This window comes from Geotrypetes seraphini, chromosome 2 (genome assembly GCF_902459505.1).
Source record: "Geotrypetes seraphini chromosome 2, aGeoSer1.1, whole genome shotgun sequence".
In the NCBI taxonomy this organism is placed as follows: Eukaryota; Metazoa; Chordata; class Amphibia; order Gymnophiona; family Dermophiidae; genus Geotrypetes; species Geotrypetes seraphini.
The window spans coordinates 165,885,738-166,462,453 of NC_047085.1; the positions used below are offsets into that span (position 1 = coordinate 165,885,738).

General features: G+C 41.6%; 2 protein-coding genes and 1 pseudogene across 2 annotated transcripts; all 3 read left to right on the plus strand.

Annotated features, from left to right (window-relative positions):
* Positions 1 to 39,684: 39,684 nt before the first annotated feature.
* LOC117355665 (coiled-coil domain-containing protein 102B-like) lies at positions 39,685 to 290,731 on the plus strand. The gene is made up of 6 exons (XM_033934569.1): positions 39,685 to 39,730; positions 134,890 to 135,512; positions 141,490 to 141,710; positions 144,732 to 144,840; positions 229,414 to 229,623; positions 290,618 to 290,731. Exons 2-6 carry the CDS (start codon positions 134,919 to 134,921, stop codon positions 290,633 to 290,635), a joined length of 1,152 nt encoding a protein of 383 aa, XP_033790460.1. The 5' UTR covers positions 39,685 to 39,730; positions 134,890 to 134,918; the 3' UTR covers positions 290,636 to 290,731.
* Positions 290,732 to 340,594: 49,863 nt separating this feature from the next.
* Positions 340,595 to 500,135, plus strand: LOC117353544 (coiled-coil domain-containing protein 102A-like). The gene is made up of 4 exons (XM_033929586.1): positions 340,595 to 340,619; positions 342,086 to 342,256; positions 366,988 to 367,091; positions 499,752 to 500,135. Exons 2-4 carry the CDS (start codon positions 342,143 to 342,145, stop codon positions 499,870 to 499,872), a joined length of 339 nt encoding a protein of 112 aa, XP_033785477.1. The 5' UTR covers positions 340,595 to 340,619; positions 342,086 to 342,142; the 3' UTR covers positions 499,873 to 500,135.
* Positions 500,136 to 556,717: 56,582 nt separating this feature from the next.
* On the plus strand, positions 556,718 to 556,867 carry LOC117356101 (annotated as a pseudogene).
* Positions 556,868 to 576,716: the final 19,849 nt, after the last annotated feature.

The window sequence follows — 576,716 nt, forward strand, 5'->3', positions numbered from 1 at the left end:
TCCACATATTTGTTCCCAGCATCTTTTAGCCTAGCAATTCCATTTTTTATCTTCCTCCTTTCACTAATATATCTGAAAAAAATTTTATCTCCCTTTTTTACATTTTTAGCCATTTGTTCTTCCGCCTGTGCCTTCGCCAAACGTATCTCTCTCTTGGCTTCTTTCAGTTTCACCCTGTAGTCCTTTCTGCTCTCCTCTTCTTGGGTTTTTTTATATTTCATGAACGCCAACTCTTTCGCCTTTATTTTCTCAGCCACTAGGTTGGAGAACCATATCGGCTTCCTTTTTCTCTTGTTTTTATTGATTTTCTTCACATAAAGGTCCGTAGCCATTTTTATTGCTCCTTTCAGCTTAGACCACTGTCTTTCCACTTCTCTTATGTCTTCCCATCCTAACAGCTCTTTCTTCAGGTACTTTCCCATTGCATTAAAGTCCGTACGTTTGAAATCTAGGACTTTAAGTATCGTGCGGCCGCTCTCCACTTTAGCCGTTATATCAAACCAAACCGTTTGATGATCGCTACTACCCAGGTGAGCACCCACTCGAACATTAGAGATACTCTCTCCATTTGTGAGGACCAGATCCAATATCGCTTTTTCCCTTGTGGGTTCCGTCACCATTTGTCTGAGCAGAGCCTCTTGAAAGGCATCCACAATCTCCCTACTTCTTTCCGATTCCGCAGAAAGACCAGTCATTCTAAAAAAAAAAAAAAGTGCATGTAAATGAGGTTCATGGAGGGTTGCTGAATATGCATGTGCTGTTTGCTGGCGATAGCAATCTACACAAACAGAATAAACTCTCTCTCTCAAAAAAAGACCCCCCCCCCAAGTCAAAGATCAGCAGGAGGGATACATGGTCACGCCCTCCCACCACTGACATCAATACCCACTGCCAGATGCCCACAATACCTACCCCAGATGCCCACTCCCACTGCCATGCAACAACCTTCGACATCCCCTCAGCAATGGGAGGGATGCCCACTCCCACCGCCAAACACCACACACACACCCCAACATCCTCCTCCCGGCAGCAGGAGAGATGCCCACTTCTGCTGTCGTGACACAGCAATCCCCCACCCCACCCCCCTTACCTTGTTTACAAAGGGTGAAAATACAACAGTACTCAAAGGTGCAACTGCAAAGGTCAAAAATATACATCAGGCATGGATGTTATTTAAAACTTCCATCCTGGAAGCCCAGACTAGATATATTCCATGTATTAAAAAAAGGAAGGAAGACCAAAAGGCAGCTAGAGTGGTTAACGAGTGAGATGAAGGAAGCTATTAGAGCTAAAAAGAGAATCCTTCAGAAAGTGGATGAAGGATCCAACTGAAAATAATTGTAAACAACACAAGGAATGTAAAGTCAAATGCAAGGCGATAATAAGGAAGGTGTAGAGAGATCTTGAAGATTGTGCTGGAAGCAAAAACACACTAAAAACTTTAGGTATATTAAAAGCAAGAAGCTGAGAAGATAATTGGTTGGACTGCTAGACGACTGAGGATTAAAAAGGACTCTCATAGAAGACAAGGACATAGTGGAGAGATTAAATGAATTCTGCCTCGGTCTTCACCTTGGAAGATATGGGGGAGATACCAATGCCAGAAATTGTATTCAATTCTGATGAATCAGAGAAACTCATACAAATCTTTGTAACACTGGATGACATAATGGGTCAATTTGACAAATTGAACAGTAGCATATCGCCTGGACCAGATGGTATACACCCCAGAGTGTTGATAGAATTGAAAAATGAACTTGCAGAGTTATTGTTAGTAATTTATAATTTTTCTTTAAAAAAACAGGATAGTACCAGAAGACTGGAGGGTGGTTAACATGACACCAATTTTTAAAAAGGGTTCCAGAGGTGATCTGAGAAATTATAGACCAGTGAGTCTGACACTGGTGCCAGGCAAAATGGTAGAGACTATTATAAAGAACAAATGACAGAACATATATGTACTAATCAATGGCTCAAATATTCCCTTAGAGTTTACACAGCACCTTTTCAAATAATTCTTATTCAACCTCCTTCATCTCTCATATGTCACAATCATTACAAGTAAATGAATGAATGAGTGAGTCGGATGACAGCGGTAATGAGTGGATCCCTGACGAAGCTAAGGCGAAGCATGTCGGTTCCAACCGCTAAAATCACCAAAGGGTGACTATTATCAAGATAAGTGAAAACTTAAAAGCTAAAATAACTAATATAGATAAAATTGAAAATGAAGTTAAACATTGAGGACGTATAAAAAATTGATAAAGCTGAGAGCCTTGACCAGTGAGGATCTACACAGCATTCTACCCAGAAAATAGTACCTTAAGGGTCGGAGGAGTGATGTTGTTTTCTCAGGTCTTTGGCAAGACAGCTGATATGATTGTGACATATGAGAGATGAAGGAGGTTGAATAAGAAAGCAATATCTTAGAGTATTATTTGAAAAAGAACATATATGTAAGCATGGAAATCTTGTCTCAATAATCTACTGCATTTCTTTGAAGGGGTGAATAAGCATGGATAAAGGTGAACCAATTGATATTGTGTATTTGGATTTTCAAAAGGTATGTGACAAAGTACCTCATGAAAGTTGTTAAATCGCAAGAGGAGTGTGAAAAATGCAAGAAGAGGACCTTGTGAGATTGTAAGACTGGGCGTCAAAATGGCAGATTACATTTTGTAGCCAGCACTGGAGCCCTAGGCCAGGACTCAGCAGTGCCCTCAGAGGCCACCAACAAAAAGCGCACCAGCATGTGACCCAGACTGGAGTCACCCTGCAGAATTTTTTAAGAAACTCAAATAAAACACCAACACAATTGGTTGAATGACAATAAAGAAAATTTACTTTACAAAATAAAGTCAGAATGGCTCAAAGAATCAAAATAGCTCACAGTTCAATGTAGTGAATAAATGTTCAAACAAGAAAAAAAAAAGCAGAGGGAAAAACCCTGACAGCATTCAGGATTTCTCTCTTAATGAACCAGTCCTGCCTGTGATATATTCTTTCACAGGGCTGCTTATATCCCAAACTTATTTTTCCCAAGTCTGTTCCACAGCAGAGCTCAGGTAAATGCAGTCCACAGTATTCAAAACAGTGTCTGTAGAATATGCTTTTTCACTCCATGATTCGTAGTGCAAAAATCAAAACATAAAGCCTCCAGCCTAAAATATATCAGCGCTGGGTAAAGAGGAGTGCTATAAGTTTGCCTTTCCAAAAGCATAAAAACAACTTTCAAAAACTCCCTCTCGGATGTAAGCAAACTTCTCCCCCACTCACTCTTAGCTCTGCTCACAACTGCACAGATCAGATAGTCCTTGCAAAATGACTGGGAGCAGGAAAAAGAAGGACTAAAACAGAAGTCAATCCTTGCTGGTTTATAATACCGCTCTCAGAACCCTGTGCTGTCCTCACCATACTGTGTTTGGAACCATATTCACAGGTACAAGATATCTTTCATTGAGTCGGTATATTTTATGCAGAAACCACAACCACGCAAGCTCATATAAAGTGCTGAGTGCAATAAATAAATGACTTTAAAATAGATATCAAAACACTTCTTGCACTTATCTTATCAAGAGCTGGCTTGTAGTTCTTAGTTGTTCACTATATGGCTGAACGCCCTACGGGACCCGTTTCACCACACATAAAGGGCTTCTTCAGGGGTCTTATGTTATTTAGAAACTACAATAGAACAACAAAACAAAAAGCAAAAACATAAATTACATATAACTATAATAGTGCAAGAACTTCATCTAACTCAATCAGACGGATGTACTTACTGTGTACAGTATTAGTGTTAACACAAAAATGGCGCTGGCGAACCACAGACGCCGCGCCTGCGTCTTATATTCCCTTAAAAAATGACCTACGCATGCGCATTGCTTATGCAAGTCTCACTAAACGAATTCAAAACTCAATATATAAAGCTGTCAAAAATAACAAACAAAATATCACACAGTGTTAGAAAAAGGAATACCAGTCAATGCCAGAATTTAACCCATATGGTTTTATCGTATTCAGTCTAAATATCCAACGGGACTCCCGCTGATGCAACCTAATAGGCAACGACAGCTTTATATATTGAGTCCTGCTTCTCTCTTGCTCCCCTGGTGGACAATAGGTAAACTACAGGGACCACAGCAGGCACGGAGCCTGACTGGTCACAATTTAATGTGAGCAAGTGCAAAGTGATGCATGTGGGAAAGAGGAACCCAAACTATAGCTATGTAATGCTGGGTTCTGTGTTAGGAGTCACTGCCCAGGAAAAGGATCTAGGTGTCATTGCTGAGGATACATTGAAACCTTCAGCTCAGTGTGCAGTGGCTGATAAGAAAGCAAATGGAATGTTAAGAATTATCAGGAAATGAATGGGAAACAAAAATGAAGATGTTATAATGCCTTTAGGACTCCTTTTATTAAGCCACGCTAGCAGAGTTAACACGCACGACTTTTCATCAAGCGCTAATCCCCGCGTTGGCCGAAAAACTACTGCCTGCTCAAGAGGAGGCGGTAGTGGCTAGCACGGCTGGTGGTTTAGCGCGCGCTTTTACGTGAGTTAAACCGCTAGCGTAGCTTTGCAAAAGGAGCCCTTAGTATGTTACAATGTGCTCTATGGTACAGCCGCACCTCAAATACTGTTTACAGTTCTGGTTGCCATATCTCAAAAAAAGATATAGCAGAATTTGAAAAGGTACAGAGGAGAGTGACAAAAATGATAAAGAGATGGGATGACTTCCCTATGAGGAAAGGCTAAAGTGGCTAGGGCTCTTTATCTTGGAGAAGAGACGGCTCGGGTGATATGATAGAGGTCTATAAAGTAATGAGTGGAGTGGAAAGGGTAGATGCGAATAGCTTGTTCACTGTTTCCAAAATACTAGGACTAGAGGACATGTGATGAAGCTACTAAATAGTAGCTTTAGAACAAACCGGAGAAAATATTTCTTCACACAACGTGTAATTAAACTCTGGAATTCATTGCTGGAGAATGTGGTGAAATCAGTTAGCTTAGTGGGGTTTAAAAAAGGCTGGAATAATTTCCTAAAAGAGAAGTCCATGCGCCATTATTGGGATGGCTTGGGGAAATCCACTGCTTATTCCTAGGACAGGGATGTCAAACTCAAATACACTGTGGGCCAAAATTAAAAACTTGGACAAAGTTGCGAGCCAACCTTGATATTTATTGGAAAAAAATGTCTACAATTGAGGAAGTTTTTCCTTCTCATCAGATATAACGATGAATAGGGCACAGGTGATGAATGCAGGCCACTCTCAATTTGGTGAGAGGGGAAAAGAGGTAGGGGACAAAAAAGGAAATTGTGCATACCAACGTGTGTGAGAAACACACGTTGAGAACCTGGGCATCAACAATGTGCAACAAATCTTGACAGATAAAAAATAGCATTGAAAAGTTCAGCCAGCGAAGCCGCCAGAACTTCTCTAAATTCCTTCAGTACCCTCGGATGTACACTATCCAGACTCATTGCATTGTCCACCGTCAGTTTAGGTATCTCCTCACGAACACAATCCTCTGAAAATTGATCAGGGTCTACCTCAGTTCTATCACTATTTGTGTTTGTCTTCTGCAGTCCTGCTTCTGGCACTTCAGCTGTGAACAAAGAATAGAAATATTTGTTAAACAATTCAGCCTTCTCTTTATCAGCTTCTGCATATTTCTCCTCTTCACCTTTGAGTCTCACAATGCTACTTTTGCACTTCTTCCCATCACTATTATACCTAAAAAATGTTTCAGCCCCCTCCCCCTGTTTTACCATGTTGGTTATTTGTTTCTTCCATTTGTGTCTTTGCTTTCCTGATTTCTCAACCAGTTTCTCTTAATTTTTCAAAATATTTTTGCCTGTCTTCTTTCCGTGATCTTTTGTAGTACATGAAAGCTAACTTCTTTTTCCTTACTTTTCAGCTACTTTTGAGAATTAAAGCAGCCTTCTTTTCCTCTTTTACTTTCATAAGAACATAAGAATTGCCGCTGTTGGGTGAGGCCAGTGGTCCATCGTGCCAAGCAATCCGCTCACACGGCAGCCCTCTGGTCAAAGACCAGCGCCCTAACTGAGAGTAGTCCGTTTAAACGTATTTTCATGGCCCTAGTGGTGCGTCCGATGTAAAGTTTAGGACAGGGGCATGTAATCATGTAGATAACATGAGATGAGCTACAGTCAGTTTGGTGTTTGGCTTGATAAATCTGGCCAGTTTGAGGATGTTCCCAACTCTCCCATGTGATAGCAAATTCACACAACTGGCAATGGCCACAAGTGGAATGACCCCGAGAGAAATTTTGAAACTTTTCTCTGTAAGGAGTTATCAATTGTCCCAAATTTTTTGATCTTTTGTACGCGAAAGTGGGGGGGTCAATTTCAGGTCCTAGAATTAATTTGACTATGTACCAGTGTTGAAGATGTACAAGAGATCACAGAGGAGAGTTGGGAACATCCTCAAACTGGCCAGATTTATCAAGCCAAACACCAAACTGACTGTAGCTCATCTCATGTTATCTACATGATTACATGCCCCTGTCCTAAACTTTACATCGGACGCACCACTAGGGCCATGAAAATACGTTTAAACGAACATAAGTCCAGAGTCCATACAGGTGCAGAAACTGCTCCATTGGTCCGCCACTGGGCCTTATTCAAGCACAAGCTCACTGATATGAGGTGGCGGATCATTGACAAAGTTAATGGGTGGGAGGGAGGCAACATAGAACACAGGTTTACTATTAAAGAATTACGGTGGATGTTCACGTTGAACACCATAAGCCCTCATGGACTCAATCTCACAAGCGACTGGCTGACTTCAGCTATTTAATGCTCTTTTTCTGATTATTTATTTATTTATTTTTTAGCAGGCTCTCTAGGGTTTGTTTACTTTTGCCAATTGGGCTAGCTGGTCCTTTGGCTGATTGTAGGTGGATGTCATAGGTCACATGATAGGGGAGGTTTTTTAATAGCTGCACTTTGAACGCCGTGGCCATTTTGTAGCCCTGGATTTTCTTTCACGGATTAGCGTTATGCTGTTCGCCGGATAAGTCTGGTAAATACAATATAGTTATTTTTTGTGCTTATTTTCTCCGGTTTGCTGATTTTATGGTTTTTTCATTTTCCCAGTTGTTCATGTCCCCGACACTGAGGAAATACCTGAAACGCATCAGTGGGGAATGAAGCAGACCCGGTGCAAAAGATAAGTCACTTTAAATGCACAGTATATGTTTATAAATTATCAACAGTTCATTATAATAAGTTTATACTATCTAGATTATAATGTCACACTAAAAAATGTTCCAGTGAGGATATGTTACCACACTATACATCGGTGTGGCAATCTGAGGAACGTAGGTGACTTGACATTGAGACTGGTGGAGGTATTCACAGTTTTGTAAGTCATTTAAGAGCATGCACTGAAAATCTCATGTCTCAGTGAAAGAAAAAGGGAGTGGCTAATCCACTCCCACAACAAACCCTACATTTTCCTATATGCATCCTCCAGTACAATTGTTAGAGGTAATTATATTTCAATCTGAACCCTTGAATATGAAAGTTCCTACGTTATTAGTTCACTAAATTTAATTCATCATTTTATATATCCAATTAGCATTTCTAACTTTACCTTGCAAAAAAAGGAGAGGGAAACCCCCTCCCCTGGAATGTAATCTCTGTAGTAAGAAGAAAAGTCCATCTCTATAGCAACCAGGTCAAAAGCCAAACCTTATCTGTTCTGCAGGTCTCTGGACACTGGACACACATTGAAACAATGGGACTTCATAAAACTAAGCTACAGCCTGTGTGTATCTTCTCTGGTCTTCAACAGAGCTTATATATTAATTCTAGTGACATGATAGAAGGCCTACTCCTGTTTCCAGTGACCTCAGCACAAAAACACATATTTAGGTCAATATAGTATCCCCTGTTTGTTTTATCTGGTTTGTGTTCTGGATTCTCCAATTGTAATCTTATCTAGCCATCTAAACCCTCCTCCTTTGCCCTTGGATAGGTCCTTATCTTATAACCAAAACCCTGACTAGTAAAATCCAGAGCAATGGAAGGAAAATAATGGCTATTTTATTTTTCAAGCTTGCCCATTCCACCACATAGCTGTCCATTTTTAATAGGCTGCCACTCCCAGGTTCAAAAGAGCCTCATCCCCCCCCCTCCCACACACACATCTCCCTTACTATGCCACTGGCTCCCAGTATATCTGCCATAAGGTTACCAGATTTCTTCTTGAAAAAAGGAGGACATGTGGCTCCACTCCATTCTGTCCCAAACCCCACCCTGTTCCCAGCTCCACCCTGCCCCATTCAACCTCCAGCCCTGCCCTCACACAAATCTTGTGCATGATTAGAGGCCCTCCAAATCCCCAACAAACTGCCGGGTTTTGAAAGTCCATCCAGACACTCGGACAGTCCTTTAAAAAGAGGACATGTCTAGGTTTCCCCAGATATCTGGTAACCCTTCTCTGACAGGAAACACTGTCTCTGCCAAAAAGCACAAAATGAGGTACTTTTCTAATATAGAAGCTCCTTCAAAGCAACATAGATCTTCAGTCACTTATGCCTCTTCTTAGCCCAGTCCCTCCTTTCCCTGATTCTGAATTTGCCCTCTTACAGCTCCTCAGAAAAAATGTACAAGAGATCACTTTTATTTTAAATGCTCAAAAAGCTTAATCAGTATTACCTCAGAGCTCCTCACAAACAGAGATGATACAGGTTCAGGATAGTCTCCTCCTGTTCTCCCCCTTCGCCATAGCCTTTCTGGTCTCAAAATTCTCCCGCTTTCAGTCCAAAGTTATTCACTGCAAAGTTCCTCCTGTTCACATCCCAATGAATACATCCCCATCTAGCCTGCATCCAACATCTCCTCCAGAAAAGTGAGATGAATGCTTCACTGTGGAATTTGCCTACTCAAAATTTGAACAAAAGATCTCAAAGTATTTTTCCTCATTACAAACTAACACATGAGTAATAGAAAGTATTTTAAATCTATGCGGCCGGTGATAAAAAGCCCTAACATAGCTTGATAAATTGGGACCTATATTTGGATTGTTAATTTGTAATTTTATAAAAATATTCGTATTAATACCAGTTAAATGAATCCAAGCTTATCAAATGATCATATTCAAATTTCTTTTTCAAAAAGTTCTAGGTTCTCCTAACTGTATTACTGAGTGCATGGGTGCTTGAAACCCCAAAATCTGCCAGTTTAACATATACATAAAGAATATCATGCTATTAATTTTTAATTCAGTTACTAAACTTACACATTTCATGTTGGCATCATTCCTTAATCAAGAGGGACATCTTGTGGTGGAAAGGTATATGAATGTACAGAATATCATCACTTTTTCTACTATTTTACCAAAGTTCTGTTGTTTCCTGTTTTTTTCTTCTGTGTTTTCTGATGTTTTAGAACTTAATTACATAGAGATTTTCTTCAATTATAGGGGCAATTCTATTAAGAGCACTAAAAGTTAGGCACCCAACATCCATGTGCTAAGGTGATATTCTCTAACAGCATCTGGCCATTCTGTTATAGAATAGAGCTTAAGTTGGCATTTATGTACCAATATTTAGACACCAACACTTACACCACGTAAGGATATGCACAACTTCACATCTTATTTAAATTAAAACCGATGCTCCTGCCTGTGGATTTTCGCGCAGTCGTTCAAGTCTTATTATTATCTCGAATTGATTACTGCAATCTTTTGCATCTCAGATTGTCAAAGAAAACATGCAAACCAGTCCAACTTTTTAATGAATTCAGCAGCTAGATTGATAATGGGCATTCCGAGGGTTAGAAACATAGAAACATAGAAAGATGACGGCAGAAAAGGGCTATAGCCCATCAAGTCTGCCCACTCCACTGTCCCACCCCATTAAGTCAGAGTGCTGCTCGACCCACGTAGAAATCCCACGTGGATGTCCCATTTAGTCTTAAAGTCGAGCACGCTAGTGGCCTTGATCACCTGCACCGGTAGTTTGTTCCAGTGATCCACCACCCTTTCTGTAAAGAAATACTTCCTGGTGTCACCACCAAATCTCCCTCCTCTGAGTTTGAGCGGGTGCCCCCTTGTGACTGAAGGTCCCTTAGGAAAGAATATGTCGTTTTCCACCTCGACACGACCTGTGACGTACTTAAATGTCTCAATCATGTCACCCCTCTCCCTGCGCTCCTCTAGAGAGTAGAGCTGCAACTTGCCCAGTCTTTCCTCGTATGAGAGACCCTTGAGTCCGGAGACCATCCTAGTGGCCATTCGCTGGACCGACTCAGCTCGAAGTACATCTTTACGGTAATGTGGCCTCCAGAATTGCACACAGTACTCCAGATGAGGTCTCACCATGGTTCTGTACAGTGGCATTATGACTTCAGGTTTACGGCTGACGAAGCTTCTATTGATACATCCCATCATCCGCCTTGCCTTGGATGAGGCCTTCTCTACTTGTTTGGCAGCCTTCATGTCTGCACTGATGATTACTCCCAAGTCCCGTAGCTACGACTTCTGTCGTAGCTAGTGTTTCTCCATTCAAGGTGTATGTTCTGCATGGATTTCTGCTGCCGAGATGCATCACCTTACACTTCTTTGCGTTGAAGCCCAGCTGCCATGTCGAGGACCAGTTTTCCAACTTGATCAGATCCTGCGCCATACCATCCGTGAGATCGCTTTCACCTACTATATTGCACAGTTTGGCGTCGTCGGCAAACAGCGCTACTTTTCCCTGAAGCCCTCGGGTCAAGTCCCTTATGAATATGTTAAAAAGGGATGGTCCCAGGACTGAGCCCTGCGGCACTCCGCTAGTCACCTCCGATGTCTTAGAGAGGGTGCCATTGACCACTACCCTCTGAAGTCTTCCACTCAGCCAATCATTGACCCATGCCGTTAGTTTCTCACCTAACCCCATCGATTTCATCTTGTTTAATAGTCTACGGTGTGGGACACTGTCAAACGCTTTACTGAAATCCAAGTACACTATGTCCAGAGACTCTCCCGAGTCTCTGGACATTACTCCAATCTTAAAAGCTCTCCACTGGTTACCTGTTCAAATATTGTACTCCTCTTCTCCTACTTGTTTTCAAAGCTTGTAGGAAATCTATCAACCTGCAAGATGTTTGAGATCTGAGGGAGGGATGTTGCTCATCAGTTTAAAAGAAAATGGGATTTGTTATGTTAAATCTAGAATATTGATTTTATCACTTGCCGGTAAGAATCTTTGCATAATCTCATTAAACCTGGAATTGAATTCCAAAGATTGTGTGTCTTAAGAAAATGTAAAAATAACACAATTATTTGTTTACGCCTTTCTTCAACTCTGTGGTTATTATTTGTTTTAGATTTAAATAATTCTGTATTGAGGAAATTTGTGGGGAAGACTTATTTGTTTACTGTATTTTACAATGTTTGTGCTTGAAATTTTGGATGTAAATGTTTTGTGCATCGCTTAGATTTAAGTGATTCATAGATTTTTTTTAAATAAAATAGATGTTGGAATTTATAAAGTACAATAAGTTGTGTGCCAAAGTTTTGGCACCTAACTCGGTAACCTGCTCATGCCCCGCTCATGGCTTGCCCATTTGTGATTGACCAACAGAAGGAACACAAGAAGGGAATAGGATTGGGGAGCAAAAATTAACACAGCTGGAATTGCGCTGGATTATTAAATTGTAGAGTTTGCAGCCCACAGGATTAAGTACAGTTATGGAATAGAAGATTTTCCTTTAACAGCAAATATATATTTCTTCCTAAGATCAGTATGGAAAGATTAGGTTCTTACCTCAGTGATCTTTTTTCAAGTACAGAAACTCTATTCCTAAACTTGTGGGTAGTCAATCCTTTTGCACAAGAATTCTTGTTGAGAGCCTCATTAGCATTCTTTTGCTCTGCCTCCCATCCCTCTGGGCTGTCCTCCATTCCTCTGGGAAGGGAACCAGCATCCCTGAACTGAAGACCCCTCGCGATGTGCTCCCCGGCCATATAAATTGGTGTCCATCATCAGGATCACCCATGCAAAGATGTGAAGGGAGACTCCTCTGGTGAGAGGCTGGGGCTCCTACCACCAGGCTAGAATGTGATGAGCTTCCACTGTCCAAGGCAGCTGCTTCTGGAGCATATCCCTCTGTGGGCTCTATCAGGAGAGAAGCACATCCTGGAACGAACACAAATGTGCGCTTGCCCAGGGGACTATGTCCATGGTCACAACCATTGATCTCAGCACCTGTAAATAACGCCAGGCTGTCGTAGCAGTCTTGCTCCAAAACTCCCATATCTGATTCAGAAGCTTCTTTCTGTGGGCTTCCAGGAAGAACACTTTGTTTTCCCTTGTCTTGAACCAGACTCCCAGATACTTCAAGATCTGCATTGAATCCAGGTGGCTTTCTCGAAAGTTGACCGCCCAGCCCAGCCTCTGCAGCAGTTGAATCACTCTTTGAACTGCTAGTCTGCCTTTGGATTCGAATTGGGTTCTTTATTAGCCAATTGTCCAGATACAGATGTACATGTATGTCCACCCTTACAGGTGTGCTGCAACAACCACCATTACTTTGGTGAAGGTCCGTGTTACTGTGGCCAGCCCAAACATCAAGGCTGTGAACCAGGCAAATTACCTTATCCATCTAATATCAATTAGAAAAACACTGGAACCAACTACGATCTTGTGACCATTATCTGAAGTTCAGAAAAGTTTTAAAATCATTTCTGTACCAAGACAGGGAGCCAACCTGGAAGTAATTGAAATGGTAATTGTAAAAGCCTGTTTCTAAACTGTCCAATGTAACTTCTAGGACATAGCAATAAGCCAAAAATGACCTACTTAAACTTGTAACTATGTCAACTCTATTCAATGTCCTAGGCAACTGACCCAACCTCTTGTAATCCGACCTTGAACTGAATAGGTAAAGATGGAATAGAAAACCTGATTAGCATATCACACACACAATGTGTGATGTGCGTGGTGTGTGGTTGATATGTGTATGTGTGTGTTACACACATCCCCCCACATCCACACCCACACATGTAAACTGCTTTGGTAGTATCACAGAAAGGTGGTATATCAAACCATGACCTTTTTACATAAGTGTACAGTGTACTGTACAATATACACAATACTGTACAGTATACTCAATTATGCAATTTTTTTTTATAAAGGAAAGTAGGCACCTACTTTCCTTAACCTTGGCACGCACACAAACAAATTTAGAAATCAAAGCACATTACACCAACTTGGCAAACATTGGCTGCAGTTTTATTTTGAAACCATAAAGTACTGAAATTAGCAATAATTCTTTAAACAATAACTTCTTCATCCAGAGCAGCCTTATCCCAATCTTTATTTCCCCATTTATCTCTAAGGCTAGTTGGTTAAGACCTACTACATTCCAAATCCCCCCCCCTTTTTTTCTATAATCACAATGAATATATTTTCAGCAAGGGATGGGGTGACACCAAACCTTGCCACTTGCCCAAGGCAGTAACACACATAGGCTTTAAATTCCCAATTGGTACTCCACTGCACCTTGTTCCAAATTCCACCCTACCAAATTGGCCACCTGGAATACAATTCTCTCATTCTTTCAGCTGTGATTCTCAATCCCTCCCAAAATAACCCCTCACCACCACCTCAACAAGAATACAAAATGGAACACAATAGACAAAAACCTTAAGAAACTAAAGAAAAAAAAAATTTGCCTGCAATCCAAAACCTATAAAACCACACTCAACAACTAGGTGGCAGGGAGGAAAACAAAGTTCCCCCACATTCCCATACACCCAATTCTACCCACTCCCACCACAAAATAAACCACCCAAACCACAAACCATTTGTTCACCCAGCCTTCCAACCCTGACTCACTAATCCCACTCTTACTAACTCAACTATTCTCCTGCACTGCCTAGCAACTAATTCTCACTCCCTTTACCTGCCCACTACTCCAATTCAGTACCCATTTCCCAACCCCACCATCTCACCGTCCCTCCAATTCTTGCTCACATCACCCAACTAAGTAAAAAAACCAAAACAAAATAATTAGCCACATGCCTGGTCCTGTGGCTCACCAAGGTGAATCAACTTGCTGCTAAATTCAGTGGATTCCCTTTATCAAATAAGCTTTTTGGAGCCTTTCAGGTGCCTATGAGGCTCATTTTCAAAAAAGAAAGACACCCAAAAAGTGGCATAAAGGGGCAGGTAGACTTTTTTTTTCCATCAAATCCATCCAATTATCTATTTTCAAAACCCATTTTCTAGATGGATTTCTATGCTGTTTATCCATAGTTTATCTAAATCTCAAGGGGATGTGTTAGAGATGTGGTTTGGGTGGGATTAGGGCAGGCTTATGACTTGGATGTTTTTCTGCCATAATCAAACATTTTTGAATACATTCAGGCACAATATGGCTGTTTGGGGCTAGACCTGTTTTAACAATGAACAAGTGCCGAAGTTGACCAGAAGATCACTGAAGGGATATGAGCATGAACCTCCACACTCCACCAGTAGTCACTGACCCTTTCTCACCACCCAAAAGATGTAAATTAAACAGTACATACCTGCCTGTACTCTATGCCAGCTGCAGATGTTATGGCCTGTTCTAGCAGAGTAGCAACAGGTCTCTAAAGTAGCCTGGTGGTCAGTACAGAGAAGGGGCTTACCATACAATATAATGGGGTTATGGTGAGGTGTGTACCTGGGACCTTTTAATGTGTAGTTCACTGCAGTGTTCCCTGAGGTTCTCTACTGCTCTGCTGGAATGTCTGTGAGGCCAGGCTACTAAAAATGCCGGCCCCCCTCCTACATCCCAATATCTTGTTTGGTGTGCTTTTCTTTGAAATGTGTGTTTTGTTTTTTTAAATGGTTCAAAAAGATAAACACACATCTGAAAAATTGTCATTTTCAAGAAAAAAAAAAAAAAAGATAGATTTGCAGTTTTGAAAATGGGCATGTTTGGTACTGGATTTTTTCGTCTTCTGCAAAACATCCAACATCAGATTTGGACATCATATCGAAAATGCCCATCCACATATATAGGTACGCTGTTATAGACTTGCCCTCAGGGCAGATAATTTTGTAAAGCACACATAAAGCCTTTTTCATGCAGAAAGGGCTTCTGTAAAACTGAGTGGCTGTTTATATTTATATATAGTCTGCATTCTTTTGAGTTGACATACAATTCTAGACTTATTTTAAAGCTTTACTTGCTGCTCACATAAGCTCTGTGAAATTAGTCATGGCAGATTTCTTGCTATGTTCTTTTTGGCACATATTAAGCTAGATATGCTTGATCCCTAAATCTTCCATACTGTAGAGTCACCGGTGCACACCTATTTCAGAATGCAAGGTACATTTTAAAGCTGGAGTTAAGCAACAGTTGTAGTTGCCTGTTGATGTCTCTGCAGAGCATCTCAAGATTCTTTGGGGATGACAGTCTGTTTTAGATTTGACAGATAAGAAGGCTTGTGTAACTTAATTTTTTGAAAAGTGCTGTCATTCTGCGTGTCTAAATTGTGTTTGTTGGGTGTCCCAGTGGGACTTACTTTATTTTTCAAACATCCATCTTTCCTCTTTGAGGCTTGCATGGAAAACATCCTCATTACCAGATGTTCTGCTGGCATAAAGAAGAGCTGCTGTGCCTTTTAGGCACTAGGGAAGCAGCTTTGATTGCAAATAGTTCTATTTTAACTATCTAGTATCCTAAATGGGATATAGAATAAAAAAAACACAGCATTCTTCTTTAGGCTCTGAAATTATAAAATGGTAATATTTTCTTGGCCTTAATACTAGAATAGGATTTCATTATATTAGGATAGAATTTCATTATATGAGTAGTTGAAATGGTAAATAGTAGTAGAAGTAACACCCTAACCCCTATGGGCTGGATTCTGTAATGGGCACCTAAAAAAGATAGGTGCTTAAAGTTAGTCACCTATTGCATATCAGTCGCACTTAAGTGCCCATTTCAGAATCATGCTTACCGGCACCTAATTTAAAACTTAGGTGCCTGTAATATAGGCCAGGGTTTTAAAGGCACTTACCTTTAACTGCCTCTTATAAAATTGCCCTCTATATGTCATAGTAACATAGTAGATGACGGCAGATAAAGACCCGAATGGTCCATTCAGTCTGCCCAACCAGATTTAATTTAAATTTTTTCTTCTTAGCTATTTCTGGGCAAGAATCCAAAGCTCTACCCAGTACTGTGCTTGGGTTCCTACTGCTGAAATCTCCTTTAAAACCTACTCCAGCCCATCTACACCCTCCCAGCCATTGAAGCCCTCCCCAGCCCATCCTCCATCAAATGGCCATATACAGACAAAGACCGTGCAAGTCTGCCCAGTACTGGCCTTAGTTCAATTTTTAGTATTATTTTCTGATTCTAGATCCTCTGTGTTCATCCCACTCTTCTTTGAACTCAGTCACAGTTTTACTCTCCACCACCTCTCTCGGGAGCGCATTCCAGGCATCCACCACCCTCTCCGTAAAGTAGAATTTCCTAACATTGCCTTTGAATCTACCACCCCTCAACCTCAAATTATGTCCTCTGGTTTTACCATTTTCCTTTCTCTGGAAAATATTTTGTTCTACGTTAATACCCTTCAAGTATTTGAACGTCTGAATCATATCTCCTCTGTCCCTCCTTTCCTCTAGGGTATACATATTCAGTGCTTCCAATCTCTCCTCATACGTCTTCTGGCACAAGCCTCCTGTCATTTTCGTCGCCCTCCTCTGGACTGCTTCAAGTCTTCTTACGTCCTTCGCCAGATACGGTCTCCAAAACTGAACACAATACTCCAAGTGGGGCCTTACCAATGACCTGTACAGGGGCATCAACACCTTCTTCCTTCTACTGGCTACGCCTCTCTTTATACAGCCCAGCATCCTTCTGGCAGCAGCCACTGCCTTTACACACTGTTTTTTCACCTTTAGATCTTTGGACATTATCAGCCCAAGGTCCCTCTCCCCGTCCATGCATATTATCTTCTCTCCTCCCAGCATATACGGTTCCTTCTGATTATTAATCCCCAAATGCATCACTCTGCATTTCTTTGCATTGAAGTTTGGTTGCCAGGCATTAGACCATGTCCTGTCTGTCCAAATTAGATTGTAAGCTCTTCTGAACAGGGACCCTCTATTGCCTGTTAAATGTACAGTGCTGTGTATGCCTTTCAGCACTATAGAAGTGATAAGTAGTAGTAGTAGTAGTTTTACAGAAAATACAAATTGAAGTTGCATTTAGCTAACGTTGATTACTCAAAAGCATCCTAGACAGTGGACAGAATCATCTGAACACCAAAATATTTGACTAGAAGTACTGGGGTTGCACTTTTTCATCAAAGCTAACTTGTCATAATCTATCTTTGTTTGCCCTTCCATTTATCTCATTCCTATGTCTCTATTGTGCATTTCACTTCGGTTTTATTATCCTAAAACAAGAATATTAACATGGAATCACTGGTTCAAATTCTGTATGTGAGTGGGGTGTGGGTGTAGGGGGGAAGGGGTTATTCAGCAAAACAATAACCAGATAACCAGAAAACTTAGCTTTAACCTGGTATTCAAAGAAGATAATTGGTTAAGGTGAACCACTGAAAATTGGAATCTAAATTAACCATAGAAGTTACTCATATTGAATTAACATTATTGGTAAAATATAAACAGATAAAACTTAATATTGATATTATTAGGTTAAAAGTAAACCACACCTCATATAGATTGCAGATAGCAAGTCATTCAGTTAAAATGTAAAAGATAGCCAGGATTGGAAATTTCAACTTAAGAGTTATCTATGAATTAACTGCTAAAGTTAATCAGATAAATCCTTTGAAAGAATGACCTAACTGACCAATTCAACAGACCCTATGCATAATTAAAGTTCGTATGAAAAATAATGATCTTAAATGCCTGTATTCTTCATTTGTTCAGGTTTTTGGAAACACTATTTGTAGCAATACTATTTATTTTGAAACATTTTGCAGGGAATGATGTGAGTGGACCCCAGGCTGTTCCAAAACATACTGTGACCCATGATAGATCTCTTGGCATGTGTCATTTTCCTGGAAAAAACAGAATCTGAACATGGGTTTTATTTTTCTGAAAAAGATTTGTTGGAATAACTAACTTATTCCTTAACCTGACATTTAAATAAAAAAGGTTCTTTACTTATAGCAGTTCTTCCTAGATCTGTTTGTGTCTGCCTTAATTGCTAGTTGTAGGTTATCCCATTAATTATCCTTTTCTACGTGAGTTTCCTCATCAATGTGCAGATAGATACCTGCATGCTTGATTAACAATAGAACAGCATGATCAGCATTTTGGGATTTTGTGTTGTGCATGCACATAAGGAAATTAGGATGAAATCACAAGGTACAATGTCAGACACTAAAAGGACAATTGAAGGTAGTTCCAAAATCATATAGGTACATACATTTTTTCCCAAAAAATGAGTTCATAGTAGAAACATGTTGCCTTTATAGATATATAATATATACCCCCCTCCCCCTGAGAAATAATTGAGGTAGATCTCAGGAGTTCATGATTCTATAGTGGGGTGGTTATATATTATATATACATTTTTGGACTACATGGTCAGACTGATATATATATTTATTGCCTTTATAGATAGCCATAAGGGACTGAATTCTATACATGATGTCAAAAAATTGGTGCTAAGTAAAAAAAACACACTAAGGCACAGAATCTGTATTGTGTGGCCCAAGTTGTGTGCACAACTTAATTGTTTAACAAGATAATCAGTGCCAATAATTGCAATTAACACTTAATAATTGATGCTAGTTGGCATTAATTAAAAGTGTCAACGTACATTCTATAAATGTGCATTAAATCTAGTGTGTGAATCTCAAAACGAAGCAAGGCCAGGAGAGGAGCAAAGGCAGATCATAGGCATTCCTAAATGTTAGGCACATTCTTATAAAATAAGCTTGATCTGTGCACAACTTAGGTGCCGGTGTTTTTGACCTGGTTTTCATTGGTCTAAATGGGTACACGTAAATATTAGTCATGCGTATATGCGCTGTCATTCGATATATGAGAGGCTGCTGAAAAGTTCTCAGGATACGTTATGGGAGGGGCCTTAGACGCCTGGGCCAATCAGTGCCTTAGGTCCCTCCCTGTAACATCCCAGAATGCACCAGGAAGGAGGCCCACAATTTTGAAGAGGAGGGCCTGCCAGCCAGAGGGGGTAGGCATCCCTCTGGCCAGCCATCATCTGAAATTGGGGGGGGGGGAGGTGTCTGGGGAAACAGGGGACCTTATGGTGTGAGGGCGTTGGCATCCTTCTTGCTGGGAGTGTTGGAGTTGTTGGGGCCCTGGGGCAGCGGTGGCGTCAGCAACAGTAGGGAGTAGGCATCCTTCCTGCCAGGAATTCCGGGGGAGCTGTTGGGCCTGGTGACTGTGACAGCAGCAGAAGGGAGTGGATATCCCTCCTGCTGGGAGTGTTGGGGGGGGGGCTGTTGGGGTATGGTGGTTTCAGCAGGAGGGAGTGGGCATCTCTCATGCAGATCTTTGGTCAGTGTGTTGGGGGGGATATGGGCAGCAGCAGGCAAGGTGGGGTCTCTTCTTTCTGCTGCTCTCCCTGCAGATTAATCAGTTGAGCTGGCAGGACTTGGGGAGACCTGTGGCTTAGTTGATTGGGGCAGGGAGAGCAGCATTGACAGGAGGGAGGAGCTGTGCTTAGTGATTGCTCTTCTGAGCAATCGCTAGGCACAGTTCCTCCCACTCTTTACCAGTGATTCTCTGCACAAATAGTGTGCATATAATTTGCATGCTATTATGCTGAGAATCGCCCATAAAATAAGTCACTCACACTACGGGCACTACATCGACTGGATTTTACCAGCAAGTTTTGAGAATCTGCCTCTGACACTTATAATAGCTCTATGGGCATGCCAATATTGTGGAGCAGACTGAAGGGACCATGCAAGTTTATATCTGCTGTCATTTATTAAGTTACTATGTTACTGTATGGATTATGTTAATATTATGTAATGGAACCTCAGCATACCTATATAGAATCAGTCTCAGTGCCCTCATTTAATGAGGGAAAAATGGCATATCGCAAAATGCCTTGTCCCTTTTCTGTGTGCTAATCAAGTAGTATTTTATTTTATTTCTTTGAGGGGGGGAGTGAAGTAGGGTTACCACATCTAAAAAAATAAAACACCTGAAACATGACCCCAGTTCCACCTTTAGTCTCGCCCTCTTCCTCCCTCCAGTCCAGACCACAGAAAACCTCCTCTCTTTGTGACAAGCTCCTGCCACATCTGGAGTGCCTGGAGCATGCGCAAATGTGTGTGACATCATCTGCACATGCTCAGAGGCCCTCCAGATGCAGCCGGAGCTTGTAGGGGCTTTCCAAAACCTGGAGAAATGCCGGGTTTTGGAAAGTCCATCCGGGAGCCTGGACAGTCCTCTAAAAAGAGGAAATGTATGGGTTTTCCCAGACGTTTGGTAACCTTAGTGTGAAGGAAACAAGAGAATGGGTGCGAAACAGAGAATGACACGGGGAGAAATTTTTCCCCGCCCCTGCGGGAACTCATTTCCCCATCCTGTTCCCGCAGTTTCTTTCCCTGTCCCTGCCCAATTCCTGCAAGCTCCATCCTCATCTGCACAAGCCTCAAAACACTTTAAAATCATAAGGGTTTGAGGCTTATGAGGTTAATGCATGGCTTACAGGAATGGGGCAGGGTCTGTGAGAAAACTCACGAGGACGGGATGGGGAAATTGAGTTCATTCTCTAGTGTGGAACAGTGATTCAGGCTAGAGAATGGCATGGTGACAAAATTCATCACCGTTCCCGTCCCCGCGGATAACCGCGGGAAATCATCTTCATGTCATTCTTTAAGGAGAGAGGGAAGAATCAGAGTATAATTGGGCACAACCACTGACCCTCAAGCTTTGCTTTGAAGAATGCTGGTGTAGAAGGACTGAGGCTGAAATAGACACTACAGAATGACAGTCTCTGATATCCAGAGCAGATATTGTGATGTCATAATGTCTCATTCCACCAGTGCCTAAGAGCCAATCACATCAGTGATGTCACAATGACTTCATTATCCTTGGCTCACATAAGAATCAGAGTATAAATGGCCACAACCACTGACCCGCAAGCTTTGCTCTGAAGAATGCTGGTGTAGAAGGACCGAAGTTGAAATAGACACTAGAAAATGACATGGGATTATTTCCCGCGGTTATCTGCGGGGACGGGAACGGTGATGAATTTTGTCACCGTATCATTCTCTGATTCAGGCAGTGTGCTCTGTGTGTGTGCTGGCTGAATAATTCAGGTTTAGCCTAGGAGCTTTTGCACCTACTAAATAGGATGCTGTAAGTGCTCCTGCCTTAAATATTTCCAGTTGCAGCGCTCTAATGAGAACATTAGTGCACAACCTGTAAATAAAAAAAACATAACAAATGCCTTATTTCATGGATGCACTAGAAACAGGCTTAGCATTCAGGAAAGTCCCATGTTAGGACACGCTAAGTCATTTCATTGTGCATTTTAATAAAAGTGCCCCAGTACTATTTTAGTCAATGAACAGGACTCTCATCACTTAAGTCCTAAGAACTGGTTCCCAAGAACCAGCCAGTTAGATTTACAGTATATCCATAATGAATATGCATGAAATAAATTTGCATGCACTTCCTCCATTGTATGCAGATCTCTCTTATGCTATTCATTGTGGGTATCCTGAAACCTGACTGGATGGATGTGTCCCGAGGACTAGAGCAGCATTTTTAAATTTAAAAAAAGTGATTCCAGGGGGGCAAACTGTGTCCGTTTTAAAATTCAGCAGCAAAATTTTGGTGTTTTTAGTATACTTTTCATTGATGTCATCACCACTAAAAACACATTAAAATGCAGCGATAAAAAAAAGAGGGCGACATTTTAAAACTCACTGTTTTAATATGTTTTTAAGCCGTTTTAAGTGTTTTTGGAGCTAATGACATTTTTGGTGGGCAAACATGTTTTTTAAGGTTTTCAAGTTGTCTCCTATTAGTTATCATTGTGGAACCTTGTTACATGCCCAAAACATAGGGCTCCTTTTACTAAGCCATTTTAGCGTTTTTAGTGCAAGCTACATTTTAGCGCAAGCTAAACCCGCGCTACGCTATGCTGGAATTAAGGTCTAGCACGGGCTTAGTAAAAGGAGCTTGTAAGAAAGAAAAAGGATCAAGGAGGTTTCTAAGGTGATGGGGTAGAGCAGTCATGGGATTGGTTGGATGTTGTGGCAGGCTGGAGTGAGTACTGTGAAGAAAGAGGAAGAGTAGAGTAGTCTCTTCAGGAAAAAATATCCCTCCCTCTCATGTGTGCTGGTGTTATGTTTTGTGTCAGTATTGGAGGGGGGGGGGGGTTACTGGTTATATGTGGTCTTGAGTGGGTTTAGTTGAGCTTATGGGATTGGCAGGAGGTGGTTGCAGCTTTGGGCGGGGTAGAAAATGGGAGATGAGCAGTTAATAAATAAATAAATGTAAAACTCATAGGTGACTCATTTTGCGAGGTGAAGCATGGGGCCTTGCGTCATCGTGGGTCATGTTTGGGTGGAGGGGAAGCATGGTCTGGCATCACCGTGGATCATGTTTGGGGGAATGTTATAAGTTTAAAGACTTAATGGGAGCTAGTTTTGACACCAAATAGCTCCCTGGGGGGTGTGTGAAATATGCAATGGGGGTTTGTTGGTTTTGGACACGGATTGTATTGTAAGTGGAGATAATATTCAGATAGATAATAAAGCTCCAGCTAAATATTCCGATAAAATTGAGCTGTGTGATTATTGATTGATGTGATTTCAGTTGCAGGTGACAGGAATACTAATGTTAAAGTTTATTTTTAAAAAAAGACCCAACACAGAAGTGCCTGCCCAAGGAGTCAACAATTTACTGGAAACTGGTATAGCTACATACAGCATTCATACAGATTAACTGCAGAAACAAAATAGTGAGTTTATTTAGTGAAAAGGGGATCACAAACAGATCGGAGAAGGTTATCATGCCGCTGTACTGGGCCATGGTGCGCCCTCACCTGGAGTACTGTGTCCAGCACTGGTCGCCGTACATGAAGAAGGACACGGTACTACTCGAAAGGGTCCAGAGGAGAGCGACTAAAATGGTTAAGGGGCTAGAGGAGTTGCCGTACAGTGAGAGATTGGAGAAACTGGGCCTCTTCTCCATAGAAAAGAGGAGACTGAAAGGGGACATGATCAAAACATTCAAAATACTGAAGGGAATAGACTTAGTAGATAAAGACAGACTGTTCACACTCTCCAAGGTAGGGAGAACGAGAGGGCACTCTCTAAAGTGAAAAGAGGATAGATTCCGTACAAACGTAAGGAAGTTCTTCTTCACCCAGAGAGTGGTAGAAAACTGGAACGCTCTTCTAGAGTCTGTTATAGAGGAAAACACCCTCCAGGGACTCAAGACAAAGTTGGATAAGTTCCTGCTAAACCGAAACGTACACAGGTGAGGCTGGACTCATTTAGAGCACTGGTCTTTGACCAAAGGACTGCAGCGTGAGTTGACTGCTGGGCACGATGAACCACTGGTCTGACCCAAGAGTAGCAATTCCTATGGACTTAAAATGTAACAGGTCATCAGGGAAACAGTGCATAAAAAAAATCAGAACTGAAAAATTAGTGCTGAGTGCTATTTTATAAATGGTGCTCAAAATTAGGTGCCACATACAGTATAGAATAAAGCTTAGAGCAGGATACCACTGCTTAACTTTAGGTGCAGCCATTTACACCAACAGCAATGTGGTATAAATCCTCATATCCAAATTAGGTGTGGATCTCCCCTTATTCTATAATTGTGTGGGTAAACTGAAGGGGTTGCCACACTTCTGATTATTTCACTCATCTGTATATGGAAAGCTATTTTATGCAATTCATTGATTTTTTAATGTGTATTTCACATGTCATCATGGATGGATTTAAATGGGCCCGGGCAGGAATTATAGGGGTTTGCTTCTGCCCAACTATTCCTAGACCAAGGATACACAATTTCAGTCTTTGAGAGCCTCAGGCAGGTCAGGTTTTTTTCAGGATATCAACAATGAATTTGCATCAGATAGATCTGCATATACTGCCTCCTTCGTATGCAACTCGGTCCCTACATATTCATTGTAGATCTTCTGAAAATGTGATCTACCTGGGACTCTTGAGGACAGGAATTGCCTACCCCTGCCTTAAACTACTAGGATTGTGAAGGGAAGCTACTGAGGCATGGGAGATTCCAGGAGGGGGCTAAGCTTATGGTTGAAATGTATGAGGTTAGGCAGGGTAGGCAATTACGGTCCTCGAGAGCTGGAGCCAGGTCAGGTTTTCAGTATATCCACAATAAATATGCATGAGATAGAGTTGCATCTCAAGGAGGCATATTCATTGTGGATATCCTGAAAACCTGACCTGGCTCCGGCTCTCGAGGACCGGAATTGCCTATCCCTGGGTTAGGAGATCATTTTTATTGGGGTTGGTCAGAAGGGAGATGAGAATCAAGCTGAGAGTGGGGGAAATGACTTAGCCCTATATATGGATCCCAGATGACATTCATATATGCTCCTTTAATTTCTTTTTAGAGTCTTGCCAAACTTTATTTGCCCACATAATAAATCTCCTAATTAGACCTTTTATGAAAATTTATATTTGTGAACAAGGCTGCCTTGTGAACTTCTAAAAGCTAAGTTGCTCAGCATTTCATATTCTGCTCTTTTCACTGTTTTTCAGCATTATATCTGCTTAATTTCTCTTCTCCTCCCTGTTTCTTACTTAAAAAAATTAAAAAACACAAAAAAATAAACCCTTCTCTTTCCTTTGTTAAATCTTATTTTCGCTTCCTTTTCATAGGAATAAGGGTAAGACTTATATTAACTCTAATTAAATCCTGGTGCCTATGTCACAGGGTGACTAAAGTAGGGAAAATCCTGTTTTAAAGCCAGTGTTTAGGTAGCCACTGATTTGGTATAGAGCCTGCATTTTTGTTTAAAATCCTGTGTTTTAGGGTAGCCACTGATTTGGTATAGAACCTACATTTCTGTTTAAAATCCTGTGTTTTAGGGTAGCCACTGATTTGGTATAGAGCCTGCATTTCTATTGAAAATCCTGTATTTTAGGGTAGTTACTGATCTGGTACAGAGCATGTATTTCTGACTTACTAGTTTTCAGCCATTGTTTTCTGCTGATTAGGTGTAGAAGGAAGGGGCTCAGATTTATTACTAAGGTTAACTGCATTATCTTTGGGACAGTGCTGTGAACAAGGCTGCCCTGTGAACTTCTAAAAGCTAAGTTGCTCAGCATTTCATATTCTGCTCTTTTCACTGTTTTTCAGCATTATATCTGCTTAATTTTAAAAAACCACAAAAAATAAACCCTTCTCTTTCTATTGTTAAATCTTGCACGGTCTGTGTCTGTGCATGGCCGTTTGGTGGGGGATGGGCTGGGGAGGACTTCAGTGGCTGGGAGGGTGTAGATGGGCTGGAGTAGGTTTTAAAGATTTCAGCAGTTGGAACCCAAGCACAGTACCGGGTAGAGCTTTGGATTCTTGCCCAGAAATAGCTAAGAAAAAAATTAAAAAATTTAAATTGAATCAGGTTTGGCAGACTGGATGGACCATTCGGGTCTTTATATGCTGTCATCTACTATGTTACTATATTGATGTACTCTCTCTGCAGGACACAAATCACTGAGATAAAGCCATCTCAAATTCTGAAGCTTATTCAAACCATTTAAATTTGTTTCCCAATAAATATTTTCTTCTATTTTTTATGTGTGGGTTTTATTATTATTATTTTTATCTCTTGCTTGTGGAGGTAGATATTTTTGTTTCTGTTGCATGTGGAGCAGGCCAACAAAGTACTTCAGGGGATGTTTAAATGTGAGCGAGTGTCAAATGAATTATGGCTGAATTTTTATACCTTCTTGTCCTTAGTTTTTGGCAATTTTATGCTGAGAACATAGTTTGTGTGCTTTCTCTGTCCTTTTTCAAACATTGCTGATGTCAGCAGCTCAGTTCTGCAGGTTGAAAAGGGATAATGAATCTCATGCAAATTATAATGGCATTGATAATGTATTATCCACTAGAGAGCAGGAGTGGCCTAAAACTTAGCAGAGTCTGCTAACGACCTTTGGCCACAGCTTCAAGATGTAAGGAAGCCAAAACTTTGTCAGTTGTATCAAATTATTTATGAACGTATTGCAAAACCAGCCTCTGTGTTTGAAGAGGCAGACTAGCAAGGCTGCTAAATACAGACTTGTCTCTTGAGACAAACTTTATGTAAACATGTAAGCTATATTTCACAGTATTTTACCAGGCTATGTTTAGGCAGACTTTATTTAAAAGATGACATGATTACCAGAAAATAGTTTGATTAGTTTGAGACTAGATTTAGGTTTCCTATACTTTAGGGCTGATGCAAGGGTATTCAGTGCCTCGGATTAACCTTCAGCCTTATGCCCCTCCCCCCCACCACAATGTTCAATAAAATGTCAGGCCCCTAATAAGCCGTCCATCCCACAAGACATTATGCTGGTTGCTTTAGAAGCTCTAGTCATGTTTTGGACATCTGAAAGCTAGCATTTAGATGTTCATATTGCATGAAAATTCAAAACATATTTTTGAGAGGCAGGATATGGATATCTAACTCTGCAGTACATCCACATGGCAAGGGGGTGTGTTCTGGGCAAGTTTTGATTGAGACTAGGGAGGACCGAAAATATGGGCATTCAACTCTGATCACAGAAGGGGAAGGGATGTCCATTAGAGAATGACTTGTTCCCGTGTCAAATTTGTTCCCATAGGGAACAAATTTTCCTGTCCCATCCCCATTTCTGCAAACTCTGTCCTCATCTGCATAACCCTCAAACACTTTAAAATCATAAGTGTTCAAGGCTTGTGAAGTTGAGGCAGAGAGCTTACAGGAATGGGGTAGGGACAACGACAAAGCTCGCGGGGACAGAGAAATTGAGTTCCTGTGGGAATGGGGAAAAAATTGTCCCCATGTCATTCTCTAATGTCCATATCTAAAAAAGATAGAAGTTGTTATTTAGACCTGACACTTATCATGCCCAGGCTACAGAAAATTGCTCTGATTGAGCAGCTGTCCACTGAGGGGATTATGGCACAGCACCTCCTTAATCCCCCAGAGGTTGCCATCCCCTTCCTTCTCCCCTGAATGTGAAACCCACAATGGATTTCAGGTTTTACCACAGCTTCATGTGCTATTGACATTAAAAGAGCAAAATGCAGATCTGATGAGTAGTGGTTAGTGCAATGAACGGTAATCCAAATCCCACTTCAGCATTTTTAAAAATTGTTATCTCTCCAGGGAAAGAAAATACCTAGTGTACCTGAATATATGTAAAAGACTCCTACAAGCTTGTAAGCTACTGAAGTGGTATACACTAAGGCAGTGGTTCCCAACCCTGTCCTGGAGGAACACCAGGCCAATTGGGTTTTCAGGCTAGCCCTAATGAATATGCATGAAGCAAATTTGCATGCCTATCACTTCCATCATATGCAAATCTCTCTCATGCATATTCATTAGGGCTAGCCTGAAAACCCGATTGGCCTGGTGTTCCTCCAGGACAGGGTTGGGAATCACTGCACTAAGGTACAGTTGGTATTTTTTTGTCCCTGGAGGGATCACAAAAAGAATCACAAACAGCTGAAGTAAGTTGTTGCATGCCTGGAGATCTGTTATAATCTTGGGGAGTTCTTTTGGTTTGTTTTTTATTATTATTATACCCCCATGCCTCCTGCTTTAAGTAGAAGAGGGGACACATTTAATAATAATAGCTTTATTTATATCCCGTCATACCTTTTCAGTTCAAGACGGTATACATTATTGAGACAAACAGAGTGATTCCATGGTACTGGTCCAGTTACAGTTGCCGGTTTGTAGAGAGTGCAGGTGTATCGGGGCAATGCAACATAGCTATGGGGTGGGAATAGATGGAGAGAAGCAAGGTAAAAAAAAAAAAAAAGTGGGGGCTAAAAAAACATGTAGATAATAACATACTTAAGCACCTCAACATAAATTAAGGGCTCCTTTTACGAAGCCGCGTTAGCGGCTTTATCGCATGCAACTTTTTAGCGCGTGCTAACCCCGCGCTAGCCAAAATCTACCGCCTGCTCAAGAGGAGGAGGTAGCGGCTAGCGCGGCCGGCAAATTAGCGCACACTATTACGTGCGTTAAACCGCTAACGCGGCTTTGTAAAAGGAGCCTTAAGTGGCGACAGGATAAAACTAGTGTTAAGCTTGTGTAGGTTGTCCATGGCTGTTTATAAAAGCATTGTGAGCACAGCTAACAATGGGGTCCTTTAACTAAGGTATGCTAGCCGTTTTAGCGCACGCTAAATGCTAACGCATCCAAATATCATAATGGATGCGTTAGCATTTAACACACGCTAGTATTTAATGCATACTAAGAACATAATATAAGAACAAAAGCAATGTCTCTGCTAGGTCAGACCTGAGGTCCATCATGCCCAGCAGTCTGCTCACGCGGCGGCCCAACAGGTCCAGGAAGTTACTTTGGGACCCATCCCAAGGGCACTCAGTTTATTTATTAGATGTCTGTGTGTAAAGGAGGGTGGGTGGGTGGGGGGTGGAATATTTATTTGGAAGAGTAAAATTAATTTTTTAATTATTATATTGATAGTATTATATATAACATTATTGTTTATAATTAAGATGAGAAGGGGATAAAAAATTGTTCAATGTAATAATGTGATGGTAACAATGCATTTTCATATAGTTTTTTTTCTGATTCTTCAATTGTATACATTATAAAGTTTGAAATGTGAATAAATATTTACAAAAAAAAAAAAGATGTCTGTGTGGAACACTGTCAGGTTTTGCTAAAATCTAAATACACCACATCTAGCGCACATCCTCTATCCAATTCTCTGGTCACCCAGTCAAAGAAATTGATCAGATTTGTCTGACAAGACCTACCTCTAGTGAATCCATGTTGCCTCCATTCCTGTAATCCACATGATTCCAGAAACTTGACCATTCTCTGTTTTAAAAACATTTCCATTAATTTGTTTGCCATAGAAGTCAGACTTACAGGCCTGTAATTCCTACTTTTTCCTTACTTACACTTTTGTGGAGAGGGACCACATCCACCCTTCTCCAGTCCTCCGGGAGGGGCCTTAGGCACCTGGGCCAATCAGGTCCTAGGCTCCTGTGGGTTAGGCAGGGGAAGGGCAGGCTGGTAAGTCCAAGGGGTCCAGGGAGGGGGGTTTGGGGCATTTTGTTGAGGGGGTTCATGGGGGGGGGTTCAGCAGGAGAAGTTGGGCACCCTCCTGCCACAATCACTGGGGCAATGTGGCCTACCGGCAGGGTGGGTTGAGCACCTTCCTGCTGGCGATCATCGGTGATGGGTGGGGGGTCTTTCAGCAGGAAGGATTGGGCATTCCTCCTGCCTCGTTCATTTAGATAGTGGGGGGGTGGGGGGATACTGGCGGCCGTAGCTGCAGCCACTATACTAATCGTGGCAGAGAGATCCCTTGCTGCGATCCCTGGCCTATGTTGTAAGCATCTCCCATTCTACTAGGGAGATGCGTAGGGCCGCCTAGGTTTGCCTAAAGGTTACCGCCTAGCATTAGGCAAGCTTAGGCGGGCTTGCAGGCCTCCCTAGGCTCCCGGAGGCACCTTCAATATAGGCGGCCTGTCTGGTGAGCATTTTTTATAGAAAACATGCCTCCTGATTGGTTGATTAGACAGCTGTGGGACACCTACAGCTGCCTACAATCGGGACACAGTTTACAGAATCCGGGCCAAAATTAAAAATGTGCCTTTTGCACATAAATGAAAACAATCTGACTGCAAGATTTTTCATTCAATGCTTTATTTTAAATAAAGGAGGGGCATAATCAAACGTCTAAGTCCGTTTTCGTCTAAGTCACAAGTCGTCCAAAGTAAAAAACAGCCTAGAACACATTTTTGAAAAATACGTCCAAAATTTTTTTTGTTTCAAAAATCGGTCCAAGACACTAAATCGTCCATCCTTATACCACATTTTCGTCCAACTTTTCGTCCAAGTCAAAAATGCCTAGAACAAGCCCTGTTGGACATGGGAGGAGTCTGCAAAGTGATGGACTGAACACCCAGATATGACATCTAAATAGTGGGGTACCTTACAGGGCACTGCTGTGAACTTCACAAAAAAGGTGCCATGTCTTCATCTCATTACAGCTCCATTATAGGTCATGGTGAGCCCCCCAAACCACCTCCAGAATCTCCTAGACCCACTTATCTACCACCCTAATAGCCCTTATGGCTGTAGGAGCCACTTATATGCCAGTAAACAAGGGTTTTGGGGTGTTTAGGGGAGTGCACATGTTTAAGTATCAATGCAGTGATTACAGGGGCTTATGGGCATGGGTCCTCCTCTCCATGAGTCCCTAACTCACCCTCAAGATGGTTTAAGCCGCCTCTGTGCTGGATGACTAGGCTTTCCTATGCCAGGCTGCCAGGTGATGATGGTCTGGAGGCTGAATTTTAAAGGTGTGATTAATATTTTTATGGGGGAGGGGGGGTCAGTGATCACTGGGGTAGTGTGTGGGAGTCTGTTTTATGTGTTTGCAGAGCTGATCTGGTGATTTTAAGTGGGTTTTTGGACATTTTTTTCTTTCGATTATGAGCCCCATAGCTCACATCATGTCTGCAGTCCACATTTTCCCTAAATAAAACTAAAATCTGAAGTTTATCAAAATATTGACTTTTTGTTATGTAGATCCACTGTCATGCAAAAACCTCAAAAAGACCTGCATTCATTGAAGGCAAATATTATAATTTTTCCTCTTTCAAGAACTCTGGAAAATTATTTATTTGATTTATTGTATCAAGTTCTTGTTTGTATATATGTTATTTATATTTTATTCATCCTTTGATCTTTGTTGTTGGGATATCATCTTGTTTTCATTTTTATATTAACATATTATCTCAAGAGTCAAGGAACAGTGCATGCACAGACATCTGTATCATATTAAGCAAGTGCTAATCCTAGACTTTGTCTGGTAGATTTTTCCTGTACTGTATAAAGGCAGAATTGTGTATAAAAGAAAAGTAGTAGTTTGAAGTAAACCACAGTATTATCTCTTATTGAGGGCCATTTTCAAAACTTTTTTATTTATTTATTTTTTTTACTTGGATTAGTGGGGTTTATCCATGTGAAAGGAGCCTTTGAAAATTGCCTCCTATTACTGTGGGACAAATTTATCTTGCTGGCATGAAATTAAAAAAAAAAAATGCTTGCTTTCATATAAATGCTTTGATTCTGCTTCTAAACAGCCCAGGTGTGTAATTAGAGTATCCACTGATCCAGATTTTCAAAGGGAAACTCCACAGTAAAGATACTGGTTGGTCTAAGTTAACAACTAGCATTTTTAGCATCGGCCATGGCGGTAACAGCTCGGGCACTCATAGGAATTCTATGAGCTGTTACCACCATGGCCAGCGCCAAAAATGCTAGTGCAGCTTTGTAAAGGAGGGGGTTTACTTTCTATGACCTGGAGTATGAGTGCTCAAACAACAATTTATCAGAATTATTTATCAATTTCCTGTATTTCCGTGTCTCAGTGAGATCTATGGGAGTGTCTATTAAACCAGAAATACTATCCCTAATCACCACCAACCTTTTGCATTTCCTCTTGATTTTGTACATTTGATAATGCTGTACTGTATAGTTCAATAATGTTTTACACATAGGGCTCCTTTTACTAAGGTGCGCTAGCGTTTTTAGCGCAAGCACAAAATTAGCACGCGCAAAACCATGCGCTAAGCTTCTAAAATAACGTCAGCTCAATGCTGGCGTTAAGGTCTAGTGTGCATGGCAATTTATCACCCACTATTCCGCGCGTTAAGGCCCTAACGCGGCTTAGCAAAAGCAGCCCATAATGTACAGTAAGGGGTCCTTTTACTAAGGCGCGCTAGCTGTTTTAGCGTGCGCTAAACACTAACACGTCCATAGACTATAATGGACGTGTTAGCGTTTAGCGCACTAAAACGGCTGGCGTGACTTAGTAAAAGGGCCCCTCAGTCGAGAAAAGTGAGAGTAAATAGCATTTTTATGAACCTTTTTATTATAACTATCAAGAAACTATAAAATGGCCTGAATCTCTTTATATTAAAGACAAGTACTGAATCTTGAGCCAGTTTGTTGAAATATTTTCTTTTCTTTTTTAAAATCTTACCCCCTCTTATGAAAATGTGATAGCAGTTTCTAGCGCGGGGAGCCGCACTGAATGGCCCGCGCTGCTCCCGACGCTCATAGGTACTCATTGAGCATCGGGAGCAGCACAGGCCATTCAGCGCGTCTCCCTGTATTAGAAACTGCTATCGCAGTTTTGTAAAAAGAGGCCCTAGTCTGATTTGAATCAAATGAAGCTATGTTCTATTTTCCTAGAACTCAAGACTAGAATAAAGATTCAGTGTGGTGACATAGTGCATGTAATCTCAGATGACACAAGTTTTTTGGTGGCCCTATGGACCCTAGTCCCTTGATCCCAACATCTACCATCTTTTTTATACCTTCACCACCCCTCATAACTCTCCAAATGCTCATAACTTCACACTTGTCCCTGGTAGCTCATGGACTCTGAACCCTTGACCCTTTGCCTACTGCCCCAAATATTTCTTCTGACAAGTGGACTCTTTCACCTCCTCCTTCCTCTTCTCCTTCTCTTTTCTTTACCACAAAAAAATAGCTGAGATTCAAGTGGCACCAACTCAACACCCCTTAAAACTCTCCCATACCTCCAATGATGGGCAACAGGAGTGATACTCATTCCTCTTGCCTTCATCTCCATTTTGTCTTTCTGATGCTTCATCCTGTCTACCAGATAAGGATAAGGAGTTGGGGATCTAGGAACCATGAATCATAAGGAACATTTGTAGGGTCAGGGGAGATGTTGAGAGGGTTTTTGATTTTGTTTTTTGAGGGGGGTGTCTCAGGAGAATCCGAAGGATTAAGCAGCTGGAATGCAATGGGAAGTACTGGGTACCTGGGGTGGAGGTCTAAGGTGCATGGGGATAACAAGAGTTTTTTTGTATTCTTTTTGTTTTGGGGGTTTTTTTGTGGTTGGGGCAGAGGATTTGGAGTCTAGCCTGTTTTTTTACATGTCTCCTTTCCTGTCAGTGTGTGAGGCAATCCCTGCTCATGCACTGACAAGAGGGAGACATTTTACTTATGCATCAAATGGCTGAAATTACTGTGATGACGTGTGATTTTTTTCTCATAGTGCACACTTGCATGTCATTGGTTTATTGTATTGGGTGGAAAACATTTTTTAGCATATGCATTAGAATGTTGCACACTGAAGCTTAGTGCAACATTCCAATGCAGCACTTACTACATAGAGGCCTTGGTCTGTAAGGATATGCAGTTAAAATGTGAAGATATTCAAAGCAAAATAAATAGATAGATAAAATTATTTGAGACAGTGGGTGGGTGACTTCATATACAGTATAACACTACAGCTTTTCCTGATTTACTCAGCTAGACTTCAGTATCTAGGGAATGATTCTGCATTTATAACTCAGTGCACTGTTTTAAAATCATTAATCATCTTGTTACAGCTTTTAAATAGTGCACTCAGGTTACAGATAGACTTCTCATCATGCTGTAAGAATGTTTTGGAGAAGGCACTTATACTGCAAAAAGGAAAAAATAAAACTCAAACCAAACCTCTTGTATCATACTATGTTCATCTTGTATATTACTAAAAATTATAACTAGTTCAGCATGCCTTCCTTTTAAATGAAATGCAATCAAATAAAGGAAACTAAGCTGGACTGAAGGAAATGGTAAAACCTTGAAAAAGTGTAGAGTGAAGAACTAATCTTCAACACCATGCACCAGGAAAAATACTTCATACTCCACATTTGCATGCAGTGAAGAGAAGAGAAACTACAATCCTAAATTATAGGATCTATGTGTGACCTGTCAAGCGAAAAGGTACCAAAAGGGGGTTACAAAGAAAAGAAATAAAGATTATAAAAGGTTTTTTTCTTTTGGGGGGGAGGGAAGTGGTAACTTTCATTTTTGAAAGTTTTGTGTACTATAGGGTTAGTAGAATTGGACTATACAATTTTTATACAACATTAATGTTTTTCATATTCTACAGCCTAAAAAATGCAGGTACCTAAATAAGGAATGCAATTTCTGGGGTTAATTACTTTATTAACCTCCCGTTACCATGCTGTATTAGCTCCGGTATTAGGTATGAGTGTCGGAGCTAATACCACAGCGGTCGGCGATAAAAAAGCCAAATGTGGCTTTGTATAAGGATCCCTAATTAATTATGGGGTTCTTTTACTAAGGTGAGCTAACCGATTTAGTGCGCGCTAAAGATTAGCACACGATAAATCGGTTAGCATACCTTGGTAAAAGGACCCCTATGTTTTTAAATAATACTACTTCTAATCAATTCTATAGCACAGCTAGACTTATTCAGTGCTGTTCATTAAGGGCCAAATTCTATAAAAGGCACCCAGATTGTAGGCACTGGTAGGTGTCCTACCACTGTCTAACCAGCCAATCGGGATGTGAGCCTAGGGAGATGTGTATGGTTTTACCCGGAAGCGGACTTATGTGAGCATCTCCCTAGGGCCTCGATAAACACCTGAAATGTAGGCAAAATGCTGGCATATATTGCAAATAGATGTGGCTGCTGTGGTCAGCTTAGTGGCCGCAGCAGGGAAATCTCCCCCCCCCCCCTCCCTTCGCAAAATCCTCCTTCCATGGACTGTGTTGGGAGGGTTTGCCATTGGGGCAAGAGGAATTGGGCACTCCTCCTGTTACAAACATTCATGAGGGGGCTTCAGGGGCCAACCTCTGGGGGGTTCATGGGTTCCCCGATGCTGCCGCACAGCTGATTGTGGCAGGGAGATTCCATTGCCACAATCAGCTCAGCGGCAATGCGATTCTCTAAACAGTGCCTGTGACATGGATGCCGGTTAGAGAATCGGGGTGATTGGCAGGGTTAGGCGCCTGTACATTAGGACAGATGTAATTCTATATAGGATGCCCTTGTGCAATTCTTAAAAGTCGCTTAGGTGGTTGACGAGATTGGACATCCTATACAGAATCAGGTCCCTAGTCCAGTGATTTTCTACTTTTTTCATTCCATTGGAAAAATACAGAACAAAAAAAGTGGAAATTTGCTGGATTATGTGTATAGCCTTTAACGGAGACTACCCAAACTTTGTTGATCGGGCTGAGAACTTTTCAGTAGCCCCTCATAATGTTTAAAAATCAAATAAACAATAAATAAATAAATAAAATCCCCTAGCAGAAACAAACTTTCCAAATCAATTGGCATGAGTTAAGAATATATCAAATAACGGAGAGCAATCAGATTGAAAAAAAGGGTATAAGATACATTCATTTCTTTTTTATAGAGGGGTTAGCAATTCCAGATTCCTCGCCTAGTAGGCCCCAAATGTCATAAATATGTATGGATTGTTTAAAATTACTTGTTTTTCTTTATTTATTACAAAACTGCCACAACTGAAGTTTCTTTGTAAAACACAACAGATTAATTTAAATGAAAAAAGCAACACATAAAACACAATTTATAATTAGCTTTAAAGTAAAATCATATTGCCAAACTACTTAAATATTACATTACATTACATTACATTAGTGATTTTTATTCCGCTTGTGCCTTGCGGTTCAAAGCGGATTACATAAGAAGAGAGCTGGACATTTCCAGGAGGGTACATGACATTGGAGAATACAGATTGACGGTATAGACTAATGACAGAGAGAGTGTGTAGACATAATAACAATGGAAGATAAATCAGATATAATTCATGTAACTGAAGTTTTATAGAACATAAGGAATTGAGAACATAAGAATTTCCCTACTTGATCAGACAAAGAACCATCAAGCCCAGAATTCTATTTCTAGCAGTGGCCAATTTATGTCACAAGTAGCTGGAGGGGTGGGGGTGGGGGGAAGCAAGATTCCATGTACTAACCCAGGAATGAACAGTGGCTTTCCCCATGTCTACCATGTTTTATGGACTTTTTCTTCAGGAACGTTTCTAAACCTTTATTAAATCCAGCTAAGCTAACTGCTTTTTCCACATTTTTCAACAACAAATTCCTGAGGTTAATTTTGTATTGTTTTAAATGTTTTTCTCTTGTTTAAAATGTTCTACATAGTAACTTCATGCTATGGCCCTAGTCTTTCTACTTGTTGAAAGAGTAAACAACCCTCATAAGAAATTTGTTCCATACCTTTTATCATTTTTTGTTCTTCTTCCCTATACCAAACACATAATAAACATAGGAGCCCTTTAACAGACACACTAAAAAGTGGTCTGTGCTATTTTTAATGCAAGGGTTACCCACTCATTGAAGCCACTTTTTAACATGGCTTTAAAATATCCACAATTTGACTTTCCCTATTAATGGTCAGGCTTAGTAAAAGGGTCCTTTAATAAATAAAATCTAAACATAATTGAAATCATACAAATTTTTTCTTCTTTTTTTTTCTTTATATCACTTTTAAATTAACATCCAAACAACTTTGAATAAAACAGAAATAAGACAAATATAATAACATAAGAATAGCCTACTGATCAATGGTCTATCAAGCCTAGTAGCTCAGTCTCACAGTGGCCAATTCAGGTCCCTAGTACCTGGCCAAAACTCAAGGAGTAGCGACATTCCATGCTACCGATCCAGAGCAAGCAGTGACTTCCCCCATGTCTTTCTCAATAATAGACTGGACTTTTCCTCCAGGAAATTGTCCAAACCTTTCTTAAAACCAGCTACGCTATCCGCTCTTACCATAACCTCTGGCAATGCGTTCCAGAGCTTAACTATTCTCTGAGTGAAAAAATATTTCCTCATATTGGTTTTAAAAGTATTTCCCTTTAACTTCATTGAGTGTCCACTTTTCCAAGCTGAAGAGCCCTAACTTTTTTAGTCTTTCCTCATACGAGAGGAGTTCCATCCCCTTTATCATCTTGGTCATTCTTCTTTGAACCCTTTCTAGTGCTGCTATTTTTTTCTTAAGATAAGGAGGCCAAAATTGAATACAATACTGCAGGTGAGGTCTCACAATGGAGTGATAAAGGGGCATTATAGCATTTTTAGTCTTGTTAACCATCCCTTTTTTAATAATTCCTAGCATCGTGTTTGCTTTTTTGGCCGCCGCCACACATTGGGCAGAAGGTTTCATCATATTGTCTACGATGACACCCAGATCCTTTTCTTGGGTGCTAACCCCTAAGATGGGCCCTAGCATCTGGTAACTGTGATTTGGGTTATTCTTTCCAATGTGCATCACTTTGCCTTTGTCCACCTTAAATTTCATCTGCAATTTGGATGCCCATTCTTCCAATTTCCTAAGGTCTGCCTGCAATTTTTCACAATCCACATTCACTTTAACAACTTTGAACAGTTTAGTGTCATCTGCAAATTTAATCACCTCACTCGGTCCAATTTCCAGATCATTTATAAATAAGTTAAATAGCACCGGCCTCAGTACAGATAATTGTGGCACTCCACTATGTACTCTCCTCCATTGAGAAAAATGACCATTTAAACCTACCCTCTGTTTTCTGTCCGATAACCAATTCCTTATTCATAACTGAACTTTGCCACCTATCCCATGACTCTTTAATTTTCTCAGGAGCCTCTCATGAGGAACTATGTCAAAAATCTAGATATACTACATCAATTGAGTCACCTTTATCCACATGTTTTTCACACCTTCAAAGAAGTCAAGCAAATTGGTAAGGTAAGATCTCCCTAGGCCGAACCCATGCTGACTTTGTCTCATTAAATCATATTTGTTTACTTGTTCAACAATTTTATTTTTTATAATTGTTTCCACCATTTTACCCAGTCTTTAATTTCCCGGATCTCCCCTGGAACCCTTTTCAAAAATCAGCGTAACATTGACCATCCTCCAATCTGCAGCTACTACAGATGATTTTAGCAACAGGTTACAGATCACGAAGCGTACGGTAAACATCAATATATACAATGATATATGAATAAACTTTCACCCACCATATTTTGGGAACCAAGGAAGAAAATATAATTTAAGGAAATCAAAAAGAATCTTCAGAGTTTTGACAACAGCTGGTTAAGGATACTCATGGGATTTAACCAATCTCAGCTGATAATTCACTAACAATGATTCTATTAGCTCTTTAGGATCACAGAAAGATAATTAACCATGCTTTATGTTACAAAACATCTGTATGAAAGATATTTTAGCAAAGATATTTTCCCCAGCATGAGAACTCCTAATTTTAAAGACCAAGAAGTCCCTGGCAAGGGTCAGTCTAAACATATCAGGAAAGAACTCTTATGTGATCCCAAAAACTGCTTAACCACATGTCTGAAATGTTATTTTGAAGCTGCTTTATGGATCAAACCAAGTGCAAAAATGGCGAGAATATTAGTTCTTCCTGTAATAGACTCCATAGAAGATTTGAAAATTCATTTAAATTCAATAAGCCCCTCATATTTCTTGCAAACCTGCTGTCTCAAATCCCAGCCAAAGACACAGTAAAATCTTACAGTTCACATAATTGTATCTCCAAACATTCATTTCTTGCAACTTGTTCACTCTGCACATGAAAGTGGCCAAACAGCACAGAAATATGTAGCTTAAATGAAACATAAACACATTTTGGGGCTCATAATTAAAAATAAAAAAATAAAAACCGGCCTAAGTTGGTACTTGGGCAATCAAAAAGACAGGTCATCCAAGTACTGATAATATGAATTGGGCATCCCTCCTGCCGGGGAACATTGTGGGAGGGTTTGGGGGATTACGTCAGGAGAGATTGGGCATCTCTCCTGCCGGTGATCATTCGTGGGAGGGGGGGGGTCATGGTGGCTTTGGCCAAGAGGGACTGGTCATCCCTCTTGTCGTGATCGTTATGGGGACAGGGGGATGATCTGGAACTTATACCTGTTTTGTCTTGGTCTAAGTCAAAATGTATACGTTCCGTCAAGGCAACCTGTTATACCTTTCGATTATGGCTGTCGGACGACTAAGTGTAGGTCAGCCCACATCGTGCCTACCTCCCGCCTTACCCACTCCTCTAAAAATGCCCCTTTTTGTTCTGGATTCATAGAGGCAGAGAAATGGCCTAAGCTGGTTTTAGATACATCTAAAACCCTGTTCAATTATCGGTACTTGGACAACCTGTCTTTTTGATTGGCCAAATGCCGATTTAGGCAGGTTTTTAGATTTTATTTTTTTTAATGGTTATGAGCCCCTATTGTTATAAGATATAATACACCACTTCATAATATTACCTATTTCAGAGTCACTTCTTTAAAGAGATTATACTTGATATCTACAATAGTTAATACTGTAATTCCCTTTAGAAGTTCATTGCTCCTTCAATTCTACCCCCTTCCCTTTTATGTTGAACTTTATGGGGGGGAAAAAAAAACAAAGAGGCATCAATGATGAATCTGTAGACAAAAAAAAAAAAAAAGATTTATTTGGACTTTGAAGACTTCAACTGGAAAAAAGAGAAGCCATGGCATAGTACTTTTGTCAAAGCATGACAACCAATGGAAAAGCTTTTCTGTATTAGTATGGAATGGTCTTATGCTGGAAATTATCCCGTTGGCCAAGACCCCAGAGCTACACAGATGAGAAAAGGATGTAGGAAATTCAGTTGTTTACACATGTGTCTAGCAGAGAGAAGCAAAAAGGAGCTGAGCAAGACCAGAGGGTAAGAATCTTTAATAACTTTGTGGTTTCTGATATATAGATATATATTTCACTGTGATATAGAACTGTTTGCTCTTTATAACATCTTTGGAACATATAAAATTTATTGAAAATGTGTTGAGAAAATCTGCCAGAGTCTAAGAAGTGTTTGGATTAAGCTACCACATTTTGTTTCACTTATTAATGCAACATTTCTCTTTCTTTCCTTTATGTCTCACGGGGGGTAATTTTTATCTACATGGTATATGTTGTCTTAGCTTATCTTTTGTATTAAGAAAAGAAAATCCTGGTTTATAAACATATCTCCAAATGAGCTGAGCAGTTTTGCATTTACAGCTGATATTTTTTGGGGACAAATATTTGTTGTGGTGTTAAATCATTTTTTAAACATTTCTATAAGTTATAGTTCAGAGCCCAAATTTTCTTCAGTGGCCTTGCTTTGGGTTGCAGGAGGACAATATTGCAGAGATTGTGTGGTATTGGAGGACAACTGCATAATTTTGCCTGATAAACATATGCCTGCTGAAATGGGATTATTTAAAATAAATCATACTAAATCCCTGCCATTACTAACAGGAAGTTGTGAGGTCAAAAGATATGGCTTAGATATTAAAGCTGGCTGTAATTTTGGAAAATAGTTTTGTGCTAAAAATATAGGGTTGAGTAGAGAGAAGGCAAAAGGGAGAAACAGATAAAATGTAAAGATTAGAAAGTCATAGGACACACTGAAAACAAAAAAGTGATATTTAAATTTAGAATAACCAGGACCTAATGAGGTATGTCTGACCACTGGATTATGTTAATGACTTAGGGCTCCTTTTACAAAGTTTGTTAGGTTTTTTTTAAATCACTTTATGCGACAGCGTTGGAACTGATACTGCCATAGCCAGCGATAAAAAAGCCTAATATGGCTTTGTAAAAGGTAATTTTATAACAAGGCACCTGACTTGTGTGGCAGGTGTACGTTACTCCACTTTTCTAGGGAAAGTATGTGCCATCCTTTCTTTTGAAAATTACCTCATGGAAAGTGACTACACATTCTTATTTACTACATACCTACTGTATTTCCCAGCTTGCTTTACATATAGATTTTATAAAGTACTCGTAAGTACAAAATTTCACTGCCTGCAATGCCTCTGTTCAGATCAGGTAAACTTATATGGTTCTTTTTCTGGTTCCAAGGATTTGATATATTGCCATTCTGTTGTACACCCAAATGTCATGCATATATTATACCCCCCCCCCCCCCCCCTTTTTTAACTTTTTTACTAAGCCACAGTAGAGGTTTCTACCGCAGCCCAGAGCGCTAAATACTCTGATGCTCATAGAATTCCAATGAGCATCGGAGCAATGTCAGAGCATTTAGCACTCCGGGCCACCGTAGAAATCTCTACTGTGGCTTAGTAAAAGAGGGCCTACAGTATATAAGTACTTTCTCTGTCTCTTGTGGACTCACAGTCTAAGTTTCTGTACTTGGGGTTATAAGTAGGATTAAGTGACTTCCCAAGGGTCACAAGAAGGCATAGTGGGAATCAAAATAGGTTTCCTGGGTTCTCAGTTCACTGCATTGTTAGACCACTTTTCCATATGCATTTAACTGAATGTGCATAATTATATGCATGTATATGACAATTCTATAAAACACACTTACAAATGTGCACCTATTACGGGCATATTTCATTAAAACAGTGGCATATACAGGTTTATGGTGATGAGACTAAAGGGCGCGAGACAATCGCGTGCAGATAAATGAGCTGAGATAAATGCGCACAGAACGTCAGCGTGCCATATTAAAAGTTAAATTTAAAGTGCTCTGAGAGGGTAGGGGGAACACCCCCCCACACACACTTTACTTAGAAGTGTTGGTGCTGCCATTGGGGGAAGACCCCCCCCCCCACTTACAGAGGAAACTGTATTTTTCCCTATAACAGGGAAAAATTACACTTTCCTCTGTAATGGGGGGGGTTCCCCCCTGAACCTCCCAATGGCAGCACAAACACTTTTAAGTAAACTAGGGGGGTTCCCCCCAACTCCCCCTCGGAGCACTTTAAATTTAACTTTTAATTCGGCACGATGACATCCTGCGCGCATTTGTCTCATCTCATTTATCCGCGTGCTTTCATCTATGAACCCAGGTGTATATGTGCAGATAAACACTGCGTACCAAAATTCCCCCTAAGTGCTATTCTGTAACTATGCATACATCTTACATAGAAGGAAATTTATTTATTTTATTTTAAAAATTTCTATTCTGTTTTAAATCAAAACAGATTACAATAAACCTTCAAAAAAGAAACAAAAACCTTACTCTTCAAAAATTACATAAAACCAATATAATACAACCAGACATGTCCCAAGCTTCACCTGCAATATTATCTACCCCTTAGCAAATTAGAAAATGTTCAGACTATTTCTTATGTACTTCTTAATATCATAACAATTCTTATGTAATCCGCCTTGAACCGCAAGGTAATAAGAACATAAGCAGTGCCTCTGCTGGGTCAGACCAGAGGTCCATCACGCCCAGCAGTCCGCTCACGCGGTGGCCCATCAGGACCAGGACCTGCGTAGTAATCATCTATCTGAACCCTTCAATCCCTTTCTCCTTCATGAAATCATCCAATCCTCTATCTATACCCTTCAATCCCCTTTTCCTTCAGGAAATCATCCAATCCCTTCTTGAAACCCAGTAGCGTACTCTGTCGTATCACATCCTCTGGAAGCGCATTCCAGGTGTCCACCACCCTTTGGGTGAAGAAGAACTTCCTAGCATTGGTTCTGAATTTGTCCCCTCTTAATTTTTCTGAATGCCCTCTCGATCTTGTAGTTTTCGAAAGTTTAAAAAACCTGTCCCTCTCCACTTTCTCCATGCCCTTCATGATCTTGTAAGTCTCTATCATGTCCCCTCTAAGCCTTCGCTTCTCCAGGGAAAAGAGACCCAGTTTTTCTAATCTTTCGGCATATGAAAGGTTTTCCATACCCTTTATCAGTCGTGTCGCTCTCCTCTGAACCCTCTCGAGTATCGCCATATCCTTCTTAAGGTACGGCGACCAATATTGGACGCAGTACTCCAGATGTGGGTGCACCATCGCCCGATATAACGGCAGGATAACTTCTTTCGTTCTGGTTGTAATACCTAGCATTCTATTCGCTTTCTTAGAGGCCGCTGCACTCTGTGCCGACGGCTTAATTGTTTTGTCCACCAGTACCCCTAAGTCCTTCTCTAGGCTACTTTCACTCATTACCAGCCCTCCCATAGCATAGCTGTACCTCGGGTTTCTGTTTCCTACATGTAAGATTTTACATTTCTCTACATTAAACTTCATCTGCCATTTATTTGCTCACTCTCCCAGTTTGTTCAGGTCCCTTTGTAAATCTTCACAGTCCTCTTTTTTCCTAACCCCACTAAAAAGTTTTGTGTCATCTGCGAATTTTATAACTTTGCACTTCAGCCATGTTTCTAGGTCATTTATGAATATATTAAATAGCAGCAGCCCGAGCACCGAGCCCTGCGGGACACCACTCGTGACCCTCCTCCAGTCCAAGTAGTGGCCCTTTACTCCTACCCTCTGTTTCCTGCCCGCCAACCAGTTTCTGATCCATCTATTTAAGTCTCCTTCCACCCCATGGTTCTTCAGTTTCCTAAGCAGGCATTCATGGGATACCTTGTCGAAGGCTTTCTGGAAATCCAAGTAAACGATGTCTATGGGGGCTCCTTCGTCCATTTGCTTGTTTATTCCTTTGAAGAAATGCAATAAGTTCGTTAGGCACGATCTTCCCTTGTAGAAACCATGTTGGCTTGTTTTCATCAGTTTATTCCTTTCTAGATGTTCATCGATGCTGTCTTTTATCAGCGCTTCCACCATCTTCCTCAGAACCGAAGTCAGACTTACCGGTCTGTAATTCCCAGGGTCACCTCTTGATCCTTTTTTAAAGATCGGTATAACATTTGCTATCTTCCAATTCTCCAGGATCACTCCTGTTTCAAGGGATAGATTACAAACCTGCTGTAGTAAATCCGCTATTTCCTCTTTTAGCTCTTTCAATACCCTTGGGTGAATTCCATCGGGGCCCGGAGATTTGTCAGTTTTTAATCTATCTATCGGCTTGAGCATGTCTTCGAGGCTTACCTCCATGGATGTTAATTTTTTGCTTGATCTCCTTTAAAGATTTTTTCAGGTTCCGGAATGCTGGATGCGTCCTCTCTTGTAAAAACTGACAAAAAGAACATGTTTAGTCTATCCACCACTTCCATATCCTCCTTCACCACTCCCTTCCTATCTCCTTCATCCAGCGGTCCCACCTCCTCCCTTGCCAGCTGCTTCCCCTTAACATATCTGAAGAATGGTTTGAAATTACGCGCTTCCCTGGCTAGCCTCTCTTCATATTCTCTTTTTGCTCTTCTAACTACGCGGTGACATTCTTTTTGATGCTTCTTGTGCTCTTTCCAGTTTCCTCCGGTTTTGTCCTTTTTCCACATCCGAAATGATTTTTTCTTATCTCCTATCACTTTCTTCACTTCTTTAGTTATCCACGCCGGGTCTTTTGTTCGGTCCTTTTTGCATCCTTTTCTAAATCTGGGGATATACAGATTTTGCGCTGCGCTCACCGTGTCTTTAAATAAAGACCAGGCTTGCTCCACAGTCTGTGATTTCTTTGAGCTGTTCCTTAGTTTCTTTCTTACCATTGCCCTCATCGCTTCGTGGTTTCCTTTCTTGAAGTTAAAAGATGTTGCTGTGGTTCTCTTCTCCTTCGATATCCCTATTTCGACTTTCAAGTTTCAAGTTTAATTACATTTGATGGATCGCTTATTACAATATCTAAGCGATGTACAAATTAAAAACCAACAGATTTTGGTAATACATTTAATATGGTGGGACAAGACACTAGACAGAGGATTTGGACATACATGAATGAGTAGGTAAGAGGGGAAAAAGTTACAATTATAATATTTGTTGAAATTACATAAAACGGGAAGCACATTAGGTAAAAATGGAATGGATATAGAAAATATTTAGTTGATTATTATAAGAATGCAAGAAATTGGAATATGTTTATCATAAATCAAATGCATCTTGAAATAAATATGTTTTAAAAAATTTTTTAAAAGAAGTGATATCTTTTTCAAGTTTAATAAAATTTGGAAGGGCGTTCCACAAGGAAGGTGCCACCACTGAGAACATATCATTTCGTCTTGTGCCGATAACCCTCAAAGACGGGATTGAAAGCAGGTTCAATGAAGACGATCGTAGAGAGCGAGAAGAATTATATGGGACAATCATTTTTGATATGAATTGAGGCTCATTAAAGATTAATGTTTTATAAACCAAAAATATAACTTTAAAGGTGATTCGATGAGAGATAGGGAGCCAGTGTGATTTAATAAAAAATGGAGTTACATGATCATATTTTTTTGCTTTATGAATTAGTTTGATTGCGGTGTTTTGGATTATTTGAAGCCGTCTCTTTTCTTTTTGGGTTATGTTGATTAAAAGAGAATTACAATAGTCTAATTTTGAGATAATTAGTGAATGAACTAGAATGTTAATTGATTTGGAGTCTAAAAAGGAGGAAATAGAACGAAGAAGCCGCAATCTATAAAAGCAAGATTTAACTATTTCACTTATATGACTGTGAAATGAAAGATCTGTATCAATTAATATTCCTAGAATTTCAATTGGGATACTGATTCAAGTAGAGTATTATCTATTATGAATGGTATTTTTTGAATTATGTCTCCTTTCCAAGTGAAAAGCATTGTTTTTGATTTTTGAGTATTTAGAGCCAGTTTATTATTATTTAACCAGTTTTTTATTAGTTCAAGTTTGTCATTGATAATTTTTATTTCCTCTGCGTTTTCCGGGTTGAGAGGGTGAATTAGTTGGATGTCATCAGCATAAGAAAAGGCTGTAAAGCCCAATGACTGAGAGATAGTAATAAGATGGGATAAAAAAATATTAAATAGTAAGGGAGATAGAATTGAGCCTTGAGGTACTCCATATGAGGAGGTGAAATTAGCAGAATAGACATCATTAAATTTGACTCTAGAAGTACGGCCAGATAGGTAAGAAGTTAACCAATCGAGAACTTGGCCTTCTACGCCTAAAGACTGTAATCGATTAAGTAGGAGTCGATGATCGATTGTATCAAATGCCGCAGATAGATCTAAAGAAAAGAGAGCTACAGATTTATGATGATCAAGGTAATAGTGGATATTTGTAATGAGGCCGATCATAGAATGTTCAGTGCTATGATGCTTGCGAAAGCCAGTTTGGTTAGGATGTAGAGCGTTGGAAGATTCTATGAATTCTGAGAGTTGTTCAAATACGAGTTTTTCAGAGAGTTTCATTAAGAATGGTATGTTGGAAATGGGACGGTAATTAGATATTTCGTCTTGACTGATTTTAGTGTTTTTTATAATAGGAGTAACAATTGAAGTTTTCCACAAGGTGGGGATGGTTACAGAAGAAAAACTATTTTGGATAAGGGAAAGAATAAAAGGACCAAAGTAATGAAAAAATTTTTTTAAATAGAACGGTAGAAATAAGTCTAAGGGGGAACCTTTTAGATTGATCGATTTTAAATGTCCTTCAAGTTCCTTTAGAGATGGTATTCTGAGATTAATACATTTAGCAGTTGGAATGAAAGTTTTTGTGTTTGGATTATCCGATGCTGGTGAGATTGATGTGTTATTTATGAAGTTTTGTCTAATCTTTATGATCTTTTGACAGAAGTAATCGGCTAGTTGTTGCGCTGTTAGAGTAGGTTTTTGAGAGGATAGATCCTTTTTTTTATCTGGATTGAAAGATTTTAAAATGTTAAATAAAACCGAAGTGTTATTTGCTTTGAACTGGATCATATTGTGATCACTTTCCTAATGGTCTCACTACTTCCACTTCCTTTGCAGGTCCTCTTAGCTCATTGAGGATCAGGTCCAGAGTGGCATACCCTCTCGTCGGTTCTCTGACAAGCTGCTCCATGAAGCAGTCCTGTATTGCCTCCAGGAATCTGGTTTCCCTAGCGCATTTTGAGTTTCCAAGACTCCAGTCTATCCCGGGATAGTTGAAGTCTCCCATAACAATGGTGTTACCGTTTTTGCATTCCCGCCTCATTTCAGCTTCCATTTCTTCATCGTTTTCTTCGGTTTGCCCAGGAGGATGATAGTACAGGCCCATCTTTATCTCGGGCCCATTCCTTCTTGGTATTTTAACCCATAGCGATTCCAGTTTGTTGGTCATCGCCACTGTGTCTACTCTGGTCGAGTGTATGTTATCCTTTATGTATAGGGCAGGGGTGTCAAAGTCCCTCCTCGAGGGCCGGAATCCAGTCGGGTTTTCTGGATTTCCCCAATGAATATGCATTGAAAGCAGTGCATGCAAATAGATCTCATGCAGATTCATTGGGGAAATCCTGAAAACCCGACTGGATTCTGGCCCTCGAGGACCGACTTTGACACCTGTGGTATAGGGCTATTCCTCCTCCTTTCTGGTCCGACCTATCTGTGGGATAGAGTTTATACCCCAGCAGTACTATGTCCCATTTATTTTCTTCATTCCACCATGTTTCAGAGACCCCAATGATGTCTAGGTTCTCTTTTATGGCCATGACTTCTAATTCTCCCATTTTGTTCCTTAGGCTCCTCTCATTAGTATACATGCAATTTAAGTCCTGGTATTTTCTTGTCTTCTTTTCCTTATCCTGTGCTACGTTCTTCTTAACATCCTTTTCCTGTTGTGTCAACTCTTATTTTTTGCCCATTTTGTCTTCCCCCTGTGCTACATTCTTCTTATCGTCCTCTTGATCCGTCAAATCTTGTTTGCCCGTTGTATCTTCCCAGCATTTTCCCCACTCAGTATCTTCTTGGGATACCTTCTTCGAATCATCAACACCTGGTCGACTGTCAGCTTTCCCCTTCTTCTTAGTTTAAAGCCTTCTCTATGCCTCTCCTGTCGTTGTTTGCTAGAAGTCTAGTTCCCGCCGTGCTCAGGCATAGTCCATCTCTCCTGAAGAGCTTGTTCTTGCCCCAAAACGTTTTCCAGTTTCTCACGAAGTAGAATCCCTCTTCCTCACACCATCTCCTCATCCAGGCATTTATTGATTCTAGTTCCATCTGCCTCTTCATGTCTGCCCTCGGTACTGGTAGGATCTCTGAAAACGCTATCTTCTGAGTCTTCATCTTCAACTTCCTTCTCAGAATCTTGAACTGTTTGATCAGTGCGTTCCTGCTGTAGTCTCTTCTGCTGACATCATTTGTCCCAATGTGGATCATCATTGCAGTCTCTTCTGTCTCTGCTCCTTCTAGGATCCTTTCAATTCTGTCGACAACGTCTTTTGTTCTTGCTCCTGGGAGGCAAGTCACTAGCCGATCCTCTCTCCCTCCTGCTATGTGGCTATCTATTTGCCTTAGGATTGAGTCTCCCGCTAGGATTGCAGACTTTCCCTTTTCAGTTTTTGCTCCGGTCGCAGGTCTGTGTCCTTGGTGTGCTTTACTGCTTCCTCCTCTAGGCACCGGAAAGACCTTGCCTCCCCTTTCTGCTGAATTCTTCTATGGGCTTCTTCTTCCTTGGAGTCAGATTGCTCTTGTCCTCTATTTCATTTGGGTGTATCTTCATCCTTCCTACGATGTTCATGTTCTTGTTCTTCCACCCTCCTGTAGGCCTCTTCGATGAACTCCTTGAGCTCCCTGACTTGTTCCTCAATGTGCCTCTCTCTTTCTGGGTCTTCAGCTGTCCTGAGCGGATCTTCTGTCCTGAACGGGTCTTCTGCAATGTAAAGTTCCTCTAGTTCTTTAATTCTGTACTTCAGTCAACTAACTTCCTTCTTCAAGCTTTTCAGCTCCTGACACTGACCGCATACATATGACTGCCTCCCTGAAGGGAGGTAATTGTACATATGGCAGTCCATGCAGTACACTGGGAAACTCATCCTCTGGATTCCCTCTTCTTCCATTGCTGTCCACCTATTTGGAGTACTCTCTATTAATGTACCGTTGTCTTTTTGGTTGTGTGTGTGTATGTGTTATCTTCTGTGCCTGCTTCTTCCTTGTGTGTATATGTTCCTTCTGTGCCTGCCTCCTCCTTACCTTCTGTGCCTGCTGCTTCCTTACCTTGCAGCCTTTTGCTTGTGTGTGCTGTCTTTACTTTATCTTACCTTAGCTTGTGTGTGTGTGTGTGTGTTCCTTCTGTGCCTGCCGCTTCCTTACCTTGCTGTCCTTCCCTGGTGTCCTTGGGTATAGTGACATGGCCCTTCTTGAGGCCCTTCACAAAGGCGCTCTCACTAAGGCGAGCACCAAACGGCTGCGTGCGGTTGGCTCCTCCCCTTTTAAGGGGGAGTTAGGTTGCTGCTTCTGCCGATGCGGTGGGGGTGGGCGGAGCTTACTTTTGCCACTGCCCCAAGCTTCCTGTTCCTCTCTGCCTTCTTCAGATCTTTGTTGGTTTAGTTTTTGCCCTTGTAGCTTGTTCTCCCTTCCTCCTTCTCCTTCTCCATGCTACTCCCTCTCCTCTCCTCTCCCGCTTCCTGACGGAATAGAAATCACTAATGTAATGTAATAAAACATACAAATTTAAATGTAACACACAAGAAACACAAATCACAGAAAGCATCTAAGCATCAATTAAACAGACTTTACATTATTAATATCCTTTTCTATAAAACTTCATCAAATTTCAAAAAATGTATTCTAATTAATAAAAGGCCTGAACAAAAAGGGGTGTCTTTTAACATCTTCTTAAAATTCATCTTATCACCACACAATCATAAAACTCCAGGCAGTAAATTCCACATCCGTGGTCTTGCTGTTGAAATTGCAGATGTCCAGGTTTTCATATAATGCACTTCACTCGCTGCCACTGTTTCCAATTTCATCACTTGTAAAACATGGGCCTGTAAAACATGATCTGGTATATATCTCTATAATATCTGAACCAGATGCAATAGTGCGTCCTCACAAATCACATGATGAATAATCATCAAAATTTTGTAATCTATACGGTATGAAATTGGAAGCCAATGCAGTTGTTTAACATTTTGTTTTATTTCTATCTTTTAAATTCTCCAGAATTCTTTTTTCAACAGTTCCTCCTCTATATCTCTTCTCTTCTATCTTTCAAAGTACACAGTTCAGTTAGATTGTTAATTTTCTCATCTTTTCTCTTTTCTTACTTTGCACTCCCTTACAGATCTCTTGGTACTTTAGTTAGATTGTGAGCCTTCGGGACAGTTAGGGAACTTCTAAGTACCTCTCATACTTATAATTTTAATGTATATTTTCTAAAAACCGCTTAGAACCTAACGGATGTAGCGGTATATAAGAAATAAATTACATTACATTACAGAGGAGATGTGTTCATATCGTGATACTCCTGTTATTAACCTTGCTGCAGTATTCTGAATAACCTGCAGGGCCCGTATCCTTGTCTTAGTTACTCCTAACAATAAAGAGTTACAAAAATCAAGCTAAGGAAATACTATTTTACAGAAAGGGTGGTAGATGCATGGAACAGTCTCCCAGTAGAGGTGGTGGAGACAGAGACTGTGTCTGATTTCAAGAAAGCCTGGCATAGTCACATGGGATCTCTTAGAGAGAGGAAGAGATAATGGTTATTTCGCATGGGCAAGACTGGATGGGCCATTTGACCTTTATCTGCCATCATATTTCTGTTTCTAAACTTTGTACAACCGTTCGAAAATCCTAGCTGTATAACATTGGTTTTATCTACGTTAATAACTGTAGCTAAAAGAAGGTACTTTTAATTTAGGGGTCCATTATATTCTATGGATGTGGTAGCGTTTAGCGTGCACTAATATTTAGCACGTGCTAAAATGGCTAGCGTGCCTTAGTAAATTCTATACACATTGCAAAAATTTAGGTGCTGAAAAGACTGGTGCCCAGCCAGTATTCTATAAAGGGCGCCTAACCCTTTATAGCATACCAGCAAATCTGCGTAGATCATGTCTTATGCCTGATCGAAATAGGTGTAAGCCAAATTCTATAATTTGGTGCCTAAATTTTGGTATTGCCCATGCTCTGTAGATAAGAAAAGTTAGGCACCAAGTTATAGAACAGCACGCAGGGGAGATCTGTGTGCAATTTCAGTTAGGCACCAATTAACACTAATTAAGTGGCCAATTGGTGCCTATTACCTTGTTAAGTTGTATACAGATCTCAGATTTGTGCACAAATTGTGGCATGTAAGGAAAACTTGTATTGTAAAATATTGCACTGCAACTATGGCAAATCTAACCTGTAAACTATCTGTGTGTCAAATTAGGATAAAACCTGTACTGAAAACCCTACACTATATGGATAACTATGACAAATTGTAACTGGTAAACTGTATATTATATATATTAATATTAGACCCCTAGTATGTGTCGAGTTAGGATAAAAACTTGTATCATAAACTTGTACTAAAATTATTTATGTTTAACCTGTAACTCGTTCTGAGCTTTTTGGAGACAATGGGATAGAAAACAAATTAAATAAATAAATAATGTTCAGTGCTCTATATAGAATATACAATATAGTTTATATTTTATAGTTTACATATAAGTGGAGTCTGGGCAGAGCATAGGCAGGTCTCACATGTATGAGTATGACTTTATTTTTTTTATATATTTTTATTTTAGGGGTCCTTTTATTAAACTGTGCTAAAAAGTGGCCTGCGCTGTTTTTAGTGCGTGGGTTTACCATATGCTGAGGCCTCTGTTTAGCGTTGCTCTAAGATGGCCAACAGTGCTGTTTTCATATTAATGGCCATGCTCAAATTGAAAAATTATTGCATGGACATTAGTGTATGAGCCCTCAATGCCATCCATTTGGTCGATGTTAAGGGCTCCCGCGCTAATCCTACACTAATCAGACCCCCCCCCCCTACACTAATCAGACACTGATGCCCCCCCCCCACCCCGTTAACCAATTAGTGCAGGACATGCCTATTTGTGCCTCCAAACACATACCCCATGCTAAAAAGTTCAATGTATTTTTTAAAGTGTGGGAAGCGCACACCAAACCTGCTGTTAGTGCATGGCTCTTTAAAAAAAAAAAATCTTTATTGATTTTCCAAACTTCAATAGTGCATTACATAAATATATCATATATAATAAGTCAATATAAGCACATTAACTTTCAAATATACATAACCAACCATTTTCTCCCACCCACCCACCCACCTAATGATAAGGATAATTTAATAAAACACAGGAGCATAGATTTCCCCAATAACCTTACCCTATTCAATTAATCATATCCTTCCATCCTCCCACCCATCCCAAATGTAAATATTTAAAGATCAAATTATGACAAACACCTCCCCCCTTCCCTGGATGTGTACAAAAATAAACAAAAACTGACTCACAATCGAAGACCTATTATAGTGAGGTAATATTAGATGTCAACGGGCCCCATACCAATTTAAATATATTACCATGCCCCAAACTATCAGCGTTCATCCTTTCAAATCTATAGCTGGAGCAAAGATTTGTCCACCAGAAAGGAAAATTTAAATGATCGCAGTTCTTCCAATTACAGGTAAACATCTGCATGGCTATCCCGGTCATGATAAAGAAAAGACGGCCTTAATATTGATCCATAGGGGGCTTAAAATGTAATAATGTTCCACAAATGACCGCCTGATACGTTAGTAGAATTGATGATTCCAAAATGTTATTAATCCTACCTCGTATTGATCTCCAAAAGTTAAGTATCAAAGTTCAATGTACTTTTTTAAAGTGTGGGAAGCGCACACCAAACCTGCTGTTAGTGCGTGGCTCTTGAGTGGGTGCCACTAGTGCTGTTTTTAGGTGTGTTTATTTCCACTTAGTCAAAGGGCCCCTTAATTTGCTGTATACTTATAGAAGACTGTAAGTTACATGTGCATCACCAGCACTTAGGCAAATACGTGCACACACCTGCTTTATGGCTAGCATAAGCGTTCGTACCTAGCATATGTATAGGTGTGTTTTTTTGCCATTATACTTGCGTCCTATAAAGAAAAGTATATTTTCTAGCTGGCAGACACCAACTGCATGCCACTCTCTGCTATAATAACATGCCATTGCTTGTTTCTTCTTTGTGGCATGCTCAGTTCCTTATCTGTATAATATTATGGGCATTTGTGAAGCAGAAAGTTGTATCCACAGATTGAAACAGGGGATCTTTTACTAAGGCGTGCTAGCTGATTCCGCGCATTATCATTTAGCACACACTAATATTTAGCGTGTGCTACATTGGCTAGCGCACCTTAGTAAAAGACCCACCTACTTTGGGTAACACCGCCCCCCATCCCCATTTTCATTTATAACAAAACTTAAGGATTTAACCCACTGTTTTCACATTCACCAACATAAGTGTTTTCTTGGTAGGTTTCTCTTGATATTTGTTTTGGCCATAGCTCCCGTCATATATGTATTTGTAGGCTCATGTAATATGGTTGGTATTCATTGAGAACTACATTCAGTAAATCACAATGAAAAGCTTCTAAAAACAATTTTCTAAGTGGAGAGGTTACATAATTATTCCTGCAGAGCCAAAAAAAACTCTCAATTACCTTTTAACTGTTATTTTGTTCTATAAATCTTTGTTTTCTTTTTTCTGTCTCTCTCTTTTTTTTTTTTTAAATTTACTTTGCAAACTTTTGAAAATACATGGTAGCAAGTTAAGGAAGCGCTCTTTGAAATCTCTTCCTTCACTTTAGTTGACAAGAAGTGTTTGTGTGATGAAGCCGTCTTGCTACTGCCTGCGAAATGGAAGCATGCAGGGAGCACGCATCGGAGCAATTTAAACAATGTGCTGTGATATATGATATCAGACTGTTGAAAGATTCCCTCCACTTGTAATTCACCAGCACATGCAGGTTGTTTATGGTGAGGACTGTTGATGTGAGTACTGTGCACCCAAAAATGTAAAAGACTAAGGATCAGGAACGGCTGAATAGTGTGTTCAAAAATGAACTAGATGATCTGTGACAACAGCGGATGAGAAAGGTTGACAAACTCATAAAAGACAATGCATGCAGTAGCGAAAAAGGAGTTAAGTGGCACTAGTTTTGCACCTCAGATCATTGGTAGAGATGTATTGTAGCACCATCAGTTGCTTGGAGATCCCAAGGAGAGGGGTATAGGAAGAGTATAGGCATAAAAATGTAATTAGTGCATTCCTAGGAGTTGATTTGCAACTGTCCCAAATTCAAATTGGTATGGTGTGAAAATAATATAATATAAACTAAACTAAACTAAACCTTAAGTTTATATACCGCATCATCTCCACAGATGTTATGGAGCTCGGCACGGTTTACAAGAACTATGTATATATAGTGTGAAAATATAATTTTTTGTATCATGACTATAACAAGTAAAGCAAGTTCTTTTATCAGCAAATGGGTTATAAAAATATATGGCTCCTTTTACTAAACCGCAGAAGAACTTCTTACCACGGGCCAGCAAGGTAAATGCTCCTATGCTCATTCAATTCCTATGAGCATTGGAGCATTTGCCTCACCGGCCCTGGTATGAAGCTCTTCCATGGTTTAGTAAAACGCAGAGATAGCTATTAGCAGCAAGCACCTGACAATTATTTTCCTAGTAAAGCAATATGGTTCCTAATGATTGTAATAGCTGCTATTCTTTAAATAGTGACTAAACATGATTGACATGCGACCAACACCTTTTTTGTAGATGGATGGTGATTTAAGCACCGTTTACAGAATCTGGCTCTGAGTATATGAGGGCTGCTGGCTTTTGGTACTATTAAATTATATCCACTTGAAGAATAAGAATATCTCTGTGCTGGACATAAGACATGCAGAGGTTATATGAAAATGGAATGGGTCTATGGTATATCTGTGGTTATCCACATTTGCTTTGTGGGATAAATGTAATTTTCATGAATAGCTAGTTTGAGTGTACTGACAATCCCATGTTTCTAGTTCCTCTGAGCAATCTGGCTGTTTTGTGACCTCGTAATAATTAAAACTTTGTTTTGGGATGTGGATGTGATTTTGAAAGAGTCCTTTTAAACATTGAAGAATTGCTGAATTTAAATATTTTGCAACACTTGTGGTTAAACCTTATTTGATATTTTTCTGACTGAATTACAGACATTAATAAGTTTTGTAGACTTCCGAATGAAACATCCTTGCACATGCGTTAGAAATATAAATTTTATCCAATTGCTAAGAAGATGGAGATGGACACAGTAAGGAACATCAGTACATCAGAACATTGGTTATAGAGCCTCATAACTTTACAAAGCAGTGCTGAAAAATGGCCTTGTGTGGGTCTTTCCTGCATTCTAAGGTTAGTTTTCAGATATTTGTATTAATGGTGTGAGGCCTTTAAAATAGATTAGTCCAGTGGTTCCCAACCCTGTCCTGGAGGTCCACCAGGCCAATCGGGTTTTCAGGCTAGCCCTAATGAATATGCATGGAGCAGATTTGCATGCCTCTCACTTCCATTATATGCAAATCTCTCTCATGCATATTCATTAGAGCTAGCCTGAAAACCCGATTGGCCTGGTGGTCCTCCAGGACAGGGTTGGGAACTACTGGATTGGTGCATGATTCCTTACTGCCACCTATTCTGTAGGCAGTAAGGGCCATATTCTATAAATGGAGCCGCTCAGCACGGTTGTCAACTGCTAGGCACCATTTATAGAATCATACTTAGTGGCGTCTAAGTGGACTTATATATTGCTAGACAAATTAAAAGTAGACACCATTACATTAGGCCAGGGGTAGGCAATTCTGGTCTTCGAGAGCCGGAGCAAGGTCAGGTTTTCAGGATATCCACAATAAATATGCATGAGATAGATTTGCATCTCAAGGAGGCAGTGCATGCAAATCCATCTCATACATATTCATTGTGGATATCCTGAAAACCTGACCTGGCTCCGGCTCTCGAGGACTGGAATTGCCTACCCCTGCATTAGGCCACGTTTTCACTGGCCTAATTTAAATTGCACCTCTGTCATATGCCTAGTGGACACCTAACTCATCCATGCCTGCTCTCCCCCCTAACCACAGCTACTTTTCATTGTTAGGCATTGCTAGGTGCTGTGTGGAATTCTGTGCCTAACTTTTAATAAAAAAAAAAAAATTAAAAAAAAAATTATTCAATTAATTTCAATGGTGCAGTCAATTACCACACCATTTAAGCTAATTGAAGTACTTTAGGTTAGCTGTGGAGTTTAGCTAGGTGTCGCTAGGCAGCCTCAATTAGGGTGCCTAGTCGAGCCTAAATAGGGCGCTGTTTACAGAATTTGGTCCTAAATGCTCATGTACTAATCAGTTAGTATGCGATAACGTAGCTGCGCTAATTGATTACCGCTTAAACTCACACTCTCTGTCCCCAGAAATTCCCCCTACATTGTAAAAAAAAAAAATTTACTGTGTGGTGTGCACACACTAACCCAGAATTTACCCCCCTATTTTACGAACGCATAGCATGAGTTTTAGCACTTGCAGCGGTGGTAACTGTTCCGACACTCATAGGAATTCTATGAGCGTCGGAGCAGTTACTGCTGCTGCCAGCACAAAATCCTGTGCTATATCTCATAAAAGAGGGTGTTAATGTTAGATGCCTAAGCATGCCCTGGTGGAAGGACCCCTTTATAATTTTATATAAAGTATAAAGAGGTAACTTCAATAAATGGCACCCAAAGTTAGGTGTGAGGAATAAGCTAGCATTCTATAGAGTGCTCTGAGTGGAACAACCTTTATAGAATGCTAGTTTAGTGTGTGTTCCTAATTTTGGGTGTGAGTATTTACGCCTGACAGAGGCTGTTGTAAATGTTTGTGCCCAACCAATGGCAGTCAGGCCTAGAAATGTAGGGATTTTTAAATAACAGCGTGCCTAAATTCTGGAAATTCCCCAGATCTGCCTATGCCTTTCCTGTGGCCATGCCCCCTGTGGAGCTGCACCCTATGAAATGTAAGCATTCGTGTTGTAGAATAGGGTGAAGGGTAGATCCATGCAGAACGCCTAATTACTGCCAATAACTGATTATTAGCACCTAATTGGCCAACTTGTTTAATGACCCAAAATTGTGCACTCACTGGTATTAACTTTGCTTAAGATATGAAAATGTATTGCTGTCATCCTACATGAGAAAACCCTCCCAAAGTCTTCAGATGTTAAAGGTTTAATAGCCTGCAGGCTTTATAGCAGCTTAAATTTTAAGGATATTGCTAAAAGCCACATCTTTCTATCACAGTATATTAATATGAGAATTTCAGCAAGATTTGCATCAAAATGGAAATAAAAGTTAGAATTTTACATATTTCCCATTAAACTATGGTCTTGAAACTTTGCAAAGTTAAAGCTCATCAAGAAGAATAAGAACTCATTTTTGATAAATTGACCCCAAACTTTGTTATCAGATGATTTTCTAGGTTATAAAATTCACAATTTTAACTAGGTTTTCTCATGCAAGGAGGACAGATTGAGACATCTGGGTTTTACTTCTTTTGAAAGCAATGGAAGTAAAACCTGGATGTCTCAGTCCATCCTCCTTTTTCTGGAACCAGATGGTAACCATAATTGCAGGATCAAGATTTATCATTTGTTACCTATTTGGCCTTTACTGTGCTGGGACAAAACAAGTTTCAGAATCCATTTACCTAATTAAAGCCCCCTTTTATAAAGCCGGGGTAGACCATGGACCGGCAAGGTAAATGCTTCTCTGTCACTGCTCCCCAAATGTGGACCCTACTACCAGCTCAGATAAAAGAAGAAAAGAACCTCGAAAAATTTATATCAAAACTAAAAGTTTCTTGTATAGAGACACCTTTAATTAATTTGCCTTTAACTGAGTTACTATTTCCATTTGGAGTAGGCAAGTACTGATCTAATATAATATAATTCCTAATGTTTTATCCTTATTTGTTCTCTTTCCTATATTAAATTGTAGTTTTTCCCCAATTTCCCTATGAAATGTACGTCGGTCTATCCCTATATTGTATGTCTCCCTCTTTTATCAGATTTTTTTGTTTATTGTTCATCGCTTCGTAATCTTTGAAAAAAGCAATTTTATCAAATTCAAAATAAACTTGAAACTTGCTCTGACCCTCAAAGAACTCCTATGCGTGTCAGAGCATTTACCTCGCCAGCCCACGGTAGTAGAAATCTCTACTGCGGCTTTGTAAAAGGAGCCTATAAATTGTCATCCCTTTCCCTGGGTAAAAGTATATGTGGAGTTCAACAAAATGCATACTTTTACCGGGTAGAGCTTTGGATTCTTGCCCAGAAATAGCTAAGAAGAAAAAATAAAAAAATTTAAATTGAATCAGGTTGGGCAGACTGGATGGACCATCCGGGTCTTTATCTGCTGTCATCTACTATGTTACTATGTTACTGTGATTTATGTAAGTGAACATAATAGATGAGGGGGAGCATAAAGTGACAGGTAATCTGGAATACTATCATAAAGGGCTTTAAAAGTAAAGACTAATATCTTAAATCAGATCCTGAATTTAATAGGAAGCCAATGTATATGGATAAAAAAATAAAAAGGGAATAATGTGATTTTTTTTTTTTTGGCTTTGCAAAGAAAATGTGCAGCTGTATTCTGTAAAGATTGCAATCTTTTCAAGTTTAAGATATACCAGTATAGAGCTCATTGCAATAATCTAGATGTGAGCTAACATATGTGTGATAGAGAGTTGTGCAATGTTCAGCATTTATATAATAGTGAACTGAATGTAATTGACATAATTTAAGAAAAACTGATTTTAAAACTGAAGAGATTTGTTGAGAAAAAGTTAAGTGGGAGTTGAGAATGACAGGCAGTCCCTGAGTTACAGATGCCCAATTTATGTACGACTCATACTTAAGAACGTGGTTGCAGCTTCATTTGATTTCACTAAGCAGTATTTCCAGTGGCATAGACTCCTATCCTTCTCCTATAGCAGATTCAGGAATGATGCATGGCCACATTAACAACAGTGTGTGGTTGTGCATGCTGTACCTTAGAGGGAACACTATGGCCCTTTTGTCAGCTGGGAGCAGAGTTAAGCAGAAAGAATCTTAAAATCTACAAGTTCTGAGTTTCATATCAATCTGACTTAAGAGCTTTAAAAACATAACTCGTTCGTAACCCGGGGACTGCCTGTACCAAAATCACACTGGTTTTTACAAAGCTGAGGTAGAGGTTTTTATCATGGGCCAGAGAGGTAAATGCTCCGATGCTCATAGAATTCCTATGAGCATCAGAGCATTTACCTCGCCGGGCCATGGTACAAACCTCTACTGTGGCTTTTTTAAAGGAGATATTGGTTTTCCAAAAAAGAAAGTCAGCATTAAAGATGCTATATTACTGTGCATTTCATAATCTTCCAACATGCTGTGGTTTTCTCTGCATTGAGAATTAATTATCTTTTAACCAGTTTGCTACTCTTTCAAGGATATAGATCAATAGGGGCACATGCATACCATTATTATTATTTTTTTATATGAAAATTTAAATGAAATGTACAAGCAAGTGGCATCAAATTCAGAAAATCACAAAACCCCATTGTACAAGGATAAGTACAATAAATAACTACTCACACAAAGTCCTTCACTTGAAAGGGGGGAGGGGGTGAGCAATAGCAGAGAGAAATCAACAATAAAAGAGAAAACGGCACAATATCCAGCAAAATGTAATTGCAGCTTATCCTAAGTCAGCAAATCTAAGACAGTGAACCATTATTGACACCTTATCTGCCACGAATAAAGATAACTGAGAGGCCTTAAAAAATAAATGTAGAATTTCTATATTTCAGTATACATTTATATGGATACTTCAAATAAAACAAAGGTTGCTCCAGTTCGCAGTACTTTGAGGCACAAAATCAATAATTGGTATCTTTGAATCTTTGGAAACTGAACATGATCAAATATTGAGAACTTTTTTTCTTTATAAAGGTAAAGAAATGAGGTAGATGGAGTTGTCTGGAGTTCAACTGGTGTCTCTAGGAAAGTTAAGCCCATGCATTTTAACATCTATAGCAGGCTCCATATGTCTTCATTCTAATCATTTGCATGCATATTTAGTGCTTAAATGCTAGCACTCGCTTCACAGAATTACCCCAGAGCCTCTTGGTTGCAAGCTTTGCACTCGTTATTGCTTCATCTTGCTCATTACTTCTCTCTGTGATTGTGTGAGAAAGTTCAGAAGGATGAAGCAAGTTTCATAGCTAAAAGGAAGATGCCTACCAAAGTTTTATTGCTTTAAATTTACTGCTTAATGTTTATTCAGTCACCCCTAGCCACAGCAGCATCTTCCCAGAGGTACTACAAATTACAATATGTTACATATTTCCTATAAGCACATGTCTTTTACTTCTCTCATCTGCTTTATTATTCAAGTCATATCTATCTATTCATACACATGTCCATATATGTCTTAACTATATAAAAAAAAAAACTTGTGCATAATTTTGATTTTGTTCACTATGGTCTTCAGCAATGCAGCATAGCTTGATAGAAAAAAAAATTAACCACAGAAAACTATTTTTAATGTTGACCATTTGGGGAATAGTGTTACTAATAACACACATAGATATTGGGTTATACCGCATGAGAATACTTTGATTTTGGAGTTGTGTATAGCTATTCATATGGTTGTGTATAATAATTTATGCACGTTACTAATCTAATACAGTATAGAATTATTTGTGTATGTCTAGTACAAATGAGGATTCGGTCAATTTTGGGACACTTTCAATTTGATAAATAAAATTTCTCTTAGTTGAAGCTTAACCTTTGTCCTAGGAAGAACATATTCATTGAGCAAGTGAGCTGAGACAATAGGATGTAGGTTTCTTTGAGGTATTTTGCTGCTAGCCTGCTACAATAACTAGTCAATTCTATAAATTGTGTGCTGTTTATGTGCATATATCATTAGAATACTGGCACATATATGAACATAAGAATAGTCTTACTGGGTCATTGCAATGGTCCATCTAGCCCAGCAACCCATCCTCACGGTGGCCGATCCAGGTTCCTAGTACCTGGCAAAAACCCAAGCAGCAACATTCCATGATACCGATCCAGGGCAAGCAGTGACTTCCCCCATGTCAGTCTCAATAATTGTCCAAACCTTTCTTAAAACCAGCTACATTATCCGCTTTTACCATAACCTCTGGCAATGCAGTCCAGAGCTTAACTATTCTCTTAGTGAAAAAAGGAGAAGGAGCGAAAAGCAGAAGGAGAGGAGGAGAAGAGAACAGGAGAGAGGAAGAAGGAGCAAGAGAAGGCAGGAGAGAGCAAGGGGCATTGGTGAGAGGTAGCTCCTCCTACCCCGACATCATCTACCAGAGCTCCTTCTTAAAAGGATAGGGGCCAACGGAGCTCAGTTAAACAGGCTTGGGCAGGCAAGCAGGAGGTGTCCACACCACAATACTTTTACTATGTGTTATCACTTTGGATGATGAAACTGCACCCTTTATGTGAAGAATTTTGAATAAAGTTTCGTGTCAAGATAATCAATTCCATAGCTTCTGTCCTTTGTGCCGAGAACTTGGGGGATTCATTAATAGAAATTTGTAAAACTGAGATGCCACATGTGGGACATGCAATCCCTTGCTTAAAATAGGCACAATATCTGGAGTATTGGCTTGGAATGTGAGCTGAGATGTGCTCATTTTGGAGTGAATGCAAGTTCTAAGTTGTAAATATTGATAGAAATGTTCAGCCAGTAACCCATATTTTGTTTTCAGAAACTCAACAGAGTGTATCTGGAGGTGGGTAGAATCTAAAACATCCCCTATAGTAAATATCCCCTTAAGAACATAAGAACTGCCATCACCGGATCAGACCCAAGGTCCATTGAGTCCGTCGATCTGCACACGCAGAGGCCCAGTCAGGTGCACACCTGATGTAGTTTTAATCACCCGTATCCCTCTATGCCTCTCGTAAGGAGATGTGCATCTAATTTGCTTTTGAATCCTAGAACGGTGGATTCAATAATAACCTCCTCTGGGAGAGCATTCCAGGCGTCCACCACTCGCTGCGTGAAGCAGAACTTCCTGACATTTGTCCTGGTCTTGTCCCCCCCTCAGCTTCAGTCCATGTCCTCTTGTCCATGTCACACTTGACAAGGTAAATAATTTATTTTCCTGCTCTATTTTGTTGATGCCTTTCAGTATTTTGAAAGTCTCAATCATGTCCCCTCACAGTCTCCTCTTCTCAAGAGTCCATTGTTTCCAGAAAATTGATTGTCTACGAATAGTAAAAATAGGAATTACACCACAAAGGTAAGGCACTAGTAACTGCAACTGGCTTGTCTACTGTATGTAACACCTTGCTGGTATCAACTAGAATAGGGCTGCAAACCAAATAAGGGTGCTTAGGGGATCCTAACAGATCATGTAATGGGAATGGCTTGACAATAGCCCTTTCTAATTGCAACCAGACTGGGGTCAACATGGGAATAGGATCTTGGAGCCACCTACAAGCACTTTTTAAAAGGGAAGTTTGAACATATTTATAGAAATCTGGAAACCCCTCTCCTCCTTCTGTATGAGTTTTTTTAAGGGTTTTAAGAGAAATCATGAGAACTTTGTTCTTCCACAAAAATGTATTAATAATTAGAATCAAGTTTCTTAAAAAGAAGGGGAAACATCTAAAGAGTAAACAAAATGTGTGAGGTTACAATCATCGATATAGTCTCTAAGCCTCTCCCCCCCCCCTACACACACATATACACCATGTAAGCCATAAGGGGGACCAATTAGTAAAATAGATCTCCTACATGGGATAAGTTGCATGTTAAGAGCTAGGGTGTCTTCCCTTTGAATACTGAAGGGAAGTAGGATGGTTGTAGATAACAGAGTATTTTGTCATGTACAACATATGACCAGCAAGGCTAAAATTCTTGTATGTGTTATGGCTTTGGATGCTGAGAAAGCTTTCAACTTTGTAAAGTGGAAATTTCTATTTGAGACTATACAATGGTTAGCATGTAAAGCCTCTATTAATATGGTAAAGATTCTTTAATATCATTCTTTAAGAAGAATTTATATAGATACCTGAAAAGAGGAGGTGGTAAACCTTTCACAGGGCAGACGCCAGGGATGCCCTTTATATCCATTGCTTTTTAATCTGGCACTTGAACTAGAGGTCTGCACGGGAACAGGGATCACGGGAATCCCGCGGGTCCCGCGGGAATCCCCCCCTAACCCACAGGACTCCCATGGGGATGGAAGGCTTTGGAAGCAGGGTTCATCTATATAATATAATGGACACGTCAGCCTTAGTAAAAGAGGGGGGTTACAAGTTAATTACCTGAACAGAAAACAAAAAAAGGGTTCCACCAAAGAGATTCCACAAGGAAAACAGCAGCGGAAACACAAAAGAAACTGTGGAATTGATGATCCTGTCAGAAGTAATTGCTGCTTTTTAAGGGGACGGGCGGGGATGGAGGTAATTCCTTGTGGGGATGGGTGTGGACAGAGAGGATCCTGGCGGGGACGGGTGGGGACGGAGAGGATCCTGGTGGGGACAGGCGGGGATGCATGGGATTTCTGTCCCCGCACAACTCTCTAACTTGAATCTCTCTTACTTAATATAAAGTTTTCCTCCCCATAATTTTGGTATCCTGGTGTAATTCCACAATATTAAATTTTTGGCCTTTGCCGACGATGTACTGCTCTATATAAGTCATCCCACTCAAACAATACCCACAATCCTATCTATACTCAGAGAATATGGGTCTTCATCTGGTTATTCTATAAATTGGGATATAACAGAAGTTATGCCTTTAAACATATATGTTTTCTGATTCTGGAGAGTTCACAATTGCAAAATAAAACCTGTGTTTAAAGTCCACTGCACTAACTACTAAGCCACCCCTCTGCTTTGCAGGGAGATCTGTGCAGCCAATCTAATGCTGTCTCTGCTTTTTTAAAATGCTGTTCATACTGTATATTGGACATACCAGTTTGTACAATGGTTGTTTATGCTGGATGTCCATCTCACATACCTTCAGAGGGGAAACCCTGAGATATTTCCTATTGAGATGGATGTCTGTTTTGGATGTTATGAGCTGGACATTTCTATTCTGAGATGGATGTCCTTTTTAAATTGCCCTCATTGTCTCTGTTCTTATCATAATCCTCTCTCCCCATTTGAATCTTAGATTAATTAAAATAGGTACTTGTGTCTTGCTACACTAACTGTATGAGGGGCCGCTGAAAAGTTCTCAGCCCAACAAATTTGGGGCAGTCTACACTGAGGGCTATACACTTGGTCCAGTAATTTTCTACATTTTTCATTCCATATTTTCTGACAGAACAAAAAATGTGGAGAATCACTGGACTAAGGGGGAAGTTCTGTATAGAAACATAGAAAAATGACGGCAGAAAAGGGCCAAAGCCCATCAAGTCTGCCCACTCTATTGACCCTTCTCCTTGATTTTGCTCACCACCCCCTGCCCTTACCTCATTAGAGATCCCACATGAATATCCCATTTATTTTTGAAATCTGACTCGCTGTTGGTCTCAATCACCTGCCGTGAGAGTTCATTCCAATGATCGACCACCCTCTCAGTGAAGAAATACTTTCTGGAGTTACCATGAAATTTCCCTCCCCTGATTTTCAGCGGATGCCCTCTGGTGGAAGAAGGTCCTATAAGACGGAAGATATCCTCTTCCACCTCGATACGACCCGTGATATATTTAAATGTCTCAATCATGTCCCCTCTCTCTCTTCGTTCTTCAAGTGAGTACAGCTGCAATTTATTCAGCCTTACTTCATACGGAAGATCTTTGAGCCCCGAGACCATCCTGGTGGCCATCCGCTGAACTGACTCCATTCTCAGCACATCTTTCCGGTAATGTGGTCTCCAGAATTGAACACAATATTCCAAATGAGGTCTCACCATGGATCTGTACAGTGGCATTATGACCTCTGGCATCCTGCTGATAAAACCTCTACGGATACAACCCATCATTTGCCTTGCCTTAGAGGAAGCCTTTTCCACTTGATTGGCAGTTTTCATGTCATCACTAATGATTACTCCTAAATCCCGTTCTTCCGTGGTCTTAACTAAGGTCTCACCATTTAACGTGTAAGTCCTGCACAGATTTCTTTTACCCAGGTGCATCACTTTGCATTTTTTAGCATTGAAGTTAAGCTGCCAAGTCGATGACCATTGTTCTAATAGTAGTAGGTCCTGTGTCATATTGTCAGGCATAGTGCTTTTACCTACTATGTTGCACAGTTTGGCGTCGTCGGCTAACAATGATATTTTTCCTCTGATCCCTTGGGTCATATCACTTATGAATATGTTGAATAGGATTGGACCCAAGACCGAGCCCTGTGGTACTCCACTGGTCACATTCAATGTTTTGGATGGGGTACCATTTACCATCACTCTCTGAAGTCTACCGCTCAGCCAATCCTTAACCCATGCAGCTAGTGTTTCCCCTAATCCCAGCGATTTCAACTTGTTCAATAACCTACGGTGTGGGACGCTGTCAAAAGCTTTGCTGAAGTCCAAATACACTACGTCCAGGGACTCCCCGGCATCCAGTTGTCTTGTTACCCAGTCGAAGAAGCTAATCAGATTTGATTGGCAGGACCTGCCTTTGGTAAAACCATGTTGATGGGGATCACGTAGATTTTCTTCATCCAGGATTGTATCAAGTTTCTGTTTGATCAGTGTTTCCATGAGTTTGCATACTATGGATGTGAGACTTACCGGTCTGTAATTCGCCGTCTCTGTCCTGCAGCCCTTTTTGTGGAGTGGAATAACGTTAGCTGTTTTCCAGTCCAAGGGGACTCTTCCCGTGCTTAGGGAGAGATTGAAGAGCACAGATAATGGTTCCGCCAGGACTTCCCTCAGCTCTCTGAGCACCCTGGGGTGTAGGTTGTCTGGTCCCATGGCTTTGTTTACTTTGAGTCTTGAAAGTTCGCAGTAGACGCTACTGGGCGTAAACTTGAAGTCTTGAAACGGGTCTTTCTGGCTTTCTCTTGTCCGTAAAAGTGGACCGGATCCCGGCTCTTCACAGGTGAAAAACGAGCAGAAGTATTCATTTAGTAGTTCGGCCTTAGTGGAATCCGATTCTGCATAATTCCTGTCCGATTTCCTGAGTCGTTCTATCCCATCTTTGTTTCTTTTCCTGTCACTAATATACCTAAAGATGGATTTATCCCCTTTCTTAATGTTCCGCGCTAGATTCTCCTCTATTCAGAGCTTGGCCTCTCTGACTGCCTTCTTGACAGCTTTAGACCTGTCCTGATAGACTTCTTTTGCCTCCTGCTTTCCTAAATGTTTGTAGGCAATAAATGCTTTTTTCTTCTCCTTAATGAGGTCCGAAATTTCAGTACTGAACCACTGGGGTCTTTTGTTTCTCCGACTTTTGCTGACCGTTTTTGCGTAGCGATTTGTTGCTTCATGCAGGGTGGATTTCAGAGTTGACCACATATTCTCCACGTTGTCAGTTTGTGCTTGGTTTTGCAGCTTCCGATGGACAAAATCTCCCATGTGTTCGAAGTCTGTGCCTCTGAAGTTGAGGACTCTCGTCACTGTATTTGATCTAGAGAAACCCCACTTGAGGTTAAGCCATATCATGTTATGGTCGCTAGAGGCCAGCGTATCGCCTACCGATACTTCTGTGACACTGTCTCCATTGGTGAGTACCAGGTCCAGTATTGCCTGGTTTCTAGTGGGCTCCAGTACCATTTGTTTGAGTCGTGTACCCTTTATGGAGGTTAATATTCTTCTGCTGCCACAGGTAGTCGCAGAGAGTGTGTTCCAATCTGCATCGGGCATGTTGAAGTTCCCAAGCAGAACTGTGTCTCCACGCAAAGTGATGTTCTCTATATCCTTGATCAGTTCTATATCCTTGTCTTCCTGTTGTCTTGGATGTCAGTTTCTGCAGCCACCTAAGAAGCGGCTGAGAATTGCACACTGGCGTCCTATACAGAATTGTGTTTGCTGTAAAGGAGAGATGCTTAACCCTGCCTAACCAACCCAATTCTCTAATCTGCACTTATGTCACAGGTGCCAGTTAGAAAATTGCATTGCAGCTGAGTAGATCGTGGCAAGGGAATCTCCCTGATGTGATCAATTGAGTGGCAGACCCCCCCCCCCCCCCGCCACAGACACTGTCTGTGGCAGGAGGGATACCCAATTTCCTGATTGAATCCTTTCAGGATCGAATTACGTGTGACATCACACGTTCTGCAGTTTAAAGTAGTGGAGGCGTTCCGCCCAGTCCAGCGCTATTTTCAACTTTGCTTACTCCTCGGCGGGTACTAGAGAATTGCTCGTTTCAGCACAGCCGGTTCCTGAGGAAGGGGGTTTCGACCCTCGAAACAGAGCCCCGTTGGAAGAGTTTCATTCTGCTGGCTAAGTTCTCATCGTTATGGAGAGATAAGTACCTCCAATAGACTGAACTTTACTTGTGCCTGCTTAGCTGTTTTTGGTCGCTCCTGCACCTTCGGAGGAGAGACAGTTCTTACCATATTTATATATTTTGTTGTTTATTCACTGGTCACTATTAGCATACTGTTTGTGCACTAGTTATATTTATTAACACACACGGGCCATCCCGGGGATGTTTCACAGATAGCACCCCTTTAGGTGTATATTAGTGACAGCTGGTGCATTAGGGGTTTTTTCCCTGTGTGACTGAGGGCTTCCCATTCACCAATTATAGTTATTTTTTGGTTCGAGCTTTCTCTTCCCCTCACCCCATTTTTCGAGGGTCTTTGGAGATTTTTCTCCTTTTGCTGTATTCATTTTCTCCTGGGTTTTGGTTTTTTTTCTTGTTCATTTGCTCCTGGCAGCAGGCCCATCAAACAAATGACCCTCCCAATCTATGAGCCCCTAGACTTGAATGTCCCATCCTGGCACCCCCTAATACCTAACCCCTTCCCCATGCACCCCAAACACCCCTATTACCTCCCCCAAATCTTTTATAGTATGGTGGGCTGGAGGGATGCCTAGTTCCTCTGGCTGCCATGCCTGCCTCTTCACAATGGTGGGCCTTCCCCTAACCGGTGCATCCTGGGATGCACCAGGGAGGAGCATAAAGCCCTGATTGGCCCAGGTGCCTAAGGACCTCCCATAGACCTAAAGCTCTATGCCCATGGCCTTTGGTATCTGGCCAATCAGAGCCTTAGGCCCCTCCCTGGTGCATCCCAGGATGCATCCCAGGAGGTGGGTCTGGTGGCCAGAGAGAGTAGGCAACCCTCCAGCCTGTTGTACTACAAAATATCCAGGCACAATTTGGACGTTTTGGGCTACACCTATTGGATACCAAAATGACCAGATGACCACTGGAGGAATGAAAACATGACCCCTACACACTCCCCAGTGGTCACTGACCCCCTCACACCTCACAAATATCTGCATGAAATAGTATCTATCTGTCTTTATGACAGCTGCAGATACTATAGCCAGTCCTAGTAGAGCTGCAAACAGGTCTCTGGAGTAGCTACTATTACTACTACCACTTATCATTTTTATAGCGCTACTAGACATATGCAATGCAGTACATCAAAATATATTTTTAACTATATCCCATAATAAATGGAATTCCTTAATTCTCTTATTTGTCTTGTTTTATCTTTTTTAAATAATATAGACTATAAGCTGTGCTTAGCAGGAACTGCCTCATATGTATCAGTACCAAACTGTATGTCTAGCAGCATTACAGAAGTGATGATTAATAGTAGTAGCTTAAAAATATCAGCTAAACTGAGCACAACAATCCAAGTAGTCTAGAAATGTCTAAGATCTGGCTCAGAAAGCTGAGTAGAAATACAAGCTATAGCTTAATCAGATAGTTTATTCTCTCCCCCACATGATGTATTCTATAGATTGTGAATTGGCCAAGCAAGTCTTACGGGACGAGTCCAGTCATTGTTGAGCCGTATGTTAGCAGCAGACCAAATGATGATTATTTTAGCTCCTGCCCTTTCATTTCTCAGTCTCTGTGCCAGATAAAGAAAATTAGAGAAATGCTATTCAGATTCTGAGACAGAACGCCATCAGGACATGAGCTGAGGCTTGTTTATGTCCTGCTCAAAGGAGTCTGATGTTGGGAACAAGATACAGCTCAATCAGTAAAACATGGCAAAAGAAAAAGTGTTTGAAAAACTAAAAGTTGCATCCATTTTGATGATGATTATAAATTCAGACCTCAAATCATAATTTACTAATCTTTAGGAAAGTTTAAACAAGTAGGACCCAAGGGTTTCTGACTGAATCCGATTTGTCAATCCTTATTTTACTTACCTGTTTATAGAGCATGGTTACAAATACTGCTTGTAGCCATGGAAACACTTGAAATGGTGCCTGATGCAAGGTTAGGGGAGAATTTTATTTATATATATATATTTTTTTTCTTTTGATGAATCCATGAAGAAGTCTTCAGTGACTATCCCTGAGGATACAAAACTATAAGCCTGTCATCTTCTCAATACATGGTATATTTTGATTGTATACAATAACTTCAAAACTATTCATTCATTGCAAGGCAAGGAAAAAAAAAACATCTGTAATTAATTTAATATACTAGACAAAACATCTGTATTTCTACTTCAGATCTCCCTGAAAATAATGCAATTATGTCTATTTCCCCACATCTGAAAATACCATGAAAAAAACAAACCTGACAAATGACTGAAGAATCCAAGGTAATGTGAACCTTCCTTCAAAATAATGATGTAGCCTATTGCAGTGGAATTTATTCAGTATTGAAGCTTGCCTTCCTATTTTAAATGACTTTTCAGTGTATATTTTAATGTAATTGAATGGGGAGGATAAATTCATAAAATACCTACAAGCTAATAAGTCACAAGCTTGTGTACAAAGACACCCTAAACCTCTTATATTTTCACTAGAGAGATTTCTGGAGTCTCTGCTCCTGTTTGTGTGCCTAAGGCAGGGATTTTCAGCAGAGTCCTCCTCAGGACACACCTAACACAAATTTGGGGGCTGAAGATCCCTACAACTGGTACACCATTATCCACTTTGCATATCTTTTCTATAATATTTTTCATCTTGAACCACAATCTTTCCACTTTCCTTATATCCTCCCATCCCACCAGTTCTTTCTTCAGGTATGTTCTCATTTTAATGAAATCTATATGCTTGAAATCCAGGATTTTGAGTTTTGTGTGCCCATTGTCCACTTTAGCTCTTACATCGAACCATTCCCTATGATGATCTCTGCTACCAAGGTGGGCACCCACCCGGATATTAGACACACTTTCTCCATTCATGAGCAACAGATCCAGCATTGTCCCTTCCCTCTTGAGTTCCATTACCATTTGTCTGAGCAGAGCATTTTGAAGGGCATCCATAATCTTTTTGCTTCTTTCTGATTCTGCAGTTGGGACACTCCTGTCCACATCAGGAAGACTGAAATCTCCTAGTAACATCATTTCCTCTTTTAGACTCAGTTTCTGGATGTCTGCAACCATCTCTTTATCTAGCTTCTCCATTTGTGTCAGAGGCCTTTAGATGACCCCTCCAGGTACAGAGGTTCCATCTTCTCTCTCTAAGCTGATCCCTAATCCTTCAATCCCTAGGATTGCTGTATTGCAGCTGCTTTCATATTGTTTTTCACATATACTGTAGTGCAGGGCTGCCCAAGTCCAGTCCTCGAGATCTACTGGCAGGCCAGGTTTTCAGGATATCCACAATGAATATGCATGAGAAATATTTGCCTGCACTGCCTTCTTGCTATAAAAATCTCTCTCATTCTTTTCATTGTGGATATCCTGAAAACCTGGCCTGCCAGTAGGTCTCGAGGACCGGACTTGGGCAGCCCTGCTACAGTGCTATTTCTCTAGCCTTTTGGACATCTCTATCCTTTCTAAAATGGTTATATTCCAGTATGGTTACATCCCACTCATGGGAATAATTGAACCATGTCTCTAAGATAGCACCAATATCAAAGAGAGCTTCTATCATCAGGGCTTGCAGATCCTGAAATTTATTAGCTAAACTATGAGAATTCATGCTCGTACTTTCAAGCAACATTTTACTGTTAGCTTCTGTTTCTTCTTTGTTGATGATGGTGTTAGCATTACCTTCTCCAGTGCTGTTACATTTTTGCATTTTTGGGGGGTAACTTTTTGATTCCATCTGCTTCCCTTTTTTACTCCCACACTCTAGGTTAAACACCTAGTAACGTGGAGGGGCATAATAACAAAAAAAAAACGTCTAAGTCCCCTTTTGGCCTAAGGCCTTAAACGTTGAAAGTAGAAGCATGGAAAATGTTCATTATAAAAAAAAACGTCCAAAAGGAGTTTTTTTTTATAATGGCCTGCCTCTACATTCAGCTATTTAAACGCCCAGACCACCACTACATCTAAACTTATACCATATAATCAACCTAAAAAAAGCCTAAGCCCCAAACGTCCAAAACAAGGGCATTTAGGCGAAGGAGGAGCCAGTCCTTCACCTAAAAGCTGGATTCTGTAACTGATGTCTGTCAAAAACAACACCGGTTACAGAATTCCCCCTCCCCCCCCAACGACATCGGGGCAAGAGGGAGCCCAAACCCTCTTGCCCTGTGATCCCCAAACCCCCCCCTCCCCGATGACATGGGGACAAGAGGGAGTCCAAGCCCTCTTGCCCTGCAGCACCCCTGACCTCTCCGACACTATCGGGGCAGAAGGGAACCCAAGCCCTCCTGCCCCGCGGCACCCCCGACCTCCCCGACACTATTGGGGCAGAAGGGAGCCCAAGCCCTCCTGTCTCGCGGCGCCCCCGAACCCCTGATGAAGATCGGGGCAAGAGAGAGGCCAAGCCCTCCTGCCATGAGGCACCCCCGAACCCCTGATAAAGATTGGGGCAAGAGGGAGCCCAAGCATTCCTGCCCTGCGATTTCCAACCCCCCCTCCTCCCCCACAATCTGGCCAGGAGGGAGCTCAAGCCCTCCTTGCCCGGCGAAACCCCCTAACTCCCACTCCCCCACTAAAATATGTGCAGGAGAGATCCAAGGCCCTCCTGCCCTCGATGCAACCCCCCACGACTGGCCCCCCCAAACCCCTGATCACCCCCCCACCGACCCATGACCCCCCACCGACCATGACCCCATACCCCCAATCCCACCCCCATACCTTGAAATCATTGGGCGGCCGGAGAGGTGCCAAGCCCGCCTGTCTGGCAGGCCAGCCAGCTCAGGAATGGGATAGATTGGCCAAGGCAGCTCAAACCCTGCCCACAGGTGGGGCCTGAGTCACCTGGGCCAACCAGAATAGGCCCAGGTGCCTCAGTCCCCACCTGTGGGCGTGGTTTGAGCTGCCTGGGCCAATCCAGCCCCATTCCTGAGCTGGCTGGCCTGCCAGACGGGCGAGCTTGGCAACCGTCCATCCAGCCAATGATTTCAAGGTATGAGGGGTGGTATTGGGGGGATGGCAGGTTGCAGGGGGGGCAATCGGGGGTTCGGGGAAGCCAGTCTTGGGGGGGTTACGTCGAGGGCAGGAGGGCCTGGGATCCCTCCTGCCTGTATTTTAGAGGGGGGTGGGGGTTAAGGGGTGTTGCTGGGCCAGGAGGGCTTGGGCTCCCTCTTGTCCCGATCTTCATCGGAGGTTCGGGGGTGCTGCGGGGGAAGAGGGTTTGGTCTCCCTCCTGCTCCGATAGTGCCGGGGAGGTCGGGGGTGCCGCGGGGCAGGAGGGCTTGGGCTCCCTCCTGCCCTGATGGTGTCGGGGAGGTCGGGGAGGGCTTGGGCTCCCTCCTGCCCTGATCATTGTTGGGGGGGAAGGGTGGATCACGGCAGGGGAGATGAGCCATCTCTCCTGCCGTGATCATTGCTGTAGGAGGTAGGCAGGTTGCTGGGGCCGCTGAGCTGAATGCAGCAGCCATGATCAGCTCAGCGGCCCCTTTTCGGTACTTATACCTGTTTTGACTTGGTCTAAGTCAAAACATATAAGTGCCAACTAAGCAACCTGCCTAAAGTTTTGGTTATACCTGCTGCACGCCTAGGTCTGGGTCTAGGTCTGCCCACTGCCCGCCCTTTCCCTCCTCTACAAAAGCCTCTTTTCTCTCTGTGCGTTTAGAGGCAGGGGAAAGGCCTAAGCTGGTTTTAGATACGTCTAAAACCAGCTTTGATTATGGGTACTTGGTACTATCAGGCTTTTTGATCATCCAAGTAGCCATTTAGGCCACTTTTTAGACTTTTTTTTTTTTTTTATTATGAGCCCCATACTGTCTGACTTTCTCAGCAAGTAACCACCTTCCCACCATAAAAAGACATAGGTTGTCCCTACAATGTAACCTTTGTTTTTCTATGTATTACCCCAGCCTCCTATGTATCTAAAACCTTGTTGACACCAGGATTTGAGACACTTATTGAACTTATCTATCATATGAAGCCTTTCCTTTCCCTAACCACAGGTTGATGGTACCTCAGAAAAGGCTACAGTTTCAATCAAAGACTTTAGACCTTCCCCTCGTTCCTGGAATGCTGTCTGTCTTTCAAACACACAACTGTTGGCCAGATCATCTGTTGTCAAGTGGATTAAATTGTCATTTTTAGAATCCTTACTTTCTTCTTTGATCACAGTCAGAATGTGGTTGGTATCTCTGCTAACAGAGGAAAAGAAAATTGCAAATAGCTACAGTGGAATTTGAACCAGCAACCTCTTCCTTCATCCTTGTTTTCACCAGGGAAGGGGTAAAACGCGGACCTGACGGACCTTGCGGAGCTAAACCCGTAAGGCCTTAAAAATCTGAGGTTCGTGTCGGTCCGTGTCCCTGCCGCTTGTAGTTTCTGTCGCTGACAGACCTTGATTGAAATTTGAGTGCTGACGGATCCGTCTCAGCATAGGGAGGGAAAAGTGTTAAGATCCGTCAGCGCTAAAAATCTCTTCGAGGTCTGTCAGAGGCAAAGACTAGTGCTGGAGTGCAGAGCAGAAGCCAAGAAAGCAGGGACATAGGTTTTGGACGTGCGTTATGGAAAAGAAGTCTCCAAACTCCAGCACTAGTCTCTGGCTCTGACAGACCTCGAAGAGATTTTTAGCGCTGACGGATCCTAACACTTTTCCCTCCCTATGCTGAGACGAATCCGTCAGCGCTGAAATCTCATCAAGGTCTGTCAGCGACAGAAACTACAAGCGGCACAGACATGGACCGACACGGACCTCAGATTTTTAAGGCCGTACGGGTTTAGATCCGCGAGGTCCGTCAGGTCCGTGTTTTACCCCTTCCCTTTTCACCAAGCTTCTCTAACCATTAGGCTAGTTTTCTACATAAATGTCTACACAACCATTTATAATATGGCCATTCCTCTGTCGTCACAAAGCCATCCATGTCTCTTGTATTTTCCCATTCATAGTTTGGGCATTTCAGTTTGTAAAAATGGATGTTCATGCTGGACATACCCAGCACTTGGATATCCATTTCTCATGTATTTTAGAAGAGATTGTATTTGGCAGACACTGTTGTAAAATACAATGTATTCTGAGTTGGACAACCTTTTTAAAATATCCTTCAATGAAATTAATTTTTGAAGACATGTTGAATGTTTACTCTAACCAATTTATTATGAATGCTGAATTTGCATAGGGCAGACTTGGGACATCCAAGTTCGCTGGTTATTTTTCAATAGACTTGCCGAAACTGATACTTTAAAATTTCTTAATTGTATTTTTTGAGCTTTAAAAACATTTCAGAGAGATCTTGCTCATATTCGATGCAGATGTTATTTCTTTAAATTGTTACAACTTTCCCAATTATAAGATCAGACGGAACGAGGAAGATGAAACCTTAGATGATCTAGTTCCAAGTGCTAATTTTGATCTGGCTGAGTACTTAGAATCCTCTCAGGATAACATTAAAACTCAGACTACACTCCTGGTGATGACATTCATGCCTGATCAATATAAGTTCTTAATACCAAAAACCTATTTTAAGAGAAAGGAGATGCAATTTTGTGGAAATGTGTCCAAATGTTTCCAGATGTGTCTGTATTAATGTAAGATGTTCATTCTGTTGAAATCTAGGTTATTAGCCATAGGTGCTACATTCTATTTTTAATATCCATTTAAAGGTATGGCCAAATAATAGACAGTTGATTTTATATTTTTTGATCTTGTCCATTCTGTCTATTTTGATTGACAGAGTTAAATTTTGATTGTTGCTGTTCCATATGGATATATAGAATGGTGATCTTTGAATTACACCAGGTCTATTTGCTGGTAGGCAATATGCAAAGGAATTAGTTTATTTCTATTTCTTTGGGAGTTTTTTTAAAAAAAAAAATCTTTATATTTTAGCTTTATTCCTCCTCTCCAATTATGTGGACTTAAACAGGGATTTCTTATTTTAATTCTATCTATTTAACTTAGGGCTCCTTTTACTAAGGTGTGCTAGGGCTTTAACGTGTAGAATAGCAAGCACTACATTGTCGCGCGGGCTAGACCTTAACGCCTGCATTGAACTGGCATTAGTTCTAGAAGCGTAGTGCGTGGTGTAGCGTGCAGTAAATTCCTGCGTGCGCTAAAAACACTAACACACCTTAGTAAAAGGAGCCCTTAGTGAATCTAATTATGTGCAGTTTTTAAGACTAATGATAAAATGTGACTAAGAGGCGCATCTTTTGTAAAATGTAAATGAGAACATGGGGAAATATACATGCAACTGGTGAGACTTCTAGCAGTCACAGCCATTTTAATACAGTATCACACAGTAACACAGTAAGTGACAGCAAAGAAACCTAGAAACATGATGGCAGATAAAAGCCAAATGGCCCATCTAGTCTGCCCATCCACAGTAACCATTATCTCTTTCTCTCTCTGGGAGATCCCACGTGCCTATCCCAGGTCCTCTTGAATTCAGTCTCTGTTTTCACTACCTCTTCCGGGAAACTGTTCCACGCATCTACCACCCTTTCCGTAAAAAACCATATCCTCAGATTACTCCTGAGCCTATCACCTCTTAACTTCATCCTATGCCCTCTCATTGCAGAGTTTCCTTTCAAATGAAAAAGACTCGACTCATGCGCATATATGTTACGTAGGTATTTAAATGACTCTATCATATCTCCCTTCTCCCACCTTTCCTCCAAAGTATACAGATTAAGATCTTTAAGTCTGACCCCATATGCCTTATCACAAAGACCGCACACCATTTTAGTAGCCTTCCTCTGGACCGACACCACCCTCACAGTCCATCCAGTCTGCCCAACAAGATGACCAGCGCCTTGCCCACTAGTCTATGTAGTCCCAGGTTACCCATGTTTTAATGGTGATGATTTCACAACTAGCATTTAAACTAGCCATGATGCCTTCCCCTCCCTCCAAACTGCACAGTTCTTCCACTCACAGCATGTGACAATAAAATGATCAACACACTGGAGTTGTCAAAACTTACAAACATGTTCAAACAGAATGCATAACCTGGGGTTTTGAATTTTACAGAACTGGACATCTGTGAAGCATTGATATCGAAGATGAGTGACCCTCCCCCCCCCACCCTTTAAAAATAAAATAATTTAAAATAGATGTAAACATGCACCTGTGCAAACCCAAGTCCAAAGGAGCACTTAGCTAACTTCAGATCAGGTGTAATTGCTAGCATCTCATTTTTAAAAAGTATCTCTGTTTTGCCATTGTATAACTGGAAATTGAAATCCCCACATACCTTTCTGCCCACAATATACCACCTGCTGTTGATCTATATGGCTTTCTAAAAAAACTATTTATAGTATGCCTGTTGCACTTAGAATAATGGTGTTCACATGGCTAAGTCTCAGTCAAACCGTCTAGAATGATCTCCACAGCAAATTATCTCTAGACAATTTTTCAGTCACCTTTATCTTGCTAGGGTCTCAGCTCAAAATTTAACCTCTTGCTGGCAACATTTTCCCAGTTGGAGCTGGGTCAGCTATTTTTGCAGCTAGGTTTGCCTGGCTGATTCATTGAGGGGATTTCTGTTGAGGAGGCTGCTATAACCATTTGGGCTGTGAGAAGGAAATTGTGTAGAACTTCATACCCAAAGGATATCTTTCTAGGTTCACAGATGATGCCCAAAACTATTAAGGTGTAATCCATTGGTATATGCTTTGAGGTAATAGAATAATTGCTCTTATTTTTCCCTCAGAACCCTTATTTTCGGAAATAAGAACATAAGAAGATAAAACATAAGAATAGCCTTACTGGGTCAGACCGATTGTCCATCAAGCCCAGTAGCCCGTTCTCACGGTGGCCAATCCAGGTCCTTAGTACCTTGATTGCTACACTGCTTTACCTTTCCCCACTTGTACTTTTTTTCAAATTTTGCTGTCTAAAATATACAATTCAAAGTACATTAGGGAGCCATTCTACTAACATGCATTAGGTTTTGGGTCTACCATGTTATAAGGCAGGATTATGATGTGTGGCAAGCTGAAAACTGTCACACCAGGAAGAAAACCTGGTTCATTTGAAATAGTAGTCGTGATGAGTGGAAGATACTGCAGCCAAGAGTCAGAATGCATTTACTTGCTCAGTGTCAGAGACCATGCTGTTAGTGCTAATGAGTTGACTTTGGATTAGAGAATGACGTGGGGGAAAAATTTGTCCCTTATTCACTCAAAAACAAGCCCCACACGGACAAACGATACACACCCACCCAGCAATATTTACAACCCACAACTTTCACATTCCCAAAAGGGAAAGGGAAAAAGGAAAAAAGAAAAGAAGTGGAGAAAAAGGCCTCAGTTCAGCTTCATCTGGCCAAAAAAACTCCGCTCCTACAAAAGCTGTTTATGTGTAAATGTTGAAAAATAGTCCAAGAAAACAAGGCAACTAAAGTAGCCTGCCAGGTGGTCTCAAACAGCACGCCTACGCCTAATACAGATGAAAGTCAGTGGGTGAATGTAACAAAAGGCAGTATAGTCCAGCTCATAACATCTATAGCAAAAGCAAGAAAAAAATAACTTAGCTGCTAATGGCCTCCAAATCCAGGCCAGGCAGTCCTTACACCCTATTTTTCAGCATTTACACATAAACAGCTTTTGTAGGAGTGGAGTTTTTTTTGGCCAGATGAAGCTGAATTGAGGCCTTTTTCTCCACTTCTTTTCTTTTTTCCTTTTTCCCTTTCTCTTTGGGGAGTGTGAATGTTGTGGGTTGTAAGTAAGGCCTTGTAGTGTTGCTGGGTGTGTGTATTGTTTGTCCGTGTGGGGCTTGTTTTTGAGTGAATAAGGGATATATTTGAGCCCTAATCCTTGAGTATTTATTTCTAGTGGAAAAAATTTGTCCCCCATCCCCGCGAGCACAGCCCCATTCCCACTAGCTCAGTCCCTGTCCCCGCCCTGTCCACACATGCTCGGTCCCCATCCCCGCCCCATCCCCACAAGCCATCTGATCCCATCCGCACAAGCCTCAGACAGTTATGATTTTATACTGAACTTATTTTATTAAAGTATAAAAAGAAACAATATTCTGTATAATTGTCATTTTATAAACAGAAATAATACAGAGCAAGGATCAACAAAACCTCAGTCTCACCTCACCTTCACAAATATCCCCTCCACCATTGAGAAAACTGAATAAGCCAAATTATTACAGAATGCTACACAGAAAAATCATGCTAACAGAATACCACAGCCACACATGACAGGAATAGGGTTAGGGGATTGTAACTAGGGCAACTGCCCCCTGGTCAGAGACAGCCCTAAGTCAGCTGGAAGCTAAAGAAGTACGGCCTGGGCTTTGCAGTCCCAGTTATGTCTAACACTAGCTCTAGCAGGATACATATTTCAAATCTGATATATTCTAGCCACAAAATAGAGAATCAAATAATTTTTTTCTACGTTTTGTTGTCTCGTCATTGTATTCTTTAAATCATGTTGGTCTCAGGCACTGGTCTCTGTTTTCTTTTGTCTTCTCTTAACTCACTTGCCAGGGTCTCTTCTTTCTCCATGCTCACCAGCCATCTTCTATCTTTGTGTATGTATTGTTCCTCATGTTCAGCATCTCCCTTCTCTATGTCTCCTATATGTCCCTTTCTAGTATTTCCCCTGTGCCCATTCTGGCAAGCTCTCATCTGAATGGTTGGAGATATCTAAGTCAAACTCCTTGAAGTACTCTCCGCTAGGCGAGTCAGGAGGTGTACTGTACATTGAGAGGAGGGTCGACTGTGCATCAAGGTGCATTGAGATAAAAGTCAAGGGTCTGAGGCAGGCGATAACTCCTCTACCCATGATGATGCATGCATTGAGTGGGTCTGTGCTGACTCCTTTGCTCGACTTCAAGCAGCACTGCATGACCTTGTCCTTGTTCAATGCTTCAATGTATTCTTGAGCTGAGCTGAGGCAGGCATAGAAGCCTATAAAGCCTGTGAAGACTTCAACTGCAGTAGCCCTGAAAGCTTTTGTCTGAGTATAGCCTGGATCTCCTACTGGATAGATGGTGCTGGTACCAAAAGAGGCAGCAGTCTGCTGTACCAGTTGTTGTGGTGTGGGAAACCTCAATGTTGAGGTATGCTTACGAGGAAACATCTGGATGGATGGCGAATGATCCTTGGTACATCGATGCACCGCGCGTTAAACCACCTGCCGCACTAGTTGCTAACGCTCACATTGAACAGGCGTTAGTTTTATAGCCGGCCGGGGGGGGTTAGCGCATGATGAAATGTCCGACACGCTAACCCCGCTAGCGCAGCTTAATAAAAGGAGGCCTTTGGAGTTTCTTCAGTTAAACCTCCCAAGGTTACTCTGAGTGCTCTGTGGGACCTTGTTGATAATCTTGGAAAATCCTTGCCTTCACAAGTTAATGATTTAGGAGAAAAATTAAAAATACAAAGAGAGGAAATTTCCTTTTTGAAACAAGATGTATCTAATGTTAAAAAAGAATAGCAAAAAATATCAACAGAAGTAATATCAATTAAGAAAATCCAGGAGTCGTTGATTATTGATAACACCTCTTTAAGAAGAAAGTTAGAGATGCTGGAGAATCAAAATAGAGCTAATAATCTACACCTGCTGAACTTTCCAAGAATTCCTATGATAACACCTATTGATATGCTGAAAAGATATTTTATAGAGGTATTAAGGGGCTCATAATCAAAACAAAAATATGTTCAAAAAGTGGCCTAAATGGGTACTTGGATGATCAAAAAGCCTGATCATCCAAGTACCCATAACCAAAGCTGCTTTTAGACTTATCTAAACCAGCTTAAGCCTTTCCCCTGCCTCTAAACGCATAGAGCGAAAAGAGACATTTTTAGAAAAGGGAAAGGGCGGGAGGTGGGCTGACCTAGACATAGGCATACAGCAGGTATAACCAAAAGTGTAGGCAGGTTGCCTAGTCGGCACTTATATGTTTTGACTTAGACCAAGTCAAAACAAGTATAAGTGCCGAAGGGGCCGCTGAGCTTATCACGGCTGCCACGATGAGCTCAGTGGCCCTGGCAACCTGCCCACTCCCTACCGCAACCATCATGGCAGGAGAGATGGCTCATCTTTCCTACTGCGATGGTGATCGCCCACCCTCCGAACTGCGGCACTTTGGGGTGAGGATCGTGGCAGGTCATCTCCCCTACAGCGATCTTCACCCCAAAGTACCGCGGTTCGGGGGTGGGTGATCGCTATCGTGGCAGGAGAGATAAGCCGTGATCCACCCCTCCTCCCCGATCAGATCAGGTAGGTGGGAGCCCAAGCCCTCTTGCCCTAGCAACCCCCGCAATCGGATTGGGCAGGAGGGAGCCCAAGCCCTCCTTCCCTGCCAAAACCCCACCCACCAGACACGATCGGGGCAGAAGGGAGCCCACACCCTCCTGCCCCGCCGAAACCCCCTACCCCCCAATAAAATACGGCCAGGGGCGATCCCAGGCCCTCTTGCCCTCGAAGCACCCCCCATGAATGCCCCTCCCGAACCCCTGATCGGCCCGCCAAAACCCCCACATGCCGACCCCACGACACTCCCGCTGACCCCGCGACTACACCCCTACCCCCACACACCCCCTTTACCTTAAAAAAGTTGGCCAGAAGGATGGGTCCCAAGCCCGTCCATCCAGCGGGCCTGCCATCCTCAGAATGGTGGGCCTTAGGGCCTGATTGGCCCAGGCGCCTCAAGCTCCGCACACAGGTGGGACCTTAGGCACTTGGGCCAACCGGAATTGGCCCAGTTGCCTTATACCCCTCCTGTGGGCGCAGCCTTAGGCACATGGGCCCAACCCAGCTCATGTGCCTAAGGCCCCATCCACAGGAGGGGCCTAAGGCAACTGGGCCAATTCTGGGTGTGGTTTCGGCAGGGCAGGAGGGCTTGGGCTCCCTCTTTCCTGATCCAATCGCAGGGGTTGCTGGGTCAAGAGGGCTTGGGCTCCCTCCTGCCCCGATTGTGTCAGGTGGGTGGGGTTTCAGTGGGGCAGGAGGGCTTGGGCTCCCTCCTGCCCCAATCATATCGGGTGGGTGGGGTTTTGGTGGGGCAGGAGGGCTTGGGCTCCCTCCTGCCCGATCCGATCATGGGAGTCGCTGGGGCAAGATGGGTTAGGCTCCCTCCTGCCTGATCCATTAAGGGGGGGGGGGTGGATCGTGGCAGGAGAGATTGGTTATCTCTCCTCTGCGATAGCAATTCCAAGTGCTGCATTTGGTGGCACATGGTGGTATCGCTATCGGGGCAGGGGAGATGAGCCATCTCTCCTGCTACGATCGTTGCTGGGGGGGATGGATTCTGTAACTGGTGTTGTTTTTGACAGACATCGGTTACTGAATCCAACTTTTAGGCGAAGGACTGGCTCCTCCTTCGCCTAAAAGGCCTGGCCTTGGGCGTTTGGGATTTAGGGGGGTTTTTTTGGTTTATTATATGTCTTAAGTGTAGACATAGTGGTGGTCTGGTCGTTTAAACAGCTGAACTTAGAGGCAGGCCATTTTCAAAAAAAAACTTGTGGATGGTTTTTTTTGAGAATGGACGTTTTCCCTGCTTCTACTTTCAACATTTAGGGCCTAGGCCAAAAGGGACTTAGACGTTTTTTTTTATTATGCCCCTCTAAATGTACCTGAACAATCTATTGCTCCATTTGGCAAAACATATTATGTTCCAACTAAACAGTACAATGGTTAGAAAATAAAAGTTATCAACAACAAACCCCACTAGATGTGACAACTATATTAGAAGCCTCTGATACAGCTTTTGCTAGTCCGGCAACACTCCTCTTAATGGTAGCTTTGTTACCGGATAAAGAATGGATTTTGAGATTGTTTTTTCAAAATAGGTCCCAAAAATTTTTAGGACACAAAATACAGATGTTCCAGGAATACAGGATGTTTCAAAGGAAACACAATAAAGGAGGCAGCAGTTTTTGATTTTGAGACCTGCAGTAACCGAGATAGGAGGTGTATTTCACCTTAGATTTCCTTCCAAGTATACAATATGATATCAGTCTGTAAAATATATTTTTCAAGAACCTTCTCACTTATTCAGTTTTGTGTTCTTCTGTTTGAGAACTTGAGATAGATTAAGAATTGTTTAATTTCTAGTCTAAGCTTTATTCCTTTCCTTTGAATTGTTTGATTTCTTGTATGAGCTATGTTGTTGATAATTTGAAATTATAATTGCCTTAATCTATATTCCTGTACAAGATAATAAAGCTTGGTATAATTTGATGAAAAAAAAATAATTAAGAAAAAAAAAATTAAAATGACAGTGCACTTGGTAGTGTCTGTACCGGGTTCCGTGGATGTGAGGATGTAATGCTTGCTTGTCCCCTGAGAAAGTTTGTTATACTATTAAGTTGGGCAAACATCTTGGATTGGCATCCATATTTAGGCCACACACAAATTATAGAGGATAACAATGACTAATGTCCCAAACTATACATACAAAATTATTATATTTGTGTCAATGGAAGTGTGTGTATCGCTGTCCAATGCATTTTGACCCTTTAGTAGTTGTTTGTTTCACTGGGCTACACAACATACTCTATAATTTCACATATCGATTCTGAATACATATCCCATTTTCACATCCTTTTCTTACCAACCCCTCATAGATGTCACCTCCTGCTGCACACAGCCTGGCCATATCTCCATGCAAATCCAATTTTTCTGTCATGGACACTTCCATCCCCCTATAAACCACATCTCTTCCCCCCCCTGCCCTCCCCCCACATACACACTCCTTAAATTAAACCCATCATTGATTGATTGTATGGATGCATCTGAGTATGTCAATAGAGGAAGAGGAAATTACATGACATTGTGTAATTTTGTGTCATGCTGCAAATATATTCTTTTCAACAGTGTTGAAAATGGGTTTCCCTCTTTCCTTCCTTACAAACTATCCAAAAATAATCAATGTGTTCCCAACAGCTTTGAATACAGTGATCAGTACAGCATAGCAACCATTTAACTTTTCCAAAGATGAGCTGGAAACTTTCCATTATTAGCATTAGATTGATTGAAATAAAAAATTGTATTGAAATCAATCTGTATAAGGCTACTTATTTCAAAATTAGTATTACCACAGTAATGCTGGGATCAGAGGTCAATTTCTCTAAGATAAAAATGCCAGCTGTATTGTTGTCTAATTGTTGTACTATAAAGCACAGTATTCTGTTCATAAAGTCTCTGTATATGTCCACGTGATGAAACATCTGGATCCATTTACTATCATTAACAAGCCAAGACTGAGCAAAGGCTTTGCTTCCAGACTGACAACATGGTGCCGACTTCTTGATAAATATGACCGTGGCTATCAGATGCATCTTGACTTTACATTTTATGGTGCATATAAACACGAGAAAATGTGTGATTTAGCATAGAAGAGCTTGTGTATTTATAGGCTATGTGAAATGTCTCCAGAATAATTTCTGGTAAGATCATGAGGCTAATTGCTGCAGTGCATATTAGAATAGGGCAGGGGTTCTCAACCAAGTCCTCCGCACACATGAAACAAGTCTGTTGTTTAAGATATCTACAATGAATATGCATGAAATACATTTGCTTGCACTGCCTCCATTATATGCAAATGTATCTCATGCATAATCATTTGTAGGAGACCCTGATTGAAGTTGGGATAATTTAGGTGGAAAATCATGAAAAGAGAATAGATATTCTGTGGGTAATAACCCTGCTCCCCCCCTTTTTTATTTTTAGGAAGTACACAAAAAGGAAAAGACACCTAGTAGATTTTTGAAAAGATATGACTCAAAGATGGCAAGCATTAACATTTTAGAAAGGACAATAATTTAAAAAAGGATAGGGACTGGAAAGTGTATCTAGTGTAGCAAACTCCTCAGAAAACCATTTTCTATACTCTAGTCCAGTGGTTCCCAAACCTGTGCTGGGGGACCCCCAGCCAGTCAGGTTTTCAAGATATCCCTAATGAATATGCATGAGAGAGATTTGTATACCTGTCACTTCCATTATATGCAAATCTCTCTCATGCATATTCATTAGGGATATCTTGAAAACCTGACTGGCTGGGGGTCCCCCAGGACAGGTTTGGGAACCACTGCTCTAGTCTTTCTGTTGAATCCTGCAGGGTAGAGGGATATGTGTGTGCGTGTGTGTGTGGTGAGGGCAGTAGATGGGAAAGCCCTTCCTTTAAGAACATCTTTGCTCATGTAAAGTGTCTCATTCAGTGTTCACTTATTCCTTTTTACCCAAAATAGTCCATGTTCAGGCTGTACTCTATATATAAAAATATAGGGCCCGGTATTTAAAGAATTTATACACTTCTTTCAGGATGCTCATAAATTGGCCTTTTAGGAAATCTACTAGGACTAAGTGCCAAAATTTCACTAAACTCCCACATTTAGTAGCATAAAAAGTAGATGCTAGCAGGGTGGATTTAGGGCAGGGATCTCAAAGTCCCTCCTTGAGGGCCGCAATCCAGTCGGGTTTTCAGGATTTCCCCAATGAATATGCATTGAAAGCAGTGCACACATAGATCTCATTGGGGAAATCCTGACTGGATTGCGGCCCTCAAGGAGGGACTTTGAGACCCCTGATTTAGGGTAATGAAAAAAGTTAACAGCTATTTATCACTAGGCTCCAATTAGGTTCACAAATAAATGCATTTCAAGCCTAAATTTATAAGCATAACTTTAAAGACGTAACTGGAGTCCAGATGGGCTTTGAGGACCTGGATTAAGCACTAGCAAGGCAGAGGAAGAACCCAGGAAAAGTTCTACGCCTGAAGGGTGGCAAAGCCAGGATAAGATCTGATTGGAACAGGATGCATGGCAACATATTGAAAAAAAAAAAAGATAGTGCAAATATGAACAATGATTTAAAGACTGCAGCTTGGATTGTGAGGAAGGCAGCACCAAGGCAGCAGACAAAGCCATGGGGAAACACGGCTATAATAAGGCTGGGCAGGCCTGGAATTGTGAGGACAAGCTTTAACAGACCTCTATATGTCAAGTCCAGTGGGGAAAGGACTGCACTGACAATTGCAAAATTCAATTATCTTCCATCAACATCTAACAACTCTTCAGGCACGCAGCTTACAGGACCAGTAATTGAACATACTGTATTGTTCATTTTCTGCCCCCAAATTCCTGGGAGCAGGCTGCTTGTATTGAAGTATAGTATGTATATGACTGCTTAAGTCCCTCTTCTTATCTCTCCACGACCTCTTCCCCTCCTTCTTTTCCCCTTCTTCTTTGATCTGTCCTTGAGCCTGTATAGGTATGTGTGACTCACAAATGGAAGATTAGATTAGAAGTATGTAAATAGTGTCTGTACCTTTAAGTAAGGCTCCCTGTGTCCATTGCTTTATACATGTTGGTCTAACACTCCCCTCCCCCCCTCCCCGGCACTTGATGTTTCTCTCCTGTTCTGTTCTGAGCTCAGACAGCCAAATGGCTATAGAAAAGTATTGTTCTCTATCTGGTTTACACCTTTGTTGCTGCTAGTATCTAAGTTTAGCTTAGTGTTGCTAATTTCTGAAGGACAACAATATCCTCCACAAGTGTATTAAATACACTCCCAGGTTCCCCAACCTCTGGGACATGCTGGTTGAGTGTGGACTTTTGCAGATGGCAAAATTCCTTTATAGCAACTAAATTGTAAGTTTATTTTCTTTGTTTTGAGTTCTGTATTCAAGAAAGATTTGTTTACAGAATTCAGAGTCAAATCTGATAATTTCTCCCAGGTCTACTTTAAGAACAGTTTCTAAGGATCAAAATCTTTTTAGAAATAAGCTACGTTAACTGCTTTTACCACTTGCTCTGGCAATGAGTTCCAGAACATAACTACAATATATGTTGAGTGAAAAAAACTATTTTTTTTTCTTATTTGCATAAAACAGGCTACTAGGTAACTTTATGGGAGTATCCCTCAGTCTTTGCACGTTTTGATAAATAATTGATTTGCATTTACCCATTCCACTTCATTCAGGATTTTAAAGAAATTTATCATATCCCCCAACTGGTGAGGGGTTGATGACCTCACTGTCCTCGTATAATTCAGGCTAAAACCTAGCAGTTTTGATGATAAGTCCTTATAACAATTTTGGCACAGTATAAGCTTCAACTCCCAGGATAAGTATTTTAATATTTCACAGATGGCTCTTTAATCCAGCTTGTAGGTGAAGCATTCATTTTGGATATCCTAAAATCTTGACTGGCTTGGGATCCCCTAGGAAAGGCTTGGGAACCACTGCTCTGTATAATGCTTCATTCTCTCATGGTTTTGGTTACCATTCTGAATGCCAACAGCACAAGGCTTTGTAAAATGCAGTTTTTGTAAAACTATCCCTATTTACTATATAGATTAGAATCAGTGTGCATAATGCTTTAATTCTTTGCAAAGGAGTAGAAATACTTTTAAATATCTGAAGTTTATATCTGAAGTTCCTTTCATAAAGTGGGAAAAAATCCAGGAACAAACATCTGTATCTGTCACATGTTTGGATAAAAACTGTAGCCAGAGTAGCCTTTGAAAATCCCCAGAAGCATATAATCATAAATTACAGAAAAGTGAACAAAGAAGCCTTTAAATAAAATATTTACTTCACTGACTTGAACGTACACAAAGATAGTGCCAACTTTTTGTTGATTAAGGTTTCTATGAAAACTGTAGGAAATCAAACTGGGAGAGTGAAATAAGCCCGAATCCCAAAATTTTAATATGAGGGGCTGCTGAAACATTCTCAGCCGAACCAACAAAACTGGGGCAGTCTTGGTCCAGAGATTTTCCACTTTATTCATTCCATATTTTTCTGACAGAATGAAAAAGGTGGAGAATCACTGGACTATGTATAGGCCTTAATGGAGACTGCCCTAACTTTGTTGGTTGGGCTGAGAACTTTTCCATGACCCCTTGTATCCAACAATGGCCACTTGAGGTCACAAGTAGTAAGATTCCATGCTACCAGTTCCAAGGACAGCAGTGTCTTTCCCCATTTCTATCTCAATAGCAGACTATTCCCAAACATTTTTTAAACCCATGTACACTAACCAAAGTTTTAAAACTGACTTGTCAAAGGGTAACAGAGGTGCCTCCTGTGTAATAAACCCTTTTATTTTGGTCGCTGGATGCAATAAGAAGTAGAGACAAGTCTCCACACTAAGGCTTGATGCAGGAGCGGTGAGTGGCCTTAAAACAAAAAAAATAGAACTAGGACCACAAACAACAGGCTGGTCTGTTAGGGTGAGGCTCTGATAGAATTTAAAACTGGGGCAGCTCAAGGAGGAGTAAAACCTTAACTGTTGAGCCAGCCTAATGAAGCACAAAACTTTGGGAAGCTGGGGGAAAAAAAAGACTTCAGCCAACAGCCCTGAGAACCAAGAGCTCAATGAAAATGCATTGCTGGCTTCACATTCATCTGCTCCAGAACGTTTGCTACAAATCCCTGTCCTGTTTGTGTCTATTTAGTGTATCAAAGAATTCAGGCATTCTTGCTCAATCTCTCCTGCTTTCTTTGGGAGTCTTGAGTTCTGAGGGACATCTTGCTAAACAAACCAGCAAAAATATTGAGGCTGGTATTGATTGATGGTGCCCCATGCCCACTCTAACCTAGTAAGTGATCCTAGAATGGGAATCTGGCACAATACAATAAATACCAAAAAGAAAACACTTTTCTTACTACACATAGAGCGGTAAACCAGCATAGTACCAGAAGACTGGAGGGTAGCGAGGCACCAATTTTTAAAAAGGGTTGGTCCTTTGATACTTAGCTTCTGGAGGTCAATATGGGGTAGAATAAATAACATTTTGGAATCATCAATTCCTCTAACGTATGAGGCAGTCATTTGTGGTACAATATTACATGTTAAGCCCCTTATAGAGCAATATAAAGGTTGTCTTTTCCTTATAATGACTGGGATAGCCATCCAGATGATCACTCAAAACTGGAAGAACTGTGATCGTTTAAATTTTTCGTTCTGGTGGGCAAGTCTTTGCTCTAGTTATAGATATGAAAGAATAAATGCTGAGAATTTGAGGCAAGGTAATATATCTAAATTAATAAGGAGCCCATTGGCACTTCATTATAATTTTTTGTTGACTGTGAGTCAGTTTTTTGTTTAGTTTGGTACATATCAAGGGAAGGGTGGGAGGAGGTTATTTATGTTTTAAATTGATTTTTGAATATTCACACTTGGGATGGGTGGGAAGATATCAATATTCAGAATAGGGTTAGGTTTTTATGGCAATTTATGTTTTTGTGTTTATTGAATGATTATTGGATGGGTAGGTGGGGGAAAACGGTTGATTATGAATGTGTGAAAGTTGAATGTGTTTTTGTTGTATCATTATATGTTGCATTTGTTGTATTGCATTGTTGAAGTTTTGAAAATTAATAAAGAATTATTAAAAAAAAGGGTTCTTACCCAGATGCAGCGAGGTCTGGATAACTACAACAATGATGACACCATCCACAGAAGCCTAAGAGAACGCACAGTAGAAAAGTTAGACACTCAATAGAGAATGACACAGGGACAAATTTGTCCCTGACCCCAGAGGAACTCAATTTACCCATCCCGACCCCGATAGTTTTGTTGCTGTCCCTGCCCCATTCCTGTAAGCTCTGTCTTAACCACACAAGCCTCGAACACTTATGATTTTAAAGTGTTTGAGGTGTGGGCAAATGAGGACAGAGCTTGCAGGAATGGGGCAAGGACAGGAAAATAATTTGCCAGTATGGGATGGTAAAATGAGTTTCTGTGGGGACGGGGAAAAATTTGTCCCTGTGCCATACTCTAGTGCTCAAGTTTACAGAATAAACATTCTTGTTAGATGTGTGACTGTCAATTAATGCTTCTTAATACCAGTTACTGGTACGTGTCTCCAATTAGGTGTCAGTTAGCCAATGTTATGTGTGTAAGTGACTTTATTCTATAACTGGACACACAATTGTGCGTCTCACTTTTAAGTGCATTTGCAGAATTTGAGTGTGAGGACTGCATTTGTAATTTGAAGATTTTTGTATGGTACAGTGTTTTCTCTCCGAGGTTGACAAAGATAGGTTGCTTGAGCACAAAGGAAACAGATGCTTCATTATGGAATGTTTTTCTTTTTGGATGTTTTTCTTTTTTTGTAAATGAGCCCCATAGTCAGCCCCAGCATAGCTGTGATAGATTCACCCATGAACTGCTCTTACACAGAGACATTCTTATCAACCGGTGATACTTTTTTTGGTCCTTACGCCTGCTGGTGTCACCTATATGTAAGTACAGTGGGAAATGAGTGGATTTTGGAAAGATTCCACTATTTGGTAGGTATAGTAGTTAGAGTGAAAAATGGGTCTGAGTTCCCATCGCTACTGTTGACTACATCACCCACTAGACCACTCCAGAGATCTGCTTGCTGCTCTACTAAAGCTATCATAAAGACAGATATGTCATTCACATCTTTGAGGGTGGGGGTGGGAGGGAGTCAGTGATCACTGGGGGAGATCTAGTGGTCTTCTAGTCAGTTTGGGCACATTTTTGGCACTTACTTGTTATTAACAGGTCTATCCACAAATATCCAAATTGTGCTCTGGACATATTCTTAAATGATTGATTATGGCAGAAAAATGTCCAAATCATAAGCCCACCCTAGTCCTTCCCAGACTGTCTCTAACATACCTCCTTGTGATTAAAACAAACTATTGATCAACTGCATTTATGCCCTATCCTCCCAACTTGTAAACCACCCATATCTGTTGCCTTTCTCTCGTTACTCCCCTACCTCTAGTCCTTTATATTTCCTCACCTAAGTAACATATATAATAAGCCTTTGTTATCTGTCCTTCTTAATTAGATTGTAAGCTCTTTCATAAGAACATAAGAGTTGTCATGCTGGGACAGATTGAAGGTCCATCATGCCCCATATCCTGTTTCCAACAGTAGCCAACCTAGGTCCCAAGTACCTAGGTAGACCCCAAGTAGTAAACAAATTTTATGCTGCTTAACCTAGGAATAAGCAGTGGATTTCCCCAAGCTATCTCAATAATGGCCTATGGACTTCTCTTTTAGGAAATTAGCCAAACCTTTTTTAAACCCTGCTAAGCTAAATGATTTTCACCACGTTCCCTGACAACAAATTCCAGAGTTTAATTACACATTGTGAAGAAATATTTTCTCTGGTATTAAATCTACTACTACGCAGCTTCATTGCATGCCCCCTAGTTCTAGTATTTTGGAAAGAGTGAACAAGTGATTCACATCTACCCTTTCCATTCCACTCATTATTTTATAGGCCTCTATCATATCATCCCTGAGCTGTCTCTTCTCCAAGCTGAAGAGTCCTAGACACTTTAGCCTTTCCTCATAGGGAAGTCATCCCATCCCTTTTATCTTTTTTGTTGCCCTTCTCTGTACCTTTCCTAATTCTGCTACATCTTTTTTGAGATCCTGCAACCAGAACTGCACACAGTGTTTGAGGTGCAGCTGTACCATAGAGCGATACAAAGGCATTATACCTCCTATCCCATGACTTTCTAATTTCCTCAGAAGTCTTTCATGAGGTACTTTATTAAATGCCTTTTGAAAATCCAAATATATAACAATATCAATTGGCTCACCTTTATCCTTTTTGAAATTTTGTGGTGTATAAAAAATAGTATGGTATACTTCTAGTTAAATTATACTCCACCAGCTTAGAAGCAGGTACAAATATATGCAGCAAAAGAATGTGAGGTATCTTCAATTAAAACATCTTACCTACCATGTCCGAGCCCACCTTGGTTTGGTGGTTGGGTAGCTAGATGACTCTTAGGACCACCACATGCACTTTCACTTGCCAAGGGGACAGTTTTTGAATGACCTTCATCATGGTTAAAATTCCACAATTAATGGATTTGCAAAAATAAGTATAATTGATCATTTTAACATTTCAATCACAGTCTGGGAAGATACTTAAACCCCGTAATGAATCACTTAGAGAAAGTTATCAACATGGGCTACTGTTGAGACAGGTTATGTTACCACAAGACATACTATTTTAGCACAGGGTATCATTGGATAAAATGGGACCCTGTGCTAAACTAGCATGATTTATGGTAAAAAAAAAAATAAAAAAAAATATGTCTTAATGGTGGCCCATGTTGATAACTTTCCCTTAATGGACATAAAAAATGAGATGTGTGCAGGATCTAGATATTTAATATGAGTTAAACAGTTACAAGATAATAAATTTTGAAAGTGAAAAATGGACTGTGAGAATAATCTGAAAGTGTTTGCCCTGAAGGCAGTAAAGGGAGACAACCTGAAAGATTCATTGAAAATGAATGTTCTCATTCCAGGAGACATTTGGAACTAGAGGGAATTGTGGTGGAGACCTCACTCAGCCTGATATAAGAAACTCACTCCTAAACTCTCCCCTCATACGTTGATCTTTCCCTTCCTATTTTAACTAAAAAAAACAAAACAACAAAGGAGGGAGAAAAGCCAACAAGCCTGGCTACCTGCTCACTTTTGTAGCTGTGCACTTTCATTTCAAGTGCATCCATACAAATATATATTGTAAGAAAACCTGTGCAAGTAATACTATGGAATTTTCATCTGGAAGTATTAACCTGAGCACTTGGAGGCAAAAATCCTAGGGCATTTTTGACCAAACATTTTGCTTTCATTTTGTCTTCTGAGTGTTACAGAAAGTAAAATACTTGGAAAAATGACTTTAATTTCAATAAGTGTTCTTTTAGTGCTGCTAAAAAATGAGGGCATTTTTAATTTAATATAATTAGAGGCATAGTAAGGGGGGTAGTCCGCCCCAGGCGCCGTCTTAGTGAGGCACCTGTCCTCCTCTCTGTGTCCCCCCCCCCGCTCCTTTCTTTCCCCCTTACTGCCGCACTTGCTTGCCATTTCCCTTCCCCCATACCTCTGTAACATTCCTGGTATGAGCTTCGATTCCCAACCTGCTCTCGCACCAGCTTTGGCTCTTCCTCTGATGTCACTTCCTAGATCAGCGCCGAGGGAGTAACATCAGAGAAAGAGCCAACACTGGAGCGACAGCAGCTTGTATTTTTAGCTTGCCAGTTGCCTGCACATATTTCAAAAATACCACAGGTTGCCTCAGTGCACACCAGTGATACATCATTTTACGGAGAGCTTGCCTAGACTCATCAAGTCTGATGACTATTATCCAATGCTACTCATCCACGTTGGCACTAATGATACTGCTAGATACCCCTACAAACATATCAAAAGTGACTTTGTGGCTCTGGGAGAGAAGGTGAAGCAGTAAGGTATGCAGATGGTATTCTCGTCCATCCTCCCTGTCGAGGGTAAAAGCCAGGGCAGAGAAGCTCACATCCTGGAAATAAATGCATGGTTATGTGGATGGTGTTGTTGATAGCATTTTGGCTTCCTGGACAATGAGATGATATTCCAAGGGCTGCTGAGCAGGGATGGTATATATCTAAAAAAGCAGGCTGGCTAATCTACTGAAGAGGGCTTTAAACTGGAAGGGGCAGGGTGATCAAAACCCCTATGTGAGCATAAACCCTCAGGAAAGTAAATCAGTGAATACATGATAGGAAAAGAGTGCGATGTCTGGAAAGTAGTGTATACTAATGTTTGAAGTATGGGAAACAAGATTCTGGATCTAGAAGCTGTGATAGAAGATATCTTGGATATAGTGGCAGTCACGGAAACATGGTTCACAGAGACCCATGACTGTTCAGGAAACACAGGGTAGGAAGAAAAAGAGGGGGAGCAGCGTTATATGTTAAAGATCATATTAAAGCCATATGATTGCTGGATCTGCAGGGCAAGGAAGAGGCACTGTGGATCAATTTGTTAAGAGGGAATAGTAAATATATTTACATTGGTGTGATACACAGGCCTCATTCTCAGATGGAAGAACTGGACATAGATTAAATAGTAGACATTCAGGGGAAGTTTTACTAATAGGTGATTTTAACATGCCGGGTGTTGATTGGGGTTTCCTTATTGCAGGGTCTTCTAGAAGTAGGGAGATCCTGGATTCTCTACAAGGAGAACTGTTCCAGTAGTTGGTAATAGGACCTACGTGGGATGGGGGTCATACTGGACTTAGTGCTTACAAAGGGGGGAAAGTGTTTCTAATGTTATAGTGGATGTTCATCTGGCATCCAGTAATCACTGCATGATATGGTTTAATATTAAGATAGGTATAGAGAAGGCTCATTCAAAAGTAAAGATTCTTGACTTTAAAACAACTAACTGTTCAGCAAAGAATTGTTGTCTGGATGGGAACATCTGAAAGGAGCAGAAATGCATTGGGCAAAACTGAAAGCAGTTATTGTAAAGGCGACAAACCTTTTTGTGAGGCGAGTAAGTAAAAGTAAGAGGAAAAGAAGACCGCTTTGGTTCTCAAAAGTAGTAGTTGAGAAGCAGTGGTGTACCAAGGGTGGTCGGGGGGGGGGGGGGACAGTCCTCCCTGGGTGCACATCTTATGGGGGGTGCACAGCCGGCCAGGTCCGGGTCATCCGGTACCAGTCCGCACAGGGCCGGCAAAGATCGCATTGGGGTCATCAGCAGCGTCTGGGCTGCAATGGCAATGAGTGATATCGGCGGCCCCCCCCCAACACAATTCATGATCGGCAACGTGCCCCCCCCCCCCGCGAAGACACTTAAGATTGGCAACTGGCCTCCTTCTACCCCCAGCATCAACAGGAACTTCAGATCGGCAACGCGGTGCTCAGTCAAAAGCTTCCCTCTGACTGAACTGCCTAGGCGGAAACAGGAAGCTGAGTCAGAGGGAAGCTTTGGACTGAGCACCGCATTGCCAATCTGAAGTTCTGTTGATGCCGGGAGTAGGAGGCCTATTGCTGATCTTAAGTGTCATCGCGTAGGGTGGGGGGGGGCATTGCCGATCTTGTTGCCAAAATCAGAAAGGTGAGAGGAAGGGGGAGAGATGGACCTGTGGTGGATGGAGAGATTGAGGGAAGGGGGCAGATGATGGAAGTGGAGAGAAGGGGGAAAGAGAAGAGGGCAGATGATGGAAGTGGAGAGGTGAGAGAGAAGAGAGCAGATGATGGAAGTGGGGAGAAGAAGGAGAGAGAAGAGGAAAGATGATGGAAGTGGAGAGAAGGGGAGAGAGAAGAGGGCAGATGATGGAAGTGGGGAGAAGGGGCATATGATGGAAGTGGAGAGAGAGAAGAGGGCAGATGATGGAAGTGGGGAGAAGGGATAGATGATGGAAGTGTGGAGAGAGAAGAGGGCAGATGATGGAAGTGGGGAGAAGGGAGAGCAAATGCTGAATGGAAGTGGAGAAAGAGAACACATACTGGATGGAAGGAGGGATAAAGAAAAAGGACATATGCTGGATGGGGGAAGAAGATAGAATTAGTGAGATAGTGGTGGGGTGAAGGAAAGGGGTGGCATGCTATGGGTAGACACAGTGAAAAGAGAGAAACTGAGGACTGCATAGTAAGAAAGAATTTAAGTTAGACAGAGGCAGAAAATAAAGAAGGAAGACCAGAGAAGGAAAGGGAAGAGAGAGAGAAGAGAGAGATGTGAGAGAACGGGGAAGGAGACAGAGATATCAGATCTGAGTGGAGGAAATGAGAAGAGAGAGATGCTAAAAACCACAGGGGGAGGGAAAGAGAGATGAAAGGAGAAAGATACCAGACCATGAGGGAACAGAGGGAAGAAAATGGATGCCAGACCAAAGGGGGGGGGGGGTTTAGAGGAGAGCTGGCAGGGGGAGACAGACAGTTTCTGGAAGGGGCAGACAGTGGATGGAATGGGCAGATGCTGGATTGAAGAGACAGGGTAGACGCTGGAAGGAAAAGAGTGAAAAGAAGATAAAAGCAGAAACCAGAGACAACAAAAGGTAGAAAAAAATCATTTTATTTCTATTTTGTCATTAGAATATATCAGATTTGAAATTTATATCCTGCTAGAGAAATAACTGGGGACTGCAAAGCCCAGGCAGTGTTTCTTTAGCTAGATGGAAGAGGTAGAGAAAGAGGACACATGATGGAAGGAGGTGATAAATAAAAGGAGGACACATGATGGGGGAAAAGGATTGAGTTAGGAAAATACTGGAGAGGGTGAGGGAAAGAGGTAATGAGCTGTAGGTAGACCGTAAAAAAGGAAATTGATGAGAGGGTAGTAAGAACGTAATCTATATGGATGCAGAAAACAAATTGAAAAGGAAAATGAGGGAAGAAAGGAATTGCAGAAGAGAGGTGTGTTAGAGGGAAGGAGAGGAGAGAGATGCAAGACCAATGGAAGTGAAAGGAGAGATGGAAGGGGGAGGCATACAGTTTCTGGAAGGAGAGAAGATGCCATATAGGGGCAGAGAGATGGCAGACAGTGGATGGAAGGAAGAGAGTAACAAGAAGATGAGGAAAGCAGAAACCAGAGAAGACAAAGTTAGAACAAAAATTTTCTATTTATTTATTGCTTTAGGAGACATGTGTCACTGTTTCTGTGGTGTTGCATTGTATGCAGAGTCCAGCTTCTTGCTTGTTCAATTTAATCTTTGTCTAAGTATTTCTATTTTATCCTCCCTTTTATAAAACTGTGGAGCATTTTTTAGCACCAGCTGTGGTGGTAGCAGCTCTGATGCTCAGAATTCTATGAGCGTCAGAGCTGTTATCACCATGGCTAAAATCCACACTACAGTTTTGTAAAAGGGGGAGGGGTTAGTTTGTGATGACATATTCCATACTAGGTGAAGGTGTTTTCTGTGTTTTTGTGTTCGAAAGACATGATTTTCTGTTAGGATTGACAGTGTAGGATTGATCTGTACTAATCTGGCTTGTTTAGTTTTACAATGGGTGTATTGATGTTGTACTGCTCACTGCAGTATGTAAGATGCTGCCTTTTCCTAGGTACTCATGTATGACTTGTGGCTTGTAACTAAAAATCATGTTTTTCATACAGATGGGGGGGGGGTGGTAAAAAATGATGGGCGGGGTGTCACATATGCTAGGTACGCCACTGCTGAGAAGATAAGGAATAAGAGGTTAGCTTTCATAAACTTCAAAAGACCAAAGAAAGAGGAAGACAGGCAAAAATATTTGGAAAAGTTAAGAGAGATTGATTGACTAGTGAAGAAAACAAAGATGTAAATGGAAGAAAAAAATAGCTGACATGGTAAAACGAGGAGACAAGACGGTTTTTAGATATATCAGTGATAGGAAGAAGTTCAAAAGTGGCATTGTGAGACTCAAAGGTGAAGGGAAAAAATATGTAGAAGCCAATAAAGAAATGGCTGAATTGCTTAACAAATATTTCTGTTCGATGTTCATGGCTGAAGCGCTGGGAGCGGGACCACAGAAGACAAACGCGAAAAGGAATGAAGAAGTAATAGACCCTGATCGAATTTCAGAGGGTTGGGTTCATGAAGAGCTAGCTAAAATAAAGGTAGACAAAGCGATGGGGCGGAATGGTACATATCCAAGGGTACTGAAGGAACTTAGGGATGTTCTGGTGACTCTGCTGACTGACCTTTTCAATGAGTCTCTAGAGTCAGAAGTTGTACTAGAGGACTGGAGAAGGGTGGATGTGATCCCTCTCCACAAAAGTGGAAGTAAGGAATAAGGGAATTACAGGCCAGTAAGTCTGACTTCTGTGGTAAGCAAATTAATGGAAACACTTTTAAAATAGAGAATGGTGAAGCTTCTGGAATTCAGTGGATTACAGGACTGGAGGCAACATAGATTCACAAGAGGTAGGTCTTGTCAGATAAATCTGATCAATTTATTTGACTGGATGACCAGAGAACTGGATAGAGTGGGTGTGCTAGATGTGGTGTATTTAGATTTTAGCAAAAGCCTTTGACAGTGTTCCACACAGGTATCTAATAAATAAACTGGGTGCCCTTGGGATGGGCCCCAAAGTGACAGGCTGAGTCAGGAACTGGTTGAGTGGAAGGTGATAGAGTGTAGTGGTCAACGGAGATCGCTCTGAGGAAATGGATTTTACCAGTAGTATGCCTCAAGATTATGTTCTTGGGCCTGTTCTTTTCATAAAAATTTATAAGCGATATTGCTGAAGGGCTGGCAGATAAGATTTGCCTCTTTGTAGCAATAGAGTAGACACCTCAGATGGTGTGAATAACATGAAGAAAGACCTGGCAAAGCTTGAAGAATGGTCTGAAATTTGGCAGCTAAAATGTAATGCTAAGAAATGCAAGGTCATACATTTGGGCTGCAAAAACCCAAAGGAACAGTTCAGTTTAGGTTGTGAAGAACTTATGTGCATGACAGAAGAGCGGGACTTGGGTTTGATTGTATGTGATGATCTTAAGGTGACCAAACAGGTTGAAAAATAATGGTGAAAGCTCGAAGGATGCTAGGATGCATAGGGAGAGGTATGGCCAGTAGGGAAAAGGAGGTATTGATGCCTCTGTTTAAGACTCTGGAGAGACCTCATTTAGAATATTGTGTGTAATTCTGGAGACTGCACCTTCAAAAAGATAAAAAGAAAGGAGTCAGTCCAGAGGAAGGCTACTAAAATGGTATGTGGTCTTTGTTATAAGACGTATGAAGGCAAACTTAAAGATCTCAATCTGTATACTTTGGAGGAAAGGCGAGAGAGGGAAGATATGATAGAGACTTTTAAATACCTACGTGGCTTAAATGCACAAGAGTTGAGTCTCTTTCATTTGAAGGGAAGATCTGAAATGAGAGGGCATAGGATGAAGTTTAGAGGTGATAGGCTCAGGAGTAATCTAAGGAAATACTTTACAGAAAGGGTGGTAGATGCGTGAAACAGTCTCTCAGAAGAGGTGTTGAAGACAGAGACTGTGTCTGAATTCAAGAAAGCCTGTGATGCACCTGGGATCTCTTAGAGAGAGGAAGATATAAGGGTTACTGTGGAGGGGCAGACTGGATGTGCCATTTGGCCTTTATCTGCCATCATGTTTCTATGTTTGTATCTATTTTAAGAAATGTTAAAGAAACATTTGTTTTGCATTATGAAATATGGTACTAAGTGATAATTTAAGTAATTGTTAGAAATATATTAGCTCTGTAACATGAAATGTACTATCTGGTAATGTGTTGGGCTGCATAGCACAGCAAATTTTGATTAGTTTGTGGAGGTTGAATGAATTTCAATTGTTTTTATTGTTTATGTACACTTTTGTAATCCACTTTAGATAAAGGCAGACTAGAAATAAACCAAACTAAAACTAAACTAAACTAAGCTGTGGTAAGTACAGCAAGTACTTACTACAGTTTGGTTAAAGGATCCCTATAATTTGTGTAAAGCATTGACAGAATTCTTTATCTATTAACACAATGTTTGAAAAACTCCTTATGTGTTTGTTTAATGTTGACAATGACATTCATTCATATAGGTTGCATTAATTTCAAGCTACAAGTTATTTCACACTTTTCTTGATACTTTTCATTTCAGTGCTATGAAATGAAATGAAAAGTGTCAAGAAAAGTATGGTATAACTTGTAAGTTTCACAGCTCCACATCATTCTCTTCTTGGTTGGGCTGAGAGCTTTTCAGCGGCCCCTCGTAGGTCATAGATTTCACACATAAACATATTGACTTCAGGCCTTTTTTGTCATCCCATTGTCTTTATCTGTTGCCATAACACATCTGTTGCAACACTTTAATCTCTGGCTTTTCCTTCATTTCCTTTCAATGATCACATGTGCTTGAATCTTATTTTCTTCAATTTTGTTACAGTCTCTACTTTCATCACCATTCCCAATGGGAGGCTATTTCATGCACTCACCACCCTTTCTGGGAAGAAGTATTTCCTTATGTTACTTGAACATACAAACTATCACTGAATTAATGGAGAATCTAACTAGAGAGGAGTTGAGAGATTCCTGTTTAAAACTTTGTTCATTCTGTGCCAAGCTTTCTGGAAATTGCTGTAGGTGGCTTGGTGTGATAATGCTTTAGAAATTTGTAACTGCTCCAATGACTTGGAATTCTCTTCCTTTATATATAAGACTCAAACAAGATTTGCAGAAATTTAAGAGTAGCTTAAAGTGCCTTCTTTTTAAAGAAGCCTTTAACTGAAAATATAAAGTCCATTCAAGAGGTAATACTTTACGATTTCTGCCATCTCCAAAACAAGATTTCTAATAGCTCTCTTATTCGACCCCACTTCTGCCAGCAATCCTCTTCTTCCTATCCTCCTTATGTACTTCCCTTTTATGTACTTTTTCTTTAAAAATTGTATTTCCTCCCCTCTTTCCTATTGTTTCCCGTGGTTTTAAAAAGCAAGTACCCATGTAGGTCTGGTTAATGTATTATGTATATGTGATTTCTCTAAAATCATATTTTTATCTTTTGTACAACGCTTTGTAATTTGGAAAAGCGTTCAATCAAATAATATGAATAAACTTGAATAAACTTGAAGTACTGGAGAGGTCACACCAAATGATTTAGCTCTCAAACAGTCGCTTTCTGTTTCCTTGATTCATCTGGAATGCCACCTTCATTGAGGGGTAAACCTGTTAACTGCTTATATCCAGATGCTCCAGAAGAGAACTTTAATATGACAGGACTTTGTTGTGAATTTAGTATACAGATTTTTCTGGTGCTATCTTGTTCTTTCCCTTTTTGTTTCTTCTTTTATCCTCTTTTTACTAGGTTTTGATTTCAACATTTAGAAGGTTTGTTACAATATTGAACAGAATAATCATTTTTATTTTCTTTTATAAGATTTCCTTGTCTTTGTATATTTATATGTATTCCCCAATGATGTCAACTAAAATATAGGGAATGTCAACTTCTGCAGGTGCACAAATCAGTCCAAAAAAAGCAGAGCAGTCCAGGTCTTCAAACCAAAGGGAATTTAATGACACTCATATACATAAAATAATGTTATGACTCGACTCGACTCGACATGGGCTGTGTTTCGGCTAAAAAGCCTGCCTCAGGAGTCCTAGAATTTCATAACTGAATCAACTGTGTCTGAATTCAAGAAGGCGTGGGATTGGCACGTGGGATCTCTCAAAGAGAGCAAGAGATAATGGTTACTCTGGATGGGCAGACTGGATTGGCCATTTGGCCTTTATCTGCCATCATGTTTCTATGTTTCTAACTTGAATGTAGAAATAAAACATGCAAACTTGCATATTCAAAAAATTTATGTTTCAGTCTTTATCTATTGAATATGCAAGTTTGCTCATGTTTTATTTCTACATGTGAGTTGATTCAGTTATGAGACTCTAGGACTCCTGAGGCAGGCTTTTTAGCCGAAACACGGCCTATGTCAAGTCGATTATTTTATGTATATGACTGTCATTAAATTCCCTTTGGCATGAAGACCTGGACTGCTCTGCTTTGTGTTCCAAAAGCATTATTACTTTGTTTTCAGTTAAGGGCAATTTTTTGGGGGGAATACTACAATTATATGGTAAATGATGGCAGATAAACACCAAAATAGCCCATCCAATCTGCCTAGCAATGGTCCTTAAGTACCAAGAAATGTACACTTGGAAAGGTTGTCTGTGTGAGATCTTATGAACTCCAGAGGGAAGTTTTCCTTTTATTTACTTCATTAATTTATATTCTACCTAAAAAAAACTAGGTAGATTACAGTAAAATATTCAAAATAATTTACAAGCATACATAAAACAAACCATATCAAGACAAAATTAGATTGTGCTGAAAAGCTAACATTACTGTACCTCAGACAAGAGGATATGGTAGAAAAAAAAATCAAATGTGTTTTTAGAAGTTTCTGTTGTGCAATGCAAGTATGACGGCAAGTGTTATCAGTAAATTTGAGAGATTGACATCATGTTCCATGTACCCTGGCTAACAGCAGATGTTAATAACTGTCCCAGTAGACGTACAACTGTCTCATTTGGAAATGTTGGCCTAGAGCAGGATTTCTCAACCTGCGGTACGCGTACCCTAGGGGGTACTCGGGCTGATCCGATTCCTCCTCCTCCAGTCCACCACCGCCCCCCGCCCCTGCATTTAATTATCCTCTGCTACAACTCCGGGAAGGGAAGGGCCAGTCACATGCAGCAATTGCACGTCGCTGGCCCACAAGCCTTCCCCTCGATGTCAATTCTGATGTCAGAGAGAAGGTCCGGGGTTCGAGGTCCGAGAGGAAGAAACATTGGACTCATGGAGGGACAGAGAGAGATGTTTGTTGGGGAATGGAATAAGGTCTGGAAGAGAGGAAGAAGAAAGAAAGAAAGAAAGATATATATATATATATATATATATATATATATATATATATATATATATATATATATATATATATATATATATATATATATTGAATGCACAGTCAGAAGGAAGTACAATTAGAGACTCATGAAATCACCAGACAACAAAGGTAGGAAAAATGATTCTATTTTCAATTTAGTGATCAAAATGTGTCAGTTTTGAGAATTTATATCTGCTGTCTATATTTTGCACTATATTTGTCTAATTTTCAATAGTTGTTACTGAGGTGACATTGCATATTTTAAAGTCATCTGCCTTGACATCTTTGAAAACCCTCCAAATATAAATGATAACTAACATTTTCCCTGTGTACAGTGTGCTTTGTGTTTTTTAATTTTGTGGTTACCATTATGGTTTTTTGTTGTTTTTTTTTGTAAACTTATAACAGCACTTATCTTCAACAAATACTAAACAAAGTACTTTACACCCCCCCCCCCCTCTTTGGATGTGTGTAGAAATCATCTGGAAATTAAAGGTTAATCAGTTAATCAGTCTTTTGTATAACAAATGCCTCTAATGGACCCCATATTTCTTTAAACTGTTTACTATTACTCGATTGTTCTGCATTCATTCTCTCATATCTGTAATATAAACAGAGCTATTCTCACCAAAAGAAAAAATTTAAGCTGTCCCAGTTCTTCCAATTTCTTGTTATAATTTGCATGGCCACCCCTGTCATAATCAGAAAAAGTCTGTTTTTATAAATGTCTATTGGACTTTTAGCTTTCAACAATGTTTCAAATAGAACAACATCATAGGACAATGGTAGAGAGACACAGAGTATCATATTAATTTTTCCCCATATTGATTTCCAAAAATTGAGTATCACGGGACAATAAAATAATAAGTGATCCAGTGTCCCTACATCAAGATGACAGTGCCAGCATCTATTAGACTTTGAACTATCCAACTTTTGTAAACGAACTGGGTGGTCCAAAAAATTCTATATAACAAAAAGAACCAAGTTTGTCTCATAGATGCTGACGCTGTACATCTCATCCTCCAAGTCCAAATCTGTGGCCATTGTGCAGCAGAAATACGCTGCTTTGTTTCAATACTCCAAGTGTCTTTTAAGCTTGTTTTAGGTTTGTTTTTTTTGGCCAAATATTCAGATACTAATTTATACCACTTAGTGGCCTGATACCCTTGAAAATATGTCTGGAAATATAGGCCCTGCAAGCTATACTGATTTTTTAAGTTGCACCAATCAGGGAACCCTTTCTGAATGGCCTGTTTCAACTGCAACCATTTATAACTTTGAGACCTTGATATGCCAAATGATTGTTGCAATTGTAGTAAATGTACCATTTTCCCATTTGTAATCACATCATCTAAAATACGTATACCTGCCTGCAACCAATGCTTCCAGGTTACCATTATGTATTAATAAGATTATATTGTGTGTAGATGAAAAATGGATGGAAGAAATTGCAATACAATTAGTATTATTATTATGGGTGTGGAGTCAGGGGCAGAGTTTGGGCGGGTCTGGGGTGGGGGTACTCGGTTATTTGTTAGGCTTAGGGGGTACTTGGCTTTAAAAAGTTGAGAAATACTGGCCTAGAGAACCCAACATCCAGAAGGCTATCTGTGTCCCTCACCTAACTTATTAAATTAGTTTCATTGCCTTTTAGGGTTGTAAGTTCTGCTCTGTACATGTTATCATGAAGCCATAGGATTCAGGTCTGCATTACTTTCAAAAACCTAATAATTTCACACTCCATGACTAATCAAATTTAGATCAGTTAAGATCAGAAAGAAAGAATATATTTTTTTTAATGCTAGAGACAACATTTAGCTAGAACATATTCAGCACTACTAACCAGATAGACAGTGACTCCGAATATATGTAGACTGTGCTGCCACCAGTAGCTATCTCCCAAATTCTATAAGTGATGCTCAAAATTGCATGTACAAATTTGGGCTCATGCCCAATTTGAGTGTGCAGTTTAGTTGAATAATGGGCCAAATAGAGCCAATAATTGAGTGCTAATAAGCAATTATTTGTGTTAATTTGCAATAATTTTAATCTACTCATTTCATCTTGCTATGTCATGTAGCATCTCTTCTCCATGCTTCTCTCTTCCCTTACAATACAACATTTCATGCCTGTCTGTGTCCCTCTTTATCTTTCCCCCTATTCATGGAGTACCTTCTCTGTGTTTCTCATTCCTCCCCAGCCATTCAGTATATCTCGTCAGGTCTCTCTCTCTTCTTTCATCCATGCAGCATATCATCTGTGTTTTTCTTCCTTCTCTCAGGTCAGGCAGCATCTCCTCTCTCTTACTCCCCTGATCTAGAATCTCCTGGCTCTTTTTTCGCTTTCCATGTAGCATCTCCTCTCTTTGTCTCCCTATCCTGCCATTTAGGAGAGGAATAATATAAGTAATATAAACAGATGTTAACTTTGGGAATGCACTACTTCTATGTAATATGTAAGAACAGATACTTAAAGCATTTAAAGAAGAACTAGAATTTTATTTTTACAGAACAAATTTATTTATAAGATTAGGCAGGTAATTCAGTAATTTTTAGTTACAATTTAGGGATTTTTAAACAATGGAAATGTGCCACAAGATAAAATATTGTTAGATAAACAGAAGGATTAATTTAAGATGGATTAAAAGCAACTTACTATGATGAAGGCCCTTACTGGAAGAAGAGTTCTTCATTTGTAGAATAGCTGGGAGCACATGGAGCCAGTAAGGTGTATTTTAGAATGTCCAGTGGTGATCTAAAGAGAAAGAGCTTAAGTGAATCCCCTTTTTATGGACCCTAGAGGCTTGAAGTCAGATCTAACCCCCAAGTCAGAAATAATTCAAAAATAGGGCTAGATTCACTAAGCAAACCGATTGTGTACCGATTAGTTTGCAACCTCTTTGCAACCCGATTTTACTCTGGCCTGATTCACTTACCTCTCCTCCGATCCATGCATGCAAATGAGGGGAACAGCATGCAAAGTAGGCAGAGATGCAATTCACTACAGAAATCTTGCAACCGACTAGGCTGGCCGATCAACACAAGAAGCGATTGCTGAAAACCAGTCGCTGAGGTCCTTTCTGACTGCCTTCTGCCGCCCTGCTCTCTGCCCTGCCTCTCTGCCCCAATCTCCCGCCCTGTCTCAGCCCCGATCTCCTGCCTGCCCCGATCTCATTCTCTGCCCCAAATCTTTCCTGCCTGCTGACCCAACTCGATGCCCTGCTTTTGCCCCAAATCTCTCCTGCCTACCGCCCCAACTCAACGCCCTGCATTTGCCCCGAATCTTTCCTGCCTACTGCCCCGACTCTCCTGCCCTTCTCCGCACTGCGAGCCTGTGGTTTTAACCTGTGGATTTAAAGCGGGCTAAAATCACAGGCTCGCTGGGTTAGTAAAAGGTTAAAAAAAATTTGTGGCTCTCTAGACGGCTCTTAAACACATGCACAGACCATCTACAGATGGTCTGCGCATGTGTCGGGATTGCACACTAGCGATCCGTGTGGTTGGAAGGAGACATTCCTCCGATCGCCCTCATTTGAACTTTTTTGTTTTCTGAATTTGTCAGGCCGGTATGGATCGGCTACAGATCGGGGAAGCAAATGAGGTTTAGTGAATCTAGCCCTTAGTTTCTGTTCTGGGTGGGTGATGACATCTGATTTGGCTCCCTAGCTGGGCAGCTTTGATTGGATTTCAATAGTGTCAGTTTGGAAATGTCCAGTAGCTTTTGTTTTATCCCAACCTCTGATTGCGAAGTTTTGATAAGGTTTAAAAGAGAGTCATTGTCTTGGAGTTTCAGGTCCCAACCTCTGATTACTAAGTATTGTTCATGTAGACTGGAGTAGTTAATACTTTTGCTTCATTGATTGTGGTGAGGAGATACTGCTGCAACACCCAGCCATCCTTTGTTAACTACTGAATGGGTACTTAACTTCTCTTGGCTTCATGCTAGCTAGAGTTAATAGATCCAGCAAAAAAAATCAATCATATCATGCTACATCTTCACCTTCCCCACCCTCTTCCTCTCACCCCATAATATAACTTCCTGTATTGGGGATGAAGAGGAAGGAGACTGCCAATGCAGGCAGGGTGACTATAGCCCAAAATTAATTAAACTAAACTAAATCAATTACCATATGGGTGATGTTTTTTTGTGCTACATACAGAAATGCATTGGTAATATTGGGATAAAAAATTGTTGATTTTTAGAACTTGTCGCTCATATGGAAAAAAAATTAGCATGAACCAGACCTCTCCTTAGAAGAAGCATTGCTAGGGAGGTTTAGCAATAGCAATTGTGACTTAACCTATAGGGTGCCCTTTATCACTGGTGCCCTGGACCAGAGCATCACCTGGTCCATAGGTTAAGCTTATCCTGGCTGGAGGGCCTGTCTTTAAGGCTCAGGTGATTATTCTTTCCTGTTACCTCAGAGGTGGATTCTATGGTTCACAGATCAAGCTTGTTCTGATGCTTCCTGTTGGGTCTGGAACTGCTTTTTGGTTTTTGGTCACCCCCTTTATTTCATATTTCTGAGTTTCTTTATATGAGGGAATATAGACACCCTTACAGCATACAGTATTGAATATTTAGTCTTTTAATTTTGTCCATGTGTGCCTTTGATATCAATCATTAACAGAATTTAGATAGCGCTGACAATATAGTGATGTTTTTAAGAATTTGTAAAACTGCATATGGAAAATATATCTTCCTTCTAATGTTGCCTTACTGTTTAATTCATTTTCACCAAAATGCTCTGAAAAACACATGAAAAATGTTCATTATATTAATGTCTTTTGGAATAGAAAAGCTAATTCCCTTTTGCATAGCCTGAAGCCTAGTGATTTTAACATACTTTTTCCAGCTAAATGTTCCACTTTTGGATATACTATACATCTATGACAATACTCAGCCATTAATATTGAGTTTTAAATAAGTACATGGGCTCTACTGTATTTGCAAGATACATGCCTTTGATTTTTCCAAAGTTATACTAGCATTCTTGTTTACTCTGTATGCATGTCAACAGGGATTATGGAAAGGTGACATTAAGACTTGAGGAAAATGTTTTTTATAATATTTCAAAGCTACTAGTTTAACATATACTCTTATTGCAACTAGTTGTCTACTTTTATGAACTCTACTATCTGCTGGATGCTGATCTGTGATTGCCTCTCTCATTAAGACAAAAAATTTGTGTGCACTTAAATTTGTTGCTTCAATAATTGCATAATACATTTAACCACAATGCCACAGGTGAAAACCCACATGTCTATATTTTTAAAAAAGGGGTAGTACCTAAAAGATAAATATAAAAGGTCACCATACTATGTTTTGTTATTTTATGTATCACCATATTTTGTTAACTATGTTTGCCATCTCTATCAGACAATGGTTGCCTTGCTATTTTATACCATAAGATGTCTGAGAGTGTAGTGCAGAGATTATAACTACAGCCTCAGCACCCTGTGATTGTGGGTTCAGGCCTCCATTGCCCCTGTAACTCTGAGCATGCCCCATTGCCCAAGTACATAACATTAGCATTCGCATTCCCGTCACCTGCAAGTGAAAGCTAATCACCATCAATCAATAATCACACAACTCAGGTTTATTGGAATAAATATTTGGCTGCAGCTTTATTATCTAGCTCCACTTATAATACAATCTGTGTCCAAAAACCAACAAACCCCCAATGCATATTTCACACATCCCCAGGGAGCTATTCGGTGTCGAAACTAGCTTCCGTTAAGTCTTTAAATTTATAACATTCCCCCAAATATGACCCATGATGACGCAAGGCCATGCTTCCCCTCCCCTCCCCCCAAACATGACCCATGGTGACGCAAGGCTATGGTTCCCCTCGCAGCGGTATTGCATACGAGTGTTACATTTATTTATTTATTAACTGCTCATCTCCCAGATCCAACTGGGCCAAACCCCATTTTACGCCCCACCCAAAGCTGCGACCACCTCCCCCCAACCCCATAAGCTCCACCAAACCCACCCAAGTCGACATATAACATGTACACCCCCCACCCTACCCCACAGCACTGACACAAAACATAACACCAGCACAAATGGGAGGGAGGGAGGGAGGGATAATCTTTTCCTGAAGAGACTACTCTACTGTTCCCCTTTCCTCACATAATTCACTCCAGCTGCCACAACATCCAACCAATCACTGATTGCTCCACCCCATCACCTTAGCAACCTCCCTAATCATTTTTCTTTCTTACAAGCTCTGTCTATTAACCCTTTCTTACCTCCTCTTATAAACTTGTCAATCCTTATTCTACAAACCCTTGATAACACCTCATTTATTCCCCTTACCCTCTATCTCCCCTCCCCCCATCATTCAATAAATATTACCAGCCGGTGACATCAGCTCAGCTAATGTTATATCACACCAGATGAATCTGGTGTTCTTCTGTAGATAGCTTGTGAGCCTATTGGGACAGATAGGGAAAAATGCTTGAGTGCCTGAATAAATTTGTGTAACTGTTCTGTGCTCATCTGAGAGAATGCTATGGAATATAATATTGAATAAATAAATATTAGAGAGGTTTTTTTAATTTGTAGAAGTATTTATTGAAACTCAGGAACAGTGTTCCCTGATAATATAAATATCAGCAAAATAGACAACAATAGTGAGTAGCCACCATGAGGCACTCCCAAGTTATTTGGTAACCTAACAGTGACAAATTAAAACGTTTTGTTGTGTAACACCACACCCGGGGTGGGGGGGGGGGGGTGACCAAGTAAACAAACTTTTACCACAATATTATATTTCCCAAATACGTAGATCACAATTCACGTCCATATCAAGCTCTAATAAGAAATTGCAAAATGAAAGTAATCATTCAAGATCTTAAAGAGAACTCAAAAGACTTCAAATACAATTAAACTGCAATATGTTCCCTACAACCATTTCAGGATCCTGATACAAAATTTTCCAACTACAAAGGATCCAAAAAAAAAAATTAATATATATATATATAAAGAAACATAGAAAGATGACAGCAGAAGTCTGCCCACTCTACTGACCCACCCCATTAAGTCTGAGTAGTAATGACCTAGTTCCTTAACTCGACCCTCGTAGGGATCCCACTAGGGCATCCCATTTATTCTTAAAGTCAAGCACGCTGGTGGCCTTGATCACCTGCTCTGGAAGCTTGTTCCAGTGATCTACAACCCTTTCTGTGAAGAAATACTTCCTTACGTCACTATCGAATTTCCCTCCTCTGAGTTTGAGCGGATGCCCCCTTGTGACCGAGGGTCCTTTGAGAAAGAAGATGTCTTCTTCCACCTCGACACGTCCCGTGATGTATTTAAATGTCTCAATCATGTCCCCCCTCTCCCTGCGTTCCTCTAGAGTGTAGAGCTGCAATATATATATAGCTTGCCTTGAAATGTAACCAAACTAGTACAAGGTACCATGTTATAGAACATGAAGCTCTTTGGTCACAATTCATTGCTATGTCCTCATATACCGGTAGGTGTCCTTTTACTAAGGCACGCTAACTGATTTAGCACACGCTAAATGCTAAAGTGCCCATTATATTCTATGGGTGCCTTAGCATTTAGAGCACACTAATCTTTAGTGTGCCTTAATAAAAGGACCTCATAAAGAGAAGTCCAAAATATTCTAAACATACCTTACCAGAAGCAAAGGGTTACAGATACACCAACCAGGAGAGGTGAAAAAGTAATGGAGTGGCATAGATAAAGCTGAACTTACTAGAGAGAAGTTGTAACAATGATACTTTTATATTGCATCTTACTTACAGATCATATTGTAAGTGGGTTATTGATGCAGGTGTTTCACCAGTATCTGCATCCAGAATATCTTGTTTAAAGGAACAGAGGTCATGATCCTGTCTCCTTAATATGAGTTCACCTTCCCTGCATAAGCCAGGGTAGAATGTGAGATGCCAGAGGTATGTTGGATGTGTGAATTACACCTCAAACAGACCACACTGAAATTCAAGGAAGTCCACTACATATTATTGAACAAAGAAAGGAATGTGTTATAGGCCTTATCAGTGTTTCAGGGAACATGACAAACCCAGTCAAGAGCCTACTAAGGTACACCCATGCAACATATGGCTTCACATCATGCATGTCAAGTGATCAGTATTGAGGCAGATTTAAGGAGTGGTTTAGCACCACTGCAAGCCATAGTATGCAGTTCTGAAATTTTTGGGGGAAAGAACTTTAAATCCATGCATGCAATAGGGCAATATTATTTATTTACAGCTTTTTGAAAAATCACTCAAAATAGTGTACAGCAAGAGTCACCTGTACAAAGGGAAAACTCAAATTCAGCAGTAAAAAGAACCTGCGAATAAAATTACATTCTTTAGCAGCGGTCTCAAACTCAAACCCTTTGCGGGGCCACATTTTGGATTTGTAGGTACTTGGAAGGCCGCAGATAAAATAGTTAATGTCTTATTAAAGAAATGACAACTTTGCATGAGGTAAAACTCATTATACTTTACAAATCTTTCCTTAATTGCTTCTGATAATTTCAGCTATACACAGCTGAAAGCAGTGCAACATACAGAAAGTAAAGTTTAGATAGTTTTTCACTTTCTGCATGTTGCAGTGCTTTCAGCTGTGTATAGCTGAAATTATCAGAAGCAATTAAGGAAAGATTTATAAACTACTAGTGTTTAAGCCCGTTACATTAACGGGTGCTAGAATATATGCCTGTCTGTCTTTCTTTATTTATGTCTTTCTCCCTGCTCCTGTCTCTTTCTTCCTTTCTTTCTGACTCTCTCCCTCCTGCTATTTTTCTCTCTCCCTCCCTGGCACCCTTTGTCTGTCTGTCTGTCTTTCTTTCTGTCTGTCTCTCTGGTCCCTTGTGTGTCTTTATTTCTGTCTGTCTCTCTCCCTGGCCTCCTTTGTCTGTCTGTATTTCTTTCTGTCTCTCTTCCCCCCCCCCCCCCCCACTTTCCTTTGCAGAAGCAGCAGTGATATTTCCCTTCCCCTCCAGATCCCTGTGAAGTAGTAGCAGCATTTTCCCCCACCCCCATTCCCTTCTCTCTCCCCCCCCCCCCACACTTTCCTTTGCAGAAGCAGCACTGGTATTTCTCTTCCCCTCCAGGTCCCTGCTGAAGCAGTAGCAGCATTTTCCTCCACCCCCATTCCCTTCTCTTACCGTGAGCTGTCCTGCTCTGTTCGGCCCCTCCCCCTTCCCTTCCCGCAGGCTGGCCTGCAAGTTTTCAAAGTACCGGCGACTCTTCTCACGATCCCCGTGGTGGCTGATCCTTCTGTAAAGAGCAGCCTGCGATCCCGTGCGTCAGAGGGAACGTGCTACCGAGGGTGGAGAGCAGCCTGCGAGGTTCGCTAAAGCCGGACACCATCGCAGGCTGCTCTTTACAGGAGGATCAGCAGCAGCAGCGGCGGCGGCAGCGGCTAGTTAGGGCGGGAGGTGTGTTCCCTGCTAAGGACGCGCAGGGAGAGAGCTTGCCTGGCTTCCATGGCGAGTGAGGGCGGGAGGAGGGGAGTGGCCAAAATATTCCCTGCCGCTGGATTGGCTGCCACGGATCAGAAATCACAGCGGCAGGGATCATGAAATTTCAAGAGTGCATGCACGCTCTAGGGTTTTATTATATATGATAAAGAGTTTCACCTCATGCAAAATTATGATTTAGATTCTAATCTAAAGTATCAACTGCAAGCGACAAGATTTTGGTGTACTCCTCTAAGCTTTTTGTAGAGGGGAAAATCAATATCCGACTTGTGCCTGGAAAACTTTGTCTTAAGTGTCCGGTGGTCGCGTCCACAACCGCCTTCAGCTCACACCTCCTCCAGCACTGGACACAACTGCTATCTTACATCAAGAAGTCATTGCCAGGAGAGGTGACAAATTTTGCAAGAGTTCACGAGATTACATACACACGCACAAGCTGTACTGTCTCTAATGGATACCTTACAATCTGGAACGTTGCCTGCCTCACTGCTGTAACCTCATGCAAGCGCTTTCCTGTGTCTGTACGCGATTGTCCTCTCCACTCCACCTCACAATCACGTACTGGTGCAGGAAAGCGCTTGTGTGAGGTTACAGGAGTGAGGCGGGCAACGTTCCAGAACAATAGTAACAATAGTACCTGGTGGGCTGTATGTGGCCTCTGGGCCATGAGTTTGAGACCACTGCTCTATAGCATAGTATGCTATTTCCAAAGTCAATACACCACACATTACAACATCTTAATAGACAGCACAGGGGTGAAGCAGAGGTGGAACATATGGATAAGAGAGTAGGTGGAACATGTAGATACAGACTAACAGGACTTTAATAAGCATGCCTAAGGCGAAAGTGTACAACAAGTAAAGGAATGAATGAGTGAGTCGGATGACAGGGGTAATGAGTGGATCCCTGATGAAGCTAAGGCGAAACATGTCGGGTCCAACCACTAAAATCACCAAAGTGTGAAGAAGGGTGACTATTATCAAGATCAGTAAAAAACTTAAAAGCTAAAATAACTAATAAAGATAAAATTGAAAATGAAGTAACACATTGAGGACTTATACTAAAAAAATTAAAAAATTGATAAAGCTGAGAGCCTTGACCAGTGAGAATCAACAGAGCATTCTCCCCGGAAAATAGTACCTTAAGGGACGGAGGAGTGGTGGTGTTTTCTGAGGTCTTTGGCAAGACAGCTGATATGATTGTGACATATAAGAGATGAAGGAGGTTGAATAAGAAAATAATATCTTAGAGTATTATTTGAAAAGGTGCTGTGTAAACTCTAAGGGAATATTTGAGCCATTGATTTTTATTATTGATAATGGGAGAGTGTGACACAGTGGTTAAAGCTAAAGCCTCAGCACTCTGTAGTTGTGGGTTCAAACCCATGCTGCTCCTTGTGACTCTGGGCAAGTCACTTAATCCCCCCATTGCCCCAGAGCCCACCAGGACAAATAGGGAAAAATGCCTGAGTACCTGAATAAATTCATGTAAACCATTCTGAGCTCCTCTGAGAGAACAGTATAGAAAATTGAATAAGTAATTTAAAAGACAAAATTGCACATTAGAACCAGATCACCTTTTTCAGTTGATATAGAGCAAGGTGGCAACTATTTAAGGCCCCCCTTTTAATGAAACTTCATTAGGCTTTTTTTTTTTATCACCAGCCACTGTGCTATTAGCTCTAACGCTTATAGGAATTCTATGAGCATCGATCCAAGATGGCGTTTTGAACAGATGCTAGGTGGTGAGCTTTGTGCTAGCACTGTTCCACAAGCCCTCCTTCCCTTTACCTGTTTAACGACCTGTGCGGCTTGTCCGTGTGATTCTTGAATATTGCTGGCAGCTGCTTATCTCTGCCGGTGTTCAAATTTTTTCTGCGGGCATCGTACAGTGCTGCGGGACCAAGCATGGAATAGCCCCGAATGGGGAAGAGAAAGGGAACTACATAATAATAATAATAATAATAATATTTTATTTTGTATACCGCCATACCCAGGGAGTTCAAGGCGGTTCACAACAGGTAGATGAATTACATACAGTGCGATTCGAAAAAAAGAAGAACATAACAAGGCAATCGTGGGGACAAACTCGTTTACATAAACGATTTAGGAGGGGGAAGGGCTAAATACGGGATACATACAGTGTGCTGCAGTAGGATACAATAGAGTTTAAGAGAGGAAATTAGATAAGAGCATATTAGATGGAAAAAGGGGGGGGGCAACCAACCATGGTCTATTCCTCCAGTTGCTGGAAGTTCCAAGACCTTGGTGCAAACAACGCTGGATGGTGGATTCTCTCGCCAGCCCAAGGAGATGCCCCCGACTCTGACAGGTATGACAGGCTCGCCGAACCTTAGTGACGATCGGATTTCCTAAGGTAAACTGGGTAGATCCCTCCTCTTCAAAATCACCGGCCTCTGGAACGACCTCACTGTCCCGCTGCGGAACCTGGACTCCCTCCAACTATTCCGAAAACAACTGAAAACCTGGCTTTTCTCTAGCATATAATAATCTCTTCTCCTGATTACGTCCCCTCTTTTTATGCTTTGTAAACTCTTTCTCTTCTCATATTTTTTAAACTCTGTAAACTGTGTCGAGCTCCACTTCAGTGGAGAAGATGCGGTATATAAACCTAAGGCTTAGTATAGTTTAGTTTAGTTTAAGCCCGATTCAGGAGCAAAGTCCTGTCCAACCAGGAAGCAGCCCCACAGAGAGAATGGCTGAACAGCTCACCCTGGAAGGTGGATTGATGTCTAGCCCCAGAGAAGCAGTGGGAGGAGAAGTAATGGAGGAAGAAGTCCCTACTGGTGCCCAGACATCAGAACTCAAAGCAGAGGCAGGAAACTCTATTGTGATTAACAACATTCAATTAGGACAATTGACTAAGCCAGCAGTAGTGAATTTAGAGGAAATGTGGAGGGCTATAGAAATCATGGACTCTAATCTCCAGAAAGCGATGATTAAGGTACAGGCGGACTGTGTTTCTGTCAGCTCTCAGGTTGGGGCCCATAAAGAAAAGTTAAGAGAACAAGCAGATGAAATAAAAAAATACATGAAGAACAGATTACTCAAATAAAAAAGGTAGAAATGGAGATTAAGAGAGATCTTTTATTTTAAAAAAACTAGAATATATGGAAAATAAGCAGAGAAGAAACAATTTAAGACTTTTAAATTTTCCCAAATCTCCAGTATTTTCTCCCTTGAGATGGTGCGTAAATATTTGAAAGAAATTTTAATGATTCCACAAGATAATTTGCCGCCTATTACTGCAGCTCAATATATATCTACAGGGAAGAAACAGGATAATTCTACTCCTGTTGAAAGGGGAAAAACGGAGAAGGGAGGAATGAATTTAACAGATTTTTGGGATAATTCTTTGGAAGTAGTCACGGAAAGGATAACTCTCTTGGTAACGTCTGCCTTGGTGCATGACAGAGACTTTATATTTAAACTTTACTTCAGACATATGAATGATAAGTTCTTTGGCTCTGGCAATCCAGATTTTTCCTGATATTGCTCAAGCGACACAGAAGAGATGGAAATAATTTCTTCTTTATAAGCTCAGAGCCTTGGCTCTAGGTGCATCCTTCATTTTGAAATTTCCAGCAAAATGCTGTGTTTCACTACAAGGAAAACATTTGTTATTTTTTGAACCAAAGCAATTGTTGGAATTTATATCAGCCAAGGGAGGGGTGGGGGGGGGAGTGGTGATTGGTCCAATAGCTCTACCAGCAGTTTAAGTCCAGGCTATTAGGGGTTCCCATCATTGTCTCCTGAGCTATTTTTGTAATTAATAAGTATATTTCCTTTATTATTATACTAATATTGGACCCCATATTTTTAAGTTTGTGGACTAAATAATCTATACTATTTCTTTTCCTTACATTACTGTTGTAAGTGATGTTAGGTGTATTAATTTTCTTTTGATTAATGGTGTAAATCTGTACTCAAGTATTGAAGTGCTTGTTTAATAATTTGAAAAATTGAATAAATAATTTTTTTAATAAAAGGAATTCTATGAGCGTCAGAGCTTTTACCACAACAGCTGGTGATAAAAAGAGCCTAACATGGCTTTCTAAGAAGCTACAATCCATCTTGGATAACAATACCACCTTATCACAGGCTTTGGGTGATAGTCCTATCCTGGTGTACTGATAGTCCCATTTCCTTCAATGGACAAACAGAAACAGATAAAATGACATAAGAAAAAGAGCATAAAATCTGTCCAACCTGCCATCTATACCAATGATTAATCTCTAGGAGTCACCACCCAAGAAAACAACCCAGGTGCCATCATGAACAGTATGTTGAAGTCTTCTGTTCAGTGTGCAACAGCCCCAAAAAAACCAAACAGAATGCTTGGCATTGTTAGCCAATGGATAGAAAATAAGACAAATAATATAATGCCTATGTGTCACTCCATAGTGCTCTGAACTCTCACCTTAAATATTGGATTCAATTCTAGTCACCATCTCTCTCTTTTTTTATCTTTATTTAGTTTTCAAAGCCAACAAAAAGTGCAATACAATATACATACAAATAATAATAATCAAATAAGCACTTATAATCAATCAGTATCAATACACAAATAAAACTCCCTCTCCTATCCAACATTTTCCATCAGGGAATAATACCAAACAAAAAATATACCTCCCCCCTCCCCTGGATGTGTGGGTGCTAAAACAATGGGAAATAAAGATAAAGGAGAACTGTACAACAGACGTCAATGGATCCCAGATTAATTTGAATATCTTAGTATGCCCTTGCATGTCAGCATTCATTTTCTCATACTTATAACTTAAGCATAAATTTGCCCACCAAAAAGTAAAACTAATGCGATCTCAATTTTTCCAGTTGCGTGTAATCATTTGCATGGCTATCCTGGTCATAATAAGGAAAAGCCGACATTTATATCTATCCAATGAGGGTTTAAGATGCAATATCATCCCACATATGACTACCTCATACGTCAATGGAATCGATGATTCCAGTATGGTATTAATTTGTTCCCATATTGACTTCCAAAAGTTGAGTATCAAAGGACAATAGAACAGCAGATGATCCAGTGTCCCTATGATGTGAGCTTTGCAGTTTGGCTTTATACAATGGGTTCTCAGACCAGATGGTTTGAGGTGTAGTTTCCTAAGTCAGGCAAGGAGATTTTGGCAGCAAAGTCCATTGATTACAAATGTGAATTTTGGTGAGAAATTCATTGGTCAAAATTATATATTAGGGTATGAAATGCGGCTGGAATTTGTTGGAACAGTTCTGATGCTGGAGTTGCCTCTTGGTCATCATCAATCTTCTTTCTCCATGATTTTTATGACCTCAAATCTAATCATATGACTAGCTGCCTTTGCATGGAGGGCTATAGCTGATTTTTACATGTAATAGAGCTTATGGTGTCTCATAAGATTCTGGTCTCTTAAGCCTTTTCTTCTATGAGAAAAGTTCCAGCCCCTTAATCATTTTGGTTACCCTTCTATGAGCTTTTTATAATTTAAATTTATCGTTTTTGAGATGTATGCACCAAATGGGGTTCGTCGCTCAAAGACATTCTTCAAATAACACCAGACTGGCTTTTCTTATGTTAAATTTGATGAAAGCCATGGATGATCCAGCCTTCTCTGTGTCCTTGGATGCAGAAAAGGCCTTTGATAGAGTGGAATGGACCTTCATGTATCAAGCAATGGATTGGTTTGGTATTGGTTCTAGAATTATACAAATGATTCAAACCTTCTGCCAGATTATATATAAATAATACTTTTTCAGAAGGTTTTCATCTGGAGAGGGGAGTTAGATAAGGGTGTCCATTTCATATTGTTCTGGAACCCTTGCTATTGGCTATTCAACAGGCAGAAGAGATACAGGATATTCCTTATGCAGGTCGGGAATATAAGGTCTCTGCTTATGCAGATGATATTTTGCTTCATTTGAGGAATCCTGAATCTACCATTCCGCATTTACTAGATTTGATTAACCAATTTGGAAAATTTTCTGGATATAAAATAAATTGTAGTAAATCGGAGGTTCTTCCGCTAAACGTACAAAGGGGCATAATAAAAAAAAACGTCTAAGTCCGCTTTTGGCTTAAGGCCTTAAACGTTGAAAGTAGAAGCAGGGAAAATGTCCATAATCAAAAAAACGTCCAAATGGAGATATTTTTGGTTATGGCCTGCCTCTACATTCAGCTGTTTAAACGCCCAGACCACCACTACGTCTACACTTATACCTCCACAACGTCTACACTTATACCTCATAATGAACCAAAAAAACGCCTAAGCCCCAAATGTCCAACACAAGGGGTTTTAGGCGAAGGAAGAGCCAGTCCTTCGCCTAAAAGCTGGATTCTGTAACTGATGTCTGTCAAAAACAACACCGGTTACAGAATCCACCCCCACACGACATCGGAGCAAGAGGGAGCCCAAGCCCTCTTGCCCCGTGGCACCCCGACCTTCCCCACGATATCGGGGCAAGAGGGAGCCCAAGCCCTCTTGCCCCGCGGCACCGACGACCCCCCCAATGATATTGGAGCGGAAGGAAGCCCAAGCCCTCTTGCCCCATGGCACCGACGCCCCCCACCCCCGACGATATCGGGACAGGAGGGAGCCTAACTCCTCCTACCTAGGCGGACCCCCTACCCCCCACCCCCCACTACAATATGGGCAGGAGGGATCCCAGGCCCTCCTACCCTCGACACAATTCCCCCCCCAACAACCGCCCCCCTGAGCCCCCAATCAGCCCCCCCTGCTGACCCATGACCCCCCGCCGACCCCACGACCCCCCCACCCCCAATCCCACCCCCCATACCTTTGAAATGTTGGCCGGACGGATGGGTGCCAAGCCCGCCCATCCAGCAGGCCAGCCGGCTCCAGAATGGGGCCGGATTGGCCCAGGCAGCTGAAACCCCGCCTACAGGTGGGTCGCAGCAGTTCGGGTAGAGGAGTGATGGCATCGCGGTAGGGGAGATGAGGCATCTCTCCTGCTGCGATCATTGCTGTAGGGGGTAGGCAGGTTGCTGGGGCCGCTGAGCTGATCGCAGCAGCCACAATCAGCTCAGCGGCCCCTTTTTCGGCACTTAGACCTGTTTTGACTTCGTCTAAGTCAAAAACGTATAAGTGCCGACTAGGCAATCCGCCTAAGGTTTTGGTTATACCTGCTGCACGCCTAGGTCTAGGTCGGCCCACCTCCCGCCCACCGCCCACCCTTTCCCCTCCTCTAAAAACGCCTCTTTTCTCTGTGCGTCTAGAAGCAGGGGAAAGGCCTAAGCTGGTTTTAGATACGTCTAAAACCAGCTTTGATTATGGGTACTTGGACGATCAGACTTTTTGATCGTCCAAGTAGCCATTTAGGACACTTTTTAGATGTTTTTTTTTTTAAATTATGAACCCCACACTGTCCAAAAGGATTATTTGATTCATTCCCTTTTCTTTGGAAGGATGAGGGTATAAAATATTTAGATATTTGGATTCAAAAATGTTGGAAGAGACAATCAAAGTAAATGAAAAATCCATATTGATAAAGGTCTCAGAAATGTGTGAGAAATGGAACCCACTACATCTGTCTTGGTGGGGGAGAGTCCAAACAGTTAAGATGATGATTTTGCTTGTGATTTGCTACCAAATGGGTATGTTTCCAGTTTATTATCAGGGATCCTTTTACAAGAAGTTGAATAGCATTCTTACCAAATTTATTTGGCTAGATAAAACTACTAGAATTGCTTTAGTATCTTTACAAAAACCAATTGCGGCGGGTGGGGTAAATTTCCCAAACTTTTATAGGTACCATCAAGCCTATATACTGCGTCAGGGTATGTATTGGATCCTTCCTGAGCTCATGGAACATCATCCTGAATGGTTGTACTTAGAGTGGCAATTATGTCCCCATTACGGTTGTCTCATGTGTTGAGTATCAAGTTACCTAGTTATGTTAAGGACAATAATATTTTATTTCACACCTGGAAAACCTTGAAATTTATTGACAATTTAACAGAAATTCCAGTAGAGATTCAAATTGGCGAGTCTAAGATCGCCTGGAAGCACTGGATACAGGCAGGCATACGTACATTAGATGATGTTATATCAAATGGGAAAATGCTTGATTTTTCACGACTGCAACAATCTTTTGGTATTTCAAAGTCTCAAAATTATAAGTGGTTGCAGTTGAAGCAAGCCATTCAGAAAGGGTTCCCTGATTGGCGAAATTAAAAAAATCATTATAGCCTGCAGGTCCAGTGCTTCCAGATAGATTTCCTAGGACATCAGGCTGCCAAGTGGTCTAAATTAATATCTGAATTCTTGAATAAAAAACCAAAAACTAGTCTTAGAGACATTTGAAGTAGAGAATGACACGGTGACAAAATTCATCACCGTTCCCGTCCCCGCGGATAACCGCGGTAAACCATCTTCATGTCATTCTTTAAGGAGAGAAGGAAGAATCAGAGTATGAATGGCCACAACCACTGACCCGCAAGCTTTGCTTTGAAGAATGCTGGTGTAGAAGGACTGAGGTTGAAATAGACACTAGAAAATGACATGGGATTATTTCTCGCGGTTATCCGCGGGGACGGGAATGGTGATGAATTTTGTCACCGTGTCATTCTCTAATTTGAAGCATTGCGATAAAGCAGCAGATTTCTGCGTCTCAATGGCCATAAATTTGGACTTGGAGAATGAGATGTACAGCGTCAGCATCTATGAGACAAACATGTTTTTTTTGTTACATAGAAGTTTCTGGACCCCTGTTTGTTTGCAGAAATTAGATAGTTCTAAATCTAATAGATGATGGCACTGTCATCTTGATTTATGGTTGAAACATCAGTTCCACTTACTCACATGCAGCAAGATCTGGGCAACTGCAACAATCATAAAGCCTTAAGAGATTAAGACTCATGTATTATCCTGTTTTGTCTTTGAGTGCATCTTTCAACTGTGCATCCTGGGAGCTTTAGTTTCCGCACTACTGGGCTAGAGAGTTGCGCGGGGACAGAAATCCCACCCGTCCCCGCCAAAGTCCCACCCGTCCCCACCCGTCCCCGTGAGGAATCCCACCCGTCCCCGTGAAGATTCCCTCCGTCCCCACCCATCCCCGCGAGGAATCCCCTCCGTCCCCACCCGTCCCCGCGAGGAATCCCCTCCGTCCCCGCCCGTCCCTATAAACTTCAGAAATAGTTATTTCATTTAATTATGCTACTGAATTAAAGGCTCTGGTAGAAACCCATTTACAAATAAGCAAAAAGACTTTATTAATTTGAAAATATTAATTTGCAAATGGGTTTCTACCAGAGCCTCTAATGTTTATAAATTTTTATCAACACAACTAATATACTACTTTATCCTGAAGCAAAATAAAAAAAAAGAAATATAATTATTTTCCTACCTTTGTTGCCTGGTTTCTGCTTTCCTCATGTTCTCATTCAATTCCTTCCATCCACTGTCTCTCTTCCTTCTGCATCTTCCATTTGCTCTGTTACTGTGCCTCTCCCTTTCTTCCCCCTTCCAAATTGGTCTGGCACCCATCTTCTTCTCTCCGCTCCCCCCATAGTCTGGCATCTGTCTTCTTCCCTGCCAGCGTCTTCTCCCTACTCTCTCTTCCCCATTTCCTTTCAGCGTCCTTCTCCCCCCATCTTCCCCATGTCCTGTCAGCGTCCTTCTCCCCCCTCTGTCTTCCCCATGGCCTTTCAGCGTTCTTCTCCACCCCCCCCCCCCCGTCTTCCCCATGTCCTTTCAGCGTCCTTCTCCACCCCTTTGTCTTCCCCATGTGCTTTCAGCATCCTTCTCCCCCCTCTGTCTTCCACAAGTGCTTTCAGAGTCCTCCCCCCCCCGCCCTTCCCATGGCCTTTCAGCGTCCTTCTCCACCCCTTTGTATTCCCCATGTGCTTTCAGCGTCCTTCTCCCTCCTCTGTCTTCAAGTGCTTTCAGAGTCCTTCCCCCCCCTCCCGTCTTCCCCATGGCCTTTCAGCGTCCTTCTCCCCACTCCTTCTCTACCGCCCCGGGTGCAGCACAGCCGGCCAGGTCCCCTTACTTTTGTGGCACTTCCCCGACCGACTGACAACAGCCCCGGTCCGACAAACCTCCCTGCCCTTAACTGCGAATCTAAATTACCTTATTACAGCTGCTGTAAGAAGATAATTTAGATTCGCGGCTACAGGGCAGGGAGGATTGTCGGACCGGGGCTGTTGTCGGTCGGTCGGGGAAGTGCCACAAAAGTAAGGGGACCTGGCCGGCTGTGCTGCAACCGGGGCGGGGTGTGGCGGGGCGGACCGCCCCCTCCCTTGGTAGCCACTCGAACCGCGAGGCTACTCTCCTCCTTACCTGCACTGCCTGCAGCACAGAGCCAAACGGAAGTCTTCCCGACGTCAGCGCTGACGTCGGAAGGAGGGAGGGCTTTGTTTAAGCCCTCCCTCCCCTTCGACGTCAGCGCTGACGTCGGGAAGACTTCCGTTCGGCTCTGTGCTGCAAGCAGAGAAGGTAGGGAGAAGAGCCGCTCGACTGAGTACATCCAGCCCCGCAGGAACCCCGCGACCCTCGGAGGCATCCCCACGGGATCCCCGCGACCCTAGGGGGTGTCCCCACGGGATCCCCGCAACCCTAGGGGCGTCCCCACGGGATCCCCGTGACCCAAAGGGGGAACCCGCGGGATGCCCGCGGGTCCCGCGGGATTCCCGTCGTCCCCGTTCCCGTGCAGCTCTCTATACTGGGCCATCGCCCTCTGCTGCCCAGTGATAGAATAACATCAATACTGAGGGAGAATCCCTGACTTTTTTACATATACATATTGAGATCTTTAAATCTGGCCCCATAAGCTTTATGACAAAGATCACCAACCATTGTGGCCACACCATGGCAACTCCATCCTGTTTATCTGTTTGAAAGTACAGTTTCCAGATCTTGTGTATACACAGTACTTTAAATGAGGTCTCACGTAGCAGCATTTTCTCCTCCTTTTTCTTGCAAGCCATTCCTTTTCATATGCACCCAAGATTTATTCTGGCCTTTGCCATTGCCTTTTATTCCTTTTGGACTACCTCAAGATTACTTACAAGTCTCACTCTTCTTTTGTGTACCCCCATACTGTACCACTTCCTTAGTTTTCTACAGCCCAAATGCATGACCCTACATTTTTTTATTATTCCATTCTTCAAGCTTTGTTAGATCCCTCAGTGTTATCCAGGGTATCTAATCTAGTTCAGATTTTGGTATCATCTTCAAAAAGGAAAACCTTAGCACATAGGGTTGCCATATGGCTCTAGAAAAAGGAGCAAGGATTGAGACATCCAGGTTTTACTTCCATTGAAAGCAATGGAAGTAAGGAGGACTGATAGAAATATCTGGGTTTTACTTCCAATGAAATCAATGGAAGTAAAACTCGGATGCCTTAATCCATCCTCTTTTTTTTCTGGAGCCATATGGCAACCCTTCTAGTCCCTGCACAATATCACTTACAAATATGTTAAAAAAAAAAAAACAGGCCAAGTTCCTGGAAGAAAAGTCCATAGTCCGTAGTCTTTTATTGAGAAAGACATGGGGGAAGCCACTGCTTGCCCCAGATCGGTAGCATAGAATATTGCTACACCTTGGGTTTTGGACAGGTACTAGTGACCTGGATTGGCCACTGTGAGAACGGGCTACTGGGCTTGATGGACCATTGGTCTGACCCAGTAAGGCTATTCTTATGTTCTTATGATTCATATAGCACATCACTAACACCCTTTTCTTCTAAATGAACTTCATGTACCGCTTCCCTTTGTTGGCTTCTGCTCAACCAATTACTAAATCAGTCAGGGCTTACACTGAGGGTACTTGATTTGTGTCATTTGTGTTAAAGGCTTTGCTAAAATCTAACCCCCTCTTCTACAAAACTGCATTAGCAGTTTCTAGCGTGGGGAGCTGCGCTGAATGCCCGTGCTGCTCCCGACGCTCATAGGAACTCAATGAGTGTCAGAAGCAGTGCAGGCCATTCAACGTGGCTCTCTGTGATTTCTCTGCGCTAAAAACCACTAGCGTTTGTTTCGTAGAAGAGGGGGTAAGTAGACCATATTTAACGCTCTCCATCAATCAAACTCTATGGTCATCCTGTCAAAGAAATTTATCAGATTCATCTGAGAAGACCTGCCTCCAGTAAAACCATGCTGACTTGGGACGTGTAACACAGTGGATTCTAAAAACCTCTTTTCCAAGGAGTAATTTATATTATAAAACCTTCAATTTAAATTACTGTTCATTTACTGACTGTTAATAAATATTTAGAAACCATCCATATCAATCTCATAAATATATTGTACTGTATAAGTAGAGGCAATGGTGAAATGGAGTTTACTCTAGATCTTTACCTGTGTTTCGGCAATTTTTTTTAAATGGTTAATATTGCATTCAAAAGAGAGGGTGGTCTGAAAGAGGAAGATGATTTAATTGTAGGTATAGATAAAAATAGACTGTTGGCCTGAATAACTAAGGCTTTATTCCCATTTAGTGTTTTGGGAATAAAACTTAGTAAATCAAACTCTGCATGGGAGAAGAGCCAAAGAACAAGAGAAAATATCCTGAAAAGATTAGTTAACATAAAATATATAGGAAAAATCTTAAATACTTGGATTCTGCCTTAATCCCTATCGTATATCTGCATTATTCTTAAAGTGTAGCTAACTCTCTGCATGCTTTTAGGTCATCAAGCTATAGTTAAGATACGTTCAGTTGATTGTCATTCAAAGTAATCAGCGCTAGCTCAATTTATGGACCAGGTGAGGTCCTGACCCAGGGTGCCAATGATAAAGAGTGCCAAAATCCCAGTTTAACATCTGCCCTCCCTCCCCTTCTGCAGGTAGGAGGGAGAGATGCCTGATTGAGATTCAGAATGTTGGCATCCTTTATCACCAGCATTGGTGGGAGGAGACTTGAGATAGAGGGGAAGCTACTAGATTATAAATGGGGTGGGGGGTACTGATGCAAAAGTTGCCTTAGGGTGCCATAATCCCTAGAGCTGGCCCTGTAAGACATGGCACCAATTGAAATAACAACATTTCAATCAATAGGACAGTTTACCAGTTGCTTCATGCTACCAGCCCTGAGAAAGGTCCACTCAGCTGCTGACACAGTGCCAGCCAAACTAAAAACCTACTTATTCGAAGCTGCATTTAAACACTGACACAACCAACACATCTCTCTGTCATTCCTTTAATAGTCCCCTACCACTTTTTAGCCCTGTCATAATTAGATTGTAAGTTCTTCAGAGCAGGGATCATCTCTTGCATGTATAGGGTTACCAGATTTTCGTTAGGAAAATCCAGACTCCTTAGACCTTCCCCCAGGCCTACCTAGTTCTACCCATCCCTGCCCCATCACAACCCAGTCCTGGCCCCAATCCCTCCCTATCCCCGCCCCAGCTCCGCCTTCAGCTGCCTGCTCTGGTCAGGCAGGAGGACATCTGCAGTTATCCACTTTTCAAACACAGTTAAATTAATTCATTTAAAAAATATATATATATATATATATATATATATATATATTTATATTTATTTTTTTTTTTTTTTTTAATTAATCAATGTGTTTGAAAAGCTTACACTGAATACCAGCTTTAGTTATTTTTGGTAGCAAAAGCAGTTTTTTACTTCAGTTAGGTAAGCCATCATTAATTAAACTATATCACATCATTCTCTTCTTGGGGTGGAGGGGGTGCTGAAAACTTCTCAATTCAATCAAAACGAGAATAATCATAATATGGTTCAATCAATGATCTCTGAAACTGTCAAAACATAGAATTTCATTTCTGCAAATTGGCCCTTAATGAAATAAGATAACAATCTTTTCAGCTAAAGTGGTATAATAACGCTCAGAATTTAGGATGTTGGTTTGTTGGGTTGAGAACTTTTCAGAAATGTTCCCTGGAGCATGCCCAATGTGTTTCGCCTGTGCAGCTTTTTCAGGGGCATATAACTAAGGGGTTCTTTTATTAAGGTGTGCTAACTGATTTAGCATACGCTAAAGATTAGCGCATACCTAAGGCACCCATAGAATATAATGGGTGCCTTAGCATTTAGCGCATGCTAAATCGGTTAGCATGCCTTAATAAAAGGGCCCCTAAATGATAAAGCATGTAAGCAAAAATACAACATAATCCAGTGACTTAAAATAGACTAAAAGATAAAACCAAAAACTCTGGGAGCATTTTCAATAAACTTATTCATCCTCATTTGGTCTACTTGGATTGTGTTCCATGTTGGATTCCCTAGTGGACTGTCTGCCTTGTTGTATCCTCACACTTTAAAAGGGATGGGGAAAATGTTTCTAAAATATTAATGGGACAAAGATGCAACTGGATAATCATCATATCCTCTAACATTAATATAAGCAACAAACTTTCATCAAAATATGGGTGACCTGAGTTTGACATTGTTACAATTCGCTTTTATAAGAACATAAGAATAGCCATATTGGGTCAGATCAATTGTCCACCTAGCCCAGTAGTCTGTTTCCACAGTGGACAATTCAGTTCACAAGTACCTGAGAAAAATCCAGATAGTTGCTTTATAAACAAATTTGGCAAACTGACTCAAAATCCTTTGGATCCGTAGGATTTGTCCGTTATCGTGATCTCTCAGGGTGCACCACCTGGAGTCAGACAAGCATTTCAACAACTGAAAAGAGATATTCAGGCAGAGGATTAGAAGCTAAGCCATCTGATAGAAGCATTAGTCAGGACAATGCAAAATTAATCCTCCTCTGGAATTACATAGTTCATCGGAAGAGTAATCTTATATTATACTATAATATATAGGCCAATCTGGCAGCCAGATTTAATAACATAACTTAATAGAAAAGAAAGCATTTAATCCTTCTACTTATGCAAGAAAATGGAATATTTTCTGAGGAATGAGGGGGCCGCTGAAAAGTTCTCAGTCCAGTCAAGAAGAAAATGGTGTGGAGCCATATTCCACATTTTTCTTCTTGACACTTTTTGTTTTATTTCATATCATTGAAACAAAAAGTGTCAAGAAAAGTGTGGAATAATTTAAGTTTCATGGCTCCACATCATTCTCTTCTTGAACTTTTAGCGGCCTCTCATATACAGTTAGTTAGGGTATTTTAAGTCACAACTGGACAGTAATAATGCATAAAGATTAACCTCTCCTTTCTTTTCTGACAAGGACTCCTGTCAGATCAATATGGCTGCAATCCATGACATAGTGAAATATAGGGTATTTGGCTATATATAGTGCCCTAATATAAGCAAATATATTTATGTAAGAAACTGGATGTAATAAGAATACATATGACCAAAAAAATTGGTTTGTGCTAATTTAAAATGAAATGTTTCCAATTTTTGGTGCATTTTTTATGTTCCTACACCCTATCCTACAAGGTCCATCTTTTACTTCACCCCAAACACCAACCCCTCCTATAATCTATTTTAAAAAATTGATGACCAGCTCAGCTAATGTTATCTTCCACCAGATAAGAACATAAGAATTGATGCTGCTGGGTCAGACCCGAGGTCTATCGTGCTCAGCAGTCCGCTCACACGGTGGCCCTTAGGTCAAAGACCAGTACCCTGATTGAGTCTAGCCTTACCTGTGTACATTCTGGTTCAGCAGGAACTTGTTTAACCTTGTCTTGAATCCCTGGAGGGTGCTTTCCCCTATAACAGACTCGGGAAGAGCATTCCAGATTTCTTCCACTCTCTGGGTGAAGAAGAACTTCCTTACGTTTGTACAGAATCTATCCCCTTTTAACTTTAGAGAATGCCATCTTGTTCTCTCTACCTTGGAGAGGGTGAACAATCAGTCTTTATCTACTAAGTCTATTCCCTTCATTATCTTGAATGTTTCAATCATGTTCCCTCTCAGTCTTCTCTTTTCAAGGAAGAAAAGGCCTAGTTCTCTAATCTCTCACTGTATGGCAACTCCTCCAGCCCCTTAAACATTTTAGTCGCTCATCTCTGGATCCTTTCGAGTAGTATATCCTTCTTCATGTATGGCGACCAGTGCTGGACGCAGTATTCCAGGTAGGGACGTACCATGGCCCGGTACAGCGGCATGATAACCTTCTCTGATCTGTTTGTAATCCCCTTCTTAATCATTCATAGCATTCTGTTTGCCCTTTTCACCACCGCCGCGCATTGCGCGGACGGCTTCAGTGACTTGTCTACCAGTACTCCCAAGTCTCTTTCCTGTGGGGTCTCTCCAAATATTGCACCCGACATCCTGTATTCGTGTATAAGATTTTTGTTACCGACATGCATCAACTTGCAATTATCCAAGTTAAACCTCATTTGCCATGTCGCAACCCATTCCTCGAGTGTGTTTATGTCACGTTGCAGGTCTTCGCAATCCTTCTGTGTCTTCACTATTCTGAATAACTTTGTATCATCCGCAGATGTAATCACCTCTCTCATTGTACCAATATCCAGGTCGTTTATAAATATGTTGAAGAGCACCGAACCCTGCAGCACACCTCTCGTCTGAGTATTGACCATTTACCTCCACTCTCTGTTTCCTATCCGCTAACCAGTTTTTAATTCACATGACTATTTCACCCTCGATTCCATGGCTTGCAATTTTTCGAAGCAGTCGTTCATGCGGGACCTTATCTAACGCCTTTTGAAAATCCAGATATACAATGTTGACTGGGTCACCCTAGTTTATCTGCCTGTTTACTCCCTCGAAAAAGTGCAGTAGGTTTGTCAAGCAAGATCTTCCTTTGCTAAAGTCGTGCTGGCTGGTCCTCATCAGATTGTGTCCATCAAGGTGATCAATGATGCGGTCCTTTATCAGCGCCTCTATCATCTTTGCCATTACTGAGGTCAGACTCAAAGATCTGTAGTTTCCTGGATCTCCCCTTGAACCTTTCTTGAAGATCGGTGTAACATTCGTCACTTTCCAGTCTTCCAGAATCCTTCTTGATTTGATCGACAGATTAGCTATTAGTTGAAGCAGTTCAACTATAACCCCTTTCTTGATTACCCTTGATGCCGTCCGGTCCCAGGGATTTATCATTTTTAAGCCTATCAATCTGCCTGCATACCTCTTCTATACTGACCGTCAACCCTGTCAGTTTCCTGTCTTTATTTCCTGCGTATAGCCTGTCGGCTTCTGGTATATTGTATATATCCTCTTCGGTAAATACAGACACAAAAAAGGTGTTCAGTTTGTCGGTGATTGCTTTGTCCTCCTTTAGCACTCCCCTTATTCTATGGTCATCCAACGGCCCCACTGCTTCCTTCACGGGTCGTTTCCCCTTAATATATCGAAAGAACGGCTTGAAGTTTTTTGCCTCCTTGGCTATTTTTTCTTTGTAGTCTCTTTTGATGTTGTTTGTGCTTTTTCCAGTTTTCATCCATTTTTGACCTTTTCCATTCCTTAAATGAAGTCTTTTTGTGTCTGATCGCTTCCTTCAGCTCTACAGTGAGCCACGCCGTTTCCTTGTTCTTTTTCCTCTTGGACCCCTTGTTGATATGCGGTATATATAGATTTTGCGCCTCGGAGACTGTGTCCTTAAAACGGACCATGCTTGCTCTAGCGTTTTTACAGTGCTTATCCTCTTCTTAATCTTCCTCCCCACCATGATTCTCATCCCTTCGTAATTCCCTTTTCGGAAGTTCAGTGCCGAGGCCATCGTTCTAGATCAATGTTTTGCCCCTGTGTCCAGGTTGAAGTGGATCATATTGTGATCACTGTTTCCCAGCATCCCTTCTACTTCTACACCTTATGCCGGTCCTTGTAGTCCATTTAGAATTAAGTCCAGAATTGCATTTCCTCTCATATTTTCCTTGACAAGTTGTTCCAGGAAGCAATCGCCTACAGCACAGGTGTCAAAGTCCTTCTTGAGGGCCATAATCCAGTCAGGTTTTCAGGATTTCCCCAATGAAGATGCATGAGATCTATTTCCATGCACTGCTTTCATTGTATGCTAATAGATCTCATGCATCTTCATTGGGGAAATCCTAAAAACCTGACTGGATTGTGGCCTTCGAAGAAGGACTTTGACACCCCTGGCCTACAGCATCCAGGAACTTGATATCCCTACTGCAGCCAGCAGTGCCTAGGTTCCAATCTATCCCCGGATAATTGAAGTCGCCCATGATAACTGTGTTGCCTCCCTTGAAATTGTATTTAATCTCGTCCGTCATTTCTCCATCAGTTTCTTTGGACTGCCCTGGTGATCAGTAGTAGATTCCAATCTTCGTTTCCATTCCATTTGTTCCTGGTATTTTGGCCCATAGAGACACTACCTTATTTTTTGTTTCTGGCATGTTCTCTCTGGTAGACTCGATTCCCTCTTTGATGTATAGGGCATTACCCCTACCTTTTTGCCCTACTCTGTCTCTGCGGTATAGCTTGTATCCCGGTAGCACAGTGTCCCAGACGTTTTCCTCATTCCACCATGTTTCCGTGATGCCGATGATGTCAAGGTTATCTTTTCATGCCATAGCTTCCAATTTCTCCATCTTATTCCTTAGGCTCCTTGTATTCATGTACATACACTTGAGTTTGCGGCCTGTTATTTTCTTGCATTTCCTTCCCTCTTGTGTCCCTTTCGATCCGTCAGGATTTCTATCTTGCCTATGATCCGGTGAGTCTTCCATGCAATCTTCCTGCATGTTATCCTCTGGGTATACAGTTTCCCATACCATCGGCTCTTGGTCAACTGTCGGCTTTCCCCCTCTTCCTAGTTTAAAAACTTTTCAATTTCTCACTTGATGTTGCTTGTAATAGCCTTGTTCTGTCTCTGCTGAGGTAGAGTCCATCCTTCCTGTATAGCTTCCCCCAGAATGTCGTCCAGTTGCGCACAAAGTGGAATCCTTCTTCCTCGCATCAGCGCCTCATCCACGTGTTGATTGCTTGCAGCTCTGTCTGCCTCTTCCCGTTGGCCCTGAGTACCGGCAAGATCTCTGAGAATGCTACCCTCAGCGTTCTGGTCTTCAGTTTCCTTCCTAGCATCCAGAACTGGTCCTTCAGTGTTTCTTTGCTGTAGTTCCTGTTGCTCACATTGTTTGTCCCCACATAGATCATCACTGCTGTATCTCCCCCTTCCACGCTGTCGATGCAGCTCACTATATCTTCTACCTTGGCTCCCGGTTGGCAGGTCACCAGCAGATCCTTTCTTCCTCCCGCTATGTGGCTGTTGACTTGGCTGATGATGGAGACTCCCATGATGATTGTTGTCCTCTCTATCTTCTCTTGTCTCTCTAGCCTTAGGTCCATGTCCCCAGTGTATGTCCATCTCTCCAGCCGTAGGTCTGTATCCTCTGTGCACTTCCATCTTCCCTCATCCTGGTGCTGGCTTGCACCAGACTCGTCTTCCTGTGGGTTCCCTCCGCTGTTTCCAGGTCTCGCTGCTGTGTAACTTATTCCTTCCTTGTGCTTGTCCTCAAGGTGGTTCTCAATCACTGTAGATGTATCTTGGCAGTTCCACCGTTGTTGGTGATTTTCCACGGTCTTCCTGTATGCCTCCTCGATGAATTCTCTAACTCCCTAACTTCTTTCTCTGTCATGAAGTTTTCTACCTCTCTGTCCTCCTCCTCCACTGCTCAAAGTGCTTCTAATTCCAGTATTCTGTTCTCTAGGAGTCTGACTTGCTTCTTGAGGCCCTCCAGTTCCTTGTATCGAGTGCATATATAAGTCCGCCTCCAAGAAGAGAGGTAGTCATACATATGGCAAACGGTGCAGAAAACTGGATAGATCAACATCCTGCTTATGTCTGCTGCTTCCATTGCTGTCTGCTTGCCGGTCTGCCTTCTGAAGTGGCTTCTCCTTGTGTAGGAATCTGTATAGTGTCCTTGGTGTTACTGTGAAGTCTTTCTCCTGATTTTAAACCTGCTACCCTTGTTGCTTGTGTGTGGCCTCTGTGTCTGCTGTGATTGCCCTGTGCTACTACTGTGTTTATCTACTACTTGTCTGACCTGTTGCCCTTATGGTACTTGCCTGTGTAGGTGTCCTTCCCTAGTGTTTCCTCTTTGCAGTGACTCGTCCCTTCTTAAGGCCCTTCACAAAGGCGCTCTCGTTAAGGCAAACCCCTTTAACGCTTGCCTTCAAAGCGCGCCGAATGGCTGAGCGCTGTTCTCCCCTCCCCTTTTAAGGGGGAGCTACGGATCTTTGCTGGGATGATGTTGGAGAGGTGGGTGGAGCTACCTCTCGCCATTGCCCCTCACTTTCGCCTACCTTGTTCTTTCCCCTCTTACTCATCTCTGCTCCCAATTCTACTCCTTCTCCTTCTTGCCTGCCTCCCAACTTTCTCCTGCCTGCCCTGCTCTCTGGGATCAGCTGTTAACTTGCTGTTGGCCCCTCACCTTTTAGGGGGGAGCTCCGGATCTGTGCTGAGCTGACATCGGAGGGGTGGGCGGAGCTACCTCTTGCTGCTGCTCCTCACTCTCGCCTGCCTTGCTCTTTCCCCTTTTACTCCTCACTCTCTCTGCTCCTGATTCTGCTCCTTCTCCTGCTCGCCTGCCTCCTGACTTTCTCCTGCCTGCCCTGCTCTCTGGGCTCTCTGGGCTATCTGGGCTCATTGTCCTCCTTATACCTTCAGGTGTCACCTATATGTAGGTACAGTGTGTTTTCGAGGGTTCACATGTTATACCACAAGTATGTACTGTATACTAGATAGAGTGGGGTATGGGCCTGAGTCCTCATCTCTATATTTCACTGTACTGACCACTAGGCTAATCGGGGAATCTGCTTGCTGTTCTAATAGGACAGGCCATAATATCTGAAGCTCATACAGGCTGGTAAGTACTGTTTCATTCACATACGAGTATGTGAGGATGGGAGAGTGAATACTTGAAGAGTAAGGTGAGGTTATACCTTAATCCCATCAGTGGTCAACAGGTCAGTTTTAGAAACATAGCAACATGATGTCAGATAAAGGTCAAATGGTCCATCTAGTCTGCCCATCTGCAGTAACCATTAACTCTTCCTCATTTTATAAGATCCCACGTGCCTATCCCATGCCTTCTTGAATTCAGACACATTCTATGTCTCCACCACTTCTTTGGGAGACTATTCCACACATCTACCATCCTTTCCATAAAAAAGTATTTCCTTAGATTACTCCTGAGCCTATCACCTCTTAACTTCATCCTATGCCCTCTAATTACAGAGCTTCCTTTCAAATGAAAGAGACTTGACTCATGCACATTTACATATGTATTTAAATGTCTCTATCATATCTCTCTTTTCCTGCCTTTTCTCTAAAGTATACATACTGAGATCTTGAAATCTGTCCCTATACGCCTTATGACAAAGTAGCTTTCCTCTGGACTGACTCCATCATTTTTATATCTTTTTGAAGGTGCAGTCTCCAGAATTGTACGCAATATTCTAAATGAGGTCTCATCAGAGTCTTGTACAGAGGCATCAATACCTCCTTTTTCCTACTGGCCATGCCATTCTAGCATCCCTCTAGCTTTCATCTTCACCTTTTCAACCCGTTTGACCACCTTAAGATCATCACATAAAATCACACCCAAGTCCTGCTCTTCTGTCATGGACATAAGTTATTTATCCCCTAAACTGTACTGTTCCTTCAGGTTTTTGCAACCCAAATGCATGACCTTGCATTTCTTAGCATTAAATTTTAGCTGCCATATTTCAGACCATTCTTCAAGATTCACTAGATCTTTCTTCATGTTATTCACACCATCTGGGGTATCTACTCTGTTATATATTTTAGTATCATCCACAAAGAAGCAAATCATACCTGATAGCCCTTCAGCAATATTGCTTATAAAAATGTTAAAAAGAATAGGCCCAAGAGCATAACATTGAGGCGCACCACTGGTAATATCGCTTTCCTCTGAGCAATCCCCATTGAGCACTACCCTCTGTTGTCTTTCTTTCAACCAGTTCCTGATCCAGCCCATCACTTTGTGGCCCATCCCCATGGCACTCAGTTTATTTATGTGACGTCTGTGTGGAACACAGTCAAAGGCTTTGCTAAAATTTAAATATACCAGATTTAGTGCACTCCCACTATCCATTTCTCTGGTCATCCAGTCAAAGAAATTGATCATATTTGTCTGACAATACCTACTTCTAGTGAATCCATGTTGCCTCTGGTCCTATAATCCACCAGATGCCAGAAACTTCACCATTCTCTGTTTTAAAAACATTTCCATTAGTTTGCTTACCACAGAAGTCAGACTTACTGGCCTATAATTCCCTACTCAATTCTAGAGAAGAATTGAAAATGTAAGTCAGCGGAGCCACCAGAAGATCCCTAAGTTCCTTCAGCACCCTCGGATATAACCTATCCAGCCCTATTGCTTTGTCTACCTTTAATTTAGGCAGCTCTTCACGAACACAACCCTCTGAAAATCGATCAGGATCTACCATCATCCATCCCTATTAATGTTTGTCTTCTGCGGTACCGCTCTCGGCACTTCAGCCATGAACACAGAACATAAATATTTGTTAAGCAATTCAGCCTTTTCCTTATCAGTTTCTACATATTCCTCCCATTTACTTTTGAGTCTCAGACTGCCACTTTTGCACTTCTTCCTCTCCCTGATATATCTAAAAAAATGTCTTGTCTCCCCATTCTACCATGTCTGCTAATTTTTCTTCCATTTGTATCTATGCTTTACTGACTACTTGACCAGCCTCTCTTAATTTTTCCAGATTTTTTTTTCATGTCTTCCTCTTTCTGTGATCTTTTGTAGTTTATGGAAGCTGACCTCTTATTCCTTGTCTTCTCAGCTACTACTTTTGAGAACCAAAGTGGCCTTTTCTTCTTACTTTTACTTACTTGCCTCTCAAAAAGGTTTGTCATCCTTTCAGTTTTGCCTACAGCATTTCTACTCCTTCCAGACATTTCCATTCAGACAATTCCTTGACGCAATCCACCATCCAAACAGAGTTAGTTTTTTTAAAGTCTAGAACCTTTATTTTTGAATGATCCCTCTCTTTACCTGTCTTAATATTAAATCATACCATGCAGTGATCACTGGATGCCAGATGATCACCCACTGTAACATCAGAAGCACTTTCCCTGTTTGTAAGCACTAAGTCAGTCGGCAGGAGGGATGCCCACTCCTTCCTGCCGCCACCACTGAACCCTCCTGAGAATGTCCACAGCAGGAAAAATGCTTACTCCCTCCTGTTGCTACCCTCAAATTCCCCAACAAATCCCCGGTAGAAGGGATGCCCACTCCCTCCTGCCGCTACTCCCCAGAACTTCCCCTCACCTGGAGCACCCCCCTCCAGAGCCCCCCACATGCAGACCCCCCTCAAACACCCCTATCTGGTAGCCTCCCTGGCACCTACATTCCCCCCACTCACCCCAGTACATTTTAAGATGAAGATCCGGCCAGAGGGATGCATGCACCCTCCAGCAGGTAGACCCGCCACTCTGAAATGGTGGGTCTTCCCCTTACCGGTGCATTCTGCAATGTAGCAGGGAAGGGCCTAAGGCTCTGATAGACCCAGATGCCAAAAGAAACTGTTTTCTTGGGTCCTAAAATCCATTGGATTCCAGAAACTTCACTGTTTTCTGTTTTAAAAGTGTTTCATTAATTACCACAGAATTGAGACTTATTGACCTGTAGTTTCCACCTCTTCCTTACGTCTGCACAGTACTTCACTTAAGATTCCACCACTCTCTGCAGTATTTAGCAAACACTTTAAACTATTTGCCTTTTTTTGCCTGGGAAGGGATGCTATGTACACTGAAACGTGGGAATAACTGGGCAGCAGTTTAACAACCAGAGGGGTCAGAGTTAAAATTTCAGTTATTTAAATCAGTTTTGTCAGTCATGTTTTTAGGACATCCATAATGAATATGCATAAACTTGATTTGCATATACTGCCTCCATTATATGCAAATCTCTTTCATGCTCATTCATTGTGGATATCCTGAAGACCTGACTGGCAAGGGGGTACTCCAGGACTGGATTGAGAAACACTGGTTTAAATTAACTCATGCCTTTCAGGATTAATTCTACTATCTTTCTTGTGATCTTTCAGTAAATCACTTTACCTTTCAATGTCTCTGGTATAGAGTAAGGAGCTTTTTAACCATAGAAGAAGCTATGCTATGAGGTGACTGACAAAATAGCAGGTATAATTTGAAATATGTACTGTAATTTAGATGTTTCAAGCTACATATGACTATTCAGCCAAGCCATCATTGAATTTCTAATTTGAAACTGTCTTAACTCGTAAGCTAGGTGGTTTCAAATTACATTGCACTTTATCTAGTTGATTATCATTGTCCATCTCTTACATCCTACCTGCTTTAATAATAACCATTTCAAACTTATTTTCAGGTATGAAAATGTATTAAACTAGTGGAAATATGAATCTAGAATCTGTCTCTGACTTAAGAGAAGGAACACATGATTCCAGGACACAGGAATCTTCATCAAGACAACATTTTGAAGTAGTAGGAGCATGTCTACAACCAGAAGATATATGTGTTTTGAATTTACCAGCTCACAGGCTCCACTCATACTCACTCCAGCATCCTTGTGTGTACCTGGGTGACAGCAGTGTATGGGAAACGAGTGAAGTACTGCGAGCACGAGAACTTGAGGAAATCAAAGCCAGAGCTACCCAGATGGAGAAGACTATGCGATGGTGGTCTGACTGTACAGCTAACTGGCGGGAGAAATGGAGCAAAGTTAGAGTTGAAAGGAACAAAGCCAGAGAGGAAATAAGAGAATTGAGACTGAAACTAGATATGGTCATTAAGGAACTGAGTGTCCTAAAAAAGGAAAAGCAAGATTTGATAAATGAAAAAGAGCTGTTAAAAGCCGAAATCACCTGGCAAAGGAAACCTGATTTTCTAGAGGCATGTCACAAAGAGCAAATGTTTCAAAGGGGTTCACCACAAGAAATGTCTGTGATAAAAAATAACCAGCTCCCTAGTGTACAAGAGACCAGCAAAAAGGTGAGTACAGTTTAACAGTATGGTGAAACTCATAAGAGCATAAGAAAAGCTATGCTGAATCAGCCCAAGTTTCATTGAGCTCAGTATCCTTTCTCTGAGGGTAGCCAGTCCAGGTCACAGGTATCCAGCAAATTAAAAAAATATATATCAATTTGCATTGTTCATTTTCAGGAATGAATAACAACTCTCCTAAGTTTACCTGGCTAATTATTTTTATGAACTTTTCCAATCCTCTCATACAGTATTTTGATAGCCTTGGCCATATTCCTCAGCATCAGATTCGACAGATTAATTACGTACTGTGTAAAAAAAAATCAAACCAAACAAAAAACCTTTATATAATTTGTTTTCCATCTGCTAGTCATTAGTTTCAGTGTATTTTGCATTAAAAATGAATGCTTAGATTGTTTTAGAAGTTGGGTAAGCCTACTTTGTTTTCTTTCTTTCAACTGCCCACAAAATTTGATCTTACAAAGAACCAAATTTTGGACATATATTCACATTTTTAGGTACACTGGTTTAAAAATAGGATTTGTTCTCAGTATAAATCGTATTTTAACTGTTTTCCATGGTTTGTACTAATGAAAATGTATATGTTTCTGTCTGTCAAAGGCACTATTCTAAGACCCTGGAATCTACAGACCTGAAACTTGGCATGCATACTAAGGTGATCCTAGACATATGCAGTATAAGGTCACTTTGTCCTTATTTCTGTCTGAACAGGTTTATCAGATGGCAAATGCATGTGCATTTTGCAGCTTATATTATGGTGGGTATGTCTCCCCTTATAATCTTGAATTTACCAAGTCACCAGGCCCAAGAGTCTTTCTCCAGATACATCCTGCCCTCTCAGAAACAGGAGATTGTATTAGAGGAGATGGTATATAGCTGCAGGAAGGCTCTTGGAGATGGTAAAGGAAGCCTGCTAGCATTGTGTTGGAGGCAAAAACACAATAAAATATTTTATTTGAGGTATAGTAAAAGCAAGAAACCAGGAACAGAATCAGTTGGACTTCATGATGACTGAGGTGTAAAAAGGGTGCTCAAGGAAGACAAGAACATAGCAAAGAGTTTAAATGAATTCTTTGCTTTGGAAGATGTGAGGGGAGATACTGGAGCCAGAAATGGCATTCAGTGTTGATGAATCAGAGAAACTGAAACAAATCTCTGTAACAGTGGAAGATGTAATGGGGCAATTTAACCAAATGAACAATAGCAAATCACGTGGACCAGATGGTATACATCCTAGAGCAGTGTTCTTCAACCACCAGTCCATGGACTGGTACCGGTCCACAGAAATTTCCTGCCGGTACACAGGGCCAGCATGTGCATCAGGTCCAAAACTGTGTTCTTCAACTGCTGGTCTGCAGTGCGATCGATGCGTTGTTAATAAGATTATATTGTGTGTATATATGAAAAATGAATGGAAAAAGTACAATTAGGACTATGAGGGCAGGGTCTGGGGTGGAGATTGGGTAGAGATGGGCGGGTCTGGCCCACGACTTAGCCTAGTGTTCTTCAACCGCCAGTCTGCGGACCGATGCCGGTCTACAAAATAATTATTTTATTTCTGCCGGTCCATAGGTGTAAAAAGGTTGAAGAACACTGTCCTAGAATACTGATAGAATTTAAAAATGAACTTAGTAATTTGTAATTTATCTGTAAAATCCAACATGGTACCAGAAGACTGGAGGATGGCAAATGTGATGCTGTTTTTATAAAGCGTTCCAGAGGTGATCCAGGAAATTATAGATCAGTGAGTCTGACATCATTGCCGGGCAAAATGTTTTTTTCACACAATGTGTAATTAAACTCTGGAATGCATGGCCGGTGAAATCAGTTAGCTTAGCAGGATTTAAAAAAGATTTGGATAAGTTCCTAAAACAGAAATCCATGAACTATTATTAAGATGGACTTTTGGAAATCCACTGCTTATTCTTAGGATACGCAGCATTAAATCTGTTTTACTCCTTGAGATCTTGCCAGGTACTTGGAAACAAGATACTGGGGTTGATGGCCAGAGGAGGAGGAGGAGGAACAGAATACTCCTGGAACACAGGGGAAAGAAGGAAGGTCAGATGTACAGTGCCAGCCCAAACTTAATTGCAATCAAAATTTTTAATCCCCCCCCCCCAGAAAACTAATGAGTTAATTGTGACCCTCTTTTTTAAGCTGTGGTAGAGGTTTCTAGGGTGCTCTGATACTGCTCTGCTATTCATAGAAATTCTATGAGTGTTGGAGCATTTAGTGCTCCTGACTGCAATTGAAACCTCTACTGTGGCTTAGTAAAATGGGAGTGGGTATTTTGGTAACATGATTAATCCATTGCTCTAACTTCTACAGTAGATTATTCCTCCATCCAACTGCTTTAATCCTCATTTGTGCATTAGGATCTCCATGCCAAAGTTGATGCCACTTTACCCAGTGTTTTGTGGTTTTCTGTCAATGTTGGGCTGGCTTTACCCTTTTTACAGCACCTTGGGAGCCAATGTTTTGTGCTGCTTTTCTCTCTATATATAGCTTGGAGTCGTTATGCCCTTCACTTTTCTTTTCATGTTATATGATCTATGTCATTCTTGATGTCGTGGAATATTCTAGCCTCTGGCAGGTGCCTACCATTAATTTTTAAGCAAGTTTGCCTCATTGACATTAATGAACTGGAATCTATGCAAATGAAACAAAGGTTTTGAATTCCATAAACAAAACACAAGGTCTGTTGATCAGAAGATAAATAGAACCAAATGTTTTTGTTGAGCATATTCTGAATGGCCAAGTTCCGTTCCTACAACTTGAATTGTATTCTATCTGTCCCATCTTTATTATTTTTATATCGGGGCAACAAAATCAGCACACCATTTCTTCCTCATGCACACGCAGCTACACCCAAACATGTTTGTGCATCCTATCTTTATGTGTTTCTTTTTAAGTCTTGTATCTCTGCAAACATGTCTATATTTTGCTATTTTGCCACATCTCGCTTTCATTATTTTCTCTTTCATCTCTGTCCAGCATCCACTTCTTATATCTTTCTCTGGTATGTTCACTATTCTTTGGTCTGTCTGGTATTTTTTTTTTCCAGATCCCATATGCTTTTTCCTCTTTTCTTTGTACTTATCTCCCACATGGTTTTCATGACCTTTGCTTACCTCTGGATTTTCTCTCTTGCTTTTACATGACTCATCTGTCACTCCACCCATTCTCTGAAGATGTAGTAACATAATAAAGCCAGATGATTGTGTCTGATGAAATTCATATTAACATGTTAGCACACATTAGTAAAACAAATTTTTGAGAGGAATATGGTGGCAAAGTGAGACTTTCACGCAATCTGTGGTGACTATTGAGGAGAATGTGGCACAATGGTTAGAGCTACAACCTCCGCATCCTGAGGTTATGGGTTCCTTGTGACCCTTGGCAAGTCACTTAATCCTCCATTACTGCAGGTACATTAGATAGATTGTGAGCCCACCAGGACAAATAGGGAAAATGTTTGAATACCTGTATATAAACCACTTTGAGCGTGGTTGTAAAACTACAATAAGGCTGTAAACAAGTCCCAATCCCTAACTATTAGATGTACCATCTAATGCCCTCTTTATCGCTTCATATTTTTATTTTCTTACTCTCCCTCACTTCTTCCTAAAATCAACTTTATTTCTCATCCCCATCATCCTACCTCTTAATCTGACCTCACATTGTCCTATGTCTATCCCTATCAGTCCTTAATCTGTTTGTGGGTTTGTTTGGGTTTTTTTGCTTTTTACCTACTTACTTGCTTTCCACCTCATTCCATCCCCTTCTTCCTCCACTCTTTTCACTTCCCTTCCCCAACCACAAGTCTCAACTCTCCCACACAGTTGGTTATTCCTACTTTCTACTGACACCATAATCATTGAGTTCTTGCTCAATCCTCCATTCAAAACCATATTTCCAAATTCCCCAGTTGTGGAATCCATACAGTTTCTCCCCTAGTATGGAACTTCATAGTGAACCTCCAGCCCTCCTGTACTCTTTTGTACTCATCTCCTTGGCCCCTCCCCTTCTTCATCTCCAGCATGGTTCAAATATGCCCAGCATCTCTACTTTGTCTTCCCCCCACTTCCGTTTCTGCCATTTAAAAGTGGGCTTTTGGCTTTGAGTTGACATGCACTCTGAAGGTCTTGTTGTGTTTTCATGCCCTTTGACAAAGGCTTCCGCTTATCAAAGGGCAGGGATGAACATAAGCAGTGCCTCTGCTGGGTCAGACCTGAGGTCCATCGTGCCCAGCAGTCCGCTCACGCGGTGGCCCAACAGATCCAGGACCTGTGCAGTAATCCTCTATCTATACCCCTCTATCCCTTTTTCCAGCAGGAAATTGTCCAATCCTTTCTTGAACCCCAGTACCGTACTCTGCCCTATTACGCCCTCTGGAAGTGGCCAGACCTTGAGCATACACAATGATGCAACGGCCCTGTGCCTAATTTTCCCTTCCCCTATTCTTCATGCTATATCACTGATGCAGTTAATAGCAGAACGGAGCCAGAGGTTGTATAGCCGGCTTCTCTTGCCATCCATATCTCTTCTTTCCACATAGTTCAGAGTCTCAGATTAGTATTTTGAACCACCCAAAGCGCTACAGAATATTTGTTTATTATCTTATTTTTCACAGGACTGCAAGTCTGTTTGCTTGCATAGTTCTGAAATCTCACATCTTTTACCCAAGGGTTTAACTTTCAACAAGTTCAAGGAAGGAAAAATTTATACTGAGAAAATATAAATAGAGTCTTGTGCAGTGAGCACTCCAGGAGTTTCACCTGAAAGTGCTGAATTTAAACAAACTGACTTTTATATATACGCAGATGACATTTCTATTTTAATCCCTCTAAATAATTTTACCACTGAAATTTCAAACCAGATATCTTCTATTATGACTCAGATAGAACAGTGGACAATTAATTTCAAACTGAAACTCAATACGGAAAAGACCAAACTTTTCTTGGCTAGTCCCAAAGACAAAATAACAAACTCATTGCTTCATCTTAATGGTCATGACTACCCAATTATTAAATCTATCAAAATTCTGGGAGTCACACTAGACCGACATTTAATACTAGCAGAACACATGAACTTAGTGGTACAAAAATGCTTTTTTACATTGTGGAAATTAAGAACCATATCGTTCAGACTATTGTTGCAGGCATTACTTTTATTTAGTGTAGACTATTGTAACATTATCTATTTAGGAGCACCCAAAAAAATTCTAAGGAAATTAAGGATAATTCAGAATACAGCTGTTTGATTGATTTTTGGTTTAAAAAAGAATGACCATATTAGTCCATATTATTGTTTACTTCATTGGCTGCCTTTGGAGGCAAGAGTATTAGTCAAATTTTCCTGTATCTGCTTTAAGCTGATATCGGGATTGTCTCCAGCTTAATTTTTTCCTCATTTTGTGTTGCATAGACCATCAAGAGAAACTAGAAACTTCTACTTATTTGCTTATCCAAAAATTAATGGGTGTAGATATAAGACCTTCTTAGGTAGGACCCTAACATTTCAAGCTGGTAGGCAACAATCTTGGTTAGGTAAATGTATTCAGCAAGATATGTTATCCTATTGCAGTTTTCGGAAACTAATTAAGACCATTTTGTTCGATAAGTTATTACTTAGTGAGATTTATTATTGAAATTCTATTTTACAAATATTTGTATTTTTTAACTGTATTATTGTATTTCGCTAATTGTCCAGCTCTTTTTAGTGTAAACCGCCTAGAACTTTTGTTTTTGGTGGTATAAAAGATTAAAGTTATTATTATTATTTTTGCCCAAAAACATGCAATATGCTTTATTCAAAAAAATGGATCAGAATTGTTTATACATCAATTTAAAGATAGTAAAATTCCAGTTTTCAAGCCAGGTCAGACTTTACAGTGCCATTTTATGTTTACATGTGTACCTTTCACAGTTCCTTTTGACTTCCTTTTACATTTTTTTGCTAGGATATGGACATAACAGAGAACCTATTAAAAGACAGCCATGATAAGAGATACCAGTTGGAGCTTCCTGATTTCTTTAGCAAAGGCGTTTCTCACAGTTCTCTGGAAAACACAAGGTTAAGACTGGACAGTGTGGTGCAGCCTTTGGAAAACAAATTAATTAAGATGTCTGCCTTGCAGTTACATATAGAAGAATCTCCAAAAACTTTGCAGAGGGAAAGAGAGTAAGTGCAATGTACATCCTTCAATCCCAAATATCAAAAAGGGTTAAACTGTGGTATGAAAGGAGAAATGCAACAGCCGTCATCAGATTTGTAAAAGTATGCCTTCATATCTTTAAGTATGCACCTTGGTAGAATAAAAATGGTGGGGTCAATACCAAGCATGATTTAAGTGGCAGGAGAGGTTCATGGCCACTTAAATCATGCTGAGTGGGCTGACTGCAGATATTCAGCGGCATTTAACTGGACATCATTGCTGAATAGTTCCTCTGACCCCCACGGCATGGTCCGGGTGGTACTGGTGTCCGCAATGCTAAATTGGCAAATAGAACCACACAAAAGATATTCCTATCTTTATCTGGTTAGCTATGCCAGTGACGACACTCAATATGAGCTATCACCTGCATAACTTTTTGAAATCACTAGACATCTATATTTTTGTTTGTTTTTCCAAAAATCACCTATCTACATGTCTTGGCCCTTAGGACATCCAACTTTTTCAGCCATTTTCAAAAAGAAAAATGTCCAAGTTCAAAATGTTCAAAACCAAGCCATTTGGAAGTGTGCTGGGCCACCATTTATAGTACACTGGCCACAAAGACATTCCAGCAGTACAGTGAACTTCACATAACGCATGGCAGGTGTACATCTCACCAGAACTCCCTTATAATGTATTATGAGCCCAACAAAACTCCCCCCAAACCTGCTATACCTACCTGTTTACCACCCTTATGGCTGCAGGTATCACCTATGTGCCAGTATAGTAGGTTTTTGGTGGTATCACACTTTCCATCATAAATGTAGTGGGTAGGGTAGATATGGGCCTGGATTCCCCTCTCTATGGTGCATTATGCCACCCACCAGGTTACTCCAGACATCTGCTTGCTGCTCTGCTAGGATTTCCTATACCAGGTGCTGCTGTTATAGATACTGGTATGTACTGTTTCTTTCACATCTTAGTGGGATGGGAGGAAGGCATTGAGCACTGGGGGAGGGAGGGTCATGACAATGCCCACTAGAGGGGTTATCATGACCCCCTTCCCCTATCTAGCTTGGGACATCTAAATGGTATCCTGGACAAATTGGAAAATATTTGATTATCATTGCAAGATGTCCAAACGCTAAGCATGCCTACCACAGCATGCTTCCAACACCTCTCCCCCCTTGAACTTGGATCACACTGTGTTCAAAAGGCCTAGCAGGATGTCTAGGAAATTGGTTCTGAAAACAGCACTTGGGCATTTTGGGGATTAAAATGTCCAAGTGCTGATTTATGCTGGGGGTTTTTATGTCTTTCTTTTTTTAATGAGCCCCATAGCTATCAATAGCTTAAAAAATGCTGACTGCAACAAGCTAAAAATCAACACCAAGATGTTATTTTTCTGCTTCAGTTTTTTCTTGAACCTCCCTTTCCTTTATTTTGAATGGCTTGCGCTGCTCCCGACGCTCAAAGGAACTCAATGAACATCGGGAGCAGCGCAGGCCATTCAGTGGTTCTCTGCGCTAGAAACTGCTAACGCAGTTTCGTAGAAGAGGGGGTTAGTGTTCCTATCCTCCCCTTATATTGCTCCTCTGGATCCCTATCACACCCCTTTTCAATCATTGTCCCTGTTCCTATTCTTATTCCATACCCAGAAACCCTTCCCTGTGCCATGATCCTCCCTTCTGTCTTCTCTTTCTCTTGTACCTGTCCCCACTGGGTTCAGCATCCCTCCTTCTCTCTTCTCTACTCCCCTTTCAGTCCCCTTTCCCTTTATGGGTCCAGTGTCTCTCCTCTTCTGTTCTATCAAGCCTCCCGATCTCTTCCCTCATGTCCACTCTCCCTGGGTCCAGCATCTCCCCCTCTCTGCCCCTTCTCCAATTCAGTCTCTCACTCCTGTTGTCTCCTCTTCATGGTAGGTCTGGCACAGTGGTCTCAAACTCACTGCCCAGGGGCCGCATGTGGCCTGCCAGGTACTATTTTGAGGCCCTCGGTATGTTACCATTGTTCTGGAACGTTGCCTGCCTCACTGCTGTAACTTCATGCAAGTACTTTCCTGCACCTGTATGCGATTGTGAGGTGGAGTAGAGAGGACAATCACATACAGATGCAGGAAAGCGCTTGCGTGAGGTTACTGCAGTGAGGTGGGCAACGTTCCAGAACATAAGGTGACCATTGGAGGCAGTGCAGCTTGTGCATGTATACATAATCTCATGAATTGTCATGAAATATGACACTTCTCCTGGCGGTGACTACTTGATGTAAGATGGCGGTTGTGTCTGGTGCTGGAGGAGGTGAGAGCTGAAGGCAGTTGCGACACGACCACCGGACACTTAAGGCATAGGTTTTCCAGGCACAAGTCGGATGTTGATTCTCCCCTCTACAAGAAAGCCTAGAGGACTACACCAAAATCTTATCTCTTGCAGTTGATACTTTAGATTATAATCTAAAGCACAATTTTGCATGAGGTATAACTCATTATAGTTTATAAATCTTTCCTTAATTGCTTCTGATAATTTCAGCTATACAAAGCTGAAAGCACTGCAACATGCAGAAAGTGAAAAACTATCTAAACTTCACTTTCTGCATGTTGCACTGCTTTCAGCTGCCCCAGAAACATTTTTTTCGGCCAATGCTGCCCAGGGAAGCCAAAAGGTTGGACACCTTTGCTATAGAGCTTTAACTATTTACCCTGGATTATGTCCCTGTTCTAATCAACAGTTGTCATATGCAGTTTTTTTTTCTATACCTTTATGACAAAATCAATTTAAAGAAGAATCAAGAGACTGGGTACATGTGTATAATAAGAACATTTTGAAACATGTACATAGGGCTCCTTTAACGAAGCCACGTTAGCAGTTTAATGCACGTAATAGCGCGCACCAAACTGCCGGCCGCGCTAGGCGCTAACACCAGCATTGAGCTGGCATTAGTTCTAGCCACGTAGCACGGGTTTAGCGCATGCTAAAATGCTGCATGCACTAAAACTGCTAACACGGAGCCCCTAATGTCTTGAATGACAAATCTCTTAAAACTGTTTTTAGGATAAGCAGCTGTACTGAAATGCAGATAGGCATGCTGGCATCAGATATGTCTTGGTGGAGTCTGAAATATGAAGAAGCAAGCAAATCCAAGCAGGAGCCTCTGAAACAGGTACACAAACAGATTACCTCCTGGAGGCAAAAAAAAAAGAAATTCAAATTTGTTTTTCAGTTCTTGACATAAATATTTTGAGACTGAAGAGGGCTTACTGCAGTGGACTGGAGTAGACAGAGGCTGAAAATGAGTTGAAATCTTTTCCCCATGTGCATCCCCTAACCAATTGCTGTGTCACACAGACTGCCTACTGATTTTTCACCTCTAAAATTAACCCTCCCACCCCCCTTTTATAAAACTGTGCAAGAGGAATTTAGCGCCAGCCAGCGTGCTGAATGTTCTGCGCTGTTCTGATGGTCCTAGGGTTCCTATAAGCATTGACGTAGAACAGAGCATTCAGCATGCTGGCTGGTGCTAAAAACCTCTTGCGTAGTTTTGTAAAACGAAAAGGGGGGGGTGTATATTTGGCTATTGAATTTCTTCCTCTTATATGCACTATTTGTGCTTTTTAGGGTACTGATTATTTTTCTGAATTTTTAAAAAATTATCTTTCATCTTACTTATGACCTTTCGTGTATCTACCACCCTACAAATCTATATATGAGCATCTCGAACAGGCACCCCCCCCTCCCATTTTTCTTTGAATACAGAAGATTTACCCCTTCTTTTACAAAGCAACACTATTGTGTGCCACGTGGCAAAAGCTACAAAGCCCTTTTAATTCCTATGGGTTTTCACAGTGGCTTTGTAAAAGAGGGGGTTAATTTTTATTAGGATAAAAACTTGTGTTCTGGCAGAACCAGACAGAATGAAAAACAAAACTACAGAAAATAATATATATGCTTGTGAAATTCTGTGAGACAGAGCTAGCATACAAAACTATGGCATACCTACTAAAAGGAGACATATTTATAACTTAAAGTATTATACTAATATAAATGCTCTGCTGGTTTCCATAGCGGATTAAGGTGTTGCAATGTGAGCGTCTCTTCAATCATATATTCATACTTATAAGTAAGACAAGTGGTATTCCACTATTTATTCATCTGAAAGTGCCATTATTCTTTAGGTATTGTAGGATTATTTTGCCTGCTAAAGATATAGAGAGATTTAAAAGTTTATTCTCCAGTGTGGTAAATGAGCTTTCAAAGCAAGTTCACTCAATAATACATTTCTGTGTTATATTTTCATGTATTAACAAAATTGTACAGAATGCTACAAATATTTATGACAGTATCTGTTTATGTGTGCACAAAAAAAAAGAAATTTGTCTTTATTTCTCCAACACCTTATACACTGCCATTCAAAATCCAAAATAACATAATATACCTTGCTCAGAAAAACAAAACCATTTATCGTCGCTTTGGTTTACTCTTTCTGGCGCTCTAGATCTGTCATAATTAACCTTTGTTGGGCCACAAACCCCCCCTTGAGAACCAAAGAAGAGGTGGGCACATGGGGGCAGGGAGACATGATGGGGGCCAGGGAGGTTGTAAGGCTCCTGTGTGGGGGTACTCATGTTGAGCTCTGAGGCACTGTCTGTGGGTCGGGTTCTCCCAGCATACTGGCACCTCAGTGACTCTAGATCCCTGTGGACCATGAAGCACCTGCAAGACACAAGTTGGTGGAGAATGGGATCAGGTGATTGCCCTTGGCTTTTTTTTAAAAAATGTTTTTTATATATAACCCGCTTTTTACAGAGCGGTTCACAAAATAGAACATACACAATAAAAACATAAACATACACTCAATAAATATTTGACATCCAAAGAAAAGCGACCAGTGCTTAGAACTTACAAATCATCAATTCCCATATTTCATACTGCAAAACAAATGCCTCTTCAATAACTTCTTAAAAACACCAAGGTTTCCCTACTTTCGAACATCCTTAGGTACTCGGTTCCATTCCTTAAATACTTTAGTTAGTGTTCTGGACAATACAGTTGTCATGCTTGCTTGGTTCACACTTGCAGGGATTAGTAGAAAGACATCATCTTTGTATGAGAAGAACCTTTCCCCTGGTCTGAGGCTTATCAAATTCAATGTGGTCATGAAGATTAATTAATTAATTTATTCAATTTTCAATACCGTTCTCCCACAAGGTACCCCATGAGCGGCTACTTAGGAAGCTGTGGAACCACGGGGTGGAAGGGGACGTACACAGATGGATCAAACACTGGTTGGCAGGCAGGAGACAGAGGGTTGGAGTGAAGGGTCACTACTCGGGCTGGAGGAAAGTCACGAGCGGAGTTCCGCAGGGGTCTGTACTTGGACCGCTGCTGTTCAATATATTTATAAATGACCTGGAAACGGGGACGAATTGTGAAGTTATAAAATTTGCGGACGACACTAAACTCTGTAGAAGGGTTAGAACTACGGAAGAGTGTGAGGACCTACAAAGGGACCTAAACAAACTGGAGGAGTGGGCGAATAAATGGCAGATGAAATTCAATGTAGGGAAATGCAAAGTCATGCATATAGGGAGAAAAAACCCGATGTTCAGCTACCAAATGGGGGGATTAGTATTAGAGGAAAGTAACCATGAAAGAGATTTGGGTGTACTGGTGGATACAACAATGAAGTCAACGGCGCAATGTGCAGCAGCCGCGAAGAAGGCAAACAGAATGTTGGGTATTATTAAAAATGGTATTACGACCAGAACAAAAGAAGTCATCCTGCCGTTGTATCGGGCAATGGTGCGCCCGCACCTGGAGTACTGTGTTCAGTATTGGTCACCGTACCTTAAGAAGGATATGGCAATACTTGAGAGGGTCCAGAGGAGAGCGACACGAATGATTAAGGGCATGGAAAACCTTTCATACACTGAAAGATTGGAGAGGCTGGAGCTCTTCTCCCTGGAAAAGCGGAGACTCAGAGGAGACATGATAGAAACCTACAAGATCATGAAGGGCATAGAGAAAGTGGAGAGAGACAGATTCTTCAAACTTTCAAAACATAAAAGAACAAGAGGGCATTCGGAAAAATTAGAAGGGGATAGATTCAAAACAAATGCTAGGAAGTTTTTCTTTACTCAGCGGGTGGTGGACACCTGGAATGCGCTTCCAGAGGACGTAATAGGGCAGAGTACGGTACTGGGGTTTAAGAAAGGATTGGACAATTTCCTGTTGGAAAAGGGGATAGAGGGGTATAGATAGAGGATTACTGCACAGGTCCTGGACCTGTTGGGCCGCCGCGTGAGCGGACTGCTGGGCGCGATGGACCTCGGGTATGACCCGGCAGAGGCATTGCTTATGTTCTTATGTTCTTAAGAGCTCAGAATGGCTTACATGAGTTTATTCAGGTACTCGAGCATTTTTCCCTGTCTGTCCCGGCGGGCTCACAATCTATCTAATGTACCTGGGGCAATGGGGGGATTAAGTGACTTGCCCAGGGTCACAAGGAGCAGCATGGGTTTGAACCCACAACTTTAGGGTGCTGAGTCTGTAGCTGTAACCACTGAGAGATCCTTGTGATATTCCGCATGACTGGAGACCAGTTGTCAGAGAAGGCTTCATCTTTTAACACTAGCGCCTTTTCTTCAGGAAGCCTTCGAACCATTCTAATGCCTTTCTTGAGATTCCTATTTCAGCTAGTCTATTTGGCAGCAGATTGTGGCTGGCCATGTCATATGCTGCTGAGATATTGAACTGTACATTTGTTTACCTGTGCTTAATACTGATCTAACTCTCAATGTCAGCTCAATCAAGAATGTTACTATATGTGTTTGTTTCTGAACCCACATTGGGAGGATAATAGTAAATTCCATTTTCAAATATAATCTTTTAGGTGGTGGTAAGGGTTGACATGCTAATTTTTGTTAATGGCTACACACTAATGGCGACATAAGTGCATGGCTATTGAATCAGAAAATAAAAAATCTGCCATTTTCCAGCTGCTGCAAAAAGCGGCCTTAGTGTATGAGAGAGACTCGCCTAAGGGCCACCTTTTGCCACAAGTTTGTAAAAAGGCCATTAATACAAGAGAGGGAGAAGCTCATCCTAGTCCAGAAAATAATTCCCAAGAAAGTTAAATATTCGTTTGAAAGAAAATAAGAGAATCTACTAATAGAACCTTGGCCGGCAGCCTGTCATTTTCTGAAAGTGTTTTCTAGACATTTTGGGCTCCTTTTACTAAGCTGCGGTAGCGTTTTTTAGCGCACGCTGAAGATTAGCATGAACTAACCCCCGTGCTATGCGGAAAAACTAATGCCAGCTCTATGGAGGCGTTAACGTCTAGCGCACACGGCATTGTAGCGTGCGCTGAGCGCTCGCTAAAACCGCTAGCACGGCTTAGTAAAAGGAGCCCTTTGTGTCAGAAAAGTTCTTTTTTTCAGAAAAAATGATTTTATATCTGACACAAAGTTGAATGTAATGACTTATTGTTGTTCCTGTCACAATACGGTGGAAAAAAAGTGAAAACCAGATCCAGTACTGTTGGCTGGAGCAAAAAAGGCCAAGCTGATTGTGCAGCATAGAAATGACTGGATCAGAATTCAGTGTTCCCTAAAGCTGAAAGTTCCTTAATCACTAGCTAAGAGAGAATTGTAAGGGAATTTTATTTTATATTTTTTACAAAATCTAAATGAGTTTGAATTAAGCATAAGGAACAATAACAGAGTGAAAATGTAAATATCACAGAAGATAAATTTGGAAAAACTGGATATGAGTCAGGGAAACACAGTAAACAAAAAGGTATCCTTACAGATGAGGAAACCCACAGATTAGGATAGATTTTCAGAAGATGGACTAGTCATTATACACAGATAGGTGTTTATTTTAAATTTGTTTTTATAGCAAGGGAATAGGTAATCTCAAAAGAAACCAGTAGATTTGTGCAGAATACGGGAAGATTCTCAAATGTTGGCGGTAAAATCTGATGGGCCACTATTGCAGCCACTACTATAAAGATTTCAAAAAGGCAAGCCATTCTTTAAATTAGGTTCACTGAGAGTCATGGAGAGTCGCTAAATTTGCATGTGCTGATTGCTGGGGATAGAGATTGGCACATGTGCAGAATAACCCACAAATAATAATTTAAAAAATATACCAAATTGAAGATCAGCAGGAGGGATGCCCACTCCTTCTTGCCACTGACATCAAGCAAACCACCTGGAACATCAAGCAATGCCCCCCTCTGGCAGCTGGAGGAATGGCCACTCTTGCCGCCAAGCAACAGCCCCCCGATACCCCCCAGCCTCCGATGCCCCCTATCCCCCTTACTTTGTTTACGAAGGCCAGCCGGAGGGATGCTTACTCCTTCCGGTCAGCAGGCCCACCTTTTCAAAATGGTGGGCCTTCCCCACCTTGGTGCATCCTGGGATGCACTAGGGAGGGTCCTAAGTCTCTGATTGGCCCAGGTTGCTTAATGACCCTCCTATGGTAGGGGCCTTAGGTGTCTGGGCCAGAGACATAGGCCTCTCCCCAGCACATCTGGTAAGGGGCCTAAGGCTCTGATTGGCCGAGAAAGGAAAATGTTCATTTCTGTACCTAAATGTAATCCACCTTGAGCAACTTCTAAAAAAAAAAAAAATCATGTGTCTATCTTTTCCAGGTTTTCCTAAAGCATAACAAAACTATTGTTAATATTGAGCCCATAGAAAGTAATGATGTGACACCAACTGCTATTGATGTAACTTCTGTATGCTAAAAAAAAATATTAAAAAGGTATTGTAGTCTGGGCAAATACTTTGCACTAGAAGGAGTTTAGGGGTCCATATGTTTCCCAGAGCTGCAGGTTTGGAGTTTAAAATTGTCAGTGCTGTGTGCTAAATACCGGTATGGGGAGGCAGCCCTAGCTCAGAGCTGCACAGTGTGGCAGTTGGAATAAGAACAATAGGTGCTAATGGAAAACATCTAGAAGCATGAACTTGTGACCTAGGGAGCTTGAAAAAAAAAAAAAGCCTCATGCATTTGGGTCTCCATGAGAACCACAGAATCAATTTCCTCTGCAAACTCCCAGGACAACAGGACAAGGAAGGGTTCCAGCAATTTCCAGAAGCCTGGAAAAAAATTGAGGTCAGCCAGTTCTTGGGACTTCCTGGAGGGACTGGTCTCTGTGACCTCACTCTAGAGTAGATTTAAGATCTGGTACTGGGCGGGAAATTTGTGTTTTGGAACATCTCCCCAACTGACCACAGAAAGATCTAATTAAGAGGTTGGGTTTCTCTGTTAAGAGCCTACCATCTGATCACTGAAATTGGAGTTTGCAAACTGGAATTTACAATTTGGAAATGAAAGAAATTGGAGGATTGTGCATAGTTGGACTTTGTCCTGGAAGTAGCTGTTCAACTGTTCAAGAAAAAGTATATCTCCTTAATTTTCTAAGGTGAAGTAAATGGAGTTTTGGAGTTACAACACTGATCTGGACTTCATTTCAGAGTGAAAGGACAGAGTGGATGGTCTGGTGTTTTGCTTGATCTAGGACTCCAGCTATATGAGTTGGTCCCAGCTCTGGTCCTAAACACAAAATATTCTCTGTGCCCTTCTGCCAGCATACAGGTAAACAGAGGGTTACAATGTATTTTGATATTACATGCAGCTATTAGATCCATAAATACAAGGCAACTGCTGTATCTTTGAAGAATCTGGATACAGAGAGCACCAAGGATATCCAAGATGATCCAAGATGATATTAACACACCTATGACAAAATCTGAAAACACTGTATTGTCATGTGCTTCTGGCTTTTCCAAATCTTTATCAAAACGAGCCTCAGAACAACAGGCAGGAACTTAATCCAAGCTAGACAATCAAGCCAACCGGCTAGAGGCCAATAATCATAGGCTCCTCTTGTGTCCGGGTGCAATAGCAGCAAAAAAACTCAGAAATATCAGAGAAAAAACTGTCATTCACCCGGGCACAGAGATATACTCTCTATAGCATAGTGCTACAGAACAAAAATGTTTAATAATTTATGTGGTAAAAAACAAAAGCAAAAATCCCCCCCCCAAAAAAAAATTACCAAAAACATGCAAAAATGCAAAACAAGCCAAGTGCTTAGCCGCTGGCAGGTCACATCTATAGTCCACTGCTGTCCTCCTCAAGTCCTCTCACCGTTGCTGAAACAGTTTACGAAACTGCAATATCCACAGCATACCAGGAAATTCACCTTTTGGATATTTTTGTGTAATTACATTGATCCAAAATGATGTCATACTAAGAGAATTTGCTAGGTGAAGCTCCTGTTTATTTGATTTCCTCTGGAATTATTTTTCTTTTTCTACAGGGAAAATATAAGGAAATGACTTGTTTCTCCTCCAAACCGTGTTCAAAATATAATAAATTCTCAATATACCTTGGAGGACTACTTCTTACATGCAATAGAGGCTATACTTGATGTCTCTGAAAGCATGACTTTAGGATCTGCCTTGGTGAGCGCAGATATATCAATTTTTCCAGAAGAATACAATCTGTTGGTGCAGCTGAGTAGTCAGGGCTCTGTGTTGATGGCTGGAGTGGAGGAGATAATGGAACAACTATATAGCTTTCTACTTCTTCCTTTATATAAGATTGTATAGATGTCTTTGAATTGTTGACCTCTTCGCTGATTGTCCAGCGCTTCTTGTTGTAAACTGCCTCGAACTTTTCATGGCTTTGGCGGTATATAATAAAATAAAATAATTATTATTATTATGTGGTGCTGAATATTAGGCACTACTTCTATACTTCTACTTCTTTTGTCAGTGCCAAAAGCACTGTAGCAGATGCACAGAGTTCCTATGAGTGTCGGAGCAGCACAGAGTGTTCAGCGCGCCAGCCGGTGCTAAAAACCTCTTGTGTGGTTTTGTAAAAAGGGAGGGGGTAAAATAGGAGGTATGCATCTTGAGTATTTGCTTCCTATTGAGATTTATCTGTAACTGTGTGCTCACCCAGCAAAAAAAAAACAAACAATCGGAACAATTTAAGCAATTTCTTTAAGCCAAGTCACATCTGAATGATTTAGGAGGAGAAGTTTTCAATAAGAGCATTCATTAGGACATGCTATTTAAACAATAACTCATGGTGGAGATGCCAGAGAGAAGGCGTAGCTCCACAGCTTTGTGACAGAGGATACTCTACTGCAGCATTTCCCCTGACAAAGCCTATCCAGCCCCCGTAGGACACAGTAAAGCAGTGCTGTTGTTTCTAGTGTGGCCATTTAAAATAAGTGAGTACAGCACTGGTCGCTGTACATGAAGAAGGATACGGTACTATTCGAGAGGGTCCAGAGAAGCTGCCGTACAGCGAAAGATTAGAGAAACTGGGCCTCTTCTCCCTCGAACAGAGGAGTTTGAGAGGGGACATGATCGAAACATTCAAGGTACTGAAGGGGATAGACTTAGTAGATAAAGACAGGTTGTTCACCCTCTTCAAGTTAGGAAGAACTAGAGAGTGCCCTCTCAAGTTGAAAGGGGATAGATTCCGTACAAACGTAAGGAAGTTCTTCTTCACCCAGAGAGTGGTGGAAAAATGGAACGCTCTTCCGGAGTCTGTCATAGGGGAAAACACCCTCCAGGGATTCAAGACAAAGTTAGACAAGTTCCTGCTGAACCGGAACGTACGCTGATGGGACTAGTCTCAGTTAGGGCACTGGTCTTTGACCAGAGGGCCCCCGCATGAGCAGACTGCTGGGCATGATGGACCACTGGTCTGACCCAGCAGCGATAATTCTTATGTTCTTATAAATTTGGCGCTATCTTCTGTTTAAAACAATTTGAAAATTTTGAAAATAAGTTTTTTCACATTAAGCATTTGGGGGTTTTGACCAATGATTGAGACATGTCCTGCTATTTTAACCATACATAAGCAGTAATGTTGCCTTAAAAAAGATCTCTGAGGCCTTTTCCCCCCTTATGTGACAGAACTATTATCTGTGTAGAAAGCGTCTTTGCACAGCTAAGTACTTTTAGTATATATTTATTTAAGATTTAATATTAAATTATAAACAGTAAAACTATTTAAATAAATTATAAAATTGGATCCGATGACGACTGGGAGCATAAAGCCCGGCACTATGAAAGAAATTTGAGTGCCTGGTGGCCCGCTGAGGATCACTAAGACAGCTTGTAACTCTGGATGAATGAAGTGCTGCGTAAATGTGAGATTAGTTCTGACATTTTGACGATATTATTTATAGAACTATTATCTGTGCATTTACACTGGTTTTACACTGGTTACATTGTTTTTTTTGTGTTTTAGCAAAATTCCCATTTTTTTGCAATGAGATTTATTATTAATAACTGTGGTTAACAGTAAAATAATGATAGCCCGCATTGATAACTTCTACTCTTAACTGTTCATATGAGCCCTGAATAAAGATAGCAAGTTCTATTTTAATGTAATTTTTTAAAGAAATGATTTAGGGATATTTCCTTTGTTTTTTTTCTCCTATGTATATTCTTTGTTCTTCCATTATTTATTTTACGTTTAGATTATCATCTGTATTAGCATTTTTCTTTGTTGCATGATTTATTTTTATATTGGTTTTAGTCAAAGTCTTGATTTCTCTGTTCAAGTAATTTTGGAACTGAACTTTCTGAAAGTTTTATAAATATTAAATTTGAAAAAATGAAGGATGACTTTTGTGTTTACCTTAAATCAGGGGTGTCCAATGTCGGTCCTCGAGGGCCGTAGTCCAGTCGGATTTTCAGAATTTCCCCAATGAATATACATGAGGTCTATTTGCATGCATTGTATGCTAATAGATCTCATGCATATTCATTGGGGAAATCCTGAAAACCCGACTGGATTGCGGCCCTCGAGGACTGACATTGGACACCCCTGCCTTAAATGAAATCTGAGCATGCATTTTATTACATTGGAGCCGGTTTTACTAACGGTTATTTCCCTTATGGAAATAAGCACAATAAATCAAGCCTTTGTTATGCAGTCAAGAGAAAAACATGTATAAAGAGAAGACGCAATATTCAGTTCAGTCCAATAGTATTTTATCTACATGCAACATATGAGAGAAAGGGAAAATATGTGCTGTAAATACTCCAAGCTGCCACTGGTGAGCAGTACAGACTTACAAATATCACCATTGGAAGGTTTCATATACAGTCTATTTGTGCATGTAGCATCTGATCAGCCTGGTGATGCATCATGTTAATATGATGTGCCTAATACCAATATTGAGTATTTTCTTCCAATATTAACTGAAATAAAATAGTTTGGAGTTTATTTTATCATATAAAATGATTAGAAATTTTTAGACATGTGAACATTTAAATTTGGGCCGCAGGAAGATTAAAATTTTTAATCACGATTAATCATGATCTGCTTTACGCTGGCTTTTACAAAACTGTGGTAGAGGTTTCTACTGCAGGCCAGCGAGGTAAATGCTCTGATGTTCATAGAATTCCTATGAGCATCGGAACACTTACCTCACTGGTCCGCTGTAGAAACCTCTACTGCGGCTTTGTAAAAGGAGCCCTTAATCGTGATGAATCGTAAGATATTTTTTTAAGAAACTATGACAAGCACAAACATAAAATATTCCTATAAATCAAGCATAAAACACTTGTGTAGACCCCTACTAGCTAGTCCTCCCATTTCCTTCCTTTGTACTCACCTTTTCAGCCCTCACTAGCCTCAGCTCCATCCTGGTCTCTCCTTTCTCTTGCCTCCAGGCCAGTGTGTCTGCTGTTTTCTTTTTCTTCCACTTACACCTCTTATCCAGAATTTCTCTTTTTCCCTCTGGAGCCCTTTATTAAAGCCATGGCAAAAGTGGGTCCGGTTGGATTTTTACCAATGTATTTTTTATCATTGTACTTTTTTCATTGAATTTTCATGTTTTTATATGTCAGTATATAATAAATTATCTCCAGAACATCTGTATCCACAGTTTTTTGTTTTTGTTTTCATCAAAAGTGGCCTTAGTGCACCCCTTCTGTGGGTGTTTACTTCATGCTAAAGCCATGTTTGTCATGGCCCCCAAAATGGCCGATTTTCCCATTTTCTGAATTAATGGCCATGCACTATTTTTTTCATTAGCATACAATCATTAAAAAAAGCTTACCGCATAAGCCAATACCGCCACCTATTTTGTAGGTTATAGGGGCCCCTGCTCTAACCCCACGCTAATCATTTAGTGCACAACAATATCTCATGTACTAACTGATTAGCGCAGTCATACCCAGTCTCAACCTCCTAACACACCCCCTTTGAAGAAAATTTTAAAAATATATTTTTTAGCTTATGATATGCACATGTAAATTGGTAAATTTACCACAGAATGATAGCATATGTCTCATGGTAAACCTTTTTAACTTGTGTAACGCATATCGCAGTTTAGTAAAAGGACCCCTCTGTGCATCCAGTCTCCCTCTTCTCGTCCTCAATCCCCTCACTGGATCTATGTTTCTTTCCCCCCTCTCCCAAGTCTAGCATCTCTCACCTTCCTTGCCCCACAATGCAACAGCTGTCCCCCTCCTTTCTCCCCATGTGCCATGTTGATGGGGGCACTGGCACCCCTCCTTCTCTCCTCCCCCCACCTCTTTCCATTCCTCCCATCCATGCGTGCCCCTCTTCCCTTCCCCCATACCTCAAGTTGAAGTTGTTTGTAGTGGTCAACATGCTCTTTGCGACCCCCATCAGGGGTCACTTCAGGGTGCCGTGCTTGGTTATGGGGGAAGGGAAGGGGGGCATGTGTTGCAGGCAGGATCAGGGAAGGAGCATGAGGGGGGTGGAGATGAGGGCGGAAGAGGGGGGTGCCACCAACCTGGGTGCCTCTCACCCTCGCTATTTCTATATGAATAAATGCTTAGGGTTACCATACATCTGGGAAAACCCAGACATGTCCTCTTTTTAGAGGACTGTCTGGGCGCCCAGAAGGATTTCCAAAACCTGGCAGTTTGTCCAGGTTTTGGGAATCCTGAGCTCAGAGGCCACGTCTGGAAGCTTTTGCACATACGCGGCCATCACCATGATGTTGCGCATGCGTGTGATGTCATGCCAATTTTGGGTGGGGGGATTCTCTGCCACATCTGGCTCAGCTTATTGTGGCAGGGGTATTTTCTCCATATCATCTGAGCTGGCAGGACTCTCCGAAGCTGTGGCTTCTGGGAGTCCTGCTGGCTCAGTGATGTGGAGCCATGAAACCTAAAAGTTATTCCACCCTTTTCTTGACACTTGTTTCAATGCTATGAAATGAAATGAAAAATGTCAGGAAAAGTGTGGAATAGCTTGTAAGTCTCATGGCTCCATATCATTCTCTTCTTGGTTGTGCTGAGAACTTTTCAGCTGTCCCTCCTATTCTGAGGTCATAATGCCTCATTCCTCCAATGCCTAAGAGCCAACTTCATCGGTGATGTTTCCCTATACTGTACATGTGCCCATTTACTAGATGCATTTGCTTTATTGAAATTAAAAATGTCAAGAGAAATGTGGAATAACTGAGAACTTTTCAGCGGTTTCTCATATGCCAGTATTCTGGTAACATAGTAACATAGTAGATGATGGCAGATAAAGACCCGAATGGTCCATCCAGTCTGCCCAACCTGATTCAATTTAAATTTTTTTAAATTTTTCTTCTTAGCTATTTCTGGGCAAGAATCCAAAGCTCTACCCAGTACTGTGCTTGGGTTCCAACTGCCGAAATCTCCGTCAAAACCGACTCCAGCCCATCTACACCCTCCCAGCCATTGAAGCCCTCTCCAGCCCATCCTCCCCCAAACGGCCATATACAGACACAGACCATGCAAGTCTGCCCAGTACTGACCTTAGTTCAATATTTAATATTATTTTCTGATTCTAGATCCTCTGTGTTCATCCCACGCTTCTTTGAACTCAGTCACCGTTTTCCTCTCCACCACCTCTCTCGGGAGCGCATTCCAATCATCCACCACCCTCTCCGTAAAGTAGAATTTCCTAACATTGCTCTTGAATCTACCACCCCTCAACCTCAAATTATGTCCTCTGGTTTTACCATTTTCCTTTCTCTGGAAAAGATTTTGTTCTACTTTAATACCCTTCAAGTATTTGAACGTCTGAATCATATCTCCCCTGTCTCTCCTTTCCTCTAGGGTATACATATTCAGGGCTTCCAGTCTCTGCTCATACGTCTTCTGGCGCAAGCCTCCTATCATTTTCGTCAACCTCCTCTGGACTGCTTCAAGTCTTCTTACATCCTTTGCCAGATACGGTCTCCAAAACTGAACACAATACTCCAAGTGGGGCCTCACCAATGACCTGTACAGGGGCATCAACACCTTATTCCTTCTACTGGCTACGTCTCTCTTTATATAGCCCAGCATCCTTCTGGCAGCAGCCACCGCCTTGTCACACTGTTTTTTCGCCTTTAGATCTTCAGACACTATCACCACAAGGTTCCTCTCCCTGTCCGTGCATATCAGATTCTCACCTCCCAGCATATACAGTTCCATCTGATTATTAATCCCCAAATGCATTACTCTGCATTTCTTTGCATTGAATTTTAGTTGCCAGACATTAGACCATTCCTCTAATTTTTTCAGATCCTTTTTCATATTTTCCACTCCCTCTTCGGTATCTACTCTGTTACAAATCTTGGTATCATCTGCAAAAAGGCACACTTTTCCTTCTAACCCTTCAGCAATAACACTCACAAACATATTGAACAGGATTGGCCCCAGCACCGAACCCTGAGGGACTCCACTACTCAGCTTTCCTTCCTCCGAGTGACTTCCATTAACTACCACCCTTTGGCGTCTGTCCGACAGCCAGTATCTAACCCAGTTCACCACTTTGTGTCCTCACTTCAGCCCTTCAAGTTTGTTCAACAGCCTCCTATGAGGAACCGTATCAAAGGCTTTGCTGAAATCTAAGTAAATTACTTCTAGCATATGTCCTCGATCCAGCTCTCATGTCACCCAATCAAAAAATTCAATCAGGTTCGTTTGGCACGATTTACCTTTTGTAAAGCCATGTTGCCTCGGATCCTGTAACCCATTAGATTCAAGGAAGTACACAATCTAATGGTATTTTACTCATGTAATTGGTGTCTAAATTATAGTGCCCACTTTACTGAATTACACCCAAAATGGATGGGAATTCCATATTGAAGAGATCAATATTGGCAATATCTTCTGAAGTTTACTGCTGCAGAGTAGCTTAATACTGGTTTTGAGGATGGGGACATTTCTAGTGCAGCATATTTACCTTATCTACCTGCCTAAAACATTATCTCACTGTACCATAAAAGAGTTAGCTTTTGCTGACTGTGGAGATCATCCAATTTTTACACTTGAAGGCAAATTGCCTAAAGAAGAAAAAGTGATTTTGTCAGCTCTTTGATAGCAAGGCAGAAATGCACAAGTCAGAACCATCTCCCTAAAGACTGTCAGAACTCCATATGTTATGGAAAAGATTGTGGGAAAAAAAATGTATAAAGCCCTGTAAAAATTAATAATCTCTGACTGCCGTTCTCACATGAGTAGAATGAAAAGGGCAATGAGCATAAATTATGACACTGTTTCAAGTGTGTAAGAGACTCATGATGGAAACACCACATATAGGGTTCTTTGCAATGTAAACCAAGGCCCTGATTCTACAAAGTCTGCCTAAAGTTAGGTGCCAATATAGGCAATGATTCTATATAACTTATATAAGTTCAAAAGCACAATAACAGGTGGATATTATCTATGGCAGTGTTTTTCAACCGCTGTTCCGCGGCACACTAGTGTGCCGCGAGATGTTGCCTGGTGTGCCGCAGGGCCGCCATCAGGGCAGTACTACCAGTCCTGCATTCAGGGGCCTGGAGCTGACAGGGGGCCCGAGGCAGGGGCGCCAGTAGCTCGCCAAGGCAAAGTGAGTCGATCACCCAGGACTCACTTTGTCTTGGCGATCTAATCTATCGAGCCGATAAGTCTTCTTCTCCCCGACGTCAATTCTGCAGTCGGAGAGGAAGTTCGGGCCAGCCAATCGCTGCCTGGCTGGGCGGAACTTCCTCTCCGATTGCAGAATTGACGTCAGGGAGAGCATGCGTCGGCTTTGGGGCCTGTTATCCATTGGTGGGTCCTGTTCCCCGATGGCAGTGGCAGTGGCAGTGGCTTGGGGAACGGCAGGGAGAAAGAAAGAAAGAGGGCAGGCAGGGAAACAGAAGGAAAGAAGAGAAACAGATAAAAAGAAAGAAAGGTCAGGGAGAGAGGAAGAAAAAGTTGGGGGAGGGAATGAGGTGTGGAGGAGAGAAAGCATACAGGCTGATAGAAGGGAAGAAAGATTGGATGCACAGTCAGAAGAAGAAAGTGCAACCAGAAATCACCAGACAAGGTAGGAAAAATGATTTTATTTTAAATTTAGCAAAGTGGAGGCAGTATTACCACAGTTTTCAAAGGAATTTGCCCAAATAACTTAATAGTTAACTGGGTAAATTCCCAGAGATGAAAACTTCCCTTCACTTACTATGCACAGTTCTGAATTTATATCTGCTGTCTATATTTTACAATATGGTCACCTTTTACTAAACCGCAATAGTGTTTTTTAGCGCAGGGAGCCTATGAGCGTCAAGAGCAGCGCTGGGCATTCAGCGCAGCTCCCTGCGCTAAAAACTGCTATTGTGGTTTAATAAAAAGGATGGAGGGTATATTTGTCTATTTTTGTATGCTATAAAAACCAAATACAGAGAGAGACTGAGAGCTGTTGACGAAGAGCTACGTGTGTGTCTTTCTTCGATTCCAGCCAGAATATCAGCTTTGTGTTCAGCCAAACAGGCCCAGGTTTCGCACTGAATAAAGTATTTTATAATTTTTTACTATTCTGTTTACTTAATATTTCATAATAAAGTAATTATAAAATACTTTCTTTGTGTTTATTTGATTCCTATTCAAGAGAATTACTTTATATATAGTCAATATAGGCACAGAGTTAAATTTTTTAACATTTTCTAATGGTGGTGTGCCTCGTGATTTTTTTCATGAAACAAGTGTGCCTTTGCCCAAAAAAGGTTGAAAAACACTGATCTATGGTACATGAACTGATTTCATATGCGTAGCGCAACGGGATATCAGATATGACCTACGAGTATTAGCACTCTTCGGTTTGTGTCATTTCCTCATTCATCCCTGCGTAATGCATTTTTATATTTTTTTATAATGATTTGTTTGGTAATTTTTCTCATTCTTATATGCTTAGTAAATGAATTAAACAATTTAAATAGTTTAAATGAACTTAGCTTCAAAGAGAACATGCTTCAGCTTTAAAATGAAGCTCCCCAGTGCCATTTTAAAGCTGAAGCATGCTCTCTATGAAGCTAAGTTCATTTAGCACAGTTACTTACTGTAACAGTTGTTATCCAGGGACAGCAGGCAGATATTCCCACACATGGGTGACGTCACCGACGGAGCCCCACAGCGGACAGCCTCGAAAGCAAACTTGCTTGAAGGTCTCGAACTTTCGAGCACTGCACCGCGCCTGCGCGCGTGCCTTCTCGTCCGAACTAGGGGGCGCATCTCCTGAGAGGATCCTCAGTTCAGATACCTAGCCAAGAAGCCAACCAGGGAGGTGGGAGGGTTGTGGGAATATCTGCCTGCTGTCCCTGGATAACAACTGTTACGGTAAGTAACTGTGCTTTATCCCAGGACAAGCAGGCAGCATATTCTCACACATGGGTGACCTCCAAGCTAAGTAGAAAGGGATGGAGGGAAGTTGGCATATTACGAAAAAAGATTTTGCAAAACAGATTGGCCAAAATGGCCATCCCTCCTGGATAAGGTATCCAGACAATAATGAGAGGTGAAAGTATGAACCGAGGACCAAGTGGCAGCCTTGCAGATTTCCTCAATAGGAGTTGATCGGAGGAAAGCTACAGATGCCGCCATAGCTCTAACTTTGTGGCCCGTCACTCGACCTTGCAGAGGAAGACCAGCCTGAGCATAGCAGAAAGAAATGCAAGCAGCCATCCAGTTGGAAATGGTACGCTTTGATATAGGACGACCCAACCTGTTCGGATCAAAAGATATGAAAAGTTGAGGAGATGTTCTATGAAGCTGAGTGCGTTGGAGGTAGAAAGCCAAAGCACGTTTACAGTCCAATGTATGAAGAGCCGCCTCTCCTGGATGAGAATGAGGCTTTGGAAAAAATACAGGTAGAACAATAGACTGATTGATATGAAATTCTGAAACAACTTTAGGCAAGAATTTAGGATGAGTACGGAGAACAACCTTGTCATGGTGAAAAACTGTGAAAGGTGGATCAGCAACCAGCGCTTGTAACTCACTGACACGTCGAGCAGAAGTGAGGGCGATCAGGAAAACAGCTTTCCAAGTGAGATACTTGAGATGAGCTTTGTCATGTGGTTCAAAAGGAGATTTCATAAGTTGAGCTAAAACAACATTGAGATCCCAAACCACAGGAGGTGGTTTAAGAGGAGGATGGAGATTGAGAAGTCCTTTCATAAAACGAGAAATCATAGGATGTGCAGAAAGGGGTTTTCCATCCAATGGCTGATGAAAAGCAGCTATAGCACTAAGGTGGACTCGTATAGATGTAGTCTGAAGACCAGATTGTGACAAATGAAGTAAATAGTCCAGAACTGATGTCAAGGAAGCAGATCTGGGTGGTAAATTACGTGTAGAACACCAAGCAGAGAATCTTGTCCACTTCTGACCATAACATTGTCTAGTCGATGGTTTTCTGGAAGCAAGTAAGATATCTTGAACAGACGGAGAGAATTGAGAAAAGTCTGTTATATAGAAAGGTACCAAGCTGTCAAATGTAGAGACTGTAGATTGGGATGAAGCAAAGATCCGTGATTCTGCGTGAGTAGAGAAGGAAATATTGGCAGAAGTAGAGGCTCCCTGGTGCTGAGTTGAAGTAGAAGGGAGAACCAAGGTTGCCTGGGCCACCGAGGAGCTATCAGAATCATGGTGGCATGGTCTGATTTCAACTTGACTAGAGTCTTGAGAATCAGAGGAAACGGAGGAAAAGCATAAAGGAACTGATTCCTCCAGTCCAGTAGAAACGCATCCGCTTCGAGACGTTGAGGAGTATAGATGTGGGAGCAAAATTGAGGCAGTTTGAAGTTGAGAGGTGACGCAAACAGATCTATCTGCGGAGTCCCCCAACGAGCAAAAATTTGGCTAAGAGTAGGAGAATTGAGTGTCCATTCGTGAGGTTGTAGAAGACGACTCAATTTGTCCGCCAAACAATTGTGTTGACCCTGAATATAAACCGCTCTGAGGAAGATGTTGTGAAGAATCGCCCAATGCCACAATTTCAGAGCTTCTTGACAGAGGGAGTGAGATCCCGTCCCTCCCTGTTTGTTGACATAATACATGGCTACTTGGTTGTCGGTACGTACTAGAATCACCATGTCGTGAAGTAGATGCTGAAAAGCTTTGAGAGCATAGAATATCGCTCTGAGTTCCAACAGATTTATAGGACACCGCCGGTCCGCTTGGGTCCAGAGCCCTTGAGGGCAAAGACCGTCCACATGAGCACCCCATGCGTACATTGATGAGTCGGTTGTGAGGACCTTCTGATGAGGAAGAGGGTAAAACAGTAAACCTCTTGAAAGATTCAAAGAGAGCATCCACCAACGGAGAGACTTCTTTAATGAAGGAGTGATGGAAATTAGTCGAGTTGGTAGATCCACTGATTGTTGCCATTGAGATGCCAGTGTCCATTGAGGAATGCGAAGGTGAAGTCTGGCAAAAGGAACCACATGAACTGTAGAAGCCATGTGACCGAGCAGAACCATCATTTTCCTTGCTGGAACAGTGGAAAGTTGGAAGAATTGTTGAGAAATTTGAAGGAGTGCGTCCTGACGTGGTTGTGGAAGGTATGCTCTCAGATTGATAGTGTCCAGAGTTGCTCCTATGAACTGGAGAGACTGAGAAGGAGTCAGCTGAGATTTGGGAAAATTGATGTGAAATCCCAAACTTTGTAGAAACAGAATAGTCTGTTGGGTCGCTGCAATAACCTCTGAAAATGAGGGAGCCTTGATGAGCCAGTCGTCTAGGTATGGAAATACTTGGAGACCCTGGTTGCGAAGAGCTGCAGCCACCACCACTAGGCATTTGGTGAAAACCCTGGGGGAAGAAGCCAATCCGAAGGGGAGAACTCGGTACTGAAGATGAAGATTTCCTACTTGGAATCTGAGGTACTTGCGAAACGCTGGGTGAATAGGGATATGAGTATAGGCCTCTTTGAGATCGAGGGAGCACATCCAATCCCCTTGATCCATCAAGGAATATAGAGTTGGCAGAGTGAGCATTCGAAATTTCTCTTTGACTAGATATTTGTTGAGAGCTCTGAGATCCAAAATTGGTCGCAAATCCCCCGTCTTTTTGGGAACTAGAAAATAACGGGAGTAGAATCCCAAGTTCCTTTGGGGAAGAGGAACTTCCTCCACTGCTCGCAGGAGAAGAAGAGCTCGAGCCTCTTGAAGAAGAAGGGGAAGATGCGACTGATTTGAAAGACACTCTCTTGGATGGCGATCTGGAGGTACCTGAAGGAGTCGAAGAGAGTATCCCTCTCGTATGATGGTAAGTACCCAGAGGTCTGATGTAATGAGCTCCCATTGATGATAAAATGTGGACAGGTGACCCCCTATGGGGAGGGGAGAATTTGGAAACAGAGAAATTTGAATGCTCAGGTCGAGATTGTCAAAAAGACTGAGCAGGCTTGGTGGCAGCAGGGGTCTGAGACTTCTGTTGTCGTTGTTGTGGAGGAGGCCGACGAGAAGGAGGTCTAGAAAAAGCAGAAGTTGTTTTCTGCGGATAGCGACGTGGAGTCTGTTTGAAACCTCTAGTTGGTACAGGTTTAGGTTTTGGACGAATGAGGGAAGCAAAAGAGCGCTCATGTTCTGAAAGACGCTTGGTAGCCGCCTCAATAGAGTCATCAAATAACTCATTTCCTTGACAAGGAAGATTAGCCAATCTATCCTGAAGGTTAGGATCCATGTCCACTATACGTAACCATGCTAACCGACGCATGGCTACAGCAAATGCAGATACTCTAGACGAGAGTTCAAAGGCATCATAGGAAGCTTGTAACATGAATAGTCTCAACTGAGAGAGAGTCTTAAGAATAATTTTAAATTCTGATAGACGATTGGTAGAGATGTCCGGGTAAAAGGAAGGTAAAATCTTAAGGAAATGGTTGAAGTAGGACGTAAATATAATTAAGAACTCTATTTGCCATCATAGAGTTCTGGTATAAACGTCGACCAAATTTTTCCATGGTACGGCCTTCTCTACCAGGAGGAACTGAAGCATAAATTTTGGAAGGATGTGCTTTCTTCAATGATGATTCTACTACCAGAGATTGATGAGAGAGTTGAGACTTTTCATAGCCTTTACATGGGACCGTTCGATAACGGGATTCTAACTTAGATGGGATAGCAGTGATGGAGTAAGGTGTTTCCATATTGCGAGTGAAGGTCTGCTGCAGAACAGGAGTCATAGGCAATCTGAGTGACTCTTTCGGTGGATGAGGAAGTTCCATATCCGCTAAGTATTCAGGAGTATATTTGGAGTCTGAGTGAAGGTCTAGCTTGAGAGCTTGGCCCATGTCAAAAATAAATTTGGCAAAAGAAATTGATTTAGGATCAGATGTTTCCTCAGGAGAGCCACTGCTAGATTTAGGCAGAGCTGAGTAGGATGGAGAAGCCTCTCTAGAGTATGGTGAAAGGTCTGATTCCAGACGTAGAGTAACAGAAGAAGCTGCACTGTGAGGTGGAGTAAGAGAATGTTTTCTTTTCAAACTCCTGGATGGAGAAGTACCAGGTGTACGTGGTACAGAATGAGTCGAGGTGTGAGGAGAACTGTCTCGACGGACTGGCTTCGACGGTGTTCTTGATCGAGAAGGGCTTCGAGTCGAGGCTCGATGATGTCAGGAGCCATGCTTTGTCTTCGAAGAGCGAGGTAAAGAAGTCTCGGTATCTAAGGTCGAAGACTCCCTCCGAAGCTTGGAAGTAACAGGTCTTGAATGCTTCGACCGGTGCTTCGGAGTAGGCGAGCCCGGAGAAGAATCCGACGAAGAAATGTTTTTCGGTGTCCGGGATCAGCCTCGGGAGACTGGAAGCTCTGGTTGAGTGACAGGCTGATCAGTCCGAGGCAAGGTCGAGGACGGGACCAGTTGAGCCACTAAGGAGGAAATCTGAGTGGTAAGTATAGATTTTAACATGTCCTCCAGCATCGGCACCGAGACAGAAGATTCTGACCTCGAAGGTGCAGCAGTACGCTCCGAAGAGGGCGACCTCGAAGGTGAGTATTCCCTTATCTTGGAGGTACGCTTCGAAGCTGGACGTGCCGAGGACTCTGGTGGCTTCTTGGATACGGTACCTGAAAGGGAACTCGGAGACTTACCCCCCGTAGAAGACTTCGTGGATGGCGTCGTCTTCGAGGTAACCGAAACAGAATAGGTCGAGGCCTTCGAGACCGAAACTCCAGCCGGAGTCTGGGTCGAGGCCTTCGAGACCACAGGTGTCAACGTCGTCGGAGTCGAAGCCTTCGAGACCGGGGCAGCCGCCAAGGTCGAGGCCGGATCCGAAGATTGCTCCATGCCAAAAAGTTGAAAAAATTGAGCACAACATCGCCGAAAAGCCAGTGGAGTAAGGGTGAAGCAGCGATGACAATCTTCTGGGGAATGAGAAGAACCCAGGCACTGTAAACAACGGCAGTGGGGATCGGTGACCGAAATCACTCGATTACACTGTCGACAACGTTTAAACCCGGTAAGAGGCCGGGACATGGAAAAAATAAAGTCCGTGTCGAACGAAGGAGCTAATGGGCCTAGGCCCAAAGCTCGACGGTCGGACAAAAAAAAACCAACAAATTGTTTAGTTAATTTTTTTTTTTTTTTTTTTATATAAAGAGAAAAATAAAGAAGAAGATAATAAACACAGCGACCGACTTTAGAGAAAGAAACAGCCGCGGTGATGAGAAGGCAATGCTGCAGAGAAAGAAAACGTGTCTTCTTGTCTCCGCGGAAATAAACGAACTGAGGATCCTCTCAGGAGATGCGCCCCCTAGTTCGGGCGGGAAGGCACGCGCGCAGGCGCGGTGCAGTGCTCGAAAGTTCGAGACCTTCAAGCAAGTTTGCTTTCGAGGCTGTCCGCTGTGGGGCTTCGTCGGTGACGTCACCCATGTGTGGGAATATGCTGCCTGCTTGTCCTGGGATAAAAACTATTTAAATTGTTTAATTCATTTACTAAGCATATAAGAATAAGAAAAATTACCAAACAAATCATTATAAAAAAATATAAAAATGCATTACGCAGGGATGAATGAGGAAATGACACAAACCGAAGAGTGCTAATACTCGTAGGTCATATCTGATATCCCGTTGCGCTACGCATATGAAATCAGTTCATGTACCATTAGATATGTAATGTAATATAACTGCTTTCATCCAATGTTACCAAGCCTATACTCATTCTGCAACTATGTCTTACCCTAAATGTCACGTACCCTCCTGGAAATGTCCAGCTTCTTCTTATGTAATCCGCTTTGAACCGCAAGGTACAAGCGGAATAGAAATCACAAATGTAATGTAATGTAATGTAATGTACCATAGATAATATCCACCTGTTATTGTGCTTTTGAACTTATATATATATATATTCATAAGTATTAAAGAGTGAAGAGGATGGCTCAGTCGTCTATATAACTTAGGCATCCATTATAGAATCATGCTTAGCATTGCCTAAGTGTGCTTAGGCAGCGCTCAGCATCCTAAAATTTAGGGATCCCCAATTTTATGCCAGAGTTTTCTATGCCTAAGGTTAGGTGCGCAATATCAGAGCCTAATGGCACTCCGATTCACAGAGGCACCTAACTTGAAAAACCTGCCTATGATGTGCCCCTAATGAGGTCTGTGAATAAATATCCATGAGATACTTAACATTTACATACATTGTCTCCAATATATACAAATTTTATGCATACTCATTACAGATATCTTTCTACAAAGTGTAATTCTGTGAAACCACATGCTTCCAGTGGTAGTATACTCTCTGGCAAACCTTTGTAATATTTGTCTATCTTTTTTTATAAAAAGAAGTTAGTCATAGTCAGCATGTCCCTCTATTAAAATAATTAGGACAATGTAGCCTTTAATAGCTGTACTGGCTTCCGGGCTTGTGGAGTCACAATTTTGAAAGCAATTTAGTGAGTTCAATATAGAGTTCTCCTACCTGCATATCAAGGGACTTTGAAAGGGTTCTAAGTGTTGTGACTTTGTGGCCTGCACTGATAAAGGGAATTTGATTCAGCATAATAGTGGCTGCATTGTAATCAAATGGTCTATCCAATTACTGTAGACTGGAACTGCTAATGGATTTCTTACAAATAGTGCAAGCAGACATGATTATCCCACTTTCTATCTATGAGCTGTTCAGGGTAGGATTGAGTTTGAGGGACAATATTCTTCAGTTAGCCCACTTACAAAGGAATAATTTGCGTTATATCATAAGAATGAAACAAAAGGAATATATATCTATGGAAATCAATTCACTGTGTTATTAATACGAGTAATGCAATGGTATACATAATCCTACTGCTATTCATGTTAGCTTTTTTTTTTAACTTTGCTGCTATTAAGTAACATTGTGTTATATTATTCATTGCATATGCACTAGAACTGAGGAAAGGATTTTCAGTGAAAAATGTTCCAGCTGCTGTTACTTACAATATTATACAAAGTATCCTAAGAATCAGGGGAACTGGATTCAATTCTCACCGCAGCTCCTTGTGACTCTAGGCAAGTCACTTAACCTTTCACTGTGCCAGGCACAACCTAAGTACCTGTATATTTAATTAAAATTTTATCACCCGCTTAAATCCTAAGCGAGTTACATAAAAAAAAAAAAGCAAAAACACGTAAAATCAATGAAAAAAATCAAAACTTCACATTCTAAGAGAGGAAAAATACAACTAATTTCCAACATATCATTTCTTCGCTGATCACTGCAGCTCAATGGCCCCAGAAACATGCCTACCCCCTACTGCAACGTTCGCTGCAGAAGAGATGGCTCATCTCTCCTGCCGTGATGGCAGTCATCCACCCCCCACCGAACCATGGCACTTCGGGGTGAGCATCACGGCAGGGCATCTCCCCTGCCGGCGATCCTCACCCCAAAGTGCCACGGTTCAGAGGTGGGTGGGCAATCACCATCGCCGGCAGGAGAGATGACCCATCTCTCCTGTAGCGATCAGCCCTCCCCAGGCAATTATGATTGGGCAGAAGGGAGCACAAGCCCTTCTGCCCGGCGACACCCTGAAAGCATCAGAGCAAGAGGGAGCACAAGCCCTCTTGCCCCAATAGCCTCGAACGTCCCCGACAGCATCGGGGCAAGAGGGAGCCCAAGCCCTATTGCCCCGATGATCCCCATTCCCCTTCCCCCACCGATTACGATGGGGCCAGGAAGGAGCCCAAGCCCTCCTGGCCATGACCCCTCCCTACAAGATCGGGCAAGAGGGAGCCCAACTCCTCCTACCCATGACCCCCCCACTAAAATATGGGCAGGAGGGATCCCAGGCCCTCCTGCCCTCGACGCAACCCCCCCCCGACCCCTCGATCCTCCCCATCCCCAATTCCTCCCAGTACCTTTAAATCATTGGCCGGATGGATGGGTGCCAAGCCCGTCCGTCTGGTAGGCCAGCCATTCGTTGAATGGCTGGTCTTAGGGCCTGATTGGCCCAGTTAGCTCAAACCCCACCCACAGGTGGGGCCTGAGGCACATGGTCCAAATGGAATAGGCCCAGGAGGGGCCTAAGCCTACTGGGCCTATTCCGGTTGGCCCAGGCATCTCAGGCCCCATCTTTGGGCGAGGTTTGAGCTGCCTGGGCCAATCAGGCCCTAAGGCCAGCCATTCAACGAATGGTTGGCCTACCGGACGGATGGTCTGGTTATATATTTATCACTAATGAGTTTTCCTGTAGTATAAAGGTCAAATTGGTCAAATTTTGAGAGACGTGTTATCCACATAAAAGAATTAGTAAATTGCTTGTAAATTCAGAGTCAGTTTAGTTTAAGTTCATATGCATTTGTGGATTTGTTGTTTTATATGGGTTATCACTTCTGCATCATGTCATACACATTTCACTCATTTGCTCAAACAAGTGTGTGTGTGTGTGGAGTGGGGGGAGGTCCTAAAACAGGTGATTATGTTGCTCAGTGCCAACCTGAAAAACATATTTCTTGGAGCAGATAACCACTTTCTCAACACAAGTTTTGTTCTGATATTTTTTTTTATCTTTAATTCTTTATTATTTTTAACAAGTTTACAAGAAAATTTACTTCTTGTTAGAGAAATACAGTATAAAGATTTATTATACATTCAAAAGAAAACAAAACCTGTGGCATATCTAATTATCCTTCCTTAGACCACAAATCAAGGAGGAGCTGGTTCAGAATTTAAAGAAGCTTAATATATAAGAAGAAAACAATTTATGAAGAAAGGCTATAGCGCTATTAAATTGCCACTCTAAATACACTGGGTCAAAACTTCAAGTCATCTTTTTCAACTCCAGAAAGGACTTTAGCTGGTCAGGAAGAAAGAATACATATTTAACTTGTGCATACTTTACAACAGATTTACAGGGGTATGCCAACAGGAAAGAGGCCCCTAATGCTATTGTTTCCTGCCGTAAAGATAAAAACTGTTTCCGTCTTTCCTGTGTTGTTTTTGAAACATCCAGGTATGCCCATATTTTTTTCCCCATAAAATAAAGATTTTGAAGATCTAAAGTACTGTTTCATAAATGAATCCAAGTCCTGTTGGAAAACAAAGGAAATCAGTAATGTAGTGCTCTCCGCTGTCTCAGAAATAGATTCTTCCAAAAAAGCAGATATATTTTCCATATCAATTTGCGGAGTTTGTTTAATTTCACCCTCTCTTTCCTTAAGCTCCTGAAAATTTTTTGTAAATGGTGGAAGATAATAAATTTTGTTCAGTGGGGGTATATGTTCAGAAGAATATTTCAAAATTTCCACCATATAAGCACATAAGCATTGCCTCTGCTGAGTCAGACCATGGGTCCATCACGCCCAGCAGTCCGCCCCCCCGCGGCTGCCCCCCAGGTCAATGACCTGTAGTGATCTATTACTTCTGTACTGTATAGTAACCCTCTAATTGTACCCCTGGATCCCCTTTTCCTTCATGAACTCGTCCAATCCCCTTTTGAACCCCAAAGTCGTACTCTGATCTACCACCTCCTCTGGAAGCGTATTCCAGGTGTTCACCACCCTCTGCGTGAAGAAGAACTTCCTAGCATTTGTTCTGAACCTATCTCCCTTCAATTTTTTTGAGTGCCCTCTAGTTTTTGTTGCCCCTGCTAGTCTGAAGAATCTGTCCCTCTCTACCTTCACTATACCCTTCATGATCTTATGAGTTTCTATCATATCCCCTCTAAGTCTCCGCTTTTCCAGGGAAAAGAGCCCCAGCTTTTCCAGCCTCTGGAAAAGCGGAGACTTAGAGGGGATATGATAGAAACTCATAAGATCATGAAGCGGTATATATTTTTTAAACATTTCGTATGAAGAAATTCCAGGAGTTTTCGGGAAATTTAGAATCCTTACATTCAACCGGTGATTAAAGTTCTCTATATTTTCTATTTTCCTTTGTAAGATAGCACTGTCCTTTATCGCTGCGGTTCTATAAACTTGTAAAGTCTGGACTTCATTTTGTAATTTAATTATGGAATTTTTTGTTTCGGTATTTTTCTGTTCAAATTATCCATTTTCTTCCCAAAATTCTTTACCTCTTCTGAAGTCCTCCTGGTCGCTACGTCCACTCTCTGGAGTGTTTCCAAGATGACTCCTAAAGTGTCCTCTTTGTCAGGAGCCAAGTTCCCAGAGCTGGTCAACACCGGCAGAGACTCTTCTGCCATGGATCCATCCTCCACGGAGACATCGGGGGCATCTATGGCCACTGAGCTCTCGTGATCCAGTGCAGCTGTCTCTGCCGGGGCAGGGAGGTGGGCCATCCGGTGCGGGTGAGAGAGAGATCTCGTGCCCCAGCAGGGTTGAGCGCCTCTAACTCTCCCCCGTTGCGGGGCTTAACTTGCCCGATCTTGAGGCAAGTGTTGCTAGGCATTGGTCGATTGTTGATTAAGGGGCGCCGATGGTGTTGAGGAGGAAAACACCTTCACCGTGCCCTTTCGCTTTGTGTGCGGCATAATTGAACTCAGGTAAAAAACTCCTCCAAACGAGAGCAGATCTCAGCGTCCTAGCACAGCGCCGCCATCTTGGCCACTCTCCGAAAAGCTCTTGTTCTGATATTTTTTATATCTGCAATAATGTCAATTTGATAAGAAAATAGCTTTTATTAGTTCTTTTATATGTGTATTTTCTGTCATATCCCCCATGCTGTAATGCTGGGAATCTTAATGTAGAATTCATTTCTGAAAAAATCAGTATTACGTACCTGTAATAGCTGTTCTCTATCTTTCCACCAGACCAGGCCTGTCATGCCATCAGGTAGAAACTACTGTGCTATGACTGTGTCTGAATTCAGACTGTTTCTGAATTCAAGAGGACCTGGGATAGGCACATGGGATCTTTCAGACAGAGAAAGAGATAATGGTTACTGTGGATGGCCAGACTAGATGGGCCATTTGGCCTTTATCTGCCATCATGTTTCTATAGCGGTAATTACGGCAGCCTGTAGAGAGGATCACTGGTTCTGTAGTGATCCTTGCAGGATGCCGTCATTCTCAGCAGCACATTCCCTCTACCACAATCTTGCCCCTGATGTCAGAGGAGGGGCGGGACCATGGCAGAGGGAACGTGCTGCTGCGGAGGACGATGGCAACCTGCAAGGATTGTTAAAGAACCGGCGATCCTCTCTGCAGGCTGCCAAAATTACTGGGAGGCCAGGGGGGAAGCTGGGGGAACATGCAGGCCTTCGGTGGGGGGGCAGGTCTTCAGGGGAGGGGAACCCTGATGTAGAAGTATACGGAGGGAGGGAAGTGGTGTTCAAAGAGACATGCATATACCAAACTGGGGGGAGGGGGGAGGGAGGGGGAAGAAATAATGGGTCTAAAAACAGAGGAGAGGGAGAGAGATGGTGGACAATGAGATTTAGGGAGAGAAGGAACAGAAAGGGAGAGAAGTTCAACACAAGAGATGGTGTGGATGGGGTGGGTGAAAGAGATACTGGATAGGAGGCTAGTTGGGAAGAGAAAGGGAGAGCTGGTGGACTCTGGTGTGGTGGGGAAGGAGGGAGAGATGCTGGATGAAAGGATAGTTGAGAAAAGGAGATGGTGGATCTGAGGATGGTGAGGACCATCGTTGCAGCTGCGGGGATAGAGATGAAAAAAAGAAAAGATGCCAGACCTCCAGGGGAGGGAAGGGAAATGGAAGGAGAGATCAGAGATGGAAGATGGATGGCTAGCACGGAGAAAGAAGAAAGAAGGAGACCCTGGCAAGTGAGTTATCAGAAGACAACCAGAGCCTGGGACCAATATGATTTGAATAATGACCAGGCAAAAAAATATTTTCTAAAAAAAAATATTTTCTGTTTTGTGATTACAATATGTCAGAATTGAAATGTGTATCCTCACTAAAGGGTCCTTTTATCAAGGTGCAGAATACCATGCATTAAACTGCCTGCTGCGCTAGTCGCTAACGCCTCCATTGACGAGTCGCTAGTTTTTTGGCTTGCTGCAGGGGTTAGCGCATGATGAAATGTCCGACGCGCTAACCCCCCCTAGCGCGCCTTGATAAAAGGAGCCCTAAGTGTGATTCTACGTTTATTTAACAGGAGCCTTTTATAAAATTGCACAGGATTTTTAATTGCCAGATATAGAATTTGGGGGGGTTTGAATTTTAGATTCCTAATTTCACTTGTATCCTGTGACTTAAAGAAAAAAGAGAAACCATGTATTTGACTGAGGGCTCCTTTTACAAAGCTGTGATAGCATTTTTAGCAGATGCAGAATTTTAGCGTGCGCTAAACCCGTGCTACACGGCTAGAACTAACGCCAGTTCAATGCTGGTGTTAAGGTCTAGCGTGCTCAGCAATGTAGCACGCACTATTCCACATGTTAAAGCCCTAGTGCACCTGAGTAAAAGGAGCCCTAAATATGATTCTATAAAATGTGCTATATCTTTTTTAGAATCGTGCTTAAGCACCATACTACTTGGTACCTCAGTTTTAGGTGCTATATATACATATACAGTCAAACCTTGGTTTGCAAGCATAATTTGTTCCAGAAGCATGCTTGTAATCCAAAGCATTCATATATCAAAGCAAATTTCCCCATAGGAAATAATGGAAACTCAGACGATTTGTTCCACGTCCAAAACCTTTAATACAAAATACTATACGTACTTGTATTGCAAGACCTCGCTCATTTAGAACAGTCGCTACACTCCTGCAGCATCAGAGAGAGAAGAACTATTGGTTCAGTTGTGATGATGTGACGCGTGTATACTGTATGTACTCGTATTGCAAGACTTTGCTCATTTAGAACAGTTGCTACACTCCCGCAGCGCCAGAGAGAGAAAAAGCATCGGCTCAGTTGTGATGTGTGTATACTGTATGTACTTGTATTGCAAGACATTCAAGACATATGAAGACATTCAAAACATATCAAGTTAAAATTTAATCAAATGTTTTGCTTGTCTTGCAAAACACTTGCAAACCAAGTTACTTGCAATCCAAGGTTTTACTGTATAGATTTTTTTAAAATTGGGATTTATTGACCACATTTTCATGAAGACATTCACCCAAAGCAGTTTACACTACATCCAATGGTAATTGGGCTCTCTTAAGTGTTTTCCCTATCTGTCCCAGCAGGTCACAATCTAACTGTGTTACCTGAGGCAGTGGAAGGTTAAGTGACTTGCCCAGATTCACAGGGAGCAGGCAGGGATTGAACTCACAGTCACAACCTCAGGGTACTGAAGCAGCAGCTCTAACCACTAGGTCACGCCTCGTTAGGCAGCACAGGGCATGCAGTAGCAAATGACATGGGCGTGCAAGATAGGGTAGGGCTCTGAAGGGGTAGGGCTTTCTTTTGGGCACATGGGGCTGTGTCTGGGGCTTTCAGATCAAGGAGATTGGGAGGGTGTTCCAACCTAGGGAGTACATGATAGGAATCAGAACTTGGGGGGGGGGGTGGGGGGGAGGAGATTAAAAAGAAGGGACCTTATCGGTGAGGAGGTATTTTTTGTGGGATAAGGTCCTCCACCATAGCACATATGCCCCGCTGCAGGACTGCAAGTAACTTGGGAGTGTGTGGCACAGTTGCTAGAGCTACAGCCTCAGCACCCTGAGGTTGTGGGTTCAAATCCCATGCTGCTCTTTGTGACCCTGGGCAAGTCACTTAATCCCCCATTGCTCCAGATACATTAGCTAGAGTGTGAGCCCACCAGGACTGATAGGGACTGAGTACCTGAATGTAGACCACTTAGGCTGTAAGTGGTATATAAATACTTAAATAACCCCATCCAGACTGGGCAGACTGGATGGACCATTCAGGTCTTTATTTGCTATCAAGTACTATGCTACTGTGTGACAGCTAGTACACATTACTGGTACACATGCCAGCTGTCACCAATGACCATACCTCTAAACCACCAGTGTTATGCCTACTCCACACCCCTACCCACATTAAGGACTCCTTTTATCAAGCCGCACTAGCGGGGTTAATGCGCGTGACTTTTCATCACGCGCTATCCCCCATGCTGGCCAAAAACTACCACCTGCTCGAGAGGAGGCGGTAGCGGCTAGCGTGGCCGGCGGTTTAACATGCGCTATTATGCACGTTAAACCGCCAGCGCGGCTTGATAAAAGGAGCCCTAAGCGGCCAGTATGTCATTTTTATCTCACTGGCTTGAGGCATTAGCCCAGGTCTGCTCTGCTGTCTGCAGTGCAATGAAGCCATGGTTAACACAGCTAAATAAAAGGGCCCAAAATGAGGACATTTGAAAACCACACTCAGCAGGCAGTGCACAAGTGCTGGAACAGCATCTATGAGGGCAGTAACAAGGTTGATGCCTTTTATGTCTGACTCAAGTCCTAGCCCAGATACCAAAGAAAAAGAACATCAATAACAGTTAACATTGGTAATTTCTTTGATAAGCAAGAACAAATCATAAGGGTAAAATCAGTCAAATATTGTCATCTGAAATGCAAGATCATCGCGATATCATAAGACAAGGAAACTGCGATTACCTGCCTCCCAACAATATCATTTGGCTGAGATGTGGGGAAAAAAATTTTACTTTCTGTAAATGGAATACTTTTGAATGGAATAATTTCCCTGCTAATCTAAGGATAGCAGAAAATGTTAATTTTTTGTTTTTTTTTAGAAGCATCTGAAGACCGCTACATTTTTGCCTGGCTCTTAATGCATGATTACATTAATTTTGTATGATAGGATAACTGTGTATTTTGCAGGTGGTGAAGGAAATAATTATAGTATTGCGGCTTATTTTATGTGCCTTTGATGGAAGATAAATGTATGTTATGTTGTATTGTATTATATGTTGGTACTATTTTAAAGTATTTGGGCTCCTTTTGCTAAACGGAAGTAGAGTTTTCTACCATGTGCTGGTGAGTTCTATGAGTGTCGGAGCATTTAACTTGTCAGCCCACAATAGAAAGCTCTACCACTGTTTAGTAAAACCTAGTTTATATATGTAAAGATAATGGATTTCGATTTACTGACTTTCTGTGCTACAACCAGAGTGATTTACATATTATGAAAATGCAGGCACATTTTCTATCCCTAGAGAAGTATCTCTCAAACTGTGTGCCATGGCACAGTGGTGTGCCCCAAAGAAATTCCGGATGTACCACAAGAGATTCCAGAATTTTATTTTTAAAAATTCCCTTCATAAGTATACGCTAGAATAGATGACATGTATGTTGCATATGCAAGAGTCTGTCAATGTTATTAGTGGCTGTGTGCGTAAGGATACAACCGCCCAGATTAGTATCGCTATTTGACATGATTAGTCCTTGAAAACTAATGGAAAGTAATGTTATTTTTATTTTTTTTTTAATTGCAGTAGTTATCCTAATCTGTGGAACAAAGCAATCAAGGCTTTGTTGCCGTTTGGATGTTCTTATCTTTGTAAACTTGGATTTTCAGCTCTGACAGAAAAAAAAAATTAAAAAAGAGAGTGACTGCAGATGATGGATGATGAAATGCGTGTTTTCTTGTCAACTATCGAGCTGAGTCTTGAAATAATTTGCGCTAAAAAATAAGCACATCCATCGTATTGATGAGCAATTCTTTCTACTTTAGCTTCACTATTGTTAAAATTACCCAAACATAGGGCTCCTTTTATCAAGCTGCGGTAGGCGGTTAACGCGCGGAATACCACGCGTTCAACTGCCTGCCGCGCTAGTCGCTAACGCCTCCATTGACGAGGCGTTAGTTTTTTGGCGTGCCGCAGGGGGTTAGCGCGTGATGAAATGTCTGATGCGCTAACCCCCGTAGCGCACCTTGATAAAAGGAGCCCATAGCTTAAAGAACTTTAAATAAATAACTCTCAAATTTACGGGGTCTTTTACTAAGGCGAGTTAGCCTATTTAGTGCATGCTAAATGCTAACACGTCCATTATATTCTATAGACGCGTTAGCCTTTAGCACGTGCTAAATCGGCCTGCGTGCCTTAGTAAAAGAGGTGGTAAATTTTTTGTTGGGTTTACAATTTTATAATTCCGATGATAATGTGCCACAAAAAATGATTTGCTCCATTTAGTGTGCCAGAGCTAAAAAAAAAACGTTTGAGAGACCCTGCCCTAGTGAGATTACAATCTAAGGTTTTTGTATGCTAACAGACATTAGTGTGTGCTAAGTGCCACAAGGCCCGTAGGTATGAAATGTGATGTGCAGCACCGACGAACCACTAGCTATTATAAGCAACCTGCCAGTAAACCACAAACAAATCATCATCCTAGAAGACTTCAACTTTGTGGACTACCCAGAAATCACTGGAGCTCCACAATATAGGTTATGTCTTGACCTATATTGTGAATGTACTCTTGTAACCCATTCAGGGCTCCTTTGGAAGGACGGATTAAATAAATAAATAAATAAATAAAATTTAGCAGGTGCTAATGTCTGTTAGCACATACTAAACTTTAGTAAAAGAGACCAGAAGTGACTTGCCCAGGGTCCTAGGAAGCTGCAGTGGGAATTGAACCCTGGTTCTCAGTGCTGCACTACTCATTAGGGCTACTCTGAAACTACCAGATCCACCCACAAACTCAAACTATCTTTCCCCTCGTTGAAAGGCGTCATGTATGCAGGTAAATTAAGGAGATCCCTTTTCTTCAAATTCACTGAGCTTTGGAATAACCTCCCTGCCCCGCTGTTGAACCTAGGCTCATTCCAATTATTCCGAAAGCATCTGAAAACCTGGCTTTTCTCCAAAACGTAAAGCTATCTATTTAAAATGTAAAGCTAGCTATCCTCTTCAAAACCTTTAATTTCTTATTATGTCCTTCCCTCACTGAATTTACCTGTAAACCGTGCCGAGCTCTATCTTTATGGAGATGATGCGGTATACAAACTTAAGGTTTACTTTAGTTTACTCTTTCACTCTGAGTATATTGTTTCCTGCCATGAACTGTGAAAAGTGCTGGCTAGAAATATTTTAATTAAAAAAGATAAATACATAAAGAAAGAAATACTTTTCTATAACTACAGTACGCGCCTCTCTGACAACACTTAACCCCCTTCCCACCACCACCACCACCACCAATTTGAGCAAAGTATTTTCATTGTGACTGCAGTGGTTTGATCATTTATACTGAACTACAAGACTTTCTGACCCCTGATGCAGGCAGAAACCCCAAAACATGCCCTTTGTGCTTTCTTGTGCTCCTTTGTGGTTTGTACTCTGAATACCTCTTTTCTACATTTTCATGAATTGCTGTCATGATCTAGTATGGCAGTTTTTGTGCTCATATATTCTACATGCCTGATATTCAAATGACCTAATTGGCATGAGAACTTCCTACTCAGTAAAATCACTTGTAGCTGCCTAACCACTGGTATTCAGTAGTATCTAACCAGACAGTGTCACTAAACACCACTTCCTCTGCACTGTCCAGTTAATGAAGGGGTCAAGGGTGGAGCCTGGGAAGAACTGGTACCTACAGTAACTGATTAAGAATATGAGAACATAAGAGTTGCTGTACTAGAAAGTCCAGCATCCTGTTTCCAACAGTGGTCAACCCAGGTCCCAGGTACCTAGCTAGATTGGCAATATTAAGACTGCTAATCCATTAAGTAAGAAGCTAAAGCAGTGTTGTGCAATATTGAGTTACTAGTAATTAGTTACTTTAGTTTATTACTTTCTTGCAGTAATCAATACCCTCCTCCCTTTTTACAAAGTCACATTAGGCTTTTTTATTGCCATCCATGGTGGTATTAGCTCTGACATTCATAGGAATTTTATGAGCTTTGGAGCTAATACTGCTGTGGCCAGTAATAAAAAAGCCTAACACAGCTTTGTAACGGGGGGGGGGGGGGGGGGGGGGGTTGTAAAATAATTAACTATTTATTCACTATCCTAGTAACTATAATTACCTCTGAAGAGTAACTAGTTCAATCCAAAAAATAACTAACTCAATAAACTATAAGTGCACAGCAAGGAAACTATTTCAGATGTGCTTTTCTGACATGGGTTGCTTAACTTCAGCTCACCATGTGCATTACAAGCATTCCATCACAAATCAGAAAAGCCTTCCTGTATATTTATTTACTCATCCTCTGTAAAATGATTTTGTAGAATTCAGCGCACCTTTACTATTTTGTAAGTCAGCAAAAAATTCCTTAAAGTAACGGTACAAAAACATTTCAATAGGCGGATACTTAACTAACTTTAAGGAACGTTTTGCTGACTTACAAAATAGTAAAGGTGCACTGAATTCTCCAAAATGACATTTTACAGAGGATATTATAAGGTACAATTTTTTATGAAGGACTGTGTGGGGAAGTGAATGTCATTGATTAACATATGTTAACACACACCCAATTTCAAGCTGTGTGTGGTATAGGAAAAAGAAACTTGTCTAGAGGTCCAGATAAGTTGAGGTTGTAGTCAAAAGCAAGATGAAAATCCATTATTTCTAATGGAAATGTATGAGATGACAGATCACGGAATATTAATAGTAAATGTGTCATAGCTAGTGGCACAGGATTTTACCCAGTGGAATTTCTGGAGGGCTCTGGTGTGCTCCTATCATTCTCTGCTGTAGCTGTCAATGCAGAGTGTTGAAAAGCAAGTGAGTTATCGTAATTTAAGAAATTGGCACAATTAAACAAATATTTTAGTTGCAGGAAAATAAAACATAGGAGAGGATATTCAGCCTGCAACAATCAGAGCTTTCTAAGCCATTTATAGTTGTGGGCGTTCTCCTCCAGATCCTATACCTCTGATTAAAAATCTATCTTTTAATACTCCTGGAAATATCCAGATTACCTCTCATGTAATCCACCTAGAACTGCAAGGTAATGGCGGAATAAAAGCCACTAATGTAATGTAATAATCAACACCAAGCCATGTCCAGGCACCAGCATTGAATATCCAGATCTTCAGGAGACCTAGAAGTGATGGTGATGCCAGTTGATGTTCAGTGCAGCTCAAGATCTTTCATCAGCCTGGGTTACTGGCGGGTGTGGGACTACCTGTCTTTTCCTTTTCTTTCTCATATATCTCCTTTTTCTCCTTCTGCCTTCTCCTTTCCTACTCATTGTCCTTCTAGGTCATTATGTCATCAATACAACTGACTAGGCGTATTTAGTTAACCAAGTAGTATTTCTCATATAACAAGCACAAGTCATTAATATTGGTGGTAGGGCTTCGAATTTGGTCTGATGACTAAGGTAAACTCTGCCCCTTACCATCGCAAATAACACTTTCTTCTCTAACCCGTTTAGCTTATAATACAACAAGTTGAAAACCACACAGCCCCCATGAGCAGTAATAGGTTATAATTGGCCTTAATTGCTGCTCATTGGTATAATGTCATGTATTCTTATCTTCCAGCTTCTTCATTATGCTAACTGCAAACTGTACAGAACATAGCTCTTAGAGAGTCTTCACTTGTTCTAAGTGTTATGAACACATTAGTCTTCATTCAATAGGTTATCGTATTCAGTTTAAAATCTTGACCCTTATATTTAAAGTTCTTCATTTCTTTATTCCATCTTACTTAGCAGCTCTTGTTCCATATGCTCCGCCCAGGCTTCTCCAGTCCACTTTTTCATATTCCATCTCCTAGGGCTGCACAACTTGATTTAACTAGAAATGATACATTCTCTTGCACGATGACATCCCTACGGAACGCTTGACCACCTCAGGTCAGATTTAAAACATTTTATCTTAAATGTATCTCTTTCAGAAAGCATTTGGCGATGTCTCAAAAGACCACAGCGATATACCAAGAGTTCATTGACTCTTCTTCAGTTCATTGTTTTATCTTTCTCTCTCTCTGTCTCTCTTAGAATGATTGCTGAACGTCCTATGAATATTTGATATTTCTTTTCATAATGTATCTTAATTTAGTTTTACTGGATTGTGAACTGCCCTATCATGTGTAAGAGGTAGGGCAGTATAACAAATTGAAATAAACCATTAATCATAACTGCCCTTCATCAGCATTCTGCAGTATATGTTGCTTGCTCAAACTCAACAGAATGGGAGGTGCCTGGGTGGGTCAAGTGCATGTCAAGTAAAAAGTATATGACATCATCAGAGGAGAGGGATTGGATAGTCATACATATTAAGATGTACCAGAAGGAAGACAAGGGATCTGATTGTCACAGGTAATGAACTTTAGAAATGTTACAATAGATGCAGAAGCCGTTATCTCTGTTGGATGGAAGGTTGGGAGGAGGCATTATCCTTATTGCCTGGGGATCCAGATAACTCTTAGGGCTCCTATTACTAAGGTGCGCTAGGGCTTTAACGCACGGAATAGCGCGTACTACATTGCCGCGCATGCTAGACCTTAACGCCAGCATTGAGCTGGCGTTAGTTCTGGAAGCGTAGCGCATGGTAATTTTCTACGTGCGCTAAAAACGCTAGTGCACCTTAGTAAAAGGAGCCCTTAGTCTGCCCTGGCTGGGAAGCATGCATATGAGGTGAAGGGAGACAGAGGCCCATCCCCTCTGGCCCTCTACTTCTCCCCTTTCCTTGCATTTTCCCCTTCTCTTCTCAACCCATTCTCTTTCAATTTTTCACCTCCCCCATCCCCATTTTACTTTTGATTTTCCTTCCCTTACTGTTTATAGCCTCTTTTTTTAAACCCCGGATTGCTTCTTTCATTATTATGGCAGACAAATGATAACTTCACTGTGATTCACAATCTCTCCCGGAGATACTGCTGTTCTTTTGCAGTACAGCAGTTCTCTGGGACTTCTTGTGCCAGCAGGGGTTGGGTCCCTGCCAGCAGACTTTGCTGCTCTTTGATGCTGTGGCCTTATTTCGGGACATCTTGCATTGAATTAGGTCCCTGTTGATAGGTGCTGCAGGGCGGTTCTTCCAGTAATTATGAAAATACATGTTTGTTTGCGCATTCTCAAACAAGCTTATATACACAGATAAACAGACAGGTGAGTTCTATCCAATAGGCACTTTCCCTTGAGGCAAATGCTCTTAAAAATAAACTAATTTAATTGCAAACAAGAAGATCACAGCAGAATGAATTTAGCCTACATTTTGTACATAGAAGCATGAAAACTATTGTCAATAGATCTCATATGCCTTTCTCCCCTTTGAAAAGGTAGGTAAAAATAAAGAGACACACAGTAGAACATAGATATTGGAAACCGCTTAGATATTAGGCGGTATATAATTTTTTTAAAAATAAATAAAATAAATTTTATTTTTACTCTTGCTTTTTCTCCGATTTAGATTCGATAACCTTTATTGACGTGACCATTTTTATATTGCTTCTTACTTTTTACATAATCCCAAATTTCCTGAAAATAGTTTGTGATGTATGGACAAATAGCAGTTTCATTTTATTTAGAAACATAGAAACCTGATGGCAAAGACCAAATGGCCCATCTAGTCTGCCCATCCGCAGAAACCATTATCTCTTTCTCTCTCTGAGAGATCCCACGTGCCTATCCCACGCCTTCTTAAATTCAGTCACAGTGTATCTAAATTTTAGCTGCCAAATTTCAGACCATTCTTCAAGCTTCACTAGTGGCCTCTTTTACAAAGCCACGCTAATGGCCTCGAAGCCCATAAAGAGTTATAGGGGTTCGGGGCTGTTGCTGCGAGGCTTTGTAAAAGAGGCCGTAGGTGTTTCTTCAGGTCATTCACACCATCCGGGGTGTCTACTCTATTGTAGAGTTTTGATTCATCCACAAAGAGGCAAATCTTACCTGACAACTCTTCAGTAATATCAGTTATAAAAGTGTTTAAAAGAAATACCACTGGTAACATCCTTTTCCTTTTGTTTTTATACATTTGTGGTTCAGAATAATTTAGCTAATTACTCCCTCCCCCTCTTTTTACAAAGCCGTGTTAGGCTTATTATCGTTGGTCGTGGTGATATTAGCTCCAATGCTCATAGAATTGCTTTGAGCCTCAGAGCTAATACTGCCATGGTCAGCGATAAAAAAGCCTAACAAGGCCTCATAAAAGGAGGGGGAGGTAAGAGGTGAATGCAGTTATTGTTCAAACAAATAAAAGGAATATCCACTCAAGGGAAATTACTCCAAACCCATGATCACAATCAAAATCCACAATGGCAACTTGCACCCCCTAAGAGAATGAGCCAACCCACTATGGACCCCTTCCAATCCTTCCTGACAATAGCTTTGGACAATGTATTACCTTCCTCCCCGAAACACACATCAAAAAGTGCAGTTGATCCCTCCTGTGGCCTTTATCATTGGTGCTATAGAAAGGCATTTTAGAAAGGATCTTGTTGGCAGCACAACTGGGATCTGATTTGCTCCCTCTGATTTTAAATCATTTCATATATGCACTTTCAACATTTGTTAAAAGCTTAATTATTTACTAAATTGTTGTCTCATTAATGCAGTATTTGTTCTGTAATTCACTGAGATTGTTCAGCTTCTTTTAGTCTTGTAAACTGCATAGAAGTTCAGGGTGTTGTGGTATATAAATAAGATTGTTATGTTATGTTCAACTCCGAATAAGGACATCCAGGTTGGTACATTGTCAGCGGTGCTAGCATTTTAAAATAGAATTTTGCTAAAGTACAGCCTATTCTAAAAATACACGAGAAAAATGCATCCATATGCTGATTACATTCAGCATAATCATCCATTTTATAAACTGAAGAGTCCAAACTGTGAATGGGAGAAAATAAGGGGCATGGCAATCATTGTGGCACCATAGGAATATCATATACAGAGACATGTAGAGTGTAAGAGTTGTCTAATGGTTAGAGCAGTGGGTTGGGAATTGGAGACCCTGATTCAAATCCCACTGTAGCTTTTTGTGATTTTGTAAAACTGCGAGTCATCCAGGGACAGAAAAGTATTGACTATAAAGGTACACCACTTCATTGGCTTTCAGACCTGCAGGTGGTATGTAAGAATTTTTTTTTAAAAAAAAGTTAGTACCTTACTCATCCATAATTCTTGAAGCTGTCACAGAGCCAGTTAGGGTGACCTGCAGCTACTGTGGGATTAAGGGGGTGACTTCCCTTATTCCTCTCAGTGGAGAACTGATCAATTAGAACATGCCAGGTTCCAGATTTCAATACCAATGTCCTTTCTCACCTGTTGGATATCTATGTTTGTCCTTACTGTATTCCCTCCTGAAACACACTCCAGCCGATATTCAAAGCAATTTAAGTGGGAATGAACCTCTCCTGCCTGGTTAAATTGCTTACAACTGTCTAAGTGGTGATATTATGTGGAAATTAACCAGACAGGGACATTGAATATCACCACAGATCACCCAACAAAAAAGTAGACAGGTAAGGGGTGGCATGCAGCTGATTTTGGAGAGGAACTGTGGGTTATATGGGTTTGGGCAATATTCAGAGCCAGCACCCGCATAGCTAAGTGTGCAAATTTGGGATAGCTTAAATACTGTCCTAAATTCACCCACATAGCTATGTGGGCTCCAGTACTGAATATTGGCTGGGATCTGCATTTTAAAAAGTTGAATTTCCCTCCAATCACCCCCTGATGAAGTCCATAGACCCCTCCCAACCCCCAGCATCGTGCATAGCCTCCCCTTATATCTCCTCAACAAGACAACACCACCTCCTATTTCCACCCCACCTCCCAATCAGGATAAGTTCCTTTGGGCCTACCTGACTTTCCTGGTGGTCCAGTAGTCTGATGGGGGCAGGAGCAAATCCCCTTCACTCCTGTGTCTAGTGGTCTGATGGGGGCAGGAGCAAATCCCCCTCACTCCTGTGTCTAGTGGCAGCTTCCTGAAAATGGCTGGCATAACCTTTCAGCTCTTCTTCTTCCTATGTCTCTTTATTCCCTTTCCTCAATCTCCCTCTCCTCTTCCCTTCACCCACATCCCTTTAATCTTCTCTTCTTTCTTTAGTTCTCTTATCTCTCCCTCCTCCTCACATAATTTCTCTTTATTTTGTCTCCCACTCCTTCCTCTTGACACACTCTTTCTCCCACTCCATAACTATCAATATTCACTCATTCACTCTATTTTTTTTTTTTTTTTTGGGGGGGGGAACACTCTTTCCCTACTTTTAAATGCTGTTTATCTTCCCTTTCCCCAATGGCACACTCTCCATCTATTTCTTCCATCTCTCAGCACTCTCTCCTCTTCCTGGTACACTATGCCCCTCCCCCAGGCCCAATCTCTCTCTAACTGTCTCTTTCCTTTATTTATCCAACTCCAACATATTTTTCCCTCCTTCCCCTCACCAACCAGGTCACGCTTCTCCTCTCCTCTTCCCTCCCAATAGGTTTCATATCCTCAACAGCTGTGGTAGTTTACCCTAAATCTATGTTTCCCCCCACCTGGCTGCTTCCCACTGGTTCCAAAGCTCCTTCCCACCCTGACCCCATCAAGAGTTCCATTCCTTCTCCTGACCTCCCCACAACATCTGATCCTTCTCCTAACTTCTTTCCCCCACTGTAATGATCAATCCCTCTCTGACCCTACCCTTTTCAGTTGCTATCCTTCATACATCAAACCCCACCCCAGTCACAATAGTTGCAGCCCCTCTATAGCTCCATCTTCTCCCACCCCAGTTTTCTGCCCCATACTCACCAGGATCTACCCAGAGCCATGACAGTATGGCCAGGCAGTAGCGGTATGTTATCACTGCTTCTTGAGATTGCACCAGGATCCAAGATAATGCCTTTGCCCTCTGGCACTGACAGAAGGCAGAGGCACCAGGATCTAAAATAGCGACTCTTCCAGGATTCAAGATGGTGTTATCTGCCTTCTAGCACTGCTAGATGGCAGAGGTATCTTCTTGAATCCTGCGTCATTTGGGTCTGCCTCCTAACAACATTGCAAAGGTTCCAGACAGAGATCATGGTAAATATAAAGGAGAACTGAATGTTGTGAAGGATCACAAGGAGATTGGATATTGTGGAAGGGGGAGGGTCAAGGTTCATTATCATGGGAGGGTTAGGAGGAGGATTAGACATTATGAAGGGGTTGAATAACAGCAAAATGAATGTCTATGTTGCAATTTTGGAGGAGGCCTGAGCCCAAAGTGGAGGCGCCTAGGCACCTGTTGCTATACCACTGGTCTCTATGCCTGCTGCTTCTCTGTCTAAATTTTGGACAGGTTTATTTCTAAAATGACTGCACGTAGGCCTCTATTTCTCCATGTATTTTAGAACAGCCTCTGACATAACTTGTTCTATAATAACAGAGGAACTTCAGATGTCCTGAGTTGGATGTCTGACTTCCCATTTGTCCATTCTTTCTAAAATGCCATTCCACATTGGTCTGATTGCCAATGGATCACATGTGAGAGCATTGCACAATTATTTTGAGAAATGCCTTTCTCCTTATAAAATAGTAAACAAAAACTCAGCAGTCTGCTGTTCATCAGTAGGGTTACCATATAGCTCCAGAAAAAGGAGGATGGATTGACACATCCGGGTTTTACTTTCATTGCTTTCAATGGAAGTAAAATCCAGATATCTCAATCTGTCCTCCTTATTTCCTTTGCTTTCAGGTGAAGTAAAACCCGGATGTCTCAATATATCCTCTTTTTTCTGGAACCAAATGGTAACCCTACTCATCAGATTAGTTTCAAATTTTCTAAATTTTTATTTTTGGCTATGGTAAATAGGTTAATTAAAGCTAGCTGTATGCAGAGATAAGTTATTGTGCCAAATGCTTGTCAAAGATTCAGATCAGATCATTAGCTCTTGTCCTATCAAAAATTTGGACATTATGAACATGTATTGACAAACTCCCTGGTAAACACCTAAACAGACATAGAAATTGCTAAATTTATGAATCTATACAAATATGATACAAAAGATTGTTTTATAATCAGAATGCCTCATATTAATACTTCAGGAGCCCTTTTACTAAAGCTTAGCATGCCCTAACAGTCATTAATGTGTGCTAAATGTGACACATCCTATTTTATACCTATGGGCCATGTGGCACTTAAAGCCCAATTCTATATATGGTGTGACTATTGCGGCACTAAGCGTGATTCTATAAAATTTGGGTCCACTTTATAGAATCACATCTCTTGCCGCCTAAGCAGCCTTAGGCGTCACTGGGCATCCTAACTTTTAGGTGCACTGTATTTATGCCAGCTGGGAGGAGCTGGCATAAATACAGTGGTTAGAGCTGCAGCTTCAGCACCCTGAGGTTGTGAGTTCAAATCCTGCACTGCTCCTTGTGACCCTGGGCAAGTCACTTAATCCTCCACTGCCCCAGGTACATTACATAGATTGTGAGCCCACCAGGACAGATATGAAAAATGCTTGAGTACCTGATTGTAAACCACTTAATACACCATGTCCAAGCAGTATATCAAATCCCAAACCTAAGTAAAAAACAGGTGCCTACATACAAAACACACCCACAATCTGCTTCCTAACCATGGGCTAGATTCACTAAGCAAACCGATCGTGTACCAATCGGTTTGCGAGGCCTTAGCAACCAGATTTCCCTCCTGCAGTATTCACTAACCTGTGTAGTGATCCGCTTCCGGTGCGCACATGCAAATAAGGGGAACTGCATGCAAAGTAGGCAGGGACGCGATTCACTAAACTTTTTTTCGATCCGACTGGGCTCGCAATATGCGATTTCTCAGGACCAGTCGCTGAACCCCTTTGCGACTGCCCTGCCTTCTGCCACCCTGCTTTCTAACCTGTCGGCCCCATCTCCTGTAAACTCGAACGAGCCTGCCTGCCTGCTCCGAACACGCTTGCCTGCCTGCCCCAAAGCCAAATCCCCTGCCTGTCTGCCCCGATCTCTCCTGCCTGCTTGCCCCGACTCTCCTGCTCTCTGCCGCCCTTCCCCGCATGCAAGCCCATGGTTTTAAAGCAGGCAGATGGGGGCATTCCTCCAATCGCCCCATCTGCATATTTTAGGTTAGTGAATTTGTCGGACCTGCCTGAATTGGAAACGGATTGTCCCGATTCGGGCAGGTTAGTGAATCTTGCCCCATGTCTACTTTGTGGTAGGCATCTACCAAGTTAGGGGACTAACATCCAATTAAATGTAATTTATGTCAGTTATGAGGTACTAGTTGTCAATTATTGGTGCTGATTATGGTAAGTCTATTAAACAATTACCCCCCCCCCTTTTTTTTTAGCACCACCACTTTTTTAGTCTATTTAACATTTAACGCCTCCATTGGTTTTTAGCACCTGCTCACTCTGAATTCCTATGACAGTCGGAGCTGTTACCGCTTTGGCTGGTGCATTAAACTGCGCTATGGTTTTGTATAAGGGGGTGGGGTAAGTTAGGTGCCTTTAGGTGTGCCAATGTAGGCATCTAGCTTTAAAAAGACTTTATAGAATTCTCCAGTTAATGCATGCTAATTAGCATATGCTAAGCTCATGATTATCACTAACCCGTGAGTGTTAAACAAGGTGGAAAAGGAAAGTAAAATCTATTACGCCTGCCTTAAAAGTTTAACCATATAGTCATTTCTCCTACAAGTTCAGAGTTTTATGATTAGTTCATAGTTGTGAGAAATTTTAGGCATTTTAATGAGCAATATGAGCAAACCAGTGCCAGGGAAAATCAAACATGGAAGACTGAATGTTATTTAAAGGCAGACAGGCAAGAAATAAAGTAGGAATTAAATGGATGATTTGTTGGCATTTAATATCAACACTGCATAGTATCAGCTTGCAGCAGGCTCAGATATATTTGAATGCTAGAACAAGACAAAAATACATTTCATTATTATACATGTCTGAGCTCAAATGTGTGTCTCATTGTAAGTGAAAACTCGTTAAAAGTCCAATCTGCTGTGAGGTTTGGTGTTTGAAGATATTGTCAGATCTGCTGACATATATCATATGTACAGTAGAGTTTGGGATGAAACTAATGACATCCTTGGCAGAGAAGCTTCTAGCAAAACATAAGCAGAGTACATTTATTTTTGTTATGTTTAATTGATGTCTGAGGTACTTGTCACGTAAGATGGTGGATAACATCTGTCTGCTTCCCCAAAAAATGAAAGACATGTCAGAGACTGCACACTATTGTGTTTACCTTGTCAAGATGAAAAAATGGTTGTAATCATAACAGACAAGTATGGATTGGAGGAAATATTTAGGCATTTCCAGTCAAAATGCCACTGTGCACATTTTGCTGGCTTCTAGCATAACTAAATGGTTGGATTATGAAAATCGTATACACTCGTATCTTTGCAGCATACAAGTGTTTCCTCTAGTTAATGGCTAACACAAAAAAGGGACTCCAACAAAAACTGCAGTAAGCGTCGAATAACTGAAAACCAAATAAAAATACTGCAAAGACAATGTACTTGATGACAGGTCTTTATTTCAATCAAAACGATGTAAAGATGTAGTGCACCTATGTGGTAAAGGAACAGGGACCCGACATGGTCCGTGTTTCGACTAACACATCTTCCTCAGGGGTCCAATGAGTTCCTGAGAAGGCCACACAAACAACGCGCAAATAAGCTGGAACTCGCAGTGAGGCGTGGGTGCCTGGGATTGATATAAAGACTTATCATCAAGTCCATTGTCTCTGCAATATTTTTCTTTGGTTTCTTCTAGATCAGTGGTTCCCAACCCTGTCCTGGAGAACCACCAGGCCAGTCAGGTTTTGGGGAAAGCCCTAATGAATATGCATGGGGCAGATTTGCATGCCTGTCACCTCCATTATATGCAAATCTCTCTCTTGCATATTCATTAGGGCTAACCCAAAAAAACCCAACTAGCCTGGTGGTCCTCCAGGACAGGGTTGGAAACCACTGTTCTAGATACTGGTTCACTTGTTGATGTCTTAGATTCTGGGCTCCTTTTGCAAAGGCACGCTAAAATGCCACGTGCACTAGCCGCTACCAACTCCTTTTGAGCAGGCGGTAGATTTTTGGCTAGTGCGTGCTAATCCGGTGTGTGCGGTAAAACCCGTAACGCATCTTCGTAAAAGGAGCCCTCTTTTTAAAGTTACTTCAATTAGATTTTTGTGTTAGTAATTTGTAGTCTAATAATAAATACTCATATATCCCCTGTTTTATCAAGCTGTGCTAGAGGTTTAGCACTGGTCAGTGCAGTACATTCTCCTACACTCATAAAAATTCTTTGAGCATCAGAGCATTTACTGTGCCAGCCCGCGCAAAAAAACCTCTAGCACAGCTTGATAAAAGGGGCCGTTAATATCTCTTCCAATAAATTGGCATTTGTCGCTTCTGGTACTGGAAATTGTCACAACATAATAGAAATAATTGTCATAACATAATAGAAATATTAATATAAAAAAATTATATGATATGATAAGATGGAATTAGATAACTCAGTGAAATTAGCATTTTGATAGAGTACAGTACACCCAGGTCAAAATATGTCACCCACTTGTAGCTGTTGTACATTTCACATTCAGCCTATTTTACAAAGCTGCACGGCAACATCCCCGAAGGCCTTTAAATCTCTATGGGCTTCGGGGCCGTTAGCGCAGCTTTGTAAAAGAGGCTGATAATGTATGTGTTTATATATAGCATTCAGTTTTCTATACCAGATTCAGTTCATATCCATATGTGATCACCAAATGTCTGGTCAATTGACCATATCAATTGCTCTGTCAAACAACTTGCAAAAAACAGTGACTTAATTTTCTTCTCACATCTGTTCCCTCACAGACCACTGCACAATTCAGCCCCCTTGAGGTACCTTACATATATAACAGGCATTGGAGTAAACTGGCATACATTCCATACAGTAACCAAAACACTGTTTTCTGCTGTCTACTCTAAAAATAAGAAACTCAAAAGACACAGACTTTAGAAAAACATTTATTTCTTTTAATACTACATATTAAAAAAATCTTTAAAAAAAAGGAGTAAGGACCTAAAAACAATTTAAAAATCACCCCACATGGTCATGTTTTGCATCAGGCATAAAATCTCTGTTAAAATAACATAAAGTAATGAAGTACAAAATATTAAATAAATGATTTTTGCAATTTCCACATAGAGAATGACATGGTGACAGAATTTGTCACTGTCCCCGTGGGAAACCATTACATGTCATTCTTTAGTGTCTATCTCAATCTCAGTCCTTCTACACCAGCATTCTTCAAGGCAAGGCTTGAGGGTTAGCGGCTGTGCCCATTCGTACTCTGATTCTTATTTGAGCCAAGTTTAGGATAATGAAGCCATTGCAACATCACTGATGAGGCTGTCTCTTAGGCATTGGTGGAATGAGGCATTATGACATCACAATATCTGCTCTGAATACCAGAGACTGTCATTCTTTAGTATCTGAATCTCAGTCTTTCTACACCAGCATTTTTCAAGGCTTGAGGGTCAGTGGCTGTGCCCATTCATACTCTGATTCTTCCCTCTCTCCTTAAAGAATGACATGGGGATAGTTTCTCGCTGTTATCCATGGGCAAGGGACAGTGACAAATTATTTACGTCATTCTCTAAGTATCTTTTATAATAATAAACAGTTTATATACCGCAGGACCGTGAAGTTCTATGCGGTTTACAATGATTAAAAATGCTACAAATTGAGTAGAACTGGCAGGTTAAAACTAATAATAATAATAATAACTTTATTCTTCTATACCGCCATAGTCATGAGACTTCTAGGCGGTTCACACTGAAGAGAGCTGGACAGTCAGCGAGTTACAATATGTAGAAACCCGGGATACAGTATTTAGAAAACTTACAAAAAAGCACATAGAATCTTACAAAAGGTCCGAGATACAGCTTATAGAATCTTACAAAGAGCATATAGAGTCTTACAGAAAGGTAGAGATACAGCATATAGAATCTTACAAATGCAGTGAAATATAGTAAGCAGAATCTTAAACAGACTCTTAAAAAGGCAGCAAAATTAATGTTAGGCATTTCAGACTTAATAACTGGAATGGATATATGTAGTGTTAGGTGTAGATACTTTTTTAGGTGGTGATTTTGTTGAATAAGGCAGTTTTTATGGCTTTTCTAAAGGCATTATATGTCAGTCTTGCTCCATTTATGTAGCTGTCTAACCAGTGTTGTTGTTTGTTAGCTTGGTACATGAAAGTTCTATCCAGGAAGGTTTTGTATCTGCAGCCGGTAATGCTTGGGTATGCGAATAGGTTGCTGTTTCTGGTTTATCTTGTAGGGCTGTATAGAGTGAAGTGAGGTAGCAGGTAGTAGTACATAAGAACATAAGAAATGCCACTGCTGGCTCAGACCAGTGGTCCATCATTCCCAGCAGTCCGCTCACGTGGCGGCTCTTAGGTCAAAGACCAGTGCTCTAAATAAGTCCAGCCTCACCTGTGTATGTTCCGGTTGAGCAGGAACTTGTTTAACTTTGGCTGGAATCCCTGGAGGGTATTTTCCCTTACAACAGACTCCGGAAGAGCGTTCCAGCTTTCCATCACTCTTTGGGTGAAGAAGAACTTCCTTACATTTGTACGGAATTTATCCCCCTTCAACCTGAGAGAGTGCCCTCTCGTTCTCCCTACCCTGAAGAGGGTGAACACCCTGTCTTTATCTACTAAGTCTATTCCCTTCAGTATCTTGAATATTTCGATCATGTCCCCTCTCCTTCTCCTCTTTTCAAGGGAGAAGAGGCCTAGTTTCTCTAATCTCTCACTGTATGGCAACTCCTCCAGCCTCTTAACCATTTTAGTCACTCTTCTCTTGGCCCTTTCGAGTAGTACCATGTCCTTCTTCATGTATGGCGACCAGTGATGGACGCAGTACTCCAGGTGAGAGCGCATCATGGCCCAGTACAATGACATGATAACCTTCTCTGATCTGTACGTGAACCTCTTCTTAATCATTCCTAGCATTTTATTCACCCTTTTCGCCGTTGCCAAGCATTGCGCGGACAGCTTCATCGACTTGTCAACCAGTACTCCCAAGTCTCTTTCCTGGGGGGTCTCTCCAAGTACTGCACCAGACATCCTGTATTCGTGTATAAGATTTTTGTATCCAACATGCATCACCTTACACTTATCCACATTGAACCTCATTTGCCATGTTGCTGCCCATTTCTCGAGCATGGTTATGTCATGTTGCAGATCTTCGCAATCCCCCTGCGTCTTCACTACTCTGAATAACTTCATATTGTCTGCAAATTTAATCACTTCACTTGTACCAATTTCCAGATCATTTATAAATATGTTGAAGAGCACTGGTCCAAGCACCAAGCCCTGGGTACCCCACTGGTGACGGTCTTCCAGTCCGAGTATTGTCCATTTACCCCCACTCTCTGTTTCCTATCCACCAGCCAGTTTTTAATCCACATGAGTATTTCACCCTTGATTCCATAGCTCGCAATTTTCCAAAGTAGTCGTTCATGTGGAACCTTGTTGAACGCCTTCTGAAAATCCAAATATACAATGTCGACTGGGTCATCCTTGTCTATCCGCCTGTTTACTCCCTCAAAGAAGTGCAGCAAGTTCGTCAAGCAAGATCTTCCTTTGCTGAAGCCGTGCTGGCTGGTCCTCATCAGATCGTATCCGTCAAGGTGATCAATGATGTTGTCCATTATCAGCGCCTCTACCATCTTTCCCGGTACCGAGGTCAGACTCACCAGTCTGTAGTTTCCCAGATCTCCCCTCGATCCTTTTTTGAAGATCGGTGTACCATTCTCCACCTTCTAGTCTTCTGGAATCTTTCCTGATTTGATCGCCAGATTGGCTATTAGTTGAAGCAGTTCAGCTATAGTCCCTTTCAGTTCCTTGATGACCCTCGGATGGATGCCATCCGGTCCCAGAGATTTATCGCTCCTAAGCCTATCAATCTGGCTACATACCTCCTCTAGACTAACCATCAATCCTGTCAGTTTCCCGTCTTCATTTCCAGTGTAAAGCCTGTTGGGTTCCAGTATATTGTGTATATCCTCTTCGGTAAATATAGATACAAAAAAGGTGTTCAGTTTGTCAGCGATGGTTTTGTTCTCCTTTAGCACTCTCTTTATTCCATGGTTATCCAACAGTCCCACCGTTTCCTCTGTAGTTAGAGTGGGATATGGCCTTGATTCCCCATCTCTATGGCTGACTATACCACCCTCTAGGCTACTCCAGGAACCTTCTTGGTGCTCTACTGGAAGTGGCCATAACAAGTAAAGCTGTCATAAAGGCAGGTATTTACTGTTTCATACACATCTTTGGGGGGTGGGAGGGGATCAGTGACCACTGGGGGAGTGCAGGAGGCTGTGTTTCTTCAGACATGTTGGGTCTGCTGTTTGACAAGTTTAGATCTCTGTTTCATGTCTAATGACAATAAAGGACTGATTGTACCATTCTGGACCATTTGTGTGGTCATTCCCATTGTCCTTTGTCATGTGTTTTACTTTCAATCTACACCACATGTAAAACCAAAAATCTCAATAATTTAGTTGTAAAAGTTTGCTTTTCCTTTAGAATGAGTGCGTTAAATAGTCCAATTTTATCCATACAATATATCTTTCAATTAGAGACAACTTATTTGATATTTTTAGTATATGTTCTTATTATCCCCCTTTCACTAAGCCATGGTAGAGGTATCTACCATGGCCCGAAATGCTAAATGCTCTTACGCTGCTCCAGCACTCGTAGAATTCCTATGAGCGTCAGAGCATTTAGCACTCCAGGCCGCAGTAGAACCCACTACCATGGCTTAGCAAAAGAGGGCCTATGCTATCTATGGGTTTCCATATTGATTTTAGTAATTTGATACTGATTTATGATATCAGTCTTAGGTTATGTTTGAGATTGTCTGTCTTAATTAATGTACTAATTATGGATATGCTATTGTGCTGTTAGAATGCTAAGGTAAGGTGGAATGTAAAAAATAAAAATCATTAAAAAATCAGATATAAAACTGAACTATGTTGTTATTTGTCATTATATTATCTTAAAAAATCAGTTTAGTCTGAACAGCTGTGGCTCTCTGGTCTTCTTTCTTGCACCCTTCACAATATCATTTGTCAACATATTAATCTGACAAAGCAATAAAGACAGGTAATTTGAATATCAAGGACTGCAGCTTTATTAAAATGGACAAACATCTGAAAATACCTGCAGCAGCCATAGCGTGTAAATATATCCCATCCACTAATACCTGGGAAACATATTTATATTCACACATCATCTGTTATGTTGTTACTGGCATCTGGAACCCTCATCAGGTGATTGCACCAATCACTCTGTTGCTGTAATCTGGTGTGACAGCAGTATACTTCCCCACCCCCAACTCAACAATGATTGCCAGAGACTCGTTGACTGCTGTCAGCCAGTCAAGGTGATCCATACTGCATTGAACACCCTATCTTTGCTTCTTGTGCAAACTTTAACAAAACAAACACAATTATACAGCAAGGCCTGCTCATCATTATAAGGACAGCAAAGGAATGAAATAGGGTATCACACAGGACCTCCCTCTTTTCCTGCAGACAAACCAATCTCTTGTAAAGAAAACCATCTAGTCAATACCATAGTTTTCCTGACTGCTTGGTATGGTCTTGTGTAGACTAATGGCATCTCCAATCTTATGACAATATCAGACAACTTCAAAACATTCAGAAAAGAAATCAAAACCCTGCTTTTCAAAAAATTCATCCAAATATCTTAACCCCTCCTCTTTTACCTCCAGAAGATTCACCTACCTTCAGATAACCTTCCCCCAAATTACCCACCTTAACACCGTCCAATTAAACAAATACCATAAATAGATTGTAACCTACCCTCTCTAACTGCATCCCATATGTATTTTTCATACAGTTCTTCACTGTCAGTTTAATTTCCATCCTATAAATTCACATAGAATTTTTCTTTTTTCAACCATCTTTATTTTCTCTTCTTTATTAATTTCCAGGTACTTTAGTTAGATTGTGAGCCTTCGGGACAGTAAGGGAATTTTTAAGTACCTTCTTACTTCTCATTTATAATCTTAATGTATATTTTCTTCAAACCGCTTAGAACCTAACGGATGTAGCGGTATATAAGAAATAAATTACATTACATTACATTACACATGCAAAACTCCCATGCCCCCAACTCAACCACAGGTCTTATATCAATCTGCAGTTTGACCCAGCTGTGTTCTCAATACTTTAAATACATTCATGTATATAAATGCTATGGAATTGCTGAAGGATCCAAATCTAAAGCCCACATGTCCATTCAAATCTAATTTTTTAGCCAGAGGGAAACATAATCAGGGTAATTGACATGGATAGTTTTGTTTTGATCATTATCCCCTCAAAAATTGCTTTCAGACATTTGTATTTGCTTTCCTTGTGGGTAATTTTTCATATGTCAATCTAAACAATCAGATCCTCCACTACAGAAACTAAATATGTGTGTTGTAGGCAACAGATAGTTTTTTCTCACATTCAGGATAAAAAATATTCAAAGCTCCTATATCGAAAAAGCAAAACATTGCTTTGCTCATGGAATATTTTTTTACTTACTGGTCTCCCAAAGGTTTGCTTACACTTTGTTTTGTGTTAATATTTAACTAAACTAAACTAAATCTTGGATTTATATACCGTGTCATCCCTGAGAAACAAGTCTCGACTCAGTTAACAGTAGTTGTAGTTGATAGAAAGAATTGACCTCATGGAAACATATCTGCTAGAAAACGCTGAAACAGATTATTTTTCAGGATTTTTTTGAAAAACTTAAAAAGATAGACAGGATCTTATTTGAGAAGATAGGTCGTTCCAAACTGCTGTTAATAAATAGGGGAAGGAATGAACAATTTTACTGATGGATCTGGCACCTTTTACAGTGGGAAAAGAAAGCTTAAATACGTGGATAGTTCTGCAACTTGAGGATCTTGAAGAATTTAAAGCTAAAGGGACCAACAAATCAAAGATACCATGTAAGATTTTAAAAACTATGCAGGCACATTTAAACTTAACTCTCAATTGAAAAGGAAGCCAATGCAAACTCCTTAACAGAGGTAACACATGGTCATACTTGTTTTGCCAAAGATCAATCTTGCGGCAGTATTTTGAATTAACTGAAGTCTCTTTTTAATTTCCTATGCTCAAACCCATATAAATGGAGTTACAATAGTCCAATTGTGCCAAAATAATGAATTGGACCAAAATTGCAAAATTATGTTGATAAAACAGGTGACAGACACTTTTCATTGTAAGCAAACTGAAGAAACATTTCTTAATCAGATGGTTTAACTGACAATGGAAAGAGAGGGAGGAGTCTAAAAAGATTGCCAACATTCTAGAAGAAGACTCAATTGGCAGAACATCACTAGAATAAAGGGTAATTGAACTAAGAAGGTTTGCAATTTCTGGACCAAACGAAAGTAATTTTATTTTTATTGTGTTTAATTTCATTTGAACCAGAGATGACCTTGACTGTAATTTAGATAAGCAAGAATTTATGTTGGCAGTTAATTACCACACTGTTTACCACCAATTATAACAATTGTTAGGTAGCAGTAGGGCTCCTACCACTGCCTAACTTGGAGCACCATTACGAGAATCAAGGCCTTAGGCCTAGATTCACTAAACTTGTTGTGTAATTCGTGGCCAAGTTCTGTCGGGCGACCGATTCACTAAAGAGTCCTCATGCAAATTATCTGATCGTACATATGCCCACAAACAATCCCATGGATCGCTGCAGAGGGGTCACAACGCATGCGCAGACCATACTGGCTGGCTATAGATGCAATCCGCACATGCGCTTGCTCTACGCACAAGCGAGGTCAAAACAAAAGGGGAAGGGTGGCTGCACTTTACTTGAGTGGACATTTCAATTCAATGGAACAGAACACACTGTGGCCCGATTATGAAACAGAACATGCTTTTAACCCGCGGGTTAAAACTCTGCACTTCACTTTTTGCAGAATTGGGGAAAAATGTACAGTTTTATTTTTTATTTTGAAGGTTGTTTTGTAACCTTAATACTGGGATTCAGGGCGGCAGAGAGCAGGAGAGTCAGCAAGGTTAGACTTCGCAGTGTTCCCGCTAAGCTGCGCTGGGGTGCGTTCACGCACAAAATATTACCTCGCAGCGCACAAGTTTCTCGTCACAGCGCACACAGTGTAGAGCACAGTTCTTCAACCGCCGGTCCGCAAACAAAATCTTGCCGGTCCGCGAAGGATTCGGTCCCCGCCGCAACGAAAGGCCGGCGTCAGCTGACTTGCAACTTCCTGTTGCAGTCGCTGTGCCGGGACTCCTGCCTTCGCCGGGACTCCTGCCTTCCACCGCGTTTGCCTCCTGCCTTGTCTCCGCACCTCCAGACCAGCAGCGGCAGCTGTGTATGCTTTTAACTTCGGCACAGAGCTGCCCCTAATCAATAGTTTAGCGCGGTTTCATAAGGCAGCCTCGGGGCCTTTGCTAGGCCGGCCCACATCGCATCATCGAAGCGGGCCGGCTATCAAAGGCCCCGAGGCTGCCTCATGAAACCGCGCTAAACTATTGATTAGGGGCAGCTCTGTGCCGAAGTTAAAAGCATACACAGCTGCCGCTGCTGGTCTGAACTCTTGGGCCGCTGAAGGAGGGCAAAAAGCAGCTGTCCTGGAGGTTTCCCTTCCTCTCGCCTTTACAGGTTCCTTTTTTCCACCTTTTTTTTTTTCCTTCAAACGGCAACGGGCCCCAGCATCGACATCAATCAAGTAAGTTCCACTGTCAATCAAGCGGTTCTGCTCGGCCAAAGTTTCCCCTGTGACATGAGCCACCCTCAGGGGAAAGAAAGTGACCCACAAAGGTGAGGGGAAGGGGGGCAGATGATGGAAGTTGGGGGGGGGGGAGAGAGAGAGAGAAGGGGCAGATGATGGAATGGAGGAGATGAGAGAGAGAGAGAAGGGGACAGATGATGGAAGTGAGAAGAAGGGAGAGAGAGCAGAAGGCAGATGGATGTCAGTTGAGAAGGGAGAGCAGATGCTGAATGGAAGTGGGGAAAGAACACATACTGGATGGAAGGAGGAGATAAATAAAGGGGGAAGAAAATAGTAAGATAATGGAGGGGTGAGGGAAAGGGGTGACAAGCTGTGTGTAGACACAGTGAAAAGAGGGAAACGGGACTAAATAGTAAGAAAGAATTTAATTTAGATGGAGGCAGAAAATAGAGAAGGAAGACCAGAGAAGAAAAGGGAAGAGAGAGCAGAGAATGATCAGATCTGAGTGGAGGAAATGAGAAGAGAGATATGCTAAAAACCACAGGGGGGAGGGAAGGATAGAGATGCCAGACCATGAGGGGAACAGAAGGAAGATGATGGATGCTAGACCAAATTGGGGGGTGGGGGGGGCAGGAAGAGAGATGGCAGGGAAAGACAGACAGTGAATGGAAGGGGCAGATGCTGGACTGAAGAGACAGAGAAGGTTATCATGCTGCTGTACCGGGCCATGGTACGCCCTCACCTGGAGTACTGCGTCCAGCACTGGTACTTTAAGAAGGACACGGTACTACTCGAAAGGATCCAGAGAAGAGCAACTAAAATGGTTAAGGGGCTGGAGGAGTTGCCGTACAGCGAAAGATTAGAGAAACTGGGCCTCTTCTCCCTTGAGCAGAGGAGATTGAGAGGGGACATGATAGAAACATTCAAGGTACTGAAGGGAATAGACTTAGTAGCTAAGGCAGGGAGAACGAGAGGGCACTCTCTAAAGTTGAAAGGGGATAGATTCCATACAAACGTAAGGAAGTTCTGTGGTAGAAAGCAACATATTTATTTGGCTCATAACTTGCTGGCGCCCGATATTTTTAGCTCACAGTGAAAAAAGTTTGCTCACAACACCCGCCCGCTTAGAGGGAACACTGGTAGTGACTGTTCTCAGCAGTCACTTCATTTTGAATCGGCAAACCCAATCAGTGTTTCTTCTTCTGTTTAGTGAATCGATGTCTTCCTACTTATGCAGGCAATTTCCCCTCATTTGCATGGGCGGATCGGATTGGGTGGGAGATGGATTAATAATAATAATAATAATAATTTTATTTTTATATACCGCCAAAGCCATAATAGTTCGAGGCGGTTTACAAGAAGAGCTGGACAGTCAGCGAAAAAACAACAACAATGAAGACTGGTTACATAAAGTCACAATGTGGGGAAATCAAGAATATGTGATAGGGGTACAGTGGAAGGTTTAACAGTTCTTGGTTACAAATCGGTTGAACAGGTTGGTTTTAACTAGTTTTCTGAAGTTAAGATAGGATGAGGAGTGTTTGATGATGTTGCCTAGTCAGCTGTTTTGTTGACTTGCTTGGAAGGCTAGCGTTCTGTTAAGGAATCTTTTGTATTGCCAGGTTTTTATTGAAGGGTGGTTGAACATATGTATTCTATGTGTAGGCCTGGTGGAACAATCCAATTTAAATTAGGCACAAGGTGAGGGAATCGGGTATGGGAACGATTGCAAACTGGTTGGGATACGATCGGTGTGTTTAGTGAATCTGACTAACAACATGCTATTTTGGGAATTCTGGGGGTAAGGTTGGCACTTGGCTGTTTAAGTGTCAATATTCAGCATTTAAATGACTAGGTTACCTGCATAAAAGCCAGTCCTATTTCTATGCAGTAACCCAGTATCAGCATGTAAACAGCCAGGTGCTGACACTACTCCCAAAATAGCCGTTTTCCAGTTTTGGTGTTATTCATTTCATTTTAGCGGCACTAGCCAGTTAAGTGCTGCTGAAAATTAAGTGCTGCAGAACATGTGATTTAACTGGCCTGGAGTTGTTTCTGGCCAGTTAAATAGCTTTGAACATTGACCACTTTGTTTAATGAAAGAATTTACTTCACTATCCTATAAAACATTGGCATCTGAGTTATTTTGAAAATCTAAAACCAAACATGAAACATCTTGATTAATTACATAAAATTAATTTTTGTGCCTTTTCTCTGTTTACATCTAAGTAATACAAACATACATATTTCTTTCCATCCAGTAATAATTCCTGTGCCGCATAAGCACAGATAAAATCTTCTCCTGATATTTAAACATCTTTGTTAGATTTGATTTAAAAAGCTGTCCAAGGTTTTTACATTTAAACCTGACACTAAGGGCTAAATTCTATGTATTGTGCCCCAAAAATTAGTGCTAAAAAAGGTGCAATTCTATAAGCTACACTTAAATTTAGGTGTGGTTTATAGAATAGCACTTACACCCAGGAACTGTGACTACATTTAGGCATCTGGGTATCTGGGTATCATACACTATCAGGTGAGAAGTGTTTGTGAATCATAGCTCCCTGAAAGGATATAAGTTGTGCATTCGAGGATACATTTAGGCACAGCCATATGCACCAATGAAAATGTGCAAATGCCTGAACCAAAATTTAGGCATGGATGCCCTTATTCTATAATTATCTAGTCCTTCCATCATATGCCCAGCTGCTCAAGCATCTTACTGTTACTGCAACAGATTCATCCATCAAAGAACTTTTCCAACATTTAATAGACACTTATTTTCCTGTTCATCCACTACAGAGTTGAAGTTGTTTCTACACCCGTGTTTTGAAAGACAATCCATTACCTTCCTAGATGATAAAAAAAAACATAAGACAACTGATTCATTGAGGTTGCACCAAAACCAGATAAAAATGGAAGGCTCTGTGATTTATAAACAGTTGTACAGAATATTGTCCCTTTTTATACTTTAATAACAAGATTTAAATATAAAATCATATGTTCGAGGCTTGTGCAAATGAGGACAGTCTTTAGAGATTTAGCGCATGCTAAAAATTAGCGTATGCTAAATGCTAACGCGCACATTATATCCTACGGACACGCTAGCACGCATTAGCCTTTAGCGCATGGTAAATCGGCTACCGCACGTTAGTGAAAAGATCCCTTTGTGCGTAACTTAAAGTAATGCTCCCGATCTGTCCATGACCCACCCGCTTCCATGACCCCTTTTAAGGTGTGGATCCCTGTCTAAATGTATGCATGGAGCTTGTAATTGATTTTAACTAGCACCAATAATTGCTTGTTAAAATGCCAGTTGTCAGAGTTAATTAGCTTGTTATTCAATTGAGATGCGCACGCAATTCAGTACATATGCAATTTTTAATGCTTTTTATAGAATTTGGGGGTAAATGGATAGCACCTGGGTGGTCAGTAAAAATAATCAACAGCATTATCTTGTTAAGCTGCTAAAAATCAGTGGCTGGCCCTGATGAGTTTCTCAGCCCAACATCCGAGTATCAAATCATTTGATTGAGCTAAATCAAATGATTTGATACTCGGATGTTGGACTGAGAAATTTATGTATGATACCATCTGGGTAATTAAGTTTATTTAGTAGAAAATTTGTGGCCCTGATGAGTAGCACATATTCAGTTGGAAGTTCCAACTGAATATGTGCCTCTCCTACTCAGATATGTAAGTGCCACTGAATATCGATAACCCCCACCCTTGATTTTATATACCCTGAAATAACCCCTATTTAATTGGAAAATAAGCACCTAAATTTACATTTCATAAACACCTAAAAATAGAGAAGTCTTAGTTATGATATAGCAAACTGATTTGTTTAAAAAAAGTGCCATGGTTGTATATGGGAAAGGTGACATTACTTTTAGTAAATAATTTTGACTGGGGGAAAGCTTTATTAGTATGGAAAAACAGGCAGGGAAGCTTTCATATTTTACCATTACCAAAAATTCCAATGAGCAATGAATACATGATTGCAAAAGCTTTATGCTCAAACTGTATCAGTTTCACAATTTATTTCCCTTAGGAATGAATGTTGTGTGTACCTCTGTGGTAGCACTATGGCATAAACCTATTTCAACTGCAAGCAGAAGCAAATTTGTTCATGTATAAGGTCTTCTGAAGGTGTATAAACATTTGGGAGAATCGGTCTTTGTGGGCAGATCTATGGGCAAAGGTTGTAAATGTTAATAGAACATTTATGGTGGCTTCTCCTTTCCAGAATAACATTTTTGGTCCATTCCAATTATCTTTTTATTTCTTTCTCAATATCTGCTCTTTTGGCAGTAACTATTTCGTAGCTCTCTGCTGCTCACCCTCCAGAGGTCAAAAATAGCTTTTTGTGAATTAAGTGCTGAGTACAGAGCAATGTTCATAAAATAACTTTCTGCTGCTACCCAGCAGATTTCTACTTTTATGACTATTTGCTTTGCTCTTGTCTGCAGAGCATGGTAACCTTTACAGTCATTTAGTACAGTTCTTGAGATGATCTTATCAGGGCTTTTTTTATAGTACACAAAAAAAAAGCTAATTTTTAGAATAAACTACTGGATTGCAATTCATATAGGCCCAGATTCTATAAACGGTGCTGCGATAGGCAGCTGCCCACAAAAGTGGTGCCAATCGCATACAGTAGTAATAATAATAACTTTATCTTTATTTTACCAGCTTGAAATGAGTGTCCTATCGAATAATTTCTTATAAAGACATGATTTCAGTGTAGGATAAGCAAATAAGTAAGATCTACGAATAGTCTTGGTGGTATGAGCCAAATCAAAATGAGAGGAAAGACAAACTGGAACCGAGCCAGTTAAGGTTTTGAAACAGATGCAGGTAAATTTGAACATGATTCTTGCCTCCACAGGCAGCCAATGCAATTGTCTATAATAGGGGCTGACATGATCCTTTTTTTTTTTCAGGCCAAAAATTAGACAGACAGCTGAATTCTGAATAATGCTTAATCTTTTGATGATTCTCTGGTAAGATCCCAGGTATCATGGATTGAACCAGTAATCTAAAAGAATTCAATTGACAGCGCCGTTTATAGAATTGCAGTTATGTCACAGGTACAGGAAATGTATGCCTGGATTTAAAGGCCTACATTTCTGGCACCTATTTGTGATGAGAATCACAACCATGGAGACACCTACCAATGCCTAAGGGTACTTCTAGCATTTACCATGCCTGTTTTACCCTTTGGTGCAAGTAGGTGCATCCGTAGTCGCAGTCCCAGTACCATTTGTGAAGGTGCCAGCTTTTTAAAAATGAAATTCTAATTTGCTTTTAAATGACATGATCAATTATCTTGTCAATTAAAGACAATTAAACCTATTAAAGCCAGCACCGTTGGGCACCTAACTAGAGGCACCATTTATAGAATTTGGGCCATAAAGTCTCCCAGCGTACCAATAACAGACTTCCTTTTTATCCTTTTGTATTATTGACAATTATTGTCATCCTTTGTGAATCCAAAAATATCTTACATTTTCTTAAATAGCTAGTCAATTGCATCCATCTCCTAAAAAACTTTCAAAAGAACACAGGCAACAAAACCAAAATATTCTCAGAAATCTGAATTCAACCTTTGTTATTCCTACCTAATCATGGTGAATGCTAATTTCAGTAAAATGAGTTTTAAAGCAGCTTTAAACTGGTGGTAATTTGTCTGCAGTAAGTCTTTATTGCTAGAATTTACCTAGTCTTTTTTTTTTTTTTAATCATTATTGAACATAAAAATAAACTGATGTTACTGTAGCCCCTAAGGGGTTAAAGTTAAATAATAATTACTTTTTTGGGAGTGTGGTGACAGAGTCGGTGTGGCCAGTGGCAAAATCATGGGTTGACCTTGCAGTGGTCGTGCCGGCATCCAAGGGCTAGGCCAGGTTTTCTTCGTGGCAGTTCAGAGCCACTGGGTGTTAGAAGTGGTTGAGCTGGAGAAGTCAGAGTCCAGCAGCCAAGGCTCTGGCCTGTTCCGTGGCCAGGCTGTGCTGTGCGCATTTCAAAATTCATGCATTGACGCAAATACATTGACATCTCTCGCGCATGTGCAGAAATGTGCAAAGGATGCAGCAGGCCTAGACTGTGGACCACAGTGGCAGAGAGCAGGTGAGCAGGCTGGGTCTGAGGTGATGCTGAGAAATGCAGCCTGGTCCGGGAGCATCACGCAAGGCATGTTTACTTCTAACCTCGTGTGATGGAAGGCTGGAAGGAAGAAGAGAGGCATCGGGGGTTGCCAAGTAACTGCTCAAGGATAGAGCCATTTAGCTTTTGCATGTGGGATCCTTTGCCTCATGAGGGGGGGACTCTCGAGAGAAGATAAATAGAAATAAAAGAAAAAGAAGTTCTCTGAAGGTAAGGAACAGGAAAAGGGGTTTATGTAATTTGGATTTGTGGTGGGGATTCTTGTTGGGTGTGTGGGATTTGCTTAAAAAGCGAAGACGGCTGATCTCTGTCCCATGCACAAGGCTTCTAGTGGCAGGGATCAGCTGTTGCTTTAAAGGTTCTACAGCTGATAGTTTGGCAATTGGGAGGAAGTGTTTGTGACAAGCAGCTGTGTGTTAGAGGCTGTCTCTGTCAAAGCTGTATTTTTTTTTTTTTTTGGGGGGGGGTAAAAATTGATTATTGCGTGTCTGTTTAGTTAAATAATATAGAGCCCGCAGGTTTTATTGGCTCTTAGAGGCAAATTCTATATACGGCATCCCGATTGTAGGCAGCGATAGGCATCCTACTACTGTCTAACCAGCCAATTGGAATGTAAGCCAACAAAAAGCTGGTCTACATTTCAAATAGACACGGCCGCAAGGAAATCTCCTTGCTGCGATCAGCTGAGCAGCTGTGACAGTGAACTTGCCCCCGCGAAGTCAGCCCACAGGAGGGATGATCACTCCCTCCCACCACTACCCCCGAACCTCTTGACACTGTCCATGGCAGGAGGGATGCCCACTCCCTCCTTCCACTGGCCCCATAGATCCCCCAACCCCCTGAACCCCTGACACTCCCCTAGATCCACCCAACATTCTCCGACATTCCCCAAAACCACACGACACTCACCCAACATTCCACAACACATCCCGACCCCCCTTCTTCCCAGTACATTATGGGATGCACTGGGAGTGGCTTAAGATACTGATTGGTCAGATACCAAAGGCCACTCCCATAGGTGTGCGATTCTCAGTCACTTAGACAGCTGCAGAAACTGGTGTCCTATACAGAATTTTACCCCTTAGTGTATGTTAGAAGTTAGAACTGCTGAATTGAATTATGTTTTTTTTGTGAGAGACAGTAGCATCCCTAGGGTATGTGACACCTGGGTCCAATAATCTTTTAACACCCCTCCAATACAAAAAAATATTTTTCATAATTTTATTTATTATTTATTTGTATAGCCCATCCTCCTCAGAGATCTCAGAATGGGTTACAGTTTAACATTCACAGTGTTACAATATAACATTGAAGGAGAGTGTAGCACAGTGGTTAGAGCTACACCCTCAGCACTCTGAGGTTGTGGGTTCAAACCCTGTGCTGCTCTTTGTGATCCTGGGCAAGTCACTTAATCCTCCACTGCCCCAGGTACATTAGATAGATTGTGAGCCCACCAGGACAGATAGTGAAAATGCTTGAAGTACCTGCATGTAAAACCTCTTTGAGTGTGGTTGTATCATAGACAGCGGAACACTTTTCTGTTGGGGGGAAAGCTCCACCCTAGATCCCGCCCCAGACTTGCCCAAGTTCCTCCCCACACCTCACCCCCATAATAACAGTACTAATTGTAAACACCATTTCTTCCATTCATTTTTCATATACACACAATATAATCATATTAATAATACACAATAGTAACCACACAATTAAACACAAGTGCATTCTTTTTCCCCTCCCCACCACTGCACAGCATTTTTTCCTCTCTCCTCCACCTCCATGTGCAAAGTCTTCCTCTCTCTGTCTCTCATTCCCTCCCTTGCTGAAAAGGGAGTGGGGAAAAAGAGAGAGGGATCCATGGTGCCTCTCTCCCACCCCTTCTACTGTCACAATATTTCTCCCTCTCTTATCCCTCGGACTGTGTGCAGCATCTTTCGCCCCTGCCCACCAGCCCCATGTCCAACATTTCTGCTTCTATCACCCCTCCCCAGCTCCATGCCACATCTCTTCCTCCATTCCCTTCGCCACCATGTCCAACATTCCTCCCTCTTGCATCCATTTCCATCAGTCCCACTCTTTCAACCACCACATCCAACATTTCTCCCTCTTATCTCTTTCTACCTCACTCCTCTCCCATCACCATGTCCAATAATTCTCCTCTTTCTTCCTTTCCCCATGTACACCATCTCTTTACCTCTTTCTCACACCCATGCTTAATAATTCTCCCTTTCTATTCCCTCCCCAACCTCAGCATCTCTTCCCCCCTCCTTCCATCCTATGTCCCAAGTTCATGCCCCCTCCCTCCTGTGTCCCAAGTTAGTGCTCCCTCCTTCCTTTCTAGCCTGTCCCAGGTTTGTGCCCCCTCTCTCACTTCTGTGTCCTAACACGTCCCCTCTCTCCATTCTGTGTCCCAAATTCATGCCCTTCCCTTTATTTATTTATTTATTTAAAATTTTATATACCGCATACAACTATGCAGTTTACATATCACATACATAAAATCTTATTTCCCTGCGATTTCCACATATAACATAGACATAACTAGGCAACATCATTAATATCCTCCCCCCTCCAATATAAAATATCAATATACCAAGTCAAATCAAATTTCAACAATTAAAAAAGCAAAAATGCATTTGATCAAACGATCTATTTCAAGGTAGGTGACAAGACCGATCCACATATACAAGCAAAACAAGTCAATTTCCAACAATTCAAGAATGCAAAAAAGTTAAAATCATACATTACTCTCAGTGTATTCTGAAGAAAATATTTTCAGTTGGAATAGCATTAGCATAGAAAGGCATTAGTAAATAATTGTCCCAAGTTCACGCTCCCTTCCTTTCTTGTCTCAATGTGCCCCTCCCTCCTGTGTCCCAACATGCCCCTCTCCCTCCATCCCTCCTGTGACCCAAATGTGCCTCTCTTCCTCCCTCCCTTCTGTGTCCCAAGTTTATGCCCCAAGTAGGTCTCTTTCTCATTCTTTCCAGCTGCACTTCTTTTTTTCATAAAGCCACAGGCAGCAGCAGCAGAGTATGGCCAGAGGTCCTGGTGTGCTCCCAAGTATGACATCTCTCATGTCTCACAGTCCTCAGTCCATATTGCCTCTGCCTTTTCCTAGCCATGTCTTCTCTTCCTTCTCTGCTTTCCCCGAGTTGTCCATCTCTTCCTCTCCCTTCTGTCCCCTCCCCGAATCTCTCTCCCTCTCCCCATCTTGCCCCTTCACATCCATTTCTCCCTCCCCCCTCTGCCTTCTCTCATGTCCATCTCTCCCTCTCTTACTTCCTCTGTCCATATCTCTCCCTCCCCCTTCTGTCCCCTCCCTGAATCTTTCTCCCTCTCTCCATCTTTCCCCTCCACATCCATTTCTCCCTTCCCATACCTTCCCTCATGTCCATCTCTCCCTCTCTTAATTCCTCTGTCCATATCTCTAACTCCCCCTTTTCTCCCCTCCCCAAATCTCTCTCTCTCTCCCCAATCTTGCCCCCTCCACATCCATTTCACCCTTCCCCCCGCCTTCCCTCATATCCATCTCTCCCTCTCTTACTTCCTCTGTCCATATCTCTCCCTCCCCCTTCTGTCCCCTCCCTGAATCTTTCTCCCTCTCCCCATCTTGCCCCCTCCACATCCATTTCTCCCTTCCTCTGGATTCCCTTATGTCCATCTCTCCCTCTTTTTCTTTCTTTGTCCATATATTCCCCCCTCTCCCCATCTTGCTCCCTCCACATCCATTTCTCCCTTTTCCCCCCTCTGCCTTCTCTCAAGTCCATCTCTCCCTCTCTTATTCCTCTGTCCATATTTCTCCCTCCCCCTTCTGTCCCCTCTCCGAATCTCTCCCCCTCTCCACATCTTGCCCCCTTCCTCTGGATTCCCTCTTGTCCATTTCTCCCTCTCTTACTTCCTCTGTCCATATCTCTCCCTTCCCCAAGTCCCACATGCTCCTTTCTTCTACACCTAGCTGTCGGCACTCTGTAACACGCCCTTGCCGGCATGTACTCCTCCCCCCTCCTCACTGCTCACCCACCGGTCGCCTTTAACTTTTTAGAAAAGTGTTGGTCTCAGCGTCTTCTCTCCACAGTGGCCTGCCCTCTCTGACAACTTTCTGTTTCCACTAGGGCTGGCCTTTGTGGAGAGAAGATTCCGAATTCTACCGCATAGCAATACAGTGTTATTCTAAGAAGTTAAATACAGTGGGCGGGTGAGCAGACTGGAGGGAGGAGGCACTTTTCTAGGTAGTTAAACGCAGCAGGCAGGTGAACAGGTGGGAGGGAGGAGTGGGAGGAGTATATGCCAGCAGGGGTGTGTTAGAGAGGCACGCTGGCCAGTAGCAAGCTCCCAGCCTTGCTAGAAGTGGGGGGGTTTCCCCCCCACTGGATCAACTACAGGACGGGAAATTTTTGGGGAGGCCATGACCCCTGTTCCCTCCCCCCTTGTTCCGATGCCTATGGGCTGTATAACTAAAAAATGGCTGTATACAGGTCACAAACATTACATAGGGTTATAACCTCTCCAACCCTGTTCTGTGGTGTAAAGAAAAAAGACTTTTCCTGTCTCTGTTAGGTCCTAGCTCACACTTGCTGTCCAATACCAGCTCTGGCAGGATACACATTTCAAATCTGACACATTGTAATCACAAAATTAAATTATTTTTTCTACCTTTTGTTGTCTGGTCATTTTATTATTTAAATCATGTTGGTCCCAGGTTCTGGTTTCTGTTTGTCTTCTCTTAACTCGCTCACCAGGGTCTCCTGCCCATTTGATGTTTTCCTCTTTCTCTATGGCTAAATGTGAAACACAAAGGCCCTCTTTTACTAAGGTGCTCTAACCGATTAGTGTGCGCTAATCGAATTAGTGCGTGCTAAATGCTAATGTGCATGCTAGTCTATGGACGTGTTAGCGTTTAGCGTGCACTAATTGGTTAGCGCATCTTAGTAAAAGAGGGGGAAAGTGTTAATTATCAAGTGCAAGTCTCTACATGATTAAAGACAGTTTAATGATACATAAACAGTTAAAATTTCTAGAATATTGTTCTTGGGCTAAATCACTGTGTTTCCTGAATTTACCTATTTTTTTGCTAATGTTCACAGAAATGTTACTGTTAGAAACGTAAAGGAAGTGCTGCTTTTTGAAAATGCTGATAGTATGATTAGTAATTCTTGATATATTACGAAGCCTCTGGCTCAATATGTTGGAAGCTGGAGAGGGGGTAGCTAATTCAGATTCCTTGATCTAACCTCTTTCTTGGAAACATTCCAAATGTTACTTCTGCATGAGCTACTCTCTTGGTTATACTTTCATCAGAACAGGAGAAGATTAAATTTCAAAAATGTTATTTCTAGAATAAGCATGAACAGTTTTATGGTCAACCTGTTGAGGTGTTTCCTGATGTGACTAGAGTCGCACAGCTGCGATGGACAGTTTTTGAAATTGAAAGGTCGGACACTTGAAGTGAGAGCAGGTTTTCTTTTTTTCTTTCTTTTCTTTTTGTTTGCATTTCCTGTGCATTTGTCTGGCCAAGTAGTCTGATGTTCATTATGTTTTCATTGATCCTGGTCAGCTGGAGCATTTTCTTATTGAAAAATAAGCCTGTGGGTGTGTGTGTGTTGGAGGGGGGGGGGGTGTCTTAAATTTAAGTCTTCAGTATGGCAACTTTTGTGGATTTTATAACTTCTCCGATTCTGTAATGAGGCTTTGTTTATGACTGAATGGTTTGCTCTGTTGTGATATAATTCAAAAATAATATGGGGCTCATAACAAATAAAAAACATGTCCAAAAAGTGGCCTAAATCGGTACTTGGACGTTCAAAAAGACAGATTGTCCAAGTATCGATAATCAAAGCTGGTTTTATATGTATCTAAAACCAACTTAGGCCTTTCTCCTGCCTCTGAACGCCTAAAGCGAAAAGAGGGATTTTTGGAGGAGGGGAAAGGGTGAGAGGAGGGCCGACCTAGACTTAGTCATACAGCAAGTATAACCAAATGTTAACGAGGTTGCTCAATCAAAACTTATATGTTTTGACTTAGACCAAGTCAAAACAGGTATAAGTTCCGAATAGGGGCTGCTGAACTGATCGTGGCTGCTGCGATCAACTCAATAGCCCCGGAAACCTGCCCACCCCCTGCCGTGATTGCAATCCCCCATAAACTACCGCGAATACTGGCAGGAGAGATGCCTAATCTCTCCTGCCGAAGCACCCCCCCGACACCCCACCCTCCTTGAATACCGGCAGGAGGGATCCCAGGCCCTCATACCGAAGCTGCAACCCCCGCCACCCCCACTACCCAACTCCCCTAATCCTGGACACACACCCTGGACACAACGTGGATAAGTGTAAAGTGATGCATGTCGGTAACAAAAATCTCATGCACGAATACAGGATGTCCGGGGCGGTACTTGGAGAGACATCCCAGGAAAGGGACTTGGGAGTTCTGATCGACAAGTCGATGAAGCAATACACATAATGTGCGGCGGCAGCAAAAAGGGCAAACAGAATGCTAGGAATGATAAAGAAAGGGATGACGAACAGATCAGAGAAGGTTATCATTCTGCTGTACCGGGCCATGGTACGACCTCACCTGGAGTACTGCGTCCAGCACTGGTCGCCGTACCTAAAGAAGAACACGGTACTACTCGAAAGGGTCCAGAGAAGAGCGACTAAGATGGTTAAGGGGCTGGAGGAGCTGCTGTACAGCGAAAGATTAGAGAAACTGGGCCTCTTCTCTCTCGAACAGAGGAGATTGAGAGGGGACATGATCTAAACATTCAAGGTACTGAAGGTGATAGACTTAGTAGATAAGGACAGGTTGTTCACCCTCTCCAAGGTAGGGAGAACAAGAGGGCACTCTCTAAAGTTGAAAGGGGATAGATTCCGTACAAGCGTAAGGAAATTCTTCTTTACCCAGAGAGTGGTAGAAAACTGGAAAGCCCTTCCAGAGGCTGTTATAGGGAAAAACACCCTCCATGGATTCAAGACAAAGTTAGACAAGTTTCTGTTGAACAAGAACGTGCGCTGATAGGGCTAGTCTCAGTTAGGGTGCTGGTCTTAGACCAGAGGGCCGCCGCGTGAGCGGACTGCTGGGCATGATGGACCACTGGTTTGACTCAGCAGTGGCAATTCTTATGTTCTTATGTTCTTACCCCCTTGCTTACCTTAACGTTGGCCTGACGGATGGGTCCACAGTCCGGCCGGCAGACCTGCCATCCTCGTAATGGTGGGCCTAGGGCCTGATTGGCCCAGGTACCTAAGGCTCCGCCCATAGGATAGGCACCTGAGCCAACCGGAATTGGGCCAGTTGCCTATCCTATGGGCGGGCTTTAGGCACAAAGGACCAGGCCTGCCAGCCAACATTAAGGAAATCAAGTGGAGGTCTGGGTTAGGGGGGCCGGGTAGCGGGGGGGACTGTTCGGGGGTTCATGGGGGACCATTAGGGGGTTTGAGAGGCATTCGGGGGGTTTGCAGGGGTGCATCTTCGGCAGGAGGGCCTTGGCTCATTCCTGCCAGTGTTGTCGGGGGGGTGGTGGGTTCCGGGGTGTGTCTCAGCAAGAGGGTTTAGCATCCCTCCTGCCGGTATTTGAGGGGTGGAAAGTGTCGGGATGCACCTCAGCAGGAGGGCCTGGGCTCCCTCCTGCCGGTATCCATGGGGGTGTGTGGATTGGGGTGCTGTCTTCGGCAGAGGGCTTGGGATCCCTCCTGCTGGTATTCGATGGGGGGTGTCAGGAGTGCGTCTCGGCAGGAGGGCCTGGTCTCCCTCCTGCCGGTATTCGCGGGGAGGGAGGGGGGGTTGTTTCGTGCTTGGGATCCCTCCTGCTGGTTCACAGTTTTGTCAGGGGGGATTGTGATTGCAGCCGTGACCATGATCGTTGTGGTGGAGGTAGGGCCAGTTATAGGATTCTGTAGCCAGTGTTGTTTTTTGACAGACGCCGGTTACAGAATCCTGCTTTTAGACGAAGGACTGGCCCCTCCTTCACCTAAAAAGTCTAGATTTGGGCATTTGGAACTTTGGCGATTTTTTGGTCGGAAATGTAGTGTAGGGATAGACGTAGTGGCAGTCTGGGCCAATAGATTGCTGAACGTAGACGTAGTAGCAGTCTGGGCCAATAGATTGCTGAACGTACAGGTAAACATAGAAACATCGAAACATAGAAATAGATGGCAGATAAGGGCCACGGCCCATCTAGTCTGCCCACCCCAATGACCCTCCCCTACCTTTCTCTATGAATAGATCGCACGTGTCTATCCCATTTGGCCTTAAAATCAGGCACGCTGCTGGCCTCAATAACCTGAAGTGGAAGACTATTCCAGCAATCAACCACCCTTTCAGTGAAAAAGAATTTCCTGGTGTTCCCGTGCAGTTTCCCGCCCCTGATTTTCCACGGATGCCCCCTTGTTGCCGCGGGACCCTTGAAAAAGAAGATATCTTCTTCCACCTCGATACCGCCCGTGAGATACTTGAATGTCTCAATCATGTCACCCCTCTCTCTGCGTTCCTCAAGTGAGTACAGCTGCAACTTATCTAGCCGTTCCTCGTATGGGAGATCCTTGATTCCCGAGACCATCCGGGTGGCCATTCTTTGGACCGACTCCAGTCTCAGCACATCCTTACGGTAATGCGGCTTCCAGAATTGCACACAGTATTCCAGGTGGGGCCTCACAATGGATCTATACAATGGCATAATGACTTCAGGCTTACGGCTGATGAAACTCCTGCGTATGCAACCTATGATTTGCCTTGCCTTGGATGAAGCTTGCTCCACTTGATTGGCAGTCTTCATATTCTCACTGACGATCACCCCTAAGTCTCGTTCTGCTTCAGTTCTTGTTAGGATCTCGCCATTAAGGGTGTAAGTCTTGCATGGATTTTGGCTGCCCAGGTGCATGACTTTGCATTTTTTGGCATTGAAGCTGAGTTGCTAGGACCAGCGCTCCATTAGGAGTAGGTCGTGCATCATGTTGTCGGACATTGAATTTATGTCTGTTGTGCTTTTGCCCACTACATTGCTTAGTTTGGCGTCATCGGCAAATAATGTTATTTTACCTCGCAGCCCTTCTGCCAAGTCTCTTATAAAGATGTTGAATAGGATCGGGCCCAGGACCGAGCCCTGCGGCACTCCACTGATTACCTCCGTTATTTTGGAGGGGGTGCCGTTCACCACTACCCTCTGAAGTCTACCTCCAAGCCAGTTCCCAACCCATTTCGTCAATGTGTCGCCCAATCCTGTAGAACTCATCTTGCTTAGCAATCTGCAGTGTGGTACGCTATCGAATGCTTTACTGAAGTCCAGGTATACGATGTCCAGGGACTCCCCAACATCCAGCTTCCTCGTCACCCAGTCAAAGAAGCTGATCAGGTTGGATTGGCAGGATCTCCCCTTAGTAAATCCATGTTGACGGGGATCCCGTAGATTCTCCTCGTTCAGGATCGTATCCAATTGGCGTTTGATTAGAGTTCCCATTAGTTTTTGCACACTATTGATGTGAGACTCACCGGTCTGTAGTTTGCTGTCTCCATCTTGGAGCCTTTCTTGTGGAGTGGAATGACGTTAGCCGTCTTCCAGTCCAACGAGACGTTACCCGTACTAAGGGAGAGATTGAAGAGCGCGGATAGCGGTTCCGCCAAGACATCACACAACTCCCTGAGCACCCTGGGGTGTAGGTTGTCAGGCCCAATTGCCTTGTTAACCTTAAGCTTTGACAGCTCGCAGTAGACACCGCTGAGTGTAAACTCGAAATTACTAAACGGGTCATCTGCGTCAACCCTTGTCTGTAGCTGAGGGCCGAGTCCTGGCACCTCACGGGTGAAGACTGAGCAGAAGTATTCATTTAACAGTTGGGCTTTTTCCGAGTCCGCTTCTACATAGTCTCCGTCTGGTTTCCTAAGACGTACTATCTCGCCTGAGTTCTTATTTCTGTCACTGATATACCTGAAGAAGGATTTATCTCCTTTCTGGATGTTCTTTGCTAGAGACTCCTCCATGCAGAATTTGGCCTCCCTAACTGCTGTTTTGACGGCTTTTGACTTGGCCAGATAGACTTCCCTAGAGTCCTGTTTCCCTGATTGTTTATAAGAGATGAATGCTTTTTTCTTCTCCTTGATGAGGTCCGAAATCTCTGCAGAGAACCACTGTGGCTTATTGTTCCTTCGCCGTTTACTTACTGATTTAACATAGCGGTTTGTTGCTTCTTGTATGGTGGTTTTCAAAGTCGACCACATTTCTTCCACGTTATCGGTTTCTGCTTGGCTTTGTAGCGCCTGGTGAACGAAGTCTTCCATTTCTTTGAAGTTTGTGTCCTTGAATTTGAGGACCTTGGTCAGTGTGGTAGATTTAGTGAAACCTTTCCTGAGATTGAACCATACCATGTTGTAGTCACTGGAGGCCAATATGTCGTCCACCGAGACCTCTGTGACACTTTCTCCATTGGTAAGTATCAGGTCTAGTATTGCCTGATCCCTTGTTGGTTCCAACACCAGTTGCCTGAGTCTTGCTCCCTTCATAGAGTTTAATAGCCTCCTGCTGCTGCCGGAAGCAGAGGAAAGTGTGTCCCAATCCACATCAGGCAGGTTGAAGTCACCTAACAATACTGTGTCCCCACGCAAGGTGATATTCTCTATATCTCCGATTAATTCCATATCTAGGTCATCCTGTTGTCTTGGGGGTCTGTATATTACGCCAAGATACAGGCATTTGTCCTTCCCTCTGGCCAAATTTACCCAAAGGGATTCCCCAGTGTAGTGGACATCTGTGATTCTGGTGACCTTAATATCATCTTTAGTATATAATGCTACACCTCCTCCCATTTTGCCCTCCCTGTCCCGGCGAAGCAAGTTGTAACCTGGTATTACCATGTCCCACCCGTGGGAATCCGTGAGCCAGGTCTCAGATATCGCCACCACATCCAGGTCGGCATTCCTCATTTCTGTTTCTAATTCCAGGATCTTGTTTACCAGACTGTGGGCGTTTACGTACATAGCCCTCCATGTTGTATGTTTGTTATGTCTCAGTGGGGATGTTCCCGCTTGAGCTACTTGGACACCTTTAGCATTATTCGCATGTTTTGTACTTTCCCTAGACCCAGAGTTACAACGTGCACCTATCCCGGACTCCCCAGACCCAGAACTATAGTGTGTTCCTATCCCAGACTCGGAAATGTGTGTACCCTGTGGGGTTATTCCCGCTTGGGCTACTTGAACTCCTTTAGTACAATTTTCAATGTGTGTTCTCTCGCTGGACCCAGAATTACAATGTGTATTCCCCTTAGACCCAGAATTACAATGTGACCCAGAATTATAATGTGAGCCAACCCCAGACTCGAAAGTGTGTATACTCTCCCCTGACCCAGATCGGTGTTTACTTACCTTAGTCTCAAAAAAGTATTGGCAGCTTAACTCGCCAGGTAGGTTGTTTGTGCCTGTATCCTCCCCCAACTTACCTAGTTTAAAGCCCTGTGTAGTAGGCGGGCTAGACGGTGTACAAGGATGTTCTTCCCTCTTCTGGTCAGGTGTAACCCGTCTGGTCCCTGTAGTCCTTGCAATGCCTCTCCATGGTGCAAGAACCCAAAGTTCATCTCCTTGCACCATCCCTGCAGCCAGTCGTTTGCCCTCTGGAAGCGATCCTCCCTGGCACTGCCCTTGCCCCTTACTGGGAAGATTGAGAAGAAGACCACCTGCGCATCTATCCTCCTCAGCTTCTCACCCAGGGCTCTGAAGTCTTCAGGTATGCTTTCCGGGGTGCTCCTGGTGGTGTCGTTGGTTCCGACGTGGATGAGAATCATATGGAAGTGGTCACGGGGCTTGATGAGTCTGTCCAGGCAAACGGTTATATCCCGGATCCTGGCCCCTGGCAAATAGCAGACCTCTCTTGATTGCAGGTCTGATCTACAAATTAGACCCTCGGTGCCCCTCAGCAGCGAATCCCCGATGACCACCACGCTGCGCTTCTTAGGGGTGGGCCGATCTGTTGACTCCGGAACTGGAACCGTCTGCTGAACAACTTCCTGTTCTTCGTTGTCAGGACCTTCCTGTAGCAGCTGGTATCTGTTCCTCAGGGTGATTTGTGGTGTCGATGTAGAGCCGCCCTGTATGTGAGAGAAAGAGACAGAATAAGGTCTTCTGCGTTTTCCTGTGGAGGAAGTCACCAGCTCCCAGGAATCAGCGTCCCCAGCCACTTCCTGTATTCCGATGGTTGGTCTCAAGTTTGCAGGTTTGGATGCTTTGGGTGTCTCTAGGATGGTCTTATCAGGTTCCTGTTCGGCGATCTGAGACAGCTCCTGGATGGTAGGTCATTTTTTTTAAAAAAACCCTCAATTTGAACATTTTTTTTTGAGAATGGACATTTCCCTGCTGCCAACTTCAGCGTCTACTGACGGATGGATCGCAAAGACACCACCAAATACACCAAACGGAATCTCACTAAAACTTGCTTACCACCGCAAATACAACCATAATTAGTACCACATTCTAAAACAATCAAAGATGCACCCACCTGCTAAGGAAAGCTACTTTACCTCCATGTCCACTAAGTCTATATTTTAAATCTGTATGTTATGTCTATACTGTAAATGCTGTAACCTCTGTATTTCTCACTAAAGTATGTCATTCCCATACTATAAATGTACTCTTGTAAGAACATAAGAGCATAAGAAGTTGTCTCCGCTGGGTCAGACCAGAGGTCTTTCGTGCCCAGCAGCCCGCTCCCGCAGTGGCCCATCAGGTCCATGACCTGTAAGGTGATCCTTGTTTAAATCATTTAAGCCCCCCTGTCCTTCTGTCTATGCCCTATCATAGCCTATCTCTACCTCTATCTGTATCTCTCAATCCCCTTATCTTTCAGGAACTTATCCAATCCTTCCTTGAAACCCTGTAGTGTACTCTGTCCTATCACAACCCGTTCTGTGCGCCTATTGAAGTACAAGGCAAATAAATGACTAAATAAATAAGTAAATAAATATGGTCAAAAGGAGACTTAGATGTTTTTTTTTTTTTATTATGCCCCTCCACACCAATAGTGGTGTGCAAATTGAAATGTACAAATTAAATAAAGATGTAACTTTGGAATTAAGCGTCAAAGAATTGTAAAGCTGTGCAGAACAATCCATTGATCATAATTCATATAATGACAGAGAACATAAGCAGAAATATTCCTATTGTCTCAAAACCCTCTGATGGGATGTGGTAAATAAAACTGCTAAGCAAAACTATTTTTACGATCATTTATTTTTAAAACCAGTCACTAATGTCGTAAATAGAGCTATACCCACACTTAATATGTGATGGCAATAAGCATTCTCTCATTCAGTTACTCATTAAACTAATTGCATTAGAGGCAATACACATTTCGGAGAAATGGCCCTTACTGTTGGAGTATGTTTATTTTTCTTTTATTGTATGAAAACAAAACAATACAGCATTAAGTAGACAGAAGTAAGAACAAATAATCTGAACAGGAATTGGTATAGTGATTTTTTTTTTTTTTCCAATTTAGGAGAAAAAAAATTACCCCTTCCCCCTTTTACAAAGCTGCAAAAGGCTTTTTTTATTATCAACCATGGCGGTATTAGCTCTAACACTCATAGAAATCTTGTGAATGTCAGAACTAATACTAATACTGCTTAACGCAGCTTCATGAAAAGGGGGAGGGGTAAATGAGATAAATCAGCACATATAATTTTGGGGTAGTGAAAGTCCTAGTATAGCAGAATGCCAAAATGTCCATGTCTTAAAGCAAGGGTGCACAACTCCGGTCCTTGAGGGCCGAATCCAGTCAGGTTTTCAGGATTTCTCCAGTGAATTTGCATAAGATCTATTTGCCTGCACTGCTTCCATTGCATCTCGTCTTTTGAAACACCTAAAAAAAAAAAAACCCTTTTATTCAAACTTTTTTTATTATAGTTTTTATACTTTTTATAATTTTTGAGCCTCAGCCCCACCACTCCACCGCCTCAATATATCTCATCGCGGTGAGCTTTGCGTGGTATGATCATCACCGGCTCAACTATACTTTCAATATCTCAATACATTTACTTTTCTATTTCTTTTTACTGATTTTAAAGTGCTTTGTGCTTTATGTTGTGTATTCTTTTATCTATTCATCAAATAAATAAATAAATATATAAATAATTGTAATCTTAATAGCAGTTTCATTTAAAGCATAGACTTATCTGAAAATAATTTTCTCAAAGATCTTTCTATTCAAATTCAAGCGCATTATGGAAGGAGTAGACCCTCACCACGATGAGATATATTGAGGCTATAAAGTGGTGGGGCTGAGGCTCAAAAACTATAATAATAAAAGTTTGAATAAAAGAGTTTTTTTTGGAGGTGTTTCAAAAGACGAGATTCAAATTATTACCTCTAAAAGAAAAAAAGATAATAATAATAATTCATTCAACAATAAAGAAACTGCTTCCATTGTATGCATATTGATCTCATGCATATTCATTTGGGAAATCCTGAAAACCTGGCCTGGTGAGGGCCAAAGTTGTGCACCCCTGTCTTAGAGGAAACAAAAAGAATATTCTTGGTCTCCGCTCTCAGTGCCACTCAAAGGTAATGAGGGGTGGGCTAATCTGGTAGCCTCAGCAGCATATGCTTATCAAATCTGGAGAGTGATATAACAAGTGAGAGTAGAAAGGGGATAAGGTCCTTCTTCCGAGGAAGTTCCAATATAGGGGGAGTCAGAAGATGGTTGCCTGTCAGGAAGTTAAGTGCATATCTTGATCCTTTCTACCAAATGTCAAGAGAAAAATGAAAAGCCAAGGAGTGAGGACTTTTCCCTGAGAAAAAGAGAGTAAGGATACCAGGGCTCATAATCAAAACCTTAAAACTTCTAAAAACCAGCCCAAGTTGGCACTTAGATGTCCTTAAAGACAGGACGACCAAGTACCAATAATTAAATTGACTTTCTGGATGTGTAGTGGGACTTCTTATGCCTTTGAATACCGCTGTGTGCCCAGAGCTGAAAGGGGTGTATCTGGAGGAGTGGTCAGGGCAGTATGTGGGTGGGATGTGGGTCGACCCAGACTTAGATGTGCTGCATAGAGAATGACACGGGGACCGTTTACCACAGTAAACCATGGTCACTGCAGTAAATCTGCAGGAATGGGGACAAGACCTTTCACTGCCCCGCGGGAATGGAGACAAGACCTTTTACTGCCCCGTGGGAGTGGTGAAAAGTCTTGCTCCTGTGGTTAAAAAATTGCACCTGTGGCAGACTCGGCATCTCCTCCCTAGCACCTCTTGCACATATTTTACCTTCAGGAGCCAGCCATGCCACGATGAAGACAGAAGGAACCCAAAACCAAAGCCTGAGACCAATGTGATTTGAAGAATAAAATTAGGCAACTACCTCCATGTTCTCATCCTACCCCCCCATCTCTTCATTTTCATTAGCTAGATCTTTCTTCTTGAAGGATTCCCAGCCATCTCTTCACCCCCCTCAGTGGGTTCCTCACCACTAAACTCTCCTTTCTTCTCTTACTCTCCATTCTTTTGGCCATTTCCATAGAGCATTCTTGGGTCTCACCAAGACTCAATGGGCCTCCCTTGGGATTTTCTGCTCATGGAAGGATAAAAATAAGTGCTTTTTTGGCAACTGACAAGGGTTCCAAGGTCTTCTGAGGATGGAGTAGGTCAAGTTTCCTCTACTCAACCCAAGACAGGGTCAAATTTCAAGTTTATTAATGACTTGCTACCTGCAAAATGACATGAACCTTGTAGGCGGCATACAGTTTAAAAAAATTTAGAGAAAGGGTTAAGTGAGAAAGATGTAAACATTAAAAGCTGGAATAGGGCGTAAAACTACAATTTCCAATAGTAAATAAAAGGTGGGAAAAAACATAAGGGAGTCTGTATGTATAGTATCTACAATGTCCTGTGCTTAGAAGAGTTAAGACTAGGTTGAAAGAGAGACAAAATATGGGAACTCTTGTCTCAGGTAGGCACATCACATAGCGTAAATGTTAGCATCCAATCGATAAAGTAGCACTTCAAAAGGGAATTATCATTCCAATTTCTAGATTATTTATAAACATGTCAAATAGCACCATTGTTTGAAGGATTTGGGGGGGGCTTTGATAGCCTCTTTCACTTTGCCTTTTAACCATGATATCTGTCATATATAATACATGGGATATATCTGGTCTAGGCTTCCAAGATGGTACCTAACAATGCACAATAACAAAGCAAAAAGGAATACACTTCCCCCTCCATATTTGCGGTTTCATCAATCACGGTTTTGGTTATTCATATTTTTCGATTGTAGGCTTCGCCCCCAAAATTACATCAGAGAAAATCGCTGCTCCCAGTGTTGCACAAAGAAAATCACTGATCCCAGCGTTGCACAGAGAAAATCGCTGCACTTTCTTCACAGGAACAGGTCAGGTTATTTGTGGTTTTAGCATATTCTCTAGAGTTTTTAACATAAAACCGCAACTAACATACAAAAAGTTATTTGCGTTTTTTATGTATTCGCTGAGTTGTTTTTTTCCCCTGTCACCACGAATACAGAGGGGGTAATGTAACTCAAAACTATTGCAAAACACTCAATCCAAAAAGTTTTTGTAAATGTCCCATGGACGGCCTGTCATGAGTGACTATGGGAATCACTATCCAGTGGAGAATAAAGCCTCAAAATATTAAAGCAGCAATTTACAAACAGCAAAACAAAGCAGAACGAGATTTAGGAGTAATCATCAGTGCAGACATGAAAAACTGCCAATCAAGTGGAGAAGGCTTCATCTAAGGCAAGGCAGATATTGGGTTGTATCAATAGAAGTTTCGTCAGCCGAAAGCCTGAAGTCATAATGCCGTTGTACAGGGCCATGGTGAGACCTCATCTGGAGTACTGTGTGCAATTCTGGAGGCCACATTACAATAAAGATGTGCGCAGAATTGAATCGGTTCAGCGGACGGCCACCAGGATGATCTCGGGGCTCAAGGGTCTCTCATACGAAGAGAGACAACAAATTGCAGCTCTACACTCTCGAGGAACGTAGGGAGAGGGGAGACATGATCGAAACATTTAAGTACCTCACGGGACGTGTCGAAGTAGAAGATGATATTTTCTTTCTCAAGGGACCCTCGGCCACAAGAGGGCACCCGCTCAAACTCAGGGGCGGAAAATTTCATGGCGACACCAGAAAGTATTTCTTCACAGAGAGAGTGGTTGATCATTGGAACAAGCTTCTAGTGCAGATGATCGAGGCAGACAGCGTGCCAGACTTTAAGAATAAATGGGATACCCATGTGGGATCCCTACGAGGGTCAAGATAAGGAAATTGGGTCATTAGGGCATAGACAGGGGGTGGGTAAGCAGAGTGGGCAGACTTGATGGGATATAGCCCTTTTCTGCCATCATCTTCTATGTTTCTATGTTTCTATATTATCATGGGCAAAAAACTTAACTTTTAATATCTCCAAAAGTCCCAAAATGAAATGGTATCCAACCATGTGTGGAAATAAAAAAAGAAGATTAATTATGGTTTAAGAGGGCTATATTGAGAACCAACTCAGAAAACACTAACTCTGTATTATAACACCTTTACAAAAGCACAAGTATTGATTATGGTTTAATAACTTCTGTTTGAAACCATCCCAGGAAATGCAAACTGTATTGTAACACCTTTACAGAAGCTCATGTATTATAACACCAATACAGAAGCTCATATAAACTGCTCTGAATTGACTCCCCTAGTCATTAACAGCAGTGTAGAAGCTTTCAATAAATAAGCACGTAACTTATCTGATGTTGCCGGAAATGGCTGTGGATTCTTCAAATCACCATCCTCTTCTGGCTTCAGAGGAGGATGGTGATTTGAAAAATCTGTAGCAATCTCTAGCAACATCAGATAAATTATGTGCTTGTGCACATGGTCAGCTACTGTTTCATTTTGAGACTTTTGGAGATAATAAAAGTGGAGTTTTTTACCCATGATAATAGCAATATATCTTTGTTTTACTGTTTGTAAATTGCTGCTGTAATATTTTGAGGCTTTTTTCTCTGCTGGATTGTGATTTCCATAGTCACTACTGATGGGCTGTCCATGGGACACTTATAATAACACCTGATTTAAAGTCCTAACATATTTGGCTGATCCCTTTATCTTCTTTTTAACTATTTGCCCCATTTTATCATTGCCATCCTTTTGAAAGTTAAATGCTGCTACAGTAGATTTCCTTTGTGACTTTACTCCAGATCAGTGTCCCGCAAACTTATCCGGCCGGCGGCACACTAAATGCAGTGCCCCCGGCCGCAAGGCAACCGGAAGTCGACGCCGTGACTCTGCCATTACAGGGATCTGGGAGGTGCAGGGAGAAAAGGAGAGACGCCAGCCAGGAGGAGATTCATCCATGAGAGGCATGTCCTGTATGGTTGCTTGTGTATTCATGTATTTCTCTTATTTTGGCATCCAGACACTAAGAATTATGGGGCTCATAATAAATTAAAAAAAATTCAAAAAGTGGCCTAAGTTGGTACTTGGACAATCAAAAACACAGATCGTCTAAGTACCAATAATCAAAATTGCTTTTAGACATATCTAAAACCAGCTTAGGCCTTTACCCTGTCTCTGAGACTGAACCTCTAGAGCGAAAAGAGGCATTTTTGGAGGAGGAGTAAGAGCATGAGGTGGATTCATAGGTTGCTAGACGGAACTTATAAGTTTTGACTTAGACCAAAATGCAGCTATCCGCCTCCTACACAACCTCAACTATTATGATCCCATCTCCCCAGCACTCCACGCTGAACACTGGCTCCCAATTAGCCAGCGCTGTGCTTTCAAGGCCCTGGCAATAGCGCATAAGAAAATTTATACCACCACCCCCCTACATAAAATCCAAACTTCCCATCTACACCCCCACTTGCACCCTCCGCTCAAAATCGAAGATACGCCTATGTATTCCCCCCGGAAGGTCTCTCCTCTTAGAAACTGCCCGCAAACGATCCTACAGCCACTTCATTCCACATCTCTGGAACCAACTCCCCCCGCAACTCAGACTACAGAACTCATTAATGACATTCCATAAAATGGTAAAGACCCTCCTCTTCAACTAAAGGTCACCCTCAGTCTACACCCCCCCCCCTTAAGCCCCACCTCTCTCTTCTCTCTCCTGTCTATCTTCTCCCTAAATTTCAGTATAGTCCTCTCTCAGTCTGTACTCTGATAAATTGTATCTAAACTCAAATAACTTGTATTTAAACTAAACTACTTATACTTAAACTCTGCTCTTAATTTGCTGTATACTCCCTGTATTTAAACTACTGCACAGTCTTGTATGTCCAAACATTTAAACCTATTGTATATCCTATATGTCCAATTACACTCCATTGTGTATGTTCACTTGTAGACCGTTCTGAGCTATTGGGAGGACGGGATAAAAATCTAAATAAATAAATGAATAAAATAAAAACAGTGTGTTGCGGCACAGCAGAAATCACAGGAGTGCTGTGGCACACTGTTTGCGATACACTTCTCCAGATATTAGCTCAGATTTGATAAAGTTATAGACACAGTTTCCCAATAGACCCAACATTGTTACCTTTCATACTATGCCTTCTATTCCAGTAAAGACCTAAAATAGCTCCCCCTTTGTCAATTCCTGGCCAAGTTGTTCCAAGAAGCTGTCATTTATTACATCTCGGAACTTTTCCTCCCTAGCACTCCCTGATGTAACATTTATCTAGTCAATATTGGGGTAGTTGAAATCATTATTATACTGTTATCTGATTTGTCAGCTTTTCTAATTTCTGTAAACATTTCTTCATCTTATCATTCTGTCCTGGCAGACAATAGAACAGCCCTACTACTATACTCCTTTCCTTCACAAAAGGAATTTCTATCCATAAGAATTCCATATTACTATCTGTTTCATGTAGAATGTTTATATAATTTAACTCAGTTCCCTCCTCAACATATAACACAACCCATCAATTTGATCTACTCTATCATTATGGTATAGGGGTTCTTTTATTAAGGTGAACTAACCGATGCCTTAGCATTTAGCGCGCGCTAAATCAGTTGGCCTTAATAAAAGGACACAGAAAACAACGAACAGACTGCAGATAATGTACAAGATGCAGGCGTTGTTTATTAATAAATGCAGTAACATATACAACCTTTTAGCCAACCAAGGGACCCGACACGGTCCGTGTTTCAGATAACACGCCTTCCTCAAGGGTCCATGGTGATTAAGGTATAAAGCAAAACAAACACACGCCAATCACGATCAAATGGGGTCAAGCAAGTCTTGCACAATGGCAAAAAAGGTTGATCGTGATTGGCGTGTGTTTGTTATCTTTTATGCAGTTTGCTTTATACCTTAACCACCATGGACCCCTGAGGAAGGTGTGTTATCCAAAACACAGACCGTGTCGGGTCCCTTGGTTGACTAAAAGGTTGTATATGTTACTGCATTTATTAATAAACAACGCCTACATCTTGTACATTATCTGCAGTCTGTTCGTTGTTTTCTGCTTGCTGTTGTTTACTGCAGACTACGTTGGATTTTCTTTCTCCCTTTTGTGCTTAATAAAAGGACCCCATAATTTGTACCCTAACAAAGTGTTGCACTGATTGTCCTCTTTCCACCAGGTCTCTGAGATGCCTTTGATATCTATCTCTTTGTTTAGTGCTATATATTTTAATTCTTCCATTTTATTCAGGCTTCTGGCTTTTTTTTTTTTTTTTTTTTGGGGGAGGGGGGGTTTCCCTGCATCTACAAGCTGCTTAGAAATTGATAGAGATAATTTGGATCTTTTACTCTGCTCTCTCCTCAAACACTCCTGGCTTCCTTTCGCCATTGTTTAAACCTCTCTATTGGGAATTCCTGAATGTCCTGTTTCAATAGTATCCTCCAAGGTTACTGCACACCGAAACATGCACTCCTGGGCGACCGTCAGCTTTCCTCCCTATTTTAGTTTATCAGCTGTTCTATCTCCTTTTAAATGTTAGTGCTAGCATTCTGGTTCCATCCTTTCAGAATTAGCTCTCCCTTCCCCCATAATGTTAGCCAGTTCCTAACAAATCTAAATCCCTCATCCCTACACTGTCGTCTCAACTACCGATTGAGACTTCAGAGCTCTTCCTGCCTCTTGGGTCCTGCATGCTACAGTTACGGTACAAGATTGACAGCAGAGTCCTCCCAGTACTATCTAGAATCCAAACTATGGGATGCATGAAGTCCGCCACCTTGCATCAAGCAGGCAAGTGACCAGGTGATCCTTTAGGCCTTTAGCCCAGCTATCTACATGTCTAGTGATCGAATCACCAGTCATCAGAAGACTCGTCTTGTTCTTATCTAATTTCACACAGTTGAGTTGACCTCCAGCTCTCAACAATATACCATCAGTTTCATTCCTAATGTATAGTCATATACCCCCATTGAAGTCTAGCTTTCCACATTCTATGTGTTCTTAAATTCAGTTACCATTTCTATTTCCTTTCCATGTACTTGCCACATATTATTTTTTATATATCTTTAAACGCAAGAACATATTTGCCTTCCTTGTTCTGAACATCACACCCTGTTTCTAACAGTGGCCAATCCAGATCACAAATACCATGAAGTAAGGCTTTAATTCAGAGGGCATTTAGTGCTAGTACTAGGTACCGGTAGCTTAGTAAAGCTGCACAACAAAATAACCTTGCACAATTTGTTACCTTTTCTTTTGTAAATCTCACTGAATTACGTATGTCAGGGTTTCTCCTCGTAGCATATTGAGTTCAGTCTATAAAGTAGTGCTAGCTATCATTACTTACAAATATTTTTAGTGTTAAAGACATTAGCATTGCTTGGAACGTGAAGATGTGTTGTCACCGTTAATGTTAACACTAAACCCTCATAGCAAGTGCTAACACTTTTCCAATGAACCTATTTGCAAGAACACTAACAAAATGTCTAGCTATTCCTTTACAATAATGACCTGATTTGTTGCAGTATTTACATCATGATGGTACATAGGATATTTTTGTATAGGTTATTTAGATAAAGAAATTGATTTTTAGATTTGTTCATTTAAAACATAAGAACTTAAGAATATCCTTTCTGGGTCAAACCAACATTCCATGCTACCGCGCCAGGGCAAGCAATGGCTTCACTCATGTCTGTCTTAATAGCAGACTGTGTACTTTTCCTCCAGAAATTTGTCCAAACCTTTTTTAAAACCAGCTATCTTAACTGCTCTTACCACAGAACGAGAAGGAGGAGAGTGTGGCTTAGGGGTTAGAGTTACAGTGTTAGCATCCTGAGTTTGTGAGTTCAAATCCCCATGCTGCTCCTGGGCAAATCACTTAATCCTCCACTGTCCCAGGTACAATAGATAGATTGTGAGTTTGCTGGGACAGAAAGGGAAAATGATTGAGCACCTGATTTGTAACCTCTTCTGAACTTCTTTGAGAGGAAAGGCTAAAAAAAAATAAATAGCATCCTCTAGCAATTCATTCCAGAGCTTAATTATTCTCTGAGTAAAAAAAAATAAAAATAAAAAAATATATATATATATATATCTCCTCCTATTGGTTTTGAAAAGTATTTCCCTATAACTTTGAGTGTTCCTTAGTCTTTGTGATTTTTGATGGAGCAACAAAATGATCCACTTGTACCCATTCTACATCACTTAGGATTTTGTAGACTTTCTGATCGCTGCATGGCTGACCCGGAACCTTCTCTCCGATGTCAAAATTGATGTCAGGGGGAAGGCTTGTGGGCCGGCCACGTGCAGTGTTTGAGTCACTGCATGCGCCATGGATCATCCCTGCATGGAGTTGCTGCTGGGGGGGATGGTGATTGTCAGCTCTGGGTCAGCTTCAGGGGTGGTGTAGTGGGCAGGCAGACAGAGGCAGGGAGGCATCCCCGGCAGCTTCAAGGGGGGGAAGGTAAGGTAGGGATCCCCAGTGGGAGGCAAGGAAGGATCCCTGGTGGCGACCAGGACACATAGCCCGCTCTTGTACCCCCAAGGGTACACCTATCACGTGTTGAGAAACACTGTTCTAGAGCAGTGGTTCCCAACCCTCTCCTGGAGGACCACCAGGCCAGTCGGGTTTTCAGGATAGCCCTAATGAATATGCATGAGAGAGATCTGCATATAAGGGAGGTGCCAGGCATGCAAATCTGCTCCATGCATGTTCATTAGGGATATCCTGAAAAATCGACTGGCCTGATGGTCCTCCAGGACAGGGTTGGGAACCACTGTTCTAGAGGGCTCTTAAATACAAAATGAAAAAAGAGCTAAAATGAGATTTGAACTTGAGATTGGTTTACAGTACACTGCATTAACCACTAGGCTACGTCTCAAATGTGAGTCTTGGTTTCTTTAGAATTCCCATAATTCCTGAAACTGTCATACAGTCTGGTATCTCCTTTTAGTTTCACTTTAAGGGAGAGAAAGGGGGATAGCAGCTGCTGGGGTTTTGATAACAATTTGATAACTTTAAATAGCATATATAATTCTTTATAGCATGTATAATTCTTTGTAACATGTTTATATAGAATTCTATGTAGCAATATACTGCTTTAACCCACTTAGAACTCTAATTGATGAGGATTCAGTGGAATATAAGATTGCAGATAACATAAAATCATGCCTTAATCCCTCCAGTGGACAGCTGCTCAATCAGAGCACCTTTATATACCCTGAATGTGCCTGAAACAGCTCTAAATAAGGTAGAATTACAAGATTTTCCAAATGGAAAATTTGGACCCATGGCCCCGCCCCTAGGCCCACCCCGTTCTGTCTAGCCATACCCTATTCCACCCCCAGCACTGCCTCCCTCAACCTGCACGAGCAACGAGTGACGTTGGATGGCATTCACTTATGTATGGATGCAACGTGGTGATGTCATGCGCATGTACATGACATCACTACGTTATATCTGCGCATGCACGGATGTTGTCCCGATGTCACTCATTGCTAGAAGCTTTTCAAAACCTGTACAAAGTGACGGATTTTGAAAAGTTGTCCGGGGAAATCTGGATATCTGGTAACTCCAGAATAAGGGCATTCTTCTTTTTAGACATGAATTTCAGTCCCTCTCTAATCTTGCCCCAAATGCACCTACAACACCTCCCACCCCCTTGCTATTTTGATGTACTGTAGTGCTGGATATCTCTTCTCTGCCTTTGGACATTTCAAACATATAGATGTCCATTTTAACCTTTTGAAACATCAATATGCTTTGAAAATAAATCCCCTATTTGCATAAATATGATGATGTTTGGCACCATTGAATAGTTATATCAAAGGATAATTTGTCATATTTTCCTTAAATGCAATATTCTGTTGGGCTCTCACAGCCCATTTGTTCATGTATCATGCTGTTCTGCTTCTACTTTACATTTTGTAATTACATAAATAAAGCTTTGTTTGTTTTTCAGCTGGAGAGACTGCAGATTGAAAACAATGCTGAATGGGAAAAGAAAGAAATTCTTGGAATAGAAAACTTGGAGTTAGAAAGAGAAAATAGAAGTCTAAAGACACAAATTGGAGTACTCCAGGAGATTCTGGCCACCAAAAATGGTCTGACAGCAAGCACCCTGGAAACTGATTTCGAAGCAGCAAAAAACGAACTCCTTGAAAAAAATAAGGTAATAAATGTTCTTAAAGTAGTACTAGGACAATTCCCACATGCTGTTGCTTACAGATTCTTGGGTTAAAAAAAGAAAACAAACCCCCCCCCCCCCCCCCAAACTCTGCACAAGGTTCCTTTTGAAAATGTGGCAGACTGTGAAAATTTGCAGGCAGAACTTAGGAAATTAGAAGACTGGGAGTCCAAGTGGCTTAGATTTTAACCCTGGTTTTATATTTGCGGTATATTGAATAAATTGAACTTGAACAGATGAAATTTCACATGAACAAATGCAAAGTGATGCACATTGGGAAGAATAACCCAAATCACAATTACCAGATGCTAGGGTCCACCTTGGGTGTTAGCGCCCAAGAAAAAAGATCTGGGTGCCATTGTAGACAATACGATGAAACCTTCCACCCAGTGTGTGGTGGCGGCCAAAAAAAAAATGCAAACAAGTTGCTAGAAAGTATTAGAAAAGGGATGGTTAACAAGACTAAGGATGTTATAATGCCTCTGTATTGCTCCATGGTGTGACCTCATCTGGAGTATTGCATTCAGTTCTGGTCTCCTTAACTCAAGAAAGATATAGCAGCACTAGAAAAGGTTCAAAGAAGAGTGACCAAGATGATAAAGGGGATAGAACTCCTCTCGTATAAGGAAAGACTAAAAAGGTTAGGGCTCTTCAGCTTGGAAAAGAGACGGCTGTGGGGCGATATGACTGAAGTCTTCAAAACTCTGAGTGGAGTAGAACAGGTACAATTGGATCAATTTTTCACTCCATCAAAAATTTCAAAGACTAGGGGAACACTCAATGAAGTTACCAATAGGAGGAAATACTTTTTTACTCAGAGATTATTTAAGTTCTAGAACGTATTGCCAAAGGTTGTGGTAAGAAAGGATAGCGAAGCTTGTTTTAAGAAAGGTTTAGACAATTTCCTGGAGGAAAAGTTTATAGTCTGTTATTGAGAAAGACATGGGGAAAGCCACCACTTGCCCTGGATTAGTAGCATGGAATGTTGCTACTCTTTGGGTTTCTGCCAGGTACTGGTGACCTGGATTGACCACTGTGAAATGTAGTAGATTTAAAACAAACCAGATAAAATATTTCTTCATACAACGTGTAATTAAACTATGAAATTTATTGTCAGAGAATATGGTGAAATCAGCTAGCTTAGCAGGGTTTAAAAAAGGATTGGATACTTTCCTAAAAGAGAAGTCCATAGGTCATTATTGAGATGGCTAGGATAAGCAGCATAAAATCTATTTTACTACTTGGGATCTAGCTAGGTACTTGGTACCTGGGTTGGCCACTGTTGAAAACAGAATACTGAGCATGATGGACCTTCAGTCTGTCTCAGTATGGTAATTGTTGTTATGACAGGAGATCTCAATTGCCACTAGACATTTGGATTTCTATTTCCTTTTATCCAAATGGAAATATTATCTACAGACTTTCCTTTCTCAACTTCTCTCTATCTCAGAAATGTTTCCTTTTTGACAGTACTTTAAAATGCAGAGGAAAATGGACAGCGTATTCACTAGAAAAGATTTGAAAATTTTGAAGTGACTTGAAGATGTCGAGCACCATTTTATGCTCTGAAGTAGGTGCTTATAGAATTGCACTCAGCTATACATATATAAAAGAAGTTGCTCAGAAAATATAACATCTACTTTTAAGCAATAAACTCATGGAGGTGCATTTTCAAAACATACTTCTATGTCTGATTTGGATGTATGGCACTAGATGTCCAAAGTTGGCAGTAAGAAAATGCAGATTTTCAAAAAGGCAATTTTGCTACCAATCCAGGGCAAGCAGTGGCTTCGCCCATGTCTGTCTCAATAACAGACTATGGATTTTTCCAACTTGTGGCAAAGCCATCTTAACAGTAACACACTTTGATAAATTCCCCCCTCAGTCTCGTATACAGAAAAGCTGATAGAATCTATCTACTGTAAATCTAAGTCTAACCTAAAAGGACAAGAATAAAGCCCTAAATTACAGATTTTGTTCAAGTTTTGCCAAATTTCAGTATTTGTTTCAGTTTTAATAGCTGCTATGCACAAGACAGCTTTAAACATGCTGAAATTTGTCAACATTGCAAAGAAACTGTCATTTTGGTGCTGTACCCTTGATGGAAAACAGTCACCTTCCATACATAATTCAAACATATATGATATAGACATGTAAATGCCCATTTTAGATATAATTTATAAATTGGAACTATCTCCACACTTCACTAGCTCCCTATCTACCTTTGCAAACAGTTCAAACTCCTATTACTTGCGTACAAATGTGTTCATTCTCTCCTCTCTTGTCTCTCCTTATACACTTCCTCAAAAACTTTGTTCCTCAGATATGTTACTTTTATTGAACCCTTCTCCTCCATTGCCAATTCAATTTTTAATTCCTTTCACCTTGCTGTTCCATATGCCTGGAATTGACAGAGGAGACCCCATAGACATCATATATCTAGATTTCCAAAAAGCCTTTGACAAGGTACCCCATGAACGCCTACTTCGGAAACTGAAGAACCATGGGGTGGAAGGTGACGTACATAGATGGATCAGAAACTGGTTGGCGAGCAGGAAACAGAGGGTAGGAGTAAAGGGCCACTACTCGGACTGGTGGAGGGCCACGAGTGGTGTCCCGCAGGGCTCAGTGCTCGGGCCGCTGCTATTTAATATATTCATAAATGATCTAGAAACAGGGACGAAGTGTGAGATAATAAAATTTGCGGACGACACCAAACTATTTAGTGGAGCTCGGACTAAAGAGGACTGCGAAAAATTGCAAAGAGATTTGAATAAACTAGGGGAATGGGCGACGAGATGGCAGATGAAGTTCAATGTTGAGAAATGTAAAGTATTACATGTGGGAAGCAGAAACCCGAGGTACAACTAAATGATGGGAGGGATAACAGTGAATGAGAGTACCCAAGAAAGGGACTTGGGGGTAATGGTGGACATGACAATGAAGCCAACGGCACATTGCGCAGCAGCCGCTAAGAGAGCGAATAGAATGCTAGGTATAATCAAGAAGGGTATTACAACCAGAACGAAAGAAGTTATCCTACCGTTGTATCGGGCGATGGTGCGTCTGCATCTGGAGTACTGCATCCAATATTGGTCGCCGTACCTAAAGAAGGACATGGCGTTACTCGAGAGGATTCAGAGGAGAGCGACGCAGCTGATAAAGGGGATAGAAAACCTTTCATACGCTGAGAGATTGGAGAAACTGGGTCTCTTTTCCCTGGAGAAGAGGGGATATGATAGAGTCTTACAAGATCATGAAGGGCATAGAGAGAGTAGAGAGGGACAGATTCTTCAAACTTTCAAATAATAAAAGAACAAGAGGGCATTCAGAAAAGTTGAAAGGGGACAGATTCAAAATGAATGCTAGGAAGTTCTTTACCCAACGTGTGGTGGACACCTGGAATGCGCTTCCAGAGGGCGTAATAGGACAGAGTACGGTACTGGGGTTCAAGAAAGGATTGGACAATTTCCTGCTGGAAAAGGGGATAGAGGGGTATAGATAGAGGATTACTGCACAGGTCCTGGACCTGTTGGGCCACCACGTGAGCGGACTGCTGGGCATGATGGACTTCAGGTCTGACCCAGCGGAGGCATTGCTTATGTTCTTATGTTCTTACATCCCTTTCCTTATTCAAATAATAGCCTGAAAGCCCCTTTTTTGAGATTACTTTCAATGCATAACCCTCTCCCTTTGCTCATTACCCTAGCCAGCAGTTTAACCATTCCCCCAATAACTACAACACCTACTAAGCACCCTCACATCCTCCTCCTCTTGACCCACCTCCCTTCGCTCAGACACAACTTATCAACCCTCATCCAACTCCCACCAATTTTCTTCCTTCTCTGAAATCATGGAGGAAGAAACCACACAACTTCTATCCTTGGCCAAGCACACTACATTCCCCTCTGATCCAATTCCCATCCCTTTACTTGACTTCATCTCACATACTGTTATCCCTGCTATTTGTCATAAACTCAACCTATCCATTTCCACTGCAACTGTTCCCAAGGCCTTCAAACATGCTGTGGTTAAGCTGCTTCTCCATAAACCCTCGCTGGACCCCACCTTCCCCTCCAACTATCACCCCGTCTCCCTTCTTCCATTTCTATCCAAGCTACTTGAGTGTGCTGTCCTTCATCGCTGCCTTGATTTCATTTCATCTCGACCGACTCTTTATCCTCTGCAATCTGGCTTTTGCCTCCTACACTCCACAGTGACTACATTTACCAAAGACTGAAGTGACCTGCTCCTCATCCTTCTTGACCTTTTGATACTGCTGCTTTTGATACTGTTAATCACTGTCTACTCCTTAATATGCTGTCCTTGCTTGGATTCTGTGAATCTGTCCTCTCCTGGTTAGCCTCCAACCTCTTTCATCATATTTTTATTGTATACACTGGTGAATCCTTTTCAGTTGCTATCTTGCTAAAAGTTGGTTTACCCCAGGATTATGTCTTAGGACCTCTTCTCTTTTCCCGCTACACCTCTTCTCTTAGTGCCATGATTTCCTCACAAGGCTTCCAGTATCATCTATATGCTGATTATTTCCAGATCTACCTCTCCACACCTGAGATTTTACCAAAACTCTAAGAAAAAGTCTCTGCCTATTTGTCTGACATTGTTGCCTGGATGTCCAGCCGCCACCTGAAAATAAACATGTCCAATACTGAGCTGTTCCTCTTTCCTCCTAAACCCTCTACTCCTCTCCCTCAATTATCTGTCTCTGTAAATGATACCGTTATCATTCCTGTCTCCTCTGCTCGTAACCCCAAAGTTGTCTTTGACTCCATCCTCTCATTTCCTATGCTCATCTGCTAAAGCCTGTCACTTCTATCTCTACATCACCAAAATTCACCCCTTCCTCTCTGAGCACACTACCCGGACCCCTTGTCCACATCCTCCTAACCCCACACTTAGATTATTGCAACATACTTCTAATAGGTCTCCTGCTGAACCATTTCTCTCCCTGCAATCTGTACAAAACTCTACTGCATGACTCATCTCCTGCCACCTCGCTACACTCACATTACCCCTCTCCTCAAATCACTTCACTGGATCCTTATCTGCCTTCACATACAGTTCAAACTCCTATTACTAACATACAAGTGTGTTCATTCTGCAGCCCCCTCAGTATCTCTCCTCTCTTGCCTCTCCTTATATGCCTCCCTGAGAACTCCGTTCCTTAGATAAGTTTCTGTTATTGAACCCTTCTTTGCCTCTGCCAATTCCAGACTTTGTTCCTTTCGCCTCACTGTCCTGTATGGCTGGAATAGACTACCCGAGTCTATGTGTCACGCTCCTTCCCTTGTTCAAAAATAGACTGAAAGCCTACCTTTTCAAGATTGCCTTCAATGCATAACCCTCTCCCTCGGCTCATCAACCTAGCCAGCAGTTTAAACATCCTCCACTAATTGTAACCCCTACCATGGCATCCTGTTTCTTGATCAATTAATTGCGAGCTCATTTGAGCAGGGACTGTCTCCTTCGCAACTATGTACAACATTACATACTCTATGTCTGGTAGCACTCTAGAAATAATTCATAGTAGTAGTTGGAATGTAAACATTTCTTATAATAGTTTAGAAAAGGAATGCTTTTAATTAACTATATAGGCTAAATTGAAAGTAACAGTTTCAGTTTGAAAGGGGGACATAAGAATAGCCTTAATGGATCAGACCAATGGTCCGTCAAGCCAAGTAGCCCATGGTGGCCAATCCAGGTTCCCAGTACCTGGCCAAAACCCAAGGAACAGCAACATTCCATGCTACTGATCCATGGCACAGCTGGAGCTTTAGGGGCTTGTCCCCACTGCAGGCTGTGTAACTGAGGGCTCCCTCTCACTATCATTATTAGTACTATTATCTTTTATGGTAGTGTTTGGTTCGGGTTATCTCTCCCCCTCATCCCATTTTTTTGCAGTCTCGGGAGATTTTTCTTCCTTGTTCCTGTTTTTTCTCCCTGAGCTTTTTGGGTTTGTTTAGTTTTCTTACTGATCCATGGCAAGCAGTGGCTTCTCCCATGTCTTTCTCAATAACAGATTATGGACTTTTCCTCCAGGAAATTGTCCAAACCTTTCTTAAAACCAGCTACGCTATCCGCTCTTACCACAACCTCTGGAAATGCTTTTAGTTCAAAGTGATACTTTCTTCCTTTAGAAAGCTGGCTGAAATGAGCACTTTTAGATAACACATCTATGTAAAGGAGCAGCTGTAAATCTCACCATTGATTTATTGGAGTACCAATACAACAAACTATTGGGAAAATCAATTCAGATCAGCTTCTCTATATAATACTACATCTAACTCAAAAAAGCTGTATAGGAAATATTTTCATTTATTTAACACATCTTTATACATAATCATTACACCGTGCTCTATAAATAATTCAAATATCCATTTAACATTATTTATAAATACTTATAATTATAATGACTAAGATAAATGTCCTGTGAAATGTTCTGTTCTCATACTGTTTCAAACCACAATCTTCTTCTTTGATTTATTGGGACATTCAATTGCATCCCCTTTCTGGAATGGGGAATATAAATGCAAATATTAGTTCTGCCCAAGCCCCACTCAAAGCACTCCCCTTTGCAATCTGCTGGCTTTCTAAAATCAGGTTTTACGTGAGTATGTGATATTTATGTGTAGATGCCAGTATTTTCATATACAACCCATGATAGAACTTCCAAACTAATGACCATTCACTGAAATATGCATATAGCTTAGGCATATTTTTAGTGTTGCTACATATGTACTTTCAGCTACTGAAAATGCATTCAGCTTATATGTTTGACCTGGCTTGGTATGTTCAGGCCAAATGTATTAGCTGGAAGTGCAGGTACTGAATCATCTAGCCCAGGGCTGCTCATACCTGTGCTGGGGACCTCACAGCCAGTTAGGTTTTCAAGAAATTCACAATCAATGTACATGAGATTAATTTGCATGTGTTGGAGACTCAGTATTTGCATATTGTTCCAATAAATATTCATTGTGAATATCTTGAAAACCCAACTGGTTGTGAGGACCCCAGCACAGGTTTGGAAAGCCCTGGTCAAGAGTGCATGCCTGTTTGGGATTACTCTTAAAAATTCATCTCTACCCATTTTTTGGATCTACACATATACCAGAGTTCATGCATAATTTTATGTGTACCTGCAATGAAAATGAAATTACCAGCACTTAAAACATCTAGCACATTGCCAAACATGAATATTGACCCAGGCATTTAAATCACTTTTTCCTTGTTGCAAATGACCACACTAAATTTAGTCACAGTTCCCAGGTAAAAAAGTGCTATTCTATAAACCTTGCCTAAATTTAAGCACAGCTTATAGACCAGCATTCTGCCGGGGATGTTTAGTGGAGGGTGGCTTCCCTTTTGCCGGGGATGCTGCGGGTGTGACGGCAGGAGGGAGTGGTCATCCCTCCTGCAGTGAATAGTGTTATAGGGTTCAGGGGTGGCAGCGGGAGGGAGTGGGTATCCCTCCTGCTGGCTGCCTTGCGGTGGAGTTCAGGGGTTCCCTGACCCAGCCGCTCAGTAGATTGTGGTAGGGGAATTCTCCCCTCCTCCATCAGCTGAGCGGCAGTGACTCCCCCATAGTCACGATTCTGTAAACGGCGCCCTAGAATGATTGACAGGCAATCCGACTTGGGTGCCGATTACAGAATCACAGCTTTGAGGAGAGTCCCTGCCTCTCAGCTGATGGTGGAGGAGGAATTCCCCTGCCACAATCACTGCTGCAGTCTAGCGGCAAAGAAAGGCGGCTGAAATGTAGGCCAGAGTTTTACAGGCCTATATTTCAGCTACTTTTCTTGACATGACTTGCGGCTGTGTAGCCAGTGTAGCTGGCCTAATACCATTTCTGGCATTGACCATGCCTACTTTGGCCTAAAACGGCTATCTAGCTGCGATTCCAGAGGCCATTTCAGCCGCCTTATATTTAAGTGTTGGTAGGCGCTTCAACACTGCCGTTTCTGACAGCATTTTTCAATTACTTAAACATTGGGTGCCTACTGATGCCTAAATTTAGGTTCTAGTTATAGAATTTCCCCCTGATTCTATAAATGGCACCTTAGTTATGCACAGTAATTGAGGTCCTCTAGTGATGCCTAACTGAAATCTGTGCCTAACCTAAATTCAATCAATTAGCTCAAATGACAAGGTAATTGAGACCTATTGAGTCATCGTACAGTAAATCTCAGTGCTCATATGCAAACCACATGCTAAAAAATATCTGAATTTTTCTTGGAAGTGATATATTTGGGGGCAAAGAGTGAACATGACAATGGAAATCAGTTAGCACAGCCTGCATCCCGCTTCCACTTGGAAACTGCTCGGAGACGATCATACTTGCACAGCGTTGCCAAGTTGTGGAACCAGCTCCCCTCTGCCACCAGGGCAATAGACAATCTGTTACCTGTCAGGAAAGCTGTGAAGACAATTCAATTCTCATCCCAAAACACAACAGTTCCATCACCTGGGACACTTAGGGATCCTTTTGCTTAGGCGCGCCAGCTGATTTAGCGCACGCTAAATGCTAACGCGTCCATTAAATTCTGTGGACGCGTTAGTGTTTAGTGCACGCTAATATACAGCTCGCTAAAATGGCTAGCACGTCTTAGTAAAAGGACCCCTTAGCGTAATCCGCCTAATGTCCTCCTGCTCAATATTAGCCTTTGTTGCCAAGGCCACCTGGGCTCAAAACGCACATGCCACCTACTGTATCCCTGTTTAATGTTAACTTTGTGTCAGAAGTCTGTGCTCTTGTAACCCATTCTGGGCTGCTGGGGAGAATAGGCTATAAGACGAAATAAATAAATTACCACATGCTAATTAGTGCGGTATTAGCATGTGGGCCATTACCACCTTCACAATGGGTGGCTGTAAGAGCTCATGCACTAATTTTTGTTAAAGGCCTTGTGCTGATGGCAACATTAGCAAATTACCATGAATTGGGGAAAATGGGAAATTGGTCATTTTCTAGCTGCAGAAAAATGGCCTAAGCAAATGAAAAAGACCTGCATAAGTGAACACTAAGGCCATTCTTTGTCACATCATAGTAAAAGGACCCCTAAGGAAAGGAAGGACAGGGGAGATATGATTCAGACATTCAAATACTTCAAAGGTAATAACGTAGAACAAAATCTATTCCAGAGAAAGGAAAATGGTAAAAGCAGAGGGCATAATTTGAGGTTGAGGGGTGGTAGATTCAAGAGTGATGTTAGGAAATTCTTCTTTACGGAGGGGGTAGTTGATGCATGGAATGCGCTCCCAAGGGAAGTTGTGGAGAAGAAAATGGTGACAGAGTTCAAACAAGCGTGGGATGAACATAGAGGATCTCTAATCAGAAAATAATGAGTATATATTGTAGGAACTAAGGCCAGTACTGGGCAGGCTTGCACGGCCTGTGTCCCGTATATGGTCATTCAGTTGAGGATGTGCTGTAGAGGGCTTCGATGGATCGGATGGTTAAGGTGGGCTGGAGTGAGCTTTGATAAAGACTCCAATAGATGAAACCTAAGCACACTACTGGGCAGGGCTCTGGGTTTCTGGTCCAGAAATATCTAAGACAAAGGACCATTTAAACTAAATTAATTTATGGAGCATGTGTGGTTGGGAAGACTGGATGGACCACTCGCGTCTTTATGTGCCGCCATTTACTATGTTACTATGTTTTTAATATAGAGCACTGCTAAGTGTGTGCCTGCCACTTACAGACATGTGTGCACTAATTTGCTTGGATAATATTGTATATATTTACATGTATAACTTTTGTTTAAATTTAGGCAGCTGTTACAGAATGATGGGGATAGTGTTCACATAAATTGATCCCATAGTGCTTATTGACCTTTCATGCTTTTTAATGGTGCCACATAATTTTTGAAATGAAGTTTTGAAACTATTATAAAGTTCTTTACCAAGGATTTTGCTTTATTCAGTCAAGAAAATAAAATCTTATTTAGCCATAAGATTAATAGGGAAGGTATTTTTTTTTTATTTTCCCGACAGCCCTTTTGATTTACAATTAGCTGGAGCAAAAAGTTATTTTTTTTCTTCAGATTTTAGCTCCAAATAATTCAAAAGCTCAAGGTCATAAATCTCCTGTGGTAAACAATCTGCCATGGGTATTGATTAATATTTACGGTGTTTTCTTTTACCTTGTCTCATCTAAAATGAAGCAATTGGAATCATATTCTTGCTCTGCTAGGCTATTTTTCAAGCATTACAGCTATTAATTTTATGATATAATCTCATCAAGAAGCTCAGTTGTGAAAGCTGCATGAAATAACCAAAGTTCTGCTTTCAAATGGCTTTCACTCATTGAGGGTCTGTGGTATACTTTATTGAAAGCAAAGGTGACCAATAAAAAAAATAAATAATAAAAACAATGAACTGATAGAAAAGTGCCATGGTCAGAATATGCAGCCCATTCATGCTCATTTCAGTAAGCTTTATTGGCAAACATTATGCCTACCTAGTAACAAATGTGCTTGCCTTATAAACCAGTTTATTTGGATGATAAAAATGCAGCTTCTCAGTTAGCAAAGATTAAAAGGATGGCAATTAAAACCTTTGTAAAACTGGGGCAAAATTCTATGTATAGTTCCCAAATAATCTGCACCGAAAAAAGCGCTATTCTATGAGCCGCAGTTAAAGTTAGGTGTGGTTTATAGATTAGAGCTTATGCTTGGGAACCACAGATAAAATGTATGTGCAGCCATTTGCACCAATGAAAATGTGATGCAAAATACCTGTGCCTACATTTATTTATCTAGGATCAGGTCAATAATTCAGATAGGGACACTTTTATCAAACTGTGCTAGAGGTTTTTAGCATGAGCCGGCATGGTAAATGCTCCAATGCTCATAGAATTCTTATGAGCATCGGAGCACTTACCTCGCCGGCCTGCACTAAAAACCTCTAGTGCAGCTTGATAAAGGCGGGGTGGGGGGAGGGGGGTTACTCTGGATAATATCAGTAAATTATATTAATATGTCCATACCAGACCATTTAACTCTATTTATAAGTTACAAATCTAAATATAGACAATTACATTTCTTAAATATTTGTAAAATATTTTGGGACCTTCAGAATTGTCTCTCTAGGATAATATCCCCCTCCCCCCTTTTACAAAGCTGTGGTAGCAGCTGCCTTGTGGCAAATGTTTCGAGGCCTATTAAATCCCAATGGATGTTGGAGCGATTACCGCAGCAGCAGCCGCTACCACCATTTTGTAAAAAGAGCCCTATATTTTTGGTCCATATGGCTGTCATTCATCATTGTTATAAAAATTGATGGTAAAAATGGGCCAATGAAGAATATGATGCACATATGGACAGAAAATGTGGAGGGGCATAATAAAAGCAAACAAACATCTAAGTCCCCTTTTTGGCCTAGGCCCTAAACGCTGAAAGTTGAAGCAGGGAAAATATCCATTCTCAAAAAAAAAAATCCAAAAGGAGGGTTTTTTGATAATGGCCTGCCTCTACATTCAGCTGTTTAAACGCCCAGACCACCACTACGTCTACACTAACAACATGATAATCAACAAAAAAAAGCCTAAATCCCAAACGCCCAACACAAGAGCTTTTAGGCGAAGGAGGGACCAGTCCTTCGCCTAAAACCTGGATTCTGTAACCGGTGTCTGTCAAAAAGAACACCGGTTACAGAATCTACTCCCCACCCCCAGCAACGATCGTGGCAGGAAAGATAGCCAATCTCTCCTGCCACGATCCACCTCCCACCCCTTGACACAATCAGGGCAGGAGGGAGCCCAAGCCATCTTGCCCCAGCGACCCCCCTGACTTGATACAGGCAGGAGGGATCCCAAGCCCTCCTGCCCCGATGCAGCCCCCACATGATCGCCCCCGAACCCCCGATCGGCCCGCCAAATCTCCCCACCCGCCAACCCCACCCATCCAACTTCTTTTAAGGTAAAAGGGAGTATCAGGGGTGGAGGGTGGAGTCACGGAGTCGGCGGGGCATATCTGGGGTCAGCGGATGGGGGGGTTTGGTGAGCTGATCGGGGTTTGGGAGGATGGTGTTGGGGGGCCTACGTAAGGGCAGGAGGGGTTGGGCTCCCTCCTGACCGATCCAATCAGGTGGGAGGTGGATCATGGCAGGAGAGATGGCTCATCTCTCCTGCCACAATAGCGAACCGTGGCCACTTTTTAGACTTTTTTAAAATTATTATTATGAGCCCCCACAATGTCCTAGAGGAGAGCCAGTTCTGAAGGTCCTAAAAAATATTTTAAATTTATGCAAGAAAGGTGTTTTTTTTTAGTTCAAAAATTTTTATAACTTAAATTTTACATGACCACAATAAAACATATGGTGCAGACCATCAAATACATATGGACAATGTACATTACAGGAGAAAGCACCACAATATATTCATTACAGTAACAAAATGAGTAGAATAAAATAATAATAACAAAATAAGTGGCAAAAACACTGAAAGATGTATTCAAGAAAAGTTAATGAAATATTGATAATTGCAATTGTGGCTAATTTGATTGGCAACTTATAGAGTTAAATGGTCTGGTATGGACAAGTTAATGTGCCTAAATTTAGGCATGGATACCTTTATTCTACAATTATGTGCCCCTGACACACCCATTTTAATGCCCTCTTTTTGACTCATATGTAAAATTTAGGCACAGACCCATTCCTAAATTTATGTGCATAACTTGCAATGGATTTTAATTAGCACCAATAATTGCTTTTTTAAAAAACGGCAATTGTCAACACTAATTAGCTTTTTATGCAATTAAATTGCACATACAATTTGGGTACAGGACCAAATTAGCATGTATAATTTTTAGCGCTTTTTTTTATAGAATTAGGGGACTAATTCTAATGAAAATAAATAAGTCATGGGGCAAATGTATACAGTTTCTGATCAGGACTTCTATTCTTATGAGATAATAAATTGTAAATTTTGGTGTTTTTAAGGCACAGGTGTCATGGCTGGATATTTTCTCCTGTAAAATCAAATACACACCTTTGTGTAGCTGAGAAGCTATCAGCTCAGAAGACCCCCCACCCCACACACACACACTCAAAACCAGAGTGGCAAATTCAGGACAGAAAAGGGATGAAAGAATATTGGGTGGAGTGGATGATTTCTATGTATTTATCCAACAAACAACTGCTTAACCCTGCTTTTATGAAGCTGCATTAGGGATTTTTATCGCCAGTCGCAGAGGTAAAAGGTCTGATGATCATAGGAATTCTATGCGCGTTGGAGCTTTTACCGCCGCGGCCGGCGATAAAAAACCCTAATGTGGCTTCATAAAAGGAGGAGGGGGAGTACGTTTTTTAGTATCTGGAGTGTTATATGGGTGGTTATGGATTAAAATGTAAAACCAGATGACCTATTTATGATCTAATATTTTACCTACATTAGTGCATATTTTACCATTTGCAGGGCCGGATTAATCAATAGGCACACTAGGCACGTGCCTAGGGCCCGAAACGATGAGGGGGGGCCCGCTGAAAGAGAACGACTCACCTTGCTGGCAACGGGCCCCCCCTCCCGGCATCAACCGCAATGGGCCCCCCTCCCGGCAGCAACCGCAACGGGCCCCCCTCCTGGCAGCAACCGCAATACAGCCGGATCTGTTACAGGAAGGTCCCGTGATTACTGCTTCTGCCAGTCCATCCCCCTTCGACGTCACTTGCTCCAGAAGAAGTGATGTCGGAAGGGGATGGACCAGCAGAAACAGTCATCGCGGGACCTTCCAGTAACAGATCCGGCTGTATTGAGGTTGCTGCCGGGAGGGGGGCCCGTTGCCGTTGCTGCGGGTGGAGAGGGGGGGCGTTGCTGTCAGCTGTTATAATGCTGCTTTTGGGCAAAGAAGCTCAGAGGGCAGAGCCAGCAGCAATGTTTGGAAGGGGAGAAAGGAGCATGGAAGGGTGGTGGAGGGAGAGAAAGGGGGCAGGGTGGTATGGAAGGGTTGTGAGAAGGATGGTATAGATGGGTGGTGGAGGAAAAGAAAGGGGGCAGGATGGTATAGAAGGGTAGTGGGAAGGATGGTGGGGCAGCGTGATATGGAAGGGTGGTGGAGGGAGAGAATGGGGGCAGATGCTGATGGAATTGTGTGCAGGGAAAGGGAAGGATACTGGATGGAATTGGGTTGGAGGGAAAGAAAGGGGGCTGATGCTGATGGAAGTGGGGTGAAGGGAGAGGAGAGAGTGAAATGTTAAACCATGGGGATGTAGGAAAGGGAAGGGAAGAAGAGAGGAGAGAGATGCCAGACCATTGGAGGAGGGAATGGAAGAAGATGGATGGCAGACCAATGAGGGTGAAGGGAAAGATGGAAGCGGGAAGCATATAGTTTCTGGAAGTGGCACAGAAGGACAAAAGGTAAAAGGAAGATACTAACAAGAAGATGAGGAGAGCAGAAACCAGACAAGACAAAGGCAGAAAAAAAATTTCTATTTATTTATTTTTTTTGCTTTAGGGGACATGCATCGCTGTTTCTGTGGTGTTGCATTGTATGCAGAGTCCAGCTTCTTGGTGGTTTTATTTAACCTTTATCTATTTTATCCCCCCTTTTACATACTAGGTGCAGGTGTTTTCTGTGACCTGTTTGTATGAAAGACATGGTTTTTTGTTAGCGTTGACTAGCCTTGTTTGGCGAAATGCATCAGGCATGGTACTTGGGAGCACCTTGAATAAACCTGATTTGAATCTCCTTATTTTCTGCCGATCTTCTTTGTTTCATGTTGGATTCTTTGGTGGACTAATTGCCTTGTTGTTTCGTTGCAAGTTAACATACATGGAGTGTAACGTACTAGAGGAGTTACAGATTTGGTTGTTTATACATACACATATGGGTTACAGTTGGTTGATGTAGAGTGAGGCAGTCGAGAGGCATTGTAAACTTGGTTATTAATATAGACTTATATTTCAGATTGTATTACTGCTTTACAAATATTTGAACACTTTCATATATGCATGGAAAGTGTTCAGAGTTAAATTCCTGGGTAAGTAGGTGGGAAGGGAAGGAAGGGGGATTTGTTCAGAGATGTTTGGGGGTTGCATAGAAGAAAAACTGTGCCCTGGTATGCTAATCTTTGTTTGTTTTGAATTTTTTTTTAAAAAAAAGAAATACAAGTGGAAATAAAGAAGTAAAGAAGATAACAGATAAATGGGGTGGGACATGGGTGAGGCGGGGGCGGGACATGGGCAGGGCATGGGCAGGTTAGGGGCGGGGCATGGCACATCTGTTTTCACTTTGGCTTTTACTTAAGATTTTAGTCAGAAAATATTTTGCCAGCATTCTAAAATGGAATCTAGGTATTTAGTTCCATTAAAGAATAGGCTTCTACTGCCCATCCACAGTGGCACTTAAATGGAGGTGGTCAGTTATAGAATTGCCCCCTAGAGGATCATGCCAAACACACACAAAAAAAAGATATAATTAAAAATTTGCTTCCTGCTACAGCATTTCCGAAACTTGATTTGTCAAGGAACAGAAATACCACCCATCTCAGTAGGTGTCCATGCAGGGTGAGAAGTCACTATTTTTCAAGAAGGTGGCCTGGAGGTAGGAGTGAGTGGGTATTGTTCTTGCCTCCCAACTTAAATAAAGTGAGGGATTGGGTGGTTGATTCAGGGAGCTCAGAAGGGGGGCACACTTTGACCACCAGGGTCATTTGTAGAGGTGGGGGCAGGAGATTCCACATAAGTAACGAGGGACATTTTGGGGGGTCAGAGGCTCACTTAGGCCACCACTGATGTTTTGGGGGACAGGGGGATCACTTGGGCTGCTAGGAATGTTTTTATGGTTGAGGAATGCTCTGTTCCTATGCTTTATCTATACACTAGCACGGAGCTAGATTTTTGTGCAGCTTTTTAACATTGGGAGCAATTAGTTATGCATTTTGCATGCCCACTGTGTTAAGACTATAACACCATAGTTTTATACTGTTTTTCCTGTGCTAATCCTATTTCATGAATCAGGAGTGAGAGTAGCATAGGAAAATTAAGCATAAACTACTGGTTACTGCATCAGCCCTCATTTCTAGCTCTCTGTCAGTGGCGAAGTAAGGGTGAGCAGTGCCCAGGGTGGCGGTGCCCCTTCCCCGCCCTCTTCCCCATCCCCCCTACCGTGTGCATGCCGCCTTCATTTTCCCTGTACCTTTAATACTTCTCCGGTGTGAGCAGCATGCTGCCCACATCAGTGTTGGCTCCACTTTGATGTCATTTCCTAGGCGCGGGTCCCGGAGGTGATGTTAGAGAGAGCATCAAAAAGGATTGGGGGAAGACAAGGGGTGTGCGCATTAAGGAGAGGATTGGGGAACGAGCGGGCGAGCAAGCGAGTGTGCAGTCGATAGGAGAAGGTGTGCCACCGCACTCTTAGGAAGATCGTGCCTAGGCCACTGCTCTCAGTCCTCACACCTGGCATTTATGACTTCCACTAACTGGTAGAGAGGGGGATGATAATAGAGAATGACTGGCATCTATCTCCATCCCCACAAGTTCTGTCCCTGGCCCATCCCTGCAAACTCTGTTATCATCTGCACAAGCCTCGCGAGGACAGGACGGGGCTGGAAATAGATTCCACAGGGGCTGGGACAAATTTGTCCCTCTGTCATTATCTAGATGGGAACTATTCCAGGGACTCACTTAAGCATCCACCCAATCTTTTGAAAGGGGTGGGAACCTTTAACAAAGTAATTCAGTACACAAAGGGGCCCTTTTTCAAAGCTGTGGCAAAACGTGGCCTTAATGTGCCCTTCTGGGGCTCTTTCACATGCGTTAAGACTATTTCTACCGAGGTCAGGAAAATGGCTGATTTTCCATTTTCTGACTCAATAATAGACATGTGTCCATGTTGCCTTTAATCTGCGGCCATTAACAAAAATTAGGGCATGAGATTTTACCACCACCTATTTTAGACATAAAGGGCTAGATTCTGTAATTGGCACTTTAAAAGATAGGTGCCTATAAATATGGTGCCTATTGCATGTCAATCACTCTTAGGCGCCCATTATAGAATCGCACCTAGTGGTGCCTAACTTAAAACTTAGGTGCCTGTAATGTAGGCTAGCATTTTAAAGGCCTACATTATAGGCACCTAAGTCCTTTAGATCATGCCTAGCAGCCCCTAAGCCACTCTCCACCCTCAAACATGCCATTTGGCCTTTGTCGGCCATCATGTTTCTATGTTACTGTTAGGCGTCATGGGTGCCACTCGATTGCTGCCTATCTTTTGTTGAATCGCATCTCAGAAGATAGATATTTTTAAGAAGCTTTTGAAGACGCAGCTTTTTGGTGATGCGTTTGTGTGAAAGGATTGCGTATGATTGATGGTTGATTTGTGATAAAGCAGTAGAATAGGTAGGAAGATGATCAGTAATGTGGGCAGCAGCAGCTTTTATTAGATATAAGATGTAGTGTTTTAAAATATTTTGTATGTTAACTGTAAACTGCTTAGATTTGTAAGCGGTGTATAAATGTTTTAAACAAATAAATAATATACTTTTTTTTTTCAGTTATGAGGTTGTTAAAGCTCATAATTGAAGCCGATTTACTAATTAAGATAGGCGCCTCATACAATTTGCCCCAAAGGACTTACATGGCAAGGGCTCATGTGCTAATCCTGCACTAAGTAGTTAGTACATAGCAATGCCAACACACTAAGGGCCTGATTCTTGTAGGGACGCTAAAATTTAGGCGGCTGTAGGCTTCCTACCGCCCCCTAACTTAATCAGTTTAATGGGTGATAAATGACACGGTAATTGACCACATCATTTAAAACCAATTAGAAACTAATTTTTTTAAAAAATATAGGCACCTGCAGAAAAGGCCACTGATGTCCCGTCCACAGAGGCGCCTACGGTTAAAGTAGGCGTGGCTTGCACCAGAAGTGCGTGTGGCTATCGCCTCAGCACCCTGGGGTTGTGAGTTCAAACCCACGCTGCTCCTTGTGACCCTGGGCAAGTCACTTAATCCCCCATTGCCCCAGGTACATTAGATAGATTATGAGCCCACCGGGACACACAGGGAAAAATGCTTGAGTACCTGAATAACTCATGTAAACCGTTCTGAGCTCTCCTGGGAGAACAGTATAGAAAATTGTATAAATAAACAACAAATAAATATACACCGGTAGGAGTTCCTGTGGACGCAATTCTCATAAGTAGGCACTGGAAATGTAGGCCAGTAAAATCCTGGCCTACATTTCCGGCATCTACTGTACACATGGCTGCGATTCTGCATCTGGCACTGGTACATGATTGACATGCCACTGGCGCCGTTTTTGGAGGTGCTGGCCAATGCCGGCACCAGTTGCAGAATCTGACCCTAACTGATTAAGACAGGAACACCCACTCTTTGCCCCCACAGACTCACCCTCTCAACTAAAACATATAAAATATATTTTTCCCCATAGGGTATTGCAGAGACACTTGCAATTTATCATGGGAAACCTCAACGTACCCCGCAGTAAGCCATTTTAAGGTGTGGTAACTATAAGTTTTTGAGAAATAAGGAGGGGCCCTTTTGATATGAATCTAAATCTGGTTATGGACATTTTATGGAATACGTCCAAAAAATTCAGAAGTGAACATGACCATTTTTAAAACAGGAAAATATCTGTCTTTTTGTTTTGAAAATAGCCATTTCTTAAATGTGTTTGTGCAGAATGTGTCATTATTTCTGTACCATTAAAAAAAAAAAAAAGTCCAAAAGAAAAACACACAAAACAAGCCATTTGAATATAGGAGGGTCCAGCATTTTTAGTAGTCTGGCCACACAGACATTCCAGCAGGGCTTTGGAGCACCCTGGTGGGCACTATACTGAACTTCACATAAAAAGTCCAAGGTACACATAATCCCCTTATACTGTATGGTTAGCCCTCCAAAACCCACCCAAAACCAACTGTGCACATGTCTATCCTCAAACGTCCAAATTGTGCCCTGGTCATTTACTACAATGTTCCATTATTGCAGAAAAGTGTCCAAATCATAAGCCTGCCCTAGTTCTACCCAAACCATATTTTCAACCCACCCCCTTGAGATTTAGATGCACTGTTGGTGAATAGCATAGAAGACAGTCCTCTAAAAAATAGGTTCAAAAATAGCAGTAGAAACATAGAAACATGATGGCAGATAAAGGCCAAAAGGCCCATCTAGTCTGCCCATTCGCAGTAACCATTATCTCTTTCTCTCTTCGAGAGATCCCATGTGACTATCCCAGGCCCCTTTGAATTCAGACACAGTCGCTGTCTCCACCACCTCTTCTGGAAGACTGTTCCATGCATCTACCACCCTTTCTGTAAAAAAGTATTTCCTTAGTTTACGCCTGAGCCTATCACCTCTTAATTTCATTTTATGCTCTCTCATTGCACAGTTTCCTTTCGAATGAAAGAGACATGACTCTTGTGCACTTACATTACATAGATATTTAAATGTCTTTATCATATCTCCCTTCTCCCGCCTTTCCTCCAAAGTATACAGATTGAGATCTTTAAGTCTGTCCACAAATGCCTTATGATGAAGACCACATACCATTTTAGTAGCCTTCCTCTGGACCGACTCCATCCTTTTTATATCTTTTTGAAGGTGCGGCCTCCAGAATTGTACACAATATTCTAAATGAGGTCTCACCAAAGTCTTATACAGGGGCATCAATATCTCCTTTTTCCTACTATCCATACCTCTCCCTATGCAACCTAGCATCCTTGTCTTTCGCCATCACCTTTTCAACCTGTTTGGCCACTTTTCGGTCGTGCACATAAGTTCTTCACCCCTAAACTGTACTGTTCCTTCAGGTTTTTGCAGCCCAAATGCATGACCTTGGATTTCTTAGCAATAAATTTTAGCTGCCAAATTTCAGACCACTCTTCAAGCTTTGCCAGGTCTTTCTTCATGTTATTCACACCATCTGGCATGTCTACTCTATTACAGATTTTGGTATCATCCGCAAAGATGCAAATTTTACCCAACCCTTCAGCAATATCGTTTATAAAAATGTTAAAAAGAACAGGCCCAAGAACAGAACCTTGAGGCACACCATTGGTAACATCCCTTTCCTCAGAACAATCTCCATTGATCACTACCCTCTGTCACCTTCCACTCAACCAGTTCTTGACTCAGCCCGTCACTTTGAGACCCATCCCGAGGGCACTCAGTTTATTTATTAGACGTCTATATGGAACACTGTCAAAGGCTTTGCTAAAATCTAAATACCCCACATCAAGCACACAACCGCTATTCAATTCTCTGGTCACCCAGTGAAAGAAATTGATCAGATTTGTTTGACAAGACCTACCTACCATGTTGCAACCGGTCTTGTAATCCAAAAGTGTTTCCATTAATTTGCTTACCACAGAAGGCAGACTTATCTGCCTGTAAGTCCCTACTTCTTACTTACTTCCACTTTTGTGGAGAGGGACCACGTCCGCCCTTCTCCAGTCTTCTGTCCGGTACCACTCCTGACTCGTTGAAAGGTGTGTCAAAAAAACTCCAACCCTTCCATCTGCCCTTTTGTGAACTTTTTGAATGGTTTTCGTTTTTTAGAAAATGAGCCCCAAGGTGTATAAAGAAAGAACAGGATCACAAACACAAAAGTGGAGATAATGTATCTATTTTTTTTCCATTTATTATTTGGAATTGTGACTATAATTTATATTGTTTTAAATCATAAATGTTTCTTACATATGCAGGATAATACATATGATTAGACCTTTTAACACACTTTTGTCTGCTGTCACTTTTGATACCATTTCATCAGCTTTTATTTACACTGAGTATTAAGGATTAGTAGGTTCCTGCTTTCCCTATTTTTCAATCTTTTGATGCCAGTATTGATTTCTAGCTGTCACTGAGTGCTAAGTCCTTAGTCCTATCAATCAATAGATAAATAGCATGTAATTGTTTTAACATAAAAGAATGACTTTTCCACAACCTCAGATCTGTAGAAAAAAAAGAAAAAATCCCTGCCCCTCCCCCCCACCAAAAATAAATCAGATTGCAGCAGATCACCAGTGATCTCAATTCAGTGCCGGCAGCATAGTTTGCCGAGACATAGCCAGCTAGGCCAATATTCTGTAGCTAGTCAGCAAAGTTTCAGTGGCCAAAGGCAAACGACCCTTTTAGGCAACTCTATCTGGCCGGTGAATTTAGCTTGCAAGCCATTGAATTTTGGCAGTAACTGGCTATGTGACACAACATAGCTGGTCACCAGCCAATCCACTAAGCTGGATTTTCAACAGGAGATAACCATCTATCTTCCACTGAATATCACGGGATAATCATTCATGTACTATTTAGCTGGCCGGGAACCAATCCTGGCTGGCTAAATACTCATAGTGCTAAATATCGGCTTCAAATGACTAGAACTTTGCAACTTTAATAAGTCATTTAAGGGAACTGGTGCACATGTACTGTATAGAGGGTGCAGGAACCTAGGGTGGAGCATGGCCCACTGAAAAAAGTTATATGTTGGCAGACTTGTATAACTTCCAACAGCTTGGTGTGGTAACTCTTCTTAGGTTCAGCACTGAATATCCAGATCTACCTTAGCTCAGTATGTTAAGCTCTTTTAAAAAATGCTGATTGGCACAAGCTGAACTTCAACCCAATAATTTATTTTCAGGCAGGTCATGTCTTCTGTGGGCTAGATTCACAAAGCAAACCGATCAGTTTGCGACCCCTTTGCAACCAGATTTCCCTCCGGCCCGATTCACTAACCTGTCCTGCGATCTGCTTCCAACCCGTGAAGGCAAATGAGGAGAAACACATGCAAAGTAGACAGGAACGCGATTCACCAATGATATTTTTAAAACCGACTGGGCTGGCCGATCAACCCAAGAAGCGACTTCTGGGGACCAGTCGCAAACGTCTTTCTGATTCTCCAGCTCCATTGAAGCCCTGCTCTCTGCCCTCACGAATCTCTCCTGCCTGCTCTGCCCTGAATCGCCGCCCTGCTCTCTCCCAAATCGCTGCCCTGCTCAAATCTCTCTCTGCTGCCCTGAATCTCTCCTGCCACCCCAATGCTCTTCCCCGATCTCTCCTGCTTGCTCTGCCTCGAATCACCGCCTTGCTTGTCCCCGGATCTCTCCTACCTGCCACCCTTAATCTCTCCTGCCTTTCCCTGTACTTCGAGCCCATGGTTTTAACCCGCAGTTTTAAAGTGCTTTAAAACCACGGGCTTGCTGGGCTAAAAAGTAAAAAAGTTAAAAGTTATTTTTAAAAAGTTGCGGCTCAGACGGGCATGCGCAGACCATCTACCGATGATCTGCGCATGCGTCGGGTTCGCACACCAGCAATCCGTTCCGGCAGATGGGGGCGTTCCTCCGATCGCCCCCATCTGCATATTGGAGTTTGAAGGATCCATCGGACCTGCCCGGATCGGACACGGATCGGTCCCGATCGGGCAGGTTCGTGAATCTAGCCCCCATGTACTTTGGAGTAACCAGTTGCCCTTATTGTGAAGTATAACAATGCCTTGTGCTAAGTGTTTCAGATAATATAGTCTAAGATTACTCAGTTTTGGCAAAATGTGCAGAAATGCAAAGATATTTAGGTGTCATGTGTAAATTCAATTTAAATCTAATTAATGCTAATAATTGCTTGTTGCAAAGCTAACTAGCAGTTATAATTGGCTCATTATTCAGTTAAGTTGCACTTGCAAATTGGGCGTACATCCAAATTTACACATGCAACTCAAAACAGCATTTACAAAATTTGGGCATTAGGGAAAAATTAGCAAGGTGTGATAAAAGTTAGGCCTTTACCCCACCCTAATATACCACAGATAAGTTACAGTACTTGTGTGGTACAACAATAATGTTTCTTGTGATTAACCTCACAAGCAGCATTATTATATTGCCCCAGGAGTATCAAGCCACAAAGCCACAATTTGATATAACCAGCTGGCACCTTAAATTAAGCAGATATATCCCTGGTGCCACCTACCCCTCCCCCCCAAAAAAAAAAAAAAAAGGTTCCCCCAAACAGTTCCCCTGAAACACTCTCCCTAAGACCTCCCTTACCCTCTTCATTAATAGTTCCCTGGTATCTAGTGGGTTAGGGTAGGAGTGACCACTCCCATTCCTGTCTCTTGTAAGTGCAGGGATAAAAATGGTACCACTTGAAGCATTACTTCTAGGGTGTGCCAGTGCCAGTTTGAACCTGATTCTGGGAAGGAGCAGGAGCAGCAGGAGACTACTCTGGTTCTGATCTACTAAACACCAGGGAACCAATAAAGAAGGCCTGTGGGGGGGGGGGAGGTACAGGAGACTGGCAGATGTTGGAGGAGTGGGATACTTGTAGGGCAGCTCTGTGGTGGCACCTGATTAAGGAGGGCAGCTCTTTGAAGGGAGAGACCAGAGATATTCACAACAGATTCTAAGCCGGCTGCCCCAAGACTATAGGCTACTCCTCCAAGCCAGAAATCACCCCAAGCCACTTTATTAAATTTGCATAGTAATTAGCTGTTTTGCATGCATTTGAATTATTTTACATATCATTGTAGATAACTAATGATAACTTAAATTAACATGTGTTACAGTAATATAATGCATATTTGTGCCCTTTAACATGCATTAAGGGTCTATTAACATTTTATGACCATATTGCACCTTGATAACTATCCCTCTTAGAGTGTATTTCTATAACAATGCACCTAAATATAGATACTTAGAAGGCATCTGATTGGAGCAGATTATATAAAGGAAAGTAGCTACCACTGTGCTTCCTAAGCTGATCAGGAGTCCTCCAACTGCATTGTTGCCAGTTGGGGGTGATGCTTCAATATTGCATTTTCAGTCACTAAGGAAGGGCAGGTTCCCTGGAATCCTGCAGAGGTTGCTTATCCTTCACTATTGAAAGTGTTATAGTAAAATAACACCCCTCATTGGCAGGAGTGTAGGAGTGTAATTTTATTCTATTGTCCATTGATACTTAGTTTTTGGATATCCATTTGGGGCCAAGTGAATAATCTACTGGAAAATCCGGTGGCATTATCATATGACACTATGTTATTTGGTATTTCTATAAGAGCCAAGAGTCAAATCTCTTCTAATAATAATGAACTTTTGCTCATCATGACAGAGGTTGCCACACAGCAAATTATGAAAAATTGGAAAAATTGGGTTCAGCTGAATTATAATTTTTGGTGGAATTTGTTATGCCAAATCTTTAAAATGGAGCAGGTAATAACCATACAGCAGGGGCATTTTAAGAAATTTAGGGATGTTTGGGAGCCATTAACAAAATATTGTACAGAATGAATATTATTTTTTTCCCTTTATTCATACACTTCCAGGGTGGTGAGGGGGGGGAGGAAATACTTTATGATTTCTTGTGCTTAAGTACAATTGTTTGGTATAAGGGGGGAGGGAGCCTTTAACCGGAGCCTGCTTCGATCGTTCTTCCTCCTGTCTTGTGAGACCCTCCCCCCCCACCCCGAGTTGCTCTGACCGGACAAACTGATAAGTATTTGCATGACTAGATAACCTAAGTCTGGATAATTTAATAAGTATTTGAATATCTGGTTAATCTAATAAGTATTTGCATGACTAGCCAATCCACCTGATTCCAGATAATTTAAGCCCTTGCATGACTGAATAATCCAATAAATACTTGCATGCCTGGACAGCCTATTCCCCTCAATCGGTAGGTTTTAGTTTCTTTCTCTTTAAACCTTTCTTTTTAACCTCAGGGCCAACATGACCAACTGTACAGAAAAATTTATAGCCTTTTTCCTCTTCTACTTGCTAGGTACGAGAGGTTGGGTTTCAAGAGCCTTAACATTTGAACCAATCCCAACCTACTTTACATGGGATAGAATCACTGGGCCTGAAAAATCACTTTGCCCCCCCTCGTGTCCTTCATGATTGCACGGAAACAGGTCCTTTCCCAATCTCTGTAGTTAATGCCACCCACCACTCCTCTATACCATCGCCCAAAAGAAAACGATTCCTAAAAAACCTACAATGTGCTGAGTTCCCAACTCCTTCGGAACAGTACATTATCTCTGGAGCATATCTGAACATCTGCTCGGTTAGGAACAAAGCTCAATTAGTCAAAGATTGACTGGAAGAAACCCATCTAGATATTCTACTTCTAACCAAAACATGGCTAATTTCTGATCAGGATGCTATCATAGGCGATGTACTACCTTTAGATTACAAAATTATTCCTCTATCAAGAAACTCCAAAAGAGGTGGTGGTTTAGCAATAATCCTCCAAGATCATTTTGAGTTTCAAATACTAGACTCTAAACTAACCAATGATCTGGAAATTCTCACTTGCAAAATATCCAAAGAGGACTGTATAGATAATTTGATCGTTACGATATTTTACATGCCCTCTAAAAAATGGAACCTAGCAAAAGAAGACCTCTACGAATTCCTCCTTACAAACTCGGTAGCTGGCGCCTACAATCTTTTAGCCGGCGATGTTAATCTATACCTCAAGCAGAAAGAGAATTCCAATGTAGCAGATCTACTTTCCTTCCTCACATCCCTAGGCTTTTCCAAGCCACCTCCGACTACAACCCATAGGAAAGGTCACCAGTTAGATTTGATTGCATTTCTTTCCAATGTTCCAACTACCCCCAGGGTAAGTTTTAAAGGTGAAACCTGGGCTAACACCCCTTGGTCGGACCACCTTCTATGTAATTTTAAGTTATGCTGGATTAAAAAACAACCCAAAAGGAAACCAAGGACCAATCGCAAAGTGAAAACGATTTGGACAAGAGGCCAACGCACTATAACTTAATATCCAACTCTGACTTAGATCCAAATTTCATCCTAGGATGGAAAAATTTCAGTGATCGGGTTCTAAATGATATTGCACCATTGAAACTACGTAAGAAAACACTTTGTTCTTTAGACAGCTGGTATGATGCTGATCTATTAGCTCTAAAATGAGAAGTACGTAAATTAGAAAGAACTTGGTGTAAAACAGGGAAAGATAAAGACAGATTCATCTGGCGACTAAAAGTTAAAGAGGATAAAAGAATGATTAAAGAAAAGCGTTGTAAACATTATTCCCAAACAATTAATTCTCCTTCGCTGAACAGCAAATAACTTTTCAGAATAGTCAATTCTCTGTTTGATATTGATCTACATAAACATTCTAACACAGATCTCCCACCCTCTGCTGCAAACCTAGCTGACTACTTTGCCACAAATATCTATAATTTGAAATCGTCTCTTGTAGCTACCAGCATAGATCTAATAATTAACCAACCTGTCTTAGAAAATGAAGGTTCAATTGCTGACATGACCTGGAATCATTTAAAAAATCCAGACTGGAATCAATTTCTCAAACTCTACTCTAAATATGTTAAATCCAATTGCCTATTAGACAACTGCCCACCGTCTATCATGGAATCTGCCCCCTTCCTTTCAAAGCTGAACTTTTCAACTGGGTTTCTCTATGTTTGTCCACTGGCCACTTTCCGGTGGAACTCGGCCACATCCTTGTGACTCCTATTATTAAAAACTCCAAGGAGCCAGTCTCTTCAGCTGCCAACTACAGACCCATTGCCAACATACCACTTTTCCTCATACTAATGGAAGGTCTAGTCAACCTTGATCTCATGAAATATTTAGAGAAGTTCAACATTCTACACGACTCTCAGTCCGGTTTTCGCACAAATTACAGTACGGAAACAGTCTTAGTTTTGCTGACTGATTACCTCTTCCATTTGTTCTCCTGGAGAAAAAGCGCACTGGTACTTCAGTTCGATATGAGCAGTGCCTTTGACCTTGTTGACCATGACATTATGTTTAGATGCCTCGATTCTGTTTAGATGCCTCGATTCTATTGGCATTTCTGGACAGGTACTAAACTGGTTTACAGGCTTCTTAAAAAACCGCACTTACCAGGTTCACTGTGACAGAACCTTCTCCCAATCGTGGTATAATTCCTGTGGAGTTCCACAAGGCTCCCCTCTCTCCCCTTCTCTATTCAACATCTACATGGCATCATTAGGACATATGTTATCTAACTTAAAATTGAAATTGTATATATACGCAGATGACATCACAATTATCATTCCCATAACCGCACTGACACATGAGACAGAACAATTCACCTCATCTGTCCTCACTAAGGTAGAACAATGGACTACACAATTCAAATTAAAACTGAACCCAGAAAAAAACAAGGTTTTCTTGGCAAGTCCTAACTACAAGCTAACTAAACTAAACTAAACTAAACCTGTTTATATACTGCATTGTCTCCACGGAAGTGGAGCTCGGCACGGTTTACAAGAACTTAAAATATAAGAAGAGAAAGGAAAAGGTTTACATGAGCTTATATATAGAATGGAAGAGTAAGGGGGAAATAAAATTTCATGTTAGAGAAGAGCCAAGTTTTCAGTTGCTTGCAGAATAGTTGGAGAGAGCCCAGGTTCCTAATACCTAATACCAGGTAATTAATACCTCTTTGAAATTAAACGGGTTAAATTACTTAATTAATTCTACTATCAAAATCCTCGGAGTCATCCTGGACCGATGCCTGACTTTTGAAGACCACACCAATGCTCAGGTTAAAAAATGCTTTTGCACCTTTGGAAACTTTGCACCATCAAACACTATTTTGACTTCCTCTCCTTTAGGCTGCTGGTTCAATTTCTAATCTTAAGCACCTTAGATTTCTGCAATATCATATACTTGGGATCCTTCAAGAAAACCATCAAACGATTGAGAGTCATTCAGAATATTGCTGTCCGTCTCATTTTTGGTCTCAAAAAGTCAGATCATGTAAGCCCGTATTATAGAAAACTGCACTGGCTGCCGATGGAGGCAAGAATCATCTTCAAGTTTGCCTGCCTCAGCTTCAAAACCTTAACAGGTTCATCCCCAATCTACCTGTCGCACCATTTAGAATTTCTAAGCACCACCTGCACACGTAGTGCCTACCTGTTTGCTTTTCCATCTTTGAAGGGCTGTATCTACAAGAGATTGCTTGATAGAACTCTGTCTTTCCAAGCAGGCAAATGGAATAAATGTCTAACCACCCTCATTTCAAATGCACCCTCCTACCAAATCTTCAAGAAATCAATTAAAACCTATCTCTTTGATACATTTCTCTGACTCACTTCCTGCCTTGTTGTACTTCTGAAATGCCTCCAGATTTACTTGACTACTCTTAACTTGCTAATGTAACTCAAAAGCCTTTTTCTGTGACATCGCTGTCTGTGTACAGTCTCTTCCTCTGTAAACCGCTCTGAACTGCTGTGGTACTGAGGTATACAAAATAAAGTTATTATAAGTTATTATTAAACTCTGATGGTATATTAAGTGATGTTAAGTATAAAATGATTGTATCTTATGTTACACTTGTTGAAAGTTTTAAAAATGAATAAAGACATAAAAAAAAAGGAGTGTAGGTAGAGAAATCCCACTCAACTTAGAGGGAACAGTGGTAGGCACCTACTTTACTTCCTATAACAATAGTTTACCATAATGTTTTTAATTTAGGTATGAGCGCTTATTTCAGCCACAGAGCTGGTGGAAATGCTCACATTTTAACACCAAAGATACATGTAGGATATGCATGTGCTAATAGAAAAACACTTATGCTGAATTTTGACATTTATGTTTGTATATGTGCATATGTGTACTTGTATTTGAGAGGCTGCTGTAAAGTTCTCAGCCCAACCAAGAAGAGAATAATGCGGAGCTATGAAGCTTACACTTTTCATTTCAATGAGATAAATGCATCTAGTAAATGGGCACAAGTGTAGGGAAGCGGGGAAACCAAACCACTGTGACATCACCAATGAGGTTGGCTCTTAGGCATTGGTGGAATGAGGCATTATGACCTCACAATAGGAAGGTCTGCTGAAAAGTTCTCAGCCTAACTGAGAAGAGATGCTGTGGAACCATGAAACTTACAAGTCATTCCACACTTTTCTTGACACTTCATTTCATCTCATATAATTGAAATAAAAAGTGTCAATGAAGAAAAGTGTGGAATAACTTGTAAGTTTCACGGCTCCGCATCATTCTCTTTTTGCATGGGCTTAAAACTTTTCAGTGGCCCCTCGTATGTCATCATTTGAATCATTTATGCTCATAATCAGCATGTAAATGTCAGTGCCTATTTTATAGAATCACCTCTTTATTATGCATGTGTTTATTAAAAGACTTGATGCCAAGCATTTGCAACAGGTTAATTCAGCTTACAAATAAATAAATAAAATCAAAGTACAGAAAGAAACTCCAATTAAAATAAAGTGAAGGTCATATACTACAATCGTACAAGAACAATCAGAGAACATTTTATTTAACACTTTGATAAAAACCTGTGCAAATCAAAATGTCAGTGGAATAATATTTTCTTTTTATTTACAGTATCTTGTTAAAAATCTTCACTCTCTTGCATATTTTCACATTTTAAAAAAAAGTCCAAATGCATTAAAGTATGAGTTTGTTTCTATTATCTACATAATATATTCTACACTTTCCTCATGAAAGAACAATTACTGAAGAATTGAGAATGAGAAATCAAGAAGTGGGAGGGTAGCAAGGAGGAAGTCCTGGTTCCATTATAGAACAGGCTCCTGCCATGCAGCCTTGGGGCACCAAAACAGAGGTGACCAGTTAGAGAATTGCCTTCTAAAGGAATTAGCATGTGCGAACATAGAAGTGCACTTTAATAAATCTAGCCATAAAACTGATACATGGAGGGCCATTTTAAAAGGACGTCAAACCGAGAATGTGGGTGTCCTAGTCAGAGTTTCACAAATGGACATCCATGTCGCATGTATTTTAGAACATATATATTTTAAAATATATGTGAGATGGATGTCCATGTGCTGGAAATATCCAGCATGAGCATCCATTTTACAAACTAAAATGTCTAAGGGCTCCTTTTAGTAAACAACGGTAGAGGTTTTTAGCATGGGCCAGTGAGGTAAATGCTCCAACGCTTATAGAATTCCTTTGAGCGCTGGAACATATACCTTGCCAGCCCGCACTAAAAATCTTATAGTGCCGTTTAGTAAGACCCAGTGCAAATTTTGAATAGGGCAAAATGAGGGACATGGATAGCTGTGTGGCTACTATAGAATAGCCAAACAGCTATTCACATGGAAGAATAGCCTAATGGTTAAAGTATCCAGCTGAGAGCTAGAGCAGAAAACCAGATTGATGGTCAAAGTTCCACTATAGCTTTTTGTAATTTTTGTAAATTTTTTTTTCTAATTGTGAACACTCCAGGGGCAGAAAAATACCTACTTCCTTTGCCTCTATTCAGTGGAGTACTATTCAATCAAAGCATCTTTCTCTACTGTGGATTGCCAAGTAGGAGTGACCACTAAATATAGGTGTCCATCTTTTTGAACCTTCCCATTATGCTATTAGAGCTGTATGTCTATTTTTTGGCCCTCCCTAATTCCACCCCCAAAATACCCACACTACTGTACTCCCTTCTTGCCATATGGACACACTGCAGTGTTAGTCTTGGGGGTCAGTGGTTGTGCCCATTCATACTCTGAGATGGTTTCCCGCGGTTATCCGTGGGGATGGGAGCGGTGAAGAATTTTGTCACCATGTCATTCTCTAATCAAAGGATCCTCAGCGGCACCACTTGGAACTCAATAGCATTTCATTGTACCAAGCTTTACGTGTCAACTCGTCATCGGGTCCCAATAGTTCTAATAGTTTTATTATATATTCTTCACTTCTGCATTTTTATCAACGCTTTAAAATTAATATTTTTATAGTTTTATAAGCTGTCACTTAGCTTTTAGATGTGGTCTCCGGCTAGGGGAATGTCATACCGACATGTTTCGCTAGAAATAGCTTTATCAAGGAATTTTCCCCTATAAAAACAGCAAAAGTTACATTAGACATTGTCCAAACAAAATCGCTATCTCAGTGACCCATATACTTTATAAAGAATCACTCTGATAACATGCTTCTTACCCAATAATAAGCCGTCAGCCCTTATGACCACTCTGTCTTTAGAGATGGCGGCGGCGTCTTCAGCTAAGCTTTTATATCTACAGGCCCGGGATCACTGTACTACGTGGCAACAGCGTCACGAGGCCCGACGCGGTGGTGGAGAAGACCTTTATGGAGAAGTGGACAGGAATATTGAACAGATGTTCACGTGACCTAATGATTTTACTGGTTGAAACTACCTCAGACATAGAGCTGGAATTAAGATCTAAAACAGTCTCTATGGAACTTCAAATGAAAGAGAATATAGACAAAGAGGTATTTGAGAAATAACGTAATGAATTAGAGGACACCTTAGTTGAGTTTAAAGATTCCATTAAACAGACAAAAATTAGAAAATGGAAGCGAGACGAAAAGGATTACCAAATGGGTAGGGTCTATACATGGAATAAAAAAAACCCTCCCAGCCCCTCTGAAGAAGAAAGTTGCATTTAATGCATCCTCAGAAGAATCGGATGTGACGAGTGGTGAATCAGTGGACCCCCCCTCTACGAAAAGTTCGGGGGACGAGGTACGCCCATTGAGAGGAGGTCGCCCCAGGGGAAGAGCCAGGGGAACGCAGAGGAACAGAGGAAAGCCCCCCAGCAATGGAAGAACCAAATAGACTCCACGGTGGTGAATATCTCTAAAGCTATATTGACTAAAGAACAACAAGAAGTGTTAGAACTGGGTTTAAATTTTGCAATCTGCCAGCACCCTGACTTTTTTCAATTAAAAATCTTTTTCTATAAATTTTTAAGGAAAATCCAGTTGAAAATATTTTTTTATAATATTTTTTTCTGCAAAGGAGGTGAATTTTGATCCTGAAGATGAGGTATCCCTGGTGAAAGTAAAATCTAGATGGACTCCCCCAGGACCGATGGATTCAGCAGTGGAAGTTTTCCGGACTCTAGTATTGTTGAGCATTTCTGAATATGAAACCTCCTTTAAGAAACAGCGACTACAATATAATCTGACATACGGTCAGCACCAAGCTTTGTTGCAACTTAAAGAGAAGCGAGATGTTATGATACTGAGAGCAGACAAGGGAGGAGCTACAGTGGTGCTTGATAGGGATTATTACTTGAATGAAGCGAATCGGCAACTGTCTGACATCTCGGCGTATCGGCTGGTTCAAGAAAATCCAGTAAGTAGGCTGATGAAGGAGATTTTTGACTGGATTACATTCCATTATGAGAACAATATGCTTACAAAGAAAGAATATGCTTTTTTACTGGAAAAATATCCTCGCACTCCAACTATATATTTTGTGCCAAAGGTTCATAAGAATCTAAATGCTCCACCAGGGAGACCCATCGTTAACACTAGAGGTTCTCTGTTGGAACCTCTATCTAAGTTTCTGGACATTTTTTTATCTAAGAAAGCTCTCACTGTCCCTTCTTACTTAAAAGATTCATCACACCTATTAAGAATTCTATCTGAAGAAGAATATATGACTGCTCAGACAATACTAGTTACTCTTGATGTTGTGTCTTTATACACGAAGATACCCCAGCACGAGGCTCTTGAAATCATACAAGAGAGTTTGAATGAGAGAGAACAAACTCCCAGGATTAGTACCTCTTTCCTGTACCAACTAGCAAAATGGGTTATTGAGGATAACTTTTTCATGTTTGAAGGGGAGTATTATCAACAAATTCAGGGGGTGGCGATGGGGGCCACTTTAGCTCCCTCGGTCGCCACCCTGTATATGGGCCGGTTTGAAGAACATGAAATTTATACTTCGGCCTTTTTTGAAAAGATTACCCTGTGGAAGAGGTTCCTGGATGATGTATTCTTTCTGTGGGAAGGGTCAGTGGATGAGCTATCTCAATTTCTTGACTGGATCAATACAAGGAATCCTCATCTCCAGTTCACCCCCGTATATAGTATGGAAAGAATAGAATTTCTAGACATTTTGATTATTAAACAAGATTTACAGTTGAAGACACAATTATATAGGAAACCAGTGTCTCGTAATACTCTTCTCTATTTTTCTAGCCATCATCCGTACCATCTCAAATTCAGTCTCCCTATTAGCCAATTTCTAAGAGCTCGAAGAATATCTTCAGATGAGCAGGACTTTAAGATAGCAGCCAGGGACCTTGAGCAGCGTTTTATTGATAGGGGCTATCCAGTAAGAGCGATTAGGCAGGCCTTCCTTAGGGCAAAATATGCTAATAGAAATCTTCTTTTGGCAGAGCAACATGTAGAAGAGGACACGGATAAACTTATCTGTGTTCTCCCTTATTCAGTAGCTGCAAAGCAACTTATCTTTTTGATAAAAAAGTACTGGCATGTATTACAAATTCATCAAACAATGGCAGATATCCCAATGTTTGCCTTCAAACGAGGCAAAACGATTGGTCAGACTCTGATCCAACAAAAGCTAGGGTCATATAGAGATCATAAACTGGGAAATCATGGCGAGTGTGGACACTGCCAGTGGTGTTCCACTACCATTAAGGGACCCACTTGGATGGATCCTCAATCTGGAAAAATAATTAATTTGTTCCAGGATACAAATTGTCAGTCTGCTGATGTGGTTTATGTAATTGTTTGCCCGTGCAGTCTGGTATATGTGGGTAGGACTTCGCGACCCGTACATATCAGACTGAACGAGCATAAGTCACGTTTAAAAACTAAAAATCTATTAGCACCTATGGTTGAACATTTTTTAGCTAAACAACATAGTATGGATCAGATCCAGTGGCGTGTGATAGAGAGCCTGGAGATTGGGAGGGAGGGAGGTAATAGTGAGACGTTACTAAATTATAAAGAGCAACGATGGATTTATCATCTTAACACAGTAATACCTCATGGGCTGAATGGGGAATTAGAATGGGGGACCTTGATTTAGTCCGGGTAGGGGGCATTGATATCTTCTTTATGGAGCGGAATTAAAATGAATAGTATGTCCACCTTAAAACCGGCGTCGGGCCTCGTGACGCTGTTGCCACGTAGTACAGTGATCCCGGGCCTGTAGATATAAAAGCTTAGCTGAAGACGCCGCCGCCATCTCTAAAGACAGAGTGGTCATAAGGGCTGACGGCTTATTATTGGGTAAGAAGCATGTTATCAGAGTGATTCTTTATAAAGTATATGGGTCACTGAGATAGCGATTTTGTTTGGACAATGTCTAATGTAACTTTTGCTGTTTTTATAGGGGAAAATTCCTTGATAAAGCTATTTCTAGCGAAACATGTCGGTATGACATTCCCCTAGCCGGAGACCACATCTAAAAGCTAAGTGACAGCTTATAAAACTATAAAAATATTAATTTTAAAGCGTTGATAAAAATGCAGAAGTGAAGAATATATAATAAAACTATTAGAACTATTGGGACCCGATGACGAGTTGACACGTAAAGCTTGGTACAATGAAATGCTATTGAGTTCCAAGTGGTGCCGCTGAGGATCCTTTAAACCTGTATGAAAAAATAGTAAAACCATAAGGGTATTCAAATGGTGGAATAATTATACTACCATATGTGAAACATTCTTGATTAAGGACCCTTGTGAAATTTTGATTGTGTTATTAGTGAATTCTCTAATCAAAGGCACAAATAGAAATAGAACATCTAAAACAAGCTTCATAACCTCATTACTTTACTAGCCAACCCCCTCCTTTACAAAGCCATGTTAGCTTTTTTAGCGCCGGCCGTGACAGCTTGGATAGGAATTTTATGAGCATCGGAGAACGCTAGCGCGGCTTTGAAAAGGAGGGCAGTAAATATTATTTGTTAAATATAATTTAAACAATACATACAAAAGCTTGTTTGGACATTGCAAGACAAGCATATCATTCCAAATAGTGAAAAAAAAACAAACCAACAGTTTGGTAGCACAGTGACAATTCTTATTCTTTGACTGAAATACTAGAAAATTGTTTGTATAGAATTTGAACTTGTAATAATGAAAGGAAGCTAATTTTTGCTGAAAATCAAATTATGACAAGTGTCTTGAAATAAACTTCCAAATGATCACAACAGCATAGTTTAGCTTATTAAAATTTGATACTGCCTATTGATATAACAGTAAACATCACTATTGATATAACAACAAACTTATCACTAGTGATTTTTGAATGATTGTTGTGCTAAGATTTCTGATATAATTAGTATAGTAGTTTATTTTTTAGTCCACTTGATTACCATGACTCACTGAAGGAAACTTCCCTCCTTGTCTTTCTGCTAGAGATGATGTTACCTGAGGCAGCAGTATGAGGGGGTGCTGAAAGGTTCTCAACCCAGCCAACCAACTTCCTAAATTCTGAGCGTTATTTTGCCACTTTAGTTGAAAAGAGTGTTATCTTATTTCATTAGGTGCCAAGTTGCAGAAATGAAATTCTCAGTTTTGACGTTGTTTCAGATCATTGATTGAACCATACCTATGTCATTCTCTTTTTGGTTAGGCTCAGAACTTTACATCACCCTCTTGTAGGCCATCTTACTTGGTGTCTAGCTAAAGTGGTAAGGGTTCTTTCAGGATTATCCCCTTAGTAGAGTGTGTGGCATGGTGGTTAGAGCTACAGCCTCATCACCCTGAGGTTGTGGGTTCAAATCCCATGCTGCTCCTTGTGACCCTGGGCAAGTCACATAATCCCCCATTGCCCCAGGTACATTAGATAGAGTGTAAGCCCACCAGGATAGATAGGGAAAAATGCTTGAGTACCTGAATGTTAACCACTTAGGTTATAAGTGGTATATAATTAAAAAGCACCAATACTTGCCCTTTTAAATAAGAACATCCATAAGCTAAGAGGAACACAGCTGCAATTCACCAGAGGAGACCTACTCATTTGTCTTTGTATCAGACACTGTTTCCTGAGGCATTGGGCCATCTTACTTGATATCTTGCTAAAGTGAAGAGGGTAGTTTAGCAGATTGAGAATGCCAGGGCGGGGTGGGGGGAGGATGGGAATATTTCATGATTTCTTTTGCTTATGAATAATTGTTGGGTATAAGGAAGGGGGAATATTTGATGAGAGTTCAAATTTGATGATATATTAAGTGATGTTAAAGTATACAATAATTGTATTTTATGTTAACACTTATTGTGAGTTTTAAAAATGAATAAAGATTTATTTAAAAAAAAAAAAAGAGAGAATGACAACATTTGTCTTTTTAAATAAGGACAACCTTAAACAAACAGTCATGCTGTTCTAATTCACTGAAAGAAACCTAGCTGCTTACGTTTCTGCCAGAGACTGTGTTACCTGAGTTAGCAGTGGATCATTTCACTTGGTGTATGGCTGGAGTGCAGAGATAACATTCAGAACATCTCATTTAGTGGACTGGAATCATTAAAGCACACTTGTTCCTTTAATTAGAGATGCCTTTAGGCAAGCTACCCCACTGGCTGATCGTCTATCAAAGGGCTACATCTGTGTGGCCCTTAGTGTGGGCTTAACAGGGGCTGTTATTTTCTGCATTCTGTATGACTAAGGGATCCATTTTCAAAAAAGAAAAACATCCAAAAATGGTTTTCATCTTATCTAATCAGACGATGATTGTTCTGAGTAAAGGTGACATTTCTGCAGTGATGAAAGTAATACAGGGTGTTACAAAAGGGTCTGCTTTATCTGCTCTTCTTTTTAATGTATGCAGTATATGACATCAATAGGTGAAGTTTTTAAAAGATTGAATATAAAATATTGTCTATATGCAGATGATGCACGTACAATTCTTCTTTCCTGTACTGGGCTGGGGAGAGGAATTTGTAGAAAGATTAACCCCTTCTTTTACAAAGGTGCACTATGCTTTTTAACACGCACTAAGATGCACTAAACACTAACACGTGCATGTTATCCTCTGGACGCATTAGCAGCGCAAGTGTTGATTTAGCGCGCGTTAAACACGTGCTGAAACGCTTAGCGCACCTTTGTAAAAGAGGGCCTAAATGAATGTATTAGTGAAAATAAGTTACTCTTAAATGTGGAAGTAAGGATTGGAGATTTTGTTACAGTATAATCGCATTATGACGGACTCGCTTAAAACGGAATATCGTCTATAGTGGACAAGGTCCGCTGGTCCCAGCCGTGTGCCTTTACAAACATGCAGAAAATCATTACATATAACAGACTTTCGCATATAACTGACAGAGCTGCTTTTAGATGTAGTTTTGTTCGGCTATAACAGACATGCAGGCTCTGCCTACAAGGCGCGTGGCGTGCCGATGATATAGTATCAAAATGGAGCCCAGAAGAAAATGACAGATTATTTTTCTTTCCAGTACAGTACAACATAATGCTTTAGAACATCTTTTAGTGTTCTGGTTTTGCAATTGTTTCGTGCCATACCAATGTTTGGCTTGCCTGTGTTCTGATGCCCTGGATCAGAACTTATCAGATTTCCATCCCTACAGTTTTATTATTGATGTTGCTGATATGCTTGTGCAATGACTGTTGTTCATTGATTGTATGTTATTTCAAGTTGACCTAAATACAGTTTTTAAAAAATGCAGCTCTGGATATAATGGACTGTTTTTCCAGGTCCTTTAAAGTCCATTATAATGAGATTATACTGTATTACAATAAAGAAAGAAATGTGTATGTTAGGAGTTATGCTAGATTCCAAGTTGACAATGAGTGCACAAATGACACAATCATCTTTTTAAAAAAAATTATACTTGTTGAAGAGATTGATACCGACAGTCTCGCAGTTGGATTTTAGGACAATTTTGCAGAGTCTGGTCCTCTGCAATATGGATTACTGTAATGCTTTATATTTAGGAATAGCAAAATGTAAAGTTAAAGCATTGCAGTTAATTTGAAATGCAGCAGCCCAGGTTTTAGTAGGTGGCAACTGTTCAATGCACATAACACCTATTTTGAAACAATTGCATTGGTTGCCAGTGAAATGTAGAGTACCATATACAGTTTTAACGATGCATCCAACGGACTTTATATGGACTGACAATAGAATATTTGAAAAAAAGCATTAGCCAAAGTATATGCCAAAGAGATCTTTAGAGACAGCAATGCAACTGCTGGTGGACTCAGTATATTATTTGTCATCATGTCAGGCATCTTTCTCAATAGGAGGAGCCAGATTATGAAATTTATTGCCAGGACAAGTATGTCTATGTAAGAATGTTGATGATTTTAGGAAACTGGTAAAGGCTCATCTGATTGCAAAAGAGTTTTGCTGTTAAGTCACATTGTTTATCTTCAGGTAATGATTTTGATGTGTTTTAGATGATTATTTTTAATGTTTTAAGTTGGGTGGAATGTTTTATTGATGAGTCTGTGATAATGAAAATAATTTTTATGTTTTGATGCGTGAGTTTTAAATGTTATTTTTGTCATGAATGCATTGTGTATGTATAATTGTGACCTGTTTGGCGGGCAAGAAATTTTAAAACAAATAAAATGGTCATATTTTTTAGTTTTCTATGCTGTTTGAACTATGCCTAAATCTCAAAGGGGCATGTTGGGGTGTATTTTTGTCGGGATTAGGGCAGGCTTATGATCTGGATGTATTTCTGCAATAATGCAACTAGGCAATATTTTTTTTATATTGTTGTATTTATACATGTGTCCTCAAATTGAGATATATTTATACATATTTTGAAATATGTTGTTTCAGTCCATTTATGTTGAACATGTTTTGTAGTGTGCCCTGAAGAAGGCATTTTGTTATGCCGAAACTTGTATCCTTGTTGGGACCGTGTTTTGAAAGAATAAAGATCTGTGCTTGGTTGGAAAGACATCTTCCTTGTCTTTTCTTCTGTCCTGTTAATCATTAGTGTGAGGCTATTAATGGGAAATAGAAAATCAGGGTTTTTGCAGATAGAATAAAAATGACCTCAGCATGCAGGAAACATTGGCATAAGGGTGCACTATGGATTATTTTTACCGTAGCTTAGGAAAAGGATTCCTTAAACAGTCTTAAATAAACTATTCCCTTGATTTATGATTTTAGCTATTTTTTCCAAAACAGTAGAAAATAACTTAGGGGTCTTGTTACTAAAGTGTGCTAATCAATTTAGCATGCGCTAAGCGATTTAGAGTGTTTCAAGTTTTAAGTTTATTAGGATTTTATATACCGCCTATCAAGGTTATCTAAGCGGTTTTTTTTTTACAATCAGGTACTCAAGCATTTTTCCCTATCTGTCCCGGTGGGCTCACAATCTATCTAACGTACCTGGGGCTATGGAGGATTAAGTGACTTGCCCAGGGTCACAAGGAGCAGCGCGAGGTTTGAACCCACAACCCCAGGGTGCTGAGGCTGTAGATCCAACCACTGTGCCACACACTCCTCACTAAATGCTAAATGCTCATAGAATATAATGAGCGCTTTAGCATTTAGTGTGCACTAAATCGATTAGCACACCTTAGTAAAAGGACCCCTTAGATACTTAATCCTTAGTTGCCTTAAAATTCTAAGACAACACTTTTGCCAAATTATCTATGGCTAACCAGAGAGACTACAACATAACTGTCCGAGATTTTTCAAGTAAGTATTTACTTAGAGGGCCCATTGATAAGTCTACATTACTGCATAGATAATCTTGACTCAGAAGCTGAAATCAAGCCTATTGACCAGGCTATAGCATCGAGACTACAAGGGGTGTTAAATAATTTCTCTATCTCAGTTGGAAAGAAAAGAGTTTTCAAAAACGTTTTGTTTTATTTTTCAATATAGTCCCCTGATAGCTTCATATACTTCATCAACTTTTCCTGCAATTACTTTAACCCCTTTGAAAATAATTCTTCTGTTTGACCTTCAAACTAGGACATCACAACTTTCTTCTTGTCTTCTTCACTTGAAAACTTCTGTACATGGAGAGATGCCTTCAAAACTTGGAACAGGAAATAATATGAGGGAGCCAGGTCAAGACTGTAGGGTAGATGGTTCAGCTGCTGAAACCTACATTTTTGGCTAGCAGCCTGTGATTGTCATGACATGTGCACCAGTGCATTGTTGTGAAGAAGCAGTACATCTTCTGTGGATTTTCCTCATCTTTTCTCCTTGATTGACTCCCATAAAGTGATCATTGTGCTGGCATAACTCTCCCTGGTTATGGTTGTTGTATGTGGCATGAACTCCAGAATCAAAAGTCCTTCATCATCCTAGCAAACAGTTGCCCATGACTTTGCAGATTTTTCTGGATTGAACTTCTTTGGGATGTGCATCCACTGCATGGACTCCATTTTGGACTCAGGATCTCTGTGATAGACCCAAGTCTCATCTCCATTCACCAAACAATGAAAATATTCACTTGGTCTTCACGGAGCATCTCCAAGTTCTCCTGACAGCACTGGAGCCTCATGGCCTTCTGATATGGTATCAGCATTCTTGGAACCCATTTTGCACTAACTTTGGTCATGCCCAACTTTTCATGAATTATTTTCCAAACTGTACCTGCTTAGATGCCCATTTCTTCAGCTATGTGGGAAAACTGAATTTATCTGTCTGACAAAATTAGATCCTGAACTTTCTTGCACATGTATGTAGAAGTTGCTTCCATAGGCCATCCAGTGTGAAGGTCATCTTCAATGGACACTCTACCCCACTTAACCTGCTCTAAAATTTTACTTTGTAGGAAGATGGGACAGACTCACCATAAACTGCAGTCATACATTGCTTTTTCCCTTCTTTTGTGAGAAATTTTATCACTGAACAGTGCTCCATATCTAGCAGTTTCTTACTTGATTCACATGAGGACTCTACTGACATCCTATCTCTTGGAATGTTAGACTCACAGTGAGCTACAACTATGCACCTTGAAACATGTCACAACATGCCTGCTACTTTCGTTCATACTCAGGTAGATAAATTATTGAACACCTCTTATATATATCCTCTGAAGACCTGTTGAGGACTGAGGAATGCAGAGAAGGCACTACCCAGATCAGTCACATAACTATGTGACATCATTTTGGGGACCTCCTCACTCACCTTATCTTCCCAAGCGCAACCTCAAAATGTGGGCACAGGTGTGTGTCCGCAGGCACGTGCCCTAAGGGGCAGGTCTTACCCTTTTGGAACCCCTTTGGAGCAACAAAGGAGCATACATGGGTTTCTCTCGGTATCTTGATGGGAAAACAGAAAGTAGGAAAACTTGGTACTTCCATCAAAGTGATTCTGGGCTGACCAGCACTTCTGACCATTGGAAGGACCATTATGTGTTGGAACCATAAGTACTAATATTTTGCCAGTGGCTGTCTTTTGTCAGGTGATTGAACCTCCCTCCCCCCCACCCCATCCTGCTATAATGTGGGAGCAGCCAAGGCTTTCTGGTTCAGAAGTGGCTGGTTTACCTGTGAGAAATAATACTGTTGGGTATTGCTACCAATTCTGACAAGAGTTTGACTCCTATTCCAGTTCTAGTGAGGTTAACCACATTAGAATCTGGGCCTTAAGATATACAAACTACTGCCTCACCTACAGTTTCTAAAAATGTTTCTTTAAAAGATATTTGGACAATTGTGATGAGCAACCTGGCTCAGTTTTCTAAAATTTCTGAGGATTCAGTAACTAAGCTTTCTGGCTATGAAACCAAATTGGTTAAAGTAGAACAATATCTTTAAAAAATGAACTCTTAAGGTGCAGTCATTTCAGTCAGTTATAACTTCTGTTAAATATAGTTTTACTATGCACCTTCAATTAGAAGAGATAGAGAAGATGTCTAGGGCTTTCTCCCTTGAAACTTCTCCTTTGGCTTTCTCCCTTGTTTAAAATGTACCTTAAAATTGTTTGAAGCAAGAAAAAAAGGAAGGTTTTGAAATATTCTAAATGCGATTAACGACTCTGAAGCTAATATCTAATATAATCTTGGTATTTTAAATATCCTGCTTTATTTCTCAGTTTTTACATTTCTTTTTTAATAAGGTTTATGTCCATTTCATATATAATCAGTTTTCTTGAGATATAAAATTTTAGAAATCAATACAAGATATTGATAATGTCTTCATATGGGTCTGCTGGGATCAACACATGTGGACTATCATATTCATATATGTTTTTAATGAGAAGAGTGACAAATAAATCATCGTTCAGAACATCTTCATCCACAGTCTTTTTTTTGTTTTGTTTTTTGGTTTTATCCCTTAAAAATTGTTTTGCAGATTTCATCAGATTTGATTTCAGTAGGGAACATTTATTATGTTCTAAGGGCTGTTAGAGTTAATAACCAGTAGGGAGCAACAGATGTGATCAATTCTCTTGATAACCTGGATATATCCAATTTCTTTCAATCTTCTCAGGACGTAATTTCCAAGAGAGTGATCCTGTTAGTTGTTTTGGATTCAGAACAAAATAAGAAAATGGTTTTGAAAACTTAGTTTTTTCAAAGAAAACTATTCCTTTTTGTTGTTCTCCAGTTTTGATGTTTCTTGATGTGGTAAAATCAATACAGTTAAGAAGGAAAGCCTTTTTACCGCTGAAACCTAATGTTTAGTGTGGGGGGGGGGGGACTTTTTTCTTGAAATTTCCCTTCAAATATTCTAATTCTTACATATCTCTTGATTCTACATGTCTTGAGCAATTTCTAGTTGATAACTTTTTGATAGATTCTGCTAATGTATGTATTGATTTAGTGATAGAGAACTCTATAAGAATTAGGGTTCTGAGATAATTAGTATTTGCTTTTGGGAATGATAGATATTATAACATAGCATAACATTCTGCTTATATACCACAGGACCGTGAAGCTTTTTGCCAGGGGTAGGGAACTCCGGCCCTCAAGAGCCATATTTCAGTCGGGTTTTCAGGATTTCCCCAATGAATATGCATTGAAATCAGTGCATGCAAATAGATCTCATGCATATTCATTGGGGAAATCCTGAAAACCCGACTGGAATACGGCTCTCGAGGACCGGAGTTCCCTACCCCTGCTCTATGCGGTTTACAAAAGAAAAAGTTGTTACAATTGAATAGAATCCCATAACTTAGGGGTCCTTTTACAAAGCTAGCGGTTTTATCACATGCACCGGATTAACCCACACTAGCTAGCCGGAAATCTACCACCTGCTCAAAAGGAGGCGGTAGTGGCTAGTGCATGCGGCAATTTAGCGCGTGCTATTCCGCACATTAAGGCCCTAGCGCGGCTATGTAAAAGGAGCCCTTAGTTTCCTATATACTTGGGGCCAGATTCTGTAAACCATGCCTACATCAGGCAGCGGTTACAAAAATGGTGTCATAGTCATGTCAATCACTTGTAGGCGCCATTTTTAGAATTGTTGCTATAGAAAAACTTAGTTGCTGGTAATATAGGCCAGAGTTTTACAGACCAACATTACTAGTGCCTGAGTTTGACTAAGATCCTCTCTGCTCCTAACCACACTTATTATGACCTTAGGCGCCATTAGGCCCCATGCTTAGATGTGATTCTAGCGCCTACATTTTTTTAACAATGTTTTAATCAGTTTTTAATGGAGCAGCCAATTATCGTGCCAAATAAAACCAATTAAAGCAATTAAGTTAGGCGCCAATAGGGCGCCTACCATAGCCTAACTTATGGCACTATTTCTAGAATATGGGCCTTAATATGCAGCAATCACTCTTCTGAGGTTTTTAATGTCCATAATTTTTATGCAACAGTGTGGGTCATGCTATTCATTATAAGGTGTTTGCAATTTTAAGCCATTTTTAAATGAATGTGGTTCCTGTCCTGGACCATACTATTGGAAATACAATATTTGAAAAGTGAACTAATACTCTAAGCATACAGAAAAAACTGGTAGGAGCAGTGAATAAGTCCCTTGACTAGTCTGACATTCCAATAGTATCTCTTTCAGTAAAATTGAAAATGCCTAATGTATTCCTTATTGTATGCACATGAATGCACACTCTGCCTTGAATTAAAGCTGCAGCAAACTCTTGCTTCAGCATTCTGCTTTATATGAACTCTTATTACTTTTTATTGGAAAACCTTACAGGATAGAAGTGGTATTCTTGAATAATTCAGTTCTAGTTACTGATGATGTCTTCTATTGGGTAGACGGTGTATTCATTTTTGAAGGGTGATAAATTGGATACGAGTACTAAACCATCTGATTCAATAGCGAGGACCAAATTAATTCAGGTGGTCACTCATCTTTTCCACTAGGGACCACAGCTCTATCAGAATGCAAAATGATTTTCTCATCTGCCAGCACTATGCAGATTAACAATTTGGTTCAAAGTGTGATATAGGTATATATTTTAAACTGATTAGCATTTCATTTTGGACTTAGAATGAGCTTAGCATCAAGATTTACTTTTCTTTAGTGCCTACCAGGTAAATTTAGCAAATCAAAGAAACCAGAAATCAATTAATAGCACAGGCATTGTATTGATTGACGCAGCAAAACTTATATATAACAGAAACAATAATACTAATGGATCTGATACGTAGTTATTAGTCAAATTAGTTTTAAAAGGCAACATAGAGATTTAGATGTATTTCTCCATTTGTCATCTAAATTCATTTTATTGTATTATGTATAGGTGACAATGCAAAAAATGTTGCCTGAGCTGATACTATCTTTGAATATAATCACCAAGGTATTTGTTTTGTTCTATACAAAGGAAACCCTATAGACTGCATTGAATTGCCCAGGATGATGAAGTATAGATATATGGAAGGGATCAATTTAAATGTCAACTATAGACAAGAGGAAGGGCCATATTCAAGGTGCCCTAGATGCCCCTGCCTCATCCCCAGTAATTGGTCAAATAGATGCTTTTGTTGGACAAAGCCCAGATATGTTATAAGCTCTGGAGGGTCAGCCACTGTGTGAAGTACCAGTTGCAGTAGGCCCAGTGTATCCTCAGGCAAAATTCCTCCTCAGCCATTTGCTTCATCATCTGGATCTGGCAGAGGTAAGAAATTGGGCTAGGGTTATCATATGGTTCCAGAAAAAGGACAGATTGAAACATCTGGGATTTTACTTCCATTGCTTTCGGTGAAAGTAAAACCTGAATGTCTCAATTCGTCCTCCTTTTTCTGGAGTCATAAAGTAACCCTAAATTGGGCATTTAGGCCTGAATTGATTGAACTTGGATTCCCTTGGAGGATATAGTCTTTTACCTTTATTTAAATTATTAACATTTACAAACTTATAAAGTAAATCACATAATACAAGATCAAATCAGACAAAGAAAACAATATGATATACTGTAGTCTACATTATAAAGACTCATCAAGGAACAAAGAAAGGAAATGAAATATACACCAAGGCCCTGATTCTACAAAGCACACCTAAAGTTAGGCGCAGTTTGGGCATCCAAGATATTCTTTGTAGAATTGCACTCAGCAACGCTCAGCATTGTTTAGACATCCAATCTTTAGAGAATCAGGGTTTAGGTGAGAGTTAGATGTCCAAACAATGTCCGTAATGCTATAATATTTTATTATTATGTTATTAGAATGACAATTTTATGGCATTTTTCATTATACTTGTGATACTGGGAGTTGGATCTGTTTAATGCTTTTATTTTATTTCTCTTCCAGTGTGCTACACAGTGAGCTAGCAAGTTGCATAGCAATTGTAAAACTAGATCCTATAGGCATTGTAAAGGCAGTCTACTTTTCAGCATAGTTTGGGCTTCAGATAGACATAAGTTCTATGGACAGAACTTAGGCACAGTTTGGACGTCCTTAATGCGATCTGCTAGATAGCTCTCTGGGTTTTTATTTTTGCTTTATTAAGCTCAAAATACATTTAATAAGGAACCACATAAACAGGGCACATCAAAACAGATATATTGCATGCAAAACCTTCTATTTTTGTGGACAAACAGCAATGCTATTTGCTAATTAGAGGAAAACATCCATTAATTGAAGCAGAGCATATAAAAAAACACAGCTTTAGGTTTCTTGCTAAAAAGCTACCCTTTTTTCAGACTTAATGCTCCAATCAGCTAATTCTTGAAAGCAAAGAAAGCACATGAAAAAAAAAAATATATATATATTGCATACATAACTTCATTTGCAAAAGCTAAAAAACAGAAAAAAACAGATACAGATTTTAGCATGGCTTCTACTTCATTGAAAATGGAAGTGTGCAGCTGCACAATGCTGACCTCATTGTGAGATCTTCAAGGTGTACCTGCAAGGTAGAATGCCACAATTAAAATATGTGCTGGGATTTTAACCCATGACCTCTAGAGAATGAGCACAGGGCTTTTACCCATTGAGCCACAGTCACTTTCTTTCATTTGTGGGGTTTCTACCATGAGAGCTTAGTGATCCTAGCCATGTGAAGGTGAAAATACCTGAGAAGATCATAGCTTAGCAGATCCCTAAGATATCATATCAGATGTGAGGAAGAAAGACATTAGTGAAAGCATCCAAATGGCAGATGAAATTTAATGTGGAGAAATGCAAAGTGATGCACATTGGGAAGAATAAACCAAATCATAGTTATAAGATGCTATGGTCCACCTAAGTGGGTCAGTGTCAAAGAAAAAGATCTAGGTGTCATCATAAACAATACGCTGAAACTTTCCATCCAATGTATGATGGCATCCAAAAAATTAAACAGGATGCTAGGAGTATTAGAAAAAGAATGGTAAGTAAGACTAAGAATATTATAATGCCTCTGCATCGCTCCATGGTATGACCTCACCTTGAGTTTTGCATTTAACTCTGTTTACCGTATCTCAAAATTGATATAGCAGAATTAGGAAAGGTTCAGAGAAGAGCAACTGGATGAACAGCGGCAGTCAGTAGCCTAAAATGGCTCTAGATACATCTAAAAACCCATTTCCATTATCAGCACTTGGACAAGCTATCTTTTAGGTCATCCGAGTGCTGACTTAAGTGGGTTTTTAGATGTATTTTCATTTCAGTTATGAGCCCCTTAGTGTATGGCTAGCACGGGAACCCTTACTACCTAGAAAGAAAGTGTTGATATTGGCTCACACTCTAATGCACTGTTCTTCAACTGCCGGTCCGCAAACCGGTGCCGGTCTGCAGGAAATTTCTGCTGGTCTGCACAGGGCTGGGAAGATTTCAGACCTCCTGTCCCGAAACTGTACTCGGAGACAACAGGACAGGCGATCATTTCCTGTCCCTACCTGTCGCACAAAAAAAAAAGCCTCTTTAGACCGAAGAATAAGGCACTGGGGGCACTAAGGACATGGGAAGGATGCATAGGGGCACTAAAGACATGGGAAGGATGCACTGGGACACTAAAGACAGGAAGGGGCACTAAGGACATGGGAATGAGGCACTGGGGGCACTAAAGACATGGGAAGGAGGCACCGGGGGCACTAAGGACACAGGAAGGAAAGAGGGAGGGAATAGAAAGGGACAATTCTTGGGCCTGAGTGCAGAAAGAAAGAAAAGAAAGAAAGGATACACAGACAGAAGGAAACGCAACCAGAGACTCATGAAATCACCAGACAGCAAAGGTAGGAAAAATGATTTTATTTTCAATTTAGTGATCAAAATGTGTCAGTTTTGAGAATTTATATCTGCTGTCTATATTTTGCACTATATTTGTCTATTTTTCTATAGTTACTGAGGTGACCGAGCTTGCGGAGATGGGGCGGAAACGGAGTTTTTAAATTTTAGTCCTAGTAGTTTGCCGGTCCACAAAATAATTATTTTATTTCTGCCGGACCACGGATGTAAAAAGGTTGAAAAACACTGCTCTAATGGACGTGTGCTAATGGGGAAATTAATGTATGGCCATTGGGCCATTTTATGATCACACCAAAAGTGGCCTTAGCGTGCAATAAAACTCTGCACTGCAACTACTGCAGGCCACGTTTTAGCATAGCTTAGTAAAAGGGAACCTTTATGTAGCAGGAGCAAATAGCTCATGGGATTTCCCACAGGTTAGTGGCCTCCTTTGTGCACAGGATGATTTCTTCAATAATTGATTTAAAAGAGAAGGTGAAAATGCAGTTGTTTTTATAACAATAATAATAATTTATTTTCTTATATACCGCCCAACCGGAAGTTCCGGGCGGTTCACAGCAAGAGAACTGAAACATATCAGCGAAGACACAAAATACAGTAAATCTACTGGAATAGCCCAGTCATCTTTTCTGCATCCTAAACCCTAAATTGTAATTCTCCAATCTTCTTGTAATCCTCCTGGAAATGCCCAGCTGTTTCTTTTGTAATCCACCCAGAACTACAAGGTAAGGGCGGAATAGAAGTCATTAATGTAATGTAATATTAATCAAGACTGTTGTCAGCAACCAAAGAAACCCAGCAGTTCCGCTAGAGAAAGGAAAAAAAAACATACCCAAAAATAATACTGTGGAACAGATATTCTTGATGCAGGCATTTATTCAAACCAACGCATAAAAGAAATACAGTAATTTACATAAAAATAGATGGTGTGGGTCCAACACAGTTGTCTGTGTTTCGTCTAAAATCGCCTTCCTCAGGGGTCCCAAACTATGAGGGCACAAATTAGAAGGCAAAAATGTGGATGAAAACAATATTAGCACGCCAAACAAAAGTCCTGGAATAGTGCAAAGGAATGTGCTAACTTCTATTCCTTTGCCTTCTAATTTTGTGTCCTAATAGTTTGGAACCCAAGAGGAAGGCAGTTTTAGCCGAAACACGGACCGTGTTGGCTCCGCACCATCCATTTTATATGGAGTCAAAGCTGTTGTTACAATGGTAGAAATAATAAGATTATTTTGTCTGATTTGGTATTGTATGTGCGTGTTTTTACCTGTAATCTGCTCAGCTGGTAGGTGGGTCATAAATCAATAAATCAAATCATAATGTGCTATCCATGCAGATAAACACAATAGCAAGATTGGGCATAAAAGTTTCACCCATGACAGCTGAAAAAAAGAAGAAGATAACTTTGCCTCCTGGAGGCATACTTGTCATATTTTGTTAAAACAAGTCTGAATTTTTATTTTTTATGCATGCCAATTCTTACACATTTCAAAATTAATGTTTTGCATGGTTTTGCTTTACAATAGCTCATTGATTTTAAATGTGAATAAAACATTTGTGCAAAATAGACTGCTTTTGCATGTAATCTTACGCTAAAACCTCATTGGCAGAAGGTGCTGCACATTAATACGGCAGCCTCATTAGGAAGTTAATCAAAGTGGGGGACTTTTATTTATTTTTTAACTGTTCCAATATCTGTGGCTTTAACCTTTGTTTTATATCTCTTCGCCTGCATTATGAGTAAAGCAACAATTTGTTTGTGATAGAAAAAAATAGAACTGATAAATGGCAAAAACTGATGAAAGCAAGTTGTTGATCATTTTGTTTTATGCTTTATTATGCTTAGCATGCAAAACGTATCGCCTGTCACCAAATAATATATTTCTAGATATAAAGCATCAGAAACAATATGTGTACTACTGCTTAGAGAACAATTCCAGATATATTATTTGTATAGTGTAGATCAGGGACCAGATCATTATTGGCATTCTCACATCTATCCAATATGGAATTTATTTTCAGGTATCAGCATGTACTGGAAAGCATATACAATGTAATGCAGAATTCTCGCAGTGCATGCCTTATCCAGTCCTAGATTAATAAACTTCCTATCTATAGGTATAGTAAAATACAAAATATGAATGTTTTTATTAGGGTTATTCTCCATCTCTATTAACACAATAAGTGGTACCGGAGGACTGGAGAAGGGTGAATGTGGTCCCTCTACACAAAAGTGGAAGTAAGAAAGAAGTAGGGAATTGCAGGCTGGTAAGACTGACTATGCTAAGCAAATGAATGGAAATACTTCTAAAACAGAGAATGGTGAAGTTCCTGGAATCCAGTGGATTACAGGACCGGAAGCAACATGGATTCACTTGAGGTAGGTCTTGTCAGACAAATCTGGCCAAATTTTATGACTGGGTGACCAGAGAACTGGATAGAGGGAGTGCGCTAGATGTGGTATATTTAGATTTTAGCAAAGCCTTTGACAACATACCACACAGATGTCTAATAAATAAACTGAGTGTCTTCAGAATGGGCCCCAAAGTGACAGGCTGGGTCAGGAACTTGTTGAGTGGAAGATGACAGAGGGTAGTGGTCAATGGAGATCTCTCTGAGGAAAGGGATGTTACCAGTGGTGAGCCTCAAGGTTCTATTTCTGGACCTGTTCTTTTTAACATTTTTAAAAGCAATATTGCTGAAGGGCTGTCAGGTAAGAGTGTGTATAATTCTGGAGACCACACCTTCAAAAAGATATAACAAGGATGGAGTTGGTTCAGAGGAAGTCTACTAAAATGGTGTGTGGCCTTTGTCATAAGGCATATGGTGAAAGACTTAAAGATCTCAATATGTATACTTTGGAGGAAAGGCGGGAGAGGAGAGATATGATAGAGACATTTAAATACCTATGTGGCATAAATGTGTGTGAGTCTAGTCTCCTTCATTTGAAAGGAAGATCTGGAATGAGAGGGTATAAGAAGTGATAGGCTCAGGAGTAATCTAAGGAAATACATTTTTACAGAAAGGGCTGTAGATGCATGGAATATGCATGGAACATTCTCCCAGAAGAGGTGGTGGAGACAGAGACTGTGTCTGAATTCAAGAAAGCCTGGAATAGGCATGTGGGATCTCTTAGAGAGAGGAAGAGATAATGGTTACTGTAGATAGGCAGACTGGATTTGGCCTTTATCTGCCATCATGTTTCTATACTAAATAAACTGTATTTGTTAATGAAATTACTATGAAAAGTTTTGAGTGCCGATGACTTTTTTTGGTGAGGTATGTGTAAGGGCATTCCATTTCCTATTTTAGGACTATGCTTCCCCACTGGGTACAATAAGAAGAAAGAGGAACTGTATTTCCTCATAGGGCAGCACAAGCATCATAGAGTACAGGACAGAGGGAGGTTTTAGAGTAGAGAATTGGCAGACTGATCCATTCCTAGGGCAGTTTCCAAGGTTTTAAAATGGAATCCATGTTAACAGAGGTATAGTCAGACAGACAATTTTGGGATGGGCCTGAGTCCAAAGTGGACAGGCATAAAGTTATCTCTGCCCCACCCTACCTCTATCTAAAAATATAACTACTTTAGCTAATGAGGATCCCCAAGCTCTGTCACCCGAAGACTTTCTCTGAAAGTGGCCATAACTCCTTTTTATCATGCTTTGCAGGTAGCAGCAATGTCCCTAAACCACTGATGCTGGCACCCCATGCATGCTTAATTGTTGGTGACTTAAGGATGCTGTCACCGACTGCAGAGCTTGGTAGAAGAGTGTTCTGGCCCTCTTTGGAGAAGGTCCTTAGCTGAGGATGCTTGGGGATCCCTATCGGGAAGGGTCAAAATTAGTGTTAGACCTGCTATGGGTCAGATCAGAAAATAAATGAAGGCTCCCCTCCCTGATCCCCTCTCCTCCCTGCCTTCCCTCTGATTTCCCCACCAGCCATTGCTATCACACCAACAGAACCTCCAAATACAGAAATAAAAATACACAAATTTAGAAATAAAAATAGACAAAAGATGAACTAGGAACCCCATGAAGTTAAATTTAGCATGTACTGCAACAATGGAGACATAAAAATAGAAAAGCATTTCCTTTTTTACCGAACACAATACAAAGACATTTGCTATGCACATTTCTCAAAGGTAACATATTCCACATAAGAATATCCATACTGGGTCATGCCAATGGTTCATCTATTTTCACAATTGTCATTTCAGGTCACAGGTACGTGGCAAAAACCTAAGTAGTAACAACATTCCATTCTACTGATCCCAGTGCAAGCAGTGACTTCTCCCATGTCTGTTTCAATAGTAGAATATGGGCTTTTCTTGCAAAAACTTGTTCAAACCTTGTTTAAATCCAGCTGTGCTAACCACTGTTACCACATCCTCTGGAACTCATTTTATTTAAAACATTCAGAATAAAATGCTTTTTTCTATGTTTGCTGTCTGGATATTTTATTTTTCTATCATGTTAGTTCCAGTTTCTCTTTTCTGCTGTCCTTTCTGTCTGCTGTCCATTTGACTTTTCTCTTTTCTCGTATCTATTCCTATTTCGCCTCCCTCTGACATACTGATTATTCTTTTTAGCTCTTTTCTGCCTCTTTTTCACCCTTCTTCTCCTTTTTACTTTTCATTTATCACATTTCCATCTTCTATCAAGTACTAGCTCTTCCATTCCCCATCTCATTCCTTTCTCAATCCTCCATTCCTTTCCATCTTTAATCTATACCCCATTAACACATTTATACCTTCTGTAATCACTATCCTTTCATTCAGTTCCATGCCACCCCTCACCTCCTCCTTCTGGCCTCTCCAATAGGTTTCCACCATTCACAGTATCTTCCTTCCTTCACCATTCTAGCTTAGCATCTGATCCCTCTTCCTTAACCCCCCCCCCCCGTCCTCATTGCCTGACCTCTTCCTGACCTTTCTTCTTCCCTCTTGCCCTTTCCTCCATAATTTAGCATTTCTCCCTCTCTCATCCCTCACTTCCATTGTCCAACATCTCTTTACCACTACTTTCTACTCCTTGATCCATCTCTCTCTTTCTCCCATCTCTACCTGCTCTGTATCTCTCCTTCCCTCTCATTCACCCCATACTCAACATTTATTTTCTTTCTCTCTCCCTTGCACCCTAGGCCCAATATCTCTTTCTTTCTCCCTCCCTTGAACTCTAGGTCCAACATCTTTGCCCTCCCCCATGCAGCATCCTCTCCCTTTCTCCATTTCATTGTCATAGCCAACATTTCTACCTCTCTTCCATTATCCAGCTTCTCATACCTTGTGTCTTGGATCAAACATTTCTCTCTTCCTCCTTTCCACCATAATGTCTTACATTTTTTCCCCATGCACCATCTCTCCATACCCTCATAGAAACATAGAAACATAGAAATTGACGGCAGAAAAGGGCTATAGCCCATCGAGTCTGCCCATACCAATGACCCACTCCCTGATTCCTACTCTCCTAGAGATCCCACATGAATATCCCATTTTCTCTTGAAATCTAACACGCTGCTGGCCTCGATCACCCTCTGAGGCAGCTTGTTCCAATGATCTACCACCCTTTCAGTGAAGAAGTATTTCCTCGCATCACCCTGAAATTTCCCTCCCCTGATTTTCAGCGAGTGTCCTCTGGTTACTGAGGGCCCTGTAAGACTGAAAATATCATCTTTCACCTCTATACGCCCAGTAATATACTTAAAGGTCTCAATCATGTCCCCTCTCTCTCTTCGCTCCTCCAGTGAGTACATCCGCAGTTTTTTTAACCTTTCTTCATACGTGAGTTCCCTGAGCCCCAAAACCATCCTGGTAGCCATTCGCTGAACCGACTCAATTCTCAACACATCTTTTCGGTAGTGTGGTCTCCAGAATTGAACACAATACTCGAGATGAGGTCTCACCATGGATCTGTACAGCGGCATTATGACTCCACCCCTATGTCCCAACACATCTCCCTCTCTCACCCCATGCCCCTCTCCATGCAGTATGTCTCCCTCCCCTCCATCCTATATACAATATTTTCCTTTTCTCACCCATCTCCATTCATTTGTAGCATCTCTCCCTTCCTCCCCTTCACCCTATGTCCAATAATCATCCCTCTCTCATCCCACATGTAGCATTATTCCTTCCTTCCCACCCAACCCCACTTACAATTAACTCTCTCCTTTAATGGATCAGCAGCAGCAATTGTTACATGTTCTCTACCACTAACCTGGAAGCCTCTCCTCTGCTATGTCCTGCCTTGGCAGGAACAGAGAGTTGTGACAGAGGGGGAGGGATACAGTAGAGGATAGGCTTCTGGGTTAGTGAAAGGGTGCATGTAGCAATAGCTGCCGCTGACCCATTAAAGCAATAGAAAGTAGGGATATGCAGGGACAGCAGAAGTCCAGCCTACTCCTCTGACAGTCATGTCCAATTCCTCCACTGCTGGTATGTGGCCAAACTGGGTGGGCCAGGCCCACCCATTTCTACCACCTGTATGTAAATTTTTGATAGTTACAGAGTAAATGTGGTTGAGTATCCTAGACTAATGGAGTACCCTTAAGGAAGAAAGTCCAAGAAGAGGTGGTGCCTTTTAGAAAGACATCAGTCTACATATTTATCCCTAGAAGTAGGGATGAGCAGTCAGAACATTTTTACATTGTGTATTTTTTTCAGGGAGAGAGAGGCTCTGGAATGAATGTTGTTACAAGTACACATTCTTCTTAAAATGTATGCACTGTGTGCAATAAGGGTGAACTGTTATTAACAAGTACGTATTATGTAAAGAATGTGCACTTGTTATGTGCATTTTGGGTGCTTGTGGAGGCAGAAGACCCAGCAGAGGTGTCTAGCAGGGTTACTTTTGGCTTTCACGTCTTGGACCTTTTTCTTACTGTTACAGCCTGAAAAGAGGAAAAGGATTAATAACCCCATGAGTATTTTTATACTGGCTTATGTTCAAATAGTTAGTTCCTTTTCTTATCTATTAAAATAAATTACCTTGCACGTTAAAATCAATTAGGAAACACTGTTCTTGTTCAGTCATTCGAACACATACATTTAAAATTATTTGCATATTTTACAGCTCAGTGACTATTCTTTATAATACTGACCAGGAAACTATTTACATGTTATCGTGGCACCTTATTATTTAGATCCTACATAACATTTCACACATTATCATTGCTCTTTCCTAGAGATAATTGCTCTGTCAGTATAAGTTATATGTATGCCCCATCTCTCTATTTTGTAGTTGCTTGTTGTTTGGATAAGCACATTATCTATGAAACTCACTACAGTAGACTCTCAGTTATCCGGCACCCATGGGGATTGGTGGATGCCAGATAACTAGCTTTTGGTTGCTTGAGAATTACTCTAAAAATAGTTTTGTCTCTCTTCCTACCACACTCTTTCATCCCCCATCCCCATTTACTTATTTATTTTAATATTTATATACAGTACTCCCCTGAAATTCATGGGGGTTCCGTTCCAGGAGCACCCGTGAATTTTGAAAAACTGTGAATGCGGTTTAGGAGCGGCTCAGAGGCGGGAGAGGGCTGCAGGGGCAGCGACGGGTGCTGAAAAAAGGCTGATGTCCTGCGGGATAGTTCTTAGTATTTTCTGACCGCCTCTTCCGGGAACTAAAGTCAGGCTACACCAATCAGGAGCTGCTATCTGGCGGGTCAAAGCAGCTCCTGATTGGTGTAGCCTGACTTTAGTTTCCGGAAGAGGCGGTCAGAAAATACTACAAATGACTGAGTCTGTGATTCATGAACCGCAAATTCGCAGGGGTTTACTGTACTGCATATAGCCTAAGGGGCTCATAATCGAGAGAGAAAAACATCCAAAAACTGGCCTAAGTCGGCACTTGGACGAACATTGTCCAAATACGTTCAAATGCCGATAAGAAAAATGGGTTTTGGACATATTTCTAAACGGTCTAGGCCTCCATAGTGTCGCTGAATGACCAAAGCTAAATAAGGCATTTCAGGAGGAGTGTCGAGGGTGGGAGTTGGGCGGGACATGGGCCAGCTTAGACTTAGTCGTACAGCATGTATAACCGAAACTTATACAGCCCAGGATCGACGGAACTTGGACATTGTGACTTAGACCATATAAAACATGGTCTAAGTCACAAAAACTCACCTAAAGTCATCAGATAAGCACTACAAACACATAACACAGACCTCCATACACTACCCCAGTGATCACCGACCCCCCCCACCCTCATAAAAATATTAATCACACCTTTAAAATTCAGCCTCCAGACCATCATCACCTGGCAGCATGGCATAGGAAAGCCTAGTCGTCCAGCACAGAGGCGGCTTAAGCCATCTTGAGGGTGAGTTAGGAACTCATGGAGAGGAGGACTCATACCCATAAGCCCCTGTAATCACTGCATTGATACTTAAACATGTGCACTCCCCTATACACCCCAAAACCCTTTTTTACTGGCATATAAGTGGCTCCTGCAGCTGTAAGGGTTATTAGGGTGGTAGATAAGTGGGTCTAGGGGATTCTGGAGGTGGTTTGGGGGCTCACCATGACCTATAAGGGAGCTGTAGTGAGGAGAAGACATGGCACCTTTTTTGTGAAGTTCACAGTAGTGCCCTGAAAGGTACCCCACTATTTAGGTGGCATGTCTGGGTGTTCAGTCCATCACTTTGCAGACCCCTCCCATGTTCCAACAGGGCTTGTTTTAGGTGTTTTTTACTTGGTCGAAAAGTTGGATGAAAATGTGGTATAAAGATGGACAATTTAGCGGCTTGGACAATCAGATCGGCAGGACGTATAATTAGATGATTTTCGAAACAAAAAAAATTTTGGACGTATTTTTCGAAAATGTGTCCTAGGCTGTTTTTTACTTTGGACGACTTGCGACTTAGATGCAAACGGACTTAGACGTCCCTTTCGATTAAGTGGTTTATATTCAGGTACTCTAGCACAGTGTTTCTCAACCTGTGGTACGCATACCCTAGGGGGTATGCGGGCTGACCTCCACCCGGGATCTCTCTGCCAGCCCCCTGCTGAAATCACCGCTGATGTGCTACATCCACCCCACCCCCTGCACACTGCCCCTGTAGACCCCGCTGCCGCCACACGCCACTGCAACATGACAGCGCCATTCAATCATCCCCCACTCTGGGTAAGGAAGATCCAGGTACGTGCAGCAATTGCACGCCACCGGCCCACAAGCCTTCTCCCTGCTGTCAATTCTGATGTTGAAGAGAAGGTTCTGGGACAGACCTTCTCTCCAACATCAGAATTGACATCAGGGAGAAGGTGGCGTGCAATCACTATACACGTCTGGCCCTTCCTTGCCTGCAGTTGCTGCGGTGGCGGCAGGGGATAATTGAATGGAGCTGTTGGGTGGCAGGGGATGATGGCGGCGGGAGTCATGGGACAAAGGCTGGCAGACAGGGGCATGAACTAGAGATACAGAAGGAAGGGAGGGGGCATGAATGTGGGAAACAAGAGAGGGAGGAAGGGGACACTAACTTGGGACATAGGAGGGAGGGAATAGAAAGGGGCAATTGTTATGCCTGAGTGTGTCAGTGAGAGGGAAAGAGATGGTGCACATGGGGAAAGAAAGAGGAAAATTGGGCATATAGAAAGAGAGGATTGAGGTAGAGATGCATGGGGAATAGATGGATGAGAGGAAGAAATGTTTGATATGGTGGTGGAGAGGGACCAGAGGAATAGATTGAAGGGGATGCAAGGGAGGAATGTTGGGCATAGTGATGGAGGGAGAGATGTGGCATGATGTTAGAGAGGGGTGATAGAAGGAGAAATGAGCATGTGGCTGGTGGGCAGTGGTAAAAAATGCTGCACATGATCTGGGGGATGAGAAAGGAAGAAAAGTTGGATCCTTGAGGGACAGAGAGAGATGTTGGTTGGGAAATGGAATGAGGTCTGGAGGAGAAGAAGCATGCAGGAGGCAGAAAGAAAGAAATATTAGATGCAGTCAGAAGAAGGAAGTGCAACCAGAGACTCATGAAATCACCAGACAACAAAGGTAGGAAAAATTATTTTATTTTCAATTTAGTGATCAAAATGTGTCAATTTTGAGAATTTATATCTGCTGTCTATATTTTCACTAGTTTCAAGTTTCAAGTTTATTAGGATTTTATATACCGCCTATCAAGGTTATCTAAGCGGTTTTTTACAATCAGGTACTCAAGCATTTTCCCTCTCTGTCCCGGTGGGCTCACAATCTATCTAACTATGTTTGACTATTTTTCTATAGTTGTTACTGAGGTGACATTATATATTTTCAAGTCATCTGCTTTGACCTCTTTGAAAAAACCCTGCATATAAATGATAATTAACATATTTTCTGTACATTAAGCTTTGTGGGAGTTTTTTTTAATTTTGTGGTTACCATTATGTATTAATAAGATTATATTGTGTGTATATGAAAAATGGATGGAAGAAATTGCACTACAATTAGTATTATTATTATGGGAGTGGAGTCAGGGGAGGAGTTTTGGCAGGTCAGGGTTGGGTCTGGGGCAGAGCTTGGGTGGGGGTACTCAGTTGGTCTTTGTTAGGCTTAGGGGGTACTTGGCTTGAAAAGGTTGAGAAACACTGCTCTGGAATTTTCTCTATCTGTCCTGGCAGGCTCACAATCTATCTAATGTACCTGGGGCAGTTGAGGATTAAGTGACTTGCCCAGTGTCACAAGGAACAGCACAGGGTTTGAACCTACAACCTCAGGGTGCTGAAGCTGTAGCTCTAACCATTACGCTACACTCTCCATACATTTGTAGCGCTAGCATCTGTTCTTCCTGTCTTTCTGGGTCACTTTCTTTTCCTCCTTCTTTCCCACTTTATCTCCCCCCATTATCTCCCACTTTCTCTCCCTCCCTTCTCTCCTACTTATAGGACCAGCATCCATCCATCTCCCTTGCCCTTCACTCTGAGGGACTAGAATCTATGCCTCTCCACACACACATACACACTTATGGATCTAGCATCCATGGCAGCTGGTTCTGTCAACACCCATTCCTTCCTCTCTCTATCCCTCTGACCTCTGAAGCAACAGGCAGCCAGTCCGGACAACTACCACCCTCCCTCCCTTACTTGAAGCAGCAGAGCTGTTCCTGACAACCCCCCCCCCCAATCCCTCCCTTCCTCCCTCACCTGAAGCAGCAGTGCTGGTCCTAACAAACACCCCCCCCCCTCACTTACCTGAGGCAGCAGAACCAGTCCTGACAACTTTCCTTTCCCTCCCTCCCTCACCCAAAGCAGTAGAAGCAGCAGCTGATTAGCACTGTAAACAGGCTGCTTCTGGCCAGGTCCAGCAAGGCCTTTCCTTGGCTGTGTCAGAACTGATGTGACTGAGGAAAGACCCTCCTGGGAGTGGCTGGAAACCATTTTTCACGCTGAGGCTAATTTTTTTCCCCTTGTAATACGCTGGAAGAAAGTGCAATGAAGAAAAATAAAAAGGTTTGAGACTGTAAAAAGGTCTTTTTTTTAAGCCACCAGAATTTTTATCTTTGCTCTGACATAGACAGACAGAGAAAATCATAAAACTTGCAAATTGATAATATCTAGTATAAGAGAAAAATTATTATTTTGAGAAAATATTCATGGCGTATGCCGTATCAGTATTTCCTATTCTGTTCAAAAATTTTTCAATAAAAATATTTGAAATAAAAAAATCAAAAAATATTTAACTGATTAAGTTACAGTAAATTAGTATATAAAAACTGGCCAGTAGGATTCATTTAGTCATTTTTAAATTGTAACACTTATATTACTGTTGATTTTAAAAGATTATGTGCAGTAAATTTAAATTGTTGCACTTTATTCTGGTGTGACTCTTGTGTTTAGATATTGTAACACACATTGATTCTTTGAAATCTTTAGTTATATCTAAACTTATTTCTCCTGTCTTTTGCATTGCCTATGTGGGAGAAGGTTTTATTGTCTTGTACCCTGCTCTACTGAGTGAAGGCTCTGATTCAGACCTCGGCAACCATGACTACACAGATTTAGAGGTCAGGATCACATTTAGGCAGACATTACAGAATTTCCTCCTCAATATCTAATCTGAGGAAGCAGATTAAACAAGTTCTCCTGACTTAGATGAAATAGCAAGAGAGAGTGAATTTGAAGAGCCTCCAGTACCAAATAAAGTGCAGCGTATGCTGGGCAATCAGTCATTTTCAAGCACTTGAACTATAATGCAAGCTGCTCTGGATGGCCTAATCCTTGACCTCATAATATTAGCATTCACACTTAGCCACCTGCAACATAAAACTTCAATCATCCTTCTCTTAAATCATAAGTCTCGACTTATTAACTGTGGAAAAATAAGTCTGGCCGCAGTTTTATTAAATTTACATTAGAATTAGAATACAATCCACAACTCCATTTGCATCCTATAGAAAATGCCCCAGTGTGGCTTTGCAACTCTAAGGAACCTATTCAGTATATAAACTAGCTCAATGACCTTCGTAACCTCATACAACATTGTGATCCATGTTGTCATTAGGCTATGCCTCCACTGGTAGTGTCACTCATGAGTGCCACATCTCAATCCACTATTATTGTAGTAAATATATCTCTGCTACCTCTGAGGCCAGTATCTTAAATATTACTACACCTGCCACTACAAGCTGCAACCTCCTACCCAACTCAGGCTTCACAAATATACCCCAACATAGAACTCCCAGACCCAAAACACACAGAACACAGAAAAACATCAACATCAGAATTCATGAACCATATGCCGGGGAGGAGGGAAAATCGCTACCTCACACCCTACCCTACCCAACCCTGAATCTCCCAAAACCTCATGTCTAACTGCCCATCAAAATCTCCTCAGCATTCACTCCTTTAGCTCCACCTTTTCCTTTTTTTTTTTTTTTTTAATTAATTAACTCACCAATCTACATTCACATTCTTACTCCTCAGTCTGTTTCTATCTGTTCCCATCCAATCATACCATTCCATGCAATCACTATCCTTACCCCCAACCCCACTCTATCAAACTCTTCCTCATATCCTCTACAGGTGTCTGGCTCAGCTAATATTGTTTATCCACCAGTTTAAAACAGTGGATACCCTTATGCAGCCTTTCAGTACTTCAGAATCAGCAGCATTTTGAGATTTGATCATGGAGGAAAGGCGAGAGAGGGAAGATATGATAGAGATAGGAAGCCTGATCGGGGTCGAGGCGAGAGGAAACTCCGCCCACCCCCGCCATGTCAGAGGTCGCATCGGTGCCGGGCTCCACTTTAAAAAGAAGGGAGCCGGACCACGAGGCAGACCTCGGCAGCGTTTTTCTTTTTTTCTTGCCAGGATCAGCAGAGGGGAGACAGCCTGAAGGCAGGAGAGGCAGAGCTGAGGAAGCCTGATCGGGGTCGAGGCGAGAGGAAGCTCCGCCCTCCCCCGCCGCGTCAGAGGTCGCATCGGTGCCGGGCTCCACTTTAAAAAGAAGGGAGCCAACGGCGCCCAGCCGTTCGGCGCTCGCCTTAGTGAGAGCGCCTTCGCGAAGGAGCCTTGAGAAGGAGCCCAGGCAGCCTAGCAGCAAACCTAATTTTTCTAATTTTAAAAAAAAAAAAACCTATCTTAAAAAAAAAATAAATAAAAAAAAGTACTTTTCTCCTCTTCTCATTCTTCTCTCATACTCTCACACTATCTCTCATACTCCTACATTTACTCTCTCTCATTTACTCTCTCTCTTTTATTATGGCAGGGCGGACGAGGACTGTGAAAACTACAAGCAAGGTGATCCGGGAGATGAACTTGGCCTACACACAGACGGAGGAGAACACAGCCCCGGGAAAGGACGTCTCCGCGCAGACCGAGGCCATCCCATAGCAGTACATCACGGCCTCTACACAGACAGAGAAGGTCGGACATTGGGATGAAGACATCATGCAGGAACTAAGAAGCCTTAGGGAGGAGGTGAAACGTCTGAGAGGCATTAGAGAGGATGAGGCCTACATCGATGGGATAGTGCAGGAACTATCCCAAATCACAGAATGGGCCCGTGACGGATCACCTATGATGACTCCAGGGCCGCCGACAAAGAAACCAACTATTGCAGTTCAGGAGATGGATGGGGACACTGACTCCTGGCAGTTAGTGACCTCCTCCACAGGTAAATGTAGGAGATTTCCCCCCCCCCCCATTTACAATCTCCTCACCTTCTCAATCTTTCTCTCACCAGGGCAGCTCCACATCGACTCCACAGCTGAGCCTGAAGAACAGATTCCAGGTCTTGCAGGAAGAGACTACCGACGTGGACCATGATCAACACACTTCTCCATCTCCGGGGACGATGGATCGACACCCCCAAAAGAAGCGTAGAGTAATAGCCATTGGGGACTCCATGTTGAGGGGCACCGAGGGACCAATATGCAGACCGGATATGCAGTCGAGGGAAGTCTGCTGTCTGCCCGGAGCCAGAATAAGAGACGTGACCACCTGTCTCGATAGACTTCTCAAGCCCCAGGACCATTTCCCCATGCTGCTTATCCACGTCGGAACGAATGACACTGCCAAGAACACCCTGGAGGACATAACGAGAGACTTCGGAGCTCTGGGAAAGAGACTGAAGCAGATAGGAGCACAGGTAGTATTCTCTTCCATTCTTCCTGTTAGGGGCAGAGGAAGGGACAGGGACGAACGCATCCTGAAGACGAATGAGTGGCTACAACGATGGTGCCAGGAGATGAACTTCGGATTCCTGAATCACGGAGAGACACTACAGGGACTACAGGGACCAGACGGACTCCACCTGACCAACAGAGATAAGAATGTCTTCGGACACAGACTAGCCCGCCTACTTCGAAGGGCTTTAAACTAGGTAAGTCGGGGGTGGGTACCCAATTTTACACCGGAGCAGTAAGTAGCATTCCTGATGTAGCGAACCAACATTACGTTTCTAGGTCTGAGGTAAGTACCCTTACTGCAAACGAATCGCTAGGAGACAATTTGACTCAAATGGGTGGCTCACAACAGGAGCTTAGCAAACAGAAAGAGTGGAGAGCTATGTATGTTAACGCACACAGCCTAGGGAATAAATTTCTAGAACTAGAAACAGAAATAGTTAATGCAGACATAGACATAGTAGCAATATCCGAAACATGGTTCACAGACTCTCATGGGTGGGATATAACCATACCAGGATACAACCTGATTAGACAAGATAGAGAGGGTAAGTTAGGTGGTGGGTAGCACTTTACATCAAAGAGAACATTAAGACAACCAGGATCACAGATGTCAAGTATACTGGGGAATCCATCTGGGTAAACTTGGCCAGAGGTGGAGAAAAATGCCTGTACCTTGGTGTGGTATACAGACCTCCGAGACAATCGGAGGAAAAGGACGCAGAATTAATTGAAGACATTGAGAATATCACCTTACGGGGGGAGGCTGTTCTATTAGGAGACTTCAACATGCCTGATGTGGACTGGAACACACTATCAGCGACAACTTGTGATAGCAGGAGGATATTAACGTCCATGAAGGGAGTAAGGCTCAAACAAATGGTACTAGACCCCACTAGGGCCCAGGCCATCCTGGACCTGGTACTTACGAATGGGGAAAGCGTCTCGGATGTCTCGGTGGGAGAGACGCTAGCCACCAGTGACCATAACATGGTATGGTTTAACCTTAAGAAAGGCTTCCCTAGATCACAAACAAAAACAAGGGTACTCAATTTCAGGGGCACTGACTTTGCACACATGGGAGATTTCGTCTACCAGATGCTGCAGGTTCAAGAAGTAACTGATAATGTGGAAGCTATGTGGACAACCTTGAAATCGATCCTTCATGAGGCAACTATCCGCTAGATAAAATCGGTAACCAAACAACAAAGAAAAAGGAAACCCCAATGGTTCACAGATGAGGTATCATACCTCGTCAAGGAGAAGAAAAGAGCATTTCTATCATACAAACGCATGGGGGAAAAAGAAGCAAACGTTGAATACAGGCCAAAGTGTGCAGCGGTCAAAACAGCAGTCAGGGAGGCCAAACTTCGTATGGAAGAAACTCTAGCGAAGAACATCAAGAAAGGGGACAAATCCTTCTTCAGATACATTAGCGACAGGAAAAAGAACACAAACGGGATAGTACGCCTTAGAACGCCAGATGGGAATTATGTGGAAACTGACTCTGATAAAGCCAAACTACTGAATGATTATTTCTGTTCAGTCTTTACCTGCGAGGCACCAGGGCACGGGCCTCAGCTGGATGCAAAGCAAAGCATGGATGACCCATTTCAGAAGTTTGAGTTCACACCAGCTGATGTTTAACAAAGAACTGTCAAGACTCAAGGTGAACAAAGCCATGGGACCGGACAATCTGCACCCAAGAGTGCTCAGAGAGCTATGCGATGTTTTGGCGGAACCGTTAGCCATGCTCTTCAATCTCTCCCTAAGTACGGGGAGAGTCCCCCTGGACTGGAAAACTGCCAATGTTGTTCCTCTGCACAAAAAGGGTTGCAGAGCTGAGGCTGCAAATTACAGACCAGTAAGTCTCACATCAATAGTGTGTAAACTCATGGAAACTCTACTTAAAGGGAAATTAGACACGATATTGGATGAGGGGAATCTGAGGGATCCCTGTCAACATGGATTCACTAGGGGCAGGTCATGCCAATCCATTCTTATCAGCTTCTTTGACTGGGTAACAGGAAAGCTAGACTCGGGAGAGTCTCTGGACATAGTGTACTTGGATTTCAGTAAAGCGTTTGACAGTGTCCCACACCGTAGACTATTAAACAAGATGAAATCGATGGGGTTAGGTGAGAAACTAACGGCATGGATCAATGATTGGCTGAGTGGAAGACTTCAGAGGGTAGTGGTCAATGGCACCCTCTCTAAGACATCGGAGGTGACTAGCGGAGTGCCGCAGGGCTCAGTCCTGGGACCATCCCTTTTTAACATATTCATAAGGGACTTGACCCGAGGGCTTCAGGGAAAAGTAGCGCTGTTTGCCGACGACGCCAAACTGTGCAATATAGTAGGTGAAAGCGATCTCACGGATGGTATGGCGCAGGATCTGATCAAGTTGGAAAACTGGTCCTCGACATTGCAGCTGGGCTTCAACGCAAAGAAGTGTAAGGTGATGCATCTCGGCAGCAGAAATCCATGCAGAACATACACCTTGAATGGAGAAACACTAGCTAAGACCTCAGAAGAACGGGACTTGGGAGTAATCATCAGTGCAGACATGAAGGCTGCCAAACAAGTAGAGAAGGCCTCATCCAAGGTAAGGCGGATGATGGGATGTATCAATAGAAGCTTCATCAGCCGTAAACCTGAAGTCATAATGCCACTGTACAGAACCATGGTGAGACCTCATCTGGAGTACTGTGTGCAATTCTGGAGGCCACATTACCGTAAAGATGTACTTCGAGCTGAGTCGGTCCAGCGAATGGCCACTAGGATGGTCTCCGGACTCAAGGGTCTCTCATACGAGGAAAGACTGGGCAAGTTGCAGCTCTACTCTCTAGAGGAGCGCAGGGAGAGGAGTGACATGATTGAGACATTTAAGTACGTCACAGGTCGTGTCGAGGTGGAAAACGACATATTCTTTCCTAAGGGACCTTCAGTCACAAGGGGGCACCCGCTCAAACTCAGAGGAGGGAGATTTGGTGGTGACACCAGGAAGTATTTCTTTACAGAAAGGGTGGTGGATCACTGGAACAAACTACTGGTGCAGGTGATCAAGGCCACTAGCGTGCTCGACTTTAAGACTAAATGGGACATCCACGTGGGATCTCTACGTGGGTTGAGAAGCACTCTGACTTAATGGGGTGGGACAGTGGAGTGGGCAGACTTGATGGGCTATAGCCCTTTTCTGCCGTCATCTTTCTATGTTTCTATGTTTCTATGAGATGTTTAAATCCCTATGTAATGTAAATGCGCATGAGTCTAGTCTTTCATTTGAAAGGAAACTCTGCAATGAGAGGGCATTGGATGAAGTTAAGAGGTGATAGGCTCCGGAATAATCTGAGGAAATACTTTTTTAGAGAAAGAGTGGTAGATGCATGGAACAGTCTCCCGGAAGAGGTGGTGGAGACAGAGACCGTGTCTGAATTCAAAAGGGCCTGGGCTAGGCATGTGGGATCTCTGAGAGAGAGAAAGAGATAATAGTTACTGCGGATGGGCAGACTAGAAGGGCCATATGGCCTTTATCTGCCGTCATGTTTCTATGTTTCTAAATTGGACATTATGAATAGAAAAGCTGCTATGCAATGGGTTGATGAACATTTTCAAAAACATGAAGATGAACTTGATTCAGGAACTTGAAAATTAACAGTTTTGTTGCTACTACAGGGGGATTGTTCTGTTTATCACAGGTCCTTCCACAGGTCCACTAGATAGATCAGATGAAGATGCAATGACTTTTGCATGTTGTCACCTAAAAAGGATCCCAGATATATGGTATTATTGCAGCCGTGTTAGAATCAATTTATTTTGAATTTTACCTTCAGGATATGATAACCAAAACAACTGCTGACAATAGCTCAATTTTCTGCAAAGCTTTTCAACAATTTTCCTAATCTCTCCAACATGCTGAGCAAATTTCAACAAATGATAGTGAGTCAGTGAAACCTGATGATTATGAAAATGAGATGGAATTTCACAACTTATACAATATCATATGATCATCGCTGGTGATTTTCATTTGCCACCACATCAGTGTAGTGATGCTACTGAAGCAGAGTCTGATTCAGCATACAAAAAACTGTATCACTGCACTTTTGTCAAATGTAAAGTGCTAAGGAACAAATAGTCATGAGATTATTGAATAAGCATTTGACTTCCATTTTGTTATTCCTAACCAGACTCATTGGAATTCCATCACTATCTGTATGGAACAATTTAACTGCCTACTTGCAGAAAAAAAAAAAAGCTTCAACTTTATGAATTCAGTCTACAAGCAGTTAGATGTTTCTGAGTTTTGTTGTATATTGCAGAATTGTCTCTGATATTTCTTTGAGGATGTGAACAACCATGTGGATAAAGGTGGGCTGGTTGATGTAGGGGCTCATTTTCAAAAGAGAAAACATCCCAAAATGGCATAAAGTGGCATTTGGACATTAACCCCCCCTTTTACTAAATCACAATAGCAGTTATTAGCGCAGAGAGCCGCGCTGAATATTCCGCGCTGCTCCCAATGCTCATAGGAACTCTATGTGCATCGGGAGCAGCACGGAACATTCAGCATGGCTCCCTACACTAATAACCGCTATTGTGGTTTAGTAAAGGGGGTATATTTGTTACAACATCCAAATTGCAATTTTCAAAACCCCATTTTAGACTGTTTTCTATGTTTTATGTCTACAATGCATCTAAATCATGAAGAGGCATGTGGGATTAGGGTGGACTTATGGTTTAGATATTTTTCTGCAATAATGGAATATTACAGAAAACATCCTAGATAAAATTTAGATATTTGAGATTAGACTTGTTCAGTAATGAATAAGTGCCCAAAAGGCCTTTACCCTGCCTCTGAATGCCTAGAGCGAAAAGAGGTGTTTTTAAAGAGAGGAAAAGGCGGGAGGTGGGCTAACCTAGACTTAGTCGTACTGCAAGTATAACCAAAAGTCTAGGGAGATCGCCCAGTCGGAACTTATACATTTTGACTTAGACCAAGTCAAAACAGGTATAAGTTCTGAATAGGGACCACTGAGCTGATCGCGGCTGCTGCGATCAGCTCAGCAGCCCTGGAAACCTGCCCACCCCCCACTGCAATGATTGCAGTATAATGATGCCTAATCTCTCCTGCTGCAATCGCGATCCCCCCTGAATAGCCGTGAACCAAGACTTGTGGGACCTGGCGGCAGCCATTCAGCTAGCATCACAGGGCCACATGGGAGCTCGAGAAGCTCACTTCTGCGTACCTGTGCCACCATGAGCCCCAAGCCTAGAGAAGGTGCGCAGGGCAGGAGCGTGGTCCTGCCTATACACCAGTGGACCACCAGGAATAGCAGTAAAGGTACACAGGGGTGTAAAAAAATTATTTGTATCAGCCAGGCAGGGAGATAGGAGGGATCTCTCCTGTCCTGGCCTACCACTAGACCACAAGAGGTGGAAGAAGGGGTGGGACAGGGTGCAGAGCTTAGCAGGGAGGGGGGACAGGGTATGGTGCAGAGCTTGGCAAGAAGTGAGGAGGCTGGCTGCATAGCCTGGCAGGGATGGGGGATGGCTGCATAGCCTGGTAGAGTAGGGAAGGAAGGGGGCTGGGAGCAGAGCCTTGCAGGGCAGGAAGAACAGGGAGCTGGGTGAAGAACCTGGCAAGGAGGGGGGCTGAGTGTAGAGCCTGGAAGGGGAGGGCGTGAGGGAGAGGACACTGGGTGTAGATCCTGACAGGGCATGGCACTTGACTATTAAGCCCCCGTTTTATATTTGAGTCAACCATTTTTCAAACCTTTTTTAAAAGCATCTATGTTAACCACTGGCAATGCGTTCCAGAGCTTAACTGAGTGAAAAAATATTTCCTCCAATTGGTTTTAAAAATATTTCCCTGTAACTTCATCGAGTGTCCCCATGTCTTTGTAATTTTTGATGGAGTAAAACATGAATCAAATATCAAATTACTGCATCTCAATGGCCACGCATTTGGTCTTGGAGGATGAGATGTACAGTGTCTGCATCTATGAGACAAACTTGTTTTTTCTGTTACATAGAGCATTTTGGACCCTGGTTCGTTTACAGAAGTTAGATAGCTCTAAACCTATTAGATGCTGGCACTGTCATCTTGAAGCTGGGACATTAGATCATTTGTTATTCTATTGTCCATTAATACTTGTTTTTTGTAAATCAGTATGGGGTCAAATAAATAATTTGTTAGATAATCCGGTGGCATTATCCTATGACACCGTATTGTTTGGCATGTCAATGAGGGCTAAAAGCCATATATTCTCTAATAACAATAAGCTTCTACTCATTATGACAGGGGTTGCCATGCAACAGATTACGAATAATTGGAAAAATTGGGATAGGCTGAATTATAGCTTTTTCAAAATGGAAAGGATAATTGCCGTGCAGCAAGGAAATTTTAAGAAATTTCAGGTTATTTGGGAGCCATTAACAAGATACTGTAAAGATTGAAATTAATGCATAGAATAAATATTTTTTTTTCCCTTTTGTTCATACACGTCCAGGATGGGGTGGGGGTGGGAATATTTTATGATTTATTTTGCTTATGATTAATTGTTGGATATAAGAGAGGGGGGATATTTGATGAAAGTTAAAATTTGATGATATAATAATAATGTTAAAGTATAAAATAATTGTATTTGTGTTATACTTATTGTGAGTTTAAAAAATATGAATAAAGATTTATTTATTTAAAAAAAACCAAAAAACCATGAGAGCGGTTTTTAATGCAGGCTGGCATGCTGAATTCTCTGCGTTGCTCCCGAAGCTCATAGGAACTCTTTGTCAAGGGCCTGCACTAAAAACCGCTATCATGGTTTTGTAAAAAAGGAGATATGTTTCAGTGTAAAGCAGTATGCTTCCCAGGGTCAGCTTAATACATATTTTATTCATTTATCATTTTATATTTTCAAGTTACTAGTTCAGTAAGAGCAATTATGAAAGTTATGATCAATGGATCTGAATAAAAAAATTGCATATAGATTCTTACTAACTGTTGAGTCACTCATAACCTATCTGTCTAAAAAGATTAGTACATTTGACCTTCTTATGGTTTCCAAGCCTTGTATAAAGAGACGTGAATTATTTATGCATGCAGAAATTACCAAAATGGTTTTTTTTTCTGTACTTGTGAAATCAGTATTTTAGATGCTGACAGAAAATTTGCATTTCACCTAAGATCAGTTTGTATTGATGGCAAATTGAGCTGTTTTAGCAGCCAGCTTCCTAATGCAAAACATATTTGTAATGGATAGTTATCCTTACTTGCAGAGTATGCAGCTACAAGGTGTATAGAGGAAAAATGACTCATTTCCTTTTTTGATTGTAAATAATGTTGAAGAGTTGCAGATATGTGACACACTTTCTTCTAGGAAGCTGACATTTTCAATTTCTGTACTATACGATTCAGAACATTTTAGGCATGTTTCTCAAAAGAAAAAAAAAAAAAACCCTCCTATGAAAGTCTCTCCATGTGTCTGTCTGTCTGTATGTGTTTATTTGTTTGCACATGTGCAAACAAGTATATGCTAAAGGCTAAAATATAAATGGATTAGGAGAAGCAGCGAGTGCAAGGTAAGAGAGAGGCCAGGCTCCAGCATCTGAAGATCAGCAAGGAAAATGGAAGTCATTACGGAAGAGTAAGTTGAAGCTCCCACTCTCCCACTGGCAAGGATGGACAAACCTTTGAGGGAATGGCTGACTAGGAATATTTGTCTTATGTGATTATATTTTTATTTTGAGTCCAGCTGTAGAAAATTTTAAGGAGGCTTTTAGATTTATTCAGAATATAGTAACATTAGTTGATAATTGAACAGCTATTAATTTTGTAAGAATGAATAAACAGAAGACTAAGGACTCCTTTTACTAAGCTGTGATAGCGTTTTTAGGGCATGTAGAATTGCTGTGCGTGCTAAAACCGTGCTACGTGGCTATAACTAATGCCAAACTCTTTCAATGATCACCTTATTTCTTTATATGAAACAATATTAATTTAAATCCACTATCAGCTGATGTTGTTTAGTGAACACTTAGACCCACAGCTAAGGTCCCAGTGAAAAAATCACGGCGCAGCTGTACAAGAGACCATCATTGTTGTTCACAGTCTCACCCACCATACAAAGACTTAAATAACATGAAATAAAACAAAACAAAAAAACCAACTTAGCTTTGAATGATGTGGGTAATTAACATAACTGCTCCGGGGTCCTCCTTTATTCATATTACTGCATGCACATACACTGCCGACCCCCCAACCTAGGTTTCACCTGCTGGCTTCTTCAGGAGGGGTGCATTTGTCGCCGCGAAGATTTAGCGGTCCGGTGCTAGCAATGTGAAATAGCGGAAAGCTGTGGTTCGGGCCCCTGGTGAAAGTTCTTCGTGGTGACAAATGCACCCCTCCTGAAGAAGCCAACAGGTGAAACCTAGGTTGGGGGGTCGGCAGTGTATGTGCATGCGGTAATATGAATAAAGGAGAAGCCCGGAGCAGTTATGTTAATTACCCACATCATTCAAAGCTAAGTTGGTTTTTTGCTTTGTTTTATTTCATGTTATTTAGTCTTTGTATGGTGGGTAAGACTGTGAACAACAATGATGGTCTCTTATACAGCTGCGCCGTGATTTTTTCACTGGGACCTTAGCTGTGGGTCTAAGTGTTCACTAAACAACATCAGCTGATAGTGGATTTAAGTTAATATTGTTTCATATAAAGAAATAAGGTGATCATTGAAAGAGTTTGATATAAGTTATCACCTTAGATAAGTGAGTTCCCTTGCAGTTTTAAGATATAACTAATGCCAGCCAATTCTGGTGTTAGCATCTGGCGTGCGCGGCAATTCTGCACGCGCTAATGCGTGCTAAAACCACTATCGTAACTTAGTAAAAGGAGCCCTAAGTTGGTTTGTTTCGGCAATCCAGAAGGTTTTATGGGTAAAAAACAATAGTATTGTCTACTGGAAAGATACTCATAGTTGAGGGGAAATCTAGGATTTTGGGTATCATACTGGATTGTGGTTTGACTTTTGAGAACTAAGGGCTCCTTTTATCAAGCTGCGCTAGCGGGGTTAGCGCGCATGACTTTTAATCACGCGCTAACCCCCGCGCTGGCCAAAAAACTACTGCCTGCTCAAGGCAGGCATTAGCGGCTAGCGCAGCCGGCAGTTTAACACGCGCTATTACGTGCATTAAACCGCTAGCGCGGCTTGATAAAAGAAGCCCTAAGTTAATTTTATTTACTTCTCCCACCCCCTTTTTTATAAAACCACAATAGTGATTTTTAGTGCAGGCAGGCATGCTGAATGCTCTGCGCTGCTCCCAACACTCATATAGTTCCTATGAGCATCGGGAGCAGCACAGAGCATCAGCGCACCAGCCTGTACTAAAAACTGCTTTTGCGGATTTGTAAAAGGGGGAGTTATTTATTTAAAATATTTATATGCCGCTACATCCACTGTTCTGTGTAGATTATAAATTATATACATTAACTCATTTTAAGGCACATGAAGAAAAACTTTCCTCTCTGTCCTGGATGGGCTCACATTCTAAATTAAAGTGCCTGGGGAAATAGCGAAAATGAGCAGTATTATAAATATCTGTATATCTGAGGAAATAAAATAAGAAAAAAAATAAAGAAAATACCTCCCTTTTACAAAACAGTGGAAGCAGTTTAGTGCAGGCTGGCATGCTGAATGCTCTGTGCTGCTCTCGATTCTCATAAGAACTCTATGAGCATTGGGAGTAGCGCAGAGCATTCAGCACTCCAGCCTGTACTAAAAAATGCTTCCACAGTTGTGTTAAAGGGGGGGTATAATGAATTAAGAGGGTTTAAAAAAAAAGTTATGTTAACTATGTGCAATACATTCTGTCCTTTCTACTAATAGTTTTCAAGCCATACTTAGGACAATTATTTTACCACAGTTAGATTATTGTAATTCATTGTACAGTGGTATTACACAGAAGTTGAAATATAGATTGCAATTGCCTCAGAATACAGGGGTGCAACTGATATTCAAAGCTAAGAAGTATAATTGGGTGACTCCATTTTTTAATCAATTGTATTGGTTGACAGTTCAGAAGAGAATAAATTTTAAAGTAGTTACATTGATTTATAAAATGTTCTATGATATAGGACTTGGAGGTTTATTAACCCCCTCTTTTAGAAAGCCACGCTAGTATTATTAGCACTAGCTGTGGCGGTAACAGCTCAGATGCTCATGAGTGTTTGAGTTGTTACTGCCATAGCCGGTGCTAAAAACACTAGCGCAGCTTTGTAAAGGAGAGGGTAAGGTATTTATCCTTTCCAGTAAGTAGGATTGCTTCTCATTTCCAGCATTTTTTGAAGCTCAGCTAGTCAACAAGTATTCTTTGCTGAGTAAATCTTTTGAATATGTTGAAACCAAACTTTGGAAGATCTTCCTACTGAATTAAGGAAAGATTCTTTATAGCTTTCAAAATTTTTTTTTAAAAACCTCATTATTTTAATTGATTTATTCTAAATTTGCTAAAAACTTTGATGTATTATTTTAAAATAGTATTATCCGCCTTGATGAATCTTTTTAAAATATTGTTATCCACCTAGAATCTGATTTGAGATTAGAGCAGACTATAAATGTTATACAGAATAGAATAATACATTATATTATATTACATTAGGTGGATTACAGAAGAGGATTTCTGGACATGTCCAGAGGTGTTACAGAGTAGAGCGGTTTGCTTCAGAGGATTAAAATGTTTCATTCAGTGTTAGTTAGTCTTCATGGATTTCTTGAATAGCAGGGTTTTTATTTCTTTTCTGAAAATTTTGTAGTCTGGGGTCGTGATTAGTAGATTGGAGAGTTGGTGGTCTAGTTTTGCTGCCTGTGAGGCTAGAAGGCTATCGTACAATTTTTTCCGTTTGATGTCTCTGATTGGAGGGTATGTAAATGGTATCTGGGTTCTCCAGTGTCTGGTTGTGGTAGTTTGGATTAGGCTGTTGTTCAAGTAGGCTGGGCTCTCACCCAGCCTACTTGAATAAATAGACAGTAGAATTTAAATAGTATTCTTGCTTGAATTGGGAGCCAGTGTGAGTCGAGGTATGTCTCGGTTATGTGTTTTCTTAGTGAATAGATTAGTCTCAGGGCTGTGTTTTGTACTGTTTGTAGTTGTTTTATCATTGTTCGGGGCAGGGGAGATATAGGATGTTGCAGTAGTCGAGGAGACCTAGGATTAGGGACTGGACCATGAGCTGGAATTGTTTTCTGTCGAAGAATTTTCAAACTTGCCTTAGGTTTTTCATGACCACGAATGATTTCTATATTGTTTTGTTGATTTGTGGTTGCATGGTGCAGCATCTGTCTATCGTCATTCCCAGAAGTTTTAGAGTGGGTTGAATGGGGTATGTGATTGATTTTATTACTAGGTTTGTTATGGTTGGGGTTTTATTTTTTTTGAGAAGTATGAATTTTGTTTTGTCTGGGTTCAGTTTTAGTTTGTGGTCTTTTATCCATGTTGCCACTGTTTCTAGAGTTCTGTGTAGTGTGTCTGTCATGGTGGGCGTTGGCTGATCAAAAGGAAGGATAATGGTGATGTCGTCTGCATAGCTATAGGAAGTTAAGCCTATTTTGTCTAGGTAGGTGCCGAGGGATGCAATGTAGAGATTGAAGAGTTTTGGGGATAATGGTGATCCTTAGGGCAGTGATTCCCAACCCTGTCCTGGAGGAACACCAGGCCAATCGGGTTTTCAGGCTAGCCCTAATGAATATGCATGAGAGAGATTTGCATATGATGGAAGTGATAGGCATGCAAATTTGCTTCATGCATATTCATTAGGGCTAGCCTGAAAACCCAATTGGCCTGGTGTTCCTCCAGGACAGGGTTTGAAACCACTGCCTTAGGGTACGCCACAGGGGTTGGACCATGGTTCTGATTTTTCTTTGTTTGCCTTTACTCTGTAGGTCCTATACTTATCGCGGCAAGTGATCTCTCTGCCGCTATAAGTATAGCGGCCGCGGCCGCCTGTCCAATTGCCGGCAGGAGGGTGCCCAAATCCTCCTCCCGGAAGATGCCCCCCTGACACTACCAATCACCGGCAGAAGGGTGCCCAATACCTCCTGCCGGAAGACACCCCCCCACACACACTACCGATCGCCAGCAGGAGGGTGCCCAAACCCTCCTGTCGGAAGATGCCCTCCCGCCGACACTACTGAAATATGCCCCCCGCGCCAACACTACCGAAAGATGCCCCCCCCGACACTACCGATCACCGGCAGGAGAGTGCCCAATCCCTCCTGCCAGGCCCCCCTCCGCGCTAACAGCCCCCAAACCTCCCCCCACCAAACTGACCTTTACTTGTTGGCCAGACGGGTCTTGCCCGTCCAGCCGTCAGGCCCGCTTCATCAAAATGAGGCGGGCCCGCCCCTTCCCGGCCCATCCCGCCGAAGCCTAAGGCCTGATTGGCCCAGGCTCTAGGAGCCTGGGCCAATCAGGCCTTAGGCATAGCGGGATGGGCCGGGAAGGGGCGGGCCCGCCTCATTTCGACGAGGCGGGCCTGCCAGCTGGACGGGCAAGACCCATCTTGCCAACAATAAAGGTTAGTTTGGTTGGGGGGAGGTTTGAGGGCTGATAGCGCGGGGTGGGGGTGTGGAGGGGGGGCGTCTTCTGGCAGGAGGGATTGGGCACCCTTCTGCCAGTGATCGGTAGTGTTGGGAGGGGCATCTTTTGGTAGTGTCGGGGGGGGCATCTTCAGGCAGGAGGGTTTGGGTACCCTCCTGCCGGCAATCGGACAGGCAGCTGCGGCCTCTATATTTATAGCAGCAGAGAGATCCCTTGCCGCGAGAAGTATAGCGGCCGCGTCTACTCTAACCCGATTCTGTAACCGACGTCTGTAACATGGACGCCGGTTACAGAATCGGGGTTTAGTGTAGGCCCGATTCTGTATAGGACACCTCTCCTGAGCCGTCCTATATAGAATCTGGGCCGTAATGTCTCAGTGCTGAAGTAGGTTCTGAATCCAGACTGTGTAGGGTGGAGCAAATTGTGGTTTTTTAGGTAGTTGGTGAGGAGTTTAGCTACGAGGCCTTCCATATAACCTGCAAATAACGGTGCTAGTGTTGAAGAGGAATTTGAGATTTTTACACCCACACCAGAGGAAAGAATGAAATCCACAGTGGTGGAAGTAATTGTTGAAGAATCAGTTCCCATAACCCTGCCAGTGAAGGCGATCAAACCCACAGCAGTGCAGTATCTGCTGCAAAACTAGCTAAGTTTCTCACCAGTGAAGATAATCAAACCAACTGAAGTGGAAGCAGTTGCCAATAAGCTGGCAAAGTTAATTCATTAAAGTTTCTCCAGGAGATGCCAGTTTTCACAGGCCAAGACTCCCTTCAAGCTGAGAGGTAACAGGAGATGGGAGCAGAAGTGAAGATGAAACGCAAATGAGGATTAGAAAGAAGGGTAGGGAATCTCAGAGCTGGAAGACTGGGGATGCCACAATGAATTGAGAGGAGTGCAAAGGGGGGAAGAGGTATGTGTAGGAGTGGGATAGAATATGGAGTACATAGAAGGAAGAAAATGTGTTGTATAAGTCTCAATCAGAGAGACACATGGAACACCCCTTTCTAACAACAATATGTGTGTCTCATGTGTGTAAAAAAAAAAAAAAAAAGAAACCAAATATCCCACAGTGTAACAATATACTGTAAATCAACACGGGGTGGGAATGACCAATCAGATGATATAGTTGTGATGTAAAGCAGTGGTTCCCAACCCTGTCCTGGAGGACCACCAGGCCAATTGGGTTTTCAGGCTAGTCCTAATGAATATGCATGAAATAGATTTATATATAATGGAAGTGATAGGCATGCAAATCTGCCCCATGCATATTCATTAGGGCTAGCCTGAAAACCCGATTGGCCTGGTGGTCCTCCAGGACAGGGTTGGGAAACACTGATGTAAAGAATTCCTTTATTAGTCAAGCATTCAGTCCCAAAAGCATGCATAAACCAGGCTGTGGTTAACTTTCAACTAAACAGCCTTCATTAGGGGGGTCTATGAACCAGTGTATGAGCATGCAGTGTTCAGCTTCAAGTCGGCGTGTCCTATTCATACTTGGCATCAAAGCAATAATAAAACTATCTCATGTTACACTTACACATAGCCCTGCATCCTCACATGTATTCAAATATTAGTGATGGGCACCCAGAAATAATTTGTTTCTTGTTTTCTTGTTTGTTTGCGGAAACCAATAGTGTGTGTTCCTATAAAGAGTGAATGCTATTTGCACATAGTATACATTCTTTCCCAATAAATGAAATCTAGCTAAGCCTGATCCAGGTGAACAGAACATCCCTCTCCATTGTCTTTCATCTTCCTCTCTCTCATCTATAGCTTTTGCCTCTTTCACACCTACAAATCTCTGCCATGCCTATGATTCATGTCTTTGTAAAGAGGCTTTTAAAAAAGATGCATTACCTGGCTAGGTTGGTCCTAATCCTCTTCAGGCCATTTTTGGCCCATTTTAATTTTCATTAGTGGCCATTGTTTTGGGTCCAAGATGGCACTAGGACTCTTTGGGCCTCCAGTGACAGTAGATACAACTTCCTGTACCACAATCAAGTTACTGAATGAACGCTGGGGGAAGCAGGATTCAAGAAAAGGTCTGGTCTGGGTCTGGTAAAGCTAAATATGCCAAAAATAATAAATACTAATAAAGCATGAAGCTGTTCAGTTATATGGACAACATTACCATCATTATTCCTTGTCCATATTCAATCTCCAAGATTGCTCAAACCATAGAGGAAGTATTTAATTTAGCTGAGAAGTAGATGATGGAATTTAAGTTGAAGCTTAACACTGAGAAGACTAAATTATTTTTTTGCTTTACCCCAACAAGTTCAACCAGACACTTATGTAACTCTTAATAACATTCTGTATCCAATTCAGTCATATATTAAAATTTTAGGGGTCACACTAGACCAAAATCTAACTATGAAGAACCAAATCACCTTAATTGTCCAAAAGGTCTTTCACATATTATGGAAGTTGTGAATCCTTAGGCTCAGATTCAGTATAGGGCGCCTGTTTTCAGAAGCCACCTAAGCGTTTTGCTGGCCTACATTTCTTCCACTGGCCTAGGGAGGTGCCTAAGGTCATCTAGGACCACCTAAGAACACTTCTGGGTGAAACCACGCCCACGCCTAGCCTTAGGAAAGGTTAGGAGGCCATTCACACCTCACTAGGTTCCTGGAGGCACCTACAATGTAGGTGGCCTGCCTCGGGAGATTTGTTTCAAAAATGTGCATTCCAATTGGCTTTTAGGCAGTGGTAGGCCACCTAAAATTGGGACACCATTGATAAAATTTGCTCCTTTGAGCCTATTTTGATGTCTTGGCATTTAAATTACCGGTTCAGTCATTAGTGCTGAATCACCTAGACTATTATAACATCATATATTTTGCTGGTATTAAAAAAATATCTCTAGACTACAAATTATTCAAAATGCCACAGTCAGACTTATATTTGGCTTAAAGAAGTTTGAACACATGACTCTTTTCCACCGAGAATTGCACTGGTTGCCAGTGGAGGCATGAATTATCTTTAAGTTATGTTATTTTTACTATAAAGTCTCCATGGGCCAAGCTCCTTCCTACCTAATTGAAATATTCACTGCTTCCTCTTAAAAGTATTCCTGAAGTTCTCATGTGCTCTATGTTTTTCCACCTGTTAGGGGCTGCAAATTTAAGAGATTTCATGAATGTGTACTTTCCTACAGGCAGAAAGTTGGGTTAAGGACTCCAAGGTCCTCCTATTGACTTCAGTCTCCTATGTACATTTTAGAAGACAATCGAAAACTTATTTATTTTCAAAGTTCCTAGGTAATTAACATTCTTTAACTTGCTTTCAATTTTTATTTTTTTGTGCTATAACTACTTAATCTTTTGTAAACCACATAAAACTGTCCAGATTATACAATCTAGATATCGATTTTATGTTATGTTATATTACTACAGCAGTAAGGCCAATGTTATCTGGCTCTCAGCTAATTCTGTGGGCCCTCTTACTGCATGGTAATAAACATTTTGTGTGGTAATTGCTGAGGACATATACATTGTTTCCTGTATGCTGAATAGGAGTTCTCCAACTGCATTGTTTCCAGTTTGGGGTGATGATTCAATTTTGTGTTTTCAGTTGCTAGACACAGGCAGGTTCCCTAGAGTCCTGGCCTTCATGATTGAAAAATGTTATAGTGAAACAGCACCCCCCACTGGCAGTTAGAGGATTCTTACTCAGTTTAGAGGGAAAAGTGGACATATAGGACAAACCCCCAATAGTTACTGCAAAGCCTTTGTCCAGGTTCACTAATCATAAGAACATAAGAAATGCCTCTGCTGGGTCAGATCCGAGGTCCATCGTGCCCAGCAGTCTGCTCACGTGGTGGCCCAGCAGGTCCAGGACCTGTGCATAATCTTCTATCTATACCCCTCTATCCTCTTTTCCAGTAGGAATTTGTCCAATCCTTTCTTGAACCCCAGTACCGTACTCTGCCCAATCACATCCTCTGGAAGTGCATTCCAGGTGTCCACCACACGTTGGGTAAAAAAGAACTTCCTAGTATTTGTTTTGAATCTGTCTCCTATCAACTTTTCCGAGTGCCCTCTTGTTCTTTTATTATTCGAAAGTTTGAAGAATCTGTCCCTCTCTACTCTCTCTATGCCCTTCATGATCTTGTAAGTCTCTATCATATCCCCTCTAAGTCTCCTCTTCTCCAGGGAAAAGAGACCCAGCTTCTCCAATCTCTCAGCATATGACAGGTTTTCCATCCCTTTTATCAGACGCGTCGCTCTCCTCTGAACCCCCTCGACTAACGCCATATCCTTCTTAAGGTACGGCGACCAATATTGGACGCAGTACTCCAAATGTGGGCGCACCATTGCCCGATACAACGGCAGGATAACCTCTTTCGTTCTGGCTGTAATACCCTTTTTGATTATACCAAGCATTCTATTCGCTCTCTTAGCGGCCGCTGCACACTGTGCCGTCGGCTTCATTGTCATGTCCACCAATACCCCCAAGTCCCTTTCCTGGGTACTCTTATTCAATAATATCCCTCCCATTGTATAGTTGTACCTCGAGTTTCTGCTCCCCACATGTAATACCTTACATTTCTCAATGTTGAACTTCATCTGCCATCTCGTCGCCCAATCTTCTAGTTTGTTCAAGTCCCTTTGCAATTCTTCACATTCCTCTGTAGTCCGAGCTCCATTAAATAGTTTAGTGTCGTCCGCAAATTTCATTATCTCGCACTTCGTCCCTGTTTCTAGATCATTTATGAAGATATTAAATAGTAGCGGCCCAAGCACCGAGCACTGCGGGACACCACTCGTGACCCTCCTCCAGTCGGAGTAGTGGCCCTTCACTCCTACCCTTTGTTTTCTACCCTCCAACCAGTTTCTGATCCATCTATGTACGTCTCCTTCCACCCCATGGTTCTTTAGTTTCTGGAGTAGACATTCATGGGGCACCTTGTCAAAGGCGTTTTGGAAATCTAGATATATGATGTCAATGGGGTCTCCTTTGTCCATCTGTTTGTTAATCCCTTCAAAGAAGTGCAATAAGTTTGTTTGGCATGATCGTCCCTTGCAGAAACCATGCTGGCTGGATATCAGAAGTTCGTGCTTTTCAAAATGTTGATCAATGCTTTCTTTTATCAGTGCTTCTGCCATTTTCCCAGGAACTGAAGTCAGGCTCACTGGCCTGTAGTTTCCCGGATCACCTCTTGATCCCTTTTTAAAGATGGGCGTAACGTTGGCTATCTTCCAATCCTCTGGGATCTCGCCTGTTTTTAGGGATAAGTTGCAAATTTGCTGAAGTAGTTCCGCTATCTCCTCCTTTAATTCCTTCAGAACCCTTGGATGTATGCCATCCGGACCCGGGTATTTGTCAGTTTTTAGTTTTTCTATTTGCCTGTGAACGTCTTCAATGCTCACTTCTATGAATGTTAATTTTTCTGCTTGACTTCCGTTGAAGAATTGCTCAGGTTCCGGCATGTTGGACGTGTTTTCGTTAGTAAATACAGACGAGAAGAACATGTTAAGCCTTTCTGCCACTACCTTCTCCTCCTTCACCACTCCCTTCCTGTCTCCGTCGTCTAGCGGTCCCACTTCCTCTCTAGCTGGCTGCTTCCCTTTAACATATCTGAAGAACGGTTTGAAATTTCTTGCTTCCCTGGCTAGCCTTTCTTCATACTCTCTTTTAGCTTTCCAAAACTCACGGTGACATTCTTTTTGATACTTCTTGTGCTCTTTCCAGTTCCCCTCAGATTTGTCCTTTTACCATTTCTTGAATGAATTTTTCTTATTGCCTATCGCTTCCTTCACTGTTTTGGTTATCCACGCCGGGTCTTTTGTTCGATTCTTTTTGCCCCCCTTCCTGAATCTGGGGATATACAGCTTTTGCACCTCGTTCACCATGTCCCTGAAGAAGGACCAGGCATGATTTACCGTTAGCCATGTTTTGGAAGTGTTCCTAAGTTTAATCATTGTCTTATTTTTAAGCAACTATAATATAAATCAAAGAATCCATTAACAATTTGCTTTATAAGAGGCAAATATTCTCTTGCAATGGCTCTGCTCTTCTCATTTGTTAGATTAAGTCCTCTTGACAATATATTAATCCAAGAACTTTATGCAAGTACTAAAAAAAAAAAAGCCTTTCTTTTTTTTTAATTCTTTATTGATTTTTAATCAAAAATAGTGTCATACAAAAGATATTCCACATATTACACTATTATCTATACAGGTAACATAAATATCATTCAATAATTTCATTTTCCTGCATATAATAATATCATAATATATCCTAAAATACAATAAAAATAAAGAATAAAGTTACCCAAATATCACTATCAATATTTATTCCCCTCCCTCCAACCCTCCAACCCCCACCCCCCTGGATGTGTAAAGATAAATAAACCAAAGAAAAGAAGAGATATGATGAAAATACATTATGTTTTTACAAATTTAGTCAATGGGCTCCAAATTTTATTAACTACCTCACTAAAACCCCTACATTCTGCGTTCATTCGTTCGTATCTGTATGTAGTACACACATTCACCCACCAAAATGTATAATTAATTCTATCATGGTTTTTCCAATTCCAATGGTTACAGGATCCGAGGCAACATGGCTTTACAAAAGGTAAATCGTGCCAAACAAACCTGATTGAATTTTTTGATTGGGTGACCAGAGAGCTGGATCGAGGACATATGCTAGATGTAATTTACTTGGATTTCAGCAAAGCCTTTGATACAGTTCCTCATAGGAGGCTGTTGAACAAACTTGAAGGGCTGAAGTTAGGACCCAAAGTGGTGAACTGGGTCAGAAACTGGCTGTCGGACAGACGCCAGAGGGTGGTGGTTAATGGAAGTCGCTCGAAGGAAGGAAAGGTGACTAGTGGAGTCCCTCAGGGTTCGGTGCTGGGGCCAATCCTGTTCAATATGTATGTAAGTGACATTGCTGAAGGGTTAGAAGGAAAAGTGTGCCTTTTTGCAGATGATACCAAGATTTGTAACAGAGTAGACACCGAAGAGGGAGTGGAAAATATGAAAAAGGATCTGCAAAAGTTAGAGGAATGGTCTAATGCCTGGCAACTAAAATTCAATGCAAAGAAATGCAGAGGAATGCATTTGGGGATTAATAATAGGAAGGAACCGTATATGCTGGGAGGAGAGAAGCTGATATGCACGGACGGGGAGAGGGACCTTGGGGTGATAGTGTCCGAAGATCTAAAGGGGAAAAAACAGTGTGACAAGGCAGTGGCTGCTGCCAGAAGGATTCTGGGCTGTATAAAGAGAGGCGTAGTCAGTAGAAGGAAGAAGGTGTTGATGCCCCTGTACAGGTCATTGGTGAGGCCCCACTTGGAGTATTGTGTTCAGTTTTGGAGACCGTATCTGGCGAAAGACGTAAGAAGACTTGAGGCGGTCCAGAGGAGGGCGACGAAAATGATAGGAGGCTTGCGCCAGAAGACGTATGAGGAGAGACTGGAAGCCCTGAATATGTATACCCTAGAGGAAAGGAGAGACAGGGGAGATATGATTCAGACGTTCAAATACTTAAAGGGTATTAACGTAGAACAAAATCTTTTCCAGAGAAAGGAAAATGGTAAAACCAGAGGACATAATTTGAGGTTGAGGGGTGGTAGATTCAGGGGCAATGTTAGGAAATTCTACTTTACGGAGAGGGTGGTGGATGCCTGGAATGTGCTCCCGAGAGAGGTGGTGGAGAGTAAAACTGTGACTGAGTTCAAAGTAGCGTGGGATGAACACAGAAGATTTAGAATCAGAAAATAATATTAAATATTGAACAAGGCCAGTTACTGGGCAGACTTGCACGGTCTGTGTCTGTGTATGGCCGTTTGGTGGAGGATGGGCAGGGGAGGGCTTCAATGGCTGGGAGGATGTAGATGGGCTGGAGTAAGTCTTAACAGAGATTTCAGCAGTTGGAACCCAAGCATAGTACCGGGTAAAGCTTTGGATTCTTGCCCAGAAATAGCTAAGAAGAAAAAAAAAAAAAAATTTAAATTGAATCAGGTTGGGCAGACTGGATGGACCATTCGGGTCTTTATCTGCCATCATCTACTATGTTACTATGTTACTTGTAATCAATTGAATGTTACTTGTAATCCTATACCTGTTAGGATCATAAATAGACAACTCATATTTATCTAGAGTGGGCTTCACACGTAAAATTGTTCCACAAATTATAGCCTCATATGACACTGGAACATTTGAATCTAGTACTAAATTTATTTGTCCCCAAATTGACTTCCAATATATTAATATAAACGGACAAAAATACAACAGATGATCCAAAGTCCCTATACCAGTATGACAATGCCAGCATCTATTAGACTTTGAACTATCTATTTTATTTAATCGAACTGGGGTCCAGAAAATCCTATGTAACAAAAATAACCATGTTTGTCTCATAGATGCTGACGCTCTACATTTCAATCTCCAAGTCCAAATTAGTGGCCAACGAGAAATATACTGTTATATCTCGATGCTCCAGATGTCTCTAAGACTATTTTTTTGGCTTTTTATTCAAAAATCCAGAAATCAATTTGTACCACTGAGCAGCCTGATGACCTACTAAATCAGTTTGATAGCAAAGGATTTGCAGGCTAAAATATGTTTTAAAATTTTTCCATTCAGGGAACCTACTCTGAATAGCCTGCTTCAACTGCAACCACCTATATTGTTGAGATTTTAAAATTCCAAATGACTGTTGCAATTGTGAAAAATCAAGCAGATTTCCATTAGACATAACGTCATCTAATGTCCGGATACCTGCCTGCATCCAATTCTTCCAAGCGACCCCAGCACCGCCTATTTGAATCTTGGAGTTTAACCATAAGGACTGCAAAGTAGACTTTATTATGGGAACATCTGTTAACTTATCAATAAATTTAATTGTTTTCCATGTGACCAATAAAATCACATTATCCTTAGCGTACCTAGGTATTTTAATACTTAATATATGAGACAGTCTCATCAGGGACATGATTTTCCACTCAAGATATAGCCAGTCTGGGTAATGTTCTAAGAGCTCAGGGAGGACGCATTATATAAGCTTGATGATACCTATAAAAATTGGGAAAATTTACCCCACCCTCCGCAATTGGTTTTTGTAGAGATACTAAAGCAATTCTTGCTTTCTTCCTTAGCCAAATAAATTTTGTCAATGTAATATTTAACTTTTTGTAAAAGGACCCTTGAAAATAAATTGGTAACATACCCAGTTGGTAACAAATTACCGGCAAGATCATCATTTTGACTTTTTGAACTCTTCCCCACCAAGACAAGTGTAAATGGTTCCATTGCTCACACATCTCCGTGACCTTTAATAATAATTATATTTTATTTATTTTCATCGTTCCTTCCAATGTATTTTTAATCCATATACCTAAGTATTTAATACCATCCTCCTTCCAAATAAAAGGAAATTCATCAAATAATTCTGTCTTTGGACATATACCAACTTCAGCAAGACAGCATAGTACATCTTGCAAGATATTGGCTAACCTCCGAGCCACTGACAATTAGGATATCAAAGTATAGAAGGGCTCATTTTAATATTGATACATATGTTTAAATAGATGGTTACAATAGTCCTATAGATTTTTTCTCTGATTCAAATTAAAATTAGGCCTATGTCAAGTCCATTTTGACTGAAATATTCCTTAACTGTACTGTTGCCAACAATTATTCTAAGGTAGGTGTAAGTTGGGATGCCCAAGTGTGCCAGCACACTTGAGCCTAAATTCTATATATGGCACCAAAAAAGTTGGTGTCAATCAACATGACATTTAGTGTGGTTCTATAAGAGGCTCCCGTTATATCTAGAATCACACTTAGCATCTATATGTGGCATAACATTTAGTCAGACCCATTTAGGCCAGGGAAAACCAGGCTTTTAAATGCCTGTGACTAAATTGTGTGCAGATTGGGCATATTCTATAAAAGTGCGCCTAACTTTTCGGAATGCCCACAATCTGCCTACGCTTCTCCCCTGTCCACACCCACTTTTGAAATTCATGCTCTAGAAATGACGCACACCACTTTATACTGCAGAATGAGCCTACTAAGTTCTGTGTGTAATTTATAATTAGTACCAATTGGCATCAGTTATTTGATGTTAATTGCCAATTATTGACGCCAATTGATCATGTTAAAAAATTAAGTTATATGTGCAAATCAGCTGTGTGCACCAATTTGTATGCACAGCTTATGGCACTACAATATATACAGAATTTAGGAGATCAAGTTTCAAGTTTGTTAAAAAAAAACATTTTATATTGCTTAATCAAATTTCTTGGTGGTGTACAAAAATAAAAAGTATCTTAAAAACAAGTTAAATTTAAATTACCTAACAGAACCAGGATAGGTTAGTAAACACATATCAAAACATATATACTAACTTCACACAATTGGGAAAGAAGGGCGAGAACTACAATCTTTGAGAAAAAGAGCACAATTAGGGGAAAAAAAACAATAGGTAAGGGTAAAAAGCTTTAAAACTTGTTTTAGTCCTTAAAAGGACAGTTGTTATCCAAAAGCATCTTGGAACGTAAATGATTAGGCAGCGAATTCCAGAGAGAAGGTGCAGTGACAGCGAAATTGTTGGATCTCAGCGTGTTGATTGATTTTAATGATGGTACGACAAGGAGATTCTGTGACATAGAACGAAGCGATTTAGAGGGACTATAAGGAATCAGGAGTCTATCAATGAACTCTAGTTGATTGTTTGAGCGAGTTGCAAAAGTTAAGAGTAAAATTTTGTAACTAATTCTAGGAGATAATTTATAGTATTCAAAAAAACTGCCTATTTAACTGAAAGGTATGAGCCTGACCTGCCCATGATTCATCCAAGTGTATGCCTCCCAAGCAGTTAAGCTCTATTGCATGTAGGCATTATTGTATTGTACCTAGGTCCCAATTCTATAAACGGTGCCTAAGACATAGGTACCGAGAAACACAACACATAGTGCCTGTTAATCTTCAGTTAGGCACCTTTTATAGAATTGCGCCTAGCGGTATAAAGTGGATTTATGTATGCCAGGGTTTTCTTGGTCTAAATACTGGCATCAATACCGGAAATGACATCAAAAAGCCTTTAAAAGTAGAAAGAAGAGAGCTTTTCGCCTGTTTGCATTTCAGAAGGCTTCCCTTAATGGCTAGAATACACCGATGTAGCATTAAAAGTATTTGCAATTGCAAAATATCAGTTTCCTGAAGAAGCTCTCTTTATAGCGTGAGAGCGAAACAGAGATCTTCCGTCGTATCACTTCTTGAAGGCCAGGTAGAAATACACAAATATTATAAGCAACAGGCCCTAATAGGGGCACAAGTATATATATATATTTTAGCCCATTACATTAACGGGTGCTAGAATATATATCTGTCTGTCTTTATTTCTGTCTCTCTCTCCCTCCCGCTGTCTTTCTTTCTGTCTGTCTCTGTCCCTGGCCCCCTTTGTCTGTCTGTCTTTCTGTGTATCTCCCTGCCCCTGTATCTTTCTTCTTTTCTTTCTGTCTCCCTTCCTCCCGCTGTCTGTCTGTCTTTCTATCTATCTGTCTCTCTCCCTGCCTCCTATGCAGCAGTATTTCACTCCCACCACTTCCCTGTGCAGCAGCCAAAGCAGCATTCTCTCCCCCTCCATTTCCCTCCTCCCACACCACTTCCCTGTGCAGCAGCAGTAGCATTTCCTCTACCCCCTTTCCCTTCCCGCGGTCTGTCCGGCTCCCTTAGTCCCTTACCGCCCCCCCTTCCCTTCCCGCGGTCCCGACTATGAACCTGGCAATTCCAGCAGCGTGTGCAGCAGTCTTCACACGCTGCTTCGGGTCCTTCTACTGCCCTGATTTACTCTGGCACATCCCTGATGACATCATCAGAGACGCGGCAGAGCAAATCAGGGCAGTAGAAGGGCCCAAAGCAGCGTGTGAAGACTGCTGCACACGCTGCTGGAATCGCCAGGTTCGTAGTCGGGACCACGGGAAGGGAAAGGAAGGGGGGGGAAGCAAAGGACTTGGATCCCGGGCAGCGGGGTCAGCGCAAGAGCCGGGGCAGAAAGTTGCTGGGCTCCTCAAGTCTGTCGTGGAGGCCGGGCCGGCTCCATTTCTCGGTTCGTCCCGGGGGGGGGGGGGGCAGGAGGCACTCTTTGTGCCCCAGCCCTTCGGAGGTTGCGTGTGAGTAGCCGGGAGGCCTAGGCAGTGAAAGGGGCTGCAGCAGCTGTCTCCGAGTGACACCAACTCTCGCTTCTCCTTTTCTGTCACTCCCGGACCGCTGCCCCGAGCCCTCTGACGACTATGGTACACTTTTATGTTCCCCCTCTGTGGCTGCCTCTAAATGTCCCGCTGCCGAACACGCCTGTCACGCCTCTAGCACACCTTTGGATACGTAGTAAGCACGCATGCGCACTCTTGCCAGCATATCCCGACAGATCAGATCTCAGGGAACACACGGTGAGAGTGCGCATGTGCGCTTAGCGTTTTATTATTATAGATATATATACATAAGCTAATTTAGCAAGTGCTCTTAGAGGCAATTATATCTAAGGAACAATAGTATCTTTATATAAAACAAAATTAAAAATCAAAAATTAGAACTCAAAAGGAGACATTTTGGACCGATGAAAGCCCGCATACAGGTTATTAGCCTAGACTGGTTCTAATGGCAAATAGCTGTGGGCACTTGAGATCCATAGTCTCTAATAGAGTTTATTGTAGAGGTATGCTTGATCTGGCGTTAGCCTATTATTAGGTAGTCTTGGTGTGTCACACTTGAAAAAATCAGATTTATAATCAATACCAGATTTTACAGTCTATGGCCCCAAAATATCAAAGAAAAGACAAGTTAATCTAATAATGTATTTTTTAATGGTTATAACTAATGGGCAGACTGGATAGACTATTCAGGTGTTTATCTGCCGTCATTTACTATATTACTAAAGCCCAATTTAGGCGCTTACATGCAAAACATGCCCAAGATTTGCCCACGATCTGCCCCCCTAGCCACATCCATTTTCTGTTAGGTGCCTTGAGCTAAGCGCCTCTTTGAAAGCAGTGGGCGCCTACCACTCAGTTTATTTTTTATTTGAATTTGAAATTTAGGGCTCCTTTTACTAAGCTGCGGTAGCGTTTTTAGAACGCACTGCCTCCCACACTACATGGAAAAACTAACACCAGCTCAATGCAGCTTAGTAAAAGGAGTCCTTAATCGCAAGACAACTCTTGCTTAAAAAAACAAACACAGAATGAAAATAAAATGTTGGTATATGGTGAAGACCCCCCCCCCCCCCAATATAATCCCTACTCCCCCATCTTCTTTGAAATTACAACCTTTTTTTTTCCACTCTTCATTAGACCTCAATATAGGGGAGTAGTCACAAAAAATAAAAGGAGAATAAAAAGCCAAAAATGTCTGTAAAGAAAGGCTTAACACAAAATCCCATTCAATAACCTTTAGCTCCAATTATAACTTCTTTAGTTCGAAAAAAGCCTTCAAATGTTCAGGAGTATAAAAGATATATTTACATCCCCCAAACTTAACTTGGCATTTAAGGAATATGCCAACAAAAAGGATGCGTAGTAGATCCTTAGCTGGCTCTTCATCAACTTTTCATGCGCATACCACATGAGCCGCTATTGTCATTGAATCTTTTTCTTCAATTTTCATTTATTTTATATTTATTTTAATAAATATCACTTATCTGTTCAATCATTCATTCATGAAGCACCTCTCCTGACATGTTCATGTTTCAATTGTACTTCTTCAGGGTTGAGGCTCCCTCACCATGGCCTTAGTGCAAATAAGCATCAAATTGTCCATTAATGGTGCCTTTGCGGCATGTATGTGGTACATACCTCTAGGCGCCAGTTTATAGAATTACCTTGATTGGCGGGAAAGTACAAAACAAGTTTAACTATTGCTGGCAATAGTGTATGTTCAGTAAAACTTGTTATGCACTCCCCTGCCTTGAGAAAGGCTTGCGAAATGTGGCGGCAATAAGGGGATGAGCACTTTAAACAAAAGCTAAGCACTATATGCTTATGAAAAGTTAAATAATGCAATTATGAAGAGAGAAGAATTTATTTATGAATTACTTTTTAATTAATGAAATTACGAAATAAAATATAAAAGGAAAAAAAAGGAAAAAGATCAAAATAAGAAAAAGTGTGGCTTACTACCAACCCATTGGGACTAATGAGGATTGATACCATCTGATGTTATATTACTCGGTGGTGGACTAAAGAACCCATAGGAGTGGAAGTCCAATATTTTATTTTGATTCTGCATGATAGTGTGATTATTGACTGTCTTATATACTGAGTTATAAAGGTTGGTTTGGTATTATGTTTAGAGTTGACATTAGACTGGCTCTGAGGGGATATTTGATCTGTGACCTCTGGCTGAATTGTGTGGGACCCATAAGAGATGCTCGGTTTTAAAATTTGGCCAAAAAAGGAGTCATGTTTATGTTTGCTAGATTTGATATACTATATCACACAATCCAAAAACTGGTCTTAGCTGTACACACACGTTAAAAACACAGGCACAAAAAGAAAGGAACTCCAAAGTTTTAATAGGCAGAACGTGCAGCTCAGAGAATACACAAACAATCCAAGCAACCACTCTCCCAATCAGGTGAACCACTGATATATGCTCTCTGCATCTTCTGCAGTATAGCATTAAATAAATTGATTTTAAAGTTTTATTCATCCAGCCATCACAGTATAGAATTGAACTCTCTAGATCAGGGGGTGTCAAAGTCCCTCCTCGAGGACCACAATCCATTCGGGTTTTCAGGATTCCCCCAATGAATATGCATGAGATCTATTTGCATGCACTGCTTTCATTGTATGCTAATAGATCTCATGAATATTCATTGGGGAAATCCTGAAAAACCGACTGGATTGCGGCCCTCAAGGAGGGACTTTGACACCCATGCTCTAGAGTTAACATAAGAACACAATAAAATATGTTGATTGCACCAGAGACTTTGCTAAGAATGCACTCGTAGGTGTAACTCATGTCATATCACTTATCAGAATAAGTTCCTACTGCAAGAAGGTCAGTGCATATGTCTTCCATTGTTAGGTTGGTCCTGTCTTGATAGAGAAATTACCAATTTGTATAAGAAAAAGAATGAACTCCTAACCATACTATCATGAAAGTCATTCTTGTTTCATGATGTTGCCATATAAAAAAAAAATCTAAAGAAGCATAATGGTTAGTGTAGCCGTCTGAGATCCAGGAGAACTTGGTTTGATTCTCACTGCAGGTCCTTGTGACTTTGGGCAAGTTACTTAACTCTTTAGTGTCCCAGATACAAAATAAATAACTGCATGTCAGATGAAAACCACTTTGACTGTAATCATGGAACGTAGTATTACAAATCCCTACCTTTTTCCCTTTTCAGCTGCCTTTATGAGGTTACTTTGGTTATTTTTCCTTGTAAATTTCAGCTCTTCTCCTTGCTGAAGGGAGATGATTTCTAACTCATAAAAATGTATTTTTGTTGACAATCTGAAAGTCTAACTGTTTGTTATTATTTTTTAATACAGTACCTGTCTTACCATTGCAATTTGGTACCCTTCTGGAATTATCATGCTAAATATCTCCACTTTGTGCACTTAGATGTAACCCTCATGGCATGGGAAACAATCCATTACACATCACTTGTTTTTTTATAGACATTTAAGGCCAGATTCTGAATAGGACGACCAGTCTCAGAAGCCATCTAAGTGGCTTTTGTGAATCACACACGGATGTCTTATATATAATTGCATCTATCCTCATGGACAGATGCCTAAGCCCACCTAACACTACAATTCTCTAACTGGAGTCCATGTCACAGGTGCTGGTTAGAGAATCGGGTTGCCGCTGAGCTGATTGCAGCAAGGGAATCTCACTGCTGTGATCAGTTTAGCAGTGGTGCAACCCCTTCCCCCCCTCCCCCGCAAAGACTACTGGTAGAAGGGATGACCAGTCCCTCCTGCCGGAACCCCGAAAGCTGTTCCTCCCACCCCCAAATGTCCATGGCAGGAAGAGTACCCAATTCCTCCTGACGTCACCCCACCAAGACATCCACCGGTAGGAGGGTTGCCCAGTCCCTCCTACTGGAAAAAAAAAACCCACCCCTCTGAGATATCCAGCAGCAGGAGGGATGCCCAGTCTCTCCTGCTGGAAAAAATCCCCACCCCTCTGAGATATCCACCGGCAGGAGGGATGCCCAGTCTCTCCTGCTGGAAAAAATCCCCACCCCTCTGAGATATCCACTGGCTGGAGGGATGCCCAGTCTCTCCTGCTGGAAATCCCCCTCCTCCCCCATAACACACACCTTGAGACATCCCCTGGCAGGAGAGATGTCCAGTCCCTCCTGCCAGAAAACCCCCACCCCCGAGACATCCCCCAGCACCCCGATCCCTCCTCAAGCCCACCCGGACCCCATACATATCTTTTTAGTTGGCCGGCCAGAGGGATGCTTACTCCCTCCAGCTGGCAGGCCCACCGCCATAGAAGGGGTCTTAGGCACCTAGGTCAACCGGAATCTTAGGTGTCTCTCCCAGTGCATTCTGGGATGCACTTGGAGTGGCCTAGGATTCCGATTAGCCAGATTCCTTAGGACACTCCCATGAGCTTATTTTTGATATAAGACAGAGTTAATTTTTTAAAATTAGGAAAAATATAAAGACAAAGGATGAGCACAAATATCATTTGAGAGAAATTATTATCTCACAGTCTATATTAAGCTTGAAATTGGGTGGCCAGAACTAGATGTCACCTGATTATTAACCCTTTTAAAGTATAAATGAAAAGGGAGTTATGACTTTTAAACATTTTTCCTCAGTTATTCAGTGGTGGTTGATGCATTTGATTAAAATGCCTCTTTCTTATTTATATGTTCATTCACGTTGGGCATTTTTGATAAGTCAGGGTTTTGTACTTTTTTCCCTGCCAGCATGATACAGAATGAATAGCTTACAAAAGAGTTAAACTACAAAGCTTGTATCCTGACATTATAAATAGTAGATGGGGAAGATAAATAAATGTATAAATATATATATTTTTTTAAATTCAATTCCCGTTAATGCTGTGTTTTTGGAAATACATGTGATTTCCCTTCTCTTATACTCTATAAACAGAGGGTGGCATGGATGATAATGGTGTCTCTGAGGTAATTCATGTGGAACTACCTTTGTTTTATGGCAGGAAAGAAGATGGTCAGGCATTGTACGTTTAAAGATAACAGGTTTACACCTGGGCATAAGCAGGCTTGAAACACAACAATACCCTAGAATAGCTGGGAAAAATGCATCAATCACAGCCTTACGTCATCTTTCTTAATGTGCTATATTTTCAGCACAGGCAAGAACTCTTAAGGTTTACAGCATAAGTTTAGGATGACTGTATGGGTGGGATTTCTTTTTCTTGAGACCTATGATGATCATGAACATGCTTAGTGACAGATGATGCTGGTACATTGCTCCTTGATGTCATGTGAGGTCCCTTTTTTGCCTACTTGTTTAAGTAGGAGCTGTATTAGTCCCACCCCCACAGAAGAGAGTAGAATATACTGTGTGTATCTTTTATTTATCTACCCTGCCTAGTGGTTAGTATTTCTTTAGATCCCCAAATAGTGCATGTAACTTCCACTGGACCTACAGCTGGTAAATGGCCAAGGTTCCCTGTAATGTTCCCTAGCCCACAGATATCAAAGACCTGTGGAGGGTAATTTTATAAATGGGCATGTACTAAACAGTAAAGGGAGAGTGTGACACAGTGGTTATAGCTACAGCCTCAGCACCCTGAGGTTGTGGGTTCAAACCCATGTTGCTCCTTGTGACCCTGAGCAAATCACATAATCCCCTCCATCGCCCCAAGACATTAGATAGATTGTGAACCTACCAGGACAGACAGGGAAATTTTTTTGAGTACCTGAATAAATTCATGTAAACTGTTCTGAGCTTCCCTGGGAGAACAGTATATAAAATTAAATAAATAAATTACACGTTCATTGTAGTGATAAATTATTCATCTTTGTGCAGATATCAATACATATGCATACAAATGAGCTCTTTAACAACTACCACAGCTGTACGCCCTTTGAAATAATGGTGCTGATAGACTTGTAGAGTTTGGGTGGCTGATGAGCGGAACATACAGATATCATCTATATAGAATTCCCTTCCACTTTCTCTAAGACAGAATCTAATTTTTCTCTATTTCAGAAATTTATAAAAACTTTTCCATTTAAGAAATTTGTGTTGTGGTACAATTTGTTCCTCTTGTTAAATAAGAGATTCATTATTTTGGAAGGAAAGGGAAACGGGGCCACACTTTTCCCTATATGATGTGAAAAAGGAAAGAGGGAATATATAAGGAGGAATTTATTGTCTTTTCCAGTATTTTGAAGTTAATTTTATAAGTGTGTGTGTGTGTACTTTAAGGCCCGGATTCTGTAACTGGCTCCATTGTCAGCGACCATCTTAAAAACTGCTGCTGATCACATGTCGATCAAGTGAAGTTTCAAGTTCATTTAAAATTTCTTATACTGCTTAATCAAACTTCTAGGTGGTGTACAATGAAAATACCATAAAATCAAATTAAATATTAGTAATGCTAAACAATACCAGGATATATTAGTACAACAAATGGCATGACATACAGACTTACTTCAAACAAATGGGAAAATGGGGAAGATCTACAATCTTTGGAGAAAAGAACACAGAGAAGGGGAAAAAAAACAATAGGTAGGGATAAAAACAAAGAACCATTGTTTTAGTCCTTAAAAGGACAGTTAGGGCTCCTTTTACTAAGGTGTGCTAGGGCTTTAACGCGCAGAATAGCGCGTGCTACATTGCCGCGTGCGCTAGACCTTAACGCCAGCATTCTGGCAGAAGAGGCACAGAAAACACCCTGATAGAGTTTCTTAAGTATGCAAATTAGCACCTTACCCCCCTCCCCCTTTTTACAAAACCGTCGCACAGCTTTTAGCGCCAGCACTATGAGCTGTTACTGTTGTGGTTGGCGCTAAAAAACGTGCTACGGTTTTGTAAAAGGGGGGAGGGTTAGTCTCCCTCTCTCTCTCAGACTACAGCAGTATATGCAAATTAGTTCTCCTCTAGCAGGATCCAGGGGTTCTTTCTTTCCTATTTTCCTAAAAACAATGTTTATTTATTTATTTTTAAAATTTCTATACCATTTTAATCCAAAAATGTTTACAAGGAGTTACATACATAAAAAGTTAAGAAGCCATACAAAAATAAGAAGATAAAATAGACATATTCAATCTAACATAAAATCAATTGCCTAGAAAGTGCATCAATACCATCAAAACATACATATTCAGTCTAACATAAAATCATTTGCTCAAAAAAATGCTTCAACAAATAGTTGGGTCTTCAACATTTTCCTAAAGGAATTCCTCTCTCCACATTGTCTAATCTGGCCTACAAGGCCATGCCAAAACTTGACTCCTGCACATGTAAAAGTCATGGTATTTGTATCTATATGTTTAGGGTTGGCCTTTGTTTTCAACAATGCCTGCACCTACAGAACGTAAGGATCTTTGTGGTTGGTAACGAGACATCATGTTCTTATAAATTTCAGGCATTGTACCATTTAGAAATTGATGACATAACATGATTGCTTTGTACTGAATTCGGAACACAACTGGCAACAAATGCAGTTGGCGAAGATATGGAGTAACATGCTCATATCTTGATGTTCCAGTTATCAGTCTGGCTGCGGCATTCTGGACCACCTGCAATGACCTACACCTAGCCTTAGTTATTCCCAGGTACAGGACATTGCAGTAATCCAGCTGTGGCAAGACCATTGCCTGCACAACAGCACGGAAGTCAGGTGATGACAGCATGGGTTTCACAAGGTACAGTAGATGTAACTGAGTAAAACATATTTGCACTGTTTTTGCGACTTGACAGTTCATAGTAAGCCCTGGATCCAATTTAAGAGCACAAGACTGACTCCTTCGGAATAGGAATTAGGAGTTCCAATCTAATAGCCTCCTCACCTTGGATAGGCATAACTCAACGTGACTAAAGTCATATCTTCCACCCCTAACTGTTTAACAAAAGGAAAAACATCAGAACAGTATCTAGGTTTCTAGTCCCAAATATTGGTGAATAACTTGTCCTCCCCCCATCCTCTCATAAATTATCTACTCTACAGCTTCAAGTCCTGTAATGAGTTCTTCAAGCCATTTTTATCTCCCTTTCCTATCTGCCTTCAGGCTCTAAACACCTCCCTGCTTCTTGACCTATCTGGGAGCTTGGCTCGTTCTTCCATAAATTAGATAATTGGCATAGTGCTGCCTAACCTTAGCTAATATGGGAACCTTCTTATTGGATTACAGACCTCCCTGCTCCCACCTTTCTAGGACACTCCTGGAAGTCATAGTTTTCTATACCCTTTTCTTCTTAAAGGGAAACACATTATCTGTCAGCAGTATTAATGAACCAGAGTTCTACAGCTCACACCTACTATATACTATATTGATGGAGTTAATATATGTCCCTTCATGACAAGATGGAACCTCTACCTGTCAAAGCGTCTGTTTATAAAATGATCCCCCATATGTGTAAAGACTCAAGGATTTTCCTCTTAGGAAAAAACAATATGAATTAAATTTCTTGCACATGAAGCAGTAGTATCTATAATGTGCTTTGCTGACTCGGGAGCATACTTAATTGCCTGGATGTCAAACTAAATGGAAGGGTCATGGAATGCAAATATATGAACATAAAAAAGCTGACAAGAGATTTTGGTCTTATTAAAATCTGCTTGGGAAGCAGTCTTTAATGTTTTGCATCCTCTCAGTCTATTGATACTTTCTGTCTTTTTTTTTTGTTGTTTTTTATACAAATAACTGATGTAATCAAACTGTGTACAAACCTCTTTCCTACCCACCAATCACTATTTCTCATCCCCTACGGCCAATCAGTATTCCTCTCACCCATTGTGATCAGTGCTGAAGCAGCAAGGTATGTGGCAGATCATTTCTCTAACTGTTGTCCTCAGTACGGAATCCTAAGGAATTTTGGGATGCAGTACAAGGGAAAATATTGTCATTTCAGTATCTCATACAATAATATAGTAAAAAGTAATATAATAATAATATAGTAAAAACTTAAAAAAAACAACACAATTCTGTTTCATAAACTTAAAACCAAGAAAACAAGATCACCAAATAATTCCACAGGAAAAAGGGAGAAACCAAAAACAAACAAAAAATACTGTGGAAACAATGTTCTTGAACTAAGGGCTTCTTTTACTAAGCTATGGTAGCGTTTTTAGCGCACGCTTAGCGTGTGCTACAATGCTGTGCGCGCTAGATGCTAACGCCTCCATTGAGTTGGCGTTAATTTTTACGTGTAGCGCGGGGGGCAGCGCGCGCTAAAAACACTACCGCAGCTTAGTAAAAGGAGCCCTAAAAGTCCACACTTCACTGGATGCTTCAACACATATTTAGATTTTGTGGTGTATTCCGATTGGACTCCAGAGTAAGGTTATCCACAACCGAAACATGGACCGTGTCAGGTCCGCACCACTATCTTTTGCTGTGTGTTATATGGATTGACTTTACATTGTCTGCATCGCTTTTATTTGAGAAGAACATTTGTCATTATCGATTCCACAGTTACACACACACACACATATATATATATATATATTTTTATTTTTTTTTTCCATAAACTCAAAAAGCACACCACCTGATATGTAACTCTGGGACTACCAGATTACTCAAAAGAAATGCTTAATCTGTGTAGAGAATGACTCGGAGACAAATTGGTCCCTGTCTCCGCAGGATCTATCTCCTTCCCCGTCCTATCCCTACGGGTTCTGTCCCTGTCCCTGCCCATGCCTCATCCCTGCAAGCTCTGTCCTTATCTGCACAAGCCTTGAACACTTTAAAATCGTAAGTGTTTGAGGCTTGTGCAGATGAGGACAGAGCTTTCAGGGATGGGGCAGGGGCAGGGACAGGAACAGAACTTGCAGGGACGGGGCAGGGATGGAGAAAGATCCCGTGGAGATAGGGACATATTTGTCCCTGTGCTATTCTCAAAATCTGTGCTCTGGATATTATATATCTCAACTTTTAGCACTGTTTTCCATCTGATTAGAAGAAGAGATGACTCATCAAGCCTGTCTCTGTTAACCTGGAGCTTTTTGGTGACCTTATATAACTAACATAATCCTTCAAATAGGAGCAATTTAAAAAGCCTCAAGAGAATTTGATTGGATTTATCTGGATATGTGCCAGATTTGCACAGCACATATTAACAGTACAGTATTTTATCCAAAGATGATAATCTGGAATTTACATACATTTCACCAGTACATTTGTTTAAAGGATTGTCACTGAATAGTACTGCACATGCCAGTTGTGCCAGCTTCATTTTGGCAAGGAGAACAATATAACAACAACAAACCTTCAAAATATATAAAGATTACAACAGTATGATCTTAAAGCTGGATTCAGAAAATGGTGCTCAGAATTTGATGGGTTTGAGCCCAGTTCTGCTCCTTGTGACCCTGGGCAAGTCACCTAGATCTTCATTGACCCAGGTCCATTAGGTAGATTATGAACCTGCCAGGACAGATAGAAAAAAAAATGTTTGAGTAACTAAATGCAACCGCAAATAAATAAAACAATTCAGAAATCATTCGCAATCATGAGAAATCTGAGACAAGTCCGAAAATTCTTTGAAAGAACACAATTCCAACTTATAGTACAATCCCTAATACTAGGTATATTGGACTACTGCAACATCCTCTTCCTTCCTTGCCCTGTAACTACGATTAGACAACTCCAAACAATCCAAAATACAGCTTTGAGACTCATCTACTCATTGAGAAAACATGACCACATCACTGAAGCCTTCATCAACTCACATTGGCTTCCAATCCAAGAAAGAATCCAATTCAAATTCTACTGCATATTATTTAAAACCCTACAAGGAGACAGCCCATCATACTTGAACAATCGCCTCATCCAAGCACCCACTACCAGACACAGAAAAACGCACTCCCCATTCATACCCCCCCCCAATCAAGGAAGTAAAAAGAACAAAACTACACGACGGCCTCCTAGCCACTCGAGCCGCAAGGCTGGACAACCAGATCTCCAACCTTCTGATGACCACCCCAGACTATAGGACGTTCAGAAAAGAAATAAAAAACATACTTTTCAAGAAATTCCTGAAGCAGCAATAACATCACGACCTCTTAGTAACTCTAAAACTGACATTTGATCTACCCATTACCGCACTAATAATAACAAAAGAACCTCCACTATGACCACCTATTAATTCTTTTACAAACCACCTCACCCTCAACAACCCGTTAAATGTTTATAAGATCTACAACTTACCTCTCTAGCTAATCATTGTAACTCTGTTTTTTTTAAATTAACCTTTTGTAATCCGCCTTGAACCGCAAGGTAATGGCGGAATAGAAATCCCTAATGTAATGTAATGTAATGTAAATGCAAAAATCACTTAGACAACCTCCATTGATAAATAACTAATAAACTTGGAAAAAAAATCATCACTGGATGCTATTCTAAGAGCTTAAAAACATAAGAATTGCCATACTGGGACACACCAAAGGTCCATCAAGCCCAGTATCCTGTTTCCAACAGTAGCCAACTCTGGTCCCAAGTATCTAGCAAGATCCCAGTAAAACAGATTTTATGCTGCTTATCCTAGTAATAAGCAGTGGATCTCCCCAAGCCATCTCAATAACGGTCTATGGACTTCTCTTTTAGGAAATTATCCGAACCTTTTTTAATCCCCACTAAGCTAACTGATTTCACCACATTCTCCGGCAACAAATTCCACAGTTTAATTACATGTTGTATAAAGAAATATTTTCTATAGTCTGTTTTAAATCTACAACTTAGTAGCTTTATCACATGCCCCTTAGTCCTATTTTGGAAAGTGTAAACAAGCGATCCTCATCTACCCTTTCCATTCCATTTAGTATTTTATAGACCTCTATCATATCACCCCGGAGCCACCCCAGCTCCAAACTGAGAGGCCTAGCCACTTTAGCCTTTTCTCACAGGGAAGTTGTCCCATCTCTTTTATCATTTTCATTGCCTTTCTCTGTACCTTTTCTAATTCTGCTATATCTTTTTTGATAAACGGCGACCAGAATTGCACATAGTATTTGAGGTGCAGTTGTACCATAGAACATTAAAACACTTTCATCTTTGTTTTCCACTCCTTTCTTTTAATTCTTAACATTCTTTGGTGTTCTGGGATTGGTGCCCTGTTTATGGAATACTGTGTAGCATCGTGGTTCATGCTCAGTGTTGGGCATAAGGAGTGACACCAACTGAAATGAGGGGTAGATCCCAGCACACAAATTGGATGCTAATCTACACTATTCTATAACACTGCATGTTTCTTTAAGGGAACACCCCTGACCCAGCCAATCACTCCCATGGTTATACCCCCTTTGCAGATCTAGACAGAAACACTTGGGGGGGGAATTCATCTAGAGCAGTGGTCTCAAACTCAAACTCTTTGTAGGGCGGCCACATTTTGGATTCACAGGTACTTGGAGGCCCTCAGAAAAAAAATAGTTAATGTCTTATTAAAGAAATTACAATTTTGCATGAGGTAAAATTCTTTATAGTTTATAAATCTTTCCTTTTGACTAAGTCTTAATAATAATATTGTAAGTTATAGTTAATGAGAGATATATGAACAAGAAACTGTTTTATTTTACTTTTGTGATTATCTGGCAGGCCGCATGTGGCCCCCGGGCCGCAGGTTTGAGACCGCTAATCTAGAGGCACTAACTGATTTAGTGTGTGCTAACCAATTTAGCGCATGCTAATGATGATCGTTTGAGGCTAGAGTGTTATTTAAATTTGGATGCATTTGTTTTAAAGTTTTATTTGGCTTAGCGCCGGCTTACCTTGTTTCTCATTTTAGTTTTTTTTTATTTATAAGAAAAATATTCATAAATCTGGTTGGTTTTATTTTCCTTCAGCAAATGCATGCCGTTACAAAAAATTTTTGGATAGGACCTTAGCATTCCAAGCAGGATTAATGAATTCATGTTTGAATCTTCTTGTTTCTCCATTTCTTGCTTACTATCAATTTTGAAAAAATCTTAAAACCCACTTATTTAAACAATTTAATATACATTATTGATTTTCATATTATCACATAGTTGTAATGTACTTTTAATCTTTTTATCTATACTTATTTTAGTTTATATTGTTTTTTTTATTCATTCGTTTTAATGCTTGTATTAGTTACTTAGAATTTTATTATGTATGATGTTATTATTATATTGTATGCTGAGTACCTATTGTGTAAACTGCTATGAACTGTTGGTTAGGCAATATATAAAAATAAATTATTATTATTATTAAACACTAAGATCTCCATTATATTCCCATGGTCACCTCAGCATCTAGCAAACGCTAATTGTTAGCATATGCTAAGATGAATAGCACCCCTTGATGAATTTCCCCCTTTAGATGTTATTCTGTAAATGGGTACATGTGTGTTTTCATGCAGATCTGCTGTTTCTGCTCCATTTTGGTGCTTTGCATCTGTTAGAATGCTTTCCCGTGGTGAAAATTCTGCACAGAAAATGTCAAACATTCGGTACCATATATAAAAAAAAACCCTGTTACTGTATTTATAATTAACATTTCATTTTTAAACTTTAACATTTTTCATGCTTGAATAGGAATAATTAGTGACACATGAAATAAGTTTGGGATGGGCCAGTGGGGTCATGACCCAACCAATATTTTAACCAATAAATAATACCAGCAAATAGTTTGTGAGAGGGGTCAAAGATTGGTTTGTTTGTTCCATACAGATAAGCGCTGACACTCAAAGTTTGGATGTACTATGGGATCAGATAATGTAAGCAGAAAACAATCTAGAAATACTGTTAATCTTTTCTGATGATAATCTATTGATTTTTCACAGTATATTCCATTATAAGGTCCTTTATTGGACATAATGCTCAATGGCGCATAATATTTTTATGGTATATCACCTTGAAGCAATCAAAAAACAGCATGTTCCTTTAATATATGGTCTCCATTAGCAACAATAAAACCTGCTTAAAAGTAAACAACAAAATATTAAATAAACATTTTAACCTATCAGGAGACAACATAATCTGAATGCACATACATGCTCTGACAGCATCTTTGAACCACTATGAGGGAGACTTAGATTTATGTGCACAAATATAAATTTGGCTTAATTAAAATCTATTTAATTTGTGGGCTTTCAATTTTTATACTCAACTTTTACAAAAACGTGCTGTTAATAATAACAAATTCTGGGGGATTTTTTTCCTAATGAGAACTCATTAAGCAGTATATCACATACTGGGCTTTTTTGGAGTCTTTCAAGAGAAAATTTTATATAATCAAAGAGTTAGTAGGCATTCCATGTAATGAAGCATGAAATAAGACTGGCTCTCAGAAGATGATTCTCCCTGCATGCACTGCAGTTCATTAATGTAAAGAAACAGAAGGTGCATAATGAGTCAGCTGTGGAAGACTTTCAGCTGTCACACAGTAAAATAAAATGAGTCATTTTCTGCTTCACTTGACATAAATTTGGAAGCATCCAACATTTTTTTTATCATAACACATTTATAATAAAACCTAGACAATCTCTTCTGTTTGTTAATGCTAGACTCCACATTAAAACTGAACTAGAGATAAATATTAAAATCTGCAATCTCCAAACAGAAAAGTATTTCAACTTTGTGTTCCTTGTGAAGCCAGAATGGAATGTTTTCTAAATGATGCTGTACTCAGTTCTTAGGGTTACTATACCCATAATCCCAAATTCTGTATATGGCACCTTAAGTTGTGCACACAGATTTGTGCACACAGTTGATTTTTACTCAAAACCTAATTGTTTAACAAGCCTAATTGACCCCAATAATTGGTGATTAATATCTCATAATTGATGTTAATTGGAATTAATTAGCACAACTTGGTAGGCACATTCTATAAAGTACTATGTGCCAGTTCTAGTGTTCAAATCTGAAAAGGGAAACAACTCCACGAGATGAAGATTGGCAAAAACACAGTGGAGATGACAGTGGTGCTATAGATTCAAAAGGAAGAAAAGATAGCCAATATGGTAAAATTGGGGGTCAGTGATCACTGGGGGAGTGTGTGTGGGTCTGTACTTTGTGTCCACAGTGGTTATCTGGTCACATTGGTAGTTTCTGGGCACTTAGACCTGTTTTTATATAGTCTAACTCACAATGTATAAATTCCGTCTAGGAAATCTCAAACTTTCGATTATCGCTGCAAGATGACTAAGTCTAGTTCGGCCCACATCCCGCCTACCTCCTGCCCTAACCACTCCTTCAAAAATGCCCTTTTTCACTCTGGACGTACAGCAGCACTGAAAAGGCCTAAGCTGTTTTTAGATACGTCTAAAATCTGTTTCAATTATCAACATTTGGATGACCTGTCTTTTAGGTTGTCTAAGTACCGCTTTAGGCAGGATTTTGGATGTATTTCCTTTTCGATTATGAACTTCATGGTCTCCAGAATTGTACACAATATTCTAAATGCCTCCTTTTTCCTGCTGGCTATTCCTCTCCTTATGCACCCAAGCATCCTCCTAGCTTTTGCTGTCACCTTTTCAAATTGGATGTGATCATATGTGATGAACTTAAGTTGACCAAACAAGTTGAAAAGGTGACAGCAAAAGCTAGGAGGATGCTTGGGTGCATAGGTGAAGAAAATTTGTGCACGAAAGAGGAACAGGACTTGGATGTGATCATATGTGATAAACTTAAGTTGACCAAACAAGTCCTGCTCCTTTTGTGCACAAAATTCCTTCACCACCTAAGCTGTACTATTCTTTCGGGTTTTTGTAGCCCAAATGCATGACCTTGCATTTCTTAGTATTAAATCTAGTGCCAAGTTTCAGAACATTCCTCAAGCTTCACTAGGTTCTTCCTCATGTTATTCACATCATCAGGGATGTCTATTCTATTGTATATTTTAGCATAATCCTCAGCCCTTCAGCAATATCACTTACAAAAATGTTAATAAGAACAGGCCTAAGAACCAAACCTTGAGGCACACCACTGGTAACATCCCGTTCCTCAGAGCAATCTCCATTGACCACTACCCTCTGTTGTCTTCCATTCAACCAGTTCCTGACCCAGTAAATCACTTTGGGGCCATCCCAAGGGCACTCAGTTAATTTATTAGATGCCTATGTGGAACACTGTCAAAGACTTTGATAAAATCTAAATGCACCATATCCAGCACTGGAGGAAAAGTCCATAGTCTGTTATTAAATTATGGGGGAAGCCTATGCTTGCCCTGGATTGATAGCATGGAATGTTGCTACTCTTTGTGTTTTGGCTAGGTACTAGTGACCTGGATTGGCCACCATGAGAACGGGCTACTGGGCTTCATGGACGATTGTTCTGATCCAGTAAGGCTATTCTTATGTTCAATTATCTAATCACCTAGTCAAAGATGGTTGGGAATGGGATCAAGAATGAATAGCCTGAAAATTCCTAAATGTGTTAATGGAGATTGGACAAGAACTGCTCAATAATTTGAAACACTTAGCTTAAACACTTAGCTAAGGGCTCCTTTTACAAAGGTGCACAAGCGTTTTTAGCGCAAGCACTGGATTAGCGTGCGCTATAGCGCGCGCTACCCAAAAAACTACCGTCTGCTCAAGAGGAGGCGGTAGCGGCTAGCACGCGCAGCATTTTAGCTAAGTGCGCGCTAAAACCGCTAGCACGCCTTTATAAAAGGAGCCCCAAGTGTTTCAAGTTATTGAGCAGTACTTGTTTTATGATTTGATGCTTTATCCAATTTTTGCATTGAAAAATATTAAAAATTAATTAGGTAATTGTGAGGTTTTTCAGGACCAATGAGAATATTCATGACCCCATTACAGAGTTGTGGTATGACCCATAGTCTGGGTGTTTGAGGTTCTTTTCCTTTTTGATTTATTAAAATTTAAACGTTATTTCACTGTGCCTGACTAGCTGTTGATCGGATATTGAATTTCTGTGTCAAGCTATCCATTGTAGCTTCTTGGGTAACTGACCCAACCTCTTGTAATGTAATTTGATCTTGAACTGAATAGGTAAAGATAGAATAGAAAACCTGATTAACATAACACAACATATATATTTTTGAGCATTATTGAAGCTTCTACTGTTACATGAGAACTGTTAGAAAAAGATGACATCATCCAGGCAGTAGCCATATTGGTGAGTAAGGATAGTAAAGCATAGATGAAGACTGAATGAGGATGATAAAGCAAGAAACTCAACATAAAACTCAGAAGTCACTGGCAAGAATGTTAACATCCTAGAGTGAGGAATGGGGAAAATGGATTGAGGAAGAAGGAAAGCCAGGAATCAAAGTCAGTGAGAAACAGAGAGAGGGACTTATCAGGGGAGTCAATAAATAACTGCTATTCAGAGAGGTACTGGACTGAATAGGCAGGTGGAATGGACTTCAAAGGTAGAAAAGAAGGTGAGAGTAGTAGCTTGATGTTACTGCTGTTGCCAACCAGATGAGGTGTATGAGAGAACAGGTCACCTTCATGGCCCCATGATCCATGAAGCAGTAAAGTTAAATATAATATGTTACTCGCCCTGGATAAGGGCGGGAGATAAATAAACAAACAAACATAAGTCTCAGTGAGAGCAAAAAGATGGAAAATATGTAAGATAAAGAGTTTTTATTGGAAACAGAGGACCATATTCTATAAATGGCGCCTAACTCGGTAAGTGCTTACGAAAACAGCACTTACCACATATCGATCAAAGTTAGGCTCAGAGAAAACAGGAGATTCCTCCTTCCCGGATCATGGAAGTTAAAGAAACAAACAAAGAAGGTGACTAGTTGGTGCTCGATGAAAGTTAGGCACCATTTGTAAAATCCTTTTTGGTTTTGCTATCCACTTTCTGCCTTGACTCCACCCGTGTACACCCACCTTCAAAACTAAACACAATAATTATTAGGCATTAATCTATAAACTAGCGTATAGCTAGATTTTGGCATGTACACACATATATGCATACACACACACACACATATATATATATATATATATATATATATACATACACGAGGGTCATTTCATAAATAATGCACACAAATTTTTTAAGTTTCCAAAGTTAAAACAGCCTATGTATGGACATCATTTCGCATCTCTGGAAGAACTTTCTTCTGGTGGTACCCGAGCCATTCGGCAACTGAACAAAAACGATGTCTCAGATGGAATAATGAAGCTTCTCGGACATTGGGACTTGGTCATTGCAAAGCAGGGAGAGTATATTGAAGGATTGTAAAGAAATACTTGAAAAAAAAATAAAACATGTAAATTAAAAAAATTAGTGTATATACGAGGGCCATTTCATAAATAATGCAAGTAAATGGCTAAAATGCCAGCATATATATATATATATATATACTGGCATTTTAGCCATTTACTTGCATTTTTGGTGCTTAAAAACAGATGCACTGTTAAAGAAATTATCTTAATACTGTTAGCATAGTGACTACTCTATCTGTATGTTCAATACTACTATAGATAGTAACATTGAATATATATGGCACAGAGGCTGTAGGTTCAAACCCCACACTGTTCCTTGTGACCCTGGGCAAGTTACTTAATACCCCCACCCCCTCCCAATGCCCCAGGTTGATAGATTGTGAGCCCACTAGGACAGACAGGGAAAAATGCTTGAGTACCTGAATAAATTCATGAAAATCTTTCTGAGCTCCCTTAGGAGAATGGCTTAGAAAATTGAATAAATAAATAAAAATAAATGTATTGAGAGGAGCACTGTGCATAACATAGGATAGTCACCACGTCAGCAGAAAAAAAAATAGCCAATATGTCTAAGATTTATAAATATCATGTTTAACAATCTTCTTTTCAGTAGCTAAATAGCAAGAACTATATTTATTTGAACTCAGAAAAACATTAGAGGAATCAAGTACATGCTTTGTAACTGGGATAGGTACTTTCAATACACATTATTCACTGAACACATTTAAATAGGCTAATGTGCAATTTCCATTAAGTATCTTTTTTCCCATGCAATCAAGGTGTTTTATAGAATGGCTGTTGATTTTCAGCCATAATGGATTGGATCTGTTCTAATAGGGTAGTTTATTGAAGCATGATAGTGTAACCTCAAGGTAGTGTGTAGTTCAGTGGTTTGAGCTACAGCCTCAGCACTCGGAGGTTATGGGTTCAAATCCTGCGCTACTCCTTGTGACCCTGGGCAAAGACACTTAATCTTCCCTTGCCCTAGATATATTAGGTAGAGTGTGAGCCCACCGGGACAGATAGGGAAAATACCTGAATGCAAACCACATAGGCTATAAGTGGTATATAAATATTAATAATAATTTTTTAAAAAAGAATGCTGTGCGGCTCTTGGACAGCAGGAAGGGAATTTTCCTGCAATAATACCCATGAGAGACAACCAGATGTAGATACTTGCATAGTTGTGCTCTTTTGTCATTACATTTATATACATGACTTTGAGCATTGAGCTGCCACAAATTATAGCTCATTGCTGATGTTCTAAAAGTAATTTAGTAAATAGTGCACACCTGCTTTGAATATACAATGGATGGCAAATAATATGAGCATAAGAACTTAAGAATATCCATGTAGAGTGTACAGCTCTAGAGATCGTACCTTCAAAAAGATAGAAAAAGGATGGCTTCTAAAATGAAGTTAGTTTTCATTTCTATATCAATACCACACTATTGGGTCCTTTTATTAAGGCACACTAACTGATTAAGTGTGCTTAAAGAGGAGTAGATGTCTTACACCTGATTGTAAGAGAATAGTAGATGTCTTACACCTGATTGTAAGAGAATAGGTCAGTGCAGTGAAGAGAATAGATGCATTTTCAGTGCCTTCCTGAATTGGAAGTAGATAGGAAGTTGGTGCAGGCTGCTCAGGAGGTTGTTCCAGGTTTTGGGGCCCTGGAATTCAAAGGTGGTCTTGAAAAGAGCTTTCCTCTGGACCAAGCGAGGGGAGGGAAGTGGTAGTTTCCAAAGTCGGATTGTCCTCGTGTTGTTGAAGGACTGTGTGACCTGGATGGCAGAAGTGAGTCCAGCTGAGTTTTCTCCATATATGGCCTTATGGACCATGCATGCAATTTTGAACTGAACCTTGCTCCTGACTGGTAGCCAGTGCAATTCTTTAAGAAGTGGACTTTCCCTCTCATATTTGACATTGTAAAGGATCAGCCTCGGCAGTGGTGTAGCTAGCATATGTGACATCTAGGGCCCATCATTTTTTGACAACTCCTCTCCATCTGAATGAAAAACAGGATTTTTAGTAACAATCCAAATGTCACACAAGAGTATACCTAGGAAATGGCGGCATCTTACATACTGCAGTGAGCAGTACAACATCAATACACCCATTGTAAAACTAAACAACAAGCCAGACTAGTACAGATCAATCCTGCAGTCAATCCTAACAGAAAACCATGTCTTTTGAACACACAGAAAACAGAAAAAAACCTTCGCCTAGTATGGAATATGTAATCACAAACTAACCCCTCCCCCTTTTATAAAACTGTAGTGTGATTTTTAGCCATGGTGGTAACAGCTCTGATGCTCATAGAATTCTGAGCATCAGAGCTGCTACCATCATAGCTGGCACTAAAAAACGCTCCACAGTTTTATAAAAGGGGGGATAAAATAGAAATACATAGACAAAGGTTAAATTGAACCATCAAGAAGCTGGACTCTGTTTACAATGCAATACCACAGAAACAGTGACACATGTCTCCTAAAGCAATAAATAAATAAATGAAATGTTTTTCTACCTTTGTCTTCTCTGGTTTCTACTTTCCTCATCTTCTTGTTACTCTCTTCCTTCCATCCAATGTGTGCCGTCTCTCTGCCCCTATATGGCATCTTCTCTTCTTCTATGCCCCTTCCAGAAACTGTATGCCTCCCCCTTCCATCTCTCCTTTCACCCCCATATGTCTGGCATCTCTCTGTTCTCCTTCCCTCTCCCATACCTCTCCTCTGCAATCGCTTTCTCTTTTTCCCCTCATTTTCCTTTTCAATTTATTTTCTGCTTCTGTCTAGATTACATTCTTACTACCCTGTCATCAATTTCCTTTTTTACTGTCTACCTACATCTTGCCACCTCTTTCCCTCACCCCCTCTATTATTTCACTAACTCAATCCTTTTCACCCCACCATGTGCCATCCTTTTATTTATCCCTTCCTTCCATCATGTGCCCTCTTTCTAAACCCCTTCCATCTAGTACCTTCTCCTCTCTCTGTCCACTTCCATCCAGTGTTTGCTCCTCTCTTTCTCTCCTCCCCATTTCCTTCCTGCATCTGGTCCCTTATCTCTCTCATCCACACTTCCATCCAGCATAGGCTCCCCCTCTACCCTCCCCACTACCATCCAATATCTGCCCTTTCTCTCTCCATCCACCCCTCTTCAACTAGCATCTACCCCTTGTCTTTCCCTCCCCCCTACTTCCATCAGCATCTGCCCCCTTTCTTTCCCTCCAATTCAATTCCATCCCATCCAGTATCCTTCCCCATTATGTCTTTCTCCCCTTTTCCAGTACCACCCTTCCATAACACCCTGCCCCCTTTCTCTCCCTCCATCACTCTTCCATACCAGCAGTCTTGCTCCCTTCTCTCCCTTCAGGCAGCAAGGTCCCGCAATGACTTTAGCTGCCAGCTGCCGGTCCACCCCACTTCGATGTACATGACATGCTTTGGAGCAGAGTTGGCAGATGCAGGGAGTTGCGGCAAAGTCCTGTGATGACTGCGTCTGCCGGGTCCACCCCCTCTGACATAACTTACTTTTTCCGGAGCAGAGCCAGCAGATGTAGTCACCGCAGGAGCTGAATGAAGGTAGCCTCTTTTGCTGCTGCTTCTGCTGCTGGTGAGCGAGTAGTACCGGTCTTGTGGTAAGGGACAGAGGAGAAGGAAAGAGAGACTGAGCAGGGAAGGGGGGAAAAGATGCTGGCTCAAGGGAGGAACAGTTGCTGAACCCAGAAATAATGCTGCTTAATATCCTGGGCAATAGCACCTATGCACATAGTAGATACAGTTATTGTAGTTATCTGCATAAGTGCTTTTTGAATAGAGACCCAAAAGCATGCATGTATGTGTGTGTTAACATGGTCCTGAGACCATGTTTTACTGTACCACTAGTGAAATGTTTTGCAACATGCACAAAAAAATGTTACCAGATTAAGTGGTGTGGGGGTGGGGAGTTATAATTGTGCAGAACCATGGTGAGACCTCATCTGGAGTACTGTGTGCAATTCTGGAGGCCACATTACCATAAAGACGTGCTTAGAGTTGAGTCAGTTCAGCGGATGGCCACTAGGATGATCTCGGGGCTCAAGGGTCTCTCGTACGAAGAAAGACTAGACAAATTGCAGCTCTACACTATAGAGGAATGCAGGGAGAGGGGGGACATGATTGAGACATTTAAATACATCACGGGACGTGTCGAGGTGGAAGAAGACATCTTCTTTCTCAAAGGACCCTCGGTCACAAGGGGGCATCCGCTCAAACTCAGAGGAGGGAAATTCGATAGTGACGTAAGGAAGTATTTCTTCACAGAAAGGGTTGTAGATCACTGGAACAAGCTTCCAGAGCAGGTGATCAAGGCCACCAGCGTGCTTGACTTTAAGAATAAATGGGATGCCCTAGTGGGATCCCTACGAGGGTCGAGTTAAGGAACTAGGTCATTAGTACTCAGACTTAATGGGGTGGGTCAGTAGAGTGGGCAGACTTGATGGGCTATAGCCCTTTTCTGCCGTCATCTTTCTATGTTTCTATGATATCATTGAGATGGGTTAAGTTACTAAAGCCCCCTTTTATCAAGCTGTGGTAGAGCATTTTAGCTTGGGCCAGTGATGTAAATGCTCCGACGCTCATAGGAATTGAATGAAAATCGGAGCATTTACCTTGCCGGTCCACGCTAAAACACTCTACCACAACTTGATAAAAAGGGTCCCAATCATCATTTGTGTCATTGCCTAAAATGGGACCTATGCAAAAATTGCAGGAGCTAGTGTTGAAATTGCTTGTCGTAACGATAGCCCATTTGATAACTCTCCCCTCCTAAATTTTAACACTTTATTTCTTACTTTTACTGCAAAGTCCCTGTAGTTTGTAATGTTTTAGTGACTTCTAAATGCAACGAACCAATTCATGGAGCAACAAATACAACCTTAATAAAAAAATAAGTAAAAAATGAATCCATTAGTGTGGTACATTTCTATAGCATCACAGTTCATAAAAGTAAATTGTTCATGTGTGAATGTAGCATGCACTGCAGTTTTATAGATTTCTAATGCTGATGATCATTGTCCTGTCAGACTCTGGTTGCAGGAGATCTAGTGTTCTATAGAAAAATAGCTAGAGAAACCTTAAATCCTATTAATTCTTTCAGCAGAACAGAAGATTGTTTGCCTCTAAATGCAGATAACATTTTACCATCCAAGTCCTGAATTTATGGGTAGTACAATTAAATGCCTGACCTTGCAGCTATGCTAGTTATAAACTTTTATCAAATTAAATAATAAATGCCCTATATTTTCTCTTATTTCTGACACACCACCATTGTCACAATATATAATAAATATCCTGGAAGTAATTCCACCATGGTGATTTAAAACAATTCTGTGAACTCAGTGTAAATTAAGTAAGTAAATTAAGAGATCCAGAGTATCCTTTAGAGAACATTTTTAGAATTGTTCTTAGCATGTTTCTTGGCTTAAAAATGTTTAAAAAGACAGAACTGTGTGCAATAGGTTGTATATTTAAAAACAAATTTAATTTTGTGTTGGTAAGGTTTGATCCGAGTGTAGTGCTCTTACAGCCTATTCATATTTTTATTTTCCCTTTCCTTTTCAAAGCCGCACTAGCATTTTTAACATCAGCCACTGCGGTAACAGCTCTGATGCTCATAGAATTCCTATGAGTGTCAGAGATGTTACCGCCACAGCCGTCGCTAAAAATGCTAGCATGACTTTGTAAAGGAAGGGTTAATTAGGTATTTATATACCGCCTGTCAAGGTTATCTAAGTGGTTTACCATCAGCATTTTTCCCTGTCTGTCCCAGTGGACTCACAATCTATCTAATGTACCTGGGGTAATGGAGGATTGAGTGACTTGCCCAGGGTCACAAGGAACTATCTTAGTTTGATGGTAGATAAAGGCCAAATGGCCCATCCAGCAGCATTTTGTTCATCCGCAGCATCCACTATCTCCTCCTCTTCCTAAGAGATTCCATGTGCCTATCCCATGCTTTCTTGAATTCAAATAGTCTTTGTCTCCACCACCTCTACTGGGAGACTTTTCCATGCATCTATTACCCTTTCTGTAAAAAAAAGTATTTCTTTAGATTACTTCTTTGCCTATCACCTCGTAACTTCATCCTTTGCCCTCTCGTTCCAGAGCTTCCTTTCAAATGAAAGAGACCTGCCTCATGCACATTTATGCCAAGTAGGTATTTAATTAATTAATTAAATTTGTTTTTTGTATCCCATTCTCCCCAAAGAGCTCTTTCATATGTCCCCCCTCCCCTGCCTTTCCTCCAAAGTGTACATGTTGATATCATTAAGTCTGTCCTCATACGCCTTATGACGAAGACCTCTGGACTGACTCCATCCTGTTTATATCTTTTTGAAGGTGCAGTCTCCAGAGTCTTATACAGGGGCATTATTACCTCCTTTTTTCTACTGTCCATTTTTCTCCCTATGTACTCAAGCATCATTCTAGCTTTTACCGTTGCCTTTTCAACCTGTCTGGTCACCTTTATATGTGAGGTTTATTTTATGTACCATTTTAATGGAACACATTTTACATTTTATTTAATATGTTTTTTTCATTCCATGTCTCATTTTTTAATATTCATCACGAACATGTTTATTTTGTCTCCATGCATATGCTTCCGTGTTTTGACGCATTTGCTCATTTGGAGACACTTAGGGGTCCTTTTATCAAGCTGCGGTAGGGGGTTTAACGCGCGTTGAACCGCCTGCCGCGCTAGCCGCTAGCGCCTGCATTGAGCAGGCGTTAGTTTTTTAGCCGGCCACGGAGGTTAGCGCGTGATGAAATGTCCGACGGGCTAACCCCACTAGCGCGGCTTGATAAAAGGACCCCTTACACGGTAGGACGCTGTTCACCTTTTTTCCCTCTTAATTGCATTGTTGCTTAAAAGTTACATTAAACAATTACATCTTTATATTTAGATCTTCACTATGCTAACCTACCTAATTCAGGTACGTGTTTGCACTCTTATGCTTTGACGCTGGTACAGTTACCCGATCATATGATTTTGGTGGATATGTGCAAGTTCCCATTTCACTCTTTATACGCAGGTGTTATATTTTTGACACTGGGCTTTTTGGCCACTTCTTCAGCTCAGTTTGGCATGAGCACAAATATACTGTATACCTCTCTATGACGTTTTGCCTGTGCACTCTATGGTGATTTAATCACAATATTTGAGGAATTTTTTTTCTGCTTGTGTCTTCTTAGGTAGGCCACACAATAATTCATCTATTTGTATAATTTTGCATTCTTATATTTGTCTTATTATGTTCTATTAGTTCATTTCTAATTACACATCACCATCAAGTGCTCTTTTAATAGATGGTAATTGCTTGCTGTTATTTTTATATATGTATGCTTATGCATTATCTTCTTAAGTTTTATCACATGCTTGATTTATTCTTTGTTGAATTCCCCCTAAAGGACAAATGTGTTTTGTATGACTACAACAGGTGATTACAGAACTGCATAAGAAATCGGCATCAATTTTGCATTATCATTATTTAAATATATTCATAATCACAGCAGTCTTTCATAGTGTACCTTTCTTTTCGTATATACAGTATGAAACTTTAACTGAATGTTGTGTGCAAAATTGTTCATTAGCTTTTTAACGAAGATTGCCTTTTTTTAAGGAAATAACTGATCTTCAACATGCAAACTACAAGTTAAAGAAGCAGTATCAAAACAAAATGGCAGAGTTGGCATATACTAACAGGAGAGTAGAGCAGCATGAAGAAGATATGAAAAAGCTACGACTTCGAGTGGAGGAGCTGAAACGGGATCTTGCACATGCAGGGGATGAGGTATTTCATCTAAATAGTATTTTGGGCTTGATGTGTGAATATCTCATGTAACAAAGATAATCTGAGTAAGAAGTATAAACAATGGCCCTTATTTGAGAATCCCTGTTTGTGATTTAGATGTTTTGAATTCTGGCACAAAAATGTCTATCTATTCCACCAATCAAATATGAATATCTGAGAGGCTTACAAACTATGTGGAGTAGAGTGAGCAAACTAGGGGAAAACAGAATATCAAGGGCAATTTGGAATGAACTGCAATATTTGATAGGATAGCGGAAAGGGTTAACATCTGTTGTGCTATATCTTGGGAACGGGAGGTGGAGCTTATGATGTCACTTGCTGCCAATTGGGAGTAAAAGCATCTATCCTTCAGTGAAAATCTCCTCCTTCTCCCCAGCTCTCCTAGGCTCCAACTGCTCTCAAACTCTCCCTCTTAGACTGTTTCCTATTATTTTCAGTTGGATCCTTCTTCCACTTTTTGGAGGATTTTCTTTTAGCTCTAATAGCTTCCTTATTTCCTGGGAACTCACATAGCTCTAATAGCTTTCCGTATTTCCTGGGAACTCACATAATAGAGAACTAATTTTTTGGATCCTTCCAGCTCCTGTATTGACCTTCTTTTCTCCTGTATTCATTAATCCTACTTCTCACCCCTGTCCTCTCAAGAAAGTCCTCGGAAAGCTATGGAGGGCGAGCTGACATTTGAGGATGAGATTAAGATGCAATTAAGTAAAGTGAGTGTGAACCTGCCAAAAGGGGGGATGTCGAGCGTGAGGAGAAGGAAGGCTAGAGCTCTGCCAAGGTGGTAAGGCACGGCAATTGCAGGGGGAGGCAGAGTAGTGGCACTTGGGCTCTTTCTGTGTCTGTGTGTTGATGGTTGCTAGGTTACCTGCTTGCAAAGCTTTGCTACTTCCTGGGTGAGGGGCTCATTTTTTGAGATGCTGTTCCTGAAAGTTTACAAGGTGGTGGGGGGAAGAAATATGCAATCCTTAAATAGAAGCATGCTAAACTTCACTCTAAACTTCCTGTACTTGTCACCCTAAACTTCCTGTACTTGTTAACCATACCTGATGCTGTTTAGGCCTTCCTCCTTTTTTCATACATGGAATATACAGTATCTGGTCTAGGCTACCAGGATGGAATTTTTGAATAACATCCACACTTGATGTAAATTTTTGACCTTTGCAGCTGCTCTTTAAATTTCTTCTTTTTTTTTTTTAAGTTATCATAGACTTCTTTTTTAAAAGTTAAATGCCATTGTATCAGATTTCCTATGTATACTTATGTCAGCAACTAAAGAATACCCAATGATTCCACAGGTAAGAACATAAGAACATAAGTATTGCCGCTGCTGGGTCAGATCAGTGGTCCATCATGCCCAGCAGTCCGCTCACGCGGTGACCCTCCGGTCAAAGGCCAGCGCCCAACTGAGACTAGCCCTACCTGCGTATGTCCGTGTTCAGCAGGAACTTATCTAGTTCCCTCCCACTCCCCCCCCCAAAAAAAAAAATCTAAACTGTGGAGTTGATGTTCTTGATGAAAAATTAAAAGTTTATGAATACATATAATAAAATCCCAAAAGGGGCTGAAATTAAATATATGTTTGAACAGTATAAATCATAAGTAGACAACGACCACAATCAATGGAGAATACTGCAAGTTGTAAACTGAAATACCAAATAAGTGACTTAAGGTAACTAAAAGTCAATAAAATCTCAACAAAGTGTGTCAGTTTACAATTTGCAGTAATTTTGTGGTCGATAGCACGTCAGACCCCAATAGTCCGAGCCGGGTGGGAGGAGGGAGGAGCTATTGCCTCTCTGCCACCTATCAAGCAACTATGGGTTCCTGATGAAGGGATTTTGGATTTCCGAAACCGAGCTTGGTTGAACCCGTTTCCAGGGCTGTCTGGATGATCGTGTCACCTCTTGGTTCAGTTACATCAATGGACACATTTTTTCAGCTAAGTGTAGGGTTGTTGGGGAGTTGGCTGGGGGGTTATCAGAGTGGTTTCCGATAGCTGACTTCACCTGTTTGATTATTAGTTTTCACTGTGATTTTTTCACTATTTTGTTTAGCACACGTGAGGTATCCCATGATGGTGTGCAGGCATAGGTTTGTCTACCTTTGCCATGTTGTGTAAGCGCTGGAGATTTTCTCCCTTCGCTGGCCTCTCACACTGAGGATACCCCTCCCTTTATTAACAAACATTTAATATTTATAATTCACGTCTTGTGTTGGTTCATTCAGGTTCATTAACCATTGGGTAACCTCTCTCAGAACTCTTGACTTTGCTGCCTCTTTTGTTTGAGTAGAGATAGAAGCGACAATCTTTAGCAGTTTGTTGAACATCAGAGCTGTTACCACTGTGGTCGGTGCTAAAAACCACACTATGGTTTTGTAAAATAAGGCGGAGGGGGTAATTGATTAATAGACTTAATCGGTGCTGTTAATTGGCACTGAATAACTTGTAATTAATGTTAATTGGACTTAATTGAAAGTTGGGTGCACATAGTATAAAATGGTATGTGCCTACTCCAAATTGCCTCTAAAGTGGGCATGGTTAGGAGTGAATGTGGGCATGTTTTCAGGTTAGGTGCCTATTTTTGACTTGGGCATTGTTTTGTGCACAACTTAGTTACACACATTTAGTGCCAAGAAATCCCTGGCATAAATGAGGTGTGCCTATATGTTGGGACATATAGTGATGCCCAACGCCGCTTATGCAGCACTAAGCATGATTCCATTCAGTATTCCTAACTTTTATAGAATCGTGCTTAGCAGTGATTATTTTTTTTTTTTTAAGCACCATATATAGACACAGGAAATAAAGTTCAGCTATATGAGTGGGTGCTGAAATGGTCTCAGCCCAACCCACCAACTTCTTAAATTCTGAGTGTTATTTTGCCACTATAGCTGAAAAGAGTGTTATCTTATTTTGTAAAGCGCCAATTTCCAGAAACAAAATTCTATGTTTGACATTGTTTCATTCAGATCATTGATTGATCCATATCCACGTTGTCGTCTTGGTTGGGCTGAGAACTTTTCAGCACCCCCTCATATACCTCTTACAAAACAAAGCCCAAGTAAGCATGAAGCTTAAGGAGGTTTGCCATGTACGGTGTTCCCGCTTTATAACCAGTAACTGAGAACAAAAATATGTTTGTTACAATAAAGTCGGTTCACCACAGAAAATTTGAGTGCAATCAAAAAAAGTGCTCATGTTGATGGAAAAGTCTCAAATTTAATGCGTAAAAGGTCTAAAGCAAAAGAGGAAAATGCAGAAAATGTATTAATGTACTTTAGTTAAACACACAGCATTCAATTAACCTGTAATGAATTTGACACCTAAAAGGTCTCTCCTATACTTTTATAGCTTTCCTTTCCTTCTTGTTGCTTGACAAGTAAAGTGCTCTCTGTTGCTAATATAAAAGATTGGTCTATTATCGTGATAACATAAAATTGTTCCTATTTCTGTTTAATGGAAGAGGCATTTACATTTCCTGATATGTGTATGTGTGTGGCTTCTGGCTTCAATACTGTCAGACGGTTTATATATACATGTACACATTTTGATAGACTGTGAATATATATATATATTCTCTCTCTATATATAGATATATAGAAATTCACCATCTATCAAACTGTGTACATGTTGTGGAAAACAGCATATACTTTTAGTTAGCAGAAGAGGGCTGTTTTCAGGTAGAGCAAAGTATTAATTAGTCCAATTTAATGTACCTAAACTTATTTGAAACATATTAGCTTTCAATCTATCTAAATGTGTTTCCCAAGTCAATCAAGTCAGTCATAAGAACATAAGATTGGGTCAGACCAATGGTTCATCGTGCCCAGCAGTCCGCTCACGCGGCGGCCCTTAGGTCAAAGACCAGTGCCCTATTTGAGTCTAGCCTTACCTGCGTACGTTCTGGTTCAGCAGGAACTTGTCTAACCTTTTCTTAAATCCCTGTAATAATAATAATAATAATTTTATTGTTATATACCGCCATACCGAAAAAGTTCTAGGCGGTTCACAACAAGTTGAGCTAATACATGGGATATAGATACAATACAAATTAGAATAATGGACTTAAAAACAGATAAAGACAGAAAGCATTTACAATATAATGCTGAAAATACCTACATGGTAGGGAAAGAAGTAATACATAGAACAGATAAAATACCTCAAGTTGAATATAGGGAACTTGATTGAAAAAAATGAAGCAGAATGCATTAAGATACACCTATCAAAGAGTTGATAGGGTAGGGTGCTTTCCCCTATAACAGCCTCTAGAAGAACGTTCCAGATTTCTACCACTCTCTGGGTGAAGAAGACCTTCCTTACATTTGTACAGAGTCTATCCCTTTTTAACTTTAGAGAGTGCCCTTTCGTTCTTTCCACCTTGGAGAGGGTGAACAACCTCTCTTTCTCTACTAAGTCAATTCCCTTCTCTACTAAGTCAATTCCCTTCAATATCTTGAATGTTTTGATCATATCCCCTCTCAGTCTCCTCTTCTCAAGGGAGAAGAGGCCCAGTTTCTCTAGCCTCTCTGTATGGCAACTCCTCCAGTCCCTTAACCATTTTTGTCGCTCATCTCTGGACCCTTTCGAACAGTACTATGACCTTTTTCATGTACGGCGACCAATGTTTGATGCAGTACTCCATAGAGTAGCCCTTGTTAGTCAGGTTTTCAGGATATTCTCGCAGGCTACTTAATAGGATCCAATTGAACCTCCCCTCAACAAAAAACCTTAAGTACAGAATAATTTTCCAATCTATGTTCACCTTCATGGGAGTCAAAATCTGGAATGATCTTGCAGAGACAATAAAAACAGAAGCCAACCACGCCCAATTCCAGAAAAAAACTGAAAACTCCATACGCACCTGTTCAGCTTAGCTCGATTAGGTTTTCTCCTCCTTCTCCCCCTCTCCTCCTTACTTCCCCTCTTGCCCTTTCTACCCTTTTCCTTTTCAAGTTGCCTAGAGCCTGTTTAGGTTTGTGCGACTCACAAATACTAGATTAGATTAGAGATCGATTTGCATACATTGCCTCAACTGCATGCAAATCTCTTTCGTTCACATGCATTGTGGAAATCCTAAAAACATAACTAGTGATGGTGCACTCCAGGATGCACTTGTGAAACACTGATCTAAATCTATTTATATAAATCCAGTATATCTAAGTCACTTTGGTCTCACTCACACAGTCTCGGGACACCAGCTAGCTCTTTGGGTCAAGCACTCGCAACCAGGGCTCACAAAAAAAAGGTCAATGTTTCAAGCTGAGCAAAGGTAGGGGCCAGCCTAAGTCCTAGTAATCCTGAGTATCATTTTCCCTGGGCTCAATCACTCCACAGTCTATTACTTAACTACTCAGGAAGAAGGCCAAGGTGAGATAGGTGGAGATACCACTACAATTGATGAAGAGTCGAAAGCGGAGGTTGGGGATGTGTCACAGAAGAAAGAAGACAGGACCTACACCATGGACGTGGACTTACGACCCCCAATAAACCCTCGAATAGAGAAGATAGGGATCATCGTTGGAGATTCCATTATACGCAATGTAGACAGCCACATCGCAGGAGGAAGAGAAGACAGACTGGTCACCTGCCTGCCCAGAGCAAGAGTGAAGGATGTGGCCAGCAGGATCATCAGGATCATAGACAGCGCAGGAGGGGATGACACTGCTGTACTTATCCACTTGGGAACCAACGACATGAGCGGACGAAAGTATGATAGGGAGGAAATGATGAACCAGCTCTGCTCACTCGGAAGAAAACTGAAGGTCAGGGAGGTGAAAGTGGCATTTTCTGAGATCCTCCCGGTACCGAGAGCAGATGCGAAGAGGCAAGATGAACTGCGAGAAATCAACACCTGGATGAGACGATGGTGTGAGGAAGAAGGCTTTGACTTCGTGCGCAACTGGACGGCATTCTGGGGAAGGAGCAGGTACTATAGGAAGGATGGACTACACCTCATCAAAGAAGGAGCGAGAATATTGGCTGGAAACATGAAGAAGGTCATTGAGAAGGCTTTAAACTGAAGATCAGGGGAGAGCGGACAGACGATAACCAGTCGATGGCCCGGACAGCAGGCACTAAGAACATCCGCTCAGATAAAAGGGAAGAACTTACAGCAAATGCACGGCTGTGGCGGATGTTCAATGGTTCTGCTACATAAGGGATGGGAGGGAGGGAAGGATGGAAACTTGGCAAGGGTTCTGCTGCATGAGGGATGGGAGGGAGGGAAGGATAGAAGCTGGGCAATGATTCTGCTGCACGAGGGATGGGAGGGAGGGAAGGATGGAAGCTGGGCAATGATTCTGCTGCATGAGGGATGGGAGGGAGGGAAGGATGGAAACTGGGCAAGGATTCTGCTGCACGAGGGATGGAAGGGAGGGAAGGATGGAAACTGGGCAAGGATTCTGCTGCACGAGGGATGGAAGGGAGGGAAGGATGGAAGCTGGGCAAGGGTTTTGCTGCACGAGGGATGGGAGGGAGGGAAGGATGGAAGCTTGGCAAGGATTTTTCTGCACAGTGGGATGGGAGGGATGGAGGGATAGAAAGATGCTGCAGAGGGAAGGCACAAGGGGGATGGGTGAGAGGGGAGGAAAGATGTTACACATGTGGAGGGAAAGGGAAGAGAAAGAATTGGAGTGGAGAGCAAGGGAGAGATGATCACATATATGAAAAAAATAAGCCCTACCTGAAAATAAGACCTAATGCCTTTTTTGGGCCCAAAATGAATATGACACTGTTTTATTTTCGGGGAAACACGGTATAAACCAGCACTGAACATCTGGTTCTAATTCTGCTCATGGTGGGCAACGTTTAAAAAAGAAAACACTGCCCATCTTGGGTTGAATATCTATACCTTTTGAATACAGTGGTGCCTCGCATAACGGACGCCTCGCACAGCGAACGCTGCGCACAACGAACTTTATGTCTTGATCCGTACAACGAACTTCATTTCACACAACGAAGTCGCCCGAGCTGCATCCTTCCGCGCAGGCACTGCGCTTAACTGCCCTCTCTCCGCCTGGTTCCCTCTTGCCCCCCCGACTCCCCGACACGATCGGGGCAAGAGGGAGCTCAAGCCCTCTTGCCCCCCCGACTCCCCGACACGATCGGGGCAAAAGGGAGCCCAAGCCCTCTTGCCCCGCCGATTCCCCGACACGATCGGGGCAAAAGGGAGCCCAAGCCCTCTTGCCCCGCCGATTCCCCGACACGATCGGGGCAAAAGGGAGCCCAAGCCCTCTTGCCCCGCCGATTCCCCGACACGATCGGGGCAAGAGGGAGCTCAAGCCCTCTTGCCCCCCCGACTCCCCGACACGATCGGGGCAAGAGGGAGCTCAAGCCCTCTTGCCCCGCCGATTCCCCGACACGATCGGGGCAAAAGGGAGCCCAAGCCCTCTTGCCCCGCCGATTCCCCAACTCCCCGACAATATCGGGCCAGGAGGGAGCCCAAGTCCTCCTGGCCACGGCGACCCCCTAACCCCACCCTGCACTACATTACGGGCAGGAGGGATCCCAGGCCCTCCTGCCCTCGACGCAAACCCCCCCTCCCCCCCAACGACCGCCCCCCCCAAGAACCTCCGACCGCCCCCCCCAGCCGACCCGCGACCCCCCTGGCCGACCCCCACGACACCCCCAACCCCCTTCCCCGTACCTTTCTGTAGTTGGCCGGACAGACGGGAGCCAAACCCGCCTGTCCGGCAGGCAGCCATCGACGGAATGAGGCCGGATTGGCCCATCCGTCCCAAAGCTCCGCCTACTGGTGGGGCCTAAGGCGCCTGGGCCAATCAGAATAGGCCCGGGAGCCTTAGGTCCCTCCTGGGGGCGGGGCCTGAGGCACATGGGCCCAACCCGACCATGTGCCTCAGGCCCTGCCCCCAGGAGGGACCTAAGGCTCCCGGGCCTATTCTGATTGGCCCAGGCGCCTTAGGCCCCACCAGTAGGCGGAGCTTTGGGACGGATGGGCCAATCCGGCCTCATTCCGTCGATGGCTGCCTGCCGGACAGGCGGGTTTGGCTCCCGTCTGTCCGGCCAACTACAGAAAGGTACGGGGAAGGGGGTTGGGGGTGTCGTGGGGGTCAGCCAGGGGGGTCGCGGGTCGGCTGGGGGGGCGGTCGGAGGTTCTTGGGGGGGGCGGTCGTTGGGGGGAGGGGGGGTTTGCGTCGAGGGCAGGAGGGCCTGGGATCCCTCCTGCCCGTAATGTAGTGCAGGGTGGGGTTAGGGGGTCGCCGTGGCCAGGAGGACTTGGGCTCCCTCCTGGCCCGATATTGTCGGGGAGTTGGGGAATCGGCGGGGCAAGAGGGCTTGGGCTCCCTTTTGCCCCGATCGTGTCGGGGAGTCGGGGGGGCAAGAGGGCTTGAGCTCCCTCTTGCCCCGATCGTGTCGGGGAGTCGGGGGGGCAAGAGGGCTTGAGCTCCCTCTTGCCCCGATCGTGTCGGGGAGTCGGGGGGGGCAAGAGGGCTTGAGCTCCCTCTTGCCCCGATCGTGTCGGGGAGTCGGGGGGGCAAGAGGGCTTGAGCTCCCTCTTGCCCCGATCGTGTCGGGGGTGCCAGGGACTACACGGAGTCACCCACCGTACCACCCGATTCGGGTAAGCGCAGGTATCGGTGGGTGGCTTATTTGCGGGGGGGTGCCTTATTTTACATTTTTTTCTAAAAAGGGGGGGCTGTCTTATTTGATGGCCCTGCCTTATCATCGGGGAAACACGGTAGAAAAAAAAAAAAATGAACAGTTAAGTCCCAGTTTTTGCCGCTGAGACTCTGCCCTCTCACTGTAAAATTAGACTCTACTTAGTCTGTCTTTAAATTTAAAAAATGTGTGTTGTTTTAAAAAACAATTATGTTTTTAGATGTATCTAAATAAAAATAATAACCAAAAATTTATCTTTTTTATGTCATCTTAGCATATTTTATGCTACAGAACGAATTATTTTGTTTTACATGTATTCTTATGGGAAAACGCGTTTCACACAACGAACGTTTCACATAACAAACTTGCTCCTGGAACCAATTAAGTTCGTTGTGTGAGGCACCACTGTATATTTATTTGTCAATGAATAATAGATGATTTTAAAAATATATATATGTAGGGTAATAGATAGTTTATGATACCTCTCGTAACACCATCTTCTCAGTTGTACCATCAATGTGGAACTCGCTCCCCCTTTATCTAAGACCAGAACACTGTATCTCCAAATTTAAATCAGACCTAAAAAGCTTTCTATTTGAAGATGCTTTTCACATTTAAAGCAACCCCTATTTCTTGGAGTGTCTTTTATTCTTAGGGCTCTTCCGGTTGGCCCAGGCGCCTCAGGCGCCTCAGGCCCCACCTGTGGGCAGAGTTTGAGCCACCTGGGCCAATCCAGTCCCATTCCTTAGATGGCTCGCCTGCCGGATGGGCGGGCTTGGCACCCGTCCATCCTGCCAATGATTTCAAGGTATGGGGGGGTGGGATTGGGGGTGAGGGGATCGCGGGTCAGCAGTGGGGGTGTCTCGCGGGTCAGCAGGGAGGCCGATCGGGGGTTCAGGGGCGAGTGTGTAAGGGTGTGCGTCGAGGGCAGAAGGGTCTGGGATCTCTCCTGCCCGTATTTTAGTGGGGGTGGGGAGTAGGGGGTTCGCCTGGGCAGGAGGGGTTGATCTCCCTCCTGCCCGATCTTGTAGGGAGTGGGGTCTCGTGGCAAGGAGGACTTGGGCTCCCTCCTGGCTCGATCGAGTCGGGGGTGTCACTGGGGCAAGAGGGCTTGGGCTCCCTCTTGCCCCAATCGTGTCAGGGAACGTCGGGCTGTCACTAGGGCAAGAGGGCTTGGGCTCTCTCTTGCCCGATCATTGTCGGTGGAGCTAGGAGGGCTTGGGCTCTCTCCTGGCCCGATTGTATCAGGGGGAGGGGTGGATCGCTGCAGGAGAGATGGGTCATCTCTCCTGCCGCTTTATCGATCCCAAGTGCCGCATTTGACGGCACTTGGTGGTATCGCTATCACAGTAGGGGAGATGAGTCATCTCTCCTGCCCCGATGGTTGCGGTGGGGGAGTAGGTAGGTTGCAGGGCCACTGAGCTGATCGCGCCAGCCGCCATCAGCTCAGCGGCCTCTTTTTCGGCTCTTATACCTGTTTTGACTTGGTCTAAGTCAAAACGTATAAGTGCCGACTAGGCAACCTGTCAAAACATTTGATTATACCTGTTATATGCCTAGGTGTAGGTCGGCCCACCCCCTGCCTTTTCTCTGCCTTTAAAAATGCCTATTTTCGCTCTATGCGTTTAGAGGCAGGGGAAAGGCCTAAGCTGGTTTTAGATACGTCTAAAACCAGCTTTGATTAAGCTTTGATCAGGCTTTTTGATCATCCAAGTAGCCATTTAGGACACTTTTTAGATGTTTTTTTGTTGTTATTATTATTATGAGCCCCCTAGGTTTTTGGGTGGTATATTAAATACAATAAACTTGAAACTTGAAACAGTACACTATAAATACTTGGTATGACTGTAAAGCAGTTGAAATGATTTGAAAAACTATATCCCTGGCAAAGGACATTTTGCTCCAATTTCAAGAAAACAAAAATTCTATTAAGCAACATTAAATTACACTGGCATAAATGGAATCCTTTTTTTCTTGGTCATTGATTTCAAAAAGACAAAACATTTATCTTGAAATAAGGAATACATCAAACGGAAACTTAAAATATCTTTCCTTTCTAAGTTGATGCACCCAGTGCCAAGTTATATAGATGCATTTTGAAGCATTTTTTGATCAATATTGCAGTTACAAACTGTAGTCATGAGACATTATAGTTGGGCAGCATGTGACAATTTACTTGTGCTACCCTATTTGTACAGAGCATGCCTACTCTCCACCTCCAAACATTCCCCTCACACCCAAAAAATAATTTAAATTTTTTACCATGGGGTTAGGTGTGCTGATCTTGGTACTATTGTGGGACTCCTGAGGGTGCCCCACAGGAGTGCCTTTTTAACCTGCTGGGTTTTGAAAAGCAGTCTGAATGCCCAGACATGTCCTGGACGCCTGGTAACCCTAAGTCAGCTGAAGAGCTCTGCTGCCTGAACCACCCCTTTTTAGCTACTCACTTCTTGAGCATGCTTAGTTCATGTGTGCCAACTGAGCATGCACATGGAGTGCCAGCACTTACAGCTGGAAAGCTTGCCACAAACTACCTCACAGGGAGAAGATCAAGCCATGGAGCTCTTCAGATGGTGAGGCTTGGGTGTCCCCTCCAGTTCTCCAGGGGCACAGATCCCTCACAGGCTCGTCCGTGGCTAAGCTATTTAATTGAAGTAAAACTATTCTATACACTATGACTCAAATGTTGTTTAATGATGGAAGGCATGGCTAGAAGGAGAGATTAAATGCTATAAAGAACATGGAATCCAAACTGTGTGGAATGTAAATAATCAGTCCTCATGCTTTTATTTATGTACTTCCTTATAAAAGGCATAGGATACGGAGAGAGAAATTTTGGTTACAAAGTAAATAGATGCCAGAGATTGACTATAGTCTATGGCATTAACCAGTAAAGTAATTTAGGAAGATGGGATGGGCCCTATTATCCATGTGATATTTGTCTGCTATGAAATTCTATATTATATTAAAATCTATTGTCAGAAAAAAGAATCTGATATTCATAGTGGTTAAGAGCATAAGTACATAAGAATAGCCTTACTGGGTCAGACCAATGGTCCATCAAGCCCAGTAGCCAGTTATCATGGTGGTCAGTCCAGTTCACTAGTACCCAAGGTGTAGCAATATTCCATGCTACCAATACAGGGCAAGCAGTGGCTTCCCCATGTCTTTCTCAATAACAGACTATGGACTTTTCCTCCAGGAACTTGTATGAACCTTTCTTAAAACCAGATACGCTATCTGTTCTTACCATATCCTCTGGCAACGTGTTCCAGAGCTTAACTATTCTCTGAGTGGAAATTATTTTCCTTCTAGTGGTTTTAAAATATTTCCCCGTAACTTCATCGAGTGTCCCCTAGTCTTTGTAATTTTTGACGAAGTGAAAAATCGATCTACTTGTACCTGTTCTACTCCACTCGGGATTTTGTAGACTTCAATCATATCTTCCCTCAGCCATCTCTTTTCCAAGCTATTGTTTAAAGATCATACTCATTTTAAAAGGCATCCTCTTCAGGAGGATGTAGCTCTGATTTATATTTAGAAAAAACATACTGTGTAAACTTTTTTGACTTTGTTCCAGCAGCAATAATATTTATTTATTTATTATTATTTTTATTTCTTATATATTATTCTGTTCAATGTGGTTTACATTCAGGTCTTCTAAGAATTTCTCCCTATCTGTCCCAGTGGGCTCACAATCTAACTGTCATCAAAGCATTTCTGTGCAGATTGAGAGATAGGGATGTGCATGGGCAAAAATAAAAAAGAAATCAGTTTGAGATTTGATTGTTCAGATATTTAACCAATAGTTTTTTAACTTGTGTCATCCATTCATTAAAAAAATAAAATAAAATGTGACATGTGTTAGAACATTTACCCCACGATTCTATATAGGTCGCCTAAGGCTGGGCACACAAATTTGGATGTGGATCCCAAATCTATGCATAAACTAGTTAGTTAATAAGTCATTAACAATCACTAATTGATTTTAATTGGCAGCTATTTGTGTTTACACAATCTGTCCTGCCCCCTGTTCTATAAATTTTATAGCATGCAACTCAAATGGAGATGTGGCTATGGGAGGGGAGTGGGCGGATCAGGGGCATTTCCAAAATTTAGACACAATGTCATTGAATAATGTCATTTACATGCCCAACTGTCATTAGTTCTACACCAGAATTTACAAAACATTAATACACTCAAAAACATTCATACACGGCAGCAATTCATCTTTTCTGTCACAGTCCCCCAAATATGGAATTCCCTCCCTATTATACGTACAGGAAGAACACAATCTAGACAGATTCAAGAGCAAGTTAAAATGCTTTATTTTTAAAGATGTATTTGACAGCTAGAAAGTTAGATTAGGAGCCTCAATTGAATCTTATTTCCTAACTTTTTTGAAGCCCACTGCTCTCCCCACCTCCTATTGCTTTTTCCCTTACTCGTCTTATTTACTATCAATAACTTGTATTTCTTTCCCCATTTTTTCCTTCTGTATTATATGTTCTGTCAGGTTAGTTGTATTTATTTGGTTTGTTTCCCCCAGAAATTTGTAATTTTACTGTTTTGTAAAATGCTTTGAATTTTGAATAAGTGATTAATCAAATCTATTCCCTTTATTCCATGGTCATCCAACGGCCCCACTGCTTCCTTCGCTGGTCATTTCCCCTTGATATATCGAAAGAACGGCTTGAAGTTTTTCGCCTCATTGGCTATTTTTTCCTCATAGTCTCTTTTGGCCCCTTTTACAGGCTTATGGCACCTGCTTTCATGCTGTTTGTGCTTTTTCCAGTTTTCATCTGTTTTTGACCTTTTCATTCCTTAAACGAAGTCTTCTAGTCTCTGATTGCTTCCTTCATCGCTACAGTGAGCCACACCGATTCCTTGTTCTTTTTCCTCTTGGATCCCTTGTTGATACGCGGCATATATAGATTTTGCACCTAGGTGACTGTGTCCTTAAAAAGGGACCATGCTTGCTCTAGGGTTTTTACAGTGCTTATCCTCTTCTTAATCTTTTTCCCCACCATGAGTCTCATCCATTCGTTATTCCCTTTTCAGAAGTTCAGTGTCATGGCTGTCGTTCTGGATCGATTTTTTTGCCCCTGTGTCCAGGTTGAAGCAGATCATATTGTGATCACTGCTTCCCAGAGTCCCTTCTACTTCTACTCCTTGTGCTGGTCCTCGTAGTCCATTTATAATTAAGTCCAGAATCGCATTTCCTCTCATATTTTCCTTGATAAGTTGTTCCAAGAAGCAATCGCCTACAGCATCCAGGAACATGGTCTCCCTACCACAGCCGGAGGTACCTAGGTTCCAGCCTATCCCCGAATAATTGAAGTCACCCACGATAAATGCGTTGCCTCCCTTGCAGTTATGTTTAATTTCACCCATCATTTCCCCATCAATTTCTTCGGACGGCCCTGGAGGTCGGTAGTAGATGTCGATCTTCATTTCCGATCCATTCGTTCCTGGAATTTTGACCCATAGAGACTCTAACTTATTTTTGTTTCCGGCGTGTTCTCTCCGGTAGACTCAATTCCCTCTTTGACGTTTAGGGCAATACCCCCACCTTTTTGACCCACTCTATGTCTGTTTCCGTGATGCCGATGATGTCAAGGTAATCTTTTTGTGCCATAGCTTCCAATTCCCCATCTTATTCCTTAGGCTCCTTGCGTTCATGTACATACACTTGAGTTTGCGGCCTGTTACTTTCTTGCATTTCCTTCCCTCTTGTTTCCTTGTCGATCCGTCAGGATTTCTGTCTTGCCTATGATCCCGTGAGTCTTCCCCGCTATTTTCCTGCACGGTATCCCCAATATGGGTTGCCAATACACTGTACTGTATATTGGCTGTAATAGAAGGGGTTTAGTCAGCAGACATTTAGACTGTCTATGTTGTGGATATTAAGGTTTATGACATCTACAGTTCTTAGAACTCCTGTTGTGCATATATAAGTCCAGTGGACTCTTAAGATCTCACTGGATCTAAGACATAGAGGTTTTAGGAGCATATCTAAGTAATGGAGGAACTCAGAAATTCATTATCTTGTATGATGTCTATTTTTCATTTCATTTTGAATTTAGTCTTTCAAATTTATTTCATAAAAAATTGTTCTAACCATGAATATTTTCTTCCTGGCGCTCTCAACTGCAAGAGCCTTTTACCTACCATATATACCATGATCGAGATGATGACATGGGTTAGCATTTTCAATATCATGTCTAAATCTTTGTTTAGATGTATTCTGGAACACACACAAAAATATAATAGTAAACATGTCCATTTTCAAAACAAGAAAACATCTATTTTTTTGTTTTGAAAATGGTCATTTCTCAGATGTGTTTGTCTTCAGTGCATCTATCTTTTTGAAACATTTTTGAAAATAAGAGTCGAAAAGAAAAATGCACAAAACAAACCATTGGGTTCAAAAGCCAGATTCCCATGAATAGGCAATTGATCTGTAATTACAGGTCTCCACCCCCCTCACCCCCCCAAAGAACAAGCCAAATGGTGCCATATCACTCTCAACGAGGCCAGCAAAACACTAGTCCATAAACCTGGAGGATGTGACCTGTAAGGCATATGCAGTAAGAAAAATAGAGTAAGAAGCATAGTAAGCCTCTTCCAGCTTAAGGGGTGTATGCTGCTCTTCAGATAGAACCCAATCCTTCAGATGGTGCAACCAGCAAGCCAGATTATACCAACCAAAATGAGGAATCCCCAACTCACCTCAACACCAGTTTCCAAACAAGAATGTAAACTTAAGTTTGGGTTTCTTACGATTCCAACAAAAGCGAGCCAACATTTGGTCTAGTCTTCGAAGGTTTTCAGCAATTTTAGGTGCAGTGTCTATAGCACATACAGCTACTTTGGAAAGATCACCATTTAAACTAAAGCTCTCACGTGTCTAATAAGCAATAGTAGAAGATCCCTCCATTCATGTAACAGTGATTTTGTATGGTATAATAAGGCCTCAACATTTAAAGAATATAATGAACTAGTGAGGATTGGTAAATAAATTCCCAGATATCAAAAAGACTCTGTTGCCCATCGAAGTGAACAGATAGGCCCCAGCTGACCCTTCACATCCTCTGAAAATTCCATAGCTTCAGATTTAGTTAAATTCAGAAGAAGCCCTACAGAATCACTATATTCCAATATATTCTCCAACAAAGTGCCCAGGGCTGACAGGATTCCGTGATATGAACTAAGATGTCATCCGCAAACATGGCAAGCTCAAACAATGTGGCCCAATCTGTACCCCCCTCCCCCGAATATGGGGATTAGCATAAATATCCCAAATAAAGGGGTCAAGCGACAAAACAAATAGCAAAGGTGACAGGGGGCAACCCTGTCTCATACCTCTAGAAATCTATCTTGGACATCTATATATATAAAATCGGAGGTATGTATGTGTGTATGTGCCGCGATCACGCAAAAACGGCTTGACCGATTTGAACAAAACTTGGTATGCAGATCCCTCACTACCTGGGATGATATGTTCTGGGGGTCTCACGGCCCACCTGCACACATGGGCGGAGCTACAAACATAAAATCAGATTTTACCCATTCATGTCAATGGAAAAAAATGTAAAAAGCTGCCATTCTCACAGTAATTCACAAACGGCTTGACCGATTTGAACGAAACTTGGAATGCAGATCCCTCACTACCTGGGGTGATATGTTCTGGGGGTCTCGCGGCCCACCTGCACACGTGGGCGGAGCTACAAACAGAAAATCAGATTTCACCCATTCATGTCAATGGAAAATATGTAAAAAGCTGCCATTCTCACTGTAATTCAAAAACGGCTTGACCGATTTGAACGAAACTTGGTATGCAGATCCCTCACTACCTGGGGTGATATGTTCTGGGGGTCTCGTGGCCCACAACTCTATGTTGCTTGCTCAAGGGTGGGTTCACCCAAGAATTTATATGTTCTTGCTCCTGGAGATGAAACTAAAAATGTTGTTTATAATCACGTTTTGCGTTAGTTGTATTGTATTCATTTTGTCAAATATTTCACATTATAATTTGAATATTGTACTTTTTATTAAGCTGTAAAAAAATAATTTCATTCACCACTATAAAGTATCTTTATTTGAATCCTTTTACAGTGTTATTGCTATAATTAAATACCCGTGCAACGCCGGGGCATCAGCTATATATATATATAAAATCGGATGTATGTATGTATGTTCCAGCATAACTCCGAAACGCATGGACAGATTTCAACCAAACTTGGTATACATATCAATTGCTATCTGGGAAAAAAATACTGTGGGGGTGGGAAGGGGATGACATGTAAAGACTCATCGAAAAAGACAGATATTGCTTTGACCAATGGTGTGAAGCTTGGGGAATGATGTCACACAGTCAGAATGATGTCACAGTCAACAGTATATAAGGAAGTGCCGCTGTGGTGTGGTGTGGTGAATCCGAAACTGAAAATTTGTGTGATGTTATTCCTCAAGTGAATGTTCCTGAAGGGAACTTATATCCGGGCAATGCCAGGTGATCAGCTAGTATTCTATAATGTTTGATTACTGTAGAAAAAAAATCCAAATTATAAGACCACCCTAGCCCCAATCAAAACACGTTCCAACATACCCCCTTAAGATTTAGATGCTCTGCAGGAAAACAGCACGTAAATCCATCTAGAACATGCATTTTGAAAATGGCAAATTGAAAGGGTCTGGCAAGATAAACATCCATCTGGCCCTTTATGTCACTTTTTGAACATTTTTCTTTTTTTTGAAAATGAGCCCCATTGTGTATTAACCAACCAGAGTTGTACATAGTCTGAATACTATAAATTTTCAGAAATACGAAAAACCAAGAGATCCAAGATGGCTGCTGCTAAGACGTGCTGAGAAGTCCGCATCTTTCTGCTCAGATTTTCTCTTTGCTTCTTCCTTTTGCGGAGGCTTTTGTGATCCAATTTTTTCACCATGCCGAAGAGGAGAGGCAAGAGCGCTTCTGGTGTTTCACAGCATTCTGTTATGCTGACTCTCGGCAATATTGAAGATCTTTTGCGGCGGATGCAGGGATTACTAGTCCGATGTCTGGAGCTAGCCCGCTGAGGGCACTGGGGTTGAGCGAGACCGACTCTGCACCCCCTGGGCCGGATAGTACCTTGAGCCCAGATATATAAGCACCACCCCCGCAGCCACGAATCAATAGCTCTCCAGGGGGCGAGGTAACCCCGGAGCTAGAGGCGGACCTTACTCCTGAGGCAGGTTACAGCATTGTGAAGAGCGTGAAGGCAGAACTCCCTGTACAGGGGAACTCTGCAGAAGATTTGGAAACTTTGTCAACAAGCGATGGTGGAATAAACCAGATGGAGCAAAGCCAAGGAACTTTCCTTCAGGGTGAGCATTTTTACACCCATCAAAAATTTCCTTTATGGGAGAAGCCCACTCAGGTGACTCTGGAGTCTCTATGGGATTCAGTGGCTAATTTTGCTAAAACTATTAGCCCCAATTTCCATTATATAGAGAACAAGCTGATTCAAAACACAGAAGAGCTTAAAGATATAAAAGAAGATCAGACCGCTTCAAAAACTTTAGTTCAAAAGCTTGACCAAGATGTTATAGCAGTTAAGGATAATGTTAATCTTAGAAAGAAGTTGAAAGTGCTTGAGAATGCTTCAAGAAATAATAATTTGAGACTTATTAACTTTCCAAGATTGACAATGGTAACTCTTAGGGAAATGCTTAGGCAATACCTGGTAGAAATTTTACAAGTTTCTGAAGAAACACTACCTCCATTTTCTCAAGTTTACTACCTTCCAAATAAAAATGGGCCTCATTTACAGAAAAAATCTGATCAAGCAATGCTAAATGTATCAAAAATTTTGGAGACGTCTGATAAGGACATGGTAACACCGTCCACATTGATATTAACTGTAGCTCTTTCGATTGATAAAGGATGGTTATTGAGGCTTTTCTTTAAAAATAAACAGAAAGAGTTCCTAGGACTAAAAATTCAAATGTACCCTGATCTTTCAAGAGAGACTCAAAAACGCCGTAGAGAATTTCTTCTTTTGAGACCAGGGGTCATTCTGATAGGGGCGACTTTTTACCTGAGATATCCTTGTAAGTTTATTATATGCCACCGTTCAGTTAAATATGTTTTTTTTAAACCTTAACAGTTAACTGCTTTCTTGGCTATGTCCCGAAAAGATGGCAGAACAACAAATGCTCTAAAAGTTTAATAAGTATCTCCTACCTCAGCACTATGTTTAGCATATTTCTTAATTGATTATAATTTACCTCTTTTTCTCGCTTATAAGAAACCTTGGATCTTAAATTGAGGACTTGAGCTGTGTTAGATGAAATTATTAATGTCCTTTTAATTTTATTTCCTTTTAAGGATTATCAAGGTATAAAGGCTTATACCTTGAGAGCTGTTCTGTCTAATCAACTTTCTGTACAAGTGTTTACTTGATATGTAAATGTGAAAACTTATAAATAAATAAATTTTAAAAAAATTTTCAGAAATCAGATAGACAATAGAACTGTTTTAGTCCTTTCAGGTGTTAAATTTACAACAGAATAAGTAGGGAAGACAAATTTCATCCTTCTATGTCTGAAGATATTAAGGACAACAATAAAAAATATGAACTTGGGAAGCAGAGACAACATACTGGCATACAGGCTGACATAACTCTTAGTTCCTCAATCTCTTTTTGGAAGATAACAATCAGGACCTTCTTTACATAACATATTTATATATGTTTCTTATATACTGCTTCTATTTGAAGTGGTTTTTACATTCAGGTACTCTTAAATGTTTCAACCTATCTGTACTGGTGGGATTACAATCTAACTATGGTACCTGGGACATCAGAGGATTAAATGACTTGCACAGGGTCACAAGGAGCAGCATGAGAATTGAACCCAGAACCTGAGGCAGGGATTCTAACCACTCCTTTCTCTGCTCTAGGAGAACATATAAAGGCAGGCTATCTCTAGATGCCTTACCTCTTTATTGAAAAATGCTTTCTATATGTCTATGGTCCTTTATCGTTGGGAGAAAACCTTAAAAAAGTTCAAAAGAAATCTGGAAATTATCATCCTTACAGATGCATTTTGTTTGACAAAAATTTGGTTCTTCCTTCCTTCAGTCTTGACTCCGAAGAAACCAATCAAGTTGGTTACTACTTCAATTTTTATCATGCAGGAATAAAGGGCATTACTTCAACTTAATAAGCTGTTTCTGGCCCTGACAATTCCCTTGCTTTCTCCATCAAGGTGTTTGGGTTTGGTTTTTATTTCCAATATGAAATTTTCTTCACTTTCCTCTGGTTTTTATATTGTTGAATATTCTGAGATATGTCGTAATGAATCCAAACTTTCATTCATCTGCTATGTAATATATTCACAATATTTAGCTGCGCAGAGCATGCTTTACAGTCTTTCTTTTAACTGATTATTTCATTTCAAAATGCAAGAGAGCTGTGTGCATACTGAATGATTTAAAGGACAAACATTCATTTCCGTAGGGGTTTGAACTTGCTTGAGAACTGATTGAAAGTAAATTATACATCAGCAGAGAAGAACAATTATGTAGATACTTATAAAAAAACATGTAAAAAGTTGTTCTTTCATTGCATTTTCATATTAAATTTCTTGACATGCTCTACCATATGTTGCAATAAATAAAAGCATTAAATCTAGCTTTTGGCATTAAAAAGGCATTAGCAGATCAGCAACTAGCTTTATTTGGTGACTCAGAGTCATGAATAGGAAAGTTTATCTACTTGTTGAATTATGAAGTCAATTAATGCACTGAGGTTTATTCCAGTTATTACTTTATTGTAATTGAGACAACTGGTTGGGACTTGTTTTAAAGTTTTTCAGACTCTGTTTAAAATTTTTTAAAAAGTTCTTGTAGCTTTAGTTTCTTTTCTGAAAATGTTGGTATAGACAACGAGCTTCCTTATGGATTCAGATTTTACCTTTTGAAAACACAGTATATCAATTTATGGCAAATATCAGGCAAGCAAAATGCATTAAGAAGGATAATTCTATAAAAGTGCTCCAACATTTAGAAACCTACAAAATGCCTACTTGGAGCCTATTCCATAAAGAAAAATAGGCAGATAGGCTGGGGTTCTCTAAATGGCGCCCTTTTTTAAGGCTCTGGATGGCATCCAAGCTCAGTGAATATTGCTGTTTAAACAACATTTTAAACTGATTTTCAAGGTGCCCAGAAAAACAGCGCTGGAATCATGCCTCCACAGGTGCCTCACACTACCCAATGTCACTTTAGGCATGGCTAACACCGGAAGAGGTGCCAGGTGCCGCAAAGCGCCCATGCAGGCGTGATTCACATCAAAGATAGGCACCAGAAATGTAGGCCTAGCAAACCTGGCCTACACTTTTGCTAAAGAAAAAAAACTCTGTGGAGAAGGTGATGTTCAAGATGCAGGTTTTATTTAAAAATACAGTTTAATAATCCACATAAAAATATCTAGAACCCAAAACGTTGGGGACTATGGACCCAACATGGTCCATATTTCAATGATACAGTCTTCCTCAGGGGTCCCTGGAGGTCCTGATACAAAGGCTCGTGGATTAGAGACTAAAAACAAACTTAGAAACAACTCTGCGCAGATGAGAAGTTTCTAAGTTTGTTGTTAGTTTCGAATCCATGAGCCTTTGTATCAAGACCTCCAGGGACCCCTGAGGAAGACTGTATCATTGAAATATGGACCATGTTGGGTCCATAGTCCCAATGTTTTGGGTTCTAGATATTTTTATGTGGATTATTAAACTGTATTTTTAAATAAAACTTGCATCTTGAACATCACCTTCTCCACAGAGTTTTCTGTCTTTGTCAGATTTCTATTTTGTAGAGCACCAAGAGTCAACCCGTTTGTCTATACTTTTGGTACCCATCCCTGCCATAGGCATGATTCTCCAAATGTCGCCATCATGTGATTGACAATGACACTGGTTAGAGAATCCAGGCTATAATTTTATCAAGGCTTAATTACAATAATCAAGATCCTCAACAAAATCAGGGACTGAACTAATAGTCTGAAATTATTTGAGCTAAATACTTTCAGACTATTAGTTCAGGCCCTGATTTTGTCAAAGCTTGATTATTGTAATGTTTCTTATGTAGGTTGCCCAAAAATTGTGATCAAACAACTCCAATTAGCACAGAATATGGGATGTTGTAAAGTCCTTCTATATGATAATGTACTGGCTTCCTGTTGAAGCCAAAATTTGATTTAAAGTGTACATAACTATCTTTTTAAATTCTTTACAGTTTAGCACCTTTATATATGACTGATTTGACGTCTCTTCTTTGTAAACAATATGGGGCTCATTAAAAACAAAAAAGTCAAAAAAGTGGCCTAAATCGGTACTTGGATGATCAAAAAAACAGATCGTCCAAGTACCGATAATCAAAGCTGGTTATGTAAAACCAGCTTAGGCCTTTCCCCTGCCTCTGAATGCCTAGAGCAAAAAGAGGTGTTTTGGAGGAGGGAAAGGGTGGGAGGTGGACTGACCTAGACTTAATCTTACTGCAAGTATAACCAAAAGTTTAACAAGGTTGCCCAGTCAGAACTTATACGTTTTGACTTTAGACCAAGTCAAAACAGGTATAAGTTTCAAATATGGACTGCTGACCTGATCGCTGCTGCCGTGATCAGCTCAGCAACCCCGGCAACTTGCCCAACCCCATTGTGATCATGATCTCCCTCCCCCCCCCCACCCACCCCAAATTGCCGTGAATACCAGCAGGAAAGATGCCCAATCTCTCCTGACAAGGCGCACCCCTCCCCCCACACACACACGCACGCAAATATCAGCAGGAGAGATGCCCAATCTCTCCTGCCAAGGTGCACCCCTGACACCCCCCCCAAAAAAATAAAAAAAACACTGTCAGGAGGAGCGAAGAAGACAGCTCCCTCCCCCATGAACAACTGGACCCACCTCCCTACTACCCCAGACCCCACACACACACTGACTTTAACATTGGCCAGCTGGACAGTTTCCCGGTCTGTCTGGCCAGCAGGCCCACCATCCTCAGAATGGCAGGCCTGCCCCTTCCTGGTTCATTGTGGGATGCACCGGGGAGGGGCCTAGGACCTAATTGGCCCAGGATGGCCTATGGCCCTGATTGGCCCAGGTTGGCCTATATGCCTAAGAGCCTGCCTATAGAAGGGGCCTAAGGCAACTGGGCCAATTTCGGTTGGCCCAGTTGCCTAAGGCCCCTCCTATGGGTGGGCATTAGGCACCTTGGCCAATTAGGCCTTAGGCCCCTTCCTGGTGCATACCACAATGCACCGGGAAGGGAAAGGCCCACCATTCCGAGGATGGCAGGCCTGCCGGCCGGACCAAGGACCCATTCGTCTGGGCAACGTTAAGGTCAGTGTGGGAGTGGAGGCCTGAGGTAATGGGGAGGGAGGTCCAAGGTGGTGGGGAAGTTATTCGGGGGGGGGGGCATCTTCAGCAGGAGGGCCTGGGTTCCTTCCTGCTGGTGTTGTCGGGGGTGGGGGGTTCCAGGGGTGCACCTCGGCATCTCTCTTGCTGGTATTCGCAGGGTTGGGGTGTCAGGGGTGTGCCTCGGCAGTAGAGATTGGGCATCTCTCCTGCTGGTATTCGTGGGGGTGGGGGTGTCGGGGGTGCGCCTTGGCAGGAGAGATTGGACATCTCTCCTGCCGGTATTCGAGGGGTTGGGGGTGTCAGGGGTATGCCTCGGCAGGAGAGATTGGGCATCTCTCCTGATGCGATTGTTGAAAGGGAGGGCAGGCGGGGGAATTCTGTAACCAGTGTTGTTTTTGAGAGATGCCGGTTACAGAATCTAGCTTTTAGGTGAAGGACTGGCCCCTCCTTCGCCTAAAAGGTCTTGCTTTGGGCGTTTGGGACGGGTGATTTTTGGCTTGGGAATGTGTTTTAATGTTAGAAGTTGTGGTGGTCTGAGTGATTAAACTGCTGAACATAGAGGTAGGCCATTCTCAAAAACCTCTCATTTTGGATATTTTTGTTTTTTTTTGAGAATGGACATTTCCCTGCTGCTACTTTCAACATTTAGGGGCTTAGGCCAAAAGAGTTCTTAGACTTTTTTTTTTATTATGCCCCTTTATGTGTAATCAGTTGTTATGCTTTCCAGCTATTAAAAGTAATAGATAAGTAAAAGATCTATTACAGAACACTGAATTCTTTTACATTTTAAGGTGTCCTGTTTTGGACATCCTTACCAACAGCTATACCAATATTAAAAGTTATCAATTGTTTGCAAAGCACTTCAAACTTTTCTTTGTAAGAAGTATTTACTTTACATAGAATAGTAGTTCATTATGTTCATATATGTGTTGTTCTTACAACATGGAATTTATGTAGTCTGGGCTTCCAGTAGGACATGTTTGAACAATATCCACACCTGATTTATATTTATGACCTTTGCAACTGTTTCTCTAAGTTCTTTTTTTTTTTTCCACTATTTTCTTCATTTTATCATTGTCTCCTTTTTCAATATTAAATGGACTTCCTTTATTTACTTAACCTGGTTATTAAATCAAATCTGATCATATTATGATCCCTGTTGTTTGGTAGCCCCAGGTACGTTAGATAGATTATGAGCCCACCGGGACAGAGAGGGAAAATGCTTGAGTACCTGATTGTAAAACCGCTTAGATAACCTTGATAGGCGGTATATAAAATCCTAATAAACTTGAAACTATTAGGTTTTGCACCAGACCATGCAGTCCACTAATGACTAGATCTAAAATTGTTCCCCCTCTTGGAAATAACTTAACCAGCTGCTTCACATAGCAGTTCTTGATTTCATCTAGGAACATTAGCCAGTTTGTTACCAGTGGGTAGTGCAGGAGCATGCAAGGAGTGCTTGGAGGTATGCACAGAGCACATTTCTGGGTTGCAATGTACCTGGACATTGCCTCCCATCTCATCTCCTTGCATCTTGTATATAGATAGATTTATCTCTCCACTACAATATAATCCTAGAAGTAACTGTAATGTTATTAATGTGGTTTTATATATCTGTATGTATATTAAGAAAAGTTTTGATTTTCATAAGAATGACAGCACTTTTGTTCGCGTCTAGCTTGAGAACTCACTGAATCAGATTCGAAAGCTACAGCAATCCCTAGAGAAAGAAACAGAAGCAAAAGACAATCTACAAGTGCAATTCAAAGATTTACAAAGCAGGTAGGTGCTTACTTACATATAATGGGAAATCATTTTTGTTCTTTAACTAATAAAGTTGTAAAACACCTTATTTGAAGAGAACTTAAATGGAATATTGATGCATTTTGGTTTATGTCACTAGGGGCTAGATTCACTAACCTGCCCGATCGTGTGCAATCCATGGCAGGCCAACCAATTCATTACGGGTCCATATGGGGGCAATTGGAGGAATACCCCCCACTGACCGCATGGATCGCTGCTAAGTGATCCTGACGCATGCGCAGATCATCTTCTTTGCCTCTAGATGGATTATGCATACACTCCGTGCTCTTTCGAGTTTTGCTCTCCGCGCAAGGAAGAAATTTTTGCGAGCCCTTGGTTAATGCAAGTTACCCTTTAAACAGAGACCAAAGCAAGAAGACCAAAATGACCGTGCCGCCCCGACTCTCCTGCTCTCTCCCATCCTTCGCTGCAGTGCAGCCCCACTTTAAAACCACAGGCTCGCAGTGCGTGGAAGGGTGGCAGAGAGCAGGAGAGATGCCTCAGCTGGATGAAATTCAGGGGACCTATAGGAGAGAATGCTCATGAGAGTCGGAAGGGATGTGAGCGACTGGTCCTCAGCAGTCGCTTCTTTTCTGATCGGCCAGCCAAGTCGGTGTTCCTTAATATTTTTTTGTGAATCGCCGCCTTCCTACTTTTGGATGCCCTTCCCCTCATTTGCATGTGCGGATCGGAATCAGATCGGGAGGAAGGTTAGTGAATCGTGTCGGGGTCACAAAGGGGTCACTAAGTGGTTGGGACTTGATTGGTGGGCTTAGTGAATCTAGCCCGTAGGAATTAAATTGGTACTACGCTATGCTTAACATTTTACGATTCTTAATCCTGCATATGCACACAGGTCAGTGAGCACCAATTTTAACGTAAAGTACATGCTTACATCAAGGCTTGGAGAAGAAAAAGCTGAAATTGAAAGAGAATAATAAATTTGAAATATGTGACAGTTATATGACTCTAATACTGTACTGTGGGTAGGTGAGTGTTTCTGATATTTCTGTATGGGAAAGAGGATGTGAATGATTTTGAGAATGGAGGTGGGTCTAATTGAAATCCAAGCAGCATAAGATGGAATAAAATAGGTAGAAATAACTAAATGAAAACAAGAGCTAGCGAGGGAGAGAAAACATCTGCTAGTTAATAGGGAGTTCTTATTATCAAAGATAAATTGTACTCTATGGATTCTTGTCAACTTTCCCACTGTGTTGCCATGCTAAAGGACTTAACAGACCAAAATAAAACAAAACATTGTCAACATCATCAACAACAACATGTGTCACTAGTAGTTTGCCTTTGGCAAAGAACTACATATACCCAAATATGTTTCAGAAATCCCTTCATCTAGAGCAGTGGTCTCAAACTCAAACCCTTTGCAGGGCCACATTTTGAATTTGCAGGTACTTGGAGGCCTCAGAAAAAACGTCTTATTAAAGGAATGACAATTTTGCATGAGGTAAAACTCTTTACAGTTTATAAATCTTTCCTTTTGGCTAAGTCTTAATAATAATATTGTCATTTATAGCTAAAGAGACATATGATCAAGAAACTGTTTTATTTTACTTTTGTGATTATGATAAACAGACTGAGGGCCTCAAAATAGTACCTGGCGGGCCATGAGTTTGAGACCACTGGTCTAGAGGCATTTCACTCATGAACACATCTAAGGAAATAAGGAACACAGACCTCAGAATCTTTTGCTATGGTCTTATTTGGCAGCTGGTTCTCCAGCAATAATACCACAAAATTACTCCAAAGGGTCTCACTGGCCTTTTTTGAACCTGAGTCCAAAAAGGCAGACATGAGTGTGGATTATATTTGTTCCCGTTAGACATAAAGGAATGAATATTGTATATTAGGGATAGTGATTAAGGGTAAGGATGCTGGGGTGGGGGGAATCTCAGGTTGTGTTTGTCATTGCTGGAGGAAGTCAGGCAGGGGTCTTCTTACCAAGGAGGAGGTGATCAGATTAACTGAAGGCACCTGGGTAGGTTTGGTGGTAAATTCTATATATTTGGCACCTAAAAATTCAGTGCTGAAAATAAAACCATTCATCTCTATTGTATAACAGCACTTAGAGTTGGGCATGGTTTACAGAATAACACTTATGCCCAAGAATCATGCCTAACTGTAGGTGCATCCATTTGCTCCAGCTGAAATGTGGTGCAAATCTTTGCACCTAAATTAGGCATGGATCCCCCTTATTCTATAATTATGCAGATAAATTCTGAACCCTTTTTTTGGACTTATGTGTACAATTTAGTCACAGATCTTGTGCCTAAATTTATATGCATGACTTTTATTTAAATCCAATTAGCACTAATAATTGTTTGTTAGGATGCCAATTATCAACATTAATTGGCTTATTATTCAATTAAGTTGCACAAGCAAATTGGGTGTGTAAAGAACTCAAAATGCCATGTATAGAATCCAGGGGTTGATGTATTGGGTGGGATTAAGGGCTAGATTCACTAACCCTCCAATCCGAGTGCGATCTGTGTCCATTTGCATGCAGGACGACAAATTCACTAAAGGCCTGCATGCAAATGGAGACGATCGTTGGCAAACCCCCCCCCCCCAGCTAACTGCACGGATTGCTAAAGCCCTGACAGTAGTGTCAGGAGAAACAGGGCTTCTGCCGGCTTTTTTAATTTTTTTTTTTTTGTTTCATCGGGCAGATATTTTGCATGGTTTACATATGCAAAATATCTGCCCGATTAAAAAAAAAATAATTAACCCCCCCTCCCAAAAAGTTCCCCGAACCCCACAAAATAATTGTCCCATAGCCTGCTCTCTGCTGCCCTGAAGCTCTGCCCTGAATCTGCCTGCCCGAATTCTCCCACTCTCGCCATAATCTCTCCTGCCCTTCCCCGCACTGGGAGCCCATAGTTTTAACCAGAGGATTAAAGCGGGTTAAAACCACGGGCTCCCTGGCCTACAAAAAAGTAAAAAGTTTAAAAAAAGAAGTTGCGGCTCAGACGCATGCCCCCCGCATCGATGCACCCCCCCCCCCCCCCCCGTGCCGATGCCCCACAAAAGGCAGGAGGGATGCCAACTCCCTCCTGCCATGTTAAATCCCTCCTGCCTGGCTGGGCCCAGCCCGGCCCACCTCTGTGGCAAAATCTAGTCCGGCCGGCTGGCCAGGCCCGTCCCGGCTCATCCCACCTACAAAAAAACAAACTGCAGGAGGGATGCCAACTCCTTCCTGCCACCCCCTACCCATTCCAGGCCCCCTTTCCACACACCCCCATACCTTTAACGGAGAAGGAGGGGTGCTCAACCCCTCCTGCTCCAATGCCTCCCACTACAACTCTAAGGCCTTAGGCCCCGCCCCAGTGCATCATGTGATGCATGGGGCGGGGCCTAAGGCCATGATTGGCTCAGGCTCCTTCCTTGGGAGGGGCTATAGGCACCTGAGCCAATCAGGGACTTCCTTAGGGCTGAGCCTTAAGAAGTCCCTGATTGGCTATTGCTTTGACCAATCAAGGACTTCCTTAGTCTCAGCCCTAAGGAAGTACATGATTGGCTCAAGCACCCCAGGCCCCTTCCAAGGTAGGAGCCTGAGCCAATCAGAGCCTTAGGCTCCTCTCTGTGCATCACATGATGCAACAGACGGGGCCTAAGGCCCACATTAGCAGTGCGTCATCAGGAGGGGCAGGAGCAGGAGGAGTTTGCAGTTCCTCCTGCTCCCCGAAGACATCACTGGAGACCTATTTTGAGGTACAGGGGTGCCAGGCCGGGCTGGACCCAGCCGGGGTGGGGTGGTAGGAGGCCTACAGACAGGAGGGATTGAGCATCCCTCCTGCTCCAAACTTTTAGGTTCGGGCCAGGCCAGAGATGCGCCGGGCCCGGCCAGCTGGCCAGCCTAGAGATTAAGGTGCAGGGAGGGAGGGAGGTGGGCTGGGCCTTTCGTAGAGTATCGGCATGGGGGAGGGGGCGGCATCACGGTATTGGCATGGGTGGAAAAGCGTCTAAGCCACGTCTTTTAAAAAACATTTAAAACTTTAAAACTTTTTTGTCTGGCAGGGAGCCTGTGGTTTTAACCTGCTGATTAAAACCACGGGCTCGCAGTGCAGGGAAAGGCAGGAGAGATTCAGGGCAGCAGAGAGCAAGGCAGCAAGCAGGGCTTTTAATGGAGCTGGAGAGTTGAAAAGACATTTTCGACTGGTCCCCAGCAGTCACTTTTTGGGTTGGCCAGCCCAGTCAGATCGGGAAATTTGTTTAGTGAATTACGTCCCTACCTACTTTGCATGCAGTTCCCCTCATTTGCATGCATGGATTGGAAGCAGATCGCAGGAAAGGTTAGTGAATCAGGCCGGGGTTGCTAAGGGGTCGCAAACCGATCGGTACACAATCGGTTTGTTTAGTGAATCTAGCCCTAAGTGTCTTGTAGGGGAGGGGAAACTTCAGAGGTTGGCAGGGGTGGTCAGAGTGAGAGATACTGGAAAGTGATTGGGAGGGGATAAAACTGGTATTACAGAATGGGTTAATGTTGAAAGTGGGAAAAGCAATTTGAAAAAGCTGCTTCCGTACACATGTAAGGAGTGTCACACATTTTATTCTTGGGGGGATTCTGCACAAAAAGTTTGAAAATTCTATGGAAAAAAACTTGAAAATTCTGTGTACAATATTTGAGAATTCTGAAAATTTTGCACACTTTGGGCTCCTTTTACAAAGGTGTGCTAGGGCCTTAACGCACGCAATAGCGTGCGTTAAATTCCCAAGCGCGCTAGCCACTACCACCTCCTTTTTAGGAGGCGGTAGATTTTCAGCTACCGCATACTATAGCGCGCGGTAATTTTGTGCGTGTGCTAAAAACCCTAGTGCACCTTCGTAAAAGGAGCCCTTTATGATTTTCATGTGTAGATTGGATCCAAGAGTAACACCCCCCCCCCCATTCACACAAAAAAACATAGTAACATAGTAGATGACGGCAGATAAAGACCCGAATGGTCCATCCAGTCTGCCTAACCTGAGTCAATTTAAATTTTTTAATTTTTTCTTCTTAGCTATTTCTGGGCAAGAATCCAAAGCTTTACCCTGTACTGTGCTTGGGTTCCAACTGCCGAAATCTCTGTTAAGACTTACTCCAGCCATTGAAGCCCTCCCCAGCCCATCCCCCACCAAACGGCCATATACAGACACAGACCATGCAAGTCTGCCCAGTACTAGCCTTAGTTCAATATTTAATATTATTTTCTGATTCTAAATCCTCTGTGTTCATCCCATGCTTCTTTGAACTCAGTCACAGTTTTACTCTCCACCACCTCTCTCGGGAGCGCATTCCAGGCATCCACCACCCTCTCCGTAAAGTAGAATTTCCTAACATTGCCCCTGAATCTACCACCCCTCAACCTCAAATTATGTCCTCTGGTTTTACCATTTTCCTTTCTCTGGAAAATATTTTGTTCTACGTTAATACCCTTCAAGTATTTGAACGTCTGAATCATATCTCCCCTGTCTCTCCTTTCCTCTAGGGTGCAGAGTGGGAGCAGAGATTTCAAATTGCAAATGATCATCAGTTATATGTTTATAATGTCTTGTATGATTTTACTTATATGGCATTATTTATAAATGTATAAGAATAATAGTGACATACGTTTGTTGCTGTCTATTTTTAGCAATTTTTCTTTAATCTATAATGCTGCCTTGAGCCACTGTGGTGATTAAGAAGACAAAGTGTGTGATTAAATTAAATTAAAAGGATTGACTTCAGGCACAAAATACCATCTGTTTCCTCCTACCACCACAACAGCAGTTTCCCTTCTTAGGATTCACCTTCTTAATTTCTCTCTTAGCTTGTGTCCCTTCCTTTTCCCTTCCCTCCCCTGGTAAGTTTAGCCCCCAGATTTTTCTGCCCCTTCTTCAGGATGAATACCTCCCATTTTCTCCCTTTCCCTTTTTAGTTCACCTGTTCTCCACCCTCTAGAATCTTCTGTCATCTACAGTAGAGTTTCTCAACTTCTTCAAGCCAAGTACCCCCTAAATCTAACAAATATCAACCGAGTACCCCCGCCCAAGCTCCGCCCCAAACTGCTCAAGCTCTGCTACACATTATAATGCAATTTCTTCCATTCATTTTTCATATACACACAATATAGTCTTATTAACAATACATATGGTAACCACAAAATTAAAAAAACACATATGCAGAGATAATGTTAATTATCATTTATATTTGGGGTTTTTTTTCCAAAGAGGTCAAGGTAGATGACTTTAAAATATGCAATGTCACCTCAATAACAACTAAAGAAAAATAGACAAATATAGTGCAAAATATAGACAGCAGATATAAATCTCACAACTGACACATTTTGATCACTAAATTGAAAATAAAATCATTTTTCCTACCTTTGTTGTCTGGTGATTTCATTAGTCTCTGGTTGCATTTCCTTCTGACTCTGTATCCAATATTTTTTTTTCTTTCTGCCTCCTACACACTTCCTCTCTTCCAGACCTCATTCCTTTTCCCAACAACATCTCTCTCTGTGTCCCTCCATGAGTCCAACTTTTCTTCCTCTCTCCTCTATACCCATTGGCAAAATGTCTCCTTCTCTCTCTCACCGTCCTTCTCTCATTTCCTCCCTTGCGGCAAAGGGAGTAGGGAAAGAGATATCCAGAGTGCATCTCTCCCACTCCCTCTACTGCCACATCCAACATTTCTCCCTTTCTCATCCACCAGATCATATGCAGCATTTTTCACCACTGCCCACCAGCCCCATGCCCAACATTTCTCCTTCTATCACCCCTCTCCAGCACCATGCCACATCTCTCCCTCCATCACTTAGTCCAGTGGTCGGCAAACCACAGATTGCGAGCCGCATGCAGCTCTTTAGCCACTTGAGTGCGGCTCTGCCAGTAGAGAAAATTTTCCTGCATAGAAGGGCCCCGACACAGCAGCTGTTCTCACAAGCTGCCGGCGGCTGCCCTGAAGTTTTCCCTCTGCTGCAACTTCCCGTTTCTGACAGGGCAGATCACTGCAGAGGGAAAGCTTTGGGGCAGCTGCCAGCAGTTTGTGAGAACAGCTCCATCAGAGCCGGATTAAAGGATAGTGCCCAAAATGGTCAGGTGCAGTGCTTTATGGTCGTTTGGGCATCTCCCTCACCCTCGCTGGATTCGCAGCAGAGTCATTGCCCGCCACCCCCTCCCAGCGTCATCGTCCCGGGCCCTCCCCCAGCGTCATCACCCAGGGCCCTCCCCGTCGACCCTCCCACCACAAGAAGACCTACAAACCTCTCTCCAGCATTCATCGGCAGCCGCAGTGATGTGGCAGAGGGAATCACTTGCAGAGATCCACGAACTGCAAAGCAGCCTGTTTAGAATGCTGCGGCTTCCGACGAGTACTGGAGGGAGGTTTGTTGTTCGTCTCGCGGTGGGTCAGCAGGGTTTGCATGGGAGAGAGAGCTAAATGTTCCTTTTCAGAGGATGCCTACTGCTGCCTACAATTGGGACACCGTTTATAGAATTTGCCCCTTGGTGCCTAGCATTTTGGTGGCTAACTTTTGGCACACTTTATAGAATTGCTCTCTATGTATCCAGTGTTAAAAAAAAAAGGAGGAAACTGATTCCTCTATGCTAACACCATGGTTCAGGTCATAGCATCTAGGCTTGAGTCTGAGTCTCATCATTAGGACAGAGTTTAGATAGGCTGCAAAGGAAATGCCTTAAGGAGAGACAGCAGAGGTCTCTGCTGGCACGAGTGGCAATGTTGCTCTTAAAGGATAATTCCCTTTAACACTTAACCAAGACTGGTAGATCAATTATTTCAATTTCGAAAAAGTTTTAAAACCTGGTTGTTTTCACAATAGTTAATATAGAAACATAGAAACATAGAAACATAGAAATAGACGGCAGATAAGGGCCCACGGCCCATCTAGTCTGCCCACCTTAATGTCCCTCTCCTACCTTTGCCCTGTGAATAGATCCCATGTGCCGATCCCATTTGGCCTTAAAATCAGGCACGCTGCTGGCCTCAATCACCTGTAGTGGAAGACTATTCCAGCGATCAACCACTCTTTCAGTGAAAAAGAATTTCCTGGTGTCACCTCGTAGTTTCCCGCCCCTGATTTTCAACGGATGCCCTCTTGTTGTCGTGGGACCCTTGAAAAAGAAGATATCTTCCTCCGCCTCGATGCGGCCCGTAAGATACTTGAACGTCTCGATCATGTCCCCCCTCTCTCTGCGCTCCTCGAGCGAGTATAGCTGTAATTTGTCAAGCCGTTTTTCGTATGGTAGATCCTTGAGTCCCGAGACCATCCGGGTGGCCATTCTTTGCACCGACTCCAGTCTCAGCACATCCTTGCGATAATGCGGCCTCCAGAATTGCACACAGTATTCCAGGTGGGGCCTCACCATGGATCTATACAATGGCATAATGACTTCCGCCTTACGACTGACGAAACCCCTTCGTATGCAGCCCATGATTTGTCTTGCCTTGGACGAAGCCTGCTCCACTTGATTGGCAGACTTCATGTCCTCACTGACGATTACCCCCAAGTCTCGTTCTGCTACCGTTTTTGCTAGGATCTCGCCATTAAGGGTATAAGACTTGCATGGATTCTGGCTGCCCAGGTGCATAACTTTGCATTTTTTGGCATTGAAGTTGAATTGCCATGTCCTAGACCATCGCTCCAGTAGGAGTAGGTCGTGCATCATGTTGTCGGGCACTGAATCTTCGTCTGTTGTGCATTTGCCCACTACATTACTCAGTTTGGCGTCATCTGCGAATAATGTTATTTTACCTCGAAGCCCTTCTGCCAAGTCTCTTATAAAGATGTTGAATAGGATTGGGCCCAAGACTGAGCCCTGTGGTACTCCACTAATCACCTCCGTCATTTCGGAGGGGGTGCCGTTCACCACCACCCTATGGAGCCTACCTCCAAGCCAGCTCCCAACCCATTTCGTCAATGTGTTACCTAATCCTATAGAACTCATCTTGCTCAGTAACCTGTCATATAGTAATTATAAGCAATTCAACATACTTTTTTCTAACTTTTCCCATCCATCTAATCTAACCAATTTCTGTTTTTATCCCACATTTTTTACTTGTAATGTTTCATTTTTTAACGAACTGTAAACCAAGTTGAGCTCCTTAGGGAGCAGATTCGGTATATAAAATGAAGATTAGATTAGATTAGATTAGATTCTGTTTCTTAAGGGAAATTTATATTTAATACTAATTGGTTTATGTTTTGCATCTTTGTGTTGGAGATGGGATATAAAGGGGAACAATAAGGGGAATGTAATGAAATCCTAAAGGATTTTACATTTTCTGTTGCATATAGAAATAGTAGATTGAATGTGTTTTCTTCAGTTGAGTGACACTGATAGATTAAGTCAATGAAATTCTAATTTTCTAATAGACTGCACTTTCAATCAGCACTAGCTATGACATTTCTAATTTATTTTTTTTTTTTCCTTTAAAAGAGTTCTGCTCATTTTTTATTTTTTATTTTTTTTAAACTTTCCAATTATATGAATATTTTCACAATGAAAGACTTTACAAGTTGGTCATTCACCAGCTCACAATGTAGCCCGCATATCTGTTTAATATGTATAACATTACTTATTAACCATCTTACATTTCAAGGAGTGCTAAAAGTGCTGCAGAACTTCAAATGTGCACTGCGTATGATAGTTATTCAGACCAATAAACATTTTTAGAGTATGAATGCAAATGCTTATGTAAATATTGGAATTACCATATAAATTATGAGTCACTTTGTTTCCCTCATTTTAACTACTGCCCAGACTGAAAAGGAAGCTATCTCAAAAGAAGCAGATGACTTGAGCAGGACTGGTTCTGCACGCGTTTCAAATTCCTTGATGTGCGAGGAATGGTACATTTGTTTGTGATTAACTTGCTGCAGAAGATGCCTCATTTAGCCATCTGTGGAGTTCACAGATTTCTATTGAAGCATGCACTGCAAAAATGTGTTGCTTACTTAACGAAGGATTTTTACATATATATCAAACAATATATAGACATGCTGTTGCAGTGTCTTTGTTTTATAGCTAAGTCCAAGAGTGTGCCTCAGTTTAGTATAGATGAGAAATGTCTCTATGGTCTCAGATTTTAATGATTGCAGGGTTTTTTTCAGAGCTAGACCAAGCTGATGCAGCTTGGAAAGAAGGCAATAATATTTGTACTGTTTCTGTAATTTCTGCCTTTTGCCTCTCTTGTTCTGCTGTTTAATTGCATGTGTCTTTCCAATATGGTCGACATGAAGGAAAATTAAAATACTTTCAGAATCTTATAGCTAAACGCAGGGATGTAAGTTGCAGGGAGATGATATGAGTAGTACTATTGGATAGCAATTTGAACTACAGCTTAAATTCTTTCATTTGAAAAGAAGGACTTTGGTGTATACATTTTCAGTAGAATGCCTAACGTGAAAGGTGTGGACATGATATACATGAATAAAGCAACCCAATTTCCAAAAACAAGACAGATACCTTGATTAAATTTGAAAGTGATGATCATGGTTATAATTTCCAAATGGATTTTCAGTGAAAATAAAACAAAACAAAAAACGGAAATGAGATGGTGTTAACAGCTTTTCTGGAATCTTCTCTAGATGTTGTCACACTGAGAACTACCTTGGTTGCTACTTTTGCCATTAAGTTGGACTGAAACAATGTTTTTTTTGTCTTTACTTCAAATATATCAATGATCTGTTTATGGGTTCAAAAAAATTGAATATATCCTGGTATATCTGTACACTCTCAGAAGTGATGCCAAAAGTTTCTGGCATGGAAACCTAGAGTTTTGGCACTAGGGGTCTCTTTTCTTTTGCATTTTCCTTGTACAGTGGTGCCTCACACAACGAACTTAATTCGTTCCAGGAGCAAGTTTGTTATGCGAAAAGTTCGTTATGTGAAACGCGTTAAGCGCAGTGACTAACGACTTGCCTGCAGCGCCTGCGCGGAAGGATGCAATGCATCGGCAGCGATCGTGGAAGCTCGGGCGACTTCGTTGTATGAAACGAAGTTCGTTGTATGAATCATGACATGAAGTTCGTTGTGTGCAGCGTTCGCTGTGCGAGGCGTCCTTTATGCAAGGCACCACTGTATTTGTATGAGTGTTTGAAGGTAATAGTTACTTATTTTCTGAGCCCCAACAGTTATTTATTTTCCTTCAAGCTAAGTAGGAAATAAAAGTTCATTTTGAGGTCCCAGATGATAAGACACTGTAAGAATGGGGGAAGAGGTAAAACGCGGACCTCACGGACCTGACGGACCTCGCAGATCTAAAACCACACGTTCTTAAAAATCTGAGGTCTGTGTCCATGCCACTTGTAGCTTCTGTCTCTGACAGACATCTATGAGATTTTAGCGCTGACGGATCCGTCTCAGCAAAGGGAGGGAAAAGTATTAGGATCCGTCAGCGCTAAAATCTCATGGAGGTCTGTCAGAGCCAGAGACTAGTGCTGGAGCGGCAGAGCAGAAGCCTTCTTATGTATAGGTTTTCGGAAAGACAAAGAGAGCGGAAACATAGGTTTGGGACGTGCGTTATGGAAAAGAAGTCTCCAAACGTTGCTGGGTGCTGCCGGGGTTCAGTCTGAGGATCGTAGGCATGAGGCAGAGCCTCGGCTGCTTTCCTTCTTCTGAATTGCTCGATGTACACCTCTGCTCTGCCTTTCTTGGAGAAGGGGTAAAATGCGGGCCTCAGTCTCTGACAGACCTGTATGAGATTTTAGCACTGACGGATCCTAATACTTTTCCCTCCCTATGCTGAGATGGATCCATCAGCACTAAAATCTCAGAGGTCTATCAGAGACAGAAACTACCAGTGGCACGGACACGGACCTCAGATTTTTAAGGACGTGCGGTTTTAGATCCGCGAGGTCCATCAGGTCCGTGAGGTCTGCGTTTTACCCCTTCCCTAAGAATGGGTTTCGATATTGGAGGTGGGGATAAATCCTGTAGTTTTTCTTCTGTCTATAATGTTTAGACTATATACATATACAGTATTTCATGTATTTGGATCTCTTTTCCTTATATGTGGATGGTTATAATTAATTACTTGTTTGTTTGTGTTTTTGTTTTTGTAATTCTTTATTAATTTTCAATTCTAGTACAAAGTGCAAAAATTTTTACAAACATGGAATAGCACTTGCATCCAATCAAATAAAAATACAGAGTATATTCCTTTCCCCCCCCACACCCCGGATGTGTATGAAAACAAGTAGGGATTAAAGGCTTATACAATTAATCAGATTTAACAAATTCTGTTAATGGACTCCATGTTGCTTTAAATATTTTATTATGTCCCAATATTTCCAAATTCATTTTTTCATATCTACTGTATAATACTGACACAAAGTTTCCCACCAAAAGGAAAAATTTAGCCTGTCCCAGTTCTTCCAATTCCTGATGATCATTTGCATGGAAACCCCTGTAATTACTTGTCTTTTTTAAAAAAAAATTTCTTAAGGATTAAGTATTTGCTTTTGTTTTTAATACTATAAGTTGGTTGGTATGTGATTAAGATTACAATTCAGTATATTAAAAAAAAGAAAATAATGTTGAATATTGTGTCCCCACACAGAAAAACAATCAGACTTGTGGCAGTTCCAAGGCACACTGTCAGGTGCCTGCAGGAGTATCAGTCTGAATTCCACAACTAATAGTTAACCCATGTACTTTGTAAATGCAAGTTTCAAAAAAAAATGCACATGCCGCTGGCTGCCAGGGAGTTTGGTTCCTAAAACTTGACATTCAAGCCCATTCTGTAGCTAACCCCCCTCCTTTACAAAGCCAAGATAGTGTTTTTAGTACTGGCAATGTCTGTAAGAACTCCAACACTCATAAAATTCCTATGAGCATCAGAGTTCTTATCACCGTGGCTGGTGCTAAAAACGCTAGTGTGGCTTTGTAAAGGAAGGGGTAAATGAGGTACAAATTTATGCTTAAGTGGCGTTCTGTTTATTTGCATCAAATTTGAAAATGTAAAGTGCTAACATAGATATGATGCTTCTAAAATGCCTTTTTCTGTATGGCCATATTTATCTGCATTATGAAATTTGGTGTGCATTTTTATGTGGCTGAAGTTTACTTACAGCAATTCTAAACAGCTCAAAAGTCTATATATGTGCAAAGACCCACTATTCAAACAGATGTATATAATTGAGTCTTATAGATCTAAACTTATGTATAAATTCTTCATATAAGAGCTCTTACTGACCTCAGCGGTACCTTCTGCATGTATCAGACTGATACATGCAGAAAGTACCGTTGAGGTCTGTAAGAGTTCTTGTATGAAGTTTACTTAAGCACATTTTCAACTCTGTTTAGTAAAGTGTGGCAAAAAATTAGAACATGATTTACCCCATTATAATTCCTAACCATTTTGAGTTTTCAACTTACTGCTAGGACACTGGATGAGCCAGGTCCCATGATGGCTGCTCCTGCACCCTTCATCTATCTTCATTTCTGGGTGAGTGAGTGCTTCCAGGAGACAAGGGTCCTTGAGCTACTGCATGAGGTTTCTATCCTTTGATAGAATGGAGTGTCAAGAAGACGAGAAGTCCTGAAACTGGGCTGAGAGAGAGGGTTCCCCACTATATCACAATGGATTAACTTTGAAGTATGGGGAAGGTATCAGTGGGTGAGTAGGGGGTCATTGCATTAGGTGGCAATTAGAGAAGGACATGGTGAGCGATCACCGCAGGAAGCCGCGGCATGTTGCGGTTTGGCCGCGGGCTATGGAGACTCCATAGCCAAATCGCCGTAGACACGGGAACAAAAGTTTTTACCGCCCGCAAAAATGGTGAAAAGATTTGTCCCCGCAGGCAAATATACACCCTTCTATGTGACCACGATTTACCGTGTCTTCACCGTGTCTGAATCTTCCAGCGGCCATGCTGTCTCGGCCATGCTGTCTCCTCCAGCTCTCCACTGCCGACTTGCACCTTGCTGCATTGACTCCGCCCCCTTCAGTATACTGGATCCTGATTAGTCAGTTCTTACTGCTCAAGCAGGGGACCAATCGCTACTAACACACATGATATTTAATGGGTTGTAGTGGCGCAGCAGTAGCGATTGGGATTGGGGAGCTGAGAGGACTGGAGTCACTGGAGTCGCTGCCTGAACTGGAGTCACTGCGGACTTGGAGGAGCTGAAAACTTTGTCGGCTCGGTGCTACAACTAGTTGTAAGAGGTAAGGTGCACACTTTCCTACTGCTTGCCTTCCCAGGGTTCCCGGGGGGGGGGGGGGTCATTCTTTGCTCCGGTGACCAGTCGGAGTCTGGCTGAGCTGCTCTTGCAGCACGGAGCTGTTTTGTTTTGTTTTTTAATCTACTAGTGTATCCATTCCCATGGGTTACTGAATACTGAACATGTGCTGCAAGACTGGAGGAATCCAGCACGTGTTCAGCAACCCATGGGAATGGATACACACACTGCTTTCCAGTTTCAACACGTGGCGTGGTGGATCTATAATCCTGGGAGAAATTGTTGCATCCTTCCCTGCTCCCTGGAAGGTACAGGTTGTGTTTTGTTTTTGTATAGTTAAGTAAGTTGTAAAGAATGTTTCCTTTATACGTTAATAAAGATAAGTATATAAAATCATACCTGTTTGAGGCTTTTATGGATGCTGCGGGGACGGTGACGGGGCGGTGAATGGGATGACAGTGGCGGTGATGGAGCGGTAAAAGGGATGGCAGTGACGGTGACGGGGCAGTGAAGGGAACGGCGGTGACGGGGCGGTGCAGAGGATGGTGGGCCGGGGACGGGGCGGTGATGGGGACAGATTTTTTCCCCCGTGTCATTCTCTAGTGGCAATCTTGAGGGATGGGGGAGTGTGAGGGAGCTTTTTTTTTCTTTTCCATTTTTTGTTTGAGCACACTGACAATTTTAAAATAAGCCTGGGAAAATAATAGGGATAGGGAGCATGATAGGGAGCAAAATGCTTCCATGGGGAAACTCTACTATATCTCTGGAGTACTAATTTATTTCCAGTACCTTAATAAAGATTAAACACTCAGCATAATCCAATTGAAGTAATCTGTATACATTTGCAAATTATAAAGCCTGTTATTTTAGTATATATTGCCCTTAATTTTTTTTCCATTGAAAGCCTCATTAATGTGTTTGAACACACATGACTGGAAAATGCCTAGTATTCGTTGCCAAATAATAAGGATTAACAGAGTCTTGTATACTGACCTGTGTCAGTCATTCATTTTTGCTGAATAAGCATCAACTAAGCTTTTCAAAATTTACCTTTTTCACCTTTATACAGGATGTAGAATTAGCCAAATTGAGACTGGGAGACTGAAAAAAAACATCAGGGAGAACTTAACAAGTCCAGTATGGTCTCAATCCATCACACAGTAAAGAATATTTGAGAGAAAGAAGAGTCTTAGAAACCAGCTCAGGACTCTCATTCAGCTCTGAGTCTTACAGGTTACCAGGTTCTATCATTGACCCTAAAAAAAAAGCTCTTCTCATTCTTAAATGTAGTTAAACTAGCCTAAATAAATTAATTATAAATTAAGGAGTTAATTTTCCAAGCACTTAGATACACAAAGTACTATATGTTTCTATGGTATTTTGTGTGTCTGCTTTGAAAATGAGCCCCTAAGTATTTAAGTAACAGACCACACTTATCTTTCAATTTTCCCACTGTGAAGATTTTTGTGTGTCCTTCGTCTTCTAAGTGGCAACAAGTGGTTAAAAGCAGGAGGTTATCTCAACTATCATAAGAACATAAGAATAGCCTTACTGGTTCAGACCAATGGTCCATCAAGCCCAGTAGCCCATTCTCACGGTTGCCAATCCAGGTCATTAGTACCTGGCCAAAACCCAAGGTGTAGCAATATTCCATGCCACCGATACAGGGCAAGCAGTGGCTTTCCCCCATGTCTTTCTCAATAACAGACTATGGACTTTTCCTACAGGAACTTTAGACACCAACACTCACCAACAACGCTTGCCAACAGGAGGGGAGCAAATCCTGAATCAGTTTTAATATATTTAAGAGAATGCAAAGTTAATTTTCAATACAATCATAGCTACATCACAGATAGGTGCCAGAAATGTAGGTCAGGGTTTTCAAGGCCTACATTTCCAGTGCCTGTCTGTGTTAAGAATCACAACTACAGAGGAGCTTACCAACGCCTAAGGGTACTTCCAGTGTTAATCATGCCTATTTTACCCTTAGGCATCTCCATAATTGTGATTCCAGCACCGTTTATGGAGGCATTGTCTTTTTAAAAAATGAGGTTTTAATTGCTTTTAAATGACCCAATTATCATGTCAATTAAAGGTAATTAAACCAATGAAAAATGGTGGCATTAATAACTAGTGGCACAATTTATAGAATTTAGGTGTCAGTGGTTATCCCTGAAAACAGGCATGAACCCGGAGGACTGGAAGATAGCCAACATTACACCCATCTTTAAAAAGGGATCAAAGGTGACCCAGGAAACTATAGACCGGTGAGTCTGACCTCGGATCTGGGGAAAATGGTGGAAGCACTGATAAATGAAAACATCAATGAACATTTTGAAAGAAACGAACTTCTGATAACCAGCCAATATGGTTTCTGCAAGGGGAGATCGTGCCTAACGAACTTATTGCACTTCTTCGAAGGAATTAACAAACGGATGGACAAAGGAGACCCCATAGACATCATATATCTAGATTTCCAAAAAGCCTTTGACAAGGTGCCCCATGAACGCCTACTCCGGAAACTGAAGAACCACGGGGTGGAAGGAAACGTATATAGATGGATCAGAAACTGGTTGGCGGGTAGGAAACAGAGGGTAGGAGTGAAGGGCCACTACTCGGACTGGAGGAGGATCACAAGTGGGGCCCTGCAGGGCTCGGTGCTCGGGCCGCTGCTATTTAATATATTCATAAATGATCTAGAAACAGGGATGAAGTGCAAAATAATAAAATTTGCAGACGACACCAAACTATTTAGTGGAGCTCGGACTGCAAAGAATTGCAAAGTGACTTGAACAAACTAGGGGAATGGGCGACAAGATGGCAAATGAAGTTCAACGTTGAGAAATGTAAAGTATTACATGTGGGAAACAGAAACCCGAGGTACAACTATACGATGGGAGGGATGTTATTAAATGAGAGTACCCAAGAAAGGGACTTGGGAGTAATGGTGGACATGACAATGAAGCCGACGGCACAGTGCGCAGTAGCCGCTAAGAAGGGAAACAGAATGCTAGGCATAATCAAGAAGGGTATTACAACCAGAACGAAAGAAGTTATCCTGCCATTGTATCGGGCGATGGTGCGTCTGCATCTGGAGTACTGCGTCCAATATTGGTTACCATACCTTAAGAAGAACAAGGCGTTACATGAGAGGGTTCAGAGGAGAGCGACACATCTGATAAAGGGGATGGAAAACCTTTCATACGCTGAGAGATTGGAGAAACTGGGTCCCTTTTCCCTGGAGAAGAGGAGACTTAGAGGGGATATGATAGAGACTTACAAGATCATGAAGGGCATAGAGAGAGTAGAGAGGGACAGATTCTTCAAACTTTCGAATAATAAAAGAACAAGAGGGCATTCAGAAAAGTTGAAAGGGGAAAGATTCAAAACGAATGCTAGGAAGTTCTTCTTTATCCAAGGTGTGGTGGACACCTGGAATGCGCTTCCAGAGAGCGTAATAGGGCAGAGTACGGTACTGGGGTTCAAGAAAGGATTGAACAATTTCCTGCTGGAAAAGGGGATAGAGGAGTATAGATAGAGGATTACTGCACAGGTCTTGGACCGCCGCGTGAGCGGACTGCTGGGCACGATGGACCTCAGGTCTGACCCAGGAGAGGCATTGCTTATGTTCTTATGTTCTTAAAACAAATATTTTCACCAGTCTGAAGTCTAGAATTAGTTCATCCTCAAATATTTGTCTAACTGTAAGACTGATTGAGATGTATATGCAGCTGTGTGTCCATTTGGTGTGGTTTATATGAGGAAAACTGAGAGGCAATTCAATATAAGGATCTTAGAACGCCATAATGCCATTAAACACCAAGTTAAAAGAGAAGTTGTTTGGGGAGCACAGTCTAAAGACTGGTCACACTTTTGAAGAGTTAAATTCTGTGCCATAGGAGTACCTAGGAGATCATGGAGAGGTGGCTCTGTGGACAATTTACTGTTGAAGACAGAATGGGCACTTTTATTTGTTTGATACACTGTCACCGAATGGTCTGAATAATGAAGTGAATTTGTCAGTGTTTTTAGCTTAGTGCACCCATATTATGAATGAAAACATTTTTTTGTAGTTATATCTTTTTTTATTAAGATTTATTTGCAAGTGTCCCTCCATTTTTTTATCCAGTGCACCATTTACCCCCTCCCGTTTATCAAATTGTGCTACCGAGCAGCACAAGCTAAATGCTGAGCTACCCATTCTAATCCTGTGGGAGGCTTGGCATTTAGCTCATGCTGCTAAGGAATCGAGAACTGAGGCAGCCATTCAGAAGTGGCGCATGCCCATGCAGCAGAGCCCTTGTGCACCGCTGGCCCCGACGTGCCGGTAATCAGCAGGCAACCGCCCTAAGAAGCAACAAGACCGGCACAACTAGGAAGTGTCGCGGATCCAGGCATTAGTACGATTGTGTGTCACGGGCCCCGACAAGCAGCAGGCAGCCATCCACCAACCTCCAAAATTTAAAAGTACCGCCGGGGGGGGGGGGGGGGCTGGGATGGAATTTAAATGTGCTGGGGGTATGTAAAAGTGATGATTAATTGATTGGGGAGGCTGGAATGGAATTTAAATGTGCTGGGGGTATGTAAAAGTGATGATTGATTGGGGGGCTGGGATGGAATTTAAAGGTGCTGGGGGGCTGGGACGGAATTTAAAGGTGTCGGGTATATATTAGTATACAATTTGGTTCAGAATGGGTTTTTTTTCTTGTTTTCCTTCTCTAAATTTGGGGGGCATCTTATGGTGAGGTGCGTCTTATGAAGTGAAAAGTACGATATGTCCGTAAAAAGAATAGTTACAGTTATCAGTTGCAGACTAAACATTCAACAGATCCTTTTGATACTAACAAATAATATATAGGTTATGCAGTATATCCTGACAATTCTGAATACTTTTTGGAATTTGCTATGCTTTCCATTTACTCATACTCAAGGGGAAGGACAATAACAGCCGCTAACCATTTTATGTTATATAAGGTCAGGTAAATCATAAATATGTTGCCATTACCCTTCAAGAGTATGTCCTATGATGTTTTGCTTACATTCATCAGCAAGATCAGCAAGTAAGCCATAGATCTCTTCAGGCAATTTATCACATTCTAGAAGTGTAATGCCAATTAATCATTCAAATGTCCCAATAGCCTCCTTTTATCTCAGGGGGCTATTCAGCTAACTGTTCTGACACATCTGGATAATCTAGTGTTTATGGCCCTGCTCCCTTCTGTGACAGCCTCCAATTCAGATCCAAAATATATAGGAATTGTCCTTGAGTTTACATCTCTGTATGCAACCTTAGCCAAAGCAAAAGGATGCCTTGGCTTTTATAGGAAAAATAATCTTCAAATTGAATTAAGGACATGCAGGGTTGAAAATTGTCCTCTGTTCAGGATTCAATACAGCCACTTAAGCTCCTGTATAATAAAGTATGAGTTAAAGTGTATGCTATTGTTTTAAATAATATGTTCACAAACAGTGAACAGCTTTATGATATGAAAACGCACTAGATGGTAAAAAAAAAATTATATACTAGGAAAACATGTACACTCTAGCTGAATAAAAATGTGCTTTTAGGCCTGGATTATCTAAAAGTCACCAAAGGTTAGGCACTGGTAAGAGCCTAGATTGTGCCTGTTGACACTTAACTTAAGTGTTTTAAGTGGCATGATAATTGGTTGCACCATTAAAAAAAAATTAATTAAAAACTTATTTTAAAAAATTAGTCATTGCTAGACACCCTCCGGGACCAGCACCTATATCCATGGCATCTATCAGCACCTAGTGATGTTGAAAGCTAGAATTGGGCATGTTTAGAGGCGGCACCGGACTTTGGCAGCAGTAGGCACTACTGGCTGTCAGTCTGCAAGTCATCCACAGTAATTATTTCTCGACTACTCTTGCTAGTCCATAAAGCAACTTATCATATCGTATAACCTTCAAAACAAAACCCGATACAGCAAGTCTGAGGGATCTTCAGACTGCCAATCGGGTAACATAACCAGATCCGGCAACAATCTTCATTGATCCCACTAGGGTATTGTCTTAGTCTTGCATTTCTTTCTAAACTCTAATTTTTATGTTTCATATGTTAAACTTCTTATGTTTTTACTATTCATATCAGAAGATGTTAAACTTAGCTTGGCTTGCAGCACCACCTCTTCCAACAGGAGCCCCATCTCAATACTTCATCAGGGAATGAGGTGTAACAACATGCTTACGCTAATCTGTCAATTTTGCTTGTCAGCTATACTACGCAGTGGCTGAAAGCTAGGTGTAAGGGCATTCTCCATGCCATTAGGGCAGTGCCGCTGCAGCATCAAGCTCCAAGTTTATTCCAAAATTGATATACCATCTATCAACGTGTACCTAGACAGTTTACAATACTATAAAATTTAAAAAGGGTAAAAAAAGAAAAAAGAAAAGCTTAAAAGTAATATATATATAGACTGGACATAGTCATACAGAAACAGTCATAGCCTTTGAAACTAATGCACATGCTGGATTTCAATAAATATTTCTTAGGTGCATTGCACCCTTGACAGTTGGGCTTTCTTTGATCATCTCCAATTCTTTTTTTTAATTATTATTTTTTCTGATACCTGGATAGCTACCTTGTTTGATTTAGGAACAACCTTTTACTGTCCTATGTTAACTGCCAATCCAAAACTCTTGCCCCGTGTCAAAGAAATTGATCAGATTAATCTGCCAAACTCTACCTCTAATAAAATTATGTTGCCACAGATCCTGTAATCTATTAGATTCTAGAATCTAGCTGGCTGATTTGAGACCCCTGAGTATGAGTCAGAAAAAGGTAGAAGTAGATGGAGTTCATCCTGACACTGCACTATCCTCTGTTTTAGCAGTGATTCCATTAAATTACTTGTGTGCCTGTGTAATTTTCAGCCTCTTCCTTAATTCTGCTTTTGTGAAAAAGCATATCCACTCATCTAGGACCAATATTTGGTCAAATTCCCTCTAACTTTTCAATCACATGCATAGATTTGCATCATTTTTTGAGGTGGTACAAATTTATTTTAGTTATTTATATACCACCTATTAATTATCTAAGTTGTTTACATTCATGTACTCAGTCATTTGTCCTTATCTGTCCCAGTGGGCTCACAATCTATCTAGCATACCTGGGGCAATGGAGGATTGAGTAACTTGCCCAGGGTCATAGCGAGCAATGTGGAGCTTGAACCTACAACCTCAGGGGCTGAGGCTATAGCTCTAACCACTAGGCCACTCCTTCCAAAGTTTACACCTTTATCTCCCTTCTACTCCCTAAACCAGAGTCTTTAAAGAACCTTCTTGAGAGGCAGACTTGAACCTCAAGCTCTTTCAACATTGATCCACTGAACAGATGCTCCTCTTGGATTCCATGACTTCTCTCCTTTTTAGCTTCTCCCAACCCAAAACTGATTCATTGAATAATCCCTTTTGGACCTGATGACATAGGAGTCCTATTTTAACAGAATCTGGAATCTGCAGTAAACAAGATGGACGGCCCTCACTTAAAATATAAAATTTGACAGAAAAGACAAGTCTCGGATTTTATCATTATAAAAATATTCTCATATTATGGGATTATATTTTGTTAGTCATTGTTGATGGATTTCTATTCCTTGACCTCAGGAAAAACTCAGTTTTTCTTCACATGCTGCTAGAGTCATGCTTTTTCTTGTTAGCGGCCTGCCTGTCCTGTTTAATTTATCATCAGCAGTGAACAGACCCCTGCAGTCTCAAGATGGATTTATCTAGGTCAAAAATAATGGCACCTACATACTTTGTGTTGTTTAAAACTTTATTTTCTGTAATATCATAAATCAGGGTATGTTTTATTATATGGCTAAATCTTCTATATAAGAATTTTAATGTATTAGATAATCTCTACCTGTTAGATAATCTCTACATATTAGTATCTTCACATTACTATTTATGCCATGCCTCTTAAAGCAGTCATCAGATAAAGGGGAAAAAAATAAAAAGGCCAGCTCTTGGACATTTTTGTCATTTTCCATCTAATTTCCTGGGGCAGGTCACTCATTGCTGCTGCCTGAAAATTTAAAAAGAGAGGGGCTCATAATAAAAAATTTTTTAAAAAAAACCCCATCTAAAAAGAGGCCTAAATGGGTACTTGGATGATCCAAGTTTGTTTGCGGCATTTAAGGCCTGAGCTCCCATATCTCAGACATATAAAACAACAAAATAACCACTTTCTGTATGAAAAATGCAAGATGGGTCTGAAATTTTTAAAAATGTTTTTCCCTATCGTACATTTTCTATAACAGTTGCTGAATTTTGAGAAACAAAATGTGTCTCAAGTGTTTAGTGTGGTTAAAAACAATCCAAAGTATATACAGTACTTTAATCTCTTCTCATACGCATTTGTTTTTTTAAATATTATTTGTTCACTATTATTTTTTTCTTCTAGAATATTCAATCTCATATGTCAGAATGATGATTAATAGTCACATTTTAATAACTCTAAACAAATAATGAGCTATAAGAAGATCATCACTGAGTGGATCAATACATTTGTCCCTAACATCTGACAGCAAAAGCAAGCTTCACAGTCTGATTTTTATATTATAGTTGACAACTGTGACAATGACAGTGTTAAAAGGTAACATTATGAAACAGAACTTTCAATCATCCATCAGTTCACTGCTCCACTTTTTGAGGCTTATCAGTTGCAGAACTTTTGCAGTCTAAATGCTTAGAATGACAGAAAGGACAATAGCACTGCTGGCCGAAAGATACTGGGGAGTATGTGGCACAGTGGTTAGAACTACAACCTCAGCAGCCTGAAGCTGTGGGTTCAAATCCCAGTGCTGCTCCTTGTGACTCCGGGCAAGTCACTTAGGGCTCCTTTTACTAAGCTGTGTTAGGGCATTAACGCGTGGAATAGCGCGTGCTACAATGCCCCGCATGCTAGACGCTAACGCCAGCATTGAGCTGGCATTAAGTTCTAGCTGTGTAGCGCGGGGTTAGCACGTGCTAATCTGCTGTGTGCACTAAAAATGCTAGCGCACTTTGGTACTCTACCTTAATGTTCCAGGTACATTAGGTAGAGTATGAGTCCACCAGCACAGATAGGGAAAAAGTGTTATATAAATACTGCAGTATCATGTTTCTTAGTTTAGACCTCAGGTTTTTTCCATTTCTTTTTTAGCACAGGTGATGTTCTTCCCTTGGCTAAAATAACCACTAAAAGTTATAAAGTGAATGCAAAATTAATGGGAAAATTCATGAGGCACTTTCACTATTTAAAATGAAAGATTAGTGCGGGCTTGCTGGCCACACTATGGATTTGCCAGAGTACCACAGCAATTTTGTATGAGGCCACTGATTTCTGCGGTTTCGATTATCTGTCGCTGCATCTTATTTCCAGAGGATATCATACTAGCCAGTTAGAGAGTAATTTTGTAAGAAAACACCTAAGCAGAAAAGATGTATAGGTGCGTATGTTGTGTCTTTTAAGAAGGCAGTCAAATAGTGAAACTCTATGCTAGTTAGAGTTTGATAGTAAAGAGTGACTGTCAGAAACTGGAACTTCCAACTACAACTACCGTGTTTCCCCAAAAATGCTGTAAGCCCTAGTGCGTTTTTTGGAGCACAAATTAATATAAGACCCTATCTTATTTTTGGGGAATATCTTATTTTATTTTTTTTCATGTACAGCAATCATCTCTCCCTTCCTTTCCCTCACCCCAATGTTTCCTCTTTCCTTTCTCTCCACCCTCCCCCCATGTGCAGAATCTTTCCTTGCTTCTCACCCATCCCCTTGTGCAACAGCTCCGAGGCCTGCAAAAAAAGCAGCAGCGCTCTGAATGGACCTTCCCTCTGCAGCGTCTTTCTATCCCTCCCTCCCATCCCTCTGTGCAGCAGAACCCCACCGGCCCTCCCACTGTGAGCCTGACATACTCCCAACTCCAAAGCCTCCAAAACAGCGGCAGCAGCTCTGAACGGGTTGCTTCGCGGCCTTCCCCGCAGGGGCCTTCTCTCTGCCGCGTCACTTAACTAGGGCTTATTTTTGGGTTAGGGCTTATATTAGGACCATCTTTAAAAATAATGCTAGAGCTTATTTTTGGGGAAAAACGGTATCTTATGCTGTATAACGACTACTGAACATAGCACAGCTTACCTAAAATTTCCTATGCCGTTACATCTGCTCTGAGGTAGGAGTTACTGTACATACATGATCCAAGAGAAACTGATACACATAAATATACAAGTAGAAAAAATGTATATTTAAATGCTGAGACCAACCCATACTCTGCCCTGAAAATGTCTACACAGAAATCACCTAAAAGTATTAATTTATACTCCTAAGGCCATGTTACAGGTTTAAACAATTTCCTGGAGGAAAAGCCCATAGTCTGTTATTGAGAAAGACCTGGGGAAAGCCACTGCTTGCCCTGGATTGGTAGCGCAGAATGTTTCTACTGTTTTTGCCAGGTACTTGTGACCTCGAATGGCCATCATGAAGACGGGCTTCTGGGCTAGATGGACGATTGGTCTGACCCAGTAAGGCTACTCTTATGTTTTTATGTACAATGCTGTTCTATCAATCAGTGGCCAGCACTACATAACTGCATATAGCACAGTTCAATTAAAGGAATACCTCACAAACAAATAAATTAAATATTGGTAGTTAATACCAATTTGCAGGAAGAGTTTTCTTATGCATAAGCATGTGTGAGGGTTAGCAGACGTCTGGATTTCCTTTTGAGGACATGTTTGGGGGTCCATAAGGCTTTTCAAAACCCGGCACTTTGTACAGATTTTAAAAAGCCTCCTCTAATTCAAGTTGGGCAGGAGGAAATCCGCGCATGTGCCGATGCCACTCATGACATCACGTGCATGCATGACATCATTACGCGGCATGTGTGCATGCGCGGATTTCCTCCTGCCCAACAAGAGCAGGCAGCGGAGGGGGGGAGGGGGGAGGGCTGGACTGGGACATAATAGGGCGAGGATGGGTGGAACTGGGCGGGCCTGGGGTGGGTCTAGGGGCCTGGATTTTACTATAGTAAGATCTGGCAACCCTAAGCATGTGTTAGAGCTAAACACCCTTTAGTAATAGGGCCTCTTGACCAGATAGTTCATGGTTATCTTATCAGGGTAAGAGGATATTTTACTAAAATTTAACTCATGTTATCTGCAGGGCCAATAGGAATAAAATGGGTTCTGAAGCACATAACATGCATTAACCTTTAGTAAAAGACCCCCCTAACTGTGTGGATAAACTTAGATCAGCTGAAAGGCTGTCCTAATTTTATCTGGCAAGTTAAGTTTTTTTTTTTTTTTATATATCTTTATTAGCAATTGCGAAGTGAACATACAACCACCCAACCACCTGGTTTTGATACTGTGCGCTATTTGATGTCAGCGTTATCAATTGCTGTTTCACTACTTGTTCTGTTTTCTATGCTCTCTTCACTACTGGCAAGTTAAGTTAACTTCTGGGTTGTCTGACTTTGAAAATCTGGGGTTGACTCAGCTCACGGCTGTGAACAGCTTATAAGCCACTTACTGTGGCAGGCTATCAGTCCTATTGATAATATAATGGTCTGTCAATTAAGTCTAATTTTTGATGCAATTAGATATACAGTCAAACCTTGGATAGCGAGTAACGCGGTTTGTGAGTGTTTTGCAAGATGAGCAAAACACTTTCTTCATTTCTAACTCACTAAACGAGCGTTGTCTCACCAAACAAGTGCTTACACATGCATCACACACAAGCACGTCACGATGAGCACGATCCTGCCTGGATCCTGACTCGGCTCAGCAGATTTCCCACCCCGGACCCCCCTCCCCCCCCAAAGCCTGCGCCTGCTGGCGGCTGCAGTAAAATCTCAGTTTGGGAGAGGGAGAGAAGGATGAAAGCTGGGGGAGGAGGGCTGCTGATGGTAGCGCGTTGTTAACAACTTGTATTTCTTTCCCCATTTTTCCTTTTGTTTAATATGTTTTGTCAGGTTAGTTTTATTCGTTTGTTTTGTTTCCCCCAGAAATTTGTAATTTTACTGTTTTGTACATCACTTAGAATTTTGAATAAGCGATTAATTAAATTTATAATAAACTTGAAACTTGAACTCATTGCTGGCTTGACACCGGGCTGGCAGGCATGGCATTGGGAGCGCATTGGCAGGCAGTTGGCAGCTGGCAGCTAACAAGTTAATAAAGCAGGACCTGAATAATGCACGCATAATATTGAGCCCAAAATGCAGTCGCACAACCAGTGCACGGTATACTTACGTGCACAACCTATGTGCACCTCTTACACGCACAACTTCTCCCTCGCACCAGCCAGTTACTTCCTATGGGGAAATTTGCTTTGATATACGAGTGCTTTGGATTACGAGCATGCTTCTGAAACAAATTATGCTTGCAAACCAAGGTGAAACAAAAACCAATGTGGAGACATGATGTTCCTGAGATGGACTTTATTAATTTTAAAATAATATTAAAACTTGGCATACCACATAAAACCTCTAGGACGCAAACCAAGGTATCACTGTATTTATAAAAAGTAGCAAAGAAAGTTTAATTTAAAAAAAATAAAATGTTTCTACCATGGAATCTATAGCTTGAAAAACTCGGTTTTGTGAAAAACACTGATATGTTCAAAATACAGTTTCACAAGAAAAGTCCAAAAGGTGTCATCTTAAAACATGGACAGAGCTGCTTCGGTTCAAATAGGTTGTGTCATAAAAAATGGAGGAAAAAGCCTCAGACTTAAGCCCTCCCACCTCCACAATGGTGGCTTAAAGGTGGTTGGGTGGTAACCTCACTGGCAAAAAACCTCCATTGCATTCCCAAAATGTAAAAACCTTAAGCAGGGCTGTCTGCACTAAGTGATAGAAGAAAAGACTTTCAACTTATCTTCTAGGTGTACTGATCAACAGAAGATAAGTTGAAAGTCTTTTCTTCTATCACTTAGTGCAGACAGCCCTGCTTAAGGTTTTTACATTTTGGGAATGCAATGGAGGTTTTTTGCCAGTGAGGTTACCACCCAACCACCTTTAAGCCACCATTGTGGAGGTGGGAGGGCTTAAGTCTGAGGCTTTTTCCTCCATTTTTTATGACACAACCTATTTGAACCGAAGCAGCTCTGTCCATGTTTTAAGATGACACCTTTTGGACTTTTCTTGTGAAAGTGTATTTTGAATCTACCATGGAATCTGTACATCTAAATTATTAATAACTGCAGTAATTGAAGTCTCCACTGCAAAAAGACAAAATTTAATGTGTGGCCTTTGTTATGTTCAAAAGAGCAAGTCATCCATAATGGTCAGTTTGTGAATATCCAGACACACGTGTGCAAAGTGATAAAGGAGCACAACAGAAGAACAACACTGACAATAGAAATGCCAGTTGTCAACTGATTATTCTGTATACTGTGTACAGAACGTCTTCAGATACCTAGAAATGCAGTGAGAGACCAAGAAAGAGAGAGAGAGAGATTTCCTATCATACTGGGTGCCACAGGCCTGTGTGAACAATGTCCTTAAATAACCTGATAAGCTGCTGATACATGCTATGTCCTATGAACTCCTTAAGGAAGCTCCCTTCATCATAATGCAAGTACTGTGCCATATAGTTTCCATTCTCAGTAAATTTGAGTGCGATCGTATTCCAAATATTCTTGCTTAGGATAATGCTCATTGCTGTCACGATATTATCAAAGCTAACCCATCTGGAGACACTGCTGCTGAGAGATAATCAGAAAGTGCCACTCTAGGAAGCCAGTCGGAAACATATTTTATTTGGCTTTAGCTCACACCTTTATCCATAGTAGCTCAAAGGTACATTCAGGTAGAGTAGGCATTTCCCTATCCCCAGATGGCTTATAATGTAAGAACATAAGAATTGCCATACTGGGACAGACCGAAGGTCCATCAAGTCCAGTATCCTGATTCCAACAGTGGCCAACCTAGGCCCAAAGCACCTAGCTAGATTCCGAGTAGCAAAACAGATTCTATACTGCTTATCCTGGGAATAAGCAGAGGATTTCCCCAAGCCATCTCAATAATGACCTATGGACTTCTCTTTTAGGAAATTATTACATTACATTACATTACATTAGTGATTTCTATTCCGCTTGTACCTTGCGGTTCAAAGCGGATTACATAAGAAGAAGCTGGACATTTCCAGGAGGGTACGTGACATTTAGGGTAAGACATAGTTACAGAATGAGTATAGACTTGGTAACATTGGTAACGTTGGATGAAAGCAGTTATATTACATTACATATCAAATCTTTTTCCAGGCGTTGGTAGGTAATATGAATCGGTAGGATGAATTAGGGGGGTTTTTTTTTTGGTTTTTTTTTGGTCGGTTGAGGATATGGTGTCAGGGAGTGGGTAACCTGGTCGGTGTATGTGGAAGAGGAGATTAGGTGTTTTGAATATGCTTTTTGAAAAGTAGCGTTTTGATTTCTTTGCGGAATGCTTTGAAGTCAGATGTTGAGGTTAACAATCTGGTTATGGAGGGTTCGAGCTTTGCTGCATGCGTTGCTATGAGGTTATCGTAAAGCTTTTTACGATGAGTGCCGTTGAGTGGTGGGTATGAGAATGGTGTCAGTGTTCTTCTTATTCTGGGTGGAAGGTTACGGTGTAGGCGATCGATTAGATAGGCAGGTGCTGTACCGTTGAGTACTTTGAAGATTAGACAGTATAGTTTGAATTGGATTCTGGCTCTAATTGGTAGCCAATGTGAGTCTAGGTAGGCGTTAGTTATGTGGTCATATTTTCCGAGGGAATAGATTAGTCTGAGAGCCGTGTTCTGAATGGTCTGTAGTTTTTTGATCATTTTTGTAGGACATGGTAGATATAGGATATTGCAGTAGTCCACAAGTCCTAGTACCAGGGATTGAACAATGATCCTGTAGTGTTCTTTGTCGAAGAATTTCCTTATTTTTCGTAAGTTGCGCATTGTGAAGAATGCTTTTTGGGTAATTTTGTTGATTTGAGTCTGCATAGTGCAGCATCTATCTATCAGCACTCCCAGGATTTTGAGGGAGGTCTGGATTGGGTATTTGGTAGTTTTGATTTCCAGGTCTGTTATGGATGGGATTTTGTCCGTTTCAAGCATTAAGAATTTGGTTTTATCCGAGTTTAGTTTTAATTTGTGGTTTGTCATCCATTTTTCTACTTCGTCCAGTATTGTTTCCAAGTGTCCAGTTGCGGAGTTGTCTTGGGTTTCGAAGGGGAGGAGGATAGTTATGTCGTCTGCGTAACTGAAGGATGTTACATTTAGGTTGTCTAGAGTGGTACCAAGGGAAGAGATGTAGAGGTTGAATAGAATGGGTGAAAGTGGAGAACCCTGAGGGACTCCACATGGATTAGACCATGTGTTGGATTTCGTATCGTTTATCTTAACTCTGTAAGTTCTTGTTTTAAGGTATCCTTGGAACCAGTTGTACACCACCCCTGAGATCCTTATTGCATCAAGTATCTGGAGTAGTATGGTATGATCAACTAGATCAAAGGCTGCGGAAAGATCTAGTTGGATAATTAGGATCCTGTGACCTTTACTGAGGTATTGGCGGGCTATGTCCAGTAGTGTTGCTAGTAGAGTTTCCGTGCTGTGGTAAGATCTAAATCCTGATTGGGATGAGTGAAGTATATTGTGGTCAGCTAGGTAGTTAGAGAGGTATTGAGCCACAAGTCCTTCAATCAGCTTGACATAGAGTGGGATCGAAGCGATCGGTCTGTAGTTGGTAGGTGTGTCTACAGGACCTTTTTGGTCTTTCAGTATGGGTGTGATTATGATCTCTACTAGATCTTGTGGGAATTGGCCTTCTATGAGAGTGCTTTGTATCCACTGCATGAGGCTGGTTTTGAATTTGGGGAGGCATTTGTGAGTAGATACGATGGGCAGTTGTTCAAGTCGCATGAGGTGTGGCTGTATTTTTTATATAGTCGGTTCAGTTCAGGCCATTGTAGAGTTGGGAAGGTGGTCCATGTTTCTGTCTGCTGTTATGGCTTCTTCTGTTGTGGGGGTGGTTATTAACTCGTTGAGTATGGTAGTTGAGTTGTTGAAGGTAGTTCTGATTTTGCTGATCTGAGTTTGAAATGGTCAGCTAGTTGGGAAGCTGTTGGAGTTTGTTGCCTTGAGTGGCAAGGTATGGGTTTGTGTCTGTAAGTTTTTTTACTAAGTTGAAGAGTGTTTTTGTGTCGGGGTTGTTTGTGCCAATTAGTTTAGTGTAGTATGTTTTGCGCTTTTCCTTAAGTTTGTTGTTATATAGTTTGATTTGGGTTCTCCAAGCGGATTTGGTTTGGTCATTTCTCTTTTTTCTCCAAGATCTTTCAAGTTGTCTGCAATGCCTTTTTAGTAGGTGGAGTTCTGAGTCGAACCACTTGTCTGATGGTCTGCAGGTTCTGTGTTTGGTTTTTTTCTGGGCTAGCTCATTCAAGGTTATTTCGCTTAGGGAGCGCCAGTGTTTTGCGAAGTCTGAAGGGTCTATGGGGTCAAGTGCTGGGTCCACTTTGTCCCAGAATGTGGCTGGTTCAATTTTCTGTCTAGATTTGAAGGTTGTTTTTGGGGGCATAGATTTTGTGTTATTTTGAGGCCAGTTGATAGTGAAGGTGTATTTATGGTGGTCTGACCAAAGAGAGGGATGTCATGTACCATTGGTGATGTGAATATTTGGGGAGTGTAGGTTATGAGGTGTGAATGCTGCTATGTCAAGTTGGTGGCCTTTATTGTGCGTGGGTTCCGGATTGAGGACCTGGAAAGATAGGGCGTCGAGGTATGAGAGTATTTCGTTTGCTTGTTTGGATGTGTGGTCTTCGAGTTGGAGATTAATGTCTCTTAGGAGCAAGTTGTATGAGGAGGATAGAGAGTTCTGGAATAAGAATTCTTCAAGATCATGTTTTGAGGTGTTCCATTTTCCTGGAGTGATGTAGCATAGTAGAGAGTTCAAGGTGCCTGTGAGTGTGTTGTCGGATAGTTGGCATGCAAGAAGGTCTAAGTGAGGGGTTGATTGTTTGTGTAGCACTTTTAGGTTGAGATTTTTTTTTACTAGAATCGCTAGGCCACCCCCTCGTTTGTTTTCTCGACATACCATTTCTATTTTGTAACCTGTGGGGCAGAATTCGGTTATGCATGGGTCCGTGTTGGATGTTAGCCAGGTTTCGGCTAGGAAGAGACAGTTTAGTTGTTCTTTGATTATCCAGTCTTTGATTAGATTTGCTTTTGGGTTTATTGACCTTATATTCATGTAGGCACAGGTTAGCGAGGTGTATTTTGTGTTGGAGTTAAGGTTGCGATTGAGGTAGAGGATGTTATTTGCTGGTGCTTGTGCTTGTTGTTTTTGCGAGGTAGTCTTATGTTTTGGTGGAGGTCGTTTTCCCCAGACCGTGGGAATGTGGTCTAGGCTGGTCAGTGGGCAGGATGTTAGGGTTCTGGTGGTGTGGATTTTTCTGGGTGGATGTGGTTGTCTGAAGGTTGATGTCAGAATTGGGATGGGTGATATGTGATATCCTGTGGTTTGCCAGTTTGAAGTGAGTAGAGAGAGTGTTAGGAGGGCAAGTGTGATTTTGTATGCGTGATTTTCCATTTTGTTTGTGTGGTGGATGATTCTTTGGATCTAGTAACTCTTTGGTTAGAGTTGAGGCAATGGTGTTATAGTTTATGAGAGGGATTTTTTGAAGAAGGAGAGAGTTTCTGATCGCTCTCCTCTCTGGTGAAGGTAATCGCCTATGTGTTTAGACTCTAACTTGTGGTGGCGTTTGATGAGTCTGATCCCTCGCAGATTGGGGAGAGAGGCGGCGTGGGCTGGACTCTAAAAACTAATGACCGCGCTGCAGGGGGTGGAATTGGGTCCCTCACTGGTCGGGGGGAGGTGCGGAGCAGGGCTCCCACGCTGCCTCTCCTCTGCTGGGCTCTGAAAAACGAAAGTCTGCTGCTGCAGGGGGTGAAATTGGGTCCCCTCGCTGGTCGGGGGGAGGGGCGGAGCAGGGCTCCCACGCTGCCTCTCCTCTGCTGGGCTCTGAAAAACGAAAGTCTGCTGCTGCAGGGGGTGAAATCGGGTCCCTCGCTGGTCGGGGGGGAGGGGCGGAGCAGGGCTCCCACGCTGCCTCTCCTCTGCTGGGCTCTGAAAAACGCGCTTCCTCTCCTCTGCTGGGCCCTGGATGAAATGAAAGTCCGCTGCTGCAGGGGATGATATCGGGTCTTTTGCTGGTCGGGGAGGGGGGGCGGAGCAGGGCTCCCACGCTTCCTCTCCTCTGCTGGGCTCTGAAATTAAGAATTCTCACTGCAGGGGGTGAAATTGGGTCCCTTGCTGGTCGGGGGGAGGGGCGGAGCAGGGCTCCCACGCTGCCTCTCCTCTGTTTGGGCTCTGAAATACGAATGTCTGCTGCTGCAGGGGTGAAATCGGGGTCCCTCTCTGGTCGGGGGGAGGGGCGGAGCAGGGCTCCCACGCTGCCTCTCCTCTGCTGGGCTCTGAAAAAACGCGCTTCCTCTCCTCTGCTGGGCTCTGGAAGAAATGAAAGTCCGCTGCTGCAGGGGATGATATCGGGTCTTTTGCTGGTCGGGGAGGGGGGCGGAGCAGGGCTCCCACGCTTCCTCTCCTCTGCTGTTATTATCCAAACCTTTTTACAACCGTACTAAGCTAACTGATTTCACCACATTCTATGACAATGATCCTGAACCATACGTAAGGGAGGAGCTGCACATGCCATCTTTTTCTGGTGCACCATGTGCTGTGGAAGAGATTTTTGCTTTGCCCCATTGAGTCGGCTGGCGATGGAGGTCTGCTTACACTGCAGGGGCCTCCTCAACTGTTGGAGATTCCTGGGCTCCAGACAGACCCCCGTCAACTGGTATGAGTCACGTACCATGGTGGAGCCATCTTTGCTGCCCAAAATGCCTGGTCCGAACTACAACCAACCCCCTTTGGGGATGATACAGCAGCAAATCCCAAAGGGTAGGGGAGAGGGCTTGCTGGATGGAGCAGGTTGCGTCAAACTGCATCCAGTTTGACATCCGAGAGTTGGGTGTCTGAGCTACACTCTGAAGTAGCGTGGGAACTGCACCACCATTGTCGACAGCCAGCCGAGCCTGGTCAAGTCAAGTGACAAAAATCCTGAGCTAAAATGGTACTCTGTTTAAATAGGACTTGGGGCTGCAGGCCCGCAATAAATAAATAAATAGCTGATTGAATGTCTGGGTTTTTTTTTCTTTATCTGTTTCTGTGTGTGGGAAACCAATAACAATTTTGTTTCAATATGTAACATGTTAAGCAGAGTTCACAGATTTGAAATGGAACTACTTAGTGTTGTCCATTAATTATATTTAGGTGTCCCCTTAGTGGGGTAAGCAAATGAGAAAACAGGTTTGAACACAACTGTAGTGTTTAAATTGCAATTACAATGAGAGGAAAAGATCTTAGATGCCAGTGAAGAGTGCACTGGTTCGGAGGGGGGGGGGAAGTATCTCTCCTGATGCGATCATTAAGGGAGGGTAGAGGGAGGGCGTTGCCTGGGCCGGAACTTACACCTGTTTGACTTTGTCTAAGTCAAAATGTATAAGTTCTATCTGGCAACCTGTCAAACCTTTTTGGTTATGGCTGCCGGATGACTAAGTCTAGGTCGACCCACCTCCCGCCCTATCCACTTTTCCAAAAACACCCCTTTTTACTCTGGGTGTGCAACAGCACTGAAAAAGCCTAAGATGATTTTAGATACATCTAAAAACAGTTTTGATTATTGGTACTTGGACGACCTGTCTTTTTGATCATCCAAGTACTGACTTAGGCCAGTTTTTGGATTTTTAAAAATTTTTTTATGATGAGCCCCTTAGTCTTCAAGCTTTGATAGAGTCAAGTATATGTTATCTATCTCTTCAAGGCTGTGTACCCTGTTGCAGATTTTGCTATAATCTGTAAAGAGGCAAGCCCCTTCTAAAAGTGTTTGCGCAATATCACTTACAAAAATGTAAACAATTATCAGACCAAGGTTCCAGCCATGTGACAAACTACTAGTAGTCCCCAAGCCTCACACTTTGTCGTTCTTTACTGAACTGTTATCTCAGTGAGTCATTTTAGGTACCATACTAAGTGTTCAATTAATCTATGCCAAAAGCCTTGCTGAAATCTAACTGCATTACATCTAGTAGTAGTTCTCCCCCCTCCCCACAAAAAAATCCCTGGCCACCCAACCAAAGCAATCAATCAGATTTATTTGAGAAGATCTAACTTTGGTAAAACTGTGCTCCCTTGAATTGTTTTACTTACTACAGGTCAAACCAGATCTGGCTTATCTATTAGGCAAGAATAAATAATCACCTTTAGCTTAAAGTGTATCTACCTTACCTTGTAAACTCTGTAGTTTTGTTACTTTAATATTATTTTATATATATATATATATATATATATATATATATATAAAGCCATCCCTTTTCCCTTTCTTCCTTTCCTGTATAGATTATGATCCAGTATATTGATATCCTAGTTATTGTTCTCTATGCATTACATCTCTGTGATCACCAATAAATTCAGTCTCTCTCATTATAGCTTCTAGATCTCCTACATTATTTTGCATATTAACGGGCGTAATTATACACTGCGTTCTAGATAATACCATTTTTTTCTGTTTCTATACAAGTGTTTAATTACCAGATCTATCTAAAAGCTTAAATTATCTTTCCCCTCGTTAAAAGGCGTTATCTATATTGGAAAATTAGGGAAATCTCTTTACTTTAAAATTACTCAACTTTGAAATAACTTTCCTGTCCAGCTGCATAACTTGGGCTCTTTGCAATTATTTGAAAACATCTGAAAACGTGGCTATTTTGAAAAATGTAAATTCTGCTGCTCTCTTTACACTCACTAATTCTTATATTTTAGTCTCTTCAAAACTCTTGTAAACCATGCCAAGCTCTATCCTTATAGAGAAGATGCGGTATATAAGCGTGGAAGGGCATAATCAAAAGAAACGTCTAAGTCTGTTATGGGCCTAAGTCGCAAATTACCCAAAGTTGGACACGGGAAAAGGTCCATTTTCGAAAAATACGTCCAACTGTACGTCTTGCCGTCTGATCGTCCAGACGGCTAAGTCGTCCATCTTTATACCCCATTTTCATCTAAAAATTCATCCAAGTCACAAATGTCTATAAAAAGACATTTTGGGTATGGGAGGGGGCCAGAAAAGTGATGGACTGGACATCCAGACATGGCACCAGAGTAGTGGGGTACCTTACAGGGCACTGCTGTGAACTACACAAAAAGGGTCCCACATAAACATCTCACTACAGCTCCCTTATAGGTCATGGTGAGCCCACCCAAACACCCCCAGAATCTACTAGACTCACCTATCTACCACCCCAATAGCCCTTATAGCTGCAGGAGCCACTTATATGGCAGTACAAAAGTATTAGGGGTTTTTTTGAGGGTACACATTTTTCACCATGAATGCAGTGATTAGAGTGGCTTATGGGCCTGGGTACTGAGCATCGAGCCACTACTCCTCAGTACTCCTCTCCATGGTTCACTAACCCACCCCCAAGACCACTTAAGCCACCTCTGTGCAGCTCTACTAGGCTTTCCTATGCCAGGCTGCCAGGTGCTGATGTTCTGGTGGCAGATATGTAAAGTTGTTATTACTATTTTTATGGGGGTGGAGGGGGGATCAGTGATCACTGGGGCAGTGTGTGGGGGTCTGTACTTGTGTCTGCAGTGCTTATCTGGTCACTTTGAATACCTTTTGTGGACTTAGACCTGGTTTTAGATGGCCTAAGTCACAATGTCCAGGTTCCGTCTTGGCAGTGTTGTAAAACTTTCGGTTATACATGCAGAACAACTAAGTCTAGGACGGTCCATGTCCCGCCCAAATCCCACCTCTTTTAGCTCTAGTCATTCAGCAGCACTGTGAAGGCCTAGGTCATTTTTAAATACGTCTAAAATCCGGTTTTATTATCGACACTTGGACGACCTGTCTCATTGATCATCTAAGTGTCGATTTAGGCCAGTTTTTAGACATATTTCCATTTCAATTATGAGCCCCATAAGGTTTAGTTTAGTTTAATTTGCTTGAAGGGTTTTATTTTTTTAAGCACTTTGTGCACGCATCCCCATGCCTTCCTAAGAAGGTTTTTAATTGTTTTTGCCCCTTACGTCTAGTAGTGCTATAGAAATAGTAAGTAATAGTAGTAGATCAGCTACTATGTTGTATAAGACAATTTACCTCTTCCTTAATAGGTGGATGCCATTTTTGCTTAAGTTTTTTTGCAATGGTGCTCAGAGTCTTGACGGTTACTTTCTCTCTGTTCTATAGGAAAGTCTCTCAGCTACAGAGTGAAAATGAAGTCAGGAAATAAAAAGGAAAGTGAAAAAAATGTCCAAGAGCTGGCCATTCCCATCCCTCCCTACCCCCACACCTTATCTGACGACTGCTTTAAGAGCAATGGCATAAATAGCAATGTGATGATACTAATGTAGAGATTATCTAACAGGTAGAGATTATCTGATACATTAAAATTCTTATATAGAAGATTTAGCCATATAATAAAACATACCCTGATTTATGATATTACAGAAAATAAAGTTTTAAACAACGCAAAGTATGTAGGTGCCATTATTTTTGACCTAGATAAATCCATCTTGAGACTGCAGGGGTCTGTTCACTGCTGATGATATATTAAACAGAACAGGCAGGCCGCTAACAAGAAAAAGCATGACTCTAGCAGCATGTGAAGAAAAACTGAGTTTTTCCTGAGGTCAAGGAATAGGAATCCATCAACAATGACTTACAAAATATAATCCCATAATATGAGAATATTTTTCTAATGATAAAATTTGAGACGTCATAGTGGGTGACTCAATCCTGAGAGAAGTTGACAGTCACGTAGCAGGAGGGAGAGAGGACCGGCTAGTGACATGTCTCCCAGGGGCAAGAACGAAGGACATCACCGACAGAATCGAGAGGATCCTGGAAGGAGCGGAGACAGAGGAGACAGCGGTGATAATCCACGTTGGAACAAACGACGTCAGCAGAAGAAATTACAGCAGGACTACACTAACCGAGCAGTTCCAGACCCTGGGAAGGAAGTTGAAGCTGAGGACACGGAAGATAGCTTTCTCAGAGATCCTGCCAGTACCGAGGGCAGATGTAAGGAGGCAGACCGAGCTGCAAGCCATAAACGCATGGCTGAGGAGATGGTGCGAAGAGGAAGGCTTCCACTTTGTAAGGAACTGGTCAACTTTTTGGGGTAAAAACAAGCTCTACAGGAGGGACGGACTGCACCTGAGCACGACAGGAACAAGAATGCTGGCAAATAACGTCAAGAGCACAATAGACAAGGCTTTAAACTGAGGAGAGGGGGAAAGCTGACAGTCGATCTGGTGTCGACGCTTCGGGAAGGAATATCAAGGGAAGACACTGAAAGGGAAAAATGCAAAGTAGGCCTCCAAGGCAAGCGGGAAAATTGCGAAAAAGAACTCAAAGACGACCTACAGGAGTTCAAGGAACAAGTGAATTTAGAGAGCGAAAAGAAGGAAAAACAGCAGGAACTAAAAGGACATGCAGAAATGAGGAAGACAGCTGAGGACAAAGAAATCACACCATGGGAAGGGGACGAACAAAATGGGACTCAGGGGCTGGCACCCCAAGAAGGGGACGACAAGAGAATCAACCCACAAGGAAGAACAACAGGGAAAGTAAAAAACCAAAACTTAAATTGCTTGTACGCCAATGCAAGGAGTCTACGGACCAAAATGGGAGAGCTGGAAGTCATGGCCAACAAAGAGGACCTAGACATAATTGGAATCACAGAAACATGGTGGTCTGAGGACAACAAATGGGACGTAGTACTACCAGGTTATAAACTCTATAGGAAAGACAGGACATGTAAGAAGGGAGGAGGAATAGCGCTATACATAAAGGACTCCATTCACTCGACCAGGATGGATACGGCAACAAGGGCAGAAGGTTTGGAATCGCTATGGGTTAAGTTACCAGGAAGAAAGGGAGCCGACACAAAATTGGGACTTTATTATCGCCCACCTGGACAGCCAGAAACAAGTGACAATGACCTAGAAGCAGAATTGAGGCAGGAATGCAAAAGCGGAAGGGTGACGGTTATGGGAGACTTCAACCACCCTGGGATAGACTGGAGCATTGGACACTCCAGCAGCGCGAGGGAAACAAAGTTCCTGGAGGCTGTGAGGGATTGCTTCTTGGAGCAGCTGGTCCAGGAACCGACACGAGGAGATACCACTCTTGACCTAATCCTCAACGGTCTAGGGGGCCCCGCAAAGGAGGTGGTAGTAGTAGGGCCACTAGGAAACAGTGATCACAACATGATCCAGTACAAACTAGAAATGGGAACATCAAAAGTGAAGAGAACCACAGCGATGGCACTCAACTTCAGAAAAGGGAACTACGAAGCTATGAGGAAAATGGTGAGACATAAACTCAGAAACAGCTCACGGAAGATGGAGACCGTAGAGAAAGCCTGGTCCCTACTCAAGAACACGGTGCAAAAAGCACAAAACATGTACATCCCCAGGTTTAGGAAAGGGCGCAAACAGAACCAAACAAAAAACAAGGTGTGGATAACAAAGGAAGTGAAGAAGGCGATAAGCGACAAGAGATCATCATTCAGAAAATGGAAAAAGGACCAAACTGAGGAAAACCGGAAGGAACACAAAAAACACCAGAAAGAGTGCCACCGAGTGGTTAGGGAAGCAAAAAGAGAATACGAAGAGAAGCTGGCTGGGGAGGCGAGAAACTTCAAACCGTTCTTTAGGTACGTGAAGGGGAGGCAACCGGCAAGGGAGGAAGTGGGACCGTTGGATGATGGAACCAGAAAGGGAGTGGTAAGAGAGGAAAAAGAGGTAGCAGACAGGTTAAACAAGTTTTTCTCGTCGGTCTTCACGAGCGAGGACACATCCAATGTACCAGAACCTGAGGAGATTATAAGTGGGGATCTAGATGAAAAGCTGGAGCAAATAGAAGTAAGCCATGAGGACGTCCTACGACAGATAGATAGATTAAAAAGCGACAAATCACCGGGCCCGGATGGAATCCACCCAAGGGTACTAAAAGAACTGAGAAAGGAAATAGCGGAAACACTCCAGCAAATATGTAATCTATCATTGAAAACTGGGGAGATCCCGGAGGACTGGAAAATAGCAAATGTCACGCCTATCTTTAAGAAAGGATCAAGAGGAGACCCGGGAAACTACAGGCCGGTGAGCTTGACTTCGGTTCCGGGTAAGATGATGGAAGCACTTATTAAGGACAGCATCTGCGAGCACATGGAAAAAAATGGGCAGCTGAGGGAGAGCCAACATGGCTTCTGCAAGGGAAGGTCTTGCCTCACAAACTTACTACATTTCTTTGAGGGAATAAACAGCCAGATAGACAAAGGGGAACCCATAGACATAATTTACCTCGACTTCCAAAAAGCTTTCGACAAGGTACCCCACGAACGGCTGCTTAGGAAGCTGTGGAACCACGGAGTGGAGGGGGATGTATACCGATGGATTAAACACTGGTTGGCGGGCAGAAAACAGAGGGTTGGAGTGAAGGGCCAATACTCAGACTGGCAACGGGTCACGAGCGGAGTTCCGCAGGGGTCGGTGTTGGGACCGCTCCTGTTCAATATATTTATAGACGATCTGGAGACAGGGACGAAATGTGAGGTTATCAAATTTGCAGATGACACCAAACTCTGCAGCAGGGTTAGAACCACGGAAGACTGTGAAAACCTGCAAAGGGACCTAACGAAGCTGGAAGAGTGGGCCAAAAAGTGGCAGATGCGTTTTAATATAGAGAAATGCAAGGTCATGCATGTTGGGAAAAAGAACCCGATGTTCAGCTATACAATGGGGGGAACATTGCTAGATGTGAGTACCCTTGAAAGAGACCTGGGTGTGCTGGTGGATACAACAATGAAAGCATCAGCACAATGCGCAACAGCCTCAAAGAAAGCAAACAGAATGCTGGGTATCATCAAGAAGGGTATCACGACCAGGACAAAGGAAGTCATCATGCCACTGTACCGTGCAATGGTGCGCCCGCATTTGGAGTACTGTGTCCAGTATTGGTCGCCGTACCTCAAGAAGGACATAGCATTGCTTGAGGGGGTCCAGAGAAGAGCGACGAAAATGGTAAGAGGTATGGAAAACCTTTCATATGCCGACAGGCTAGAACAGCTGGGGCTGTTCTCCCTGGAAAAGAGGAGACTTAGAGGAGACATGATACAAACTTTCAAGATCCTGAAAGGCATAGATAGGGTAGACAGGGACAGATTCTTCAGACTGTGGGGAACAACAAGTACAAGGGGGCACTCGGAGAAACTGAAAGGGGATAGGTTTAGAACCAATGCCAGGAAGTTCTTCTTCACCCAGAGAGTGGTGGACACATGGAACGCACTCCCGGAGGTAGTGGTGGGGCAGAAGACACTACAGGGATTCAAAGAAGGTTTGGATAAATTCTTGAAGGAAAAGGGGATTGAGGGATACAGATAGAAGTAAGGATAGGTTTTTTTAGGGCAGGGAACACTTGACAGGTCATGAACCTGATGGGCCGCCGCGGGTGCGGATCGCTGGGTGCGATGGACCTCTGGTCTGATCCCGGTGGAGGCAACTTCTTATGTTCTTATGTTCTTACGTGTCTTTTCTGTCAAATTTTATATTTTAAGTGAGGGCCGTTCATCTTGTTTACTGCAGATTCCAGATTCTACTAAAATAGGACGCATAAGTCATCAGGTCCAAAAGGGATTATTCAATGAATCAGTTTTTGCTTGGGAGAAGCTAGAATGGAGAGAAGTCATGGAATCCAAGGGGAACATCTGTTCAGTGGATCAATGTTGAAAGGGCTTGAGGCTCAAGTCTGCCTCTCAAGAAGGTTCTTTAAAGACTCTGGTTTAGGGAGTAGAAGGGAGATAAATATGTAAACTTTGGAAGGAGTGGCCTAGTGGTTAGAGCTATAGCTTCAGCCCCCTGAGGTTGTAGGTTCAAGCTCCACATTGCTCGCTATGACCCTGGGCAAGTTACTCAATCCTCCATTGCCCCAGGTATGCTAGATAGATTGTGAACCCACTGGGACAAATAAGGACAAATGACTGAGTACATGAATGTAAGCAACTTAGACAATTAATAGGTGGTATATAAATAACTAAAATAAATTTGTACCACCTCATAAAATGATGCAAATCTATGAATGTGATTCAAAAGTAAGAGGGAATTTGACCAAATAGTGGTCCTAGATGAGTGGATATGCTTTTTCACAAAAGCAGAATTAAGGAAGAAGCTGAAAATTACAGTCCAATTAGTCAGACCTCAGCACACAAGTAATTTAATGGAATCACTGCTAAAACAGAGGATAGTGGAGGGTCAGGGTGAACTCCATCTACTACTATCTTTTTCTGATTCACACTCAGGGGTCACAAATCAGCCAGCTAGATTCTAGAATCTAATGGATTACAGGATCTGTGGCAACATAATTTTATTAGAAGTAGGGTTTGGCAGATAAATCTGATCAATTTCTTTGCCACGGTGGCATGAGTTTTAGATTGAGTTTTAGATGGGCCAACCAGAATAGGCCCAGGAGCCTTAGGCTCCTCCTGTGGGTGGGGCCTTAAGCACATGGGCCGGGTTGGGTCCATGTGCCTGAGGCCCCACCCACCGGAGGAGCCTAAGGCTCCCAGGCCTATTCTGGTTGGCCCAGGCACCTCAAGCCCCAGGGGTTTGAGCCGCCTGGGCCAATCCAGCCCCATTCCTGCGCTGGCTGGCCTGCCGGATGGGCGGACTTGGCCCCCGTACATTCGTCCATCATTTTTTGAGATATGGGGAAGGGGGTGGGAGTGGGGGCTTTGTGAGTTCAGCAGGGGGTTGCGGTTCGATGGGGGGGGCCGATCGGGGGTTTGGGAGCGGTCATTGGGGGGTTTGCGTCGAGGGCAGGAGGGCCTGGGATCCCTCCTGCCTGTATTTTAGTGGGGGGTGGTGGTTAGAGGGAGTCATGGGCCAGGAGGGCTTGGTCTCCCTCCTGACTGGATGTGTGGTGGGGGGAGAGGGGGAGATCACCGGGCCAGGAGGGCTTGGGCTCCCTTCTGGCCCCAACGGATTCGGCCCAGGGGGAGGTTTGGGGATCGCAGGGCAGGAGGGCTTGGGCTCCCTCCTGCCCCGATAGCGTCGGGAAGATCGGGGGTGCCGCGGGGCAAGAGGGCTTGGGCTCCCTCTTGCCCCAATGTTGTCGGGGGGGGGGGGGGGTTGGGGATCACGGGGCAAGAGGACTTGGGCTCCCTCCTGCCCCGATGTAATCGGGGGGGGGGGGGGGAGGTGAATTCTGTAACTGGTGTTGTGTTTGACAGACACCAGTTACAGAGTCCAGCTTTTAGGCAAAGAACTGGCTCCTCCTTCGCCTAAAAGCTCTTGTTTTGGACGTTTGTGGCTTAGGCTTTTGTTAGGTTGATTATATGGTATAAGTTTAAACGTAGGTAGTCTGGGCGTTTAAACAGCTGAACGTAGAGACAGGCCATTATCAAAAAATATCTCTTTATGGACATTTTTTGTTATAATGGATATTTTCCCTGCTTCTACTTTCAACGTTTAAGGCCTTTATGCCAAAAGGGGACGTAGACTTTTTTTTTTTATTATGCCCCTCTATGGCTGTTTCTGTATGGGAACGAGGTAGGAGAGGAAGGCAGAAGAACTATCTGTTTGACCGACCACAAATTTTTAGGGGGGGAATAGGCTCCTACAGCCACTCCTGTTCCGATGCCTATTAGTACATACATGGTTCTACTACAAGGGAACTGTTTCTCTATGACTTTTCTATAACTATAATAGATAACAATTACCCACAGAATTGCATTTTGCATCCTATTATGAGTGTACAATTTAAGGATGGACCTGCGTCATTTGTAGTGAAAGGGACAACCAAGTGTATTTTAATGTCAGGTAACTACTGGGATATCAAAAATTATAGTTGAAAAATTACCATATTTATTGCTCCATAAAACACATTTTTCCTCCCCAAAAAATTGGTGGAAATAAAAGTGTGTCTTATGGAGCAAATATAACCTCCCCCACCCCCCTCCCTTTCCGGTACCTTTAAATTCTGGTGGTCCTGCAGTGTAACGGCAAGATCAAGCTTTCTGCACTCCTGCCCCTCCATCGATGAACGGCTGCCTCCTCATTATGTCGGGGCCAGCAGCGCACAAGGCAGGAGCAAACTTTTCAAGCTCCAGCCTGACCCCGCGCCGCTTCCTGAATGGCTGCTGTCAGCTACATGTGTCAGCCACATGTGTCAGCTACATGTGGAACTGTTGGCATATACTTATAAAAATTGAGAAATCACCACTTCCATGTGTGAGTCCTGCATCTCCATGTGCAGACCTGCCAAATCACCCATTTTGGTGGGTCATCTCCTGCATTCCTGCCTAAGCAGGAAGCTCGCCTACTGAACCAATGCTGCCACCACCATTGCAAATATACACATAGACAAAATGACCAATATGGACCTGGCACATGCTCCTCCTGGTTAATAAATAATACAATATTAGGGTTATAAATCTAGTATAATTAATCATAAATATTTGATTAGCAGCGTCATTCAAAGTGTAAAGCTTTGACTCCCTAATGACTTTAAAATGTTTTGCCTATCATTTCATTTATGTTACTGGAACAATCTATGGGGCCCATAATCAAAAAACATAGACATCCAAAAAACATCCTAAATCAGCACTTGAATGTCCTAATCGCCAGGACATCCAAGCCCCAATAATCGTCTTTCTGTATATCTAGCGAGGTGTTCCAGCCTCTGTATGTTCAGAGCATGAGATGGGTGTGGTGGAGGCATGTTATGGGCGGGCTTTGGGCAGTTTCAAGGGTGGATTAGACATGGACGTCTTGCAGCGATAATCAAACATTTTGCAAGACATCCTGAACAGAACTTATATGTTTGGAACTAGACCTGTTTTAGAAGGATGTAAGTGCCAAAAAGGTACCCAAACTGAGTAGATGACCACTGCAGATGACCACATCAAGGTAGGGCACTCCCACACTCCCTCATTGCTCATGGACCCCCTCACACCCACAAAGATCAGAATACAAATGTACATACCTGTCTCTAGAACATCAGCACCTGGTATAGGAAAGCCTAGTAGAGCTCCACACAGGTGTCTTACGTAGCCTGGTGGATGGGCTACTGAACCATAAAGAAAAAGACCTAGGCACAAAAGCCACTCTAGCCACTACATTTATGGTGGAAAATGTAAGCCCCCCCAAACCCTACTCTACTGCAATATACTCGCGTCACCTGCAGCCATAAGGACTATTGGGGTTGAGACAGGTGGGTATAGTGGGTTTTTGAGGGGCTCACCATAACCTATAAGAAAGTTTTGGTGAGATGTTTATCTGGCACCTTTTTTATGAAGTCCACTGCTCTGTTGCCATGTCTATGTGGCCAATACATTATAGGATTGGCCCTTCCTACATCCAAATGGTCTTGCTCTGGGCATTTGGAACTTGGACAAATTTTTTATTAAAAAATGTGTTTTAAAGATAGATGTACTGACGGTCCGGGCATCCCAATGGCCTGGACGTACAGATAGAGAATTAAAAATATATATTTCTATTTTGAAAATAGGCATTTTCTTACTGCCGACTGTGGTTCCATATGTCCAAATCAGACTTAGACATATGTTTTGAAAATGCCCCTCCACGTGTATTCAAGTTAACCTGGATAACAGACAGTTTGGTGTTAGGGAAGAACATTCTGTTGAAGTAATATTTACTTCACCAATGAATGATTTGTGATTGATGGCTAATACAGGTTTATCTCCTCTCTTCATTCTTACTAATCTAACAGCAGCCTTTGAAACAAACAATCAATCACAAGATGTCACTAGATTGTTTAGGAACTGAAGCCTTAGTTCTCAAGTGCTTAGTTGTTATTTTGGTAGACTGTTCACAGCAGGTGATTTGGGGAGATTTTATTTCTGAATGTATTACATCATGTGGAATACTCCAGGGTTCATCACACTTTTCCCCCATTGGTTTAACTTGTACTCGCACACACTAACTTGCTGATACAAGCTAGCATTCAATTCCCCTTTTTTTAAAATTGAGATGCATTTACATCAATTGTGGCTCATTGGTCTACTGGCATGATTCTCCCTTAGGGTCACGAGCTCCTAGGTTTGAATGCCAGATGAGTCCTCTGCTGTTGTTGAAATTTAATTGTCACAGTCCTTAAGCAGTAAAATAAAATATAGGTACTAGATATTTAACAGGTCTATGACATTTAGCTTTAATTGTTAAAAGCCTAAAGCAATAAAAAGTAAGAATTAGCTTATCAGGTATAAAACTCATTTTCCTTTACTATATATTTTTTAATGGTGCTTAACTGTCTTAATCAGAAAGAGTAGTTTCTTTTCTTGCCAAAGTATGCAGTACTGTGATATTGTGTTAAATTAAGTCACAGGGGAAGGCCAGTTACAGTGTTAGTCATCAAAGGGACTGTTGGAAGAATTTGCTCTAGAAGCTAAGAATATAGACAGGATAAGTCTCAAGTACCTTCTTTTTAGGAGTTCTAAGAAAGGACTCTTCACTGGCTAAGTGAATAGTATTTTGCTGGCTTAAAACTTGGGATAAAAGAGAATTTGCAGTTTTATTGATAAAAAGCTGTTTTAATTTAATTACATAAAACAAAAATTAGTTACTACCTTGTTTAAATAGTCTAACATTATTTTCCCTTAGTTTGACTGTAGTTGTCAGAGCCTTAGCACAGTTAAATAAATATATAAAGTAAAATATTAGATACCTATCAATTGCTAATGACTCCAAAGCGATGGGCATGTAGATGTTTGATTTCTCCAGAAAAGATAACCACAAATAATGCCTGTGATATAAAATACTATTAAACACTGAATTTTTATACCCTTAAAAATCTCAAATGTGCCCAAAATAAACACCAAACTTTACAATTTGTAAATTCATATAAGCTATAAGTACAATCTAATACACCTTTTTGGTTTTGTCAAAGTTTGACTGCTCAGTGGGAATATATTGTAGGGATACCCTGTAGGAAAATAACACGTTTCTTACAAGCAATTGAAGAGAAATGATAAAATAGACAGTTTGTTCCTGCAAGTAATAAGGGAAGGAGCATATAATAGTCTTCCCAGGAGTGAAGAAAATGAAAAGTATCTTTTAATCAGCTGAAAAGATCATGGGGTTTGGTTGGCATCTCTTCTAATGCAGTCATCAGCAGCAGAAACATCATAGACTGCTCTATGAGGTGAACTCATTCAACTGTTGAAACAGTCTGATATCAGACATATATATAAATTGAATTCATGCAGAAAACTCTTGTTCCCAATCAGCTCCAAACTGTACTTTTATGGAAGAAATGTCTTCAGGTGAGTTTGTTTTGTGCAAACCATGACAGGCATGAACCTCAATCATAAACCAGAGTATTTTAGATACAATTACAGGGAATCCTAGATTTTTCCAGGCATAGGATGAAAATGCCAAACTCTATGAAATAACTGATCATGCTTGGGATAATGAGACATACTGATGTCTTTAATATTCATAGTTAAAGATTCTAAAGAATTTATTTCATATTTATTACAATCATTTATCCCACAATATCTATGACTCTAGGTGACATACAAACATTCACAATACATCATTAAAATGCACAATACAAAAATAACAGCATACTTAAAAAATAAAAACATTATATAAATAATATCAACTACATCAGGGGTGCCCAAAAGGTAAATAATGATCGACCAGTAGATCGCAAAGGCAACGCGAGTCGATCGCACTTGCGTTGCCTTTGCATTCTGTTCTCCCTACTTCCCCGATGCCAGGCCAGGTGCATACAAGCACTAGGCCCACAAGCCTTCCCCTTCCCCCACTCCGAAGTCAGAATTGACATCAAGGGGAAGGCTTGTGGGCCCAATGGTTGTACGTGCCTGGCATCGGGGAAGCAGGGAGAAATCAGCAGGGGGGGGAGCATGGAGAAAGAAAGAAAGTAGGGGGCAGGGAGAGAGAAAGAAAGACATAGAAAAAAAGAGGCAGGGAGAGAGAGAGAGACAGAAAGAAAGGGGTAAGAGAGAGAAAGAAAGACAAACAGAAAGAAAGGGGGCAGGGAGAGAGAGAGAAAGAAAGAAAAAGAAAGGGGAGCAGGGACAGAGGAAGATATGGAGGGACAGAGAAAGCTGTTGGTTGGGGAATGGAATGAGGTCTGGAGGAGAGGAAACATGAAGGAGGCAGAAAGAAGGGAAGAAATATTGGATGCACAGACAGAAGGAAGTGCAACCAGAGACTCATGAAATCACCAGCCAGGTAGGAAAATGATTTTATTTTCAATTACGTGATCAAAATGTGTCCGTTTTGAGAATTTATATGTGCTGTCTATATTTTTTACTATGGCCACCTTTTACTAAACCACGATAGTGGTTTTTAGTGCAGGGAGCCTATGAGTTTCAGGAGCAGTGTGGGGAATTCAGCGTATCTCCCTGCACTAAAAACTGCTTTTGTGATTTAGTGAAAGGGTAGGGGGTATTTTGTCCATTTTTGTATAGTTGTTATTGAGGTGACATTGAATATTTTAGTCATCTGCCTTGACCTCTTTGAAAAAAACCCTGAAATAAATTATAATTAACATAAAAATGTGCTTTGTTTTTTATAAAAATTTATTTTTATTTTTTTATAAATCATTAATTTTTCAAAGCCAATACAAAATGCCATGAATTATACAAGCGTTAATAACAAAATAAGCACTTAAATTCTATTAGTAACAATGCAGAAGATAAATATCCCTCCCCTCCCATCCAACAATTTAATCAATAAATAAGCCAAAAAGATATCCCCCACCCCCCATCCTGGATATGTATAAAAATAAACAAAAAAATTAAACAAAGACAACTATGTTGAATTAACAAAGATTGTCAATGGGCCCCAAATAAAATTAAATAATTTGTCATGCCCCCAACATATCCGCCTTCATCTTTTCGTATTTTGTATTTTTTATAAAAATTTATTGTTGGTAGATCATTTTGACTTGATCATTTTAAAATTAGTTCGCAAGCCAAAAAAGTGTGGGCACCCCTGAACTACATGCTGTATATCAGTATCATCCAAAGGCTTGCTGAAAAAAAAAATCTAAAATTGTGAAAGAATTTGTATTAGAGGCTGCTGTTTGACAATAACAAAGAATCCGTATGTGCAGTCTGCCCACTAAAGCAGCAGGACAGTATGTAGAATTGTTTTGATTTAGGCTTGATAATTTTACTGCAAAGCTGCCATAATACTGAAGTTCTTGTGAAAAACAGTCACCTCTATAGACGATACAGTGCAATTTGTTTTGTTAGGAGAGAGAAGGTGAAAGATACTCCCATCTGTAGCTGACATCTGAGAAGTTTTGAATCACTGAATTGCTGAACATTAAAATATGCACATAAAACTGTATGAGCATGACAAGTTGCACATTCAAGCACATATTTGATGTTATAACTAAACTCCAACAACAAATTCCTAAGTGTACTATTAAGCCATTTTGTAAGTGCCAAAATTATTTCTTCTGCAATATGACTCCAGAGATTATGACGGTTAGGGTACATTCAGATTTAAATTTAATATTAGATTTACTTTTTTTTTATTTGAAGGAAGGTGTTGTCTTTTTAAAGACAAATGTGATGTGGGTTTTTTTTGTTTGTTTGTTTATTTTATTTGTCTTTGAGGTCTTTCCTATTGTTATTGGAGTTCTTTTATATTGGATTTTTCTTTTTGATTGTAAATCGCTTAGACCAAGAATGCAATACATATGTAATGTAATGTAATGTAATTTATTTCTTATATACCGCTACATCCGTTAGGTTCTAAGCGGTTTGTAGAAAATATACATTAAGATTATAAATGAGAAGTAAGAAGGTACTTAAAAAATTCCCTTACTGTCCCGAAGGCTCACAATCTAACTAAAGTACCTGGAAATTAATAAAGAAGAGAAAATAAAAAATGTAACCACACTAGGACTAAACAAGGACATCACCAACTGTTCACGACAGTTGGTGATGTCCTTGACAAAGCCGAACATCGGTGAAATGCGTTGGACAAGTCTCCCCTGACCGACAGACAAACAATCACTAAGATAAGTTTTGAGTTAAAATTTAAAAAACCATATCAATTTTCAAAGTATTTCAGTGTAATTGATTACAAATTAGGTGGGCGTATAAAGCTTAGCGTAATGAAAATTTTTTGAACACCAAGTGGCACCGCTGAAGCTGTGTTAAGTACAAGATACATTGTTGAATTAAGCTGATATAATGAAAAAGTAACAAGTCCCAGTGTGGGTACGTGTGGTTAAACTTGACTATTGATCTGGGAATAAGATATATGCCGAAATGGTTGGATTAAGGCTGCTATAATGGCAGAGATGCTATTCTACAATTTGCACCTAGCAGGCATCATCCTACATATTTCTGAGATGTTAGACTATTTAATATTTCATAAGAAATTTAAAACCTGGTTGTTTTCTTCTGCTTTCAGTGCTGTTGATTATTAAGTATAGTTTTTATGAGATTGTTTTCCTTTTACATATTATTCAGATTTTGTTCTATGTAAAACTAAGATGGGTTTTAATTGATTGTAAACCACTCTCAAACTACTTGTACAGGGTGGTAGATAAAGTGCATGAATAGAATAGCACCTAATTTTGCATGCTCTATAGAGAACTCCTTAGGCCCAGATTCTGTAAATGGTGCTATTATCAGCAGCTGCCTTAAAAAGGTCACCGATTGCATATCAGTCATTACACGGTGCTGTTTACAGAACTGGGGCTACATGAAAGGTAGGTGCCAGAAATGTAGGCCAAGATTTTAGAGGCTTGCATTTCCTGTGCCTATCTTTCATGAGAATAACACATACAGAGGTACCTTACAATGCCTAACCATGCCTACAGTGGCATTAGGCGTCATAAGGCACCTTCATAGGTAGCATAACGATGGCCTTTTAGGAGGCACCCTTAGGCACCTCCATTTTTTTAAATTGAGTTTTAATTGGCACAGCCAATAGTGCACCGATTTAACCAATTGAACCCAATTGAGTTAGACAGCTGCCCCTCACTATCTCTATTCAATTACCATATTTATTGCTCCATAAGACGTACCTGTCCATAAGACGCACCTACCTGTAGAGGAGGAAAAAACATGAAAAAAATTCTGAACCAAATTGTGTGCCCTGTACTCTGTCCCCCCTCTGGTGGTCTAGTGGTAGGTCGGGACAGGGTACAGGGCATGTCTAGTGGTAGGCAAATCTAATGGTAGGCATGTGTAGTGGCAGCTAGCTCCAAGCCAGCCAGCCAGCCCCCCAGCCTCCCCCTTTTTAAATCATCCTGCAATACCCCCTTACTTTTAAATCACCCCCCAGTACTTTTAGATTATACCCCCCAGTACTTTTAGATCATCCCCCCATACCTGGTAGTCCAGCGTGTATCCCTCCCTCACTAGCGGTGCACAGGTCAGGAGCGTAGATGTCAGGAGCAAGCTTTCCACGCTCCCGCTTGGGCCCGTGCCACTTTCTGAATGGCTGGGATCAGTTCTCGCAGGACTCATGAGAACTGATGGCAGCCATTTAGAAAACAGCAAGCAAGCAAGAGTGCGGAAAGCTTGCTCCTGACATCCGCGCTCCTGACCTGTATACTGCTAGTGAGGAAGGGATACACGCTGGACCACCAGGTACTGCGATGACAATGATGGAGGAGGAGGCAGGCGGGTGGGTGTTTTAAAAGATGTGGCGGCAGCGGGGTGTTTTAAAAAGGTACGGGGGTTAAAAATTGTACCTCTGCTCCATAAGATGCACCGAGATTTCCACCCACTTTTGGGTGGAAAAAGTGTGTCTTATGGAATAAAAAATTAGGTATCTCCCCCTGTTTCCCCCTCTTCCCCCCGTAAGCTCCCCTTAGCTGGTAAGTCCCTCCTATCTGTGTCCTCTTCAGCTGCCTTCAGTCTCCATCTTTTCTATCTTGCTGCGTCGTATGCTTGGAACTGCCCAAATCCCTACGGTGGGCTCCATCTCTGGCAGTGTTCAAGGCCCAGTTAAAAGCCTACCTCTTTGAGAGTACATTCAACTCCTAACTCCTTTCACCTTGGGTTCTAGATCCACAACCCTATATGAAATATCTGTCTGTCCAAGTTAGATTGTAAGCTCTTCAAAGCAGGGACAGCCTATAAATGTCAAAATGTACAGCACTGTGTACGCCTTTAAGCACTATATACGTGATAAGTAGTAGTAGAAGGGCACCTACTGCCTTCTAACTTCAGGCGCCATTTTCAGAATCGGGCCCTCGGTGCTTCTTTTTATACCAGTTTTAGTACAAATTATCTGTGCTCTGAAATTGTTTATTTTAGCATGCAAAATATATGCTAAAAAAGTATTTTAATTTTAGCACTCTTTTCACAAATAAGTCGTTTATATGCAGCTGAACCGCTTGGACTATTCCCCCAGCAGCAACATGTGGTGAGATTAATTAATGCTACAGTTGTGCTTATCTTATACTTTAATCTAGCCAGCTGTTGAGGAAATTCTTATTTTTAAAGCATTTCAGAGAATAAATATGGGGTTAATGGGTGGGAGGGGGGCATGGATAGAAGATAGATTTTTAAAATTTATTTATAGAAATTGTATATACCATTCTAGTGAACAAATCATTCAATGTAATTTATTTTTCATTTAAGGTTAGTTAAAAAAAAGTACCATCATATATTAAATATAAAATTAAAGCTTATCAACTATGCATTTATATGTACATCCATCTTAAAACATCAAGGGGAAGCTCACCAGGACTGTCATATAAGATTACTGTAAGCTAAGATCTATGAAGAAAAAAATTAGGTTTCTAATTGCTTTCCTAAAGCAGGCAATTTATTTTCAGTGCTTCCGTATCATGGGAACAATTTTTAATAGTTCAGGAGCTCCAAATGAGAATGTGGCATAAGGTGGTTATTAGTAGGCTGGTGTATAGAGGAGTATTTTTGGATTTTTTTTTTTTCAATTGTAGCTCAAGGTGATTTACTTTCAGGTATAGTAGGCATTTCCTTGATCTTGGAGGGCTTACAGTCTAAAGGTGACAATTCTATAAATTTGCACCAAGGGTTACATGCCCCAATGCCATGTGATTAGTGTCAGTTCTATAATGGAAACTTGTAGTCAAGGGGGTAAGTGATTTAGGCCAAAATTCTGTACAGCTGCAGGGGCATGTTTCTAAGGTTAGACACCCACTGAAAAATAGGGTTTTTTTTATAACACAACTTATGAATAAACGAGAGGAAAAGACCTCAGATACCTGTGCTATTAAAAAAATATGTGAGTATTCACAAATAGCTTCTGCATGAACAGGTTTTCTTTTGTAGGCCAAAAACTTCTCGTGCTGACCACAAACAGACTTGTTGCATAAATTAAATACTGAATCTTATGCTTTACTATTAATCAAATGATCATCTTATATGAAAAATGCACTTATCTTTGTGAAAGTCAGGTAATGTCACAGCCCGACGGGACCCGTTTCACCAATTATCTCGGCTTCATCAGGAGTCTTGATTGAAAACTGCAAAAAGATATAGGGCTCCTTTTACTAAGATGTGCTAGCGTTTTTAGCATGCGCTGAAGATTAGCGCACGCAAACCCCGCGCTACATGGAAAATACTAACGCAATCTCTAAGGAGGTGTTAGCGTCTAGCACGCACGGCACTGTAGTGCACGCTAAAATCACTAGCGTACCTTAGTAAAAGGAGCCCATGATGCACTAAATACACAGCAAATAAATGTTTTCGCAAGCTGTAAAATATAAATTCACTCAAAATAGTACTCACTGCGTTAAGCTTTCATCGCATCTCAAAAAAGGCAAACCAACACCGGAGCATGCGTACTTATACTCTTCATGATGTCATTGAATTCTTACAAATCAGCTGATACCTACATAAAATCAAGCTACTTTACAAGATGTGTGATAGGTTGTTAAGTGAATTAATCACTCTATGCATGGAACTTGATGGTCAAGCTTGACCAATTAGGGCTTTAGGCTTCTCCCTCAGTATCCTGGATACAGAGGGAGGTGCCTAAGGTCTGATTGACTCAGATATATAAGGCCACTCCCCTTGGTGGCACGGGGAGGGGGCAAGACTGGGTGGGGGCATAGCGCAAGGGTATTTGGCTAGGCAGGAGGGAGTAGGCACCCCTTCTGCTATTTTTGCTGCTATTGGGGGATGTCATTGGGGAGGGCCATAAGCATGGGGGAAGGTTGTTGTTTTTTTTTCTTTTTTATCACTGGGACAATTTGTGCATGTGTAACATGCAAACTAGATAGCGCATCGATCGCTTCTAGAGAATCGGCCAGAGAATCAGCCAACAGCGATTCAGTCAGTATCTTTAGTGCATCCAGCCCTAGAAGATATTATAACGAACTTAAGAAAAATGGGGAAATCAATTGATACTTTACAAGCTGCAGCTGTCTCTTTTGTAAGATAGTTCATTGTTGCATTCTCATTATTCTCATGGGATCTTTTGAAAATGTATTTGAAGAAAATATTGCAATATTCTTGAACTGACTCATTATCAGTTGAGAATACTCGTATATAGCAGTACTATGTGTTGAAATGTTCGAGGGAAGCCAGAGGAAAGAGGAATGGATCATATTGCACCAGATAGCTTGGCTGTTTTCCAGTTTCTAAAATCATCTCAGGATATTACTACTAAATGTAACACTTTGTTATTGACCTTTTATTCTGAAACCGAGAAGAATCTGATTTTATTTTCCTAAAAAATAGGTTCCATTTTGTGGTCAGCCAATAAATGTTTCGTGATGTGGTTAAGCAAATTAAATTCCATAGGAAGAAGGCCCTGCAGCTTAAGCCTAGAGTTTGGGCTGTGAGAGCAACTTTTTTTTTCTTAGATTTCCCTGTAAGTGCCTGGTAAATTATGGAAACAGTAGATATACTTTTGTAGACCCTCTCCCATTTAGAATCTTTTCTTGTATATAAATCTATTCTTCAAGAAACAAATTCCCAGTAGTTTTTTTATTAGTTGTGATTTTTTTGTTAAAATATTATGGCCATTTTTTCTGTCTCATTCTGAGTTTATAATGGTGAGTCCCTGTTTTTATAATGGTAATTTCCCTTTTTTTAAAATGTATAATATACCTTCAATATTTTCTTTTATTCATTTTCCTGTACACTTGTTTTGTATGTATTGATAAATAGGAAATAATAATAATAATAAAGAGAGAATGTCAGAAACATCAACGTAGCTTAAGACAAGGGAGAATTTATCAGCAGGTGCTAACCTCCCCTTTTACAAAACCGTAACACAGTTTTAGTGCCGGCCACGACAGTAACAACTCCTACACTCATAGAATTCCTATGAGTGTCGGAGCTGTTACCGCCATGGACAGCACTAAACACCACACTGCAGTTTTGTGAAAAGGGGGGTAAGTGATTTAGGCCAAAATTCTGTACAGCTGCAGGGGCATGTTTCAAAAAAAACCTGAAGGCACCATTCTAAGGCACCGGTCCGCGCCTACAGAGGTGCATACGGATGACTAGAGATGCCGAAGGCCAATGGGGATGTGGTTTGCGCCATTAGTGGCAAGACCGCCTTAAATGTAGGCCTTTAAAATGCTGGCCTACATTTAAGGCACCTGTGTTAAAAAAAAATGATTCCACAAATGGCGCTGGTGCGTGATTGTCACACGACTGGTGGCTGCTTCTAAGGCAGCCACCGATACCAGCACTGTTTATAGAATCTAGGCCTTAGTGCATACTAACGATTAGCATGTGCCAAATGCTAACACCCAATATATTCCTATGGGCAGCTTAGCATTTACACATGCTAAATCGCTTAGAGCCCATTGAATTCTGCTGTAAATGTTGTTTAATAGTAATACGTAAGTATGATAACTAAATAAGTATGTAATATTTCTCACTGAAATTCTAAGCAGTTGCTGAGAAAATGGCAAAAAGCTCTAGGGAGGTACTTAATTTTGCCTTGCTCGGTATATTTATGCATATATGTGATGGTGCTCTTTATATTTATGCATGAAATGACTGCATTAATGTGGGTGCCCAGTTATACAAATTCCCTTGTAGCACCTCTGAATATCCATACAGTCTGCCTTAGCAATATGCAGATTAGGCACAGATGGAGAATGGAAATTTATCCAGAAAGCAGCAGTACAGAGAAAAGGATGAATTAAGTTAACCAGGTAAGTTATCTAGATAGCAGACAGAATATTGCTACGAGCTGGATAAATCACCATATGCAGATATTTGGATAGTGACACTAAATATCTGGATTTTTTTTTTTTGTCTACCACAGTCTGTATTTTTTTGTCTACCACAGTCTGAACGGGAGGAGATTAGATTTTTGAGAAGAGCCAAGTTTTCAAGCGTTTACGGAAGGATTGGAAGGAGCTAGAATTTCTGAGCGGGGATGAGAGGTTGTTCCAGAGTTCCCCTTTAGAACCACGGAACTCTGGAACAACCTCTCATCCCCGCTCAGAAATTCTCGCTCCTTCCAATCCTTCCGTAAACGCTTGAAAACTTGGCTCTTCTCAAAAATCTAATCTCCTCCCGTTCTCTAGTACCCTGCCCCTCTCTATCTTCTCAGTCCCTCTCCTATATCCCTTCCTTGTAATTCCTTTCCTCTTAACCTCTGTAAACCGTACCGAGCTCTGCGCATGCGGAGATGGTGCGGTATACAAACCTAAGGTTTAGTTTAGTTTAGTTTATTTAAAAAAATTGCTGACCACAGTGGTTGATAATGTTCAGGTTAATATTTATCTTGCAAGAAGTGATCAGATTATATTTAAATAACTGTAGTTAACTTTGCACTACAGTACTATCAGCAAAGGGAGCACCCTAATTGAATATTGATAATAAAATCTATATATATAAAATCGGAGGTATGTATGTGTGTATGTGCCGCGATCACGCAAAAACGGCTTGACCGATTTGAACGAAACTTGGTATGCAGATCCCTCACTACCTGGGATGATATGTTCTGGGGGTCTCATGGCCCACCTGCACACGTGGGCGGAGCTACATACATAAAATCAGATTTCACCCATTCATGTCAATGGAAAAAAATGTAAAAAGCTGCCATTCTCACAGTAATTCAAAAACGGCTTGACCGATTTGAACAAAACTTGGTATGCAGATCCCTCACTACCTGGGGTGATATGTTCTGGGGGTTTTGCGGCCCACCTGCACACGTGGGCGGAGCTACAAACAGAAAATCAGATTTCACCCATTCATGTCAATGGAAAAAATGTAAAAAGCTGCCATTCTCACAGTAATTCAAAAACGGCTTGACCGATTTGAACAAAACTTGGTATGCAGATCCCTCACTACCTGGGGTGATATGTTCTGGGGGTCTCGTGGCCCACCTGCACACGTGGGCGGAGCTACAAACAGAAAATCAGATTTCACCCATTCATGTCAATGGAAAAAAATGTAAAAAGCTGCCATTCTCACTGTAATTCAAAAACGGCTTGACCGATTTGAACGAAACTTGGTATGCAGATCCCTCACTACCTGGGGTGATATGTTCTGGGGGTCTCGCAGCCCACCTGCACACGTGGGCGGAGCTACAAACAGAAAATCAGATTTCACCCATTCATCTCAATGGAAAATATGTAAAAAGCTGCCATTCTCACAGTAATTCAAAAACGGCTTGACCGATTTGAACGAAACTTGGTATGCAGATCCCTCACTACCTGGGGTGATATGTTCTGGGGGTCTCGCGGCCCACAACTCTATGTTGCTTGCTCAAGGGTGGGTTCACCCAAGAATTTATATGTTCTTGCTCCAGGAGGTGAAACTAAAATTGTTGTTTATAATCACGTTTTGCGTTAGTTTTATTGTATTCATTTTGTCAAATATTTCACATTATAATTTGAATATTGTACTTTTTATTAAGCTGTAAAAAAATAATTTCATTCACCACTATTAAGTATCTTTATTTGAATTCATTTACAGTGTTATTGCTATAATTAAATACCCGTGCAACACCGGGGCATCAACTAGTATGTTATAAAAGAATAAGTAGAATATTAATATGTTCATTGTTTCCATCAGTATCAGTTTATATGCAAATGGTTAATGGAAAATGTTGGCTTTGCCTTTGTAAGCCTCTTGCATGAAAGCTAAGATTAGGACATGCACCAACATATTCAGCCTTAGGAAATAAATCACTGAGCACTTAGGTGAAAATAATTAAACTGCTTATTATCTACAGGGTTTACATCAATATTCAACATAGAATTTGCATAGACTAGTGCCTCATTTCTCTCAGAGATCTTTGCCTGCTTTCTCTGACAGTAAATGTTTTGCAACTAGTCAGAAGGGTAGTTACTCAGGGGTGGTAAAAGTTGGTTTAATTTATTGCAGGAGTCGCTAACCTGTGACATTATCAGTACCACAGATTAGTGACTCCCACAGTACATGGATACAGTGGCATAGTGAGTGTAGGGGGTACCCGGGGCAGAGACTCACTTCCGTGTACCCTCTTCTTTGCTGCCAAAACCAGGGCCCCCTGATATCCTCATGACACCAAGTGTCCCCGCCTTCCGATCAGGGTCCGGTGATGCACTGGGCCTTAGGCCCCTTCCAGTGCATTCAGGATGCAACGGGAGAGGGAAGGGCCACCATTATGAAGAGGTGGTCCTTCAAGGCAGGAGCGAGTGGGCATTCCTCCTGCCTGATTTTTGATGAAAAGTATTGGGGGGGGGGGGTGTCGAGGGTGGAGGGTTCTCAAGCTGGGGGAGTCTGATCCAACCTCCCTAGCCCACTAGACCACCAGAATTTTGTGGGAAGAGGCGGGGAGATCAGAAGGCAGGGGGGGTCTGGGGTGTCAGAGGAAAGGGAAGGTGTGCATGGTGCAAGAAGTTGGAAAGGACGAGAGGTGCCGATGCCCTCTCAAGACGGCACCTGGGGCAGACCCCCCAGCCCCCCCTCCCCCTTACTATATCACTGCATGGATGGTGCAGCTTGTAATCAGCCTTGCAAGCTTCATTATTCATATTGCCTAAAAGTTTCTTGCCACTAACCCATGACCTGATACACTCTAGCACCATCTTTCAGGGACAAGAAAATACAAAATGTCTGGAGGTTTCCAGGGGAGGAGTCCTCAATCACTCCTGCCCTTGTTAATGCAGGGTTCAAAGTGGTGCTAGTGACACTACCACTAGGGGTCAAGCTACCATATAAGTGTGTTTGGGGCCTGGGATACTCAATAGTAGGGCTTCTGTTCATACTCTCTTCTATCTTGTTGATGATTAGAACTTTTCTCTCATATGTGCTTACTCTACATGTAAACATTTACTTTTGATTTAGAATAGAAATTATGTGCCTTCAATGAAGGAGCTATTGCTGCTGCATTTGTAATACACATGGAGAGACATTTTCGATATGACTTCTAAATCCAAGTTTAGACGTCATATAGAAAACATCCAGAAATCTAGTAGGGAACATGACCATTTCTAAAACAGGAAAACATCTATCTTTATGCTTAAAAATGGTCATTTCCTAGATGTATTTGAACTCAGTATGTCTCATTTTGAACCATTTTCAAAGAAAAAAGTCCAAATGAAAAAGCACAAAAAACAACCATTGAGATGTAGGAGGAGCTAGCATTCTTAGGGGACTGGCCACACAGACATCCCAGCAGAACAGAGGGGAACCCTAGAGTGAAATGTTGTGAACTTCACATAAAAGGTCCCAGGCACACATATAAGTGCTGTGGAATTTCCTGAATCTCAATTGGAAAGTGGATAGGGCTCCTTGTTTATTAACAAAGGAGTGCAAATGGTTTAACACTGTTTTTTCCAGGATTTTGAAGACAAAGGGTAGGTTGGAGACCGGTCTAAAGTTGCCGGATATATTAGGGTCGAGTGTGGGTTTTTTTTAAGTTCGGTCTGTTGACCGCTGACTTCCAGTTTTCAGGCAATATGTCTGTTTGTAGAGAGATGTTGATGAGAGGAAGGATGGAGTCTACAAGGGCATCTTTCACAGCCACTAGGAAGCATGGTAGACAGGGGTCTAGGTTGGAGTTGGAAGGGTGAATAGTGTCTAGTATCTTGGTCATCATGGAAGTTAGGGTTCCAGTTATAGTTTTAATGATCTTGTATGAGTTGCATCGGGACAATGTCTGCAGCACAGTTGAGTCAAGGTGAGATCTTATTTTGTCTATTTTATCAGTGAAGTAGTCTGAGAGCGTTTCGCTATCAAGTTTGGTGTTAAGGCACTTGTTGTCTCCTTGCAATGTTATATCTTTTCTGTTAGTTTAATAAGGTTTTTTGATCTAATGAGGGTCTTTAATAGTTCTTTGGAGTAGTATTTCTTTTTAGCCTCTAGGGTGGCTTTTTTATATTCTTCATACAGTTCCTTCCATTTGGTCCTGTCACTGTTAAGTCTGGATTTGTACCATTTCCTTTCTGTGCTCCTTAGTTCTCAAGTTGTCGGTAAACCAGGGGGAGGAGTATTTACGGGGATAATATTTGATCTTTGACTGGCACTAGCCCTTCATATAGGGTTTGTACCTCAGTTTGCCAATCCGTGGCAGCCTCGTTAACAGATTCAGAATTAGGTTTTGATATTCCCACTAGATTGGAAAGGCCTGTGGAGAGATCCTCTAAGTTGATTACATTGTGGTTGCATATCTTCTATGTTGGGATTGCTTCCTGGTTGATGGTTGATTGGTTGTGTAGGAGCTTTTTATAATGGTGTTAGAAAATGGTTGAACATATGTGCATTCAAATTTAAGCCTACATAATTCTAGAAAAAGAAATACCCTCTAAGGTCTTGACTTTGGAACTTTTCCTTCCGCTGTTCCAGTTTATTGGCAGCCTTATCGAATGTGTAATTTAAATTTAGTTGGCAACAAAATCACCTCCAAAAATCAACCACTAGTGGTTGCCAATTATTTGTCATACACTTCCATAGTACTTGTTTTTTTGATTTAAATTTAGCACAGCACTATCTGTACTCTCTTTTCAGTATGTTGGATGTCAGCTTCCAGTGGACTTTGAGTGGGAAAAAATATTTTGTCTTTGGCAGTAACGTGTAGCTGTAATGTAATCTAGTTACTTGAATTATACTCTACTTCATGCTTTACGAGGGGGTGCTGAAAAGTTCTCAGCCCAACCAACTGCCTAAATTCTGAGTGTTATTTTGCCACTGTAGCTGAAAGGAGTGTTATTTTATTTTATTAAGTGCCAGTTTGCAGAAACAAAAGTTTTTACATTGTTTTAGATCATTGGTTGAACCATAGCCGTGTCATTCCCTTCTTGGCTGGACTGAGAACGTTTCAGCATCCCCTCGTAATTAATTGTGCTTCTGTGACTCGCTGTGGCCACAGTTCACTTTTAAACATTATTTTATTTATGTCCACAAATTGTTGTATAAATATAATCCTCCCAGGTATCCTAATCTGCAACATATATTTTTGAGACTATGCAGTAATGTAATACATCACTCAGGGGCAGATTTTCAAAACTAAAATCTGCCTTTAACACACTCGCTAAACCAATTCAAGCTGGTTTAGCATGCATGTATTTTAGCGGTGGATTATCAGAATGACTTACCGAGGTCTTTCCCACATTTTCTACCAGTCTCTGATACTGCCATGCAAATGTAGTACAATTAGGCCATTAATATTAAAATGATCACTCCGAACAATTCTCTATAATCACCAAGTGATTCTCTAACCTTGTGCCACATATGCAGCCAAAATTTCCCAACTGAACTGTCGTTGCCTTACTTTCTGATCAGAGCCTGAGTGCTGATTGGCTCAGGCACAGACAGGAAAGTAAGGTTTGACAGCTCAGACCACCCCCCCCCCCAACACACACACACACACACACAAATAAAATAAATTAAGATTGGCAGGAGAGATGCACACCCTCTCCTGTCGCCAAGCAACACACACCTCGACAAACCCTGGTAGCGGGAGAGATGCCCACTCCCTCTCACCACCATCAAGTGACATCCCACCCAACCCCCCTCCCCCTGGCAGAGGGAAAGATGTCCACTCCAGGGGATGCATCAGAGAGGCAAAGGCCTGCCATTTTGAAGAGGCAGGCCTGCTGGTCAGAGGGAGTAGGCATCTCTCTGGCCAGCCATCATAAGTAAGGTAAGGGGGAGGGGACAGGGGATCGTCAGGGACATGGGATCATCGGGGACATGGGTGGGGTGTCAGAGGGGTTGTGTGGTGGCGGGAAGAAGGGGGTGGAAATGGGCATCTCTCCTACTGCTGAGGGGGGTGTCATGTGGAGGGTCACTTTATTGCGGAGGGCTGAAACTGATGATTCAAAAAACTCTATTATAACTCTTCAGCAAGAAATGAAATTAACTAAACAAATTTCTGAAACATTGATTTAAGAATAATACAAATTTAAGAAGAAAGTTAGAATCTTTGGAGAACTTATCCCACAATAATAATCTTAGCTGATTAACTTTCCCAGGGTGATGGCAGTATCACCCAGGAAAATGGTGAAGTGGTACATGAAAGAAATATTGGAAATCCCTGAAGAAACATTGTCACCTTTGACTCAAGTTTATTACTTGCCTTTGAAACAAAATGAAGATCAACAGCCACTTAATGCAACTGCAATATTGGAACTTTCTGAAAGGGAAGTGGCAACAGGTGCCACACTTCTTCTTTCTGTAGCCCTTGCACCAGATAAAAAGTGGCTACTTAGGCTTTTCTTCAAAAATAAGCACAAGGAATTTCTTGGGTTTAAAATCTTAGGCCCCGGTTCTTCAAAGTGTGTCCCGATTGTAGGCAGCTGTAGGCATCAGGATCGCAAGCAGGAGGGGCCTTAGGCGCCTGGGCCAATCCGGCCCTGGAATCCTGTGGGAGGGGCGGGACCGACTCATTTGGAGGGAGGCAGGACTACTGGCCGGACAGTGCGAGGCCCCTTCCGGCCATCTTGCAGGTAAGCCCGAGTGGGGGTTCTGGGGTGGGGGATTCTGGGGGGGGGGCTGAGGAGGGGGATTGGGGCATTTTGATGGGGAGGTCGTTGGGGTGGTCTGCCAGGAGGGGTTGGGTACCCTCCTGCCGGCGATCTTCAGGGGGCGGAGCCTACTGGCAGGAAGGGTTGAGCACCTTCCTGCTGGCGAGCGTGGGTTCTGTGGGTAGGAGGGGTTGGACACCCTCTTGCCACGATCATCAGGGGTGGGGGGTCTACCGGCAGGAAGGGTTGAGTACCTTCCTGCTGGCGATCGTGGGTTCTGTGGGCAGGAGGGGTTGGGCCCCCTCCTGCCGCGATTGTCGGGGGGGGGGGGGGGAGAGGGGAGACTGGCGGCCGTAGCCAGAGCCACTATACTAATCCGCGGCAGGGCGATCCCTTGCTATGATTAAGTATAGCGGCCGCATCTAAACAAACCCGATTCTGCAACCAGCGTTTGCAACATGGACGTCGGGTATAGAATCGGGTTTAGTTTGGGCAGGTTTTGTTCTGATTCTGTATAGGACGCCTGGGACAGGTGTCCTATACAGAATCCAGGCCTTAATGTTTCCAGATTTAGCACGCGATACACAAAAGCATAGGCGAGAATTTTTACTTTTAAAACCATGAGTTATAGCTCTGGGAGTGACATTTTTTCTTCGTCATCCATGTAAATGTGTGATACATTATCATTTGAGAAAATATGTTGTCTTTGAACCTTGTCAGCTGACAACTTTCTTGTCAATATCACGCTTGGATGAGGGGAAGAATAAGAATATGAGTGCTGTTTAGAATTAAGGATTATCCAGGTTTAGTTAATCAGTCCATTGTTTTCTAATTAGAGAGAAACTCACTATTTCTACTTCTTGGATTTCCAATTTAAGGTCTTGAGCTGAATTTAAGCAAAGCTTTCTTTACCATGAATCATAATTTACTTCAATTTATCTTAGTTAACTGTTTCAATTGTAATGGTGTTATCCTGAACTGATTACTTGTTTTATCTTTAGCTTTCTGTACAAGTGGGTATTTGATATGTATTTGAAAAATGATAAATAAAAAAAGAAAGAGCCACCACACCAAAACAGGAGATCATACCTTCACACGGTGGAGACACAAGAAAGACAGAAGAGGTGACCTGAGGTGCTCAGTTTCTTTATTATGATAAAGACTTGACGCGTATATGTTTTGGCCTCTATGGCATGCCTCAGGAGTCTAAGGCCCTCTTTTACAAAGGCACGCTACACGTCTTAGCGCAGCTCTAGCGCATGCTAAATCAACGCATGCGCTCTGCCAGAGGCTGTTATAGGAGAAAACACCCTCCAGGGATTCAAGACAAAGTTAGACAAGTTCCTGCTGAGCCAGAACGCATGCAGGTAAGGCTAGTCTCAGTTAGGGCGCTGGTCTTTGACCTAAGGGCCGCCCCATGAGCGGACTGCCGGGCACGATGGATCACTGGTCTGACCCAGCAGCGGCAATTTTTATGTTCTTATGTTCATAGGATAACACGCATGCATTAGCGTTTAGCGCATGTTTAGCATGCGCTAATATTTACCGCTCGATAAAAAGCATAGCGCACCTTAGTAAAAGAGGAGGGGGGGGTAAATCTTTGTTAAGGAATTAGCAACAACTTTATATTAAGCCTTATTACTGTAGTTCTTGAAGTAAAAAAAAATGTGTCAATTAGATCTTAATAAATGTGTCAGCTGGTCAAAACGAAGCGACAGCTTCTAAAGTCGTTGAAAGAGCAGCACTTGCCAGAGTCATGAAAATAAAAATGCATCAAGTTCAAGTTTCTATTGTTTCCTCCTATGTCCTTATGATTTGCTGCCTTTTCTATTTCTTCATTATAAATTGAGTTTATGTGATGACTTTTTTTATTATTATTATTATTGCAGCAGACTATGCAAGTATAAAAAATAGTACCCAAAGGGTTTGCTGAGATGCAGATAATTTAATCTAATTCAATTTATTTAATTCTGGCATTTCTATTCTGCTTATCCTCTTGGCAAAGGTGTACAGAGGATTAAAAAAAAAAAAAATCAATAAAACAATCATATAACAAATCACCCCCCTCCACTCCCTCCTTGACAGACACAGTCATACTATGTCAATGATTATCTGCATATTTCTATGCGAACTAAGCCAAATAGTTCCATTACAATAAATCTGCATGCTGGAACTTAACATCAAAATTAATATTGCCACACTTCATCACTCAGGGCTCCTTTTACGAAGCCGCGTTAGCGGTTTAACGCGCGTAATAGCACACGCTAATTTTCCGGCTGCACTAGCCGCTACCGCCTCCTCTTGAGCAGGCGGTAGTTTTATGGCTAGCATGGGGATAAGCGGCTAAAAGTTGCGTGCGATAAAGCCGCTAATGCGGCTTCGTAAAAGGAGCCCTCAATATTCCTTAGTGCCAAGAAAATAACACCAAACACAACCTTTTTATCTTAAAGGTGACAATACTTTTTCCACAGCTTTATTACAAACCAAATTCACATTGATGGTAAATTGTGACAATGTATTTGTATAGAATGTAACAAACATCAAATTGCCCAAAACAATCCTTTCCCTCCACAAGCTAGTTGATAACAAACTAATTTCCAACTTAGGGACAACTTAGGGGCAAGTCTACATAGCTGAATGTCTCTATGAGAATATATATGTGTGATTAAAACAACAACAACAGTAGTGTATTCAAGATAAAAGAAGAAAAATCAAGTTCACCACCAGGGCTGAGATAAAGGGCACATTTTCTTCTTTCCCCATGGCACATATAAAAGGTTGGCAGGCATTAACAAAAACAATGGGTAGAGGCCAGGACCAATGAACAAAGGGAATGTGAGTTAGGAAGCTGAAGCAAGCCATAGGAAGTGTATGTGCCATATTGACAACAGTGAAGTTAAATGAAATGAGTCTCTGCCAGTAAATCTGTGATTGGAGGGAATGTGACACATACAGGAAGCTAACACATCAGAGTACCAATAGTTGGGACTCCTGTGATGACAGGGAATGGCTTACATGCAGGGAGGAAGAATCTCACTTAGTTGCAGACCACAAGTACAAGTCAAATAAATATAAATATGACCAAAAACAGTTGTGTCAGAACAAGGATTTGGGGGTGTTTGATTTATCGATTTGCCGTGCGATAGATTTTGGGATAAATTTAGTCAGACAACACTCACTTCTGTAAGAAACTCCCTTCGCTAACTCTCAAAAAAATCTTGCAGTCTGAACGTATGTCCTTCATAACTGCTAAAATCAATCTCAGTCAAAGGCATTTCTTGGCTAACTGCCCTCATAAATTCAGCTTTAGAAGCAGGCCACTACCCAGAGGATATCTCATAGGTTGCTCTTACTCCTATCCCCAAATCATCTGGACTAGATCTTACAAAAGTTCATACAGTATTTTTCGCGCCATAAGACACACCTGACCATAAGATGCACATTAGATTTAGAGGACGAAAACAAGAAAAAAACATTCTGAACCAAATTCTCTCCACCAGGCTCTGCACCCAACCTCACACTCCTTGCCAGGCTCTGCACCCTGTTCCCCCTCCCTGCCAGGCTCTGTACCCTGTCCTCTTCTTGTGGTCTAGTGGTAGGCCGAGACAGGGCACAAGGCAGGCAGGGACAGGGTACAGTGTGGGCAGGGACAGGGCAGGCAGGCCTAGTAGCCTAATTTTAGGCAGGCAGGCAGGGCCCCCCCCATGAGGCAAGCAGGCAGGCAGCCCCCCCCCCCCGTACCTTATTTTAGTTCTGATGGTCCTGCCCTTCCCTTTGGCTGACTCCCAAACAAGCTGCAGCTGCGTCAGAGCCGCGCAAAAGACAGGCGAGCCTGCCTTGCCCTGCACTGTTGCATGAATGGCTGCCATCAGTTCTCACGCCTTTTGCACCATTCTGACTCTGCTGCAGCTTGTTTGGCCCCGGTCTACCTTTAACTTGGCCTCCAAGCCTATGCATGCAAAAAACTATTTGTAGAACCAGTGTGAATGAGAAAAAAAAAAAGACATGCATCTGCATCGTTGCCGATCTTTTAATTCCCGGTGCATTGTTGGTGATAAACCATGATTAATTAGCACTATGCAACAAATCCTCAAACGGACAACAGAGGTCATTCCCTGGCCTCACCTACTGGCACGAGGATGTGGTGACCTCCACGTGCACCGATTTGTTGCAAGTGAAGATCGTCTTATGTATGCGCCAATAGATCAGGTGACCTCTGATGCTGGTGGCCCATGCACCAGGAGATGCATTCGCCGGTGCAGAAAGTAAGAGCAGCTGCTTTGAATTTATGACGTTTTGTCGGACCCTGGATACGTAGTTGATCTTATCGCAGATAGGCTCCTGCTCTCCAACGTGTATTTGAGATCATTTGCCACAAGTCCAGCGCCTTTCTTTCTCTGGCATCCCGCCCTCCTTTAATGCAACTTTTTTTTTTCCTATTCTCCAGCCCAGCGTTCTACCTTCTGACTCAATTTCCTGTTTCTGGCAAGGCGGGTCTCATCCGAGGGAGAGAGGTTGTGTCAGAGGGGGACGGGAGCTAGTTCAGGCGTCAGCCAGAGGGAAGGGCAGGACTGCCAGAGGAACTAAATAAGGTAATCCGGGGGGGGGGGGGGAGCTTGGGTTGGGTATTTGCTCCACAAGACGCATCCTTATATCCACCCACTTTTTTGAGGGGAAAAAATTGTGTCTTATGGAGCAAAAAATATGGTAATTATTGGCCAATTGCCAGCATCCCTTGGTTTGCTAAACTATTAGAGTCAGCATGGCTTTTGTTCTCTTCATAGCACTGAAACTTTATTGTTAACTTTGGTAGCACAGATTGGATCCTATCACAGCAAAATAAAAGATATGATTCTTTTACAATTTGACATTTCTGCTGTTTTTGCCACTATAGACCATTGAGTCCTAGAATGGTTAACAAAATTTATGCAAATGATCATGTGGAGGGGCATAATCAAAAGTGTGCCTAAGTCCTGGCTGGTCAAAAGTGTGCCTAAGTCCTGGCTGGCCGGAACTTCCTCTCCGATATCAGAATTGATGTCGGGGAGAAGGCATGTGGGCCGGCGCCTGGCCCTTCCCATGCTGCAGCTGCGGCGGGGGCGGGAGGGGAAATAGGGAGAGAGCCTAGGCTCCGCAATCACCTGTCCCATTGTCCCCACACACAGCTTCGGGACGCTGTCTCTGAAAACGGGACATTTCGGCGTTCTGAAGTTGTGCGTTGGGACAACGGGACAGGGGATCTAAAAATGGGATGGTCCCGTTCAAAATGGGACATATGGTCACATTAACCATGAGACTCAATAAGAACAAGGTCTTCCAACTTTAAAAAAAAAATGTCAAATATGAAAGACATCATGAGCGCACCTTTGATTATTTGGGAGCTAAAATCTGGAATGACCTACTGGCTGAAATTAGATCTATACCTGCTTACTGCTCTTTTCACAAATTGCTGAAAACCTACTTCTTTGTGAAATGGGCCTTGCTCAATACATGATGTCTTAAAATGCTGTCTTTAATTTCTAGGTTTATTTTTTTGGTCCTTATTCGGCCTTTGTTCTTAATTTACTCTTTGTAAGCTTTTTGTAATTTTTTTGTAAACCATTTTGAATCCAGTTGGTGCGCTAGGGTTTTTAGCGCATGCACAAAATCTACCGCCTCCTATAAAGGAGGCAGTAGTGGCTAGCGCGCTCGGGAATTTAACGTGTGCTATTGCCATAGTGGTATGTAAGACACCATTAACATTAGCAAAATGTAAAACATTTCTTCATTCTATATGTAACTAAGCTCTGGAATTCATTGGTTGATAATATGGTAAAACTAGTTAGATTAGGAGGGTTTAAAAAAGGTTTGAACTGGTTCCTAAAAGTCCCAAAAAGATAATTAAAATGGACTTGTGAAAATCTGCTGTTTTACTCCTTTGGGATATTACTAGGTACCTATTTTGGATTGGCCAGTGTTAAAAATAGGATATTGGACTTGATGGACCTTCAGTCTATTCCAATGTGAAGACACTTGTCCTGATGAGTGTACTTATGTAAGCCAATAGTGAAAGGGATTTAACCAACTAGAAAGGGCACCTGGCCAGTTACATTGCTTGTTTGGGACTAACCAATCATTTTCAGTAATACTTAATTGATTAGTACAGCTAAAAATGTCTGGTTTGTGCCCAATTTAAAACTGGCTATTTTGAGGCGCTTCAAGGGATGGAGTTAACACTTGGCTGGTTAAGTGCAGAAATCCAACGCATAACCAGCTAAGGTAACAGCATCAATGAAACTGCATAAAAGTCAGTTCTATCTTTATGCAGCAGCACATAGCCAGTTGACAGTCAAAAACACGCTTAACCGGCTACCTGATTGCTGGCTCCAGAAATCTAGAAATTCAGTGCTGTAACCCGAATAAAATCTGCCATTGAATTTCCGAGCATAACACTGGCGTTGGTCAGCAAAACACTTAGCACTGCTGACTGAATATCAATTCCATGGTTTCTCCTATCCATCTGCCACAAGTGAGTATAGCCCTGCTCCCCTCTCTCCATAGGCCATTAAACTCACTGAGTCCTCCTGCCTCCCTTCTCTGATGCTGCTGAGCCCAGCCTTACCATGCAAGAAGGATAAGTGAAGTATCACTAGGAGATTAAAAGAATGAGAACAGAGTGTATGGGTAATTGGGTATCACCTTGGGTAGAAGAGGAAGAAAGCAATTTCACCTTTACAGCCATAAAATTTGAAACACTTGAAAAACACCTTTATCACTTTTTTCAGTAAGATACTACAGTGTATTGTTTTTTGGTTTTTGTTTTAATTCATAGAAACTCTTCCATTAGCTGATATCAGAATCTTTTCACTTCTGAAAGTCCTGAGAATAATAATAATAATAATAACTTTATTCTTCTATACCGCCACAATCTTGCAACTTCTAGGCGGTTTGCAATCAAGAGTGCTGGACATTCATCGAAATACAATAAGTAGATATTCAGAGGAAATACAGAGATCAGAGACCTCAGGAGTCAATAGTATAGAAATACAATTTGCTGAGCGAAAATGTAATATGTGCATTTTAGTAGGTAATGTCCGACAGGACCTGTTGGGGATAAATAGCAATGTAAAGTTACGATAAGATGAAGATAGCAGATTATATTTATAACAGTACACTAAATCTGGGTCACTGTAATACCGTGAGCAACGGTTAGGTGTGGGCCTGTGCAAACACAGCCAGGCACATGAGTCCTGGTATTTCACAGGACCAACAACAAAAAGGAACAGTCTTTGAAATGAAAAGCAAAAGGTCTTGACATTGGATGGTGGCTAACAGAGCCCAAAACTCTGTCCGTGGTCTGTGACTGCCACGCCCCAAAAACAGTCTGCAATAGTCTTTCTCTAGTCCAGGGGTAGGCAATTCTGGTCCTTGAGAGCCGGAGCCAGGTCAGGTTTTCAGGATATCCACAATTAATATGTATGAGATGGATTTGCATGCATTACCTCCTTGAGATGCAAATCTATCTCATGCATATTTATTGTGGATATCCTGAAAACCTGACCTGGCTCCGGCTCTCGAGGCCCGGAATTGCCTACCCCTGCTCTAGTCAACTAGGAGGGTCTGATCCCAGCCATACCTCAGAACAGGGCTCATACGTAGCCAGTACAAAGAGGTTTGGCTTACTTCAGCCAATAATAATGTCTAGGAACTGTAGTCAAGGTATATACTGTAATCACTTCTTCCTTCTCCCCTGGGCTTCTCTAACCCAGCCCTTTTATATCTCATGGCAGTTGCTTCCCTGACTTTTTCTTTTCCATGTCACTTTCCCCTAAGAAGGAGCTGAGTAAATCAAGCTGGCTCTGACAATATGAGGGAGTATCCAGCAGGGGGAGTGGTAATATTCTTTAGATGCCCTCATAGTTACATATTTAGCTTACCCAGTTATAATTCAAATTCAGAAGAATTTTTAGTCATCTAACAAAGGTTTAAAATCAAATATTTAATTTGAAATGTTTGCATGAATATTTTAATTCTTGTTGACATAAAGACACTTTTGTATTAATAAAAATGCTAGCTAGTTGCAACTACTTTTGAAAAGTAGGAGCTCACGTTTTGAGACCTTTAATTGTCAGCTAGATGCTTATCACAGAGTATCTCTGAAATTCTGTGAACACTAAAATTAAAATAAAATCATATACATTAAGATTCCTCAATGCCTATGAAATAAATATTTTATCAAACTAGGTAACATTCATTTTGAGAATTATGTGAGTTGATCTGGTCCATAATCTTCAACAAATGAGTCATTGACAGTTAATGACCAGTTTGTCAATTAACAGCCTGAGGTAAACTCACAATAAAATCTGTTTTATTATTAATGATATGGAAATTAACAGAACTAATAACCTGTTTTATAGAACTTATTCAAAGTCTATGCATATATGCAGTAGATTATAGCAGCAATAATTTAGGAAGAATAAGACACGGTGCATCAGCACTAAAGTATTGAAAAATTGGAAGCAGCCTTCAGTTTCACTCATTTATCTTTCTACAATCAGAATGCAAAATCACGGAGGCAAGCTCATTGTATACATTTCAGTAATAAAATAAGGCGTGCAATTAAAGAGATTGTACTGGGGAGGTTGAAGAACATCTGAATACTATTCCTACGTGTCTGTACTGTGGACATTTCATGATGCCACCAGCTACTGTGGCTTCAACATCTGTAATCTCGCTCTCTTCTGAACAGTTAACCAGGTTCAGGGAAGGTTATACCTCATATCCACATTTCTATCAACTGTCTTGGCTGTTCATGCCTCCGGATATCACAGCTTATCATTTGCCTCCACCTAATATTTTGACCAGTGGGACAGAAAATATGGGCCACTGGATCGCATGAACAAGACTAGAATAAGATAGTCTAGCTGTCTAGGGACAGCACCATTATCATCACATTTTTGTTTTTTAAAAAAATATACAATATGGGGCTCGTAATCGAAAGAGAAAAAGTCCAAAAACCGGCCTAATTCAGCACTTGGACGACCATAAGTGAAAAACGTCCAAGTGCCGATACTAAAACCGGGTTTTGCACGTATTTAAAAATGACCTAGGCCTTCATAGTGCCGCTGAATGACCAAAGCTAAATGGGGCATTTCGGGAGGAGTGTCGAGGGCGGCAGTGGGGCGGGACATGGGCCAGCTTAGACTTAGTCGTACTGTATGTATAAATGAAAGTTATACAGCCCAGGATCGACAGAATTTGGACGTTGTGACTTAGACCAGTGTTCTTCAACCTTTTTACACCTATGGACCGGCAGAAATAAAAGAATTATTTTGTGGTCCGGCATCGGTCTGCAGACCGGCGGTTGAAGAACACTGGGCTAAGTCGTGGGCCAGATCCTGCACATCTCTACCCAATCTCCACCCCAGACCCTGTCCCCATAGTCCTAATTGTACTTTTTCCATTCATTTTTCATATATACACACAATATAATCTTATTAACAATGCATCGATTGCACCGCAGACTGGCAGTTGAAGAACACAGTTTTGGGCCTGATGCACATGCTGGCCCTGTGGACCGGCAGGAAATTTCTGTGGACCGGCACCGGTCTAAGCCACAAAAACCCACCTAAACTCACCAGATAAGCACTGCAAACACATAAAACAGATCTCCACACACTACCCCAGTGATCACCGACCCCCCCCCACCCCCATAAAAATATTAATCACACCTTTAAAATTCAGCCTCCAGACCATCATCACCTGGCCGCCTGGCATAGGAAAGCCTAGTCGTCCAGCACAGAAGCGTCTTAAGCCGTCTTGGGGGTGGTTAGAGACTCATGCAGAGGAGGATCCATGCCCATAAGCCCCTGTAATCACTGCATTGATAATGAAACATGTGCACTCCCCTATACACCCCAAAACCCTTTTATACTGTCATATAAGTGGCTCCTGCAGCCATAAGGGCTATTGGGGTGGTAGATAAGTGGGTCTAGGGGATTCTGTAGGTGGTTTGGGGGGCTCACCGTGACCTATAAGGGAGCTGTAGTGAGGAGAAGATATGGCACCCTTTTTGTGAAGTTCACAGCACTGCCCTGTAAGGTACCCCACTATTTAGGTGCCATGTCTGGGTGTTCAGTCCATCACTTTACCGACCCCTCCCATGTCCAACAGGGCTTGTTCTAGGCGTTTTTGACTTGGACAAAAAGTTGGACGAAAATGTGGTATAAAGATGAACGATTTAGTGACTTGGACGATCAGATCTGCAGGGCGTATAGTTAGACGATTTTCGAAACAAAATTTTGGACATATTTTTCAAAAATGTGTCCTAGGCTGTTTTTTTTACTTTGGATGACTTGCGAATTGGACGCAAACGGACTTAGACGTCCCTTTCGATTATGCCCCTCCACATCTATATAGTTGTTGTATGCTTCTTATTCAAATAGATAACTCTTTCTGATCTTATTTCCCACTAGAACCCATTATAAAAAAGTTCACTTGTTTTCTTCCATACATTATTATTCCCCACCCTTTTTTTTTTTACAAAACCATGCAAGACGTTTTTAGTGCCAACCAGCTCACTGAATGCTCTTGCACTGCTCTGATGGTCATAGAGTTCCTATGAGCATTGGAGCAGCGCAGATCATTTAGCGAGCTGGCTGGCGCTAAAAAACTCTTGCACAATTTTATAAAAGGGGGGAGGGGTATATTATTATATACTATTATAAAGAATAAAATTGCAGAACACAGAGAAAAATGAAATTTAATGGGACAGAGTCAGCATGGGTTCAGCCAAAGGAAGCCTTGCCTCACCTTGCCTTCGTTTTTTTGAAGGCATGAATAAAAGTGGATAAAGGTGTGCTGGTTGATATGGCGTATCTAGATTTTCATAAATCTTTTAACAGTCCTTCATGAGAGACTCCTAAGAAAATATAAAAGACATGGGATTGGAGGCAATTTTCTGTTGTGGATTGGGAATTGGTTATTGGACAGAAAACAGAGGATGGAGTAAAATGGTCATTTTTCTGAATGGAGGAGGGTGAATAGTGGAGGGCTGCAGGGATCTGTACTGGAACTGGTGCTCTTTAACATTTTTACAAATGATCTGGAAATCAGAATGACAAATGTGGTGGTTAAATTTACAGATGACACAAATCTATTCAAAGTTGTCGAAACACAAGTGGCATGTGAAATATTGCAGGAAGACCTTAGGAAATTGGAAGACTGGGCATTGAAATGGCAGATGATCCGCTAAGGCAGTGATTCCCAACCCTGTCCTGGAGGAACACCAGGCCAATCGGGTTTTCAGGTTAGCCCTAATGAATATGCATGAGAGAGATTTGCATATGATGGAAGTGATAGGCATGCAAATTTGCTTCATGTATATTCATTAGGGCTAGCCTGAAAACCCAATTGGCCTGGTGTTCCTCCAGGACAGGGTTGGGAATCACTGCGCTAAGGTGACAATGATCTTATGATGAGGACACTGAAGGGGAATTTTTACAGAAATTTTAACAGAAAGGCTGATTAACATCTGGATTCACACTGGTTTCTTTATATGCAACAACTTTTTTCTCCTGAAGGCAATGACCCCAAACAGGTTAGTTTTGTGTGAAGCATGACAGTAATGTGCAGTGTTGTATGGTCAGGGCCCCAGGCAGTTTGGTTGAAAGGCAGGGATAATATCAGGTCACAGGGGGGAAATGGGGGTGGTGTAAGGAAGGGCAGGCTTGATGCTGGGCTACAGGAAGGTGGAGCATAGGGAAGGGTAGAGGTAGGGTATGGGTTTAGGGAAGAGCAAGGTTGATACCAGGTTAGAGGTGGGGTGGGAGCTGGGCTTAGAGAAGGGCAGGCTACAAGAGGTTGGAGCATAAGGAAGGGATGGAGTTAGGGCCATGGCCCTAGGTAAGGGCAGGGTTGATGCCAGGATATGGGGGGGCTTAGAGAAGGGCAGGGTTGATGCCAGGGCATGAGAGTGGGGATATAGGAAGGGCAGGAAAGAGAATGGGCTATTGGAGGTGGGGGCATAGGAATAAGAAAGGACAGGGGGATGCCAAGTTATGGGATGATTTTTAATTTTTGGTGCTCTATTCTGTAATTGGTGAGGGTTGGTCTGCGTTTTTCGTTTGACAGAGCTGAGAGGTTCTGCTGGCATATAGTTTGTGTGGATATGTTTAAGAGCCTGACTTCTCCGGCTTTTCCAACTTAGAGTGACTCAGTGCTCTATAACGGCAGTGCAGCCTTTTTAAAGGTCTTTGTGGTGTTAAGGTTTGCTACATAGAGTCTGAGAAGCTTCTTTGCAGGGTTTAGTATCACTTTACAAAATATCTAGCAGTGAATTGATTTTTGTGTTCCTATCATTGAGGAGCTATCAGGATTTGAATATATATTTTTTTCTATAGAAAGCTGTAAGAGGAAATAACCTAACTATGTTCTGTAGCTACAGACTCCAGTAGGTGGAAAAACCTTGGTGTTAACAATGTGTATTTGCTTTCCTTCGTCGATGCAAATAGATCTTATGCATAGTCATTATGGAAATCTTGAAAATCTGGCAGTGAGCGCTGAGGTTGGTCACTCCTGGTTTAGCTCATCGACTGAATCCCCTACTATAAATGTCACCACATGCCACTGGTAATGTGAATAAGCCTCCCCTATCATGTTTATGGAGTTCCATCCATTTATTTATTTGGATTTGCTGTAATCGCTTTGATCTATTGTTAGTTGAGTGGACTATCAAATTTTAATAAACATGCACATACATAAACTCCTAAGCTTGGGCATGTGGAGCATGATCTCAGTGCACTAAGTCATACGTGTTCTTGTCTTTAGCTAGTGCACGATACATACAGTATATTAAAGGTTTAGATATTCATTGACTATCTGGTTTTGTGTGGCTAGCTATACCTTATCCAGTTAAGTGCAATAAACAGCAAGTTGAAGAGCTCTAATCTTTATAGCCCTCTTTCACAAGGAAATTGCCACCCCCTTCTTACAGCGGTGTTAATCCAGGCCTACCCCCATGACATCATAAGTACCAGATGCCTTTCCCTCTTGAAGGCGCAACAGGACTAAGGTGCGCTACTTTTACTGTGTCCCTTTGTGGGCCTCTAATCATCTTAAGTTGATCTGAGTCATGAATTGGTGCTACTTAGTCCTTTCTGCCCTACTGGGCCCTATAGGTGTAGGTAAAGAGAGTTCTGCACTGACAAATAATTTAATCCCAGTCTAGCACAGCAGTTTTTCATAAGTTTAGGCCTAGGGAAATTTTCCCATTTCTAGATAAATCTTATTGACTACTGAGGAGATCTTGCTAAGGAGGTCTTGCAGCCACCTGAATATTCCTTCCAGTGTTCTCCAGGTGTTTCCCTAGTCATAAGAACATAAGAATAGCCTTACTGGGACAGACCAATGGTCCATCAAGCCCAGTAGCACATTCTCACAGTGGCCAATTCAGGTCACTAGTACCTGGCTAAAATCCAAGGAGTAGCAATATTCCATGCTACCGATCCAGGGCAAGCAGACTATGGACTTTTCCTCCAGGAACTTATCCAAACCTCCCTTAAAACCAGCTATACTATCCACTCTTACCACATCCTATGGCAACACGTTCCAGAGCTTAACTATTCTCAAAGTGAAAAAAAATTTCCTCATATTGGTTTTAAAAGTATTTCCCTGTAACTTCATCGAGTGTCCCCTAGTCTTTGTTATTTTTGGCGGAGTGAAAAGTGATCCACTTGTACCCGTTCTACTCCACTCAGGATTTTGTAGACTTCAATCATATCTCCCCTTAGCCATCTCTTTTCCAAGCTGAAAAGCCTCCTTAATATCAGTTCACCCACTTTTTGAATTCATCACCTCACCTTCCTTTTGTCATCTACCCTTCTCTTCTCAGCTCTAAAGCTTCAACATTTTCTTTCTTTCATTCAACTATCACCACTCTGCCTGTGTGCATCTCATCTGTGGCATGATCTTCATAGTTCTGCTTCACTTGTCTGTAAATTCTTGCTCCTTCTTTTACTCTCTACCAGGGATATCAATTCCAATCCTGGTCCTCCTAATCAACTCTCACCCTTATCATGCAGATCACACTGCAATGTCTCCAATCTTATTTCTGTTCCTCTCCCCCTCGCCTTTTCTCTGCCTTTCTCATGTGCCTTGTGGAATGTCCGTTCAATTTTCAACAAGCTTGCTTACTGAAACCTGGCTCTGCCCTGAAGACTCTGCTCCAGTTGCTGCCCTGTGACGTAGAGGTTACCTTTTCTTCTATTCACCTTGTCCAGTTGGTCACGGAGGTGGTGTTGAGCTCTTACTCTCACCCTCTTGTAGATTACAATCCCTTCTTCCACCTCAGTCTCACTGCTTTTCTTCCTTCAAAGTCCACTCCATCCGTCTATTTGCTCTGCTGACTCTACGATGCAAGCAATATATATGTGTATATATTTTATTTTAGCCATAGCATATGGTTTTCCGTTTTAGAAAAGTACATATTCAGACTTGGGGTCTTTATTCACACAAGCATTTGTATGAATTTTTTTATAACCCTTCATTTGTATTGAAATTATGCAAAACAGATCTATAAACCTGTATATCTACAGAATCATAATAGCTCTCAAAGTATGTTGATATGTCACACATTTTGTCATCATCATTATCCAACTAGTTTGAGTGAGAAGCATCTGGTGTGGAAAAGAATAGTCTCGTCATTGAAATGACAAGTAATGGACTTGGGATAAGATGGTATTTTTCACAAAAGAAAGCATTCCTGAACTATAGCCATTGCACTCTTCAGTGGTCTTTTTCATGAGTAAAATGGAACATAAAATTATTTACTAAGGTGCAAGTAAGGGCTAGCATGAGCTAACCACAGTTTAAATGGCTTACCATTTGACATGCTCAGGCATCCTGCAGTAAATTCCAAATCTGATGCACTAACAATGCACTAAAAATATTTTAATATTTTTGCTGGAGGGGGTATATCTAGAAGCAGAGAGTGGGCATTCCAATGGGCTGTTCAGTACAGCTATTACCGTGTGCTAACTGGTTAATGCAGGATTACTGCTGGAGCCCTTAGGCCCTGATTCTATTAATCAGATCAGCGCGCCTAACCGATGTAAGCACTTAATTTAGGACCCCTTTTATCAAGCTGTGTTAGGGTTTTTTTAAATTGCTCATAGGAATGCTATGAGTGTCGCTTTTACCATAGTGACTCGCAATAAAAAAAACCCTAATGCAGCTTGATAAAAAGGGGCCTTAATTTTTTAATTGGTTCAATCAGCACAGCACCGTTAAAACCAATTAAAACTAATTTTAAAAAAAATAATTTTCAGGAAGGTGCCTAATTTGGTAGACATGATGTAGACGTTTACACCAAGATGCTTATTGGCACCTACTTGCGCCTACCTGAAAAGTAGGTGTCATTAGGGATGGAGTTTAGGCATGGATTCAGTTAGGTGTCTAATTTAGGTGCCAATATTTTAAGCCAAGAAAACCCTGGTCTAATATACTGGTGCCTAAATTTTTGAACGAATGTTTTTTTTGCTTCCTTTTGTATGAAGGAAGTATGCTATCCTATTGTTAATGGTGTTCTATTTCAATTTTAATGATGCATTTTAATGTAAACCGCTTTGAATTGTGTTGCAGTTAAGGTGGTATATCAAGTTTAATAAACGATAAACAATTCTATAAAAGGCACCTAACTTTGAATGACATTGCAATGGGTACCATTTTCAAAGGCACTAATTAAAGAATGTGGCCCTTATCGCCTACAAAATAAGTGTAGGTAAGTGCTCAAGCAGTAATTCCTTTTAGTGGCCATGTGCTAATGGCAACATTAGTGCTCGGATATTAATAGGAAAAATAGAAAATCAGCCATTTTCCTTCTGCAAAACAAATGGCCTTAGCATGCCAGACGAACCTGCATAAGGGCACACTGTGGCCATTCTTTACTGCAGCATAGTATAAGGAACCCATAATGAATTATATATTGGTAGATCACTATGGGCCCTTATACTAATAAGCTGTGTTAGGTGCTAACATGTCTAATGAAGCTTAAATTGAGGTACCATTTAATGCAATTAGGCATCATGTGGTAAGTGCCAAATGTGTGTATGTTAGCTAGGTTAAAAAAAAAACCCAAAACATTTAACATTTTTTTCTGGGGGGGGGGGGGGTGGAAAGTGAGTGTTCCTGGGCTGATCAGTTAGCACAGCTGCATTACTGTGCACTAAGGGGAAAATTCTATAACTAGCGCCTAAATTTAGGCATCGGTAGGTGCCCTGCCGATGCCTAAGTAATTGAAAACTGCAGCCAGAAACGGCAGTGTTGAAGCACCGACTGACACCTAAATAAAAGGCAGCTGAAACGGCAACTGGAATCGTGGCTTTATGCCGCGGGACGCCAAAGTAGTTGTAGCCAACGCCAGAAGTGACGTTAGGCGGACTGTGAATCAGGCTAAGATAGGCCTGAAAACCCTGGGCTACATTTCAGCACCCTATCTTTGACGCTAGACCATAACAGCCAACCGTAGCAGGGGAATTTCCACCCTCAACCTAGTGAAAAACTCAACATTCACAAACTCAACAGACAAAATATTCAAATCTCTACCACCCTTGAAAACATCAATAGCATTCTTCCTGTGTAAGAAATAATTTAAACCCTCATTGGTTCACAACTCATTACCGGAGTGAATGCTCCTGGTGCCCCCCTCCCCATAAGCTGAGTGGCAGGGACTCACCAAAGCCCCGATTCTGTAACCGGCATCCAAGTAAGATTGCCTGTCAATCATTCTAGGGTGCTGGTTACAGAATCGCAGCTTTAGGGAAGTCCCTGCTGCTCAGGGCTTTTGGAATTCCCCTGCCACGATTGGCTGAGCACCACAGCAGGGAACCTCTGAACCCCACCACAAGTTGGCCGGCAGAAGGGATGCCCAATCCCTCCTACCACCCTCACCCTCCGAAACCAACTGAATAGGCTTGAGTCTGTAATCCTTGCCCTCAAATGATTGACAGGCGATCAGCGGCTGCTTTTAAGATGGCCACTTTACCGGGCCATGGCACGCCCTTACCTGGAATACTGTGTCCAGCACTGGTCGCCGTACATGAAGAAGGACATGGTACTACTTGAAAGGGCAGAAAAAATTGTAGATGTAAACGTTGTAAATAGTTATAGTAGGGATTCATTCACACCAAAAAAATAATAACAGGTACAGGACAGTTGACAAAATCATAAATAAACGGAGAAAAATTGAGGTTTATTTTTCTCCGTTTATTTATGATTTTGTCAACTGTCCTGTACCTGTTATTATTTTTTTGGTGTGAATGAATCCCTACTATAACTATTTACAATGTTTACATCTACAATTTTTTCTGCACGGAATACGATTGTACCTTCATTATATTTAGTTGATATAACTACTTGAAAGGGTCCAGAGAAGAGCGACTAAAATGGTTAAGGGGCTGGAGGAGTTGCCGTACAGTGAGAGATTAGAGAAACTGGACCTCTTCTCCCTTAAAAAGAGGAGACAGAGGGGACATGATTGAAACATTAAAGATAATGAAAGAAATAGACTTAGTAGATAAAGACAGATTGTTCACCCTCTCCAAGGTAGGGAGAACGAGAGGGCACTCCCTAAAGCTGAAAGGGGATAGATTCCATATAAATGTATGGAAGTTCTTCTTCACCCAGAGAGTGGTAGACAATTGGAACTCTCTTCCGGAGTCTGTTATAGGGGAAAACACCCTCCAGGGATCCAAGACAAAGTTGGACAAGTTCCTGCTAATTGTTCACCCTCTCCAAGGTAGGGAGAACGAGAGGGCACTCCCTAAATCTGAAAGGGAATAGACAGTAGATAAAGACAGGTTGTTCACTCGCTCCAAGATAGAGACAACGAGAGGACACGCTCTAAAGTTAAAATGAGATAGATTCTGTACAAAAATAAGGAAGTTTTTCTTCACCCAGAGAGTGCTGGAAAGCTGGAATGCTCTTCTGGAATCTGTTGTAGGGGAAAACATCCTCCAGGGATTCAAGACAAAGTTAGACAGGTTCCTGATAAACCGGAATGTATGCAGGTAGGGCTAGTATCAGGGCTTTGACCTAGGGGCCGCCGTGTGAGCGGACTGCTGGGCACGATGGACCGCTGGTCTGACCCAGTAGTGGCAATTCTTATGTTCTTATGAGGGGAATCGGCATGCAAAGCAGGAAGGAAGTGATTCACTAAAATAAAAAAAGCAACACCGACTGGGCTGGCCGATCCAAAGTAAGCAACTGCTGAGGACCAGTCGCTGAGGTCTTTTAGACTGCCCTGCCTTCTGCCGCCCTGCTTCTCTGCCCCGATCTGCTATCTGCCCCATCTCAGCCCTGATCTCCTTCCTGCCCCGATCTGCTCTTTGCCCCGTCTCAGCCCTGATCTCCTGCCCTTCCCCGCACTGCAAGCCAATGGTTTTAACGATGCTTTTAGTGAATAATGATTTTTTATTATTTTTATCTATCTTTTTTATTGTCTTTTTCCCCCCCCTATGTTTTTACCTTTGTATTTTTGAATTTAATATAGAATGTAACCTTTAATGAATTTTCCTATTGTTTCGATATAATAAGTAACAACTTAATTTTTTGTTTTTAAACTGTGTTTGCTTTTTGTAATATTGTCCATTTATATAATATTTTACCTATGTTTATAATTATTAGTATTATCTTGTACATCGCCTTGAATGTAGAGTAGGCGATTAATCAAATTATTGAATAAACTTGGAAACTTGGAAACTTAAAACCACGGGCTCGCTGGGCTGTTTAAAAGTAAAAGTTGTGTTTTTTTAAGTTGCGGCTCTTAGACACATGCGTAGACCATCTACAAATAGGGGGGAATTGGGGGTTAGTGAATCTAGCCCTAAGTCACTATTTGTGTTAAAATTCACTCCAGCTTGGGCTAGGGTTTTACTTTCAGGCCATTTATTTTCATTCTGAAAAGTCATTATAGCATTTTCTCTTGTGTAAATAATTTTGTAAATAAACCATCTTTTACCAAATTAACACCTTAGCTTTTATTGTCTTCCCAAAAGAAAATTGAAATTGAATTTGTGAGCAAGTTTCCTCCTCATTATCTTTGAAGGACAATTTGTGGTATAGGTGTTAAACACTTGGAACCATAAATGAAACAAGCTAAAGTTCTCTGAAATAGAGCAGTGTATATCACTATCTGACTGTCCAATGCAAGGATGTCTGAAGGTCTCTTGAAAAACATTCACTAGAGTTAATAACATCCAGGTTGGAACTTGATAAGTACTTTAGACTTAACAAAACATGGAAGAACAAAGCAGAGAGTGACTAATAATATGGAAACAACTGTAGAAAATCAATTGTATAATGACGATGTACTGTTTCTTTATTGCCTATTGGTCGGGCTAGTTCTAGTCACTTTTTGGTCCTGGTTACATACATATTAACTACACAGAATGGTACAGGAGGCCAAGATGTTTGGGCTGGCATGTCTTGTGAAAACAAATAAGATGGGAGAGTTAGAATATATTGCATGAAATAAAAAGCAGCTATAATAGGTATCGCTAAGACCTGGTGGAAGGAATATATAAATTATGGGGCTCATAATTAAATAAATATAAATGTCCAAAAGGTGTCCTAAATCGGCACTTGGTTGTCTGAATTGCCGGGACATCCAAGTGCAGATAATTGAAACTGCCTTTCTGGATGTCTAGCAAGGCATCCCAGCCTCTGTGCTTCCAGAGCTCGAGATAGGCGTGTCAAAGGCATGTAATGGGCAGGTTTTGAGCTTGCTTAAAGGCGGGTTAGACTTGGCCATCTTGCAGTGATAATCAAATGTTTTGTAAGACGTTCTGGACAGAACTTAGACTTTAGGAGCTAGACCTGTTTTAGAAGCATTTAAGTGCCACAAAGGTTCCCAGACTATCCAGATATCACTGCGTCCATCAAGATAAGACTCCCCCATACTCCCAGTGCTCACTGACCCCCTTCCACTATACAAAAATGAGAAAAAAAAGGTATATTGTTTGCTCTAGAACAGCAGCATCTGGTATGAGGCAGCTTAATAGAACATCACATAGGTATGCAGTTAATTGGTGAGTGAGCTAGTGAACCATAGAGAGGATGACCCAAGCCCATAAGACACTCAACCCATTACATTTGTGGTAGAAAGAGTGAGCTCACCCAAACTCTACTATACTGCTATATAGGTGCCACCTGCAGCCATAAGATTTTGGGGGAGTATTTGGGGGCTCACCATAAATTAGAAGGGGGTTCTGGTGAAATATACATCTATCACTCTTAATGTGACGTTGACAGCAGTGCCCTCTAAGGTGTCCCAGTACTCTGTTCGGATGTCTATGTGGCCAATCCATTACTATACTGACCCCTTTCACATCCAAATGGTCTGCATTTGGATATTTTCAACATGGATGTTTTATGATCAAAAATGGGATATAAAGTTAGATGTCTCAGTGGCCAAGATAACCACACGGAGTCCAACAAATCAAGGCCCATGAGAACAAAACCAAAGGGAGAGAAGTGGGACTGGACAGTGATCCTTCAACTTGCACGCCAAAGCCAAACAAACAAACTTCAGCCAAGGAAAGGCTTTTGGATGCCAATAAATTGACATACAATTATCCTTGGATGAAGTTTGGCTCATTGGCTTTGGAGTGCAAGTTGAAAGATCACTGTCCAGTCCCACTTTGCTCCCTTCAGAGGCCAAGATGTCTAAGTATACAATTTTTAAAAAATGAATTATATTTGGATGTCTAGCAATTGCCATTCGAAAATGGTTGTTTCTGTTCCAACTTTGGACATCCAACTTGAAATGTCCAATTCAGACTTACCCCTTTCCCCCCCCCAAAAAAAAAAAAATCATCTACTTGGATGTCTTGGCTGCCAGGATGTCCAACCCTTAGGATGTCCATCTTTATTTGCCATTTTTGACCACAAAACTGTTCAAGTTCAAAACATCCTAATCCAGATCATTTGGACATAGGAGGGGGCCAGAATTCTAATTGACTGACTACATGAACATACTAACAACAGTGGAGCATCTTAGAGGGCACTGCTGTGAACTTCACATAAAGGATGCCAGATGCATATTTCACTGTATCCCATTCGAGCTTCAGCAAAACTACATAAATACAATTAGATGAAAATTTATACTTCAGCGGGATGTTCAGACTGCCACTGGAATTGAAAAAATCCCACACGGCTGAAAACCTCATTAGTCCCGTTTTTTACTTTACTTTGTTTTCTTGTGCTCTATAAAGTGTTAAGTGCTCAATAGAATAGAATATTTATATAAATATTTTTGAAAAATGTTCAGTAAACAGCTCAAACTTAGCTTTCTTTCTTTGTGAGTTGCATAGCTGTTTTGTCCCCCCTTGCCTATGCATTTCATACTCTTCCTCAGGGTTGGGGAAGACTACAAAAAACCAACCTAACATTAACATGCTGAAAAAGCATGATGTATATTACATAAGAACATAAGAATAGACTTACAGGGTCAGACCAATGGTCCATCAAGCCCAGTAACCCGTTCTTACGGTGGCCAATCCAGGTCACTAGTACCTGGTCAAAACCCAGGTACAATATTCCATGCTACCGATCCAGGGCAAGCAGTGGCTTCCCCCATGTCTTTCTCAATAACTAAGGACATTTCCTCCAGGAACTTGTCCAAACCTTTCTTATAATTTAAGGTGAGCACTCCAAAACTCCCCCAAAACCTACTCTCTATGGCTGGATCCTCCTCTCTATGGCTCACTAGCCCACATTTCTGACACATTTTAAGTGTTGATGTTTATATTTTAATTTTTATGTTAATTAATTTCTATTGATTTACGGTCTCCTGTGACATCCAGAGACATTTTGTTCCATCTTTTTGTTTTTGGACTCAATAGCCCACACACCTTATGTCCATCCTGGTAAACAAAAAAAAAAAAACACATTGCAAGTTAGCCTTGGCTTTCTATTTATCACAGAATAAAGCCCATAGACAGTCCACCCAGCATTTTGTTTCTTTTCATCCCCACAGGATGAGGATACACATTGGCAGTGGTGTACCTAGCATATGGGACACCCGGGGCCCATCATTTTTTGGCACCCCCCCCCCATCTGTACAAAAAAACATGATTTTTAGTAATAAGCCACACGTCACACATGAGTACCTAGGAAAAGGCAGCATCTTACATATGCAGTGAGCAGTACATCAATACACCCATTGCTGCTGGCCTGTTGCATCAGGGAACGCAAAGGCAACGCGAGTCTATCGCAGAGCCCGGGATGGGCTCCGTGATCGACTCGCATTGCCTTTGTAATCGACTGGTTGATCGCGATCGACCTTTTCGCAGTGGCGTACCTAGCATATGTGACACCCAGGGCCCATCATTTTTTAACCCCCCCCCTCCATTTTTACAAAAAATATGATTTTTTGTAACAAGCCACACATCACACATGAGTACCTAGGAAAAGGCAGCATCTTACATACTGCAGTGAGCAGTACATCAATACACCCATTGTAAAATTAAACAAGCCAGATTAGTACAGATCAATCCTGCAGTCAATCCTAACAAAAAAACCATGACTTTCGAACACACAGAACACAGGAAACACCTTTGCCTAGTATGGAATATGTAATCACAAACTAACCCCTCCCTCTTTTACAAAACTATAGTGTGGATTTTAGCCACGGTGATAACAGCTCTGATGCTCATGGAATTCTGAGCATCAGAGCTGCTACCACCACGGCTGGTGCTAAAAAAACACTCCACAGTTTTGTAAAAGGGGGGATAAAATAGAAATACATAGACAAAGATTAAATTGAACCAGCAAGAAGCTGGACTCTGCATACAATGCAACACCACAGAAACAGTGACACATTTCTCCTAAAGCAACAAATAAATAGAAAATTTTTGTTCTACCTTTGTCTTCTCTGGTTTCTGCTTTCCTCATCTTCTTGTTACTCTCTTCCTTCCATCCACTGTCTGCCATCTCTCTGCCCCTATATGGCATCTTCTCTCCTTCTATGCCCCTTCCAGAAACTGTATGCCTTCCCCTTCCATCTCTCCTTTCACCCCCATTGGTCTGGCATCTCTCTCCTCTCCTTCCCTCTCCCACACCTCTCTTCTGCAATCCCTTTCTTCCCTCATTTTCCTTTTCAATTTATTTTCTGCATCCATCTAGATTACGTTCTTACTACCCTCTCATCAATTTCCTTTTTTTACTGTCTACCTACAGCTCACCACCTCTTTCCCTCACCCCCTCCAGTATTTCCTTAACTCAATCCTTTTCCCCCATCATGTGCCCTCATTTATCCTCTCCTTCCATCCTCTGCCCTCTTCTCTCTCTCCCTTCTCTCCACTTCCATCATCTGCCCCTTCTCTCTTTCCCCCCACTTCCATCATTTGCCCTCTTCTCTCTCCCCACTTCCATCATCTGCCCTTCTCTCTCTTTCCTCCTCCACTTCCATCATCTGCCCTCTTCTCTCTCCCCCTTCTCTCCACTTCCATCATCTGCCCCTTTTCTCTCTTTCCCCCCTCCTTCCATCATCTGCCCCTTCTCCCCACTTCCATCATCTGCCCCTTCTCTCTCTTTCCCCCACTTCCGTCATCTGCCCTCTTCTCTCCACTTACATAAGCTGCCCCTTCTCTCTCTTTCCCCCACTTCCATCATCTGTCCCCTTCTCTCAATATCTTCATCCACCACAGATCCATCTTTCTCCCTCACTTTTCCGATTTTGGCAACAAGATTGGCAAGCCCCCCCTCCCCCGCGACGGTACTGAGTGGCATCAGCACCCCCCTCCGTGATGGCACTCAGCGGCATCGGCACCCCCCCTGCCCCGCGACAGCACTCATGTTCGGCCTCCTTCTCCCGGCATCAGCAGAACTTCAGATCCGCAACAGGTGCTCAGTCAAAAGCTTCCCCTGACTTAAATGCCTGGGCGGAAACAGGAAGCTGAGTCAGGGGAAGCTTTTGACTGAGCACTTGTTGCCGATCTGAAGTTCTGCTGATGCCGGGAGAAGGAGGCCAAACTTGAGGCCGTCGCGGAGGGGGGGGCGCCGATGCCGCTCAGTGCCATCGCAGCCCAGGAATTTTCTGGACCTATCCAGCTGTGTACCCCTTTATGGCTGCACCCGGGGCAGACCGCCCCCCATGCCCCCCCTTGGTACGCCACTGCACATTGGTAAATGCATTTGTCCAATTGGCTTACAGACTGCATTTCTTTCTTTTAAGCCCAAGGTGGGCAGACTCTTGAAGGTCATGCAACAGGTCACAATGCCAGATATATGGCTGCATCAGTAGCCCACTTAGGTCAGTTTCCATTAAGAAAATTTTCAGAAATGAGATGCGGTCTTCAGGCCACATATTCACATGTCAATTACTGCCTTGAGCAGAATACCTGATATGATAGCCAGTTTGGGCAGACCGTTCTGCAGAATTTGTTCGGAGTCTAGAATCCAACTCCTCCTTCCAAGGCCCATTCTTTTCTGTTCCAGGCTGCACCTTTGCTACTGAACTGTTTTGTTGTTAGTATTATTTGCTATTGGAAGTCCCTATTAACCACTGTTTGTTCTCAGTGAGTCTAGTAGCTAGATATTCCCACTTGTAAGAAATCTATGGCCTACTTGTCTTAGAAAAAAGTGAAGTTACTCACCTGAAGCAGGTGTTCTCCGAGCACAACAGGCCAAGGATTCTCAGAATCTTTCTCTCCTCCTCTAAGAGCTGTTTTTTTGTTGTTGTTTTTGATCCAACTGCGGGTACTGTGCAACTCTGGTAGAAAGGAAGGCACTTGCATATGCACCAAAGGCTTTATTGAAAGTTTCTGGGAGTGCTAAGTAGCATCTGCACTGGGCCTCCATCGAGGAATGTTACTCAAGGGAAAAACCAAAACCAGACTGTAGAAAATGTACAAGGGGCAGGAAATTAATTATTCAATAAAAAAACATAAAAACATGTATAAAAACCATCAATAAAATAATCATATCCAAAAACTGGTTCTGATCCAAGATATTCGGTACGTAGAATATCAGGAACCAAATAAATGAAAATAATTGTATACAAAATCAAACAAAACAGGTGAAGAATTCTCCTGTCCGTAACGCTGCACTGTGTAACACAAAGTGCTGGATGTTACTCAAAGGGTCATCAAGGGTAAGTAACTTTGCTTTAGTACAAACTGGGAGCTATGTTTACTAGTCTTGGTAATGAAGTTGGTGGGGTGTCTGCTCTTGCTTTGTTAACAAATATTTTATACATGCAATTTCTTACTGTGTCCCTTCCTTAAGAGCATAAGAACATAAGAATTGCCACAGCTGGGTCAGACCAGTGGTCCATCATGCCCAGCAGTCCGCTCCCGCCGCGGCCCTTTGATCAAAGACTAGTGCCCTAACTGAGTCTAGACTTACTTGCGTACGTTCTGGTTCAGCAGGAACTTGTCTGACTTTGTCTTGAATCCCTGGAGGGTGTTTTCCCCTTTAACAGCCAACGGAAGAGTGTTCCAGATTTCTACCACTCTCTGGGTGAAGAAGAACTTCCTTACGTTTGTACAGAATCTAACCCCTTTTAACTTTAGACAGTGCCCTCTCGTTCTCTCTACCTTGGAGAGGGTAAACAACCTGTCTTTATCTACTAAGTCTATTCCTTCATTATCTTGAATGTTTCGAGCATGTCCCCTGTCAGTCTCCTCTTTTCAAGGAAAAAGAGGCCCAGTTTCTCTAATCTCTCACTGTACGGCAACTCCTCCAGCCCCTTGACTATTTTAATCGCTCTTCTCTGGATCCTTTCGAGTAGTATCATGTCCTTCTTCATTTACGGCGACCAGTGCTGGATGCAGTATTCCAGGTGGGGGCGTACCATGGCCCGGTACAGCGGCATGATAACCTTCTCTGATCTGTTTGTGATCCCCTTCTTAATCATTCTTAGCATTCTTTTTGCCCTTTTCACCGACGATGCCCATTGCGCAGACGGCTTCATTGACTTGTCTGTCAGTACTCCCAAATCTCTTTCCTGGAGGTGTCACTCCGAGCACTGCACTGGCCATCCTACATTGGAAATTTAAATTAAGTGAATGCTATTTGAGAATTTGCAGTTTGTAAAGGAGCTAAATGTTCTCTTTTCACAGCTCACCTTGTTGCATATGCTGCACAAAGAGCTCTCAAAAATTTATTCAAAGAAGTTCTTCAGTCAAAGTTATACCATTATTTTCAAGGTTTAAGTATCAGAAAGCAGTCTGCAATCAATACCAAATAACCTAGAATCATTAAATTGTAGAGTCTTTGGGATCACATACTTCAATGAGTGCTTGTGGTCTCAGTGGAACAGAAAGTTATAAAATAACATTATTTCCACTGGGAGAAACTTTTAGTGATTTTCCCAGATGAGCACATTAATCATTTCAAGGACTTGCGCGCAATGTTTTTTTTTTTTTTTTACTTTTCTCCAGAAACCAGTTTTTTTTCTTAGTGAAGTAGGCATACTACTGGTAATAGGTACTTTGAAGAGCTCCATAAAAGTAATTTCCTGACTTTTAAGGCAGACTCAATTTTCTCATCTTTTTATAGGAGTAGCTTCGTCATAGATACACATAAATATAATGGTTCAATTACAAAGAATGACCTACCCCTGGGCATACAGCTGCTAAGCAGATTTACAGTGTGTTAGTAGTTTGGTTTTAATACAGTACTTTAGAAAATGGCCCTTCTTCCACAGCTGCAATATACACACACAAGCCAGATATTAAAGTAGGCAGTGCTGCTGCTATAAAATACATTTTTCCTTTCAAAAGGAAAACCAATACTCCAGCATAGTGGCTCTCAGTCTAGGCCTTAGAATTAGAGAATGACACGGGGAAAGATTTTTCCCCGTCCCCGCGGGAACTCATTTCAAGTTTTCAAGTTTCAAGTTTCAAGTTTATTAAATTGTTTGATTAAACGCTTTTCCAAATTCAAAGCGTTTTACAAAAATAAAAACAGAATTTTAAAAAAACAAAACTAACTTATACATAATGTTTTACTAAACGAACAAGGGTAACATCCTTGGACAAGAAGAAAACAAGAAACAGTGGGAAAATGGGGAAGAAATACAATTTTTGTTTAAAGAGTACATAAAAGGAAAACACATTAGGGAGATAAGGAAAATAAAAAGGCCAAAAAAATGTCATTAGAAAAGTATAAAGGTTTATATTTAAGGGAAAAGAAGTAACTGATATTATTGTGCAGGGATTAACTGATGTTTTTTTTTTAAAAAAAGAGAACTGTCAGTTAAATGCTTCTTTAAAAAGAAGACACTTTAAGTTCTTTTTAAAAGTTTGCAAATCTTGTTCTATTCTTAAATACAAGGGGAGAGAATTCCATAACATTGGGGCAGTAACAGAGAAAATTGAAGCACGGCGGGTTCCAATAATTTTCAATGAAGTAACATTTAGGGTATATTGAGAGGCTGATCTAAGAACTCTGGACGAACTGTAAGGAATCAGGAGCCTATCTATAAAAGCAGGAGTATTGGTTTTTAATGTATTAAAAACTAGGAGAGCTATTTTATAATTAATCCTGTAAGATATAGGCAGCCAATGAGCATTTTGTAATAGAGGTGTGACATGATCATACTTTTTAGAACCTGAAATAATCTTTATTGCAATATTTTGAATGAGTTGAAGACGTCTTATATCCTTTTGGCAAACTCCTTTTAATATGGAGTTACAATAATCTAATTTTGCGATAACTAAGGAGTCCCATCCCCATAAGTTCTTTTCCTGTCCCTGCCCCATTCCTGCAAGCTCCGTCCTCATCTGCACAAGCCTCAAACACTTTAAGATCATAAGTGTTCGAGGCTTGTGCGGTTAAGGCAGAGCTTACAGGAATAGGGCCGCGACATTGACTAAACTCACGGGGACGGGACGGGGAAATTAAATTCCTGCGGGGATGGGGACAAATTTGTCCCCGTGTCATTCTCTACTTAGAATTCACTCAATCAGGTTTTCAGGATGCCCACAATGAATATATAGGGGTTGATATTCAACAAGATTTTAGTGGGCAGAAGATGTCATTGCTGACATGATCCCCATTCAGCAGGCCACCTCCAGATATTCAGTGGCACAGTGTTGCTGGATATCCTCTCTGTCTGCCACAGCACTGTGCAGTTAGATTTGGGATGGTCCATGGGCAAGATCAGGAAGGAGCCGGCAGTTATGCAGGCAGTAGCAATATTCAAAAGGCAGTCCTATATTTCCCAGCACTAAATATGGCCTGATATCTGTATAACTTCAAGGTCAGAGAATGACGCAGATATTCACAATGTCAGTATCTCAAGGCAGCAGAGGATCGGAAGAGTCTGGTTGACATCTTATTAATAGTAATGGGTCCTGGAGGCAGGAGCAAATTTATTTCTGCATGCAGGACATAAGGAGAGTAACAGCTTAATCCCAGGCAGGACCCACAAGATCTCAAATGGAAAACACATTCTTTATGCTACTGATTTCAGTTGCATTTTCAACCAATTAAACAAGTAACCAGCTGCAGCTCGCTGGAAATGCAATGGAGTCTATGTGCTGATCTTCATTTCATTTCTTATATTCATATTCCATACCATGCATAGATATTGTAACCGTAGTCCACACCATAAGATCTAACATCCTCTGGCACTTTTTTTGCAGTTATACAGTACAGAAGGCAGCCTTGTGGTCAGAATTAGAATAGGCATAGAAATGCAGAAAGATTCCATTGAGGAAAAAGGATGTGGACTGTGAAAGCTATTCAAAAATGTATTAAGCTAGACCAATTAAGAACTGAAGGTATTATTTTCTTTTATTTCTATTTATTGCAAGTTTGAAGGCTGAGCTTGTTAAATGCATGGACTAGATCAGGTGAAATGTACCAGAAGATACTCTTCATACGACTTCTCAGTCTGCCCCTTTCACTTCTATGATGAATATATAGTTGCCAAGTCACCCAGTTCCAGGAAGGAGGGTTTTATGTTAGACTACTAGGGCAATTTTTGACTTTGGAAGAAGTCAACTGAAGGATGGATAGTGAAAAAAGGGTTCACGGAATTCTTGACCAAAAGATTTTGCGAAGTAAGAAGGGGGTCAAAGGAAATTGCAGCCATGGGAGGCATTCTGTGGCGTTCCTCAAGGCTCCCTTTTCTCACCATCATTATTCAATATCTACTTGAGTGCCTTGGGCAAACATATCTCCGACCCCCATGTCCACATCTTCTCCTACACAGATGATCGCCAAAGACTCAATGACAGACACAATTTAGTACATTGCTACATTATTAGAAGATCTAAATTCATGGTCTCACCAACGCTTCCTTAAATTGAACAAACAGAAGACCAAAGCACTCTGGTTTGGCAGCCAGAACCCTCTACCATACCGGGAGATCACCTTGACTACAAGGAAAAAAAATAGCCAAGGAGGCGAAAAACTTCAAGCCGTTCTTTTGATATATTAAGGGGAAACAATCTGCGAAGGAAGCGGTGGGACCGTTGGATGACCATGGAATAAAAGGAGTGCTAAAGGAGGACAAAGCAATCGCCGAAAAACTGAACACATTTTTTGCATCTGTATTTACCGAAGAGAATATACACAGCATACCGGAACCCTTCAGGCTATATGCTGGAAATGAAGATGGGAAACTGGCAAGGTTGACAGTCAGTCTAGAGGAGGTATGTATACAAATTGATAGGCTTAAGAGCGATAAATCCCCGGGACCGGATGGCATCAATCCGAGGGTCATCAAGGAACTGAAAGGGACTATAGCTGGACTGCTTCAACAAATAGTCAATCTGTCAATCAAATAAGGAAAGATTCCGGAAGACTGGAAGGTGGCAAATGTTATGCTGATCTTCAAGAAAGGTTCGAGGAGAGATCCGGGAAACTACAGACCAATAACTCTGACCTTGGTACCAGGAAAGATGGTGGAGGCGCTGATAAAGGACTACATCATTGATCACCTTGACAGACACGGGCTGATGAGGACCAGTCAGCATGATTTCAGCAAAGGCAGATTGTGTTTGACAAACTTTCTGCACTTCTTTGAGGGAGTATACAGGCAGATAGACAAGGGCGACCCGGTCGACATTGTATATCTGGATTTACAGAAGGCATTTGACAAGGTTCCACATGAACGACTACTTCGGAAAATTGCAAGCCATGGAATCAAGGGTGAAATACTCACGTGGATTAAAAACTGGCTGGAGCATAGGAAATAGAGAGTGGAGGTAAATGGACAATGCTTGGACTGGAAGAGCATCACCAGTGGGGTGCCGCAGGGCTCAGTGCTTGGACCCGTGCTCTTCAACATCTTCATAAATGATCTGGACATTGGTATGATGAGTGAAGTGATTAAATTTGCGGACGATATGAAGTTATTCAGAGTAGTGAAGACATAGATGGATTGCGAAGATCTGCAACGTGACATAATCAAGCTCGAGAAATGGGCATCAAAATGGCAAATGAAGTTCAACGAGAATATGTGTAAAGTGATGCATGTCGGTAACGAAAATCTCATGCATAAATACAGGATGTCCGGGGCGGTACTTGGAGAGACCTCCCAGGAAAGAGACTTGGGAGTTCTGATTGACAAGTCAATGAAGCTGTCTGTGCAATGTGCGGTGGCGGCAAAAAGGGTGGACAGAATGCTGGGAAGGGGATCATGAACAGATCGGAGAAGGATGCTGCTGTGCTGGGCCATGGTGCGCTCTCACCTGAAGTACTTGCATCTAGCACTGGTCGCCATACATGAAGAAGAACAAGGTACTACTCGAAAGGGTCCAGAGAAGAGCGACTAAAATGGTTAAAGGTCTGGAGGAGTTGCGTACAGTGAGAGATTGGAGAAACTGGGCCTCTTCTCCCTTGAAAATTGATGATCAAAAAATTTAAGATACTTAGTAGATAAAGACAGATGTTCACCCTCTCCAAGGTAGGGAGAACGAGAGGGCACTCCCTAAAGCTGAAAGGGGATAGATTCCGTATAAATGTAAGGAAGTTCTTCTTCACCCAGAGAGTGGTAGACAACTAGAACGCTCTTCCAGAGTCTGTTAATGGGGGAAAATCACCCTCCAGGGATTCAAGACAAAGTTGGACAAGTTCCTGCTAATCTGGAATGTACGCAGGTGAGCAGACTGCTGGGCAAGATGGACCACTGGTTTGACCCAGCAATTCTTATGTTCTTATGTAAAATACAACAGCAAGGCTGATCCTGCACAAGACCAAGTTTGAAAGGGCAAATACATTGCTTAAGTTATTATACTGGCTACCAGTCAAGGGCAGGGTCCAGTTCAAGGTTGCATGCATGGTCCATAAGGCCATATGCAGATAAAATTCAGCTGGACTCACTTCTGCCATCCAGGTCACACAGTCCTTCAGTGACATGAGAACAATCCAATACTGGAAACTGTTTATTTATTCAATTTTCTATACCATTCTCCCAGGAGAGCTCAGAATGGTTTACATTAATTTATTCAGGTACTCAAGCATTTTTCACTGTCCCAGTGGGCTCACAGTCAACTTGCTATTACTTCCCTTTCAGGAAGGTGCTGAAAACACATCTATTCTCTTCATTGCACTGACCTATTCTAATGCAATTATTTGTATGACATCTATGCCTCTGTATCATTTCTAATATTATGTAAACCACAATGATTCCTAGCTGACATTTGTGGGATACAAGAATCAATATGGTATGGTATGGTTTTGTACCTGATGGAGGGAAGGGGCCCACTGGACAGCCAGGGCATTTATTTTTAGGTTTGGGGAAGGGGGGGTCGTCAGGAAGGTCAGGATTGATGCTCGAAAGGGGTCGGGGGGGAGCATTAGACCACCAGGCTATTTTTTAATATTTGGAGCATCCAGGGTAGGGTACAGGGAGAGTAAGGGTTCTGCTAGTCATTTTTTTTTCTCAGCCAACCCTTCTAATGCTGTCGTGGACCTGGTAAAAGGTTTCCCATGATAAAGGCGCATAAGACACTTTTTTATTTTTAATATAGCTGCGGGGTGCCTCCCTCAGTGCCTTCCTTCACCTGTGTCAGATGGCAGCCTGCCTCGAGTTCTTTTTTTTTAGAAAACGTGTGTCATGATTAACTGGTTAGACAGTGGTAGGATGCCTACCAATGCCAACAATCGGGACACCATTTATAGAATTTGGCCCTAATAGCATGATTTAATATACAACATCTAATGGCACCTAACTCCTAGGTGCTGTTCAGCATGATTGCCAATCAACCGCTAGGTGTTTTTATTAGAATTGCACCTAGCAGCTCCTAACTTGACTTAGGCGTCACTAGGTATCCTAATGTTAGGTGCTGGCATATTAAGTCAGGGTTTTCCTGGCCTACTTTACCAGTGCCTAACACAGATGCCTAGCGATGCCTAAGTCATGCCATGCCTATCCTTTGCCCCTAACCATGCCTTCCTTTCAGGTCAATGCCAGTAGGCACTTTGACTAAGGCATTGGTAGTCACTGGTAGTTCCACGTGGAACACTTAATTGGTTTGAAAAACATTTTAATAAGTGTTTAATGGTATGGTCAATTATACACTGGTAGCTACAAATCGCTGGTGATTCTGTAACAGGACATTTTGTTTCTTTTTTCATTGCATTATAGTGTTTCAAAGGAGGATATGTGCCAGGACTTTTGAGATAGCTTTGAGCGAAACAGGGTGGCTCTCAAGTCTAGCTGGTGAAGTTTTTTGCTCTTTGAATGACTAACTGAACCAATTTTAGTGTCCTCTTGTGTTTAAGAAAACAATTCTGCAAACATGAATGAATGCTGTTGTGAGTACATGGATTTTTATGGAGTTTTTCGAGAGACCAATGACTGGGTTGAGCCCCATTTTTGCACAACTTGTTTTGCTGAATTATGTGAGTGCATTCATTCTGAGGTCTCTTTTTCTCTACTTTTTTGGATGTTGCAATTATTCCATCATAGGAATCCATACTATATAAATTGTTTGATTTTCTTGTTTAGATAAAGTATAGTTTGTTTGATTTTCATGGTCAATTACATGACAATTAAACTCATTAATCAATTTTGAGTTCTGCACGAAACTCGGCTAGGCATCCCCAATCTAAGCACCTAACCTAGGCACCATTTATAGAATCTTAATGCGAGTAAGAGCTGGTCATGAGTTTGAAATGGATAGAAATGTGGTGTGGGCATTAGGAACCACTATCTTAAAAGTTGGACTGCACACATGTTGCAATAATTGTTGATAGTGCAATTACTTTTGATGCTACCTAAGGAGGTGTGAAATGCAGCTCTGCTACCACCAGCCCAGTAGTGGTTATGGTTTACGTATCTACCAATCCCCTCCCCCACAGGGACTAGCCAACTGGCATCTGCCTCCACCATCAAGGCTCCTTGATTTGAATGTTCCACCTAACATACTCCCCAAGCAGACTCACCACCACATAGCAACCCCCAATTCAACCTCTTCACAAAGGTTCCCCTAAAACAGACCTCTCTAAAAACAACCCCCTCCAAATGCTCCAACTCCCCCCCACACACCCCAGGACTTATCAAAGATTCTTACTGGTAATCTAGTTGGTTGGGATGGGAGAGATCCCCCTTTGCTCCTGTCCCAACACTGCCCTGAGATCAAAATTGCAGATTTGAGGTATAGTGGTAATGTTTTAGTACTACTGCTAAGGTTTAACCTGCCTTATAAGGGCAATCACACCTTGGAAGATAGTTCTGGTGCTCCCACGCTATATGCCAATGCATATTACTTGGTATCTGCAGCGTCTGTCTTATGGGCTAAACGCAGAGCAGTTTAGTTAAAGGACTCCTAATTCTTTTGTTCCTAATGATAGCCCCTAAGGAAAGGGGCTAATAGACATTGGATTAGATTCACTAAGCAAACCGATCGTGTACCGATCGGTTTGTGAGCCCTTTGCGACCCGATTTCCCTCTGACCCTATTCACTAACCGCTCCAATGATCTGATCACGATCAGTGCATGCAAATATCTTATCTGCCTGATTTTTTTTCAAAAAAAATTTTTATAAGACGGCAAAAGCCCTGACAGCAGTGACAGACAGGAAACTGTTTCCCCTGTCACTAATGTCAGGGCTTTAGCGATCTGTGCAGTTGGCTGGGGGCGTGCCAACGATGCTCTCCATTTGCATGCAGCCGTTTACTAAATTTGTCAGCCTACATGCAAACGGACACGGATCGGAGGTTAGTGAATCTAGCCCATTGTTGGGGCATCAGTGAAAGGACTGTAGTTCACCAATGAATAAACCTAAGACACAGAGTCTTGTTCCATCGGTCTGAAATCTTCCAGAATAATAAGTTCATTTAAGTATGCAAAATAAGATGATGTGTGTCTTTCAGAATCTTTTTAGATCCAAGTTATAAAAATGAAAAATGTGTTCACTTAAGTAGTCTTTTGGATGTACCTTAATTTAAGGTGACCTTCTTTCAGGTTACTATTCCTGCTATATTATTTAAATACTGAACTCATTACACAATTTCTCATATATAATACAGAAATAATGCTTACAGTATGTTTGCCACCATGTATAAAATTAATTTTTGGTGCAGACATTGCACAGCTTAAATTAAGAATGAAAGGTTAATGGCCTTTAATGACCATATTACTCAAGTTATCACTTCTGATGAGCCATTAGAGTCTTTTGTTTTCTGTGCTGTCAAAGCCTACTTCAAACTACCTCTTATGGCACTTTAACAACTTGTTATTTCTTTATAGCTGTTCAAGTGGATGTTACATAACCCGGCACCTCCAACAGTAGTAATTCTATTCAGGCTACAAAGTAAAACAGTTCAAGACGTTACTTCTAAAAATACAAAAGTAATAACAACTTTATCAGCAAGTGAGACTCAAACGTTCACACTAAGGGGTTGATTACTAAAGCAATGTAAGCAGTTACTGCAGGGTTTTGCACATGCTAACCTTAAGGGTGGGTACATGGTAATGGTTCCTTTACTAAAAAAAAAAAACAGCCAATGCACAAAAACCTACAGACAGTAGGTTCACACCGTAAGCAATTCCCTAACCCCTATTTGTCCTGTTTGTCTGTTTTGATTAGATTGTAAGCTCTGTCAATCAGGGGTTGTCTCTCATGTGTTTAATGTGCAATTCTGCATAGAAAATGACACGTGAACAAATTTGTCCCCATCCCTGCGGGATCTCAATTTCTCCCATCCCTGTGAACTCTGTCCCTGTCTCTGCCCCATTCCTGCAAGCTCTGTCCTCATCTGCTTAAGCCTCAAACACTTTAAAATCATAACTGTTCAAGGCTTGTGCGGTTAAGGTAGAGCTTGCGGAAATGGGACAGGGATAGGGACAGAACTCACAGGGACAGGATGGGGATATTGAGATCCTTTGGGGACAGGGACAAATTTGTCTCTATGTCATTCTCTATAAAGTGCGTACATCTATCAGTGCTATAGAAATTAGTAGTAGTAGTAGTAGTAGGGATGGGAACTGAGCAGGCTATTGATGGGGAGGGGCTAAGGAGGGGGGTTTATTGGGGGGTCCAGCAGGTGGGATTGGGCACCCTCCTGCCAGCGATCTTTAGGGAGGGGTGGGGGTTTCATGGGGTGGGGTCCGGTAGGAGGAATCGGGCACCCTCTTGCTGGCGATCTTCGGAGAGGGGTGGGGGTGTTCCAGGCAGGAGGGATTGGGCATCCCTCCTGCCTCATTCGTTCGGGGGGGGAGGGACTGGCGGCCGTGGCCACTATACTAATTGCGGAAGGGAGATCTCTTGCCATGATAAGTGTAGCAGCTGTGTCTACTTACAATGTAGGCCAGCTTTTTGCTGCCCTACATTGTATGCATTTCCTGCTGGCCTAGGAAGACATGTGTGGCTGCCTAAGGCTACGTGGGCTTGCTGGCCTCCCTATGCTCCCAGAGGTGCCTCCAATATAGGCGGCCTGCCTGAGGAGCACTTTTTTTAAAAAAACGTGCGCCCAATTGGCTGATTAGACAGCTGTAGGACGCCTAGAGCTGCCTATAATCGGGATGCAGTTTACTGAATCTGGGCCATAGTGCTTACTTGTTCGCTTTTCCATCTTTGAAGGGCTGTATCTACAAGAGATTCCTTGATAGAACATTATTATTCCAAGCAGGCAAATGGAATAAATGTCAAACCAACTTTATTTCAAACGCACTTTCTTATCAAACTTTTAGGAAATCGATCAAAACCTATCTCTTTGATAAATTTCTCTGACCTTACTTCTGCCTTGATGTATTTCTAAAACACTTCCAGATAAATTTGATTAACCTTAACGTGCTAATGTAATTTCAGAAGTTTTTTGCAATATCGCTATCTGTACACAGTCTCTTCCTCTGTAAACTGCTCTGAACTGATTGTGGTGTCGCGGTATATAAAAATAAAGTTATTATTATTATTATTTCTATACTGCAACACCATAAAATTTTATGTGGTTTACAAAAGAAATTCAAGTTACAATTTAATAGAAATTTCAGTTACAATTACCCAAGAAACGAGCAAACAGGTTTTTAGATTTCTCCTAAAATGGTGGTAGGTACTGAAGTCATTATTAGACCTTGGTATCACCGCAAAGACCATCAAAGAAAATTCAACTGATGCTATTTTGCTGCAATTTTTTCATGATTCTCACCTAAGCCCCCTTCACCTTCTTGTGATCAATCACCAAAACAGTGTCCAAGTGAGTGATGAGGTCTGCATCAATCCGGGCAGCAGCAGCAATCTCTGCTGTCTTTTTCAGTTCAGTATAATGTCTTAAACTGGGAAGGACTATTATAGTATGATATTTTGGCCTCTTCCTAGCTGTCTCTAGAGCAACAGGAGCTTCCTCCATTCGTTCTTCCACCATGTCATCTGAATCTCCCTGTTCCACTTCAAGCACAGATCTCTTCATATCTTGCTCATCTGCTGTTCACTTTCCACTTTCCTTCATCCTCCTTCCTTTTGACTGTTTTTCCTTCTGTAGTTCTTGTCTTCTGGGCTCAAAGGAGGTCGATTGGTCCAATCTGATGAGGTCCAACACTCCCAGCTTTCTCAGCTTTCTCAGCTTTTATAAAGGTTATCTCAATCACAGTATTCCACTGACACAGGAATCCCATATCAGTGCAACTCTATTTCACACTTGAAGGTAAATATGTCAATTAGGGCTCCTTTTACAAAGCCGCGTTAGCGGTTTGACGCACGTAATATCGTGCGCTAATTTGCCGGCCACGCTAGCCACTACCGCCTCCTCTTGAGCAGGCGGTAGTTTATCGGCTAGTGCAGGGGTTAGTACACGCTAAAAAGTCACGTGCGATAAAGCCGCTAACGCGGCTTCGTAAAAGGAGCCCTTAGTGTGCCGATTTGATCCATAAATCTGTCTTTCTCCTCCAGCTTTGCTTTGCCCACAGAAAATTTGCTGCCTTGTCCCCACGTGGATTTCAACTTTGCTTTAATCTTAACATGACTGCTTATAACAGGGCCACTGAATTTTGGATTTGTTTTGTATTAGTGAGCAAGTAATCCAGCCACTGACCAGTTCACTAGTGCTGTAATTTCATCTGTCTTGATCACTGATGTCTCTCAAATACAACCCATAACTAATGATATTTCTGACAGTCGATAGTTCATCTACAGGTATTTCCCTGCCTGATCCCACCAAATGATGTAAATGAGTCCAAACTTGCAGCCTTGTTTCTCTTTTGGACATTTTCAGTATTAAATTATTGCTATGACAACGCTATGTTGAAAACCTATGAATGAGAAATCGAAACTAAACTGAGGAGAAGGGGAAAGCCGATAGTCGATTTGACCTTGACACATCGGACATCAGTACCTGACAAGGATACTGATCTGGGACTTTGTAAAGAAGGGCTCGGGACTGAGTGTGTATTTTTTGAAAAAGGACCTAAGGACGCATTGCAGGGACTGAGGGCACAAATGGAACTGGTAAGCGGCACTAACACAGAACAACAGGAGCCAGAGGGGCAAAGACTTTGTGAAAAAGAGCCCAGGACTGAGTGGGAATTACGAGAACAAGAGGTGCAGGGGAAACAGGCTGAGGACGTCACAGACACACAGCAGCAGGAGGAGGATGAAGCTCGGGGGCTGGCAAACCATGAGGAGGACCGCAGGGGTACCAAAACAAGAGGAAAACAAAAAGATAGGGCAAAAAACTGGGTCTTAAACTGCCTATACACAAATGCTAGGAGCTTGATGGCCAAAATGGGAGAACTAGAAATCACTGCCAGCAAAAAGGACCTAGACATAATTGGAGTCACAGAAACGTGGTGGACTGAGGACAATCAATGGGATGTGGCCATACCAGGGTACAAACTATACAGGAGAGACAGGACACATAAAAAGGGTGGAGGAATAGCGCTGTACATAAAAGACTCCATACCCTCAACCAGGATGGAAACAACAGTACGGGCGGATGGCTTGGAATCACTATGGGTTAAGCTACAGGGAGGAACTGGGCAGACATTAAATTGGGACTGTACTACTGCCCACCAGGACAACATGAAGAAATCGACCAGGACCTGGAAGCTGAACTGAGGCAGGTATGCGGAAGCGGAAATGTGGTGGTGATGGGGGACTTCAACTATCCTGGGATAGACTGGAGTATTGGGCACTCAAACTGCGCAAGGGAGAACAAATTCCTAGAGGTCACGAGGGACTGTTTCATGGAGCAACTGGTCACGGAACCAACACAGGGTGATGCCACTCTTGACCTAATCTTCAACGGACTAGGGGGGCCAGCAAAGGAGGTGGCAGTATTAGCGCCGCTAGGTAACAGCGATCACAACACGATCCAGTGCAGGCTAGAAATTGGATCATCAAAGGGGAAAAGAACCACAACGACGGCACTCAACTTCAAAAAAGGAAATTATGATGCCATGAGGAAATTGGTGGGAAAGAAACTCAAAGGCAACATAGGGAAGATGGAATCCGTAGAAAAAGCCTGGACCTTACTCAAGGGAACTGTGCACGAAGCGCAAAACCGGTGCATCCCCAAGTTCAGGAAAGGGTGCAAAAAAAATAGAACAAAAAACCCAGTGTGGATAACAAATGCAGTGAAGAAGGCGATAAACAACAAGAAAGCATCGTTCAGAAAATGGAAAAAAGACCAAACAGAGGAGAACCAAAAAGTGCACAAAGAACACCAGAAGGAATGTCACTGAGTGGTTAGAAAAGCAAAAAGAGAATACGAAGAGAGACTGGCAGAGTAAGCAACAAACTTCAAGTCGTTCTTCAGATACGTCAAAGGGAAGCAACCGGCAAGAGAAGAAGTGGGACCATTGGATGATGGAGACAGAAAGGGAGTAGTAAAAGAAGAGAAAGAAATAGCTGACAGTTTAAATGAGTTCTTCACGTCAGTCTTCACAATGGAGAATACAACCAACATTCCGGAACCCGAGGAGATCGCAATAGGAGACCAAGATGATAAGCTGGTAAATTTAGAGGTAAGCCAAGAAGATGTACTCAGGCAGATAGACAGACTAAAGAGCGACAAATCACCAGGTCCGGACGGCATTCACCCAAGGGTACTCAAGGAACTAAAAAACGAAATAGCGGAGCCACTTCGACAGATATACAACCTATCCTTAAAAATCGGAGAGATCCCAGAGGATTGGAAAATAGCAAATGTTACGCCCATCTTCAAGAAGGGCTCAAGGGGCGACCCAGGAAACTACAGGCTGGTGAGCCTGACCTCGGTCCCGGGAAAGATGATGGAGGCACTGATTAAAGACAGCATGTGTGAACACACCAAAAAAAATGGGCAGCTAAAACCGAGTCAACATGGCTTCTGCAAGGGCAGGTCATGCCTCACAAACTTATTGTACTTCTTTGAGGGGGTGAACAGCCAGGTGGATAAAGGGGAATCTATAGACATCATTTACCTTGACTTCCAAAAAGCCTTCGACAAGGTACCACACGAGAGACTGCTTAAGAAGATATGGAACCACGGGGTGCAAGGGGAGGTCCACCGATGGATTAAAAACTGGCTGGCAAACAGGAAGCAGAGGGTTGGCGTAAAGGGCCATTACTCAGACTGGAAAGGGGTCACAAGCGGAGTTCCGCAGGGGTCGGTGCTAGGACCGCTCCTGTTCAATATCTACATAAACGACCTAGAGGTGGGAACCAAGTGTGAGGTCATTAAATTTGCAGATGACACCAAACTATACAGCAGGGCTCAAACCAGGGAAGACTGCGAAGATCTCCAAAAGGATCTAACGCAGCTGGAAAAGTGGGCCGAAAAATGGCAAATGAGCTTCAACATAGGGAAATGCAAGGTCATGCACGTGGGGAAAAAGAACCCGATGTTCACATACAGAATGGGGGGAACACCGCTAGGGGTCAGTAACCTGGAGAGAGACCTGGGAGTGATGGTAGACGCAACACTGAAGGCATCGGCGCAGTGCGCCACAGCCTCAAAGAAAGCAAACAGATTGTTGGGTATCATTAAGAAGGGTATTACGACCAGGACGAAGGAAGTCATCATGCCGCTGTATCATGCAATGGTGCGGCCGCATCTGGAGTACTGTGTCCAGTACTGGTCGCCGTACCTCAAGAAGGACATGGCAGTACTTGAGGGAGTACAGAGAAGAGCAACTAAACTGATAAAGGGAATGGAAAATCTCCCATATACCGACAGATTGAAGCAGTTGGGACTTTTCTCCCTGGAAAAGCAGAGACTTAGAGGAGACATGATAGAAACCTTCAAGATCCTGAAGGGCATAGAAAAAGTAGACAGGGACAGATTTTTCAAATTGTGGGGCACCACAAGTATAAGGGGGCACTCGGAGAAATTGAAAGGGGACAGGTTTAGAACAAACGCTAGGAAGTTCTTTTTCACTCAGAGGGTGGTGGATACATGGAACGCGCTTCCAGAGGCTGTTGTAGACAAGAAAACATTAAATGGTTTCAAAGAAGGTTTGGATAGATTCCTAGAAGAAAAAGGGATTGAAGGGTATAGATAGGTATAGACCACTACTCAGGCAATGGGCCTGATGGGCCGCCGCGGGAGCGGATTGCTGGGCAGGATGGACCTATGGTCTGCCTCAGCGGAGGCAACTTCTTATGTTCTTATGTTCTTAATATGGGTAAATAAGATAAATTGACAATTGAGGCACAAAAGGCATTGATATGTAACCAAACAAAAGGTGTTATCAGAGCATTTAAAATATTTCAGTAATTTGCATATTTTTGCATAATTTTCTAGAAATTCCAGGTAGGTAAGTAACATATTACAGAACATGTTAAAGCTAGTTGTGGGTTTTCAACATGAAAGTGTACCATTGTTCATTAGTGGATTTTAAAATTATGACAACTCCAAAACTGACAGATCCTGCTTTCAGTACTTTGGGGCCCTTTTACTAAGCAGTGGTAAGCACTAATGCGTGCTGAAAAAACAGCATTTGCAGGCTACCCTCAGGAGCCATGCGCTAGCTGTAGGCTGTGCATGCCCTGCGCTAATTGGTTAGCATGTGGACATTAGCAGATGCATACTGATTAGTGCAGGGTTAGCATAAGAATCCTTACCAGCTACCAAGTAGATGATGGTAAGGGTTCATGCATTAATGGCCTTACGCTAATTTCAAAATTAGTCCGTAGCCCTTAACAGAGAAAGCTTAATTGTGGGATTTTAGAGTCATGCTATAAAGTGGCCTCATTGCATGGGTAACCCATGAGCTAAAAATAGCATAGGCCACATGGTGGGCTCAATAAAATGGTAAAACCACTAAAGGTGGCTTCACATCGAAAATAACCAGAAGAGTAAACATTTTTCCACATTCTTAGACATCTCTATGAAACCCAGTTCACACCTTAGTACAGCAGTCTTTTTATTTGTGATATTGATGAGGAACTTGAAAGAGAAAAAAAATATTCCTGTTTATAGACAGCTCAAAAGTCTGAAATAAAGTAGACACACTGGGAGAGGTTAGAAGTAATGAAAGATGCCTTGAGAAACAGAAAGCAAAGCCACTGGTCTGGAAGCTATGCTCAGTGTAAAAACAGCGCAAAATTTAATATCACGGGGACAAAACCATATTAGCCACTGAAGAGTTAGGAAGACAAGAACTGCCATCTGCTTAAAAGAGAAAGCACCTAGGATTAATCATCCCGGATGACCTAGAGGTTAACAGTTAGGGTAATAAAGCAGAATGGAAATGTGACAGCGTGCCTGGGCACATAAGTAGAGATATCACAAGCAGCAAAATGGAGGTAATATTACTCTAGTATAGGATCCTAGTGAGATTCTCATTTCAAGTATTATGTTCAGTTTTAGAGGCTATTTATTTAGGTTTATTGACATTGAAAGGATGAAAGCAGTTCAGGAAAGGGCTACAAAATGGTAAATTTCTGAAACACAAACTCTGCAAGGCAGGCTTAGAAACTGAAATGCATTTTCTAAAGGAAATGAAGGATATGCCGGGAATGTTCAAATAATTAGCAGACTTCAATCAAGTACAAACTCCCTAATTCTTTAAATTTGGCATGCACAATTTAGTGCATGTATACTTTTCAAATTATAGAATAGTGCCAGTTAATTTGCTAATTGGCATTAATAACCAATAATTGATGTTAATTGTTGTTAAATAGTACTAATTTGCATTTAAGCATGTAATCGCCTTTAGTTGGTAGTCTACAAATTGAGCATGCAACTTCAAGGGGGTATGGATCTGGGAAGAGCATGAGCTGGTAAGGGACAAACATTGCACTTTTTTCACACAGGTTATATAATATAGTTTATATACCTGACAGTATTTAGGCGTTGGCTGAAAGGGGTCCGTAGGAGATTGATTTGGACCCTCTGCTATCTTTAGACTCTGCTAACACATCACCCAAGCAGCAAAACTACATAACCAGATCTCCAATCTACTGATAACTACCCCAGCCTACAAGATGTTCAGAAAATAAATAAATGCTATACTCTTCAAGAAATTCCTGAAACAGTCCTAACATCACAAATACCTTCTTTCCTCCCTCCTTCTTCCTGCTGCACAGATACTACCTGATCTACTCTTTACCTTCTCTAGAAATGACCAATGATCTTCCATTGTAACCAACCGTTTATAACTCTTTTGTAATCCGCCTTGAACCGCAAGGAAATGGCAGAATAGAAATCTCTAATGTGATGTAATATAATTTACAGAAGATCCTTGCAACAGATAAGTTTTTTATTTATTTTTTGTTTTGAGTTTTTCTTTTTTTAAATTTATTTATATCCTTTTCAATTTTAAATCAAGCATACATAACTTGAAAAAAATTGGAAACAAACAGAAAGAAGAAATTGCATAATTATACAAACAAATGTATTGAAAACATTAACTAATATTTAGTCCACAATTTCGAAAATCAAGAAAGGGAATTTTCATCAGTTTGGAAATAAAATTCTAAATTAGAGTAACGGCAATAGGTAACCCAAGTTACAGCCGGATGATAGGTCATTTATCATTGGACTAAGATTCCAACCTTTCTTTTGGTCCAATAAAATCTAAAAGCTGTTTGGGCTCAAAAAAAAAAGAGAATATAACATTTTGCTGGAAATTTAACCAGAGTTTTTTTCTGACTAAGAAGATATTTTATAGTAGTGGAGAGTCATGATATGCTATTTATCAATGTTAGGTTTTTTAAACTCAAACAAAATAAGAATGAGAACAGAGGAGTTTTTATGACTGAGGATCTGTTTGCATCTTTAAATTTTCTATTTGAAGTTGCTTTGTCCATAGGATTTGTGTGAACAAGGCTGCCCTGTAAACATCTAAAAGCTAAGTTACTCAGCATTTCATATTCTGCTCTTTTGACTGGTTTTCAGCATTATATCTGCTTAATTTCTCTTCTCCTCCCTGTTTCTTACTAAAAAAAATATAAAAAAGCACAAAAAAATAAATCCTTCTCTTTCCTCTGTTAAATCTTATTTCCTCTTCCTGCATTTTTGTTTAAAATACTGTGTTTTAGGTGGTATAGAGCCTATATTTCTGGTGCCTGTGGCTCAGGGTGACTAAAGTAGGGAAAATCCTGTTATAAATCCTGTGTTTTAGGGTAGCACTGATAGAACCTGCAGTTTTGTTTAAAATACTGTGTTTTAGGTGGTATAGAGCCTATATTTCTGCCTTACTAGTAGTCTTACTTATAGTCCCACCAACCCCAGGGACCACTATTCATATATAGAGACCCATATAATCAGGACTACTCAAATCAAGTCACTTCACAACCAATCAAGATGACCTTTATTCTATGCAATCACTGTGGTGCTTTAATTCCAAGACATACTATTTGGAGGCTTAAGGCTTGCCCCATCTGTCTTCAACTTGCCAGTATTAAGGAGGAGCTCTGCAAACTTAAACAGGAATTGAATACAATTAAAGCAGCTTCCATCACTCCACAAAATCATACCAACTTACCACCTCTACCTCAAAGAATAAAACAGCCCAGGAATAAATGGGTCACAGTAGGCTCAGGAAGACTGCGACATGTAACACAGAAACATCCACCTTCACTTATATTACCTCTACAGAATTCCTTCGCTCCACTAATGCACTGCGATACTCAAGAAAACAGAAGGGAGGTGGGACTGGAACCAATGAAGGTAACTCAAGAGAACAAGCGCACCCTAAGTACAAATAAAAAAGCCAAAAACAGAAAACTATTACTGTTGGGGGATTCCATCATCAGAGGCATTAACCTTGGAACACAGGGCGAGGAGACCAAAATAGTGAAATGTCTTCCAGGATCCTCAGCTACCAGGAGTTCCAGGCAAATACTGACTATAATTAAGGAAGAAACTAAGGATTTTAACACTGATGTTGTTATCCATCTGGGAACAAATGACCTGGCCAACAACTCCACACTTGCAGCACAGAAAGCTTTTCGGGAGCTTGGTGAGGGCGTGAAACCTTTTGTAAAGACTTTAGCTTTTTCTGAAATACTGCCTGCATATGGAAAAGGAGAGCAAAGAGTGAAAAACACAGAGGACTTTAATAGATGGCTCAGAGCCTGGAGTCATCAAGAAGGCTTCAGGTACATAGGAGGATGGGGAAATACATGGAAGGACAAGAAGCTATATTGCACTGATGGGCTACATATTACTACAGCAGGAAAAAGAAACCTTGCAGAGAAATTTAGACAATATTTTTCTAGGCATTTAAACTAGAAGGTGGGGGTGGTGTATGTATGAAGGACAATTATAGAGACCACCCCCGGCAAAAGAAAAGATGTGATAGTAGTAAAGGCTGCAACATAAGCAATAACAGCAACTCATTTCTTAGTATTGCAACGGAAAGTGAAACGACACAAAAATCCATACGAAAAAGAGATTATCGCTGAAAAATAGCTGGAAAGCGATGACCACAAATGCTCGCAGTCTAAGCAACAAAGTTCATGATCTGCAAGCCCTGATATTAGAGGCAGATCTAGATATTGTTGCTATCACAGAGACATGGTTCAGTGAATCACATGGATGGGATGCAAACATACCGGGATATAATCTTTTTAGGAAGGACAGAGATGGTCATAAAGGTGGAGGAGTAGCTCTCTATGTAAAGATCAATATCCAAGCGACCGAAATGCAAGGGACCTGGGGAGAGGAAGAAGCGATATGGATTGCTCTGAAAAGAGAAGATGGAACTTCTATCTACGTGGGTGTAGTCTACAGACCTCCGACTCAATCGCAGCAAATTGATAAGGATCTGATTGTGGATATCCAAAAGTTTGGAAGGAAAGAGGAGGTTCTGCTGTTGGGAGATTTCAACCTGCCGGATGCGGACTGGAATGTTCCGTCTGCGGAATCGGAAAGAAGTAGGGAGATTGTGGATGCCTTTCAAGAGGCTCTGCTCAGACAAATGGTGACGGAACCCACAAGGAAAAAAGCGATATTGGATCTGGTCCTCACAAATGGAGAGAGTATCTCTAATGTTCGAGTGGGTGCTCACCTGGGTAGTAGCGATCATCAAATGGTTTGGTTTGATATAACGGCTAAAGTGGAGAGCGGCTGCACGATACTTAAAGTCCTAGATTTCAAACGTACGGACTTTAATGCAATGGGAAAGTACCTGAAGAAAGAGCTGTTAGGATGGGAGGACATAAGAGAAGTGGAAAGACAGTGGTCTAAGCTGAAAGGAGCGATAAAAATGGCTACGGACCTTTATGTGAAGAAAATCAATAAAAACAAGAGAAAAAGGAAGCCGATATGGTTCTCCAACCTAGTGGCTGAGAAAATAAAGGCGAAAGAGTTGGCGTTCATGAAATATAAAAAAACCCAAGAAGAGGAGAGCAGAAAGGACTACAGGGTGAAACTGAAAGAAGCCAAGAGAGAGATACGTTTGGTGAAGGCACAGGCGGAAGAACAAATGGCTAAAAATGTAAAAAAGGGAGATAAAAATTTTTTCAGATATATTAGTGAAAGGAGGAAGATAAAAAATAGAATTGCTAGGCTAAAAGATGCTGGGAACAAATATGTGGAGAGTGATGAGGAGAAAGCAAATGTGCTAAACAAATACTTCTGTTCTGTGTTCACAGAAGAAAATCCTGGAGAAGGACCGAGATTGTCTGGCAAAGTTACACAAGAAAATGGAGTAGATTCTGCGCCGTTCATGGAGGAGGGTGTTTATGAGCAACTTGAAAAACTGAAGGTGGACAAAGCGATGGGACCAGACGGGATCCATCCCAGGATACTAAGGGAGCTCAGAGAGGTTCTGGCGAGTCCTATTAAAGACTTGTTCAACAAATCTCTGGAGACGGGAGTGATTCCTGGGGATTGGAGGAGAGCGGATGTGGTCCCTATTCATAAAAGTGGTCACAGGGATGAAGCAGGAAACTACAGGCCGGTGAGCCTCACTTCAGTTGTTGGAAAAATAATGGAAGTGTTGCTGAAAGAAAGGATAGTGTATTTCCTTGAATCTAATGGGTTACAGGATCCGAGGCAACATGGCTTTACAAAAGGTAAATCATGCCAAACGAACCTGATTGAATTTTTTGATTGGGTGACCAGAGAGCTGGATCGAGGACATATGCTAGATGTAATTTACTTGGATTTCAGCAAAGCCTTTGATACAGTTCCTCATAAAAGGCTGTTGAACAAACTTGAAGGGCTGAAGTTAGGACCCAAAGTGGTGAACTGGGTCAGAAACTGGCTGTCGGACAGACGCCAGAGGGTGGTGGTTAATGGAAGTCGCTCGAAGGAAGGAAAGGTGACTAGTGGAGTCCCTCAGGGTTCGGTGCTGGGGCCAATCCTGTTCAATATGTATGTAAGTGACATTGCTGAAGGGTTAGAAGGAAAAGTGTGCCTTTTTGCAGATGATACCAAGATTTGTAACAGAGTAGACACCGAAGAGGGAGTGGAGAATATGAAAAAGGATCTGCAAAAGTTAGAGGAATGGTCTAATGCCTGGCAACTAAAATTCAATGCAAAGAAATGCAGAGTAATGCATTTGGGGATTAATAATAGGAAGGAACCGTATATGCTGGGAGGAGAGAAGCTGATATGCACGGACAGGGAGAGGGACCTTGGGGTGATAGTGACCGAAGATCTAAAGGGGAAAAAACAGTGTGACAAGGCAGTGGTTGCTGCCAGAAGGAATCTGGGCTATATAAAGAGAGGCGTAGTCAGTAGAAGGAAGAAGGTGTTGATGCCCCTGTACAGGTCATTGGTGAAGCCCCACTTGCAGTATTGTGTTCAGTTTTGGAGACCGTATCTGGCGAAAGACGTAAGAAGACTTGAGGCGGTCCAGAGGAGGGCGACGAAAATGATAGGAGGCTTGCGCCAGAAGACGTATGAGGAGAGACTGGAAGCCCTGAATATGTATACCCTAGAGGAAAGGAGAGACAGGGGAGATATGATTCAGACGTTCAAATACTTAAAGGGTATTAACGTAGAACAAAATCTTTTCCAGAGTAAGGAAAATGGTAAAACCAGAGGACATAATTTGAGGTTGAGGGGTGGTAGATTCAGGGGCAATGTTAGGAAATTCTACTTTACGGAGAGGGTGGTGGATGCCTGGAATGCGCTCCCGAGAGAGGTGGTGGAGAGTAAAACTGTGACTGAGTTCAAAGAAGCGTGGGATGAACACAGAAGATTTAGAATCAGAAAATAATATTAAATATTGAACTAGGCCAGTTACTGGGAAGACTTGCACGGTCTGTGTCTGTGTATGGCCGTTTGGTGGAGGATGGGCAGGGGAGGGCTTCAATGGCTGGGAGGGTGTAGATGGGCTGGAGTAAGTCTTAACAGAGATTTCGGCAGTTGGAACCCAAGCATAGTACCGGGTAAAGCTTTGGATTCTTGCCCAGAAATAGCTAAGAAGAAAAAAAAAAAAAAAAAAATTAAATTGAATCAGGTTGGGCAGACTGGATGGACCATTCGGGTCTTTATCTGCCGTCATCTACTATGTTACTATGTTTGTTTGATCCAACTTGACACATAGGTCTTTTCTCCACTTGTTAATTAATAACAATTTGCAGTTTGCTGTTTCTTCATATATTGAATGCATTATTTTGAAACTTACTATTTAGGCGTGAACATTTACATCAGTCACTGAACTAGTAGAAGTGCTGCATCTAAAATTGCACTAGTGGCCAAAATTGTGGAATCACTTTCCAAGTTTTACAAGATCACAGAACTTTATTCAAATGTTGTTCCCGTTACATATTTAATCCTGCAACATATGATATTGTTTATTTTATGGTTAGGAATGACTTTTACTGATTTGACATCAAAAAGGGAAGCAACCAGTTGTGTTTCTTTTGATATGTATTACTTCGATTTTCAGCGCATATGGTACAATAGGTAGTTTATGTGTTTCATTTTGATGCTCTGATATTGTTGTCACAGCTTTTGGGTGTTGTCTAAAGGTCCGTTGTGCAATATGACAAATTTTGAATTGCTATTTTTCATTAATTGTGATTTAAAACATAAGAACATAAGAATTGCCGCTGCTGGGTCAGACCAGTGGTCCATCTTGCCCAGAAGTCTGCTCCCGCAGCGACCCTTAGGGCAAAGACCAGTGCCCTGAGTCAAACCTTATCTGTATATGTTCTGGTTCAGCAGGAACTTGTTTAACTTTGTCTTGAATCCCTGGAGGGTGTTTTCCCCTATAACAGCCTCCGGAAGAGCGTCGTCTGGAAACAGGCCCCCAAGCCACCGCCGACATCTAGAAACAGGCTCCCAAACCACCACTGCTGTTGCCGCCGAGTTCTCCCTGTTTCCCAATACTGTAGCCTTCTCTCCGACATCAATTCTAACGGAGAGGGAGTTCTTGGCCAGCCAGGCAGCAATTGGCTGGCCCAGAACTTCCTCTCTGACGTCAAAATTGACATCGGTGAGGGGGGGAAAGCTGGCTTGCCCAGCACTTCCGTAATTGCTGCTGGCCTGTTGCATCGGGGAACGCAAAGGCAACGCAAGTCTATCGCAGAGCCCGGGATGGGCTCCGTGATCGACTCGCATTGCCTTTGTAATCGAATGGTTGATCGTGATCGACCTTTTTGCAGTGGCGTATCTAGCATATGTGACACCCAGGGCCCATCATTTTTTGACACCCCCCCTCCATTTTTACAAAAAATATGATTTTTTGTAACAAGCCACACATCACACATGAGTACCTAGGAAAAGGCAGCATCTTACATACTGCAGTGAGCAGTACATCAATACACCCATTGTAAAATTAAACAAGCCAGATTAGTACAGATCAATCCTGCAGTCAATATTAACAAAAAAACCATGACTTTCGAACACACAGAACACAGGAAACACCTTTGCCTAGTATGGAATATGTAATCACAAACTAACCCCTCCCTCTTTTACAAAACTATAGTTTGGATTTTAGCCACGGTGATAACAGCTCTGACGCTCATGGAATTCAGAGCATCAGAGCTGCTACCACCATGGCTGGTGCTAAAAAAACACTCCACAGTTTTGTAAAAGGGGGGATAAAATAGAAATACAAAGACAAAGATTAAATTGAACCAGCAAGAAGTTGGACTCTGCATACAATGCAACACCACATAAACAGTGACACATGTCTCCTAAAGCAATAAATAAATAGAAAATTTTTGTTCTACCTTTGTCTTCTCTGGTTTCTGCTTTCCTCATCTTCTTATTAATCTCTTCCTTCCATCCACTGTCTGCCATCTCTCTGCCCCTATATGGCATCTTCTCTCCTTCTATGCCCCTTCCAGAAACTGTATGCCTCTCCCTTCCATCTCTCCTTTCACCCCCATTGATCTGGCATCTCTCTCCTTCCCTCTCCCACACCTCTCTTCTGCAATCCCTTTCTTCCCTCATTTTCCTTTTCAATTTATTTTCTGCATCCAACTAGATTACGTTCTTACTACCCTCTCATCAATTTCCTTTTTTACTGTCTACCTACAGCTCGCCACTTCTTTCCCTCTCCCCCTCCAGTATTTCCCTAACTCAATCCTTTTCCCCCATCATGTGCCCTCCTTTTATTTATCCCCTCCTTCCATCATATACCCTTTTTCTCCAATCCTTCCATCTTGTACCTTCTCTTCTCTCTGTCCACTTCCATCCAGCGTCTGCTCCTCTCTTTCTCTCCTCCCATTTCCTTCCTGCATTTTCTCCCTTATCTCTCCCATCTGCACTTCCATCCAGCATAGGCTCCCCACTACCATCCAATGTCTGCCCTTTCTCTCACCATCCACCCCTCTTCAATCAGCATCTACCCCTTTCTTTCCCTCCAATATCCTTCCCCCTTATGTCTCTCTCCTTTCTCTGTACATCAATTCCATCAGCACCACCCTTCCATACCACCCTGCCCCCTTTCTTTCCCTCCACCACTCTTCCATTCCAGCAGTCCTGCTCCTTTCTCTCCCTTCATGCAGCAAGGTCCCACGATGACTGTAGCTGCCGGCTGCCAGTCCACCCCACTCCGACGTACTTGCTCTGGAGCGGACTCAGCAGCCGCATACTGGAAGGTCCCGCGATGACTCATCTGCTGGCTCTGCTCTGGAAGAAGTAAGTTACGTTGGAGGGGGTGGACCCAGCAGACGCAGGGAGTTGAGGCAAAGTCCCACAATGACTGCGTCTGCCGGGTCCACCCCCTCTGACGTAACTTACATCTTCTGGAGCAGAGCCGGAAGACGAGTCATCACAGGACCTTCGTGCACCTCTGCGAGGCTGCTGACTCTGTTGCAGAGAAAGTAAGTCAGAGGTAACATGACCATTTATTTTTTTCATCAAAAGGGGACATCTATTAATTAGAGAATGACACGGTGAAAAAATTGGTCCCCGTCACCGCCCCGTCCCACCATCCCCGTCACCGCCCCGTCCCCGTCTCACCATCCCCGTCACCGCCCCGTCCCCGTCTCACCATCCTCTTCACCGCCCCGTCACCGCCACTGCCATCCCATTCACCGCCCCGTCACCGTCACTGCTGCATACATAAAAGCCTCAAACGGGTACGATTTTATATACTTTTCTAATATCTCCCCTATGTATCTGCCATTGCCCCCCCCGTGTCCATATTCCATCCACATGGCATGTCCCCTTTTTGTCTCTGTCCCTATGCCCCAATGCACATAATTTCCCCTCTTTCTGTTACCTTCCTGTGTCCAGATTTCCCCTATCTTCCTCTTCCATACCAGTGTGTCTCTTCTTTTCAACCCCATCTAGCTTTTTTCCCTCTTTCTTCCCCCCCCCTGCTTCTAGCATCTGGCTCACCTGCCTGTCCTTCCCTTTCTTTCCTGCTGTGGGTTTTTCTTTCCGTTTTCATCACCTTGGCCCAGAATCCTTTTCCCTTTCACTCCCTCCTTACAGTCTGAGCCGGGAACACTAGCGATCGCACGGTCCTCGCAGCCCCCACCCGCCTGCCCAATCGATCCTAGTGTTTAGCCAGCTCTCTCCCTTCTCCTCACCTTAATTTGCAGGCTTTCTTTTTCAGCGACCTGCACGCTTTCCCAAAGAGCCGCACACGCGCGGCTGCTCAGTGTTCAATCTTCTGCTCTGCTGCAACTTCCTGTTTCCGGTTGCGTCAGAGCAGAAGATCGAAACTGAGCAGCAGCGGGTGCGCGGCTCTTTGGGAAAGCGTGCAGGTCGCTGAAAAAGAAAGCCTGCAAATTAAGGTGAGGAGAAGGGAGAGAGCTGGCTTCATGCCTCACTGCGGGGACAAGACCCATTCACCGCCCCGCGGGCGGTGAATGGCCTTGTCCCCGTCGCCGCAGCGACTGCTAGTTTTCTTCCCCGTTTTCGGCGGTGACCCGCGGCTAAAATGCGGTGGCCGCGGGTAAACCGCCACCGTGTCATTCTCTACTATTAATTGACTGTGTATCCTTTCTTTCTTTCTGCACTCAGGCCCAACAATTGTCCCTTTCTATTCCCTCCCTCCTTCCTTCCCATGTCCTTAGTGCCCTGAGTGCCTCCTTTCTGTGTCCTTAGTGCCCCCAATGCCTCCGTCCTGTATCCATAGTGCCCCCAGTGTCTCCGTCCTGTGTCCATGGTGCCCCCAGTGTCTCCATCCTGTGTCCATGGTGCCCCGAGTGCCTCCTTTCTGTGTCCATGGTGCCCCCAGTGCCTCCTTCCCGTGTCTTTAGTGCCCCTAGTGCCTCCGTCCTGTGTCCATGGTGCTCCCAGTCCTCCTTCCTGTGTCCATAGTGCCTCCAATGCCTCCGTCCTGTGTTCATAGTGTCCCCTCCCCGTGTCCTTAGTGCCCCCACTGCCTTTCAAATTTTGTCCAGCCCCAAAGCCAGCCTGCCTGCCTATCTATCTCTCTCCCTCCCTGCAGCGAAAAAAAAAAGCGCCTCTCTCTTTCATTTCCCCCGGTCCACGCCACTGCAATCTTACCTCCCCGCTGCTGCTGCTGCTAATCGCCAACAACAAGTCTTCTTTCCGACGTCAATTCTGATGTCGGAGAGGACATTCTGTGCCTGCCAATAACTGCCTGGCTGGCCCAGAATGTCCTCTCCGACGTCAGAATTGACGTCAGAAAGAAGACTTGTTGTCGGCGATTAGCAGCAGCAGCGGGGAGGTAAGACTGGAGTGGTGCGGACCGGGGAAAAGGAAGGGCAGGAGGACCCGGTCCTGGCAGGAGGGTAGTAGGGTAGTAGGGTAGGAGGCTGTGTACCCCCCCCCCCGCCCTTGGTACGCCACTGCCTTTTGGGCAGCCCTGCTGTATATATTAAAGCAAGATGCTATGAAAGTTTTAAGGAAGGATAATTAGAAAAATGAAGAAATGCTACTTTACAGAAAGGTTGTGCGGCTGAATAAAATAGCCTGCCTATAGAAGTCATATTCATGACACAATTCAAGCATGTTTAGGAGAGATTCAGAATGCAGTGGAGAAGAAAGCAGAGCAATCTAGTGACTGCCATAAGTACTTGAGAACAAGGGAAGCCATATATCCTTCAGCTATGTGCAGTACCAGCAGGGTTTCCAAGTTAGAGTTCTAGAAACAGGTTCCTGATGTAAGGGGTCTCGTCAGTCTGCCACTAGACTGAACTACATTCATTTTGTGTTTGTTATTGGAGTGATAGTGAACAATTTAATGATTTTATAGCTCATACAATCGAAAGCAATACTGAGTTTGATTTTGTGTGTGTGTTTATAATGACACTGTTGGTTGTTTCTGACCCTTTTGTGAAAGTACTTTGTAGATTCAGGACATATATATTCACACTTGAGAACTGGGTCAACTAATGATGGGAATTACTGTATACTCAGAATCACTGTTTATAGTGTTACCATTTTTTTTTTTTGCTACTTCATTTTGTCTGCAGTGTTCTTTGCTCACATGTTTAAAGACAATAGACTGTTTTCAGTCCAATTCCTTATATGTGATTTTGCAAACCATTGGACCCCTGAGGAAGGCGTGTTCGCCGAAACATGGACCGTGTAGGGTCTGGTTGGATTTTTATCACTGTATTTTTTATCATTGTACTTTTTAAATTGAATTTTCATGTTTTTATATGTCAGTGTATAATAAATTATCTCCAGAACATCTGTATCCACAGTTTTTTGTTTTTGTTTTCATCAGTTGATCAATTGCATTCATATTCAAACAAACCTCTTTCAGAGACGTCGAAGTGGTAGGACCAGAGGACATGAATGGAGGTTGCAGACAGGTAGACTGAGGAGTAAAGGCAGAAAATACTTTTTCACAGAGAGGTTGGTGGATGCTTTGAATGCCCTTCTAAGAGAGGTGGTAGAGTTCAAACTGTGAATAAATTTAAAAATGTGTGAGATAGACACGGGATGCTTAAATAGAAGATAGAAAGCAATATGGCTGTTGAGGTGTTACCTTTGAGTGAGAATAATGGGAGCAGAGCCCAATGTCAGACAGACTTGAATGATCTTGTGTCCCACATGTGGTGAGAGAAAAAGAAAATCCAGCATGTGGGAGCCGAGGTTGATGCTAGCCCCAGGTATGTTAGATAGATTGTGAGCCCACCGGGACAGATAGGGAAAATGCTTGAGTATCTGATTGTAAAACCGCTTAGATAACCTTGATAGGCAGTATATAAAATCCTAATAAAACTTGAAACTTGAAACTTGTACAGTCTGTGTCCCGCATGTGGTGAGAAACAGGTGATTTGACAACTCAAGTGTATTAATCATTTTGTCACATACTGCAAGTGAGGGAACTTTGCATCTATTGAGCGAGGGAAAGACAACTTGACTGGTAAGTTGAATACTGTCAGCAATACACCACATATCATCCCCATCAAGTATGGCATGGTGGTGACTTCACAACCAGCATTTAAACATAAGTGACCCGAGCCTACATACTGTAGAGTGGTGGGCAAGGCTCAGGTCACCTTTTAGGGCAAACTGGATGGACCATGAGGATCTTTTTCTGCTGTCATTTACCATGTTATTGAATGGATTTTCCTCTGTACACTCTGAGTTAGTCACTTTACCTCAGTCACATCTTTCTAGATTTTTTTTTATTATTTGTTAATACTAATAGAGTGTGACATTTGCTTCAGGGGACATTTTATGCAATAGGCCTTGAGGCAGATAAAATATATTAATATCGCTGACATATGTTTCTTTACCAAAAGGACAGTAGATGTGATGCACTGCCTCCATGTGGAAGTGGTGGAGACAAGAACAGTATTTGAATTTAACAAAGCATGGGACAGATGTGGCTGATCTTTAAGGGAGAAGAAAGGACAGTAGAGATTAGTAGGTTGTATGAATGACCTAATTGGATAGGCCATGCAATCTTTATCTGACATTGAGGGGCATTTCAAAACATAAATCTAAGTCCGATTTGGACGTATGGTGCTAGATATCCAAAGTCGGCAGTAAGACAATGCCTATTTTTGAAAGGCAAACAACCATATGTCTAAAAATATATTTTTGAAAATCCTCTATCTGGACATCCAGGCCAATGGGATTTTCAGGAATAGGGGTTCAAATGATTACATACAATTGGAAAAATCATGATAGGATTAATTTCAATTTTTGGTGGGCAACTGTGTGTACAAAATATAAATATGAAAAGATAATGGCAGAACGTTCAGGAACGAGCAAGTCCTTTAATGAGGTATGGGGTCCATTGACTAATTTTATTACGTTATAATTATAATTATGATTCTCTTTTTTTTTATTTTTCCTCATTAGATTCCTTTACACATCCAGGGAGGGTGGAATATTTATTTGGAAGAGTAAAATTAAATTTTTTAAAAATTATATTGATAGTATAATATATAATATTATTCTTTATACTTAAGATGAGAAGGGGATAAAAAAATTGTTCAATGTAATAATGTGATGATAACAATGTATTTTCATACAGTTTTTTTTCTGATTCTTCAATTGTATACATTACTAGCTGATGCCCCAGCGTTGCACGGGTATTTAATTATAGCAATAACACTGTAAATGGATTCAAATAAAGATACTTTATAGTGGTGAATGAAAGTATTTTTTAACAGCTTAATAAAAAGTACAATATTCAAATTATAAAGTGAAATATTTGACAAAATGAATACAATACAACTAACGCAAAACGTGATTATAAACAACAATTTTAGTTTCACCTCCTGGAGCAAGAACATATAAATTCTTGGGTGAACCCACCCTTGAGCAAGCAAAATAGAGTTGTGGGTCGTGAGACCCCCAGAACATATCACCCCAGGTAGTGAGGGATCTGCATACCAAGTTTCGTCCAAATTGGTCACAGTGAGAATGGCAGCTTTTTACATTTTTTCCATTGACATGAATGGGTGAAATCTGATTTTCTGTTTGTAGCTCCGCCCACGTGTGCAGGAGGGCCGCGAGACCCCCAGAACATATCACCCCAGGTAGTGAGGGATCTGCATACCAAGTTTCGTTCAAATCGGTCAAGCCGTTTGTGAATTACTGTGAGAATGGCAGCTTTTTACATTTTTTCCATTGACATGAATGGGTGAAATCTGATTTTCTGTTTGTAGCTCCGCCCACGTGTGCAGGGGGGCCGGGAGACACCCAGAACATATCACCCCAGGTAGTGAGGGATCTGCATACCAAGTTTCGTTCAAATCGGTCAAGCCGTTTTTGAATTACTGTGAGAATGGCAGCGTTTTACATTTTTTCCATTGACATGAATGGGTGAAATCCGATTTTCTGTTTGTAGCTCCACCCACGTGTGCAGGTGGGCCGCGAGACCCCCAGAACATATCACCACAGGTAGTGAGGGATCTGCATACCAATTTTTGTTCAAATCAGTCAAGCCATTTTTGAATTACTGTGAGAATGGCAGCTTTTTACATTTTTTCCATTGACATGAATGGGTGAAATCTGATTTTATGTTTGTAGCTCCGCCCACGTGTGCAGGTGGGCTGCGAGACCCCCAGAACATATCATCCCAGGTAGTGAGGGATCTGCATACCAAGTTTCGTTCAAATCGGTCAAGCCGTTTTTGCGTGATCGCAGCACATACACACACACATACATACACACATACATACCTCCGATTTTATATATATAGATAAAGTTTGAAATGTCAATAAAGATTTACAAAAAAAAAAAAAGGATATCTATCTTTATACCACATTTTCAAACAAAATTTTGTCCAAGTCCCAAACACCTAGAACAAGACCATTTGGACATGGGAGGGGCCAGTCTTTAATGGACTGGCCACCCAGACATGGCAACAGAACAGTGGGGCACTATAGAGGGCACTGCTGTGAATTTACAAAAAGGGTGCCAGATAAACATCTCATCAGAACTCTCTTATATATTATGGTGAGGCCCCCCCCAAACACCTAAAAACCCCACTATACCCACCTGTCTACAACCCCAATAGCCCTTATGGCTGCAGGTGGCACCTATATGGCAGTAGAGTAGGTTTGGGTTTTTTTTTTTGTGGGCTCACATTTTCCACCATAAATGTAGTGGTTAAAGTGGCATATGGGACTTGTTAATAATAATAATAAAAATAACAGTTTATATACCGCAGGACCGTGAAGTTCTATGCGGTTTACAATTATTAGAAATGTTACACAGATTAGTAATGTTACAGATTAAATGGAATAAACAAAGTACAGACTTAATTATCACTGTTGTTACTATCAGATGTTCTCAGCTATACTCTGTAAGTCGCTGTCTGTACAGTTTCTCTTCGGTGTAAACCGCCTAGAAGTCGCAAGATTGTTGGCGGTATATAAGAATAAAGTTATTATTATTATTATTATTATTATTAATTATTGATAGTTCTAGCGATCATTTGTTGAGGACTGAGATTGTATAGGTTGGTTTCCTAAGTACTTCATGAACATAAGTGTTTTTAGGCGTTTCATAAATTCCACATAGGTAGTGGGCACAAGCAATTGTTCAAGGTCTTTACCCCATAGTGCTGCTTGATGAGCGAGAAGATGTTGGTAATGACTTTTAAATTTACAACCTCTGACCGGTGGAGAGACAAAGTTCAGATGTGAGCTTCGTTTATGTCTGTTGGTTGTGAAAGAGAAAAGGTCTGTTATGTATTTAGGGACTAAGCCGTAAAGTACTCCTCTCTATGGTTCACTAGCCCACCCACAAGGTTACTTAAGCCACCTGCATCTCTACTAGACTTTCCCTTACCAGATGGTGCTGTTTTAGAGACAGTTACAGTATGTATCTTTTTGTTCTCATTTTAGTGGTAGTGTGGGGGTGTCTTACCTTGATGTATGCAATGGTCATCTGGTCAGTTTGGGCACCTATGTGGCACTTAGACCCTTCTAAATCAGGTCTAGGTCCAAATGTATAAGTTCCATCCAGGATTTCTTGCAAAATGTTTATCATAGCATGACGTACATGTCTAACCTGCCCTTGAGATTGCCCAAAGCCCACCCATAACACGCCTCCACCACACCCATCTCATTATCTGAACGTACAGAGGCTGGGTGTACAGAAAAACAATTTTGATTATCAGCACTTGGACATCCTGGCGATTAGGATGTCCAAGTGCTGATTTAGGATGCTTTTTGGATATTTGTTTTTTGATTATGAGCCTGATTGTTTCTATGTAATTCTAATAATTGACCCCCCCTTAGTAAATAGGTTCCACTGACAATAATGTGGTTAAAGTGCATCAAATTCCAATTTTAAACAGTAAATCAGTAGATCATAAATTGTAAACTCCAATGACGCATGATGATTAACTTCTGTACCTGAAAATAACCATATCCAAATAATACTATAAAAGAAGATGAAAAGAAATGAGACTCCTGAATTTAGAACTACATATGCCCATCTACTCCAAATGGGGGTGTTAAAATAAAGTCTACTGACACTAGGGACTGTATCAAGCTTCTAGGAGGTGATCATAAGGGTAAGAAAAAAATGATAAGCAGAACTATAAAGCAATGTAGGTTTGGTAGAACTGAGTATAATTTCATATACTGTATTTCCATTTATTCTCAATCACACAATTAAAACTTTCTCAAAGCAATGCATAACAATAATTAAACCCCACGATATTCAGCAGGACTTAGCTCGCCGGTATTATCTCCTGCTCACTAAGTCCCATTTGGCCGGCCATCTGTCAACATTCAATGGGAGATAGCCAGCTCTCTCCCGCTGAATATCAGGCTCATTGGCTGGTCCAGTGTCTGGCTATGTCACCACCAATTTTCATTGGCTTGTCAGCTAAGGCTCACAATCAGATAGACCCACCTAAAAGGTGATTGTTTTGCCTTAGTCAACCAGCTGATGAAAAATGGCTTAGCTGGCTAAGTGTAAGCTGCCAAGCTTTGCTACAGATATTCAATGCTGGGGATGAATATGACCCTGGCATTGAAAGTTCAGGATCGCAGCAGCCTGCAGAAGGTAGCTAGGCTGTCTCCTATAGGCTGAATATCGAACCCCAAAATTCAAAAATTCCTAAAGAAATTTTTTTTCTATATTACAAACTATAAAGTGTTAAAGGGTGCTCCAAATCCAAATGCTGATTCTACCTAGCGTTGGAATTAGAGGTTTCAATCATTGAACTGGTTCAGCTTGATCCTAAACTACTACCCCTCTCTCCTATATCTGCTTGGGAGATTACTAAGGAATTATTTTGCTGTAATTGAGTCACTGCCTGCTGTTGTTGTCTAGACAAATTATGATATTGCTTTCTCACTTATATGGGTATCTCTACTGTTGAATAAATAAAAGGTTTTATAAATATAGTACATAACATAAAAGCATAAACAATCCACAATACATCTATAGATCTATATACTGTGTACATTAGTTTTCAAGCATCTCCTATAACAAATTACTCAATGTGTGAAGCTTTGTAACTTCAGCAACAATGACTTAATACATGGCTAATGAAGGTAGAGGGTCACTGGATAAAGCAGGGCTCACCATACAATGTAATGGGGTTATAGTGAGACATGTACCTTGGACCTTTTAAGTGAAGGTCGCTTCAGTACCCCTTAGGGTGCCTCACTGCTCTGCTGGGATGTCTATGTGGCCAGTCTGCCATGAATGCTGGCCTCTCCTATGTCCCAATGTATTTTTCAATTGGAGGTGTTTTTTTGAAAATGGTTAAAAAAGATAAACTGAGAGCGAACACATCTAGAAATGGTCATTTTGGAAAAAAAAAAGAAAAAAGAAAGTGTTTCTGCTTCAAAAATGGTCATTTTCTGTACTGGAATTTTGGACATTTTTCACAAAATGTTTAAACTCAGATATAATCTCAATATATGGGAACTAATTAAATACCTGACTTTCGTATCATAAATGTTATACTAAAAATGTCACCTTTATCTCATTCATATTTTTCATTAAATTAAATAACATAAATAATAAATAATTATGTTAAATAAAAATTGTGCTCAGTGCACCTCCACCACGATCATATCCATCGGATACAGAGACCACGATTGTTAAGGAACCATCATGGCAACATCTTGTTCCCTCTCCTTATTCATTAAGTGTGATTTTTTTTGTTTGACTTAATCTCATTTGAGAATAATTCTTCAGCCACAAAGTTATAAATAAACTACTGGCAAGGGAACATAAAAATCACTTGTTGCTGCTCAGTTCCGTTTTGAAGTCAAGATAACACCTTCAATCAAGTCCAAATCAGGGCCCAATGAACCAATATTTTTGTGACTTATAATCCAGTGAAGTAAAAAACCACTCAAAGTGAAATATTACGCCATAGATTTCATCTTCAAAAGCCGCCACTATCATTGTAATATGAATCTCCGTTCTCCAGCTGAGTTTTGTTACCATCTTCAGGGAGGACAGACGTTTACCAAAATAAATGCATTTCCTTTCCAGTTTCCAGCTACATCTTGATAAGACTAATAAATTGTGGTCTCTGTATCCAATGGATATGACCATGGTGGAGGTGCACTGAGCACATCTTATATTTTACATAGTTATTTATTATTTACGTTATTTAATTTAATTTAATGAAAAATATGAATGAGATAAAGATGACATTTTTAGTATAGTATAAACTCAGATTTAGACATCATATTTAAAAAGTCCCTTCATATAAGGGAAATCACTGCTTGACCTGGGATTAGTAGCATGGAATGTTGCTACTATTTGGGTTTCTGCCAGGTACTTGTGACCTGGATTGGCCACTGTTGGAAACAGGAAATTGTGTTAGATGGACCATTGGTCTGACTCAGTATGGCTATTCTTTATGTTCTTTTCGACATCTACACATTTTTTTCCCTGAAAAGCTAGTTCTAAATAAAGTCTCATCTCCTTGCCTGGTTTGCCTCATGAAAATTGAAGGAGGGGGTATAAAAGAAATGCTGGTCTCTATGGGATAATTTTATAAGTGATTCAGATATACAGCATAGAATTCCCATTTAGATGCTCTAGGTGGCACTTCTAAATTTCCCTGGGAAGATATGTGCATAAAATAGGTCTTCAGAAAACTGTCATTCCAGGGAGCAAGATCAACACGTAGGCATGTACAGTGGTGCCTCACACAACGAACTTAATTCGTTCCAGGAGCAAGTTTGTTATGCGAAAAGTTCGTTATGTGAAACGCGTTTTCCCATAACAATACATGTTAAAAAAAATAATTCGTTCTGCAGCATAAAATATGCTAAGATGACATAAAAAAAAATAAATTTGTCAAAATGGTGAAAATGGTGGTCTTGCTGAGGCCAAACTCTTTGACGAGGTCACACTGTTTTACCCCACATTCACTCCTTCTAATTATTTCCCGTTTCATTTCAACAGAAATCACCTTCCTGCTTTTTTTAGAAGCCATGATATATAAAAAATATTGAGTTTATCTTAAAAGGACGACTGTATACAGTGAGAGAGGGCAGTTAAGCGCAGTGACTAACGACTGCCTGCAGTGCCTGCGCGGAAGGATGCAATACATCGGCAGCTCGGGCGACTTCGTTGTGTGAAACGAAGTTCGTTGTGTGAAACGAAGTTCGTTGTGTGAATCAAGACATGAAGTTCGTTGTGTGCAGCGTTCGTTGTGCGAGGCGTTCGTTATGCGAGGCACCACTGTATTTTATAGCATACACCCATATACACAAATTCTTGCCTGCACATATAAACACTTATACAGTACACTGATTTTGAAGCAGCTGCAACTTTGTGAGAGTTTTTAGGGAGCTATTTGATAAAGGCTTATAGGTTCATATCTTGCTTTTATAAAATAGATGCAAAACATGCCTCTAAGTGTCTTTCTGCCTAGGTACCCTATTATATAATACTGTATATTGTATATTGCTAAATCTCAGCACTCTCTTTCAAGCTGTGTACTGAAGCATGCAGTAGCCAGCATCCTATAATCAGTGAATTGTTTCTAATGGCCAATTCCAAATATTTCAAAATATACCTTACTGCAGTTCTACAGATTACTTGCCTTAATATGCTGACTTTATTTTTCTTTTTTGCTGACCTGGTTTTCCTTTCCATTTCTGCAATGCTCTTTTCATCCACATAGAAAGCCTTTGCGAGGATTTGGTAAACATAATTAGTTATATATAATAATAATTTTCTGCAGACGCTAAGAAGCTTAAGGATGTCATTTAAGAAGGCTTGTACAACTTTTAAATATGAAAACTTACAGTATTTACATACATAAACATGCTACACATGTGAGTGCCAGTTTTTCAGTGCTGTTTTTTAATTCATGTAAAAGTTGCAGGGTGCACAGATTTGAAGAGAGCATGATTTGGGCAGTGTAAAAAAATACATGTATTACATTTGGAATCCACATACTGTATAGGGATAAATTTAGAATCTGGTGCCAAAAAAAAAGCGCTATATTATGAATGGTGCTTAAAGATAGACATGGCTTATAGAATAGTGCTTATGCCCAGGAACTGTACCTAATTTGCAGTCATTTGCACCAACAAAAATGTGATGCAAATGCCCAAGCCTAAATTTACTCAAAACACAAATCATAGCTGAACAGCAGACTGATTATATATCATACCCTCTCTAATACCTGTGTCAGTCTCATTGCATTTGAGCCATATTGCTTAACTTATGATTCTATTCTATTCAATACTAACAATACTTCACATTCAGACCAAAAATAGGCTATTTACTATTTGATATTTATAATGTATTGCCAAGGGATATCAGACCTCCCCCCGGAACACTCCAGTTCCTCGGGGGTTCAATTCCTCATGCTTCCCAATATGGCATACCTATTATGCTTTTTTTGTTTTTTTTATATATATATATATATATATCTTATCTTTGATATATCTTTTTATCATTTAGAACATAAGAACATAAGACGTTGCCTCCGCTGAGGCAGACCAGAGGTCCATCTTGTCCAGCGGTCCGCTCCCACGGCGGCCCATCAGGCCCACTGCCTGAACAGTGGTCTCTGACTAATTTTATAATTTACCTCTAATCCTGTCCCTATAACCTTACCTCTACTCCTATCTGTACCCCTCAATCCCTTTGTCCTCCAGGTACCTGTCCAGACCTTCTTTGAAGCCCTGTAGCGTGCTTCTGCCTATCACATCCTCCGGCAGCGCGTTCCATGTATCCACCACCCTCTGGGTGAAAAAGAACTTCCTGGCGTTTGTTTTATACCTTTCTCCTTTCAATTTCTCTGAGTGCCCCCTTGTACTTGTGATTCCCCTTAGTTTGAAAAATCTGTCCCTGTCCACTTTTTCTATGCCCTTCATGATCTTGAAGGTTTCTATCATATCTCCCCTGATATATCTTTTACTATTTGCTCTGTTATGCTTATCATTTACATATTTCATCCATTTCAGTGCATTTTCATAGATTCAATAAATAATATAGTGACTTAGCTTTTCAGCTTCTAAGTCTTGCGTCCCCTTTACCAACGCGTTTCGCTCGTTCTTTGTCAAGGCTGGGGAGCTGAAAATATACAAACAGAACATACCTGAGAATCATAAAGACTCACATAAAGATTACTGAAACATTACTACCCTATGCGCTATAAAGACCTTAATCGCGGGAAGGCTCTTAACTACTATTCCTGTCATTACCTATAAATGTCGCCGGCATCAGAAGATGGCCGTGGCGTCCTACCATGGTCTGAAATAGAGAATCCTATTGACGTCATTTCCGGTCCGCTTGAGCTGCAATGGGAAATACATACATAATTAAAATACCTTTAACTGTGTGATTAAATACAATTAACTTTTTTTTATCCAAATGCAGCCTTTTAGTTTTGTAAAATCTAGCACATACACATGCCAGCAAATATATGAGTATGTTGCAACTGGCTAGTTGTGACTGATAAGGCTGTTTCTTTTGAGGGACTGCAGTAGACCATTTACTACATAACATAAAAACATAAGAATAGCCAAACTAGGTCAGATCACCCTTTTGAGAAGGCAATTGTGAGAGGCGCTAATTTGGTACCAGCCATTCTCCTTTTTTTTTTCTTTTTATCTCTGCATTTATTTAATTGTATAATAGTTGTTTTTCATGGAATGTAAAAATATTTTCTTGAATTTTTATTTTTTTTTACACCATTCTGATATTGTTGTGAAGGGTGGTATATTAAGAGGCTCATTTTCATTGGTGCATACCACAGCTTAGTAACAGGGCCCCCAAGTAAGGAAGTTTTCATGAACTAATTATTGTTTCTTTTGAAACCAAGTTTATGAAAATCTCAGAAGCAAATGGTGGGGATATGCACACAACAGAAATTTTTCTTTGCAGTATTTCCTAGAATTGTTCATGTTGAGGGTGCAATTAGTGAAATGGTTGCAGTTATAAATCTGTCAGATGATGTTCCAACTCTTAATTATCTTGTAATATTGTTTTCCTATTTTTAAAGTGTACATTGCTTAGAAGTATTATAAGCGGCACAATCAAATTTTTAAATAAACCTGAAACCTGTATAGTTAAGAATCTATCATTTGTTCCAGCAATATTACACTACCCTTTCAGAATTTTTTTTATCAGTTGAAATTAAGATTATCCAGTCAATATTCAACTGATGGCAGTCAGGATGTTTTTTGATTTGTTTTAATTTTTTATGATGAGTGCTATAAGCAGAATTTACCTCTGATAAATTAATGCAAGACCATGTACAGGCATTTACATTTCCTGCTGGCTTAGCTGATGTGGATTCCCCCTGCCAGGATCAGCTTGAACCATGAAGCCCTACACCCATCCCCCAACATCCCCCTGACATCTCCCTCCTGTATCAACCCCACATCCCCTCACATTTCTGGACCCTTGACAACCCCAGACCAACCTTGACACCTCCAGACCCTCCTTGATATCCTCCATGACATCCCCTAACATTTCTGGACCCCCCCCCCCCCCCCGGACCTTCCACAGACAAATTGGCAGGAGGGCTGTGTCATTTTGAGCCCATCAGGGCCTTAGGCCCCTCCCACTGCATCCTAAGATGCATTGGGAGGGGGAAGGCCCATCATTCTCAGCACGCGGTCCTGTAGGCAGGAGAGAGTGGGCTTCCTTCTTGCCAATTTGTTGTCAGGAGGAGGGGTGTAGGGCTCTGCAGCTCAGCTGATCCTGGCAGAGGGAATCCCCATCAGCTGAGCTGGCAGGAATCCCCAAAACCGGGTCAGCTGATGGGGATTCCTCTGCTGCGATCAGACAAGGTAGTTGGGTATGTCTACAAAACTTGCTTTTGTGCATTTTTCATGTGGACGTTTTTATTTTTGAAAATGGTCATACAAAATAGACATCCTAAAGGCCAAAACTTATACATTGGTCATTTTCAAAATTAAAAGATAGGCATCTAGCAGTTTTGAAAATGAACATTTTTTCTGCTGGGTTTGTGGACGTCTTGCCCAAAACATCCAACCTCAGACTTAGAGGTCCTATTGAAAATTCCCCTTCACTCATCCATGATCTACAGTATATAAAGATATTATGCAAGTGCTGACTGAATATCATTTGGGACTTGCTTTAGTGGAATATGCATAACATCCTCTCACCCACCTCCTGCAAAGGACTAGCGCCTTTCATTCCAAGTTAGAAAAAAGCTACCCACAGACCTTCCTTACTCTTTAGTAGTCCAGTGAGATGTTGGGGGCAGGACTGGCCTCTACTTGGTCTTCTCCATCTCCTAGCAGTTCCATAGTATAAATGTCCACCAGGACATCTTGTAGGGTAGTAGTAATAATACCACAAGACTCTTGTTAGAAGTTGCAGCAGCTATTTTTATTATTGAATCACTAAGGACAGGAGCAAGTGGGGTTCATTCCTGCCCCCATCACCTCACTGAACCACCATGGAGTAATGTAGGCCTCGTGGGAGGGGAGGAGTCTCTTCTAACTAATGTCAGCAAGGTTTGGGAGGGGGGTTAGAGTTGGTGCCAGTTGGTAGGGATGGTCTTGCGGTGACTGGGGTAGAAAGGCGGATTCAGAGCTGATGTTGGGTATGAGAGAAGGAAGGGGATCAGAGCTGGTGCTGAGTGGGAGAGACAGAGGGTGTTCAAAGCTGGTGCTTGATATTTGGGAGGAGAATAGGAAATGGTGCTTTGTGGAAGGAGGGAGGAGAGCTCACCAGAGTGGGAGGAAGAGAGGGCATGGCAGTGCATGTCGCAGTCTTGTACCTGGAAGCCATATGAGTGCCAGCCACTGTTATCTCTAAGCTGAGCAGGAGACCTCCATTGAAGGGGGGTGCTATTTAAATATCACATTTTCTATAGTGAAAGGCAGGCAAATTCTACAGGACTCCAGGGAACCTCCTTGTCCATAGTGATTGAAAACACACCATTCCCTACTGGTAGCAATACAGAAGAAAGACACCGCTTAGAGGGAACAGTGGTGCCAGCTGATATTCAGTGCCGACAGCCACTGCTTTTTATGCTTGTGCCCATATAACTTCTGCCTCTTCCCCCCCCCCCCCCCCACACACACACACACACACCCATACCCCCTTATCCACTTCAGATATGGCTGGTGAGTGCCGATATTAAGTGGAACTGTCCTTTTAAGTGCCACTGAATATCAGCAGCTAGACAGGCACACACAATATAAACAGGCAGGAAATTGTCCTGCCCATTTAAATCACTTTGGATATTGAACGCAATCATTTTAGTGCACCTAAAATTTTAATTGACAGCTCTCTTGTTCAACTACAATCATCTTGTGTCCTTCTTCTTCTGATGAACCTTAGTGTATCAGGACATTCCAAAACTTATTATACAAGATGTTTCATCTTTAGTTTTGAAATCTTTAGATACATATTTAGTTTTGATAGCCTTGTCCATATTTCCCATGTCTCAGTAGCATTATTATAGACAGTGATCAAGGAAAGACTGACAGGAGATTAGAAACATAGAAACATAGAACATGACGGCAGAAAAGGGCCACGGCCCATCTAGTCTGCCCACACTAATGGCCCACCCCCTAACTACCTCGATGAAGAGATCCCACATGCCAATCCCATCTTTTCTTAAAATCTGGCACGCTGCTGGCCTCAATTACCTGTTGTGGAAGATTATTCCAGCGATCAACCACCCTTTCGGTGAAGAAATATTTTCTGGTGTCGCCTTGAAATTTCCCACCCCTGATTTTCAATGGATGCCCTCTTGTTGCCGTGGGTCCTTTAAGGAAAAAGAGATCCTCTTCCACCTCGATACAGCCTGTGACATATTTGAACGTCTCGATCATGTCTCCCCTCTCTCTGCGTTCCTCGAGTGAGTACAGCTGCAACTTACCCAGTCGTTCCTCATACGGGAGATCTTTGAGTCCTGAGACCATCCTGGTGGCCATTCGCTGAACCGACTCAACTCTCCGCACATCTTTTTGATAAAGCGGCCTCCAGAATTGTACACAGTATTCCAGATGGGGTCTCACCATGGATCTCTACAACGGCATTATGACCTCGGGCTTACGGCTGACGAAACTTCTACGAATACAGCCCATGATTTGTCTAGCCCTGGATGAAGCTTTCTCCACTTGATTGGCAGTCTTCATGTCTTCGCTAATGATCACCCCCAAGTCAAATTGCTCCTTTCTGGAAGAATAGTGCAAGGATTTTATGGGAATCATAAAATCTACTCTATCATGTGAACATTTCTTAAAGATAGAGCCTTAGAAACTTACCCAAATAGGGGAAGTTGGGATGTTGAACTGGGAGTACAATATGAGGAGCAGGAATGAACCCCGATGGAGGCAGCCTTAGGCAAAATGTCTGTGGCCACTAATATGCAAGAAAATAGTGTAGTAAATGTATTTCCCCCAGAATTGCTGCTTCTCTGTTTGAGAAAATGCGGAGAGAGGTAAAATGGGACATATATGCCAGACTTGTACTTTTGGAAACCTATCCAGCATAAACTTCAGAGATGGATAGGCTGAGTAATTTTGTGGGATCCAGGTGTCACTAAACACCTTCAAATCTAATTTTTTTAAAACATTCCTGTTCAAAGATGCCTTTGATCTATGATCGTACTTTTAAGGATGTTTTACATGCATTTTAGACCTGCACTAACTCCGGTTTCTAAGTTTTCCCTACCTTATGTTCTTCCTTAATTGTTCTTTTCTATCCAAATAATGTAGTTCTTCCCCATTTTAACTTTCGTCCCAGTTTCAGTCTCTGTTTTATTTTGTAGTTCATGTTTATCTGTGGTTCGTTCGTTTTACTATTTGTATATTTTATGTATCCCCTTTTGTTTTTAATATGTAAATCACCTTGAAGCTTGATTAAGCAGTGTACCAAATTGTTAATAAACTTGTAAACTTGTAATGTGCAAGCACCTGAATTGAAACTGAGGCAGACTGCACATCGTAAACATTGTTTTAATGTCACCAATTTGGTTCTGGTTGGGCCATGGAAGTCTGAATAGTTTCTCCACATCACAAATGACTCTCTAGGCCAGTGGTCCCCAACCCTGTCCTGGAGGACCACCAGGCCCATCGGGTTTTCAGGCTGTCCCTAATGAACATGCATGAGAGAGATTTGCATATAATAGAAGTGACAGGCATGTAAATCTGCTCCATGCATATTCATTAGGGTAGCCTGAAAACCCGATGGGCCTGGTGGTCCTCCAGGATAGGGTTGGAGGTCACTGCTGTAGGCTACAGTATATTTAAAATATTAAAAAGCTGTTGGAAGAGTTCAGGCACACTATTAAAATGTGGACAATGATTTAACAGTGGACACCCACTAATTTTGTTAATACTGTTCTTATGTTAGGGAGGATTGGTAAAAATTATTCTATAGATGGGAGAGCACTGAAATTCTTATACTAGTAAAAGAGTATTTATTGTATTGTTTTCTTTTTGAAAATGTATGTGCTAGCAGTATTATCCCCCCCCCCTTTTACAAAACTTTAGTGCAGTTTTTAGCGCTGGCCATGGCAGTAACAGCTCCGACGCTCATTGGAATTCTTTGAGCATTGGAACTGTGACCGCCACAGACAGCACTAAAAACCATGCTACAGTTTTGTAAAAGGAGGGGGGGGGGGGAGTATGTTTGTTGAATTTAAATACAATTTCTACCTTAAATTTAAAAAATAAAACTTCCTATGCTAACATTGTTTACCTTAGCAACCTGGTAGGTCTCCATTCGTTTTTTCTTGGTTTTTCTCCTTTTCTTTTTATCTTTTCACCTTTATTGGTATTCCATTTTGGATTTGTTTTTGATAGATTTCTTTAGTTTGTGTTCACTCACCCGCTTGTGGTCTCTGTTTTCACCTAAGTTCAGTATATGTATACGCTTTATTGCCATTCACCTTCACATCATGTGTTTTTGTCACATAACTTTCAAGCACATTGTTGCACCTCTCATAGGTTTGAGAGCATTTCTAATAGTCTATATTCTCTGGGTTTTGTATAATTTTTTGTATCTGTAATACTTATGTGAAATTTTTATGTTCGCCACGGTGGTTACATGCATGTATTATAGATGACACTATTTCTCTCCATTCTGTTCGCACATTATCCTCATTTCTTCATCTCATAGGTCTATTCGATCTCATACATTTGTTCACATGGATCTTTATCTATCTTTTTTGCACACCAATTTATATTGATTTACGTATTATATATATCTACTTAGTTTTCTTATTCATTTTCATTAGGACCTCTGAGGAAGGAGTGTTTTCCGAAACACGGACCGTGTCAGGTCCCTTGGTTTGTTATAAGGTGGTATTTTCAACTGCATAAAATATTTGGTATAATAAACATTGCCTGCATCTGGTACATAGGAGTTTGCAGTTTGTTTTTTGTTTTTGTTAGAAGCAATTCACATGCATTAATTTCCAAATAACATAGGTTAATGTGTTAATGCACTTTAGTAAATAGGTGTCTATTAATTTGAATGAACAACATCTTAGATGCAGAAAATGGTACAAAATGTTATTCATCACAAAGTTAAAAAAAAAGCATTCTAAATTATGTATTGCACAATAATATGCAAAATAATGCTTGCTATTGCAAATATCGTGCACTATTTTGTGTTTTAGTACGCAAAACCTCAATTGAAGAATATGCTACAATTTACAGCATGTATCTTGTGTACATTCCACCAAAAGTTCCTGAATATGCCCACTTGGTTGGGCAGACTGGATTGACCATTCGGGTCTTTATCTACTATCATTTACTCTTTTACTTCAGGAGAAGAACCTATTGTAAACTGCAGTGCTCAAGTGCTGCATTGTGTGTTTTTTAACTGTAGAGGAAAGCCATTTTTAACTTCACTAAAAGTAACATCTGCCTTTGTTTTTCAGACTACAAGAACAACGGAAAGTCAGCTCGGTGCCTGATGTCAATCAAGCATCCATCTGCTGTGGAAGAGACTCTCCAGAAAGAGTGGGTGAAAATGAAACAGTGGATTCACATATCCCTTAGGAGACCCTTGAAGGCGCAAGTGTAAAAGCAATGACGCTGAAAAGAAGAGCAATAATAAAGACTTAAAAGAAAGGATGTCACCAAAACTGTAGAATACCATCCCAATGAAATGAATCACTGCTGTGCAGTATGGTCTAGCTAGCCCATTCCTCGTATACAATATTATCATAATATATTATGTTGGTTATACTCTTAGCTTTACAAGTTGTCTCCACTTAGCCTAATCATTTTGTATACAGATGTAACAACAGCACGCTTCTATAGCAGACATGGGCAACTCCAGTCCTCGAGGGTCAAAATCCAATCAGGTTTTCAGGATTTCCCCAATTAATATGCATTGAAAGCAGTGCATCCAAATAGATCTCATGCATATCCATTGGGGAAATCCTGAAAACTCAATTGGATTCCGGCCCTCGAGGACCAGAGTTGCCCATGTCTGTTCTAAAGTCATTAGCAAATGTAATGAAAAGTATATTATCAAAAACAAAACCAATTCTGTTGTATTTGGGACATTTACTTTTTTATTGCTAGCCTATATCGTAGACAAATTAGACAATAACATTGTCAAAGAACAGTAGGGTAAATATTCAGCTGGAAAAGGTGAGCCATTAAAAAAAAATGTTACCTCCATGAGCAAAATTAGCTCTGGATATTCAATATGGGACCATGTCCGGGCACAGGTACCAGAATATTCAGGGCTCATTTTTTTTTATGTTGTGGCCACTGGAGCTTATGCTTGTACCAGCTGATGGTAAACCAACTATTTGCTTATAACTTATAGAGTCAGTAGTTGAATATCCATGTTGAACATGAAAGTTTTTGACTAAACCTCACTGAGCATTAAACCATTTCTATTTTTTAAAGCATATAACTGAACCGATGAAGGGCACTTTTATATGCCATTTTTATGTGTATAATGCTAATTAATACAACAAAACTTCAAAGAGTGAGGTATGGAGGAAATCAATCTACTTAACATCAAAAAATACTCTGTACCTAATCAAATCAAATCCACAAACACCAAACAACCTCTACAGATGAAAGAAAAAGCTTTAGGTCTTGGATGAGCCAACCTATAGTATTTACAGCTCTACCCCAACATTGACATCATTGGTATAAAAAAAAACTTTTGTTAATAGGGTATGTTTAATTCAAAAGGAGAAAAAATATTTTAACATAAAGAAAACAGGAAAATAGCACTGGTCCTTCTTTGTACAGTCAACGGTTCATGGACTTAAGTGATTAATTGTTCCATGCTCTTGACCTTTCTCCTTTTGAATTAAACATACCCTATTGATGAAAGTTTTTTATGCTAATGATGTCAGTGTTGGGGTAGAGCTGTATGTGGTTGGCTCACGCATAACCTGAGGATTTTTCTTTCGTCTGTAGAGGGTGTTTGGCATTTGTGGATTTGATTTGATTAGGTGGAGAGTATTTTAGGATGTTAAGTGTAATGCTGATTAACATACATAAATGGGCTTTACATAGTAACATAGCAAATGACGGTAAATAAAGACCCAAGTGGTCCATCCAGTCTGCCCAACCATACAAGCTCCATAAATTAATTTAGTTTACATGGTCCTTTTTCTTAGATTTTACTGGGAGAGAAACCTAGTCCCCTGCCCAGTAGTGTGCTTAAGTTTCATCTACTGGAGTCTCCATCAAAGCTCACTCCAGCCCATCTTCACCATCCCAGCCATCAAAACCCTTCTTAGCCCATCCTCAACTGAATGTCCATATATGGGGTACAGGCCGTGCAAGCCTGCCCAGTACTGGCCTTAGTTCTTTCAATGTATACCCATTATTTTCTGATTAGAGATCCTCTGTGTTCATCCCATGCTTGTTTGAATTCTGTCACAGTTTTCTTCTCCACCACCTCCCTTGGGAGCACATTCCACGCATCAACCATCCTCTCCATAAAGAAGAATTTCCTAACATTACTCTTGAATATACCACCCCTCAATCTCATATTATGCCCTCTGGTTTTACCATTTTCCTTTCTCTGGAATAGATTATGTTCTACATTAATACCTTTGAAATATTTGAACATCTGAATCATATCTCCCCTGTCCCTTCTTTCCTCTATTCAGTGCTTCCAGTCTCTCCTCATACGTCTTCTGGCACAAACCTCCTACCATTCTTGTCACCTTCCTCTGGACCGCTTCAAGTCTTTTTATGTCCTTCACCAGATACGGTCGCCAAAATTGAACACAATACTCCAAGTGGAGCCTCACCATCGACCTGTACAAGGGCATAAGCACCTTCTTTCTTCTATTGGTCACTCCTCTCTCTATACAGCCTAGCATCCTTCTGACAACAGCCATTACCTTGTCACACTGTTTCTTCACCTTTAGATCTTCAGACACTATCATCCCAAGGTCCCTCTTCCCATCCGTACATATCAGCCTCTCACCTCCAAGCATATATGGCTCGTTCTGATTTCTAATCCCCAAATGCATGACTCTGCACTTCTTTGCATTTGAGTTTCTTGTCCTGTGTTCCAAGGTTAATCCCTCTGATGATGGAATCCCCTAACAGCAATACTTTCCCAGTTTGAGATGGTTCTTGTTCCTTCTCAGTTCTTTTACCTGGAGCTTTTTTATATGTGCTTTGGAGGTACTTAACTTCACATGTTATCTTCACTGGTTCTGGTTCCTCCTCAGTTCTTTTATCTTGAGCATCACCATTCACTAATGGAGCAAAGGAATTCTTTAGGGGCAAAAATTGTGAAGGTGGATGTTTCTGTGTCACATGCCGCAGTCTACCTGAGCCGACTGTGATCTATTTATTCCTGGGTTGTTTTATTCTTTGAGAGAGTGGTGGTAAATTGGTATATTTGTGTGGAGTGATTGTAGTTGCTTTAACAGCCTCCAATTCCTGCTTAAGTTTGCAGAGCTTCTCTTTGATACTAGCAAGTTGAAGACAGATGGGGTAAGCCTTGAGCCTCCTGATGGTTTGCTTGGGAACTAAAGTATCACAATGATTGCACTGAATGAAATTCATCTTGGTTGGCTGGAATTGGGATTGGCTGAGACTTCTTGATTATTGGGCTGTCTATATATGAGTTGCAGACCCTGGGATGGGTGGGGTGTGGGGTAGGTGAGAGGGTCTAAAGTCCCAGTAACTCACCTAGATCCCTATCAGCAGTTCTATAGCCAGACCCAGCAAAAACTATGGGCTCCTTTTACTAAGGTGCACTAGCGTTTTTAGTGCACGCACAAAATTACCGAGCGCTAAACCGCGCGATACGCTTCTAGAATAATGCCAGCTCAATGTTGGCATTAAGGTCTAGCACGCACGGCAATTTAGCGTGTGCTATTCCACACATTAAGGCCCTAACACACCTTTGTAAAGGGAGCCCTATGATACAATATCTGAGGGATCTATCTTTTCCCTTTTTTAAAAAAAAAAAATTAAATATTCCCAATAAATCTAGTTTGCAGCTTCTGTGCTATAATCAGATTAAGCACAAAAAGAAAAGGAGGGAAGGATTGGTTTTTTGTGTGGTTTTTTTATGTGGGGGAAGGGGCTAGGTTGGAAGACAGAAGAGTTACACCACACTATAGACAAACAGTTCTTAAAGTTAATTCCTAATAATTAAATAAATAACAAGTCTGTGTTCAGTTCTAGAGAAATAATCAACAGTTTTTAAATCCCAAAATTAAATAATCAAGTTTGTGCTCAAAATTCAAATTAAATAAATAATCAAGCAGTTTTAAATCCTAATAATTTAAATATTAAAGTCAGTGCTGAAATCAAGAGAAAAAAATATTTCATGTAGCAAATCTATTTTCCAGTCAGTTAAGATATTAAGAATAAATCTAAAGGGCACTTAGCAATTTCCAGAGCAGATCCTTGCAGAATGGCACCTGGAGGCAACTACTGTCAAATAGTGACTGTCATAAAAGTTACATATCATGGCATGATGGTGCATACTTTGCTGGTAGGCATGTAAAGGGCAGAATTTGCAAATGCATACATTAGATTATAAATACAATTAGTCTACAGGCTACTGCTACAGTCATGGTACATAGGCTTGTCTTGCCCTGGGGCTTGTGCGCATCTTGTGATGCTGAAAGCTATGCCGCCAGTAGTTTCACTACCAGCATGGCTCCCAAGGCAAACAGGCTTCAGCGGAGATGTCAGACTAGCGATGTACCACCATCCGACTAGCAGCAGATGGCACTCTTGGAGAAAGAGGATCACGTTTGATGTGACAATGCAAACAACATGAGGCCCTGATTCTCCAAAAGTGCGTCCCGATTTTAGGCAGCTGTAGGCGTCCTACGCTGTCTAATCAGCCAATCGGTGATGCACGTTTTTTTTTTTTTTAAAATGCTCCCCAGGCAGGCCGCCTATATTGAAGGCCTGCCTGGGGCCCTGATTCTGTATAGGACGCCCGGGAGAGGCGTCCTATTCAGAATCGGCCTACACCAAAACCCCGATTCTGTAACTGGCGTCCATGTTACAGACGCTGGTTAGAGAATCGGGTTAGATTAGACACGGCCCGCTATACTTATCGCGGCAAGGGATCTCTCTACCGCTATAAGTATAGCGGGCCGCGGCCTCTCCGATCGGATGCCCCCCTCCGACACTACCGACCGCCCCCCCCCGACACTACCAACCGCCCCCCCCCGACATTACCGATCTCCCTCCCACCCCGACACTACCGATCGCTGGCAGGAGAGTGTCCAATCCCTCCTGCCCGAAGACGCACCCCCCCCCGGCGCTAACGACCCCCCCGGCGCTAACGACCCCCAAACCTCCAAACTAACCTGTTCTTCAGGCCAGACGGTTCTTGCCCGTCCAGCCGGTAAGCCTGCCTCGTCGAAATGAGGCGGGCTCGCCCCTTCCCGGCCCATCCCGCCGAAGCCTAAGGCCTGATTGGCCCAGGCTCTAGTAAGCCTGGACCAATCAGGCCTTAGGCATAGCGGGTCCGCCCAATCCCCACTAAGTCTAAGGTCTGATTGGCCAATCAGGCCTTAGATTAAGTGGGGATGGGCGGACCCGCTATGCCTAAGGCCTGATTGGAGTCGGTAGTGTCGGGGGGGGGGCATCTGATCGGACAGGCCGCAGCCCGCTATACTTAATAGCGGCAGAGAGATCCCTTGCCGCGATAAGTTATAGCGGCTGCGTCTACTTACAATGTAGACCAGCATTTTGCTGGCCTACATTTTAAGGTTTCTTCCTCTACTAGGGAGACGGCGTAGGGCCACCTAGGTTCGGCCTAAGGCCCGCCTAAGGCCCTTAGGCGAGCTTAGGCTTCTTGCGGGTCTCCCTAGGCTCCTGGAGGCGCCATTCAGGCCTGCTTGGGGAGCATTTTTTTTTAAAAAAACGTGCATCCCGATTGGCTGATTAGACAGCTGTAGGACGCCTACAGCTGTCTAAATCGGGACGCACTTTTGGAGAATCAGGGGCCTGAATGTATACTGCGCAGAAGAAAAGCCCAGCAATCTACTCCTGTATTCTGCCATTAAAGCTTGCTGATGTTCATTCAAGTCGCTAGGACTCGAACATGAGTCAATGGCACCTAACAGCTACTGCACACTCGAAGCAGACATGTATACCTGCTCGAGATCAAGTGTAGATGTTTTTGCATGCAAGTTACGGGTGTATTTATAAAGCAGTGTCTATGTACTGTAGGTCAGTGTTCTTCAACCTTTTTACACCTATGGACCGGTAGAAATAAAAAAATTATTTTGGGAACTGGCATTGGTCCGCGGACCGGTGATCGAAGAACACTGGGCTAAGTCAGGAGCCAGACCCCGCCCATCTCTACCCAATCTCCACCCCAGACTCCACCCCCATAATAGTACTAATTGTAACACAATTTTTTCCATTCATTTTTCATAGATACACACAATATAATCTTATTAACAACACATAACAGTTAACCACAAAATTAAACTACACAAAGCACACTGACAGCAGATGTAAATTCTCAAAATTGACATAATTCAATCACTAAATTCAAAAATAAAATCATTCCTCCCTACCTTTGTTGTCTCCCTCCCTCTATGCTATGCCTTACCTTCTGGCCTGCTCCCGCCTGGCCATTTTATGCCGCCCCCATTGTTATCTTCAAGCCCGCCCCTCATCCTCACTGATGCAGTGCACAAAGCTGCTGGCAGCGGCTCCTTGCACGTCCCGCACCTCATCTTGAAGCCTTTCCCTCTGACGTTGCGACGTCAGAGAGAAGGCTTCCAGTTCAGGCGCAGGATGCACGTAGGAGCCACTGCCCGTGGGCTTTGTGCACTGAATCAGTGAGGAAGAGGGAGCCGGCTCGAAGATAATTCCGCATCGAGCGCACCATGGACCGGCAGTTGAAGCACACTGTTTTGAGCCTGATGCACATGCCAGCCCTGTGGACCGGCACCTGTCCACGGACTGGTGGTTGAAGAACACTGCTGTAGGTACGTATAGGCCCTCTTAAACCAAGAACTCTTTTACTATATAACATGATGTGAACTGCCAATACTATAATCTGAAAATTTTAAGAGAAGTGCTTAAACAACATTTTACAAAAGATTTTTGCAAACATGCACATTAATTGTGCTTTTAGATGGACTACAAGTTTGATGTGTTTTACTTTAGCACATGTAGATGAGACAATGGTGGCACTTTGGCATATTAGACCAATGATGTGCATGTACTGTGAAGCTATTCTGTAATAGAGATAAAACATTGCGCTTTTTTTAAGTTCAGAAATATTTTATTAAATTTTACAAAACCACAAGCAAAACAAAACATATGGTGCAGTCTATCAAATGCACACGCTTAATGTACATTTCAAAAAATAGCATCACAATACATTCATCACAATAAGCCACAGCATTAGAGTCATTTAGCATTTGATTAATATGAGTATGATATTAAAATACTGATGGTCTTTACCGCTTTATAACTGCAAGTTTTGAAACAATAGTATACTGTGCATAGTTATGAACAGTCTGCCATATTGTTTTGCATAATATTAGTTCTATTTGCATTATTGACTTGTAGATTAAAAAAACAGCATAGCCTTGGTTATTGGGTTGTTCCTGCTCCTCCCTTTAATTTCTTAGGGTTGTAACTGATGCTTAGTACAGTCTAACATGGCAGATAAAACCCAAATGGTCCATCCACAGCATCTACTATCTCCTTCTCTTCCTAAAAAAATCCCACGTGCCTGACCTACACTTTCTTGAATTCAAACACAGTCTTTGTCTCCACCATCTCTATTGGGAGACTATGCACACAAGCACCGTTTTAGCTTTTGCTGTCGCTTTGTCAAACTGTTTGGCCACCTTAAGATCATCACATACTATCACACTGAAGTCCCGTTCCTCTTTTGTGCACAAAAGATCTTCCCCCCCCCCCTAAACTTTACCGTTTCTTCGGGTTTTGCAGTCCAAATGCAAGACCTTGCATTTCTTACTAATAAATTTTAGCTCCCAAATTTCAGACCATTCTTCAAACTTTGCTAGATCTTTTCTCATATTCTCTACATCAGTGTTCTTCAACCGCTGGTCTGCGGACTGATGGCGGTCCGCAGAAAATTCCTGCCAGTCCGCACAGGGCCGGCGAGATCAGATTGAGGCCATCAGCGTCTGGGCTGCAACGGCGATGGGCGGCATCGGCATCGGGCCCCTCCCCCCGCGACACAATTAAAGATCAGCAACGGGCCTCCCCCCATTCCACGACAACACTCAAGTTCGGCAACGGGCCTCCTTCTCCCCCCGGCATAAACAGCACTTTAGATCAGCAACGTGGTGCTCAGCCCAAAGCTTCCCCTCTGACGCAGCTTCCTGTTTCTGCCCATTGCCGATCTTGTTGACAAAATCAGAAAGAAAGGTGAGAGGAAGGGAGAGAGATGGGCCTGTGGTGGATGGAGAGATTGAGAGAAGGGGAAGATGATGAAAGTGGGGAGAAGGGGATGAGAGAAGAGGGCAGATGATGGAAGTGGGGAGAAGGGGGAGATGATGGAAGTGGGGAGAAGGGTGAGAGAGAAGAGGGCAGATGATGGAAGTGGGGAGAAGGGAGAGCAAATGCTGATTGGAAGTGGAGAAAGAGAACACATTCTGGATGGAAGGAGGGATAAAGAAAAAGGACATATGCTGGATGGGGGAAGAAGATAGAGTTAGTGAGATAGTGGAGGAGTGAAGACTGCATAGTAAGAAAGAATTTAATTTAGAAGGAGGCAGAAAATAAAGAAGGAAGACCAGAGAAGAAATGGAAATGAAAAGGGAAGAGAGAGAGGAGAGAGAGATGCCAGAGAACAGGGAAGGAGACAGAGATATCAGATCTGAGCAGAGGAAATGAGAAGAGAGAGATGCTAAAAACCACAGGGGGGAGGGAAAAGAGAGATGAAAGGAGAAAGATGCCAGGACCATGAGGGAACAGAGGGAAGATGATGGATGCCAGACCAAAGGGGTGTGGTCGAGGAGAGATGGCAGGGGGAGTCAGACAGTATTCTGGAAGGGGCAGACAGTGGATGCAATGGGCAGATGTTGGATTGAAGAGACAGGGCAGACGCTGGAAGGAAAAGAACGAAAAGAAGATGAAAGCAGAAACCAGAGACAACAAAAGGTAGAAAAAAATCATTTTATTTCTATTTTGCCTATCTCTCCTGCCGTGGGTCGCGGCAGTTCCGGTAGAGGAGTGATGGCATCGCGGTAGGGGAGATGAGGCATCTCTCCTGCCGCGATCCATCACCCCCCCCCCCTTCGCAATTAACATCGGGCCAGGAGAGAGCCTAAGCTCTCCTGGCCCGCGGCAACCCCCGAATCGAGTGTACCAGGAGAGAGCCCAGGCTGGATGCAATGGGCAGATGCTGGATTGAAGAGACAGAGCAGACGCTGGAAGGAAAAGAGTGAAAAGAAGATGAAAGCAGAAACCAGAGACAATAAAAAGTAGAAAAAAACCATTTTATTTCTATTTTGTCATTAGAATATATCAGATTTGAAATATATATCCTGCTAGAGACATAACTGGGGACTGCAAAGCCCAGGCAGTGTTCTTTAGCTTCCAATTGGCTTAGGGCTCTCTCTGACCAGGGAGCATATGTGACTGCAGTATTCTGTTAGCATGATATTTCTGTGTAGCATTCTGTAATAATTTGGCTTGTTCAGTTTTCTTGATAGTAGAGGAGATATATGTGAAGGAGAGGGGAGACAGGGGTTTTGTTGGACCTTGCTCTGTATATTTGTATTTATAAATGACAATTGTATAGCATATTGTTTCTTTTTATACTTGAATAAAATACATTCAATATAAAATCATAACTGAGACTTGTGCGGATGGGATCAGATGGTTTGTGGGGACCAAGCTCGCGGAGATGAGGTGGAAATGTTTTTTTTTTTTAAATTTCAGTCTTAGTAGTTTGCCGATCCACAAAATAATTATTTTATTTCTGCCGGTCCACAGGTGTAAAAAGGTTAAAGAACACTGATCTACACTATTAGGGGTGTCTACTCTATTGCAGATTTTGGTATCATCTGTAAAGAGACAAATCTTTCCAGACCCAAGGACTGAACCTTGAGGCACACCACTGGTAACATACTTTCCTCTGAGAGATCTGTATTTACCACTGTCCTCTGTTGCCTTCCAATCAACCAGTTCCTCACTCAGTCCATCACTTTGAGGCCCATACCCAGGGCACTCAATTTATTTATTAGACGCCTGTCAAAGGCTTTACTAAAATCTAAATACACCACATCTAGCATACTCCGTCTAGACAATTCTCTGGTCAACCAGTCAAAGAAATTGATCAGATTTGTCTGACAAGACTTGCCACTAGTAAATCTACGTTGCCTTGGTTTCTGTAATCCTCTGGATTCCAGAATCTTCACTGCTTTCTATTTTAAAAGTGTTTCCATTAATTTACTTACCAAAGAAGTCAGACTTATGAGCCTGTATTTCCATGCTTCTTCCTTGCTTCCATTTTTTGTGGCGAGGGACCTCTAGTCCTCTGATACTACACCTAACTCTAGAGAAACATTGAAATGGTCAGCCAGCAAAGCTGCCAGAACTTCCTCAGATGTACTGTATACTGTAATCTACTAACAATCTACTCCCCTCTATGTTTATTTTCTTAAAATTAAAAAAATTATCTTCCCCCCCCCCCCAATTTTACTAATCTGCGGTAGAGGTTGTAGCATTTAGCAACCCCGGGCTGCAGTAGAAACTTCTACTGTGGGAGGCGCTATTGAGCCAGAGAACAAGGTGGCTGCATAATCTCTTCTCTCCTCCACTGAATCTAAAACATCGTCACGGAGCAAGTTTTAAACTTTACTAATTGAGAATATAAATATATTCTTCTCTCACTGAGATGTCGGCGAATAAATCTACCAAAGCAGATTCGCAATTAGCACAATCATCAGGATCGAAAAGATCCAAACATGTGAAATGCGAGGTGAAATAAATTCACTCTCTGTCTCCTTTGCGGCCTGCAAAACGCGTGTTGAAGCGTTGGAAAGCAGAGCAGACCATGGCGGCGCTCTCCTCTGCACAATTTGAAGAGCAGGTTCAGCAGCGATTTAAAAAACTTGATCAGGAATTGGAAGATCTTTGTAATCGCAATTGTCGAAATAACATCAGAATCATTGGTTTAGCGGAACATGCTGAAGGGTCTGATCTTACCAAATTTCTTACAGACCAACTGCCGAAACTTCTGCACTTGACATCTGACTTACCTCTGCAGTTCGAGCGTGCCCATAGGACGCCATCTTCCTTGAAGCAAGGGTTTACCCGACCGAGACCCATTGTAGCAAAACTACTGCGATATCCTCAAGCACTGCAAATTTGAACTGCTGCAAAGTCAATATCAGATCTGAAATTTGAAGACAAGAAGTTCCTAATTGTACCGGATTTGGCAAAAACGACCGCCCGAAAGAGAAAGTCCTTTCTAGACATGAGAGCAAGACTCAAATCGCTGGGAGCAAGGTACGGGCTGCAATACCCTGCCCGGATGATTGTGACAATCAATAACTCAACTCGGCATTTTGAATATCCTGAGCAACTTCAGTCCTTTTTGGATGGTCTGCAATTACAGGGCATGTCTTCATCTTAAAGAGTTCAAGCTTTCCTCCAGCTACATGCCTGCTCTTTCTTCTGAGATGTGATTGTCATATATGATCTTGAACAAGTTTTTATACTTGTTCTGGACTCTCTTTCTCAGATGTCTTATTTATTTAGTTCACTTGACTTTTATTGCTGATCAAACTCTCATCTTTCCTTTTTTTATTTTCACAAATATGACATGTTTGAATATAGTTTAATGTATCTCCTGTTTATTTTCAGATTTGCTGTTTTTCTCCCCCATGTTATTTTTTATTTCGCTGTCTATAGCAAGCTATATTTCTCTTGGATGATGATACTATGAAGGGAATATGTTCGTCTCCCCCATCTTACTTTAAACACTTCTGTTATTGTTAATTATAATTTCTCTCTGATCACATTATATGGGGATTATGCTTTCAATATGTACAGAGGGGAGGGAATTATGGAAATGAGGGACTAAGTTTAAGGGTTTTATAAATCTAATTTGATTATAAATATACATAAAAAGGAAAAAAATAATAATAATAATAAAAAAAAAAAAAAGGTTGGGAATAACCCTAGCTGTATGTCCTCTAGGATGATATTGTAGATGGATTCTGTTTCTTTTCCCCGTCTTTATTTTAGACATCCCTGTTATAGTTATCTCTATCCTTTTTCTGAAGACATGATTTAGGGACAATATTTCTACTATGGGATGAAGGGAGAATGTGAGGGGAAGGAAATAAGGGTATAAGGGAATACATCTAAGGGGTTTATACAAAACACAAATATAAATATATAAAAAGAAGGAAAAAAAAAATAAATTATTAAATAAATAAACAAATAAATAATAATAATGAATAAGATTACAATATAAGGGACTAAATCATCTGTGGGCGGGGCTTTGGAACGGCTGGGCCAATCCGGCCCCATTCTGCTGTTGGCTGCCTGCCGGACAGGTGGGTTTGGCTCCCGTCTGTCCGGCCAACTTAAAAAAAAGGTACAAGGAAGGGGGTGGGGTGGGGATGGAGGGGTTGTGGGATCGGCCAGGGGGTCGCAGGTCGTCTGGGGGGGCCATCGGGGTTCTGGGGGGCAGTCGTTGGGGGGAGGAGAGTTGCGTCAAGGGCAGGAGGGCCTGGGATCCCTCCTGCCCATAATGTAGTGGGGGTAGTGGGGTCGCCGGGGCCAGGAGGGCTTGGACTCCCTCCTGACCTGTTCAAGTAGCAGCGGGGGGGGGGGGGGGTCGCCGGGACCAGGAGGGTTTGGGCTCCCTCCTGGCCCATTCAAGTAGCGGCGGCGTTGGGGGGGGGGGGGGTTGCCGGGGCAGGAGGGTTTGGGCTCCCTCCTGGCCCGAACGAGTCATGTTGTGAGGGGGGGGGTCGCTGTGTCCAGGAGAGCTTGGGCTCTCTCCTGGCCTGATGTTAATCGGTGGGGCAAGAGGGGCTTGAGCTCCCTCTTGCCCATGTTGTCGGGAATGGGGGGGGGGGTCGTGGTTCGACATGGCAGGAGGGCTTAGGCATCCTCCTGCCTGGATAGTTGTGGAGGGGGGATTCTGTAACCGGTGTTGTTTTTGACAGACACTGGTTACAGAATCCAGCTTTTAGGCGAAGGTCTGGTTCCTCCTTCGCCTAAAAGCCCTTCTGTTGGACGTTTGGGGCTTAGGCGTTTTTTGTTTCATTATGGCTAAAAAGTGTAGACATTGTGTAGGTGTACTTGTAGACGGAGTGGAGATTGGGGCGTTTAGGCAGAGGAAGGCCATAACCAAAAACAAGGATGTTTGTTTTGGTTATGGACACTTTCCCTGCTTCTGCGTTGAACGTTTAAGGACTTAGGCCAAAAGGTGACTTAGACGATTTTTTGATTATGCCCCTCCACATAAAAATAGACCCCAATATTCAGTGGCAATTATCTGGATAATACTGGTTATTATCTGGATAATTGCTATAACTAGTATCATCCATCGACTTTCAGATGCTGTATTTGGGTATGGATCCCAGATCTGCTTATATATTAATCAAGTAATTAAGTGCTAACATTCAGTTCATTTCAACCAAACTTGGTATATATATCAATTACTATCTGGGAACAAACACTGTGGGGATGGGAAGGGGGTGAACATAAGAACATAAGAATTGCCGCTGCTGGGTCAGACCAGTGGTCCATCCTGCCCTGCAGTCCGCTCACAAGGCAGCCCTCAGGTCAAAGACCAGTGCTCTAAATGAGTCCAGCCTCATCTGCGTACATTACAGTTTAGCAGAAACTTGTCCAACTTTGTCTTGAAACCCTGGAGGGTGTTTTCCTCTATAACAGACTCCAGAAGAGCATTCCAGTTTTCCACCACTCTCTGGGTGAAGAAGAATTTCCTTACGTTTGTACGGAATCTATTCCCTTTCAACTTTAGAGAGTGCCCTCTCGTTCTTCCTACCTTGGAGAGGGTGAACAGTCTGTCTTTATCTACTAAGTCTATTCTCTTCAGTATTTTGAACGTTTCGATCAAGTCCCTTCTCAGTCTCCTCTTTTCAAGGGAGAAGAGGCCCAGTTTCTTCAATCTCTCACTGTACGGCAATTCCTCCAGCCACTTAACCATTTTAGTCGCTCTTCTCTGGACCCTTTCAAGTAGTACCGTGTTCTTCTTCATGTATGACGACCAGTGCTGTACACAGTACTCCAGGTGAGGGCGCACCATGGCCCGGTACAGCGGCATGATAACCCGATCTGTTCGTGATCCCCTTTTTAATCATTCCTAGCATTCTGTTCGCCATTTTTGCTGCCGCCGCACATTGTGCAGACAGCTTCATCGACTTGTCGATCAGAACTCCCAAGTCTCTTTCCTGGGAGGTCTCTCCATATACCACCCCAGACATCCTGTATTCGTGCATGAGATTTTTTTTTTTATCTTTATTCATTTTGAAGCAAAAAATTAGTACAACATATTATACAATCATATTACACTATAATAGCACCAAAATTCAAATTGTAATCTACTACAAATACATATATCAGCCCCCATCTTTATGTTCAGAAATTGCACTTTAAAAATTAAAAATTAAATTAAAAAATTAAAGATTAAAAATATTTCCAATCCCCTTTCCACCCCCCAACCCCATCCTTGACGTGCATGATCAAGGGGCAAAATCAACAACAATCACTCTTTGCAATATGTTGTCAATGGCTCCCAAGTATCCAGAAACTTGGATACAATGTCCCTGTTGTATAGCCATACTACATTCCATTTTAAAGACGTGCCACAGAGACTCCCACCAAAAGAGATTTTTGTTACCGACATGCATCACTTTACACTTATCCACGTTGAACCTCAATTGCCATGTCGATGCCCATTTCTCGAGCTTGATTATGTCACGTTGCAGATCTTCGCAATCCCCCTGTGTCTTCACTACTCTGAATAACTTTGTATAATCCGCAAATTTAATCACCTCACTCGTCGTACCAATGTCCAGATCGTTTATAAAGATGTTGAAGAGCACAGGTCCAAGCACCAAGCCCTGCGGCACCCCACATGTAAAGAATTATCAGAAAAGAGAAGTATTGCTTTGACCAATGGTATGAAGTTTGGAGAATGATGTCACAATGTGCTGTGCTGTCATTGATGTAACAATGCCTTCAATGAAAGGCATGGCAAGTTTCCAACAGCTACATCTAGAGCTTCACAGTCAGTACAGCAACGTGAGGCTCTACTACAGGATATAAAGATAAGTGTCTAACCATAGTTTTCCGGCTCGCAGAGACACTACTGATGCCATTTAGGTCCAAGTTCAGCCCCATAGAGAGAGCCATTCTTGCTGCTAAGATTGGGATATCTGGGACTGGGATATCTGGGACTGGGATTGGGATATCCAGATAATGCCAGGTGATCAGCTAGTTGACAATAATTACGAGTTGCATGCCCTACTCCATTTTCTATCATATCTGCATATAAGTCTCATAGTGTGCAACTTCTAAGAGGGCATGGCCATGGGAGGGATGTAGATGGGTCACAGGTGTTCTCAGAAATTAAGTGCAATATTATAGAATGCCTGCATTTGCACACCTATCTGGCATTCGCTAGTTGCTAGCAAATATACCAGCTTTTGGCAAGCATAAATGCTTGTGCCAGTTAGGTACAAAGGCCCTGATTCTAAAATTGGTGACTACCAGTGTTGCCTGGATCAGCGTGCCTACTGAGTTAGGCACCTAACTTAATTTTTTTTTATTGGTTAATTGGCACTGATAATCAAAAGCACCATTAAAAACTGATTAAAAAACAATATTAAAAAATTAATTTTTGGGTATGTGCCTAACTCGCTCTACCTGAAAGGTATGTGTGGTTAGGGGCATGGTTCGGGCATGGATTACCTTAGGCCAATAATAAATAATAAATTAGGCCAATAAAATCCTGGCCTAATATACCTATATAGGGTGCTGAGGCAGCTTCTCTAACTACTAGGCCACTCCTCCACTCCTAAAGGGTCTAATTCTCTATATATCACCTAACAAAATCAATGCTGACTAGTGCAGCACTAAGCACAAGTCTATAAAAGTTGGACTCTGGAACCAACTCCCCCCACAAATCAGATTACAGAACTCATTGATGACCTTCCAGAAAGCGGTAAAGATCCTCCTCTTCAACTAAAATTACAACCGCAATCTACCCCTCACCCCCCTAAACTCCCTCTCCCTCCTACCCTCCCTTCTCCATTCTGATCTCCTACTTAAATTGCTGTATAGTCCATTCTTAACCTGTACTTAAACTGCCGTATAGTCCTTGTACTTAAACTACTGTATAGTCTTTGTATTGTCCAAATGTACTCCACTGTGAATGTTTGCTTGTTGGCCATTCTGAGCTACTAGGAGGACGGGATAAAAAATCTAAATAAATAGAATCACACTTAGCGCCACCTAAACAGTGTTGGGTGTTGCTATGCATGCTTTCTGGTACACCTTGTTTACCAGAATTTTCTTAGCCTAAATCCAGCACATAAAAATGCATAAGTCAAAAACAGGCACATAACTCCAAAGCACATGAACAATCTACCCCCCTAACCACACCCACTTTTAGGTAAGTACTTTGGACTAGGTGCATACCACTTTGTTCTATGTCAGGGTTAGGCAATTCCAGTCCTCGAGAGCCGGAGCCAGGTCAGGTTTTCAGGATATCCACAATAAATATGCATGAGATAGATTTGCATCTCAAGGAGGCAGTGCATGCAAATCCATCTCATAGAAACATAGAAACATAGAAAGATGACGGCAGAAAAGGGCTATAGCCCATCAAGTCTGCCCACTCTACTGACACCCCCCCCCCCCCCATTAAGTCTGAGTGTTAATGTAGTTCCTTATTTCGACCCTCATAAGGATCCCACTGGATGTCCCATTTATTCTTAAAGTCAAGCACGCTGGTGGCCTTGATCACCTGCACTGGAAGCTTGTTCCAGTGTTCTACTATTCTTTCTGTGAAGAAATACTTCCTGATGTCACCATTAAATTTCCCTCCTCTGAGTTTGAGCGGGTGTCCCCTTGTGACTGAGGGTCCTTTGAGAATGAAGATGTCATCTTCCCCTTCGACACGCCCTGTGATGTATTTAAATGTCTCAATCATGTCCCCCCTTTCCCTACGTTCCTCTAGAGTGTAGAGCTGTAATTCGTTTAGTCTTTCCTCATACGAGAGACCCTTGAGCCCAGAGATCATCCTAGTGGCCATCCGCTGAACCGATTCAACTCTAAGCACGTCTTTATGGTAATGTGGCCTCCAGAATTGCACACAGTATTCCAGATGAGGTCTCACCATGGCTCTGTACAGTGGCATTATGACTTCAGGCTTGCGGCTAACAAAGCTTCTATTGATACATCCCATCATTTGCCTAGCCTTGGATGAAGTCGTAGCTAGTGTTTCTCCATTTAAGGTGTAAGTTCTGCATGGATTACCGCTGCCAAGATGCACGACCTTACATTTCTTAGCGTTGAAGCCCAGCTGCCATGTTGAGGACCAGTTTTCCAACGTAAGCAGATCCTGCGTCATACTATCCTGCAGATTTCTTTCACTCACTATATTGCATAGTTTGGCGTCATCGGCGAATAGTGTTACTTTACCCTGAAGCCCTCGGGTCAAGTCCCTTATAAATATGTTAAAAAGGAACGGGCCCAGGACTGAGCCCTGTGGCACTCCGCTAGTCATCTCATACATATTCATTGTGGATATCCTGAAAACCTGATCTGGCTCTGGCTCTTGAGGACCGGAATTGCCTACCCAAGTTCTATGTGCCTACCAAGTCCAATGAATGTAAATTACAAGTTGCTAATTGCCATTACTGACACTAATTAAGCCTATTCATTAATTTCTTAAATTTGGCCCCTACATCAGCTAGCCATGCCAAAATAGGTGCTTAACTTTATGCTGACTCTTTAAAATTTGGGGCAAAATGCGTGCTGAGCTAGTATTCTATGATGGATGCTCAGGGCAGAGCGCTCTTTACAAAATACTAGCTTAGGGTTCCTTTTACAAAGCCACGGTAGTGATTCCTAGATTGGCAAATGTGATGAAGCCCAAAGGCACAAGCCATGCAGGAATTACTACCATGGCTTTGTAAAAGGAGTCCTTAGTATATATCATCCAGGTGCCTAAATTTGGGTACCATTTATTGAATCTAGCCCGACGTGGATAGTGGTACTGAAAACCAATAAAGGTACATTATCCAGATAGTGCAAGAGCAGAGCAAGGGTATTCTGTAAAGTTATCTGAATAGCAGCTGCTATTGACATAATATCTGAGTACCTTTAGGAGAGCTTTTTTGCAACTCTGGATAACTTTAGGCCAACAAAAAAGCTATCCAGCGAATTGGACAATGGACTGAATACTGTATTTGCCTTGATCTAGGTAGTAGAAGCTAGAGAATGGCATGGGGACAGATTTTTCCCCGTCCCCATGGGAACTCATTTTCCCATCCCTGTGAGTTATTTTCCTGTCCCTGCCCCATTCCTGTAAGCTCTATCCTCATCTGCACAAGCCTCAAACACTTTAAAATTATACGCGTTCAAGGCTTGTGCAGTTAAGGCAGAGCTTACAGGACTGGGACAGGGACAGCGACAGCAACAAAACTCAAGGGGGAAATTGAGCTCCTGTGGGTACAGGGACAAATTTGTCCCTGTATCATTCTTTAGTAGAAGCTCGAGCTGCTCTGACACTATGCAGGTGAAGTTGCTGCATGAAGAGTGGCACTGAATATATGCGCATACGTGCTAAGACCAGCATTTAAAACAAATATCCATCATAATGTTTATACATCTAGCCAATAAAGTGCAACAATCTAAACAAAAATGAAAACAACAATAAACTACAAAAATAAATCTATACTAAATGATTTCCCACAAATTCTCAACTACAGTTATTGAATGCTTAAAATGGTGGTAAAATAAACCCAGTTAAAAACTGAGGTTATTTTGCCAAGCCGAGAGCTTTAAGCCTCAAAGCCATGGCCTGATGTTCCTGAGCTGGAGCCTAAGGGGGCTGTGATATCCCTACCCCCCAATCACAACCCCTTACTTCAGCTCAAACCTCCTGATCAGATCTTCCCCCCCTCAAGGACCCCTACCATCATCGTAGGTCTACCAGCTCTGTACACTTAGGTCAGGAGCAATCTCCAGTCACTCCTGCCTTCCTAACACCCTCCTCCAAAACTGCACCCCTAGCAATATTCTCATATTAATAAATATTACCTTTCTTTAAAGGACCGCTGGGAAAACAAGGTTCTTCCACGATTATCAAATGTATTGAGAATTAGCTGTAACAAGGAATGCATTAAAAGATAAGTGAATATCTAATAGTATTACAAAGGGAAAAAATTAAAACTTAATGGATAGAAAACGTTCAAACAAGCCAGACACTAGCTCTCTCTTCTTTGCAAACATAAACTACAGTGACAAGAATTTACAATAGTATGAATACATCCATGCCGGGTAGCCGAGTTAAATTATTTGACTTCTTATCATTTTACCTCTACAACATCAATTTAAAATTATTAAACAGCAATTTCCAATAACCACTAATCAAGGCATATGTACTAAATTGCATTAACAAAGACCCACTTACATAAATTAGCTAGCCTGCTTTAATGTTCCTTGTTAATGAAATGCAGAGATTATAATATAAATGGATAAATGGAGATGATCAGCTACCAGCAGTATACTATAGTTAGGTTTGTTGTGTTGATGCATCTGTGTTCACTTTTTCTGTGTCCTATCATACTTTTTTCTTCATGCCAATAGATAAGATGTTTGGCATAGTTTGTGTCTCTGCTTCGTTAGCAAATAATTTTACTTTAGAAGTCTTGTGAGCTTATTAAGGTGAGTTAATGCTAATAATGTTAAAATGTCTTGTTAAAATGTTTATTTTATTTTTATTTTTCCTCTAACTCTACTTTTCACTTCTCTATTACCCTCCAGGTACTTTAGTTAGATTGTGAGCCTTCGGGACAGTAAGGGAATTTTTCAAGTACAGTACCTTTCTTATTTCTAATCTTAATGTATATTTTCTGTAAACCGCTTAGAACCTAACGGATGTAGCGGTATATAAGAAATAAATTACATTACAAATTACATTACATTACAAATTAGGTTGTGAATGGTAACAGTGCTTTTAGCACAGATCAACGCATGCAGAAATATAAGCTTACATTAGCATATTGGCCTGCTAGTAACCAAGGGAGGAAGTTATAATATGAGCCGCTGCTATTCTGCAGAGTATTTCTTCCTTGCTAGTTGCTTCTTTGTTTACAAAGAGCCCAAGTGATTGAAATCCTTTACAACTTCTATGCTACTGCCCTCAAGCTCAAAATGTTCATCATTTTCCGTGTTCATAGTCTTCGTTTTGTTTATGTTCAGTTCTAATCCCATGTTATGACTTTCGGCTTTGACATTTCTCAGTAGATACAGCATGTCTTCTTTGCTGCTGGTGATGGGAATTGTATCATCTTTCTAGATAGTGAAGGTTGTTTATAATTGGGCCACCAACTTTGAAACCAATGCTCTCTTCTTCTAAATTGGTTTTTCAGAAGATGGGTTTGCCATAAAGATTGAACAGGTAAGGTGACAAGATGCATCCTTGTCTGATGCCACATTTTATTGGAAGTCAAAAAGAACCCAAGGTCAAAAAGATCCAAAATACTTAGAAAGATACCAAATAAAAAAAAAAAAAAGAAAAAAAAGAAAATATTGTTTTAGCAAACAAATTAATACATTTTTGGGTAGAGTTGTGAATCCTCAGTGTGAGTAACAAGCTCTCAAGCGCAAGGAGCTGAATCAGGAACAAGCGCCAATACTTAACCCAGTCACGGTGGTACCACATGATAACCTTTCTCACTAATTAGGTCGCACACCATCATAGGATTCCACAAGTGTGCAATAAAAACAATAATATAAGTGAAATAGCAGTGAAAAATTCTGAGCATAAATAGTGTAAAATTACTTTGATAGAGGGAGAGTCCCCGCAAATATCAGCCAGAAATGACAAGAATCTTTAATGGAGAAGATAGAACTTATCTTGAAAAATGCAACGCATCAAGGCTTCCATAGGGAAGAACACCATTCGGTGGACTTTTTCACCTTTGCAGAATCACAACGCTGTATTTAAGGTTCTACACAGCTTGCTTTCAGGGAAGAGCCCCTTCAGGAACATGCAGCAGTTGTGCATTTAAAATAAGAGCATGTTTTTTTTAAGTTCAGTATGTTTTATTGAAAATTTTGCATAACATAAAAATAAAACAATACTATTACATAACAAGAGATCTGCCACTTTGCTCATAAGGTTGTTGAGGCTGGAGAGGACACGTGGAGGGGCATAATAAAAACAAAACAAAACATATAAGTCCCCTTTTGGCCTAAGACAGTAGACGCTGAAGTTGCCAGCAGGGAAATGTCCATTCTCACAAAAAAAACATCCAGATTGAGGGTTTTTTTGAGAATGGCCTACCTGCCCATTCAGCAATTTACTGGCCCAGACTGCCACTAAGTCTATCCCTACACCACATTGCTGACTAAAAAATTGCCCAAGTCCCAAACCAGACCTTTTAGGCGAAGGAGGGGCCAGTCCTTCACCTGTAAATGTCTGTAAAATAACAATGCTAGTTACAGAATCCTGTTAATGCCCCTCCCAACCCTCCACAACAATCGCAGCAGGAGAGATGCCTAATATCTCCTGCCACGATCGCGATCCCTCCCCGCCCAAACTGCCACAAACCGGCAGGAAAGATGCCCAATCTCTCCTGCTGGCACACACCCCACCCCTCCTGACAGACCTGAATACTGGCAGGAGGAGCTCAGACTCTCCTGCCATAGGCGTACCCCTAAATCCCTCCCAACAATACCGGCAGGAGGGATTCCAAGCCCTCCTGCCAGAATGTGAACCCTCAAACTCCCCCCGACAATGCCATCAGGAGGGATCCCAAGCCCTCTTGCCAGAAGGTGAACTCCCGAACACACACCCCCTGCGAATACCAGCAGAAGGGAGCCCAAGCACTCCAGCTGAAGATGGCCCCCCCACCCCCATGAACCCCCGAATGCCCCCTCCATTAACCTGACCCCACCACTACCCTGAACCCCCCCCACACTAACCTTTTAGTTGGCTGGACGGGTCCCCAGTCCGGCCAGCCAGCCCGCCATCCTTGGAATGGCGGGCCTGCCCCTTGCCAGTGCATTGTGGGATATACTGGGGAGGGGCCTAGGACCTGATTGACCCAGGCGCCTAAGGCCCACCCATAGGAGGGTCCTTAGGCAACTGGGCCAACTGGAATTGGGATCCTTCCTGCCAGTATTGACGGAGGGGTTTGGGAGTTCATCTTCTGGCAGGAGGGCTTGGGATCCCTCCTGTTGGTATTGTAAGGTGGGTTCACTTTCCAGCAGGAGAACTTGGGATCCCTCCTACTGGTATTCGTGGGTGGTTTTAAAGGTGCGCCTTCGGCAGGAGGGCCTGAGTTCCCTCCTGCAGATATTCGCGGGGGAAGTTCAGGGATGCACCTTCGGCAGGAGGGCCTTGGCTCCCTCATGCCAGTATTCGGGTTTGTCGGGGAGTGGGCTTTCGGCAGGAAATATTGGGCATCTCTCCTGCCAGTTTGCAGCAGTTCGGGAGAGATTGCAATTGTGGCAGGAGAGATTAGGCATCTCTCCTGCCACGATCATTGCGGTGTGGGGTGGGCAGGTTGCCGGGGCTGCTGAGTTGTTAGTGACAGCAACGATCAGCTCAGCGGCCCGAATTCAGAATTTATACCTGTTTTGACTTGGTCTAAGTCAAAACATATAAGTTCTGACTGGGCCATCTCCCTAGACTTTTCGTTATACTTGCAGTATGACTAAGTCTAGGTCGGCCCAACTCCCGCCCACCTTCTGCCCTTTCCCCTCCACTAAAAATTCCTCTTTTTGCTCTAGGGGTTCAGAGGCAGGGTAAAGGCCTAAGCTGGTTTTAGATATGTCTAAAACCAGCTTTGATTATCGAAACTTAGACGATCTGTCTTTTTGATTGTCCAAGTACTGATTTAGGCCACTTTTGAATGTTTTTTTGTTTGGTTTTTTATTATGAGCCCCCAAGAATTTAAAGCTGAGACGTAATAATGTAAAAGCATGTCCAGCACAATCGAGTGAACACCAACTGATAGGGTAATAAAGAAAAAATCAGAAATAACCATAATGGAAAAAGCGGAAGCCAGAACATGTACACTGAAAGGTCAATAGATCAAATAACAGTGTTCCAATCTATAAAGTCATTCAATCCATGAGGTTTGACTGAGTTTAATTCAAAGATCCAAAATTGTTCATGTAATTGAATACAAGCCATCTTATTCCCTTTAAAAGAGATAGGGATTTGTTCCATAATAAACCACCTGAGATCATGAAATGTATGTTGATTGTCCAGACACAGTGTGACACCATAGGCGCTGATATAGTAGATATGTGTATTTTACTTTTGTGTTCCTGTAACCTTATCTTTACCTGACAGGAAGTCCGTCCCACATATATTAGGCTGCAGGGACAGATGATGATATATACTGTATCATCCATTGAAACTTGCAAGTAGTAGAATGTCTCAGAATGTAGTTTTTGCCAGTGCTGGGGTGGGACTATGTAGCACAACATAAGGAATTTTCACACATTAAACATGATCCACAAGTCTGATGTCCTCCCAAAATAACACCATTCTGTTTCTGCATATTTCTGTTGGTGCTGGTAAGGTGATTAGCTAAGTTCTTAGGGCATGAAAATGCCAAAAAAGGACCTTCAGAAAACACAGAATGAAATACCAGGATTCTCAAAATGTTTTTTAATATTTGCCACTGCAATGGCTTGGTCTGAAAAGGTCAGAACACAGATCTGTTTGTAGGGGGTTTCTTTGTACTGAGGTAATAATAATAATTCTGGATTTAGTACCTGGCTTAATATCCTGGATAGGGATAGCGATGGGAATCACGATGGCTCCGGCCGTCGCAAATTTATTTATGGACAACTTTGAACAAACATGGATATATCCTTCACAGTTTTTCAAGAGAATAAAATTATGGACCCGCTACATTGACGATATTTTTCTGATTTGGAACGGAGACCCAGAGGAACTGAAAACTTTTTTGGACTATATAGACATGTGTCATCCTAAGGTGAAATTCACCTATACCTCCAGCACCTCTGAAATTTCTTTTCTTGACGTATTGATAAAAATCGTTGATGGTGAATTCCAGACTAAGGTCTTCACAAAACCAACTGATAGCAATTCCGTGTTACATTTCTCTAGTGCCCATCCTAGTGCACTTAGAAAAAGTCTACCATTTTCTCAATTCCTGAGAATTAGAAGAATTTGTTCTTTGGATGCTGAATTTAAAAGACAAGCAAACACTCTGAAAACTAAGTTTCTACAACGTGGTTATCCGGTAAAAACCATCAATACAGCATATAAGAGGGCCCTGTATAACCATAGGGAGCTTTTATTAACCCCTAGGAATAAGAACACCTCTAAGGCAAATGATAAGGTGATGACATGTATACTAACATATTCCAACAACAGCTATAAAATTGCACATTCTCTCAGGAAACACTGGGAGATGTTGAAAATAGCAGGAACATTCAAAGGTTGCTCCCTTAGGATAGCATATTGCCGGAATCGTAATCTGAAAGAAATACTATGCCCCACATGTTGTATAGAAACTCCGATGAAGACAGTGAATGGAACACCAGGTCACCAGACTTGTGGGGGTTGTCAGATGTGTGTGCTTATGATATGTACGGATACTTTTCATAATCCAAAGGATAATAAAAAATATACCCTTAACCACATCTCTAATTGTAAGACCCAAGGGGTTATATACGCTTTAAAATGCCCCTGTAACCTAATATATATAGGCCAAACATCAAGGAAATTTAATGTCCGCTTAACCGAACATAAGAGTAACATCAAGAATCAGAACGTAGGGGCTCCATTAGCGAGGCACTGTATTGCCAAAAAACATGACTTTTTTTCACTAAAGGCTGTCATTATAGAAGTGGTTAAACCTGACAGCAGGGGGGGGTAATTTCCGTCATATGCTCGCCCAGCATGAACAGCGCTGGATCAATCAGTTGGACACTTTGTATCCCCATGGCTTGAATAAACAGATAGAATGGCAACATTTTTACTAAATGTATTGAGATTGGGTTTTACTATGTTTTCCAAACAATTATGAGTATTTAATAAAGTGAATAGTCATGCTCCAATAGAATCTGAGTTTCAGACTGACGTCAGTACGCTGCCAAGTCCCTTTAAATAGAGGCTGTCGCCATTTTGATTTTGCTTTAAGACTGCTGCCGAACTACACGGATTAGTAAGTAAGACTTTGTCTATATGTAAGTAGTAATAACATCACTTTGGTTTGCTAATTTGTTGTTTTATCTACAGCGGCTTGATTTCTAGATACTTTGGCCCTGATGCAGTGGGTTTGAATGGTTCCCCACGAAACGTTGGCTTTTCTTGAAATACAAGCGCTGACTAAAAAGCTAAGTGATTTATTAAGAGCACTGAGTATAATTTGCTGTGAATAATGAAAAAAAGTGACAGAGATTAAATAAGGTAGTCTTTTGATGAAATAGTGCAAACATACTTAGAAAAAGAAGAAGAAGATATAAAAAAGTGTTATGCAAAAAAAATTTTTAAAAAGAAAAAAGAAAAAACTTTTATAAAAATAAATTATTGAATAAATGACTAGTAGTTTTTATAATAAGTTGATTAGTTGAGTTTGAATTACAAAATACGGGAGTATGGCCAATGATTGGAGAAAAAGGAGCTAAAACAACTACGCTGAATACTCCAGTCATTGAATACGACTATGCGTAGGCTCCATTACTGAGGCCGACTCCTATATGTAGAATAGATTTTGCACTTAAATATAAGTGGGAAGTGTGTGATTTATATGATTTTGTTAAGTTCCCACTAGGGTATTTCAATTTAGTGTGTTAATATCCTGGATAGCCATCTAAAGTTTAATATGACATATGACAACATTTGTGCTAGAGTTCTCCATAGTTTATTGTGATCCACACACTCAAAAGCTTTGCTGTAGTCAATGAAGCAAAAATATAGGGGCTTTTGGTATTCTTTGCTCTTCTCCAATAAGAACATAAGAAACACCTTCACCGGATCAGTCTAGTCCGGCGACCCGCACACGCGGAGGCCAAGCTAGGTGCTCCCTGTTGGAGACCCTGATTTCCCGTATCCCTCGATGTGATTTGCAAGAAGGTATGCATCCAACTTGTGCTTGAATTCCCGAACAGTAATCTCCGTCACAACCTCCTCCGGGAGAGCATTCCAAGCGTCCACCACTCTCTGTGCAAAACAGAACTTCCTGACATGTGTCCTGGACCTGCTGCCCCTCAGTTTCAGTCTATGACCTCTTGTCCGTGTCACATCTGAAAAAGTGAATAATGCTGTTTCTTGGTCTATTTTGTCAAATCCTTTTAATATTTTAAAAGTCTCTATCATATCCCCTCGCAGTCTCCTCTTTTCAAGGGTGAACAGTCCTAGTTTTCCGAGGCATTCTTTGTAGCTCAAATTCTCCATACCTTTGACTAGTTTCGTGGCTCGCCTCTGCACCTTCTCCAGCAGGGTTATATAAGGTATGGAGACCAGTGTTGGACACAATATTCCAAGTGCGGTCTGACCAACGCCACTTGTCCCTCTAAGAAGTTGGACGCCGACCGCCGGGGGTCGCGTAACTAGTTAGAGTATAGGAGTCTCGTTCGTTATCGGAATTAACCAGACAAATCGCTCCACCAACTAAAAACAGCCATGCACCACCACCCACAGAATTGAGAAAGAGCTATCAATCTGTCAATCCTTTCTGTGTCCGGGCCAGGTGAGGTTTCCCAATATCTAACATTGTCAATAATGTACAGTATTGTGTTCCTCGATCTTTTCTGAAACCAGCCTGAACTTCGGGTGGCTCTTGCTCAATGTATTATTGTAGCCTCCATTGTATTATTTTCTGCAATATTGCGCTGGCATGTGGAATTAATGCAATCATTCTGTAGTTGTTACAGTCCTTGGTGTCACCTTTCTTTAGTATAGGTAAAAACAACGATCTTCTCCAAATGGATGGCCTTGTTTTTTTTCCTTCCAAATCTGTTGATACAGTCAAGTGAAGGCCATAATAGCACTTTCTGAGCCTTTGATTAATTTAGTTGGAATACCGTTGATACCAGGTATATTATTTTTCAAGGGGACTTAAATGTTTTTGTTGATTATGCCCCTCCACATATATAGCCTTAATGGAGACTATGTTGTTTAACTTGCTTTGTTATCAAACTTTTCAAACCACCCTCATATATCAATAAAAATACATATACGCATAAAAAGACTAACAAAAAAGTAATAGGATGGCTTCTGTTTTTCTTTCCAAGAAGTAGAAGTGGCAACACTGTGCTGGTTCTTGTGAAGCTCATACATTGATGTTTCTGAACCTGTAGTTCGACGTCTTGTAGTCTTCATTGCTGGGTCACAGCAAGAGGAAGAACTGTGTACGCATCATCTTGTACCAAATATCTCAACAACAAAAAATCAACTTAATTTGAATACCTGTAGTAAAAATTGGACTTTTAACTCAATCTTCTCAAACCTTTTGCAAATTATGATCATCAGTAATATAGTGTGTGCTCAGAAACCCAGAGACAGAGGGTTCCAATTTATCCTCTTCTGCCATTTCAGGCCAGAAATATAATCATTGCACACATCAATTTAACTTTTCCCTTGTTTTCCTTTTTTTTTTTTTTTTATTTTAATAAGAAAAAAGTTTGTGAAATAACTTTGTGGGTTAGGGGTCTCTGGGATTCTGAGTACACACTATATTATTTATCATACCTCCCCCACCCCCTTTTTACTAAGCCGCGGTATGAATGTTGGAACAGTTGTCACAGGAAAGACCCTGTGAGTCACAGCAGATATGCAGTAAAGCAGGTTGCTGATAAAATAAGCACTGTGCCAACACCAGTCACTCACAATAGTAGGCATGTGTCAAAACCCAGACTCCTGAGAAAAGAATCTAAGCAACCAGAAGCCCATTTATATTTTCCTAGGCAGATGGGGAAGCCTGGTAAATCAGGGAAAACAAGCCTAAACCCAAAGACATTAAACCTACACTAAATCCTGGCAGCAATCCAGTTTGAACAGGTTCTTAGCCCAACAGAAACTGAAACCAATCAGGAGGCAGCTCACTTCTAAGCCAACCCTTAATTACTTTATCAGGGCTAAGCAGAGAGAGAAGAGAAGCAGAGCTGGAACAAGCAACTGAGAGAGAAGCCACTAGCAAAACCACCTTTACTTTGGGAGCAGAAACCAGCAAGGACCAAGAAATAGGACAATCAAGCTCCAAAGTTTGAGGTAGTGTTCCCTGAACTGAGTGATCAGGATGGTACTAGGTAGAGATCAGCAAGGTACTAGGTAGAGAATGACACGTGACTGTTACCCGCGGCTAGCTGAGGGTAGCCACGGGTAACTCACTGAAATGGGGAGAAAATAAAACTGTTTCCCTGGGTATGGGGGCAAGGCCATTTACCGCCCCGCACTAAAGTATCTGCCGTATTGCTTCCCTTCCCAGCCTTCCTTGCAATTGCGGACTCGTTCCCTCCCACCAGCAACAAAAAAACCCCCCAAAACAATCCATCTGGACATCTCTTCTTCATCTAGCCACCTCCCTTCCCTTCTCCTCACCTTCGTGGGCATTCTTCAGACTTTTCTTTCCGAGGTGTCTGGACGAGGTAAACTATTCTCACAAGTTCCGTACGACTACCCCAAAGCTTCTCCTCTGATGCATTTCCTGCTTCCACCGGGGTGACTTGTGTTAGAGGAGAAGCTTTGGAGAAGTCACGCAGGACTTGTGATAATGGTTTACCATGTCTGAACACCTCGGAAAGAAGAGAAAAGTCTGAGGAGCACCTGTGAAGGTGAGGGGAAAGGAGGGAGGTGGTCTGACAAAGGAAAGAGGTTAAGTGGCACTGAAGGGAAGTGGAGGGAGAGGGGGGAGCAAATGCTGGTTGGAAGGGGAGAGTGAGAGAGGGGAATAGATGCTGAAAGTGGAGAGAGAGGGAGCAGATGCTAGAAGGAAGTGGGGAGGAGAGAAAGAGGAACAGACGCTGGATGGGAGGGGAGAGAGAGGGGAACAGACATTGGATGGGAGAGGATAGAGAGGGGAGCAGAATCTGGAAGGGAGAGGAGAAAGCGAGCACATACTGGATGGAATGAGGGGATAAAGAAAAAGAGCACAATGCTGGATTGGGGTAAGAGGATAGATTTTTGTGAGTAGTGGAAGGGGTGAGGGAAAAAGGTAGCAAGCAGTAGGTAGACACAATGAAAGGGAAATTGAGGACTGGAAATTAAATAGACAAGAGGTAGAGAAGAAGGGAGGAGACAGATACCAGATCTGAAGGGGAAAAAAAGGAGGAGAGATATGCTTTATATGATATACCCAACAATCAAAATATTGGGAGTAGTTCTTGATCAGCATTTAACTATGAAAAATCAGATAGATACTATGGTGCAAAAGGGCTATTACACTCTATGAAAGTTGTGCACTATAAGATCGTACTTTTAAGCTTCTGCTTTCAAACCTTTGGTTTAGTTGTTGTTGCTGAGTCTTCTCGATTATTGCAACATTATTGGCTAGAATTAAATTGATTCAGAATATAGCGGTTAGACTAATCTATAGTCTGAAGAAATATGATCATGTGACACTGTTTTATCGGGAATTGCATTGGCTTCCTGTAGAGCAGGGGTGTCCAACCTTTTGGCTTTCCCTGGGCCGCATTGGCCGGAAAAAAGTGTTTCTGGGGCTGCACAAACGCGCAAATGCTGCAGCAACACAGAGGAGGGAGCCAGCAAGACGGTAAACACCCGGGGGCAGCAGAGGAAAATACTGCATCGCCCTCGACTGGGGCCGCACAAAATACTTCACGGGGCCGCATGCGACCCTTAGGCCGCAGGTTAGACACCCCTGCTGTAGAGGCTCGTGTTATCTTTAAATTGGGTTGTCTTTGCTAAAAGGTTGCTTTTGGCATAGCTCTGCTTTATCTGGCCAACAGATTTTCTATAGCATCCCATATGAATAGTAGAAGATCACATGCATTTTTTATTTTTCCATCCATTCAGGCTTGTAAAAGTAAGAAATTTCTTGATCATACACTTTCATACCAAGCAGCCATCCACGATAAAGAATTTTGATCATTGTTGCTTACATCTTGCTGCTATCAACTTATCTCTATTCAAAATACATGATTGAATAGTTTCTATTGTACTCTTTATTGTAATTTTTCATTTATAATCTTTTGTAAACTACATTGAACTTAAGGTCATGCAGTCTAGAAACTCTATGTTCAATGTAGTTTACAAAAGATTATAAATGAAAAATTACAATAAAGAGTACAATAGAAACTATTCAATCATGTATTTTGAATAGAGATAAGTTGATAGCAGCAAGATGTAAGCAACAATGATCAAAATTCTTTATCGTGGATGGCTGCTTGGTATGAAAGTGTATGATCAAGAAATTTCTTACTTTTACAAGCCTGAATGGATGGAAAAATAAAAACAAATTGAGAAGGAAGAACAGAAAAGGAAGGGAAAGGGAGAGGCGAGAGAAATACTAGAGCATTGGGGGAGGGGGAGGAGATAGATACCAGATCTGAAGGGAGGAAAGGAGGAGAAAGATGCTTAAAATCACCTGGGGGAGGGAGTGAGAGATGGAAAGGAAGAAGACAGAGATACCAGACCATAGGGAGAGCAGAGGGAAGAAGATGGGTGCCAGACCAATGTAGGGGGGAGAGTGAGAGATGGAAGGGAGAGACAGACAGTTTCTGTTAGAGGCATAGAAATAGAGAAGATGTCATAAAGAAGAGGCAGAGAGAAGGAAGACAATGGATGGAAGGAAGAGAATGATGAGAAAATGAGGAAAGCAGAAACCAGACAACAAAGGTAGAAAAAAAATTCTATTTCTATTTCTTTTTTTTTTTGCTTTAGGATAAAGTAGTATTTATTTAGGATAAAGTAGTATTGTAGCTGTGTTCAGTATAAAACTATTTGAGGCTTATGTGGCTGGGATCAGATGGTATGTGGGGATGGGGCAGGGATGATTGAGTTCACGGGGACGGGAATACATTTATTCCCCGTGTCATTCTCTAGTACTAGGCTCAGATAATGAAATGGCAATTAGTGCTGAGGAACCTATGAACTGTAATGAACTGTGACATTGAACCTTGATTGCAAGCTGACTGTGGAAATGAAACTGCAAAACAGAAAGTATATCTTTTGAAAAGGTGTCTAAGGCAAGATGATTTAAACAGCCTCAGTAAAGTTAACTGTAAACCTGAATGGGATTTGGAGGGATTTGCTACATGTAATCAATTTGGGTGGCTAGAATCCTATGCTACTGAGTTATAACTTCTACTAGGGTTCAATAGTGTTTCAGGTTTGGTCTTAGGACCTGAAAAGACAGAGGCTTCATAAACTGTAAAGGCATATTGATTTAAGTTGTAAGGAGCTTAGAATGGATAAAAGGGTGTTCATGTCATTCACATAAGGGTGCTGACCTGGACTTAGGAAAAGGATACCTGGGCCAACATATAACTAATGGAGATGCCAGAATGGTAAAAGATTTTAAGAAGGAAACTTGCCATTCTCTCAAGTAAATACTGGACTAGACTTATGGAATGAAAGCTTAAACCAATTGAACAGAGGCAAAAGAAACTGTTTCCTCTACTTGGCCCTTGGTCCTCAGAATGCCAAAATAAAAGGATAGAACATATGATTAGTCAATATTAGTCATAAGTGGAATTTCTGTTGCTATTGTTTTAATGGAATTCTTTCCTGGAAATTGATTTTTATTGTACATCGCCTTGATTTACATTGTTTAAAAAAAACTGATGAAATATTAATAAACTGTATTCTTCAGATTCTCTGGGAGTGCTGCTGCTGTTTGCAATGACTGGATTTTGGAATGGAATAGGTGGGCTTAATGGGATGAGTGGAAGCTCATCTATCATCAATGTTCCATGTGACAATGTTTATGTATCTACAGACTAGGCGACCTGCAGCATGTATGACAGGTTGTGTGCAGATGAATCTATTCAACTTAAGTGTGGCAACAAAACATGTTGCTAGCTAAGGAAATAGCTACATTGGTGCAAAATTCCTTGGACTTGGCATGGACATCCTATTTGGGATTGAGGAGCTCAGTGGGTATAGTCTGGCAGACATGACCCCTACTACTTCTACTACTATTACAACTATATCATTTCTAAAACGCTGAAAAGGCACATTTAAAATGTAAAAGACAATCCCTACTCAGGAGAGCTTACAATCTAATTTAGGCTGACAGGACATATAAAGGTTGGGGAGTTTCTCTCAGAGAGAATGGTAAGATGAGTGGGAATTAGGAGTTAAAAGCAGCCTCAAAATAGTGAACTTTTAGCTTGGATTTGAATACTGCTAGAGATGGAGCTTGATGTAACAACTCCCCAAAGGATTCCATGATTGGCAGACTGATGTCGTTATGCAGGGGTATCAATCAACTTAAGAAAACCCAACGTATAGAATACCTAATATACTGATAGGTACAAAGTTCTAAGGTAAAGTAGTTTTTCAAATAGTGCAGAGCATACACTAATACCCCCAATCGGGGAAAACATACACAGTAATGTATAAATAAATTTAGTGAGAAGACCTCCGAGTGGATTGAAAAGTCAAATAAACGGACAAACCGTTCAATACTTCAACCCGTGCATGTGACTAAGCAACATGCACCACACCATCATAGAGTCTTCCATGTGCAATCATGTGAATCGTGCAAACACCCAAATAAATAAAAAAATAGTGAATAATGAAATGTGCTGCACTATTTGAAAACAAAGAACTGCGCAACCCTAACCACAAAAAATATTAGAAGAGAGGGACTTATCTCAATGTCGAGAATCGGAAAAATGAGTCCAAAAACGCCCAGAGATGAGCTGTTTCAGTTCATGATGTTATGTATCTGCTACATGTTGCTGCTTCAGATCTGGTTCAACTGAGCTTCAGTTTCAGAAGAACAAATCCTTTGTCAGGAACCTCCTAAAGGTGTGGATAAACTCATGAAGGAGCCAAAAATTAAAGATACATGAAACGCCCAGCCAACCTGCTTGGTTGGGCGTTTAATGTATCTTTAGTTTTTGGCTCTTTCATGGTGTGAGAGACCAAAATTACCACTGTAGGGGGCTCTGCGTGCCTTGACATGTGAATCTCAAGCTGTGCAGGTGTGCATATGTACATTCTGGCCCATAGTTGTGTAGACAGCCTTTTTAATAGATAGAGATCTCATTGCATGGCCATCGTATAAATGGATATGTAGCGTAGTGGCCATAGACTACACACCCAAGCATTGCTTCCCACCCCTCATGTAAGGGATTGCACACAGGGTCCCTTTCATGGTGACCAAATATATGCATCTCATAAGTTAGACAGTTTTTAGCCAGCTACTTAGGTCAGGATGTACATGTAGCTACTGTCTGTGGCCTATATTCACACCTTTCTAATCAATGGGTATGAGAAGCCATTTGGGAAATGCATGCTGCCATATTTCAGAGACATGAAAGTTTATTCACTCATTTGATTATTTCTGCTTTACCCTGGTTGGAGAAGTGCTGATTTCACATCATTTCATACATATCCACACCTACTCTTCTATAACAATATCCCAGTTACACACATTTTTTTTTCTTAGACATTTGGCCACATCCACATTCTTTCTAAAATGTATCTCCACATGCATTTTCCTTAAAGCAGAGTTCTCAAGTTTCATTTCTTTCTTAATTTCAAGAATCCATCTTGATGCCTCTTAAAACTGCTCACATATATGGTAGGTATTAGGTTAAATTACAATTATGTATATGGATGAGATGCCACCATAAAAAAAGAGAATACATATGTGCATCCTATGATATTAATGTGTGTGAAATAAAATATTAGCTTATGGCAATGCACTTTGAAAACCAAAGTTCATTCTATTCCTGAATATTGAATTGAGGCTTTATGCAATGAGTAGTCATGAGATGCAAGTCTTCATATTTTAATATCATTTCACAACAAAGTGGTTTCAGTTCCACATTGATCGGCACACTGAAACAGTCTTTTGAGAGGTGGTCTAATAAATCTGCCTTATTATTCAGCTTTTATAGAATTCAGATCTGCAGAAATATCTGCTTTCTATTCAAATATATGTAAACCAAAGGTCTTTAGTTTTCCATAGCAACCACAAACTGTAACAATATCTGTTGTCCTTTATCAGTTTGCTCAGCAGTGTGATGCACTGGTCTATGTAACTTTCTGTTATAACAAGAACATTGGAATCTGACCATGAATATTTGAATCCGAATGAATCATTTTCAAATGTGAAAAAAAAAAAAATGTCTGTGAACAATTTTTCATGGTTATTCCTCAAAGCACGAAAATGGTGTTTGCGCAAATTGTATAAACATTTCTGTTTAAAATGTTTTATGAATGATGAAAAGAATGGCGTCATACATTGCAGCCAAATGTGCTGGCAATGAAGCAAGAGGCTTAGGAGAGATTTATGAAAAGGCCTGATTCTGGAAATGGTGCCTGCTGTGGTGCCTGAAAAACTGGCGGATGTAAATCACTGGTAGGCGCCATTTCCAGAATCACGTCTGTTTTCTTCTACAGACGCCTTAAATGTACATCTCTCCCTCACTATTCGCGGTTTTCCTATTCGCAAATTCAATTATTTGCAATTTTTTTTCTTCTAAGTTTCTTCTAATTTTCATCTATTTGCAGGCTGCCCAAACCTCTCCGGACCTTACCTGGTGGTCTAGCGGTGACGCGGGGCAGGAGCAATATTCCTACGCTCCTGCCCCGTGCAGAGCCGTCATCAAAATGGCTGCCCTGAGTTCCCGTTTGTAGTCTTGAGACTACAACGAGAACTCACGGATGCAGGAGGGAGGCGGGGATGGGTCAGAGCCCAAAACTTATTTGTGATTTTTCTCTATTCGCGGGCCGGCTCTGCACCTAACGCCCGTGAATACGGAGGGAGAAGTGTAGGCCATTTTGCAGGCCTACATTTAAGGCATCTGAATCAGAAGCACCTAGGCACACCTATAGACACCTAAGGCCACTTCTGGTGTAAACCACATCTACGCCGGCCTTAGGCATCTGTAGGCCTGCCTAGATGACTTTGTATACGTGCAAACAATGCCTACATTGAGGGCATCCTTCACCCCATTTTTTTTTTAACATGCATCCCAATTGATCCGTTAGAGGGCAGTAGGATGACTACGGCCACCTATAATTGGGACACCATTTTTCAATCACACCTAAGGGGCTCATAATAATTTAAAAAAAAAAAACATCTAAAAAGTGGCCTAAATGGGTACTTGGACGATCAAAAAGCCTGATCGTCCAAGTACCCATAATCAAAGCTGGTTTTAGACGTGTCTAAAACCAGCTTAGGCCTTTCCCCTGCCTCTAAACGCATAGAGTGAAAAGAGGCGTTTTTAGAGGAGGGGAAAAGGCGGGCGGTGGGCAAGAGATGGGCCGACCTAGACATAGGTGTACATCAGATATAACCAAAAGTTTAGGCAGGTTGTCTAGTCGGCACTTAGACCAAGTCAAAACAGGTATAAGTGCCAAAAAAGGGGCCGCTGAACTGATCACTGCAGCTCAGCAGCCCCAGCAAACCGCCTACCGCCTACTGACACTATCGCTGGGGCATCTCCCCTGCCGGGATCCTCACCCCGAAATGCCACGGTTCGGAGGGGGGTGTGCCATCACCCTCACGGCAGGAGAGATGAGCCATCTCTCCTGCAGCAATCAGCCCTCTCCCGCGACACGATCAGGGCAAGAGGGAGCCCTCTTGCCCCGTGGCACCCCTCCTGCTGATTACGATTGGGCAAGAGGGAGCCCAAGCACTCTTGCTCCGTGGCACCCCTGATTACGATTGGGCAGGAGGGAGCCCAAGCCCTCCTGCCCTTGCGAACCCCCTACCCCTCACCCCCACTAAGATACGGGCAGGAGGGATCCCAGGCCCTCCTGCCCTCGATGCACCCCCTCCCACGAATTCCCCCAGAACCCCCAATCGGCCCCCTCCCGCCGACCCGAAATACATGAGGGGCCTAAGGCTACTGGGCCTATTCCAGTTGGCCCAGGTGCCTCAGGTCCCACCTGTGAGCGGGGTTTGAGCCACCTAGGCCAACCAGGCCCTAAGGCCAGGCATTCAACAGATGGCTAGCCTGCCGGACGGACGGGCTTGGCACCCGTCCATCCGGCCAACGAATTTAAGGTATGGGGAGGGGGATTGGGGGGGGGTTGAGGGGTCAGGGGGGTCTTGCGGGTCAGCGGGAGGGGGCCTATCGGGGGTTCGAGGGCATTCATGGGAGGGGGGGTGCGTCAAGGGCTGGAGGGCCTGGGATCCCTCTTGCCCGTATCTTAGTGAGGGTGTAGGGTAAGGGGTTCACCTGGGCAGGAGGGCTTGGGCTCCCTCCTGCCCAATCATAATCGGGGGTGCTGTGGGGCAATAGGGCTTGAGCTCCCTCTTTCTCAATTGTAATCGGCAGGGGGGGGGGGGTGCTGCGGGCAAGAGGGCTTGGGCTCCCCCTTGCCCCAATTGTCGTCGGGGGTTGGGGAATCGCCGGGGCAAGAGGTCTTCTTTTACTAAACCATGATAAAGGTTCCTACTGTGAGGTAAATGTTTTGCTGTTCATAGGAATTCTATGAGCATCAGAGCATTTACCTTGCACGTCCGTGATAAAAACCTCTACTGTGGTTTAGTAGTAGCCAGCATTTGATGATAAGCTGCCTAGATTATCTGACTGTTGGGCAGGATAGTACATCAATAAACTTGAAACTTTGAGATAAGGAGATCTCCCCAGCAACACAGGAAGAAAGATAGCAGCCCCAGGATGCCAACTCCCACTCTCAAAGTAGCAAGTGGCTCCATTCAACTTTCTAGTGGCACCTGCCTACCTTACACACAGTCCTTCTCTCTACCCCATCATGCCTTCTGCATTTTTTCATAATTACCAAACTTTCTTCATGCAAAATCCTTACTTGATTCTCTCTCCTCTCCTGCCCCTTTTTACAAATACATTCCCCTCTCTTTTCCAACCTGTCTGTTATCCTGTTACCATTAAATTTCCTCTCTGTACCCCGCCCCTTCCTCTCTCCACAGCCATTACTTGTCTCTTCCTGCATCTGTTCATCCCAGCCCAATTGTAAATGTGTTTTTTTTTCCCTTACCCAGCTCTGAGGTAGAACATTCTTGACTGAGGAACTGGAGCAAGGCTGCCCCCTTTATGCAGAGGAGTCTCCTAATCTGACTGCATAGCTAAGGGTTCAGAGGAAGACGGGAAGGTGCTGCTTTCTGCAAGTGGTGGGTCAGTATGGAGCAGAACTCTGGCAAATCCAGGCCAAGCAGCAAGGATGCAGCTGTGATAAAATGGGATCTTCTAACCCAACTCACATACCATACCACACCATATATTTTTCTTCTATACCGCAAATTTAAGCTAGGATTCAATGTGGTTTAGAACAAGATTAAGAACTAAGGGCATGAACATTGAATGAAGGTAGATTCCTGAAATTTCGTTACAGGTCCAAGGAGAAAGATGGGTCTTAAGTTTCTTCTTAAATATGTAATACTGGCATTGCTGTTGTAAATTGAGTGGGAGACCGTTCCATATCTTGGGTCCCTGGTACACGAATGTTAATTCGTTCAGCTTCTTCCTACGTACGCGTGAAGAGGGGGAGGCTAATTTACCATTGGTGTATTCTTGCATTGAGAACCTCGGGGTTCAGATGAAGGAAAAGAAAGGGCAGCTTTCCAGCAGTGGAGGGTCAGAATCAGTTTACTGCACAGAAGCTACAGAAGCACATTGCATGTTGCATCAATAGAATTCCTCTGTACATGCCCCATATTGCTTATTTGCCATCTCCAAATCCAAGTTCTGCTGCTGAAGAAACACACAAAAGGGGAAAAGAGCAAGAGAGATCAGTTTTCTTCCTGCAGCATACCCCCTGTGTATTTCTCACATAAAATATATTCTTTCACAATCTCCATGGAGCTTCAGCACCTGTTCTAAATTGAACCACCACTGCTGAAGGGCGAGAATAAGAAGGATCAGTTTTCTTTGTCAGTTTCCACATACCCATGGGATATTCATTTCATATTATGAGATGAGAAACTATATTAGAGTGTTCCTCTTATAGAATAATGGCATAAGAATATTAACTGAAACATTGAACTTGAACTTATTAATCACTACTATAGTATAAGGAATGACCCATAAATTTCTTGGGACACACAGCTCACATAATAAATACTATGGCCAACTGTGGGTGGAGAATAAACATAGAAATATAGAAACATGATGGCAGATAAAGACCTAATGGCCTATCCAATCTGTTCATCCACAGCATCCACTATCTCCTCTTCTCCCTAAGAGATCCCACGTGCCTATCCCAAACACAGTGTCTCCACCACCTCTTTCGGGAGACTGTTCCATACATCTACCACCCTTTCTGTAAAAAACGATTTCCTTAGATTACTCCTAAACCTATCACCTCTTCATCCTATGTCAAATGAAAGAGACTCGACTCATGTGCATTTACAACACGTAGGTATTTAAACATCTCTCAAGAAGTAAATTAAAGAGTAACACACAAACAACTGTAATTCAAAACAATGTTACTCGCCAGAGATGGGCTTTGTTCCCATAATAACCATTTAATGCAAAAAGGTGGAGAAAAAGACTCAAATTTGCATAAATTGTCAGCAATCACAAAAGATTTAAAGCTGCATAAATTCTTTTCGTGGGCAAAAAAAGCCACCACCACCAAAACGTAATTATCACTTTGGACACTACACCCATCACTGTGCACAGGGAAAGAAAAAAAAAAAAAAAAGAGAAGTTTTACTTAGCTTAAAAACATGGTCCAGGCAGTCGCCATCACAGCTGTTGAGTCCTCCATGGCCCAAATGATGAAAAATGCGGTGTCTACTAGATTCTCAGTCCAAAAACCATGTTTAAATCCAACAAGTACCTTGTTTCGCTCAAGTAAAGCTGCTTCAGGGATTGAAATTGGCTGAAAACTCCACCACCCTCCCGTGCATGCCGGCACAAGAATGATCTTAACTCTAAAGTATGTAGGAACTTCCTAAATGTTCTGATTCAACAGATACTCCACAACGAACTATCTGATCCTGGGTGACAATCAGCTCCCCCCCCCCTAGTTTAAAAGTTGCTATCTCTTCTTTTTAAACGTTAGCATCAGCAGCAGCCTGGTTCTATCCCAGTGAAGGATATGTTCTGTTATTAGAGCTTGAATGCTTGAAAAGTTTGTCCAACATAGATCTGATCACAGGGACATCTAATTGCACAAATAACTCCCCTGGTGTCCCATGAGATGGTACTTCATAGAACCTTTTGATTTACTTTATTTGAGCAGAAGACGTTTCCTTCCACTGTCACTTCACAAATGGAACATTTACCACATTTTCTTTGTCCCAATCTCCCTGCTTGTTTTATAGACCATACATCAGGTTTACAAAGTTTATCGGCTAATGTGAATCATGAGCAGGTGAGAAGCGAATATAAGTAAATAAAAAAATGCTCATGCCTGTGCAAAAAAAACAAAAAACCCACAATGATGAAGGGATCTGTACATACCAAATGATAATGACAATGGTGTAAATCAAAATATGAAATATAAAAAGAAGAAGAAACAAAATTCTGATATACCTGCATGTAATATGATAAATAAAACTGTTGAGATGAATAAAAATCACTAAAAATGACACTATAAATTAGAAAACTGCAAGAATGTGATATGATAATAAATAAAACCATAAAAATCAGTAAAAAGCATAAAAAAACAGTGCACATCAGTAGAATATAAATTAGAAAACTACAAGCTATGATATGAAAATGAATAAAGCCATAAAAATCACTAAAAATGAGCATTAAAGGCAGGACAACATCACCTATAAATTACCATGGACAACAGAATGGCTAATAATACAGTATATGTGAAAAACAAACTGAAGATACAGGCACGAAAACAAACCAAATCCTAACCATGCTATAAATGTGCCAGGCAGACCATGAAAACCACCAAGGTGGGCATAAAAGAAAAATGGGTACACAGACTCACCTGGAGTAAAAAGCCACCAAAGGCACAGGCACATCACTCAACACAAATGAAAATGTAGCTAGGCTGCCGTTGATGGAAAAAATATACGTTGTCATGGGCAGGGCAGCGCTGCGCCATCTGTAACACCCGTGTGCCCTAAGTAGGCCCAGAAGGTGCCAGGGCATTCCAAACCCACGAGAATGACCGAGATGTGGGTAAAAGTAAAAACTCTCACATTAACAGGAGAGAGGTTAGCTGACAAACCAGACCTTGGGTTGCAGTTTCCCAGGGGAAGGAAAAGAGAGCAACACCAAGGTCCCTGGAGATTAATTACCATATTAAATACACACAGGCCTAATCAGGGTGTGCCCCAACTACACAGAGAGGAGAGAGGGACCTAAACCCAAGCAGCAGGCCTGCCAGAGGGAGGACTTGAAGGAAAGCTCCAGTCTTTAGGAGAAGGCAGACATGCTGGATGCTGCTGAGAGTAATAGGGAGTCCTCATTAGAACCACTCCAGCCTATGGAAGTAACTCCCAAATGGGCAAGCAATCCCCAGAATGGGGTTGGAGAGGAAGTAGCCATGGAGGTGCTGTTGACCAAGCAAAAAGGTTGGGAACTACAGAAACTAAAAATGTTTTAATTTCAACTTTAAAAGTGAACTGGCTACTGTTTGTGTACTGTGAAGGCTTGTTGTGGCTGTCACCTAGAGTGGGGTATAGGATAGAAGCACTGATATCCCTGCAGTACAGGCTGAGGGGAAATGTTCTAGCTGTGTGATTACTGCTATCTCTGTTTGCTCTAACCTGAATCCTTATCTGATAAAGCCATTAAGGAGTAGTGCTGTGCACAAAGCCTAAGAAGGAGTTAGGCAGTGAAGCTTTTGTTTTTGTTTGTTTTGAATGATAAGCACTAACGCCTGTCCCAGGAAGAGACCTGAGATAGGGCTAGATTCACTAAAGCCCCCTTACCTGTCTGATCCGGTTCCAATCCATTTCCGAGTCTTGCTGGGTGACCCATTCACTAAAGGCTCCCCATGAAAACATGCCCTCAAGCAGTCATTGATGGTAGAACATCGTTGATGGCTGTATATGTACCACTCTCCTGCACCAGTGAGGTCAAAACAAAGGGAGAGGGGTGGCGAAGTAATGGAAGGCAAAGGGCTGAGCCAGACCTGATCTTGTCTCCCGATGGGACTCGCTGCAGCCTCTTTGTAAAAAGCCGAGGGAGGACACTTCCAGACTACAGAACAGCACACAAAACCCACTCCAACTCTCCTGCTCTCTGCTGCCCTTCCCCGCAGTGCGAGCCAATAGTTTTAAAGTGGGGCTGCACTGCGTGGAAGGGCAGCAGAGAGCAGAAGAGTTGGGGTGGCACTTTTCCCCACAGACTCAATGGTTTAGCGGACGGAGAAGCAGTCTTGCTGCTTGAACACATGAGGCAGGCAGGGTGGCAGAGAGTAGAGTTTTTTCAGGGCTGCAGGGCTGGTATTTCAGGGCGGGAGAGAGCAGGAAAGGAGTGAGTGACTGGTCCTCATCAGTTGCTCGGTTTTGGATCAGCCAGCCCTGTCGATGTGCCTGAAAAATGTTGGTGAATCGCTGCCTTCCTAGATTTGCATGCTATTTCCCTCATTTGCATGAACGGATCAGGTGCAGACAGGATCGGCCAGAAGGTTAGTGAATCAGGTCAGGGTCGCAAACTGATCGGTACACAATCGGTTTGCTTAGTGAATCTAGCCCATAGAGATTTGTAAAGCTCTGCTTTCAGCAGAAAGAAGAGAAAGACCTCTGCTAAACTATTCCAGTTTGCCCTAGAAACAAGGTTGGGTTTTTTTTTTGTTGTTTTTGGTTTTTTTTCACAAACTGAGTTTAAGTGATTATTTGTCCTGTTTGAAGCTGAAGATGATTATTTTGAATTGCAAATGATTGTGGGCACTCTCCACTGCACTTAGTGGTCAAGTTCTGATTTTTTTTTGGCAAGTGAAATAAAGAAATTGCTGAATTTAAGCCTTGGACCGTTCTGACTATTATTTTGAGGCTCATGGGAATGAGTAGCCACGTGTCTGTCCACCCGTCCAGAAGTGTGCGCAACGGCTGGTGGCACAATGTACAAACAATGACATTGGAGGTAGAGAATGACACGGAGGTTGTTACCCGCGGCTAGTCGCAGGTAGCCACGGTTATCCCACTGAAATGGGGAGAGAAAAATTAGTGGTCACTGCGGGAATGGGGACAAGGCCATTCACTGCCCCGTGGAGCAGTGAATGGTCTTGTCTCCACAGTGAAGCCCGCTCAGATGGCGCGGTCCAGCATCCCCACCCAATCACCACATCCCACGGCGTGCCATCTCCCTCCCTCCACCTCACCTTAGGTGCCTGCCGAGTCTGACTTTAATTCTCCCAGCTGTACGCTTCAAGCCGCGCGTGAGCGGCTGCTTGAATTGTTGAATTTCCTCCTCTAACGCAACCGGAAACAAGAAGTTGGGTCACAGGAGAAGATTCAACAGCTCAAGCAGCTGCATGCATGGCTTATCGAAAGCGTGCAGCTGGGAGAAGAATTAAAGTCGAACTAGGCAGGCACCTAAGAGAGGTGGAGGGAGGGAGATGGCAGGACGCGGTAATCAGGTGGGAGGGGGCTTCTGGACTGCACAATCTGTGATTGCGCATGTTCCCTCTCACTAGGAAGGAGGAAGTGGACAGTAGTTGCGGGGATGGGGCGGGGACAGTGGTCGTGGGGACAGTGACAGGGCGGGGACAGTGGTTGCGGGGACGGGGATGGGGCGGGGACAGTGGTTGTGGTGACAGGGCAGTGACAGGGATGGTGGTCACAGCGACGGGGCGCTGACGGGGACAAATTTTTCCCCGTGTCATTCTTTAGATAGAGGTCCTAAAAATGCAAGAAAGGAACACAATTACTAAAAAGGAATATAAAACTACATTTGGAACAAGCAATCCCTTAGTTTTATATTCCCCCTATGGCACGCTTTTTCTAGCCAAACACAGACCATGTTGGGTCTGTATCATATAATGAAGTTTATTGACTCTACAAAATTTATTTAGTTTTATATCCCGTCCTCCCTAAAGAGCTCAGAACGGCTTCCAGTTTTACAGTTATAGCATTACAATGCACCATCACATAAGATTAATCTTAGAACATTGCATAGAGATGCAACTTATCTTACATGGCGATATGGCTATATAAAATTACAGAATTGCAAAATTACATAAAGAATTTGTTTATGTGATGCATAGAATGGAGATTATCCTATTCAGGGAATGACTTTAGAATTGTGTGAATGAGGTGTGAAGTAAGAGGAAGTCTGTCTAAGTTCTGTCAAGATTCCTGGGCCAAGCAAATGATCAAACATTTTTAAGCATCAAGTACTATAGTCATGGACTGTAGAGTAATCTGCAGAGACAGATTTACATCATTTTCCATAGCAGCTATATCATTGTGGTCTGATTGTGACATTTTCATTGTGACAATTTTATCCATTGGAACTTTGGTGGATTTAGTTTTTTTTTTTTTTAGTTCAATAATTTTTATTAAGTTTTAAATGAACAAATACAACAGAAAAGGAAAAAGTATCAACAGTATGAGTAATCGTCTAGTGTCCAGTGTCCGTAAAGGAAAATAGATCAAGATAGAGACAGATCTGAGGTTTAAGTGACCAATGCAAGAAAAAATATAACCTTTTGTACAAGCTTACATATCAGCAGCCAGCAAACAAAACAAACAATACATTCCCATACAAATCTATTCATGTATGTATCTATAAACATGAAATCATGACTTTCCATTAGAATATCCATAATCATAGTATGAAGTCCTTATAGCCTTTTAGAGTGTACGTGCACAATATTGTAAAAGCGGATCCCAGATATCATGGAATCGTGTTAATGATCCCCGCTTCTGAGCATATATAGACTCATATTTGACAACAATATTTATATGGGACCACCATTCAGCATATGATACTTCATTATAATTCTTCCAATTGGAAAATATAATTTTAAGAGCTATTAATAGAAGAGCTCGCAGCAAAAGGCTTTTGGGTTCAGTAGGATTTAGTTTTAAGTACTAATCAACTCTTACATCGAGGACATCGATCGATTCCAGGGTTTTTTTTTCCCTTTTGTTTTTAGAAAACAGAAAAGCACAGCAAATGCTATATGCCATGAACTTTCCCGGTAATGGCAGCCTAGAAACCTCTTCTGCAACTATAAGCCAAAGCATAGCTACAGCCTTTGCCTCTAAAGATCTGTCCATGTTATCCTTTTCAAATTATTTTCTTTTTCTTTTTTTTTTAATTGTTTATTTCTACATTCAACAAAACTTACAAGAATACATCTTGCTACAATTAACACAGGGAGGCAAACAACACAGAAGTATTATAAACTCATACGTATGAAAATAAAAATATTCCTTTATCCCCTTCTTAGACCTCAATTTTTGGGGGTGGTCATTCAAGAAAATATATGAGAGAAAAATTAAAGAAGAATTAAATTGACAGATAGGCTTAATGTATCTAAGCACCAGCTATTAAAGTTCGTTATCCCTCAGTCCTTGATGATCTTCTTCACATCTAGGAATTCCTTCAGATGGTTTGGAGAAAAAAAAAGTGTATTTGACTCCCAAATACCTAACCAAGCATTTGCAGGGGTATGCTAGAAGAAACGTTGCTCCCAAATTAATAGTATCTTGACGCATAGAAAGAAATTCTTTCCTCCGTTCTTGCGTAGTCTTTGCGACGTCAGGGTATATCCATATTTTCTGTTCCCGAAATAACTTTTGTGAGATTTTAAAGAACAATTTCATAATCATGTTCACATCTTGTTCAAAAACAAATGATACTAAGAGCGTAGCTCTATCAGTGTCCACAGTTATTGTTTGTTCAAGAAGAGCAGTCACGTCAGCAAATTCTATTTCTTTATTTTTTATTTTTCTATCTTTCTCAATCTCATTCTCTCCTCCTTCTCTTCCAGGTATCTTCTTATTTGGTAAATAGTAAATTTTATTTATTGGAGGAATACAATTTGAGGAAATCTTTAAATTTTCAATCAAATATCTTTTCAATAAGTCAAAAGGCAATATACCCGGAATTTGGGGAAAATTTAAAATACGGAGGTTCAATCGTCTATTAAAATTTTCAAATTGCTCTAATTTTTTATGTATAGAAGTACTATCTTTAATAGAAGTCACCTTAAACTGTTGTAAATGCAGTATCTCCTCCTGCATCTGCTTAGTTTGAGCAACCGAGTTCAATTTCATTGTTTCAACAGTTTTAGTCAATGAGTCTAAATTCTCCACTATTTTAGTTACCTCCTCCGACGATTTTTCCATTTTTGTCTCCATCCGCTGAAGCAAAGCCCAGATATTGTGTAAGGAAACCTCCGTCGGTGAAGACAAATTCTCCCCACTCTTGCTTACTTCCATCAGCTGAACAAACTCGGATGCCGTACCCCCGCCAGGAGACCCCGCGTCTCCACTTCCGGGATCGCGTGCCTCCCGCCCCAGCACCTCGGCGGTCGCTGGGCACAGAGGTGTGAGGGCAACCGGAGGAGACAAAGATGTTTCAATGCCCGAAAGGACAAGTGACTCCCTCAACTCGCCGCCCAAAGCTAGGCTCTCCACTCCGGAAAATGCTGGTGCCGGAAGAGCAGAAAAGAAGCGGTCCATGGTTTGCTGGATCGGGGTGGACGCCAGGGCCGGTGAGGAAGGACCCCTAACCACCCCTTTCCTCTTCGTATGGGGCATCGAGGTATAATTCTTTATTAAAGATATGCAAACTCAGAGAGATCTCGTCTCGTCTCTCACTGCTCCTCACATCGCCGCCATCTTGGCACGCCCCTCAATCTCTCCCTCAAATTATTTTCATGTCTATGTTCAAATGAAGGAATTATGTCATAGGCAGTCAGTGAATATTTAATGCTATCCTTATACAGTGGTGCCTCGCATAACGGACGCCTCGCACAGCGAACGCTGCGCACAACGAACTTCAGGTCTTGCTTCCCACAACGAACTTCGTTTCACACAACGAAGTCGCCCGAGCTGCATCGCTTAACTGCCCTCTCTCCGCCTGGCTCCCTGTGCAGTGGCGCTACATATTTTAAACCCCCCCCTGCCGCCGCTGCTGCATATTTTAAACCCCCCTGCCGCCGCTGCTGCATATTTTAAACCCCCCTGCCGCCGCTGCTGCATATTTTTAAACCTCCCCCCGCCACCGCATATTTTTAAACCTCCCCCCGCCGCCACATATTTTTTTAAAAAAGCCACCACTGCTGCAACTTTAATCTCACCCGCTCACTCGAACTGGTGGTCTAGCAAATTTCCCAGCCAGAAGCGCAGACAGAGATCAAGAGCAAGCCTTCTGTGCTACTGCCTGGGCCTGCGCTGATCTCTGAATGGCTGCAGTCAGCTCTCGCGGGACTCACAAGAACTAACTGCAGCCATTCGGAGATCGGCATGGGCCCACACAGGCGTGCAGAGGAATTGCTCCTGATCTCTGCGCTTCTGGCCTGTACGCCACTGGCTGGGAAAGATGGGAGGAATTAAAAAAGGTACTGGGGAGTATGTGGGGGGTGATTATAATACACAGCAAGGATCAACAAAACCCCTGTCTCCCCTCCCCTTCACATATATCCCCTCTATATCATGCTAACAGCTCTAACAAGATAAATGTATCTTTTTTTATGTCATCTTAGCATATTTTATGCTACAGAACGAATTATTTTTTTTAACATGTATTGTTATGGGAAAACGCGTTTCACATAACGAACTTTTCGCATAACAAACTTGCTCCTGGAACGAATTAAGTTCGTTGTGTGAGGCACCACTGTATTTTCAACCACTACACTATAAGGATAGTGTCAGACAGAAGAGGCAAAGGGTGAGAGGGCAAGAGCAGAGCAGCAAAATTATAGATGTAGTAGTGATATTCAGCCATTATTTGGAAAAGCAATCCATTTAGTTCAGGCCTGCTGAATAGGCACTGTATAAATGTCCATCTACATACTTATAATATTTTATTATCCATGCATGTGCTTGAGCACTCAACCCATACTCCACCTACTCTCCTCCCCTGTGCATATCTACTGTCTTGGCACACACTTTTGCTGTATAGCTATACTGCTTGTTTTAAGTTGAAAATGTAGTCATGTTCCATTATCTGTACAGATTGGGAAACAACTGTAAAGCATTCCAGCACAAATTCAGACTGTCTCCTCTAAAGCTAAAAGCCCAATGGCCTCACCTATTTTCCCCACCTCTTTTTATTCACACAACTGCCACAAGAACCAAATCTTGTGTTTGAACTGACTTTACAGATATTCTTCGCAGCTTCTATTGCACACATCTGTGCTGTACCCTGACCCTCATTCCTGCTATATATCTGGTAAATATGTAGGAAATAGTCTGCTTTCTATGTCAGCTGTATAGCTATACTGCTTGTTTTAAATTGTAAATGTAGTCATGTTCCATATTTAATCTATGCAGATTGGGAAACAATTGAAAGCTTTCCAGCACAAATTCAGACTGTCTTCTCTAAAGCCAAAAGCCGACTGACACCAATTTTTCACACACCTTTTTTTTCTTCAAACAACTGTCACAAGCTCCAAATTTTCTGTTTGAATTGACTTTAGAGATAGTCTTCACAGCTTCTACTGCACACATCTATGATACAGCCTAAGCCTTCCCACCCAACCCTAGGCTCACCCTACATTTATACTACTACTCATTAATTTCAAGCCTCCAACTGATCCTAACTAAAGAAAATCTTTACTAATTTAGTTCCCTCCCAATACCTCACCTATTATCACAAATTCATTCTTACATAGTAACTAACCTCCCCACACAGCAAGAAAGGCATTAAAAAAGTCCATTTGTTTCAGCAATCTTACCAATATTTACCTTAAAGGAATTACAAGATTTACCCATTCAGTACCCTCCCATTACCCCACATACTGTCACAGGCTCACTTTTACTCTATGCATGAAAACTAACCCACAATTCACTATTTATACAATTTTACTTAGGAGTGAATGCTTTTTGTAAGAGTGAATGTTTCATAGTATGTCTGCTGTTTATATGGATAGGTCTATACCAGGGGTAGGCAATTCCAGTCCCTACGGTCCTCGAGAGCCAGAGCCAGGTCAGGTTTTCAGGATCTCCACCATGAATATGTATGAGATGGATTTGCATGCACTGCCTCCTTGAGATGCAAATCTATCTCATGCATATTTATTGTGGATATCCTGAAAACCTGACCTGGCTCTGCCTCTCGAGGACCAGAATTGCCTACCCCTGGTCTGTACTATCTAATAAAGGAGTTCTTTTTTATATTTGTTTTATTTTATTTTTTTATTGTATTTTGTAAACCGCTTGGACCAGTAAAATGAACAAGCGGTATAACAAGCTTAATAAACCATAAACCATGTTGTATAGCTATTTTAACCAGCTCAAGGCAACCTTTCAACCACATCCACCTTCCCTACAAAGAAGACCTTGCAACCCAACTACAAACTCCCTCCAGCACTCTCCCGGTTGACCCCTTACCTACCCAGAACAACATCTTCCTAAGTGTCTTTTCCAACAGATTTCACTCACAGTGCCCGCACAGACACAATTATAGCAATCACAAATACAGACTATAAAGAACCAGCCTTTGAGCATGAGCCAACTCGGAGACAATTACAGCATCTAACCAAACTTACTTGCTATAGAGCACTAATCTTTGAATGTGAATTCACTCAAACACATCTATAATGCTCACCCAACCTTCTACAGTGAACCAACTAAAATGAGTTGGTATCTCAAAACAATTATCTGCCTATTGGTCAGAACTAGAAGAGTCACAATCTACTTTACCCTTCCCAACAGTAGATCAGACAACCCCTCAGACAAACAGTTCCATCATGGAGTCACCCTATGATAAACTGCACTGACCACATACAGTGTGTAACCCCAACTCTTGTCATCCTTAAATTGTTCTTTATAATCTTTTGTAAACCACATAGAACTTATGGTTACACGGTTAAGAAGCACGATGGTATGTTATGGATCACAGACACCAAAAACCATACCGCAATCATATCATTACATCAAACCCGGACAACTTAATTAGAATTCCAGCCACTTACACTAATGAAGTCATACTCACCTCAACCCCATGTGGATATGTTAATGTGAGATCAGTGGGCAACATGGCTGAATTTTTAAAAGATCTGCTTGATAAATTACAACCCAGCTTTCTATTCATAACCAAAACATAGATACCAATGCAAGATGACCCCAGATTGCAATGACTGCCCATTAGACTACAAAATTACCCACCTATCACTATGCTGTACATAAAGATGGTGAGCTATGTGATAGCTGGCACCCTCCCATCAGGGTCCCCCAAGGACCCCATTGTCAGTTTTCAGTCTCCTAATGCAATCCTTGGGAGCTGACCTAGATCTTGCATGAATAAAACATTTCACCTATGTGGACGACATAATAATAATACTACCTATAATGGCTGCATTAGTCAGTACCCTCATTACAATCAAAAAATGTATCCACATCAAAGAAAACTGGACCTCAGCCCACTGCCTCAAACTAAATAAGAACAAAGCCAAATTTCTTTGGCTAGGACCCTCGACCAACCCATGCTACATTCCAAGAATTATTCACAATGCAGACTTTCCATTAGAACTACAATCCCAAATCTTAGGAGTAGAAATTGATAACCAGCAGGCAACAATATATACTAATTACCTTATCCATCCAATATCAATTAGCAAAATACTGGAACCAACTACTGCTTACAATACGATCTTGTGACCATTATCTCAGGTTCAGAAAACTTTTAAAAGCATTTCTTTATCAAGACAGAGAGTCAACCCTGAAGTAAGTGAATGGCAATTGTAAAAGCCCATTTCTAAACTGTCTAATGCAACTCCTGGGATATAACGATGAGCCAATGATAACCTACTTGTAACTATGTATTTATAACTACAATCTAATTGTATTAATACACCTTTTTGTCTTCTAGTACTGGCTGGAGGACAATGTTCCGATAAATGCGTGCTACAACATTTTCACGTCAGTTGTGTCCCCTGAGGAAAGCGTCGGTTGGACGCCGAAACTAGGAATAAAGGCAGTTTTCTTTGGCTGTTTGGACTCCTCCCTTGCCTCTTCTGCTGTACTACTAATGCTTCCACAACAGCAGGGACAATGTATCAGCCAGAGTCAGAAAAAACGTTAAATAGCAAGATAAAGACTGACTCACTCAGTAAAGCCAACATATGAGAAGGACAAGCGCTACTGTCTCAAAGCTCAGAGACTTGTAACTCTGAAGAAGGGAAGATTATCCTCTCTTAGAAAAAGAGTTTTGCATCCAATCATAGCTAGAAATGCAGTGAGGGCAAGTCCAACTCAAGAAGGCAACTGTTTGTAATGCTTTCAATAATAATATGTAAGTTGATTCGTCTTTGAAAAAAGTACAATAGGAGATTGCATTCAGGTTGTACAGAAAGTGAACTTATCTTGTAAGCATAAAGCTATACTCAGGGTCCCGACGCGGCCCCGTTTCGGCGTCTGCTTCAGGAGACCCCGCCACCCACAAAAGATAAATGCTTGCAAAAGAATCACACTGATAAAGGTGCACAGAATTTTTCTATTGTTTGACCGACCACAGTTTGAACACCTTTATCAGTGTGATTCTTTTGCAAGCATTTATCTTTTGTGGGTGGCGGGGTCTCCTGAAGCAGACGCCGAAACGGGGCCGCGTCGGGACCCTGAGTATAGCTTTATGCTTACAAGATAAGTTCACTTTCTGTACAACCTGAATACAATCTCCTATTGTACTTTTTTCAAAGACGAATCAACTTACATATTATTATTGAAAGCATTACAAACAGTTGCCTTCTTGAGTTGGACTTGCCCTCACTGCATTTCTAGCTATGATTGGATGCAAAACTCTTTTTCTAAGAGAGGATAATCTTCCCCTCTTCAGAGTTACAAGTCTCTGAGCTTTGAGACAGTAGCGCTTGTCCTTCTCATATGTTGGCTTTACTGAGTGAGTCAGTCTTTATCTTGCTGTACTACTAATGCTGGCTGGGACCAGCATAAACTGTGGCAGTCAGCCCTAATGGATTTAGCTCCCACTGATATTCAGTGTTGGTGCCCATGGCCTGACACTCAATATTGGGAGCTAATCTAGACAGTGACAGTCAGCATTTAAAAATCCCTTGAACACTGCTGACAATATCAGTGCCTATATACACTACATCAACTGATTCCCTTTTATCCACATGTTTATTCATACCCTCAAAATATGTTAAAATGGTGAGGCAAGATTTACCTTAACTAAATCCATGCTGATTCTGTCCCGTTAAATCATGTTTGATTATGTGTTCAGGAATTTTGTTCTTTGTTCTTTTGCCTCTGATCACTCATGAAACTGAAACTTTTTTTTTTTCTTCAGAAATATAGTATTAACCACTTCCCTACCTTAGGGGTCATTTTACTAAAATACAGTAAATACTAGCGTGCATTTACTACAGGTTAAAAATGGTTACTGTGGGATGCACTCTACAGTAGGCATTTTTATGTGTGCAAAATTCATGAAAAGACTTATTTTTTCTGGAAAGGGGCCTATCTGGGGACAGTGAGTAGGCATGACAGAGCTAATCAGCTAGGTCCTCTTTTACTAAGCTACGTTAGAGATTCGGACTGTGGCCCGGGGATCTAAATGTTCTGACACTGCTCTGACATTCATAGAATTTCTATGAGCACTGTAGCAGCATCGGAGCATTTAGCGCTCAGGGCCACAGTAGAAACCTCTATCGCAGCTTAGTAAAAGAGGGATTAGTGCGGGGACTCATTCCACCTACAAAATAGGAGGTTGTAGAGGCTCCCATGCTAATGTAATGGTCGTGCATTAATGGCAATATGAGGCCATTAATTATGAAAATGGGAAAATCAACCATTTTATAGCCTTGGGAAAAGTGGCCTTAGGGCATGTGAAAGACCCATGTAACAGGCAAGCTAAAGCCATAGTTTAGTGAAAAGATCCATTTGTTACCCTACATAATTTTAAAGATAGGTCAAAAATTAAGAGTAAATCTTCAATTTCATTTGATATTATAATTCTAGGAGCTTTCAGATATAAACTTGGCTTTCCTACTGTTAAAGGAATAAAAACAATGGCCAATTTTTGTCGATCATTTTCTTTTTTATTTGTTAAAGTTTGGAATGACTTTCCTTCTATAATTAGAGTTCTCTCTCATCTACCCACTTTTCGTAAAGTACTGACGACATATTTAATTCAGAAATTTACTAACGATCCTTTATTTTCAAATCAATCATAAAAGATAAAATTCTGGCCTAAAAGATATATATCCCCTTTTATTAAACTGTGCTAGCAGTTTTTAGCGTGGGGAGCCGTGCTGATTGTCCCACGCTGCTCCTGACACTCATAGGTTTCGTAGCGCAGTTTAATAAAAGGAAGCCATAGTTTCTGTTCTAATCTGTATAATTTTATTAATATTTTGTTAAACAAGTCAAGCCCTCCTGTTGGGATGAATCACTATAAAAAAAATCAAAGATTCTCACAGTGGCCAATCCAGGTCACTAGTACCCTGGCCAAAACCCAAGGAGTAGCAACATTCCATGCTACTGATCCAGGGCGAGCAATGGCTTCCCCCATGTCTTTCTCAATAATAGACTATGGACTTTTCCTACAGGAAATTGTCTAAACCTTTCTTAAAAGCAGCTACGCTATCCATTCTTACCACAACCTCTGGCAATGCATTCCAGAGCTTAACTATGAGATATAACGGAAATAGTCAAACCTTGATCTTTTTTGTAAGTCATATAATCCTGGTGATTTAGCATGTAAGAGCTGTATCATTCTGTTAATCACAAATTGCAGTGATATCCCTGTCTTTCTTCATTAATAATTCTGTATTCTACAAGTTGCTAAGATACTCCTTAATATATGTGGCTGCATTTATCACCTCCAAGTGATATAGATTTAAATAATGCTGCTCATACACTGCCACTATTTATTTGAAGGTTGAAGGGATATCCTGCCTAATTATTAGTGATGGAATCATTTGTTCATTTGTCCTCTAACCATTTTTGTTATTATTGGCATAATGGCGGGCTTTGGGGTGAAGTGCATTACCAGCACCTTTGATTAAATACAGTATTTTATATTCTGCAGTTGGAATAGTATAGCATTATCTATATGTCTATTAACATAAGGAAGTTCTTCTTCACCCAGAGAGTGGTAGAAATCTGGAACGCTCTTCCAGAAGCTGTTATAGGGGAAAGCACCCTCCAGGGATTCAAGAAAAGGTTAGATAAGTTCCTGCTGAAATAGAACGTACGCAGGTAAGACTAGAATCAAGTAGAGGATCACGAACAGATTGGGGAAGATTATCATGCCGCTGTACTGGGCCATGGTACGCCCTCACCTGGAGTACTGCATCCAGCACTGGTTGCCATACATGAAGAAGGACACGGTACTACTCGAAAGGGTCCAGAGAAGAGCGACTAAAATGATTAAGGGGCTGAAGGAGTTGCCGTTCAGTGAGAGATTGGAGAAACTGGGCCTCTTCTCCCTTGAAAAGAGAGAGAATATGACTGAAACATTCAAAATACTGAAGGGAATAGACTTAGCAGATAAAGACAGATTGTTCACCCTCTCCAAGGTAGGGAGAACGAGAGGACACTCTCTAAAGTTGAAAGGGGATAGATTCTGTACAAATGTAAGGAAGTTCATAGAAACATAGAACATGATGGCAGAAAAGGGCCACGGCCCATCTAGTCTGCCCACACTAATGGCCCACCCCCTAACTACCTCCATGAAGAGATCCCACATGCCAATCCCATCTTTTCTTAAAATCCGGCTTGCTGCTGGCCTCAATTACCTGTTGTGGAAGATTATTCCAGCGATCAACCACCCTTTCGGTGAAGAAATATTTTCTGGTGTCGCCATGAAATTTCCCACCCCTGATTTTCAACGGATGCCCTCTTGTTGCCGTGGGTCCTTTAAGGAAAAAGAGATCCTCTTCCACCTCGATACGGCCTGTGACATATTTGAATGTCTCGATCATGTCTCCCCTCTCTCTGCGTTCCTCGAGTGAGTACAGCTGCAACTTACCCAGTCGTTCCTCATACAGGAGATCCTTGAGACCTGAGACCATCCTGGTGGCCATTCGCTGAACCGACTCAACTCTCCGCACATCTTTTTGATAATGCGGCCTCCAGAATTGTACACAGTATTCCAGATGGGGTCTCACCATGGATCTGTACAACGGCATTATGACCTCGGGCTTACGGCTGACGAAACTTCTACGGATACAGCCCATGATTTGTTTAGCCCTGGATGAAGCTTTCTCCACTTGAGTGGCAGTCTTCATGTCTTCGCTGATGATCACCCCCAAGTCATGTTCTGCTACAGTCCTTGCTAGGATCTCACCATTTAGGGTGTAAGTCCTGCATGGATTTTTGCCACCAAGGTGCATGACCTTGCATTTTTTGGCATTGAAACTTAGTTGCCAAGTCTTTGACTAATGCTCCAGCAGGAGTAGGTCCTACGTCATACTGTCGGGTATTGAGCTTTTGTTGGGCACTGTGCTTTCATCTGTTGTGCAATTGCCTACTATGTTGCATAGTTTGGCGTCATCGGCGAATAATGTAATTTTACCTCGAAGCCCCTCAGCCAAGTCTCTTATGAAGATGTTAAATAGGATCGGGCCCAAGACCGAGCCCTGCGGCACTCCGCTGATCACCTCCATTGTATCGGAGAGGGTACCGTTTACCAATACCCTCTGAAGTCTACCTCTAAGCCAGTCCCTAACCCATGCAGTTAATGTTTCACCCACTCCCATCGAACCCATCTTTCTCAATAACCTGCGGTGTGGGACGCTATCAAATGCTTTGCTGAAGTCCAAGTACAGGACGTCCAGGGACTCCCCTATATCCAGCTTTCTTGTTACCCAGTCAAAGAAGCTGATCAGATTTGATTGGCAGGACCTTCCCTTCGTAAAACCATGTTGATGGGGATCTCGTAGATTCTCCTCGTTCAGGATCGTATCCAATTGGCATTTGATTAGTGTTTCCATAAGTTTACTCACTATCGATGTGAGACTCATCGGTCTATAATTCTCAGCCTCCGTCCTGCATCCCTTTTTGTGGAGTGGAATGACGTTAGGCATTTTCCAATCCAATGGGACTCTTCCTGTACTTAGGGAAACATTGAAGAGCGCGGATAACGGTTCCACCAGGACGGAACTCAACTCCCTGAGCACCCTGGGGTGTAGTTTGTCCGGTCCCATAGCTTTGTTCACCTTGAGTCTTGATAGCTCCTCGTAGACACTGCTGGGCGTAAACTCGAAATTTTGAAATTGGTCTTCCGAGTTTTCCCTCGTCGGCAGTTGAGGGCCGGATCCCGGCGCCTCGCAAGTGAAGACCGAGCAGAAGTATTCATTTAAAAGCTTGGCTTTGTCGGAGTCCGATTCTACATAGTTCCCGTCGGGTTTCCTAAGGCGTACTATCCCATCTGTGTTTCTTTTTCTGTCACTAATATACCGGAAGAAGGATTTATCGCCCTTCTTGATGTCCTTCACCCAGAGAGTGGTAGAAAACTGGAGTGCTCTTTCGGAGTCTGTTATAGGGGAAAACACCCTCCAGGGATTCAAGACAAAGCTGGACAAGTTTCTGCTAAACTGGAACGTACACAGGTGAGGCTGGACTCATTTAGAGCACTGATCTTTGACCTGGGGGCCGCCGTGTGAGCGTATTGCTAGGCACGATGGACCACTAGTCTGACCCAGCAGCGGCAATTCTTATGTTATATTCTTAACTGAGAAATTTGTTTTTCAAGTTCACTGTTTTTAGCTGTCCAATTTCTTTTTTTTAGAAGAAAAGTAACTAATGATCTTCCCACTCAGGGTATCCTTTATGGCATCCCCTCTGATTTGAAAGAGGTACTTCCTTCCTTATTATGCTCAAAGAACTTCCTTATAGCCTAGTTAATTTCGCATTTTACATTTTTCTTCTTTCAAAAACCTTAGATGAAACTCCACTGAGTAGTATGTGTCTCTGTGGGGCCCTAATCAGGACAGATTTGAATCACAGCATGATCTGAAATATATTGAGGATTTCTGCTGATCAAATGGTAGAGAGATGTATTTTAGAATTTGCAAAAATAATCTATATAAGAATATGCATCGTGAAGAGCATTAAAAAAAATCTGCTTTCTAATGAGTGGATTATATTCCAGGAATCTACATGTCCTGTCTCTAACATAGATTTCAACACTTGCTTTATTTGAGGGTGAATCAAAAATTTAAAGGCAATTGTTAAATTATGTGTTAACCGAAATGCAGCTAGCAAAATACAACATATGTAATAATACATTACCTGTTGGATATTTCGTCCACGCCACATAGTGTCGCGCTCGGCCTTTAGTTGTGTAGCAGCTACACGATCAGAAACAGACACTCCATTGCGAGATTACACCATCTTGCAGTAGTGCGTTTTCAATGGGCAGAGGGAGTGAAACCTGTGGAAAATCACCATCAGATATTGATTCAGTATGGACCTAGCACCATGAATTAATGAAAGGTTTATGATGGTGGGGGTAAAAAGATTTAAAGTGGGAAGAAGAGGTGTAATAAATGAAGGTCATTCGGGTCGCCCGTCAAGACAGGAGCACATTGACAGGGCAGATGCCTTGATTAGAGAAGACGGACGGATAACAGTGTCTAGGTTGGCTACAAATTTGGCTATCAGTTATGGATCTGCATTTGCCATAATGCGGGATGATTTAGTATACTGTCTGTGTACAATGGGTTCCCAAATAACTTACTGATCTGAACAAGCAACAGCGTGTGGCGGTTATGACCCAGTTCCTGAGACAGTATGAAGAAGATCTGAGTATTCTGGCGAGAATTGGCAACGGTGATGAGACATGGGAGCATCACTGCAACCTGGAGAGCAAAAGACAAAGCTTAATGAAGTAAAGGAAGCAGTGCTCACCTGGCTTCGGAAGCAGCCAAGAAACTTCTCTGCAGGAATGCAGAAGCTAGTTGGGTGTCTTGCATGAGGACTATGTAGAAAAGTGATATGTTCAATTGCTCACAGTTACTTCTATTAAAGCCATTAAATGTATCGCTTCTCGGCCTTTTGGCTAAGATCAAGTGTAATATTTTGCCTTTACTTTTTGATTTACCCTTGTATACAGTGGTGCCTCACACAACGAACTTAATCCGTTCCAGGAGCAAGTTTGTTATGTGAAACGTTCGTTGTGTGAAACGCGTTTTCCCATAAGAATACCTGTAAAACAAAATAATTCGTTCTGCAGCCCTGTTGTCCCATAAGAATACCTGTAAAACAAAATAATTCGTTCTGCAGCCCTACATTTCCCTCCCTCCACCTCACCTCACATGCAGAGCCTGCCAGCCTTCTCCCTCACCCAGCCGCACGATCTCAAAAAGCTGTGCACGCGCAGCTGCTGGAGTTGATCAATGTTCTCTCTCCTGCAACTTCCGGTTTCCGGTTGCGTCAGAGGAGAAGATTGAACAACAGAGCATGCGCGCATGTGCTGCTCTTTGAAAGTGTGTGGCTGGCCGAAAAAGAAAGCCGGAAAACTCGGTTTTTAAGGTAAGGTGGAGGGAGATGATGGAACACTGCATTCAGACAGGAGGGTGCTGCTGTTCCCGGCTCACATTAGAAAGCGGCGAGAGTAGTTCCGCCCCCCCCCCCCGGGCCCCTCGGGCGACTTCGTTGTGTGAAACGAAGTTCGTTATAGGGAGCAAGACAAAAAGTTCGTTATGCGCAGCGTTCACTGTACGAGGCGTCCGTTATGCGAGGCACCACTGTATTTCCCTTTGGTTTTAAAACCACCCATTATAATGTCTAATGTTTAATTAAAATCACCCTCTGTACTTTGGGAGATCTCCAAACAAATCACTAATATTATATTTCCTGTAACACCAGTTTATTCAAAAAGTTTGAGATATAAATAGCACCTAGTTATCCCGCCCGCCCCCCAACAGGCTCATTTGAAAACCACATGTCATTTAGCTTTTTTTCTTATAAGATAATATTGATAACATTTAAAATGATTAGTTCAAAAACGCCTGAATTTGTACACAATCTGTTAATACCACATGCATTGTTGCGTGCAATTAGATCTGTCGATCAGCAATCATTAAGCGTTTCTTCTGTAAAAATAATTGGTACAAGACGCCTGGAAATCTTCCCTGACACAGCTCCTCAGCTGTCGAATGCCCTACCCCTAGAATTAAGAGAGGAAAAATTACTTGACCACTTTAAAGTGAAACTGAAAAGCCACTTGCTTAAAAATGCCTTCTCATCAGAACTTTAATTTTACTAAATACAGATTTCCAATTAAAACTCTCTTTTAATTTGTTTACCCTTACAATATGTTCTTACCTTAATTTTCTATCTATCCTATAACGAATGTAATTTTTCTACCTCTACCCTCCATGTTCTAGTACAGGGGTAGGCAATTCCGATCCTCGAGAGCCAGATCCAGGTCAAGTTTTCAGGATATCCACATGTAGGCAGTGCATGTAAATCCATCTCATACATATTCATTGTGGATATCCTGAAAACCTGACCTGGCTCTGGCTCTCAAGGATCGGAATTGCCTACCCCTGTTCTAGTATGTCTAGTTAGTTTGGAATTATGTCTATGTACTTTTAACACTGTAAAAGTTTTATTTCTGTATTTCGCCTAGAAACTTTTTAAATAGGTGACTATATCAAATTTTAATAAAACTTGAAACATGAATCTTGCCTTATCCCTTCCAAAGGAACTTTCCTTTAAAAAGTTCAAATCTGTGTTAAAAAATAAAAAACCTTTGGTTTGGCTTTTTTTTTTTTTTTTTAAATATTTTTTATTCTTTTTTTAAATTCTTACATCAAGTGAAATACATATAATACATTCAATTATGAAAAAACACTTGAAATTATTATTAAATGTTCTTACAATGTGAATTAAATAAACCCTTTATCAGAATTTTATATCATATTAATATTACAATAGTTTTCCCTCCCTACCCCTTCTATATGTTCTATACATGTGTTATTATATCTGATCAGTAGAATAATTTGTCAATGGTCCCCATATTTTATTAAATTTTTTTATATAACCTTGTTGTAATGCCAATACTTTTTCCATTTTATATATATGACAAACTGAATTCCACCAAAAAGTGTAATTCAATTTAGTGTAATCCTTCCAGTTCTGAGTAATTTGCTGTATGGCGACCCCTGTTAAAATTAATAAAAGTTTATTATTGCTAGCTGAAATCGGACTTTGTGTTCTCATTGCTGTTCCAAATAATATTGTATCATATGATAGTCCAACATGATTTTCTAATAAATTATTAATTTGGGGCCAAATTAATTTCCAAAAGGAATTAATGCAGGGACAAAAGAATAGTAAATGGTCCAATGTCCCCACTTCTATCCTACAATGCCAGCATCTATTAGATCTATTACTATCTAATTTTTGTAATCTCGTAGGGGTCCATAAAACTCTATGTAATATAAACAACCATGTTTGACTCATAGATGCTGATCTTGTAGTATGTATTCTCCAGGACCAAAATTTTTGCCATTGAGATGGAGAAATTATCTGTCCTATCTCAATACTCCAAATATCCCTAAGTCCTGATCTCTTTTTTTTGTTTAAAAATTCGTTTATATTCTTATACCATTTTGCGGCTTGGTGTCCTTGAAAATCCGCTTGGTTTGGCTTTTGATACTCCTCTTTGAGACGGATCTTGTCTGGGGCCCGGATACCTATTAAAAAAAATCAAATTTCTGGGATAACTTTTAATTTTAATATCAGGGAATTTTAGGTCTGCTGAGTGTCCTCTGTTCTGTGTAAATTATCATTCTTTTCTACGCTTTTGTTTTTTTTCATTTTGTACACTGCTTTGACCTGTTGTTTTCAGGTAGTATAGTAAGTTTAAAATAAATATATAAATATATATAAAATAAATAAATATAAATGTGACTGGCAAAAAAAAAAAAAAAAAGGATAAAATTAGGGATGTCTAAAGTTGGACCATGAGAATGAACTACATCTATCATGTCAGTACCATGCTTGATTGTAGTATGGACTCATGATCTCCCAGACTCAAATTTTTGAGAAACTTGGAGGAAATTAGAAAGTTATGATACGGGTTATAATGTCATATTATGGATTAAGAACTGGTTAAAAGATAGAAAACTGAAAGTAGGGTTAAATGGTCAATGTTCTCAATGGGGAATGGTAAATAGTGGGTTTCCCCAGGGGCCTATGCTGGGACTTCTGCTTTTTAACATATTTATCAATAATCTAGAGATAGGAAAAACTAGTGAGATAATTAAATTTGCTGATGACACAAAGTTGTTCAAAGTTGTTAAATCGCAAGAGGATTGTGAAAAATTGCAAGAGGACCTTGCAAAACTAAGAAATTGGACGTCAAAATGGCAGATGATGTTTAATGTGAGAAAGTGGAAAGTGATATATCTGAGAAAGAGGACCTGAACTATAGCAAAATGATGCAGGTTTCCACATTATGAGTCACCACCTAGGAAAAGAATCTAAGTGCCACAATTGAGGATATTTTGAAGCCCTCAGCTTAGTGTGCAGTAGTGTCTAAGAAAGCAAATAGAATATTAGGAATTATCAGGAAAGTAATGGAAAACAAAGATGAGAATGTTATAATAACATAACACAACATAGTGTTTATTGACCGCATAACCAGAAGTTCAACGCGGTTTACAAAAAGTTATAAAAGTAAACATGTTACATGAAATAAGATGATTTGTTAAACAGTCAAATATTTAGAAAAAAGAAAGGTCTTCAATTGTTTTCTAAAATGGCCAAAGGAATGGGTAGTAAGCAACAATATTCGGAATTCGTTGTCATGAAGAGCTGCCTGACATGCCAAAGTATGATTGAGAAATTTCTTACTCCTGCTGGACAGATGGAAAATTAAACAAAGGATGAGTTCTTCTACTATGTCTGTATGATGCTAAAGAAAATCTATTGACTAAGTAAGAAGGAGCTGTACCATAAACAGCCTTGTAACAGAAGCAGCCTAGTTTAAACAATACCCGGGCCTCCATTGGCAGCCAATGCAATTCGCGATAAAAGGGTGTAACATGATCAAATTTCTTCAGACCATAAATCATTCTGACTGCTGTATTCTGTATTATTGTAAGTCTTGCTAATTCTTTCTTGGTGACTGTCAGATAGATAATATTACAATAATCGAGAAGACTCAGTAGTAATGATTGAACCAGTAATCTAAAAGTAAATTCAAAATAAGATCTAATTGTTCGCAATTTCCATAATGTGAAGTGGCATTTACGTAATACAGCATCTATCTGAGCGTGCATTGTAAGATGCTGGTCTACAATAACTCCCAAAATTTTAATCGTTGGATGAATTATATACTGAGTTGAATTTATACTAATAGAAGGTTCAGAAGAAATATTACTAGCAGTCACCACAAAAACCTTTGTTTTGCCAGAGTTTAGTTTGAGTTTAAATTTTTGCATCCAGGAATCCATCTGTTTCATTACGATTTCAACTTTAGTGGTAATCTGGGATATGGCTGAAGTAAAAGGTATGACAATAGTAATGCCGTCAGCGTAACTAAACAGTTCTACATCCAGGTTGCTCAAACATGAGCCCAATGATGAAAGATAAACATTGAATAGTGTAAGTGAAAGTGGAGAACCCTGAGGAACACCACATGGATTATTCCAGATTGAAGAGAGGTGGATCCTCAACCTAACTTGGTACAATCTGGACTCCAGAAAACCTTTGAGCCAGGAGTAAACATTTCCTTGAAGGCCCAGAGTATCCAAACAAATTAATAAAGTAGGATGATCTACTTGATCAAAGGCGCTACTATGATCGAATTGAAGCACTAGTGCGCTTTTGCCTTTACTTAGAAGGCTTATTAAATAATCCAATAATGCAGCTATCACCGTTTTGGTGCTGAAGTAAGATCTAATGCCTTTGTATCACTCCATGGTGTGGCCACACCTTGAATAGTATATGCAGTTCAGTTGCTTTCCTCTAAAAAGATTTAGCGGAAATAGAAAAGGTATAGAGAAGGGTGACAAAAATGATTAAAGGGATGGGATAACTTCCCTATGAGGAAAGGTTAAAGCTGCTAAGGCTCTTCAGCCTGGAGCAGAGAAGGCTTAGGGGGAGATATTAAAGAGGTCTATAAAATACTAAGTAGAGTAGAATAAGTAGATGTTAATCGCTTGTTTACTCTTTCCAAAAATACTAGGACTAGGGAGCATGTGATGAAACTACAAAGTAGTAGATTTAAAACAAACTGGAGAAAATATTTCTCTCTTAATGGGTAATTAAACTCTGGAATGTATTGCCAGTAAATGTAGTGAAAGTGGTTAGCTTAGCAGGGTATAAAAAAAAAAAAAAAAAGGTTTGTACAATTTCCTAAGAGAAATCCATAAGCCATTATTAAGATGGCTTGGGGAAATCCACTACTTATTCATAGGATAAGCAGCATAAAACCTGTTTTCTCCTTGAGATCTTGCTAGGTACTTGTGACCTGGGCTGGCCACTATTAGAAACAGGATACTAGGCTTGATGGACCTTCAGTTTGTCCCAGTATGGCAACTCTTATATTCTTATGTTCAAGATAGCTGTGTTGTGATAAAAGGACTTTCTTAGAGATCAAACTCCACAGGTGACCATTAAGGGGAGAAATGCTGGCCTAGTGCCTAACCCTCAGTAAGCCTGGTTCTAAGAGAGATGCTGTAGAGGCTCAGCATTAAAGATAGTTTTTAAAGCAACCTGTGAACTGCATAAATAATTTGCATATATTTGCTTGATGAGAGAGAGCTGTTGACTAAAAGGCTTCTTTGGATCTGTTTAGAACCTTTTTGAGACTTTGCGGAGTAGTAAGTGAGAGAGAGCCATGGAAAACTCTTAGAGCTCCTTTTACAAAGGTGCGCTAGCATTTTTAGTGCACGCACCGGATTAGCGCGCTACCCAAAAAACTACCGCCTGCTGAATTTTCTATACTGTTCTCCCAGATAACCCTGATGTATAATGCAATGAGTATGATGAATCTTGGATCCGTCACATGTTTCACTTTGTTTTTTCACAGTAATGCCACAAAACTGTTGGTTTTTCCGGCCATTGAAGAAGCTCCATCTGTAGCTACAAAAGTTAGTTTTGACAGAGGTAAATTGGTACTAGTTCCAATAATTCCTCAAACATGTTGAAATTTGTGTTGCAAGCATGAAGAAACACAGCTAATTGAGTTACTCCCCCAATGTACATACTCTCTTCACAGGCAATGGAAAAAGCTTCAAAATTATATGATTTTGCTTTGATCTGATCACTTAAATTACCGGCTAAATCAGTATTTCTTTCTGCAACTGTGTTTAAAGACAAGGAGATTGTTTGAAAAACCTTCACACTTCGAAGACAAACAATTTCTGCAACTTTAATTAGATATTCCTTGATTAAATCACCTTCGGTAAAAGGTTTCAAATGTTTAGCTATCAACTCTGACAAGACATAGCTTGCATACACTGCTGCTTCACTTCCTTGTGATACTTTAGTAAACATGAACTGTTGTTTTTTCAATCCCAACTTGAGCTCTTTCAACTTTTCTTGTCTCATTAATCCTTTGTAATTGTTATACTGTATTTTGATTTATGCTGTTCATAGTGCTGTTTAATGTTATATAACTTTGGCACTCTAATAGCATTATTACATATCAAACAAATTATTTTATCTTTTACATCACAACAAAAATACTCCAATTCCCATTTTTCATCAGAAATTTTTTGTTTAGGAGAGGGGGGGGGGGGGTGATGGGTGGGTTGTTCAGGGAGGTTCACGGGGGGAAGGGTGTGGAGGGCCGTTTTCGGCAGGAGGGCCTGGGATCCCTCCCGCCGGTGTTGTTAGGGGGTGGGGGTTCCAGGGGTACACCTTTGCAGAAGAGCCTGGGAACCCTCCTGCTGGTGTTGTTGGAGGGTTCCAGGTGTGTGCCTTGGCAGGAAGGCCTGGGATCCCTCCTGCCAGTATTCGAGAGGAGTGTGGGGGTGTCGGGGTATGCCTCGGCAAGAGAGATTGGGCATCTCTCCTGCCGGTATTCACAGGGCGGGGGGTGTCAGGGGTACACCTTGGCAGGAGAGATTGGGCATCTCTCCTGCCAGTATTCATGGTGAGGTATCAGGAGTGCACCTCAGCAGGAGAGATTAGGCATCTCTCCTACCACGATCATTGCCGGGGGGGGGGGGGGGGGGAATTCTCTAACTGGTGTTGTTTTTGACAGACGCCAGTTACAGAATCCAACTTTTAGACAAAGGACTTGCCCCTCCTTTGCCTAAAAGGTCTTGTTTTGGGCATTTGGGACTTGGGTGAATTTTTGGCTGGGAATGTGTTTTAATATTAGATGTTGTGGTGGTCCGGGTGATTAAACTGCTGAACATAGAGGTAGGCCATTCAAAAAAAAAAAACCTCATTTTGGATGGTTTTTTTTAGAATAGACATTTCCCTGCTGCTACTTTCAGCGTTTAGGGGCTTAGGCCAAAAGGGGACTTAGACATTTTTTTTTATTATGCCCGTCCACCTTACCAGACATAGAATAATTGCACAAATTAGTAAGTGTGACATAAATAAACCTATACTCGTATTTTTATTGTACTCTGAAAGTGAAATATTTCCTGTTAGGCGCGCCAAGCAAGTCAATATAAGACTAATGGCGTGGTAGGTATTATTATTGTCAGATTCATTGCTAGTATTGGTGGAGGGGAAATGGTGAGTTATGACTAGAGGCACAAACCTGTCTCGGGTACCAAAGGCGTCCACATCATAGTACTTAATAAGAATAAGCTAACTGGTTATACTTGTACTTTGTATCGTTGTTTTCAACTGACTTGGAGAGACGACTGATCGGCGCTGATGGATTGCGGGAAAATTTCATGACTCTAGTTATGACTTATTGGATTACATTGGCTGGGCCGCAAAGATATTTGTTGTGGGCCGCAAGTTTGACATGCTTGCTATACAATATCCTAATCAAGTGAAACCAGATTTTTAGTTGATGCTGATGAGGTATGTCAATTTAGATTGATATTGAAAACCATCTCAGAAAACACTAGCTCTATATTGTAACGCCATTACAGAAGCTCATGTAAACTGTTCTGAATTGACTCCCCAGTCATTAGTAGGGCTATAGAAGCGTTCAATAAACATAAAAATGTTTTCAGATAAATTCTAATGGGGCATAACTATGCTATCTCTTTTCAGCAATGTACATGCCACTCCAGAAATCCTTATAGGAGTGATTAACTTGACCACTGAATAAACTGAAAATGTATTGCTAAATTAAAACATACCAGTACAATGAAAAGATTATGGGCTCCTTTTACGAAGGCGCGTTAGGGCCTTAGCACGCGGAATAGCGTGCGCTAAAATGCAGGCGGTAGTTTTTCGGCTAGCGCACACTATAGCACACACTAATCCGGTGTGTGCGCTAAAAACGCTAGCGCACCTTCATAAAAGGAGCCCTATATAGTGAATTACATCATCCAATGAGGACAAAAGATTATGAATCGCTCTGACAATGTAATGCTCTTCAAGGACAATATTGATATTCAGCATCAAACTGTTCAATCAAAGCTTGAATCAAGTTTTGCATATCTCTGCCCTTCAAGAGGGCCATAGAAATATCTCCCTTGAATCTCATTGTTCGTGTTTTATGAAATGATACAATCATCCCTAAAAAGTCAAGTACCAATGTGTGCAAGACCTTGCATAACACCAGAAATGTCATCTGCAATACCTTGAAATGAACTTCTACAAAAGATAGATTAATATCCTGTGTCTAATGAAACCAGACAACAAGCATTTCTGTAGTATGTTCTCTATATTCAAGCTGTTTGTCTGATGAGGCTATTGAATGATGATGCTGACAAAGCTGGTAAGATTCCTTTTTTTTCTAATGTAAGTAGTAGTCTGTTCAAGTGAAACGTAGTGAAACCTCCAATGGTGAAATAAAGGTTAAATAAAACTTCAATGATGAGATTTTTATGCAAAGATAAGTACTGTGTGCTTGATTCATCTTAGAACCTACATAGGCTTAAATAATTGGTTGTTATAAAACATCAATAAAGATTATGAATTAAAGTAATTGTATCCTGTCTTTTTTAAAGATACAGATCAGAGGAGCTGCACAATTTTAGGACTGCCTGGCTCAGCACACAAATCCAGTATTCAAAGGAATAATACTTTTAACTTTGAGAGGTAATTGACTTCTTTGAACATTTACTAGGGCTAAGATTTTATTCAAAATTTCATTAAATTCTTAAATTTAGGTGTATAAAATGTAGCAACAGGGGCAGATTTATGGAGTGGAAAATTATTAAGAACTTAGCACCAATTTTGAATACTAAGGGGCTCATAATCAAAACAAAAAATCATCTAAAAAGTGGCCTAAATCGATACTTGGACGATTAAAAGGCCAGATCATCCAAGTACCGATAATCAAAGTTGGTTTTAGACATATCTAAAACCAGCTTAGGCCTTTCCCTCCTGCCCGTATCGGAAGGGGGTGGGAGGGGTCGCAGGGGCAGAAGGGGAAGGAGGAGCAGGAGGGGTTGGGCTCCCTCCTGCCCAGATCGCATCGGGGGGATGGTGGTTCATCGAGGCAGGAGGGGTTGGGCTCCTTCCTGCCCATATCGGTTCATGGGGGGGAGGGGATCACGACAGGAGAGATTGGGCATCTCTCCTGCAGCAATGGCGATCTTCCACTCCCCCAAATCACGGCACTTCGAGGGGAGGATCACAGCAAGGGAGATGCCTCATCTCTCCTGCTGCGATCCTCACCCCGAAGTGTTGTTGTTTGGGGGGGGGGTGGCGGGAAATTGCCATCACGACAGGGGAGATGAGCTATCTCTCCTGCTGTGATCATTGCTGGGAGCAGGGGTGGATTCTTTTTGACAGACACCGGTTACAGAATCCATCTTTTAAGCGAAGGACTGTCCCCTCCTTCGCCTAAAAGGTCTGGTTTTGGGCGTTTGGGACTTAGGCTTTTTTGTGGTTGGTAATGTGTTGTAAGTGTAGACGTAGTGGTGGTCTGAGTAGAGGTAGGCCATTCTCCAAAAAAACCTAATTTGGGATTTTTTTTTGAGAATGGACATTTTCCCTTCTACTTTCAGCGTTTAGGGCCTAGGCCAAAAGGGGACTTAGATGTTTGTTTTTTTTTATTATGCCCCTCCACATTTATAAATTGGGCCCATAAATCTAGGCAAATAAATGGCAGGCATAAATGTATATGCATATCTCCTAATTCAATAACCAAAGTGCCCAAATGTATTCACCACTCCATGGGCAAGCATACACTTAAACACAAACCCGATGATTCTAGAAAGCTACAGGCTCAAATTTGCAACTAGCACTCATATTTGCATATGCAAGTTATAGATTAAGGTCTGTGGCATGTACAACAACTTCATAAGCCAATAACTGGTAGACTTAAGTGGCACAAATAGTTATGCTAATGTTGGTATTCTATATGTTCCATGTTTAGGGTTAACAGATGTCCAGATTTCCTCGGACATGTCCGCTAAGCTCTTCTGTTCCAAGTCTATTGTCTTTTATGACAACAATAACATCTAAAAAGGGGGCTGCTTCTAAATTCTACAAAATTCTTCAGGCCAATTTGTTTTCTCATCCTAAGGGCGCTGAAGCAACATAATAATAATAATAACAGTTTATATACCACAGGACCGTGAAGTTCTATGCAGTTTACAAAGATTAAAAGATGGTACAAATTGATTGAATTTAGCAGGGTGAAAGCTAGTGATTAACAGCTCAAGGGATCAGTTATTGCCAAACATGGCAATTTGATATCAAGATGGATGTTTCTGAACAATGTTGGGAACAGATTTGGACTTCTATTCACAAATCATTAAGATCAGTAGCAATTAAACAATTCATATTTTTTGTATTTCACAAAGCCATTTGGACACCTTACAAACTATCCAACATTTAAAGTGATAAACAAGTGATGGACATGTCAAAAGGAAGTTGACACTATATTATTGCGATCATATACGTGAATATTGGCTTTGTGTATGGGAGACTGTCAGTTCTTTGCTGGAAATAAAGGAATCACTTACATTAAATATTATAGTATTGGGGCATTTTGGTCTTCTGCAGCCAATGCAGGAAATACAGGAGATGCCACCTTCACAGACTGTGAAAGCAGAAAAAACAACAAAGGTGACTGAATGGTGTTCAATCTCGTTTATTATATAAAAAGACTCAACATAATTGTGTTGTGGCCCTAAACGGGCCTGCCTCAGGAGTCTGAACTTATGACGAGATGATATATGTAAAAATTTTCAGTCTTATTTCTGTATTAATAAACATATGTTGATGATAAAAGAAAAATGGCATCCAGAAATAACTTTCTAACGCTGCTGGTCAAAGTATGCACGCCCAAACTCCTCTCCTTCTTATACCTACTTTCCAGGTAGGTGCCTCGTTGCAGATGACTACAACACACCTATTGTCTTAGGCACCTTCCAGAAAATTATTATTTTTAATTGATTTGTTTTTTAATGGCACTTTCAATCATCAGCACCAATTAACTAATTAAAAAATAAGTTAGGTGCCTGACTCGGTAGGTGCCCCTACATAGGCTCCTACTAGTGGGAGCCATTTGTAGATTCTGGGCCAAAATGTGTAGCATCCCATTGTTGAGCGCTGGATTGTGTCACTGAATTAGAAGTGCTTTGATAGGAAGTGCCATCACTGTCTGATTAAGCAAGTAAGGCATCCCACAGCCATGTTTGAAAGAATGGTTTTATGTAATTATGATACCTTTTGTACACTGGTAACTTTTGAACTTTGCAGTATGAGGGGTCCTATAAGTCCCTTGTGCAGCAGTACAGCGAAACACTGGCAACCATATCTTGATTCGGGAGAAGTGCTGCATTTTAAGAACAGATGAATTATGTTTTAAACTGAATCACTGAGCACGTCCATATTTATGATGTTTTCTGGGAGGTGTGTTACACTGTATGTCTGGAACAAGCTGCCTGATTTAGTATGTCAAGCTCCATAAATGGCAGTATTCAAATCCAGACTCAAAGTCCACTTCTTTAAAGCTGCTTGTAATTCCAACTCCAACCCACCTGCTAAGCACCAATATTTGTCATCATTCACTTTGCAATTTCCCTACCTGAGCACTATGTATAGATTTACCTTCTTGTCCAGTTTGTCTGTCTTGACTAGATTGTAAGCTCTTTTGAGCAGGGACTTTCTCTTCTATGTTTTGATGTACAGTGCGACTGGGCTTGATGGCTCATTGGTCTGACCCAGTAAAGCTATTCTTATGTTCTTATATGTCTAGTAGCGCTTTAGAAATGATAAGTAGTAGTTGTTGTTGTTGTTTATGCCTATGAAGTTATGGCCTGATAAACCTGTGGGATTGGAAATTAAGGAGGCTGGGCTCTGAGCTTTTCCTTCAAGTTAAATTTTTTATGTATTACAATTTAGCAACTATGTGCAGGCCTCAAATTAATTTATTTGTAGAGATCTGGAATGAACTTCCCGACTCCATTAGGCTTTTAGGCCAACTGCAATTATTTCGTAAATTCCTAAAAACTTTGTTGTTCTCGCAATTTTTTAATGATTTAACTACAGCCTCAATGAAATGATAATATTATAGTTAATTTTCTTATGCTTTTCTTATGTGCTTTAGTTTTTAATTAGTACTTCCTTCTCATATGTTTTCTGCTATGTACTCTAGTCTTAATTATATGTGAACCGAGTCGAGCTCCACTGGGAGGTGACCCGTTATATAAACCAAAGATTAGGTTAGATTTTAGATCTTAAGAGTTTGTTTTGGAAAAGAAAGTAGCATGGAGTCTTTCAACATTTTAGGATCCTGTCAAGTAGTTATGACATTCTTGGCCATTGTTGGAAACAGGATGCTGGGCTAAATAGATCTTTTGGTTTGACCCAATTTAGCATCTCTTTTGTAATTAACTTATGTTCTTATGTAAAATCATAAGAGATACAATGAGAGGCGATGATCTGCAAGCAAGTACAAGCAGCAGAACAAGAAGCAGACCAAACAACTTGGAAAATTGAGTTTATTGAAATTCAGCGTTCGATAGTGGCAGTAAGGGAATTTCTAAGTACCTATCTTACTTATAATTTTAATGCACCAATATATTCATTGTAACCCGTTCTGGGCTCTTTTGGGAGGACGGGCTAAAAAATCGAATGAATAAATAAATAAATAAATAAATAAATATTTCACCCTAAGGCTGTGTCAGGGGTCAATATAAAAAGGGGACTCCAACAAACTTTCCTCTAAAAACAGATTTCTCACACAAATACAATTAGATAGCAATTCCATAGAGTAGCAGCATGTTGAGAGGAAATCAGCACAGAAGTAATATTTTTTAACTTTTATTTTTCAGATAATTTTATTACATACAACATAATTGCAATACATCAGTAATCAAGAAAATTTTTTCCAAGTTAAAAAAAAGAAATTATCTAGCTAAGTAAGTATTAGTCCACAATAGAAGGAAATATGAATTCAAGACAGAAAAGGAAATATATATTAGAAACTTAAATCAGTTAAACTGTAAAGAACACTCAACTCTATAGTCAAATAATCAAGCCAAACCAGTGGTTTATATATTTTTCAATTCCTTTTTATCTGAAATACATTGTAGAAGTTGGCTTGGATAAAAAAAAAAAAGGATAACATTAACATTCGCATTCCCGTCACCTACAACTGAAAGCTAATCACCATCAATCAATAATTACACAACTCAATTTTATTGGAATAAATATTTGGTTGCAGCTTTATTATCTATCTGAATATTATCTCCACTTACAATACAATCTGTGTCCAAAAACCAACAAACCCCCAATGCATAGTTCCCACACCCCAGGGAGCTATTCTGTGTCAAAACATTGACAAGGAAATTTTAACACAAAATTCATACCTAAGGCTAAAGCCCTAAGGCTAATGCCCAAAAATCTTGGCATCTCTTTTGTGCATCTCTAGCAAGATCAGGAAAAATATGTATTTTAAATTTATGACAATTTTCACTCAACTCTGTTTCCAGAGCTTCCTGTCCATTTGCTATTTCTTTTCGCATCTCTTTTCTTCTTCACTTCCTGTTCTATGTCTAGCATGGTTCTGTCATGTTTAGCTTCCACTTTTCTACCTCCTTCTCAAAATCTAGTATTCCATCTTCTTTTTCCTCCATCCATATGAAACCTTCCCCCTTACCATCCCTTATCTTCTCTTCAGTTTCAGTCATCCCTCTTTCCCATCCCTTTCCTTTATATGCAGCAATCCCCTTTTCCCATTCCTTCTCTACAGGTACAGCATTTCATCCTCTTTTCTTTCACTTGCAGTGTGTCTCTCCTTTCTTTTCTCTTCTTGCTCCTTCTTCCCATTCTGTAGCTATCTTCACTTTTTGCTACCTTCTTCCTCCTCACTCCTTGGGTCCAGTCTCTCCCCTTGCAAGTTTAAAAACTTGTGGTGGCTGCTGGCAGCAGTTAAATCAGGCCTTCCTCTAGCTACCCTAAGGATTTCTCTCTTCTGCCTTCCACCCATGCAGCAAAAGGAAATTGTAGCAGAGGGAAGGACCGGGGCTGGCCAGAGAAAGGCCTGATCTAATCACTGCTGGTAACCACTTCAAATTTTAAAACTTGTGGCTGGATCTGAGGGATGGGGTGGAGAAAGATAGGAATGGGCTGCACTGATTTTAGTTAGGGAAGCAGAGGGGTGGTAAGGCAAACTTTTAGGGCACTTGCCACCCCATGCCATCCTGTAGTGATACTTATGACTAAGAATGCAGTGCCATATTAGCAGTTAATACAGCAAACTCTTAGCCCTCTCTAATAGCAACATTAAATATGGAAATTCCTAGGGCCGAACATTCATTTTGTTTCACTTTGAGCCCAATATGACAGGAAACTTGCCAAAATATGGGTTCTCACATGTTTTAATAATATACACTACACTTAATTTAAAAAGAAAAAGAGCATTCTTTTTGGATGGTGTACACCAGGGTTGCCCAAAACGTCGATCGCGATCTACCAGTCAATCGCAAAGGCAACGCCGGTAGCTCGCAGAGCCAATGTTCTCCCTAGCATTCCTCCGGTCACTGTCTCACCTTTAAAGTAGTGGAATTATGGCAGCCTGCAGAGCGAACGTAGCAGATTGCCGTCAGCCTCTGTAGCACATTCCCTCTGCCGCTGTCCCGCCCCCAACGTCAGAGGAGGTGCGGGACCACGGCAGAGGGAATGTGCTACAGAAGCTGATGGCAGCATGCTATGTTCGCTCTGCAGGCTGCCGTAATGAACTTTCAACTGTGGTAGGCCCAGAGGGAAGAACGGAGGTGAGGGATCCAGTCTAAGAAAAGCAACTCGATGATCCAGTCTGAGGGAACCAGCGGAGATAAGGTCCCACACGGCGGGGTAAAATTGGGCCTGTTGCGAGGGCCCCGGCAGGAGAGAGATTGCCTTAGAGACGCTGGATCGGGGAAGGGGGGGAGAGAAGAGACAAAAGGACCTTGAGGAGGGCAGGAAAGCAGCCTTGAACAAAAAGGGAGTAGGAAGACAAGGCAGATAAGGCAGATCCTGGACTACTAGAGGGCTTAGAGAGGTTGAAACACTCTGAACCGAGGAGAGAGAGATGCCAGGCCCTGGGGAGGGGGAAGACAAAGAGAGTGAGAGACACAAAGACCTGGACCAAATGTGGGAGGACTCAAAATGTTAGCAGAAGGAAGATAGAGAGGGAGAAACCTGAAACAAAGGGGAGGCAGAAGAGAGGGGGCAGATGTTGGACTATGGGACAGAAGAGACAGAAGGGGAGAGACCCTGAGGAAGAACAAAGAGTTGCAAGATCAGAACAGAGGAGGGAGACATGTTGCCAATAGGGGTGGAGGAGAGAGAAAGAAAAGCTGGAAGGACAGAGAGAGATGTTGGTTGGGGAATGGAGTGAGGTCTGGAGGACAGAAGAGGTGCACTCGATATATATATAAATAAATATGGAGGTCTTTTACTAAGGCGCGCTAGCTGATTTAGCGCGCACTAAATGCTAACACGTCCATAGAATACAATGGGCGCACGCTAAATCGGCTAGTGCACCACAGTATAAGAGGGGGTATATGTTTAGTATTTTTATTGTTGCTAGATCATTTTGACTTGGTCATTTTAAAAGTAGCTCTCAAGCCAAAAAAGTGTGGGCACCCCTGGTGTACACAATTTATGGCATTTGCTCTCTGAAACAAAATCCTGAAGAAAATGAAAATGTATATAAATAAGAAACTAAATTGAATGAAAATATTTGGCTTGCATACCCCTAAGAATTCTTATTGCAGATGTGCAGTAGATATAGAATGGCTGGGCACAACACATTCCCATTAACACAGGACAGTGATTGTCTGATGTGTCAAGGATATTCTACCTCTTTTTACAGAATGTGCAGATAGGGATTCTTTTTTTTTTTTTTTTTGCCTTGATTTAAGCATATCTGAGCTGCCAGGTTTTTCTAGCATTGGCAAAGTGAAGTACTTCTTTGTCAGAATAATAGAAAGATGTGTTCATCCATTTGATAAGGACATGCTATTCCTTTAAGGTCTGGACAGCTCATCAATTACAATAGAAATAGGGATGAGATTTGCTTATGTTTTCATACAAAAGACTGCAGCACACCATGCTTTGTACTTTCCTGAATCACTGATGGTAATGAATGACCTATCATTTTTCAATCACTGGGTAGCATCTCCATGTACATCTGATTTTTAAAAAAAAAAACCAGAAACTATGGGACCCTTTTGATATATTAGGTGCTATCCTATGCCTAATGCAGCAAAAATGAATTACTGCACATCAGGGGCGTAGTAAGGGTGACACCTATGTAACCTGGAGCTCCTCTCCAGTGCTCCCCCAGTATCACTCCTCACCTCCCATTTTTTAGTTGGGTAGCCTGTGGAGTTATTCAGTGACACTGTCCGGTTAATTACTGCTGAATACCCCCACTTAGGTGGCGGGAAGTGATTTAAGCAGGCAGGAGAGGTTCCTACCCTCTGTCCGCTTAAATCGCTTTAAATATCTGCTCTTAAATTAGAATTGTATAATGGATGCCCCACGCTGAACCCCCTTTATAGAATACTGTGGTAGCTTACCACAGTATTACCTTCTATTACCGTGACACCAAGACCTGGAACAACCTCCCAACTGACATCAGGATAGAAACATCCTACAAAAGTTTCCGAAAAAAAAATGTAAAACTCTCTTCTTTGAAAGCATACACACCGTAGACAATGAACTTGAAATATCTAATGACACTAAATCCCATACTCAACTCAAATGTTATACCAATGCAGTCACAGAACCTCCATTCTCCCTCCCCATTACTCCATTCCTTAGCAACAGCAGCAGATGAATCCAGAGAGCAATGGGATAGCACACATCTATCACCAGGTGGCGATAGAGAAACTGATTAACAGGTGGTCCTATTGGCTGGCACACCTCCTGCATTTTCAGTATGCTCTATCTCTCAGCAGGTAATAGTCGCTATTCAACTAGCTCCTGAACTCTGGCTGTGACTGGAAAATTATTTACTCCTGTTGAGGTTTCTCTTCAGTAAGACTGCCATTCTATTTCTCCTGTTGAGGTTTCTCTTCAGTGAGACAGGGGTGTCCGACTGAACGGTGCCAGCATTAGGGGTTACACCTGGGCACACACACCCCCCCAGGTCCCTGCTTCACCCTCCCTCCAATGATAGAGGGTCTGACTAGGTCTCAGTTTTTCTTCTTTCCCTTCACTGTAAAAAAAAAAAAAAAAAAAAGGAAGAAAGAGACAACAGTGACTATTAAACAATTCTGCCCTCATAGTGCTGAGCAACCAGCATCTCCTGGCACTATCAACAAAGTTATGAGTATATGTTTTATTTGCACTTCTTTTCTGGTTGTGGTGGAGCTGTGGGTTCGGTGTGAGTCTACAGAAGGAATATGTTTTTTATCAAACACTATATTTTGTAGAGTTGTGGAAATGGTTTAGTGACTGACAAGTAAATTTACATTTGTATGAAGTTTATTCAGTAAAGGACTTCTGTTGTATGGATAGAGCTCCATTGATGGAACTAGTGCTTTCCCGCGTGTTGTAGGCATGCGCTTGTTTTCATACTCTGGCAGCAGTGCCACAGTAGTGGGATTTCTCCTCAAGGCGGACTCTGCTTGGCTATTCCCGCGAACGACATTGGTTGACTCCAGGTGTGTTCTTCCCTTAGCCGGTTCCTGACTGAGCGCAAGAGGCATGTGCTTATTTTCCTAAGTTGAGAATGAAGCAGCATTCATTTATTTCTCTCCAATGTTCATTGTAAGCATTTTATACCATGACAGTGTGAAAAATATTTCAATGGTTGGCTCTGGGTAGGTTTTTAATGCATTTTAGACCATAAGAACATAATAATTTGCCTCCGCTGGGTTAGACCAAGGGTCCATCGAGCCCAGTGGTCCGCTCCCGCTGCGGCCCATCAGGTCCATGACCTGTAAGTGATCTTTTGTCTAACCCTTGAATTCCTACTTCCTTATTTTTAATAAAGAAAGCTCATTTCGCCATTAAACAGGCACACACTTGAGTCTCCGGCGTTAGCGGGAGCACCGCAGCGTTCACGGAGTTTATTTTGCAGCTGACTTAGGTCACTATCCCGCGGCTTCCCTGTTTTCAGGGTTCTACAGGTCAGGAGCGTTTCAACAGCTTTTACCACTGTTGTAGTGATATACCTTGTGTGTGTGTTTTCCCACTTTCTCTGCTTGAAAAGACTTTACTTTAATTGCGACTGTACTGTTATGCCTCACAGTGCTTAAGAAAGAGATTCTGCCCTGTGCTCAGCCGCCCAATCTCAGTTTTTTGCAGTTATGGGTCGGCGGCATGAGAGTACCCTGTGTTTCATATGAGTATCTTCATGTTTCTCTTGGTGTCCCTGAAGAGTAAGTCTATGGAAGTTTAGAGGTTTTCTTCTTCTTTGAGCCTCTGTGCAGCGCTGTGTGTGTCTGGTAGCACAAAAGTGCTGTGTGTTCTGGTAACACTATAGAATTGATTCCTGAACTGTCTTCTATTTCTAGGGTGCCAGGGACTGCAAGTTTCAAAGCTTCTCGCATAGATTTCTCAGGTCGCCATCTTCCCATGGCACCTGCTAGACAGTCCCTCAAACTGGCAGGAAAAGCTGTGTGGCTCCTTCTAACTGGGGACAAGTTTCCTATTCTCCCAAACCCACAGAGTAGCAAATGCTATGTGGCTGTTGGAATCATCCCTGAAACTCTCTTTAGGGATGTGAGCTTTGTCTGATAACAATTAGGGTGCAGGTTATTTCCCATGGGGCGGTCAATGCAGCTTCTAGATTCCGTCTAGTACGTCTTCACTTTAAAGGCAGTAAGTTTTTGGCTAACATTGCATGGAGTTGGTACTGTTTTCACAATTCTGACATATTCCATCTTACATTGCAAAACTGGATTTTTTAGTGGGAAAATTCCTTTCTTCTTCCAGAATTTACAGCTCTAGTCCAGCCGTTCCCCAACTGGCTGCTCTTCATTCTGAAGGGGTCTTCACTTCCTCTGGTAACTCTTTACGCTTTCTCATGAGGGGGAAGACACTATGATGTCAGGTCAGGGGGCTTTGGGCATTTTTCAGGATGCTTACAACTTTGAATCCTCCTCCCATTTCAGATTCTTTCTTGGAGTCATGCGAGACCCCCTTTAAGTGTTACTGGTACTTGGGGCAGTAGTTTTTAGTTCTTCTGGAACTAAGGGAAGTTATTCCATTTACTTCATAGTGCCTAAGATGAGGGAATTGGTCAGAAGGAGACTGGATCTCATTTTGGTAAATTAGTTTCTCAGAGTTAAACATTTCCAGAGGAAAAACTGTGAGAATATTTACAATTTCCCTATGGACACCAAATTTGCACTATCTTCGGTTAGCTCTCATCGAGCAGCGCTTGCAGTTTTGGCAGATGCCATTTGGCCTAGCCACAGCTCCATGAACATTTTAGAAAATGAGGGCAGTAGTGGCGTTTTGGCGTAAACAGGAGATTCA

Excerpts from the sequence above, each read along its gene's own strand:
- LOC117353544 (XM_033929586.1), top strand. The coding sequence starts at position 342,143 with ATGGCAGAGTTGGCATATACTAACAGGAGAGTAGAGCAGCATGAAGAA. Across the intron at positions 342,257-366,987 it reads TTGCACATGCAGGGGATGAG|CTTGAGAACTCACTGAATCA; the intron begins GTATTTCATCTA and ends GTTCGCGTCTAG. Across the intron at positions 367,092-499,751 it reads TTCAAAGATTTACAAAGCAG|ACTACAAGAACAACGGAAAG; the intron begins GTAGGTGCTTAC and ends TTTGTTTTTCAG.
- LOC117355665 (XM_033934569.1), top strand. The coding sequence starts at position 134,919 with ATGAATCTAGAATCTGTCTCTGACTTAAGAGAAGGAACACATGATTCC. Across the intron at positions 135,513-141,489 it reads TACAAGAGACCAGCAAAAAG|GATATGGACATAACAGAGAA; the intron begins GTGAGTACAGTT and ends TTTTTTTGCTAG. Across the intron at positions 141,711-144,731 it reads ACTTTGCAGAGGGAAAGAGA|GATAAGCAGCTGTACTGAAA; the intron begins GTAAGTGCAATG and ends AACTGTTTTTAG.